The sequence below is a fragment of the Phalacrocorax carbo genome, chromosome 2 (genome assembly GCF_963921805.1).
Source record: "Phalacrocorax carbo chromosome 2, bPhaCar2.1, whole genome shotgun sequence".
Classification (NCBI taxonomy): Eukaryota; Metazoa; Chordata; class Aves; order Suliformes; family Phalacrocoracidae; genus Phalacrocorax; species Phalacrocorax carbo.
The window spans coordinates 30,531,264-31,107,979 of NC_087514.1; the positions used below are offsets into that span (position 1 = coordinate 30,531,264).

A 576,716-nucleotide genomic window follows, 5' to 3' on the forward strand; every position below is an offset into this window, starting at 1 on the left:
TGCTAATCATGCTTTCAGATAAACTGCTATTTACCTTTGCTCTAAGAAGCTAAAGGGAGTAACTCTCTGAAAAACATCTTTTTCTCTGACTCACGACAAACTGGAGGGAGAGAGATCAAAGCATGGCAGAGGTATGAAGGGTTTAAACGATAGCCATGATTTGCAAGAGAGTAAATAAACATAAGGAACTGTTCTCCCCTACACTGGATTGCATTTTTGAAAGCAGTATTTTGGCCTAGATTGTCCGACAACACTTGACTGACTCTCTTTCCTGTATATGCTGCAGAAGAGAGAGAGATATCTTGGCTTTGCTATATGTTTCTGTTTCCCACAGGGTGGGAGATGCAGGTAATCTGAAGAATGTATGTCGTAACCTGGCTTAATTTGCTCTCTTCCAAGGGCATTTCCTAGAGAAATTGCAATTCTATGAGTCAAACTACTTGCAGATGAATCAAATTACTTGTAGACTTGCTGTAGTAGCACCACACTGCTGCTTGCCTGGAAGCTATCTGCAGAGCGGTCTTTTTATGAATATCTAGTAAAGCACTTGAATGAAAGTGGTAACATGCCTAAGGTTCACACACGAAACATGTTTTAAAATTAAACTCTTGAATCTTTTATGTGGAAATGCGTGTGGTCCTGATAAATCATGGAGCAGGTCTCTGGGAATAAATTCTCAATTATTAGGCATGCACACACTATGCTGAAAGTGTCATTATAATGCATATAATTTCAACAAAATTATGGATAATAATAGTAAACTGTTGGGTTATTTTTTTAGGTTCTCTTTCTTCAGAAATTGGAAAAATTGCCAGGGGTTTCAGTTGTAAGCATTGTGTCTGGGATGTTTCATATTATTCATGTCAGTGTCCATGAGGTGAAAGTGAAATTCCTTTACAAAACTGGTGACAAGACTTGCTGAGATAAAAGAAAGAAGTAGCAGTATTGGCACTGAAGGGATCAGATTGGCTGTCAAAATAGTACTACAGAGAAAGAGAAAGATAAATAAAATTGACTTATTTTGAAGGTCAGATTGAATAAAAGGAAAAGAATTACATGATTTTGATGTTCTAAAAACAAAAAAGGCGCAATGAGGGAATGTTAAACATAGCATTTGAAATCTCATTTTTTAAGTAGGTGCCTTAGTCTGCTGTGCTTGTGAATGTACATGAACCTTGTTAGAAAATGTCTTATTAAGTTTAAGTGCAAGACATTCCATAAAGTAATGATAGACTACATGTGAAAACTGGCAGTCTCTAAGGATTATTACGCAGGGCCTTAGTTTTCAAAACCCTTGCATATGTAGTCAGCCTGACATCCTTGATACAAGAGTACTAGAATAATGGTGCTGAACCTAAAGGTGGGCCCAGGAGAAGCATATATTGGGATCATGGGTCATTGGTCTGGGGTACAGCAGCCCAGGGGCATTTCATAGAGCATACATATAATTTTAGAGTATTAAATGGACTAATGCATAATTAGGAATCTTTATTTGACTAATCAATGCTCCTAATATATTTTAAATTAATTAAGCTAGTGTAATGTTTTCTGTCAAAGCTGGTGTTATGATTTCTATGCTGAAGAAAATGGGATTACTTTATGGTAATACACATATAGATGTTTTCAGAGCATGCGTTATAATAATTTTCCCTAAAAGGTAATAGCAGCTTTCAGAGATCCTCAAATAAATCCCAAAATAAAGGAATCCAGACAGTTAATGTGATAATAATTTATTTGTTCTCTCTCGTGTAACAATCCTTCTTTTCAAGCAGTGCTAGAGATTTAACACTGGAAAAAGATAAAATTATAAAAAAGTAGTGGTTTTCAGAATTATGGAGGCAGTGACATATAGTATAAACTCAGAACATAAAAATCTGTGAAAAATAGGTGCATTCATTCCTTGTCTAAAGTAACTGCAACTACTTTCCTCTCAGCTTTACTGGCCTAATGATCCATAAATTTTGCTGCTTCTCCTGGTACAGTAAAAATATGAGTATTGCCTTAAAAACTAATTGGAAGCCTTGCTGGGTAAAGCCTGATATAATCCTATTTTAAATCTCTCAGCTGCAGTTAAGATTGTGGAGGATTTAGAGAAAGAAGCATTATAATAGTGAGTTTTTTCCTTTAAAATACACTATTCAATAAGCCTGTATCCCTCCATCTCTTTTTAGTTAAATGTTCAAGTCAGTGGCATTTGAGAAGAGTGCTTTATGAATCAGGACCTTGCTTTGTTGATAAAGCAGACTGTTTTACATCAGGATATGCAAAAAAACAACGCCACAGGCCATTTGCTTGCATATAATTTAAATATTATGGGCTATAACTTCAGCTGATGTAAATCAACATACATCTCGATTCCAGTGATTCCAGGTCAACTTGCCTCTGTTGGGGACGGTCTGGTTCCATTCCCCACTTGTGTGTGTATATACATATGTTAAAGAACAAAGGTAAGCTTTACTTATTTACTGTTTGAATCACTCCTGAAGCTCCATAAAACTCAAGAGTCTCTATCAACCCCTCATAATGTCCAAGAAGAAAACTAGCAGCATGATTTATTGTTAATGTTTTCAGTGTCACATGTACCTCTAGCATTTAAATTAGCCAGAAGGAACTCATCTTAGTGAATGGGCATAAGATGCAAATCTTTATTTTGTTCCAGAAAATTCTGATAACACTTGAGGTGTTTAGTCTATATAGGAGAAACTACTGAAAGACTTCAGTAACTTAACTTATTAACTTCAGTGATTTATGTTATTGTGTAATAGTTATTAATCTCAATAACTTACATTATTGGGAACCTTAGCAGGGTCTTTCCAAGAGATTAGAGAGTTACAACAGAGAAATTAGAAATATGTTTCAAAGCACGAACCAGCCATTGGCAGGTGAGACTCCAGATGGACAGTCTCTACCAGGATTTTATTCCAGAGCAGCTTACCCTGAAGCATCTTCTGGCTGCCTTGAAACACTGAATTGTGTCCAGTGACAGACAGAGGTTCACTCAGGGACTAAGTGCATCAATTGCGGGTCCCTCTGTTCCTAAAAATACATGTCTGTTCTGCTGCCTTTGAGAAAGAAGTGTGTCAGTTTGTCACAAGATTTCTTTCTGTCAGAGCAGAGAACTATTTCACAGCAGCAAATACACACAGTTTAGTCTCTCCACTGCAACACATTTAAAATGAGAAACATGCACTGTGAGGTATGATTCACCCCAAAATAGAGAAAAAAAACCCTTTTCTGCTGTGTTAGATTTCAGAGATCCCCAGCACACACTCCCACAGTAGGACACCAGCTCATTAGCTTTTCCTCTCTCTGCAGGCACAGCTGGATAGCATTTCAGCTCCAAAAAGCAGGCTCTACACATTTGATGCTCTCTCTTTCTTTGTGAGGTTAGACTTACACTGGAGAATTCCAACTACATTTCTTCCTACACACCTCCCTTTTCTGTGCTCTTCACAGCTGGAAGAGGATCCTGCTTCACAAATAATTAAAGAGAAGAAGAAACTATTGTAGACCATAGATTTTAAGTACAGAGGTAGCTGTGAAGTCAGCTAGTCTGACTTCCCATCTGCGCAAGCCAGGCAATTTTATCCCTATTGCATATAGGTGTTCCTGGGGCTGGAGTTCAGACTGAAAAATGAAACAAGGGAACCCAAAGTCAGAGATCTCTGCTACTTCGTGCTTTCATTCAGTTCATTAAAACAAGCAAAACAATGTTAGTCAAGAAATGAGCAGCCATTGTTGTATCAAGGATGATGGATGAGACACTGATAGGATCTTCAAGAGACTCTGCTGAGTCAGGAGCCACCTTGAGGGTGGGAAGGTAGCACAGGAGCAGCAAGAGGACACTCACCGAGCAGGGTGGAATCCTGTGACTACTGGCAGTGGGAGGAAGGCTCCATTTCAATCTGCAGCTATTTAACCTAAAATATAGCTCCAGTGCCCTGGCAACAGAGGAGAAACAAGTCCTGTTGGGAAAAGATCCTGGGCCAGATATCTCAACTTTTACAGGTAGGATCAGTGCCACAGAGAGATGAGTGCAAGTGGAAGAGAGATGGCATGAACAAGTAAGTGGAGCACAGGCATGGATGAAAGGGGCTGTTCACCATGGACAGGAGAGCAGGAAAAGGAGGGATAATTGCACCCCTTGTTAAGGAGACCCTTGAATGTTGAAAAACTCTAGTAAAAATCCAGAAGTCAAGGTGAGATGTGATTAATTTTGACATGTTGTGGTGGATGTCTGTAACAGATCACCTGGGGCAGAGGACGTTGTGGATGAGCCTTAAATAACTATTTCTTGTCCCCATGGGGGGCTTTCATACATCTAGGGGGAGGCTACCATGGAATTGAACAAATCAGGAAGCATAAATATTCAACATGCTCTATCGTCTCAGTCCTTACAGGCAAAGTCCTCTCCTGGGACTTCTGCTTCTATCAATATATTTGGGAAGCAGAGAAGTAGGTGACAGCTGGGGAGCAAAAGCTTTAGGGGACTATTTAGAGCAGCTGAATGTCATCAGATCTGTGGGACTGGAGGGCGTACACCTGGGGGTACTGAAGGAGTTGGCTGAAATGATGGTGAGACTCATCTAAGAAAATTCATGTTGATCAGAGGAGGTTCTGGCTGACTGGAAAAAAGCCAACACTGCATCCTTCTTTGAGACAGGCAAGGAAGAAGAGGTGGAGAATTACAGCATTCTCACTGGAAAGCTGATGAAGTCCAGGCTGGATGAATGAGAAATTTTCAACCCAGATAGCAGTCCAGTGTTCTGAAATGGGATGTTGAGAAATGGAAAGAGATAAAGGGAGGACTACCACTGGCCAGAGATATAGAGCATGTACTCCACAAAGAGGATGAAGCATCTGTGTTTATTTAGTCTGTCAAAGAGGAGCTAAGGGGCAGTAGGATAGTAGCCTACAACTACTTGAATGGGGGTTAGAAAGATAACAGGACTAGTAGTGACAAGTAATATAAAAGAGGCAGTGACCAGAAATTGCTATTTTGTGGGTTTAGACTGGACGTTAGGAAAAACCTTTTAAAGAGAATAGTGCAGCACTGAAACATGTTCACCAGAGATGCTATTAAACCTCCATTCCTGGTTGTTTTCAAGACTCAGATATGCCTACACCTGACCTGATGTAGTTGTGGGAATAGTCTTGCTCAAAGCAGGATGATGGACTAGATGACCTCCAGAGGTCCTTCCTGCCGACATTCCCAAGGGTCCATGACCACTACAATAGAAAGACAAAAATGGTAGTGCAGTTATGCACGGGCTGGCAGAACAGTTTACACACATTTTCTAAAACCTACTACCATGTAGGTTTTCATGCCTGACTTAATATATAGGTCCTGATGTATTTTTTAGTTAGAGACATAGTATTCCCACCAAAGACACCCACTTCCAATAGCACTCAAAACTATCTCATTGTTAATGTTTTGGAGTCTTTTGGATGAAACAATGTGGTGTTCTGTAATACAATGGAAGATAACCAGGTCCTTAAAAATGTTCATTTACATAACCAGCTACACTGTGAAGCATTAGTTAATACGAATTGTAAAATAAATTATCCAGCTATGATCATTCTGCTTGGTTTATGCAGTTTTATACATCTGGAAGACTGGAATTAAATTTATCCTCAGACTGAAAAAAAATCTTACCTTTAAAGTGTTCATGTGGAACAGAACAACATTACTTCACAGAAGACCTTATTCAGTTCTGTAATAATAGCTTTTTATTCTTGTAGATCTTGTAGTTACGGATGTGTATGTAGCCTACAAGAGTAAATTCAGTCAGCCCCTCAGGTAATGGTGTTGATCACAGAGAGAAACATATAAATAACCCAAATATCTCCTTTATAAAAGAATAACCTGCAGTATAATTAGGTCAGTAACAGCAACATGTTGATAATAGTTACGAGAAAAGAAGGAGTGATAGGCTTTTAAAATAATTTATTGTAAGTTTCCTGGATTTATATGTACAGTTAAAGGAATAGACTTCAGGGAAATGGAAGCATTTCTCTAACACAGAGAACTTTTGTAGTTTTGATATGTATCCATACCTTTAAATTAAATTTTAAGCAACTGATCATGAACCAAAAGACTGCTTTCTCAAGACCAAGCATTACGATTGAATTATATTCCTAATTTTCTCCTGTGTCTTTTATACTATATTTACTTTAGAAAAAAAAAGATATAAGGTTATTAAGCATCAAATAATACATTTCTAGCAAAAGAACTTTGGAATAGGGTCAACATTGTCCTTCAGATGTACCTTTCTGGGAACAGGCATGCTGTCATGCAGCAGTAAAAACCTTCTACCTGTGCTATATTCTCTGCTTTCTCAGGTGGGTAATAAGAAATGGAATTTGGGTTCTACACACATGTGTGTAGACAGCAATTTGCTATTGGTGGAGGACAAACACATATGATTAACCTTGCCAAGGTCAGAACAATTCCTTCCCCTCACTGTCTCTGAGATTGATAGTCTATCCCCAAAAGATCACAAGTCAAAGAAAAATAACCCCTTCCTTTCAGATGGTTTTAAACATTTTTTCTTTTTTCTTTTTTTTTTTTTTCCCAAAGTATATCTTTACAGTGATGTGACACCCCACTCAAATCCCTCAAAGACAAAGTAAAACATCAGTGTTATAGTAGGGGTTTCTCTTCAATCACTGTCTCTTTCTTCCTGTGAGATCTGTGGGCATAGTGTAAAGCAATGGGAGAACTGATATATCTAAGGGTCTGGCTCAAAGCCAAGACTAAAAATGAGTTCAACAAAAATCTCTCTACGTAGCATCTGAAGCAATGCCATGGATAAAAATACATTCCTAGAGAAAATGTCTCCCTAGTTGTTTAAAATATATAGCAGTCCAACCAGCATGCCAAGCAAGATTTGCAAGTTTTTTCTGCACTGCCCTGCACAGTGCACTTCCAGCACTAACTGGAAGTGATTTCCTAACTGGCATGAGATCTGCATACATATTTTGCAGACTGAAGACTACATTGTAGAATGCGGTAGAGTGCAAATTGCCCAAGGTAGCACCGACTATTGTATTTCAGCAACTGTGTCAGTTCTGCAATGTCTCTGCCAACCCAGTGCTTGTCCCTTCTTTCACAGGAAAGATGAAGTCTCTAGAATTCTGTGGGTGTATACTGAGACAAAAAAAAATATTTTCATTCTGTGCTGTATCCCTCACACAGAGAAATTTGGGGTTGATGGGTCTTAAGATAAGATTGTTTTTATGATATATAGTTAACCTGCCTCAGAGAAAATCAAGTACTCTGAACAAATAATTCAAAAGAAGTAAATTAGTATCTATACCTCAGTGTATGCTAGAAATACCTCTACCAGATGAGAATGCATTCCTGTTGAGCCACAGATTTTAATAAGAAAGCTTCATTGTTTTCTCAAGAAGCAAAATGCAGTACAAGTAAAAACTGATTTTAGATGAGTGTCTTCTAAAGGTGTCATGGTTTTAGCTGGGATAGAGTTAATTTTCCTCACTGGAGCTGGTACAGTGCTGTGTTTTGGACTTACTATGAGAATAATATTGATAACACACTGATGTTTTTAGTTGTTGCTAAGTAGGGCTTATAGTAGTCAAGGACTTTTCCAGCCTCCCATGCTCTGGTGGAGGGACAAGAAGCCGGGAGGGGAGGGGGCACAGCCAAGACAGCTAATCCAACTGGCCAAAGGGATATTGCATATCATATGATGTCATGCCCAGTATATTAACTGGGGGGAGCTGGCCAGCAGAAGCAGTGATCACAACTCAGGGACCAGTGGCAGTGGTTGGTGGGTGGTGAACAGTTGCATCACTTGTTTGTTTTTTTCCCTACTCCTGAAGATTTGCTCCTCTATCTTCTTTCTCTCTCATGATTTTCCTTTTCATTATATTATTGTTATTATTACTATTACCATTATGATTATGATTTCATTTTAAATATTATTTCTATAAGAATTATAATTTACATAATAATTAATATAATTAATATAATTATTAATTATTAAACTGTTCTTATCTCAACCCATGAGTTTTCTTACTTTGGCTCTTCCAATTCTCTCCTCATCCTGCTGGGGTAGGGTGAGTGAGTGAGTGGCTCTGTGGTGCTTAGCTGCTGGTCGGAACTAAACCATGACTATCCAATACAATCTCAATAACCACTGCCCCATGACCATTCCTTGATAAAATACACAGATATCATCTATCATTCCCTTAGTCTATGGACCACCCCTGTAAAATATCTGTAGAGGGTCCACAAATGTCCACAAAATGTCCATTGGGTTAATTTAGTCCATCACTTTGGGCTCCACCCATTGTAACAGTCTTTCATGGCTGGAGGGATGGTGTGTGGTGTTGGATTGTTGCATACTGAAGTCAGTCCTTGTTCCATCACTGCTGCACTTTGCTTGGATCAATAAAAGTTCATTCTTCATTAATTTGGGAGATTCCTTCTATGATACCATTGATATGGCATATAGAAACCATAGTAGTGATGACATTCAACATTATATAGCAATTAAGACCATACCATTAGTTCATTGGCTGTTTTCATCCAAAATTAGATCTCCCTGAGGCACACATCAGACTCCTCCATCCTTCCACATCACCCACCAAGTACACCCAGGTCCTCAAGCAAAAGCAATCCCATGAATGGGTTTGCCTTTTATTTTTTTGAGGCAGGAATAGCCCAGGCTGTTTTCCCCAGCATATTTTTTACGTGCACTACAGGGACTCTATCCCCTTCCACAGTATGTAGGATTTCTGACTGGGCATGGACAGCTCGATTGGCAGATCACCTTGTGTTGACTAACCAGGTGGCTTTTGCTAAATGTGTATCCCAGTGTTTAAATGTCCCACCCCCCATTGCTCTCAGTGTAGTCTTTAATAGTCCATTGTATTGTTCAATTTTCCTGGAGGCTGGTTTGTGATAGGGGATATGATACACCCACCCAATGCCGTGCTCTTTGGCCCAGGTGTCTATGAGGTTGTTTCAGAAATGAGTCCTGTTGTCTGACTGAATTCTCTCTGGGGTGCCACATCGCCACATGACTTTTTTTTCCAGGCCCAGGATAGTGTTCCAGGCAGTGGTGTGGGGCACAGGATATGTTTCTGGCCAGCTGGTCATTGTTTCTATGATTGTAAGCACATGGCGCTTGCCTTGGTTGGTTTGTGGGAGTGTGATATAGTCAATTTGCCAGGCCTCCCCATATTTATATTTCAGCCATTGTCCCCCATACCACAGAGGCTTTACCCGCTTCACTTGCTTGATTGCAGCGCATGTTTCACATTTCATGGATAACCTGTGAAATAGTGTCCACCCCTCGATCATGAGCCCACCTGTATATTGCATCTCTCCCTTGATGGCCTGAGGTGTCATGGGCCCACTGAGCTAGAAATAATTCACCCTAATGCTGCCAGTCCAGATCCACCTCAGCCACTTCAATCTTAGCAGCCTGACCTACCTGCTGGTTGTTTCGATGTTCTTCAGGGCCCGAATCTTGGGGACGTGAGCATCCACATGACGTACCTTTACAAGCAGGTTCTCTACCCAGGCAGCAATATTTTTCCACAATGTGGCAGCCCAGATGGGTTTGCCTCTGTGCTGCCAGTTGCTTTGCTTCCACTGCTGTAGCCAGCCCCACAGGGCATTTACCACCATCCATGAGTCGATATAGAGATAGAGCACTGGCCACTTTTCCCATTCAGTGATGTCTAAGGCCAGCTGGATGGCCTTTACCTCTGCAAACTGGCTCGATTCACCTTCTCCTTCAGCAGTTTCTGCTACTTGTCATGTAGGACTCCATAAAGCAGCTTTCCGTCTCCGGTGCATTCCCGCAAGGCGACAGGACCCATCACTGAATAGGGCATATTGCTTATAATTTTCTGGCATTTTGTTATACAGTGGGGCCTCTTCAGCATGTGTCACCTCCTCCTCTGGTGATATTCTGAAATCTTTGCCTTCTGGCCAGTCCATGATAACTTCCAAGACTCCTGGTGTCGTGGTTCAGCCTCAGCTGGCAACTGAACACCACGCAGCCGCTCGCTCACTCCCCCCACCCCTGTGGGATGGGGAAGAGAATCGGACGAGCAAAAGAACTTGTGGGTTGAGATAAGCACAGTTTAATAACTACAATAGAATGATGATGATAAATGATTATGATAATAATGACAGTAATGTTAATATAATAAAAGGGAAAAGGAAGGAAAGGGAAAACAGGGAAAAAACGCAGAAACATGGACGATACAATCGCTCACCACCCGCCGACCGACGCTGCCCGTCCCCGAGCCGCGATTGCTCCCTCCCTCCCCTGGCCAGCCCCTCCCAGGTAACACACTGGGCATGACGTTACATGATATGGAATATCCCTTTGGTCAGTTTGAATCCGCTCTCTTAGCTGTGCCCCCTCCCCTCCCAGCTTCTTGTGCACCCAGCAGAGCATGGGAGGCTAGACATGTCCTTGACTAGTATAAGCGCTGCCCAGCAACAGCCTAAACATCTGTGTGTTATCTCAACAGGTTTTTTTTTCCATGCTAATTTCAAAGCACAGCACTATACCAGCTAGAGTGAAGAAAATTAACTCTATCCCAGCTGAAACCATGACACCTGGGCGACTGGGATTTCCTACCTGAGCCCACTGGGTGATCAGTGCAACCCATTTACTCCATGTAGCATCAGTTGCATGGTGTGTAGAGGTGACATTTCCTTTGAACATCCAGCCCAGCACTGGCAGCTGGGGTGCCAGGAGGAGCTATGCTTCAGTATCAACCACTTCTGAAGCAGCTCAAACCCCTTCATATGCTGCCAATCTCTCTTTTTCATTTGGAGTATAGCGGGCTTTGGACCCTCTGTATCCCCGACTCCAAAACCCTAGGGGCTGACCTTGGGTCTCCCCTGGCACTTTCTGCAAGAGACTCCAGGTAGTGCCATTCTCCCCAGCTGTGGTGCAGAGCACATTTTTTACATCTTGTCCTGCCTGGACTGGCCCAAGGGCTACTGTATGAACTATCTCCTGTTTAATTTGTTCAAAGGCTTATTGTTGTTCAGGGCCCCATGTGAAATAAATCTTCCTCTGGGTGACTTGATAGAGAGGGCTTATGATCAGACTGTAATTTGGAATATGCATCCTCCACAAACCCAAAACACCTAAAAATGCTTGAGTTCTTCCTCTTCCTCCTCATCTCCTCGTGATAGCTCTGCTCTTCCATCATCTCTTTCTAAATGAGTTGACTTTCGCTCCCAAGATTTCTTCTTGTGTATAGGGGCAACTGAAACTGGCATGGTTTGATTTTCTGATTCAGCTGCAGCACCTGTCATTGGGGTTTGAGTGGCCGCAGTGTTTGTCACCAGGATTGGAGCAGCCATGGTATCTGTTGTGAGGTCTGAGTGGCCGCAGTGCTTGTTGCTTTCTTTTTCTTTGTCTTTTAAATCCAGAGGCCTTCTCTTCCCCTTGGGGGTACTGAATACTGTTAAACAGAGCTCAGTAGGTGTGGGCAGGCCCCAGCACACTCTAATGATTTGTATCTCTCTGGAATTGCCTGGGTGGCAACATACTTCCTCCAAATATTCTACTGATTTTTCAGGATTCTGCATTTGTTCAGGGGTGAAGACCCAAAATACTGGGGGTGCCCGTTGTCTTAGGCATTTGCCCATACTATCCCACATACTCTTCACCCATAAATATCAAGCCCTGGCACAGTTCTCTAGATGATATTCTTAAATTGCCTATTAACCTTAGACATAATGGAAACAATATCCTAAGAAACACCAACAGATATATCTTAACGACCCAAAGATGTTCAAGATACTGAGAAGTTCTTGTAATGAAGGAGGAGACATTATAGAAGACGGTAGATAGGGTGCCATTCTGTACTTCCTCCATAAAAAACTCTCAGAAGGGAGGTATAATTGCTAATTGTCTCCATGAGGTGGTACCTGAAGTACAGTAATGGCTTCCATGCAAGACCCAAATACCAGATAAAGCTTAAGGCCAGAGGTTTAATAACAAATCTCCTAGGCAAAACATGTCTAATCACTGCAGAGCACAGCAAACTACAAAACTCAACACCAATCTTTAACATGTACTTCAAAATCAGCATGGTGTAGATCTGATAAACTAATATTGAGAACACATGAATCAAGTGTTATTATCTCAAACCCTTTGTGCCTCACATTGGGTGCCAAAAGGACTGTTGTGGTTTAGCCCCAGTCAGCAGCCAAACATCACACAGCCACTTGGTTGCTCTCCCCACCCCTGTGGGATGGGGAGAGAATCAGAAGAGCCAAAGTAAGAAAACTCATGAGTTGAGATAAGAACAGTTTAATAATTAAAATAAATCAGTAACAATAATAGTAATAATAATAGTAATAATAGTATTAACAATAATATAATGGAAAGGAAAATCATGAAAGAGAAGACAGACAAAACCTCTGGAGGGGGGAAAAAACTAAACAAGTGATGCAACATCTCACCACCTGCTTACCACTGCTGCTGGTACCCAAGCATGGCATGACATCATATGATATGCAATATCCCTTTGGCCAGTTGGATTAGCTGTCTTGGCTGTGCCCCCTCCCCTCCCGGCTTCTTGTGCCTCCACCAGAGCATGGGAGGCTAGAAAAGTCCTTGACTACTATAAGCCCTACTTAGCAACAACTAAAAACATCAGTGTGTTATCAATATTATTCTCATAGTAAGTCCAAAATATAGCACTGTACCAGCTCCAGTGAGGAAAATTAACTCTACCCCAGCTAAAATCATGACAGAAGGTCAGAAGTTGTGATATTAATAACTAGATAGTAATTGTTCAACAAGGAGTTAATTTTAAAATATAACTAAAAACCTATCTTAATAATAACATTTTCATCTTTGTCTTCCTCATAAAATTTTACAAAATCTTAATTATTATGGGAGACTCTTAAGTACATTGAAAGGATCTGATTACTTTATACTATGATATGGTGTGGTTTTTCTACAGAAAGACGGTCTCTGTATTCTGTTCTGAGTTTAAAATGTTCATTATTTGCAGCTTTCAAAAACAGCATGAAAATATTCCTAGAATTGTTTCTCAATATCTTGTGGCATTGTCAGAAATTGGTAGCTGTGCTGGTTTTGGGTACCAGACATCACTTACTGTCCTGTTATTACTTAGTGTCACTATGAAACTTTTGCAAAGCCTAACAATTTATCCTTATGTCTAATGTATTTACCAATTTCCCCACCCACAGATTTTATATAGATCCTTAAGAACAGTCTCTGTGTCAAGAACTATTCATAGATCTCATCACAACTGTACAGGTAGCTTGCCCACTCACAGCAGTGATACCTCTACCTAGGCAAAAAGAGAAGTTGCAGGCACAAGCAGCTTTTCTGAAATATCCAGCACTGGCCTCTTGCAGAACCAGATGCTAAATAAACAGGTTACTCACCTGTCTCAGCATAGTGACTTGTATTTGCAGATCCAGCTTTGCAACAGTCAATGAGGATTCAGCATTGTTTTTATTTCGAAGCCTTTGCTCCACCTGCATACAGCACACTCTTGGAAATGTTTGCTTAAAATGGACCGAACATGAATGGAAGAAAAAGTTCACTTCCTCTGGGATAAAAGCAGAACAACATCACGCATTTACTTCACACAGCTAAGCCCTAGGACTATTTTCCTGTCTTTTAAAGGCTCGTCAAAAATGCTGGTAGTGGAGACAAGGCTCAGGTATAAAAACTGAATGAGTCAGTTCTCACAATCTTTTTATTTGTGTGGTTGAAGTTCAATTTCCTCAACTTATGTACTCTGTGAAAGAATAACACAGCAGTATAAAAGAAGTCCTGGAGTTTCTGTCTGACTGGCTACTCAAGATCACTTGGTTCACTTGGCCACCTGAATGAGAAGCCCCTTTATTTTTTTGTTGTTATCTGAGAAGCAGCTCTCATATGGCCTTTGGGGAATGCCTAATAAGTAAAAAAATCTTGTTCTCCTGATAGGTGAAGCAAGGCCACTGAATTTTAAGGACTTGTACTTATGTACAGGAGCAAAGGAGTTTATGCAGGTACAATTAGCTGATCTTCACGTCAGCTTTACAACTCACTAAGAAGCAGTCCTGCTATGCTGATTTTGGGTAACATCAACATTTTACTGTGTATTCATTGGCCAAGATATCACTGTGAACCTTCATTAAAACCCAAAATCAACAATTTCAAACTCTGAAGAAGAAAGGAGCTGCAGATATCTCTCCCTTGAAAGAACTGTCTCCACTTTCCAGATGTTCTCATGCATGGGTTGATAAGGAAATAATCCAAGTTTCATCACCTGCCAAGGCAGCCCTTAAGAAATAAAGACCATTCTGTATTTTCAAACTGTATTCAGTACAGTTGTAAAGTTGCAGAAATTTTATTAGGATCCAATAAAGCAAACCAACCAACAAACCTCCCCTCCCCATTATTTGGCATAACTGACATAGTCTAATTCAGCTTTCTTACTCTTGAAATCACAAAACCCCACTGAAACTCATTTACAGTTCTCGGTCTAACAGAAGTTTTCCCATTTCACAAAAGCTGGAAATTTCAAACTTTAAAAATATCACTACTGGCATGGTTTTCCTTCCTTTTACTGTGGTGTGAATTATGTCTATCAGTTATGTTTGATTTTTTTTTCTTTCTTCTTTTTATTTTCTGTTAAAGGAATCAAGAAAGGTCATTTTGTAGCTTTTACATGCTTTCTCATGTCTGGAGAGCTAAAGCACGTATTCACACATACAGAGAAAAAGGCAGGAAAAAGCATCCTGGCTATCATTTGTATACTTTCAATTTACCACTAAGTGCTACAAAGGAAGAAGAAACAGCAGTAGAGTACCACAGAAGTGCAAAAATGAATCTTCTTCATCAAAACCACATTTTGCAGTGAAAGAGACTGCAAGATTTTCCACACCATGTTTTTGCATAATCATTCTAGTAGTTACTCTGTAACCAGCACAGTCAGTAGTGGGAGAAGACACACACTGTCAGGCCCTCTGCTTGCTTTACCAGACAGCCCCTATTTACCTGCAGACAGCCGTGTTTAGGCAGCGTATCACCTCAGCCCGACTAGAAAAGCAGGTTGGCATAGGTGCTGTATGGGAATGGGAACCACAAGGGACCCAACCAAAGCAAGGAAATGAAACCACCCATCCTTTCTGGAAAAGAAGCCACCTTTTGTTTTTTCTTCTAGCACTGTTTTATTTAGAATGTGAAACACTTCACTATCACACAGTAAGTTTAAAAAGAGAAAAATCAGGTCTACTGTATATTGATGAAAGAACTTGAAAAAAAAATCATTGAAAGGTAGTCTGCCTTGTGGATCCTTGGAAGATAAGTAGCAACGTATACTCTGGCTTTCTAGTCTAGAGAAGGTCTCTGGCTTCCAGGGCTGGAGCAGTCCTCACACAGTTTTCTCCAGAGGTCTTTGGTATACATCTGTTGCATGTGAAAACTGTGTGAAGAGATGTGCTCTTTCCCTGATGGTTCCTGCAAAGCAGATCGCAGCAGTTAGCATTACTTAACTGGACACCTGCCTTCCTTTTTGCTAAACTGGCTTTGAGCAAGTGCAGTATCATGTCCACAGACAGGGACAAGGAGAAGTTACAGTCCTACCTGTGTGTACCCGCTCAGACAGTTCTGCATTGTTGTGGCCCCTGTAAACACATGGAGCTGCAGCTGCTGAAGAAGATTTCTGTGGGAAATCTATTTGTGCCAGAGTAGGTGAGAAGGAGGATATATTCCAGAAGATACATTTGACATGCTGTCCAGCACTGCAGGGACAAGTATAGTGGTCATATGGTTATATATCAGCCTACAGGTGTCATCACTGAATTCTCAAGTGTCTTGAGTAGGCAAATAATGTAGAACTTACTGGCAAAGTCAAAGGCAGATGTGTTATTTTGTCTGATCCACAGGTGTGGATTTTTAAACTGAATTTAGTCTCAATGTTACAAATGATGGACAAAACAAAAGACGCATCTGCTGTAGAAGAAAGGTCGTTGTGTGAAGATATTCAGACTGCCCATACAGAATGTGAGTGAGCAGTAATCCTACCTTTTCAATTAACCATCTAGTTACACACATTATTTCACAAATTATTCTTCAAAACAGCATTTCAAAAGACGTTAACATGGTTCTAGTAAGTGTGTAATAAAAATTTTCCTTCTTTCATTGTTGCAGAAGAGAGTATAAAACCACATTGTTAGTATTTAGTAGTGTAGCTTCAGGAAAAGTTCTGCAAAAAATATGCAAGCAAATGGAAATGCCATTTCACTGACTTCAGAGAATGCTAAAATATTTCTATGTTTAATTCAGATATATACACTGAAAGAGAAGATAACAGTGCAGAAAGCAACACTGCAGTGTATTATTTTGCCTGGAAACACAGCTTTGACTTTATGGAACTTGCTCCTCAGGAAAATGATTTCACCCTTCTTTGTGGAATTAGTACTTAAAAGGCCCTAGAAAGAGAAGTTATTTATTTATTCCGATAACAATAAGAAGAAATGCACAGCAAGGGAAGAGGCAAAACCTATTTACATTGTCCTTGCTTCCTTGTGTTGTTATTACAAGCTGAAGAGACAATCAACAATCTTGTCTTCAGTTCCACCAAATCGAGTGTGTGTTTATGGTGCAGGTCAGGGAATCAAACCTGACATTTCCAAAATTTGTAATCTGTGTTCACATCCAGATATAAAATAACTATGTATTCACAGCTCCAATGTCTCTTCAGCCTGTCTCCTAGACATGCAGAGCACGGTGGTAATGCTGGTACACCCTTTCATATACCCAAGAAGTATAACTGAGGTACACAGGAGAGGGATCACAAGTAACTACAAATCACAGAATCACAGAATGGTCGGGGTTGGAAGGGAGTCGAGAGATCATCTTGTCCAACCCTCATGCTTGACCAGCCACACCTAGAGCAGGGGGCACAGGAACACATCCAGATGGGTTTTGAACGTCTCCAGGGAAGGAGACTCCACAGCCTCCCCAGGCAGCCTGTTCCACTGCTCTGGCACCCTCACAGGAAAGAAGTTTTTTCTTGTGTTTAGCTGGGACTTCCTGCATTCCAGCTTGTGCCCATTGCCCCTTGTTCTGTTGCTGGGCATCACTGAAAAGAGCCTAGTCCCATCATCCTGACACCCTTTAGATATTTATAGGTATTGATGAAATCCCCCCTCAGTCTTCTCTTGTCCAGGCTAAACAAACCCAAGTCTCTCAGTCTTTCCTCATATGGGAGATGCTCCAGCCCCCTGATCATTTTCGCAGCTCTGCGCTGGACTTGCTCAAGCAGTTCCCTGTCCTTCTTAAACTGAGGGGCCCAAAACTGGACACAGTACTCCAGATGTGGCCTCGCTAGGGCAGAGTAGAGGTGGAGGATCACCTCTCTTGATCTGCTGGCTACACTCCTTTTAATGCATCCCAGGATACCCTTGGCCTTCTTGTCCTCAAGGGCACAGTGCTGGCTCATGGACACCTTGCTGTCCACCAGCACTCCCAGGTCCTTCTCAGCAGAGCCACTTTCCAGTAGTTCAACCCCCAGCCTACTCTGAAACAGGCACATCAGCTAACGCTTGTCCCAAACTAGCTGTGATATGGTGCTTTGTGAGATTCACAGGTTCTCATACAGCAGCCACAAGGTCTAAGATTGCCAGATAATACCAAGACCTGGATCAGAGCAAAACAGATATGTTAACCATGTGTGACTGCAGCTGCACACTGCGCTTGGGTCACAGCAACCCCATGCAATGTCCCAGGCTTGGGGAAGGGTGGCTGGAAAGCTGCCCGCAGAAAAGGACCTGGGGGTGTTGGTCAGCATCCAGCTGAATATGAGCCAGCAGTGTGCCCAGGTGGCCAAGAAGGCCAACAGCATCCTGTATCAGGAATAGTGTGGCCAGCAGGAGTAGGGAAGTGATCGTGCCCCTGTACTCGGCACTGGTGAGGCCTCACCTCGAGTACTGTGTGCAGTTTTAGGTCCCTCACTGCAAGAAGAACACTGAGTTACTGGAGCGTGTCCAGAGAAGGGCAATGAAGCTGATGAAGGGTCTAGAGCACAAGTCTTATGAGGGAACTGGGGTTGTTTAGTCTGGAGAAGAGGAGGCTGCGGGGAGACCTTATCGCTCTCTACAACTGCCTGAAAGGAGGTTGTAGCAAGGTGGGTGTCGGTCTCTTCTCCCAAGTAACTAGTGTTAGGACAAGAGGAAATGGCTTGAAGCTGCACCGGGGAGGTTTAGATTGGATATTAGGAATAATTTCTTCACTGAAAGAGTGGTCAAGCATTGGAACAGGCTGCCCAGGGAAGTGGTTGAGTCACATTCCTTGGTGGTATTTAAAAGCCATGTAGATGTAGTGCTTAGGGACATGGTTTAGTGGTGGACTTGGCGATGCTAGGTTTGCAATTGGACCTGGAGATCTTAAAGGTCTTTTCCAACCTAAACGAATCTATGATTCTATGCTTTCCTGGGGCTGTGCTTGAATTTGCTTGTCTGGGGACAGAAAGCAATCTGGGACTGCTCAGTGCCTGAGTGCTACCAAAATGCACATACTCAGGGAAAAACTTTGGGTTTTTTTTGAGGGATGTCTCTTTCTTTTTCATATCTACATCTAGTCTATAAGTACAAAGTGTCAGAAAACCTAATAATGATGCTGTGCTCTAGATATGTGTATCATTTTAATAATTTAGAAACTCTCTACCAGGTTTATCTGGTTTGTTTTAGGGAAGATGTCAGACCCTTGAAAGCAACAGAAGATAGCAATGGAGAAAACCTATCTAGAGGTAGAACATGACCACTGAATTTGCATGTATTTGCAGTGCTATGTGGAGGACAGAGGGAGAAGGAATGCATTGTTCCTTGTAGCACCCTTGGGAAACAGACTTTGCTGCCTGCTTTTTCTGAGTGAAGTCAACCCTCTTCCTAACAAAACAGCTATCGTAACATATAGATAAGATTTGTTAAGATATCATACCTTAACATGACATGATTAAGACAAATTAGTCATATCTTGAGGACTACACATCAGCAGTAAAAACAGAATAGTCATAAATATAACTCCACCTGTGACTGAATAAATATCTGTATCACTTCTTCAATGCAGGGGTTTAGGCAATGTTTTTTTCCATATGGATCTAGGTGCACAGTTTCAATGCTATTTTTCTTTAGTGCACCAGGGGAAAAAACCCATAGTATTCTGCCTGTGCTTTTCTCTATAAATGACATAAAAAACTCCTTCAGATTTTAAATTGTGAACTGGATATGAAGCGGAAAGAAAACTGCAGATAGAAAAGTGACTAAGACTGAAAGGAGAAATCAAAATATTTTAGAAAATTACCACACATAACTACTTCTCACTATTTAATACTTCCTTTTAAATAGTTTTACTTTGGTCTAAACAGATTGTAATTCTCTAAGGCATGATATTGAACTTCCACTTGCTATAAGTCTTTGCTTAGATAAAAAAGGCTTTTTATGTTAGAAAGAAAGAATTGTTCTGCTTTCCCAGTTATAAACTCAACAGATCTTTCAGAGATTTTTTTCCACATTGTGATGCTTATAAATGCCATTTAATAGTATCTTTGTATTTGGTGTATTCAAAGACTGTCAATTTTACAGTAATGAAAAATATATAAACTTCAAGTAGAATTAAAAAGAGTGAGGGAAAATGAAATTGTATATTGAAAAATCAAGCTGTTCGTAAACAACATTCAGTCCCCAGAAATCCAGAAATGCCTCACAGGTACCAGAGTCAATATTAAGGCAATCATGATGATTGTGTGACATAATTTTTTTTTGTTTATTAAATGGAGAAGGAGATTGAACTCCTTTTAGCAAGCAAATAGGTGTCTGAGAGGAAAGTTTGATTATTTTTTAAAAGACTTGCCCAAAGCTGCCTCAGACCTGAGGTTTTTCTAAAGGGAGCTACAAGAATTAGATGCTCAGCTGCTCTGATGTGTCAGACGGGATCACACTCCCCTGGGTTTCTCTGAAAATCCCAGCTTGGAGAGTTAGAGTAGGTCATGGAAGATGTGTCTGATTTCCTTCATTTGAAGTGAATTTTTGTTTATGAAAATATTAGATTTTAGTGTATTAAATGACAAATTACAAGAAATAACGGAACCTGGGAAGATTCAGGATTAAGAATGTGGGAAGATTCAGGATTAAAAACTAGCACTATTTCCCTAACAGAAGGGCTTGTGGAGTCTTACAAACAGAAATAATCCAAAAGGTCTTAAATACACGTCTATATACATTTTTTTAAATAATTAAAATTGTGTAAATAGTCAGTACTGTGGGAAAACTGTTTTCTTGTTCATGTATGAAAATACAGACCTATCTACACTTTTGGTCTTGCACTAAACAGAAGGGGTGCATGTGCACAGCAAGTAATAGAAAATACGAATAAAGAATATGAACACAACTTTTTAAACTTAGTTTGGCTGTTGAAGTACTAGCTCCCTGGTGACATCACCTTAGTAGTAAGCCTAGGAGAACCTGGTAGCTTGAACTCTGCTCCATGCTGTACTGCACCTCTAAGTGCTGGGGAGTGGTTTGCATCAGATTTGAACTAACCTATTTGAATTATCTTTGGAAGGAAATTAAAAACTCTGACAGATCATCTTCACCTGATGCAAGATCAGACAAATTCCAAAGGGGCTTTCCTGCTCTTCTTCCCTTTCCTGGCCTCACATTCCTGCCACCTCCTTTGCATCATCCTTGTGATGATGCAGTTGATCTGGGAGCAGACTAGAAGTCTGACCTTGCAAAAATCCTGAACACTCCTCTCCCTGACTGCCCCAACAAATTAGGAGTAGCTCTTTATTAGCTCAGCCAGTTTATTCAACCTACTCCATAAAATCACTGTGGTAGATGTAAGGGAGTGGGCAGCTCTGCTGCTGCTGGGGGTAGTCCTCAGCTGGGGAACTTTGTCTCACCCGCAGGTATAAGATTGATCTAGTTTAAATTAATAGGTTTTATTTTACCCTAAAAAAAAAGAGGAGTAAATCTTGCAACTAACAGTCCTAGCTGCAAGCCTGTTCCAACTCTGCTGCCTTCCCGCTGGTGTATGTGGCTGACACTGTCCTGACCCAGAGAGCCCCAAAACCTCCAGGAATCTCACAAGGCCACTGCAAAGTCTCCCAGAAGGTGTCTGGCCTGCTTTGGTAGCTCCTGTTTATGATCCAGTATGAAGGGTGAGATACAAATCTCAAAGCAGCTTTTTACATTCTGTATCTCGCCTTTATATAATTACTTGCAATATACTTCTTTGGGTCTGCTCTCAACAGTGTGCAGTTTCTCTTCTTGATTAAATTTGTGAATAATTAATTAAATATACTTCAAATCATTTCCCTCACAAATAAACTAGATTTTATGTAGTTTCTCATGTAATCTTAGTTTCTCTGTCATAAAATGCATCTCATCAAAATCTGAGTTGTTTACAGACCTTGACTCTGCTCTTACAGTACACAACAGATATACGTAACCTTTAAACATATGAATCACCTCTAACTGAAATCTGTCATGATGCATGCGTCTCTTCTCTGACTGACCTCTGTAATGCACCATAGATTGTGTCAGTTCTCATGCAGCGTGAGAAATACGGTATAACCAAATCTACAGGAAAACAACAAAGAACTACCATATAAAAGATAACTTCTGTGGTCTAGTGAATTACCCTAAGGAAATACAATTCTAAACTGAACTGATTTAGAACAAGATATTTTAGTTCAATAATCTAAAATAAATTATGCAGATGTAGGAATGCCATTTTTTTCTTAAAAAGCAAACTCTCAACTGAAATGCTCAACATTTTCTAATTTTCCCAGACTGTTTCACTCCATGAGAAGTATGGACATTTCCATTCTTGCTTTTAAGACACAGAAGTGTTAAAGCTATCAATAAAAATCCCTGAAACATTAATGCAAATGCTAAAAAAATATTCTTCTTCACAGAATAAAAAATTTCTGATTTTCCATAAGCTCTTTTTAACAGCCAAGTTAAATAAATAACCCTGGAGTCATCATTCATTAGCATGTTTACTTCAGCAGCTGCTTTGCAGTAAACCAGTAAACCTACCAGATTCTCCGCATGCAGGAGTGACTTGGTTTGTGCACGTCAGGGAGCAGCAAGAGCCTGGCTGGGAGGGGAGACTGGGCATGGCATGAGCAGGGCAGCAACGAAGGCACAGCCCCACTGCATCAGGGCAGGGCGGTGTTGAGAGGTACAGGGTCCATCTATTGTCCCAGGCAAGGTATTGAATCAAGTCTGGGATAAGGAGAGGCAGGAGCTATGGCTGCAGGCAAGGTTACCTACAGCCTAGGTGCAAGGTCTATCCAAGAAACCCACAAACCAGGAGAGCCTGTTTCCTTCCTTCCTGAGCTCCTTTCTAGGTGATGGTCACCACATTAAGTCAACTGCCTTAAACAAGGATATCATATAGCCTCAGTTTTGTGGTTCAAGAGATTGTTGCAAGCTTCTCTTAAGGCAAATATAAAGACTTCCTTTGAAGAAAAACTTTCACTTTCATTGAAATACAGTCCTCAAACCCAATAATATGCAATACAAAGAAGAGATCTAGCCAGAATTTCTCAAGATCCCTTCCTTTGCCAGTGCTTGTGTGTGCAGACGTGCCAATGCGCACACCATTGGGGACAGAAAAAAGGTCAGACATGGATTGCTAAATTAAAGGTCTCATCGCTAAATAAATTTAACTCATGAAGAAGTTAATAGCTCCCCTCAAAAATTCTTAGAAAACTTTTTAACTCAAAGAGTATGTGCAGTTATTCGGTATGATTTAGTGAATTATTTATACATAATAAATAGGATGAATCAGTGCAAAACTAAGTGCAAAATGATGCAGTTTCAACAAGAAAACACTCATTTTCATACTGATAATAACAGCTGTATCACATTATGCCTAATCACAATAGGCCAGAAGACTCCTGTGTGCACGGTTCAATAGCAATATACGGAACAGCTTGGAGTTACCACTAGATTAATTGTACGTATAGGAAAGCAGACAGCGGAGTGCTGTAGTATGTGACATGGTCTTTCAGCTAAGCACATGAGCTACTCTTGTGCCCTTTTGTTTTCTAAAGAAGCAGGAAATTCTGAATAGATGACCTGACTTGTAGCATAGCTTCACCTCCTGCTCTACCAGCAGTGTATTTGTGCTTCTCTGAAGCATGAGAAGTGCAAGGTAAGCTAAAACACAATAGTATTCTCTCCGCTACGCTGTGAAGGAGTCATTACATTACAATTTTGTTCAGTTACACTAGAAATATACATCTGTAATGCGTCTATCTCTGTTTTATGTCTTTTAAGCCTCAACTTGCCTCCATCAACTCCTATTATACAGTCTCTGATCATGTTGCACTTCAAGAGTGCAGAGAGAGGTGCTAGAAATCCCCAGGTAAATAGTCATGGAACAACCTGTTTCCATATTCCCTTTGTGCTGTCAGTTAGTGTTTAGTTTATGCATAGGAGGGAAAAAAAGTTTATGCCCTTCTTAAAAGAAGAACTATTCCTGTTTAAATACTCTTGTGGAAGTTTTCATTATCCACAGAATGGCTAATCCCTTTCTGAATGCTATTCAAGCTCTTGGCTGTTATTATCTAACTCACAAAGAAACAAATGACATTATAATTATAATTCAGGGAAGCTAGCTCAGATACTGCAGTTCTATCATGATCCACAGTTTTATCCAGGAAGGACACTGTGAAAACTGAGACATGAGGAGTAGTTTAAAAAAAAAATGCAAAGGCTCTGATTTTTGTATTCATATTTTTGCCTTTTACTCAAACTATAAAGCTGGACCTGGTTCAAAAACTGTTACATCCTTCTCAAAACTGGTATCTCTAATGCTGTTTTAGCTGATGGGGGTCTCAACTCAGCCCTTCCTTCTCTGAAAATGACTCTTAGGAGTGCTGGCTGTTTTTCAGCCAGGTTTGCAGCTGGGTTACAAGGCTGCTTTGGTGTAGCTTTACTGAGCAAAGAGTCTCTAACTCTAAATCAGAGGTGAACCTGTAATTCAAAGGGAAAAAAGAAGTCTACATAACTTTTGTGTTAATTTCACAGTTCATGGTGAGAAATCGTTCTTATTTTTCAAGCTCCTAGAGTGCTAAGATGAGAAAATGGGCCTTCAATAATTTTCTTTTAATTGGGAGCCCAGCAGTACAAAGATGGCACAGACTGGGGTATATTTTGAAATAGGCTGCTGCAGCTAGCACTGTGGCAATAATTGAGTCTAGGTGTGACTGAAGTATAGTCCATCTAATGGCAATAATAGGTGCCAAAGTCCAGCGTTCTTTCATAGGTGATAAAAGGATAATTTATCAAGTGTTATATCTAATTCTTTTTACAGTGGGTAACGCCAGATCAGTGTTTCAGTTTGTACTTCAGTTAACTATTATAGGACTCACCAATAACTTTGAGTTTTATTGGTGCCAACTTACTTTTTCGTGAGCTTTGCCCAGCCGACTTTTCCCAGTTTTCTATGACTTTCTTTAAGAAATTCTCTGTTATATGAGCATATTTTTGGAAACTGTTGCTGACATGAATGTGAATTATACAGCTGCAGGTTACAGTTTGAAAATATTCTCCCTTGGTTGAAACCTTCCTGTGTGTTCCTCAGCTCTTTTTACTGGCATCTTCCCCCAGTTATCCTATCAAAACACCACAGTCAAAATTGGAGGATCCATTCAGGAACCTAAATGTCTGCATCTATGCCATTTCAAATATCCTGAGTAACTGAAACACCCTCCTGGGACTGGCAGATATGGACAGGACTATGTGAGCCTTATTCCTTTGTGGAGGTTCTAAAGGGAGGTCTAAAATGACAATAGACACCTGTATTTAGGCATCTAAATTGCTTCCCTGGTGTATCTGTTTTGGGATCCTAACAAGGGATGCCTGAGGATTTAAATATATGGTATTGCCATTGACTCCAGTAGGACTCATGTACTCTCAGTACTCCAGGTCAAGCCATGAGGATTACAACCACTGAAATACTTGTCTGGTATAGAGATGCCTCAGTTCAGTCCCACAGCCCTCAGAGGGTGCCCTCAGCTGTAGTCCTGCCCATGCTGTTTTGGTTCAGAAGGCAAGAAAAGGTTCAGTCTGGACTTGGGCTAAGTTACCTTAGACTTAATAACTCTGTGTGCCCTGTTAACATAGCTCATGCCCGCACCCTGCCTGTGTGCATACAGGAACTGTTCCCCCCTTATATTTTTTGTAGGACTATCTCATGTATGTCTTTAGATGTTCTACTCTGGATCCTGCACAAGACAGATTTTTATTCAGTGGTATTTTGGCAATGGGATAACCTCTCACTCCACCTTCCAACAGCCCTACAGTCTTCCCTGAGATACTTACCCCTGTATTCTGCTCCTTGGGCCAGACATTGGTTCCTTGGCAGTTGCCTTGCTGGTCTCTCCCTCTCTGCCTTCCCTTTGCTTTTCCCTCTGTAGTGCCCTCCAGCCACTACCATTTGTTCCTTTGCTTGCCTGAAGCAGATGCATAGTCTGTCTTCTTGGGAAGCATCTGCCAGTGGATCTCAGGAATATTTCTCTTCTCCCATGGGAACAGCTGGGATGAGTACTTACCTAATCCCACTCTTTTTGTAGCTCTGCTTTGTCCAGTAGCTCATTATTTAGCATAGACAGCACAGATATGGAATAGGCAGGACCAGCTCCCCTCACTGCCTCACAGACTTTGAGTCTTGAACTACCACCTCCCTGATGAAGGGCTGCAGAGTTTTCCAAGATAGGACTTTTTGATTCTTTCCAGCTGAAACCATTCCTCTTAGCGTGAACTAAGTGCTCATTGACTATGAATGAATATTCATCCTGAACAGGATGAGAGAAAGCAGTCTGAGCATGACTTCAGCAGCTACAGGACTCTACTGGGAAAAGAAGGTTCTGCCTCAGTAAGTGACCATGGTGAGAATGTGTTTTATTTTGAGAATTCACAAGAGATTCTTATGATAAATAATAGATATAAGATGGATAATACATGCTGATCCTGGTCTGCTCTCTGTGCACCTTCAGTATCTTTTTAATGTTGACTTCATGGATGTCATTTTACTGTAACATAGAATCACAATATCATGGAATATTTGAGGTAGGAAGGGACCTCTGGACGTCATCTTGTCCAGTCACATTATGTGCCGCTGAGGCACATCTACACCAGTAGATGCAGGGAAAATCTTGGCCCTCCTTTGCACCTTGGATGGGCTGAAAAAACTGAGCAGGCAGCACATGTGCTAACACTAGTACCAGAAGAGCTTTGGGGCACAGTGTGAAACACAAGCTACCACAAACACACCCACTCCTGGAAAGAAGTATAGGTGTATAGGTATAGTACCCGTGTGGTTATACTGCTTCTACATCTCAGCTGAAGGATCAACATAGGCTGCAGTCTTAGATTTATTGGCTCAGATCTTTACTAGCTTATGACTACCCCTAGCGCTCTCTGTTACTCCGTATAAATGTGCTTCATCTTTCAGCCATGTGTTGCATTAAGCAGCCTTCTTGGGGGGGGACTGCTGCTGCTCCCTCTACTTGAAAGTATCCATATTAAGTTCAAATTAATGACTTTGTCTGAGAGATTAACTGAAAACAAAGGTTGTGAAGAGTAGAGTCTGGTGATACAGGATCTAAAAGATACTTCTGGTGTTATAAAGGATCTTAATGTTACATTAGAAGAGAGTAGATTAATTTTTTTGCATTGCAGGAATTAGTAGGAGGAATTCTGTGTTCTAGGTTATGCTAGTGACCAGATTATCATAATTCCTTCTGGCCTTGCAATATATGAAACAACCCCCCCCCCAAAAAAAAAAATTGTTAATAGAAATAATCAAAAATTTTCATCAAGACTTTAGGCTGAAATCTAGTTGGGAAATTTATGACCCCATGTGATTTGGAGACTTTTATTTATTAAAGCATACAGTATTGACTAAATTACAAGAGAAAAATCTACAAAAATTAATAGTTCAGCAAGTTTTATATTTGTTGGAATCAAAAATATCTGCAAAGAATATGAAAGTAGAGATACTTTTTCAGAGAGGCAACATGCCACAGTAGCATGATCCTTGCTCAATTATAGTGATTCATGGTAACTAAACCCTATTCATTTCGATGGCAAATGTTGGCTTAATTTTCTCAGCATTCCTGAAAACCAAGCCTCAGTGGGATGCAGTCTTAATATTATGCATTTCTGTATATGCTGTTGGATACTTTCATGGCTTTCTAAATTTTCACCTGCATTGCTATGGAGACCACTAAAATCTGATTATCATTGCTGAAGGAAATATACGACACCACCTTAGCTTGAAGAGATTAAATAATTTTGGTTTTGCACACTATTTGTTCCAAAACCTGGTTAACGTTGTCAACTGGAACCACACCTGCTGGGGCATTCTGCTGGAAAGTCAAATGTGATTTATGACTTAAACTCCATTACTATGCTGATTATTCACAGCAGTAAAAATTTATACCCAGCATGACATGAAATATTTAGTTTTAGAACTCTGCTCATAAGGAAACAGAAAGATACAATCTGCTGTAAGACCAAAGAGTCTTTCAATCTATAGTGGTTTTACCAGGCTGGGATACTGTGTGTCCTCTGAGATTCTTGCTGTTACCAACAGGAAAATCTGTGAGCCAGCTAAATGGCCTCCCCATGTTCTATGTTCCCTGTCTATAACTAAGAAAGGATTCAACCTTCTTTCCCTGTGACTGCTTGAGGTCTGCAGATGAAAAACAATCTATGAAAATGTTTTCAAAGAGGAACACAGAAGCTCTGTAAGAGTTTTAGCCCTCTGTCATAATTTAACCCCAGCTGGCAACTAAGCCTCACACAGCTGCTCACTCACTCCCCCCTGGTGGCATGGGGGAGAGAATCAGAGGGGTAAAAAAAGTGAGAAAACTTGTGGGTTGAGATAAAACAGTTTAACAGGTAAAGCAAAAGCCAAGCATGCAAACAAGGAATTAATTCACTGCTTGCCATGGGCAGGCAGGTGTTCAGCCGTCTCCAGGAAAGCAGGGCTCCATCACGTGTAATGGTTACTTGGGAAAACAAGCACCATCACTTTGCACATCCCACTGCTTCCTTCTTCTTCCCCCAGCTTTATATGCTGAACAAGATGTCATATGGTCTGGAATATCCCATTGGTCAGTTGGGGTCAGCTGTCCTGGCTTGTCTCCTCCCAACTTCTTGTGCACCCCCAGCCTGCTCGCTGGTGGGGAGGTGAGAGAAGCAGAAAAGGTCTCAAGGCTGGGCAAGCACTGTATTATCAACACTGTTTTTCAGCACAAATCCAAAACATAGCTCCATACCAGTAACTATGAAGAAAATTATCCCAGCTGAAACCACCACATCCTCCAAACTCAGTCTCTTGCAACTTCACTGAAAAAAAGTGAAGATTCACACTCCTCAAGGAGTTTGCCTCAGGCAATGGAGCTGGGAAGAGATCTCCTCCATTTTGCAGGTCTGTGGGTTGTGTGTGTGTGTGTGCACATGCGCGCACGTGTGTGTGAGTGTGTGTATGTACCCACTCACTCATGCTCTTCATTCCTAGGAGGAGACCACTTCACTGCATTTCTCTTCTCCGAAAAACCTCATAGTTTAACAGATGAAACAAACCACACTCAAAAGGGGGATGAGCTTGTCTCCTATAAAAGGACACCTTTGAAAAGTACCATCTGAGTAAGGTGCTGGAAATTTAACATCTGCTTGGATTCTTTGTTCCCTTGAGTAATAGCAACAGCAGATGTGCTATCTTTGCAGCTCTGCACTGCATGGGGTTTCACAGAGCTTCTCTGTACTTAAAGTCTACATCTGATAGAGCAGTCAGCAATGTCATTTGTCTACATGGGCTGCCTGCATGCAATTCCATGGGCAGTGATTTTTGTCATTTTTCTTATTGCGATTATTGATTGTCTGCTGCTATCATGTTATCTGTGACATGTTTTGGATCCTCCAAAACTAGCCTTGAACAAGTTATCCAGAATGAGCCACATTTAAGCCAGTACCACTCCTGGATTACTGTTTTTCCACCTTGTTGGCCTACCACAAAAAACACTCAGAACTTCCAATTCACTTGCAAATGATCCTCACGTAAATGGAGAAGTATCCAAATCTGAAAGGTCATTCATCCTTGAAATCGGAAAATTGATTTTATACAGCTTGCTGTCAAAAACCACTTTTGTGTTCCTGAGACATGACCTGATACACTTGCTTTCTGAAGCCTCCTACCTTAAATAATAGTGCTCAGTGAATAGATTTGTAAAACAGCTTTTCATACACTGATACATTGATTACAAGTAATGTGATATGTCATCACAAACACAGTCAACCTCCTGACATATATCACTGAAAGTTGTCCTGTATAGAACCAAGAAATGTCGAGGCTTTTATTTGCTTGGTATCACATATTGCATAAAACACTGTCCTCCTGTGTTGAGTACTGACAGAGACCAGAATATAAAAGACTGTGTGGTGGCAAAAAAAAAACCCCAAAACAACAAAAAAAAACCACCACAAAAACCCCAACCTAAATTCATCCCTTCAGACACTGATTTGTATGTTTTATGCACAATGATCTGTGTAAGAATTACATACATCAGAATTTTCACTGACTAGAAATGTGAGTTGTGGCATAGCTCCATTGCTGATAAGAACATATCTGTTACATTTTGACTGATGTTTTTAAGAGCAGCATTTTGGTAGACAAGGTGATCAAGCCATGGTCTAAGGGTAAATCAGAAAAAACCAACCCAAACAGACAGGCTTGCACACCTGAAATCTTTCCTATTTTTATCAATTCTACTTGTCAGTCTAAAAAGATACCTTTCTACTACACTTGTTTCCTATTTGTGTTTATGAATTAAAATTTCTCTTTTTTGCAAATACTTTCTGAATCTTGTATTTGCTAAATGTTTACTTCTTTATAATTCCTTCCAGTTTAACATCGTAAAGAGAAAGACAAATGAGATTTAAAAAAAGGAGAAGAAATCAAGAAAATGTGCTTTAAAAGCTCAAGACTATTCTAAAATAAATGTTTGTGATCTTCCTCTACTAGTCAGGGATTGTAAACGTTACTTACCCTGTATGGGAATGACTTAAATAACTAAAGCTGAAATAACTTTATAGAACATTAAGCCAAATTCTTTGCTGGTTTAAGACAGTGCTACCTCATTTACCTGAGAGCTGTTTTACCTATTTTCACAATAAAAACTAGCATAACACATAAAAACACCTATGGAGGAAGGCTAATATAAAGTGCCAGTTGCTGCTGGCAAACAATCAGCCACTCAATAGAAGTGGTTCGAGCATGGGCTGCTGTCTGGGTTAATTTTTCTAGTGGTAGTGCCCAGTTGCCATCTTCTTATGATTACATAGCCCTTCTCCTCACAGGACCAGTGTACCTTTTCCAGAGTTTGGCATTTAGATTGTGTCAGAAGTGTAGCTGTCTCACCTACAGTTTTCCTGTCAATGGAAGCATAGATTTACAGTTAATGTAGCCACTCAAGTAAACTGACACTTATTAGATCCCTCCCCAAACTGGATTAAACAGTAAGGCCAAAATTCTAAACAGTGCAGGTAAGTGTTGAATTTTTGCAAAGTTCAACCAAAATCACCTGGAAATTTGGAGGCTTAGCCCTTGAAAAAATAGTCAGAACCATGGCATTGCAAGTAGGGATGTGAAAATAAATAAATATGTGGGGGAGGTTTCTTCAAAAGTAAACTGAATACAAATGCAGCACATCCCTTTTCTATAATTTCCACAGTCATCCCCAGGTAAGACCTTTTCAATGCTCGTTCAAACTTCAGTTCAAGTTGTAGCCCTACTCTGTTGTATATGCTCTGCTCCTCCACCATGTTCTACCATGTTCCTGCTTCAGCAGCAATGCTAGCAACAGCAAAATGAGTAATCACTTCTTTTTCCTGTAAATAACATGCTAAATATTGCTGTAAATCCTTACAGAGTGAGCACCGATCACAGTTTCTGCTTAAGAATCCAGTTGGAGTAGGCACTAAAGCTACTCATTTAATGATTGATATCAGCAAAGTTACCCCAGGGATGAGTTCAGTTCTTATTTTCCACAACATTAGTTGTCTCTAGTTGAAAAGAAACATTTCTAATTATCTAAAGCACAAAGCAATGGAAGAATATTTTTTTTCCATATATGCATAGCTACACATCATAAATATATTCACATATAGTAATACACCACAGAGTGGTCATGCAAAGCGCCTTCTGCATCACCTCAGGCTGTTAAATGTATGTAGCCAGGATAGTATCAGAAAGTTTTAAATCTAACCTTTACAAATATTTTTGCTTGGTTAGTTGGATTTATACAGGGCGGATGATGTAGGAATTAGGTTTTCTGTTAAACCACAATGTGATAATTGTGGTGTAATTCTGTTCACACAAGTGTGGAACAGTAATCTTGCTTTGAGAGGTTAACCAAATAAATACAACTATCGCAATCCCAAAATATGTCAATTAAAAACACCAAGCTCTTTTTGTCTCAAACCCCACCATCCAAAAATCAATAACTATTTATTTCCTATAGCACTCAGTGTTTTTTCTAAACAGTTTCTCAAAGGGTTTTCTTATCAGTTTTCCAGAGCTGGTCATTGTAAGGGCATGGATCTCCAGAACAGGGATGCGAATGTGCATTTGTGCCCTTACTTTCTCGCAGAGCTACAGAACTAACTTGCCATATTGTGCTGGTTTTACTTAGCATACATAATCTTTCCTGTATCTTTACTCACTGCCTCATAGATGCTCCTTTCTCTAGGAATAAACTATACATAATCAGCTCTCTCCTTAGCTGACTGTTAACATGGGCAGCCACTGGCCAAAAGAGTCACCTGTTCTCCTAGTTTAAGGTGTCCAACTGTCCTTAGCTTCACAGAATCACAGAATGGTAGGGGTTGGAAGGGACTTCTGGAGATCATCTTGTCCAGCACCCCTGCTTGAGCAGGGACACCCAGAGCAGGGGGCACAGGAATGCCTCCAGGCGGGTTTTGAATGTCTCCAGGGAAGGAGACTCCACAACCTCCCTGGGCAGCCTGTGCCACTGCTCTGTCACCTGCACAGGAAAAAAAATATTTCTTGTGTTTAGCTGGAACTTCTTGTGTTCCAGCTTGTGCCCATTGTTCCTTGGCCTGTCATTGGGCACTATTGAAATGAGCCTAATCCCATCATCCTGACACCCACCCTTTACATATTTAGAGGTACTGATGAGATGCCCCCTCAGTCTTCTCTTCTCCAGGCTGAACAAACCCAAGTCTCTCAGCCTTTCCGCATAAGGGAGATGTTCCGGTCCTCATCTTCACTACACATGTTCTCCTTCCTCTTGTGTGGGAGCCTAACCATATAGAGATGGTTTTCCTGATCTGTAGCTGCTGGATCTGAGTAGGTGACCTTGGTGAGCTCTTGCTATGGAGAAGTCCTACAAGTTTCTTTCAGGGAGGATAAAAGCCTGAAGTTATATAGACATGTAACAAGGTTACTGTCTCACAGTAAAGAATTTCTGAGTGAAGAAAGTCTTTTCAATGCTTTGCTTTGGAGCTACTCTTTTGGACTCTTAAAGCAAAGAGGCAGGATTCCATTTCTTATGTGGAAAACTCCTCCACTCCTCCAAAAATTTTGCATTATTTTTAGAATGGGTTTTCCAACAGGTTCAAAACTCAAGAATATTTGTCCTTGTCCCAAATGACAATGAATAAGGCTCAGAATGGAACTTCATATAAGCAAATAAAAAACCCTGGAATATAATCCTGACTACAACTTAATTGCATAAATTATATTTTCTATACTATATTACTAACCATGCAGTGGGTTAAGTACTTCTCTGTTCCAAAAATATTTGCAATGTAATGCTCCTTTGCCCATAAAATTTTAGGTTGTTTAACATTTTATCCACCTAACACTGCACGATGCTCTCCCTGCTTATTCTTGGCTGATGCTTTAATTTCAGTAATAATTGCCCTCATGCCCAGTATCATCCAACACAGAAACACAGAATTTAAGGTTATCAAAGTGAATTTTTTGATGGTGTTTATTACATAAGATCTTGACAGACAAGTACAGAAAATGGAATTATCTTACTTTACTGTCTTCTTTCCTCTCAGATAAGATATATTCTTTATTTCCATTTTCTAGACTATTGAGGATTCTTCTGAACTTGGAAACTGGAAACTTTTGAAGTTCTCAGGCTACCTTCTCTACTAAAAAGGAATTAGAAGCTATTTTTTGGCTATTATTTAACCTGTAGCAGGGTCCTTGCTGAATGGGGAATAGGGTCCATACAATGCATAATAAGAGTAAGTTGTTTATAAAGTTCACAAATTTGTGCAAAATCTGGCAAAGGTGTAAGAATAGGACAACACATTTAAAAAGGTAGAAAATTACCTGCCATATATATATTATACACATTTCAAAATAGTCTTGCTTCCCAGCAATACCAATATAATTTAAAAACATTCTCATAGACTTTGTGGACCAATTTTCCTTAGTTTGTCTCTATAGCAGCACCTTATGAACGGAATAATAAACTATAAGTAAAAACTGTGTTTAAATACTGACCAGAAAATTATAACTATTATTAACATGTTTTCATAAGTTATATTCATGCTACTTTAGTGAAACATGAAACTTAGAATCTTCCAAGATTAAGAAAAAGCAGTCGTCAAATTCAACAAAATATCACCACTGGGCCTCACTCTCATCCCACTAAAATTTTCCTCTCTTTAGGAAGCTTGTCTCATTTCTCCTCAGTCATTTTTTAGCAGAGGACAGGTCCTTAAATTTCTAACTGTTAAAATGATATCAGTATTTACCACATCTTCCTCCATTTTACTTAAGAGAAGTATTTCATATTATGATTGCCTGTTTCTGTTTGTTCTGCTTGGAAAGTTTGTGAAGAATAGTTGCATTACAGAGCTTTAAATGGTATTTTTCCATGAGAGAAATATATTTTTCCTGCAAAGTGTTTGAGAGTCACATTTTGAGAGAAAAAATTACAAAACTGAATTAGTGCATAAATCAGAGAAAATATTTATTTACAGACATGTAAAAATTATGTTACAACATTTTAAAGAAAACTGTAATGAACCATCAATCTGCTCTACATGGGCAAACCCTGAATGTTTTAATTCTAACTTGCAGTGGCACCTATTAAAAATATGACTGCTTACAAGATTGTAGCTATCTACATAGTTTAAGTACAATGATTTCTCAGAACTAAAAATGGATCTACAGAGAAAACTAATAATAACTGCAATAATATGTAATACAAGAGTTTACAAAAGTAAAAATATTTTTTCTTGATCCAAACTTTAAATTAAATATTTTCTATTCATGCAGCTGCACAGGTTTGAAACAGATATCTGAAATACACAGAGTGTGTAGGTCTGTGTGGAAAATGAATTGTTTTAATTCAGGATTGTCCATAAAGGATTTTATAAGACTGTTGACGATCCAAACCAATTCACAAGATCCTTTATGTTTCTTATTCTTCCATATTGCATGGGATGAGCAATGTTAAAAAAACCACAACTGACAAAACCCATGAAAAACAAGTACAGGTGGTGATGGTAAACAACACCTAGCACACTGCATACATGAAAAGCAGAGACCTATCAAGCTCTGTGGAAGCTACCAGCATCCTCTGAAGTGATTTGAAGCAAACATGCCATTAAGAAACCTCTCTAGTAATTGACTGTACAGCACAGCTAGCTTCTGGCTTGCAAATGAAGTAGTGCCTCATGGTGTTATCAGAGGTGTGTTTTTGTGTTCAAAATATATTCAAGACTTAAATTGTGGTGTGAAACAGTGGTGACATTATGACTGTGCAATCATTTCTGTGAATATATAATCTAAGGGCAATGATTGGAAAGAATTTGTAAAAATCTCATAGAGTGCTTTCAGTGATTATTAGCTTATTTGGAATGGAGGTGGTGAAGAGACGATACACCTAGCTGTTTCTTATACATAGTTTATTAACACTGACTTCAGAACTGATCTCCTTGGATGACATTCTGCATCTTTTAAGTCAGCCAATAATTGAAATGGGCAAAATGCCCGTTGAGCTTCTAAGGTTTGGAGTTCTTTTTTTTAACTGTCAGCCGAAGATGAAGATCCCAAAATGGCAATTCTTTTTGTAATTTTACAGTTAAAAATGATCATAACCTATACTAATAGATAGAAAGTGGAGAAATATTTCACCCTTTGATTTGACCTAACATTTTTCTTACACAGAAGTAATATTTTTTGCTGCACTTTTCTGGGAGAGTCAGCCTTGGTGGATTCTGAAGCTGTTATTCTTTATGCTCAGGCATAACTACTTATACTATTCTTTCCTTAATTAAGTAGCTAGCTACTACTTAGCACTTAGGTAAACCATGTAACTCCACAGACAATAGACAAGCTAAATATAAGATACACAAACATAACTGTGAGTGCTATGTTACATAGTCTCCTAGTGAAGTAAATTCCCACTCAGTAATAGATAATTAAATTCAAATGTATGTTCTTCTTCCAAATGTTTGGATAATATCAGTCCTTTGATAATGGTCCCCATGCTGAAAACCTGACTGGAGACCTTGAGCTCCCACCTCCTCATACCCCCACTGTTTGAGGTGAACTTATCATGTCAGAAACTGTTGGTTTTTGTAATAATACAAAGTTTGGTCTATCAAAGGGTCCCTCTGGTACCTTTATTTTTCTCTTGTTTCCAGCCTACAGAGAATGACTGAAAGGGCAAGACAAGGGTTCATCTTTGTGGTGATGGATGATACCAAATACCAGTGGCCATGGATATTAATGGACATCTGGGCTCCATGCTGCAGACTGGCACACAGGTGGCTCTGAGCTCCATTTGGCTGTGTAAGGTACTTCTTAAATTAACGTCTCCCCCTTTTGGAGGGCCATAGCTATTAAATATTTTTTTCCCCTGCAATCACTTTAAAGACATGTCTCTTTCCATAGGAGTATGTGTCACATAAGGATGTAGATAAATAAATACCTATTCCTTGTTTCTTGTCACCTGCAGTGCTAAGGACATCTAGCTTTGGGATGGTGAACAAGTTGGTACTTCCATTAGAGAAAAAGACCTTGTGTCTATATCATATATAGTTTGATACCCTTAATATCTCAGTAACACAAGAGAAATAATGCATCCATTCTGTTTGAAAGGAAATATGATTTATTAAGAAATTCTATACTGAGATTCCCCCTACAACATCTGTAATAATCAATTATTCCAACTGCAGGTTTTTAGGAGGGCTTTAGGGATTCGGGAATGGAAAGACCACTGCCAAAAATAACCTAAAAAGTAATCAGTAGGATAACTCAGGTTGTCACATATTGTCAGTCTATAAGTAATTTACCTGGCTAGACAGGACACTGACTGTCATGTAAAATTTCCATATGGTAACAACAAACTGCCTTTTGAGACTTACAGGAACAGCTGTAACAACTGTCTGATGAATGGCATCACAGAGAGTGCTTATCTGAAGAAAGGGATTTATAGGAGGATCCAACTGACAGCTTATAAAGGATTGTCCTCTTTCGACATTTTAACTTTTTAGCAGCTATCCCTATTAGTAAACATAATCACTTCCAATGACAAATATAATGAATAAAATAATGGAAAATTCCATACAATGTATTTAATTGTGATCTTGTTTGAATTAAGCTGTAAACAAAGAAGTGCAATATCACCTGACTCTAAATATGGTAAAACAGTAAAACATGCTAATCATAAAAATAGCTTTTAGAAATATACATTTGTATACAGTGTTTCCCACACCTGTTAAATATGTCCTTCATATTATTATGATACAGTACATTGGCCTTTAAGACATCAAAATTAAAAAAATAATACCAATAATTAGCCAGAGAAAAACACATTTACAATCTAAACCATAAAAATCTGACAATTGTACAGCTTAGAACATATAAGAAATGGAGTTTCTAATATTTGAACAATAACGTCCATTTTCATAAGTAAATTGAGTTTTCATACAAATTCAATCAAAGGTGTTGCTAGCCAGTAAGAAACTGCAGTTCACAACTTTCTGTGGGGAAGTCAGATTTTCTCTTCTCAGCCTTCAGGGGGTTCACACATGACATCTCATCACTTGATCTGTAGAAACTGAGAAATAAAATGTTAACTTTAGTATGAAGGCACAAAATTTCCTCCAGCAGAACCTCACAAGGAAGCCAAGACAACTGGGGAAAAGAGGGGACTATGATTTGAATTCTTCACATATTGATCAAATAATGATATCTACCAGACTTTCCCACCTTGAACCTTTGAGGACTAAAAGTCATGTGCCTGCAGCAGTCGATGATCAGGACTGTGCAACGGTCCGAAGTTAGACTACATGGCCTAAAATAACCACAGTGAATCAAGCAGGAGCTGTTGAGGCTGAAGTATACTTTCCCTCAATAATGCTATGTGAACAACTGCTGAATAATTTCTATTTTAGCAGCAGAAAATAGAAGAATGTAACTTAGCTGCCCTGCAATGAAATACTTTGTTTGCATAATAGCATTCAATCTAAATAAACTGTGTATAGGATTCTTTGCTTCAGTCCCATTGTACTGTTTATATACGTTATTCCAGACCATTTGCATTAACTGTGTGCTTTCAACAATGCTTATAGTTACCAGATTGATGGCGTCCCTTTTGACATTGTCTATTTTATTATTGTTGCTGTGTACATGCTGGCTTTAATTGCATGTCCTTTGATTTCTTTTGTTGTTTTACCAGCCACTGTGTGAAACAGCAAGAATCCAGTGTTGGCCAACAATTTTGAGGGTCGTTCTTCCAGTAGAGGCTGGAGGTAGGTTGTGCCTAAAAATCTGAGAGTCCTGCTATCTGGCACATTAATGCTACCAGCTTCACCTAGGCATTCAGTGATGCTGCAGGAGAATATACGATATACCAACTCCACTTACCCACAGAAAAACTGATACCACTTTCCCAATCACATCTGTTTGGAAACTGACAGTAGAAAATGTTAGCAGAAATAGATGTTTTCTTTTTTTAAGTGAAATTTTCAACATAAGCTTTTTTTACTTTTGACAGGAAAAATATCTTTCAATTTCTTCCTCACTTTTGGTTGTTTTTTTTTTCGTAATCATTTTCTATAACTGAAACAGAAAACCGCTGACAAAACTTGGTGCATCTCTGATCAAAACCTGAAAAATTTCTAGACATTCTTTTCCACCAATTTCCCCCTCCTTCAGTGAGTTTCAAGTCTGCCTCCCCCCCGCCCCCTGCCACCACTTCCCAGGGGAAGAAAAAGGATGATTTCTGTTAAAATTTCCATTTATTGACAACTGGGTCTTGAAATTGAAAAGGTTTTATGAGAAATATCAGAGTCCCTGCAGGACTGACCCCCTGCCCTTTGAAGCAGCCAGCCATCAGATTTCTCCCTCAGTGCAAAGGCAGCATCAGATTTATGGTTGTACCCCTCACAGGTAACCAGGATTATGGAGAAAAGCTCATGTGAGAGATCCCAGTTCTTTCTTCTTTCATTTGAAATATCCTGAAACTATTATTCTTTACTTGCATAGAGAAAAAATATTAATCTTCTCTATTTTTAGTTCCTGATCCCTGGACAGACTTAACTACATGAAAAATATTTTTAAATTCTCCTCTTAAATCTGAGAGGCCTAATGGTTGTTAAATAGCTATTCATCTTACAAGAAGTAAAAAAATTCCCATTGTACGTCCTATTAGCTCCAGAGAGTTTCTTTTTTCTAGCCTTTTCTTCACCTATGCTTTGCTGTTCCATTATGCTGTTATAAAAAGCAATAATTATGCAAGTAAGAAGAGAGACAGATATGCAAGTTATTTACTGAAGCTTTTTCCCTGTCATAAACCTTTCAAGCATTTACCTGTCACCAGCACTATAAAGCTTCATTAGGTTACTATTATGAAGTGTTACTGCTAACCATCTGGATCCCAGTCATCAATGCTACTTTGCTGTCATTTAGAAACCATGATAAAAATTTACCAACCCCACCAGCCCAAAATCTTGTGTTCTCCCTTCAGTACATGGGCTTGTTATTTGCCTCTTAAGGCAAATAACTTTTGCCTTAAATAAATTTGCCTCTTAAGGCAAATAACCTTAAAGGCTGAGCAGAAACTTTAAAATCTGAAATAGTTAAGCTTTTATTTTCCATAGAATCACAGTAACCCAGGGCTATGATTAATCTAGTGTAATGCAATACTAATTTTCTTCTATTTCTTTCTTCTGAATAGTGTGCAATTTATCAGCTGGCTTTATGCTAGTGCTGATGATATTAAAAAACCTTGTGATGACTAATTTTTTAAAAATCTTTTTATTTCCTTCCCGTTATATATATAAAAAACATCCTGACACAACAAGGATGAACTGAATTACGTTTAAACCAGCAGTATGACTTTCATTTGATGTAGTTCTAACAGAAAACCACTTTAGAGAGTGTGATTTGAACATAATGCATTTTAAGAATTGAATAACCCAACTGAGCATATAGTCTTGGCAGCCGTAGACAATATCAGAGGAACAGTATATACTGTCCTAATTGCCATCATAATCTCTGAAAAAAGCTGGAGATAGGTTATGGAATATTTATTGGTTCATTTTCTACCCGAAATTATTTTTGCTAGTTTTTTTCCCTATCTGGGTAGTTTTTTGAGCATGAGCTATTGGAATCACTCTTCTTAGGCATAACACTGTATTTCGGTCTTCCAGAAATGCTATTGCTACTGTTATTATAGTTCCAGTACAATCCTTCTAGTATTTTTACCAGACTCAAATTATACTAGATTCAATTAATTTTAACTTTACACTATTACAATGTATATAACATTGGAAAGCCAACATTAAATATTAAACACCTCGCTAAATGAAAGTGCAGTTGTACTTAATGGGCCCCAAACTATAATCACTAAAAATGATGGAGTAAATCAGATAAAATTCAGTAAAAATCTAGAGAGTTTTCCATCTTGTCTTTTAGAGGTTGAATGGTTTTATCACTTCCTCAAAGCCTAGATAATTCCAGTCTTTACATCTGTAGACCTTTAAGAATGCCCTGCATGTCAAGGACGTTTTTTTGTGGGAGATTCTGGCCATCAGGTCACTTGCCAGGTGACCATTTCCTGTAAGCTCTGTGCTTCGTAGTAACCAAGCATGACAGGTAGTTTGCACTCTGTATTTCTCCTAAAAACCTTTTATGAGAAGGCAAACTCAGTGTATGGTTAAGACCTGCAGGCACCATTCTTTTAAAATGATGTGGGCCACCTGTCTCTCCCCAGCCTCCCCAAGAAGCTGGACGCTGTAATGACGACCACCGCTTCTGTGGCAGGAGGGCTCGTGTTGGCTTTTCTAAACTGATTCAGGTGGACTTCATCTGTCTGCAGGAGTCATGGGTTTTGATCTCTGCTAGCTGGATCCAAGCAAAGCTCAGCCTCTTCCCTGTTCTGATTTATTTGCTCTGCCTTACAGTTCTGAAAAAGGGTAAACAACAGGATATGTTCCCTGTTTCCCATAAATATTTAGTTTCCTTCTCACAGGGTTTATGGGAAAGTGCACTGGACTTTCTTTACCATGCTCATCTTCCAGACCTAGATGTACAGGAATAAATCTTACTATATGAGAGAGTAAATTGAACATATGTCCTTGGGAGGGAGTATTAGGAATGCACCATTGTAGTTGTACGCTTCTACGGGAGAACTTATCTTGGGCCGCATACCTCCGGGACACAGGGCTCTACCCACCCTGGGGACAGTGATGCACAGACATCAATATGATGGATGCAAAATGTCCGTCTATTTGGCTGCGTCACACGCTTATATAGCTCTTGCGGTTCCTGTTCCTGCCACTCCTATGGGGAGGAGTCTATCTTTCCGTCACATCCCGTAATCTTCCGGTCGCCGATCCCTGTCTATTCCCCTACACACCATGACTAAATGACACAAAAGATGTACATGATTAACATCTTCCCTTGTTGCTTAGAGAAATGTCCTACAGAATATGGATGTTATAGTATTTACTGTATCATTTACCCCACAATATTTATATGCAATAAGAGCATCCAACAAGTATATGGAAGATGTTCATCTGAAAAAATGCATCTCTTTTTAAGCAATTGACTTTTCTTAATGGCTTTCATGATAACAATCTTAGAAATTCCCAGAAAATGCAGCTAAAGAGTGGATGGGTAGAGGATGGTCTACATACACATGAGCTTGAAACCCAAAGCCTCAAAATCCTTCCCTTTGCTCTCCTGCCTCTTTTTCCTGCCAGACAAACACATTCTTAAGACTGCAATTTTGAGTTTAATAGCTGTAAAGGAGGCATCCGAAGCTAATTCTGACCATTGCCTGGTTTCAGCTAAAATCACATTTCTACCTCTGTCAGGCTTCTGTGAGTAGGAGATTCAATGCCTGACACCTTCCCGGGTTGCTGCTGGTGTCTGACTAGTCTTTGGCAGTGGGTTATGTGGCTGCCATACACCACTTTCTGCAAAACAACTGCAAGCCCCATTAAAATGCAGCTGCTGCACTGTCCTTTCACTCACAACACTGGCCCTCATACTTGCACTACCTCAAGCTGCAACTGCAGTGTGATTGCTTTGATTGCAACTGATGCTCACTCCTATACTGTTATCTGTACAACTGAGAATACTGAATCCAGATCCATGGATGCCACTATTTTGTCCTTTAGGATGGTATACTCTGTTTCATCTCTACTAATTTTTTCTGATTACGAAATGTACTTTCGGGACAGCCAAAGAGGTGAAAAACTGAGTGTTTGCAGAACAGAATTTTTTTTTTTTAACCCCATTGGTTAGCCATTATTGATCCAGATTATTTCTGTAAAATGAGAAAAATCAGGATGCATTACAGAAACTAGTAGTGCAAATTGCCATTCCGTTTATTTGCTGCATCTGACTCAAGACAATATCCTTCCTTTCTGTTGAGCAGGCGGCTTACACTGAATGCAAAACCCAGTAATTTATGTTTGTAAGGTACCATGGGGGCATGCGCTTCTATTGGCTTTTACACAGCATTCATCATCATGAATGGAAATCCGCAAGCAATGAACAGGGCTTACCAAAGAACCTTGAGTTTGTATTAGCTATCACAGCTATGTTCATTTGAAATACAACTTGCGCTTTCTGCCTTGATTTAAAGCATGAAACCTCTGATTAAGTAACACAGCTATATAGGTGATTTAGTATAATGCCCCCATATGAAATGTAAACGCTCAGTTCAGTAGGTGTTAGCAAGAATATGAACGTGCATTACGGGTTTGCTGCTGTCATTTGTAACATTTGTAAAACATGACAGACAAAATTATGGCACTAAAGCAAAACTTTTTATAATGAGCTAGAGATGGAATGTTCACTGCATATAACAAATGGGAGGAATTATATAGTTTGGTAAATATTAATAAAGAATAATTAAAGGAAACAGTTGCACCTTTTTTAAAGCTTTCTTCAGATGATGAAACCCTAATAATTATCTTTTGTACTCTGTCAATCATACTTTAATTGCTGAAAACACTACAGAATCGTTTTTCTGTTCAGTGAACAGCTTAATTGCTTTGAAGAGTTAGTACTTACGTGTGTACATGTGAGAATGGCTGCTTTACTCATCAGTGAAAACAAACTTCTATCTCCTTTGTATTAAAATGCTCTGTTTCACTTGCTCGCCCGATAAAAATCAGCAGGAAGAATGAGACAGCCCTATCAAATACTGATTTTTCCCCTAGACCAACATATCTTTTCTTTCCCAGAGTCCTGTGTAGGCAGATTTGTGATGAATAATGTTGGGTGTAGTGGTGGAGACAGGATCTAATATTTGGAGGACACCAGTGAGTTCATGGTGCAGTTGAGATGACAGTCAGGTGTGATGCTGAAGGAATGACTTTGGGTTAGTATCACCATGGTCATTTGAGAGCTTTGCTGAGAGGGGCTATGAGGGCAGCAAGGAGGAAGAGGGGCAGAAGTGGATCTGTCCACCTCACTTTACTCTGTAAGCTTTCCTCCTACTCTACTGCTTTGTTGCAGCAAAATCTTCCTCTGCAAGGCCCTTTTTAGCTATAGGAGAAGACACAGGGAGTGGTAGTGTAGTTGCTGGTGACAGTGGGAGGGTTCTGAAGCTAGAGGCATTGGACCTACTGTAGAGCATGGGGTGAGCTGCAGGACCTCCAAGCAGAACATGGAAGAGGTGGGAAGGTAGGAAGGTGGTGTTTTTGCAGCACTCGCTGCCCTGAAGCCTTTATCCAGAATACACCCACAAGGCTACCCAATGGTAAAACTGTCCTCCCACCACCCCATTTCATGTTCTCTCTTGGTTGATATAAGGTGAGACTGGGAACAAAATGAAAGCCAAACCAAATACAGTAAGGCTTGACTGATGCTGTCCGCAGAATTCCTTCAGCTTGTACCAGTGTGCTTTGAGAACAACTCAACACCTTCTTGGGATCCAGTGCCAGTATAGCAAAGGAGAAAATGTCCCACTTTCTTTTAAACCTGAATATGAGTGGATATTCACAGTGAATTCCCAGAGATATGACTCTCATTGGAGATCACTAGGTGTTTTCTGCTTCTTAGGATTGTGCCTGATCAATGAGGAGCAAGACTAACTGCTAGTAGGATCCACAGTAAGGATCATCCTTGATCATTCTGAATGCTACAAAGGAGCTGGTTTTAGGATGCAGAGTTCTGTCAAAAACTTGTAGAATAAAATTGCTACTGATTTAACCTCTGCTCAGTGTTAGAAGTAGCAATTCTCTGGTGTAAGGTGGTGGTCCAATTAGTATGAATGCCTAAGGCAATAGTTCCTGTCCTACCAATGCCAAGGGTGCAGGCTTGAACACACGGCTTAATGTATAAAGGAACTACTAAAACTTGTACCCTGAGGCCACTTCCTATGTCTACATTTTAAGTAGTATGTTTTTAAAATATATGAAAGTAGGAGCTTATGTATTACTAGAACTACCTTAAACTAATTACACAGAAAGCACCTGCTAAACTTTCCTAGTATTGGCAAATTAGAATTTCAATAGGTTTCAAAAACCAAGTACACCCATGCAGGAAAAAGAAATCGTATGCTATGATGGTAGTGTGATCAGGAATGTCTTATCTAACCAAGAGGAGTTTTTTCAGTTACTTGGAGGCAGAAGTTTTACTCAACATAAAGATCAGGTGGAGCGAGGTAAGAAGCAAATTAATAGTGAAGGAATGGGGAGGAGAGCTTGCTGGAGGAAGCAGTTGGAAGCATTTAATGTGAGATGACAGAGATACCAGGAAAGCTCAGAGTAAAACAGAGGAAAGAGGAGAGGGATGAGACTAATAATGGTGTACAATGGATACTTAAATGGTAACAATAGTGTATCGAAATGAGACAGTCAGTTAAGTATAAAGGATGTAAAGTTACCTGTGAAAGACCTGGTTTGGGAAAGTGATCCAGATGGAAATGACAATAAAAACTGGTCCCATTTTAAACAGCTTTCACTTGGTGTTTTCCTGCGTAATACTTATTTGAATGTGAAGTGCATAACTTCTTTGTTTTGTGAGGATTTCAAGAGTTGTTTTGTTACAAATAAAAATCGCAAAGCAAAATGGTGGGCTCAGGGTTACACTGTGGTCTGCAAATGGTGCATAATCATCTAATAGCTCAGAAGGGATTAGTGTGACTCTGCAGAGAGGACAAAGAGAAGAATTTAGCCTTTTGAGTCTCTGTTTATTGGGGCTGGAACACAACTTTCTCTTTTTGAAAGACATTATAAAACTGTAGTGTACTTTTAGAAATCAATAGCAACAATAATTTGGAAACTTGAGATGCACATATCAGCATAACAGGCCGGCTAAGATGGTTTTTGATTAACTTCCAAATCTTCATTTTGGCAGACTGAGCTTGTTTTATTCCTTACTGATTGCTTTTTTGTTGAATTGGCAATTACAGTTCTATCACCTAAATAACTTCCCTTTTCTGAGGTCCATAAATGCCTATGTTCAGATAAATTCAAGCTGCCTTTCATGTTTTGGTATTAATCATGCAGAAAATCTTCTTAGTTACACTTTTATATTTCCTCAAAAAACAGACCTTTTTGAATAATTGGGTCACTAACTGCAGTGGCTCTGCAATTTGTACTGAAAAAATAAAAACATTTAAAATGTGTGTCTTTTTATATGGAAAAATAATAATCTTTCGGCTTTTGTGTTTACCCCTCTTTACTTGTGTGAAGACTTTAAACAGAAAAATGTTTCCTCTGAGAGTTTTTCATTCAGCATTCTTGAGGCTCAAGCATATTGATAATGGCTGTGAAATGAGTGTTTTCTAGGGGAACTAAAGCTATTCAGTTTCAAAGACTGACACACCAGGAAAAATGTGTGATGCATGGTAATTGCGCAATTTTAGTTAAATCTAAGAATTTAAGGATTAAGCTGATAGGCTCAAATCCATAGCCAAACACAGACCCAATGGCAGGCCTGAATCGTTGAGGAGGATTTCAGTGTCCCAGTGAGAACCTAGAAAACACCAGTGTCCCCTTCCCATTCTCTCACCACTTTCCCACTGCACCTCATACTGCTGCTTTGTTACCTCCACTAGGTTATTATTCTGATACCTGTTATTTCTATACAGGACTGGGGAATGTTCAAATAATAAGTGAACCAAACCCAACCTAGCACTTCTCACAAGTCATCCAAAGTCTACTGGAATCAACCAAAATACAGGGAGGCAAAAGAGCAGCTCCATCAGAATAAGTGAAATTTATACTTGCAAAAATATTCACGGGTGGAAACTGAAATCAGTCTTCATATTTAAAGTGGGGAGTTACTTCAATGAAACCTGATGTTTCTTTACCAGCCACAAGTTACAGCAAAAAGCTTGCGATCTTTTTTAATAAGCCTCTGTCACCCTCACCTGAAAAGGGATCTGGGTTTGCTTTTGGCTGTCCCCAGTTCTGTACTGAACTCAGAGGTTGACTCTATTTTCGTGAATTTTAGGCTAGCAAAGTCTGTGGAGCTAATTCTGATTTACTTAGATAAAATAAATATAACCAGGGCACTAGTACTGAATATTAAGGTCAATTATGTTATATCAGAGAGGAATTCAGCTCATTTAGATGAGTATTTTGTTTACACATCTGAGAGGATTTTTGGCCTCATCTGACATCATTATTCGCCTCTGAATCAATTCACAGGTTGGTTGTTTTTCTGTGATTTTTTTTGTGTGTGTTTGTTTTTTAAATTGGAGGCAAAACAGTTGTTTTTGACAGTTGAAGCTGAGCCATTAGAATTAAATATTTTGATGTCTCAGAAGCATCAAGCACCATGACTATCTTATTCTTACCTAAAAGCTTAAGACAAACATATTGCCCTGCCTAAAAAGAAAAAAAAAAAGAAAAAAGAGAAAAAAAAAACCCAAAAAACTCAAAGTGAAATTAGCACAAAAATGAATAATGAATACTAAATAATGATAAATCTGCTGAAAGTGGGACAATAAAGAGCAGAGTTCCCCTTCTCCCCAAAACACAGAAACTACACAAGCTACCCTTTCAAAACATAGCTCCATAGGAAGGCAGTGCATGAGCTTGACACAAAGAACTTTGAGAATTTCTAAAAAACATTAAAACATGCTTAGTGGTGTAGAAATCAGAAACTTTTTTTTATATCAGATATATTGCCGAGGTGTCACCCATATCGGTGTTTCCAAATAGACATATTGCCAAACTTCTGTGAAGCTGCAAATCCCACATGCAAGCCAGTGCTCTGTATGGACAGGCACTTGCTAAATGAGTGTGCTTAGGACTAGCCTTGTGCAGCATTGGGCTATAACCAGCCATTGCTTAGGTTAGTCTGAATATCAGGATTTAGTGACCATTTCTTGCAATGGTTCTCAGAAAGTAAAGCAAGCACACACACCCCACACCCCCCCTTTAATCTTTATACCCATTTATTGCCTCAGAAAGGATGTACCCCTTTTAAACTGCTGAACATGGGTGGTTCTTCTGTGCTCAGTGGGATTAACAGGGTATTGGAGAATCATAGAATCATAGAACAGTTTGGGTTGGAAGTGACCTTTAGAGATCATCTATTCCAACTCCCCTGCAGTGACAAGTGACATCTTCAGCTAGACTACGTTGCTCAGAGCCCTGTCCAGCCTGACCTTGAATGTTTCCAGGGATGGGGAATCCACAATCTCTCTGGACAACCTGTTCCAGTGTTTCACCACCCTCATTGTAAAAAATGTCTTCCGTGTATCTAGTCTAAATCTACCCTCTTTTAGTTTAAAAGCATTACCCCTTGTCCTGTTGCAACAGGCCCTGCTAAAAAGTTTGTCTCCATCTTTCTTATAAGCCCCTTTTATGGGAGATGACACATGTTTCCTGCTCTTGCTATACGTGCCTGGGCATTATGCTGGAAGATGCTGGTGAAGCTTAATGTTCACCCTGCCGGGTCTGAAGGGACCTGTCCAGAATTGCCTTGCATATAGACAGACCTCAAAAAGAGAGGCCATGCTAATAATTATTGGCAAAAAATGTAGGAAATTAAATGATGACTGAAACTTCAGGTAGGTCAAGACTGATGGCAGGGTGCAATGAAAAAGTAAAACAAATTAATTGAAGAGTATATTCTATGTTGTTCAATGAGCAAAAGTAAAATTTGCAGTTTTCTTGACTAGAAAGCATATAATTTTTATAAGTTTAAGCTATATATTTGGGGAATGTTCCTTTCCCACATGTTGGCTGTAGGGCCAAAAGCGCCTATTGTTTTGCTATCAGAAAGAGGCGATGAGTCTACATGCACGTTTGATCCGCTGAGACACATTGCCCACTGCATTAGCTCAGGGGCAAAGCTGCGAATGAACATTTCCTGATTCCCTATCCTTTCCTTAAAAAAAAAATAAACAGAAGAAAAAAACCTTCTTTTCAAGCTCTTTTGCATCAACTCTGTAAGATTCTAATGGCTGTAAATTAATTTTATTATTTACTTTATAAATGTTTTAGAAGTTTTATACTTTTGAGGTTTTTTTTATTTGGGGATTAAATAATATAGAGCAGGTTCAGAGGAATAGATGTGAAAAGGGAGGAAATTATTTTGCTCATTCATTCTACAAATATGCAGTTACAGGCAGGAAAGTCTAGCAGAAGGAGAGACATAAAGTGCATAACAGTGCTTACATTTTCTGCAGGTTCCAATGTGATATGTAGGGTAAATGATGTAAATAATAATTTGAAAAATATTATGTAGCCAGTAAGGGGTAGCCTGGTTAAAACCCTGAACACCACATAGCAAGTCTTCCTCTGAGAAATCGACTGCCAGGAAAAATGGGGAGGAGGAGCTGGTAGCAACAAGGCCGTTCCAATGACTCGCTCATACAACAGGGTGTGAACAGCAAACAAGTCTACTGTGCTGTTGCATATATTAAATATAACAAAAGGGCATGTCAGGAAGTTTCTTACAATTTTTGATTTCATGACATGCTTTTATTACTTTCTCCATTTTTTCAGTCACAGGTTATTAGATTTACTGCAGCTTTGGAAAGTACAACACATTAGTATCTGTCTGGTATGCTGCCCCTAATGACTTTCTTAGCTTGTTCAGGTACAAACATCTTGCACTGATATTTATCAAGTGAACACAATCTTTTACCTATTCATTTGTCTTAGGAATGAAGAGCTTCATGTTTCCTCTGATACAGAAAGCAAGATTTCAATGAAGTCCAAAATGTTCAGTGCATTGAAAAGACTACATTGTGCTTGGTCTCCATGATATTTAAAGTAATCTAAATAAGATTTCTGGCACAATGTTGCTTCAGCCATTACCATTAATTAGAAATTTTGTCATTTTTTTTCCTAAGTAGTATTCCATATAAATGCACTCAGCGAGCTGCAAATTGTCACAGTAGCTATTGAACTTTCTGACATGCCTAATCAGCCTAATTCTACTGATAACAGAAGAATCGGTCTGATCTGCCCTGATGCTATTGACAGAAGAAAAATGTATCTAAAAGAGCAATTAAAAATCCAGTTTGATTAAAGTGATAAATTAAGTACTATCAATCCTATCACATAGTCACATATTTGATCAATCTTGCTATTGGAGAGATGAAAAATTGGGCTTAAAATACATGAAATTCATTAGACAATTTTTTATTCCTTTTCTGTAGATCTTATTCTACCCTCTGCTGAGTATTTTCATCATTGAATTGTCATGCAAAATAATACAAGTGAAGAAAGCTTCACAGTTTCATACAGATTCTCTATTAAAATACTTTAATTTCTCTTTAAATGCTTACAGGAAAGGAAAATGTTTTTAATGAACTTTAGCCAAAGTACTAGTTGGTTCCATTGATTTAAACGGTATTTGCATCAATTCTTACAAGAAATATAGTTATTATTTTATTATAACATTTTTACTTTTGCATAATTAAACTCAGTGCAGCAAGAGGATTATCCTGAGGTTTTTGTTTGTGGCAGTTTCTGGTATTTATGTTTGAAACATGATTCTCTATCAGACTTCAGAAACAAATCCAATAGGCTGGAAACATGCAGTGCAGGGGTGGAGAAAAGGACAAGAGTAAGAAATGAAATATCCTTGAGAGGTAAATATAACTGAAATATACTTAATAGAAGAGAACTATAATTGTTGAAATAACTGTGGTAAATCTACATTGTAACCAGAACTGGGCCTTGCACAGTCTCTGTACCTTTTGTTTCTGATATAATTTAATAAAAATGCTTCTCAAGACATCTTATTAAAGGTGACTCATTATTGTGAAACTCCCATCTAATGCTTGTGTGGCTTCATTATTTTTAGTGTGGCCACACCAGCATAAAATCACAATGCTGTGACTGTGAACATATCCTTCAAATTCCAGCCAAGCACTAACCAGAGTCTGATCTGAGTTATGGCACCATAAATCTATTGTATTTGAAATCATTGGGATCACATGCTCTACCAGAAAACACTGTTTGCTCTACTGAATGCTTAACTACTGAACCACTGCTGTGCTGTTATTATTATAGTTATTTATTATGAAAGGCTGACAGTTTGATAGAAACTATTCTTCTCAGGCAATGTAATATAGCTATGAGTGCTTGTGTATAACTCATTCCAATTAATTAGCTTGTTGGTATTTTATTAAGCATTAGCCAAAAGTGATTTTTTCCAAATCTATGATATTTCAGGCTTTCGGCTAATTAATTGGATGCCCCCTTTGTTATTTACAAGGGGATCGAGATGATAAGTTACAGTTCATTTTGAGCCAGTGCTTTCTTGATGATCGATTAGCACCATTTGAAACAAGTTCAGAGAAGTTATATGAAATGTTCTGGGCCTGCACTGGGTTGTCTGGTTGCTAAATCAGCAGAGTAAGGAAACCACCACAGAAGCTGATTCACAAATGTTTTTCCTGCATGCTCTCAGATGTGCCACACACTACTAACTGTACTTGTAGTAAGGAGAAGGGGCTTGTTTTAGAGGCAATGAGGCCAAACTGCTTTACAAATATCAAAACATGTGTTGAAGTGTGCAACAAAGGTGACTTTTCTGCTCTCTGCTGTGCAGCCACAGGAATAAGAGGAGGTTATTAGTTTTCCTTCCCACTCCTTACAATTTAAAGACATGCCAGCACCTAAAAACTGCTTGATGTCACTGATGAGTTATGCTCTGATGATTTGTGGCCTGTTTGTGATTCGTGTGTGAGGCGAATTTAGTAAACATGAAGATCTTTCTTCACAGGAGCTTGTTTTCTATAAGGCAAGATGGGAAGCTGTGTAGGTGTGTTGTTTTCTACACCGCGCTGTTGAGGGACAGTTTAGATTAAAAGCAATAAGAGTGGTGTGTTCGCACTTGGAGGGAGCACAAAGATTTGTAATTCACTGCAACTAGAAACAGTTCAATGAGAGGAGCAGACAGAAATCCTGACTCATGCGTCCTGTAAAATCTGGGATAACCAACTACTTGTTTTTTTATCTAAAAGGAGCAATGGAAACAGACCTGAAGTTTTCATCCACTCCAGCTATTCTAACGATCAGTTAAGTGATGTGTTGTAGAGTAAGCTCAGGAGCTACATTCCAAGTGAATGATTATTTTTATATATATATAGCTACAACATCTTATCAAATGCCCTTGTATAAGGGGCAATGGAAGGCCAATGTGTAAGAGCAGGTGGGTGAGAAGCATATGACTCTTCACTGAGCAAGTTGAAGTCAACTATTTGACTCTGTCAGTCTCTCCTAGCATATATCTGAAATAATAATTTAAATAATTCTTCAGGATGTCTATGCAGCAGAAGTCTTTGGGGATTGTTCTAAAATGATCCTTAAGCTGGAATATCTGCAGAACTGGCAACACTTACTGAGACATGTTTGTGGGCAAACAGTACGAAAGAAACTTTCCCAAGAGGTGAAGTTTGATGACTGTAGCAGATACTTCAAATGCAGCATGTCTTGAATTAGAGTTCAGATGGGCAATCAAGTTATTGTGGCGTAAATCTTTTTCACACTTCAGCTGAGCCTTAACGACTGTTTGTGGGTATGACTTTAGTCCATAGAAAATGACAATGCGGAATGAACAACATGCTTATCTAAATGGTGGATGGAGAAGGTGTACAGCTGTTGAATGTGATGTGTTTTTGTGTGTGCAGCCAGGCAGGCAAATGAAGAGGCTGAAGCCTCCTTAAATCCATGCCTGACTTAACTCAGAGCCAGGCTAAACTACTTAGCATTTCTTTACAGTTGGTCTAGGCTGAAAGCAGGCATGGGGACAGCTGCCATCAGTCAGTTAATGTGCAGTAACCTGTTCTTTTAAATAGAAAGTGTGAATTTACAGAACTTATCCTACCACCTAAACCCACAGCATACATCCTGCATAGTCACTTTCTTTTCAAGTTAGAATTAGAAATAGAGAAAGAAATATATTTTTGAGTCCAAAGATGCAGACCCACATACACAGATTCAGAGGCTCCATTCTGGCAGCTTCTGCACTCTGGCAGTAGGTCTGAACACTTCCTTTTACTGACAGCTTAGGGCTGGTCACAGGGGAAACAAATAAGAGACAACAGGGTATTGTGTTCAGCAAAAAAAGTCCTGCAGCAGGTTATTGGCAAATGGCTTGGCAGGAGATTTACAGCTAAATATGAAGCACTGCAAAAAAAAAAAAAAGTTTAGGTCTAAATCGAAGTCATGTTGCTCTCTCTCTCTCTAATAATGTTTTTCAGACTAGTGGACTGACAACCAATTTTTGGTGCTGAGCTGACTTCAGAACATCAGCTATGCCCATTTCAAATGTTTTTCTATTTGCTCTGCTGCTCTTAGTGATGGAAGAAAAGATTTTTTTTCATCATCACCCAAAATCCCTTTACCTTTGTATTTGGAAAAGACTATAGATTTCATTTAAAATGCCCTTTGGAGGGGTATTTCTTATTCTGAGTCCAAGGTTATGTTTTTACACATGGAAAGTTTGCCCTAATTGTTTCACATTTAACACTTTTCTTGTTAACATCCCTTTTTTTTCCCCTCAAATGAGTTGCAACTGGCTCCATTAAAATAATGACACCTTTGCTATTAGTCACCTCTTTTTCCTAAATAACTCAGTTTTCTTAAAATGGGAGAACATCATCTGTTAAGACCTCTTGTGTTATAACAAGCTTGTCTACCTACTTTAATTTTCACTAAGCAGAGTAATACCAGATAGCAGGGCACAGAACAGGTAGAAGCAGACTGAAATCCCAAGTACTCCTTCTGGGGTATTCACAATATATTTGATAGTATTCTTATTGACTTTCCAGTTATACAGCTATCAGAGATTGGAGTGGAAAGTAAAACTTACAGGAACTGGCCATTATATCTGCATAGATAAATGTCAGTGTAAGTGAAAGACAGACTAAATTACAATATGCATCATAAACTACCAGCTTCATATTACAACAATAGTGGCCAATACTGCCAAGTGTTTGGGTAAAAACTGCGGAGGAAAGATGCACAGTTCAATTTATAATTGCTTCTCCGTGGGAAACACCCATTGCCTGAGATTTCTTTGAAGTAATCCTTTGCAGAGCAATCCTTTATCCAGTCCATAGCAGTTTCTCATTCACTGATCTCCCTAGGCTTTGCAAAAGAAAGAAAGTGTTATTATCCCATCGTAGCAGGGAGGAAAACTAAGGTGAAGTGGCCTCTTCCAAAGCGTGATGAAAATTGCAAGGGAGGATGAAAAGCAGAGATTTTACTTCAGTGGCAATCTCAGTTCCGAGCTTTAAAGTGTGCAGTACTGCCAGCTTCTCAGCTACAGGGTCCAAGCATTTAGGAAAGTGGAAGGCATGAGGCTGCCTGGCTCCACCGCCCCGGCACTGGGACAGGGTGTGCTTTACCAAGATGATGCACATAAGCACTCTTCCCTGGCCTTTCCTTGCTACCACCACGCTGGTGTTGTGGAGATATCATTCATGAGCAGTAGGGCACAAGGCAGAGGACACCTCTCTCCATGTGCAAGCAGCCACCTCCTCCCAGCACTCAAGAGACTCAGTAACAGCATGAAAAGCAACTGGAGCCGGTTCCTCCCTGTGCCTTAAACGTGTGGTTCAGACTTCTGAGCTGTATTTGGAGCTGTGTCTGCAACACACTGCACTTCAACTAATGCCATAACATAAATCTTGGAGAGATTTTTTAACTGGGAGGCAGCAGTGTGCAAATGTGGCTGTGCCGATCCAGACTTTCACTGCTAATGAAGTCTTCCAATGCTGCTTGGTTTTTTGGAAACTTTCTTGCTTAGGCCTTTTCTAGATGAAAAATTTTCTTCTACATCATACTTCATTATATAGTGTAGATATATTCTACTTATGTCATACCCACAGGGTGAAAAGACAGCAGTAAGGGGCTAATATACTGTATGTTAACTTCCCCACTTGGTTGTCTGCAGTATGGAATCTGACACCTAATTAGTGCAAAACCCACCAGTCTTGCTAAACTGTGGTCACCCGTATTGCTAATACCACTTCAGCTGATCAGATATCAGCCATGATGGGATATTATATTTACAACTGTTTATTCATTACAAAATGTCAAGTTCCTACAAATTCAGAGTGGCAACTGCTTACAGAGGTCCCTCATACCTGTACAGGAGAACCTGTTGATTTGAGAAAAAGTGATAATGTTATCTATTCTACATTGCATGTTAAAAAATGAGGGGATTCAGGTTGCAGTAGCTTCTCCTGGGCATAATGCTATACAAGATTTATAAATTAAAGAGGGCCTTGTGCTGCCTAAAGGGACACAGACCCTCAAATTAGCAGTAGGCTTAAACTGCTTTTGCAGTAAGCAGTACAATACACTGGTTATTCACATGTCCTGTTACTCCAGACTTGGCACTGGTTCACCTATGCCTGTTGCTGACTGACTTCTGTTGACATCACTGACAGATTTTTACAGTGCAGACATGATTAAATAAGTGTTAAAAAGCAAGCAGGGACAGTGACACTGAGCAACAGAAGTGATTTCTGCTGAAAGCAAAAGAAAATGGAAGCTGGGAAGAGAGGCAGAGTATTATAGAGCCCCTATATGACTGATCCATCCTCAGGAATGAAGAAAAAAGTATAAATCTGATTTTTAAAATATTTTTTATTGTTTCTCTAGAAGAACTTAGAATTTTGACGACATGATGTGCATTTCGTGAAAGGTGCAGGCTCAGGCTGAAAACCCAAATGTTTATTTGGTGACCATTTCTTAGGGAAAAATCCTTCCATCAAAAAAATCTGTAGCCGCCAATGGAGCCTGTGGAAGATACACATGGAAGACAGGGACTGGGAATTATGGAGGAGCACATGTTTGCTAATGAGAAAGTTCTCCATTCTAGAATCTTATTTGATTTTGAAATGCTCCATTTAGGAAAACATGGCTGCTTCTCCTCCCACCCCCTATCTGCATGTCATTAACTGTAAAATAATAAATGTAAACCAATTTAAAGTACATTTCATTTCCTTTCTAAAGTCACCAATTGTAGTAAAATATATTTTTCTTGTCTATCCTCAGACGGCCCTATGCTTAATTGATGCTACAGTGTATGAAGAACGTAGGACTAGGCACTAGTTGCGGAACATCACAGTGATGTGTGAGCTTTTATTGTTAACCCAGACTGCTGGTTCTCTGTGTTTACTTGTAGCAACTGTATAGACAGACGTGGCATGGTTATTCCTTACCAGCTCATTGCTGCCATCCTCATCAAAATCCTCCTCTATTCCATCAGTCATCTCTTCTCCATCCCCATCTGCATCTGGCCCTCCTTCAATTGGCTCTTCTGTAGAGTTATCTGCGGTCTCTGATATGCATTCCTCTTGAATCAAATCAGCATTATCTTCTATTTGTTTCTTTTGAGCTTCTGTAAGGAAAACATACTCTGTAGAAATTCAGTAGCCTTCCCTATTGGTGGTAAAGAAAAGTGCTCTGAGGAAGAAACCTGTTTCCCATCTCCAGATGAGCTAGCTTTGTAAAAATCAGTGTGTTAATATCTACCAAGCAAATATGATCAAAACCTTTGCTTTCAAAACATTAATGCTTAAATCAACCATAGTACCAACATGCTCATCTATTCCATTTGGTGGATGAAGGCTTGATTTACCAGTGGACCCAGCTTTTGATTTTCTGGACTTTGCCCTGGGAATCCAATTGGCATAGTCGCCATATACTTATTTATCTGCAGCCAACGAGTAATACATAAATCCCTATGCTCTGAGAAGTGGAAGGCTGTTAATTGCCAATAAGTGAGCTAGGATTTGCATATATTTGCTGTGAATACATCTCAGAAACCATACATATAATCAACAAATCCTTCTAGACAACCAAACGTACTCTTTATGGAGTAAAGTAACAGTTTCCCCTGTTGGTATAATGTGCTGAGGTAACTGGAGAATGCCGCTCTCGAAGTACCCAAATATAGGGCTTCCTATAATTTCCATAAAGCAGTGAAAAGAAAGACCATTTCCAGGGAGGCCCAGAGCATCTGCTCTGGCTGGCTTAGTGCAGATAGCTGCACTGTTGTGATTATGTGTTGCGAGATTCCTGGGTATGCTGAGGAATTTCATTCAGCCAGCAGAAATCCAGAGGAAGATCAAGGGAGGAATAACAAAGGCTGACCAGAAGAGTGGTTGGAGGGGTCAGAGTCTTATTCCTATGCACATCAGGAGTTTAGATGAAAAGCTTTATGTACTCAAAGTGAATATAGGCCAGAGAACTGGTTGCCTGTAGCTGGAATACCAATGTCTTTTCAGTCTGAGGGTGACAATACCCATCAATGATCAAATTTCTAGAACAAAACCATTTCTTTCTTTGTTAGATTGACTGTTCTTTAACACTAGTAGTACATCACCTAGCTTGTTGGACAGGCAATGAATCTGCAGATTGCCTGTGAAGCTCTATATTTTTCATCTCTTCAAATTTATTATTATTTTACTATAAATTATTACCAGCTGCATATAATATTCATATCTGCTCACACTTTTCTGCATTATAGTCTTAAACCAAGACATTTGTTTTTCCTTCTACCTCTGCACATTTATTTTGCAACTTACTTTCATCTCTTCAGTCTTTGTTAGTCTCTAATCCCTCATTTTCAAATTTATTTACTGAAGACACGTAACAAGTAAGTTTTTCTCCCTTAGTTACATAATTTCTTTAGAAAGATTGTTGGACTTAAAGAATAAAACATCATCTTAGATGACTGCTTTGACAGTACTGTAGTCACCCATATTAGTAACGATTCAACCCATGGACCCTCATCATCTATTGGTAAGGTGCTCTATACAATACCATGCTGGTTATAAGTCATTGTGTTACTTGCCTTGAAGTGCAAGGAATTGTGGATTGAATCAGTTATGCCTACTATGTCCTGCCCCATCACCTTTTGCTTCAAGCAACTTCTGAGATTAACCCAGGCGTGGCAGTGACAACTGAATCAGCTTTGGCCAAGGCTTTCAAAAAGGGTTCCTGAAATTATGGACTTAATACATTTAAATGGGAAAACTTTTAGGATACAGATGCAAAAAAAAATCAGCTCACTTACTTAATTGTCTGAATGAGAAAGTAGACTGGGTTCTTCAGGGGATTCTAAAATACCAGCTCTTCTGGGCTCTTCTGGGAAGCTAAACTTAAGATCCTGCCTTTCAGCACCCACCTCTGATATTACAGGGAGAATATTAATCTCTAACTATTTTTTTCATGTCAAAACAGCTACTTATCCCCGGCTTCCCAATTTAGATTTTTACAAAGGAGCTATTCCTGCACTTTCCCTATGTACAGGAAATCATCTTATCTGTATTCCCCCTGTTGGAATGGTCAGGTATTGATAATAGTAGACAACAAAACATCAGCTGTTATTGTCAGGAGAGTTTTCATGCAGCTGTTGAGCAGTAACCAATGTATGCACCGTGCTTGTCCAGCTTGTCTGTTTAACCTGTCGCATTCCTCCAGATCTATAACTTCTAGGTTTAATAATTAAATATTCTTCATGAAAGTGATGCAAACTTATAAAACCAGAAGGGCAAAATGATGGCTTGATTTTTGTTTTGTGTAGACGAGACATAGATCCTCTCTCTGATCCCGGTCTTAGTGAGGCCACATCTTCTGGCAGAGGGAAGTAAGAAAAAATATTGCCAAACCATACAGAAAGAACAAAATCGTCTCACATGTGACACCATAAATGAAATAGTTCAGCTACTGATGTAGCCTCATCTTATACAAATCTTTTAGCCGAGGAAGCAATCATCTGCAGACTAATCACCCAGGCTGCATAACCCTCTTCATCAGCTCAGGAGACTTAAATGGGGATCCAGGTTTACTGGTGTCTGAGTTATTTTTTCTCCTCACACCCTCTGATGAGAGGCAAGGAATATGGGGGACAGGTTTTGCACCTGATGTTTTAAAACATCAACAATTTGAAACCAGTTTTTAGTCTCAGAGGAGATTATTCATTGCTTGTCTTCAAAAGGCATAACAGTATGATTCAATACAAATCAACGCTTTCCTCTTTGAGCTGATTTCTATTTAAATGAGTTCACTACAGTCCTTTAGCAAAAGCGAAAATTGGATATCAAAGTACAATGACATGCAGGTTGTTTTGCATAGTAATGGATTTTATATAAAAGCTCTCTGAAGTAGGGATGTGCCATCTCAGAGTATTTCAGCACACAAGTGATTCAATGGAGTGCCTCGCAATTACATCTTCACTGATTACACTAACTTTTATATAACTTGCATAAAGTACAAAATAGAATATAATGAATACATATTGTGTATGGTTCTCCTAAAAGAGATAATCACGCTCTGTACTAATGGTTTACTTTAGAGTTGGAAGAAACTGCACACAGTACTTGAGGTGAGGCCACACCAGCGCAGAGCAGAGCAGGACAATCCCCTCCCTCGACCAGCTGCAATGCAGGGCTTGATGCACCCCAGGGCACGATTGGCCTCTTGGCTGCCAGGGCACACTGTTGGCTCATGTTCAACTTGCCATCAACTAGAACCCCCAGGTCCCTCCCTGCAGAGCTGCTCTGCAGCCTCTGGTTCCCCAGCCTGTATGGACATCCAGGGTTGCTGTGCCCCAGGTGCAAAATCCATCATTCTCTCTTGTTAAACTTCATGCAGTTGGTGATTGCCCAGCTATCTAATTTGTCTAGATCTCTCTGCCCTTGAGAGTGTCAACAACTCCTCCCAATTTTATGTCATCAGCAAACTTAATTAGTATTCTTTCAAGTCCTGCATCCAAGTCATTTATGAAGACATTAAAGAGTACTGGCTATAAGATGGGAGACCTCTTCACTGTCTACAGCTTCCTCACAAGGGGAGGAGGAGGGGCAGGTGCTGATTCTTCTTTCTGGCAAGCAATGAGACGACTGGAGGGAATGGCAGGAAGATGTGCCAGAGGAGATTTAGGTTTGATATTAGGAAAAGGTTCTTCACCCCGAGGGTGGTGGAGCGCTGGAACAGGCTCTCCAGGGAGGTAGTCACAGTGCCAAGCCTGACAATATTCAAGAAGCCTTTGGACAAAGCCCTCAGACACGTGGTGTGGTTTTGGGGTTGTCCTATGCAGGGACAGGAGTTGGACTCGATCACCCTTGTGGGTCCCTTCCAACTCAGGACATTCCATGATTCTATGATTCTATGAAAAGTACTCACTTTATCTTGTGGGGTAACTATAACAGCTGAGAGATTGGTCCTTGTCTGTCAGCTTAGAAAATGGTTGTAAATAAAAGCTAGGGTTTTTTAAAGAGCTGGTTTTGTGGTTTTCTTTTTGTTTGTTTGTTTTTTAAATTGTTAACCACAAAATATTTTTCTGTAGTGTTCTGCCCTAGGAAGACATTAATTACAGTTATTTCTGAATGCCAGCAGGAAACCTCTGGGTTCAGAGGGATACTCCCACAACAGATCAGCAAATAGGGCAGGCACAGGAACAGGAGTGTTGCAGTTCTAGATATCTGGTTTTCCTGTGTCAGGTTCATAAACCTCAACTGCTAATTCCCACCAATGGTTTAGACAGTTTTGATGGAGCTCCCTTTATGTGTTCTGTTCGGTGTTTTTGGCTTCATGCAGCTGATTGGAGTTAGTCAAGGGACAGAAATCTGCCCAGACACTCAGGCAGCTGTGGATTTTGAGACAGGACTTCTTTCATATATTTCACAAAAAATACATTAAAAAATTTCATCAAAAAATGGAGAACATTGTGATTTTTCATGAGATAACGCTTCCATTTCACTGCTGGCTCTCATAAAAATCAGCTTGCTAGTACACAACTACCGTACAGAGATATACCATGTGATTTATAAGGAAATAGCCAAGGAAATACAATAGACAAATGCAATTCCTGATATAGATTGTTTTCTATATATACCATGGTGAAAATACAACCTTAAAAATTCCTTATAACTGCTCAGTATAGCTTTAAGTGCTGCCAGGTGTGATCATTCAGCTAACAAGATCACTGCATTGATAGAAATAAAGTTCCGTATTAAATCAAACAGCAGTGTTGGATTTTGTCATTCCCAAGGTTTGCCTCAAAACAGAACACTTCAAACCAGAGAAAAGCTGAATTAGAGGTGTGGCCAATTTTACAGAGATGCTACAGCTTCACACAATAGCTTAGGTTGGAAGGGATCTTTGGACTCTCCAAGTCCAACCCTCTTCAAAACATGGCCAACTCAAGGTTTGGTGCAGGTCCATGGGGCCTTGGCCCAATGAGTTTTGACAGTCTCCAAGGATGGAGCTACTACAGTCTCTCTGGGCAACCTGCCATACTGCTTAGTCTCATCTCTTTTCCTTAGATCAAACAGGAATTTCCCTTGATGCAACTTGTGACTATTACCTATTGGCTAGACAGTAATTCCTGGTATAGAACATCTAATAATTCTTAATGTGGATAGCACAAGTATCCCCAAGGTCCACAACCTCTAACTTAACTCTTTTCAGTCAATTTTTAGTGACATTTTGTTTCCAGAACATCTAGAAAGAATCTTTTATTTTCTTTTTTTTTCCTACTACAACGTAGAAAACATTTCTTGAAATGATGTTGCATGCTCTGTGAAGAATATTAATTTATCCTCCCAACAGTTCTACCTGAGAGTTAATTTACCTTCCCTCCGGCTTCCATTATTTAGCAAAATTTCTGGAAGGATTCTGTTCTCTCTGGTCCATCTGCTTGACTGCTAACTAGTTTCTACCTTAATTCATGTGACAACAATTTGTTTTCACCTACCTGCTTCAGCTTTTTGCTGCTTTTCAATCTTTTCCAGTCTCCCTAGCAAGGAGTCAATTTTTGTTTTGATTTGGGTTAATTCCTTCTTGATTATTTGCAACTCATCTGATTTCACTGTGGAAAGAGAGCAAAGATGCAAAACATGAATTAAACTATATTTGCAGCCCCCCATGAACAAATCACATTCTTTTTTCTTTCCTCTGTAGTACAAAGTCTACTGTTTCATTTCTGTCAGTATTTTTAGAGATTTGACTTTTAAAATGAACATTGTTAGTTAAAAATGCTGAATCCTGGGAAATCACAAGATTTATCTCGCTACAAGGTAAAATTTAATGGCAAGGGGTTATGTGAGGTGTATTGCTCTGTAATAAGTATTTCAGGCAAAACATCTCAAGGGCATTCTTAGTAAATTCAAGTAGTTCAAAACCGCCTATAGTGAAAGAATGATTCAAATATGAGAGACAGTTTACAGTCCTACAATGCTATTTTGCTGGACTATTTTGTAATAATAAGAACAATAATGAAAAGATCCCTTACACTAGCAGTAGGTATTTTTCAACGAGAGTGAATGGTAACATAAATGCTAGGAAGCCAGCAATGCAATGTTATATTCCAGTCGACAACTTCATTGCAATGGACGGTGTTAAGTATTATTGCTTGAAAAGCTTTCAGTTCTGGTAATTTCTGGTTCTTTTTCCAGCTATAGATAATGTATGAGAATATTTCTTTTTATGATCACATCCAGGGACATGGAGGCAATGGCCACAAATTAAGAGCTGAAGTTTCCAAATCTTTGTTGCATTGCATTACTCTTCATTTATGTGCATTATGGCACTCTTGCTGTCTAACATAAGAAAGAGTAACTGCTTTGGAGGTGTTTTGGCTTCAGAAGAAACAGCACTGCAGCACTCATGAATGATCTGATTATTATGGCATTAACAGGACATATTTTTATGGTCAAAGGTAGTCCAAATAGATCCAATTGCCCGGTCTGTGCTAGGATAAGATGCTGAAAAGGTGAAGAGGAGAAAATAGGAACCTGTGCTATCATGGAGAAATAAATCAATTTTTAAAGGTCAAGAGTAGATAACACAGCTGTCACTCTTAAAACTGTTGTAGGAAGAAATAGACCATTGCCTTAAACTGTGAGAGACTGGCAATGGAAAAACACTGAGCAGTATTACTCTTCCATCCTTACAGTTGCTGAAGAAGAACGTGCATTGACTTTGGGGTGTGTATTCAACAATGGGAGAGCCCTTAGTGAGCCTAGGAAAAGGGATGTTCTACCATGGAGAAGAACATGTTCCCTTTCTGTCCAAAGGGTCTCCTGGCTATACCTTGCTTTATAAGTCCTGTTCATTCACTCATGGGCATGTACCTCATCATAGTGTCTCATGGCTATTTTTTATTGGACAGCCAAAATCTGATGATGAAGTGTTCAGGCAAGCTACTGCCTGCTTCAGTGGTAATGAATGAGTATGTGTTTGCTTCTAAACCAGCCTTATTGCAAACTTGAAGGTTTCAACTGAGGTTGAAACCTAAGCTTTTTATTTTAGAGTTTGGGTCATGTGCATTATAGTTACAACAAGTCAGCTAAAGACAGGAGGTTGCTATATGCAGTAATGAACTTGTTTAATCACATGCTCATATTAGGAAATTGCATATTTCACACTATCATAGACTGAAACATCTCATATCGAATGAATGGTAGGCCTTAGAGAACAAAGCTTAAAAGTAACCATTGTGCTAGATCCTCATATGCTATATAGTATTTGATGGAATTATTCAGTATAGTTACAGAGCAAGACCTTAAAATGTTCTTGGAGAAATAACGGGTCACTGTTCAATCCACCAGATCTGTAACAAAACGTTAAGATTCTGACAACTATGTATTTAGAAGGTTACTGCTTGCCTGGGGGCAGCGGTTGGTCTGTGCTGGAGTAACAGATCAGTGCAGATTCCAGGGTGAAATGGTGTGAATCTGTCCTATGAGGAATGCTAAGTGTCTGCAGCAGCCTGCTATGAAGACAGCAGGCAACAGATCCTGTGCGGACTAGCTGTTGTGTTAGAGGTGGTCCCTTGACCACCAGGCTTGCCAAGGCTAAAAGGTCAAAAGGTCAAAAGAGACACCACAAGGACCTAATGAGATTTGTTCGTAGTCTAAAAAGCAAAGCAGAAAACATTTGCACTTCTGAATTTGGTGAGGAAACCGGCACATATGTAGGGCTACTGTTCAATTCAGGTCAAACCTTCTGCTTCACAGGGGTTTCCCTGGGGTGTCTCAGTGAGAAATCAGTTTGGGAAGAAGACTGCATCACAGGAAACACAGACACAGCACTAGGGGTTCAACAGCAAGGAAAGGTTCTATTAACAACTGAGGAGATTAATTGCTATCTTGCAAGATTCCCCTATGCCAAATTTATTTGCTCAAACTTTGGTCACTGAATCTACAGTTTATCATTCACATTTAATAAGGTCATTAATTAGGACATTGCATCACACAGTCAATCACTTCAAGTTAACACTAAAAAGGACTGAAAGATAAAAGGGGAAAGATTTTCAACAAATCTGTGCAAAAAGTTCCAAATTTCCACCCTGGTTCCGACACTGTGATGGTATCATTATCTGAGTTTCTTATTGTCTTAATTTGCAGAAAACTGTACAAATATTCAAAATCATCCTTCTAGAGAAAATCCACTCTCAGTTATATTGTACTGGATATTTCTGTAGTGAGCAGCAATTGCTAAAGACGAATTATCACAGCATCACAGAATCTTAGGTTGGAAGGGACCTCAGGGATCATCTAGTCCAACCTTTCTAGGAAGACCACAGTCTAAACAAGATGGCCCAGCACCCTGTCCAGATGACTCTTAAAGGTGTCCAACGTTGCCGAGTCAACCACTTCTCTGGGGAGATTATTCCAATGGTTGACTGTCCTCAATGTGAAAATTTTCCCTCTCATGTCCAGTCAGAATCTCCCCAAGAGCAACTTGGGTCCATTCCCCCTTGTCCTCTCCATGGGACTCCGTGTAAAAAGGGAGTCTCCATCTTCTTTGTAGCTACCCCTGAAGTACTGGTACATGGTGATGAGATCCCCTGTAAGCCTCCTTTTCTCAAGGCTGAACAAACCCAGTTCTCCCAGCCTATCCTCGTATGGCAGGCTTCCCAGTCCTTTGGTCATCTTGGTGGCCCTTCTCTGGACCCCTTCCAGCCTGTCCACATCCTTTTTGTATAGCGGGACCAGAACTGTACACAGTACTCCAGGTGTGGCCTGACAAGCACTGAGTAGAGTGGGATGATGACTTCTTTCTCTCTGCTGGCGATGCCCTTTTTGATGCAACCCAGCATCCTGTAGGCCTTCTTGGCCGCAGCAGCACACTGTTCGCTCATGTTGAGCTTCCTGTCCACCAGGACCACCAGGTCCCTTTCCACAGAGCTGCTCTCCAGCCAGGTGGATCCCAGTCTGTGCTGCACTCCCGGATTATGTTTTCCCTGGTGCATGACCTTACACTTCTCTGTGTTGAACTTCATAAGGTTCTTGCTGGCCCACTCTTCCAGCCTATCCAGATATCCTTGCAGAGCACCTCTCCCTTCTGGAGTGTCTACTTCCGCACTCAACTTGGTATCATCCATAAACTTCATCAGGCTACACTTGATGCCGTTACCCAGATCACTTATGAAGATGTTGAATAACATTGGGCCCAATATCTATCCCTGGGGGACCCCACTACTGACAGGTTGCCACTTGGAGCTGTTTACCACCACCCTTTGGGTGTGGCCTGTCAGCCTATTCCCCATGTACTGCACAGACCACTTGTCTAGGCCATAACACATTAATTTCTTCAGGAGGAGGCTGTGGGGGACTGTATCAAAGGCCTTGGAGAAGTCCAGGTAGACAGCGTCCACTGCCTGCGCCATGTCAACCAGGCAAGTCACTTTGTCATGGCAGGCCACCAGGTTTGTCAAGCACAATCTGCCCTTAGTGAAGCCATGTTGTCTTTTCCCAATCACGTGCTTCATTTGACTTGTGATAGGCCCCAGGAGGATTTGTTCCATAACTTTCCCAGGGACTGAAGTAAGGCTGATGGGCCTATAGTTACCCGGATCCTCCCTCGAGCCTTTCTTGTAGATAGGAGTAACATTTGCCTTCCTCCAGTCCTCCGGGACATCCCCTGTTCTCCACGACTTCTCGAAGATTATGGAGAGTGGCCTTGCAATTATGTCAGTCAGCTCTCTCCACACCCTTGGTGGATGGCATCAGGGCCCATTGATTTGTAGGGATCAAGCTCCTGTAATAATTCATGTACTAATTCTTCCTTCACTGATGGTGGATCAGTGTTTGGATCAACTGGGAATGTCATTCCCAAAGCCTGGGACCCGACAGTGTTGGTAAAGACAGAGGTGAAGAAAGTGTTGAGGACCTCTGCCTTTTCAGCATCGCTGGTGGCTGACTCTCCTATTCTGTTTAACAGTGGGCCTATGTTTTCCTTCTTTTTCTGCTTTTGGTTGACATACCTGAAGAAACCTTTCTTGTTATTTTTGGCATCTACAGCCAGTTTCAATTCGAGCTGGGCTTTTGCTTTTCTAACTGCTTCTCTGCATGCTCTAGCAATGCTCTTGTAGCTCTTGACAGATAATCCTCCACTTCTCCATCTCTGGTGTGCTTCCCTTTTGGATTTGAGTAGACCCAGGAGGTCATGGTTGAGCCAAGGGGGCCTCTTACTCCACTTACTTCCCTTTCCTTTGTAGAGGATAAATTGGCTTTGTGCTTCCAATAAAGAGTTCTTGAAGAACTCCCAGCACTCACTAGCTCTTTTATCTTCCATGGAAGCATCCCATGGAATCCCTCCCAGCTGAGCCCTGAGTGAACTGAAGTTTGTTCTTCTAAAATCCAGAACCCTTGTCTTAGAGCTGACCTTCAGCATGCTCAGAAGGATCCCAAACTCCACAATATTGTGGTCACTGCAGCCAAGGCTCTCACTGAGATACTACAAAGCAGGGTTTCTCGGTTTGTGAATAGCAAGTCTAGCAGTGCCTCATTCCTGTTTGGCACATCTAATATTTTTATCATGCATTCCAGGAACTTGGTGGATGACATGTGAGCTGCCGTATTGTTCTTCCAGCAGATAGTTGAAGTCACCGATAAGGACCAGGTTCTGTTGGCCGGAAGCTTGCCTTAGTGCCCCAAGTATCCCTTCATCGGCATCGGCATCATGGTTAGGAGGTCAATAGCAGATGCCCACTGTGAGGTCCTGCTTGGAGACAACCCCTTTGATTATAACCCAGAGGCATTCGATAGAGCAGTCACAATCACCATAGTTGACTTCAATACATTAAAGGTTTTCCTTAATGTAGAGTGCAACTCCTCCACCTCTTCTACCCTGCCTGTCTTTACGAAAGAGCCTATAACCGTCCATTGCGATCCCCCAGTCATTTGAGTTGTCCCACCGTGTTTTGCTTAATCCTATGATGTCATAACCTCTGAGTGGGCACGGAGCTCCAGTTCCTCCTGTTTGTTTCCTAGACTGCATGCATTTGTATACGTACACTTGAGGTGATTACTCTTCTGTTTCACCTCTTGGGAGACAGCTAAGGAACACTTGTCACCACTCTGCTTGGCCTGACTTACTCCCCCGTTGGACATGCTGGTGTGAGCATTTTCACAACGATCCCTTCCCCCAGGTCCTTCAGTTTAAAGCCCGCCTCACCAAATTAGCCAGCCTACTGCTGAACATTCCCTTACCCCTTTTGGACAGGTGGATTCCATCCCTCTCTAGCATGTTGTAGTCATTAAAGAACACCCTGCTGTCATAAAAGCCAAACCCCTCACGGTGGCACTAGCCACGTAGCCAGGAGTTGATGTGCATTATGCGCCTGTGAAGGGTCCTGATGAACAACAGCTGAATATGAGCCAGCAATGTACCCTCGTGATAAAGGCGGCCTTCAACATCCTGGGCTGCATTAGGAGAGGTGTTGCCAGCAGGCTGAGGGAAATGGTCTTTCCCTTCTGCTCAGCACTGCTGAGGCCATATCCGGAGTACTGTGTCCAGTTCTGAGCTCCCCAGTGTAAGAGGGAATGAAGAAGACAAAGTTAGACTCATTTCAGTAGTGCCCACTAACATGTCAAAGACCATTGATATGAATCAAAGCACATGAAATTCCATCTAAACACAAGAAAAAGATTATTTTTTTCCTGTGAGGGTGGTCAAACACTTGCACAGGTGGCCCAGGTGGCCCAGGTGGCTGTGGAGTTTCCATCCTTGGAGATATTCAAAAGCGCAGTCCTGGGAAACCTGCTATAGGTGACCCTGCTTGGGCAGGGCAGTTTGACCAGGTGAGCTCCAGAGATCCCTTCCAACCTCAACCATTCTGTGATTCCGTGGTATAGAGCTTAGGAAGAACTTCAGGCTTTTTAAGCACAGTGTTATGAAAAAGACAAAATGTAAAGACTGTAAATACTTCAGGTGTCCTTCTTTGAGTATATAAATTCTGCTTTAAAATTCCACAGATATTTTTTTTTTAATTGATCCTAGGCAAGAAATAAAGCAGTTGATAAACATAAAACCAGAGCTACATCTGTCCAAAATATCTGTTCCTCTGCTTTTGAGTAATACAACAGGAAAATAAAGTAGCTACTGCCTTCTTTTTTTCCTATTAGCAGATAAGCAAAGGCCAGCAGGTGACAGAAATGCATGTGTTGAAAGGGAAAGAAAGTACTAATGAAATTCCTCAAGCACTGGCACCAAAATGACTAAATATCTTCAACAACTTTGATGCAAAAAAATGAACAGGTGAAATTTGCTGATGACATAAAATTGGAAGGCATCATCTATTTGGAGTGAACTGGAATGGAAGGAGGCATCAGGTGATTTTAAGAAATGCTATATTAGAAAAGAGATGAAATGCAATTGCGCTGAAAACAAGTCCTGCACTTGACTAACAGCAGAACTCCTTCTATTAACATGGAAGCTTATCAGCTGGAAAAGACAGTCACAGAATTATCCTTGGGTGTAGTTGTAGTCTGAGGTTGGCAACAGGCTATTGCTGTAATGCAGCCATGAGATAGAAAATGCAGTGCTAGGATGTGTCAAATGATGTCTTGCTAAAGTTGGGGAAGCACAATGCCATTGTACAAGGACCTGGTGAGAGCTCATCTAGAATAACATGTACAGGTTGAACCAGTGAATTCTGGAGTTATGTGGGGAGAAGGGCCATGAAGATGACCGTAAGAACGGAAAGCCTATAGTGTGACAGAAGAGTTTTGCTTGTTTGCCCGAGACAAAAGAAGGTAAAAGGAAATGAAACTTTTAAGCTGAGACGGTGTTGGCACAACAAATGGATACGAGCAAATGAGAAACAAATACAAGCTGGAAATTAGAAGAAACAGCCAAAACCCAAAACCTAACTAGCTTTAAGATGGAGCTTAAAGTATTAGATGATGCAGCTACTTGCAACAGTAAGGAATTAGATTCAGTGATCCTTCCCAGCCCTCTGGCAGGAATGCAAAGTCCTTCCAGAATGCATCTTTCATTGAAGCATCTAGCACCAAAGGAGATAAACTGCATACAACTCAAACCAAGAGATTTAAAACTGACTAAATCACATTTTTAGAAATGAAAGTTCTACTGTTGAATTACAACTATATTTGTGAAACATTTTTTGCCATAACTACAAATTGATTCATCCACAAAGCATGATACAGATTCCTTTAGAAAGAAATGCCACGTATTTTTATCTAAGCCCTTCATGTTTAATATAAAATATTTTATCATATTGTATTACTTTACATTTCACTGAAAAATGGGTTAGATGATGAAGCTAAATATAAACTACACAAGTCAAAATGAATTACTTTAAAGGCACAATTCAGTAGATATTGTAACATAAGTGTCTATTCCTTAATCTCAAGCACACAGGGTATAAAAATTTTGATTAGTGTTTTCCTCCTGTTTTCAGATGTGTGAAATGAAAATGCATACTCCAAGAAGTTCATTTTCTGTATTGTCAGAAAAAGTGAGCTTTTCCCAGTTGTAAATAGCAATCTGCATCTGCTGCTTCTTACCATTAAGAACCACTACATGTATTTTCCACACCAACATGTTTCATTTTGTGAGTTACTTCTGATAATGTGGATTTATTTTTTTCTTGCCTTTGGAGTTAAAAATATAAACCAAAATATTGTCAACTGATCCTTGAAAAATTATTGATTCAGAAAAGAAATCAGATCCTCCTAACTTATTTTGTGTTTTGGAAGCAAACTTAGAACAAATATTGCCACTTTTTTGAATAACAAAAATTTACTGCGCTGGAGGGCAGATATTATTTCTGCAGACACAATCATCAGTGAGCAAGGCATTTTTGGCATTATGTTTTTCTAACATCTTTGCTGTATGCCACAATAAAATTCTGTCTTTGGATTGCTGGGTTTCAGAAGACAGTCCCTCTAACCCTGATAATTTCACTGAGGGGTCCCCTGTGTTCAGACATTTAATACTACATGTACGGGTTCATTTTCTGGATCCAATTTGAGCATGGAGAACAGCTATGAGAACAGGTATGCCTATGAGATTTCTACTTAAATCTGAGAAGTCTGTTAGGGGATGTGATCTCATAAGAGTTTTGCTCTTTGGGGGTGAAATCCTTCAAGCATAAGCAATACCGTTTTGATGTAGTTAATTCTGAACCTGCGATTAAGCTGGTTTATGGTCTTGAATTTCATTAACACCTAAAATATTTTCCTTCCTACAAGCTATGTTTCTCCTTATTGAAGAGATCCTTTATTTAACTAGCAATAAATCACAATTAGAATCAACAGTGCATTGGTTCAAGGGGTTCAGATTATCAGTGCAGAGTAAGGGGCAATATAATATTAAATGGCTTCATACCACAATTCAATATAACCTACTTTTCCAATAAAATGGCAAAAGAAGCCACAAAACACGCGTTTTCTACTTTCCAACTTGAAGCCCCTAAGGGAATGGCTCGGTTATTTCTCTGATAAACGTCTTACAATAAGCTGATTACATTCCTGTCCAAGTCAACAAAATCATGTTTCTACCTTTATGATGGGTTGGTTGGACTTGACAAAAAGTGAAGTAATTCTATGGGGAAATCAAGCATGAAAGTCTTTATGTATGTCTGACTCTTTTTAAAGGTGTGCTGCATGCAGAAAGAATATTTTCTGCAATTTATACCAGCAAAATGAATGGTCTCTGCAGTTGTGTTCCAACTGCAATTGTAAAGAACTGAGGGCAGAAACCCAGGAGAGGTCAAAACATCAGCCCACGTTTTTAGTGGTGCATCTTGCAGCTCTCCCTTCAGTGTTAAAGAGCTTGATCCAAAGATGATCTTGTCACCTCAAGCTCCAAGACTGACATTTTTAGAATTCACATCACACCTGAACACATTGAAGGATACATTCACAGGGGCATAACACTCTCTGTTAGGGTCTCTGCACTCCTGCTTGCACTTCTATTAAATAATTTACAGGTTCTGCAATATTTGCTATGTTATGCAGGCAGTATTTTGGAGGTGTTCTAGCAAGTGGCTTTGGGTACTCAGTCTAGGGTTGAATTCTATAAACTATGTTATGCATTACTTAAGTCCTGACATGGTACTGTGAACTATTTTATGAAACACAGAATAAACGATTAAGCAAATTTGATGATTATTCTGAGGATCTGATACCTATATTACTATGCTCTGTCCCATTTATTACAATGATAATCTGGATTTCTGGGTGAGAGATTTCCTTGACTGCTATTGGGATATACTAAGAAGAATTTTAGAGTTGTTCTGGACACTGAGAAATATATATGTAAAAACTTACCTGAAGATAATTCATCCTCTCAAGGCAAAGTGAGTCCAAAAAACCCATTCTTATTAGACCATGCTTTAGGACAGTTAGTGAATTGAATGTACTGATAATACTAAAATTTCATATGGATAAGACAACAGTAAAGGATGAACAAAGGAGATCTAATGAATGAATCTGTAAGAGCATATGCTTACTAAAGCTTTGATTCACTGTGTGAAAACCCAAAGACTCAAGAGCTAGAAAAAACTAACAAAATAATTTAAAGTCTACTAAAGTGAAGACCTTGAGCTGTATGCTTTCCTTTAAATTAATATAAGGAATCATAATTCATTATTTAATGTATTGAGGAAAGAGCTATGGACAAGGGGATTAGTTCAAGATGTGTATGAAAATGTCTAGGCTCATGTTCATCCTCCAGAGAACAAAGGAAGTGTTGCTACTCCCAGACATCCTCTTAGGGTATGAGTGAGCTCCATAATATGACACCTAAATATAGATGTCTTCCTATGTGGTAGGTATCAAAGCTCCCATTATTGGTAATGGGCATCCAGCCAATTCATTCACTGGAGACTTCTGTGTGATTTGACTGTACAACCAACAGAGACTCCCTTTCTCAGAATGTCATCCTTTCCAAGGAATGGCCTGAGATTTGTGTTCCTCAGTGTAAAACATTATCTTTTTCTCTGTTTATCACAGTTCCATTCTTCTAGTCACATGCATATTTATTACATGTTTTCTTTCAATTTATTACATGTCTTCTTTCAAGGTCTTGGATACCATCAGTTCAAACAATAGGATAAGTAATGGATCCTAGTGGGCTCACTAGAGGCAAATCTTCTTTGTTAGATGCTAATGTGTGACGTTTGAATAGGTTATTCAGGCAGGGTATATGATTGGCTCAAGTTGATGACATAATTAACCCCTCTTCCAGTAAGGTGTAGTGTTGGTAGATTCAATTATTTCATTGTTGTGTGTAAGATAACATGATGCTTTGTTGTCCAGTCTGGTACTACAAGTGTCTTATTGAAGTCCCTTCATTCTTTCTAATATCTGATCCCTACCTGATCTTTCTCTTCCTCTTCCAGTGACGCTTCCAAGGACAGTATCACTCCACATAAGGGGCAGGGGAAGACAGGTAGGTGCTGAAAGATGCATGGAGAGGAAGATGAAGTTCCCAGGACAATACTACTGGGTGGTGAGCTTGGAGGAGGGAATGCCTATTGCTCATCAGCTTTTCTGAGGCCAACTCACTAAGGAAGGGTTGAATAATCCCAAGTTGCCAAAACTGTTTTGCCCTCCATTTAGAACAGGCAAAGACACTTTGCCTCTTTCTACCCGCACAGACATCTGGCAAAAAAGAACAACCTCCCCCCTCCCCCCCATTTCCCACCCCTCCCACCAGCTGACATAAAATTCTTAAGTCTCAACAGAAATCAGCATGCCTCTATTACAAGATTATTAGTTTTGCTTTATTATCAGCTGTTCACAAGACCTCATGGTGTATAAGCAGTTAGGTTGATAGGGGATTTTAAACAGGCTTCTTCTGAGGCCAAGGGAGTGATCTGCAGGTCAAATGTCATGGAAGGGATTTCTTTCAAAAGCTACATCAGTGTGATCTTTGACTTGCAGGAAATGCATAGCAGCTTTGTTAATCAAAACAGTTTTTCAAGCTAAAGGCTGAGGGTAGGAAATGACTGCAACGGAGCTATACAGTGGAAACTGTGTGCTTGCAGAAATTACTAGGATCATTATTTCAATAATATCCAACTGATATGAGGAACTCACATTTGGATCCTGAGGAAGAAGCCCCACTTGAGGTGGATCTTGATGCTCCTTTCATGGAGAAAACCCCTTTGCCTCTGCGAGTTGTTGTCACAGCCACACGAGGACGCTTCAGTGGAATCACTGCACGGGGTGGTGGGGGGACACGGCCGTGGTAGTCAAACAACCTAGAAAAGATTAAGTCAGTTAGACTTCATAAAACTTTCTGTGATTTCATATCATGGAAACCCTGTCAACTAAATTTTCATGATTTCTTTGAGAAAATTACCCTCTGAAACTGCAATCACTTTATATCACAGTCAAATTAGATTTCAAGGACCTATGCACATTAAGTGCCATATTCAGATTTCAGTCACAGACCAATGCATAGCTATATTTTTTTGCATAATTTAAATGAGGGATACATTATGGGACTCTGTTATTTGCAGTATGAAAAGCCCATAACCTGCTTTCCACAGGTCCACACCATTTCATTGCGCACAACTAACAGCAGTACATTTTGTTGTGGTGATGTTTCAGATCCTTTATTACACGCATGGCTTAAATTCTAGTTTTCTATCTGCTATCCTTATAGAAAGAAAAAGAAATTAACCATCACCATAAAGAAATATCCTGCAGTTTGTAAAATAGGAGAAGAGTCTTTATAGTGAGGGACCTGTATGTCCTTCTGAATGCATAGCAAAGAGGCCCCAGCATATGTTCTCTTTATTGAAAAACGAATTGATGTAGAATCACTAAAATAACCAACCATGCTTAATAAAAAAAAAAGTCTTGTTCAAACCAAAACACTGTAGCATGTAGATATTCAGAGAATTACTACTACAGTCAATAAAACCAAAATGAACTAGTGTTTCCAAACAGAATACAGCAATCCTAAAACCACAGTTATCAACAGTGGCTAACCAACCTGTGTAGAAGAAAATAAAGGCAGTAGAAAAGGTAATCAAAGCAATAGATGTATTTAGAACATAAAAGCTATGGGATCTGAATAGGACAGGTCAGGAGAAGAAAGTTCAGAAATTTAAGGTTTCCAGTTCAGACACTGAAGCCAAGGGACAAGAAACATTCTCACAAAATATCCTTGAACTTCCTTCAAATGATACTTGCAACTAGTAATTATGGAAATTTATAACTGCATGATTAATTTTCACAATTCTGACTACTGTCACCCAGCTGGGCAGATAGATACACATTTGAAAACAGACACACAAGGAACAGTAATTCACTCACCACAGTGTCCAACAGCATACTGAACAGGAAGCAGAAAGTCTTCTAACCCACTTTCTGGCAAGTAAACACCTAATGCTTAAATCCCAGGATCCTTAACATTGTCTGTACTATAAGCCTACAGCAAATATAACCAGGTCCCTCTTTTTCCATAGCTGTTTACAAAATATGTCACAGAGATCCTGTCACCCCCACTGAACTTGAACTCCATGGCCTTGGATGTTCTTACTGAATAAGAACTTTCTAGCCATTGTAAGCATAACTAAACAATTGTGTATGAAGATGAACACTAAAACAATTTCGCAGCTTTTACCAGAAATATTACTGGGCTTTGCCACTCAACGTTTATAGTATTGAATGATATACTGATTGCTCACAATCTCCCGTTTGACAATACTGGAACAAAATGTTTCAGAAGTTTAAGCTATCATGCAAAAGATCATTATGCAATTATTCACAGAGTCACAGAATGGTAGGGGTTGGAAGGGAGCTCCAGAGATCATCTTGTCCACCCCCCCTGCTTGACCAGGCACACCCAGAGCAGGGGGCACAGGAACGCATCCAATGTGGATTTTGAATGTCTCCAGGGAAGGAGACTCCACAACTTCCCTGGGCAGCCTGTTCCACTGCTTTGGCACCCTCACAGGAAAGAAGTTTTTTCTCATATTGAGGTGGAACTTCCTGTGTTCCAACTTGTGCCCATTGCCCCTGGTGCTGTCACTGAGCACTATTGAAAAGAGCCTAGTCCCATCATCCTAACACCTAACCTGCAGATATTTATAAGTATTGACGAGATGCCCCCTCAGTCTTCTCTTGTCCGGGCTAAACAAACCCAGGTCTCTCAGCCTTTCCTCATAAGGGAGATGCTCCAGCCCCCTGATCATCTTGGTAGCTCTCTGCTGGACTTGCTCAAGCAGTTCCCTGTCCTTGAACTGGGGGGCGCAGAACTGGATGCATTACTCCAGATGTGGCCTCGCTAGGGCAGAGTACAGTGGGAGGATAACCTCTGTCAAAATGCTGGCCACAATCCTTTTAATGCAGCCGAGGATACCCTTGGCCTTCTTGGCCACAAGGGCACATTGCTGGCTCATGGTCAGCTTGCTGTCCATCAGCGCTCCCAGGTCCTTCTCAGCAGAGCCACTTTCCAGCAGGTCAGCCCCCAGCCTGTACTGGTGCATGGGGTTGTTCCTCCCCCAGCTGCAGGACCTTGCACTTGCTCTTGTTGAATTTCATCAGGTTCCCCTCGGCCCAGCTCTCCAACCTGTCCAGGTCTCGCTGGATGCCAGCACAGCCTTCTGGTGCATCAGCCACTCCTCCCAGCTTCGTATCATCAGCAAACTTGCTGAGGTTACACTCTATCCCATCATCCAGGTCATTGATGATTATGTTGAGCAGGACTGGACCCAGCACAGACCCCTGGGGAACACCACTAGTGACAGGCTTCCATCCAGACTCTGCTCCTTTGATCACGACCCTCTGAGTTCTGCTCTTCAGCCAATTCTCCATCCACCTCTCTGTCCACTCATCTAACCCATGCTTCCTTATCTTGTCCATGAGGATGTTATGGGAGACAGTGTCAAAAGCCTTGCTCAAGTCAAGATAAACAACATCCACTGCTCTCCCTTCATCAACTCAGCCAGTCACAAAATCATAGAAGAATATCAGGTTGGCCAAGCATGATGTCCCCTTGGTGAATCCATGTTGACTACTTCTGATAACCTTCTTTTCCTCTGCAGCCCTGGAGATGAACTCCAGAATGAACTGCTCCATCACCTTTCCAGGGATGGAGGTGAGGCTGACTGGCCTATAGTTCCCCAGGTCCTCCTTCTTGCCCGTTTTGAAGACTGCAGTGACATTTTCTTTTCCCCAGTCCTTGGGCACCTCTCCTGTCCTCCATGACCTTTCAAAGATGATGGAGAGTGGCTTGGCAAGAACATCCACCGACTCCTTCAGCACTTGTGGGTGCATTGCATCGGGGCCCATGGATTTGTGAGGATCCAGTTTGCATTGGTGATCTCTGACCCAATCCTTCTCAACCAAGGGGAAGTCCTCCTTTCTCCAGATTTTCTCTCTCTCTTCTGGGAGCTGAGATGCCTGTGGGCCAGACTTAGCAGTGAAGACTGAAGCAAAGAAGGCATTCAGTAACTCTGCTTTCTCTGCATCCTGTGTCACCAGGGCACCCACCTCATTCAGCAGTGGACCCACTTGTATCCCCAGTCTTCCTTTTACTGCTGATGTATTTAAAGAAGCTCTTCTTGTTATCCTTGACATCCCTTGCCAGATTTTGTTGCAAGTGGGCCTTGGCTTTCCTTGTTGCATCTCTGAATACCCTGACAGCATTCCTATATTCCTCCCAAAATTCCTCTTATATTCCCCTGAAGGCCATTTTTTTCTAGCTTCCAATAGTTCATGTTTAGATAATAGTGAAATGCAAAACTGTGCTTCATCTTTTTTTTTGAAATATATAAAAGGACTGATATCTAATATTACTATTCTTACTTTTATTTTTTAAAGTATGTAAATATTTTGGCTTCCTTTTTTTTAGTTTTGAAGTACCCTGCCTGTTTTCCTTGTGCTTGCAATAGGGGAAATGATAAACAGAAATGCTCAGTTCTGAAGCAATTTTTTGTCCCAGTAATCACTAATATGCATATAACAATACCTTTTCTTTCACCCACCTTCTAAATTGTGCAGTACTGATCTTGTCAGTCTGTCTTCATACAGATTTTATTTCACAGCCCTAACCATTATTGTCACCCTTTCCTGACCCCACCAATGCTTTAGTCAAGATAAGATAGGTGTTTTCTCCCTTTGGGAGGCTGGAAAATTAATGAATATTAGAAAACAAGACCTATGGTTTGGGTAAAACACAGAAATTCAGGAAGTTCAGAAGTTCAGAAACTCAGAGAATCATGACTATATTTCTTAATTTATATTTCTTATAAGCATGTTTCTTGTACATTGAACTTTCCATGGGATTTTCTTTTCCATGCCTACCATGAAGAGCTTTTCATTTTCCACTTCCATTAACTTGGTTCTAACAGGAACCCTTAACCTGCTAAGCTTTTTATGTCAACATATCAACATGTCCAGCCTTGTGAGACCAATCTCATATTTGGCTTTTGACCATAAAAATTCTGCTGTCTTAATCCTGAAAGATTTCAAAATCAGAAAATTATACAATTGAATGGATTATGGACACATTTCACTATCAGCGGTTTTCCATAAGACAATCACCAAGATAGGCTTGAGGCTCCACAGAAGTAATCTTTAAAGCCTCATAAGTATTTATTTTCTTGTGGAAATTTAACTGTTATTTTTGTTCACCTGTGCTACCCATATTTGACAGAATTAGGGAAAAAACTAAAGACACATGACTTTAATATTCAGGTGGTATAGGTCAGAAACAGTACTCTGTTTAAAAACACACAAATCCACTGATGAAATTTGGAGCAGTAACCTTGGGGAAAGTAAACACAAGCCTGTAGAAGTTACCTTTTTACAGGATACGAGCTGCTCCTACTGTCAAGGCTGGACTGAGCAGGATTAAACTGCTTTGATGGCTTTTACTCTGTATGTTTACAGTGCACTATTTTTAGCTCTGTGGACAGAGCTGAAGTGACAAGTGAGCATGGTCATCTACATGCAAAAACAAAACTAGAGGCTCAAATTGAACCAACCCCGGGAAAAAAAAAGAAAATAAAAAAAATTGATTCTAAATTTTTCCTCCAGTGTACCTAAGCAGAAAGATACATAGCGCACGGTGACTTAACCTCAGGGTGTAAACTGTTCCCCTGCTATTGTCCATTGCTTTACATAAAAAAAATCTCAGATTAGAAGAAGTTGGTGGAGCAATGTTTTGTTCCTCTCTGACTCACTTGACTTGTGCTAAACCAGGCTGCTGTAATGCAGAGACACAACTGGTTGGTTATCCATGAACAACCATGCTAACCCGGTGTTGTGGTCATTCTGCTACATCTGAATGAATAAATTCCCATAATGCTGAGCTAGGCTGTGTGTACGTACTCCAGGAACAAGTCTCCAGTTGCTCAGGTATCCACACTTCTTTTCCTCCTATACAAACACACATGCTGTTCAACTTGTGGTCTTGCTTCCCTCAGTGTCCTTCTAGACTTCTAAATGTTCTTGGAAGACACATTTTGAAGGAGTCATTCTACATCTTTTCATACACATGGGTGATAAGACAAAGACACAGGTGTAATATTGAAGAATTTTACAGCTGCTATACGTTCCAGTGACAGTAAGCCTGGAAGAACTCTGTGGGAGGAAACACTGAGAAATTAAACTACCATTAAACTGTTCAGTACAGAAAATGCCCCAAAAGCTCTCAGAGAAGGATAAGACCAAAAGAGCTGTTTAATGAGCATACATTTAGTGGTGGTGATCTTCTTTGTTTGTGATATATTCAAATAGCTTCTTCTGATATACAGTAGAAATAATGAAATGAATAATATGTAAGATCAGAGCAGAGCTGTCTAACCGAATGATGTGATTACATTATAAAAAAAAACAAACAGTAGAAATGGTGTAGGATATACAAAAATATAACCACACGTACCGATTGTAGAAATCATCTCTGTAGTAATCATAATCAAAGACATAACCACTGCAGAAAGAAAAAAAAAAAAAAAAAGAAAAACAAGAATGAACTGGTTTATAGGAAAATGCACATTGTTTAAAACATTTGTCGTAATATTGGCTTTCTCTCACATTCCAAGACCTTTTTCAAAGTCCTTTCACTTTTCGTCAGGCCATACACTGTACGTTATGTTTGTCAATACTGTTGTCAGCTATCACTGTAGTATGCTTGGAAATTTTAAGTCTGGGGCAAGAAGAACAGTGTAAACGGTTGACAGCACATATAGAAAGGATTTAACAACTTAACACAGCACAACAGCTCTGTAATTAGAGGATCATTATAGTGTAATTCTCTGAGTGATCAAATGAAGTGAGCACTCTAATAGTGAAGCCCTCTTCCTTGCTGGGCTAACAGCATAATCAGTGGACTAGGAAGACTGTTAAATACATGAAAGATTGGTAAATGAGTGAGTAGGTAAGCAGATATAAGAAAATGAATCTGATTTATGAGAAACATGAAAAGGGTTGGACTTTTCTCGAGTTTGCCAAATCTCCTTTCATCATGAAGAGGAAAGGAAAAAAGTTAAGAAAATGAACGATGCAAGCAATAATGTTACAGAGATGCCTTTCTTCTCTGGTTTGGAAGGGAGTATACGCACCAATCTGGGAAAAGAAAGGCACCATCAGGAGAAACAAATATAGGTAAGAAATTGCAAAGGTCCAGGGGAAAACAGTTTTTGAGCTGTCAATTGCAAAGTCAATCCTAGATTGATCTTCCTAGTTTTACATTCCATTAACAACTTTCTCCCTTATTGTGAAGAAATAGCAATGAAGTCTGTCTGTCTCACACATCTGAAAAAATAGAATCAAGGAGCTAATAAACAATCTGCACAGAAAAGTCACAAAGAATTTGTATTCTGCCTGATGAAGGACTAGTAACACAAACTCTAAGTTTTTCACTTGCCTGAGGACAATTATGAATAGTAAAGGATGAAGAAAGCATCACAAGAACAGAGAAGATTTAATTAAGAAAGCAGAAAGGTAGAAAGGAGAGGGTTAGAAGGGACAAAGCACAGAAGAAAATATAGAAAATTAAGGGAGATGAATGATGGTAGCTACATAATAATGAAGTTTGTCTTCACAGGGAATGGAATTCTGGATTTCTGCTCTTGAACATTGAGCAAAATGTCTTTTTTGTGGGTTTTTTGGTACATAATTTGAAGAACGGGTCAAGAATTCTGGAGTTCTTTGGGGTTTTTTTTCCTGTTCACATAATGCCTCTTTCCCCTTTTCTTCCCTTTGCTAAGTCTCAGAGGTTGACTACTTAACAGGGGGAAAAATAGAGTGGGCAGGCTTAAACTACCTCAGTAATAATTTCATACTAGTGTTTTGATTTGAAGAGTTTGCAATTTTCCCTGTCTGCAACTGGCAAAAGACATCTATCAAAGAAGCAGGAGGTCGGGGGACAATTTCCACCTTGCCACATCTACCTTGGATGCAAGTGCCCAAGCACAAACTAGCAAAATTTTCCCTAAACTGTGTGACAGCTCTTATTTCATCTTTCACTCCACAGCCAGAGTACATGGAACTAAGATGTAGCAGACCTATTATTTTATTTACTGCTATTCGCAGTTTGCTAGTGCTTTTATTTAGCTGAATGATTAATAGCTGCAATAAGCCCATACTTAATATTCAATTTATGTTTTTAAATAGAAGATAACAGACAGTTTGAAAAAAAAAAGATTAAATTTAAAAGGCCTGTCACATGAAACCTTTCACCTGGAGTGACATTAATTTAATTTGCATAAAGACCAGATAAATTCAGTTTTTCAAAGTCAAATACCATAAAGCTGATGAAGAATAATTCACTTTGCATTAGCTAGAGTAAGGCTGAAGGGCAGCTATATTTTTCTGTTCTGCCCCATAGGACACAATAAGGACTGCTGGCCCTTCACTGGGCTGTCAGAGTGTGAAACTTACTATTCATATACAAATACCATGACAGAGACAGCTCAAAGCCATCCCTGGGAATGGTAGCACTGATGGGGCACAGGAGGGAGAGAGGTCTCAGGCAGAGCTCTGAGTGTGCTAGGGAAAAACATCAGTAGGCTTGAGAGAGGGTTGGGTGGCTGGGAAAAACTCACAGGTTCCTCAGATGAGGGTAATCACAGGCAGCAGAGGTTTTGGGTAGGGAAAATGCAGGAAAGGGTTTCTGGTGTGGCAACTGATTGTTTCACTCTATCTTCTGCTCTCATTCTCTCACCATACCACTGAGGAGATCCTCTCACACAGCATTCTTCATGTAGAATATTTTTATATTGTTGAAAAATGTGGCTTATAATTTTTTTCTTTTTAAATTTAGTGTAACATCTTAGATAATACTTTTTTTGAGAGAGAGAAGCAGTTTTGCACATCATTCAGCCCCTAAGAATTTCATTCTTTTGTTCTGTTCCCTGTTCAGGTAATTTCTGTCTTGAAATGGAGTTCAGTTCTTTCCGTTCCTTTAGCTTTGCAAATGACAGTTTTAACTAGATGCTCTAATGCTTATCTGTGGGACCAGAGCAGGAAAAAGTAGAAGCTCATTTTGGAGTCTAGTTATCACATGACAGTGTAATCTATGAATTCTTGTAAATTTTTAGGGGTTGCTTATATTACCTCTCAGAAGTATTTAATTGTTTCAGAAGCATCTGATATTGTTATTATGTCTTTAATTTTCAGTCGGAGAAACCCTAGCAGTTTTCATATAGTATTTTACAGCTGAAGCTATCTAAACATCTCTGCTACAGATATTGCCTCCAACGTTAAAGTTAAGGTGCTTTGCAATTTTTCATGGTTTAGTTCAGTAGCATCCATTGCTGCTAAGTTGTAACTGCAGGTATTGTCTATGTTGCATGACAGTCAGTCTCTGAAACAAGCATACACATGGGTTCAGCTGCAGCTAACTTTATCCAATTTGTCCTTATCCACCTCTCTGCCAAAAGGTTACTGACCCCATGGCTGGGATACCAGGTGCAAACATACTGTGGCTTCTAACTGTGCTACCTGCTAGCACAACTGAAGAGCTAACTGGGGTTGATTTGCTTGTATTTCTAGTCTGAGTTTATTATTGTATTTCCAGTCTGTTAATTAAGTCCATGTCCCACAATATGGGTTCTGGGGACTCCAGCAGGAGGTGGGAAGGCCATTCTGGGAAAAGAAAGGCACCATCAGGAGAAACAGATATAGGTAAGAAATTGCAAAGGTCCAGGAAAAAACTGTTTTGGATCTCTCTTCACTGGCAAAAGATATTTCTGTGTTGAAGTACCATTCATATGGAGTGGGAAAGAGCCAGTTCACACATACAGGGACTTCTTACCTGGGATCACTGGCAAAGCGGAAGCAACAGCTACTTCATCCTCAAGGTAGGAATAGCACCCAGAGGTGCTAGAGGTGGATGGGCTGCTATGAGCTCTCAACAGAGCAATGGCCTCAATTCTTTTTTTTCCCTTTCCCATTATTTAGTCTCCTTGAAGAAAGTTGACTGAATTTAAGTGTCGCTCATGGAGGAAAGACATTTATCCTTCCATGCTATCTATTAAAATTACAGAAGGGGAATGGTACTGTAGGACCTTATCTGTAGGTGTTGATCCTGCAGAATAAAACAGGTAAAACAGGGTGGTTTCGAAGCTTTGGGAAATATTGATGTGAATCCTTCTCTATATCTCTATATCCAGGATCTGTGTCTCTCTCCCCCTCCCTGAAGTTCTTCCTGCAGCCGTGGTAGCACAGTCAACACAGCAGCAACATGCTGTAGGGTTAAGTGTCCTTCACTGTGACCGCTGAGTTAACAGCTCACGATGCAAAATATCATGTGAGACCCTTAGAGGTCTGCGGTTTTGTAAAGGCAGTTCCTAGTCCTATTGGCTGTGAAGCAGTTCTCCTGCATGTGTACTGAAAAGGCTGTGAACCACAGAAAATGAAAAGAACACAAAATGGATGACCTGTGAGAAAGAAAATCTCCTCTGTTTCTCCAACCGATCTCACATGGCTTTTTTATTTTTCATTCTTTTTAAGCTGAATGTTTCATTTATAATAATATGTTAAAGAGATGATATTGTGAAAGTGACCAGCACATCTCTCTATCTACAGCCATAAATTTTCACACTTAGGCATACCAAGGGACAGACATGAGCTTTGGTCAGTGCTGCCAGTGTAAAACACGATGCAGAAAATTACACAGATAATCACTGGCACTGAGATCAAGGTGACTGCAGGGCTCTTAACCTCTTGAGATATATTCCTTAGCAACCCACCAACCTGTATTAGGGAGGTTGCAGGAAATCACTTGCACGGTGTTGAATACCAAATACTCAGCAAGTCGGAAGCAGAGGAAGGTTTAAACAAGCCTGTGAACTGGTGGAGTCAGCGGTTTCCTAATGACATTGTAAACAGGCGAATTACTTACCCACAAACATATGCCATCTCTGCAATATTAACAACAGAACTGTGTGCATGGTGCTGCTGCTAAAATGGAATACAGCAAAAGACACTGTAATTCTCACACTGAGGCAAAGAAAACTCATCAATAAAGTGTGTTTCTGTTAAGCAAAAGTAATGGTTCCTTTTTCTGACCTAGTATCACCAAGTCCATCTTATATGAGCTGTCTCTTTTAGCTTCACTTCACTTAACACTAAGCCTGCTTTAACTTGTGTATGCCTGAAGAGCAAAGGATTCTCCAAAGACCAGATTTTCAGGGTTATAATGCTGTACATATTCAAATTTCCTATGCACATCAGCAGTTGCGCATGTGTCAGTACGGCAAGTGCAAAAATATGCTTCTACATCTTTGAAATAAACCTATGGATTTTATTATGTCTTTATTTATTTAATGATATTGTACATTGAATATATATTATTACAGTGTAATCTTTCTTGTGCTCTGTGTTTTCTGCCCACAAAAGATTTTTAGAACCTAAAGATCACATCCTGTTTTCATTTACTTAGCTCCAAACACTAGTGAGTGTAACTGAGTTCAGTGGAGTTATTCTGACTTTAGAATAGTTAATGCAGAACAGAGCAGAAATGGCTTTTGTTATTTTCTTGGCAACACGAATTTCTGTCTTGCATGTGAGTCACCGTTAGCAAATATCTCTTTTTCTTTCCACAGGTACAGAGATGTATTTGTAAATCATAAATGTTGACAAACCAGGCATAATGTATCTTAATTCAATTCTCAGCACTATCACCATTTATACTGTCAATTGCTTCTCTGTTGTCAGGGCTGGATAAAAATATTAAATACAAAAGTAATATTCCTTCAATCAAACTCTTTTTAGGAGGCACATATCAACCTAATGGTTGAAACTAGTATTCCAGTCACTTGTAAAATAATTTTTCTTGTCATGTAAAATAGTGCTAGAAATTGTTCTTCTTGAGTACAAAAAAGAATCAGTCTAAACTGATGGGATGTTAAAAAAAGGGGGTGGGTGAGTGTAACTAGATGTTTTAGAGAATAAGCATCAGGATATGGAAACCTTCCCTGTTAGAAAATTAATCAGATGGCAATGACTTTCATGAGCTATTGAAAAAACCAGGTGGAGATTTCAGGCCACTTTTCAGTGGATGGTTACATACATTCCCCAAGGACATGAATTAAATTGGTGGCCTGAATCCCACCTTTTCTTTAGAGATCATCTGATTTTAGTTAAGGCTCATGATGCTGACAGAAGTGGAAGGATACTTCCGTTTTGCAGTTCAGGCTGTATATTCTGCAGAGAAAGACAATAGCCTCCAGAGCTTGCTTTTTGCTGACATACTTACTGCCAAAGACAAATTTTGTTAGTGATCCCTTCAACTAATATATTCTTGGAGGTTTACAGCAAAAAAGACAGAGCCAGAAGAGGAAAAGTAATTGCAGAAAAGTATTTTACATTCATTTCCATAATGCAGATATGAGAACAAATAAGTATAGTTAAAACCAAAAAATAACCACCAAAATCCCCAACAACTTGTCCCAAAACGCTGATTGAACATAACCTAGTACTTCTGTATTTCAATTACTGATCAATTTTCACAGTAGTTTTGTAACCATAAGTTAATAAAAGTTTTATTCTAATTCTGTTTGGTCATTCAATTAGTAAGTGCAAGATAGATTTTTTTTTTTCCCGTGAGATGCAGGAGAACTATAGAGTCAAGTTTTAAATGTACAGCAAGGAATCTAGTACTGTAAATGGAGAATTTTTTAAATGTAAAATTTAAAAGTTTTTTGCAAATCTAATCTGAAGAAGTACATTTTGTCCAAGCAAGACATGTATACCTAAAATAACTGACACACAGTACTCCATTTTCCATTAAAGTATCTTTCTGGAGGCACTAGGCAGAATTTATTTGCAGTATGAGTAGGCTGTATTTTTTTTCTGTCTGCAGATACATCGCTTCTTTACCTTCATCCTCTCTCCCAAAAACTATTTTCCCAATGAAAAGTATTTTTGGAAAACTGTTGAACTTTCTCTCCAACTTGAATTTTAGGCAAAAGTTGTGTAAATATTCAAAGCGACATATACACAATCAGGTAATTAAGCCACTTTCTTGTGAAGGATTAGGCAAAGCTTGTGAAGCACAGGACAGCAAAGATACCAAGATCAATATTCAGACTCTAGGGGTCAGCTGCTTTGGGTGCTGTTTATGACAGCCAGGCAGGCACAAGGGATGAAGGGACTTCAAAGGCAGAATTTAGCCCCAGCAGTTTTCTGTACAGCTAAGTGCTGGGTAATAGAGTTACTCCCAATAAAAACTGCTTCCTGTGGCTGTAGGGATAGTCTATGCTTAACACTGTTAGCTTGATGTGTTTTAGAAACAAAATAGAAGCTTTTGTATATAAAGAAACCTGAGTAAATCTATTTAATATCTCCCTGACCTTTCTGCTCCTGCTGTCAGACTATTTTTCTGTCACTTAAAGTAATCTCCAATTACTTATGTTTCCCATGGGAATATTTTATAGTCAGGTAATGAAAAAGCTTTCCAGTGGCCTAACCATTTCCCAAGGTGTCCTTTAATTGTATAGAGTGACTGGGAAATACTTGATGTCCATGCGGTATTTTTCTTTTCCTAGTACAAGAGTAACGAGTGCTACTTCTTTAAAATGTGTTTTAAATTCAGTGTATTCAAGGTACTACTGTCAAACCATAGACATGTGATTGATTATCCAATTTATTAGTGATATTGTACACATTGAAGGAATGTCATTTAACTTGGTTTGACAATTACAGAGGACTGTCATTGACAGGTGTAGGAATAAGTGATGGGTTTAGGCTTTAAAGTGTTTCTACAGTATTTCACTGAACAGCAGATTGATAAATTAAAATCTCAGTGGTAGCACTGGAGCTGAAAGACTAACCACTTAAGGTTACAAAAACAGATTTCTGAAAACTTTATGTACTCTCCAAAGAAGCCATCTTAGAAACACTGAATGAAACAGAAGACCACAGTTCACAAAAGATTAATCAATTCTGACAGTGTCAGAATTTATGTAAAGAAGAAAAGTTTTTCTAGAAAATTGCAACACGTGCTTCCTTCTTCCCTTTTCAAGCTGTCAGAAGGCTTAAATTAAATTTAATTCTGCCCTTATTTACACTAAATTTAGTGACATAATGTAATTATTTTGGATTAAAAAACACAAGGTTACAAAATGGAGAGATGAAAGAGGCCATAACTGTCAGTGTCCTGAATACAGCTTGTGAAGAAAAGACATATTGCTTGTTTTTCCAAGAGTGCACTTTCAAGTGAAGTCACAATATAAATGGAAATACTAGACACTGTGAATCTAAGAAATCATTCTCGTATTCCTGACCCACTGTGCCATAATTTCCATGGTAAACAGATATGGGAAGTGCATCTGATACAAAGGAGATTCTTTTATAACTGAGCACAGGACTAGATTCTCTTCCAGTCCAGTCTTGTCAGAGATGAGTGGAAAGGGCAGCTGTGCATCACATAGCCAGTTGTGTATCCTCTAGAACAGTGCTAACTATGCTGACTACACTTTCCCTGGTTTCTGAAAAATCTGTGGCTTCTAATATTTCGGAGCTCTGGGAGGGCTTGTGTCTGTTCAATTTCTGTATACACAGTGACGTAAATAAGATTTTGTTTTTCTGTAAAGGAATTAAAAAGTCACAGAACAAAGGGATTCATAGAGTAACAGTGGAAAGAACTTTTGATTTACAAAAGGGAATTCAAATGTAGACACTCTGAACTCCCTCACTGTAAATCCAGAATAAAGCTGTTGAAATCAAGGGATCAGATACAATTATTTATCTTAAACCTACTTCTGGGTTTTTCCATTATACTCATTCTCATAAAGAAAAGAGGATTTTTGTCCCAGATGGCTCACCTGGGTGTAGTATGTGGCAAAACAGCCTGGTGTATTAGTATTGCAGTTTCCCTATACAGTTTTGGACATATAGTAGAGCTACTGATTTCTTGTCACACAGATATGATGAGAGTATGAATCATCCAGCTGAAAACTTTCTACATATCTTTTCTAATTTGCAAAGAAGTGTTTGACACTTACCAAAGGACCTTCTTTGCCTCGGAGAACCCCCATATGTGTTTCTTTTGCCTGCTCTAGTGTCTCAGCTAACTTGGAAGGCTGGCCCCTTGGCATCTGCAACTTGACTTAGGCATGGACATTTTCCTATCCACAGTGGGCAAGAACTGCGGTTCTGTGACTGTCTGTTTTGAGGAATGTCTTTTATGCTTAGGGAGGGATCTTTCTCAAGTTTCCTCACATGGTTCTGCTCCTGCCTTCCTGGGCATGAGGGGAAGAGTACAGTCTGGGTACTCTCCTGTTTTACTCTGCCTCATACATTTCTTTCTGGTTACCTCCACTCTGGAAGAGCTTCATATCACAGTATTAAGCTCCAAGGAAACAGTTGCACAGATTCACATTTTGACAACTTGCTTACAGTTCGTTAGCTTATTGTTATCGTCTGTTAAGAACATAATACTAGTGTTTGTGCATAAGATACCACGTTCAATGGCTATAACACTAGAATATAGAAATTTTTTTATCCTGCTTGGGGAAAACATTTAAAAATGTTTCTTCAGTCTTATCAACCCTGGCAAAATGATTCTATGTATATAAAAATTAAATATTAATAAATTCAGACTCTTATTCAGAAAGACATTCATCACTCAACTAAGATATGGTAGTCATGGTTCTTAGACAATGATCTGTAAATCCATGTTTTCTCTTCCATACAGATTAATTTCATAACATTTTAGATATTAAGAAAATTACTGCACAAAAGAGGGCTTGAGGAGTTTTATGCTTCCATTATTGCCATTTTCTGTAGCATGTATCCTGTGGTCACAGTCCCTGTCAGATCAGGGTGTCGCTTGCACCTGTATGCATCAGGGCTAGTAAATCTTTATAGAAAGTTTCATTTCAAGTGTTTTATAACTGTGGAAAATGTACATTAGAAGTTAACAATACAGACACATCTTAGACTAAATTTGGTTTTATATAGTCTATTGAATTAAGCTAGCATAACAATTTAGTGCTGAGAATTGCCTCCAGCAACTCTTCCCAAACCACAAGACTCTGTGAAGGAATTAAAGCTGTTAAGGTCTCTTTCTCTGCCCTCCTTCCCCCTCCCTTACCTTCTTGCTGAACTCCCCTCACACAATTTTTGCCTTCTCCCAGCAAAACCACATTACCATTACTCACCCTTATATGACTTACATGACTGGAATGTTATTTTTCTATGAATGCTCTCCACAGTAAGACAGTTTTATAGCTTATAAAGTATCAGTCAGAACATGAAATACACCTAACTACTGACACCTAGACAAGGTCTGCTCGAAACCAAATCATATTTGATTCCAGATTTAGGGTGTAATCATGATTAATATGTGTGTAGGTGAATAAAAATATCAGTTTTGCAAGGAAACAAAGTCTTATCCAACACCTCTTGGGTTTCTCCATCACTACTTAAAGAAATGTGAATGCTTTGGCATAATACTACTATATAAGCCACAATAACGATCTCCAGTTTTGCTTCACTAACTTCACTGTCTCAGAAGATGTAGCTTCCATTTCTATCCCATATCCTTTTGTACACAAAAAAGGATAATCTGCAGGATGAATTACATTACTTGAGAAATGCTTCAGTTTTTCTCCTTTATGTATTGATCCTAATTCCTGTGAAGGTGTTCTCTAGTTTCAGGTAGTCAACAAATAGCTCATAGGAAAAATGCAGTCTGAAAGTTGGTAATTTTTCATTTTGATTGTTTGTTGTTCATAGTGTGCCTGGAAACCTACCTGTAGTTTCTGTCCCTTGATTTAGATGACAAGAGAATAAACAAGGCCATACATACTAGGTGCTTTTTGTGAAAATAATTGCTTTTGATAAAATTCCTAATTTGTTGGGACTCGTAAGTACTTTCTGGTGGCTATCTGGGTGGTTATGAAAAAGTTTGACAAAAATAGCTATGGGATGATAGCTGATTCAGCCTCTCATCCTTACCCCTGAGAGTAAGGGCTACAGGGCCCCAACCTGAGAGGGTTCAGAAAGGTTGTTTTTGTATAAAGCATTAGAGGCAACTGAATTTAAAAAAAAATAAAGTAACTCTATATTTGTTGGAAATGAGTTATACTTTTTAAATTAAACATATGCTTTAGCATTACCTATAGACTTACTACCATAGCAATATAAAATCTTGGTTGCTGGTTGTGCATGACAGATCCACTCAGATATTTCTACTTCACATTTATGGCACATCCTCCAACTTTTAAGCCTACTCTAATACGTGGTTTGAAGGAATTCTTTTTACTGAACAAAACTGATCCTTATAGGAATTCAGAACCAAAGCTGAAGACTTTACAAATAAAAATAAGTAACTAAAGCACAGTAATTCAACTATTAGCAATAAAAAACTTAGCATGCTAGTGGCAAGACAGAATATGGTCTAATTTCTATTTATTTTTGTGTACATCATCAGAAAAATTCTTACAACCTGTTACACCTGTGCATACCCCCATGAGAGTGTATATGGCTGATGTTGACAAAACTGCACTTTGGCTTGCAGAATGACAAGAATTATAAGAACCCAACCTGACCCTGGGATAAACCCCCTCCCAAACTCAATGGACAACTGCAGATTGCTTTTGAACTGCAGTTCATAACTGGAACTAAGGCAAAAAGCCCCAAACCAAAACCAAAACAGCCAAAATCAACACCAGTTTGGGCCAAAGAGGAGCTATTGAATACAGCCCTAAATACCTTAAACAGCGTCCTGCTTTTTGAATTAAGGTGTGTAAAGGCATTATACAAATGTAGTTGAAAAGTGGTTTGTAAATGAGGTCAGATCTCAGATTAAGCTACATTTGTAGAAAACAACCTATGATATGATTCATTTTACTAGTTGAATGCTTGCCTAGTATCAGGACATATCCTGATTTTGTTTTATTTTGCACGAGGGGTATACTACAGCATGCTAATGCACAGCTGTATGATCCAATAAAGCAAGATGTGAGTGGTTATTCCTTAGTATCATACAAAAGGCTATTGACAGAGCAAATCTAAAGATGATGTCTCCTAGCCCAAAGCTTAATATATTTTTAAAACCTTTAACAAACATGACAGAGAAGTAGGAGCTTCGATTTGCTCTGTCAGCAACACTTCTCTCTGATGTGCTTCCTTCTGCACGGCCTCCTGTCTTAACAAACTACGCACCCCAGGACGGGTCCTTCTCCTGATTTCACAGAAGGGAGTCAGAGGCTGAAAGTATCACTGTACATGCCCCATGTCCAACAGCTAATGTGGCTCCCCTGCTTATTCCTAGAGCTGGACAGCACTTGTAGAAGGAATCTGGTTCATCCTTCTACCCACTGGGCTAGACCCAGGGCTAGACCAGGTCAGCCATGGCTTTACCTAGCTGAGGCTTAGAAACCTCAGCAGATTAAGACTCTACAAAGTCTCTAGAGGGCATCTTCCATTTCTTCCACGATCTCAGCTCTGGTGATGCAGCTCTCTGTGGGACATAACACTTCAGTGAAATTATGAAAGTTTAAAATAGTATAGAATCAAGAAGAAAATCCTTCCCTCTTTCCATCACTATTCATGGTAGGAACATTCATTGTTAGGGTTGTACATTACCCCCCAACACAAAATCTAGGACAGGGAAGAGAAAGGATGGTCCCGTTTAATCTCAGGAAGAGTACTTACGTCCTGTGGTAAGAACACATGAATAGAAGGGAAAACATGCCTCTTTTTATATGTTTCAAAATTTTACATTGCAAAGAAAGATATGTATTTAAAAAACACCTAGGCAATACTATCTTCTTTCTTCTGCCTCTCTAATTCTCTTCATCCTTAGCCTATCTAATTTGCCAGCATGGTCAGCACTGTTTTACATGTGCCTTGTTCTTTGTTGTGTTCCTTTTGCTTTAAAAAACCAGAAAGATAAGAGAAAAAAAAATAAATTAGGATCTGTGGCAGTGCTTTTGATGTTTTGGGGTTTTTTTTATGAGAATGTCAAAGTTTAAAGCACCAAGCCATTTTAGAAAGCCAATGTATATAGAGGCTGGTGTGGAGCAATAACTTTCGAAGCAAGGCCAGTTGCTGATTGTTGTTGTGATCATGGGTGGACACTCTCCAAAGAAGAAATCTCCTTATCAAGGAGCTGCAAATTATATTACTGCAGAAGGGTGCGAAGCAGACTTTCAAGTAAAAGCTAGCATAGCAGTACTGTCTGTCTTTCTGTGGTTTGGACTTTTAAGCACATATTTCGCTTTGCTGTCCCACCTTTCTCTTCTAGCCCAAGTGCAAGTACCATGTTAGGTAGATGGACCAATCTCAGATTTCACTTGCTAGTGAAAAAGATTAAGCTGATTTCAAAGGTGGAATCAGAAGGATCAGCCATCAGATCCTCTTTGAATGTTTGTACAAGCCCAAGCACACTAAGAACCTGACATTAAAAAGAGTTTCAATTGTTACTATCATACCAAAGTAGTAAAAGCAACACAGGCAGAAGAGAAATGGGCAAATACAGATTGACTGATTTGAAGAGTATTACAGGGAATTTGAAATTAAAAGTATCAAATTTTGAAATGATTGTATCTTTCAATGTATTTATCACAGGGATATTGAATTAAAACTTCTTTGTAATGATCTGGAAATCCATGAAAATAAAGTGTTTCATATGGCAATAGCCATAGCATAGGTATTGTGAGTGGGGAGCTGAGTCTCATTTATGAAATTGTTTCATGTGCCTGTTAGCCTGCCACAGGCTAACAGTTAGGTGAGTGTATTCACAGAAGCCCAGAGACTGGTGGGCCAAAATCCTATGTTCATACCTCAGAAGTAGGAAATGGGAATACTGTGACAAGAGAATCCTCCAAGCACTGTTTTCCATAACTCCTGGATCAGTGGCTACTGTTTGGGCAGTAAGTTTGAAGTAAATAATGCTGCAGAGTGATGTTATATACCCATAAAATATTGTCCTTCCTTCCTCCCTCCATTTTCCATTGTAAGAAAATACCTCCCTTTTTTCTTCTTTCTGTAGTCCTTTTCCTTAGACTTTCCTTTCTATTCTTATGGTTCTACATCCCTGTTTATTTCCTTTCACACCCCACCCCCCCGCAATATTTCAACCTTCTGGCTTTCCTTCAGAAACACTCTCTTGTACATCATTTTCCCTCCTCTAGAGAACATCCTGCCTCGTACATAGGTGAGACTATAGATATTCAGTACTGAGGAACTGCTCAGCATTAACCCAGAACATAAATGACTTGCATATGTATTGTTTTCCTAGAATTACTAATGAAAGGGTAGTCTTGGATGACAGAAATAACAGAGAGTAAATAAAAGGGAAAGGTAAATAGAATAACCAGAAGAATGAAAAAGTGATCTCATGCTCTGTTGCCTTTCTCAATTATGAAGCACATTGTTACTGATGTTATTAAGGTCAGAGAAGGGAAAAAGAATTTATTAAGGTGCATACTTGTTGAGTTTGTTGCTAATAAAAGTTATAGGAATTAGGAAAATACTTTTCATTTTTGGCCAAATGTATTAGTCTGTTTTCTGTGCAGTATATATTTTTCTGTGTGTATGAAAGTGGAAGTGGTGTAGAATGAAAAAGATCAGGAAAATAGAGGAACCATAAAATAATTATTTAGATTGTAAGTGAAAAGAAAAATACATAATCTGTGATTTTTAAACACTGAGTAATGACACAAAAATACTGAGAAATGCAGTGACGGCAATGGACCAACATTATTATTACTGTCACTTTGTAGTCTCTTCAGAGATATCGTCAAGCAAAAAAACTTTTTATAAATCTATAAAACAGTGATATTCATCCACTGTTTCAGAGTCCTATAATAATAATGGAAAGCAGGCAATTACAGAAAAGCTTAATCCTTGCTGGTTTTAGTAAGTTGTTGGAAAAGAAGTATATTAGTAATATTGTTTGAAATTAAGCTGTATAGATTGTCAGCATCTTCCACGTGAAGATCCCCAGCTTTCCATATCTGCTGTTGTCTCCCAAATTGCTCCTGTCTCTCTGGGGACTACCCTGGCAGCTTCCCCAGGCACAGAGTCCTTGCAGTCCCCTGACTTCTGTTTCTAGCCTCCAGGCTAAACCCCACACATAATTAAAGAGTTCATTGTTTTAGAGGGTGTTCTCTGCAGATGATGAAGACCTGCTGCTGTCTTTTTAAGTTACAGAGCCCAAATGTTTTTAAGCATAAAGATTTACTGCCTGTCTCTAAATAATGAGTTTAAATAATTGTCATGTGTGTTCAGCCCTCCCATGCTTTTCATGAAAACACAGCTCCTGAATACCTGGCCTGAATGTGAATAAAAGTTATGAGATTATTATCAGATTGGTGGTTTTATTGGTTTCATATTAACGGTGCAAAATGTATCCACTCTCTCCTCTTTTTATATTTTTTTCTCTGCTGAAGGAAAAAAACATATCTTAGCAATTTCTTTTCAAATGCTGGATGGGAACAGCGTCTAATCCTTGCAGTGATGCTATCTGATAATCAGGATGGGGAACAAATGTTATGGTATTTCTTGTACAGAAGATGACATGTGGCTGCATTCTGTTTTGTGTCTTATAACCTATTGTCTGTTAAAAAGAACCCCACACAAAACCTGAGTGTGAATTGAAAGAACCTCTATGTTTTGGAAGTGGACTAATTATTATCCTAACAGAGACTGCAAGGACTAGGCTTCTTCAGAATGGGATCCTTCAAACCGGTGTTTGAGTGGAGGATTTGCTATAGATCGTCTGCAAAATGGCCTTATGGGAAAGAAAACATTACTGAGCAAGAGGAAGAAATGTGGGTGACAAATGCCAGTTGTTAGATGTTTCCCAGAACAATTTTGCCAGCAGAAAATGAAGGAATTTTACTTTTTGTATTTTGGACACACTTCCTAAAGCTGAGCCCACCAAAATTCCTGCATCTCATCTAGAAGTAAGTACCTGTGATTTGAAAGGTACAGTGATTAAGCTGTGATTTGGAAAACCGTGGCTTTTCAGTATTTTCTATTGTCATATACTTTTTAGAAACAGGACCTTGGTGAGGAAAGTAGTAGTGCAAACAGGTCTCTAGTCTTTTTACTGAGTATGTAAAAAAATGCAGCAATTAGTGCCAATTTTACTTGTAGCTCTCTTTCTCCCATGACAGACAACTATTCATCATGTAATAAATGCATACAATGCATTCATTTCACTTATGTCTCTCTCTGGGCTTTCCGCCTAGATTTATACTGTTTATAACAAACAATCAGTCTTGGAAAAAAAAAAAAAAGAGTGAAAAAGTCAGCAGTTTGTATTGTAGTTTCTTAACATCTACACAAAAGAAAGAGAAATAGATTGAATCTCAGCTGACAACCAGATGTATAAAACACACACATTTTCAAAGACCATCTCACTGAAGAGCTATTGCCTGCTTATCCAGAAGTAATCCTATATTCTGCAGCTGGCAGTATATGAATCTAAGTTCTCACCAGCCTCAGAAAAAATAATTTCTGTTTCTTACTCTCTCTCCCTGTCTCTTCTGAATTCAACAATACGGAACATTATTAAATGACACCTAACAAAGAAGACAAATATTTTTATAAGTTTCACAAACTTGTTAGTTGCTGTGATGGATTTTCTACCATTGCATGTGTTAAAGACTGGATTTTATTATGAAAGTTACATACAATTACAGTTATATACAAACAAGAATTAATTCAAATTTCTACTCTGTGGGACAGTTACAAGGTAATTATGGTCTCTCTTGGACATATAATGCTATTGTAGGTCTTAAAAGATGCTGCAATGGCTGTGTCTTACAAAACAGGTTCTGAATTTTAGACTCAGACCGACGACCAATTGCAAATCTCCATGAAGTATTATCTGGAATTTATCGGGGCTAAACTTTTGCATGCAGATAGTTACCATGAATCAGCTGCCACGAAATAGCTGGGTGACTGGTTAGTAACTGAATTATCAATCTAATAATCCAGACAGAATGATAACAATTTTTTTGAGGGTATAATTGTGCATCAGTACTATTAAAAACAAAATGCCAGATATGGAGAGAAAATACAGATAATAAAAAAGTTGTTTGCATTTAAAATTTATTTTTTAAAAATATTATACATCCTTTGGCACAAAGTTGGACGAACTCAATATGAAATGCCTCTTAGTCTGTCCTTTTTGCAATACCCAGTTCTTTGTACCTCTTGACCTGCCTGGCCTTTCTATGTCCAAAACTGTCAAAGACTTCTGCATAAAGTTAATTTGATGCATTGTCAGTAGTCTTCACTTCAGTGAAGTTTTCCATGAACTGTTACTTCTGATGGTAAAGTCTTCCAGGCATTCCAGCTATTTGCATGACTTCTCTTTTATTCTAACCTTACATGAATATGAACACTACATAACATGAAGAGGAAAGAAAGTCCATACAACCCTCTGTCTTTCTCAGATTGAATATGGACAGAAAACCACAGAAGTATGGGAAAAACACCTGTGGGGAGAAGCATCCTGTGCCCCTACAGGCTAACACAGTGTTCAACACTATTAAGAGATGTTTTAGCCTTCCCTAAGGATTTTATTTTCATAAGGTCACAGAATCATAGAATCATTTAGCTTAGAAAAGACCTTTAGGATCATCAGGTCCAACTGTTAACCTAGCACTGACAAGGACACCACTAAACAATGTCCCCAAGCACCACATCTATACATCTTTTAAATACTTCCAGGGATGGCGACTCAACCACTTCCCTGGGCAGTCTATTCCAATGCTTGAGAACCCTTTCTCTGAAGAAATTTTTCCCAATATCCAATCTAAACCTCCCCTGGAGCAGCTTCAAGCCACTTCCTCTTGTCCTATCACTAGTTACTTGGGAGAAGAGACCGACACCTGTCTTGCTACAACCTCCTTTCAGGTAGTTGTAGGGAGCAATAAGGTCTCCTGCGAGTGTCCTCTTCTCCAGACTAAACAACCGAGTTCCCTCAGCTGATCCTCATAAGACTTGTGCTCCAGACCCTTCACCAGCTTCATTGCCCTTTGGACAAGCTCCAGCAACTCAATGTCCTTCTGGTAGTGAGGGACCTAAAACTGAACACTGTATTCAAGGTGTGGCCTCACCAGTGCCAAGTACAGGGGCAAAATCACTTTCCTAGTTCTGCTGGACACATTACTTCTGATACAAGCCACTATGCTGTTGGCCTTCTTAGCCACCTGGGCACACTGCTGTCAAACAGCTCTCCCAGGTCCTTTTCTGCTGGGCAGTTTTGCAGCCACTCTTCCCCAAGCCTGTAGCGTTGCATGGGGCTGTTGTGACCCTAGTGCAGGACCCAGCACTTGGCCTTGTTAAACCTCACACAATTGACCTTGGCCCATCGATCCAGCTTGTCCACATCTATCTGTAGAACCTTCCTACCCTCACGCAGATCAACACTCCTGCCCAACTTGGTGTCATCTGCAAGCTTACTGAGTGTGTACTCTATCCCTTCATCCAGATTATTGATGAAGATATTAAACAGAACTGGCCCAGTGCTGAGCCCTGGGGACCACCACTTGCAACCAGCTGCCAACTGGATTTAACTCCATTCACCACCACTGGCCATCCAGCCAATTTTTACCCAGTGAAGAGTACACCTGTCTAATCCATGAGCAGACAGTTTCTCCAGGAGAATGCTGTGGGAAATGGTGTCATTTTCACTGCTAAGAGACAAAGGAAGCCAACATGTATCTTGAATTCAACTTTGTATTCCAGCCCCAAATCATAACATTGAATTCAGATACACTTATCTGAATAGATCACATAATGGATTTTTGATCCTGATTTCTACCTTAAGAGACTTGCATTTAGGAGGTTACTTCACTGTCAAATTATGCTCCTGTCTTGCACAGGGTATAAAGGAACATGGATTTTTCTTCTTTGCTATGCACTTTGCATAGAAAGAAATATAAACAGAATTACATTTACCAAAGGAGTACAGGAGCTGTTTTCTCTCTTCATTTGAGACACTAACTATAATAACACGAGGTGTGGTCTGCTTCTCTCTGAAGCTGGCTGCTTTCTGAGAGAGGGGAGACAATGCACCGTTTTAAGAAACACATTTCCTTTGTGGGTTGTCTCATGGGAAGGCTGCAGCCCTGCACATACATGCAGAGCTCAATAAACTGTGTCAGTCTTGAGTTCTTAGCCTATCACACTTCATGTCCTCTTCCCCTACCAAAAGAATTAACAATGGGAAAGAACCAAGAAGTCGTCAGCTTAGGCATGGCAAAATGAAAAAGCATAATTAGCACCTACAGGCAGTATAATGGAAACAAATCTCTGTTGCAGAAGGTAGATGAATGAAAAGCTGGTGTGCAGAACCAAGTCATCTGTAGACTACCTAAAGTAATTTAGGCTGGTGTATCGACCAACTCTGGCTGCAAGAGGCATTAAGGGCACCCATGTCTTAGACTAATTGAGGCCGAGTCAGCATTTCTTCTGCAAACATTTACTGTATTTTGAAAGCCTGGTGGTTGCAGCTGTCAGTTTGGGTTAAAACCTTAGATACAGGTCTTGGCACAAGAGCTCATCCTCTGAACAAATGAACCCCCCAATTACTGAGGGACTAGGAGGACCATCTTTCTGACTTAGTACTGTGGTGTCTTGGGCCCCTCCTCAGAGCACAGTGCTCTAACTTCTGTGTGAAGCACTCCTTTGGGGTGGAAAAAATGCAGCAGTAAAAGGCAAAAGTAGCACAGAGGCGGGGACTAATTTTTACATTTTTTACCCTTATCTTTATGAACTTGCAAAAATAATTGAAGTACATTACAGGCAAATTTCTGGGAAGTTCTGGGAAGAGGCTAAGTCTATTTGCTCAGATTAGATTTCCCAAGACGAATCCAGTTTAGTGACAAAGTCACATACAGTGGCTATGTGGAGGTAATGTGGATTTATACAGTGGCCACCAATCTGCTCATCTGGAAACAAACTCAAACCTAAAACATAAACATAATGCTTCCTCCTAGGTAGACGTCTCCAAATATCCTAAAATTTCCATCACAGTTCTTAAGATCCTGAAAAGAACTACAAAACTAGGATTTATTATTTTGTGGTAATTACTATTAATATAATTGTTGCTGTTGTCTTTTATTTGAATCCTGGGGTTTTATACTTTCAGGTTTGCTCCTCAGACACAATGGCATGCAACTTCTTTTTTAATCTTAAAGTTGAGATTTTCAGGTAATCACAAGAGCGGAGGCCTCAAAAAACCAACTTGGTAGGACAAGTTGCAAAGTGGAGCAATGAAAAGTAATAACAAAAGTTACTGAATTTGATAATGAATTTGGACATTTTGAAGCATGCAAACCAAGAACACCCAACCAACCCCATTTGACCAACATTTAACATACTTTTCAGTAATTTTGAGTTAGTAGAAAGTAGAAATGGCAAATAATAAATTCAAAATATACTCAGACAAACCACAGTTACATTATGCTATAGAAACTGACATATTTCAGTCCTGCTTATGCTGAGTTGTTGAGTTTCTCTTTCATAACTGACACACTTTCTTTGTTCGCTAACTTTAATTTGCACTTCAGGATTTGAAGTAGTTTTTCATCTGTAGTTAATACAACAGTTTGGGAGCTGCTGACAATTACATGGTAGAATTAACCCTTAAATGGCTATTTTGCATGGGATCTTTTGCCTGTAGTTTATGTTCTTGGTAGCATGAAGCATGGTGTTGTGAACAAAGAAAAATGAGAATGAAGAGATGTAAAGTATATACAGTTCTGAAGGAAAACGGGGAGTGAGAATGCTATAAAACTTAGGAGAGTTTTAAAGAAAGGAGCTAAAGAGAAAGCAGGCGTGAAATTGAACTTGAAACTCACAAGTAAAATACAAATACTTACCTTTAATGTATATAATGGTCTACATTTTATAATAGAGGGGTACTTTTATTTTCAGAATATGACACATTTAAAAATAAGTTTTTTGAAAGATGAGTTAATAATTTCAATATAAATACCATATACCTGTTTAAGCAGCTATAAGACTATGAAGACAATAGCTGCAATACACAAATCAGTGTAGTGATCTATAATTAGGGTAAAAATGTGATATTTTTCTATTTTATGAATTTTATTTTATTTCTGTTATTGGAGTATCACAAAATTTTATTTTAAGAGAAACTCTCCATTTTTTGTTCTCAGGCTTAGACAAATGGCATAGACAATCTTTGGGATGGTTTCTGACTGAGAGATCAGTGAAAACAAAATAAACCAGCTACCTTTCAATGTAACATTTAGCTCCTACACGTCTTTTAGTATAAATTTCATATTATACTAAAGTTATATTATAACTATTTTATAATTATATTTTTATGATATAAATTTTAGTCAATATAGGCAAAAATACTTCTTCGTATTTTTTAAGATGGGAGATATCCACAGCTGCTGACTTTATTGACTAATAACTACTTTTTCTAAGCTTAGGTATAGTAAATGACCATCATGTTGAAACAGGATGTTTATGCTCAACTTAATCTCATAAATTACATTTTATGGTAGTTGAGTATATAAATATCCATGGAAATATACATATTCCTACTTACCCAACGGACAGGAAAGGCTCCTTTGATTCAAGTCTGTCAAGTAAATAACAGAAGTTTTAATATATATATATGTATGTATTGTATTTCAGAACATTTATATGATGAATTTAAAACAGTCACTCTCAGTATCAAATTTACTTGGTGACTAATACACAATTTAACAATGACAGAAGGGCCCAATCCATTATGCTAGAAGCTTAACTACAAAAATATCCCATTTATCTAATTGAACTTTGGTTTAAAAATCAAATATTTACAAAGCAGAACATCTAGGCCCTTTAAACTTCACAGATTCAGATGATTTGTGTAGGTATTTACATGGAAAGTCTGAAGTGAACCAACAATACTTTTCTCTATCTTTTTACATTTTTCATGCAATTTTTTTTCCTGATGGCCATGATTTAGGGAAGATACTGAATCTTTTTTTTTCTTTTTTAACTTTAAACATAAAATTAGATTAGGTGTAAGAACTTTTCTGATTTGAGGGCTCCTACACCCATTTTGTTTGCTTTCCAACATCCTTTTTTTGTATGACATGGTCACTTTTCCATCGTGAGAACTTCTGGCACATCTGCCTCAATCAGCCTTGCACTGGATCTGGATGCCACTAGTTTGGTAGACCCAGAATCATGCCCTGTTCTAAAACCAGTTATTAAAAGTGTTGTTCTCCAACTCCCTGCTGTTGCTGCTGTCTCTGTGAGGAACTGCATCACTTGCACGCTGGCAGGAGCCTCTTCTACTAATAGTTTCCACCCAACCAGAATAGATTTAAAAATCCTCATCTACGTTACTGTACTGTATTTCTGCTCCAGTACCTGCAACTGGCTGCCCTTAATTTTGTAGTGTGTCCTGGCTGCAATGAGTTTACTAATATCAGCAGCTTGTTAGGACCATTAGTGTGTGACTTTAGGGTCCTTTATAAACATATTTAAGTCAAATTTACAACTCAATTATTTTGAGAGGTTACATGGCATGCAAATGATGTAAAAGTTCTCTATTGTGCTAATTTTCACTGAGAGCACTGTGTTAGGAGGAAGCGCAAATAAAAAACCTATGTACTTGATGTCTCTTTGTAGCCTTTAAAAAAAGTCTTTCTAACAAAGCAAAGAATGTCTTATCTGGAACTGAGCATTTAATTTGTGACAACGACTCCCATCCAAAACCAATTCAGTCCCACAACAAAATATCTGAAATAGAACTGTAAACAACAGGAGTAATTGTGAATAAAGGGACTGTAAAAGATTTGTCAATGTTTTACGAACAAACCTTTCCTGCAAGTCTTCTTTGTAGAAAAACCAAAAAGCACATTTGCAGTTATTATTCATTTATCAAATGTTTTGTCCAAAAAGCTCACAGATCAATAGACCAATTTAATTATTGACATCTATCTAGAAAGGTATTTACAAAAGATTAACATGTTACTGTGCTTTTGAAAGGATTATATGATTTTGGATTTAATTAAAAAACATTGTATGTCACCTTTTTGCAAATAATTTACTACTTCTTTTCCAGAATCATTGGTGGAAATAACTTAGAAGCCTGTCTTCATTTGCAATGTAATCTTCCAATGTGCTTTAAACCTAATTTCCTGCAGTTAGATTTCCAGCATTGGTAAGAACAACTTTCATAAGTCTTGAGGAAAGACCAAAATGTATCTAAAACATAGTAACTTTCCTGTTGTCCTCATGGCTATACCTCACCTTTCCCTTTCCTTCTGGGATTGTGATCCACATGGAAGCAAAATAATAGAAGAGGCGATCACTGATGGACTTGCATGTACCTGGAAGCATGGTGGAAGCCCAAAGCTGACTACGGCTGTGCTCAAGGGGATGCTTCTCCAGGGCAGTCCCAGTGCTGTCATGAATGCTTTCCCTCCCAGACTGCCATGCTGCACACCAAACCCTCATAGCACCAAGAAAATGCTTAGATTGGCATCCTCTGGGCTCAGGCAGTACTGCCAGAGAGCAATAAAGTGATGGGGCCTTTCATGTGTGGGGTTGTATCCTTCTCCTGCAGGCCCTGTGCAGCCTCCACACCAGCTTGACAAACCAGCCTTTCCTGCTGTGGATCACACCGTTACAGGAAAACATCTGCACCATCTTTGCAGCTTCTCCCTGGTGTATGAGGAAAAGCCTGACTAGTGCTATGGTTTTCTTTCCTGTTTTTCTGTTAAATGCAAATGGCCAGACCTGGGAAGTACCCAGTGTTTGGCTTGACACATTAACTATAAGCAAAACAAGCTAAAAATGAAAGCCTCAGAACATATTTACGTACTTCATAATACAGACATTTTGTAATGAAGAGACACCTGGCACTATCCTTATGGAGGACATTCTGGTGGATGTTACTGGCAAACAAAAAGTGTGTGATAGAATGCCCTGTGGACAAAATACTGCAATTAAAAATCTATTTGAAATCCATACTCAAGATGGAATTCAATTTGATTTAAATAGTGCTGCCCTAGGTTTGACCCCTCTCTAGTATATTTGACTAAATGGTTTTAGATAATTTGCTACATTACTTTAAATTAGTTCAAGTGTTCCTCATAGTAAAGGAATACAATTATCTGTTGGCCTTTTATTTAAATTGGTAAGTCAGTGTATGGCAAATTAATATAAAGGTTTTAAAACTGCAACACCGTATAAAATAACATCCTATATCATCTTTGCTGGTGACATTTATCAATATATATTATAGATTTTTTGCCTTTCTTTTCTAGCCTGCAGTACACCAAATTCTCTGGAGTTTTGAGGAAGTCTCGCATAATTAAATACGATACCTCAAAAAGAGTAATCCTAATAAGCTGTGAGAAGGGCTGCCAGAAAAAAAGTTAAAACAGAAATTTTCTTTCTTGCAAAAATGTATTAAGTGTGCAAGAAATACTAGGTAAGACAGTAAACAAAGGGAATAATGTTTTAATTATGTAGGAATGGTAATGAGGCTGGAGTGATCAGGATTTCTCTTTCTCTCCTGAAATGGTTTTCCCATCAGAAAATTTCAGTTCGTCAAAATGTCAAGGCAATATATCAGTTTGAATAGGAGAGAGACCGGCTAACCAGTAGCATGACTGGGACATGGAAGACTGAGGTTTTGTTTCCTGTTGATTCTGAGCTAAGATTTTCTGAAAGGTCTGATTTTCTTATGTACATATAATGGATAATTTTTTAGAGGAGGAAAAAGGATTTTTACACTATGTAAATTGCTCAATTAAAATCAGTCACTGTAAAACAAACAGGCACAGGCAATCAATTTACACCCACTGATATGCTACAGTACTGTCACACTCTGTTTAAAATAAGGACCCTTGAGATTTCCCATTCAGTATTTTACCCCTTGCAACCTGCCTTAGAGAGACATTTTACAACATCTGATTAACATAATTGTGTATTTCATTATTTTCTTTGCTGCTAAGTTTACTTATACTAATGCCAATTATCTAAATACCATCTCTGACATGGAATGAACATGTAGATGGACAAATTTTTCAAGGTTTGCAGGCAAACATACAAGGAAACGTGACTAGACTAAGGGCATGTGAATTCCTCTTTGACTTGTAAACAAATCATTTAAGGACAGGAAGATCCCAAAGTAAAATCCGCTTTCCTTGCATAATTGTCCTATTATGATTACAGGCAAGATGCCTTTTTATATCTGAGGCCTGACCCAAGATACATCATCAATATAATTTCTTGTTAAAGTATCCTCACATCTCCTTCCCAAAACCTATTTACAGGACAAAGTGGATAACATTTCTAACAACATCAGCACTGTACACAGGCAAATGGATTTTAGCGAAGCATTCTCCAAAGTAACTCATTATGAATCAATATATTCTTCCTTGGGGTGATCACATAATTTCATCTCTAAGGAGTAAGCAAGCATGTGGAATTTGAAGGGTTCTTATTCTGACTTTTTAATACATAAAACTGTCTACCCTGAATCAGGGAAAGTGATGATCAGGAACCAAAATTTTTTTAGACAAGCCACCATTTTGGGTTACAATCTTCCAATCAGAATTTCCAAGGAGGATATTCCAAGGAGAATTTCCAAGGAGGATAACCTGAGTGTGTTGCTGATGTCACACATTCTCTTGTTTGACTGTAAAACCCATGAATAGTGACTGCAGTTTTAGAGGGACTGGAAGAGTTAATACCTCTAACAGGAATCCAGAGGATTCAAGCTATGTGGGAAAGTCACACCAACTAAAAGGCATTTTGGACTTCAGTCATTCGATGGATTGGCTGTATAGTATTAATGTATATTTTGTATGATTGATCTGGCTGACTTATTTACCTGTCAGGCACGTGTATCTCTCTGTGCTGCACAGCTTTAGGAACCAAAGTTTTGGCAAAAATACTCAGATTTATGGCTCACCTTATTTGCCAATTACTTTATTTGTCTGCATGTTGTCTTTGCAGTTTGACATCAACAGTCAGTAGTGATCAGAAAACCTCTTCCTTCAGAAATTTTTAAACAGTATTCATGTAAATTCCACTATCTATTGAGACTGAAATAACCATTGCTGGTGCACACTAGCTAGTCCTTTCCTTCCTTCCTTCCTTCCTTCCTTCCTTCCTTCCTTCCTTCCTTCCTTCCTTCCTTCCTTCCTTCCTTCCTTCCTTCCTTCCTTCCTTCCTTCCTTCCTTCCTTCCTTCCTCCCTCCCTCCCTCCCAGACAGAATTAGGGAAAATGCTTATTCTGTCTTCTGAAACTTCCATAAATATAATTATAAATGTTGGCAAGTTTTTTAAGAAGCACTGTCATATTCTGGAATAAATGAATGTTAGACCAACTGTATAAAAGATCTAATTTGTCAGAAGATTTTCAGAAGCAAAGGGTGTGGAGGAATAATTTACAGCTTTATGACAACTTTTGCAATTGTTCTTAATAAATTTAAAAAGTTCAATTTCCAACTGGTTGTTGACATTGCAATTGATGACTGGTTAGAAAAACAACACAAATTGTATTGTTTTCATAACTATTGTGTAATATCAAATGCTGTATTCATATTAAAATATAAGAGTTCCCTGGGAAGTTCTTTTGTACAGAGCTAAATGGTTCTGTTATTTATTGAAACATAAAAATTCTAGTACAAAGTAAATTACATCCCTCAAACCATGGATGGAAACTAGAGTTCTGCAAACTCAAAACATCATTTCTCAGTGCAAGCTTACTCCTTTGACATGATAACTCACTTATTGGATAGAAGAAGAAACAGATAATCGGTAAGACTTAGCCTGATTTTTAAAACTTTTGGTATTGTCTTATATAATAGTCTCATATTCAAGCTGGGAAAATATTATATAATTACCTTAAGGAAAATATACATTAAGCCAAAAAACCCAACGCGCCCACGCACAAAGAATTATGCCAATAGGAAAGAGGGGCACATTAAATACTAGGGACACTCTGTGCTATGTTTTGTTCAGTTTTGGTTTGCAGAAATTATTTGAACAATAAAATGGAGGCTACACATGTAAAATAGATAACAAAAAGCTGGTTTTCAAACAGCCCAGTGAACAGAGTTAAAACCTGAAATTTGTTTGATAAATTGGAGAAATAGTCTGAAATCAGTGTAATGAAATTTAAAAAAGTCCGGTGACAATTTGAGAACAAGAAGTACTTTACACATATATGGAATGGAGGATAACTGACTAGGTGTTGTAAAAAAAAAAAGTTTCAGGAGACCAAGGACTGAGTAACAGGATAGTGTTTAGTGTGGGGACATACTAAAACATCTTTCCTCAGATCTGATGAATCCCTCAGTTGCTGCACTGTCAGCTTTAGGCACAGCATTTTATAACAGGATAAGGGTCAACGGAGAGAATCAAAAGGAGAGCAATTAAGAGTTTAAAAGATGAGAAGGAGCTTTGAGTGATGGAAATGCCATATCTAGTAGAAGTTATTAGGTTCTCTGTGTATCCTCTGTGAAATAGGAACTTCTGCCTTGAAAATATCAGCTGGAGCTGATGGTTCCAACTCTGGGGATTACTGCTAGTGATCTAGGAGCTAGAGTTTCTGTCATTTAGATTCTTTCTGCTCCATGACAAGAAGCCTAAAATTTTTCCATATACAAACCTTAGGGACTATCTCTCTGCAACAGCTCAGTGGAGTCACAGAATATGAAAGTCTGGGACAAACACCGGATGACACAGGAGAAACCAAGTACGAAGGCTATCCGTCTAAATAAGCATGCCTGTAAGATATTGATACTTCACTCCGGAGAAATTATTTTTGCCATGTAATCCCTTTCTGGTTCCATCTAATTCTCATTTTGAATGAAGTCTTTAGCACACAGGAGCTAATCCCTGCCTGCCAAGCAGGTCCTAAATCACACAGGTGCTTTCCAATATCTGTTCCAGCGTTGTTTCAGGTTGACTTCTGTTTCCACCTATATTAACTACTGACAAGTCCCAACATCTAGCTTGAGGAACAACTATTATGTGAGGAGCACAAGTCGATGCCGTAACACGAGTATGTTGTATGTTACAGTAAAAACTGACATTGCAACTCACACAGAAATACTTTAGGTTCTCCTTTGTTCTGCATTTTTCTTCTTTAGTTCCTCTGAATCACTGCAGTGGCAATGAGCAGTATCCTTCAATCAGCACGTGCTTCATCTCTTTTACTCTCAGATCATAGCTAATCCAAATTTGATTAAAGTTCACAGCTGGAATATTTAAGTTTACTAAAACTAAATTTTACTAATTACCGAAGAATTTATTCAATAAGTAAGCTACTACACTAGTAAGCACTCTAGGGATAAACAGAGGTTTACTTAAATAAGGTTATCCCTTTGGCTACCACAGACTCTGTATGCAGATCCATATATAATCCTTAATATATATAATATGTATTTATTCCCTTATGAAAGTATTACAACACATATGCATTCTGACTGACAAAAAAGACCCATTTTTTTCTAATACCTTATGATTTCTAACAAGGTTAATTATTTAACATAGGGAATAACTTAGATCACTTCTTGAAGCATCAGATTTTCTCCAGCGCCATGAAGAAAGATTTGCACCCTAAAGAAGTTAAATTTCCAATATATCTGTAGGTGATGTGGTTCTTATACAACCTAATTTCTTGTGATACAGAAAACTGAAATTATGGTTGATCCCCATGGGACAGCATGGTTGAAGCATTTTCTGTCTTTTAGTGCTTGAGTGTGAACCCTAGGGTTTGGTTTGCACTAATGCAGTTACTCTACTACTAAGATACTGCAGGATGGAGCTGTCTTTATCCTTCTCAGAGTTTTGAAGTGAAAGGAATGGAATATTTAGCTCAGCATATCTATCACATGATTTTTAAGCGTTTTATATGTCTGGATAACAAAAATTTATGTGCAAAAATATGAAATTATTATCAAATTTCAAATGATTTTTTAAAAATTTTTTAAAACCCTGCAAAAAATGACTGGCTATTGATAAAGTACATTTTATTTAGGCAGTTCTACTTAACACCTAAGCCCATGATATGGTAGTGCCAGGACACTCTGTGCAGAAAAATGTTTTCAGGGAACATGTAGCATAGGATACTGTCTTCAGTACTCGATGTCAAGCTGTCTAACCTAGCAGACTGGCACTGTGCTCTGAAAACCAGATGCAATAGTAAGGATGTGTTTAAAGTCAGCCCTAGATAAAGCAAGGTTTATCGCTTATTACATCTTCTGCCTTACTCTATAAAATAGTTTTGTTACAGATGTATGTGGCATATGACCAAATTTAGCTAGTTTCCTAGCAAAATCTGAAGATTGTTACATAAATTGTAAATATCAAATTCTTGACATAAGTACAACTCTCAGGGGCACCTAGGATTCATTTCCACATGAACTAATAGGACAGATAATCTTCAGCCATCAGTAAGCAGAACATGACTGAATATTCTGTTCAGAATTACCTCTAAAATCTGACAGTTGAAAAAATGAATAAAAAGTAGCTTTCAATACAAGGAGGAAGTGCTTTAAAGAGACTGCCTCTTCCCTATGCTAATTTTCACAATAGCAAGAAGCTAGGATGAAACATAAATCAGCATATGCAAAGTTGGTTTAGATATACCAGTAAAAATGTACTCTGTCATGTTGGATACTGAGTGCGCTACTGCTTTCACACATGTGATAGAAGGGTTTTGGGATTGTGGTAGCAAAGGGAGGCATGGGGAAGAACAGCAAAAGAAGTTTACAGCAATCATCATTAATGGGCGGCCTAAATTTTAGGCAGCAAGAAGAGAGGAAAACAAAAAAGGTCTAAGTCATTTGAAGGTTGTATAATAATATTTTCAGACAGCTAGAAATAAAAAATAGTATCTTATCCCTCTAATAGAATTCAGTAACTGATTATAGTTTGTACCTAACTTTACTGTATTTTCTTCTATGAATCCATAAATCACAAAGACAACATGAACAGTGGCATGGATTGTCATAGCTGAGATAAATTTTGGTGTGTCTGAGAAAAACTATGTTGTGACTTGGAGAGAAATTAATTCAGACTCTACAAATGAACACTTTCCTAGATAGTTATGGACTACAGTTTCTTCCCACACCAGCCAAGAGAAGTCTCCTGGAGCCAAACGGAGTGATAAGGAAGCTAAATTGAATTTAATCTGTACACCACATCCGTGTGATGTTTCCAGTCATGAAGAAATGAATGCTCAGATTCAAAGTGAGATTCTTGCAAGAATCAAGAATAAGAACTTATTTTCCTCCAGGTAAGAACACTCCTAACTCTGGTCCCCTTCCCAAACTTGAAACACTCTCAGTTTGATATCTTTGTTCAAGCAAGCAAAGGAAAAAAACCCTGGAGAATGAAAGTAACTCCATGCCACCACTGACAATTTTAATTTGCTTTTCCCTGTGATATGTTAAGAGTTGCTAAATTTTGCAAAAAATCTATGCTCCCAACAAAAGAAATATTTTTTAAAAAATAAGGGCTGTACTTAGTTATCTACTTTAAAGTCCTCTTTCTGACAACTTTAATCATTCTTTTCATGAAGCTGATGTCACCTGACCCTCTTCTGCTCTAAATCAGAGTAAGAACATTCAGGTCAATATGTACTGGTCTAAAAACGTCTGGAATGAGTTCATCAGGGTGGGCTGAACAAAACAGTGTTGACTAATCTAATGCACACAATCAATACTACTTTACTGCATGGCTATTTGTAGTCACAAAGAGATGAAGGTTAATGCAGGCATTGCCTTTGAGGATCCCAAGGGTAGAGGCTTAATCTCCTTTTCCCTCAATGACACTACTAACACTTAAAAGTAGTTTAGGCACTGCTCTGACAATGTATGATTCATGTTTGTCATGCTGTTTCCTAGAATAATCTCACTTTTGCAAGACTGAAAAATGCAACATATATTTTCATGCCAACAGGTATTATAAATTGCTCATTCCTCAGGACTTATAATAAATTCACACATGCTTATGAATACGTTTGTTACTTTTCAGTAAAATAACCAGTGCTTTTTCCAGAAGTTCTGGGAATACCAGCAACTTAATCTACCAAAAAGGCATGCAATTTGAAACCTATTCTTTTAAAAATAAATTACATTTGACATTATACACCAACAGTGTTATCTAAGTATCAGTCCTGGCAGGCTGGATTATATATTTTCAGTGTACTCTAAGAACAGCAGAATTCACCAAGAAATAAACTTGTGAGGTAATTTTTTGTTAATAATTCACTGCATATTAATATGTTGCTATTGCCCCTCTGTGCTGCACACAGCATAGCCTTCCATGCTATTTGTAATCTTACTTAACAATCCATTTTCTCTTAAACTATGCTTTAGATCTCTTCTTCTGATATTATTTGTAAGACTTTAAAATATATAACAATTTCCAGCCTTTCATTTATACAGCCTTCCTTGTTTATTCACAAAGTACTAAATCCGTAATCCAGCATCATATTTCTGTTGCTGTTTGTAAGCCACCTAAACTGTGCCCTTGCAGTACATCAGCAGCTCCCAGACTGAATTACAGCCTTCTATACAATTAGAGGTGTTACATTATGGGAGAACCAATGCCTAATTAAAACCCACAAAGTGATGCTCTGAAGCACAGCCCTCCCCTGCATTTCTGGTTACTGCTGCAATTAACAGTTTACTAAATTCCTGAAAATGAAGAATCTTGGTGTTCATTTGCCATGTCAGGACAGGCCCTTCTCTGTTCTGTGTCATGAACCTTATATCCTAATTTTTAAGACCCCTATAAAGTTAACAAGACAGTTACCACATAACAGTAGTTGCAGAACCAGACACTGTTTCTATGATGCCTGCTTCACCAGAACTCAAATGTGGAAAAATAACTGTGAAATCTATTTCTGACTTTTTTTTAATATGTTGTAAGTACTATCCTTTTTCTTTTTAAGCTAACAGAAGCACAGCTGAATATCTATAGAAGGCATCATCTTTCTGCTAGAACACACTGAATCCAAATTCTGGTTATTTCTTAAATCAAATGCAAGAAGTCATGCAGTAGTAAAGGGTGGAAATCTCACATGTGATAGTTGATAGGAACAAAGTTCAGACTGTCAAGATTGAAACTGCATGAATGAATAAAAGTACTATTTCTGTTTACCTGCAGGCAAAACTGTCAATGCTCTGGAACTTTTAGGAATTTACTATTTAAATTATAAGCCAAACTTTTTTTCATTTGCATTAGCAGCACAAATTCTTGGATAAGAAAGGAGTCATAATAGTTTCAATGCCATCAGACGGTTGCTGATATCTTCTCTGTTCCACTGTGGTATAAACAGGGATTAAAAAAAAAAAAAAGAAATAATTAAGATGGTTTTACTTTACCTATAGTGTACTGCTTTGGGTTTCATGGGAGATAAAAAAAGTAAGAAGATTAAACACTAGAGAAAAAAAAAAAAACAATGATAAGAGAACAGTCTATTCTTCCCCAAAATTGCTAATCTCTGAGCACAAGTGTGATTATTGTGTCTGGGCTTTTGTGGAAGCAAACCACATCAGCCATGTGATACCATATATGATCTTCTGCAAGAGGAAAAGTACTGAGCAAGGATGCAGCTTCTCTGCAGGTGTGTAAGTTGGTGTTACTGGCTTCTTTTTAACAAAGAAAAAAATAATAAACTGAGAAAAGATTGTGTAAGTCTAAAAAATAACTTGAGGGGAGATAGGAAGAAAGGCAAGTGCTAGTCTTTCAGTCTATGCAAGACATACTTCAAAATGGATCTAAGTCAAGACAATAGTTCAAAAACTCTGGTGAAGGTGCATACAGAAAAACATGAGAAAAATGTAAGATTTAGGATATACTGATAATCTCAGAAGGAATATCTGCCCTAGTCACTAGAGATAGATTCTAAAAGGGAGTTAGCAGTATTTTTAAAATAATGAAGGGGAAGATTTTTAAATGAAAATAAAAGGACAGTTTTGTTATCCTAGTTGTTGTTGGAGTTAGCACAGAGATTAGGAATAATGTGACTGAATGAACAAATCAAGATGACAAGTATATTTGATATATTTTTGTCTTTTGAACTTTTTCTCTATCTGTGATTTGTCTCCAGAAGCAAAGTTTTTCCTGTGTGTTTCTAGGGACCTGAGATCCCCCCATTTTCCATTTTCCCCTCTCTAAACTTATCAGGTGCTGCACATCCATGCTCTGGATCATGTGAAAGGGCAAACTTTTGTTCTTGGCTGACTCTCCCAGCCCCTTTAAGCACATGGATTTGTTCTTTAAACATCTCTGGGACCATATTGATTGCAGGTACACTGCCATAATTCAGAAATGCAGAGCTGCATGCATTGCTTTCCATCAGCAGGTATTTTTTTGCTTATTCTTAGATTAGTTATTTGACACAGGGCTTTTTCCTTGAAAGAAAATACAAAAAAATTCAGACCAAACTGAATCACTGAATCTGATGTAGCTTTGTCCATGCCTTTTAACATTTTTATTATAATTAAGAATGTTATTTAAGTTCTAAACAGAAGAAAAATTTGCATTGTTTGTTGTGAATTTTAAGTGAGAATTTCAGGATAGATGATCATTTTTTTCCTGTACAGTAATAAATACTTCAAATGTGATCACTGAGAACATTCTTTGATGAAATGAATGTAAGTAATATCCTATGGACTTAAAATTATTTCAATTTAAACATGCCTAGAAGTGTTGTTTTATGGAAGCTAGATCTTTTGTTAGGAGAAGAGCTGTAGAGCAACAATCATTCCATTGCACTGAAATATTTCAATGGCATGAAGAAGATACATTTCTGTAAAAAGGAAATACTTTGTTTCAAAAGAAATATCACCCTATATAATCTTAATATGATGTATCCATCAAAAGATTATGTTCCATAAGAATAAATTATTTTTTTCAAATTCCGTATGTAGTAAAAAATAAGAGGCATAATCACAATTTAATAAAAATGTAAAGTATCAGAAAATAGTTGATCAGGTTTATTTTCTGCTGTTTGGACTGTGTCTTTAGGCGCTTGTAGGCCAGTGATAAAAATGGACGCAAAAATGCATTAAGCAAAAGAAGGAATACAGAAGCAAGTTGCTGGAAATCTATGACAACATTCAATCAAGAAAGATCCTTATACCTGCAGTTATTTTTATTTTATGCCAGTAGGTTAAAGCATATTGCTAATACACTGCCAATGGCACACTACAGTAGGAATTATGCAAAATACTGCAGTATTCAAATAGAATAGTAATGCTTGTTTGGCACAGAATTTGTTGAGTTTATGTTATGCTTTCAAATGAGAGGGATGATCTCAAGAAGCCTCCTACCCTGGAAGAAGAAGCGATCATGTTGCCCATCACTGTGCCTTTCACATTTTTTCCTGCAATGAAGGGCACCCAGGAGTGCTCAGAAAAACAACTCAGAATAATGGATGGCTCTGAGGACTAAGAAGCAGACCAAACCACACCAAACTCTATAAACGATATCTTAAAATAAATCTGAGAAGCAGAGTGTAAGTAGAGAAAGACTGTAAGCAATTTTTTTAAGCTTCTGCTGTAAAATAAAGCTGCAAAACCAGAGGAAATTCAAGATGTGTAACATAATCCAATCAGTTTTGTGATGGAGATTATAAAAGTAAAATGTACTGAGGAAACTTATAAAGTATTTTTGTTAAAGAAAAATAAAACTTTTATATAAAAACAAATGCATAGCCTGTAAATAAAAGAAGATCTCTTTCCAGTATATTAATATTGGATATTTAAATAAAATAATTTCCCCCAGAGGCCATGGGACTTATGAAATTGTAAAGTAAAGGCTGTTTAATATGGCTAATCTGTAGCATGTTAAATCAAGCATGCTGAATATACATTTCAACTGCACTGCATGGAGAAGCGGTTGGGAATGGGAAATGACTGAGGTATCTAATACCACTCAGGGAGTGCTGAACCATAAGCCTGATACTTCAGAGACCAGCCTGGAAAGAACTTTCCCTCAAGGGAAGCCTTTGCCAGGGCAAATATGTGCTACAGATGGGCAGTGCTGTGGGAACTCAACTACCACTGGATGGAGATCCAGTGGTGCAACATAGTGGCAACATAGTGAGAAGATTTCACTCAGTATTTCCTGGTCTTGTTATTCATTCACTAAATCCATCCTGCTAATTGTCTCACTCCAGGATGTGCCTCAGCTTGATGGATCCCGGGCTAGGCGACTTCATGCCCAGCCAGCAATGGCAATACTGGGAGGAATGGGGCTTGAAGATGAGGCCTTCAAGATGAGGTGCTGGGGCAGGGCCAGTTTTGCCTTATCAGGAAGCTTGGAGTTTGGTAAGGGCAAAACTAAGCCTCATGGGGAGGGTTAGTCTTAGCTAAATAGGTCTTGGAAATGTTTATAGGTCAACAACAATATTAAACTGTGTAGAGTAAAGAGAGTGACTAGGTACCCCAGCAGTGCTGAGTAACTTACCTTCCCAGTTTACTTCCAAATCCTAGTCTCCTGCTTTCCTATATGTTATACAAATATTAGTTCACTCCTGGGCAGTTCATCTTTGGCAAACAAACTAGTTTTCTCAGACAGCAAACTCAGGTGTGAACTGCAACAGTTTGCTCCTACATCCCTCCCACTTGTACCAATATCACTGTACTAGTTTTGGCTCCCCACGCCTCGTGTGGGCTCTAGCAAGTCCCCCCCAGCACCTCACCCAGCAGGGCCTGCAGTAACTGTGCTCATTTTCATGCCACTAAAAATCCCACTGTTCTGCTAGCCCATAGCACAGTCTTTTTGTTATTTCAAGAGACTCAAAAATAGGTACCCTCCCATCCTTCTCAAACCCCCTCATCTTTGTTACTTCTAGAGGGGTGGCAAAGAAGACTTTGAGCTGACCCCCATGCTCACAGATGTACAGAGGCGATACGGTGAGTCCATCTGAGGCAAGGCAAGCTGCAGGCACTGTATGCATGGCTGCTCTGCTCCACCTGCCCGGGGGCTCAGCCCCACTCCTGGAGCAACTGAGGATGGAGCCATTAGCAACTGCCAGAGTTAAGAACTAAAAGAGCCTTGTCCTGCTTCAATAACCCCAGCAAAGGCCTCTGAAATAGAGAAAAAAAATTCAGACCATGTATTTAACACCTCATACAACATGGTGGTGAACTGAAATGAATAATAGTTAAAATATTCTTTTATGATGTAAAGAAACAGAGTGCTGGTCCATCAGAGTATTTGCATTTGATTCTACTTTGGTATGTTGGGCAGAAACCCAGAGGAAAAAAACAGTAAATAGACTTTCATACATTGACACAGAACTGTTTTAGTGAAATACTGATCAAAACACCGCTAAATTAAAAAGACAAAGTGTGATCCTTTGTTTTACTACAACAGTGCTCCCAAAGAGTGCTTTAACACATTTGTGTCAGCACCTTTAATCTTCGCCTTTTGTTTCAAAGATATGAAGATTAGCCAGTAAAACTAACTTCTGCTTGAGGCTAGACCCAAATAATAAGATGTAAAATAATTTTAAGATGCAGATTTTCAGACATTTGGATTTCAGCAGAACTGCTGTGCTAAAAAAGGAAATTCACAACAGTTTTGGACCTTCTGGGATTTAAGTCTCCCCTCATATACTGAACAGCAATGCAAATCAGGAGAAATGTTGCTGGAGCTAAGAGTTATGTTAGATTTAAGCTGATTCCTGAGCACTACATTAAGTGTATCTGTAGTTGTTCAATAAGTATGCTTAAAGTTAATAATGTGTTTAGCAGCTTCCTGAAGCAAAGCCTAAATCTTTCTGTTCTCCAAGTATTTTTAAGGCCTAATGCAAAATGGAAGTTCTTTTATTATGGATTGAGTGGCCTCATGATGACATTGACCCTCTCCCACAGCACTCTAACTACATCCCTGCACTCCTAGACAGGGCCTCTATATACCTCCCAGGCCACCTGTTGCTACTTCCACCTTTTTATGACTCTTTTTTACATTGTAATTTTTTCAGGAGCTTCTTGTTCATCTGTGCAGGTCACCTGCTACCTTTGCTTCATTTCTTGAACTTGAAGGAGGTGATCCTTGGAAATCAGCCAGCTCTCCTGGCCCACTCTTTCCTCTGGGACAAAGTCCCATGGAATTATTCCAAGCAGTGCAAGTCTGCATGCCAGCAGTCAAGGGCTGTGATCAATGGGATCTTCAGCCAGTAGGAATTAGGGTTAAATTATATTTAAGAGAGAAGAAGAAGTGGAAGTAAATTCTGGTCCAGTGAATGGCAAAACCTTTTGCTGACTTCATTAGGTACATGATGCCTTTTAAATTCTCTGTATCACTTTTAATTGCAGTCTTTTTTTCTATGAGCTGTACCAGGAATGCTAGCATCAAAAGGATGTGAAAGAAGTATAAGTGAAATAATAAACTGGAGAACAAAGGAGAGTCTGGATATGTAAATGATTGCATTGATAAGTTGAAGGAGAAATTATATATGATTATCTGTCTAGCATCTAGTTATTCCTATAGCTGAAAAAAAAAATGTGTCTCATATTTAGCCTTATGCTAAATTTCACATAGGTGAGATTAAATGAGATTATTTCCACAGATTATAAAACCATAAAGGATTAAAAAAGAATGTAGATCCTGAACTGAGGCATGACCAAGTATTCTTACACTGTCCAGGCAAAAGTGGATCTAAAGACTTGGACACTAAGCAAATTATGTGGGTATAGCCCATCATAGAACATTGGGTGCTCTGTATTAATTACTCATGTGCATAACCGGCTATAAATGTGATGCGGGTTTCTTAAATGTGTCTCAAATATCAAAAAAATAGTCTTTAAAAATCTGTAACAAAGGAGGCTGAACAAACAACATTTGTTATCCTTAATACTATGTTTTACACAGTTGCTGTTTTTCTATTGGATATGTACCTTAAGACAGTTTCTTCTAGACAAGTTTCCTGAAGAGGCTTATGAAAACACCACATGTGGTGTCCAAGCTTGTTTAAATGACCATATAGCACATCTGCTGTTTCCTCTTTTTTTCACTAAATTGGCTATCTTGTCAGAGAAGGAAATTATATTGCTTCAACGTAATTTGCTCTCTGTAATTCGATGACGGATTTATTTTTTACCCTCTTATTATCCTCTAGGTGTTGATATATTGATTGTTTAATAATCTGTTCTAGTACATTTCTGGGAATGAAAGCTGGGCTGATCTGATAATTTTCTGGATCCTCCTCTTCTTAAAAATAGGTATAACACCTGCCCATGCCCACTGGTGTTCTACCTTACATGTCCTCGGTAAGTTTTTGAAAACAATCACTAACAGTCCATACACAGATTTACCTAGTCCTTTAAACACTCTAGGGTGAACCTCATCATACCATTTCCATTGAATTCACTTATTCAAATACTGGTTAGCCAATTCTTTTATTCCATACCCTCTGGTTAAAATTGATTTTCTTAAATAGCTGATCAACTAACCTCTTTTGCTAAAGCCTTTTCTGTATCGTCTACTACCTGCTCTCCTCTCCTGCTAAGTAACAGCAGTGTAAAAAAGCAGAGGAAGTTATTCTAATGACAATCTTTTTGTTGCCTTTTATACTGTTATGTGCTTTAGCCTTTCTGACATCCTGTTAGATGACTCTGCTGTTCTTTTCTACTCACTTCCAGTCATGGGGTTTTGATTCCACGTTTTGTACAATTCCTTTTCACTTTTCAGGATGTTAAAGAAACCTGATGCTGCCATATAATTCCTTTATTCTACTACTGCTTCAGGAGGATTTTCTGTTCTACTTTAAGCATAGTTGATATAAGATTTTCTATACTCCTTTTGTCCCTAAAATGTCTTTCCAATAGATTGTACTTTCCAGTTCTCTGAGCTCATTGAAATCTGTCCTTTCTGAGATACATTATCCTATTTCTACTGCTCTCAGTCCTCCCTTTTCACAGTAAATATTTTGTGATAACTAATTTTTTAACCAGCGCCTCTCTTAGTCAAAATCAAGTCTAAGGTAACCACTTCCCTCTTAAGTTTCTCCATCTTGTGGGTTGACCCTGGCCAGCAGCTAAGCACCCACACAGCCACCCTCACACTCTTCTACCATCATCCCCCATTGGAATGAAGGAGAGAATAGGAAGACCAAAAGTGAAAAACACTCATGAGTTGAGATAAATGCAGCTTAATAAGAGAACAAAGGAGAGAAAAAAAACCAAGTGATTTAAAGGCAATTACTTTCCACCTCCCACAACCAGCCCAGGCAGTCTCCAAGCAACAGCTACTTTGGAAGGAAAAAACCCCAGTTTTTATTTCTGAGCATGATGTTATAGGACATGGAATATCCCTTTGGCCATTTTGGGTCAGATGTCTCAACTGTATTGCCCACACCCAGCCTATTCATTGGGATGGCAGAATAGGAAAAAGAGAAAGCCTTGAGGCTGTTTGAGCACTGTTCAACAGCCAAAACATTAGTGTGTTTTAGTAACAAATCAAAAACACAGCACCATATGGGATCCTAAAAAGAAAGTTAACTCCATCCCAGTCAGGCCCAGTACAATGTTTTGAAATAAGTAACTATTCTCACCACTGTCAAGAACTTTGTAAGTCATTGATCTCCTCGCATATTAATATGGTAACAGATACAGAGATAATGAAAGTTCTCCATTACCATCAGATGAAGGCTCAAAAAAGCTTTTCATAATCTTCTAGAGAAATAGTCAGTACTAGATTTATGAAAGGACACTGTTTAAGATATTTTTTCTCTTTAAAGTTCCCTCAGACCTTTCCACAGGTGTCTCTCTTATCCCCATCTTGTCTGTAGAACAAGTATTTATGATAAATCATTCAGAAGCTCAGAGGTGGAAGTGCATATAAATACCAGAAACCACAGAACATCTTCAAAAATCTTCAGAAATACTTGCACAGGGACAGAGTACACCATGGCTACCAGTGACACCTACAGAGTTTAGCAGCTTGCAGTTGAGAGTAATAATAAAACAGGGGTTCTCTTATCCAAAAATAATATTCCTATCACTTCAGCTAAGGGCAACTATATGCTAAAACTTCACTTTACTATTATGTAGCACACAGGCTCAGGTCTAAAATGCTCCAGCCTGTCTCATTCTGAGATCCCACCTTCAATTTCTTCTGGTCCGAAGCTTTCAGATCAGACCAGGCTTGAAAAGTCCTGCTCAAGTGTCTCTGGTTTCAACACTGAGCTCTTCTCAGACCCAGTCTATCTGCATTTCAGCCACAGTAGAAATCAGCCCTGACTCCTTTCAGGGATCTGGAGCATAAATTCTGTAGTACTTCTATGAGAAGTGAGGTTTATTGAGCAGAAATGCATGTGTGCATGTCTGTCTGCCAGTCCCCCTAACAATCTGCAATGCTTCACTAAGCTTACGTGATTTTGGAAAAAAAAAGGTGGGCGTTTCTTCAGGTTTGTACAAGCTGTACAAAAAAAGACACCTGGGAGTAGGAGAAAGGCGGTGTCAATGCCCTCCTGAGCACTTGAGGAAGCAGTCCAGTCTTGTTAGGGTCTCAGCCTTGGGACAGAAATCAATGAGAAACCAGTTCTGTTGCTCTGAAATTATTAGTTATTTCACCGAACACTGCAAATAAAAAAGTCTCAGGAATGAGGCCATAGCCAAGCAATAAAGCATAAGGATTAAAAATTGAAATAGCAGTCAATTTAAAAAAAAAATATTGATTATAGTACTAGAAGTGGAGACGTTAATAAACACTTCACAAATCAGCACACCAGTCTTTTTGTCAGCAGGCTTAGTAAATGACAGATTTATAATTTTATTGTGTACTTCATTATAATTCTATTAAACATTACACTTCTATATGGGCCTAAAGTTTGCTTCTCTTCTCCTGCACTTCCATTTTCACTTCAGGAAAAGAAAAATGGAGGTGTAGAGGGAAAATTAAATTAGCGGTGCCTATACAAATAACTAAACAAATATATTTTTAATGCAACACTATTTAAATTCAAAACTTGAATTCTAGACTGAGCACTTCTGTGGGGTCTTACAGAACATAGTGTTCACAAAGCACAACCCCAGTGGCTTTATCATCCCTGGAACAAAATGTGTGCAAGGCGATCACATTCTGCTACTTCATCCTAAAAGAGTGTCACTGTCAAAAAACTTTTCAAATACTTTTTTAGTACAGCAAGACTCTATGTGTAATACCTCTTACAGTTTAAAGCTGCAGTCCTTTCCTTTGCATTATTCTTGCATTGGCAAATAACATCCATGATGTGAATACTGAGAATCCGGAGACCAGCTTTTTGACCTCAGTAAAACATAAGGTGTCTTCACTAAGAAATAAAATTGTGGTCTGACTGATTTTGTTTTATCTATTCTCCTGAATGCCCGTATTATCACTTAAATATCTGAAGTACATTATTTTTTTACAGCAAACAAACTCTGGTGTTTGTTTCCAACTAAAATAGGGGCATTAAGTGCATATTGTAATCATTGCATCTAAGTATCACTCAGGAATTTTGTTTGCTGGGTTTACTCCTAGTTGGCATCAGCTAGTTTTTTAAGACAGGCATCATATGGACAGACTTTATCTCCAGAAGTTAGAACATTTTGCTCTGGAGTGAGTAAACAGAAATAGGTAGTGTCAGGCACTACAATACTGGCTCTTTTACTCACATTCAAGACTTTTTGCTGTGTACAGGAGCTTGTTTATATTTTGCACAAACATCAAAAAGTAAATGGAAAAAAATCCTTTGTCTCACTCATGGGCTACAAAGTGACATTGGTAGATACATTTCAGTTTACTGTAATTTTTCTAATAAAAATTGAATTGTAGGAAGTTCAGATGAAATCTCACCTGTAAAGTGCTGAAAGCGGCCGCTTGTTGCCAGGTTTTGGTCTGTATGGTTTTGGTTCTCCTGCCATGTTGATATCTGAAAGCAAACATTTGATATTAGTAAGACACATGTCTGGAAGTTAGAGTGAGTTTACAAAGGCACCTTCAAGACACTGAAAATGAGTATAGACTGTGAAAACACTTATCTAGTTTTTGCCACTTCTGAATTGATGACATAGAACTTTCCTAATAATTCTTACTGTAATGCCTGAAGATTTTAGGCAAAATTTTTAGATATTTTTTAAACATGCACAAGTTTCCACTCAGGAAGCTGAAGCCAATAATGTATTTCTATTACAGAAGACGACAGGAATGGTAACTTAGATGTAGAGACAACTCATGGTCGCAAGTCAAGATCTGTTGTGGAGGGCTGTAATGGTTCTGAAGAGCTCCCATTTAAGATCTAAAGAAATGCACACTGATCTTTAGCTGCCACTTCAGTATCCACTCAAAAAGAGAGTTTTCAAAAGCAAATGAGAGTATCTATTTCCTACTTCAAATACATCTGCTTTTGCGCATACTTTATCTTAGGCAGGCACTTATAATTGTCAAAACTCGCAACAACACCAAAAATCTTGTGCACATTTTTTAAAAGTTTACTTACACTAAGCCTGTGTGTATGTCCTTGAAATTTAAAAATAAGTGATGTTTATATAGACTTTAGACTTGCTGGTTCTCAAATTACTCTCTTCTTTTGAATCAAACTAAAAGACATATCAGGAAATACATGTCCACCATTTTGATTCCTTGTAACAGTTACTCATGGGGAAAAGCACAGACCCTTCTCTGGAGAACAGCTTGCTCAAGCCTAGGAAGCTGTCTATATAAACACAAACCTATATTAAAAAGCTCCACACCCTGACTGGATGTTGCAAAGTCAACATTACAAAAAATCACATGGATAAAGTAGAACATCTAATTAGGAAACAAATTCCCTGCCGTCTGAGTGATGCTGCAGCTAAATCCCTCCTCACTTTCCCTAATATACAAAAAAAGTAACATTCAACAAAATTATCAGAGTTATTTCTGTGTAAAATTGCTGTGACAGAACAATGTATTCCATTTATTGTGGAATCACTGGGAGATAAAAGCTTTCAAGGAAGCACATGTTCTTGGTAAAGTCTATGTTTAACTTGAGTGTAGTGGAGGGAAAAAAGAAGTAGCAAGCTGAGGTGTAGAATGAGGAAGCATCACTGCACTGGACAGTGATGCTAAAGGCCCAGATGTTTTTATTTAAGCTATTCTTGACCTCAAAGGCTGCAGTAAAAGCCTGAGACTTACTGACTGGATACTTTTATTTCACACAAAGTGAAAAAGTAATCCATATGATATTTTTAAAATCAGAAACATTGAAAATATGCGTGTCTCAGATATTTTTGACAGAAAATATTTTTCCATTTGAAATTTCATGCTTCTAACATTTAAAAGGATTTAAAACATGTTTTCCATTTACATTTGGTATTTTTAGCTAAAACAACATTTATTTTAAATTATAAAATGTCCTGAAATGAAAAGTTTTTGTGTGGAACTATTTCATACAAAATATACTACTTGGTAAAATTTTCTCCATATTAATAATTTTGGAATTATATATGATTGTAGTTCCTTTTGTAGGAGCTGTATTACTCAAATAATATTTTCCATCAAATATTAAATTTCTTTTTTTACTTATCTCTTGAAGTTGGATGAATATTGGAGACAGTTTTCATACCTCCTTGAAATGCTTTCCTGCCCTTAATTTTAAGCAAGTGCTTTATTAAATATATATTAATCTTCCTCTTCAATAGTTGTTAAAAATTCAGCTACGATTCCCTTATTTAAAGAAATATAAATTCTGCTAATGTTGACTCAACAAAGTAAACATCAAGCATTTCTGAAAGCCACTGAGGAATTTTTATAGCTATGCTGCATTTCCATTGGACACTGGAAATAACAGAATCAGAATGAAATTTTTATCCTGTGACCTTTATGATAATTAGACCTTTCCACACTGTTTTAATATGCCAGCTTTAAGGTCATTGACTGTATTGACTTTCACCATCTTCTACCACAACTAGGTCAGATTTTAGGAAAAAAAGTAGAGTTATAATCTGTTCTGGGGAAATACCTGAGGCTGTGGGATTCATCTTCACATATTTTTCATGTTTCTCATCTGCTTCTTTTTCAGAGCTACAGCCCAGGTCATTATTCTTAGGCATATGAACTTTAAAGGACTGTAAAAATTTTTCACATCCCTCCATGACAGATCAATACTATCTTGATGAATCTTCTTGTAGACCTACATTTGCAGGTCTACAACCCCCTTTTAACATAGACGAGTAGCATAGAAGACGGAGGGCTGTTCGTTATGTGTTCCCTTTATTTTCATCAAAAACTGCCAGAAAGGAAACACTGTAAGGAAACACAGCTGTAAAGCCATTCAGAATCAGTTAAGAGTTCCTCGCACTTAAATAAGTCTCTAAATGTACTAGCAGAAAACAGTGAACTATGTTGTACAGACGGTAATAGCCAGAATTTCTCTTTAACACAGGAAATAGTTCATAGAAAAGCTGCGCACATGGGATTTTTCTGTTAATATGAAAGTGATTGAATAGCTCTGTAAGTCCCTAAGCACCTTGTAGTAAGTTAAGAATGGATGTAGCAAATGGTTTGAAAAGTTAGAACAGATTTTCACCCCATTATTTTTCAGCACTATCTACTCCAACCTCAATTTTCTAACTAAGATTAGAAGTCAACTTGTCAACATTTCACAAGATAGATTATTTCTAGCTCAACTGGAAATCTTGTGAGATAACTTGTTCTCTTGCTTCATCCATCATTAGTTTCACAGCAGACATTTACATCTACTAGGTCATAAACTGTGTGTCAAATAAATTTGCTGGCTGCAGCACAGAGATTTACCTGGGCTAATGATTACACCCCAAGGAATGCAGAGAGGTATCACTCCTTATTCTGTAAAATTAGCTACTGCACTTATACATGAATATGAACCAGACAACTTGGCAAAGGACACAGATGTTCACATTGCTCCTTTGTGGGAACGGAGCAGCCCAGGGACTCTCACATTATTTTCTCTGATCATATACTATAAATGTTCAGTTAGACATCAACATTAAGATAAATTCAACACTGAAATTCAAACTATTAAGGAATCACTATGAATAGGAAAGTGACTGTGCAAACAACAGCACATTGTAATGCAGCAACCTGCTCTCTCTGTGCTTTCAGAATCAAATGACATTACTTTATTAAAAGAAATACATCTGCAGTTCTATCTATTCATGTTAGCACAGCAGAGGTTAGTTAAGGAATGGGATCTAGATTTCATTCAAAGTTGTGTTTCATCAGTAGAATATATCTAATTTCACACATGGCATTTTAATTTCTGATTATACTGAAAAGCACATAGCAATTAATAAGGGAAAAAAAGATACTTTAAAAAATGCAAACCATTTAGAGAGAGCAGTGATTGTATTCAGTGACTACATAAATTTGTCTGAAAGAACAACTCAACACATCATGATCTACATTTCTCCTATCACCCTTTCCCACCACTGCGTGGCTACCTCCTCCAGCCAGTTTAGTAGTGACCAAGGAGACTCTGCTGCATGAACCTCCCATCTTTAGAGAGGCAGTACTAGCCAGCCTTGAGGGTTTGCTCATAGGTTCACTGCCAAAGCAATCTGAGAATCTGGTCCTGAAGACAACAGTTGCCTTTAAATAAGTTTTGTAAGTGTAAGCAATGCTACCTAAAGAGGATCCATACCCTAAAAGAATTACAGTACTTCTCAGTATACCTGCCCTTCAGATTCTTTAAAAGGTTTTACTGAAAAATTCCCAACCCCACCCTAAACCAGAACCTCTCAACCATTTTGGTTCACAAAAAAAAATGTCATAAACTAGAAGCTTCACCAGGTACTAGCACAAACCCTGAAAACTAGGACTTCGAGGCTTTCTGCTGCAAATCCAGGATGTGTGTCTCAGCCTACATCTATACTATAAAATTAAATAGTGCCCTTCCCAGACACTAGTGCTCAGTTATGTCTTATATTAAATTGGTAGAGCGGTTCCTGGCTTGACTTTTAGCCCCAGTTAACAAGATCTCTCTCATACAATTCCTACGTAGAGAATTTACATGAGCTAGAGACAATTGTGAATTGACATTTTAGTTGTAGCCACTCTGCTTTGTATCCTAAGACCCAGTTAAACAGAACTGTTCCAGGTACCTATAATTAAGTATTACTGATGTGCCTTCCTAGTGTGGGCTCTGTGTCAGAAAGACTGGGAACCAAGTCCTGGAGCTAAGAAAACTCTAAGGGCCTCTGTAGCTCAACAGCTAATTTTTGAAGACATGTTTCATCAGATGTTCTTCCACCCATTCTTGTGAATGCTTGCAGAAACTGAGACATTCCTTGAAAAATTCCACAGTTTCTTGACTTAAAATTTTGCATGAAGAAGTGTGTCATTGTGTCTTTCCAGATCAGCTCTGCTTTAGACCAACCTTTAATGGAAGAAATGGTAATTAAAATTAATGTGCAGAAAAAGGATTAACACTATGAATGTATAATTTATATCCAGACAGTGGTATGGATATAGGGAGATCAGGATGCATTTTTCTCCTCTTTCAGATGACTCAAAGTATGTGGGACAGAAGGGGAAGACCAAGAAGTAGATGCAATTTAGAGAAAGCCTCTAGTCTAGTGTTTTGTAACATAAGTGGACACCAGCAAAGGTAGCGTTAATCTATCTTTCTTTTATACTCTTCCATCTACCAGTCCTATAAATCTCCATGCTGTGTAGTATAGGAATTTACTAAAATCATATGACATTTTTTACATCATAGACTTCTTTTTTCTTTATACGTTGCGTTAATTACATGTCATCTCCTCCCTTTTTCCCACCTCTAGCACTGAAATGTGAAAAAAGTGGAGAGGATAGTTCTTAGTTCTGCTCAATTCTGTGCCCAAATTGCACAGGTGTAAAGAAGAAACTTCCTAGGAAATTGAACACAAACTCAAATTAACTTTCAAGGCTGCTAAAATATTAAACGAAGGTCTGGGTCACACATTTTCCTTTTCCATAATGGTATTAAAAATAATTTGCTTGTGGGGCTCTTGTCTGCATTTGGATTTTCTCCTAGCATTGAAGTAATTGGAAGCCTTTTTTTGCACAAAGATGACAGGTATTGTTAATGCTTCATACAGAAAGAGGTGCCTGTTGAATAGTATATGAAATTGCTTTGTTCCACCATCACTTCTTTCATTAAATACTGCTAAAATGAAATGAGACCATAGGAATATATAAGCTATCATCCTTAACACCATTCAGTAACAAAAGTGTCAGGGGTTGTCTTGTTGGAAAGTCTCTTTCTGTTCTCCAGGGAACTGGGTTGGTGTGAGGACAGACGACAGCTAACAGGGGAAATCCTGTCCTGTCTATCCACCTGTCACAAACTGTTTTTTCAGGGTCCTGGTGACAGCGGTTTCTCCCTTAGCTGCCGAATAGATGCCGATGTGCTTCACAGCTGACATAGAGCATTGGTCTACCTTGGTTTTTCTCTGCTTGCTGCCGTCTCTGCACCTCTAGAAAGTAATGGCACAGTCACTGAGAAGACCTTCCCTGGCGCCTTTGGGTGTGAGACCAGCAGTGGTCCATGGGAAGGGGAGAATGCTAATCTTGCAGCTTTTTGAAAACTGCCCATGGATTCTGCTGAGGCTGCTGAGGCTATGGCTGAGACGTCCCAAACTGATTCTCTGCTGGTGCTTGAATCATAGAATCATTAAGGGTGGAAAAACCCTCTAGGATCATCAAGTCCAACTGTCAACCCAACACCATCATGTCTCCTAAACCATGCCCTGAAGTGCTACGTCTACACATCTTTTAAATACCTCCAGGAGTGGTGACTCCACCACCTCTCTGGGCAGCCTGTTCCAATGCTTGACCACTCTTACAGTGAAGAAATTTTTCCTAATATCCAATCTAAACCTCCCCTGATGCAGCTTGAAGCCATTTCCTCATGTTCTATCGCTAGTAACTTGGGAGAAGATGCAGATGACTCTGGGGGATGGCTGGAGTATTGGGCTGCAGGGAAAGGGACATCACGGAGAAAAGGGCATGTCTTGTGAAGTGCTTCCTATGGGAAGGAAGCCCTGTTGGTGGCAATCCTCCCTACTTCTCCCCTTTAGCACCGGACTTGTGGGTTCCACTATGGGAAAATCCACACTGCTGCTTTGCAGGTGCCAAAGTTTCAAACTCAGCTACATGGCCACAGCCACTTATGTGCAGACCAGCTGTAAGGGCTGCAGGAGTTTGGGTGTTTACTGTGGAAACCCCTAGTTCAGTTTGTGCCATGGCAGCCATGAAGCTGTCTGTCATATGAGCACTTCACCCCACCAGAGCCAAACTATAGATGCAGGCAAGTACAGTCTTCCTGTAAGAAGATCTCTTTAATTTAAACAAGTTTTCAACTGCTCTGTTTCCCACCCAAAGAAATTTCTACCTGACAAGTAGTTTTTAACACATGGACTGGCTAATTCTGTGCATACAGAAGATTAACATTGCCACGCAGATATAGGAAACCAAGGTAAAAGTACATCAGGTACTTTCTGCTACCTTCAGGAAGAGAGGACAACTGTTTTAATATAAGTTTAGACAGTCAAAAAGAAAAAAAATATTCAAGCAGAAACTCTTCTATGATCCCAGTCCCTGCTCGCACTGTATTTTCTCATTGCTGCTATTAATGGGAGGAAAACTGGTCCTTGAGTTACTGCTTTTTTCAGACAGTGAGGTGTGCAAGGAGCACCTTTCTTTCTTTACCTTCTCTTGATCACAACAAAGATGCTGTTTACAAAAAGAAAATAGAGCACCTGTCTTCTTTCCGATCAAGCACAGTCATTACAGGGCAGCAGCCAACAAACTCTCTGCTGCTATTCTTTGGTAACAAAAGATAGTTATTACCATGAGACTCAGACAAAGCTTAATGTTGACTAGATGTCTGAGTTTCTCAGCACTACAATTAGCCTCAAGCAGCAACATTAAACTGTGTAGTGGGGGATACAGTATGAAAGTCCATCATCTACCCCTTTCAGATTTCAGTATGATTTATTCTAGGGAACATGCCCTGAACCTCAGTAATTTCCAACTTGTCTTCAAAATACATTTTTTTTTCTCTCTTCTAATACTTGGCTACTTTCTCTACCCCACAGCCTTTTATCTAACTCTCCTACTAATGTCAGATTCATGCTCCAAGCAATAGTTTCTCATGACAATTGAAATCTGTAGTGTACAAAAGACCTCACTACCTCCATTGCCCCAGTCCCTTTGTCTTTCTCACTATTATTCCTGCAGATGGTCAGCTTTATTAATGCAAACATGAACAAAAAGTATTTTCCTAAAATAACCATCACAATAACAATATTTTGCCAAAAATTACCAACATCCTTTTGTCTCCATTTGTTAACCATATTTCTTGGACATTCCAACAAAATTTGCTTATATTTGAAGTGCATTTCCTCATAATTTTGAAAAGTGAACATTCCCAAGGCTTTCTGAGTGACACAAGCCATTCTGCTTCCACAGAAATGCTTTCCAACACACAGCTCATTCTGCACATCACAGCAGCCCTGGGGTCTGTCCTGGTTTGGGCAGAAGGGCCCAGCAGCCCCAGGGGCATGGGGCAGAGGCAACAGGGGATGGTGTGGGGTAGAGGATGTGGATGGGCAGCTTCCAGGTGCTGTTAGGTGGGAGGGCAAAGTGTGTGTCTCTGAAATGTTGGCTACTGTACCTGCTTCTGCCCCTAGGGTTTGTTGGCATAACAGCCATCACAGAGGGGTAGGTACGTTTTTGATACCCTGAACTTTTCTGTCAAAACCTTCAAGGGTAGGTCTGAGCTTGAGGGTATTCAAACAGGCTAGAGGTCATGGCAACAGGCCAGACTGACAACAGATCAGAGAGGAATCACACTGTGGATTTCACTGAGTCTTGAAAAGTGATGTCTACATATCACAGGAAGATGCCAGGGAGACAGGTATGGATCTCTGCAGCCCCTGGTACACTTCTACCTCCTTCCACTACTCTTTGTCTCCAAAACATGCCTGATTTTACCCTCATTCTTTGTCCTGAAATCCTTCAGGACAGAGAAGTGAAATTCTTCATTCCTCTTCATGCTGATCTCAACTTTTCATCTTGGCCCCACCTCATTTCACCAAGCCCCTTACCCCAAACAACTACTCTCAAGTACTTCCAGCTGTTCAACTCTCCTTTCTATATACCCTCTTTTTACCCATGATCTTCATGTTCCAGGTTTATCTGGATTAGGGGATCTATAGAGGATGTTCTTTTCAAGCTCCAAATACATTTTGGAATCTTATAGCACAAGTCATAGCATTTCCCTTGAGACACAGTAAGTTTTTCAGTGCAAACTTTATGAAAATTTGGGTCCCAAATCATAGAGTCATAGAATCATAGAATGGTTTGGATTGGAACGGATCTTTAAACATCATGTAGTCCAACCCTCATGCTATGGGCAGGAACGTGTTTCACTAGCTTGGGTTGCTCAAAGTGCCATCCAACCTGACTGAGAACACCTCCAATGATGGGATATCCACAACTTCTTTGGGCAACCGGGTGCAGTGTCTTACCACCCTCACTGTAAAAAGTTTTTTCCTTATATCCAATATATCATGTATTAGGGCTCTGAAAAGTTTTGTCTTTGTAACACAACTATTATAAAACATATGACGGACAGCCACAGAATTAGCTTGTACATTTTCCTGTAAAAATCTTTAAATATTCCCTTAATGCTATCAGAGTCTTAGTATTATGAAATACTATAGCAGTAATATAAAGGAAAATGCCCTGTGACACACACTAACCTAAAGTCTACCATTTTTATTAACAGGTCCAGGTTGGGGTGAATAAAATGACAGCAGAAGTGGAGATAAGGCCACTGAAATTTGGCACATGGGAGGAAACAAGATTGTGGAGATGATTTACAAACAAATGGTATGACAAATCCAATCTTTCTGTATTAGCAATGCTTAGGTTCTAGCCATGTACTAACTCTATTTCATTGCTGGTGCATGAAGTTCCCCAGTGGATTCAATTTGACAACCAAACTAAAATGGCATAGAATCCTACTGCAAAAGCAGGACATATAATAACTGGAAATACTGACAAGCTTCAAAATGAACAATATGCAGTGTTGTTTTATGCAGGTCTCTTTGGCATTTCTACAAGAAAAATATAGAAGTAGTTGTTAAGAACAGAGAAAATGCAATATCTTGTCAGCCTGATGGTTCATATACTGTAGTTTTCTGCCTCCAGCTGCCCTAGATGCTTTGGAAGGAGATGCAAGAACCTCAGGCTACTTAGAAACATGATTATTTTCCCTCCATTCTCTTATCATCGCAGCATGATTTTCCTCATAAAATGCTAAGTAGTTCAGGATTACTTTGAGTCCTAAAGCACGATGTTTTATCTTTCCTCCTATACTGATTTTGTTAGTACCTAACTGGTATTAACCAGAACTGTAAATCACTACAACTTCAAATAGCCTTGCTAACTACATAAATTTCCAATTACTCTGCTATTCTTACTAATATATCACATTGGTGTCTTTTTTAACAAAAAACCATGTTTCTCAACAAGAAGTGGGCTCTGTTTTGGCCTTATAATCCCCTACCCTTCATCCCCTCAAACACTTTTTCAACCATTATTCATTTTACCTATCAGTAATAACCAAAATCATAGAAGTCGTGCCATAAACCCTTTCTATAAACATAAAACATCATCCTTCTCTCTGTAATTTATGAGACTTCTGCTCTTTACTTCTGTAGACGTACATTTCATCTTGCATGCAGGTATATTTTATATGCTGCTTCAGAAGTTCTCTTGCAAGTGGTTTAAGGTGCACTACATATTATTAATGATATTAATTTGCATATATCATGAATCAGTAAGAGGAAACATTATAGTAGGTTACTAAAAATCATATTAGGGAATAATTATTTTGAAACTCATTAAATTGAGTCTGAATATCAAAGGTACTACCAAAAAGACCATATGACATATTCCAGTTTAATTTTAAAAAAATAAAAGTATAAATTAACATGCATATTAATATACAGTGCTAGTGAAGCTCTCAAATTAGTCATTCGCCATCTTACGTTAAGTGGATCCACATTCTTATATGCTTCCCAGTAACATTTTCTGTCCACATTAGCTTTGCCATACAAAAAATGGATCTCTATTACCCACAAAGAAAATATGTCATTTTGGCTCAGAGACCATAGGAACCAAGAACTCCTCTGCTCTGAGCTAATTCTTTCCCCCAGAAATCTGTAGGACCATGAGATTTCCAGTTCATTTCTTCAGAATGTGATTATTTTGAGCAAACCACACATAAACACACAGCACAAATGTTTGTAAAAAGGCTTCAGAAACTAATCTCTACTGCAGTTGGCGTAAGAAATATATAGAGCTAGACAAGACAGTAAACACCCAGTGGACATTCTCTCTCTCAAAGGCCTTTTGGGCTTATATCAGATTCCTGAAAGGAGTCCAAAATCCTTATTTTTGCGTCAAGTCTCATTGGAAACCATAAAGCATTTGGCAACTTCATCATGAAGTTAAAACAGAAGCAACTCCTACCCCACACCCCCAAATCTAAAATTTTCATCCAGGTTGCTAACCCCTACCCAAGGTTCCTGCATTTTCCTTTTCCTCATATATTTGTACATGTATGCTTGTGTGTGAAAATATTCACAAAAGAAACATATATCTTCAGCTGGAACCATTTCTGTTAAGATTTGCAATTCATCTTTATCACACAGTTTCTGAAAATAGAAGGTTGCAAAGGAACGCTGAAGGATATTGAATTCCTGAATCTGGAGTTAAATTATTGCTGTTGAAGTGTATGCTGGAGTCAATTGCTTTAATATAGCAAAGAAAACATTCCTTAGTCTCAGAAATGTATCTGAAATTATTATCTATCATTATTGCTAACGGAAGACAGGTGCCATAGACCTGCAGCTTTTAGAACTGTTAGATTCTTTCTTTTTCTCTGCCCCCCCACCCCACCCCGCCACCCTCCATCCCAGTGCAATGAGAAATTCCAGTGGCTGATCAAATGAAACAGCTCTCTAAGCTCACCTGGAAACATTAATCTTCTGGACATACTGCACGAACCACTAATCTCATGCCTGTCATTTAAAATGAAGAAGGAAGTACAAGGAAAGATGCAGGCAGACTTTTTAAAGCCTTAACACTGTTGTTTTAATTTATTTTAAGTCCAAAAGAAGATCCCTAAGTCTTGCATTGCAACAAACAACAATGGCCGGAGACAAACACTGGGCTGAATGATCCCTCTGAACAAAAATGAATGTGATTCAACACAGCGTTGCTTCAGCATGCTGTCTCATACTCTTTCATTTTCTAACGTTCAGCTCCTTATCAGACACTGCTGTTAACATCATGACATATTTTTTGCTTGAAAGCAGAGCCAGAGATACAAATAAACCCTAAAATATTTATGCTGGCCTGATATACATTGACCCAACAGTCTACAGCTAGCTGTGCATACCTTCACTCTGCCGTAACCTCAACCTTACAATCCTTTCCCATAACACCTGATTCTACTTATCAATCTTATAAGCATATATAATTCCCTACTTAAAAATCTTTGTACTTGTGTTCCAAGCAATTATGTCAGAATGGAAAAGCAGTGCTCAGAAAAGAAAGGAGACGACTTTGGATGAAAGTTTCAAAATCTCTCAACGTTAATGTAAGCTTCCATTTAAGTCTGCAGTAAAATCAGATTGAGGTCAGTGTTGTTACTTTTCACTCTTCAGTCATACGTTGTATAATAATCAGAAGTCTTGTCTTTTATGTATTTTTCTTTAACTCACTGAGGTGGAATCTAGTAAACTCCAATAAGAGGGAAGAACACTGTGGGCTTTTACACTCTTGCTCATTCACATGGTCATCGTCAACACGAGCTGCTTTATTTTAGGGAAAAGGAAAAAGTACATCCAGCACCAAAGCCTCCCAGGGATTCAAGACGTCACGGCCTGTAATGGAGGTGTTCCAAAAGTGCCAGTGAGAAATTCCAGCTGATTGTGTGATGTTTGCAGCTGTATTTATGGAAAAAATGTTAACAGAGAATGGCTTTGTGCTTGAGTGCATGGCATTGCGTTATCTGCGCTGCCCAGTCAGTATGCTGCATGCAGGATTGCATTGCTGTCTTAGCAGCAGCTACCCCGCATTCCCAGCTCACTTTCCTTTTATACAGTGATCCACAAAGAAATGAAAAATAACATCAGGAAAAAAATAAACCGTAGAAAATGCATTCATTACTTCATTTCATTCCATTTACTAGGATACTGAGTCACCACCATAATGGCTCTGGGATCAATAACGATAGTTAACCCTTTCTGTGTGCACATTGCATTCTTTATTTTGGTGTTATCCCCCTGAAAGATTTTTGGATTTTTTCTTCACATTTTAAAGAGTTCTAAAGGCTGAGATTAATAGAAAAAAGAAAACAACCAGGAACCTGCACATGGAAATGCTTCTCAGCTTCAGCTAATATAAGCGGATGCTGGCCAAGATCAAGCATGTTACCTACCAGAAAACCAGTGCTCACTTAAAGATATTCCCAAATTCTGATGTGGGAGGGATGCACCATTTGTTGTGCGTTTATGTTTTCTTTCAGCACAGTTTAGGTTTGTCTGGAAATAGAGGCTGTTCTAACTGTTGTTCTTTTGCAGCAAGTAACCCAGAAAGGTCCATCTTTGTTTTATTTACATTCAAATAATTAGTTTAATATTTGATGTTTCCTAAATGAGAACAGTCTCAAACATACTGCACTTATGAGTTCATAGCTCCCCAAATCCTGTTCAGATATTGAAAGTCTATAAATCCCTCTCTCTACAATGTGCAAAATAAACATACCCACAAGTTATTACATAGAATAATTAAAGTCTGGCTGTACTCTCTAGATTAAAAAATGTGTATTTTGTTTCTCTGATACATGTTGCAGTTTTGGGAAGGTGGGTAATACCGTTGAGTATGAAGGACTAGCCCCAAAGGAAAACAAAATCCACTTGCAGGTAACAGTGGCTCAGTTTTGGGTTCAACACGTTCTTTGGGATACGCTACCTCTGGTGACATATGGTGACAAGGATGGTAGTGATGGATGGTGCACAGCACACTTTTTTTCTGCTAGGATGCCAGCCAAAACTGAAATGGTATTGCTGCCATGGCAAAACGAGCAAGGGCAGGCGTCCTAGGGATTAGTACTGTCATTGACATAGACTTCAGCTGTTGGAGAGGGATACAGCCTGTTGTATAGTAGACAGGGAACAGGAGGGCAGGTGAATTAAGACCAGCCCATTAAGAATATAAATATTCCACTCAGGTCTCATACTGTTCATAAACTGGGTACATTTCGCTTTAGCTCTGCCTTTCTCTGTACCTCTGATTGCTTCACAGGCAGCTCACATCCGAGTCTGTGGGTTGCCTGCGAAAAATTTTCTGGCATGTGTGACAGCATATTACAGCAGTGCGGATGCAGAAATTATCTAGCATGGCACAGACATCTCCCAGGACTCTAAGGATGAAACTGAGGTCTTGATTTTCACAGAGGAGTATGATGAAGTTTTGTGGTGCATGCATGTAATCTTACATTTGCAAATACCTGAACGCATTTTTCATGCATTATCAAGAGAGATGACTGTTGGACCATTTGCATATGAAAAGCCTCCCCCATACACAGATTGCCAGGTTCCAAGTTTTTCTAATCTAGGAAAGGTTCTATCTATCACATCTTTAGCTGAATTCAATTTTATTTTATTTTATTTTTTAACTGACAGAAAAAGTAAAAAAAGCCATCAGCATACAAATATCAAAAAGCAGTGGAAAAGTTACCATGTTAGAGGTGCAAACATACTTAATGTACCAGTATATCTTAAATATTAATATTTTAAATTTTAAATCTGTATTTAGCAATATTTTGCTGTGTTACAGAATGCAATATCTGCAGAATTGTTTGAGAGCTTTCACTAGTCTTCACTTTCACTGGTTCTACTAAAAGTTAAGTATGAACAACTATTCTGATGTAGGATGATATTGGGGAGGAGTGAATCATGGGTCTTTTGCTCATATAGTCACTTCTATAGTTCAGTCACTGGCATCCCAGCAATGAAAGAGATCTATCTAAAGGTCAAATACGAATTGCATTTTCGTGGCCTGGAAAACACATGTTGGCATCAATATTTAAAGTTTAATTTAAGTTAAGTATGCGGTGTTGTTTCTTCTTATAAAATAATAAAATCCTGTATTCTACTGTTTACTAGGTATTTTCATGCTTAATTACTCAATAGATTATTTCAATGGCTACTATTTTATCCAGCAATAGAAAGCATACAAGAAGCTTGCAGTGTTAAATCCCTGTACTGTGAATGGAGGTAGGAAGCTGAAGATCTACACTTCTGTCAAACAGGCAATGGGGAAGACATAGAACTGCTAACTAGCGGGCACCACAGCCAAAAGACTGCATTTTGGAAAGAGTTCTTTCAGTCATTAATCTAGGTATCAATTTATGCACTAGTTAAAAAATGAACAAACAACAAAACAAAAGAGAACCATAGAACTAGCTGCATTTGGAGAAGAGCTCAGCTTTTATTTACTTACAAAATTCAGCTGTTTCTCCCCTTCTTTCTCTTACACGCATACCTGCAAAAGTCAGTGACCTTCACTTCCTTTTCTATTCCCAAGAACAGGATTTGTTTTATGCCAGTCACTTCTGAAAAATTGGGATTTTCTCTTAGTGAGCTACATAAAAGCCAAGCTTTCTTACAGGCAACCCTTACTGTGAAGACTGAACATATTTGACAGGCTGCCCTGGAAATAGCTGTATCTGAGACTGTCGTAAGCAAGGTTGTATTGGGCCACGAGCTTTCATATTTATTGTGCCACCTTGAAAGAAATGGTGCCTCCTTGGTATGCGCAGGACTCCACCTTTTATATCCCACACCCTTTTTGACATGCAAACACTGGAGCCACATGGACTTCTGACCATCCAGGAGGAGCCACCCTTCACCCAGGGCTCACACGCACCACTGTGGTCTCCACTGGGTCCAGCAGTATCATGCCATGTCACAGCAGGAAAGGAAGTGTTGGTGTGTCCACAAAACCAAACCAGGAACATTTCATACAGGTTGCTCCAATGCTAAATGAAATATTGACTTCTTGACCTGTCACTGCACGTTGCTGCAAACCCAATATTTTTCTCACAGGTCCACAACAGCAGCCGCTTCCTTTTACTGAAATGGCCATACCTGAGGTACAATCCAAACCCAAGATATTAAATGGCAAGCTGTTTTAAATTGTATAATCAGAATTAGCTCTCTACAACCAGTCTGTAACTTTGTCAAAACTAAAAGTACTTTTCGCAGTCCCAAGCTTCTATTTGCTCCAATGACTTCACCTACCGAGCAACTAAAATCTAAGATCTATAGCTTAATTTGTTAAGTATGCACATCTCAAAACTAATTACTCTAAAAGACAAATTGCTAAGCCATTAAAAAAACAAGTTGTCTTCCCCTCCCCCCCCATCTTTTTCTTCACTGTCTCCTTTGTGCCTCCATATGAAATTGGAAAAATATTTGGCAAAAAAAAATTAATATTGCAGGTAAACCTGATGACTCTGTCCATCACTATATGATAACACAGATATGGTCAACATAGGTTTGTGAAAAATTCAAGGTGGTTTTTGTCCGGGGGGTGTGTCTGCAGTGAGCCTCTGCTACCATGTGGATGCTGAGTAATCCAAACCCTGGTAGGGAAGAAAGCTGACTAGCCAGGAGTGCTGTCTTAGGTCAACTTCCAGTCCACACTGGGAATGAGAAGGACATCTGTGGGGCTGCTCCTACCACCCATTTCTGAACCTCACGGCACTCCTCTTCAGTCCTCTGGGATATGTGAAAGATGTCACATGGCTTTATTCCTACAAACAAGTCTGAGCACTTGACTGTATTAAAATACTTTATGCTTTTGGATTTAGGTTCTGCCACAGCAAGGGAGACAGAGCCAGAAACCAAATTTTATTTCTTTTAGCTCTAACTCCACTGAGAGGAAACAGATTACTGGTGCTACTTGAATTCTGTTTGGATTATGATTGAACTGAGAATAACTTTCAGTAAAAAAAGTAAAATCTGTAAACATTTTAAAAAGAAAATGGCAATTAGGATTAGGACCTTAATGATTAACAGAGGACTCTATCTTTTTACAGAGTTTCTTTAAATTTCTCATGTACATACAATTTCTTGAAATGGCTTTTTGCGCTGTCATTTTAACTAGAACCCAAATGAAGAGTTTTTTATCTTTCTTCTGAAGCTACAGAAGAAAAGCTCACTGCAGTTGAATACTGGTCTTTGTTTCAATATCAGGACTCTTAACATATGACATACATGAGTCTTCCTGCCATTTGGAAAAAAAAAAAAGAAATAAGATAATAATAGAAGGCCTTGTGAACTGGAGATTAAAAAGGAGAAGTAGGGAACTGCTGGCTTACTCTTTCCCTTCTAATAATGAGCAGCATCTTGTTGGCAGTAATTATTTTCCTCATCTTAACACCACTGGTCTCTATATTCCAGTCTGAATATAATTTTACTTTACCTGTAGCCTTATATAATAATTGTTAGCATGGTGACCAAAGGAAAGGACAGACTCTTCCCAAATGGCACACTGAAAGTAACAGAAATCCCAAAATAATAGGTGTGCATTTGAGAAATCACAGATATTAATACTGTAAAGCTGAAGGGAAAATCCATTTGGCATAGGAAGCATGGGCAGTGGAGCATGTCACTTATTTACACTAGAAAGGGACTTATTTTGAAAGAAGAGAACTGGATCTTCATTTGCTCCAAATATCTAAAATGCTGTACCTGTGCAATTAATATTTAGCTGAGACAGTTTTGCTTGATTTTACAAGTTTAGGCATTTAGTCTTGTGATAATACTTCTGATTAAAGAAACAGTAATCAATTAAAGGATGTTTGTGTGTAGGGTTGTAAAACTGACATAGTATTAAGAATATTGTTGTTTTAACTACCAAGAAATAAGAAAAAAACCCACCATATTGGTAACAAGATCTAAAAGTTTTAATGGTGGTGGAAAGAGAAACAGGCAGTTCAAGTGCAAACTCAACCACTCTACTGTATGCACAAGAGAATAAATATGACAAAAATTATCCTATAAACTTTGCTGAAATGTACACATTGAGCTATTCTTACACGATTTAAAACGTCATCCTTCATGAACATAAATATGGCCTTTATGTGCTTTTCATATCTGTAGTCTTATCAAAGACTTCAATAAACCAGTTTGTAAGTACTATGCTAAATCAAAAAGTAAAGTAAATCAAAAAGTAAGACTAATTATTCCCATACACTACAATGATTACCTTTTTCTGCCACCTTAGTGGTGGAGGAAAATGATGTATCAGGAAGAAAGGAAAAGACAGTGAGTTATCATATAAGCTCTAGAAACTTGTAACAGCAAACAGGAAGGAGCAGAAAAAATCATAGAGGATGAGAAATACCACAAGAAAAAAAAAAAGGAAAAAAATAGAATTTTTACTATTGAGCTATATCCAACGGCTGTATATGAGCTATGGATAACCAACACAGCCTCATGTTGTGATAAATTGCCATTTCGTGCCAACCCCCTACAAAAAAATCCTCAACAACATAGCTACGAAAAACTTTTTAATTTGTCAACAAGTGTTAAAGTGTGGATTTGCAGCTCTGAGCTTAGTGATCAGTAATACAATGGCACTTTTCAATACACGGTCATTTTTTCCTAAATGTCGCCTTTTCACACTGACACTGCACCCAGTCCTGTCAGTCCTGCTTATATCACATTCAGGCTGAGCTCTGGGCATGTTCCTCCTGACTGCATGGATGCCCTTTGTGCTATGACTTAGCACATTTACTAGCTGATCTGCTTTTAGTATCCTGCAAGAGAAAGCCAGTGACATGCAAAAACAAAACACGACTTATGTTCTTATAAGAGAAATGTCACAGATTATATATTGCCCTGTAATTTTCAGACAGTAAATGAATAATTACTTACTGTAATCTTGAAATGTTACTACTGAAGATGCTAAGATTTCAAAACAGTTGCATAAATACATCTGATAATTGCTTATTTTACTTTGTACATGACAATTATAACATTTAATTATTACCTGGAACTGGTATATATATTTTTTTTACAATTTTACGTGAAAAATCTTTACATGTTAATTAATTTTCTCATGTTTATTACCTCCCTTTGTGCGTATTTCACTAGCTATGAATGTAGCAGATTTATATCCATCTCTGATTCCTATTCAATATAAAGAAAAATAAAGTTAAGATGATGTAGAAAAATCATGTCTCATCTCTCTAAAATTAGGTTCGTCAGGGTGAACACTTACCTTCGTCTATCACCAATAAGAACACCAGAAAAGTATGTAAATTTGGCATACATAAGTGCTCTGACTACTTTTGCAGAAAATTATTATTTCTAAGAGATTTAAGATACAAGTAAGACCACAGAACCTATATTAGGAGTTTTTTAGAAGGAAACAAGCGAAGGACTCAGCTAATAGTTTTCATGGGGGTATTTAATGAAAGAGAGGATAACTGATCTTCTACAGAGGACAGAGAATGCCCAGATACACTTGAGGTACCTTAGATCAGCTGTAACATGGTTGTACTGTTGGTACGACCTTGACTGAGAAGATGATAATTCTTTTGTCTGTTTACCATACAAAGTGATGCTGAGCGAGAAGCAAACTGGAAGGAGAAAAATGAAACAAGAAAGAGGACATACCCATGCAAACTCATAGACAGGCCTTGACAGACCTCCTGTAAAAGCGTGAAAGGGGATGTAACCCTGCTTGGTAAAGGGATTGTTCACTTATTCAAAAAAATGTGAATGGGATCAGCTGATCTTAGCGATAACAATTTAAAAACAGATGTCTTATTTATATCACTTGTTTTATCTTAACCTTTTTTTATAATCTCTGCACCCCTGAATTCCTGCCCATACCTATTGAATTAGGCAGTTTTGTACATATTGCCAGAAACCGTATCTCTCAGGAAAAAGGAGCCAAGAGACTTGAACTGTCGAGATTGTCCATATAAAAGGCTTTGACTAGTGAGTTCTCTTCTGTAATATTTGATGCTTGCATATTCAAGTCCTCCCCATTAACAGCAGCAATTATTGGCAGAATATAAATATCAAGTTTACAGGAGCCAAACTGTCATTTATTGCTATAACTTTAAAACACAAATGGTTAGGTATTCCAGTTAATCCAAACCTAGCTGTAGCGATGGCAGAAGTGCTAATGTAGGCAGGACTCAGTCTTTTTGCCACGGTATTATACAAAGTTTGTGCTGTTGCTACTACTAATTGAGTTGCTTTAGTTTACAAAAGCAAACACTGAAAAAAAATGTTATGAATAATACAAGCTTATGCTTACAGATTAAAAATATTTTCAAAACCCATAAGTGTCACTTAGAGTACTACTACACCAGTACCTTTCTTCAGTACCACCAGTTGCAAAGAATGTCATAAAAGCAAATATCCGTGTTTTTTTTTCTTGAGCTTCTCCTATAACAATTTTAAAATAAGAAAAAAAAATTAAAGAAATAGTAAGAATTCATCATAGTTGCAAAATCGTGATCCTGAGAAAAAGCCAAAACCAATCATCTGTATGAAGTATTGGCTGGGATAAATTTGAAACCATGTAAAAATATTCTATTGATAGATTCTGCCCTCAGGAAAACTTGATTTTGTAAAGTCACTATAACTGAAGAGGATGGAAAATAATTTGCAATATACCAGCAATCTACCCTTCTAATGCAAATAACCCAAAGAAATCACATCACAGTTAATTTCTTAGTCAAAACCAGTTACATCTAATTTCAAATTTCTAGCATGGTAATTAATTAAAAATATTGCACTTTTATCTCTCAACACAGGTAGCTATGCTAAATGAGATATCTGCCTTCTGATCACAGAAATAACAATCGTAAGGTATTGACAGGAAAAAGCTTTTGTGTAGTTTGACTCCCATGCTGGTGTCAAATTGTATTACTAATGTAATGACTGTATATTTTTAAACAATTTGGGTCTCTGCTGGTAGGATTAAGCAAGCCAGAAGAGGCTTCTGAGACCATCAACACAACATTGACTAAAGGCAGAGCTCAGGGGAAAAGGACAGCTGTGATGTGTGGGATAGAGGGGAGCCGCTGTTGACTCCCACCATGAACTGCGAACAACACTTCCCCCTCTCCCCCTTGAGTTATGAAGTGATGCATATGTCTTGCATTCTCATCCTTCTCCTTCCTCTTCCACATCTCTAATACTTCCCAACAGTGCAATGACGTTCTCAAAGGGGGAATCAAATGGTCTTCCAAACCCAAGGGCAGATGCATGGCAAGTTCCTTGGCTCTGCTGCTACACCATTTCTGATGAAATTCATAGCTGACACAGAGCACCCATCTGTAAACACTGGTGGACTAGTAAACACTTTAGTAACGAAACTGAGAGTCCTTTACCTCAAACCGACTCCCCAGGGAAACTGTCAACATGCCTGAGAAAAACTTCTGTCCTCAGAACTTCACTGGAACTCCAGAGAGGGAGAATATTTGTTCAGAAAGAGCATCCGAGTGTATCCGCTTGGAGATCTGATAGAGGATTTTGCCTCCTGCACAGGGTGTGTTTATCATAGGTGGCTATGTTCAAATGGGAAAAATTGCATTACCCTGGAAGCGCATGGCCCATGATAAACACCTTGTGTGGGGATTCTGGTGATAAATACTGTCAGCACATATCTGCTACAAAGGGGATATCTTCTTAAGCCCCAGCTAGCAATCAGCTTAGTTCCAATACAGAGAGATTAATATATTCACAGGATTTTATACCAGCCAGTATAACTAGAAATGACACAAACTGGAAAATAAATCAGCCACAAAACATGGATATATGTATCTATATATAGCTTCATTCATTTAAAGATGCATAGAACAAAAAGAACATTTCTGATCTTTTTTACTAACGTAAGCATGTGATTTTATGCTTTAAAAAAAATAATCTACAATTTCATTTCTCAAAATCCATACAAAGTTTTGGAAGTATGGAACCAAATGTTTTAGTAATCTACAGTGGTTATAGTCAAACTTCATTTGCATCTAACTTCTGAGGTGCCACTTTGTTGAACAGCCTAGTGTGGTGCCAACCAATTTAGCACTAAGCACTGTATATAGATTCCAGGGTACTTCCCCAAGAATCGGCAGCAATTTCATAGTTAACAATTCTGAAGGATTAGGTATATTACCTAAAACTATTTTTACAAGCAGAGAAGGATTAAGATGCGTTTTTGTCAGTTGTTTATAATCCAGATTTGCCTTTTGGGTTTTTTTTGGCTAATGCTGACGGGTTTAGCACACAAGGTTTGGCAACACTCATGAACTTCACCATATATACCCCGGGCCTGGCAGTTTTAAAATCTGTCACAGAGACTTGTGTTCTTAAGTCCAGGGGACTCACAGTTATGTTTCAGTGAGAAACTTAATAACAACACTTATCTGGATCATGGTAAACACCAAAAATACTTTTCTTAAAGGAGTCCAAAATTAAAAATTTTGAAGAAACATATTTCTTCTGTGCATGAGCAGAAGTAATATCTGGCAAAGGCCACATGCATTCAGTTTTGATTAAAACATGCATCAAGCTAATTACTCTCTCACACAGGCACATCCCAAGCTTATCAATGTCTTTGTTTTAATACTCTCTACTTTCCTGACTAGACCAATCCAACGATCAAAATAATTAACCAGCTTTGTGGCAAATCAAATTTATACAGCTGAGGAAATGAAACAGGTGTGACCTGCATGTATTCTTTTGTCATGGGACTGCAGTCTCATTTTTTATTTAAGGACCTTGCCAGTAGTTATACATCACAAGATAAGGCTATGATTTGTGTGTCAAGGAAAAAAATAATGCTTGCTATGTGCCACACCTGAACAATATCGGTACACTGATAACGAAAGAAAGACGCCAGAAGAAGTAACTCATGTGTGTTGGTGAAATCAGGGAGAATTAATTAGACACACACTATTTAAGACTATGTAGCAGCCTAACATGCCATAAAATTAAGGGCAGATAAATAGCAGCTTGATTGCACATCAGGAAAAAACTGATGAAGTTATGCTCCATAATTAATGAATCCCTTCAGAGTACAACTTTCTTAGACCTTATAAATATCACCTGAATTACTGAAGTAGCATTGAAATCGTACCACTGGGGAAATTAATTAAAATTGATGAAAGACATATAGGAGCTATAGCTATCTTTAGTATTTCTGGGTTCATTGCCACCTGCTGAGTTTCCAGCTGTTTGAGCTATATTTCAGATAAAGAATCCCTGGTCCTTGTAGGTAGAGCTGTGAGCTGAAGAGGAACATAGCAAAAGTAATGTAGATTTATAATCTTTCATTAAGTCAGCTTGTGCTGTTCCAATTTTGTGAACTTTTTTTGCTATGTAAAGAGAAAAAAAAGAGGACACTCTGCAGATTACCCCCAAATCTTCTCAGTGAGGATGTTGATATAGCTGCAAGCGTGTGATCTGCTTCCAAGGATAAAACTGGAATGCCTTTTCCTTTTCCAAGGTTGGATTAAAGTTTGTTTTCACAGAGTCAAGAAGGGAACTGCTACTTCTCCAAAATGCAAGTTTCTGACCACAGTAGCATAATGCTTTCAGTACAGAACGGAACAGAGCTCCGTTTCCTCTCTTCTCCACCATCCTCTCTTTTTCCCTACACCTGACTTACTTATTGTAAGACATATAACAAGAAATGCAAATTAATGCATAAAAGATCAAACAGCATTTAATTATGCAGAATAGTTTTGAAGAAATAAGTGACAAATAGTTGCTTTGTTAAAGTAGTATAAATAGAAACAGATTGTTACTAAGAGAGTAAAATGAAAGCACCTTTGAGATACGTGCCCTATATCTTCCTGGAGTTATAGAGAAGTTGTGAATGATGCAATTCAATGAGAGGGATCTGGGACGAGGCTTGATCTGGTTCTGAGGCTGATCCTTAATCAGCTTGTTCTACCATTACCTTTGATCTTTAAAAGTTTAGATTCAAGCCCAGAGATCACAGCCTTGGACAATGTTCTATTTACATAGCCTACAACTGTGAGCCTCTCTATAGAACATTTCAATGAGCTTTATTATTATTACTAGTGTTATTTTTAACAAGTTAATAAGGACAGCACAATAATTTCTCTAATTTCTAGAACTATCATTCATCACTGGACAAATCCTTCAATATGTCACACTGACTCTGCCATGACAACGTTAAATGGAAAGAAAGATCACTAGTACTATTTGACTCTAGCATCTCCATCAAAAGACCACTAAATATTCTTTTAAAAAATCTTTGCCTTGGTAGGACGGTACCACTTGAACTTCAGTATAGACATGAACTCTCTCATAAACCATTTTGTTCTCATCTCATATTTTTTAAATCCCAGAGCACCATTTTCAAGCACTGTCACATAAAGTGTTAAATTACATTATTGGCCTAATGTTTCTGAATAATTTATGTTTAGGAAATTTATAATATAACAGTGAGCAGTATGAGTGTATTCCAAATGGGTTATAGCTTCCCTTAAAAAACCACTTATGGCAGGGCTTATAAATTGGTTGCTTCATTTGCATTTGCTTGAAGCACAGCCAAATATGTAGTAATTAAAAAAAATTTCCTTTACTATAAGTATTTTAAATCGATGTGGCTGGTGGCTTTTCACAACTGAGACAATGAAAATACGTACACATGCTTTTCTGCTGTTTTTCAGTGCCTGTCTGATAAAAGACTAAATTGGCTTGCCAAATTTCTTTTACCTCTATGAGGTGAAAAGGCACCAAACTGGGGCACAGATCTTTGAAGATTCAGTTAATGCCCAACAACAACCCATGCCTCTTTAAATGCATCAGTCTTTTGTACAGCACATTCTTAAGGCCTGACTACCTAATTTCCCAAGGATTGCCTAAAATATCGTATCTCATAATATACTATTTCACAAATTCTTTTTTGCAATGAAACAAATTGCCTGCCAACTATGTAAATGCAACTTGGCTTCTGCTGCTGTCTATGGCAAGGTATTTACACGGCTTAAATTAAAGGATCCAGGTGTGCTTTTGAATGTAAGATGTAGTTGCTTTCTTGCCAACATCCCAACTCCCTGCTGGGGACAGCTCCAGAGACTTCCTCACTATTGCCCATTCCTAGACTCTGCTTTCAACAGAGGAAAATCTGAGTATGGAGTTGGATGGGATCATTGTGTTCTTACCTAGCATAGATCCTGGGGAGATATAACTTCAGAAATCAGTTTAAATGCTGCCTTAGTGTGTATTTCTATCTACATATATGAATAATAATAACCTGGAAGTTTTCTTACATACAAAGTAGATCCTGGACATTTTAAAAAGTCACAGGTAGGAAAATCAGATTACCTGGGAGACTAAAGTACGTTTTGATGGTGCAACATCTGAGTCTCTAATAACTCCAAAATATTAATGCTTAATAGCTGTGTGATAGCTTGTGTGTAACAACAGTATCTGTATTAATTTTTCTCAGCAAACCCCTACAGCAAATGGTAGTAAACTGGACACTTTTACAGCAGTTTCAACAGGTGCTCCAAGCAAGCGGCTGAAGAAACATAATAAAGGGGCACTCATTTGTAAGACATTCCCTTCAAATCTGTGTTAAATCCCAAAGGAAGGGCTCCTTGGTCATACTACATGACTGGTTTTTGTGAGCGCAGTGTGTAGGACAACATAATGGCCACTCTTTTCTAAGCAATAAAGCCTTGTTCAACACTATTTCAGTCAATGTGAATTTTGCCATTGATTTCAGTATTACATGACCAAAACTTTAGATTCATATAAAAGTAATCAATAAACCAAAAAGAACACCTGGAGGAGACGTTCAAATGCACAAAACTCTGTTAAAAACCTGCTTGTTGGAACCGACTTCTTCAGAGTTTAGCTGGAAAATCGTCACTGGGCATTTTTCCCTTCCACTTTCTGATGCATGTCCTAAATTCTGCAGACAGCCTAACAATGCACAGAATATCTTTGGCTTTTAACTGCATTAAATGAGTCTAAAATGAGTTATAATGGGAAATTATGTATATCAGCCACTTCCATTTAATTTTAAATTCTCAACATACAGCACTTGTTCATCATGTTCCTGGGTTATGAATTCCTGGCAAGAAGAATGATACAAAAGGGAAATGTCAACCTCTGCAAAAACTGTAAGCCAGTTATACGCATGTTTTTTTCTTTTTTTTCCCATGTATCTGCATTTCTGTTTATATACCTACAATATATAGGTATTTCACTTTCTTTTGAAAGTGAAATATTTTGTAGACAATATACGTGCTTCAAGTTGCCTATTTCAGCCACTACTATCTGTAGACGGGAGCTGGCCATGTAGCAAAATATAGATAATGCTATGGAAGATCTCTTTTGTTTGAATATGTACAGTGTGTTCTGTAGAAGTAGGTTTTAAATTCAAGTGTAAACTTGTTCTCCAATGTTAATAATAATATTTTTGGCTAATCAAGTATTTTGAAAATTGAATTCTACTAAGCATCCTGAGCTAACGTAATAATGTACATATATATTCAGGCAAAGGTAAAAAACCAAAGATGTAAAAATGCATGCTAATATATTTTTATGACAAGGAGGAAAGAAATCAGATTTCATGGTGACCACACAAATATTTGCAGTGTGGAAATTCATACCTCTATAGACTAGAAATAATTTATTGTCCAGGCAAGTTTTCGTCAAGTATAAGGAAAATGTGTGTGAATAGCAGGAAAATAGTTTCTTTTTGACAGAGATCAAAAAGGACCCAAGTAGGCTCATTTTGAACGTGTCCTTCTCACAAGCAAGAGTGCTTGTCTGTGGCAATCAAGTTTTACTAAAAATTCCCACAAAATATCTGTAACTTATATAATAAATTCTGCAAATGTGCTCAGAAAGCTTTTTATTGCAGATTCTATAAAAAATTACAAATCATTGCATATGCGTGATTACTCCCAAACTATTACAGAAGGCACCAGTGGCTGTATGCTATCCACTCATTGCATGCGTCTAGCTATTCACTTATGAACCTGCTTTAAAAGAAGTTTTCCTTCCTACTTGTGGCATCTGCATCAGCTGATCACTGTCAAGTGCAACACAGTATGTACGGTACATCACAGGCTACTTACATATCTGAATACCCATTACTGGGGACTGTGACACTATAGACTGTTCTTCCTAGAAAGCTGATCAGTGAGTACAACAAGGATGTAAGGACAATAGCGAAAAGCTTGACAGATTTTCTGCCTTCATGAAAGGAATTTATAGATAAACATATCTTAATGCTTGAAAACTATTTTAATTTTAGGGAATATCAGAGCAAGGAAAAAAGTGTTAGAGCTAGATCCATACTGTCATTAGTCCACCTTTATAAGGCAGTCCTCATCAAATACATTAAATGGAAGATATAAAGTGGTACCCCGTGGGAGAGCCATTCAAATCAGTACTTGGTGCACCAGAAATGCAATCGTAAGGTATGTTTTGCATTTTACAAATTACCAGTACTAAATCACTGAGATTTTCTTTGGCTTTTAGTTCAGTCACTGAGGACAACCTCCCCTACCCTACCACTCTCTCCCTGAACCTTTTTGTTTTAAATAATAGACTGCAAGTACTTTTTTTTAAAATCTTCCCTTTAAAAATGATAGCTCATAAAATGGAAAGACCATTTTCAGAATAATAAACAAGACTGCTGAGCATTGAGACCCTCTGGCATTAGGTTTCATTTCTGTGCTGATAGCACATATTGCCCTGCAGTAACACAATAAAAATATAGCAAAACCAAAAAATGTTGCAAATAGCTCTGCAAAACCTTCGGTGAGTCCTCAGGAAATAATATCTGAACACAGGCAGTAAAACCACCACAGTAGAAGGTCACGGCTAGGCTGTGGCTGTCTGCCACACTGGCCATTGTTGTCTCTTTCTCCTCTTGCATCTCTTCTGAGTCAAATTCACGGTGTTAGACTGAAGCATCATTAGGGATCATCATTTCGTTCTTTTCATACACAGTCCTCCAAAAAGTAGTCCTGATTTAAGTTGTGAAGATACACTAACCATAAATAAATAATAATAATGTGAATTTCTTAAAGTTGGTTTATTAGTTATGTCTATTTTTTCCATTGTTATTGTCTTCAAGGGTAGCAGCCTACCTTGATTCCTTTAACAGTGAAGTCTACAAGAAAGACCTCAGTGAAAAATGGATGCTTGCTACTTGCTTCGTGTGAGGAAGCTTGGAGGCATGGCATCTCCAGAATATGTGAATGACTGCCTCCCCATGGAGAATACCCACATGTGCGCCGCATCCTACCGCAAGGCTTATCCTGACCATCCTCCTCAGCAGCTGCAGCCCCAAAGCAGGTCAGTCTAAGATTCTAACATTTTATTTCAGAAAATCTCTACCACATTTTTTTAACAATTTTTCAGTTTTTATAAGATTACATTTCTTATGATGTTTCCTCTCAGTCAGCCATTAGGTCTGTGCAATGAAATGAGAATCCAGCCTATCAGCTGGATAACATCCTGAATTAAGGCTAAAGTGTGCTATAAATCTGGTTGTGCAGACACATGTACACATGGCGATTGTGTGTATATGTGTAAGTAAGTTCACACAACACTCATACAGAAATAGCCTTAATCTGAATTTTGTGTAGTGATTCAAGTTTCACAGTTTACTGTGACATTTATTTTTAATCTCATTAGTTACAACCATGTATGGAATAGACAAATATCTTAATTACTTAGTACGAGTTCCACTTTGACTAGAATCAAAAACAAAGGTACAACGAAAGTGAAATATTCAGATTAGTTTTGAACATAGAAGTCTTCTGTATGATGATGCAGCTGAAAAAATATATAGGGAACTTTTATCCCATTCCTACAGGCAGAGAAGTGGACCAATTTTTTGGCATCTACTCCTCTAGCACCATTTTTGTACCTGGGACAGAAATTGGAATGGGGATTCCTTATATTTTATGTTAGAAAAAGGTCATTACATCTGTTTTTTTCTATCCTCTCCAATCTGATGTACTTTTAAATTAAGTACAAAATGTGTTTACACCCTTCTTCAACCATTAATGAAAAAAATATGTTAGGAAACCAATGCTTATAATACTGTTAAAAATGTATCAAATCCAGAGGCAGAACTTCAATGAATAAGAAAAGACCACAAAGCTCACTTTTGTTTTATGCCAGATGTTCAAGTGTTTTATTCAGAGGTAGTGAGGACATATAAAACCCAAGGTTTACCCTACATATATTGGATATTATATACTAAATATATTTTATTATTGCTCATTAAGGGCCACCAGAAATGCCTTCAAGTTTGAAATAGAACATGTGTTAAAAGTAATGGACAGGAAAGGTAGTGCTTGTCTACTGTTTACAGCTGCTACCATTATCCCTTGTATTTCAGAATAAAAATTACTTAGATGAAATCTATCCTTCAAAGAGCCTCTGAGTGATATGAATAGGAGCAATATCAAAATTATTCAAATTGTTATGTTTGTCTGTTAAGACTTTTGCAGTTGATAATTAGCTAAGAGGTATTAATGAAACATCCATGTGTGCGGACAGTACTGGTTATCTAATATGACAGAGACAGTTTAATTGAAGTATTTTATTGATTAGGAACTTAAAAGAAGACAGTTTTAAAAACAAAAACCATTGCAACAGCCACCCGCATAATTACAGATTTGATTCTAATTATGGGTTTTTTTTTGGTTTTTGTCTTGGCAAATCACAGATTTGCCTCAGGGTCAGCAGGGGTGGAGTGGAAAGGGGAAGAAGGCAGGCAGTCTTCGTAAAAGGATTCTTAAAAGCATCTTGTGCAGTTGTCATGATTGACTATATCCCTACAACAGAAACCCTAAGAAGTCAGCTACCCACTCAAAAATTTTGTTACTGTACACTATAACCAGGCATGAACAAGAGAGAATGTAAGAAAGCAGCTGGCTATAGAAAGAGCTCCTGGTTTACATAATAACAGTGATAGTAATTAGTATGTTAAAATGAACTAGATTAATTATAATCTGCCTGTATATAAATAATTTTCTTTCACCGCTGCTATGGGTACAAAATTTATGATAATTGAGTTTATTTGAATGTGAAGCAGATGATTGATTTCTGTTGCAGAGATTTTAGCAGAGATCTGTCCTGCAAACTTTCTACATGCAGCACATCCATTTATTTGGGGAAAGCAAAACTGAAGAAGACCTGTTCAAATTAAGCTATAAGGATCAGAAACCGGGGTCGGTGACATAGCTGTATACATCCCTTCAGCTCTGAACAGTAACAATGCTCCTGTCCAAATAAAGTCCAAACTTATCTTCTTTTGAATTGATACACCTCCCCTTCTGCTCTCTCCCTGAAAGCCCACAGTGCCTACATGGAATTTTTCTTAGACGAATGTCTTTTTTCTCAGCCTCAGGCATGCTCTCCGTTTATAACTTGGCCTCTTGCTAGATTTCCTTACAGTAACACGTACTTCATGACCTGACCCACAGCACTTCATTTTTACTTGCTTCAGTCACCCTTCCATAATGTTCTGGAGGAGAAAAGATTAGTACTGAAATTCCCCTGGCTGATGCCATAGCAATTTAAAAAGTCAAACAGGTGCTTGACTGGAAACTCATGCATTTAGAAGCCAGTGAATTTTCAGGGCTGGAGTCTCTTAAATACACAACAGAGAGACATGCATGCTTCCCTCCCCCAAGTTTCTGTCTCTGTGGTTTAAGCAAACTAGTTAATTCTTCTGAAAGTTGTGGTGAAGGAAAATAAAATAACTGCCCTTAAAGTTCTGGTATTGCTGGCTTCCTAAAGAAAACCACATAAAGAAGTCCACCCTGAAAGCTTGTCAACCCTGTCAAGTCAAAAGCTATAGCTGGCCAGTCGTTAAGCCCCAAATAAAGGATGCTGGTCTGAACTAAACTTATATTTGATCTCTATTTCTTTGTTGATATGATAAAGCAATCACTTACTGAGGGTTTCCATAGTAACAAGTGAGCCATTTTTTTTTTTATTTTATTTTAAAGCTCTTTCATGCACTTAACATACAGATACAGTGGGTTAATTGGCAGGGAACACTGTTCCCACGTTCCTAGTATTATTTAACCAGAGCAGGGTAAAGTAAATCATGGTTTTCAATGAAACTGGAGATTTATTTTCCCTCCTCTGTAAGAACATTAAAAAAACTTTACAATTTACTTACATCTTTGGTTTCTGCGTTTGCTCTTGTACATAGTCATTCTGAAGAAATTCCACTTTCTAAGAAGTAATTGCCTTGAACACAGACAAAAGAGATGAGATCGTGCTTCTGCTTTGCAGTGAGACAGTTGCTCACTGACAGAAGGTAACCAGCAATCTCTCAGAGAAAGGCAGGGTAATACCATTCTCCTAAAATCCAGGGGAGATGCTACTGGCTCTAACTATTTTCTCTGTTAGAAAGCACAGAGACAAAATATATTTATTTTCATATTTTTTCCAATGTGTTTGAAAACAGCTAATAAAATCCAGAAAGCACAGAGAATCATGTAATCAGACAAAGCGGGAAAATGTGCTGTTCAATAGTCTGATAACAAGATTCCTCGAAAAAGCTCTGATACAAACAAAATTGCATAAATGACCTCATAAACTAATAAAAACTAAGTTCTCATTGAAAGGTCTTAGAATTATTCATATGAGGACATTAAAATATTTTAGACTAAATTTTGAAGCAAAATTACTGTTAAAAAAATCAATACACATTGATCAATGAGATCCTGACTGCAGGTCTGAGCTCATTAATAGGTTATTCAGAAAATAACATATAAAATGCAAATTTTTTTCATGTTTGCTTCTGCATTACCTTTCAATTATTTAATTTGGGGAATGTTATTTAAGCAACGTTCTGCTGATTGCTAATTTTTATAACTACTTCATTGCCCACTAGTCTGTTGAATCACAAGGTCATGGGAAAAAAAAAGTGGCAGCATTATATGATCTTCCACATACATGTATGTCGCTATTTCAAAGTATCCAGACATATTCCTAAAGGGAGGAAGGAAAAGGGAGAAATTCATGCCATGCTGGGGAGGTGAGAGGTATGATGACACTCAGGAAAGAAGATGCCAGTAACATCTATGGAGCTGGAAAGAAGAGGAAATTTTAGTTCATTCAGCAATAAATCTGCCTTCAGTAAAATTGTGTGAAAGTATTTCTCAATGTTTTAAGAAATTCATGTTCTGAGAAGACCTTCATGTTTTGAGATCTTGATCCCAGACACCACAAATACAGAACTGTCAATGGATTAGAGATAGAGGGTGCAGTAATGAAAAAATAATTAGTATAGTGACTGAAATGTCTTGAAAATTAATAATAATAATAGCCTTATTGCTGTTTAAAATGCATAGATTGACAACAGCTCTCTGAACTACTCAAAGCAGTCTAAAGCTAATATCTTTGATGTACATAAAAAAATAACATCTGATGCCTATGGATCATTCATGTTTCAGAAAGTAAAAGCAATCCTTTTCAGAGAGAACAGTTTGCAGCATCCGTTATCTGAAAACAATGACCTACAGTTATTTTCTTCACAAAAAAAGATTAAAAGAAATTAAAAGGAACGTCTCTCAAACTGCCTATCCTAAAAATATACTTTTCCCACCTTTTTCCCTCTCAGATTTTTGCTTATACCTCCAGGATATCCATTTTAACTTTGTTCATCATTAATTTTCCCTTCAGTTTTTCAGTATTCACATATTCTGACACCAGCACACCTCTAGCTACTGAAGCGAAATCTTTACTTTATATTGACTCTATCCATCTACTTTTCCTCCCTCTGTCAAAACCTGACCACATATCTTTTCATTTGCTTTGGATTTGTATCAGCATAGCTGAGGATAAAGTGTAGCCTGAAGAAAGTGAAAGCAACGGAAGCATTTTTTTAGATTTATTTAGTATTTTAACTACAGTCATCTCAAAATGCCACAGCTGAAATAACACCATCTCTATTGTGGAGGTCAGCAGAAAGGTGGGAAATTGCAAAGCACACCAACAGTGACAGGAAGAAAAAATTTGGCAAAGTCATTACTAAACATAGCGGCAGACAAAATATCTGTACCATGGAGAAAGATCCTGCAACTCAAACAGCATTGCACAGTTTATATCCATTCAAGTCAGTATTTTTGCAGTAGTGTATATGAATGGAGGATAATTCCCCAGTTTTCCTGCTTTATTTTTTCCCGTGAGTTAATTTCCAGCAGAATCAGATCTCTGATCTGACTCAGGCTACAAAGATCTGTGGTCTCCCTTTAGATTTGCTCCTTCGTGTAGCAATCTTTTTTCCCTTTTCTTGCTCTTTTCCTACTTCTACCTGAAGGGCTCATCCATATTATTCAAATCAAATTTTCCTTTTTAAATTGATTTGCTAAGATGTCCTCAATCTTTTTTCACAGCCCACATTAGATCTTAATTATAAAACTCTACCTTTTCCTTATCATCAATGGCTAATTTTTTAAAATTTTTGTCATGTTATTGACCTAGACGTATATTACTGGCTCTCCATATTATTTTACATATAGCATATGCAACAGGTATATTTTTCCATTGCTCTTTTGTGCATTATTCTATTACGCCAATGTATTTGTATGCAAATATCTTGGTAATGGTATAAAATAAAAATATAAACCGACTGGAAATTTAATTGGATTGGAATTAATTTATTTCAAATCAATGATCACTGAAAACACAGTCTTTATTGCTTTTACTTTGTGTTAATTGCAATTCTGATTACTTCTTCAGTACAGTGAAATGCACTTGCTAAAAATAATGTAGATACACTCTGGTGAATCATTCTAGGACTGTTCATAAAAAAATGGCAAAAAAATTTACTTGAATATGCTCGTTAGCTTTGAGTGGGCACCGCAGCCTCATGTTTCTCTGTGTTACTGTTCACTGTTAGGGGAGTTTAAAATTCACTTTCACACTATTACAGCTTTAAAAAAAGTCAGAATCTTGCATATGGCTGGTTAAATGCAGCAAGCTTAGTGAGGTGGGAGGAAATGAATGGAATGTCTCAGCAACAAAAATCACCTAGTCACATTAAGCTTATTACTTTTCTACAAAGATACATCTTCTTAAAAGATTACAAAAGTTTAAAATATTCTTAAAACAGTCTGCTGGAATGAATCTTATTAAATCTTTGTTGGTGGTGGTAAAAGAATTAATAATGTCCACATCTGCACATCTCATGACCTGTTGCCTTTCCCTCCTCTCTACCCTACAGGCCCTAATAAGGAGTTTTTCTCTGAATACTGCAATAAATGTCTCAAACTGTTTCCAAAGCAGAGGGAAATAAATACAGATATTTTAAAAATATAGCTGCCAACTTGAATGTCACATATTAATCATCAATAAACACTTAGTCTGGGCTGTATCCTCGATTTTCTTTTTAATGAGCAGATCTTAGACAAAAAAAGGAAGGTGGGGGAGGCTTAAAGTATGTTCTGTCTTACAGTGTTTCATTCAACACACCCAAAGAGTCCTTAGATAATATTCTTCTAAGGTTTCCCCTATTGTTATTTTTAGGTCAGCTAGGAAAATATTACATCTATGAATATAAAATTTCTTTTTCTTGCAATAAATGATATATGTAGGGATCAACATTTAACCTCTTCCAAGTAGTAAAAACTCCTTAATAAAATTGTTGATACATTAAAATTATGCACTTGACATGTGTGGACCTTTTACTAATAAAAATTTGGAAAATCATCTGAAAATAATGTTTTTTAACATGGTGTTATATTAGATAAACAAAATTCACTTTACCAAGAAATGCCATTTAGCTGTTAAGGTAGGTTCATGATAACATATTCCCTTTATTATGTAAGGAGGACTGAGCTTAAAATATCGGCCAAACCATACCCCTGGCTAACACCACTACAATACTGAACTTGTTGTGGCAAGCAGAATGAGAAAGAGCCAAATTTGTACTTCTCATGCTTACAACTATAAGTTAGAGTTTCATAAATGCTTTACAAGAGACAACAAAGCTGGCTAGCAGTCCTGAAGCAGACCAGAAATAAAGATTGATGAGAGTCCCAAAGAAGGAAAATTTTATTAAAAGGTTATCTGTAGACTAAAGGGCTCAATTCAGCTGTGTAATCTTTGATGTCTAGCAATACTTTGATGATTTATGGCATCTGAGACATCTGCACAGCACCAGATAATATGATACAGGACCTGTATGAATACTACAACTTTCTGGAGCACACTGCTGAAGCCAAATCCATCTTAAATGACTTTAGGCAAATATTTAGACAACCGAACCCAGCCCAAAAAGTTTATATTTTGCCCTCTCTCTGATAACTGTCATTATTATCTGGCTTTTTTACTAAGGGTCATTGTTTCAAAGTGGTCTGAACCTGAACTCTCAGGCCTTGACCCTGCATGAGTTGATGGATACATTTGGAGAAGAACCCCTGCAGAGATCCACCAAAATCCAGGTTCGGAAGAGGAAAAAATTCTGCCTGTCACAGGCCTGTGATTGATTGCAGTAGGAATTATATGGAAAGAGAAAATGATAAGATGTGTGACTGAGAATTTTTAACTATGCTCAAAGAGGCCACTATTTGTTAGTACACAATCCACAGCTGGTTGTGTGAATTTAAAATTTGTGTGGATAAAAGAGAAATAACGTAGCATAATACTTTCACATCAGCAGCACTGCCTTTTACTAAAGCCAAAAAGACTGTCAAATTATTTTAAAAGTCTTCCTTTACTTCAACCAATTTCTACTCTGCCCAAGTGTTCATAACCTGAAGAATACACAGTTTGCAAGATTTCATTAGAACCTCAAGTATTCATCAAAAGCTTCATTAGAATGACATTTGTTACATTGACAGCATTCCCATAATCTACTAATTTCTAAAAACAAAGCATCGGAAGAAATTAGTTTTTTTCTGGAGATGTTTGATTTTTAGAAACTTATTTGGTTGTTTCTTGTCTCTGTTATCTTCTACATTTCTGCTGACCTATTTTACTCTTCTTCAGCACTATGAGACAGTAATGACACTTCACCCCAAAAGATTTTAGATAGTAGGAGAAAGCCCCCCAGGGCACTGGTCTTACTTTCACCTTAAACAATTTTCTCTTTTTCAGTGAAGCTTCTTCACTGGAATATCATTTGCCTCATTGTTATACTAGCATTCATCTTTAATCTTTAAGGAATTCACTGTCAAGCCTCCCTCATTACACTAAGCTCTTTCCATCAGATGTCACTATTACCATTTAGCAATATGATCACAGAGGTATGGAACAAAGCCTGCCACCTTCTTTCTTAGGTAGGAGTCCATACTGGCTCTTCCTCCTGTCTCTTGCTCTGTTCACAGCATGTTCTCATTCCTCCAAGAAGAGCATTAGAAAACCATTTGGATATTTTTCTGTGACTAACAATTTCTAAAGTTTACAGAGTCATTTCCTGCAAATGTGAGATTAGAGTCAACATCTGAGTGTCTGACAGCAAAATCTTTATCTATTAGTAAAGACAGAAATTTCAAAGAGGCATAGAAGATTAGGGAAAAATAGACCCAACTAAGTAGAGGTACTTCCTAACAGTCCTTAAATACATGAAAGGCTGGCGCGCACACACACACACAAAAGGGGGAACAGTTAGTGAATAAGCCACTTTCTGGATGTTAGAACAGTCATGGACATAGACTGTAGCAAAAGAGGTTTACATTAGTTGTCTGGAAGCTAACCTTGTTATTGGTAAGGGTAGCTCTACATTGCCTAAGTGCTAAAAGCCGTATCACTGGAGGATTTTGGAATAGGTTAAATGTCTTAGAGAAGCCTGCCTTGGAGATGGATAACATGAAATCTTGTAGTTTCTTTCAAGCCTTACTTGTGGTCCCATATGTCCACATAAAATAGAAATCATCATAAGGTCCAACACTAACCAAGATTCAGTCTATGTTTGTCCTTCATCCTACCTAATATTGATGGAGCATGCTAGGGGAACACTAGCATAACATGGAGAGAATTTACATCAGCCAGCCAGTGTGAAGCATCTAATGCCCAGTACCTACTTTTAGGGAATCCTGTGAGACCAATGTTTTCTCTTGACAGTAGAGCAGCTTCTCCAACTGGGAATGAATGAGATCACCTGTGGTTGAAGCCTGTTCTGAACCTTTCCAGCTACAGACACTGATCTGCTAACTCAGGCACCTATGGATACACATTACAAATACCCTTCAGAATTGCACTGTGTCCTCGATTACAATCTGGTAACTGCCACAAGATTCAGAGGAGCTGCAATACATTGATATGCTGGAAACCTGAACCTGCCACTTCACAATTCAGAATGATGGTTTTACACAAAAAGCCTCTCCACAACTTCCTGCCCAGTCCCAAAGATTGACAGGGGCTCTAGAGAGGTTTGGTGCTTTCCCAGCTCTAACTCCCTCCTCATTATTCACAACGTCTTATATAACCCATGAGTGAAACTTGGCCAATTCTATTCTGTTCCCAGTTCCAAAACGAATAATGCAGTTATGAATGCCTAATAGCTCTTCCTTTTTTCAAAAAAAGTACTGTGCACAGTAAGTACAGGTCCCTTTAGACTAGTGGCAATAATACAAAGCTTTCTGTTCCTCCATCTAAGGAACATTTAGCTATTATCTTAAACCAGGTATAATAAGATATTCCTCTCTGAAATGCCTGAAAAAAACGGTTAAACTTCAGGCTCAAAGTTAGGTATTCTATATGATAGATTTTACAGTGGAAAACACATCTTCCCTTCTGCTTTGGCAAGTGGAAAAACGGTAAATCAATCTCAGCTGAACGCCATTCTGACTCCTTTCATTTGCTTTACACACTCCATAAGATCCAAGTTTGTTCCTCCTATCTTACATCAGTTTCTTTCCTAATCCATCTCAGTTCTACACGAGTTTGTTCTTGGCTAGTTTCCTTTTGGTTTTGAGCAATTTTAATGTTTTGTTTTGTTTTTCTAGGTTCTTTGTTTTTCTAGGTCCTTCTTTTCATCTCATCTTTAATTAGATTTTAGCCAGGTTTTATCTAGCCCTGACAGGTTTTCATTTGTTCTGATACATGCTTTGGTTGCTGGTTTGGTTAGGAGTTTTCATCATCTTTTATTTTATCTTGATGAGGTTGTCACCATCCAGCAACACTATTTCTTAGTTACTTTCAAGCTATTTCTAAACACCCATTTAACAATTGAGATGGACTTAAGAGATGTTCTGCCTCAGACTTCTCCAATTATTGGACTAAAACACACTTCTCTTCCATTAAAAGGAATTAGAAGGTTTGTGTCCCAAATTGTTTTCCAAATATAAGCCAAGATTCCACTCAAAAATATCTTTTCTTCAGGATTTGCATTAATATAATTCAGAATGCAAAAAGTGTATAAAGAGATGGTCTGCATTTTTCTGATCATTAAACTATTTCTTAGCAATTCAATTTATGAGCCATATTACTAGAAAAGCTTCCCTGTATTTCACCTTACAGTAATCCTTTCAATGATCATGATCTTTAATGTTTTCCACAACATATTAAAGTTAGAGTTCACTTATTTTCTTAAATATGGCACAAACACAATCCTGTACTTGGAAACATATGCATTTAATACAAAATTGTAGAAAAATGGCTATGGTAACTTCTTTTATCTGTGCTAGTTAGTAGCATGTTAAGACTTTCATTAGTCTAAGTCATGAGTCTAGGATTAGCATTTCAAAATGTAATAGTTTTTATCCGGTTGGTAAATTTTTAATCCTACTGGAAAACTATCAGAAAGTAATTAAGTAATAGAATTTTTCTCTTCCTTCTTGTTGTTAAATCTGAAATAAGTCATGATGACTGTAGCAGGCACCAATTTCCATCATCTCAGAGCTGATCTTATAGGATGCTGCAAATATAAAAAGGTGGAGCGAAAGCAGCTCTGCTTTTAATAGCAATAGCAAGTGCTCAATTGTGGATTTAATAAAAAATGTTCATACATAGAATTTCCGGAGAAACAAAGTGCTGAATATGGGTGAGTTTTCATGAGAGATTTAAGACAGCTTTTCATATGAATCTATCTTGATTCTGCTTAAGTAACAAAATCATTCCTCTTCAATACAGAGAGTTGTTTTTAATGGGAATTACTCCCACTATGTCATATTCTGCAAACAGATGATGTCCGTTTGAATTTGATTAGAGTGACATGCAATTCAATGCTGCCCTGCTTTCCTTTTCACATTCCTTTTAATTATCACACTGATGAGACACTTCAGCATGCTAAATTTAATGGGACAAACGTTCAGAACAGAATCCATTCTTGCATAACCCAAGAACATTGCAAAAATACATCTCAAATTCATGTATCTTGATTCTGCTTAAGGGCTAAGAACTACTCGAACACCTCAAGCAGGTTTTTCAGACATAGCTATTTAAAGAAATTATTTTGCTATAATCACCATTGCACTATGAGGTCCTATTTTAAAGTTTTAATGTGTTTATTGAAACAGCATTAACACACACTCAAAATGCATTTTCAGTTCTTCACTCTAGTGAACGTTGTCTTGCTTTGTCTACAAAACAGAACAGGGAGAGATAGAGAAAGAACCTCTTGTGAACAAATGAGGCTCTTAAAATGTCAGTTTAGGACTCACAGCAATGCAAACTGATGTTGTTTTATGGTACAGCCAATGAACAGCTGCTGCTTCAACCTTTCATCTCAGACTAATGCTTTTATAACAACAATCAAGAGAAAGCTGAAAATGTTCCACTCTCTTTTCTCATTGTATAGGATCTTTCTTTCTCAGTGTGTAGGACTCAAGACATTTTTAGTCATAATCAATCAGTGTAATGGCTGGCTTAAGAGGAAGAATAAGGCCTTAGACAGAGATGAAAAGCAGAAGAAGATTGATTTTTGGAGTGGTGGAAAAAGCTGTGTTATATCAATTCACCACCAGACCATGTTAAGGGATGCAACACTATCAACACACATACAACAACACTCTTTGAATCACAGGGCTCTGCTCACTCTGTGCAAAGTCCCAGTGTGACTCTAACTACACAACTGCTCTTACTTTTCTGGGGGGGCAGTTTAGGGCTCGTGCGCATTTGCCTATGTGGGGTGGCAGGGTGGGGAAAGTGCTAACAAGAAGTTATTACATTAAAATTATTAATGCATCCGATTTAATGCCTTAATCAGACTGGTGGATGGGTGGGGAGGAAGCACCTTTTCCCTGGTCTAAATGAGGCTGCATGCCTATGGTGGGATTACGTATGTTTTGGCTCGGCTGAATTCATAGGTTCAGCTTCTAGAATATGCCAGCTATATGACAACTTCTCTAAACATTACAATGAAATCAAAGACAATTTCTGAGTCACTGGTATCTTATATAGAAACAAGATATTTTCTCTACAATTATAGCAAGCCAAATACTTTGGTTTTGTTGTAAGCTCAAATAAGTTTTTAATCAAGACTAGAATTATAACACAATAGTGCTATGTAACATTTAACACCCAAAGCTCTACTTTTTCAATGAAAAGCTTTGGATATGTTGTTTACCCATTTCAGAAGAGGATATCAAACATTTGGAACACATTTTGCATTTTAAAAATTCTGTCTAATATCTTGAAACCCAATATTTTCAAGAAATAAGAGAATCATTGTTAGTAATAAAGGGCATCAGAATATGCCTCTTCATGATAAAGTAGTTTCAAATCAAATATATTCTCTCTTTAGGGATGTTTCAAAACCACAAGAAGTAAGAGAAACTTAGAAAGACTAGTACTTCTCACCTTGAGGTTTTGCTAATAAATATCTGATCATACTATGAATTAACTAGTAAAAATGCACATAGCAACTCTTTTCAATGTGATACTGAAACACAAAAAACCAGACGTGTGTTCTCAGCGACCTGAAAACAAATTGAAAAGAGATGTCAGTACAGTAGAGAAGATAAAGAACATTTTTATCCCCTTCTGGATTTAGCAAGAAAACTGCTTTCTTGTAAAGGTAAATAGTTAAGAGACTGTGTGCAAATGTGAAAAAAAGGTATGTGAGATGCTTTATTAAACTCTAGCCTAAAATCATAGGCATTGAAGAATTTAGGTGCCAAGATTTCTATTTCCTGTTCTGTGGCACCTTGGAAGAGTAAAACCATTTCAGATAGCATGAGATTAGCAGCTTGGGGAGGTAGTCTGTTCAGAGAAGATACCAAGAACACAGGGATATCCAAAGCAATTTCTGAAAGATCCGTCCCCAGATCACTTCCATTCTTGAAAATGTCTATTCTTAGATCAGCTCAAACAGACAAAACATGCTTATATTTTTTAATGAAATTTGGCTATACAGATAAGAAAAAACCTTTGTGATGTCACAGCAAAACAAGGATTTAAGAAAGGCACTGTTACTACTCACCATTTATCTCTAAACTGAAATCCTTGCTCATATTTTAGAATATAGAAGGCATAGCAAATTATTTTGAAACTAATATTCACAGGATCCAGTTTAACTAATGTTGCAGTGAACACATAGCTCCCTCCTGCTGCTACTGAAAGAGTAAGGTAGCTTCAGAAGCTTGCATGGAAGTTGTCATAAGCATTGACTGCATTGATTTCTAAAAGCTGAAGATAAAGAAAGGTACCAGTCCTCTCAGAAAGGGTTTCTTTCATCCCTCAGAGCAATGATTTACAGAAAGGAAAAATTATAATTAGAATACATTAGAATAAGAATCTTTGCTCTGAAGTATGACAGGAACATTAAACTTTGTGGGAGGCTAATTAAAATCTGACAAAACCTTAATCCTCAATTTTCTTTACACACACACACACACAAAATTGTTATGAATGGTCCACATTTTACACCAAGTCAAAATCTCTTATTTAAGGCCACCTACATGTTACTGTTTGGAATGCAGACCCAAACCAGTCCGGATGCAGTTTACTTTTTGCCAAATGTAAACCAGTACCCTGTAATTTTGCTATTTTATAAATCCAAACCCTGACTATTGCACTCGCAAAACAAAGAGGTAATATTCAGAGCCCTGAATATACAGTACTTATGACCCAGATATTTAAGAAAATGAGGCTTGGAGTATAAAGGTCCTGCTGAACTTGGAATCAAATGCTAGAAAAATCATCATGAGAAGGTTTTGTTTTTCTTTTCTGATTGGCACTGAGCTTAGTCTCAGTCACCTTTCCTGGTTGTTTGACACTTTCGCTGTGGTTATAAGGGCTTTGTTTGAGATCTGCAAAGGACTAAATGGAAAAACAATTATGCTGTCAGATTTTCCCAGGGAGACAGCAGGCTGATTTTATTTGGCAAACATTCCTGGATGCTTGCAAAAGGCAAATCAGAAGAAATGCAAGATCGTGTCAAACATATGATGAAATCAAATTGGTGCAACACACACAAAGAAAACTACAATTGACATTTTCAGCAACTTCCAGTAAATGCAAAAATAAATCCACATGAGGTAGGGTTAACTGATATAAAAACTATTGCAGAAAACATTACACTTTCTCCAGGACGTATTGTGGACCAGAAGACCAAAATACACTGAAATATTTCTTTTCAGAGTTTCATTTGGCTTTGGTCAACCCTCTGCTGCTGGATATTTTGAACAGCAAAGTACAGCAGATGTGACCAAATGAGAAGGGGAGGTGTTGGAAATCAATACACTGGGTGGGCGAGTCCAGTATAGAAATATAGTCCTCTCAAGTGGATTTTTGATAAATTTTCTCACAGTTAACCCCCCCCCCCCGCAAAACAGTGCCACAAACTCCACACTGTTTTTGACAGCAGCAGAACATGTGACAAATATTTTTAGAGACTAGCATTTTTAAAGAGGCTAGCAAGACACGGGTCTATTGAGCAGCCCTCATTCAGACTAATATATGTCAGTGAAATTATTTTTCAAATGTTAGTAGAGGAATTGCTTTTGAATGACATCAGATTGATAACCTTTAAAACACCTCACTTTGGGGAAGGGGAAATAGGATTACGATTCTTTTAAGTTATGGTACAGAAAACATACAGTGAGACTCAAGAATGCAGTATATTTTATTAATGAGCTCAAGATGCAGAAAATAGTCAGATTTTCAGCTGTTGTAAATTAGAGGTTATTATATGACTTTGTTGCCTTCATTCATGGATGACTAAGTTCCATGATGTGGGAGGTTCTATGTTATGCAACATAAATTCAGGAAAATCATCAAAATTATTTCAATTTAAATTAACTGAACATTTGGTTCACCATTCTTAATTTTCCAATTCAGTGAATTTAATAGCCCAATCTTTCAAACAGAGGGATGAATTTGATCTGTAAATGGTGTCTCAGGCTAAACATATGACTAATCATGCCATTTCACTGCCCAATCTTTTCTCATTTGGTAAAAGCATCTTATTGGAAGTAGTCTTGAAATTTTCAATGGAGTCAATATTTCCAAGGATGATTGCACTAGAATACACTAATGTGCAGCCCTTCAGAAAACTGCTGAAAAGCAGGTGTCTAAATTTAAACGTAGAATCTTTTAGGAGTTCCCTTAGTAATTGCACCTATAAACTGATGTACCCTTAAACCACGATCTAGGGTCTGTCTTGAGATACTAGCAAATATGGAGCATCACATGTTAAACAAAATATAATACTGCAAAGGAATGTAAAATTATATTGTCATAATGACAAATACAGCTTGAAGAATTCCTTTCACAATGCAAGCATGTTTTCTTGTTTTGCAAAGTTATAGATCATTAAAAAGGTTTTCAGCATTTTAAAATAAATGGCACCTACTGAAACATTATCATCACACCTTATTATACATTGAGATTGCCCCATTCCACCTAAACAAAAATGTCATTGCATTTTAATGTCTCACCTCACTAGAAATCTCAGCAGCATTTCATTGTAATCTAATTTAAAATATAGCAATTTAAAACAAATATGTGAATTTGTCTACAAACACAGCGTTAAAAAAAAAACAAAAGAAAAAAAACCCAACCTGAACACGGAAAATATTCAGTCTCTCCCAGTAAATGTTATGTAGTTTAAACAAATGGTTACTTTTCATTTCTATATGCAATATTATTTGTATCAGACAAGTGTCAGAACCAGATGCTATATAACAGAAAATATGCTTCTTCCAAGCTCCGGTCACTCTTCCAAACTTGATTCTTCGTGTCACTGGACCTAATCTGTAAAAATCTGGAAGACACAGATAGGTAACCTATGCTAAATTTGGACCATCCTATCATTTGTGTAAGTTATCACTGGGACAACTTGCACAAAGAGACTAACAGAACATAGGTAGAATAGATCCATCTAACCTTTTATTTTAAAGTGGTCAACGCGGATGAATGGACAAACTCCTTTATTCAAAAGGACGTAGGATTCAAAAGGTGATTCACCATTTATATGAAAAATGGGAATGTATTTGAAATGGAGATATGAATTGCAAATTTAGGATACTCTAAATCAAAATCCAGGCATGACCAAGATGATAACGTTCTTCCCTTAAATTTGAAGTTCTTTGCATTGACAGATTGCAGACCGTTATAGAGACTTATCACCAAGGTATTAATAACTTTCTACCCAGATTAGCAATTAATTGCACTCCAGTGAACCTCAAAATCTGGAATATGAGGCACCTGTACTCTAAACATGCTAATAAGAACTTAAGGCAAATCAACCAAAAAGAAAGTAAGGATGTAAGGTTATTTCCCTCCAAATCATAAGCAACTGATCATTGGCTATTTTGTTTGGGCTTGATTTGTGATGTCTTTTCTAAGCTGTAGCTCATGGCCTGTTGGACAAATCACCTAGGCATTTTCAACAGCCAGTGCTCTGCAGCAGATTGTTTGCATGATATTTGGCCTCTTCTTCCTAGAGATGATATATTGTGTTCATTCTTCTGCAGGTTGAGGCTGCTCTTCAACCATAGCAGCAAAGAAATTTCTTGCTTTTTTACATTAAGCTGTCATTTCTTTCTGTTACACCAATTTGCCAGAATGGGCAAGATCGATGGGACCATTTGTGTCAGTAAGTGAGATTTTTTTCCCCCGTTTTGGCACTGAACTGTCATTCATATTCATGCATATTATTTCAGTGATTAGATCTAACTTATTTCCCAGGTCAATTTCAAAATTATATTTTTTCACTTATTTCTATTATCAAAATAAAAATTGATACAAAATACTATTTTGTCAATTTGTTTACCACAGAAAATTCTTCTTATGTAGTTTTAAGTATTTGGCAGCTGCACAGTCATCAGCAAAATTGGCCCTTTTTTGCCTTCCCTTTTTTCTGTCGCTAATATTTTGCAAATCTATTGCTTTTCTTTTACATGCCATATTTTGATCATTACGGTTGCTAGTATCTTTCATATACTACTATTCTGTTACTGTTCACTAGATGGCTTTTGCTTCTTTCTTAGACTCTAGTCTAAGAATTTTGACTGGGAAACATTTTTTATAGCCAAATACATAAAACTTGTATCTCTTGCAATATTTTTCTTCAACTTTCTATAGGCTATTACAAAAATAAAAAAAAAAAAAACACCCCAAAACCTGTCTGCTTCAAGCTGGGAAATATGCATGGGATGAGATTTCCACATGCATATTTAATATCCATAAAGAAACAAATAAAACAGCATGCTTGAGAAAACTCTACATAACAGTAGTCTCAACTACCAGATGTTAAAATTTAATCATGAGACCCTATGGTGATTCAGAGAAACTATATGAGTGCAAGGGGAAACTGTTGAACATGATGAGCCAGCGAGAAAGAGAGGAACACTGATAACATCCTGGAGAAGATGGAATGAGGGAGAACATCCCTTTTTTTTACCAGAGTTTCAGTTAAATTTTGACAAAAAAGTCTGACCCAGGGCGCTCTGTCGTCAGCAGTTCAGCACAGGGAGTACTGCTTTGAGAAAGCCTATTTCAGTTAATTATAATTTAACTTCTCCCTGTATAACTACTCAAACAAAGGTGGTGTTTCCTTGGGGTGTCTTACTACATTTTAGTTTCTTCTGCTTATCCTCTCTAAGCCCCTGAAGGTGCAAGGACACCCAGCTTCTGTGTGAGACTCAAATGACCCAGAGGACCTAGACGTTACATGAAGTGCAGGCTAAGACTCAAGCTTGAGGGAGCACAAAAAAATAACAAACACTCAGTATCTCAGGCAAGTATCTTCAAGAAAATCAACCTGGCAGGTTCCCCAGCCAGAGTCTCTAAATCTCTCCCTCTGACACTTATGTGTCTTTGTTAAATAATAGTCAGACTCTCCAGCAATATTTCTTCCTAATTTCCCTTCCTTCCTCCTCATCAAACACCTTCTCTTTTTTAAACAGAAATGCCTTTATTTCCCAAACAACACACTTCAACAGATCAAAATGTGGCAAAACAAAGTTTGCTTGGAAAAGAGGCCATGAAACCGCATCAGTGACACACGCGTGATGGGACAGACCCAGTATCGCAGGGGTTTATAATACAAGGCAGAGGGAGTGACCTTCAGCTATGACACTTTGCTCTAAGGAAAAACTTAACAAGAATAAAATCTTTAAACGTCAATCTCCAGGCTCCTGTTGTGAGGACCACCTCAGCGTCACAGCCATGCCTCCAGTGCCATCTGCTGACACGAGCTGCCATTGCAACTCCCATAGTAAAAAGTGCCTCCAGAACCGAGTTCCTCTGCGCTTTCTGCCAGTGGTAGTTGATGTAGTCAGAAATTTCATGTCGGAATTATAACTGTTATTAATTCCACTTGTTTTCTAAAATTTTGTGTTGTTCTTTGCGGGCATGCGGGGGGGGGGGTTGTGGTAGAGCTACTTGTTTGTATTGCTATTATACACGACAAATTATGATGTTTAGAGGATTCTGATTCTTCTTAGTGCAGTCAGACAAAGCTGCTATATGAAAATCTTGGAGTTATATTATAAAATAAAGTAGGCACTTAATTTACAGTAGGCAGAAAGTAATTCTCTATAGCCACCAGCTGCGGATTCAGTATGACCAGGTTGCTTAAATTCAAAAGAGTATGCCCAAATTATGCCCTGGGGTTGTAATTTGACATTAAAATTGTTTTCTCTGGTCTCCTGTTTTTGATTTGAGGTACTTCTTGCCTAGCTGAAAACCTTTTACACCCAAGGAAGATCTTGGCTTTTAACCACACTACAGCTGAAGAGGGCTATAGTCTTAAAGTGGCCTGAAAGTGGGAAGGCATAAAATGCAAACATTGTGCCTTCCAGTATGAAAAAAATGGACAGCACATACTGGAAAAAATAGATACAGAGAGAAATTGCCTGACAAGCATTTGGACAAAAACATCAAAAACTTTTCTTTTTTTTTTGTTTAAACTCTGAGGCAGCTCACCAGAATTTTTACACAAATCTGGTGAAGTCAGATTTCTATGCAATGATTTCAGAGTAAATCCAAGAAATAGAGAACTTTTTCTCTTCTTCCCATCTCATACAGAGTAGAGGCAAAATTCCCATTAGTAATACTTCTTGCATGCCTTTTTTTTAATTTAGAAGTCTTAGTTAAAAAATTTGTTAGAAGCAGTGAAATAAAACTTGTGATAGAAACAGTTAATGTAAAGAAAAATTAATTGATTATTGGCGTGGAGAATTTCAGCCAACTGTGAGCCCAATAATAACAGTGGAAGATAATTAAATTCACTCAGATTTACAGCTTATATGAGAGATTTAGCATCGTGTGTGTAGGAAACATTGATTCTGATGCTAATGGTAAATCGCCATGCCAATCATGGGAAGAACAATTACACTGGTATCCCAGAGCACTCCCTGCTTTGCTGGACAAAAGCATTTGGGGAGTTATAAAAGTTCAGTATTCTGGTGATTGTAAGATGAATAGGCAACTGAGTTATATTTTGAACTAAAAACATAAGCATGTCCACTGAGAGATTTGAATGAGACTGAAATATCACAGCAACTACACTGGCAAGTATGCCTTCCTGAAATGGAAAATAATGTCTGTCAGGAAACAAATGCAAAAGTGCAGGTTTCTCAAAGCATGTTTTCACTACAAAGTGAAATCCTTGCTACCTTTAAAGACCAGATCTGCATCTTGAGGCAGTGAGATATGTTCTCAAGCTGCAGTTACCTGGCTATGAGCAAGAAATGCCTGAGGGATGTCCTTTGTCCAGGCATTTTCATGAGAAGGACTATAGCAGAAATGGGGAAAGTTCAAAAATGCTCACAAGCTGAAATAGCAGAAAAGGAGATCAGCATAGAAGTTACCTCCTAAGGAGTCAGAAAAACAGATCAGTCAGAACTGAAGACTAGACTCCATCTTTAAAACATTTAGGTTCCTCTTTCTACGCTGTCACAAGTTGACTTCAATGGAAACTGTACATGAATGGATGAATGAAATCAGAGCCCATTAGTCTGAATTCCACCAATCTTATAGGAGGTGATTTATAGAATAATCATAGCAGACCAGAAAAGAATGCCTCATTTGAGCAAGAGTTGTTTCTCAAGGATACAAGGTTACTAGCAATAGGAAAATGCATTATTAAATTAAAAGCCTGGAAGAACAGAGCAGCTTTATGTACTAAACTCCAGGTGCATATCCTACTGAAATAAATGAGAGCTTTTGAATAAGCTTCAAAGAGCTTTGCATCAAGTTATTTATCAGGGAGTTCAAGGTAAATATCTCCTTGATGAGAACTTGCTTACTAGTTTCCTTTAAAATGCTGAAGAAATCAGGCGCACTTATGTTAAAGAGCCAGGAAAGTTTAAATATTCTTTACTTTTACAGGGATCATGTCTAAATCTTTAGCATTTTTTTGATGGCACCAGTTCTAAAAGCCAGTTTATAGCTTAACACTTTCTAATTTACGCTAGCCACACAACGTAACAGAACCAAGGCACAACAGATACCTGGAACACGCTGCAAGAGGCATGCAGAAAAAAGGAGGAAAATTATTTTCCTGCTACAAAATATTTTTATTGTTTTCATATTTTTGCTTTTTTCTGCTACGTTCCTATCACCTCCTAGGCTTTTTATTTCAATGCCACAGATTTTTAGATCAACGTTCCTCCTACGTGACAGTACTGTGCACTGGGTTAGCTGAATGAAAAGGAAACATCTTCATGTCTCTAAATGCATTAACATGACCAGTGAGCACCTATATTAATGCAGTGTTTAGAGCACACAGTAGTGAGTCTGGCTCTGAGTCTGTGAACAAAACTGCCTGGCCTCTAATGCCAGCAGAACTGTGCGCTCACAGGCTTGATTAGTGAACAGGATTTCAGTATGCCTTCCTATGGCTGTGGGTTTTTGGAAAGAAAAATAGCTAATCTATGGGTAGTATAGGCAACGTATGTGAGAATAAATTTTAAACATGAAGAATTAAATTTGAGTGAAGTGCAAAAGAAAAGTCCCTTTAATTGTGACATAGCAGGAGAAAATTTAAGAAAAACTCTTTGGTGAGTGCTACATACACAGAAGTTGAGAAGCAGTGTGTCTGTTGCTAGTCAAATTGAAAATCTTATTATAGAAAAATACATTTTGCAAATGATTCAAGTATTTCTCAAAAGTCTCGTAATGAAAGAACCTTAAAATAATTTAAAAGGTTGTTTAAATTAATAATGGCACTCTTCGTTATTTTTTTTGGTAGAAAAGAACATGCCAGGTTCAAAAGTTATATAGTTTAATATTCATAAAAATAGATATGTAACAGGAAAAAAGGATAGAGGAGTTATGAAACACCCCCCCACACACATATTCTTAGGTAAAAATAAATTTTAAAAAAGAATATTTTTGCAAAATCCTAGAGTAACAAAACCTTCATCCTTCTCTCATCAATTTTACAATCAAAGGAACACTGGTTGCTGAAAGGCAATATAATTTGGAAAGACTCTTACATACATATACCTCCAAAGAGTCTGTTCTTATTGTCTTAGCATTTCTATTCTAAGAACTGATTGAATTTGTATGAAAGTTTATCATCTGTTAAAAACAATAGATATGTACTATTTTTTTGTGATGTTCATAAACTCGCCAGTAAACTAAATGTCATGATATAATTTCGTCGTATAATAAACCCACCATACTTGTTTGCTTACTTATGAGACTGGAAATCCAGATGTAACAAGAAGAATCAGAGTCCTTATGTGTATATCCTCCTTTGACCCTGTTTCCACCTTGCTGCATCCCTTCCCTTGCCTTTTCCCGAAAAGGCTTCTCACCACACAAAAGTGAAGAAACCTTGCCATCTTGTGGTCAATGGTAGTTATTACGCTGTCAAACAAAAACACGAAACAGGCTGCAAATATTATAGTGGTCACCGCGTGGGGAGCTGCTACTTCAGTGAATTTAGGGGGAAAAAAAGAACAAACTTTTTAAGTATAAAGAAAGTACCATACACTTTTTCCAGTGCTGCAGAGATAATAATAGAAATGGTTCAGAGCAAGAAAGAATAAAATAGGATGGGCTTTACTTTTTTTTGTTTTTGATTCATTTGACAAACTGTGTAAACTGCTGGAGGTGCAGGGAATATTTTCTTTTGGCAAATAGCTGACATCTGCCAAGCAGTTCTATCATCAAACTCATAAGATGTCAGCAAAAATTTAGACTTAGGTGAGCTGGGTAAACCTTTTAAGGCTACTATAGATCAGGAAAATAGCTGCTTTTCATATGGGCTGAGACCCCAAACATGAAATACCTAGGAGTTACAAGTCTTGGAATGACCACAGATGAGAAAGGCAGATTACGTTGCCAGATGCTTCTCACAGGATGTGGACAAGCTGAGGAGGCCACCTCCCTGCCTGAAGGGAGGTCCCCAAGGAGAGGAAAGCGCCAGGTGGTATACAAAGCAACAAAGCAGCTCCTCTGTCAGCCTTTTCATTGTCATGGTGGACAGAGAAAAAGGTCATATCTACGCTCTGGTGATTTGTGGCTGCTAAAACAGTCCACAGTCAATTTTTTTTTTCTTTTTTATGCAGGCAGCCAGCCTTATCCTCCCCGGCCACCTGAGCAGACCTCCCACAATACAGGAAACAAATACAAATTCATTTGGTTTATACAAAGGCTTGCCTGACTGGTGCAGTGTGAAGGAACCGTTAATTCTTCTTTCCATTGAAGAAGTTCAGTTTGTCTCCACCACAATGATCTTGTAATTTTTTTCCCCAAATCTTGCAATGAATTCAGTGGGATCTTTTTTTTTTTTTTTTGCATACTATCCCATGCAGTTAATATCACTGTTCTGTTAAGGAAAAAAAACTCTCAAAAAAAAAAACCCAACAAAGAAACCAACATGTGCACCTCAAATGACAAGCTCTGATCTAAGCCCCCAGAGTAACCATGATTACTGGCAGTGATACGTGTTTGAGAATTTCTGGATGTTGAAAACCCCTTAAAAACTCATCGAGGGCACTTTAAAATGAAACCAACCTCGAACTTTTCTCTTGTACCAAAGGCTAACTACCACGGAATAGCCCATGCCTGTACAATTAAACACTTTGATTCCAAGACAGGTGGCTGTATCCAGAGTACCTGTTAAAATGGTACTTGGCTTAAGCTACATCCCCAACTGTGCCTTGGTGTTGCCAGGTGAGTGACAGCTGACTTATGCCAAAATCATCCCAGGGACTGTTCTAACAACTTACACTGTAGATGGTTGAGGTCCTGAGCCTGGGAACATTCCCTGGTTTGGTTTAATGACTGTTAGGTATAGCCAAACATTTTTATTCCCAGATTTATGTCAAGGGCAGTGGAAAATTGTTTTAGAAAGTTTTGGCCCTGAATCCTGAAGGTACATGGTGAGTTATTTTGCTATTTATAAAAAGAGCATTATGCCCATTAATTGTAATGAAGCTCATTTCTGGAAAAAAAACCCAGACAAACCAAAGAAAAAACAACCCAACATTTCCTAATTCTCTGTCACTTACTGACACAAATGGTCCCATCGACCTTGCCTATTCTGGCAAATTGGTGTAACGGAAAGAAATGACAGCTTAATGTAATAACCTAATTCTCTGTTACCTATCTGAAGAAAAGAAAAAAGGATGAGGGGAATTCTGTTAAATGAGGAAAAGAAACATGGTGCTGGAAAGGCTTTTTCTTTTTCTACTATTGCTTTAATATCTAGCATAGCACTATAACTAAAATTAGGACATGAAAGCCTGCAGATGGTGTGCTGTATTTGAGTTCCACTCAGGTTAATTAAAAAAAACCCAACAAACTGCATATTTGATAATGATAGCTTCTACATTAACAAAAGAAAAGACATATTCCCAGTAAAATCTTCAAATACTTTGCAATGAAAACAAGATCCATTCCATTCTACCTGAAGGCAATAGTGCATAGGACAAACCAACAGATTTATTTCTAGGAAATTTGCATGATTCATGAGATTTCCATTAAAAAATTAAGAGAACAGCATTGAAACTGAAGTAGAGGCAATTTATTTGCAATCAAAGATAATGATCATTATAATGAAGCAAGTTACATGTAAGAATGATATGGGTTATCTCCGAATTGAAGATTTAGTTTAATGTCTATCCTAGCAATTAACTTCTTTGCATGAATCTTAAGAATTCAGTAGTCTGAAGCTAGGCAGTAATATCTGAGCTTCAAAACCCATTCCAGCTGGGATACCACTAGTGACATATCTGAAGAATTCATTTGAAAGCTGTGAAGCTTCATTCTAAAGAAAAAAATGGAGACTAACAACCATACATAGAAATATAAACAGAAGTGTATTTGGTTATGACGGATTTTTAACCATTGCTGGCTGCATATAAAAAAACTGCCTGAAGGATACAGACAGTCTCTACTAGCAGTGTCCCTGTGGTCTTGGCTACAAACAATTTCATCATGGGAAGTATTGAACAAGAAGGTGTCAGGTTCTGCCAGGCTACCGCTCCTGCATGCCTGGAGCTGGGGTGAGTAGATGGAGTAAAAAAGAAATGGGTATGGCTCTTGGACAGTGTGGACCCCTCCTCTGCCTTACCTCACTGGAACTCCAGGGACTCTAGGGAGTACTGGAACCCCTAGGAAGCATCAGGCATGTACTGGATTTAATTTATTCTGTCCCTAGGGAATGTCTCAGTGCCCATTCATCACGGAAACTAAAGGATTTACCGCAGTCTATGCCAGCATGATGGATCTAAAAAGCTCAGTTCAAGGTATACGTTGTAACAGGATCCTAACCATAGGCAAGCTTAACTCCTACATGATAGCTCAAGATTTCATCTGAAAAAAAAACCTAATTGTACGACAGAAATGAGTCCTCACACATTCCATCAAGTTTGCTGATTTGGATGATTAAGATCACCATGGGATTACAAGCAAGCCATGACCTTGCCTAGACTATGGTCCAAATATAGACTCACAGCCTAGCTTGAGGGTGCCTTCTGATTACATAGCTATACATAATTACTCTTGTCAATGAGTTAAGCAAAACTCTCTGTTTCCTGTAGTCTCAACAGATTTTAAGAAACTTTTATTCAAAGACCAGTTTCAGTAACTAAAAAAACCTATGCTACCACATGAATAACTTAACAGTTCTTTGAACAGCATCATTATGTCTGTCTTTTAGGCTAGGAAGAGTTTTGTTTCCTGCTAAGAGAGAAAGTCTCATAAAAGAAATGCACTTTATGAAAGCTCAAATTACCATACCTGTTGCTTACTATTAAACATATCTAGCAAAATTCCTTGCCACGTGTTATATAGTATGTATTGCAGAATGCTAGCAGAATCTTAAAAAGGTCTTTGCAGCACACTATCTTGGAGTAGCACATGAAATTTGAGCAAAACAAGTTTAATACAAACTTGTTTTGATTAAGCCTGTATATGTTCTTTTGTTTTAAAGTAAACATAATGCAGTTAAAACATTTGATCACTGAGAAGACTTCAGTTGGATATTCTACAGTCGAGCAATCTACAGTACAATTGCCAACCTGAGCAATCTGTTGAGTAGTTCCTTCTTCATTCACCTGTTTCCTCATAGCACTCTTAACTCTTTTTCTTTTGCACATATCTAGGTATGCTTCAGGGTTCTGTACGTGGTTTTCCAAAATGCTCTTCAAGCCTCTTGCTGCAACGCTGCAGGTTGAATGCCTCCCATAGTAATTTACATTTTCCATGGTAGTGCACAAAACTAGACCAAGCACACGGAACTGCAAGTTTCTGTACAAAATAACTATGTTTGTGGCTGGAGAAGAGTAAAATCTCATGACTGAAAGGGATTCAGCTGTAAGGCAGTCAGGAAGCAGGACTTCTGAAATGTTTTTGAGATGTTTGTGTTTCCATCATTCCATTCTCTGTAAACCAATAGCTCTACCCCAGCAAGAGTTAACCACATAACCAACAAAGCTGTCTGAAAGATTTCAGTTCTAAGGCACCATGAATGAAGTACTTTCTTCTTGGGGTTTATGGCAGTTGAACTACGATGTTGAGGTGCTTCCCAATGAGATGTCCTTTGCTGTGAAGGCTCTGCTCCTCTGAAAGAGGTAAAACTTCAGAACAAAGGGAAAGGCCTTCTTGTTTTATCATGTTTTGAAGGAAAGAGTCAGGGTATTACATGTGGGCAGACAATGTCAAAGTTATAAATTCTGCTGAGTTGATGGAAATTGTCATCTGTTCTTTCCCTGCTGGAATTACATACGTTTTACATATCTCTGCCAAAGGAGTCTTAGGATAGCTACTGGGTGTCACTGTGCCTCAGCAAACCTGGTACACTCAGAGCAATGGGGAAAGGATGGTTAAAAAAAGAGGATCCCAAATAACCTATGGCTGGAGAGGGTTGTCAGCAGTGCATAAAAGGACTCCAATCAGGGGAGGAAAAAAAAAAAAAAAAGTAGTACTTTTTTTTCTCCTGGCTTTGTAAATATCATAATTAAGACCTCATACATGCTGGAGGTTGCTACCACATTCACCCTGTCACCAAAAAATGCTCCAGAATGTCAACTCTAGTTTTGAAAAGAAGTTGTCTGGCTCATCTAACTGCAAAGGGCTAACTAATAATACTCAGTTGACTTCAGAGAGCTTGAAACAATGGGTCTGATAGGGGCTAATTGCCTCGATCACCACACTCATGGCTCTCTGAACCTGCTGCTCTACAAGTTAATTATTTTTCAGTGTAAGAAAAATACAGAATTCAGTGTGGAGAGAGTTCATTCCAGCATGGCCAGATGCCAAACATCTGTTTCACTGCTCTGCTTCATCCTGTAATTTTCTCATTTTTTTTTTTTTCCCCCCACAAAACCTACTGCTTGAATTTTATTTCCTCTTTCACTTTTCACCATTACAACCAAAAATACAAGGTTCAAAAAAGAGCAGGGACAAATATCCATTTTGTAAGCAGGGTGTGAGTAGAACCAGAAGTTCATATTTGGCCGCTTCACAGCCCAAGGGACAGAGGAGCTGCCAGAATGGAGCTGGCTGAGATGATGAGCCAATGTATAAGTGAGCCACTGATCAGTATAAACTTTCTGCTTCCACATCACACACAGCATAAGGAAAGGACATATTACTTAGGGGTAAAACAGTCTGGCCTGTAATAGTAAGACTGAGTTGATATTTTAAAGTTACAAGAAAATTATTTGCATTTGGAACTGAAAAAGCAAACTCTGTTGTGGAATAACTGACCTTTCCTTGGGTGTTATACTTGAGTGCTGCAGACCTAACTCAGAGGATAACTGTTTCCTACCGACATACCTGAAAATCAGATCACTTCTTTGCATAAATAGACAATAAAAGCTTACTTTTAACCCTGACTTTTAAAGATCACAGACTATATTAAAAGGTGTGACTGAAGAGGTGATGCAGTACCTGAAGCTTGTCTCTGAAGCTTTAACACAATTACATGAATAGTCTCAACCATTAGAGTAAAGTCCCTGGTGCAATTTTGTCCATGAATGCCTCATTCTTCCCTGACAGCTTCAGCAGGAGGAGTCCCATCTGCAGGCTGTCCAAGGCTTGCCTAGCATTTGGTGATGCTTTAAAGGAGAAGGCATATTTTCTGAAGCCACTCAGCTGAGGAGGGAACTGATCCCACATGTCCCCCTTCCGGGAAATCTCTAACATCCTCCAACAATTTATTTCAGAGAAAATGTGAGGTGATTGCTTGCTCACAAAAACACACCTCAGTCCAGAATCTGTTGCAACATCTGATGCCCAAGCTCTGAGTGCAAATTGGGATACTTCCTCCAGTGTCTGTTCTTGGTTAGCCTCCATATCCATTTGGCTACTGGGCTGTGTGGCTCCCTTTCTGACAAACTGGGCTATTCATCGTACAGGGATCTTACCTGGGGATTATGTTATCATGAATTTAATTTTTGAATCTCATTTCCAGATACATTTGTAATAAAGGCTCATCCATGGATTCCTTCACAGACCTGAGCTTGCTTAACCCCTGAAAATGTCAATACTAGGTAATATACAGGCAAATGCAATTAAAGATTGTATCAGATGGTGGCAGCAAAGGACCTTCCAATGTTTGGACTTCAGCGGCGTGCAGCCAGCGTACCTACTGCTCATCCTGCGTTTTGTTTTCAAGCATCATCTATGATTAGGAGTAAACATTACACTGCATTTGTTTCAGCAAGAGGAAAAATAGCAAGCACACGGTTTATTGCTTGTTTCTCGGGAAAAAACCTCTTGAAATTGAATGTAACTCTCATAGCACAGTCAAATAAAAAAGAAGAAAATCAAATGGGAATATAAAAGCAAACAAAACACACAGGTAAATATAAGAATGGTGAAATAACTCTGTCATACCCCAGACAGTGAGGAATTCCTTGGATATTTTTGTCAGGGTGTTAGAAGACATTCTAACATAGACTAACAAAATAAGTATTATTTTCATAAGTAACATTGTTCTCAGTATCATTGACATAAAAAAGATTACACTGACAGAACAGGCAGATCTCTTTTCGTGCACTTGCTAGGTCTCAGCTGCAAGTAAAGAATCAAATCTGAATCTAGAACCTGTTAGGCATAGAAGATTTTCATTATTTGTAGTTGAGTTTTCGTAATTTAAGAGGCTGAAGATGGATGGCCCTGTTCGGTACTATTGCTCTGCATTATGCTACAGCTCTATTAGCACAACTGTGAGCAAATAATTAACAGCAAGGTCAGATATTGCCTAGAAGAGACTTGAAAATGGATGCAGGAGAAGGGAAAATCAAAACAAAAGCAGTATTTAATTAGTGCTGAAAAATTAACAGAGAGGAAAAAAAAAAGAGAGAAGAAAAACAGTGCTGAAAGCTGCTAGCTACCCTGAAAACTGAATACTGTTCATATCATACTGCACTAACTTGCACCAAACTAGTTTTGAGCACTACTTTCCAGCTACTGTGCAGATCACTGGCTTATTATTAGCTGAATTTAGTTGAATCTCTGTTGGGTGTGAGTGAAGTTTAGATTTAAACTTCAGAATAAAGCTCTGATTCTGCTTTCCTGTGGCTGGACATATGTGCCAGCACAGAGCTCTAAGGACTTCAAAGGAAGTGTGTGAGACGTCCACCAGTCATGCAGAAGAAGCTGTATGACTGAGACAGAATATCCTAATCAATCAACTAATCGTGTATATCCTTTGGCGGTTACACCATCTGTTTACCCGCACTCAGCAAATTCCACTCAGTTATTGATAAAGAGTCAAAACTCACTGTCACTGCCATAGGATGAACTCATTGGATCCATCAGAGGTTGCCTGCTCCCTCTGTCTGCTAATTTTTCATCCCAAGCACGCACACTACCTCCTACCTGCCACTCACCCTCTGCATTTTAAAGATGTACTGACACTCTTTACACACACTTTGATGAAGGCTCTGTGTTGTCTCATTCCCAAGACCTCTGCTGCTCTAATAGTACCAGTACCCATTTCTAGGACCACCATTTACCTCACTTCCCTTTCTCTACCTCATGCATATTTCTGCTGGTCCATTCCTTCCATAATATTTTCCCTACCTCCTCCATCATACAGTATCTCAGTCTATGGCAGGATTTTAGTGGGTTTCTGCAATTTCTACACATATTTTTTTTTCCCCAGTGGAAAATGCCATATAAGATATCAGCACAGACATCTGTTCTGAGAGGAGTGAGGTGATGGAAAGAGCTAAATATCTTCATCTTGGACATAGAGAACTGCCATCAGTTTGTTCCTTGGTCTATGGGCAATGCCACCAAAAGAGCTAATTAGAGTAGCTGCTGGGCCTGGTAAGCCAATTCAAGGCAAAAAATGATTCTTTGTGGTCTTCTCTTCTGTATTTCAGACTTCTTCCAGATCAGCAAGGTCCTTCCCACCATAGCTCAGGTCACTCCCATATGCCTTGGAGTTGGTGAGGCATACAAATATTCATAAATGGCATCCCAACAGAGGGATGTATTCAAATTGTCAAAAACTAACTTTGATTGTCTAGTGATGCAACTTTCCTATGTCTGCTAAAGGTATTTGCATAGATCCAGTCATGTGAATAGAACCAGGTATCATATCTCTGTAGCTTATAGGTGGGCAACTTTAAACTGCCACCATGCAAGTCTCCATGAAAAGGGCTGCCTTGAGTTCTGATTCAGACACTGTGACTTCTTTGAGCTCTAAGCAGTCTATCCAAACCCTTTTTTTCTTCCCCTTAAGCTGGTGCAGCTTTAATAACCTCTGTACTCTGACTTCAAATAGCCAATAGATTGAGAGGAAATATCCCCTTCCTCCCTCTCTATTTCCCACTGCTTCTCCATCTGCACAGGGAGCAGCTGTGCTCCCTGCACAGCCACCTTTGATATGCTACAGCATCTGGGGTAACTTCCACCTAAATTTAGTATAAGGCAGCTCTGCTGAAAATCAATAGAGTAGGGAGAAAACAAGCTACCCTGAACACAAATAGCAAGTTTAAAACCACAGAAATGAAATGTGTCAATCTTTCTTTCATTATCAATATGCCTAACTGCAAAACAAACATTTGAAAATCAAGAAAAACCCATTTTTCTCTACATTATTGATTTACCAAATACCTCAGCAAGACTAAAGAAATCTTCCCAAATAATAGCGGCACAGAATATTTAATGGGATTTTATTAAGAAAATATACATGAACAGTGTTATGTATCATGATATTACATTCAGACTCAAGGAAAATCAATAAACACCAAGGCCAATGTTTTATTTCTTAATGTTTTTTATGCCACCAGCTTATTTAATTTCATTTGTATATGCTATTAGATTGGTCTGTGAAACCAATCATACCTTTTCTTAAATTCTAAATGTAGACTATGCATATGTAGTTTGTACCATTAAAAAACAAGATTAAGATAAATTGTAAAGGGGATATGAGGAAATGATAATGGCATGAAAAATAAGATATGCAGGTATTTTTAAATATCATGGACAGAAACTAATAATAAAGTACAATAAAAAGAAATGAAAAATGGAAGTTAGTACCACACTCAGTCAGTACCTGGAAGAACTCAGAGAGAAAAGAATAAAAGTGTTTCAGATAGCTACAGTTAAAACACTTCAGATACCATGGAGAATTCCCAGGACACAGCCACAGCTAATGGAGCCCAATGATGCAATTTTACATGGTTCAAAAAAATGTCACATTTGGGGATCTCTGAAGTCTTGCACCTGAATGATGCAGTGCAACCCATAACTGTATTGGCTGTTTTATGTACCAGGGGTGAGGGGAAGATAAAGCTTAAAATCTGATAGATACCTAAACCAGAACTAATCTAGAGTCCCTAAATTAGGCCATATGGCTTTAGAAATAATTATGTTAAACAGTGTTATAAAACACCATGCAAAACATATAAGTCTAGAAGGCACTAAGAATTATCAACAAATTGGCAAAGATTCGAAAGGTAATAATTAATTTCCAACCCGAGAATGACCTGAGTGTCATTAAACTCTCTACAGCAATAGGCACTGCTGAGAACCTTTGCAGATAGTGACTAACAGGGATGAAAAATCCTTGCAAGAATCTAGGATGATTTCAAGCTGCCCTCAACAGGAAAGAAAGTCAGGAAGGAAGAGAACAGCATCCTTTTTTTCCTTTTTGAAAGCTGCTGTGCTCTCTGTAAACATAGCTTTTTTTTTTTTTTTTCCCTTGGTGCTGCTTGTTCTGTCTTTCTCAAACTTAGCATCATTGCAGAGACAACGCAAGAATGGAAAGTGTTTTCTACACAAGAAAGTAAAGATTGTTTTCTGTAGATAAAGGCAGACAACTCAGTGGTATGAGATAATAATAAGCATTCTACTTTTGAAGATCTGAAGGAAATTTCAGATTTTTCCTATTTCAAGAACAGAGTCTGCAACAGGACTGTGACAAATTTCCCACAGCTACAATGAGAAAAATATGCATAGCTCTGAAGTATTACAGACCAACTCTTGAGTATGATTTCAAGGTCATATGTTCTGAATGAGGTTTTTCCTTTGTCTTTGACAAAATATGTAGGTGTATGTAAATGTGTATGTACAAAGTAAGGGAATTCTAAGCTGCATTACCTCAGTGACAAATTTCTATAAAACATTTTTGATCAATAAACTTTAAAACTGTTAAAGGAGGGTCTATTAAAATTGTTAGAGCAGTGAGAAGCTTACATGGTCCTTCCAAGACATTGAAATGCTCACTACTTCTTTCAACCATTCACTTTAGCTCTTACCAGAAATAAGTCACATCCTTATTTTATTAACATAATCCTAACAACAGTAAACCAAAGTTTGAATGTCAAGTTTATTTATCTATTTGATTATCTATTTTTTAAACCTCAGCTTCAGAAGTTCTATAGCTATAGGCAACATAAATTTAACAAAGATACTAAGGAAAGTTTGGCACTGGAAATCCTAAAGACCCTAAAACCTGTGTTGTGAAGAAACAGAGCACATGACTTCTTTCAAACCAAAGCAGGAACTTATGCTTCACAGAGCTGTATTAACAATATTTATTCCTCTGAGATTGGGAGACTGGAAGGCTTTTTACTTCTCTGCCTACTCCCTAAGAGACTACCAGGTACTGACTAGTTGGCCTTGAGTGGGACATACACGAGGTATTATTGTCAGCAATGTGTGTAAATAACGCCGCATCTAATAGCAGCCATCCATGCTTTACATAGAGACACTTTGTGTCATGTACAAGGTACACAGATAAGTCTATTACACCTTTATAAACCCAGAAATGTTTCTGCAGAGGCATTCATGATTTTAAACTCAATTCAGTTAGGCAGAGGGAAATAATGAGCCCTCTCTATCCTCATCAGAATAGCAAATAGCCTTGAAAATTATTCTCCTCAGGTGATCTGAGGCAGCCAGCATGGCTTCACCAAGGGCAAGTCCTGCCTGACCAACCTAGTGGCTTTCTATGATGGAGTGACTACATCAGCGGACAAGGGAAGAGCTATGGACATAGACAGTAGGGTCGAGTGCACCCTCAGCAAGTTTGCAGGTGACACCAGGCTGAGCAGAGCACTTGACACACCTGAAGGACAGGATGTCATCTAGTGAGACCTAGACAAGCTGGAGAGGTGGGCCTGTGAGAACCTCAAGAAGTTCAACAAGGTCAAGTGCAAGGTCCTACACCTGGGTCGGGGCAATCCCCAATATCAATAGAGGCTGGGGGATGAAGGGATTGAGAACAGCTCTGCAGAAAAGGGCTTGGGGGTGCTGGTGGATGAAAAGCTGGTCATGAGCCAACAATATGTGCTTGTAGCCCAGAAAGCCAAATGTATCCTGGGCTGCATCAAAAGAAACGTGGCCAGCAGGTCAAGGTAGGTGATTCTGCCCCTCTACTCTGCTCTGGTAAGACCCCACCTGGAGTGCTGCCCCCAGGTCTGGAGTCCTCAGCACAGGGAAGACATGGACTTGTTGGAGTGGGTCCAGAGGAGGGCCACAAAAATTATCCAAGTGCTGCAGCACCTCTCCTACGAGGACAGGCTGAGAGACTTCTCTCCCCAGAGAAGAGAGGACAAATCGGGACAAAGGAAGACTTACCATCAATGGAGAAAGACTGCGTCAGAGATCACCTATGCAAACTGGATCCTCACAAATCCATGGGCCCCGATGCAATGCACCCACAAGTGCTGAAGGAATCGGTGGATGTTCTTGCTGAGCCACTCTCCATCATCTTTGAAAGGTCATGGAGGACAGGAGAGGTGCCCAAGGACTGGGGGAAAGAAAATGTCACTGCAGTCTTCAAAACGGGCAAGAAGGAGGACCTGGGGAACTATAGGCCAGTCAGCCTCACCTCCATCCCTGGAAAGGTGATGGAGCAGTTCATCCTGGAGGTCATCTGCAGGCATGCAGAAGATAAGGTTATCAGAAGTCGTCAACATGGATTCACCAAGGGAAGATCATGCTTGACCAACCTCATAGCCTTCTATGATGGCGTGACTGGTTGAGTCGATGAAGGGAGAGCAGTGGATGTTGTTTGTCTTGACTTCAGTAAGGCATTCAACACTGTCTCCCATAGCATCCTCACAGATAAGCTAAGGAAGTGTGTGTTGGACGAGTCGACGTTGAGTTGGATGGAGAATTGGCTGAACAGTAGAACTCAGAGGGTCGTGATCAAAGGAGCAGAGTCTGGATGGAAGCCTGTCACTAGTGGTGTTCCCCAGGGGTCTGTGCTGGGTCCAGTCCTGCTCAACATAATCATCAATGACCTGGATGATGGGATAGAGTGTAACCTCAGCAAGTTTGCTGATGATACGAAGCTGGGAGGAGTGGCTGATACACCAGAAGGCTGTGCTGGCATCCAGCGAGACCTGGACAGGCTGGAGAGCTGGGCCAAGGGGAACCTGATGAAATTCAACAAGAGCAAATACAAGGTCCTGCAGCTGGGGGAGGAACAACCCCATGCACCAGTACAAGCTGGGGGTTGAACTACTGGAAAGCAGGTCTGTTGAGAAGGACCTGGGAGTGGTGGACAACAAGTTGACCATGAGCCAACAACGTGCCCTTGAGGCCGAGAAGGCCAACAGTATCCTGGGCTGCATTAAAAGGGTTGTGGCCAGCATATTGACAGAGGTTATCCTCCCCCTCTACTCTGCCCTAGTGAGATCACCTTTGGAATACTGCATCCAGTTTTGGGCCCCTCAGTTTAAGAAGGATGTGGAACTGCTTGTGCAAGACCAGCAGAGAGCTACCAAGATGATCAGGAGGATGGAGCATCTCCCTTATGAGGAAAGGCTGAGAGACTTGGCTTTGTTCAGCCTGGACAAGAGAAGACTGAGGGGGGATTTATCAATACCTAGAAATCTCTAAACAGTGGGTGTCAGGATAATGGGACTAGGCTCTTTTCAGTGGTGCCCAATGACAGCACCAGGGGCAATGGGCACAAGTTGGAACACAGGAAGTTCCACCTAAACATGAGAAAATTCTTTTTTCCTGTGAGAATGACAGAGCAGTGGAAGCGGCTGCCCAGGGAGGTTGTGGGGTCTCCTTCCCTGGAGACATTCAAAACCCACCTGGATGCGTTCCTGTGTCCCCTGCTCTAGGTATAGGTATGCCTGCTCAAGCAGGGGGGTTGGATGAGGTGATCTCCAGAGGTCCCTTCCAACCCCCACCATTCTGTGATTCTGTGATTCTGTTCAGCCTGAAGAAAAGAAGGCTACAGGGAGACCTTACTGAGGTCTTTCAGTATTTAAAGGGAAAGATGGGAGCAATCTCTTTAGCAAGGCCTGTTGTGACAGGACAAGGGGTAATGGTTTTAAACTAAAGGAGGCTAGATTTAGCCTGGATATAAAGAAAACATTTTTTACAGTGAGGGTGATGAAACAGTGGAACAGGTTTCCCAGAGAGGTTGTGGAGGCCCCATCCCTAGAAACACTCAAGGTCAGGTTGGACGGGACTCTGATCAACCTGTTCTAGTTGAAGATGTCACTTGTCACTGCAGGGGGGTTGGACTAGATGATCTCTAAAGGTCCCTAAACAATTCTATGATTCTATGATTATCTGTTTCAGACAGAAACAACCAGGGTGCAGAATGACAGAGTTCTTTTTGGAGGCAATGACTTTGGTAACTCTGAATGAAGTACTAAATCTCCCAGGAAGGGCAGATTTAAGATCTGTGCCTCTCCTTGTTATTAATATTGGGTTAACTTAGACATTCACCAGCACAGGACTTAATGCACTTAACTTTATCTCCAAATTGTAGAGGAATGTTAGGTGCCCAAGTCAGCACTATAGAGTCCCCATGGGATTAGCTGAAATGCAGGTGTTACAAACTTTCCTTGTTGCCCCCGCTCTCTCTGTGAATCTGACTCCTATGCTATTTCTGATTCATCCATTTTTGAAGGTAGCTGCATTCCTGTTTCCCCAAATAAGAAACTAAATGCAGTAAAGGTTGGAGAATACTTGAATGCCAGAATGATGCAGGGTCATACAAGTGCTTTGGCTAGAAAGCAAGAAAAGGCAGGGAAAAGCAACCAGTTCCTGATGCAAACAGTACCTATCAAATGTGTTATAAGGTATGTAGTGCTTTATGTTAAGCAATTCTGCAGAAGAAAGTGTGGGGCAAGAAACCACGGGGATAGTCTACTAATTAGTGAGTAATTAATTCAGAGTGTAATCTGCTCCCACTGAGAACAATGTATTTGTCTCAGTAGGACTTTTAGAAAAATTGGAAATAATAGACTTACATAATTGCAATAGGTAGGTATCCACCTTGGTGCTCAAATGCTTAATTACTTTCCTGCTTTTCTGGTATTAAATCTATACCTAGCCAGCTCAGAAACTTTCTCCAGTCTGAAGCCATACAGCAACTGTCAGTGCTCAATAGGCAGCTTTGAAGCAGGGGTCTCTGCACACCTAAGGTCTGCCTTGCCTCATGAAGTAGACCATCCCTTCAGCCAAAATTTCAGTTCTAAAGGGCAGAGATCAGCTTGGAAAGGTTTTAGTCATTGACAGGGAGAAAGAGTAGTCAGCAGGAGCAGAAGGAATCAGTGCTGCTCTGCCTGCCTGTTCTTTCAGAAAGAAGTAGAGATTGTAGGGAAGGATGACTATTCACAGCTGGATGGAAAATGAATAGTGCCTGGGAAATGTACATATATATTTTGGGCATCTCTGGACAAAAATGTTTGGAAATAGGAGTTTACTTGCAAGACAACTGTAGCAAGAGGACTCACACACAAATACACTGAAATCATATTATCAGTAAGTCTCTGCCAATAAATTTGCAGGTTTCCCATGCCATCTTATCAATAAATATGTAGGTCCCAGACTGGCAAGTTTGTTTCCTTCCAGAACTTAAAGATTCCAAGGAAGTTCCCACATCTCTTTGAAGTTTGGAGGGGTGATTGTATGGCCATGAACTGTAATATAAAAAATATGACTTTTTTCCCAGAAAAATTGTGTGATAAATTACATTGATAGAAAATGATGAAATCATACCATACATTTGGACATCAAGTATTGTATGATATGATATGATATGATATGATATGATATGATATGATATGATATGATATGATATGATATGATATATCCACACATTAGCTACCTGTGATCTTTCCCATCTTCCACTTCTTTTCTCCCCATGAATATATTGCAGTGGCAGCATAATAACAATGTGAATTCCATCTGGAATTATTTCACATCCACTAAAAATATTTGAGCCTATATTTAGTAGGGTCATGGAGTGACCTTTCCTCTGCATGGGAGGCTTTGCATATAGCTGCTATATGGGGGCTTTCAGGATAGTAATGTGAAGAAAAAGAATCTCCTTGGAAACACAGGTGTACGCACACGATGCTGAGCAAAACAGATTATCAGATATTAAGGACATGAACAACTGGGAAAGGCCATGGAGTTTTTTTTGGGGAAAGACGGCTGGTTAAATGGTAGCTTAGTCTGTTGGCTTTTCTGAAGGAGCTTATAATTTCTCCAGTTGTGTCCATTCGCCTCACAAAGCTGCTTCAGAAGCACTTAACTGGACTCCTGCTGACTTGCAGCTTTGAAATGCCTTAAATGCAAAAGCTCTTTATGAGTCACAAAAACACCTTCATAAGAAAGGAGGTCAGGCTGAGACAACCTAGCAGAGAGTTTCATCAGACTTAGCTGAAATCCATTATTGCACATTTAACAAGCTGTGTTTTATGTCTGCCTTTCTGGTTTAGGCTAAGTATAAACACTCCTCTAATAAAGTCAGTAAAGGTAATCTTGGAGCTATCATCCTCATGGAAAAAAGTACGAGCAGTGACAACATGTCTAAGCTTGCTAAATCTAAAGTATCACCATGACACTTTTGGTGAATCTTAGTGTTTGGGCCTACCCAATATTTCTGAGTACTAATCCACAGATATCTTGTTGGAAACCATTTTAGACCACTGTGAATTGATTTTTCCCTTGTTACTGTGGTACTTGTCTGACTTAAACTAATTTTTAATATATCGTTCCATGCAGCTGGTTGAGCTGCAACCTGTAGCATAAATGAAGCTCTTTGACAATTATTCCTTAAGGATAGCATTGTAAAAGACTTGCTGTTGTAAGGAACTGGTCTTTTCTGTTGTAAATGACTCATTGCACTGATAACACTGATCATGTGGGATTGTGCATGAGAAGGTAAATTCTAGGCAATAATAATAAGTTTGAGGGATTGAGAAACATATTTTTAAAAATATCTAACTACATTCAATAGTGTTTCTTTAAATTTCACATATGAAACCAAAACTTTTGTGCATGTTTGTACATATTATTCTTTTGTAGTAGTCAGCAGCCTGACATCCACTAGGATAGTGTCCACTTTTGGGATACTATAAGAAAACAACACAGGGAAGAACATGAAAATAATCCAAAGTTTAGAAAAATATGATGTACTAAGAAATACTGAAAGATTTAGTGATACTCTAAATATCTAAATACTCTAGATACTCTAGAAAAAGAAAGAGAAAGACGGGGACATTAAAAACTCCAAATATTAAAAAATGGAAATGATTAATTATTATTTAAGTCTGAATTAAAGTATAAAAAGAATCAATCATTTTAATGTACATAAAGAGATTTTTGTATTACATAATTAGGCTTGGTTACTGTTAAATGCATTTCCTAGGGAGATTATGGAATTGCCCTTACTGGAATATATATACTGAACCGGATAGCTGCCAAGGATGAACCAAGAGTTCTGATTCAGAGTTGGAGTAGGAAAACGGTCCTCCTGAGGACCTTTCTAGGCTCATATTTGTGATCACAGCAGTTAGGAGAATTCAATTAAACTGGGACACTTCTTTTCCTATGGTCTGGGATTCCCTCTGGGACCTACCCATCTATAACACATTATGGCTCTGGTCTGCTTCAGCCTTTTTCTTGGCAAAGCGACTATCTTCTTCAGGTGTTAATAAAGAAGGGTGCACAGCCTGTCTCCATCCCATCAGTCTCCCACCTGCTAGAGAAACTGGGCAGAAATATGGTGGAATCAGACTGCATTGTGATCTTTGTAAAACAACCCATCTCTTAAGACTATGTGATATTACTGTAATTGGGCAGTATATCACTTCTCAGCCAAATTATTCATGTGGCATGCCATCCTGCCTATCTTTGAATCCTGTTTTGTATTTAATGAATATACCAGGCCCAATCTGATAATCTTTGAATTTAAAGTAATGTGATATACATTATGTAGAAGGGCTGAAAGCCAAAGAGATAATTGGGATAGGCTCTTCTTTTGGAGACAGGGATGGTCATTCTCACATTCATAGTATTGAATGGCTTGGAACTGGAGCAGCTGAATCATTGTCTATAACACCAGCATAGGAGTTATTGGAGTTTTAGACATATTTTCAGCTTTGGACACTGAAACTATTCATTATAAATGGAAGATTAATTTGTATAAAAGACAGGTTTCTCAAAGATCACTCTTTTGCAATGGAAATCTTCCATAAGAACTCAGGATAAACAGAAATTTCCATTCCAAGTACATAAAGCTCTTGTTTCCAGTAACAGCAAATAGTAAGGCAGTATGTTTATAAAGAAACTACCAGCTCTCAAAGCATGGTACACTGTTTGTACGTTCAGTTTTCCTTTATGAAGTTGAGATTAGAAAGAGGGGACCATAAATTAGCCACAGTACTTACTGCTCTACTGGAAAGTGCTTTAACAGTACAGTGACGTGCTGTTAAATGTAAACAATAAAATGGAATTATTCACAGTGAGCCCAAACTTTGAAGTGACAGGTACTGATGATTTAATTGTTATTGATTTCAGCTGGAATTATCGGACTAACTACCTGCTAGAAAAGGTTGACTTTTGTGAAGCAGGAAAGAATAGATTAAAATAAGATCCCCATTTTGAAAGAAATTACCTTTTCTATTAAGAACTACAACCTTATAACCAAATCAATGAGGAAATAATGACAGCCTTGGTACACTGTACATTGAAATATACAAGAAGGTAGGGAAAAATATAATGAAAGGTTGTGAGGTCTCTTTCACATGCTCGTTAACACAACCTCATCATCGGGATGTTATTGCCTCGAGCACACAAGAACTGAATTTGCCTGGTTTTGAACCTGAAAGTAAATGTAATGGTCTTGTTATTACCATATCCTTCAACTCATTGTGGAGTTGTAAGTGAACATTATTTCAATTATTTTGTTCTTCACAAACACACTTCTTTTTCTTCTGAAAAGTTTTTTTCAAACATAGGGAGACTGATAAATTTTTCACCACCTCTCTCCCACTGCTAAGTATGTTAGCATGCAGGAACCAGGTATCATAACGATTATTGCTCAGTCTTCTAGCTCTAAGTGTCATCTACTTGTAAACATCCAGGTTAATAAAAAAGGGTGCATGTAAGGTCATGTTCCAGACAAAGACATTTCATACTATTTGGAAAGCTAGTTTTAATGATTTACTTCTACTTGAATGAAATATATCGGTTGCAGTCTGTAGATTTGGATCTGGAGTCAAATAGACTGGAAACTTGCATAAAAAGGGTTATAGGAGCAACTAATAAAGCCAGAAGGCTAATTCTTCAGTGTGACCTGGAAGCCCTAACAGTGCCACATTCTCTTGATTAAACTGGTGTCTGTGACAGGCCTGGAGATGTGTGGTTTTGGTCACAGTGTTTTTATTGTCTTTACTTTCAAACTCTATTCCATTTTGCTGATTGATTTCTGCTGCTAATGTACATTGTCATGCGATAAACAGGCATAAAAAAAAAAGATCTTGAAGGAACCAAGTAATTCAATATTAAAAAAAGAAATATTGTTCTAAAAAACCCAAGGTTTCATACACAGATGAAGTTTAATGTAAAGCTTCAGCAATTTGGCTATGGTATGGCTAAAATATCTATCAATCTTTTGACTACATAGACATACATATGCATATTATGGAAGACCATATTTATGAAGTACATAATACAGTATTACACAATGTGTCTGTTTTGGATAACCTTGGATAGATGTATACTGAAGGTAATATAATTGTAGATTTAAAGACTGCATCAGAGTAAGAATGGTTAGTTAAGGATACATATTTATTCTTAATGACAATGCAAGCAGGTTTAAGTATTCATGACATTGTAATATTACATTGTTAAAGCTGAGCTGTTTATTCTTTAAAAGGAAAAAGAGTTTCCTATTTTAAAACCAACAGTTGTTAGCCAGCCATGGTCAAACTGCTGAAATTAAATGGTTCCTTTTTTTTTCTTTTTTTTCTTTTTTATTGAACAATACTACTTTTGAGGTGTACTGACCAATTCGGCAGAGAGCATTGCGGGCTTAAATAACATACACATTTTGTGCAAGCATTATTAAAGTCACAACCATTCTTAAGCGAAAAGGCTTCATACCTTATTCCAAATTCCCAGCTCTTGCTTACATTGAAACTCTGCAAACTCTCCAGATTTGTTGTCACTTACAGATACGTGTTTCATGCCCAGGAGCACTTCTGTATGTGCTTGGAGAAACCTGCCCTGTGAAAGGGTCCCTTGCTATACTTAATCCCTTTTGTAAACTAATCAAACGCCTGTTCAGAAACTCTTTGGGTAACTGTGGAAATACAAAGATTAAGTACTGAAGTTCAGAGTAACTGATGACTGATCATAAAAACATGGGATGAGTCCTGGATAAAGAAACCTCAATACTGAAGCCTCTGTTTGAATCAAGAGTAACAGATTTACAAAATGGCATCCTCCAGCAATTTATGTTGTTTGTGGTTGTTTTTTCTATAAATTTCTGTTTAAGTTTCATACTCTTCTTTTCCCATGACAATCCTATGTGGAACCTCTGCAAGCAAAATATACTTTAGGGCCAGGGCAAATTTCTTTCATTTTCATTGCAGATAGGATGGATTATTGTATATCTGGCCTCCTCCCTACATTCAAGTCAACCAAAAAAGTGTTCTGCTTTTGAACCTGAAGAGAAGTAGTGTAAATCCACTTTTTAGCCCTAGGGAACTATGCCTTTTCTTTTTTTTGTGATCTTTTGTTTAATCAGGAGGTTTCATCACAAACACCAATTTTGTTCTGTAATGAAGAAGAAAATTAGTGTAGTTTTTTTATCTCATGGGATAGTGGCTCTTCTCTCCTACTTTGTCCTTGCACAAAATTCCATATCAGAAAACATACGGTATTTTAAAATAAACTGTATAGTGTAGTAATTGATTAACTATAAAACTTCTATATATCTTTATTCTCTCATGTGACACTCAAACAATGACCACACTCTTTAACAAAGACTCTGAACCACAAAAGCCTCTAAAGTATATCAGGTAAAACTGTATTTGTGTCTACAAAAACCAGAAGTGAGTGTTTCTGCATATACTCTGAACAAAATATTGCTGAGCTTTGCAGTTGAAAAAAGAAATACTGTAGATAAATTGCAACATCTTATATTTTGAAAGTAACACATCAGCAAAGTATCAGCGTACTAATGAATGTTTCACAGCTGCAGTATTATAACTGAAGAGGCAAGAAATTCATTAGAAAGACACATGGCTGAATAAGAATGTCTCTGTAAGGAGACATTCAGCTATATGAGGATCCAGTTCTCCTATACCTAATATGTACACTTTTTGAGGAAGTTGTGACAGAAATTAGGGGATATTTAAATTCTATTTATTACTTATAATCTAAATATCTTTTAAAACATGCATATACGGACAAAAGTCTAAAAAATTATTTCCCCCAAATTTGAAAGGCAATCTGTAAAGTATTCTTTTGGTGTTTTTTTTTCTTGATCGCTCACTCATGAAGCTGTCCAGCATGCTAACAGTTGTATCTCTGTTACTCTGCCTTCTCTCTCTCCATTCCCACACAAGAGTCTCTACCCATTTCACCCCACTGGAAAATTTTTCCTTTTTCCTTTCACAAGGTACCGTGTTGTCTTACCACACAAGTGGACTGTAAGAGTCAGAATCCTAAACACAACAATTGGCATTACTTTTAATGACAATAGGTAGCTTGTTATAAATACTGAGATATGAAAGAATTTATGTTTTGTAACATTTTTAGAAGTAGCTCACTTTCTTATTTAATGGGCAAGCAATATAGTGCACAGTCACTTGCTACAGAGCTGTGTTAGATAGTTTACAAAAATACCTAGGTAAGAGGCTTCTACCTCCTTGTTTTTAACCTTTGTCTGCTTTTCTGCTTCCACATTATTAGGGATGAAAAATAAATGGTCTGTCCTATGTAATTTAGGGAAATTTACATAAGCTGGTTCCAAGTTGCTTAATATTTTTAACCTTTTCCTGCTTTTCCAGTGCGATTTTATTAAGAATAAAAAAATTAATGACCTGACCTTTACTCAAAGTCATGAGTGTAGAAAGGCATGTGTACAAATGAAGAGCAGAAGTTTCTAAATCAGAGAGAAATGTATAATATTAATAATAATGTATAGCTTTTGGTTCCAAAGCTTTTATGCTCCATGCCCTCTTCATTTCTCCATGTGATTAGATTCTCTCATTAGAATGAAAACCATTTATCATCCTCAACGTACAGATAATATGATGATTGATGGCTTTGCAACCAGCTGTATAATATGCAAATATGTGACTTTTTAATATTTTACGAAACATGGCATGCATGCATGGTTGTTTTAATCCCTTTAACACTCACATTATAAGCATGCCATGTAACATTATCACAGTAGGGCCACTGGACCCTCTCTTATCAAAACAGACATGATTTCAATAACAATTCAGCATAAAGCTTTTTTTTCTGTTGGCATCTTTGTAGTACACTTGGGTAGCAGCTCTATAACTGTAATTATTTTGTTTCCAGAACAGGCACAAAACATCATCTTTACTATGAGTAGTTCATTAAAACGTTCCACATTATTAAGACCCTACTTATTTACATTTACTAAAGATTAGAAAAATCCTGCCACCTCTTCTTTCTCACTTTACTTTTGCTGCTGGTTTTTATCATGTATAGCAATGTGATGAACAGATGCAAGGACTGTATGGAGTCAGTGAAGTGAAGTCTGTGGCTTCTGGGAGCCAGCCACTGTCCGCAGCCCAGGGAAGGGCTATAGGTAATCCATGCTTCACACTGAAGAAGGAAAGGAAGAAGAGGATGACTTTATAGAGCCCAGCACTTAAGGAACTTGGTGTTTTTCATTTAGATCAGGAACTGGTGAGAAAACAAGAAGGTAGAAAAGCTGGAGAGCTCTCCTTCACATTTGCCACATCTTTGAAGTCCGGTAGAGGAGTTCCAGAGACAAATTATCTAGTCATGAGGAAAAGTCTCTTATGACAGTCAAAAACATGCATGTGCCATAGCCTAGCAGACCTTCAGCTTTGGAGGAAGAAGTCAAGATATTCATCCTGGTTTCCTCCCATTCTACCTAGCATGGCACATTCAAGACATTTCAAGACAAAATTAAGAAGAAAAAAATTAGCACCATAGACTAGATGTAAACATGGCTGCTGATGAATTTATCCCTTCCCCTCTTTCCCCTCCTTCTATCTTTTTTTTTTAATTCAAAATCAGCAGCACCTGACATGCAGTCAAAGTGATTTTGTTTTGTGGAAATAACAAGAGTTGTATAGATTGATTTTACTGAGGTTTACTGTAGATGTCCCTCTGATCATTCAAGATTCTCTATGTATTTTTAAAAGTTTTTAGACTCCCCTTTTCTCCAAGGACGACTTTATGACTTCTGGCTTCCTAAGGGGGAAAGATTAGTCCCTCCTACAAGATGAAGAACCCTGCTTTTTAGACTTTTGGACATTTTGCCATTGACTGATACCACAAATTTCACTGTGACATTTTCTAGAGCATCCATTTCTTGCAACAGATATGAACTTGCAGTTACAAGAGAGCAGGGGATCAGTGACAGAGCACTCTCAAAGGCCTGTTCCCTCACGGCAGCAAGATCTACTTGAAATAATATTTTGACATAAATATATCCCCAAATGTATATGTTGTACAAGAACACCTTCACATTTTTTCAGCTGAGTATGAATATGACTTTCAAAACTGTCAGTTATGCCCTCAAAAAAAAATTTGCCTCACAACCTCTGTTGCTTCTGTCAGAGAACACGCTGGAAAACAGTATGTTTAAGACCATTTTATCCCTCAAGGTAATGACTCAACTGCCCTGTTTTTCTGTCCAGTGGCAATAGAGCTACATTCAAGCAAACATTTGAAAAGTTATTGCCCAGAGACCTCCAGATGGGGTCTGGCTGGAGCACTCTCTTAAAAGAAGACTAAACAGGGAGCTGCCTGTCACCAGAGGTTGAGCTGAGAAGGCTCTGGCACCTCCAGGCACTGAGAAATTCTTAGTCCCTGTATGCGTGTGATGAATAGCTAGCTTTAATAGCAAAAGATTATTCATTGGCACTGCATACTTTGTGAAGTATGCAGCTTCTATTGTAAAATACACTGCATCCTAAGGTAAAACATTGTATAAAAACTGTTTTCTTATAGTGGCATCACTACCAATTAATCTGATTTCAGGAGGTTGTTTTCTTAGTAAAGTCTTTTCACTAGTTTATGATACAAAATCTCAAACAGCCTTTTCTCTCATCGCATCAGATTTCTGCTCACTGAAAGAGCAGAAATGGTGTTTTCCTATAATAAAATTTTTAGAATATTGAGCATTAATTGGCATTCTTTTTTTTTTTTTTTTAAGTACAAGCTCTAAACTTATAAAAAGTTATAGTGAGAGTAGCAGCTGAATGTGAGATATGAATTTCCGAGATGAGATGACAGAATCCTCCATGAAGAGAGCAGAGTCCAGAGGATGACGAGGAAAGACTGGACTCCAAACTCACAGCCCTGCAGCTGGGGCACAGCTGATGTCTTTGGTCCCTGTGCACAGGAGAGGAAAGATAGCAGCAGCGCCAAGGTGCTGAAAGAAAGGTCAGGAGTTGGAAGCACTAGCTCCTGTTCTGAAAGTGCCATAACCTATCTGGAAGTCTTACCAAGATCAAAAACTCTCCTATGGAATATATCTAAAAATTTTTTTTACAAATGTTGTTTAAAAATATCAAACTCAAATCATATAATACATAAAGCATTATTGATTGATAAAGGTAAAGGCACAATTTATCTTCTTTATAGCCAAAATTAAATATAACATTAATTAATGATATATTAGCAGCATATTTGTAATACCCTAATCATTCAAAGCCTGCTAAAAGATCTGAATCTCAGAGAAGGATGAGTTTGCCCTTCTAAGTCATTAACATTACAGAATCCTGTCACCCTCCTCCTGTATCTTCCCCACATACTCAATCTTCTTGATTTTCATCATAAACTAAAAGTAACACTACTCTAACCAAGCTAAAAAGACAAGGTAAAATATGCAGAAATCTGTGTAAAATCAGATTTTCATAGAGGTCATTTTATTCTGTGGACTTAAGGTTATGAAACTGAAAAATATTTAAATATTATGGCTCAGACAAACATTTTCTTTACTCATATTAGTGTGATAGAAGAGTCTTTCCTACTTGACCTTAGGTAAGTGACAATTACAATAAATGCATTTCACCTTTGACCATGGTCTGAAATAATTAATCTATACACACTGTCCACTCTCAGCTGAAATCAGATTTTAAATTCAATCATTGTTTTAATACGTATAACATTTAAATTTCCTTCAGAATTCAATTATTTAATAACTACTAACACAAGCTTTTTATCTCCTGCTTGAGCCCAGAATACCCACTTTCATAATTCAGTATTATTTCTAATTGGAGCTATTAAGTTAATAACTGATGAGCTGTCTTAAATTTTCCCACTATCTTCTGTACATTTTTTCATATGGGTAGTGCGGAGTGATGGGACTTCCTTCCTTTTTCCATCAGCTTACATTGTGAAAAAAATAGGTGCTAAAAAGAACTTGGGCCAGATTCAGAAAAGCACTTAATTTTTGGTTAAACTAAAATCCTGAACTGAAGATATGCAATGCTTATCTTTTAAGCAGCTCCCACTCTTCCCCTCCTTCTCAAAGTGGATAAATTAGCTTTCAGCACCAAGTGTCCTGATGTGAAGTATTAGTGGTCAAAATATCTGCATGCAGAATAGGGAGGGACCTTCAGGAAACACGTTCAGCATGGTGGTGTTTGGAGCTCATTGAACATACATTTAAAATTCTTACTTTTACTTTTGAATATATATTCTTCTATTACATCTGACTCTGTATATACTTGTATTAGTCCATCACTCTCCATTAAGGGTGGGAATCCACTATAACAATACAAAAACTGGCCTGCAAGGGACCTTGTTCAGTTTGGATAAGGCTACCTGTAATGTACAATTTAGGGACAACCCAATAATTCAGACCATTTCTACCTTTAGTTAGATGCAGCCATGATAAGTATTTAGCATAATAATAAACCTTCACTCTGTATATAGAATTGAAACTCCTTGGAAGTTTAAAGGGCTTTAGTTAAACCATAATAAAATAATGAAAGAGCTAAAACCAAAGCTAAATTTCTAAAAAAACACATCTCATAAAATCTAATTAAAAAGTAAGCCTGTGCCTTCTCAGAAAACTAATTTTAAATTCCACTGCCAATGCAACTTCTTCGGGAGAATGATAATCAGTGGAATTCCTCACTCTTGTCTAGAAGTTCAATAGTAAGACAAGCATTAGGTATTCATGTTATATTCAATGAAGTATTTTAGTTCTCCATCCAGAAATGAGACTACCAATTTGAAATTCTACAAGTTTTGTCTTATCTCAAATTTTAGTAGTATACTATCTTTGCAAGGTTTGATACTACCATCTCCTGCGCCAAGTTAAAGTCACTGAAGTTCATTAGATTATTATAATGAGTAAGGGTTATTCTTTTAAAGATGAAATCCCTAAATTATTATTCATACAGGTGTTAATTTCTTATTCTAATTTTTACTCCTTTTCTTATTCTGATATTTAGTATGAATACTCTTTCAACTTAAAGAACAGCTCAATAAATTATATGAAAATGTTTGAAAACAATACTAAAGCAACAGCTATAGGAATGTGGATAAAAATTAAAATTTGAAAACAAAATTAGAAAGAAAAGGTTGTGATATTGGCACCGACACTTCTGCTTAAAGCTTCTGAGAATCAGTCCAACAACTTACATTGCAACCAGAAGTCGTGGAGAACGGGGTATGTCCCAGAGGACTGGAGGAAGGCAAATGTTACCCCTAAACAAGAAAGGCTCGAGGGAGGATCCGGGTAACTATAGGCCCATCAGCCTTACTTCAGTCCCTGGGAAAGTTATGGAACGAATCCTCCTGAGGGCCATCACAAGTCAAATGGAGCACGTGATTGGGAAAAGCCAACATGGCTTCACTAAGGGCAGATTGTGCTTGACAAACCTGGTGGCCTTCTATGACAAAGTGACTTGCCTGGCTGACATGGCGCAGGCAGTGGACGCTGTCTACCTGGACTTCTCCAAGGCCTTTGATACAGTCCCCCACAGCCTCCTCCTGGAGAAATTAATGCATTATGGCCTAGACAAGTGGTCTGTGCAGTGCATGGGGAATAGGCTGACAGGCCACACCCAAAGGGTGGTGGTAAACAGCTCCAAGTGGCAACCTGTCACAAGTGGAGTCCTCCAGGGATCAATATTGGGCCCAATGTTATTCAACATCTTCATAAGTGATCTGGGTAACGGCATCAAGTGTAGCCTGATGAAGTTTGCCGATGACACCAAGTTGAGTGGGGAAGTAGACGTTCCAGAAGGGAGAGGTTCTCTGCAAGGATATCTGGATAGGTTGGAAAAGTGGGCCAACAAGAACCTTATGAAGTTTAACACAGAGAAGTGTAAGGTCATGCACCTGGGAAAACATAATCCGGGAGTGCAGCACAGACTGGGATACACCTGGCAGGAGAGCAGCTCTGTGGAAAGGGACCTGGCGGTCCTGGTGGACAGGAAGCTCAACATGAGCGAACAGTGTGCTGCGGCAGCCAAGAAGACCAACAGGATGCTGGGTTGCATCAAAAAGGGCATCGCCAGCAGAGAGAAAGAAGTCATCATCCCACTCTACTCAGTGCTTGTCAGGCCACACCTGGAGTTCTGTGTACAGTTCTGGTCCCGCTATACAAAAAGGATGTGGACAGGCTGGAAGGGGTCCAGAGAAGGGCCACCAAGATGATCAAAGGACTGGGAAGCCTGCCATATGAGGATAGGCTGGGAGACCTGGGTTTGTTCAGCCTTGAGAAAAGGAGGCTTAGAGGGGATCTCATCACCATGTACCAGTACTTCAGGGGTAGCTACAAAGAAGATGGAGACTCCCTTTTTACACGGAGTCCCATGGAGAGGACAAGGGGGAATGGACCCAAGTTGCTCTTGGGGAGATTCTGACTGGACATGAGAGGGAAAATTTTCACATTGAGGACAGTCAACCATTGGAATAATCTCCCCAGGGAAGTGGTTGACTCGGCCACGTTGGACACTTTCAAGATTCGGCTGGACAGGGTGCTGGGCCATCTTGTCTAGACTGCGCTTTTCCCAGAAAGGTTGGACTAGATGATCCCTGAGGTCCCTTCCAACCTGTGATTCTGTGATTCTGTGATAAAACACCTCCGTTTAGCACTAAAATCTCTTAAAGTGTCTATACATACTTTTAATGCCAAGATGTATGTGCATGCATTTATAACACCTGAGGGAAGCCATTCCCCTGATGTGTTTGTCTTTCTATTGAAATGAAGAGAAAACCAGATTACCATTTCAGGGTTGATCATGACAATTAAAAATATATGTGATGACATTATTCTTCTCCCAGTAATAAGGAGAGAGTATCTAAGACTTACCTCACTCCTTTCTCTGTCCCAAATACACACCAAATAATAGCAGTCGGAAAGCAGAGGCCTTGTCCCAAGGCAAATTCCTAGGTACCAGCAGTTCAGTGATAAGATTTTGTAAAGTGTGTGCTCTTCACTGAAAAACAATCTGCTGGGCAAACCTTCCCTCATTTTTCCTAAAACTATCCTGTACTATGGAAAACAATTACTGGAACTCTGAACTTTCATTTCGTTTAACAGTATTTGCACCTTAAACTGAGGATGTTTGCTGTTATTACAGTGTTGATCTCCTGCTTTTGTATGTGCATATTTTAACTGTGGACACCCTCATGAAAACAGAAGTTGTCCTTTGCTGCACTGGAAATAAGTTCTGAAAGCTGGATTTATTTTTTTAAAAATATTTTTTTCTTTAGAGACTAATGAAAAATAAGGAAATTTCTTTTATCTTTTAAAGAATTTTTCCCGTTCTCTTAATCAACACTTCACCTTTTTGCCACCACTTTTGATGGTTATACAGTCTCTTAAAATCATTAAGACTAAAAGGAACCTCTTGAGGTTATCTAGTCCTATCCCCTACTCAAAGAAAAGCCAACTAATTCAGGTTGCTCAGGGCCTTGTTCAGTCAAGTTTTGAATATCTCCAAAGAAGAGGAACTCACAGCTCTCTGGACAACCTATTCCATGGTTTGATCACTTTCATGATGGTAAGTTTTTTCCTTATATCTGGTCACAATTTCTCATGCGGAAACTCATGTCCATTGCCTCTCTTCTGTGTGCACCTCTGGGAAGAGTATAGCTCTGTCCTCTATGCCCTCCCATTAGGTAGCTGAATAATACCTCCCTGAACCTTCTCTTCAGGCTGAACAAACACAGCTTTCTCAGTCTGTCTTTGTGTGCTATGTGCTGTCATGGAAGCTACATGCCCATAACTTTCCTGGTGGCCCTTCACTAGGCACTCTCTGGTACGTTAATATCTTTCTTGTACCAGGGACCCACAAACTGAACCCAAATGATACTCTAGATGCCATCTCATAAATGCCTGATAGAAAGGAAAAAACATTTAGTTCAGTCTGATGCCTATATTTTCCCTAAGGTACCTCAGTATGCCAGTATGCCACCAGCCACCTTTGACACAGAGGCACAATTTAGTCATGAGGACCTCCAGATTGTTTCTTTGGAAGCTCCTCTCTAACCAGTTGGCCTGTACTGTTCTGTGGGTATATACAGGTCCAGGATACAGGATTTCATTGTCCTTTTTGTTGAACTTCATGAAGTTCCTGCCAGGTCCATCAGAATAACAGCCCTGGCCTCCAGGTGTATCAACCACCCCAGATCACCGGTTTGGTGCCATCTTCAAGCTTGCTGAAAGGGCACTCCACTCCATCATCTGGGTCAAAAATAAAAGCATGAAGGCTACTGATTCCTGAGATATGTCACTAGTAACCAAGTACCAGCTGGACTCTGTATCACTGCTCACAATACTTAGAGCCTGGCAGTTTAGGCAGATCTTGCTGTAAGACTTGTGAATATATCACATCCCTTGTGCATTTTCCTGCATGCTGCTATAAAATGTGACCCTCTCGTGCAGTTAGTTTTCTTCTAACACTGAACTGCTGTTGAAATAACCTTTCCTTAGTTTAAAAAGGCTGAAATAACTTCAGTAGGGGAGAACCAGCTCTATAGGTCCTATTCTGAAACAACTGAAAAAGTTCTTAACGATTTTAATAAAATTCAACAGTGTTAATATTTACAGTTAATTTAATGGCTGATTTTAAAAGCAGTACTGATTAAAGCTACTACAAAATTTTTTTAAAATAACCCTTTGTAGCACTACCACCATCCTGCTTTCTGCCACTCATCACTCTGCTGTCAGTCTGTATTCCAAGCTTCACTTCATCTGCCAGGCTCTTACAGAGCTGCTGCAAAGAGTCTGACATTTAGTCTTTTCTGCTTAGCTTTTGTCCATCAACCCTATTCCTTGTCTGAACTCCCTCAATGCACTTTGCAAATAGTTGGGTAGTGTCAAGCAGACTACAACTGTGAGATTGACTGTTTCCTTCCCTCCAGAAGGTCTGCAATTGTGCCAAGTGTAACTGTTTGCCTACTTGTCTTATAGCCTATCTATCACTTGCTTGGTATGGGACGACCTGAAAACTGTCAGATAATGGCTGATCCAGGGCATTTGTATCACCCCTGGGAAAACACCTGTCAGCTCTTATGTACAGCCCAAAGTTCAGTAAGCAAGAAGACAAGGAAGGCAATAGAATCAAGAGAAGAAAACTAGTCTGTGGATGTCAGAAAGCAGATTGGCCAGAAATCGTTGCTAGCTGTGCCAATCAATGTCTCAGTTGGCACTTGTTTAGTGTTTGGACTGTTCAGATGCATCTCACTGGTAGGCTGGGATATGTTCTGTGTTCTCTTTAAATGAGAACAAAAGACAGGTTAAATTACAGTAGGTAGAAACAAGAAAGGCTACATATTCACAGAATTCAGAAAATTAAGAATCTGTTTTCCTGGGATGAAAAAAATATTCAAAATTTAAACAATGCTTTTATCTCTTTTGCATGAAGAAGATAAACCCAAATCAATGATGTAGAATTGATATCCAGAAGTTCTGGAAAAAGCTTTTTTCTGGAATTAACCTTTGGGCATGGTCTTAGTTCTACAGAAGGTTTTCTACAAAAGAAAGTTATTGTTAGCCACGGCATGCATGAAGAACACACACTGATGAATAAAATCTTTCCAGATCATTACAAGATCATCTAAAGCACTACAAAACCACTTATGCAGAGACAATAGTTCAGAAAGGGACAACTATATCGTTAAGTAATTCTTACCAAAATTAATTTTCATCCGAGGTTGACTACCCACTTAGGAAGACTACAGGAACAAATAAAGTGATGCTCCTTACTCAGAGTAGTTCAGAGTCTATTAAGGGCATACAAAAGGTAGAAGAGAGACAGCCACTTCCCCAGAATCACCCCACTGATAAGAGGCAGAGGGAGGATTATAAGCATGACTTAAACAGCCTTTTCAAGTCCCTAAAACTACTTCCCAGAACAGCCACAATCTGGAGTACAACACTTAGCCAGATGTTGTGGAAGCATGGATAATGACCGTAAAAATGGGCTGCTAATAAGCTGAGCATGAGCTTTTCTGACAAATGAGCTGTTAGGAAGCAGTAAGCTTGCAGCAGGTGAAGCTTTCTTGAACTGAATATTGAGGTAGCCTAAGTACACTGTACCAGTACAGGATGCTGCCTGGGGAGCTCCAAACAGCATCAACCTCCCTTTTCCCTATCCCCTCTTCAAAAAAAAAGTTCAAGTGAAAAAACATCAGGATTGTGAAAACAAACATATGTTTCTGCTTTAAAATCTAGGCCTTTTTATCTTATTTTCTACAGTGCAGAGTATTTCTGGCTGCAGCTACTTTTGGTAGAGTGATATGGCTTCAGAGTGAAAGCCCTGATTGTCCCCGCTTACCATGTGCTTGTTCAGTTCACAGACTGTTTTCTTTTGTTCATGATAACCAGGCTTCTTCTGGAGAAAGCTGAAATGGGAGCTCTACTCCAAGCATGCACCAAATGCTCTTCTGTACCTACTGTGGACAGAGACTGAACCAAAGAGAGGTACTTCAGACAGCTTCAGTCATGCATTGGCAATGCCAAACTAAATCTTGGCTGGAGTAAATCCCTGAATCACGTAAAGGGAAAATATAGGAATTACAGGGCCAACTGCTTTGATTAGTGGTCCATTTCTGTTTTGCCAAATTGCTTCCTCATGTAGACAAAACTTCAATATCCACAAAAAGATCCCTTTTCTGAAGTCTTCTAAATTTTGAGCCGGGGTAGGGGACAGTGGAATACAGTAGCATGCTGTGGAAAAAACCTTCTGAAATGTTTTTCCTCTTGCCTCCTTACAAATACCATTAGCAAAGTGACATCAATTAGCATTTACTTAAATATTACATTAAAGGTTCAAAAACACATAGGTTTTATGTTTGGCACTTTACATGTATTAGTAGGCCAAGCAGTCACTTCTGCCTGTGAGGAGCTTTCAGTGCAGGGCTTAGATTCATTTTAACACTTGCTCAGCAGCAATTTACAGAAACCAGCTTGCTCCACTGGGCAAAAAGAATGCACCTTCCATGCCTAAGGTTATTTTGGGCAGAGTATCTTCCTGCCTCTGCCAAGAGGGATCTTATGATGAAAAGTGGGTACGTGATTAAATTCTTAGTAGACTCCTTTAGAGCATCAGCATACAGAAAGGTTTCTTAAGTAACACTTTGAGATTTGTTGTCCATGCTCATATTTATGTTGTGGTTTGTGCACAGTCATGTTCTGAAAGAGCTTTGGTTCAGGCATGGACATGTCCCTCCCTCCATTCCAAACGCAGGTTTTATAAAAGAGCGAATAAAACCCTACCTTTTGAACCTTCAGTTCCAGTGTTTGTCTAGTAGTACTCCAGACAGTAACATAGGAGAGTGGTCTGTAAATTATAAACCCTTTGACAGAGAAAGAGAAGCAAAGGTAGTATTTCTGTATATTCCCAAATTCTGCATGATCTGTAATAAAAATTTAAAGCTGAAAGTACTGAGTGTGAAAGGTCTCAGAACTGAGGCTGTCAGCCTTGCTGTCTCTGCAGTTGTCTCAGCCTGCCTGCACTTTGTGTTTGCTTGGCCTAGCTCGTACATCAGGTTTGTTCCAGACACATGGCTACAGTTTTTTAAAAAATTTTTTTTTAATACTTCTTTTTCTTTTAGAATGGTAGGGGTTGGAAGGGACCTCTGGAGATCACCTCATTCAACCCCTCTGCTTGAGCAGGCACACCCAGAGCAGGGGGCACAGGAACGCGTCCAGGCGGGTTTTGAATGTCTCCAGGGAAGGAGACCCCACAACCTCCCTGGGCAGCCTGTGCCACGGCTCTGGCACCCTCACAGGAAAGAAGATTTTCTCATATTGAGGTGGAACTTCCTGTGTTCCAACTTGTGCCCATTGCCCCTGGTGCTGTCATTGGGCACCACTGAAAAGAGTCTGGCCCCATTGTCCTGACACCCACCGTTTAGAGATTTATAGGTATTGATGAAATCCCCCCTCAGTCTTCTCTTCTGCAGGCTGAACAAACCCAAATCTCTCAGCCTTTCCTCATAAGGGAGATGCTCCATCCGCCTGATCATCTTGGTAGCTCTCTGTTGGACTTGCTCAAGCAGTTACGTGTCCTTCTTAAATGGGGGGCCCAAAACTGGACACAGCACTCCTGACAATGCTTTGAGCTTTAAGCAGGTAGAGAAACTAATGCTATGCTGAAGACAAACCAGAAAGCTTCAAACCAAATACTGTCACCTCCATGTCAGTGAATAAAGAGCATCAAATTACACAGTGCCTCAGAAGGAGTCAATCTTCTTTTACACTTTCTGTAGCACTGGGAAATAAACATGAGTATCCTTTCCCTGAAAACTACTTTGGGTGAAGAGATTACACCTGAAGATGTTGTAAAAGTGTATAAACCCCTGCATGTCCAAATATGCCTATGGACATTCACACAAAGGAGGGAAACCCATGGCAGTCATAGTTTTGCTGTCTCGGGACTCCTAGGATTTTATACCGCACCATACTTCTCTTTAAGGTTCAACAAATAGACATGCTCTACACCATGCAGTCTAAGAAAATAACTGTGAGAAACTTTGGCAAGCAAGGAATGTCAACTGGAAGTGATTGAGGAAGCACACATTATAAACGAGTGGGCAGTTTCAAAACTCTACTCCCTAGACAGCACTGGTATTTGCCTTGGGGAACAGCCTTGTATCCAAACAAAGCTATTAGAAGTGGCTGAACAACTTTGAAACTGGAAATATTTGAAGATATCCCTGTATTTTCTTTTCCTGCATGTATCAAAGAATTTGATGTATTTCTCTCTCTCTCTCTGGCTGAAACAGTGTCAGCATATTTCAGGCTGCAGAACTCACTTTCACCTTCCCTCAACCATCAACTTACACTGGGCTGTCACAAATTTCCCTATCAGCCCCACTGACTGATTAATGGGAAGGAGCAGATGTCCAAGTCTGTATCTATCATGGCAGACAGCTCTCTCTGTTATTTACCTGCATGACAAGCACAACCCTTCCTTGTGCTGGAGAGGCCAGCACTAGAAGGGAGAGCCTGGTATTGACCGAGCTGTCCGCCTACATCTGCGTACTGAAAGTGCACATCCATTGCTGCAGCTGCAAGGAAGTAACTAATTATAGACTGGCATTAGTGCTGGGAACAGCACAGAAAAGCTGCCACTGTGATAAAGGATGATGAGTTCTTGTGGAAAGAGATGGAAGTTTCCCTTTCTTTTCAGAAATACTATGTATTTTGTATAGATATTTACAGATGTTTCAATCTCAGTGGAGCTGGAAGTCCCTCGTACATAGTTTTTACAGACCTTCAAACACCCCAAAACTGAAAATTTACTGTAAATTGGTGAAAGAAAAAGAGGCTGCAGCAACCATTTACAGCTTGGGGGGAGGAAGGCATAAAGAAGAAAATGGTATGGTGGAAACTAATCTGTTGGACTATGCTTCTAAAAGCTCTAATGATTAACTTACAATGACTATTGGCAGAAATCAGTCCTTGCCCTTTGTTTTTCTGGCTGCTCAGGGTCAGCAGAGCTCAGGAGATGATGAAGAAGAGGTATTCATCTAGTTCTAATTGTTCAACAATAGCTGGAAAATATTTTTCCTTAACAACAAAAATATCTGGAGAGATGGTTTTCAATATTTTGTTTTTATAAAGCAAATGAGGGCAACTCCTGCAAGTATAAAAATCAGTGACCCAAGTAACTGCTGCACTCAAATAAGATAAATGCTCCTGTATAAAGTGTTATTTAAACCAAATACATTTTTTATTGAAATTATTTTTGTGATTTATTTGAAAGGAGTTTTTAGTCACATGCTCTCAGACAAAATGCACCAGTAGAGCCAAAAGGTTCAAGGACTGGTCTACAGTTTTCTCTGAGCCTCATTTAGACTGATTAAGGATCAAAAATTAAAAGCCTTGTCTTTGACCCAGCAGAAGCAGAGATCTGAAATAGGATCTGCCAGCTTCTTTTATACCAAAAGTTATAAACATTTTGTACTAAATAAAAGTATGATTTTAAAACCTGGCATCAGAACTGTAGTTGTCTTCTGGTGAATTCTAGTCTGAGGCTTGTTTTAAGGCTGTTTTACCCAATTTTTACACCTAAGCTTCCAAATATGTATTTAATTTTGGTGAGTGAACGCTAGTTCAGTCTAGTTTTGCAGTCTGTTTTTGAATAGATTTAAGACGCTGAGGAACTTCTTTAGTTATGTGCACAGAACTGATAAACCTGCATGACAGATATAATGTACTTATTCTTGGGCTCAGACTAGAGATGACGTGTTGAACTCATCAGCAAGTTGCTGGTGCAACAATCTTGTAGCTACAGCAGCATAACCAGAACAACTGAAATTTGCAAACTGTTGATTTGTGAACCTTTTGCAATTAGGGTTTATGTATGAAAACAAACAGGTTGAGTACATACAGTTGTCTTCTAAAGGGCAAAGACAGATCTAGCCCCCAAGAAAGTGAAGTGGGAGATGGTAAGGAGCATCATTAACAGAATATCTTTGCTTTCTTACTAGAGAGAATATTGGTTGGTTGACAAGCTAGAAGACAAGCTAGAAGAAAACTGTTTCACACATGAAAAGTGAACTGATAGCCATTTTCAAAGGGCAAGGCCTTCCAAAGCTTTTGGCTGACCAAGGGAAGCAGAAGTCTATCTCATCACCCCTTGTCCAGCCATAAGCTCATCGGATGTGGTAGTTTTTTGAGAATCTATTGAATAGAGCCTGATTTCTAATCAATAACAGGCTTTTCTTCATGTTCTAGACACTTTACAGGTGGAGAATGGAAATGGTGCTTTGGAAGAGTGATCATGCCTAGGGAAAGTAATTCATACTTAAATCAACACTTGCTGAGAAAATATTACTGTATCAGGAAAAAAACCCATGTTCATTCTAAAGAGGAAATTAAGAAAAAGATAACAACAGGCATCAAATAGCAAATGACTGTTGCAGAGAAATGTACTTCTAGCTGTCTGTGTCCATGGTAGACACAAAAAGAAGTCATAAGTTAAAATAACAGAGAAGAAGATTCACAGTCATTATTAGAAATATCCTTTTAATGGGAAACATAACAAAACACTGCAACAGATAATACAGGGAGGTTTTGAAGTCCCTCTACTGCCCACCCTTAACACTGTCAAAACATCAAAGATGTTTAAGACTAGTTTAGAATGACTTAAAATCTTGCCTTAGGACTGAAAGGGTACCTAGACAAGCTCTTGTGATGCTTTCCCACCTTATGATATCCTTAGGCTAATTAACACTGTCCCTTCAGATTCTCTATTTTGCTAATAACTATTAGCAAATAACTATTAGCATAATCCAGTAGTGAAGATGTGGCATGCTATGTGACTTAAGAAGAAACAGCCTGACATTTGGAAAATCACGTAAAAGTTTGCTAATAAAATAGTTTCTCAATTCTGCCCCACTATAGGTGAATCTGTTATGTTACAGAAAACATACTTCTAAGTGTATGAAACCTTCTAAAATTTAAAAGGGTGCAGCTTTGCTTGTTTGTTTTTTCTAAATCAGGAAATACAGAAGGCTCTTTTAATCTAATCTGTGTTTTAATATATTTAGGGAGAAGTTTCTGTTAACCAGAGCAGTTGGATGAGGCAAGGCCTTGCTAACTGCTACACCCTTGGCCCAATATATAGGTCATGTCAACTTGTGCAGAAGCCTGCGCTACCACGTATCATAAGTTTGAGCCAGAAAGCGTCCTCTGCTTTGTTGGACACACTTTCCCTGTTACTTTTCAGTGCTAAGACACACTATGTTTTGCACTACATGCTGTACATCTGTGCCATCTTGTAAACAGCAAAGCACTGTTACAAGATCTTCAAGAGAAATCTCAGTGATATTAGAGTGAAGAAGTCCACTGGCCACATCAGGAGCAATGAGAAGACCTGAGCAGCAGATCCTCCTCCCATCAGGAAAGGAAAGCACTCATCCAGCTCTAATGCAGGAATATCCTGCATGTAAAATATTCAGTGCAGGACAGCTATGATACATATGTTGTTGATGAGGCTTGAAAGCAGTAACTGAGTTTTTAAAGTGACCTTTCTCAATAAATTGATTTGCTGCTCATTTGGCCAGACTTCTAATATCTAATTCATTTGGCTTTCAGTCAGTTGTTAATGAGCCTACTCTTCTTTAGAAGTTACAGAGTAATCCAGAATTAGCTAATAGGCACAATGATATTACCTTAGTTTGGAAACATTCTAAAGTAGGTGGCCAGTCATCATTAATTCATGTGGTTTTCACTCTAACATTAATCATGATAAATTAATTCACTTTACAGTTATATGTGATATGTAACTTAATTCACAAGAGTTACTCAGTAATTTTGCAATTAAAATGCCATTATCTTAAAATGTTACCTAGTATCTAATCACTATATTTTTTGGAAAATTTATTGCAGTATTTTTTGCATGAATATAAAGAGATCAGCAAAATTCTTAGTTAAAAATGTCACGTAAGCAGAAGTGGCTGTGCTAGGGAATGCTAATCAAGTTCTAAGGGCAGCAACCAGGGAAACAGTTTTGCAAAAGCAACTCAGTAGCCAGGCAAGTATAGAAACATTTAAGGAAACTGTTTCACTGGTAATGCTCATCTAAAACACCGTTAACATCTGTTTTCCACCATACAGTTCTCCTGTTCTGGGGTGCAAGAGGAAGGTGGGAACAAGTACAATTGAAGATGTAGAAAAACATTTATAGCAAAATGTATCAGTTACGATGAAGTTAAATATGAAGCTTTTGATTAACCTCCATCACTGCCGAAGTCCTGTCTGCATTAATTTTTATCAACATTTCATCTTAATAAAAATAAATTACTAACACCAGTTAAAACATGATCAAAATGAATATCCTATATACTACCAGGATCTGGCTGGGACACTTTTCTTATTTCGTCTCATACATTCATATTTCGTAAGTGTCACCTCTAGCTATCTAGGTTCACAATAGAAGTAATGGAATTAGAAGCAATAGAATTATGGAAGTAATATATAAACAAACAACACACATACTAATATTTATGCATTGTATATCAGTTTAATTTGGTTGTCTTAATATTTATATATAAGAAATCTTAAGCGACAAAGAACAGTAACATGACAAGAAGGAATTTTAGCACAACCAATTTCATAAAAAGCAAAATGTGTTTTTTTTTTCTGAAGTGATATTACACTCCTTCTGTATCTAATAACAAAGTAAACCTAGAAAGTAACTTCTTCGCTGATGAAATGAGTAAGATACCAGCATGAGATAGCCAGTAAGACCTGTATTGCTTGATTTCCTGGTGACAGCTATTGCCATTAGTGCCCCAACAGAATTTAATTTTTTTCCCTCAGGGCTGCAGTTACATTTATGAAAAAATGTAAAGTGATGGACTCATATGTGGTTATACAAAAATGACAGAAAGAAGTGCTGCCCCTCCACACCTGTCCATCAAACCTGTTGCTCTAAAGAGACAAGGAACACTAACAAGCCTTCAGTCTACATTTACCCCAAGTAGAGAACTTAGTTCAGATCCCCACAAAAAAAGAGAAATTCCTCCTTGAACATCTGGTTTGTAAGCAAGTCCTACTTAAAGTTAGTAATTCACTTTGAACTGTGATTGTGTATATTTCTATACCAATAGTACTGACTACAAATGTTTATTAATTTTTAGTAGGTTAATGTCAAAGACTATATACTGGATTAAAAACTGGGGCGGGGAAAAGAAGACATAACAATCCCTCTCCCAAGCCCTAAATATGTACCGAAATTTTTAACAGCTTCATTCTGTTAATTAAAAAAAGGAAAAAAAAAAAAGGGAAGCTTTTGAGTTCCTAAAGCTAGAAATCAGGGAAAAAAGATTCAGAAAAGACGAAACAGGTGTAATGGCTTTCCCCCATGGGAATAGGTAAATACAGTCCCTGACTAGAAAAGCAGGTAAGAAGATGGACTCATCAAAATCAAATGCATAACTAATTACTAAGTAGCAAAATATTTCTGTCCCAAGCCTTTACAATCTCATTTTTAGAGAGCCAAAATAACACAATATCCTCCAAATGCAAGACACGAGTATTTAAAAATCTGTCTGGGCTAAGGTTACTTTTCCATCCTTTCCAGGAGCAGTGTGAGTACCAATTCTGGTGGTCTTGAGGTGTTACTATAATTGCCTATTGAGATGTTTTTCACCTTCTCTGATTATGGCAAAATACCTGATCCACAAGATTCCCTTCTGTCCCACTACTGCAGTTTGTTATTATAAATCAGTAAAGGACTGTCCCTTGGTGCAAAAACAAGTGCTCATGGGTCTCAGTGTCTGTTTGCAAACCAGCCTGGAGACATGAAATCCTCAAACACATAGATGCCATCTTGACATAATAGACCTTTATCAGGTCCTATTGAACACAACAGGAAAACTAATGTCTTGGATCTCATACTATTTATTTTAATATATCCCTCATTCAAATTTATTTATTCCACTCAGAAATTACGAATAAGGTGCAGAATATAGCACTGGAGGTACCTTGAACCAGAGAAAGTTTCTATAGCAGAGCAGTTAGTTTCTTCCCCTCAGAATTTCTCAGTGGAGTCTCTCCCATATAATAAGGATATAATAATATATAATAAGACAAGAAGGCATTGCAAACAAAAGCATAACAAGATCCAGCAGCTGGAAGTTGACACTGCACAAAACTCAGGCTTGAGAAACACATTTTATCTGTAGAGAACAGGGTAGAACTTACTGTTTCAATGTTTAATTGTCTAAACTCACGTTTGTTTTCTTTTTAATTCAAGATGCATTTTTAGTAGAAAAGATGTGCTTTGTCGCTGGTCACAGCTGTCAGGCTTATGAGAGAAGTTATTTCTAGGGAGTCTTATAATCTGTATTATTCAGAGATCTGCCTAAATTATTGTAGTGGACCATTCTCTCCTTAAAATATGTGGGAAGTGGAATTTTTTTCTTGACTGTTAATATGTATTTGGTTCTGTAATTTGCTCTCCAGAAGTATGCCGATCCTAAGCAATTTCTTTAGCATCCAGATTTCTATACCTACCAATTAACACAGCAGATACATATTTATAAATGTTCCTCTTTTTGTTTGTTTCAGAGATTAAACATGTTTAAATGTGAAAGTTCTGGCATATTACGGCTTGGGAATTGTGAGGGTCCATCCTTTCCTCTCTGTTTTAGAATACTATTACAAGTAACAGATGTTGAATGTATTTTTTAAAAGTACTTTTGTCAAGACCAAGTATATAAATTTCAAATGGCAACGTAGTTTACTAGAACAGCAGTAAAAGAAAAGTCTTTTTTTTTGCATTTTTTTTCTCCTTTTCAGTTTAACACCTGACTATTTCTATGTGTTTCTGATACCCTACATCTTCAAGATGCTGACAGATCTATTTCAAGAATTGGAATTCAAGGCAGGAGAATATTTTAATGGTCCTTGGTTTAAATTCTGAACTGGAAAACAAACAAACAAAACCCCCCCCCCACACACAAAAGCAAAACAAAACAAAACAAAAACCTTAAAACCTTCTAATGAATGACATTGAAATGTTGGTAGAACAGATAGCCAAGTAATTCTGTTCTTTACCTTTCTGTCATATTTCAGGTTATGGTGTTTGGGTTTTGGGTTTTTTTTTTGTTTTTGGTTTTCCTGTGTGGTTTTTTATTTTGTTTTCTTCTTTTTTTTTTTTTATTGGCTGGAAGACAACATGTCATTCCATTTCAATATTGCAAAAAATATTTGCATTTCAAAATCCGTAATGGGAATCAGACACGTTCTTTAATGAAAAGGAGTGATTTTGACTGCAGAGAAGCTAACAGCCATGTAATTAGGGCATTCACCTGAAAACTGAGAAAGCCAGATTCAGGTGTCTATTGTATCAGCCTGATTGGGGCTTCAATCCAGTGACCTAAATAGCAGATTCTGTTGCATTGCAGCATAAGTCTCTCTTTCTTCCCAAAAAGGGGTGCCTCACCTATTTCAGGGGGAATGGAGGTGGTGGTGGCAGAGAACCTGTCTAGATCCAAGATGATCTTTATGGGGAAGGTTTCATTGTAGGTGTTAAAATTCTGCAGAAAAGCCTCAGCATTAATGACAGTGTTTTACAATTTAAAAACCTGCGGAAAACATTTCTTCAAGTAACTTCTCAGAGAAAGCTTTCTGCAGTGTCATCTGGGTCAATGATTGTGTGGAGGTATAACCTAAAAAAATAGTGTGATATTAGAACTACAGATTTTGGTATAAAGCACATTGAGTCTATGCATACTACATTTTTGTTCAAACATGGTTCTTTGCACAGGTAAAAACCACTTCTGTGTAAAAACATAGTAACGCAAAAATACATAAAGTAGGTCTCTTGTTCATTATTCTGTAAATCCATGTTTAAACATCTAGATTAAAAAGTGGTACCCCAGAAAAATACAATTTTACCTGTAAAGCTCTCCCCATTCTAACCCACAAATGTGCAAACAAGTTGTCTGCTAAAATACTTGAAAGTTTCCAAATCAACTGCTATAGGAAAAACAGCCTGTTAGTAGCTTGATTGACAACCCTTTTTCCTGCTTCCCAGGAAATAGCTCTTTAGCACCCTTTAAATATGAGCCCTGCAGAGTTATAGCTTTTAGCATAGAAGAAATATGCTGAGCAGTAGTCAATTTTCAGACCAAATGAGATATAAAGGTCATGCAGACTGAAAAAGTCTAAAGTTGCTTTTATCTAAATAAAGATCTGAATCGAGTACAGTCAAATGACACAGTTGGCAGTAGAGGTGCATTAAGATATTTCCCCAGGAATTACTTTGGCAAATATTCATTTTAACTCTTATGGATGGCCTAATTACACTTATTTTGGCCTAATCACATCAGAAAACCTTTTGAAAGTTACATTTCTCTATTTAACTGCAACTGAATCCTGCAAGATTACCTCAACCCGATGGTGGCATCATTTTGCGTATGAGCAGAGACAGGCTGTGCACAGCAGCTGGGCTCCTGGCTCCAGACATTGTTCAGTGAATCTTCAAGGAGTACATTTTTTTGTGTGGCTGTCCTTGCTGCTGGCTTAAAGAGGTAGATTGTAGAACTGTTCCAAAGTGGAGAAGCCACAAAGTGTGCAAAAGGTCTGCAAAAAGCTCAGGAGCTTGCGGGGCTTATTGACAGGGCTTTAAACTAGAGGCAAAGTGGGAGGGGGAACATATCAGGCTTTACTGTGACAAGCTGTGGGAGAATACACTATGGTTAGAGGGAGAGGCTGCTAGTATGAGCCCTCAACCTGTTGCCCAGAGCAACATGGCAGCACCGTCAAAGTGTTGTGGAGATGAGCTGGGGGCTCCTGATGTAGTAGGAGCCAACAAGAAAACTCACATGAAACACCTCAAGGGAATCAAGGTGTGTTCTGCTAAGGAGACATGGCCCACAGCCTGCATGAAATGCCTCTACACTAACACATGCAGCATGGGAAACAAACAGGAGGAGTTGGAAGCTAAGACTTGATTGCCATTAATGAAACTTGGTGGGATGAATACCATGACTGGAATGTGGCTATTGATGGCTACAGGCTGTTCAGAAGGGACAGGTGAGGAAGGAGGGGTAGAGGCATTGCTCTCTACATCAAGAAATTGATACAGTGTGAAGAGCTGTCTCTGAAGAGTAAACACAAGCAGGTCGAAAGCATATGGGTAAGAACCAGAGACAGAGGCAACAAAGGGAACCTTGTGGTTGGTGCCTACTACAGGCTGCCTGATCAAGGGGAGCCTGCTGACAAAGCCTTCTTCCTCCAATTCCAGGGGGCTTTGCGTTCACAGGTTCTCGTCCTACTGAGGAACTTCAACTGCCCCCACATCTGCTGGAAAAGTAGCATGGCGAGCTGTAGGCTACCCAGGAGATTCCTAGAATGTGTTGAGGATAACTTCTTGAGCCAGGTGATAGACAGCCCTACCCGAGGGGATGCAATACTAGACCTGACGGTCACCAATGCAAGTGAGATCATCAGTGACGTCAAGACTGAAGGCAGCCTGGGCTGCAGTGATCATGCATGGTGGATTTCACACTCCTGAGGGATGTGGGAAAAGTGAGGACTATAGTCACGACCCTGAATTTTAGGAAAGCAGACTTCCAGCTCTTCAAGGTCAGCAGGACCCCCTGGGAAATGGTTCTCAGGGACAAGGGAACAGAAAAGAGCTGGCAGATCTTTAAGGATGCATTCCATACAGTGCAAGAGCTTTCACTTCCCAGGTGTAAGAATTCGGGTAAGGAAGGGAAGAGACCAGCATGGCTGAGTTGAGACATGCTGGCCAAACTAAAGAACAAGAATGAAATGCACAGGCAGTGGAAGTGGGGACAGGTGTCCTGGGAAGAATATAGAGATGCTGCCTTGTTGTGTAGGGATGGTGTCAGGGCCAAGATGTGCCTGGAGCTGAATTTGGCGAGGGATGCAAAGAATAACAAGAAGGGCATCCACAGGTATGTCAACCAGAAAGGGAAAGTCAAAGAAAACGTAGCCCTCTGGTGAACAAGAATGGTGGCCTAGTATCAACAGATGAAGAGAAGACTGAGGTACTCAACAACTCCTTTGCCTCAATCTTCACTGGTAACCTCTCTCCTCACAAGCTGATGGACAGCAGGATGAAGACTGGGGGATAAAGCCCCTCCCACTGTAAGGGAAGATCAGGTTTGTGACTGCCTGAGGAACCTGGGTATACACAGGTCTATGGGACCTGATGAGATGCATCCCAGAGAATTGAGGGAACTGGCTGATGGAGTTGCCAAGACACTCTCCATGATATTTGAAAAGTCACGGCAGTCAGGTGAAGTCCCTGGGGACTGGAAGAAGGGAAACATTGTGCCCATCTTTAAAAAAGGTAGACAGGAGGACCCAGGGAACTACTGACCTATCAGACTCACCTCTGTGCCTGGGAAGATCATGGAACAGATCCTCCTAGAAGTTAGGCTAAGGCACATGGAGGTGATTTGAGAGATTATAGCTCGTGTGTGATTTCAAACAATTCTTTTTTTTTTTCATTTGTGGGGTAAAGTGACACAATACCAGACAGTGCTTGGTATACTCAGGTTTATTCTTGAAATAGAAATAGATGTGGTTCTGCTAAGGAGATTGACTTCATAATGCTAAAACACATTCACAGATTCTGTGGACATGAAAGGAAATTTGATCCTCATGAATGAGTTGTGTCGTCTAGAAATGCCTTCTATTACAAAACCTTTAAGTATGCTCATGTACTAAAATGTAGAAAATAAACATTGTCACCAGCTCTAGCTGTACTTTAAGAAAGAAAATTAATTATCTAGAACAAATAGCAGATTTTCTGTTTTTTCTAGTTGAAATGATTGACCCATCAATAGTAGTACAAACCACTTTGCTTTGATTCCTGTAGCTGGTGTTTCAAATGAGAACTGGAGTTGATTTATTGTGATAGAAATTTTGAACAATTCTTTACTCAGAGGCAGTGGATGAGATGTTCAAAATATTCAAAAACTATATTTAATTTTCTACATTATTTGCCACCAGTAAAAGAACAACTGAAGTGATTACATTACCTGCGTTATGGCATAGAGAGATAACTCATAGGACTTTCTAACTCTCAGGCAATGCTCTTAAAGAGGCTACTAAAAAATTTCAAGCACCAGAAAAATCAGTTTGCAACCTGCCAAACATAGGTTTTTTTATGATTTGGGAAAAGTAAAATCTTGCTTGCTGATTAGAATGGAATAAATCCATCTCCTGAATTAAGGAATAGAAAATTTTTTTTTTACAGTAGATTTATAAACATAGTCACATGTAAATAATAAATATCAACAATAAAACAAAGTTGTAGCACCTGGTGAAAAAGCAAAAATAAATAAGTTAATAAATGAAGACAAAGTAGGTTTTCTGTGGTAGGCTTAAAAATAAAAAATCTAGAACATGATATAGAAATATTTGCTGCCTTTAGTACTTACAATAAAAAAATATTTATCAGATCTGTCCAATCCTGTGCTTATTAAATGGGAAATCCTTTCAGCAAATCAAAGTTATATGAGATCAAGACATATTCTGTCAGATGTATGCAAGTTTAGGTGGGCCATATTCATTCCTAGGAGAGAGCTTGTGTACTGGGTCTGATGTGTGTGGGATGTATCAGCCCAACTTTATTTGTGTTTCACAGTTGGTTCTACGATAAATCCATATGATTTAGTGCTTTTACCATGTGGTCAGAATGTCCCTTGCAGGGTGTATGCATAAGCCTGAATGTTCCCAAATGTGTTGCACTTTGTGCACACATGATGTCAATTTTTCTTCTATCACTGTCACAGAATCACAGAAGCACAGAATGGTGGGGGTTGGAAGTGACCTCTGGAGATCACCTCGTCCAACCCCCCTTGCTTGACCAGGCACACCCAGAGCAGGGGGCACAGGAATGTGTCCAGGCGGGTTTTGAATGTCTCCAGGGAAGGAGACCCCACAACCTCCCTGGGCAGCCTGTTCCACGGCTCTGTCACCCTCACAGGAAAGAAGATTTTCTCATGTTTAGGTGGAACTTCCTTTGTTCCATCTTGTGCCCATTGCCCCTGGTGCTGTCATTGGGCACCACGGAAAAGAGTCTGGCCCCATTGTCCTGACACCCACCGTTTAGAGATTTATAGGTATTGATGAAATCCCCCCTCAGTCTTCTCTTCTGCAGGCTGAACAAACCCAAATCTCTCAGCCTTTCCTCATAAGGGAGATGCTCCATCCGCCTGATCATCTTGGTAGCTCTCTGTTGGACTTGCTCAAGCAGTTACGTGTCCTTCTTATATGGGGGCCCAAAACTAGACACGGCACTCCTGACAATGCTTTGAGCTTTAAGCAGGTAGAGAAACTAATGGAACAGCAACCTTGATCAGAGCAAGGTCCACTGAGGCAACAATCTGAAGTAAAGCAAGCAAATAACTTCTGTCATAAGAATAGAAATCAAAATAAAATATGAGCAGATTAGGGCTGTTGGCCTGGAAGTGATGGTAGCATACTGTGCAGCGGGTCAAATTTGACAAGCCAAGTAAACAGCCTTGCCTTACTGTATTTATTTATTTAGGTTTAGTAATATCGCTAAGTAACGTCCAACCTTTCTTTCTTCAAGTAACTCCAAGGTCCTGCCTCCTCCTCCCTGAAAAGCAATTATTTTGAAGGCATGCTTGAGCAGTGGGGTCAGCCTAGATGATGTCAGAAAATTTTTGTGATCCTATGATTCCATGAGGTACTCTGACCAAGATGTGATATTTGCATTCTGCTCTGTCACAGAATCACTGCCATGCAGATCTCCTCTCCAGCTAGGCCTCTCAGCCAAGATTTGAAACACCCACTTCCTAAACATATGCACATCTCTTGAACCGATCGATCATCTTGTTGCTTCAGCAAGTTCTAACATTTGCAGGAGGATCCCATTATTTTAAAAAAGTTGGTGGTAAAGAAGGCCCTGATGAAGACAAAGCCTTCTCATTTTGTGAGGAGCTGTACAGAAATGTGCTCGCTGTGGACTCTGAACCAGCTAGAACTCTTATTTTTGCATGGTGATTTCTTTTATAGGTGCAGCATGTAATCATGCCTGCAGGTCACAGAGATGTGCATCACTGTGGACAGGTTTAAATCTTACGTGACAGGGTAGACCACCTTTCCAAACATAGTGGGAAATAAGCGCTTTTTGGATCCCTGCCTATTTCAGTGTCTAAAAGCAACAGTAACTCTTGAAGCAGCAGAAGTTCAGTAAAATAGCAAGACTGTCGACTGTATCTATCATCTAAAGGCAGACATGTTCAGTGGAGAATGAAATCTCAAGGTTATGAATTTTTAAAAGTCTTTCCTTTTTGTCCACATCAACATTCTCTTCACTGTTAAAAAGTTTATCTTCACTCACTTCCTGATCTTTCGTAAGACCTTGAACTGAGGAGGAAGATGTAGTGGAATCTGAGAGCAATATTAAGTGCAGTAACACTAGACATTGGCCATACACTTTTGGTGGTACTCTCCTTCAGCAGTATTGCTGGACTTCATATAAAATGGAGGAGGACAGGTCCACCTGTGAAGGTAGAGAGCTTTTGGGAGAAGTTATCATGTTTTAATATGATAGGGAGTTTTTGAATGGGTCTTAGCAACCTTATGAATCCTTAACATCTCTCTGAGAGCAAAGTATTCCTAGATTGAAAGGGTTTAACTGTTGCCTATCATTATTCAGCTTTATGTCTGTTGTCCTGGATCCCCACAATTGCCTGAAACAGCAAGAAAGGGCAGATAACAACACTTTTGAGATGTCGTAAGTGCCCGCCAGCTGTTCAATTAGCTTTCCTAAAGCATACCATTTTCAAATATTTTCCCCCTCATTTTCATAATAGATCTGATATTTGCTATTTTGTGCCCTGTTTTCAACAACATAATCTAGTTTGTTTCGTAGCTACCTCCCACTGATCCATGCAATTCCACAGCTTCCTTGAGGACAGCCTTGCTTTTCACCATTTCCCATCCTGGAAAGAAGCCAAGATTTGAGACCCCTGTGTTTTTGCCACTAGTCCCCCAGCTGCATTTGCATCTCTTTTGCAGTGCCCCAGGCTCCCAATTTCTCCAGTTCCTCTTTGCTCCACTCTTCTCCAAGAACAGTTGCCCATCCTCCTGAACCCACACGCCTCACTCCCCTGCTATCCACATACCTCTCGCCTCTTCCTACCCTCCCAGGCTGCCTGAGACTCTGCTTCCCTCCCTGCTTTCCTCCAGCTTCTCCAAGACACTACCACAGGTGGGAAAGGACCAATTTTCAGGACTGATCTGCCGGCAGCGTCCCACATTATGTCTGGTCTCTTATTGCTTTGCTTTGAAGCCATGCGTGGTTTCCCACACAAAGCACTAGTCTCAGGTAAACCTCCAGCAGCCAACAAGGCTTTCTCTGCTTCTACCTTACAAGACAAACAATAGACAGGCCTCTTCAGCTAAAAATACTTTTTTCTTTTTTTTCTACTGTGGCTTAGTCAGTAGATCATCTGTTTGGGCCTCACTGACTGGATGTGATCCAGAAGCCACATAATGAACAAGCCAGGTTTTAAATATTGTTTATAGGGAAAGATGTACTCTGCAGAAATCTCCTACACTTAAGTGAAATAAGTTTTAGTGGAGGGGAATCTAGGAGAAATAAAAGATTAGTTTATATTTTTGAGATTCAAGGATATCTATGACTTAAGTTATTTTTCCCTCTTAAAATAAGAAGAACGATCGCTAATGCTGTAGCGGACCACACAGAGAAGAGGAGGAAAAAGATTCTTAATACAGCTCTTAATGAATGCTGTCTAGTAGCAAAACCATGAAACCTTATATGATGAATCAGAAAAAAAAAAGTATTATTTATTCTGATAATGAAATTAAGAATCAATTTTCTGTGAAAAGTGCAGATTTAGCGAAAATAGTTACTGAGCTGCACAGCTTTATTGGAGCTGAACACCTGGATTTTCATATATACATTTCGGGTCTCTGTTTTTATGACTGTGTGTAAGAAGTAAAGAGATATAAAGAAGAGGCAGAGTATCAGGCTAAGGCAGAAAAATGTCTGTTCTCCCCCATCCCTTCAAATTGTCTTGCTTATAGTTTTTGATATGTACTTTCACTGCTCTTTAAAAATAAATCCATGATCTACCCTGGCTGTGCAAGTCATGACCAAACACTGCCCTGCGTCTGCTGTGCTGCATCAGGATCCATGGAAGAATTATGCGTCTCCTGGTGAGGGACAGAGGAATTCTTTGAAGATGCTGATTCAGCCTTGGGGGCATAAGGACAACGCAACAGTGATAGGTAGCAGTTAATAAAAAACTTAGCTAAGCTACTTTTTTTAAAGCTTGAGTTTATAGTCACAAGGGGACCCTTGGCAGATCTACCCTTCTTATGTCAGAACAAACACAAATGGATATAAATATTCAACATATAAAGGAGGTTGCAAGGAAAAAGTAGGTATATTCCCCCTGCAAACTTAAAATCCATAACTACTTTATGGCAAGCACATTTTAAATTTAATGAACAGAACTGAAGGATGATGTACAGTGCACTTAAAGGGGCCTACAGATGCCATACAAATAATGGATGCCATACAGAAGGATTTAAAGTTGTTCTAGAAGCTAAGTAAAGAGGAAGGGAGGAAGAAAAATGTTAAATATTTCAGTCAGGTGAGCGTGCTGCTCCTTGGTGTATTGACCTTACTCGGCCAAGGGATGCCCTGGGAAAGAAGCCATACTTTCAGTTCCCTCCTATTCTTTTCCTGCAATCGTGAGCTTGACCTTTGTACTGACAGTAAAGGAAAATGGAAAATCTTTGGAAAGCCTCATCTTTCCTGCAAACCTTATTGAAAAGATTGATTGCCAGCTAAAATTTGTAATCTAGTCCAAGAACACTCATGGACATGTGACATGAACTTCTTTTTCCCCCAAGAGCAAAGAGTGTGGTTTCACATAGACCATAAATAATAAATAAAGAAAGAAATAGGGCAATTCTGTGAAGACATTGAGGCAAAATAATCAAGAATTCCTCATCCTCCATTTTTCTCCAGCCACCACTTATATTCTGCATTTTGCATATGTCCCTTCACCCTCTCATGACATACTAATTCCCTACACTTAAGCAAGTGCCATTCAACCTGAACTAATGTCTGGATTGTGGTTTGAATGCTTGGACCATCTGAAGCTGACTTGAAGTTCTTGCTCCCAGGTGTGACTGCAACTGGGCCTGTGGGAAGTGGGGAAGGATCAAATGAAAAAGTTAATACTCTCCGGCCTTTTCTAAGTGTGAAGTCAATGAGCTACTCTCACAAAACCTTCAGCCTGCAGCACAGTCAGAGCCCAGACTTTTGGACCAAATGAGTACTTGTCAATACCAGCTATGTGCAAGCATTTCTATTCATTTTACAAAAAAGGATGGGAGAAAAGGAAAGGGGACAAAAAATGAGTTGCACTACTCTCCTTCTCTCCTCTCCCAGGTGTCGGCCAGACAGCAGTAGGGCTGCTGAGGTATTACCCTACCATGCCCAAAACTTCAGGTCTTGACAGGCTACAGCAAAAGCAGGGAGCTCCTGGAGCTCTCTGCTGACTGGCAAAATTGCTGAGAGGCCTCTTCAGCTATGGAAAAAGAAAGGGTGTGTTTTCAGCCAGATGTGGGGCTGGGAGAGGTGCAAAGTTGTCTGGAGGGCACAAAATGATTGATGTGGGCCTGGGAAGCATATAATTAATTGATGTTGCTATACTAAGAATGCATAATAAATTGCTGTAGGTCTGGAGGGACGCAGATTAATTAATTGGGGCTTAGGGAGAGACTGGTGCTCTTAGTACCACTGGGCAATTTTTTATGCAAATATGTGTAATGTTATGCAAATTAAAATCTACTGGGGTTTTTGTGCCATAAGATATTGGCAGAGATGTGCCTGCATTGTAAAACAAATTCCCTCTGCAGCTACAGCCTGACTAGAATTGGGTGAAGGATGTAAAAATTATATATTTTCAAAGATCATACTGTTTGTAAAATTCCATATTAAAAATAATTTTTACTCAGATGCATATAAAAGCATCTTGTTTTCCACATATATGTTTAGAAATGTATATTGGGCTAAATAACTAACTGAAAAAATACAGTAATGAAACTTTTCAAGTTATTTGAAGACCTCTGTGTGGCTGAGCTCTCATCCAGCAAGATGTGCTGCTTGGGAAGAGAAATTACAGGATGCCCATGAGGGGAACAGCATCTCAGGGTAATGTGAGAGGGCTGTAATTGCTACACTCTGATATAAGAGAAAGAGAAAGAATCCTGGCTGCAACTACTAAAATAAGGGTCTGAAATATGAGGGCAGTAAAACCCTAATCTTTTCTGACCTGATGTCGGCCCAGACACACAATAAAGAACTATCAGGGATTAATCATTTGAGGAAGGAATTTGGGAAGAGTTATTGTATTCTCTGCTAAATTTTGCAAGACATCTCTAAAGAGAAAACATTCGGGAATGTGGTGGATGTGTGATCATCATTTGACATACTGCGGTAATTTAAAGTAGAACGTAGCCTCAGAAGAAGAATGAGATCACTAATGGAAGCTTCAAGAAGCAGTGATTCTAGCAAGAATAGTACACTTTTTCCAAATGAATTTGATCGTAGCCCTTTGCACTGAGGTTAATTTCATCCTAAGAAAAAAAACACTGAAGACATTAAGATGGTATTAAGCTAATGGCATTATTATGTTGTCTTTTTTTTTTTTCCTAAGGACAAATAACCTTATGGCTATGATGGTCAGAAAATTGGGTGCAAATATGTCTCTGCTTGTCTGGAATGAAAAAGTAAGTTGCAATAAAATAGAAGTTATGGGCCTGATGGGGAAACATTTTGCTTCTATAGCACAGAAAGCTAAAATAAGAATGATCTTATTCACAATTTTTAAATTTTCTTACAGATTATTACAAGTCTTCTTAATATCTACTTAGATATAAAAAAGATCTTGTAACAAATATTTAAAAAAATACATTCTGTAGTGTAGAAAACGCGACTCACTAAATCCCATTCACCCCATCATTGATTTAATTGTAAATGTCACTGGGAAAAGCTACTTATTTCTGTTGGTTAAATTAAGCCAAGATTCTAGTTAGGTGGATATTGTTAATCTAATTTCCAAAGGTGCTGATACCACATGCCCATTTGTGTAATTTCTATAGATTTGTTATTAATATCAGGCATAAATCACTAGGGACCTTTAATAAAATTAAAAACCTTTCTTTTTTTTCTTCATTTATTGTACTTATCCAAAAAGACTGTAGAATTTCTGTCTTTGGAGGTTTCCGCAGCTGGTCCAGACAAAAAATTCCAGTCTGGTTTGGTATAACAGACCACAGAACTTCCTTGAATTAATTCTGGGCTGAACTACAACATATTCTTTATAATAACATCCAATGCTTACTTTAGAAATTTTGACTAAAAGTTTTGGTAAACTATTCCTAATGGCCTCACTGTTAAAAATGTGCTCTATTTTGAGGTGTTCTTTTTCTCACTTCAGCTTCCAGCCTTCAGATTTTGTTACACCTCTCTCTTCCATGCTGAAGAGCGGATCACCAATGTGTTAGATGTTATACTTAGAGCAGTCACAGTTTTACTCTGACTCCCTATTCTGGTATTTATTTTCTATTTTGATATCAATGTCCTATCTTCTTCATCATTCATGAGCCCAAGGATCTTTGTGCTATCTACAGAATTTATCAGTGATTTTTGTTGTCTTTCAGGTTGGATGAAAGAATTATTTTCATAATGTTCATTTTTTTTCTAGTGGGTATGCTCCCGGGGACCACCCTTGGCAAATAGGCTGGGATAACAGCAGCTGACAAGACAGGAGTGAGTGTAAGGTTGTGGTTGAGCGGGATGTCCAAACTGCCCGAGATGGTGTTTGCCCAAAACTGGTCTAGGTAAAGAGGAAGACAACTACTGGCCAGATTAAATAGTAACTGGGGAATTACTAGGAGACTTCTGGGGAAAAAAATCCCAACCAAACAAACCCAAAAAAGCTTGCTAAAGAGAAATGCAGGTAAAACACAAACATTTGTAGTGGGCGGGAGAAGAGGGGAGTAGGACAGGGGGAGAATGGGGTGACCCTTCCAGACATAGACCCATGGGCCAGGGGCTCTGCCTGGGTCTGGCAGCATGGCCTCATCATGGGCACACCCAGCTGCTGCCTCCATCTTGCACACCACTATCCAGGGGGCACCCAGGGACCTGCACGCTGAGGGGGTGGGGTCACCTCCTGAGGGTTGCCACCCATTCCCAGGGAATGTCGGGGTCAGCCAGGGCACACATCTCCCACAGCTACGTTGGAATTAATTCTAGAATGGGATTTAGAATTTGGAAGCATTTTATTAAATTTTTGCAAGTGCCTAGCATTGAGGTTATCATTATGGGTCATGACTTCCAATTAATATTGTGTCATTAATAAATCAATAAACGGCTTCAATCCTGATTTGGTTTAAACTGTGAAAACTGAGCAATTTCTCCCTGTGAAAATTTTATTTTCTGAAATTCTTACTCTAGTTCAAGACTTAGTGAAGGTAACCCCCAAATATTAGCAACTGAGAACCTCCCTGGAGAATATTCCTGATAGTTCTTCAGAAATTCTGGCATGAAAAATAATTTTCAGGTTTCAAAGGTAACATGTTTTATAGCTTTGTAATGAATTCTGGAATAGAAACCATTTCAACATCATCATTCTGTGATTAGAATGTATCTGGCAGTTTCTAAATGCAGGAGACAAAACCCATATAGAACTATTTTGAAACCAAACACACACACTCCCCCGCCATTTCTTCCCAGCAATGCCCTTCTTTCAAATTCTCTTTGTTCTTTATACTTAAAATACTCATAAATCTAATCTAATTTAATCTTTCTATATATCCTAATGTTTCAGATACCTACAGCTTTCTCAGACTGTGAGGTTCTTTTATGGTGTTTTTAAGCAGACTATCTGCTTTTTGTGATTATTTCTCTTTTAGCAACATTTAAAACAGTTCAATCATTCCTGATCAGATTCATATTTTTCCATTTCAGCTCTTTCTCCAAATTGAGCTTGCTCAGGTCTACTTTCAAGGCTTGTAATTGACCTTTCTGAGCAGCAAATATACTAAATAAGAGCAACTTGTGTCAATTTGTACCGAAGCAATCACTGTATTTTTGTTCCATAATTGGTTCTTCTCTATCTATCAATACTCATTTCTTCTGCAACAGGTTCTGGAATTAGGAAATTTCATTTTGTAATAGATAGACATTTGGCTTGAGTTCAAATTAAGCACAAGAAGACTCAGTGAAATATGTTTTCTGTCCTTTTAAACAATTTGGTACTCTTTTTCTCATTATCTACTTTATTTAAAAAATCTGAGTTAAGTTTCCAGATTCTTCAAAGTCACTGAGACATTCTGCTTTTACCAAGATGCCAAGACCATAACAGCATGGAGTCTGAAGGAACTTTACTGAAGTGAATAAACTGGGATCTGAATGCCATACAGCATGGAATTTGCTGTATTTTTTTTCTGTGCTGTTCTTATTCTAGATATATCAAGATGGGTGCCAAGCAATCATTAGTAAGCACTTTTCATGTCTTTGTATTTCAGAAAATGCTGGGTCAATGAAAGTTTAAGTGACTAGCCTTCATTTCTGTAGACATAACAAAATCATATGCCAAAATAAGTACAAAATATGGTAGCCATCATTTCTTTGGGATTTTCATTGTCTCAGCTCATGAATTTTATGCCTTTTATAAATTCTAAGAACAAGTTGACATTTTCTGCTGGTACCACTGAGCCAGAGGATTCCTGTGAATACTAATGAACTCTTACTGGAATAAATATATTGTGTGCAGTGGTGATTCAGTTCACTGTCAAAGTATCTCACTACAGATATACTGCATCAAAATTTAAAACAGATGGCTTGGAGTACTCTTGGTAATTTTGCACAGTCACTAAAAAAAAAAAAAAAAAAAGATTACATTCCCTGTGAATTACTATTCCAGGACTGCACTTTCATATAATTCACGGAGCACATGGACCTCAACCAGAATACTTGACCCTTGCAGGAGCTAAAGCTGCTGTCTTGCTCCTGAGATTGTGGTTAAATCAATTAGTACCTGCAACACCATGCCAGGCCCTGAACCCATCTCCCTTTTGGACCTTGCTTTTAAGGCAGAGTGTAATTTTGGAGAGAAAATACATGAAGTTACAACAGATTATGATGCTCCACTGTTCTGGTCTGTGTGCTATCCCAGTTCACTGAATATGAATCATGGGGAGATAAACTCCAGTAGTTCATTTTTTTACAAAACATTCCTGTCCAGTAGCTTCTGTGCTTTATTAATATTGTACAAACACAGTCAAACGAATCACATTTTTGCTTTTGTAAAATGATAGCTCTTATGACACTGTTACTACAAGAAAATTGGATTTAATGTGTCTTCTGTCATGCTTTGGGTAAGCAAATCAATGAGGAACTGCCAACCCTTTTTCTGTCTCTCAGCAAAACATGCCATGGGATCCAGCATCAGAGCTTTTGCCATACCTGGTATGACTATTCAGTCCTGCACCTCTGTCCTTACAAGAATGCTGATCCCTCAGTGGGAACTGAAAGTGCGCAGAATTGCCAAACCTCCCTATTAGAAGCTGAAGAGAACAGCTCTGAGGAACCAGGCAAATAGCAAGGGAGTAAAAGCTGTTGATTAAATAGATCCTTAATAGGGTAAGAAATCAGATTTTTCTGGGAGAAACACATAAAAACTGGAAATGGAGTAATATATTGAAAGGGTCAAAATATGTTTTTGGGCTGGGTGAATGTATGATGATGAGCAAAATGATGATATCAGTGTATGGAACAAATAAGTTATTCTTTGTAAGTGTGGTAAGTGTTGATAAAAATCAAGGATGTCAAGACGAAAAAGAAAGGAAAAAGGAGAAAAAGTGATATAATGGGAACAATCTGTTCATAAATTCATAAATTAGCTTTGTTGCTATTAACATATTTCTGTTCTACTCTTGGTAGAAGAAAGAGAACAGGATTTTGTGTTGAAGCTGGTATTGTTATTGTTCACTATGTTATGGTCATTATATTATTGTATATGGACATTCTTCCTTCCTCCCTCCCTCCCTCCCTCCCTTGCTCCCTCACATGGACTTTGTTTATAATCAAACTACTTTTAAAATTCTAGCAAATGAGATTGAAATTGCTACTTCATTTTGCACAAGACCAAAGAAAAAATATCATAACCACTTTGATTAGTTACATCTAAATAAATCCCTTTTTTTCTGCCTTTCCTTCCTTGTCTTCTGGTGGATTTAAATATATCAAAACCAAAATTTAATACTAGGAAACAAATAAAGCAGTGGTAAGTGCCAATTAACAGAAAATAAAGACCTTTAAAGTCAGGCTGTAAAAATTCATGACTGGTTTTTCAGCTGCTGCAGTGCTAGTATGAGTGTTGATTTTATCTTGCTGTAATTTGATTGTTTGCATTTAACTTTCCACTGGTAATTTAAACCAAACCTGGCCAAGAAACTAAATGAATCCTCAAAGAGCAAAAAACTAGAACAGCAAACATCCTCTTAGCCACACTACTAGCCTGTCTTCCACAAAAGTGGTGACATGGAAGTGTTTCCATAAACTTAGTTTTCATGGTCTTTTGAAAACATTATTATAATTTTATTTTAATTGAGTTCAGGGTAGCTAAACATTAAGGTTTTCATGTGGGTGCCTTATCTCAGCCTCTGGCATCACTAAAAGGTAGTAACATGAACATGGCAAACACTACCGATTTAAAAAAGCAAGGGTGGGGTGGTATGAGCCTCGCAGAATTCATTAATAAGGGAAACATTTTTAGGACAATCTCTTGTAAATACCTAATACATTTGTAAAATTAACAAAACCAGGAAAAAGTTTGTTAGGGGTAGGCATGGACAGTCTTTTTTTTTAGGACGAAATAAGGTGGTACAGGGGCAGAACTTGGGAAAGGTTGAGAGGTAAAAAGCAAATATCAGGAGAAGAAAATCATGTACTTAAGGGTTTTTTTTTGGAGATCCCTATTCATGAACACTGTTTCTGATCTATGTGTGTTGGAGCAGGACATTAAATCTGTTGCTGCTCCAACACATATGTGTCTGGCTTACTTCTGTGATCAGATGGACTTTAGGGTTGAAGAGGGACCAACAAGATAGGATAGACTGGAAAATTACAAGCAAATCATCCTGGGACTCATGTCCACCTTCATGAATGACAAAATGACTAGAACCAGCCAGCAGATTGACTGAGGCAAATTAAGCCTGACAAGCCCAATGGACTTTCTAAGATGAGATTAATAGTTTAGTGATTGGGGGAAGAGGTGGTGTAAGTGCTCTTCACCTTGACTTTAGCAAGGTCTTTGACACAATCTCCTATAGTATCCTTTCAGCCAAAGTTTGGGAGGTATGGGCTGCATGGGTGGATTATAAAGTGGCTGAAAAACAATCTGAACTGTCATTGCTTTGAGTCAGCCCTGCTTTGAGAATGAAGTTGGACCAGATGACCTTTTGAGGTCCCTTCCAAGTCCCTTCCAACCTAAATTATTCTATAATTCAACAAATCTATGACATTATCAAATCAAAGGATAAAGCTTAGCTGAAGAAATCAAGTCGCTGGGTAGAAACTGGCTGGATGGCTGAGCCCAGACAGTTGTGGTGAACGGAGCTAAATCCACTTGGCAACCAGTCACAAGTGGGGTTCCCCAGGGTTCAGTTTTTGGGCCAGTCTTGTTCAATATCTTTATCAATGATCTGGATGAGGGGATTGAGTGCACCCTCAGTACGTTTGCAGATGACACCAAATTGGGCAGGAGTGTTGATCTACTCAAGGGTAGGAAGGCCCTACAGAAGGATCTGGACAGGCTGGATCAATAGGCTGAGGTTAATCGTATGAGGTTTCACAAGGCCAAGTGCTGGGTCTTGCACTTTGGTCACAACAACCCCATGCAACGCTACTGGCTTGGGGAGGAGTGGCTGGAAAGATGCCCGGTGGAGAAGGACCTGGAGGTGTTGGTTGACAGCCAGCTGAACATGAGCCAGCAGCGTGCCCAGGTGGCCAAGAAGGCCAACAGCATCCTGGCTCTGTCAGGAATAGTGTGGCCAGCAGGAGTAGGGAAGTGTTCATGCAGCTGCACTCGGCACTGGTGAAGCCACACTGTGTGAAGTTTTGGGCCCCTCACTACATGAGGGACATTGAGTTGCTGGAGCATGTCCAGAGAAGGGCAACAAAGCTGGTGAAGGGTCTGGAGAACAAGTCATATGAGGAGAGGTTGAGGGAACTGGGGCTGTTTCGCCTGGAGAAGAGGAGGCTGGGAGGAGACCTTACTGCTCTCTACAACTACCTGAAAGGAGGTTGGGGAGAGGTGGGTGTTGGTCTTTTTTCCCAAGTCACTAGCGATAGCATGAGAGGAAACAGCCTCAAGCTGCATCAGGGGAGTTTAGATTGGATAGTAGGAAAAATTTCTTCACTGAAAGAGTGGTCAGGCATTGGAGCAGGCTGCCCAGAGAGGTGGTGGAGTCACTATCCTTGGAGGTATTTAAAAAATGTGTAGACGTGGCACTTTGGGACATGGTTTAGGAGGCATGGTAGTGTTGGGTTGACAGTTGGACTTGATGATTCTAGAGGTCTTTTCCAACCCTAATAATTCTATGATTCTAAAAACATTAGGTATTTTTATGTGTCTCTTTAAAATTAAAGATATTGAATAATCACATAGTGTACAGCTGAGAAGTTAACCACATACCAAAATGGCTTCAGATTTTGCTAAGCACAGATTTTCCTGTCATTTAGTATCTATTTTTTTGTTTTTTTACTGTTTGTTTCACACTTGTTATTTCAGTTAAGTTTTGCATTCCTCACCTGAAAGGCTAATTAAACAGACATAGATTTCAGGAAGTGAGGAGGGACCTTGAGTCACAAAAACTTAAGGTAGTAGAACTAGAAAATATTATACACTTCCTAAATTAATTTCAAGACTTGAATATTACCACCATGCTTCAAACTCATTAAGTTTTGTTCCACTCTCTTTCATATTTGTATGAAGCATCAGGAGCACACTGAAGGAAAGCACAAGAGACACAAAATTTGCCATTTAACTGCAAACAGCAGGAGAAGTGGCACAGATGTCTACAACAAATTACCACAGCAGTCAATTGGAAATGCTCTCTTTTCAATGAGATTTTAACAATGCTTAGGAATGACTGTGATCATAACAAAAGTGCTTGGATAACATTAAACCAGTGAACACTTCTATCAGGAAAAAGGCTAGATAAACAAGAAACAGAAGAAAATGAAGTAGTTTAAACGTTTAAGCGCACCACCTCACACCTCAAAAAAAAAAGAAACAAAAAGAAAATAGATCTTACTCATGGTAGCAGAGACATTCAGTCAAGTTCTGCCCAGGTTTCATAGATATATAAAGCAAAATGTGCCTTTAAAAATTTTTTTTAAAAGTGTAATAAAAGTCATCTGTGTTGTGCAACAAAGTGGGGCATAAAGGAAGCTAACTGTCATCAGGCTGGTTAAGAAACATGAAATGGGATAGCTTCATTGGTCACTGGGAGACAAGCCTTAGTTAACTCTAGTGTGGATTAGTTGTGGAAGTCATAGAATCATTTAGATTGGAAATGACCCTTCAGATCATAATCTCTAACTGTAAACCTAGCACTTCCAAGTCCACCCCTAAACCAAGTTCCAAAGCGCCACGTCTACTCATCCTCAAAATACCTCCAGGGATGATGACTCTTCCCTGGGCAGCCTAATCCAGGCCTTGACAACCCTTTCAGTGAAGAAACTTTTCCTAATATGAAAGCTAAACCTCCCCTGGCACAACTGGAGGCTGTTTCCTCATGCTATCACTTGCTACTTGGGAAAAGAGACCAACATCCACCTCGCTACAACCTCCTTTCAGGTATCTGTAGAGAGTGTTAAGGTCTCCCCTGAGCTTCCTCTTCTCCAGGCTAAACAACCCAGTTCTGTTATTCCCTCCTCTGAATACTTGTTCTCTAGACCCTTCACCAGCTTCGTTGCCCTTCTTTGGACTCACTCCAGCACCTCAATGTCCTCCTTGTACTGAGGGGCCTGAAACTGAAGACAGTAGTTGAGGTGGGGCCTTACTAGTGCCAAGCAGAAAGGGACAGTCACTTCCCTAGTCCTATGATTGTACTTCTTTCTGGAACAAGCTTTCTGCTGTCTGGCTGTTACCCTCTAGTGGGAGAAAGCTCAGGACTCATATATCTAAGCTCACATGTATGGCTAATAAGAAATTCCAGGCTGGGTTTGAACATGATCAGTGTCTTCTTACAAATACATTATAATTTTGTAATTAATATGAGGTATAGAAGAGTATAGAGGGACTTCAAAGAACTCAGAAGTGGAAATATCCAGCTTCATACTTAAAACCAGACTAATCCTTTTTCAGTAGGCTTTTTGAAAATGACAAGTCTTGCTATGAAAAGAAAGGTCTGATTCAGCTACCATGAATTTTCTAGACAAGACTAGTCAGTTGCTTAAACAGTTCTAATGATCAAGAACATGAACAGTGTTCAGTTCTGAGTCACTAAAATACCTACAGAATTACTTTTACTCAAATCTTCATTAGCATGGTGGAGCTCAGTAATACTAACTTTTCTTTTGGTGGGGGAGAGGAGCAGTAATATATCATTTGAGCACCTCATTTGTCAAATCTCCCTTTTTTTAATCTGTGAATTTCACTTTGTCTGTATGAAGTGTTGAAAAATAATTGAGTTATTAATAAGGTGTCAGTATTATTTTTTTCACCCATATACACGATTTATGCAGTTTTGCTGATGAAGTTGTTTATCCTTGAAAGAATTGTAGGATTAAGTGTGAAACCTGAGGTTGACCCTTGATGAGTAAAAAGCAGGTTTCCTCCACTGTATTTTCCTTAGGTGTGAAATGAAAGTAGGCTTAAGATATGAAATCAAATCTGAGATAGCAAATATGCTTTCACAAGCATTTCTTGTCTCAGTTAAACTAAACAAAAAAAGAACATTTACATTTTAGCTGACCTTGCTATTAAGAAGGGAAAGAAAGAGAGGAAGAGTGAATCTAAAAGTTCATCATGCTAAAGAACTGCCTCTGTGAACTGAGACTGTGATAGGTTAAAGGATTTTTGTCTGCTATATCAGTATTCTGGTAGGAAGAATATTTGCCATACTTTCTCCTCCAAACAGCTGAGTGATGTCTTGGGAGGGAAAGCTATTTCATGGGTTTAACAGTGATAGTCCAAAAGACAAATAGCAGGGCTGGGATTTGCCTCGATTCCACAATACCCTAAAATATCATTAGTCTGTCCTGTCACCCATTTAGTGCTGAATACCTGGTAAAAAAAAACCCCATACTTTCAATTGCAGATTAGAAAGATAAATATCAGCAAGTCAGATTTAGATGAGAAATCATCTGACCTGTGCACTTTCCATACACCCTGGAGCAGATACGGATTTCTGCCTTTTGGAACAAGGTCAGCAAGTGAAATGTTTTAATGAAAGAATGAGAAAACATGGAGATATGGCAAGCACACATACAAAAGCGAGTGACATATTAACAGCACAAATCCAGCAGTACATGATGAAATAGTGAAGAAAATATTGTCAAATGATCAAGAAGAAAATATCAAACTCAGTCCAGAAAAGATTCTGTTTGAAGTGAAAGAAGCCAAATGCATGGAAGATAGTCTATCAAACTGAATCAAGCTACATCAAGTGAAGAAGTGAAGCTGTAGACAATATGAGACCTCCTAGAACAAGAAAATCAACAATTGCAGAGGATCTTAGAGATTATTCTTCTTTTTATAGAGTACATCCCAAATGAGACACTGAGACAAATGTTATGAGAGAACCTATCACGACAGTGGTTTAATCACTGAGTGATGTTATGACAGTTCAGAATGAAACAAATGAAACATATTTGAATAGCAATACAAACCTTAATGACCCCAGCAGTCATTAATGAAATAAAGTATATTTAAGAAAAGGTACAGGATTTTGTCTGTCACAAAAGAAAACAATCTTTTTAAACTTCTTATAGAGCTGCAACAGAAATAAAGCATAGCTATATTCAAATCAAGAAGGAACTACAGGATATTGTTTGCTAAAAAAATAATCTCATCAAGATATGCATGGAGTAAAGGCTAGAGTACTGGCAACTTCGAAGTGACATTGTCCAAAGGTTTTGAAAAGCACTTGCAAAATTACAGCGGATATATCAGACCCATGAACATGTAAATATTTGTTGCAAGCAGATTTGAGGGACTTAAAGTGTAGCATGTTATGAAACCCAAGGATGAAATGATGAAAAAAGTAGCATTTAATGCAGGTGGGACCCTATGCTATATACAGACATGTCAAGCAGCAGAGAAAGACACAGAAAGATCCCATAATAATACCTTGTCTATGATTTTAAAGATGAGCTAGCCATGCAGAAGACTACATGAATCCTAATATGCATCTGTATACAGCCTTGAAGGAAAGTTTTTGCTTACAGTAACACTTGCTAATGTCAAGCAATCAGATCTTGGCATTAGGATGGAGGAAATACTTAACATTTGCATGACCTGACATGAGGCTGTTCAGAGTACAAAACCTTGTTCCAGGCACAACTTTGCAAATTTTAGTTTATCATAGTTTAGGAATGTGTGAAGAATTTCACAGGAGGACACGCCAAGGGAAAAAAAAGAGTAAAGCTTTGCTCTCATGAGTTCACCTCATGGCTAAACTATTTTCTTGATATATACTTGGTACTTTTCTAAACATGAAAAAGTTTTAGTTCTGCCAGAAAGTCAGATCTAAATTGTAGTTTCAGTTTTCATAATGAGCTAGAGTGACCAAGCCCCACTAAGAGGGAAATAGAACATTTTGTAAGATACAGGGAGTAAAATGCACTTGTTCTTATTCTAGGTATTCTCAATCTAATGAAATGGCTTATTCCATTAAAATATGGATTTTTGTTATGCGATGAAACATTTAGCTTGCTCTTCTGGAACAGGCATACATCAGTCGTGCAATGGTGTCCTGCCCTAAACCACAGATAGAGTGATGATTGTTAAAAATAAACTTTCCTTCCTTTATATAAGTTGCTTTACTTGCATAGATAGTACCTGAAATGGTTCCTGTCAATGTGAATATGGGATGAGAGAATACTGATTAAAAGCTCTCACAACAAACAGGACTACACAGTGAGAACAAGAGTTAATAATCTTTTCGTGTTCAAGAACATAAGGAAAGACCACTGGGTTGAACTGCTGAAGCATAGTCTGCAGCTATGGCTGTAGACTATAGCCATGAGGAACCTTACTGATGGAACAATAGAAGGTATAAAAGTACTGGGTGACACCAAAGTGTTCAATGAGAATGGATGTATGGATGTATGACCCCCATGATCAGTGGTTGTATCCAATGTCCCCTACAGTGAGACTTGATGCTAGTGTCTCCTGTTTCACAGGCATGCATCAAGACCACAAGGGCATGGGTAGGCCTCAAGGTGGAGACCTATGCAATAGATTTAGACAGGATCCCTGTTTCTGCATGCAGGAGTAGGCTGAGACAGGATTACACCGATTCCCAAACATAGGAACAGACTGAAATAGGATTAAAGAGTCAGTTCTAGTGGGTAAAATTTAACAACCTCTGAACTAAGGTGTGGAAGGTTAATTAACATTTTTTCATAAGTTCTGTAATATTCTGTTCATTCTTGAGGGCTGGATGATGAAGACGTTAACTAAGATGTGTTATAGGGGGAAAGACTTTAATAAAGCCAGCAGAAGTGGATATCCTGTTTCATTCTAGCTTCCTCAAACACCAAAACATCATCATACATAGAACTTGTGGGTTTTGTTTGTTTATTTGTTTGCTTTTGTAAGAAGACCATGTAGTATTTAAACTTATTCTTTATCATTACTTTATGTTTTGTTCAACATAAAAAATATTGGATCAAATAAACTTTTCGAAAACTGGCCCTGATGGTGACATCTATTTTACAATAGTAATTGACCTCAATTGAGGAAGTATTCAGCAAATAGTTATACAAGTTCAGCAAATTTAAAAGTCACCCCTATAATAAGCCAACATTTATGGCATCTTATGAGTTTTATAGGTTTGTGGGTAGGTTTATGGATAAATAATTTCTGCTGATTCAAGTATTTGCTTACTCAAACATATTTTTTAATTTAAAGTACATGATAATGAAAATTCCTTATACAGCATTTCACATGTGTTTGCTTTTGCTTAAAAGCTGTGCAGAAAAAGTGGATTATTACACCAGAAGAATACAATATTCTTTGAGGTACAACATTGAAGTGTTGAAAACCATAAAATATATAGTTATTATGACTTATCAAGACTTAAATACCTTGCTGTCTAAGGCTCACTTGGATAAATAATTACGTGTACGTTACTGAGTTACAGCTCTCAGATTAGTAAGTACCAAACATTAGAATGTGCATCTGTGAATGTTATGATGGCCAAAGAATTCTTTATGAAAGATTATTGTCCATTCTGATCCAGTAATGTGAACATGCAATATCCAATCTCTTAAGACTTGAAATATAGTTTGAATATATTATTATATGTATGTAATATATGTTATTTTTGATGTCTCATTAAAATATATGTCAAAATACAAAAACATTCCCACTCTTTCACTGTATCAGTACAATCTCTGGGGTTTCTCTAAGGCAGTCATTGTCCTTTGCTGGAATGTTTTGACCCACATTAAAACTCCAGACTTTACAGACTTGCCAGAAGCAAAATAAGAAACCCTCCCAGTTGCTCATCCACTAAATACTTTAAACCAAGATAGCATTGTTTTCCTGTTATCCTGCACAGGTATATCTTGCTACTATGGTAGCTTGATGTAGGTGGGTAAGAGTAACAGGACTGCTTCAATAACTCATGAGTTAAGCTCATGAGTATCTTCTAGGATTGTTGTACTTGCGTGCTACTGGCTGAAGGCTGATAGCAAAGTTAAAAAAGAAAAATCACTTATTCAGTTTTGTATTTCCTTTCTTAGTGTACCATTGGTTTAAAGTCATCAAGGAAATCTGTATAGATGTCTAATTTTTCAAGCCAAAGAACATTTTTCACAAATGACTTCACTAAAGCCACAGAAGTATTTATTCTTTTTAAATACAAACATTCATGACATAATTAACGTTGTCTGGTTTTCAGATTGAGGTGAAGAATTGATTCACTCTGGACTGGAAAATCCTAGTTCTGCAAATATGTAGGTAAGTCTTTCAGTGTTGCTAGACATAACAATAGAGAAGATCTGTTTTGAGTAGAGCCAAGGGAAACAAAAGGAAAAACAGCCGTATTGTCACATCAATTCAATTTACAACAAAGGTATATGTTGAGTCTCTCTAAAGGCTCTCTTTATTACCTGCTCTTCTCCTTGGATGTTTTCTACTGGGTAGCCATCATTTAGAAAGCCCCTGCAGGGCTTCTGTGCTTCTCGAAAGGAAGTGCAATAGAATATGTCACCCAAAATAATTATCTGCAACCACCATCTTACCTTAGGCTACATGTCAATAGCACTTACTTGGTACTCAGAGACTGCATCTAATTTAGACCTGAAGGCAGACATACGTGAATAATACTTAGAGCAACAAAGCAGGATTGAAGCTTAGTGGAACTAATTTATTAGTTAAAAAGGGCATCTACTGAAGAACTACAGTGTCTTTCATACTCTTGGTACTGTAATCTTTTTCCTTTTTCTCAGCATGTAAGAATGAAATTCCATGGTGTCTTAAAGAGAGCAACAGAAGAGGCCAGAAATAATAGCCTTGCAGCATTTAGCTTGCTTTCTCAAGGTGCCTGTGAGGTGGCTTAGCTCTTATTCTGGTGCAAATCAGAACATATTCTGAGGTTAAAGGAATTATGCGCATTTAAAAATGTGTGTGAGAGAGGAAAAAGTTAGGCCATACATTATATGAACTATAAAGCAAGCAAATCAAAGGGACATTATGATGTAGAAGTTGCTATGATAACTATACCAGAATTTTAGATGGAAGGTGTTATATATATTTGCCAAATGTGTAAAGTAAACAGGGATATATAATATAAACGTATGGAACATTAAATGCATTTTACGTGGTATTTGGCTTCACAGAATTCACGTGTGTTGGAATGGATAAATAAGTTAAATAATGTTGCTGTGACCCTTGTGAAGAACCACAAAGTCAGGAGAAAACATCAGGTGAAGAACTATATTCTCCGTCATATACCCGAAGTTCCATTTTTGCTGCAGCAACTCCTCAGCCCACAGCTGCAATGAAGCTCCATTTGCTTTGGAGCAAGCAGGTCTCTAGTCCTCCTCTCACCACAGAGGGGTGAAACCATCCTTGGTCAAGCTCACACACAGACTCAGTGTTTCCTCAGAATAACTCCTATTCACCCTGTCTCTGCCCTATGTGGCAAGGAGGAGAATATTAACAAACATTCTGTAGCCCACAGAAGTATTTAAATGGATAAAAAACTTTTGCCATTCCCAGAAGTGGGAACATAACTTGTAGTTTTGTCCTACACCAACCTGGATATTTTCTTGTCTTCAGCTTGAAGCAATTCACAAAGTAATCATTGCAAAGCAGACTCCTGTGCCCAGTACTGACCTGCCCCCACCCAGCAGTGGGCCAAGAAAACATGTTATTCCCACGAAGATATAATATCGCTTCAAGCAACTACACTGAACTTCACAATAATACGAATAAATTTCTTAAGCGTGTTTTTTTTTTTTTGTGTTCCTTTACAATCTCTTCCCCACAAATTTTCAGAGCGTGTTGAACTTCATGGAACAGAAAACTTGAAATAACCACACAGCTCATGAAATCCACTTCTCTGAAGTTAGAATACCCATAGCATAGCCATTATACATCACAGGCCACCGATCACGTTGGTAGGAGCTTGAGAGTTGTCCAAGGAGACAAGCAGGCCAATTATAATGGCAAAGCTGGCAAGACTGAGGGCACTACCAATTCTTTAGATTTGTACTGCTAAGGAATTTGTTAAACAGAATGCCGTTATGTACCTATGGAGCCTAACACTTTGGGACTCCACCTTAGAAAAAACATTTAGACAAGGCTCTAATACACACCATTAATGCGATTCCATTGCCTACAACTGGATGGGAATTGCAGCAGTATCTTCAGTGAATTGTGCAGCACTGTATACAGCTATAGCAATTTACAGGTCCAATTTTTAATTTCAGCTACATACATGCAAACAGTTTCTGACTCATGGGTAAAGCTGCTGTAGAGGATATCATAATTTTGAATGGCAGGACTCCATAGAAGACAGGAGCTAATACAAATGGTTTGTTTGCCAAAACCATGAAAGAACTAATCTAGTTAATAATGCAGTAATTAAATTATTCCTTCCTTTGTGAGGTACTGAGTACTAGAGTGTATAGTAGTATCAGGCATATAATATGGGATAATGTTTTTCAAATACTCCTTGGTTCAAACAGCTTTCCAAACCTGACTACCATCCAGCCCTCATTATATTACTAATATATTTTAATTCAATTTAAAAGAAAATTTAACTATGCTAATCAAGCTTATTTGTACATCTGTAAAAGGCTTTTCTTGTCCCCTTTCCATACGTTTACTGTGATATAAAGTAATGTGTTCAGTTTATTTCAGAATGCAAGGCTCTCAGGACAGAGAACCTTTTTCATCAAGTAGTTTCACAGTAATGAGTCTACCTGTTACTTCCTTCCAATCAAAGGCACAATTATCACACAAGTTATTCTTCTGGGTTGTAACCCCAAAGTGACTGTTAATGTCTACTGCTAATAAAAACAATTCATAGAAACAGTTTGGGTAATGACAACTACCACTTTTACAAAGTAATTTTGTCAGGCAGTATCGATGACAACTGTATTTTTTTATACAGAAAGGGTAAATGAGGTTTGGAACAACTGAAAGAAAATTTCACCTTGCTATTCTTTATATTCCTTCATACATCAGGAGTTGAGGCATGAAATATGCTATCACAAGACTTTGCAGAATAATCAAAGTATTTTAAGATTATACAGTTGAAATTTAGTGTTGAATAAAGTGTTTCTGTTACTAAAGAACAGAAAAATTCAAGTAATTAATGGTCCGTTAATCTCTTTTACATGATTTCACTTACCTTCTATACAAAGCACAAAGTACAAAAGTAGAGCAAGGCAAAGCACTTGGCATATTACTGATGCCACAAGAAATACTAAAAGAGACTAGCAACAGCAGTCATAATAATAACAGATCTGTTGCCTTAGGAAAACACAGTTTAAAAAATCTGGTCAGACCAGTGTGCAAGGAGTTGTAAATAATGCACTGATGGCATTACATGGCCTATTGCTTGGAGACCACCGCTCCAGGAAACATCTTCTAATAATGCCATCCCACAGACTGACTTTGCTGCCTTGTTTTATCACTTGAGTTCTTTTATTTCACTCATATATATAACTTCTCCCAAAAAACTTGTAATCTCCCCTAAAATGTAATTGGATTTCTTTAATCTGTTTTTTCTTTTGAACCCAAAATACAGGGGTTATAAAACTAAAAATTACTGTTGAGTAACTGTGACAAAGCAACAACCCATCTAACACAAATACCTCAGTTTCTACAAATAATCAGAAAACCAGATTTCCTTAGCCTGAGAAACTGAAAATGAATAAGCCATATCCATTCTTTATGACTTGTTACAGCCAAAGCTGTAGCTATGCTTCGCCTTTTCCTGACATAGCTGTTACACACATGGGTTTGGATCTGAGCAACATAGTTCAGAGGTCTAGTCAAAGACCTCTGGCTCCTACCAAACATCTTGCTGTACTGTCTATCATTACTATATATATGACAGATAGGGTTAGTACTGTACTCCAGTTGATTTTATCGTTGACATCCTCCATATCTAAATGTAAATAACATTCAGAGGCAACACCTGCAATAAGAAACAACTAGACCTTACATAAGCATTCATGACTTCACGACAAAGCACTGGAAAACAAAAATGTTACACTTTTTTTTTTTTAATTTGGAGTTCAGAATAACAGTGTCCACAACATTATGTGGGAATAACTTCAACCTAAGTTTTTCGTAATAAACTTCTCTGAATAACAGCTATGCAATTTGATTTGGTACAATTTCAAGGACTAACAAAACTCATTCTTTTTCTTCTGTATAAAATCTGACACACCACTGGGCTGGATATTATTTTAATTTCATTAAGTGTAAGATAACAACATCTATTAGATGAGTCTTGTTACATTACATTAAATTTACTAACTAGAGTCTAAGAGAACATACTTATATTTTCCTCACATGAGTAATCATGTTCACTGCAATGGGATTACATAGAGACGTATAAAGCAGTCAGAAGTGATGTGTTTAATAAATCAGAAGTTCATACCACTAAACATTTTGTAATATCTAGGTAACATCTAATACTTTGAAAATTCTGCCAGTTCTAACATCCTAGAAATGCACTTATATGGAAAAATTGTAAAACATACTAACTAGTCCCCAAGATACCAGCAGTGGATGATATTTCAAATAGAAAGCAAAAAGTAAAAAATATTTCAATGATAGGAACAAGCTCTTACCTAGTGGCTGCCCCGCGATGATCCTGGCATTCTCTCCTGCCACTGCAGCCCTTGCGTGCCTCTCGCTCATGTACTGTACAAACGCATAGCCTTTGTGTACTGAGCAGCCAACTATTTTCCCATACTTTGCAAAGATTGCTTCAATGTCGCCTTTTTTGACAATGGCTGTGTTCAGATTGCCGATGAAGACTCTGGAGTTGATGGACTTTGGGTCATTCTTATTGGTGACATTGCTGGTCTGTGTTTTGCCAGTCATGGTTGGATCACTTGGATATAACCCTTAAATAAAGAACAAAGAGAATTATGTTTCAAAACATACAGTTTCAAAGCATACTTTGGATGATTTTTCCAGCAATAATTCTCTTTTCATTTTTCACTTAGGGTGAATCTAGACTCCGAAGAGTTATGCTTTCTAAAAATTATTATCAATAAAACCAAGGTAGAACATTTTAAAATAGAGTTGTTAACTCAAATTAAGACTTTTTATTTTTGTAGATATAAAATATACCAGTACATCTCCTAATACAATGCTGTGATAGTGGAGCTTTACTGTAATCATATATGGATTTCTGCTTAGAAATTCAGTATTGACTTTTTAAGTACCTAGCCATCTAGAAACTGCAAAGCAAGAGAATGAATCATTATCTTATGCCAAAGAAATGAACATTCAAGGCCATGTAGAGAACAAATTCTAACAATGAAAGACGACTCTGCTTTTGTTTGGTAAGTGTCAGGCAGAGCACATTTCTCAGCAGTTAAATTTCATTGACCATTGTGAAGCGTGCAGGGCAGGTAACGTACAGTTCTTTACTGCAATCAATATGTTTCTATCAGAACAATTTTCCCTATTAATTCAGTACAAAAAGGAAAAGAGAAAAGACAGGGGAAGCACAAGTGGTTTATGTTCCCAGAATTAAAAACTATCTTCCTTAATTATAGGGACACAGATTTGCATGCGGCTATGCTCTTTCCTCTGAGGTCACAAGTCTAATTGCATCCTCACATGTCTCAAATGGAAATATCCACATTATTTCTGCGAAAGATTTGGCAAAAGAAAAAAAACTACCTTTTGTGTCATCTAGCCTCCCACTTCTAAAGTATTCCTGATTTTGTTAACATGTATGCAAACTCCAGATGCCAGCAGGTCCCCCCATTTACATGAATTTGATTAGATGGAGGTGAAATGAAAGAAATTGTCCCATGAGGCTGCTGGGTTTTCTTTAGCTATATTAGAGAACAGAAATGTCAAAAATGTGCATACATCTAAATAGTGAAAACCTATTTTGTAGGAAGGAGGTCATTTAGATAGCAGTCAAATATAGGCCATCTCTTACAGCTAAGAATTATGTTACTATTTTTTAACCTGTTCATACTTTTGATCGTATCATAGGAACAGCTCAGGCAAGAAGAGAATCCAGTTAAATATTGCTTACAGTTAAAGCTCAGTTCGTTTCTGAAGACGAAAAGGAGTAATGACCTCTACTCTGGACACCCAAAGCTTGACACTAACTAGCCGAAGTTTCATATTTGAAATCAATAGCTACGATATACTAAGCTAGACTGACAAAAAAAGAAACCATTGTTACTGAACTCCACCCAGTTCCTGGTGAACAAAACGGCCACAGCTGTAGCCATCAGCACTTTGACTATCTCCATCACACAGAATCCAAACCCCACCCTTCAGGTAAGAGCACACAATGAAGACATGTTGGCTGTCCTCCCAAGTCCTAGGAAATGGTCTGCTTTAATAAAAGAATTCATGCAGTGGAGCTATCAGTGAAATAACTTTCACTTGCTTAACAACTTAATATGACAGCTTCATATTACAACATTTAGAGAAAACAGTGTAGAAAACAAGAAAATAAAAGTGTTTTATTGTAAATTTATCAATTACAAATACATTCTGGAAACATAAGATACTGTATACATGCAGAAATTTCATCAGGGAAAACCAGGAAAACTGTCTTGACCAAAAGCCTCTGAGCTTTAACATATGACAGACTCAATACTGTGTTTTTCTAGATTGCTGTGCAATCTGCTGTGCAGATCATGCATGTTGAAGTCATGCCTATATATAACGTGAATATTGTGAACAGTCATAATAGTACACTTGGTATCATAATAGTTTGAAGACAAACCACCAACAAAACATAAACATAATACACATTGAAAACTAGCAAGTTTCAACACATCTTAAATTTACCTGTATTTACACGGGAGTCAAAGTGACAATAGCATAGCCGTGTCAGCTTAAAGAACACTAATGACCCAAACTGAAAAGGTAACATGGGAGAGTAACTCGGCATAAAGATAAAAGTTATTGCAGTCAAGTAGCTGGTGAACAGGGAACTGCTGGTATCCCCTGTGGTGCTAAGGTGTGCAACATTTCAGTGTGCAAATACCAGTCCCGTTGGGAAAACTTAACATGGACAATATTGTGCTCATCTTTGTGAAGATCCAACAAAAAAGCTGTGTCTGTCCTTATATAATTCTTATTCAGCTGTGTAGCTGATCTGATTTTGCTAAACTCACAGAGGTAGTGTCTCACAAGCAAGACCACTGGTCTAGAAAGCAGTAGACATGATTGGTAGACCTGTCTCTTCCATTAACCTGTTGTATGACTCTCAGTAAGACACTTGTGTGTGCCTTTGTTTCCACTTTTTAGCCTTCAGGCTTGCATTTTCTTCACTAAGGGCTGTCTCTCAATGTATTTTTATATAGCTTCTAACACAATGATGTGACCTCAGCTGATATATTTGGGCACAACCTACAAGGGGACAAAATCTACAGAAAATCTTCTGCCAGACAAGACTTGCATGAAAATTATAGACAACAAAGCTCTTCAATTATTACCATCACCACTGTTTTCAAAACACCAGAGTACTAGGCTCTGTATTTCCTCTATTGTTTAGCCATTTAACATGGGATTTAGTGAACTATGCCTCTTTTTATTTCATAAAAGTTCTCATTTTATTTTTGCCCAGCTTTGCTATGAGCTAATTTAAATAGACTTTGAATAGGATATTGAAAGTTTTTCTCTTGTAGTTGTTCTTTTCAATGCAAATTTACAATATTTTTATAACACAAAGAAAAGCAGTTGTCTGGTGGGTTCTCTCATATTGAAATGAACAGTCAGGAAAACATGCTGCAGAAATTCAAAGGGTGAGAATAATATTAACATATGAATAATTGAGATTTGATTGCCTTGCTGGTCGAAGTACAATACTATTGTGAATATTTCATAAAAATCAAAGATACATGGGATCTTCATTACAATGAGAAAGAATGTATGGTAAGTTTTACACCTCACAATTTGCATCTGTGAATACTTTATTATACGTATCTTCTCTGAGCTATCAGCAAAATCACAAATATTGTAACTCATACAACCACAGAAATAAATGAAATAGTAAGAGAAACTTATCTAAACTCATCTCATATCTTTGCAGCCTTTAATAAGGTTTCTTGCTAATTTCTTATTATTGCAGTGACCCTTTCTAGCAATAAAGGGTCATTGCAGTGACCCTTTCTAGCAAATTCTATATGCCAAACATATCTTTTAAGAAATGCTTTATGAACAGCATCTAGCTGTCAATACACTTCATTAAATTTATTCATTTTTATATATACTTATATTATTCATTAAATTTATTGATATATTTATTCAATACACTTCATTATATACAGCATTATTTTATTCTGTAGCTGATTTAATTACTCTACCAGAACTAACTAGTTTAAGTCTTGGTATACTTGAACATGAAAGTTATAAATTAGACTGTTTCCATTACTACATAGATCTCTGGTTCAAATAGTAAAGTTTCAAACTTGTTTTAAAGATTAGAATTTCTAACATGTTAAACAGCAATGAAAATGTAAATGAGTAAAATGAGATTCCTATTGTCTAGCACATACATGGGATAAGTCTAAGCCAGTCAGTTTGAAGTGCTGGGGGGGGGGCGGGGGGGGAGCAGATTTTAAGTCCTTCCTGAAGGCTTCCTTCAATTTTATGGTATTTTCTGGTGAGGTTCAGTTAAGCACCAGCATGACAAACCATTGTTTTGTGGCTGTGAAACTCATCTTCACTCTGTAAGATGAATGTCTGAACCCACATCTCCCATTTCATAGGAGGTGTTCCTCCCAGGGCTCTGTGGCTGACACCAGAATGGTGAAGGCAATGATCCCTTTCAGAGTTGGGCTGTGTCCCAGTGCAGGGAAGAGCACAGGACCTGAAGCAAAGGGAAAGGGAGTAAGTTGTACAATTGTACACCCCAGTAACTCCCAGGCATTTCTTTGGGAAGTGGGGGCAAGAAGGGACCATGATAGTCTCATTGGACCTCTGCTCTGCAAAATAATTTGGGGCATAAGGAGACTTGAGGACCTAAGCTGTTTAAAGGCATTTTGAGAGTGATTCACTTCAGCATCTTCCTAGTTGTACCACTCTTTCTCATCTTAAAAGACTTACTGGAACTCATCAGCCCAGTTAAATTTCTACTGAATACTAAAAATTTATCTCTGAAATGATCCTTATACATTTTCCTATGCTGAATAGACCTGTGAGGCCAACGTGTAATAATTTTGCTAGAATCAAAATCTCAGATAAATCTCTTTAAAAGAGGTTAGGAAAGATTTACATTGATGGTTTGGGGATTATGTTTTTTTTTTTTTAGTAAGATCTATACTTAGTTTCACTTTTAAAATATTTGCCTTCAACAAATTTAGTAATACTTTCAGGAGCTTCTACATATTTATGTGCTTTTATCTTGGAGCTATTTTCTTTACTTTTTAAAATAACACATTTACTTCTTTTAAGAAAATAGGAAAAGTCTGTATATTTGAATGAACTAAATATTACTTACAGTGACTTTAGGATGAATTAAGGTCTACTGAGGAAAAACTGAAACAAGAAAACTGCAAATCTTTAAAGAAAACTGAAATGCTTTCTTAAAATAAGAACTCATATACAGAGAGATTTAATATCACTATTTTATGTACTTACTAGTTTTACAAAGAAAATGCTAGGAAAAATGAAACATGCTTTTACTTGCCCCCAGAAATACATATTCAGTTTGAGAGCATGTCTAGAGCTGACCCAGGAAATAATTCAACACTTTGTATTAGATCATTAGATGATAACAAAAGACTAACACTGTGGAGAAAGATTATTAAATATGAAAGCTCCCATTATTGGCAGTTTATTCTAAGCACTATTAAATGCCAAATCTTAATTTTTACTATTTACAATAATAAAGTTTGCACAGTAAGATGCATAGTACACATTTTATAATTACAAATCTTTCCAAGAAACGTGGAGGAAGACCTAAAGAGACATGTGATTGGACAGTGAAGCCTGTCTCCACAATGAAATTCACAGTAATATATATAGCCTGTAAAAAATTAATTGCTTGGATGTTTGGGGGTCAAGCTGAACATGGGCATTTTGCAAAGATCAAACATCATGGGACTGGTCCTTAGATGGAAAAAATACAGCACTATAACACATCGTCGGTCTCTGACCTAAAACACATGGTGCTGTCTTCGGCATTTCCAAGCTATGTATCTCTGCCCTTCTATTATCTGGCCTCAGTTAATAGCTGAACTTTTGTAAATATCAAGATTCAATCCTTGCTTTAATAGTTTAGCTTTTATGTGACTTAGTGTCTTAAAGGCTTAAAAATAAATATATATTAAAATGTTTATCAAGCAAAAAGATTTAAGGCCATAATATATTTCCTCTCCTTTTAAATAACTTTTTAGCAACAACATTAATACTTTTGTAGTGTTGCACACAGATTTAAGATGTTTAAAAATTGGAAGTGTCCTTCTGTGGGTGAAATTTCTTATAGCATAGATTTATCTTGGATTTGTACGAATAACTGATGGTAAAGATTCAATATTTGTGTTAATTCCTTCAACCAACAATCATTAAAAACTATTTTATCTCAGCTAAAATCAGTCCTTGATAAAACTCCTATGAAGTTTTGCATACCTGTTGGAAGTAAGAATATTGGATATATCATGGGGGGAGGGAGGGAGAGAAGGAGGGAAGAGAGTGAACAGAAAGCTATCAGATAAAATATATTTTGTTTGGAAAATGCTTTCTTGTTTATATTTTAAATTCATTTTTTTAAATGAATTACTATATCTAGGTCACACAAATAAAGAAAAAAATTATTCATAACATGGTTAGTTAAATACAAGTCAAAATATTCTGGGCTTTTCCAGTCCTCATTAAAGTCAAAGAATCTGCTTTTCCTCTCTCCCCCCAGTAGTTCTTTTTTTATGTTATTTTTTAAGTTTTAGCTTTAAGTTTTCCTTTCAATTATTTTTAAGAAGGGGCTGACACATCATGTCTGTAACACAGACCACACTCCCTTCAAAATGGCATTTCTGGGGCCATATAAATGACAAAATGCATCAATACATGCTATGCCACATCTTGTAGAAAACGAAGGACGAAAAAATAAAATGATGTAGCAGATAGCACTTCATCTCCTGTTCTAACTCTTCTCAAAGAGACAAATACTCCCTCTTTGTGGAAGGTGAAGAAAATATATCCAGTTAAAAAAAAACAACCAACCAACCTAGATATTAGTAATACCATGCAGATAAATACCATGAAACACTTTTAAGAATACATTGTTTTGGGTTAGTTGTTTAAACGTTTGGAAGAGTTAAGGGGGAGATATGCACCCTGTCTCAGGAACAGCACCACCTCCAAGGAGGGAGAGGAAAGAGGAGGAGGTCTGAGGTCTGTGAAGGTGGACAGAAGCTACAGCTTCTTACTGCCCTGCACTAGCTCATGGTGCTGGGACCTTCTCCCACCCAAATGGTAAGAAGAAAAAGAAACCTGTCAGCAGAGAATTATGGGGATTTTCCCTCCCATTCATATACTCATATACATGTCTATCCAGGAAACTAATAATGGAAACTTTTAATCTTGGGAAGCACTGCTTTTATGTGCTGTCAGTCAGGCTCTTGGAGATAGAACAGAATAAGATTTTTTTTTTTTTTAAGAAAAGGGCAAACAAAATTTGGTGACTTTTCCCTTCACTTCCAATATTTTGACCAGATCTATTTGTAGCCAGCTATCTCATCTCCTCTGGGTTATCATTAATCATTTATACAGCAAGCTATTTTAATCTTCCTTCATCAGTCATTCCTGCTGGCTTCTTAATAATTTTTAAAGCATTTCTGACTTTCTACAGTTTCTGTGTCCTAAATCTGTTTTCAATCTTCAGTTTTAGGTATAGTATCAGTAAAAAAGGCAGGACTGCTGTCTTCCTTTTCACTTGGTGACTTGGTGGTACTATGGATTGCCTAAAAACAATCTTAGCTATATTTGCTGTCATATGACATTTCGAGCTAATCTCATCTTCACTAGGATTGCTTGGTCTCATTTGACAGTGTTGCTTCCTCTGTGTTTTTGCTTTCTCTTCAGTTTCATATCACTGTAAGGATTAAATGAGCCTTGGCAAGTAAGACAGTCTCCTACTATCATTTTTATATTTCTAACCTTCCTAATAGACTTCATCAGTTTTCTCTGCTCTCAAAGGAGTTTAGTCTCAAAGTACAATGGCTTCTGAAATTTTAATCAATGAATTGTTTTAATGCTTTAGAATTTAAAGCCATTATATAAAATCAGGTCTAATAAGGATACCTGTGGCATGGCTAGATGTTTCCACTAAAACACAATACTCATTCCAAACCTTCTCTGTTATGTATCAAGCTGGTTTTTGGGACACATGACAGTAAACATAGCTAAGCTGATATAAATCAATTTTTCAAATTATTCTTAAGGTAAGATTTTTATTTTTGCAAATTTGTCGTGCTTTTTTAAAGTAGCATCTAATCTTTATTGGTTGTGGAATCACTATAAGTGACTCATAGATGGACCATTTCAGCCAGATTTATTCTACCAAAACCTCTGAGAAAATGTTCAGTAACATTATTTCAACTGGAATTTTTCTCCCTTATGTTTCCTCTATTGTTTTATGGGAGTCTGAAATTGGATTTGAGGTATGTCATGGTTCAGGCTGCTGAATACCAAACAAGAAGTCAAGAGCTTCCAAACTGTAATCCTACCTCTGTTACAGACTTTATAAGAGGCCTTATGCAAGTCACTAAATATCTCTACCTTGTCCTCTTTCTTAAGAAAATGGCGACAATGGTGATCATGTTCCAGCTCAGTGGGTTGTTGCATGAGTGAAACGAAAGAATGCAAAACACTGCAAAAAAAGCTGTAACACTGGGAAGTTTAATAGAAAATATACAGTTTAATAGAAAACATAGGGCTTTTTGAGGATTAGTGATATCTTTGTTTTTCTTGTCCATACCACTTATACCTGTATATTTGTAAGTATTTTTCTGCATTTTCTGTTCATGGGTATTTTTTACAATTTGTCTCCAATATTAGTTGATCAGAACCATTATTTTATCCTTCATAATGGAGAGGGGTATTTAAGAGTACTTGACTTCCATAATCAGAGACAAATTAAAATCACATTTGTTATTGCATTTGTTCAATAATGTCCCTTTCATATGTCTGTCTTGGGGATTTATGCCAGATGACCATATTGTCCATCTGACTTACAGGAAGAAAAGCTAGTACTGACAATGAAGTAACAGTGATATCTGACTCTAGCTCTGCCAGTAACTTTCCCAAAACGATGCACTAAATCACTGGCATATTTTGTTTTTGTTTTATCCCTCCCATTCTTTTATCCCATTTATTTGGCCTTGCTAGATTCTTGTATCATCTTCATACATCATACTTAAATCTTGTATTTGTATGAACTGCGTCTTTAAAACACAAGCACATCTGCAGGCAATATGTGGTAGACTGCTACACCCCTGCAGAGCCTTGGGTTTATTCCTTAGCTTATACAGTACATCCTGAGTCATGAACCCAAGGTAATAGGCTATTATTCACCACAAAACACCTGAATGCTGTTCTAGTCTATCTAGAAAGTCTAGTCTGTCTTTTCACATGCTGAATACTGTGTGCACATATCAAAGTTTAAGATTACAAAGGCAGTCAAGAAAAAAGAGATACTCTCACCACTGAGGATATGCAACAAGACATCTGAAATTCCTTTCCTTCATAAACCTTACAGTTTGTTGTGTCTAGAACATATCAGTGGAATTTTCATCATGGGATTATGAAAGTTTCCATGATCTATATGTGTAGTATACTGGCATCTGATGAAGAAAAACTTAAAGAAAATTTGGATCTAGTGATGATGTTGTTAGAGTCTTAAAGTCAGCCTTGTATTGATTTCAGGTCCTTTTCCACCACAGTCATGCAGCCATGAGCAAGGTCCTTATAAACTAGATCCATAGACTCTCCTGGGCTTCTACCATTTCATAAAACAAATCTAAAGCTATCTGTGGAGCTCTTCTTCCTCTGTCATCTCGTCTTCAAGGTATCTGAAGTTTAATTGCACTTCAGTTTCTGACATTAAAGCTTACAAGTAGTCTAATGATCTGCAGGAATCTCTTTAAAAATTTTCAAGACTGAGTGGCTTGATATATATATCATGTTTAAAACTGCCTGAATTCACATTCATTGACCTGTCTTGCCTGCAGAGACTAGTTCAGTAATTTTCCTCTGTCATGACTATTAAGGACACAAAACTCAGTTATGGTGCCTTTTTCAGTGTTTTAACTGCTAGTTCGACATTTAGGACATTCTCTGGGACAATGGTAAGCTTCATTCGATTCTCTGCTCTTGAAAATTAGAATGTGCATTCTTGGTCTCCTGAGAACGTGCCTTTGCTCTCTTATCAATCACTGTACCATGCCTGCTTCAGGGTTGCATCCCTACATCTCCCTTCCTAGACTATCTTCAAAAGTATTTGACATTTACTCTGTAGTTAAATCTATGGAAATTTTCATGCCAAAGCCTTACTAGGCAGTTATCTTTTAATGCAAAAATAATTTTAATATCTGGCTGTTTGTTTTTCAGTTCTCTTCTGAGACATGGGAATTAAATGAAACTTAGCATAGTAACACTTTCATTGTTACTGAGAGATCACAAAGCCTGCAGTTCCTACACTTTGCCCCATAACATTATAAAAAGGTCTGCTGGATACTTTAAGAAATGTGTTAAAAGCAATGTGTTCAAATACAGTCTGTATCATTGACAACCCCTGAAATGATCATCTACTTTCATTTCTCTCTTTTAAATGCACTGCATATACACGCAAAAAGTGATAACGGTTCCTTCTTTACCATTTTCTGAGATGCCAAACAAAAATTGGCTGTGAAACTTTTTTTCCAATATTTCTCAACCTTTGTAGTCTCAGCAGTAAATTTTTGCTGCAGCAAGTAGATACAAGTGAGATTTTAATTTAGTGTGGGATACTACTGAGTCTTAGTGAAGCTGTGATTTTACTCTAGCAGACATCTGAGGCCCAAACACAATGACAATAATGTCGACTCAGATAATAGTTTTATTTAATGCTGTTTTAGAGACTCATTTAAGCAAATACAATGAAATAATAATATGCCAAAGATATTTTCCTAAAAATATTATCTGAACATCAATCAGCCACATTACTACAGAGTTTTGATGCAAACCATACAAAACCTGTTGTCAACATATCTTTTCTAGCAGCATGTTATTTGGGAAAATAGTGATTTTCCAGGACAGTACCTAATAATTTAATGTCAGCAGGTAACTTGGGTTCTGAGATCCAAATCTGTGGACGTTTGAACACTCTAGAACATGGTGCTGGCTGCATATTCTTGGTTTTGGTTAACCCTTTCCAAAGAGACAGCTCAGAAAAAAATCAGTGCATATTCAGGTAAAAATCTAAAGTGTTGATCCTTTTTCTTGTACTGACTTCTTGTATCATAAATGTCATAATTTTATCTCCTTACTCCTATATCACCTGTCTCATATATTCTCTGCTTCTTCCCATGGCTACCTTATTCTGCTCAAGTCCATTCACACTATTTCTTACTAGAGCCCACTTTGTTTCTTCCATTCTGCTGAGTCCTTCCTACAGATTTTCCTCCTCCACAACCTTACAAGAGCAACACTGGTAAGAAGTTTGTCACAAGTGTTTTTGTTTTCTCTTCCTATGGGCCTATTCAGTGACTGGCTAATTTTTTATATTGGAAGCTTTTTTTTTTTTTTTCTGCTTCCTATTAATCAATATTGTACTTAAAAGAGTATTGTCTTGTCAGCACTGAGACCACCCTCACCTGAAGCGAACAATCTTTCATTTTCTATCAGGAGCCAACTGTATTACTACTCTGAGTGAAACTGTGGTCCTGCCAAATTCAGTGGCAAAAAAAAGGTAGGATTTTAACTGCAGTTAAACTGAATTTTTGCCTCTTCATGTTTTTCAGAGGGAACAACACTAGATCTTTCAACTGCATAGCATTTTTAAAGACTGTAAAAGAATTATTCCAGTAACGCTGAGTGTGCAGTACATTGCTTTTTCTTTCTTTCCGCACTGTAGATACATATGGGACAGGACAGGACAAAAAAAAAAAAAAAAGAAAATAAAAAAGAAAAAGGAAAATATTTCAAAATGCAAAGTGGACTATGATTTATTTTTAAGCCACAAAATACAAGCCTGAAAAGAAAATTTTTAGAACACTTAAAGAAATCATTAAAATCCAGAATGTTTGACATAAATATACTTCATATTATCTCCCCTGCATCACAGGAGGTTGGAGAAATTTGACTGTAAAGAAACCTCCCTATGAATCTTACATTTAAATAATTTATTCTATTGATTATACTCAATCTCTGACACCACACTGTAGAGCTGTAAAGTATCTGATAGGAGTGCAGTAAAAACTGGATAGAGCAAATAATTTACAATTAATAATTTATCCCTCAAATTTTCTAGCCTGTAAAGATTTTTATATAGCTCTTGCTGTCATAATACCTAACCTCTGGTCTAATAGATGATATAATTAGAGGGATTAATTATCAAAGTAACTCTGCTTTAAACCACAACCATAGTATAGCTTTCATTGACATGACTGGTACAGGAAAGCATGTAAATTGAAAGGACAGGGGTTTTGATGTTGGTTTTATGTTATCCCCCCAAGTGAAACTGAACAGATGCACTTTAAATTTTGTTATTTGAGAACTTGCAATGACTAAAGATTTTTCTTCTTGTAAATATAGATCAATTACAAACTGCTCTTTGATAGCACTTGAATTTCAATATTAAATATTCTAAATATTCTTTAATTTTATCTAGGTTACCTAGACTTAATTCGATCAAGTATATCTAATGTAATCATTTGCTTCCAATTGACTTGTAGTGTGTTTCTTACACTAAGTTTACACAGGAAGCTCTCAAATGAATTTTCAAAAAGATTCACACCAATGAAATTTGGCTACTCAGAGATGAAATATAAAAAGACCACAAAAGGAGCCAAAGCTAATTATAAGCATGTATGAAATCTATGGAAGAAAGTCGCTTGTGTTATTTCAGTTGGCTTAAGTGATCAGCTTTGGCAGCTCAAATTGATTATTTTCAGTCCATATTATCTTACCATCCCAACTAATTACAACACATGTGATGCTGCATGCACTTAACTTGGTCTTGTCAACAAATATTAATTATTTGACAGAGCTAATTATTTTGAAACTAAAACATAAGCAGCAGGGACTACACTTGTCTTTTAACACGCAAGTCTCTGTCCCCCAGCCACATTGCATACATCATGCAGTCTTTGATCTATGTTAGTATTGTTAGTTGTTCTCCTAATGTATCCTTATATTCCTTTTGAAAAAAAAATCCTAGTAAAGAGCATCTTATTCCTTTTCGAAAGTGTGTAGCTGCTTTATTAGCAGTAGCACACCAATTCCTACATACCTCATTTGTGTAAGTGATGAGAACTGTCATGGAAGGAAGGAACTGCTTGTCAATTCTTGCACATGTTAAATCAATCCCTTTGAAGAAAAACATCTATAGAATTATTTTAAATTATTTTAAATTCTAGCAGTAGCTGAGTAACATCACTGTCACTATCATTAAGTTGTGCCACTGAAAATAATTTTTATTATTTTTATCCATCCTTGCAATATTTTCTCTAAAACAGATTTCATGTTGATTACAGATGTTTTGATAAGTTATTCAACTCCTGATCATTGGGAAAATTTGCCCGAAGTTCTGGAGTAAGAAACCAGAATGGCAGATCAGTAGGTACAGGTAACATTTTAAGAGAAATTGGAAAGCACCTACTTCTGTAAATTAAATCTTTTAAACTAGCCCACCTTCAATTTATGTAAGAATTTGCTTTTAAAGTTATCTATATATTTACAGCAAAAAGGTACTGATTTAATGCTCTTTACTGCTCTATTTCTATATTTTTCATTGTAGAAAGATCTAGGACACTTAAGAAGAAACAGTGTTTGAGGAAATGATTAGTAGTCCCTTATTTTTTTTTACTTTAATCAAAATATGACTTTTATCCCTATCTTTGATATTTACATAAAAGAAATTTAAGTGCTATCAGCTTCTAGAAAAGGAAAAGTACCTTCACAACAAAAATGTTTGTCATGGTTAGGAGAAGGGTCTGGATGAAATTTCACCACATAGGTATTTCTCTAAAGTGATTTTCTCAGATGTTTCCAGTAGTTTTTATTGAGCTATTTCTTTTTCTGTCTGTCAGCTCCTCTAAAGGGTATAATAAAAAATGAGTGTAAAGAAACGCATTTAAGAAAGAGTGGAAAATCGCAGCCATCTGTTTTTTATATATTGGTAATATAAAAATAACAACTTACTATTTGATGCCTTTTCCCATCTTTGAGTATTTGGAAAATGCTCTGAACAAGCCACCCATTCTGAAATGTTCTTTTGGAAACTGAGGTCTTTACTATTAGTCCAAAATGAATTAGAGTTCTAATGTATGTACACATCTTCAGAACAGCAACAAATTATGTAGATCTTCACTAATTTTTGCTTTCCTTGCTGCAGCAGTTCAGCAGAGACCTGTGAAATGCTGCGACTAATACCAAAGGTACAGCGTAGACTGTAGGATCTAAGGTCAGTAGAGATGTCTGACAGAGTCAAAAAACTTTGTTCTCCTTTTGTTTGTTGCTCTCTGACCTCTAAATCCTCAGATGTGTAACTTATGCATTTGGACTACTTGACATGGGTGAAGGGATACATTAATCTACATGGAAGTATGAGTAGTACACGCAGTCTACTTACAATAGCTAAAGCAGAGATTTGAAATAACCTTGTCCAGATGAACAACTGCTTTGCAAAGAATAAACACTTAGAAGTGTTTCTGTACAATTCAGTCTCTGGCTACCAAGACAATATCTCCAAACAGTTCCACAGAAGATGGGAAAATATCTAATGTAACATTGTCAACCTGTTCATATGTTGGATGTATAAAATTACCTCCCACCCCCAGATCTTTTCTTGGAAAGAGAACTACAACATAAAAACTCGAGACAAGTCCTATTTTTTACAGGAAGCAGAACTTGGCAGATCTCCCCAAATGGAGAAAATACTGTCCTCTCTCTTTAAGACTAGTCTGCTAAATTATGGCTTAATTTTAAATACCATGCAAAATAACTTTTAAAATATAGTGTCCTAAATCTCCTATAATTAGATTTATTCCCTGACCACTAGAGATCTATGAAAGTGTATGACACCTTCTTTCTCTGTTTTTTAATGTCTCCGTAACTTCATTCCCCACCTAAACTTAAATGGGCTGAGAACTGAAGATAAATACCTTCAAAACAGTATAAACTATGTCTGTAGTTGTGTCCTTGGTTTAGGAAGAAGGGCAATTTGAAGTATTCAGAAACAATTCATATTCTAATCTCCTTGGTGTGAAATCCTGAAATATTGAAATATATGGAAGAGCAAAATTAAATAGATTAAGTAGAACGTACTGTTATTAAAAACAATGGCATTTTGGAAAATGATGCTTTTTCCTCATATACAGAAGATTTAGAGTCCCCATACCTTTTCCCAGGAAGGTTTTATTTTGGGGAAATATGGTAGGAAGGAGAAACTGGAAATAATAATTAAGAACAGAGAAACAACCCTGACAGCTTAAAGGGTGACTGCTACAACACAGGAGGGGAATGTAAGGCACAATCATCTTTTCTATCTGTATATGTGCTGTTCTATCTTTGTAAAATATGCAGAAGTAATTCCTTCCATTTTACTTGCAACAGTTTTTTTTATATTTTAATTCTATATAGTTAAGGATAAATAGGATGGGATTATTAGAATTCTCATTTTAAAATTTACTTCTAAATAAGTTTCCATCAATATTTAATGAAGTGATGTTGACATCCTAAAATATCCTATTATGATCTATATCTAATACACATAAGTAGACTTTTATACATTTTACCCATGGACTCATCAGGACAAATCACTGCTGCAAGTGAAAGGCATACTGCTTTTCCAGTTAAAGGAACTCTGGAAGGGAAAAGTGGGTCTTGAATTCTGGGTAGTTACAGCTTCTAGCTGCATATTTTCTACATAAAAGTATGTTGTAGCACAAAGTCAAGCAGATGTTTGCATCCAAGTTCTGGTACATTCCAGATCAGAAATGTAACCTGAAATAACAATCTGTTAATACGAGCCTGCCATCTACCACGAGCAAAGCACAGCTCTGTGGTTGTTAAAATAGTTTAGACAGACTAAAAAAAAGAAAGAATACGATTAAAACAAATGAGCTGTCCTTATTACATTTGTGTTTGAGAGAGCTGAGCTGAATGAATCTGCCAACATTTTATAACTCACAGGATTCCTAACACTACTGAGAAGAAAGCTGTAGACATCATCTATTTGTATAGGTGTCAGTCTCAGAAAAAGGACTTTCCCCAGCTCTCTTTGTAAGCCATGTTGATGCATCTAGTAGCATATGCAAAGCAAGATTGAAGTTATTATGAGGAATTCAGGCTGTACTTAACCAAAGTTTATGAAACATTTTATGGAATTCAAAGAGAATCTTTCTAAAGTGTATTTTTATTGCAATTACTAAACTATTATATGACATTTTAATTTTAGCCTTGGATTTTCACATGAGTAAAAAGAATGTAGGTTTTATTCAGACAGATTTTGCACTAATTTCAAATTTGTTCAGTTATGTACTCCAATTTTTTTGGAAGAATACAGTATATTTCTACTGCTGACAACGTAACTTTTGGCCTACAGTTGAGGTGACTTATCAAATAGTCATTTACAAACTTTTATAGAATTACCTATGTCTATATTGAATTGTATTTGATGTCTCAGGAACCAGGGCATTCCTACTAACTTGCCTGCCTAAAGTATCATAGATAATAGAAAAAACATTTACCTCTGCCTCTGTATCCCTATTTATATGAAAAACTCTACTTTATAAAAGTTATCATAAGTTAAGTTTGATCATGGAATTTGTTATGAACTATATAGTGAACTTTTTTCACAAAGCATCATCAACAAAAGCATACCATATATATATAAAAATAATTTCCTGATTCTTGGTGTTAGTGCTACCACAAATACTTTCACAGCTTTTGCCTTCATCCTATGCTTCGGTAAGTAAGGAATGAAGAAATAGATCCACGTGCAGTCATAATTTTCTGCAATCCAAACTTTGTCCAGAAACAGAAAATAAAACATACTTCTGTGTCACCTATCTGAAAAACTATCTAGCTACCCCTTCAGAAAGATGTAGAGACCTTTTTTCCTTCTCTGTGCTACAAATTCACTAAATTTGTAAGGTAAATAGCAGGAAAATTCTGCTGAGAATCTGAAAATATTAGCACTCTCTCAGACAACTCAACTGCAAGGATTATAAAACAACTGCTATGAGCTTGGTTAATGATCCTCTAAATTCAAATACACAGCCTCCTTCTCTCTCTCCATATATAGTTTATGAAGTCAAATATATACACTTTAAAGATTTTACTATACAAATATTGACGAGATGCATAACATATTTCCAGGTAGTAAGTTCTAAAGAATCTTTAGAAACTAATGTAATTTGCAAATTAACATAAATTTTTAATTAGTCTGTGATTATAGAATCCACTAAATGACGTAAAGGGTGCCAAAGAATACCTGTTCTTAACAGAATCTGCCCAAGGAAAAAGCTATGGAGAGTAGACTTTTCAATTTGTTGCTGATTGAAGGGAAAAAGAAATGTTTCAGGTCAATTTAAAACAAAAATATTTTCCCCCTCTCACCAAAGTGAAAAACTGGCAGAAATATATTGACATGGGTAAAAACTATAAGAGAAAAGAAGACAGGAAGACAGACAATTTAAAACATCAGTATATCGGAAAACCTAAAGCTGTATCGGGAAGTGTCCATCTAAAAATGCTTTGACTTTTTTTCTCTCTCCATTTTTCACACTGAAATAATATGATAAATCTGACATAATGTTAAGCACAGCTGCTTGAAAATTTTGCAGTTTTTCAGTGATTGTTCCAGATTTGCAAAGTGGCATCACATCACAAACATTAACAAATCTGCTTTCACAATGTCTCCTGCTTGGAAAGAGGTTTTCTGTCCCAGCATAACGACAAACTAGCAAAGTTCTAAAATTTAAATAATTTTCTCAAAATATATTTATAGACACAAGGACTCAGCCTTAAGTCCTGATCAAGTACTATACCCAAAAGTAACTCCATTTGAAATATAGCCAAATCGGTTAACAGAAAGACTTAAATAAGAATGGAGAAAACTATAATGACATTATTCCATTAGATCTTCTTGCAAAACCTCTCTTATGAATATTTTGTTTTAGTCCATTTTAATATCTTTTTTCTAAAGTTGTCATCAAGACTTTTTAATTATTATTTCTCAAAGAACGAGAATGTCCACAATGATGGGGCAATTTTAGAAGGATGCACACAATGTCACCTGCACCTGGATGAACCTTATTCCGTTCTGGCCTTGCTTCTTCTCCATGGTTCAACAAAAATTTTTCTATAGAAGAGTCAGTTGAATCCTCCCTAACATTGATATAGTTTATGGTTGCACAGTATGTACTGTGGGTATTTCCAGATGCTGTGAGGTTATATAGTATTTCAAAACAAATACTGCAGGCACCATACCAATTGGAGGTTTACAGATGGCTGATTGTGAAAAGCCATTAGAAAATCTGAGTCCATGTGGCAGCAATTTCCAACTGAAATAGTGCAATGAATTGTGCCCACTGCTTATTTCATTCTGGATTTTTTTTCCTTCTAACAGCACTCCATACAGCAAACAGCCTCCCTGTTCCCCATCATGACCTTTCATGAAAGACCAGTGGGGAAAAACTAAAAAGTAGAAAAACATATCTACATGACTTTTCTCATTGTCCAGTCTCTCCCAAGTTCCAAGTGAATTATTTTCCCTCCAATGTTTCCACTAATGATTTCAGAGAATGTCTGTGATTTCATGAGGCTGATATTGCCAAATATGTCATTTAGGGGATATAAGACAGAGAAACCACTGAGTCCACTGGAACATGTACCTACAGTGCAGAAAGATGCTCTAGCATAATTGCTCTGTGGACTTTCACCACCGATATTTTGGGCTCTCATTCCCTCTTTTCATTCCCCTTGCCCATCCTCACAGAGAATAGTGGAGCAGGAGCTCTTCACAACACCAAGAGACAGTGTCAGCCATGGGCAACCAGTGGAAAAAGGTTGTTCTTACAGTCATCATGGAGCAGTCTCCTTATACCCAAAGATCCTAGTGATTTCTGTGAGGGTTTGGGACCCTGCCTGGTAAGTATAAAATAATTAAAATAAACATAGAGAAACATAACTATATTTGATAGAAAGAGTTGGTTTAATAGGATTTCTGAAAGTCAAATAAGATCCAACTTTTTGAACTCATTGTGACTTCCTACCTTCCCTCAGGTTTTTAACAGATGTAATAGCTTCTTTAATTTCCTTTATGATCTCTGTTCTCCCATTGGAAACAGGCAAAACCTCTTTATCTAATGACGCTTTCCCCTTCAGTTGACCACCACCCTGGGACCCAACAAAATAACGTAGTTAACAAGCAAGAGAATTTGCTGCAGCCCCGCAACTGTTGTTACTAAATAGTAGAAAGATGTGACTGTGGCATCTGCTAGACTATGAAAGCAGCCTGAGACTCTGTAGACCTCATCAGAAACTTCTCTGGTTTCTATTGTGAAATGTCACCAGCAAAAGCTCTGGGCTTCAAGCAACTAACTGTAAAAACATAATATACTGAATTCAAGCTTTGAAACACTAGGGGTCTGACTTTGAAACTAAACAGAGTGCTCAACCCAGGGAGTATCAAAATGATTAAAAAGCACAGTGGAAAAACAAGTTGAATTCAGAAAAAAACATTTATAGATGGAGTAATTTTCCTCTTAGGAGTATGAAAACAAGAAATGCCTCTCACAACAAGATTCTTAGGTGCTCTCTCCCTGTCCAGGAAAAAGTTATTTTAATAGATTCAAAAGCTTGACTTTACATCTATCGTGAGAAATATTACCCGTATGTAAACATTCATTATGTGCAAACAAAATCCTAAGTTAGAAAAACAGTAAAGGTACTAAAACCACCGCTTCATTTACATGGAGTGTATTTTATGCATCTGCGGTTGAATGAATTGGGTTTTATAATAAAAATTATTGCTTTTGTGATTCTTTTCTCCTTTGCTGGAACTGGCAATGTAAATAAGAGTCTGCAGTATGAGTGTGGACACTCAGAATAAAAGTAATGCCACTCCAGAAAATGTATGTCTTCCCCCTCTTCCTGTTCCATTGTGATGCAAAATGTGGCACTTAAGCCAAATTTCTCTTGGAACATAATCTCTATTTCTCTGCTTCTCATTTAGTGTACATTAAAATTTAGTCTTGTCCTAATTGCTGGTGGGACAATGGGCTTTTGTGTTGAAGAGTTTCCCTTCTTTTCCAGGTCAAACACATTGGCAAAATCAACATATCTTAGAACATAAAATATTTTAATAGTACTGTGTATGTTGAAGAATCTAGTCCTAAGTGCCTCAAATTTTGACCCAAAATGGGCATATGCTTCTGATCTCTTATATTTCTGCAACTCTGTCTCCCTAGGAAAATAGAGTAATGTCTTCCCACAGCAGCATAGCATGAGAACTCAGGTAAAATAGTTGCTAGTGCCATAGGAAAGCTCATGAGAAAATGAAAAATTCTGTGTTTATAAATCTAGATGTTTTGAATGCAAAAAAAAGAGAAATTTTTGAAGAAAAAAGAAGAAGCTATTGACTACTGATAATTTAGTGAATGTTGTCATCTATTCTAGGAACTCAATGTAGCAGGGATCCTGGGGAAAAAAAGACCGTATGGAATAATTTAATCTAAAGTATAACTGATGACACATAGCCCAAAGCAGGGCAAATTAGAATTAAAGGACTAAAGTGAAAAAGCTGTAATTTCCCAACCTCTGAGGTTGACTTTGCATCATCACCAGAAAAAAAAAAGCCCAAACAAACTTTTGTTTGACAGAGAAACACTAATGAAACAAATCAATCCACGACCTCACAAAAAAAAAAAAATAAAAAGAAAAAAAAAGGCAAGCTATTCCTCACACCACCACTGCTGCCACCCATATGAATACTCAACAAGTATAAATCCATCGCACCGGTTAGGAACACTTTGTAGCATGGTCCTCTCCTCTGATAGACCTCTGTAAACACAATTATTTCAAGCAATAGCACTGATACCAATTTCCTACAAAATAAATAGATTCTCAGAGTTTCTCACTGGCAGATGTACTTAGAAAATTCTAGGTATTTTCTATAGTCACACTCAATTTGTAAACACATACAAACATTTTTTGAAATTTTTCTTAAGACTGAAGTTAGGCAGGATATTTAAAAGTGATCCCATTTAAACCTTTGTCTAGATACCACCATCTCTGGTACCCAAAGATGAGTAATATAAACACGTTTCACATACACAGGTCCTGACCAATATTTACAGTACAACATCTTTACAAGAAAGATTCTGTATTTCTGAAATCAAATTACTTTTTTTGTTCATTTGTTTATATTAATGGTTTTGGATGAAACTGCTTATTCCAACAGGTTTAAAAAGGTATGGCAACTGCAAGAATCCAAGTTTTCCGAGCTGCTTGCTAAAAAGAAATAAATGAAATATGAAAGTGTCTTTAACCATTTTAAAATCCCTTGCATGTGTCTTCTAGAGTTTGAAACTTCACAATTTTCAGATTAAATTTTGGTTGGTCTTGGGTGGTTGGGGTTTTTTTGCCATCCTATGTAGGACTGGAAACCCAGATTACAGAAAAAAAGAATCAAAAGAAAACCCAAATATACTATAAGCTGAGGTACAAAGAAAAAAAAGAGTCTTTAAGAACATATTATTAAACTTCTGATAAAGTTTGTATTTCTCATAGAAAGATCTACAGTAATTAAATCTTCCAGGTCATGGCTTATGTATGCTAATGAGGGTTAAAAAAATCTTGTTAGTTTGAAAAGGCTACATAGTGGACTTTGGTCTTTTCTGGTAATTAATAAAAGCTAAGTAAATTTAGAGATCATGATAGATGTCTAACAGAAAATCTTCAAACTTTATAACACTTTCACAGAAGACAGAAGAGCTGCACTGCGGCAAGTTGAAGATTTGGGGAACCAAGTTACATAGTAAAAGAATTATTTTTAATCTTTACTTATCTACCTAAACCTCCCTGAGGTTCCTTTCAGAAGTTCAGCCTATAACTCCTTCCATGTTCCTACCTCTCCTACCTATTGTTCCACAGAGAAATAAATCAAAACTTGTACTAGAAATGTGGCCAGCACCTACAAAGCAGTGTCCCTGAATTATTTTTAGTTTATATTTTTATTTTTAGTTTATGTCACTGGAAAATGAGACAGAGCTGGAAAAATACTCTTAATATATTGTATATCAGTGCACTGGGAAGAAGTTTTTTCTCATGAAAACATCAGAAAAAAATTTCACCAAAGAGGTTGATGTTTTACAAACACCTGGGTGGGTCTTAAATTAGTTCCCTCAAATCTTTATATTACTCCAAATTCCTTTCTCCTGAAAAAAAGCATCCTTGATTTGTCTTCTAGACTCCAGCTTCTATCAGTTGCATCATTGTAAGAGCAGCAAACTACAGAAATAACTGTTTAAGACTGTGCAAAATGCATATATATATCTCTCTAGAGTTTAGTCTTCTGAGAATGGCCAACAGCAAAGTACAGAGGATAATCTGCCATGTGTCTTTTACATCTGTTGCGTTCATAAAGCATCAGACAGCTTATTACATGTATAAATTTGAAATACTGAATAAACCTGAATTCAGAGGACAATCAAAGAAAGTAAAAAAAAGTAACAAAAAACTAAAGATCCCTATTTCAGAATAATCCCTATTATTGGGAATCTTACCCTGCCAAGTGAGGGAAAGTGGGAACTGGGAAAGAATAAAGTGCATACCCTCTCCAAGATATTTATAAGAACTGATTAGAGCTACTCATCTGTAATTGGAAGAAAGTACACTTATTCTTACTGTGCTTTATCCTCTGTATCTGAAGCTATGCCGAATTTACATATACACACCTTGATGATAAAAACAAGACTGCATAGCTATTCCCCAAAATCATAGAAGTCATCACAGAAACTACTTTGCTTTTCATCTGTGATAATTTTATACTGCAAAAGGAAGAGAATGAAATTCCATTACTTCAGCATCATTGTTTATATCATGAAAATAGGGGAAATAGGAATAATTTGGGTTTTTTGGGTGTTAAAAAAGTGAAGTAACAGACATACACATATGTATATAGTAAACAGAATGGTACCTGCAAACCTGTAGGAGAGCAATTACAATACCTTTATAAAGAAAGAGTGGAAACAAGTTACAAAACACAGCTATGCAGTCATGAACAAATAATCTCCTAGTCTTTCCAGAAGTGCCTGCTCTGGAGAGATGGGTGCCTATCTCATACTGTGACCACAGGGTATCTACAATGGGACAATGACTGAAACCATCGAACCTGGTATTTGTGGTGCCACCAGTCCTTTGAGCAAGAGGATGTAGATTAAAGCCCTCTTCCAAGAGGCAGGAGATCCAGTTTCTAGTCTCTGCTCAGCCTGTGGGTCACTTCATGCCAGAGTAGTTGCACTGTGCCCTGTGCAACTTATTCTGGCTGATGGTGACACCACCCTCCCCTACTTCAAACGCAGTCTCAGATTAAGTGTCCCAAATGGACGTTGAAATACCAAATTCTACCTGCAAGTAACAAGGGTTAATAGTAACTTCTATAGACTATCACTAAATCCAGTGCATCCATAGTTGAATTTGCGTTTCCCATAAAAACTATATCAATTCAGCTTTTAGCAATTAGCATCAGTCAAGCTAAATCAAAGTTTACTGCACATGTAATCCTTATTATTTCAATTGGACCACAGAGTATGACAGTACTTAAATGGGGTACAAAAGGCAGGATCTAGCTAAATTACTTAAGTCTAAGAACCGGGGCTGGGTAGTGAAGGATTAAAGGAAGGTGAAAGAATATTTCATTTGGTTAAAACACACAAGATAATAATGCACTATGCACAGCCACAACATAATGACATCCTAGAATTTAACGAAATTTGCAAAAAAATGAATTGTTCTTTCATAACAGTGTGTTAATATTATTTTGTTTTTTCCAAAACTGGATGAAAAACAGATTTTTTTTGGTGACCATTTTCCACCACAAGAACTTCATAAATGCATGTATGAATGTGCACTGATCTGAGGATCTGTGCTGGCAGTGTACAGCACCCTGCTCAGAAATTGCTCAGGGATCTGGGGGATACTGAGCAGCAAAGACAACATGATGTGACTACAGTAACCAATTGAAAAAGCAAATAGTCTGTTACAAACAGCAAACTTCAAGGTGCAGAGGGAGGACTTCCACAGTAATTCACAAACTGCAATAAACAGTTTGGACAGTTCTGTACTATACATGAACACAGAGATCACAGCAAAAAACCAAAATTATACTTCTGACATTGATATCTTCTAAAGATAAAGGCAGAGATGAAATCATTACATTTATTCTACTGACGTTATTCAACTAATGGTACTGGATCTATAAATATAAAAAATAAAACCTTCAAATCAAAAGCAAATATGTTATTTGTAGCAAATGGGATAGCTAGTCAGGACATCTAGTTTACACATAGATCTGAAAAGAACTGGCAATTTGGTATAACATTCTGTTCTATGCTGCTTTTATTAGAAGGCCACTTCTGGTAGGATCCTTCTGTTGCTTACATTTAAACAGCCATTTAAATCACATTTACTCATAATTATACAACTAGCAGTGCTAATTATTCTGGATAACGCATTTTAACACATCTTATTGCATGAGCAGCTCAATTCTTTTGTTGCCGGCACTGACAAATATTAGAGAAATACAGTCCACTTGCTCCCATATAGAGCGGAAGAGCCAAAGTGTCTGAGCAGAAGAAAGATTGACTTGTTTCAGACATGTTTAGCTGCAAATATATGAAACTTGTTACCATAACAGAAATAATAAAAGATAATCTCAGATTTGAAGACCTAGCTAGTTTATTGAAGTAACATATTTTAGACCTCCCATAGTGTCAGTTAAATTGCTGTTGGACTACTGCATTAAAGAAAACTAGAATATGGATACAAATAATCTGAGACAATTTATGAATTATGATCTACTGCATATGAAAGTAAGATGGTACCACACATCAGGGCATTTGAGTCTCAAGCGTTAGCATTGCACTGGGTATATATTCTTGTTCTGAGATTTATTTTTTTGTAAACAGTGACAAATGTGAGCAGGTTGGCACTGTGAGGTGAACAAGAAGACAGGAGATATGGTGTGGTCGGTAAAAATTGCCTTGTGTTTGCTTTCTTGCTGGCCAAATGCTTAACAGCCAGTGTAGAAGATATTTCATGTACTATTCCTTCTATCTGATTTGTTCTGTCAATCACAGCATTATCCTAATGTTTATTGGTAAGCCCTGCTCAGATCAACACTTTGCTTTCAGCTCCATTTTTACTATGCAGAGATGCTGGTTTTCTATTCATAACTTCACTCCCAGAAAAACCCACCCACTCTTCTTTATACTCTAATTCATTATTTTTCTAGTATTAAAATATTTTAATAAAATTTGTCTTTTAAATATAATCTGGAATAACCCAAGGAAATATTTCTAATGCTAAAACTACTCATGTAGCTTTCTGCACTGATCTCCATCCTACATTCCGGACATTATTTTAAAATGAAAATGTTGTGAAAAATCAGCATCCAAAAATTTGTATTCCTTCCGAAACTGCAACAGAGGAGTGCATTAAAAAAAAATACAGATAATGATTTTTATAGCTTTGACACTTTCTCCAACACCATGCAGTTTATCTTTCCATACTTCAGAAGTCCTGGATTTGTGCACAATCAAACCAAGGAGCTGGTGGGTTATGGATACAGGCAGTCCTCTCACCGAGATCTATTTCTGCTTTCTAATTATGTCATCATTAGAATATAACCAGTAGCATGTCTTCCAGAGGGGTAACCATTCATTAATGCAGACAGATAAGACTGTGGTCCATGGAAAGTAATGAAGTGGAAACATCCACATTAGTGCTAAAGCCCTTGAGACCATGCCTGCAATATCTTCTGTAGTCCACAGAGCACTGTCAGGCACCTTCTATTTTAACTGTGCAAGTGAAACAATTACCCACACAATTTGTGGCTCTGGAGTTTACTGGGGCAGAAGGAGAATTTCAGTGTCCCATCTGCTGTCTTTATACTGCCTATCCCCATCTTCTTTATGCCCCCAACAGGCTTTTTTTTTTTTTTTTTTTTAAGCATCGCGGGTTTTTCATTTGCTATCTGCACTTAATTCACAATCAAATGAAGACCATCAAGTGGGAAGATGGTCAGACTTCAAATACATAAAAGGTTTATGCCATAAAAGGAAATAGTGTACTCTCCATATCGCTGATGGACAGGACAAAAATTGCTAAGTTAAATTACAGCAAGGAATGCAGGTAATAACATTAGCAAAATGTATATACTAAAGAAAATGTACATGTACACTAAAACTCCCAAATATACCTGTCTTGTGAGGTTGTGGGATGTCCTTCACTGGAGGCTTTTAAGGTTAAACATATATCAATATCATTCTTGACATATATTTTAACATTGTTTCAGAGGGGGAACAGATTATATGGTCTCAGAATCCCTTCTATATCTGTTTTCCATACTTTGGTGATTATTTGCTATGTTATGGCAAGATCAGAAAACTCCATTGAAGTTCAGCACCCCAAAGTGCTAATCGTTGTACAAGTGCTATTTTAAAAGACAAATCCTTCCCTGGAGAATTTATGATCTCATTTCAGATAAGACACAAGGAGAGGTTATAGCAGTTGAAGGAATGGAGGGTGGCACAATGGTGACAGACAATAACTTTAGAGTTTGTTATTTTCAAAGTGCAATTTGTGCTTTCAATCATGTAAAAGCTCTTAAGAAAAGATGGTTTCATGAAATAGACAGCCATTGATCTGCCAACCATGTACCTCTGAGTGATGGGTTACTCTGGCAAAATCCATGCAAGAAGCACCTATTCTGACAAATAAGCCCTTTAGCTTGAGGAGTGTGGATCACCAGGAGGGACTAATTTCCATTCAGTCTCTGCTGTAATATCACAATAGGCAGAAATATTCCCGCTCTTCTTCTCACACGTCTGCACCTTACATATCTACCTGGTTTCCCCAAGCTCCTTGCAGTCCTGGGAGCAGCTTGGATCAGAAGCTCAGTTCCAATGCTCCACATTGCTCCCTGGAGAGGACTCTCCCTCTCCATAGGGAAGTCAGGGGGACTAAATGGATAAACTAAGAGAATGAGAATGAGTCTTTCAGTATTTGTTGAAGTTCCACTTCAAGGGCATTGCTCCTTCCCAGGTTGTAATTAAAGCCAGGTGAACAGTTCTCTTTGTTAAAAAGGATATTTGTTACTCAGTAAAGGTTTCTTCTTTTGCAAAGTTTCCTTTTATTCCATAAGACTTGCCATCATGACTCACAGTTCTCATGTAGAAAGGACTCTGTAGCAAGTACTGTACGAAAAGGAGACTAATTCCAGAAAGCTTGCCCAAAATGCTTTCCACCGCTGAAACATCCACATCAAAACATGTAATTTGGGAACAGTTTACTTATTTCTGACAAGCTTGTGAGGTTTGTTTTTATAATGGCAAAGCTAATAATTTTACCTGGTTGGAAAAGCTTTTTCAAAAGATATCACCAAATCAAGCCTTTTATATGTTTATCAACAGTGATTTTCAACAATTTAATACAAACACCCTTTTCTTCCTTCAGTATCTTCATGTTCTTGGCTGGAAAGACACAGGTACTGTTAACTTTCTTCTCCCAGTTGATCTGACCTTTCCCACTGAAATCCTCTTTGGTTAAGAACTCACTTTGTTGTCAAATCTTCATTTTCTAAAGCTCCAATTCTTTTAGTCATCTTTGCAGTTACACAGGTAGAATGGGCAGTAATCCAATTAGCCAGGAAGCAAATAGAGCAACCCTTCATGCTGCTAAGAACACTCAAAATAAAACATTCTCTGATGTAACCCATAATATCAGAACCTTTAATTTCCCAAAATAAGTTAGTCACCTGCAATGACAGTAACAAGAATTTCCTGTGACAAGATCCAATCCTTATGCTGTCTTACAACAAGCCTTTGCATTAATTTTTTTCTTAATATAAAAAGCCTGAAAACTTTCCTGGGAGAAGGACTGGTTTGCATAATATGCAGATTATTTCAGTTGCTTGATCACTGTAATAAATGCCAGAGAAGATAAACAAGCACTCCTTGCAAATGAAGCATTACATGCAAATTTCATTTTTATTGGAATGACACTTGGTGACCTATTCTGGAACCTTAAATTGATGAGATTTTCCTAACCAGGCATGGTTTCTAATATTCAGTTAATGAATATAAAAAAAAAACCTCCATGCTTTTTATTTAAAAAATACATACATAAAAAGCCTCATTAAAAACTTGGGATGGAGAATATCACATTGAAAATGCTTGAATAGTCAGAGATTATTACAAAGCACAGAAGAGCAACATTTCATGAATAAATCAAAAGGTATTAAGATTAAACAAACATGTAAAGTTTGAAAATTAAAGGAGGTCAATTAATGAAAGCAATAAATTAATTCAATTTTCATTCAAGCACCTGACATTAAACTCACTGCTGTACGAATAAACTCAATTTCAAGGTGTTTGATGCAGAACCTGTGTTGCAAGAAGGTCAGAATCTGTCTCAAAACTTCAATTCCCTTATTGCTGAGGCAAGACAAGCCATACCTTTGTCCTGATTGGTATGAGGACTCTGGATTAAAATCATATTATATTCAAATCATCCCTAATATCAGATCAAAGAAATTAAGATGAACACTGAGTGCAACAGAGAAAAGACACGCTTATTTCAAGTGGAAAAGCAGCTATATATGACAAGGAGCATATTCCTTGTAGACTACTATGTGGGTACTACAACTTATTTGAAATGAAATGGTGTACTTCTGATGCTCAATGCTTTAAAGAATAATCTGAAAGCATATCAGTTCTGGGAAACAACAGTAGGATGTTTATGTGCATTGTACTGTGCCACTGTATAGAGACAAAAGTCCCTGAACCATATATGTAACATGGCTGGGATGTGGATTTCATGAGTAAGGCCTCTGTGACAACATTTTAACATATTCCATTGCAATTGAAGAATCGTATAATATACGACCAGGAACTACAGCTTCTCAGTAAATGTGATTTTTTTGCTGCACACATAACACTCCAGAATAAAAAGGCAAGAAGTTTTTATGTCTATGTAGCAAACCCAAATAACTACACAATTATAGAGCTGGCAAGCATTTCTTTCTGTGCTTGTCCATACAAAGTTCGCTATGGACAATTCATATTTATCCAAAACTTAAAGATGAAAGACAAGTGAAAAATAGCATCTGATCTTGAAATCTTTGCAAAGAAACTACTTAGATGGTCTGTATGAAATACTTGAACTAAAACTCGGTAAAGAATTTCATTGGTACAAACAATATTTTGGAGAATGGCTAATAAGAACACAGAATGACTGCTCTGGAAATCCAAGTTACCTTAGTCTTCACTACATTTTGTGCTAAGTGAATAGTGTCTCTGAAATTGTAAGTGCTAAAGGCGTTAATAATGAAAATTTAAATTTCTCCCATTCTTGTAGCAGAGATGCTACCTGCGAGAAAATACGTCTGGTCAATGACAAAAAGGTCTACATCTAGATGCCAGTTCAAATCTCTTCTCTGCCAACTCAAACTAAGCAGTAGTCTCTAGGGAAGGATACCTAAAGGATGCAGGTGGTATAAGGAAATTGGGCATGGGCAGAGACTTGTTGCCTCTTATCAAACTACCTGTCAAAAAGAATGCATTTTTTTCTGTAGTTTTGATTTGATGAGTCCATATTTCACTATGGAATGACATCTATGTAGACAAAACCTTGGCACAAGGTAAGGAGAAAAGCCTTATCCATTTCACAAATAAAACTTCTGCTGTGACCTAATACATGGCTGAGTCTTCAAGTAGGGATGTCTCCATGATTGTGCTCCTCGATGAAGCCCCTGGGACGTATAGAGTGCAAATGCTCACGTACCTCTGGCAGCACTGGAACAGATGTACCCAGACCTCTGAGCTCTTAACTTGATGCATACTCATGAAAAGTCATGCACAGTTAGTTCCAGTTAAATAAAAAATTATTCAAGAACGGTTTTTTTTCCCATTCCCCTGAGCTTATATAACAGATTTTTTTTCAAAACTGTGACTCAATTCCTAAAGGTATCTTCCAAATAAGGCATTTTTAAAATATTTATTATACTGATAGGGAAGCTTTTAAAAGGAGATAGGGAGACAGACAAAAAAATCGGAGTCTGGGCTGTAGCAAGAATCTTAGTGCATCTTCTGTCTTTTGCTCACATCACTGTATCCTGGCCTTTCAGAGGGTCTTTTTCTACTGTGTAAGAATTCAACTTGTCTGCATATAGTCATTTTAAACTTTTGCAAAACACATGTTTTTGAACAAATATAGGATTTTGTAAAGTGGATTTTCATATTGTGTCAAGCATTTCATCATTCTTATTAAAAATCCTTGCTTAGGGGGTTGGAACTGATGGTATGATTTGTTCTACTCTTTGACAGTATTTGAGTTTTTATTTAGGTCAGTAGCACTTGAAAAAATAGTTATCTATTTATTTTATGGCTCGATGAAAATCACCAGATGTTAGGACTCTCAGCCAGTGAACATGGGACCTTCTCAAATTAGCATTACTGATCAAGCTTGTCAAGGTTTTCTTAAGTCAAATATGCACATATTTTAGCTTAGTTACTAGTTTAATCAAGACAACTTCCTGTTTACATTGGGTTTTTTTCTTTCATAGACTTCTTTTTTGTATTAATTCTGGGGTTTATGGTTAAATTCTTCATTTTCAGTGGAAAAAAATTTATGCATTTTTATTTGCATGAGCTGCTACAGCTGTACAGTATTCATGTGTTCATCCTAAGTGTCTGAGAGGGTATCAAACCCAGCAGATACTGTTCAGCGTTACAGAAGAGAAGCAGTATTGAAAAGCATAACAAAGTCCTCTCTGGGATACATCAACAATGTCTAAGTTGGGTAGCTTGAAACGCTAACAGCATGCCATCTGTGTTTTAGTGAGGGTTAGCTACTGCTAAATGATTGTGATTAACAGCCAGAGCTTTATACACTAACAAGCCAAGTTTGATTGTAATTCTTTGGAGAGTAATCATCACTCTACCCTGCAATTATACACAATGTGTGTTGAATTAGAAGCAAAGAAAAAGAACATGAAATAACTTTCAGACTTGGAAAAACAGGCTATTGAACAGAAGCCAAAGGTGAGATGATTGGTGAGAACTGTGATTCATTGTAATATTGCTAATATACCATAAAAAAATCAAAGGAAATGACAATTTGAAGAGTTACTTGGAAAAAACGAGGAACATCTCAGGAACATAAATTACATTAAATAGGCAGACAAGTAGTGTATAATTTCAGAAAAAAAACCACCATAAAAATTTGATTTTACAACAGAATTGTGAACTATAGGAAAATTTTGACTTTACCTCATGCCTTATTTCTTCTGCTGATAGCTAAGTGTTGAATGACTATTCTCACTTGTGCCCACTCACAACAGATGTGTTCTTGCCTTCACTTTCAACTTGATCTAAAGCTGCAATAAGCAAGGCTTAAAAACTATATAAACTTCTACTGAAATCTTTAAGCCCAGGTTAATTTTGTTGAGAAAGGAGGAAGAAGGATACTAGCTGCCAAAAGCAGTTTTTTTAGCAGAAAATTAGCCTTGCTTACAAGGAAGACAGAAGGGGATATTTTTTAAAAGGTGTGAGACAGCAAAAAGACTGATTATCAAATTAACACAGTTGATTCATCTGTTTAAAGACTGTTTAAGAAACAGATGTCAGTATCTCACAATTCTTAATAATTTCTGTTCTTTTGTGAAGAGCAGCTTATAACTGAGGTCACACCACACACAAAGTAGAAACCATGCACATAACTCCTGGAGGTGATATGGAATCATAAAAAGACTAGTAAAATATGTTTAGCAACTTCATTCTGAGCTTTCAAAGCAAACAGTGCAGTCAAAATTGCATTTGAAGGGTCTAAGGAAAAGAGTAGTATACTTAGCCTAGAAGAGTGAAAAAATTCCCCCTGAAATGTAGGTTTCTTTTCAGCCCCCAAGTAGAGCTATTGCTCATTTGACAATGATTCTGTCTTCAGTCTTACAGCTCCATTTTCAGCCATTTCCTATCCTATATCTTGCACCAAATCTGGTTTTCCCCCCATCCTTTCATTCTGCAAGACCCAGGTCAAGGCAATGTTGAATTTTGCTGCATCAGGGACAGACCTTGCTGCTGCTGTCCTGGGGAAGAAAAGAAGCTGAAGATGCAGCAAGGCAGAAAAGTATGGTGTGAGATATGAGTCTGGTTTGCGACACCCACTGCTAGCAGAGTAAGTGCGACAGGGAGGAATCTCCCTCCCAAATTTGCAACCTCCTCTGTATTTCCTGCCTCTGAGAGGGAGACACTGTCACCAGGCTGCCTTTGCATGGCTCTGCCACAGGCAAGACAGGCAGCTTGGCCAGAGCTGCTGCTTTTTGCAGAGTGCTACTCAAAGCAGCTCCCTGCTCCATGCAGGCCTGGAGCATCCCCTACCCCCACTCCTTTCAGCAGCACTCGGCTCCCTTCCCTCCCCTCCCATAGCAGCTTCACACTCATGCCATCGTGACTTGCTCTCCTAGCCAGTGCACCTACTGTCTTGCTGCTTTGTGTCAAATAGGAGGGTTAAAGAAGTGGCCATTTATAGGCCACATCTGCTCTCTAGCCTCCTTCTCCAGCAACATAAACAGCTTCTGCTTAGGTCCCTAATCATCCACAATCTTCTCCTTCCTGCCTGATTAGCTTCTATTCTGCCAATTTGATGTTTTTCTTGAATAGACACTCCATCACTCCCTCCTTCTCTAACAGCCTGTGGAGAAAGAAATACTTTTCCATTTCTTTTTTAATTTAGGTTGGGTTTTTTTCCCTTTAATCTCTTTTGCTAGCTCAACACTACCTTCTTCATACTCCTCACTCAAAAACACACATTCATATTTAGAATATTTATTAACTTCAGGAGAGTTAAACCTCAGAAGAACATTTTTTTTTTTCTTTTTTTTTCCCCTATTCTTTTAAAGCTGCAAAAATACTGACCTTAAAACAGTAGAGCTTCCCAGCACCGCCACATATACACGCACATCAAAAGGAAAAACATTCTACAGCAATCTGAAATAAATACATGTGTCCCTTACCTTGGAATAACTACCTATCCAATTCTGCTGATACTTCTCTCCAGTGGTAGGACAGAGATATTGTGGCACTCTTGTCTTGGGGACATATAGTATTAACTTGAATTTACATGTGGCAACTGTTACAAAAGTTAATTATGAAACGCAAAGCAAACAAAATCAACTAACTTTACATATCTGTCAGCTACCTCATTTTTTAAAAGCCAGAGCTTTTTTTTTCTGTTGCTAACACTCACTCATTTATAAAATGAATGTGTTGGAACTGGAACGTTATCTCTTTTCATCCATTGGTTTGACTAACAGATTTTTCTTACTATATGAAAAATATTTGCTTTTTCACTGCGTTTTTCACAATCTCTCTGGTAGCTGGCATGATGGTATCTCGGGAACTCTGATCCCTGTAGAGGCCCTGAGGTTTCTGAGATGTATTATTCATCTTCAGCAGGGTTTACTGCACATTCTTCTTTCTATTTAGGATTATTCTCTGCAAGAAGTGGATGGAATACTCCAGAACCACTATCACACTTCAAAAGGTAACAGTACCAACATGTCAAGAAAAAAAGGGAGTTTAACTACTGTTTCAAAAAGGGGGATAAAAACTCATTTTTTGATGAATGGTTCCTCTAGCCATGCTCACATTTATCACATGGCCACAGTAGTTCTGAATCTGAACTACAAACCAGGCTCCCATCGAGCTCTGCACACCATAGGCAAGCTAAGGAAGTGTATGTTGGATGAGTGGACAGTGAGGTGGACAGAGAATTGGCTGAACAGTAGAACTCAGAGGTTCATGATGAACAGAGCAGAGTCTGGTTGGAGGCCTGTCACTAGTGGTGTTCCCCAGGGGTCTGTGCTGGGTCCAGTCCTGCTCAATATATTCATCAATGACCTGGATGATGGGATAGAGTGTAACCTCAGCAAGTTTGCTGATGATACCAAGCTGGGAGTAGTGGCTGATGCACCAGAAGGCTGTGCTGCCATCCAATGAGACCTGGACAGGCTGGAGAGCTGGGCCGAGAGGAACATGAGGAAATTCAACAAGAACAAGTACAAGGTCCTGCAGCTGGGGGGGGGGAACAACCCCATGCACCAGTACAGATTGGGGGTTGACCTGCTGAAATGCAGCTCTGTGGAGAAGGACCTGGGAGTGCTGGTGGACAACAAGGTGACCGTGAGCCAGCACTGTGTCCTTGTGGCAAAGAAGGCCAACAGTATTCTGGGCTGCATTAAAAAGAGTGTGGCCACCAGGTGAAGGGAGGTTATCCTCCCCCTCTATACTGCCCTAGTGAGACCACATTTGGAGTACCATGTCTAGTTTTGGGTCCCCCTTTTAAGAAGGACAGGGAACTGCTTGAGCAAGTCTAGCGGAGAGCTACCAAGATGATCAGGGGTTTGGAGCATTTCCCATATGAGGAAAGGCTGAGAGACTTGGGTTTGTTCAGCCTGCAGAAGAGAAGACTGAGGGGGGATTTCGTCAATACCTATAAATATCTAAAGGTAGGGTGTCAGGACAATGGGACTAGGCTCTTTTCAATAGTGCCCAATGACAGGACAAGGGGCAATGGGCACAAGTTGGAGCACAGGAAGTTCTACCTCAATAATGAGAAAAAATTTCTTTCCTGGGAGCGTGACAGAGCCGTGGAACAGGTGGCCCAGGGAGGCTGTGGAGTCTCCTTCCCTGGAGAAATTCAAAACCTGCCTGGATGCATTCCTCTGCCCCCCTGCTCTAGGTGTGCCTGCTCAAGCAGAGGGGTTGGATGAGATGATCTCCAGAGGTCCCTTCCAACCCCTACCATTCTGTGATTCTGTGATTTTGTGATTTGGCAGTGGAACCTGTGAACCATGAGACATTGCTCAGTACCCTAGACAGCCCTGTCAGAGGTCTTCTGTCAGAGCAGTATTGCCCTTGTCACTAGACTGGACATAGAAATGGCCTCCAAAATGTCCACATGTTGATGCACATACACACCTATGGCTGGATAAGAATCAAAACCAATATGAGATAACTCACATTGTCTGTGAGGACAGGCAAACACAGAAGGAAAATGCCTTTCCTTGATTGTAAAAATAATGGTGGACTCATAGGGTGAACCAGAAAACCGCTGGTTTATTTACTTTAATTCCTTAGAGGAATCACAGAAAAGCTCCCAAGAAGAGAGAACCATGAATCTGTGGTAGACAAGGAAAAGCATTCCGCCTTTCTAACACCTTGTACCCACTCAAGTGTAGCTACATAGTGGAGCTTCACCTGGCTCACCGGACCAGGTGGGTAGACACAGGCGTGCAGTCCTATTTCCATAAAAATATGAGAGGTTCAATTTTTTGAGTCCTGGTATTATGAAGTCTTTAGAGCTGCCATGCATGCTAAAATACACACTAACTACATATGCTAAATATGTATATTTGTTTATATATATGTACACACTAAAATACTATAACCAACAAAGTTTTTGTAACCTATATTTGCCATATACTTTGGCTGTTAGCTTCTCTTCTGTATAAAAGCTGGGCTGTCCCAAGCAACAAATTGTATTTTTATAAAGAGTGGTATCATCTTCACAGATGTAACTATCAGGTTTACAGGGATCAATTGATTTCATTATTGTCAAATTCCATAAAAGACCACCCAGCAGATAAGAACACAATCAATTTTAAGCCTAGCAGTATAAATTGTAGGATGGTTCTATAACTTTGATACATGTAATTTATAAATGTGGACTATTTGAACTTCTATTTTAAGATATTTGTGTTTGTTTGGCCCAAAATCAGAAAAGAGAGAGATATTTAGCAGTTCAAAGTAGAAATGTATAATCTGTATGAATAAACTGTAAAATTAATTTTAAAATAAAAATTATAGCAGTTAGCATTAAAAGCTTTACTTTAAAATGGAGTTTTTAATAATCTATTCAGAGCAAAGACAATCCATGTTTATTTTCCAATTAAGGGTACAGAGTTGAATGCAGCGGACATAATTTTTCTTTAATCCATTCAGAGCAATGTCCACACATGCAGTCAGGAGAATAACTTTTTTTCTCCAGTTTGGGAAAGGGAACAAAATTATTACATATTTGTATCTCTGGAGTTCCCATAACCTATGGTAGGACCTATTTAAAAGACTGTTATTGATTCTCTACATTCATACCTTTTGACAAGTTAGAAGCCTTAGAGAAGGGTTAAATAGAATAAAAGAAGGAAAGTCCTTTAAGGAATAATAAAACTGGTACATTTTAGTTTTAAGATTACTCATTACTGTCATATCTGAGTCTCTAGGGAAAAGAAAAAGTTGAGAAAATTGCATTTGTGGGTTGCAGTTAATATTTGACATATTTTACTTTCCACTTAGGTAAAGATGATCCCCCCTAAACAGGTCCTGCTAAGAAGAATTGGTATATAAAGAAAATTACTCCACTCAGGAAGACTCAGCTCTTTATAAACTTGAATGGAACAAGATGCAACCTAAGTCCCAGGCTGACATTTTGTGTAATGGATTCGTACAGGCAGGAGGATGACATGTTGCCCAGCCTCAATGATGGACAAAGTACTAGAGTAGTAGGGCTATAGTTGCAACTGGTATGCAGCATTAACCAGGACGCAACCTTCAAACACCCTAGAACAATATTACTATAAATGACAGTGGAGGAGAATATTCTATTTCACTATCAACATAAATACATACGTTTGCCAACAATTTAATGTATATTTTTAAATTAACTTCAAAGAAATGTTTGTTTTAATCTGGAAGTAACAGTAATCTTCAAAGAGACTGATCCAGACTTTTAACCATTTTCTCCAGAATCATGTCTCAACACGATACAGTTAAAATAGCAAAGTCACCACAGAATAGTAAAAAAAACAGAAGTCAAACCACAGAAAGGATAAATAGTCCTAAAAGCTCAAGGACTATTTTAGAAGATATTTATTTTATGTACGTTCTGTACTGGGTCACAAGTTCACGTGTGCAAGGTTGGTTTTCTTGCACATAGAATGAGAATAGTTGTGGGTTTTTTTTTTCCTGTTGGCTTGTTTTAAATAGAAGGTTAAATTCTAGTGAATTTCTAATGCAGTAAGTCACATGCATATGGGGTGCTTTTTATATATTTGTATAGATGCATACAATGATCAATCAGAAGGTATACTAGACTATTAGAAAAGCTTGAAGTGTTAGCAGTATTAACTGAAAATGTCTTTTACTCTGACAAAGACTGAAATACTTTTAATTTAGTTTCTAAAGAATTGTATCCAAAAGCAATAAACAGGACAAATTCTGCCTGAAATTCTGCGTTGAAGTCAGACAAAACCATGGAGTTAGAGGATCTATAACTTAAATCTCTCTTATGGGGAGAGGTCATGTAGGTGAACACTTCTCAAATACCAGCTATAACTCTAATAGAAAGAATCAATTAACATTTTATTCCATGTATCTATTTTTATACAGTGTTCATCTTAAAGCCATCAGCTAAATTCCAGACTGGCTTGTTTAAGTTTGCATTGTAAACATGACATTGTTATTGGCTTAGAAACTGGCAGTTAATGTGCAGTAATCAATGTCCAAAGTAGAGCCTTGCTACAAATAATGTTGTGCCTTCATTTTTCAGACACTTTTATATCAATATTTTTGGATTAATATAAGTGTGCAGATTTTTCTAATAGGAAAGCTGTCTTCATGTCTTTGCTTCAGGAATATATTTGCAGAAATTAAACTCTGCTCTTTTGGGAGCTTCAGAAAGAAAAGATGAGTAAGATTAAATGCACCTACACAAGCAAAATTCTGCATTCTTGTAGAGAGACATTTGATAAGTGAATCTGTTTTCTCTGTGTCACCTTTGAAGGGGATAGCATTTTCTTTTAATGTGTGAATGAAAGAACAAAGCATGTAAAAACTTTCCCGGGTACAGATTCCATCATTGTACTTTGTATCACTAATTGGACACTCGTGGAAAGAAGTAGCCATTCAAACTCCTTGCCTGAAGGCTCTAGAGAGATATTACTCTTTAAAATTCAATCACAGTCTCAGAGCAGTTTCAGTCCTGTACCAGAACCTTATGCCAATGGAAACTGGATGGCAGAAACAGTGACCATCAGTCAGATCAGATGAAAATATTCTCCATCCACAGGAGTTTTCAGATATTAAACTAATTTGCTGATGATTAAATAGAAAGTCTCTAACAACAATCTTCTAACATATTTCAGAATGGAAATCCACTAGACTTAAAGTTGGCAACAGAAAAGCCCCAGCTTTGCCCTGTTTGTCTTAGTACAATGAGCTCAGGTGAAGGGCATCACTAGTATCCATAGTTCAATGGGTTGGTTTCTTCTGTCTGGACAAGAAAATGACAGAGAACCATCTACAGCATAAAATACAGTTTAAGTGGTTCCACGCTGGGTCATTAAATCCCCCAAAATGACAGAATGGGCACTGTGATTATTGCATAAAGAGAAACTTAAAACTTGTGTGGTACAGACCTCTGCTTTTCAGAATCACCATGTTTACCGTTCCAGCCATTGGCACAGTTAAGGTGAGCATCCAGGGCATAGGATCACACCAAGCACAGACATATCTACAGCACATGATATAAAACCCCAGATGCTCCCAGTCCTTGATAGAAGGACTATTCATTACTGCAGCTGGGAGCACACCCTCCAGTTGGGCTTCAGAGGACAAGAATTTTAAATTTAGTGTAAACTCCCTAGCTTTTGTCCAGTTTTGCTCCTTGTGACTGGCACCCTTTCTGTAGACTGGGTGACCTTTAGTAACTTAGACTGACGTGCCTTTATACAAATGCTTGCTTACAGAACCTTAACTATGAAATAAAATGTATAGTGACTTTACTGCCCTTTTTCCTTCATTTTTTACATTACTTCCCTTTTTTTTTTTGCCAGATCTCTCTTTTTGTTCCTTTCCATGATGTAGAGAAAGAGGAAACAAACAGTTCTAATTCCCAAAATCAAATGTCAGGTCAAAATATGCTTGCAGCTGAATTCACTCTAATTCTTAGTAATTTTAAATAATTCTAGTTTAGTTAAATTCCAAACCATTTCTTCCTTTTTGTATCTTTTTAAATGCTTTTAACAAAATGCCACTGCACAGTGGTTTCTCTCTCTCTCTCTCTCTCAGATGCAAGCACACACATACAAATGTCACTGCCTATAAACTGTTTGCAATAAAGATGTAATAAAGATAAATGTAGATCCTCTTTCTACTGTACCTTTAATTTTTCCAAAAGACTGGTCTACTGACAGGATGACTAACTAAGAGATTTTATTTGAAATCATAAATAACTTGTATTCACTGATCTAAATTAAATGAATATCATAGACATAGTGCTACAAGTAAAAATATAATGAAGAATAATGCAGGTTGAACAAGAGCAAGTTTGAAATATTCATCATATAAAGGAATTTTCATTCCATTTTACGTTCTTAGGATAATTAACATTGAAAAACAAATGCCCGTAAGGGTTGTTCTTAGAAAATAAAATCTTTGAATCAATGTTAAAACCATCTCTGTTACCACTCAGAGATTACATGTTATGCAGAAAGTGTATTCTGTTGTGGATGTAACAACAACATCAATTAATTTCACGTTTCTTTTCATTGCCTTTTACATGATCCTGAAAGACTCACTAAACCAGACCTGTCTGATTCCCAAGAAGGGCTGAGACTGAATGAAAGGCTGGATGATTCCATTACCCACTTGTGAAACAAGAAATGCCTTGGTAGCCCTGATCTCAGAAGCTTTCCACGTTTTCATCTCTTTCCAACTATTTTCAGTGTATTATGGAGAAAAGGTACTACAAATTAAAACAGTCTTTTGAGACCACGAAGAGAACAATTTAGCTGAATTTAGCCCTCTTTAGGGCATGTACATTAATCCCATTTTGAAGAGATGTAAGTAGGAGTTTCATATAGGTTGAAGCATCCCTTTTCTGCAGAATTACACAGAACACTGCCATTTTTTCTTACAGTTCTCTTTTATCTTTACCTGTGATTCAATTCATCTTCAGGCCCTGATCCTTCACCCTAACTGCTTTTCCCTAATCCCTGATTAGCCACTGGGGTAAGAAGCTCCTCATGTGCCAAGTAGGACCACAAAGGCTGTTCTGGTGCCACTGCTGGTGGGCACTCACAACAGCAAGGGAAGCAACACAAGGCTACAAGCTGCAATCCTTTGAGAACCCTCTCCTTGGGGCTTGTTTATTATCCATAAGGCAAGAGCAGGTCAACCACAGAACACATGGCAATGGTCGCCATAGCTTCTCCGAGCTCCAGGCAGCCAGGACAGAGGGTCACACTGTCCCCTCTGATTACATTCTTGTTTCTCTTTCTTGCTCCAGCAGCCGTACGACCAGTCACGGTCACTTTAACGTCTTCCTGGCTGCATTTACCTTTCACTACAATGTTTGCAGCTAAACTCAACAGGAAGAAATTGAAATTCAGTGAAATTTCTGATTGTGAAAAAGTTTCTCAGCACTAAAGATTCATGGCAAACATTTTAATGGCCATAAAATTAGGGCTTTTGTTCCCACAGCTAAAAGACAATGGAATATCAATACAAAGGTTCTTCCCAAGACAATAACTGACAACATTTTCACTCTAGGTATTCTGTATGCCAGCTGACTTATTAGGATACTTTACACAATCCCTGGCAATGTTTATCTGATTGGGCCACTGCCAAAAAATAAGGCAATTTGGAATCCAGCATGGGTTACTCAGAACCACCTGCTTTGCTATCTATTACTATGCAACCTACTACTATAAGCATGGCAAAAGGAAAAAAACAACAGAATTTTTAAGCCTGTCTGTATCACACTACTTTTTTTCCCCCCTCTAATTTGCATTTTTCTTTAGAAGCAGTCACCAATTTAGGACCACCCTTTGGATCTGGCCCAGAGCCACATGATTCAGAAAACAGGGTTTACAAGTTATATATGAGTTTCAGCACAAAACTGCAGTAGAAAAAAATCCCGTCTCACATTCTAAAAAGGCTCTCTTTGGTTTGAAAGGCTATGCCTATATTAGCCCAGCAACACGGTCCTGAGAACGCTTTCTTACTTGCTCCTACTGTAGAATAACATAAGCAGACAAATTTCAAAACAACCAATTGCTTTGTGGTGCAGTAATCCTATAGTACCCTGTCAGAAGGCACCATAAGCATACAGGAAAGAGAGTGCTTAGCTTAAATGAAGGTGTAGGTGGTGCTTATTTCTACACCAACATAGCTAAGATCCAGAGTTCACACAAAACTGGCACCATGAGGCAAGCCCACACTCAGAGGTGTATGCCAGGCAAGTATAAATGTATAGACATAGTCAATCATGCATCCAAATTATAACTGAGCCTCAAGGGCAGCATACTAAACCATAAAATCACATAACTTGTAGGCTATAGAAAGATCTTGCAGAGTAATAATTAATTTTTGCATCCATACAAGTAGAGACAAATCAAAGACTTGTTATTAGCCCAGTTACAGTGACTTCTAGTCTAATTAATACAGCTTATTTCTCATAACAACAGAATTGAAGCTGATATGTACAAAGCTATCAATTTCTCTGATGTTTGACTTCCTGTGTGTTGGTATGGTGAGTCACCAGCCCCTAAATCACTGTATGATTTGAAATATGGTGGTTGTCTATGAAGTTTTGCCTTTGGAGCATTTCCAGAACTGCCAGAGCCTGTGTATCTAAGTCATTCACCTCCAATGGATCAAGGTGCAGTGCACTCAAATCAGCTGAAGGGCCAGTAGACCCAATAATCCCACACTAGCAGCCTATAGTTCAGTTTAGAGCAAAACACTGTTTTTAACTAATTATATTAAAGCACCTCTGAAGACAAGCTTAACCACCAGGTTATATAGTTGCCATTCCAGTGCAGGTGGTATCCATCCTGGAATTGTGAGTTCAAGAGTCATTGTAATGATTATTCTCCAAATATGAAATATCAAGAACATTAATTTTTAGCTGTGATACCAGCAAAAAAACCCACTGTCTCATCATAATAAAGAGGGTTACCAAGTGTATAGACATGACCCAAAATGAAGACTGTAGTCCTAGGAGTCACAGTTCACTAGTTTCTGTGTTTTTCTTTTGTGGAATAAAACACTTCTATTATGTTTTTGCAGGAATGAATCAACAATATTCTTAAGTATGAGTCAGGAGTATGGAAGTGCCTTCAAATATTTTGACATTTTACCACCTTAGGTTTGCTATGCACTAGTTTACTTTTATGGCTGCTCTAAATTTCAATGCCTGTCAAAGGTTTCTAAGCTGCTAGTACAGATACTGGGAAGGAGCATCCATATAGAATCATAGAATGCTTCAGGTTGGAATGGACCTTTAATGATCATCTAGTCCAACCCTGTCGCCATGGACAGGGTAATCTTCTACTATATCAGGTTGCTCAAAGCCCTGCCCAACCTGACCTTGAACAATTCCAATGATGTGTCATCCATAACTTCTCTAGGCAGCCTGTTCCTATGTCTCATCACGATCACAAAAAAAATTTTCTTCCTTATGTCCAATCTAAATCTACCTGTATTGTGTTTCCCAAACTGCTTTTGCCCACAGCATCCTCCAAACACAGAACTGGCCCTAGTTGCTTTAACTTTTCCCTCCCAGTTGCTGAAAATATGCAGTGGATGTAGTTTAGGAAAAAGATATTTGGGTGCTTTCATCTGGCAACGTGGTACTGAAAGGAAAATTCCAGCTGGGCTACTTGTGTATACATTTATTTTGATGCAATTATTCATGGTTAGCAGCTGACAGCTAATAGAAAGAGCAGACAGATAGGCTGGTAGGATCCTGGAAATGGAAACCTCTGCCAGGTAGAAAGAACTTAAACCATTGTTCCAAAATTAGAAAGGTCAAGTTGATGCTGAGACAGCTTGCCTTACAGGGAACAGCCTCTTCTTTGTGTAACTGGTAATGGAGAAGAGTCACTACATTCGGTCTGTAGGGAACCACTTGTTAAATGGGTCAGAGAATACATATTCCAAAAGTTAGACTATTGGCTTTAAAGGATGTAGCTTCATTCTATAATAAACACAAGCTTGATGTTAACAGAAATAACACTGTCAGAATTGCCCTTTAGAACATTGATCCAGTGCTGGTAAACATCAGGAAGAGGACAGAAAGCTTGCTGCCAGTACAAGTCATGGACATTATGCTATCGAATTGCAGCGAAAACAAAATAACATGAATAAAGCAAGCTTGATAAACTCATAATACCAAATATTTTTCTCAGTAATACAGTACCTGCAAACAATCTGCACTGCTACCCGTAAGGGAAAACTCATTTTGATAATCTAAGTATTTGCCCCTAGTCCCAACTGATTTGTCAGTAAAAGTGTTAATGTGCTAGGAACAGTAATGCGATGATCTTGAACACACTTTTACACTTCCTTTGATATTCCAAACATCTCGGTTGCTGTCCCTGAACAAGAAAATTACATAATTACTTTTGCAAAGAGGCTTGTCGTAATCCAATGTTTAGTACGGACCTCTTCTTTCTTTAGAACGTGAACTCTGAAATGCTAAGCTCAATAGGAAACAGCCAACAAATGCACACATTTTTCAATAAAAATGGTCTTGTGCTGACAAAATCATAGCCTGCTAATGCACCTCTTATATTGATAAATGTGAATGTGAAAGCTGAACAATGCAACCTTCCCATCAAGATTTTCATTTGCATAGGTTACCTCAAGGTCTCAATTCAAATTATTTGGTCTTTTATATGAAATCAACAAACACGAACCACTCACTTTCTCAGCACCAATTTTCCCTTGTTTCACTACTTTCTCCTTCCAAGCTCTTCACCTCCCACAAAGCACTCAACCTCATGACACCAAAATGTGATACATCAAGTGAACTTTTGCATTATAGAGTAAACATGAAGAAGGGGTTCACACAACAGATAAAAGGCCAGACAACAAGAAAAGAGCTTGAGATGAGATAAGATTCATTTGTTTATAACCACAATTTTTGCTCATGATTTAACAGTTATCAATAAGAAAAACCAAGACAGAATAACATAGCTTCATGGGACACATGGACTATGGTAAAGAAGGGGTGAGAAGCAAAAACTTAAAATGAACAAGTATCCCAACATAACAAAGAATACACTCTGTGCACAAAAAAAAATAATGAAGAATTCATTGACAAATTCTGCATGGGAAAATATTTTTGCCAGCTTTACCTCATGCTTGAAGAACTGTTGGTTAGAGCTATATTAAAATTACAAGTCACCAAGGCACTGCACAGCTCTTATTTATCTGGCTAAATTTCCTTCTTTCCTTCTCTTCCCTTCTCTTCCTTTCCCTTCACAAAATGGGGCAGATATGTTTGAACCATCCCTGCATTGTGTTGCATGCAGACTGCACCCAGTGATGAGATGTTGGCTGGCACAGGACACATCAGGGCATGTGCCGTTGGCTAAACAGTCCTGACTGTTTGATGGCTGTGCTTGAGACTCTGCCATGCCCCAGTGTTTGGCTCCTTGGGCACTATGGGCAGGAAACTCAAAGAGCAGTGCTTTCTTTGAAAAGTAGGACCTTCCAGGTCAAGTTCAAGGATGTCTTTCCCAAATCACCTCTGAAGGTTAACCAACATTGCTCTGTGCTGAAAGCTGTTCCTCAAAAGAAGACAGCTGACCCGGAAACCTGCCTGTGAAGGATGACAAAATGCCATTGAAATATAACATCACTGGGGACAAGAAAAGCTTTGCTGATTTCCTCTGAGGCCAGGAGAAGCATATGAATTGTTGTGTCCTTTGAAAAGAGAAGAGGTGCATCCTACAGAGCCGTCTTTCATTTCACTATAGACCTATCCCTTAGCTAGTGTGGAGATTAATAGGAAATTTAGGAGAAAACTTGCTTGGTTCAATCTGGTTCTCTTGGCAGAGAAAGAAAAATGGTCACTGGAAAAAAGAGAGATATACAGGAGGAAAAGCAGGAAAAAAATATGTCTGATGAAGTGAAGCAGCAGCAGTTTACTTACAGATAAGGCAACTACAACAGGAGAGGGAGCAACAGCAACCAAAGATTGCTGAGATCTTCAAAAAAGCAGATTTCAGCCATGCAAAGCTCTATGTGGTTTGGAGTAGACTTCCTTTGCTCTTTTGGTTGGCTGTTTGCTCCATCCTTCAATTTAATCCACATGTCATGTTACCCATATAACCTTTGCTGCTGCTGTGTTACACCCAGTTGGGCACGTCATACAGTTTCCCCATGACTCAGTTGCTGCCCCTTCCACACCTGAAAACAAATCTTATACTTATCTAGCCTATTTGGATTGAAAGTATCTTGGGTAAATTGCCTGTTACTTTATGAACTGCTCCACACAGGATAGCCTCATCTTAACTAGTCCCTAGGCACTACAAGAGTATGTCTCTCCAAAGACATGGGGCAAAAGAGTATAGAAAGCTTTTTTTCTTCTTAAAAAAGAAAAAAATAAAAGGATTAGACTGTGTTCTGTCTATATGAAAGATTTTATTACACTTTTTGAAATACCTACAAGTAATAAGTGAGGGTGTGAATCAAATACAGGTAGGTCTGTTCATAAGAAGGGAGGAAACAGTCACATGGATTGCAACAAAGTCACATAATGACAAAAGAAAAGTATTTGGGTTAAACCAGCAAAGCGAGATTGAGGTTTAAAACATTTTATGAATAATTAAAATATGACCTTGATCCTCAGTAGTACTCAGACACACATCTTCCATTGGCAGTCCAAATTACCATGTGGTATCTTTATTAGAAAAACAACACAGCTCACAAATTACCAAACATATATCTCTGACTATCTTTTAGAATTAGCTTTCATGCTTGAGTGAACTAAGTAGTAGTTGATTTTATAAGAAATATAAAGCTGTTCCTGAAAACTGCTGAACCTTTTAAATCCCACCAACAAATACACTATTAGTAGCACTCTAAATGTCACTGATTGCATTCTGTGCCTTCCCTCTGTACAAGAATCAACCCCTGTAAGCAAAGTAATGGGGGAGTATAGAAATATCTGTGCAATTACAAAAACAATGCAAAAAACCCACAACTTTCTTTATCCCAAAGGTCTAATCCTACCAACAGTTGTACACAGGAGTAGTTTTATTCCAGTCTGAGCAGAGACAATGAATAACTTTACTGCAGCAAATATTCTCGTGCGAGTGTTTCGAGGATCAGTTCCCAAATCTATAAAGAAACCATGTTAAGAGCTAAGGTAAAGTTGTTTTCTACGTTTATATAGTTTACATTTGAATCAAATTATATAAAAATATGTAATTTAATGTTAAAGCTATGCTAGGAAATTGAAAGAATTGCTTGGGTTTTTTCCTCTCCATTGGCTATCAAAAAAGCAATTTGAAATTGAATAAAAAGGGAGATATTATCTGAACTGTAGGTGTTGTGAAAACTGCACAGTGAAAATTAAAATACTAGTTTGTGCTGCAGCCATAAATTACTAAACTAATTATCTAGTAGCAGGCATAACTGAATCATTCAAAGGGGTAATTAGCAATCAGACATAATGAGTACTGCTACTATTTCTTGTCATACTGTATTTAGCTTCTGTGCAGCCTAGAGGAACTGAATTATTTCCTACCCTTCTCGGAGGGCATTACTGCTATATTGAGTGCATCAGCCCATATTATTACTCCCAGTAGTTTAATTCTTCACTGGACTGCACACTTCTGATTTCTCCTGTCAAAGTTTTGCCTGATCTCCTGGGTCCTCTTAAGCAAGTATCATCTTCAGAGTTTCCTCCTTGGCCTGAGCATAAATGTAAACTGCAATGTAATCAAATTACAAGGTTCTTTTATTATTTTTATTGTATATCTGTCTGTGAACTTACACTGCATCTTATAGACAGCTCATGTTTTCTATAGCACTTGGACATTATACACAGTGTAAAATGGCGGACTTGCATGAAACTGTATACCCAGACACTGTAGAGGGGAGTTAGACTGTTAATGTTGACTTTTCAGATAAGAAGGTGCAAACCCACATATGCTGTTGATCAAAGGTAGTTTGGAGAAAACCCTTTTTTTTCCCAGTGAGTTCAACACCCACACTTCACAACAGGGAATAAAAACTACAAAAAAACAAGCTACTGTTGCTCTTATTTGGAAAAAAGATAGCACTGAGAATTCAGATTCCTCAGTTAATGCATTCTGATTGGGGTCTGTTTTAACTTTGTCTTTGAATACAAATGTTTCTTTTCAGCCAGACAACATCTTATTGTCACAAGCTTCACATTGCTGATGGCCTTTAATTTTACCCAAAGTTTTTGTACATGCACATACTGAAGAATATGTCACAGAGTTCAGTAGAACATCTCTGTGAAAGCCAATTTCTACCAATATCCTTGCATTTTTGCAGCACAGTTCAAGAACCATTTAGTATTATGCACTTTTAGAGAAGATGAACACCTATGAAGACTGGTGGAAGCAGAATGCTGTAGTGAAGGAAGTACTGCTCTGATATGAAAATGCTAGAGTTTAAAATATTATCAATTTACTATATTACGCTAATATTAGATATAATTATAAATAATATTCACTAATAAATGATTAGGTGTTAATGTCCAAATTTTCTTTCATCATTTGCAGCTTCAAGCAAAATTTTCCTCTGCTCTCCACCAACTGTCAAGGGTTCTGGCTGTTTATCAAGTTTTTATGTAGTGACCAATCCCTTACTTGTAGGGAACTGGGCTAATACCAAATTACCAAGGTTGAACCCCATGCAACCTGTTGACACATATGGCAACAATACAGAAATTATTGAACTATTTTCCAGAAGATATCTCCTCACTAAATACAGTATAACTTACACATCACATGAGTAGGGCCCCCATGCCCCACACCAATTTTTTCTTTTGAAACTTGCAGTGACACTAATGTCTGCTGTTGTGGTGGAAGGAAAGGGAGAATTGCAGTGCAGAGTTATTGACCAGCCTGCCTGTGGACGGGCTCTTCATCACATCATTTACTTGCTTACTTTTGTGCTTCTAGAAAGGCCAGGATTTGGCACATAATAGTTTGGCCCACATTTCCCAAAACAGATTAACATAATTTAGTGCCAAAATAGCATTCATGGCTGCGCAAACACTGACTGCAACATCAGGACTGCTCCATTTAAAAAGCAGAACAGAGGTTTTATGAGTTGCACCTACTTTTTAGTCGGTATCCATGTGTCAGTAGTAGGCCCTCTCTGAATAAACTGATAAAGTATCTACCTGAGCCAAATCTGAGTCTATACCAGTAGTTTCCAGGATCTGTTACTTTTCTTTGAAAAGAATCCCACCCTCAGGAAACTGCTAACTCCCAAACACCTAAATGTACATGATGGCTGAAAGGATTTTATTGTATTTTCTTTTTTGTCAAGTACACCTGCAGATGCATTGCATTTGAATTAAGGTCTTCAGGAGTTATGAGAGGAGCTTCCTCGCACTGTAACTAGTGGTTTCATGGCTTTGGACTGTAGATCTTCACTGATCTTTACATTTAGATATTAGCTAAGATGCTAGTGCCCCAGTCCTGAATACATTCATTGAGGGTCAGCAGATGCATATACAGAGTTCAAACTAAACTGGATTACTAGCTATCTTTATGAAACAAATACATTACACTTCAGAAATCACATGGTTTTAACTGGGTTGTTATTAGTTGTAGAAAGCAGGAACTCTGAATTCGCATAAAGTTTTCTTCAACCTCATGAAAAATTAATGTGATTTTTAGCAGGTTACTGAAATTTCTCTTTAGCAGGATGCTTCAAATAATCAACTGAGTTTAGGATTGTAAACTGCTATATCATTTTTATTTGGAATAATTATGACTTCCATATTGCCATGCAGATCTTCAGGAAACATTACAAATTCAACCTCATGTGTATTTTTGCTTATTGCATTTCCCAAGCATCTAAATTTTGCTCTCTGTTTAAAAAACTGATTAACAAGGTAGAATTAGCAAATGATTAAGTTAAGGCAGGTGTCCAGAAACAAGTTTCAAATGGATCACAGATTAAATTTATGATTATACTTGTACTAATTCTCCTCACTGGACAAGTTTTTTAAATTTGTGCAGCCATAGAAGTCAAGCCTTTATTCTCACTAGAATTTCATCTTCATGTAATCTTTCCATGGAATAATTTATAGCATTCTGCTTTGATGTCAAGCGGTCACTATGAAAGCTAATATTCTTTCAAGAAGTATAAAGTTCCCTGTTTTCTTTTTTCTTCTCCTCGCTTCATCCTGCCTTCTCTTTTTGTTATCAAAAGGAGAATTAGGACTTTTTGATTCAGAATGCACATCATACAGATGGGTTAAAGCTTTTCCACTTTGATGTCCTAAAAAACTCTCATACCTCTTGATCAAAGAACTCCTTCCTAAGATATGAGTCCTGCAGCCATTGGCTGTTTCACTGAAATTGATGAGACTAGGACCATTCCCAGGAGGACATCCTGCAAGGCTGGCCTTGAACAAATGGAGGTAGAGTGCTGACATTCACCAGCTGCATTCAGATTTCCTCTTTCTTGGCAGTTGATGCTTCCTCTTTATCAACTCTTCCATATCTCTGGCAACAGGTCTATTTTTACCATGTAAAATCTACATGGTTTCACATTCTGTGAGTATGATCTACCTGTATCTTCATTTATTCTATACATTTTCTATTAAAAATATTTTCATCTCAATGAAGTGATAGTAGATTTCATACCTGACAGCTATGTCACACCAGATTTCTAATCAATAGCTATTTTTCCCAACTTGAACTTATTTATTTAAAAAGGTCAGTCTTGGCTGCATTAAGAAGAAATACTGACTTGGGATTTAAATTTGGACAAATAAGTATCCTGAAAAAAAGGTTTAAAAAGGCATTATATGCAGTTATTTACAAAATGTGTAAGCACAAACACAAATCCACCAAAGTTAAGAAAGCTTTTAAGTTTTAACCATCTTAGCAGAAGCAAGTTATTGTAGAAATACTCTACAATATGGAAATGTATGAGCCTTAGTTTTGGTTCTAGTACTGTGGTTTCACAAGAACTGTGTCAGGCTTGACCGACACCTCTGCATCTAGCCTGGCACTGCCAGCAAAATATTCTCCCTTAATTGTTCTGTTGCCTGTGGCCTCTCTTACTGCTGGAAAGCATCAGATTAGTATGGTTTATTGCACTCTAGATGCATCTTTGTATAAAGCAGCCAGAGAGGGCATAAATGGATGTAAATGTTTCTTCTTAAATATTGTTCCTAAGTGTGAACTTCATTTTATACACTACGATTTAAAGCACAGCCGTAACCTTTGTTCAAATATCAGATTGAACTTTGAGATTCATTAAGGCTGAACAAGATAAATGTTTCTTGCTTTCCATTTCCATGGAACCAGCAGTTGTTGGTTCTAACCTGACATGAAATTGGGCTAAATTCCATGTTGAAACCACAGGTTCTCTTACCCACATCCTTATGCCACCACAATTACGGCAAAATATCACTGTGATAAAACCAGCTGTCTTGATTCCCAAGGTTATTATCTAATCAGTCTTTAAATGTTATTCCAATCACTGACCACACAGGTCTGTAGGTAACAATTTTCTCATCTCCTTCCATGCATTTAACTGTTTTTTACATAAATATGTAAACCTCAGGTGATAAGGTACTCAGCCTTTCTTTGAGAACAAACCTGGTCTTTTTGCATGTTTGAACACCCAAGAGCTTTGGATACATGAAGCCTGTGATTACATTCCTCTAAAAGCAACATACCGTAACTTATGGAAGCAATCCTGGAAGTGTAATTTCTACTAGAGTGAAATTCCCACTGAGTTTTAAATCTTTGGGTGGGGAAATAAGAAAAAGGCAGAATTGATGTCTTTTTAGATGCAGCTTGTTCTGTCCCATTGCTTTATGAGAGCATGAAGGGAAAAGGAAGAAAAACATTCTTCTTTGAAGGGGATGGAAATATTCTGGAGATAGACACCAAGCGTTATCCTATACTGAGTCTTGAAATCATACATTATACACGGCTACAAAGAAAAGATTCTTATATAACAGAAGTCAGATAAAAAGGCCACAGATTAACTTTTTGAGATTAAAATAACTGACAGAAAACAATGTTAGTTTGGAAAAGTTAACCTGACTATTTTAATGGCAGATTTTAAGACACATTTTCAGAGTCCCAAAGTTTCTGTAGAAATCTGTTCTAAATGTTGTCAGGTATTATCCTTTGTCATGTTACATGGTACATGTCACATCTGGTTTATCTCCCAGCACAGCAAAATAAAGAAAGGAACAACAAAAGGCACTTTTAGAAGCACACTTTTAAAAAGCATATGTATTCCTAAAGTCCCTTCCTGGACTAAACTTAGCTACATGATTGTAACTGAAAGCAGAATTCCTCCCAGGTTTTAAATATGTGGTTCCAATGACAAACACTTAAGGCAGAAGTTATGCCCTCAGATACACTGCAGCAACTGGAGTCCAGTACGAGTTCTGAAGGCAGAATTTGCCCTTAATAAGTAAAATAAAGGGCACTCTCATAACCTTCAGGGGGGAGTCACACCTAAATGTGATACCAAGGGGGCAAAATACCAAAGCTGACAGAGCAGCATCTGTATCTAGTCAATTAAAACCCAGCTTGTTAAAGTAAAATATTTTTATTATAAATATATATTGCATATAACTTAAAATTCAACAAAATCTTTTTCTCCAGTTCCCTAGATATATCTGATAAATTTCCTTTCCTGTATTGGAGGTAAATAACACTTATTTTTACCATTATGCACTGCATATACTTTTTGAGTTAAAGACAGATTATAGATGAAATTTTCAGCTGTGAAGTGTACTAGCTTTGTATCTATACTTAAGCATTGCTCTTCATGTTATTTTTACTTTGTGAAAGTATAAACAGCTTAAAATATAATTCTTTTTTTTTTTTTTCCACAATTATGTGTTTTGGAATAATTTAAGGAGGTTATTCCCAATAAGAGGTCTAGAAATTACCACCATGTCACCAAGTATTCATATTCTCAGCATCGGAATACAATATATGTCATGCAAAACCTTGTGAAGTTTCTAACTTTGTGTTCCTTCCAGTACTGTAACTGTGCCCTTTTCCAGACTGGTTTTAAAATCTTAATAGATTAAAATCTATTGTATTTAGAAATGAAGATTCACACATATTCCATATAAAAACTTATTTCATTAAATTTCAAGCTCTGTTTAAACAAAATACACCAATTTATTTGCTATTTATATTTTAATTTGCAGAAAGAAACAGAAAAGCTTGCATGAAGACTTCAGTTATTGCTATGTTATGATAGATACTACATTTGCTTTAGAACACACCTAAATCCAACTGAACTCAATTATTGTTATTATTCCAAACATCATGATGGCAGCATTGCTTCAAATATTGACATCTACTTTCTCAAGTTCAACATTTGACTTCGTATTCCTGTGGTTGAAAAACTATCCTTCAAAAGTTGTAATGCATCCATTTTCTAATGACAACATGCAGAAGTATCAGGCACTGCAGGAAAGCTCAGTACACTTCTTTGAAACGTTTGCTTTCAGCATGATTTCCAACCTCAAAATAATTCAAAGAAAACATCTTCGTGCACCTGCTCCATTTCGAAACGGACAATCACAAAAAAATAGGCAAGTGTACTTTAATATCGTAGATTAAAGTCTGATTAGAGTCTCATTTCACAGCATTCTGTTTTGGGTTTTAGAAAGTAAATATTCATTTCATATATATTTTCACTAAATACAGAGCAAAGACACAGTAACAAAGTTAGTAAGGCTTTTAAATACAAATAATTATTCTACACCTATTCACTAGACTCTCTGATTCCTGTTGTGCTAGTAAAAACATTATAAGCAAAATGATACAGTGAAACCTAGACAGGAGTAATGTTTGTTTTGTTGTTTGTGTTTTTTTTTTTTGTTTGAGTATATTCCATAAAAGAGAAGATGGAATTGCAGTTAAAGTCTTAGCAGGTAAAAGAGCACATACCCCTAAAGGTAGAACTGTTCTTAGTTAACTTTACTAGTTTACAAAGTTTTCGCTTGTGAACAGGACCAGAACTATCAGGCTTCCTGTGCTAGGGAGTTTTGATAAAATCTTATTTGAAAGGGTTAGACAAAAACAACACAATATTCACAGAAAGGGCTACTGACACATACATCAACTTTGCAGTTTCAGCGTACTGCTGTGGCTATGTGTTTCAGCGGCCACCTACGTCTATGGGATCGGTGGCTTCCCTGTTTAGGTTTAGCACAAACTTATCAGAAATTTGCAAAATCAACATCACCACCATACAGTTTCTTCCCATATCTCTCTTCTTCTTACATCAAGAGCATTCCAGAGAGGATCAAAGCTTGCACAAGCAAGCTATTTTCAGAGACACCGGTTCGGCATAAATCAAGGAAGCAGTCTCCAAGACAGTAAGGCTTGCTGGCAGAGATAGCAGTCTAATATCTGGTATAACATGTTTAGCATGGGCAAACATCACAGTGTTAAAGCTCCAGGAGGCAAGTGTTATAATGGCTGTCTGCAGCACTGACTGCTGACAAAAAAGAATTAATAGAAAAGGAAGATAAATCCAAATATTTTCCTAACTAAGTAATCAAAGTCAAAGATGAACAGTGGGTAATTATGCTTTTATTAATGGAGTTAGATTCTCCTAAAAACACCAGACAACTTCTCTTTTGGAAAGATATATTGCAAGCTCACTTCTGATAAGGGGAAAAATGTTCAGATGTCTTCCCCAGAGGAAAAAAAGCATTTGTATACAACTTGACCTACCAGAAGTTTTTAAAATGATGGATTGTCCACTTGTCCTTGACCATAACCTCAGAATCCTGTCTCCAGTGGACACTTCAATGCTCATAACAATTGCTCTTACAATAGGCTTAAAAAATAATAGCTGAAGAGTAGCTATTATTATAAATTGAGTTTAATTTTGCAGGAATTTCAAGTATCATATTCAACAAGCTGAAAAAGATGCTGTGTTACAAGACCCAGTTCATTGCATTTGGTAGTTCTGGAATAAAAAATGTGTATGAAAGACCAACTGATATATGAATGTGATTTTGATTTATAAGAACTGAGGAACTAGTAAAAACTTCACATATCTATGGACTCTGCTCTTCCTAGAAAGGTTGGACTAGATGATCTCTGAGGTCCCTTCCAACCTGTGATTCTGTGATTCTGTGATTCTAGTTACAGAACTGGGAACTGATATACATGAAAGATAGACCCACTTGCAGCACTTATTTCTGAAGAAAATTCCTCCACATTCCATCCCCATATATAAAAACAAAAAAACCAAACATATGTGGGTGTAGAATCTAAGTACTGCAGAACTACACTGTTTTTTTTTTTTTTTTAATTACCAGCTCTATGATAATACGTAAGGGAAGTTTCAAAGGAATGGTTAACATGAATAAGGCTAAAAATCAACTGAAGAATTCTCCCCCAGAGCTAATTGACTACTTTCATTTTCCACCTCTGACCAAATCACTGTATTTTAATTGATATAGATGGAAAGATAGAAAGAAGAGTAATATTTAGAAAAGGTAATACAGTAATAACAGGTGTCAGAAGTTTGTTACTCAAAAACGCGGAGATCACAGATTATTAGATACACTCAGTTTATTGCAAAATGACATTTTAATTATTAAAATTTTCCTTCCTTCATGAGCCATTGACAATCACAGGTTTTTTAATTGAAATCTTATTGATGTTTTTAGATCTTATGGCTGAAAGGAAATATCTGCAAGTTGAAACTTCTGAAAAAGTAACGGTTTAAAGTTTCACAGTTTGAGAATACCTTATATTTTGAGCATTGAAGTCAGGAAAAACTGCAGTTTTGCCTCACACTAATTCATTTTTCTAGTCCCATATTAGGCAGAGCTCACACATCATTCATGAAGGTGGTGAATGTTCAAGGTCTGACTCCTGTTTGGGATCACCTACAGAGGTTTTTTACTCCCTGCTCTGGGAGTGCACAAAATATGCAGAAGATTCACTTCTCCCCACCTAACATTTCCAGTCATATGCTAAAACAAGCAGAAAGCCTTATGGCACCAGACAATACTCGGTTTACAGTCTGTTGCTATTTCTAACTACTGGGAGGGTTTATATGTTACTTTGAACAGGAAAAACCCACCAGTTTATATTTCTTATGCATGTTTCATGTGGCATTTAAGTTACTTACAGGTTTTCCTCCAAGATAAAACTAGCAGAATGGCAATGGATGCTGCATAAAGAACTTCAGCAATCTGAAGTCCAAGGGGTAATGTAGTTGAATAAAAAGTATACCTTTGTTTTTAAGCACTGAACTGGCTAATTAGAACATAGATTAGTTAAAAAACACTATATGCCAACTACAAAGCACAGTTTTGAAGGCCTTGTGAAGAACACTCTCCATTACCATTATTATTATTACTACTGTTATTATTTTGAAATCATGCAATAGAAAAGCATGTAGGTCAGTATCACAGAGCAGAAACTAACACAAGCTTAGAAAAAGTCGGCCTGTTCACGAGGGGAGCAGCCCTGAAATCACACATTGCAGACATCACTGAAATCACAGCTGAAAGGCATATGTGGATTTCTCTGCTCAGAGTAAGTGCAGCACTTTGAGAAGTGCAAAATGTGCACTTTGAGAAGGGTAAGTTGTCACTCATTTAATACATACAGAATCACAAGGTAAGCAGGGAGGCATAAATATTACAGGATAAGATTTAAGTCTCTTACCTTTTTATTTGTTCTAACAATGCTCATTACTCCCAGGTTACTTAAGGAGTTGAAACAGCTGCAATTTTTCAGAAACAATTCAGTGAGTTAAATTTACCATTAAATAATAGACTGAAAATGTCAAATAGTTCATTGAATTATTTCAGCTGACTCTTTTTGGCTCCCTTTTATATGAAGATGGCTCCTCACCCAGGACAAGAAATACCAAATCCTTAGAACTGTAGAAATTACAGTCTCCCAGCCTTAGTCCTCACACACCTATTGGTTTACACATCTAGAGAATAATTTAGAATGCAATAGCTCATTTGTAATCAATACAGTAGAAAAGTTGCGTAACTATTCACGATATATACTGTCAGCTACTCACAAAAGCCAGCAGTACCTGTGCTGCACAGGTACCTCACAGTACCTGTGAGGATTGCAGAAAAGTTGTTACAATATTTACGGGATTGATGTCAAATATATGTCCTAATAGACTGACCCTCTCTATTCCTCCTCTTAGCTCCAGATAACATAAGCCACTACTTAATACTAAACATGGAATATCAGAGTAATATTTGTTGCCCATACACATTAACATTTGCTCCTTAATATAATCTTTTTTTGATCATTACACGGATGGATTTTTTTTTTAAGAATTAATTAGGCAAGTATCTTGGTGCTGAGACAGAACAGGCCAGAGCTGCCTGTCAAACACAGCTCTGATGCAGTTTCAGTACTGGAGCAGTCCACAGTCTCCTCCAGAGCTAGCACAGTATTTGATCAGTTTAAATGTACACAGCAGATTAATGCATAAAAGTAGCACGACTGTGGGAGGGACCAGCTAAGTAAAGCATTCTAATGAGGATTCACAGAGCATTATTTTGGCATTAGGCCCTAAATCTTTATACTGAAAGAAAGAAAAACTATGAAGTAATGGTCTGAAAGCTTTGTTCCCTTGAGATCAACACAAAGACCTCGGCTGAAACAGAAATGAATATTCAACAAAGAAGCAAGCACTGAAATCTTAACAGCTGAAACTAATTATTAGGAAGTTTTTTTGCTATGGATTATGACAGAGTTGGAACCCACTATAGAAGTACTAAAAAACCCAATATTAACAAACTAAGCAATATTTTTCAAGTTATATCCTTAGAACTTAGAGTCTGATTATCTCATTTACTCTTGACAGTAGAACCTAGACCATCTAAAATCTGTAAAAGACCAGAATAGAACCCACTGAGAATTAAATAGTTCTGTACATGTAAAATAGCCCAGCTTTCTTTAAATCATGGTTTGAAAAGGACTTTTGAAAATGTGCTGAAGAGTCAAGTACATAAAAGTTTCAGCGGGGTTGTGTTTGGTTGTTCGTTTTTTAAAGGGACGCTTATAAACATACGGAATCATTCATGAACATATAAAACAATACCGAAGTATGTTTCAGTATTGAATAAACACAGAATAGGTTTACTGGGTGCATTTTCTCATTTTGTGCTAAAAGTATATTTCAAGTGGGTTTTTTACATAAGCAGAAATTTAAGGTATTCTTACACTTTTGGATTTGAAGGCACATGAAACAATTTAGTAACTCAATTTCTTGAGTTGAATTAGATTTTTTAGAAGGGTAGTGTTGGAAACCCATTAATTTCAAAGTATCCAAAGTTCTTTAAATCCCAGGTGAAACACTACACATTGATTCGTATTTGCACAGTTCCATATGTAAGTAAATAAAAACAGAACAAGAAACAACATCTGCAGAACGACATTCATTGAACAACCAAGTGGAAAACGATATTAAAAAAATACCTTGAACTTATTAACAGTCCGTGATTGTCCTGATTTATGAAGAGATCAGGAGCTGAGTCCAAGTTCAATGGACATCAGGAGGGCTGGGGTAACTAATCAAACAACTCTTCCTCACACCTTCTCCCACCTCCCAGAAAAAAAAAAACAAGGTCATTTACTTTAGCAGGATTTAATAACACTTTGGTGAAGTTATTGCTAATTTCTAAATATTCTATTTCATAATAGGAACATTGCCTACAAATTATAGGCAAGGCTGTTCCTTCAAGTCTTCCATTTTTCTGTTCTCCTTTACATCATGCCAGTGAACACTATTGGCAAGTCTAAGCTACTGCAGCAGTATTACTTTCCCTACTGTACTTTAGATACTGTTCAGGATAATGACCTGCTACACATTGCCGCTTGCTCATGCATACCTGTTTCTTTCTTGTGCTGGGCATGCAACAGAATGAGTCTAAACACTGTACTGAATCATTCTTTCACTTGTCTGACTTATAATACTTTTCACCATCCCCCAGAGTCCCTGGGCTGCATGCCCAGACTTTGATCACCTGTTCACAAGAGCAAAGAACACTTTAAAAGAAGTGTTTATCAGGTCGTGATGGAGCTAGACTTACTTTCCTCTATTTTGCCAAAACTGAGTGGATACAGCAAACATTCACACTGAACACAGCAAATCCTGGCTAAACAGGGAATTTCCATAAGGAGACTCTTTCTAATGCTCAATGTCCTTTTAATCTAAGTAACTGAAACATTCTCAGAAAGAATGTCCTTCATTATCATAATTATGGCTTCTCGAAAAAACGTGTGGTGGCACCTCTCAGAGTTGAAATGTCACAAAAAGTTGTTAGCATCTAGGCAATGAGCAACTAAATAAAGAAAACAAACATTTGAAGCCCACAGAGCTGCCTGGATGCATGCTTTCACAGAATACTAAAATATGAGTCATAAACACCCAGAGTTTACACAACAGGAACTCGTATTCTGGAGAGATGGTTGTTCCCACAACCCACCAGGAGCGCTTGCTACTTAATGTATTCCATCTCCTCACACAAGAAAGGAAGCGACAGGTTCCAAAAAACAACTAAATAACAGAGTTCTGTTAAAAACACAGCAAATGCATTCTAAGGTATGAGTGTGCTCTTTTTACAGCATCACAATTTAAAAAGAAAAAAAAAACTGTCAAGAAGTTATTTCAGCATCCTAAGGTTATGAAGAAAGTTCTAATTCCTGTTACATCTGAGACAAAAGCGTACCATCCTCTGGTGCTATTTCTGATCTTAAATACCCGACAAGTTAACCCACTTAAAAAATTAGCTGCTCATTTATTGCTGTTATTTTTCACTTATTCAAGTCAGCCTAACATACTTCACTGCAGCTGAAGTGCAGCTGACCTTCAGACCTCCTCTCCAAATGCTAAACTTAACCACCACACTGTTCATAATTACAGCAGATGGTTATAGGCTTAATATGCACATGTGAACTTTATATGGTCTGTTCTCGTCTCCAAAGGAGAGACACGGAAATGTCTCAAGGTCACCAAAGCCTTTCCTTTGCTCTCCAACTGAAGGGGGTGGGGGTGGAGGGAAAGGAGAGGAGAAGAGAAAGGCTGGAGGCAGAAAAAGAAAAAGCATCCTTGCTGTGGTGGTTCAATCTTTCTGTAGTGCATCGTCTGCGTTGGTAGCTAATGCAAACCGAGATACTCTGCTGGTTCCAGTGCTTTGCCTTTTATTTATTTATTTAAAAGGCTACTCCACCTCTCCCTCTATGATAACTAGTTTCTTCATTTCATCAGAAGAATTTAATAATTGATAGTGATTGCTATTGCTGCAGATCATCATCATCAATAACTGTCTTCATTTTTACTCAATAAAAAGTCCCTTTGATTTAGCACACATAATGCAGCAGCTTAGACTGTTAAAATTAATTTTAAAAATCGTGTTACTCTCCCTCAAGTAGTTTTTATTTCTCACCTAACCCCTAAAAGGATTTCTTTTAAATATATTCTTTATTGTTTCATTTGTACATTAACTTTCCCAGTTCATGGAGATGTTGGAATATGAACCTGTGAATATATTAATGAATACAAATCACTTTCTACACTGGATAATGAGCATTATACTGACTACTATAGTGTTCCTCATCATTATAACAAATGATTAAATACCCATTTACTGTCAGTGTTAATGTTTCTTGATTTTCTTCTCTATTTCAGAGCTATGTTAAGAGAAGCCTGGCTTGTGCTTCTTGCCCATTGGCAAATTTAAGAAACCAAAAGACAAGTTTAAAGCACGTGATTTTCTCATAAATTCTTGCATCACAACTGTAAATGAACACCTGTACAGCTGTGATGTGCAGTGGCATAGGCACTAGAAACAGAGTTATAGAAGTGGGGATTTGTGATGTTGATTATATCAGTGGTATATGAAGTGTGGTTATCCTCTTTTCAACATTTCCTAATATTAGCTGCTTCCAGGCAAGTTTTGAACTGCTGTATCAGACAGTTTTATGGAAAAAAACCCACTTGTTAGATAAGTGTATTCCTAATCCTGCAAAGTCATCAAATGCCTGGAAGCATGACAGCTGATATTTCTTTCAGCTTTTTAATCCAATTTTGAACAGCCGAAAACAGCTTAAGAAATGAGTTAATAGAAAACAGCAGAATAATTACCTTCAATTTCAGTATAAACATCCTGTTAAAAGAGTAGTTAAAAGGGAAAAAATGGGAAAAAATCCTCACACAGAAATGAAGTGTGATGAGAAGGAAAACCTAACCTAAGTAGGTTTTAATCCCTAGGAGGAGAGCAAGTAGAAGCAATGCAAGGAACTTCTGTCCTACTAAGGAAAAATACAAGTCAAAAGCACTGCATGTAGCTTCGTACAAGTAAGTTCAAAAGTTTGTAGTTAGAGGGAAATTTTATTTCTCTTCAGGTAAGGGAAAGAACAAGTATGGAGAGATTCTGTGATACACTGATATTTACACAGCAAAATCTAGGCAGCAGGAAACAAAAGAGGAAATAAGAGGAAGTTAAGTCAGATAGAAAAAACAAATACGAACAAAATATCCTCCTTGTTTGCTCCTCTTTTATCTATCATCTACTAAGTCTCCCTCATAACTCAGCCATTAGTGATGAGCCAAGTTAACACCGCTGCTTGAAAGAGTCCAAATTTTCAAACGATGTGAAAGCTAGTCTGGTGAAAATAAAAACAGGATGATGACAGAAGAGAGAAAATAAAAATCCCCACACTCCCAGAAGGTAAACGAATACCTCTGAGAATCCCAATCCACAAGGTGAGTATTTCTTTTGGTCCTCTGACTGGTAGAAAGACAGCAGTGATGGAGAAATATTTTCACCACCATGCTTGAGCAAGAGTTGCAACGTTATTAGGAAGTACCCCCAACTGCATGGGCATATGGTCATAGTAGAGTACTGCCTCGGGCTTAGAGTACTGCAGAATTCTTTACACAGGACTATGCTTAGAGACTTGGACACCTGATGTCTCATCGTTTATGTGAGGATTTTTCTTGCTTAAACATTAAACCATGCAGAGGATTCATTGCATCAGCCATCACTGCTCTGTGGAAGCTGCCAGCAACAACCCTGATAGACCTTCAGATTTAATTTTTCTTTGAACTTTATTGCCCCTCAGTTCTGCTCCTCCTGATGGCTTTACCACCCTATCAGCTGATGTTCTCAAGGACTGATGTACACTGACAACGTCTATTTAGGCTGTCATGGCTATTAGGAGAGCAGCTTCTAGTAGACAGTGTATGAACAGCTCACATGTTTAGATGAACTTCTGTCACCCTGTACCAGAGCCAATCCCTTATGCAGAATTTCCACTCTTCCTCAGCTGAACCTAGCAGCAACCTGTTTTGAGACAGTGGGAAAGGAAGAAGAAATTTTAGATTTGTTTCTCAGGAGTAAGGCAAACACTTTCCCCCTGGCTCTCCAGAACATATACACATACTTTTTATTAGTTCTTAGGTTGCTGCACAGACTTAAGATGAAGGGTGCTGGGGGGAGTAGGCAACTGTTTAGGTTGGACTAGGCTACTAATCTAATTGGGAAGGGAACAGAACTGTATTCCAAAGACTTTTCATAGTTCTAGTACCATGGCAAAAATAAAAAGCATGATGGCTTGAGTAATCTTAAATTTAAACGACCCGTTTATGCTAAACCAAATTGGAGGGCTTCTGGAATACTCTTTTAGGGTTTTTTCTTTCTTTTTGATTTTACTGAAAATAATTTTCTGTTTTTCTTGTTACAATTTCTTGGATCAGTGTATTGAGTTTAAGTACCCAGATTCTGGTAGCAGGAGGGGGCTGCAGGAGTGGCTTCTGTGAGGAGGCACCAGAAGCTGCCCCCATGTTGGGCAGACCCATTTTTAGCTGGCTCCAAGATGGACAAGAAGGGAAGGGGTGGGGAGATAGTAGTTTTAGATTTGTTTGTATTTCTCTTTATCATACTATGTTATTAATTGGCAACAAATTAAATTAATCTTCCCCAAGACAAGTCTATTTTGCCCATGGTGGTGATTATTGAGTGACCTCCTTGTCCTTATCCTGACCCATGAGCTTTTCATCATATTTTCTCCCCCTGTCCTCTTGATGGAGGGAGAGTGATAGAGCCTGTCGCTGGGCATCTTACAACCAGCCAAGTTCAACTCACCACATTCAACTACTTAAAGTACTTCTTAAACAAGATCAAAAGAATAGAGAGAAGTTACTCATTTTAACATAAGAATACTTGCTCCAGACGAAAGTCAGCTTCCTAAGAAGTTTGAGACATGCCAAGAAACTAAGGTATTAAACTTGACAGATGACTTCCCCCCCCGGGATGTGTGAAAGGACTCAGGGGTAGCTACTAACTCACATCCTGAATCCCAGGTAAAGTAGCAATTTATCACCTCATAATGGAGCTTTGCTCACCTCAGCAACCTTGTCATTTGACAGATTATTGAAGAATTTAGAACAAAGTTGTCTGTGACTAGTTACAGGAGAGAATGAAGGCAAGGATGGAAAAACATGTTTTAGCTGGGTGCTAAATTTGGGATTGGCTGAATCCACACCCTAGAGTAAAAGTCTCCCTACAGGAAAGTAAGGGAAGAATTAGAATCATGTGCACACTGGAGGACTGACTTGAACCAAAAAATATTTTGAATGAAAAAAAAAATTAACACATGCACTTTGTTTTGTTGGATTATCAACACATATCAAAGTGTATTGTTTTGTTAGATCTGAGTGCAGACAGTTTTTTTGCTTTGTGTGTTTTCTTGAAGAGGTGAACTCTAAACGAACTTCCTAAAAAACTGGAGTTCTGGCAGTGTTTATATGTTGGCAACATGTACCTGGGGGATGGTGGGGCAGAAGTCAGTGCTGGATGACTTGGACTGATGGTACATGAGGTTATGAGACCGCAAAATAGCAACAGAGATACTACTACTGAGGTTTTACAGTGCTTAAGGTAAAATATACTGTCACAGTATTGCCTTCCCAAATGTGCATTCTGCCTCTTTCCCTTGTGAAAGTCCTGATTCTCATGTGATTGTTTACAAGGAAATTTGTGAAGCTAATTCAAGAAAAAGGTGATTTGACCTTTTGATCATATCTCTGAAGCAGCTCATTGCTTGGTGGTGCAGAACCAGTATCTGTACAAGTGAAAACCAGAAATGCCTGAGTGAGAGCGGTAGAAAACATGGGACAACAGCAGCTCATGCTTCGGTAAGATTGTGTGGATGGATAACCATACTTCACATCCTACCTTTCACACAGACTAAGACAATTAGAAAGCCCATGCAACCACTCTTTTTGCCATACAGAGGAAACTTAAATGACCCAAGCAGCCTGGACCTAGATACCGTAATTTGATGCCTGGGTGAAAACCGCTCATTATTAGTGACACTGTGTGCTTGGATATTTTATAAGAGACATGTCATAAGCAGGGTGAAATTTCTCCACAGTGCTGTCACTAATAGCTGTGACTCTCCGTGATATTTTCTAGACTCCTCAAGTGATATAGCTCCAATCCATTTAGAGACTTCATTTTTCATGAAGTCTAGCATCTTAGCACTTCAACAGGCCATAAAATATCTTTATGAAGTTTGGCAACAGTGTTATGCACAAACTGAAAGCTAGAGAGTTTCACTTTGTCAGATTCAGTGATGTGGCAGATTTATGGATAGAAGGGAAAAAAAGGACAGCTGCTAGTTTCCTCTCCGTATAATATTGTTTATTAAACAATATAAACACATGTGCATAAACTCCCCTCAATAGCCAGCTTGCATTGTTCTCTGACTGAAAGGAAAAATAAAATCTATGTATATGAACTTATAAATGAGACTTTTCTCACCCCCACAAGGATAAATCAGTTCATCCCATATCTTCTTGCTCCTTTTTTATACATGACAAAAGCTGAGAATTTAGGCACAATATACCTTTATGAGCTCTATCCCCATCACGTTGCACTAAAATATACTTGGTTTATTTCACTGTCATCTTTAAAACCTTTAAATAAGCATCTCTGTGCTATAATTTATCACAGTCAGGAGATAGGGAAGAAGTTAAATACATACAAAAAGTACTCTCATCTGAAGGACATCAGCTCTCACCTTGCTTCTGTATTGCAGGGTCCTAATAAAATTGCTGTATTGATTTAGACCACTGGCTTGCCTATTCCAGTAGCCAAGATTAACCCACAGCAGATGTTTCTGAAATAGATCAAAATACATCATTATAACAGGCTACTCATATTTCTGGTGAAATGAGTAATTCCAGAAAATACTCTGGTTGGAAATTTTTTCAGTATCCCCAAATGTGTGCTATGTCTTTAACCTGGAATACTTATTGATCAGGCCAATATGTAAAGGAAAAATTCAGTTTAAAAGAAATTGTGATATAAAATGAAAATTATGAATCTTGTTTTCTGCCCCTCACTTTTAAATGGAAAGACACAGAATGTTTGAGGTTGGAAGGGACCTCTGGAGGTCATCTTGTCGAACCCCCCACTGTCAGACTATTAAACAGTGAAAAAGAAGGATTTGTTTCTTCTTTATATGAGTTTTCCTTCTCCTTTATCTCTTTTCCCTTTGTCCCTCATCTCCCTTCTCTCCCATGAAGTGAGAAAACTGACAAAACATAGTAACATTTCTTCCCGTCTTAAAGTGAAGTGCTTCCTCTAATAAATACCATGACTTCATGACAATTTAAAGTCCTCTCTTGTTCTTCCTCCTGTGCAAAGAATATTCATATCTCTTGTGACTGTTTCAGTAACCTCCATGCTGACTATGAATTATTACTCAAAAGGTGAGATTTTTCCAGGAGTGCCTTTCTAAATCCCTTGACTTTTTCTGCTTAATAGAATTAATCCTCCAAATATACTGAGCTTATTTAGGATATATAAAATGAAGATAAAAACATAAGAGCTGCTTTTGATATTAATTTCTCTCCTCCTTCTCTAGAACTAGCTAATCCTAGAAATGGTAAATAAAGAAAAATGCCTAAGGCCTTAGTTACACTTACACTGTGGAAATTAAGTAATTTGTTAATACCACTTTGTACTCTGTACTGCATAGGAAGGCTGTGAGCAGTCATGTTCTTTGTATTCCTAGAGTCTGCATGCATACAAAACATATATATTTATGCAATTAATCTTGTAGCATGGATAAGACTACACAACTTTATGAAAGTATTCTAGGATCAGACTTTTATTCTACCATACTTTCTTGTTTGGCATGAGAGCAGTAGGTAGAAGTGCAAACTGTCCGGGAAACATAATTTATGCCTTAGATCTATGGTCCAGCCATTACACAGAAGGCACACAGAAGGACAGATTAATGGTGAAATTTATCCTCTTCTCTCTCAGCACAGTCACATGTCTTTTTTCTTTTTTTTCTTTGTACAAGAGGACTTGGACACCTGAAGAAGCAAACAATTCCCTAGAACCATTTTGCAGTAAAATATTTTCTTAATTATGCTTGATGAACAGAAGGTGTTTGGCTTTAAATAAAAACCAGTAAGTTATCAGGAAATTAATAAGTTATTTGGCATGGCATAATTGATTTTTCTTATCTTATATTAATAGTTTGTTAATCTTCTTTTCCATGAAGGTTCGGTGACAATACACAAGCTTTCCTTTAAGCTATGAGAAACTATATGTTTCCACTTTCTCTCAGTACTAGTTACAACAATGAAAAAGTGGAGTTTTTATCTGAAAGTTTGCCATGGGCAAATATTGCTCTGCCAGTGATTTTAACTTCTCACTAGTTGTGGGTTTCACTCCTCTGTAATCTACACACAGCCTTATTAGGCTGGTCTAGTTACAATTTAACATTTAACAAGAATAATAATGTTAACATTTCCAAGTTTTTTATTTTCTCTCATTAATGAACATGAATTCAAAAAGGTCAGGTCAAAGACCAAAGTGAGGTCAGTAAGGACATTTGTGTGTTTCACAGCATTTTTCATAGAAGAGTGGGGATTCTTTAAATTTGTCTGAAGAAGTAAAAATGCAGCAGTGACTACAGGTATTTAGAATTGTTTTCTTACCACAATGGGAAAGTAAATACCTAAGTCAAATGTCCACCAGTTTCTATTCATTTGGAGGAAGAAAAGATTGCATTAATGTCTTTGCAAACTATACCACATGTGCAAGACTATCAAATACTTTGAAAATTGGTTACAGAGAGACATGAGCTTCCTAGGACGTCTGTTTGTTCACATAATAGAAGATAGCTTGGTTGTTAAGGTACTAAACTCTAGAGGAAAAAAAAAACAAATGTCAGAAAAAACCATAATTTTTAGGTGAACAGAATCCCATGATCTAAAAATGTGCAAACAGGAATTGCCATGAGGACAGATACAGAAATCAACAGAGGCTACCAATCAATACATAACAAAATATCAGTCATGATTTACTTCCTCAGTCCATTTGAAAGGTAAACATATCAAAGCATAGATGATGCCTTTCACAACGATATTTAAGCAAGCACTGTATTTTTGGCAGTATAGGAAAAGGGCCATGCCCTGGGCTAGCTTCCCTATGCCTGTTCTAAAGGACTGCTTCGTCACTGCAGAAACCAATTCTGGAAGGCAGCGATGGTGAGGATCCCCTCCCTCTGAAAAATACTCTGGTTGCATAATGGCCTGCACAGTCTTGCACACACTTACTTACACTATGACATTTGTGCTATTGACATCCAAACAACAGTGTGTACAATTCTTTATTGCCTTTGGCCTCCTAACAGGTCACTCCACCTAAAAATCTGTGACTAATAGGCGAGTAATTAAGTTCTGTTTTCCTAATGATTATGTGTTCAGGTTATGGCTTCATTGGTCATGGCAGGACAGCCTGGGAGGGGTTATCCAAAACAATGCCCACTAATATCTCATTGGTTGAAATGTCATTAACCAGCAATGTCTTGTGTAAATGTCTAAGTATGATATCTAATTTCATCTGCCACCAAAGCATGCAGAATTTAGGGAGCAGCACTCATGTCATAGCTGATCAATTACCTCAGAACAAGCTATGGAGGGATAGTTGCATGAGTTTTCCTAGAATAACTCAAAATCCCACTATGATATTGTGACACAGGAAAAGTTTATTCACACAGATCCAAAAAGGTCTGTTTCTGTATAAGGAAGTCGCTGTTATACAGATCAGGTACAACCTCACTGAGAAGTAGTTGTTCGGCTCCAAAACCATGCCTGCATGTCCAGAGGTTTGCCCTGTAGCTGCAGCACTTCAGTCAAAAGCTTTTATAGCAGGTGGAGCATCTCTAATTTCTATGTCAGAGGCCTCTCAGAAGCCATGAAGTCCAAGTGGCTCCCAGGTAGCAGAGGTAGATTTCTGCTAACAGAAACAGTTCAACATGTGTGTGGTTCTTATAAAAGCATAGCAAGAAACTTATAGAACCAGAAAGGCCTCTTTATATTATCTATAGTCTATAGTATTCCCCAGTTATCATTTTACCTCCCAAAGGTGTTTGAATGAGTTGTTCTGATACCCAACTCTAAGGAACATCTGGGATCATTTATCAGACCCAAACTGACAGTTTATACCAATACTGACTATTGTGATTTCTGGAAAGTTTAAACTTCTTTAAAAAAAGTAAAGTGAGTGGAGGAGGAAAAAGATGGTAAAAAAATTCAGAACCAGGGTTGTGTATGTAGATTCTTATTTTTTTGGATTGAAGAAAGTCTGTAATTAATTTTTAAAGCTTGTATCTGTGCAATTGAAACATACAGTCAAAGAAAGTCATGCTGAGCAAAGTGGCATATCATCAGTGCTGAAAGTTCTGCTAAAGTCACTGTGCAAGTTAAAGAACTATTCATTTTAACATCAGCTTACAGTTTGATGGTCCAAGGTCATCTGACTTAAAATGAGAAAATAGATATAGGTAGTTTTAAAAACAAGCAGGAAAATTATGAGATATCAGAAGAAATAGCCTTCAGCTACAAGACTTTGGCTGTGAGCTCATTAGATTTCAAAGTGTCAGACACAGCCAGCATCAACACTTGAGTGACAGACCAACATGGAAAATGAATGAAAACAGAACATACCATAATTTAAAACAGATATTCTCATCTTTTGCCCTCCTCCATAAGTGATTGTACCACCTTCTTCCATTCCAAAGATCATTAGCACCAACAGCCTAGGTAGCTTGAAAATGGTATTTTATACTTAACCCTCAAGGACTGACAGGTTAAATACCTTAAGAGGACTGGAAGAAATGAATACCATTGGTATTGGAAGGTGTAGATTCCCAGTAGAGGAAATTTCTGCATCAACTTTCCCCAAAACAATCAGTATTTTAAAAATCACATAATAAAATAGTCTTAAATAAAAAAATCATAATTTACACAATTGTTTAGACTTAAGATCACGTTTTAATTTCCAGAATATGACCTTACTTATGGAATCATAATTACTCTAAGAAGCCCAGAGGGACAGAAAGTATGCTACTTTTTCCACTTCTTTCAATTTTGGCATCTAAATACATGATAACAAAGGCAAAACACAGTAAAATAACAGACTGCTTATAAAGAACTTTCAGCCTTAAACAACAGCTTATGCTAAAGCAGATGCAACTGCCACGTAATGGGGACCAGATCTCTTGAGTATAGAAGTTTATGCTCCACAAAGTTTTATCAGAAATCATAAAGCACTAAATTTATTCAGTTTGCCTTGTACCAATTAAAATTATGTGGCTAGCCAATAAATGTAAGCCAGACCAGAGTATCTCACTACAAATACATACATAGGCTATTACATTTTGCACACACATAATTTAAGATGCAAGTTTGGTGCACATTTGCAAGAATCAATATCTTTTAATATAATAAGGCTTCAACCAGAGGTGGCTCTTGTCTAGGGTACAGTGGTTTCAATGCCCCCTAAAACTTCATAAACCCTGCTAAAATATGTTCTGCAGAGTGATGAAAAATGGCCATTACCTTGAAAGGACCTTGCAACTTTCTCTTACTTGTCTCCAGAAATAATTGTGAAATGCAAGTGTCACAACATGCAACAAGTTTCATATTTGAATTTCTGTATAAACCTGAGCAGTAGCCTTCCGTGGTGATTTCACTGGTTATATCCAAGCTTTCAGAAACAGGCAAGTGGCAAATGATGCTAGCTTGGAAAGAAACATACAGGAGAAATCTACAAGATATTGGTCATTTTTCATCTTTACCTGTGTACAGCACTTATTCTTCTGTAGTTTTAGTTTGATAATGAATAATGTACACGATTCCATTTTTGTATGATATTTATCTGTTACACCTCTATTACATTATACATATTTGCATACTCACATCTACCATAACATTTTCTGTTGATATCTCTGCCAGCTAAAAATCATCAAAGCTGCCACTGGCTTGAACACAATTCATTAATTTCATTGTTCTACCAAACAATTACAAGGAAGCAAATCAGATGCTTTGAGGTAACACAGCAATACCTGTTAACATGACAATGCTGCAGTTTCTTATGAACAACATGATATAGTGTAATTCAAGAAGACAGAAAACACAGATTTTAAAAAACCCAATTACTGACTGATAAAAATATGTAAATATTCTCTTCATACTGACAGTCCATAAAACTGCCTTATAGCTAGGTCTCTGAAGCTTAGGTCTCACACATTTGATATATGACAAAGTTTCTTATGTTCTTGTGATGTAGGCCCTGTAATGATCCCCCCAAGGTTGCAGGCTTTATACCTGACAGATCATTGTTTTATAGTTTAATACATTTTCTTCCAGCAAAGCAGTGCATAAACAAGTGCTTTAGCAATTAAACAAATGTTGCAGGGGCATGTAATAGTATGCATACCTCATTTCTATGGGCTTGGTTATCTATATAATAGAGTTAATTGCTCCCACAGTGAGGGACAGCATGGACTTCTGCCAGCCCTGTTTAAAGGAGCCTTCCACTGTGTGTGACCAGCATGAAAACCAAACAAATCCACTGTGCCCTTACAGAGACTGTCAAAACAGCTCTGTCCCCTAGAAAGGGTGAAATAGCAACAGTGGCACATCTGGCCTGTCACAACAGGTGGAGGGAATAAATAAATTTATGAAAGGCAGGCTCCTCTGAGTACAAGTCTGGTTTTTGTGATAAATTAATAGGACTTAGTGTCCTGCATCAAGAAGTCTTCTTAAGCTCATGCAGACATTCTCCCCTTCTTCTGTGAAGCCAGAAACTAGCCACAATCAGAAACGATTACGAAAGAGAGTGTTCATGGACAAAGGAAGTGCAGTCACCTGCATGACTGGAATCCCTGAAAAATCAAAACTCCTTGAACAAAAGAGGTACTGATTTTAACTGCTTCATTGACCAGCTAAGAGTGTTATATAAGCTGGTTCTTACAGCAGCAGCAAGGGACTAGACTTGGTTAGCCCAGAGGTCCTTCCATTTCAGTCTTCTTAGGTTACAAACTGAGCAGAAATGGTTTTTAATAATAGAGGAAAAAAAAAAGAAGGATCTAATAATCTAAGGTAAATTTCAAGCAAAAAAAGGAACTGAGAGAGTAACAAGTAAGAGAAGGGTTAGGTACCTGTGTGGTCAACAGCATCAGGCAATGGGAAACTTCTGTAAAGCTATGTAGGGATTTCAGAGGAATTTAATCAGGTAGAGAAAATGAGGGGTGTGTTAGCAGCTAAGCAAAGAGGGTAGCTTCCATTACTCGAAACAGAAACTGAATGAGCATTTTTTATTGTTCCAGTGCAAAAAAAAAAAAAAAAAATCATTATTGCTTAAGATATGAAACTCCTGTTAAATATACATTTCAGGAAATTGGCAAAATTAACATTTAAACTTAATTATGGCATATGGGAGAACAAGTTCTTAGATTTAAATGTTTCAGTAACAGAAGACAAAGAAGGCTGTAGAAAAAAAGAGAAGTGTCTAAATGAATGAATGATTAGCAATCTTAAACTGCAATAGTAGAAACCACTAGTGAACTGGGAGTTATGAAGGCATCTGTCTTCAGCTTAAGCTTATATTAGTTAGTACAAAGCTAGCAATATGAAACATCAGTGATTCCTTGGATTTCAGTAAGAAAACAGCAAGAGTTTGTGTAATGGCTCCTTCCTTTCCTGCTATACTCTGTGAAGTATAAGAATGCCTATTTTTTTGCTTCTCAGAAAGCTTGCTTAGAAAGTACCAGCCACTAACATGCAGTTCTCAGGCCTTCTTCCCTAGAGTACCCCACCATCTATTTGGGGAATAGAAAGAAGAAAGGAGATTTCAGACTGGACAATGCTGTCTTCTAGACAATGCTAAGCTGACAGTGAGATAGCAGCCACAGGTCCCTAGCCAAACATAAACTAGACCACTGAATATAAATCAAAATAATACATAAGTACATACATATGCATGCATATATGTGCGTGTTTATATATGAATATATACATCTCTTTCTACATAAGTATATACACACGCATACATTTCAGAGAGAATGGAAGAGAACAGTATGTTACCTACTTTGGACATTAAAAAAATTGAAAAAGAAGTAATTGGAGACTGACTTTTTTGCTCTGAGCTTTCTGTTCTGCAGTATATACCATGTGGATAAGCCTGTTGATTCAAATGGGCTCAGAGTGTGATCTGAGTGTCTCAGTGAAGGCTGGGGGCCTGCAGTTGTGTGATGCTTACATAAAACATTCTTTCATTATACCAATCAACTTTTATTACTGAACAAAATCAGTTCAGTTGCAAAAAACATTTGGTGTGTCAGCAAAATAATTTTCTGTTCAGCCTTTAAGTTTTCCAAAGAAAGGGCAGTCAACTTGTTTCTTGCCAGCAAATCAAACTGAAAAGCCATTACAATTTCGTAGAGGTTTCAAAGGCAAAGTGCCGGAAAAGATTTTAAGCAAAGTCCCTGAGATATGTTTTTGTGTTGTTAAAAAAGACTAATGTGATTTAAGAAGTATGAGCTCAGCAAACAACAATATTTTCATGGGCTGCAGAGCACTGAGAGTTCCAAAGGCACTGGTGTAGCAAGTCTACCAGCAAATTCTAGATACATAAGTGGTTAATTATAAAGATTGTTCTGTGACAGAAAAATGAAAAATTTTGATCACTTTTTCTAGTAACAGTGGACCATCAAGAATAAAAAGCGAGCTTATCTTTTCACTGGTAACAGTCTAAATGTTGTGGGAAAGACAGGAGCATAGAAGAGGTTTGTGAACCTCTTCATTAGTGTCACTCTACTGGAAAAAGGGAAAGCAGTGCTTTGCAAACTGCTGAGAAGCAGCCTAGGCAGTACACATGCTGTATACCAAAATGCAACTCAGCACAGTATTACTCTATAATGTTTACTAAAGTATGGTGCGGAGATGCCCAGTTAGTTAGTGTTGATAGGTGAGGTAGAGTCCCTGGGGAGCAATCCCTTCTCGTGCAGCGATATTCACTCAGATTCAGAGCAGCAGAGCAGCCTCAGGACAATATATAGCCAAATTAAAGGACAACTCCTATCAATAGAAATCATCAGTAGAACTTGGGCATGGTACTGTGCTGAGGAGAAAACACTTCTTAACACTTCTTAACGTCAGTTGACGTTGCTCGACCCTGCACTCCGCTGCAGGATGTTCACCTTCTGACAATATTTCCAATTGGCTTTACTTGAGCTTTCCTCTATTGAACATTTAGTTTCAATGGAAAGCTACTGCAACAACAGCTAACACAATGCCTCGATAGAGAGCGCAGAAATTTTCAAGTAGGATGATGCTGTGTACAACACAGGCACAATGGTCTGTACTGTATTCAGTTTCTACGCTTACTTAAAAGATGGAGAATTTGAAAGAGTAATCTCTAACTCTATTGAGTTAACTCGTCATGCATGAGGATTTGCTTTAGACCTGACACAAATTTCCAAGTGACATCAATATGGTACACAGTAGTACACAGAAGAGTGCTACTTGAAACTAGAATAGATTATTTTTCTTATGACTAAAAAACAGCTGTGAAAGTCATGGGTAGGAGTTAGACTCCCAGCTGAACACTTGATAAACATTTAATCAATGAAGGTTAAGGGATGTGGAAAACTCTCCACTGCTAGACGTATTGTTTCCTGTAAATTGATCTAGGACAGCTTTTAATCACAGCTTACTCAGCTGGATAGGGGGATGACTGAGGAAATAATTCTGTGAGCTGTTATATAGGACTGTACCAGAAATACTAATAGTCCCTCTGACATTCAGGCCCATGAATTTCTGGAAGAGATCTTAAAAAGTGAGAGGAACATTCTCATTTTTCTTTTCCATAGAGAAAGATTGTCCTGGCCATGAAATCAACATAGTTTTGCTGCACCAGGAGCAGGGTTTATAATCCTCACAGGAGAGGTAATGCTGGTAACAAGAATTGAAAGCACTGCATGAGATGAGATATGGCTGAAGAGACAACGTTCAAAAGAATGCAGGCTGACAGAAAGGAGCCAAGAGGAAAAATAGGATTTGATGAGGCTGACGTAGCACAAGGGAAACATAAGCAGCCAGGAAAGCCTTGTGGACCAAATGAAGTTAATGTCACCAAGCTAGTCTAGGTACTTAGCTCTCAGCATACTGTATGGGGCCCAAAAGCTAAAATGAAAAGGATGGGGAAATAGGAAAAGCAGCCTTTGTACAAGTAGAATATTTTTAGAAGTAAAATTATGTGCGGAAAAATAATAAAAAAAGAAAGCCTGCCTACTCTTATGCAGATTCACATGACCCACAATACAGATGAGCAAATTTCTGTCTCTGGACCACTGTAGTTATTCTCTAAGGCAGTAAAAGATTCAGTATCACTTGCATGTTTCTCCAAAGAGCTAGTCAGTGCACAGGCATGAATTTGAATAATTTACAGTGATATGTCATTAATCCTACCACTCTAGGACCTTATCAAAGTGCAGATTAATAAGAGGTCATATAACTCCGGTGTGCTATTGCTAACACAAGCAATCACTCTGCCACTGAACTATTACACTTCTTTACTGCGCATGAGCACTTTAATGAAAACAACTTTAAGTGGCTGTATAGGAAAAGAAGCTTTTTAGCAGGGATAGCAATGGCTTAACTTTGAGCTACAATTGTTTAGATCAATTAGATCTGGAACATTTATATTCCACTGTATGAAAGTTAAGAAGCAGCATTAAGTAAACACACAAATAAATAAATCTGGCAACACTGTCTTTAATGACCTCCCTCCTTTTCAAGAGTCTCAATTCCACAGACTAAAGAATTGAAAGTGTAATATGCATTGCTCCAAAGTGAGTGTCAATACCTTGAGTGAGTCTAGCCCTTCTCCCTCCACCCTAATGGACTGGTGTGGCAGAAAGCTCCTAAAACCACTGCATCACAGTGGGGTTTTAGAGCATAAGACAGAAGTAGGTTGGTACTAACGTATCCAGCTGATCTGGGGTTACTGTCAGTTCACAGGGAGTAACTGGCTGTGTATTAGCAACAGAAGGTATGCTGCCAGTGTACACAGACTGTACCGCCCAGCAGGGAGAATAAAGATATTTTAATGGACTTCATTAATGATAACAACCCCACCTGTAAAACCACTATAAGTTCAACTGACTGCACTATTGCATTGTCCAACTAGAGTCTATATAACACTATATAGAACCATATGCAATAAACAAAATGCTCTCTGATGGTTAAAACATTTAGTCAGCCAGTGCAAGAACAGAAACTAAGATTCAATAAACTGACATCCTACAGTATGTATAGTTTCTGAACTGACCCTTTGTATGTGGGCTATCTGCCCAGATGAAAGAAGGTAATCAGCATTTAAGAGAGTTTGCTTTGCTGTGCTGAGCTAATATTGACTGCTGGACTGCAGACTTATGGTAAAAACAGCCACATGGAAATGGCTACACTTCCATTTCAGCTCTGTCCAGAAAGTAATGCTAATGTGATACTACACAGAACTGGGCAAAGGAGACAAAGCACAGACAACATCCTTTGGTAGAGAAGCCGAATAATGCTGGCCTGCCCAGCCTGCGAGTAGGAAAAGCCAATATTCCTCTTTACGTGAGGAGAAATAATAAAATTAATTTTGCTGAAACTGCAGCTCTTCTAGATGATTGAAGCTAAAGCTCATCGCAGTGACATCTCCACAACTTTAAAGCAAAACATTAAGAACTGTATTTGAGGAGGTATATAAAATTCTAGAAAATAATGATGATTAATAACACGATGACAGTGTTAAATAAAAAGGGAAACTTTAAAGCTTGTAAAACCAAAAATGTTCTGTTAAATCAGAAGTGGATTAGAGTGTTCAAAGTGCTTCAGGACTCGACACCATGTAAAGGCTGATTTATACTCCAGGCATCATAATGCCTACCTACTTCAGAATGACAAATAGCACCGCGCTGAGATCTCAATGGCAGCCCCAGAGCACTAACGGCAAATGCCTTCCATCTTAATAGCTGAGCCTCTGCAATTCTCCTCACTTAAAATTCTGAGCGTTTAACACTTCTTGATGCATCTAAATCCAGATACAAAAACCTTCAAATCAAACTATTTACCTGAAGTGAAATCTATCCTGAATAATTCATAAGCAGCAAGGAGGCTGGAAGTGAAGGAGCTGAAGAGTGTTTTAATGAAGTCTAGAGTTTCAAATATAATGGTATAAAAGCTATTATGGATCTTTTCTAACCTTATAAGAAAGAATATCAGTCTCTGTAACAATGAAAGATCCCAATGAACAGAAAAAGACACACAGTTCAGGTGTCTTGTTGTCAGTGACTGATGCTGCTAACAGAATCGCACAGATTACTGCAGAAAAAGGGCTGCTATTTGAAGTAATTCCTGACAAAGGATCTGAAGTGTTCAGACTGATTCTTATTCACCCTGCCCATGTGAAGGAGTATTGATCCTTAAAATAGCTATAATAAGCTGCAATTCAATTAAAATAAAGTATGGAAGTCAAGAAAATGCACTGAACTAACAAGAATTCTTCAGCTTTGAAGGACCAGGCAAAAAAAAAAAAAAAAATAATCACTTATGTATCATAGCCGGTCATTTCACTGTGGGAATCAAGGTTTTGTTTTTTCCTGTTTCAGCAAATCCTCTCTATAAAATAGATACTACTAAAATGCTTGGTTGATTTGTCTGGGATATCAGTGACAAGCCAGCACTGTCACCAAATAGCATCTGCTTTCTAAGACAGCTGCTGACTTATTCTGAATTTAGTTCATTTTAACCACTTATCCACAAGAATGTGAAGTAAAAATTCAGCAATAGCATTAACTTTCAGAAATTTAGAGCAATTGGTGTCTTCAATCAAAGTTCTTCATTGCTGGTAAACAATGAGTTCATTCTTCTGTGTTACTGTTTAACATCAGTGCATGGGTAATCCGATTATTTTAAACCAATGGGAATAACACATTCAAGTTTGTGGTGTAGGTCCAGATGCCTGAGATGGTCTATGCAGCAATCTTTTCTTCTTTTTTTTTTTCCTTGTTTACCCACTGAAAAAATAGCATTCCTTCATAAATTGGACTGCTGAGTAAAGTACATTTCTATCTCAATAATGAGAGCATAAATCTTACTTTTGCAAAGTAGTATACCTGTGATAAAAGTCTCTTAGAAACAGGTATCCTCCTAGACAGCGCTAATGAAGGTGTAGATATATAGTACTACTTACTACAAAGGCATACTAGAAAGAAGAATTTTTCAGTTTTGAAGTACATATTGTTTGGGTCTGACTCAACTGTAGCAAAGGAAAGTAGCTAACACTTCTGTATACATTTAGAGTTTTAATGCATGAAAGTTGTTCACTTACTATTGTAATTTGAAGCTGAAGTACACGCAGACATGAAGTCTGCTTTATTCTCGAGAATGAGGATAGGTTTCTGCATAAGACATCTTGGGCTTGGGACATCTAAATCCAGTTTTCAAATCAAAGATTTTAATAAGTCACTTAATTTTTGTCACATCTTATTTCCCCACTCTTATTTGTATTTCTCAGAATGCTGAAATGATAAGGAGTCTGTTAATAGGGACAACAGATACCTTTGAGAAAAATTCACATAGCTTCCATAGTAAATAAAGCTGTTCAGAGAGAAGCATTTTAAACACAAAAAGACTATGTCATTGTTCAGTACTGGATACAAATAACAATAATTTGGCAAAACATTCCTTTCTAACATCAAGGAGATGTTTTGTAATGTATCTTATTAGAGCTACCTAGGGATTAATATATTTATTTTAAATGAATTTTAGGAACTTTTACTCCCTACTTTTGAGACATTTGGTTAGAATTAACATTACATACACAAAATTGAAACACGCTTCTACTACCTCTGCTGAGATGGTAGAAGTCAGCTGGCAGTGCTAGGGCCAAAGTGAGAAAGGAGTACTCTTTCTCTACGACTCCAGTGTAGGAAAGGTAGTTGAATTAATCTTGACTGAGGAATAACTGTGACATGGGAAAGGACCAAAAATGAGTCTGTCCCTATGCTTGTCAAAATCTACAAGTCTCACACCTTATGTACCAATGTAGGCAAACCAGCTGTTCAAAGAATAAGGCCCAAAAAACCCCTCAATTATTACAACAAAGGTTTCATCCATGTTGGTGTAGTCCAAGAAAAATGAAAATCAGTGCTGACACTGAAAAGTCTCACATTAATAATCTGGTCTATACTTTTAGGTCTATCAAATAGAGAATTAAATATAATTCTGTGAGGTAGAAATAATGTCAGATAGCTGAGGAAGGACTGCATCTCCATTTTGCTTCTTCTACTATCCTGAAAGAGTCATGTTATCGCCATTTCCTTTCCCACTCTCCATAGTTAACTCCCAATATAAAGGGATGGCTATTCCTAGCAGCAACCAAACCGAATACAGAAGATGGTCAGAACACCATTAATAGTGCAGTGCTGGTAGGCAGGGGATGAATGATATGATCCTTGGACTTTGCTTTGGAGAAAGGGGAGGAAGAAGAAATTCTGACTAACTTCTGATAATTATTACTTCTAATTTGACGTGCTCACCTCTGCTCCCCCAAACCACACCATTTTTGTCCTTTAAAATAAAAATACAGCCACTCGAATTGCCCAGCCTGTGCTAGCAATTTCTGTCTCCTATGCTAGGTTGTCAAAGGGATGCATTTGAAAAAGCTACCTTGCATTCTAGTAGGACATGCTCACTAATGTACCCTTTATAAGCCAGTTCACAAAATGCTCGCTACTTTTCACTCTTTGCTGTCCAGTTTGTGATATGGGAAGTGTCTCACATACTGGACTGAACTTTTGTAAAGGGATGCTGCTGCAACATCTTGGTCTGGGCAGAGGGGCAAGCATAACTCACCAAATAGCTGTGCTTTAAGAGCCAAGGGCAGCAAGATACCTAAAAAGACTATTATGCTCAAAACTCTGCTAAACAACATAAAAAGTCTTCAAAGAACAACAAGGGCAAGGCTAGCTGAATAAAAGCAGAAAAACAGTGCCATCCACCCTCCATTCATAGCTCTTTTTCTTCTGGAAAACTACAGCATAACTAAAAAAAGAGAAAAGGCTTTCCTGCCACCACTCGTGTTTAAATTGTACTCTTTCTTTCGAAGTAATTCATGCTGAAGTTTCAAAACTTTCCTTAGCCACATATTAGCAAAATAGGAGCCTTCCCCCCTGAAAGATTAATAATTTTGATGACTGTTAGCTTTCAATGTTTGCTGGGTTTTTTTCATATTGTTTTTGCTGTAGATACAGCATTAAAGTTTGCTTGGTGGTCACAACTCACCTCCTTTGTTAAAGCTCTAAGTGATCCTTGAAATGTATTTCAAGATTTGGCTTCTGCATTTTCAGTCCATGTTATCAAACAAATGAAAATAATGGGTTAGAAATAACTTCAGCAAATTTTAATTAAGTCACCAACATGAATGAACACGTTGAGAAAGAACTATTAGAGTTCTCTAATAGTCTATACAATAGGTACAAAATCCATGCTCATGTCAAGTTATTGCATACATTTAACATGAGCAGCATAAATAACAATTAACCTTTTGTGGATACCCAATTTATCAGCCTGTTTTGCCTGAAATCAGTTTGAATAAGCCAAGAAGCCAGTTTTATCACCTTTACACTCCTTGTTTATGGAAAATGGTTCTCAAACTGCTCTTCTACATGGAGACACTTTTGCAACTGCAGCCACACCTTAAGCAAACACAGGAGGCATCTGCTGAGTTTCACAGGAATATTCAAGGAACAGCATGGAAGGATACCACTAGTTTTATGCCATTTCACTGGCACAGACTGCTTTAATGGCCAGAAAAATCGAGAAAGCATGCAAAAATCCTATTCCAGATTCAATAAGGCAAAGCAAACATCAACACCAGAAAGCATTAGAATACCAAATGAAACTACCTTAGAAACAAAGATCACTTTCAAACAGATAACAGTAAAATCAATTTATGAGAGTTCTTCAACACAAAACACTTTCCCTTTCTGAAACACTCCTCCTTCTTCCCCCAACTCTCCACATGAATGACTCGTGCTGTGAAACCCTTCAGGGAAGAAATCTTCTATCCATACATATAGGTGAGTAATTCAAAGCAAGAGATGTTAATTTATTTGTTCTGATTTCCTGCAAATCTGTGAGGATTTAGAAAAGAGCAGGGTCTGAACTCCCACTCTCTTGATCTCAGGGCTGCCATTGTGAAACAAATTCCAGTAGTGACAATGATATTCTACCTCTGCATTCAAATATAATAATGATTCCACTAAACTTTATTTCTAGGCTTTCTAAAAATAATTTGATCTTTTACTGATCCACAGTAAAACACACTGCTTAAATATTACAGTCCCTGTATATTTCATGGTTTAGAAGATTTAAATCTATGTATTAAAAAAATGTTTTGTCTCATCAACTCTAGTTTCAGGAGATTCATAACAAATATTTTTCCAGTCATGTGTATTGGAAAATCTATGATTCAGTGGGATACCACTGATTTTGAGATGCATTAAAGTGAATTGGTAATTCTTCTAATGTAAAGCTGTATGTACATTTTACCTTCTTAGATTTTATTATTCACTAAGGACCCAAATAAATTATGTATGATTCATGCGATAACTCTTAAATTCAGTATCACTGAAAATTTGAGCTTACAGATGTTGCCAATTCTATCCATTTCAGGGTGACCTGCCTCATTAATGCATTCTCTCTGTTCATCTGTATGCATGAAGTATGGGGTCTGGCAAATTGAAAACTTTTGATATGATAAATCGTGAAACAGAAAACCTTTACAGTCATGGAAATAGTGCTTTGTAAAGATGCATTTTGTCTGTGAATACTGTTAATGTTCTATGTTTACCTAGTACATGTTTACTACAACAATTCTATAGCTAATTTGAGTAAGGAAAAATTAGATCATTGTTATTTTATGCATTATTTGATATTACTAAAAGCTAGAATCTTACCTCTCAAGCATTAAAAGAAAGTAGAGCCAAGTATTTATAAAGTCTTGGATTTCATGATTCTGCTGCTTAGTTATATTTTGGCTGGAACACCAAAAAGCCCATCTGTTTGTCAGTCCAAAGACTATAAAACCCGTAAAGATTTTTTTTTCATCCCTTGTAGTGATTTCTCACCTTTTAAGTTTCAAGTTTTTAGAGTGCTCCTTGGTCTTTGATAGTTTGTTCAATCAACCATAGTGACATGGAAATTTTGAAGTTTCCTACGTGGTGATCAGTATCTGTCAGTTTTGGAGAAAATAGTGTTCAGCTGGAGGGGAGGAGTTACGATCAAATGCTGGCCTGAGTAGACATACAAAGCTTCCTGCTCATTTTGTCACAGAATATGTTACGTTTCCCAATCAAAATATAAAGATTACAGTCACAACTATAGTGTTATGGATATATGAAGAAGTCTTATACATCTTTTTTTATTTTTGCCATCTTTTGTCTGCTCACTTCTTGCTCTTTCCAGGCTTGTAGATCATATTTCAGGTTACATATAAAACTGCCAACAGTCAATTCAGTAATCTCTATGTAAGGGTTTAAGTCGATAACAATTACTTTTCTCTTCATCCTAAAGTTTAAATAACTTAGTAAATATTAAATAAATAGTAACTATTGTAATTACTACATTAATTACATATTATTTATTAAATATTAATTATGTTAAACATATAAACCCTGAAGTTTAATAGTTTAAACAGGAACCGTTAGCTGAAATAGACAGTGTCTTTTCTTCTCATCTACAGAAAATTTACATATTTTGTAAGGCTTTCTATGCACACCAAACAGCTTCAAAGCAGGCTTTCTGTTTTCAAACACAGTAAATATGGAACTACACCGTATCAAATAAGGCCATTCATGTAGTAAGAATTTTATAATGCTAGCCAGAAATTTTTTTCCTAGTAAATACCAGCATTTATTAAAACCTAATCCCTGACATTTCACTGGGAAGAGGGAACATTTTTACGGCTGTTCTATTCCATCAGTTTTCCTAGCCTCAGAATTATTTGAAGAGTGTTTTTGAGTGTATTTTTTATTTGTACCTCCTATTCCTCCTTACACAGGTTTTATTTTTGATTGGGTTTTTTTGAAAGTAGCTGTCCTCAGACTGGTGGCCTAAATATATTGCAGATCTTACTATGCCTCCAGCAAGAACATTGGCAAGTTATGAGGACAGCACACTCCCCACTTTCTGCGGTGCCCTTCAGTATATTTATAAGAAAGCTGAGAGACAATAAGTGACAAGCCATTGTTTGCAGTCAGATCCTATCTGCTTTTCTGTAGGGAAAGCTGGGGATGCAAATAACATTTGCAGTGCAATATTTCACTTTCAGGAGAAGAATCATGAGAGAACAGTTGTTGAAAGATGTAAAACCAATGTTAGGTGGAGGGGAAATTAAGTCAGCCAATGGCTATCAATTAAAGTTGGGATTTGGGCAGTGTAGCATAGGAAATAGCTGAACACCTGTTAACCTGAGCACAGAGGCTGACCGATGTGGATGCTGCAGTTAAAAGGTGTCCTTCTTAGGACCAAAATCTCAGCCACTTTTTGTTTTACCAGTGCTGCAGCCTTGAAGTTTCTTTTCTTTAAGGCTGATCCTGTACTCAAGGGCACAGCTCAAGCTCTGGAGACTTGTTTTAAAAGAGAGTAAGCAACTCATCAAACAAGACAGGTTAATGTACTGCTTGGAGTTCCAAAGATGAAAATGTCATACAGTTTGGTTCACTGGCTTCTTTTGCTTCAACACAGACTAAAGAAATTAAAACCTTTACCTGCTGAAACCAGTGGGATACTTCCCATCAACTCCAATAGTATCAGAATTCTATCCAAAATGTCTTCCTATATGGAGAGACGCACAGCACTGAAACATGTATCACATCTGGAGTAGCAGGAAAAACTGCATACAAAAACAGTTTTAGAAGCCTTAGAGCTTTGTAAGAAGGTATTCCTTCAACTGGAAAACTCAGTAGCTGTAGAAGACATTTGATTTAAAGTGCGAGGTATGAATCTATGTGAATTTCTCTCTTATATAACTTTAACCCTCTGTATCCCCTTGTGTCTGTCAGGTGTTACGAACTGAGGTCCAGCAACAAAGTCTGTTGATTAAAGTTCTCTACGTTGCCCATTCTATGTGCTTAGACTGTTTTTTGCATCCTGAGATAAGCAGAAAGTGTATATAACTTCTAGAACCTCTGAACTTCAGTTGGGATAGCTTTCCCAAAGTCAGGACTATTCACTGGAAGTACTGCTGTATTTTTTAAAAGCTGTCCATTTACAGATAATATGGAAACCTTTAAAATCATGTTCTTAAATGGTTCTCAATAGCAGCTTCTAAGAAAGGGTTTAGTTCCAGACATCAATTAGGCAGTTTATCCCTAGAACCAAAAACATTAAGGAATTTATGTCTCATTTGCATCCTCAGTTACCCTAGTTCCCGGCCAATTCTTCAAACCACTGATTCACAGCTATTGTAAGTTCTGTCTTCTTCCTTCCACACCTATCCCTCTACCTTCTGCGTATCCATGAGTCAACTGCTGCAGGAAAACAAGTATTAAAATATATAAGCATATATGTACATACATACACTTATATTTATATACACATACACACCCCTATGTCTATCTTTCAGTTCCAGGCTGCTGCTAGAACACTTTCTTCCTAATGCAGATTTGCCCCAACAAAGCTTTCCGCCTTCTGGCTGGGAATATGAGAATGAAGGGAATGCCAGGATTAAGTGAAGCGGAGATACACTAGCATGGAAAATTCTGCAGTGTAGTAAGAGATATCACAGCAAGAAATATCACAGCATTAGAATAAAACTCTCTCTAGCCTTTGCTGATTGCTACCCAAAGCACAAATTGACAAGCTACACATTCTTTCTCACAATTCCATATTGTACAAACCACAGGATATATTGGTATCCAAGCCACATGATGCTGACCTCACTCCGCTTTGGTCGTATAGCTCCCAGTTGCTTCTCAGCCATCTTATTCAGGGTAAAAAATAATAATAATAATAAAAAAAAACCCACAGGATTTTGTTCACTTTACTATGTATCATCTTAGAGCAAAACAAAAAAACAAAAAAAATTTATTGACTTGATTTCTTCAGACTGGTGGTATCCTACTGGAGTCACTTTAACAGCTATATTCCACCAAAAACATTCTCCTTCTTTGAAGAGCTAGAGACTTTAGTAACTGGAGATAACTACAATATCATCTGTTTCTGTAGATATTTTTTATTTTCCCCCATTAAAGTCACTATTATTACCAGAGTAGACCAACTTTGCATGCTGGATAATATAAGATAGAATTAAATTCAAGAAAGTATATACCAGCCGATAAAAAATGATGGGTATTTACAAGTAAGTGAAGATAATTTAAGGTGTTTGCACGGTACTAGCATAATTTTTGACATGAACCACGTAACTAGATCTGAATAGCACAACATCTAAGTGGCAATCAATAAATAATTTTATGCATAATCAGGGTACTGGAATCCAGTCACCAAATATGAATGGAATTGGAACAGGCTGCCAATGACATTATTACATAGCTTTTGTTATATTTCGTATTGGCTAAATTGACATATACCCAAGATCAAATCTAACTAATAACTAGAAGTAGGAAAAATATTTAAAAATCATATTGTATCACTGTAGAGTTTAACAAATACATCTCCACAGGTTTATTATATAAATTAAACATGAATCATAATCCTGAGCTTAATTTTGTTAAGATTAGGAAAATAAATAGAAGTCATTTAAAAAAATCAATCCACATAATTACAACTGCATCTACCCAAGATTTTTTAAAAACAGTTCTATGATTTTTTAAAGGAGAAGAGAAAGCCATTTGGATGAATCAAAGTTAGGATCTTTTCCTTTAAAATCTTTATTATCTGATGAGACTGAAACACACAGTAAAATAAAAAACCTTGTCATTTCTACCCATTTAATTGGCTGGAATTACTGGTGTTTAAGTTTTGAGAAAGGGATGCACAATATTTTATCCTTTCACACACATATATTTATATATGGGAAATTTTAGAGACTAATACTTTGTTTCAAGTGGCTCAAGGGCCTTCAAAAAGTTGTTTGCGTTATTTTGGTTCTGTTTTTTTCTTCAGAAAGGAAAGCACGTGCTGAACAGACTATTTATTCTACGTAAACTTTTTAAAAATATCTGTACATGTGAAGATCTTTACTAAACATTATAAATCTATTGCATTTATTCAACATATTTCTGATTCAAATTAATTAATAGCTAAATTATTTGCTTTAAGTCCATCATGCCCATTAACATTCATCAAAGTGAAACCCAGCATCTCTTTTCTTGTTATTTCGCATTTCCTGAATATCTGGCCTATTTTCATTAATCTAAATTTTCTCTCTGGAATGCACACCACAGCAAAACACATCAACAAATGAAAGGGAAATCTGATAACCTATAGTTATGAAAAAGTGAAATAGCTGGCCCATTTTTGAGACAAGTAAACTGTTCCTGTCCATGGCAATATCTTCAGCAACAGGCTGAATCTATAGGTACTTTGCATAACAACTTATGTTAATCAGATGTTCTAAAAAGATGAGACAGTTTTCTCTAAGAATTACTTTGATTCAGCAGTAGAATGATACATGTTAATATTCTGCAAGAACATGGCTAGGTGGAATTGATTAAAATATATATTAACATCCAACTCTGCTTTAAATAAATCTTTTTAATATAGATTTTACATTGTTGAAGTAACTACAAAATATTAAAAAAGTCTTCAGAAATTCCACCTAAAATAGTACAGGTCAAATGCTTCCGCCTTAGTTACACAGGCAAAACTGATTTTTTTAACTAACTGAAACTCTGGAAATGCCAACATAGTATATTTTATATGCACCTATACCACTGATATATAAACAAGGACAGTCTTCTGGGAAAATATCAGTCTTCTCCAAAAGGATTTAAGTACTGCCCCTGATCTTTGAGCTGATTGCAACACTTACAACTTTGTATTTCCAGTGGAGTGAGCGTTGATATTTTACATCTTAAGAATATATATATGGTGTATGTATATGCACGTGTGTGCACATGCATGTGGTGGCACATGAAAGCTTCAGCTTAGTTTCAATGTATTATACTTTTATTTCCAATTTAGCTGGCACATAATGCAAGAATAGCTTCTTCAGGTGAAAGTGTTTATTCCAACTACAATACATTATCTTTCCCTGGTCACTTGAAAGCAGTAGTATACTCAGCTCTAGCACTATATTATGCTACAATACACTGCTTTAAAACAGGATTTTTAATAGCAGTTTATGAAAAATAAGCAAGACTATAAAAAAATACTGAAAATCTATTATTTAAGGTAAGATTAATTACATTCTGATTTAAATTTGCTCTTAACATGGAGGCTCAATTCATCTTATAAAGCACGTCGCTGAAGATGGTAAATGTACATAAAAAGTTAATCCTTGGACAAATAGAGGTCCTGTGTCCCACTTTTGGAGCTGGCCAGAAGCAAAGAAGCTGAACTCCAAAGGCAGCTCTGCTCTGAACACCCTATGGATGGGCAGGGTACAGCTCCCTGCCTGAGCTTACAGACTGGCTTCAGGTTTGGCAGTGCCTCCTGTTCAGCCAATTCAGAGAGCAGGGCAACACTTGCTCATCTATGCCATTCATGCATAGCTACCAGAAATATAGCAGGAAATCAGAGAAACTCAGCACTACCATGTCACCCCTGAAGCGGAAGCAGCAGGGGAAGGGACCCATCAGAAAAAGCTTATTTCACACACATTGCAATAAGGTCACATCTTTTTGTAACTGAGTAGTACATCTCTTACAAGTTTGTCTCAAAGCTTAATGTGAAAATCTTATAAGTTCTTCTGTAATCACATTAAAGCTGTCTGAAGAGATCTAAAATTACGATAAGCCAAATTAGTGCAGCATTGAAAACTGGGGTATATATACATTTCCTTGAATTTGGAGAAATAAACATATTTTTAGATTAAATAGGACATGATATAACACTCAAATTGTCATAATTCCCAATTTATCACAAGCTTTAGCTTATTGTGTTGATGCTAGATTTTGTGTTCTTAAACAATTTGTGAATCAGAGTGAGGAGAGGCTAGATACAAAACCTTCAGTAGATTATAGATTAATTGTTAGGACAGAAGGAAATCTCTCTATCTTTCTGTTTGAAGTTCTGCTATTAGAATTTTATTGTAATTTATTGAGTAATGTATCTGTTAGGAAGGAAAAAAGAATTCATAAGAACTGGGAGAGGAGCAGGGTTTTCTTTCGGACAACAACCTAACATGATAGAAACATAAGAGCCCTTATCTGTTAATATTTAAGACAAAGCTTTATTAAAACAAATTTCATTTTACATCAATGACATTGTGCAGAACTGAATTCCTCCCTAATGAATAGCACAGGCACTTCTGTGGAAGTAACGAATGGGAACAGAACCTGCATCTTATTCACGGTGGTGCTGAAAGTGTTACAGAAACTGTCAGTGCAAGTTTGTAAACTGTTAATCTACATCACCTTTAAAAAAAATGCAATAAAAAGATTAAGACTTTGTTATAATTAAGATTTTTGAATCATCAATGATGAGACCTTTCAGAAAACTGCTGCAGTAACAGTCCATTAAGAAACACAAGATATAGGTACTATATTTTTCCACTGACAACATACGAACAGGTTTTGCTGTGTTGTCTAGTTAGACAGAAAATCCTAAAAATACTTAAAAATAAAAACATAACAATCAAATCCCATAATGATTTGGGGGGTCTTTGCTGTGTGTCCAGACATTTTGCATTTTGGGATACAAATATAGACCCATGTTTGGGATATGGAACTTGGAGGAAGGAAGGAGAAAGGAGTAGAAGGAAAAATTCTTCCCTCTGTCAGGCACTGGTTTATTATGATAGTTTTGGGAGAAAAACGTTATGGCAAAGAAAAGCCAATAATAAAGCACCTTGGCTCCAGTTACAATCATGGCATGTACAGGCAGTCAGACCAACAAGTATTACACATATTGTGCAGTCATTTTCCCTTCAGTTGTATCAAGTCTTTTTCCATCAATCCTATGATCTATTCTTCACTCAAAAAAACTCTTCTAGAGCTGAGTTCTACTTTTAAAATCTTAATGTTTGAAGAAAAGTATTGCAAATTATTATCAAACTGTTACTGATTTTCAGCTACAGTTTTGAATACCTTCCTAAGTTGTTAGTGGCAAGACCACAGCAAGAGCAAAGACCACAGCTTTCTTTCCCAAAATGAAAGTTTTTAATGATTACTGAATTGCTTTACTATTCACACTCTTGAATACTTTCTGAATACATAGTTATCTTGTACAACAGTAGGTTACCCAGTAGAAATCACCATCACAGACAAGAAGCAGATGAAAGTATTCTGTTGGGTACCTCAATGCTAAAAGGTTCTTAGGTATGAGGTCCAAAGTATACAATAAAAATTATACCAATTTTGGTAAGGCTACTTGATTTTCTGTTTCTGTCATCCTTAAAGGGTTCTTTATGCAGTAAAACAAAAAGTTTAAGCTATTTATAGCAGCAAAGAATCATTAAAGGTACCGTCATCAGTCTAACAAAAGCAGAAGGAGCCAGAGGATGTAACAAAAATATTTATGAGGATGACAGGTGTCAACAGAGAACAAACATTAGTTACATGGGGTTTTGGCAGGTCAGCAATGCCAGGTGCAAATCTATAGCCAAAGTCACTATGACAAATCCTGCATCAGCTGAACACCTGTTCAAAGACGTCAAGCTTTAGTGGATAGCTGTCAATCCTGAGAGAACATAGTGCGCTCTGGCTGCTCTGAGCTACACATGATCAGAGCCACCTCTGATGCCAGCAGCAGGACATTTCTCCCCTACAGTATTTTTGAGATGTGCCCCTTACAAAAACTGACCACGTGCCCTCGTTTTAAGTGACTGAAAGTGCTCTGCTCGCAAGAATGCTTTTCAGGAAGCCAAATGGCCACTTGAAATAATTAATTGAGAAAGTGGGTGTTCTTTCCTGCTGTGATCATCTTGAAAAGTTCCCTAAGTTCCCTTCAAATAATGTTTTTCTAGGCATGTATTTCCCCAGAAACAGCATTATAACATAGCATAACTGCATCTAGAGATTCAGAAATGTTGTGCAGCCTGCTTTTCCATTCAAACAGTGTATATGATATTTTTCAGCATTAGAATAATACAATCTATATTATGCCAATAAATATTGTACTGAAAAGCACGTCAACAGTATATATTTAGGTCCTCAGCATGACTAAGTTATCAAAAATTATACGTAACCTCTCATATTAATTAAATGTGCCAGACCATCTGAAATTTGACAGAAGTCAATGGAAAAACTCACATTAGCATTAATGGGTCTTGGATCAGGCCCTTAAAATCAAGTGCTTCTTTTAAGAGGTAATTGTACCATTTGCTCGTAAGGAAAAAGGAAGAATCTCAATGGGAATGTAAGTGTGTTTAATGTTTGGATTATATGATGACCAGCTATGAACCACTTCTGGGGGTTATTGGTAAGTAACACAAAAAAGTAGAAAAATTTCTAGGACTACTTCACTTCAAATAAGTTTGGGGTTTTTTTCTGAAGGTCATGTTTAGCTACTTTTCTCAAAATAAATCTTTTTGTTTAAAAGCAATAACAAATTTAAAAAACCTTGTTCTTAGTTTTCTGTTTCCAAGTTTACATGTATCCAGTATCTCCAAAATTAATTTTGAAATTATCATGTAATGAAACATAATGACTGAAGATGTTAGTATTATTTCTAGATACCACCCAGAAACAAAATCTAGGTGGAATATTCTATGCAGGTTATTTATATACTTGCTGGGGGGAAAAATTAATTTAAAAAAGAGTGAGACTAAGTAGTAGAATAGGTGTTAAAGGGTACTATTATGAACTGTGGAAGTCTATGTTTACTAATTAAACTGCAGAGGAGATAAGTTGACATGTGTGAGTAAGTATTCCCAATGTGACAGTGAAATTGGCGAAGCACCAGGTTGTGTTATCACTTGAAAAATAACTTCTTGGTTATACTTGTTCTGAGACAAGGACTAAGGGATGGACAAGCAGGGACCATTTGAGAAAAGAGTATTTTTTCAACAGGTCAGTACACCCACTGTACTGATACTGCCCTTTTCGCCACCTCAAATTTAGAAAGACTTCCCTGTTTTAGACTTCCAGCTTCAGTGAGTTACGTGTTTAACTCCAGCAATAGTTCATATTTTATGAACATTCCTGGGAAGTACTTATGTCAGTAGTCAGGCATATTCAGCTTTCCCTCTTGTATCTACCGTCCTAATCTTTCACCTCATACATTATTTTTCTCCAAAAGCCCTGCAATTAATAAAACAAACATCCATGTCCCACTGGAAAATACAGAGGGCATGCAAAGCTTGCTTTTGTTTGAACAGCTTGAAGTTTTGCAGTAACAACTATAGACACTTTCCTAAAACTTTATTTAAATAGGCAAGTGTGGAAGCCAATACATCAGTAACGACAATATTGCTGTCAGATTAAGGCAAAGGCCCATATCCTTACACTTCACTGTTTTTTATTCTCCTAGGCAGAATTCTTAACTCTTTTAGGAACAATTTCTTGGTCCACTTGACGCAGAAGTTAGCACTGCAGAACTGCAAGTATCATTTAAGAGCCTTACCTATTATTATCTCTAATGATGCTACCACCATATGTCACAAGTTACTAATTGGTAATAGCACCAGTATCGGTTATATCCAGATTGCAGACTGATCTTAAAATAGTCTCCTCTTATAATTCTTGTGACGTATAAAGGTTATATATTGAGTTTATGTAATACTTCAGTTGTCTAGATATTTCATAATCTTTCTAGAGAATTATCCATTGTCTTGCCTAGCTCTCATTTGAAACAATATTTGATTGCAACTTCTTTCCATTCCTGAGATAGTCATACAAGCATCACAGAACTTCAGAATTACTCAAGAGGAAAAAAATTATTCTTATCCTCCCCAGAGAAGACCAATGAGATTTAATTATTCTCAAGTATTAAAGTGCATGTGGGGGATGATTTGGGGAGTTTTGATTGGTTGGTTTTGTTTGTTAGTTTTGTTAAAGATAGGCATGGGTAGTAATTTATTTTCTCCTGAAAAATCTGAAGCTATTTGTCTACAAAACTAGAAATTATTTGTAGTCCTCTATATTCCAGAACATTCTATAAAAACAAATTGGCCAATATTAGGTGAAATGACTCTGAAAGTCAAACATCTTTTTCAAATAAAAATCTTTCTTTTCTAGAAAATCAGTAAAATAAACATTTCTTAATATGTCCAAAAGCTTTTGAACAAAATTTAATCCAGGTAAACCCAGAGAAAGTGTTGAACCCAGCCCTCCTAAACTGAAATTCTCTAAACAGTGTCTATCCAAAAGTTAACTGCTTATGCACTTAGGGAGAGTCATATAAGCTCTGTGGCTTTACAATATCTATGCCTCAAATCTTCAAAATAAATCCATGTTGTAACTATATTAAATAGCTGTTTAGGGCTGCTAAGCACAGGTAGAGACACCTGAACACCTGACCTCTAAGAACATAGAGGGTTACTTTGTAGTCTGAAAGTACTAGGGTACTAGGCATGACCCCAGTAGAGGGTCCCAAAACAGGCTGTGATCTGGGCATGGCTGAGCCAAAACATGCTACCCAGTACAGCACGTATTAAAACATCTTTGTGATGTAGAACTTGGTCTTTGTATCATCTGTTTATTATTTGTTCTATTTGTATTTGTGCACAACTTATTAAAACATCAACAATTTGGTTTTGTCAAAGTGTTGCTGATTTTGTGAAATTATCTTTTCTTGTTTACTGAGATGTTACTTGTTAGCACCAACACGTGGAACCTCTTCTTTGCAGTCTTTAGTAAATATTGCCGGCTTGGACTTGAAAACTTCTGGTTTCTATTTGATATGTATTGGAGTTGCACATCCTTTCCACTTTGTGTGCCTCTGACTGATTTATCAGAAATTGAGTAGCAATTCAATGATTAAAAAAAAAGCATATTCTCTTGTTTTCGCTACCACTTACTAAATGTCAGATGATTGTCTCATACAAGTTAGAAGTTTAAAGCTGGATGAGACTTACCTGGAGAGGGTCAAAGTTAAGTACAGAACCCTGACCATAGGGCAGGAACCCTGCTTACACATTTAGAAAGGACAGCTGATGAGGGGCACCTGCTCCCTAGGGCAAGGGCTAGACCAGGTGAGGTCTACCCATGCTGAGCTCCTGGCTGCTTGTGTCCTCAGTACCTAATGTGAAGCTATTTCTGTTCTCCTCTCATTCCCCCAGCAACAGTGACAGGCACATAAGCCTATCCCGAGTGCAAGTGGAGAGGGAACAGATGGATGCAGACAGGGGAGTGCATGGAAACCATGGGACCATATTGGCAGTAGTCATAACACATCACCAAGTTAATTGTTGGCATGATCCCTGCAGGCATCAGAGCAAAGGGGAGTTAAGGAGGGATCTGAAGAGGATAATGAAGTAACCCAACAAGCATTTACAAAAACCTTTTCTCAAGCATGAGGAACAGTGCAAGAGAAAGGAGGGTTTGCTGAAACACATAGTGGAAAGTGGGGAAGATGCTGACATCAGGAACCATCTGGGAGCAAGAGTGAGGCATTTGACACTGAGTGGGAAATAAGCAGGGAGGAGTGATATTGTGAAGGGCCTTGAAAGCAGAGACAATTTAACATCTGATGCAGCAAAGGGAAAGCAATATTGTCAGAATGACTGGCTAGCAAAGTGGTGTTTGCAGCAGCAATCTCTATGCATATCAACACAGTAATGAAGGCTTGGTAAGACCATCAGACCAGAAGGGTTTTATTTTTTTCTGCACTGGAATTAATTTTTTTAAAAAATGGATTTGTCATAAAATAGAAGCACTGCAATATGAGGAAAAATAAGGTTGCCTAAGAAGAAAGAACAATTGGCAGAATCTGGCCAGTTACATTTCACTGCATAATACCACTATTAATTCTAGCAATATCACTAGTGGAACAGGCTGAAATTGTCATTTCCGACAGAAAAAATATTTTTGGAAGACAACCAAATCTATGATGGATGTAGGCAGGCACAAATCCATTTAAATCAGTGGTGCAGCACCCGTTTCTGTCAGCTGCAATAGTCTCCCTTGATGTTTCATGAAGTTTACGACAAACAAATTACAATACGTGGAGAAAGCAAAACTTGCTATGTACCACACTGAGGTATAAATACGGCACAAGGGTTACTCACCAAAGCATGCATGTTCCACTCCATACAACTGTCAGATAAGATCAGTCAGATAAGATCTTACAGAAAAAGCTATACTGAGATAATATAGGCATAAAATACAACGTTTTTGAGAAATTTAAAAGATAAAGTACACTCTAAACAACTGATTATTTTACCTTAAAGTGCCACTCACAGCATTTTATCCCTCAATAATTTCAAACCAGACATTTGCAATTCATAGTCCTGCAAGAAAGTCTAGAATGGGCTCTCAAAGACTATTAATTGATAATAATGTAGCTTTAAAAATTATATTTGTTCTTAGTATCTAAAATGGGTTTAAGTTTTTTCTATCTACTTTAAATAACTCGCCATCTCTTTAATTTAGCTAATAGCTAAATAAGAAATAAATAATTCTTTCTTAATAAGAAAGAATTTTGCAGAGTGAACAAGCTGTTCTGAAGCACCATGAAATACAGAGAAGCTATGTAACTCAACCACATTTGCTAAATAAAGGTATAAAGGTTCACACGAACACAGAAGAAAATTAACTGATAATTGCCAGATTTTATTCCCAGTATCATTTGGTCTTCTGTAGATCTGCAAGTATAATTACCAGTAATATTGGCTTGGCTTGACCAATCACTTTCATAGAAGACTTCTAATTTTTAGATATTTTCCCAGGAAGATACATTCAACATTGACAAGTTGTTTTTCTCCTCCCCTAATTTTATAGAAGTCAAAGAAAAAACCTTTAATTTTAGGGAGCAAAAAACCCCACTAATTACTTAACTGTCTGTGCTGGTTTTAGCTGGGAAAGAGTTAATTCTCTTCACTGTAACACCTGTAGTAGTCAGGGACCTTTCCAGCTTCCCAAGCTCTGCCACGTGGGCAGGAGGCTGGGAGGGGCAGGGCCACAGCCAAGTCAGCTGACCCCTACTGGCCAATGGGATGTTCATTCCATACCATGTGACACCATGACTGGTACATTAATGGAGGCAGTTGGCATATAGTGGGGTGGTTGTGGTTTGGTTGCTGTTGGTTTGGGTTGTCTGGTTCCCCTTGTTGCCACTGGGTTTTGTACCTCTCATTGTTTTCCTTTCCATTGCGTTGTTGTTATTGTTTTATTTTAATTATTAAACTATTCTTATCTCAACCCATTAGTGTTACTCTTATTCTCTCCCCCATCCTGCTAGTGGGGGAGTGAGCGAGTGGCTGTGTGGGGCTGAGTTACTGGCTAAATGACAACACTGTCTAATGAGAAGAAAATTTGGGTTTCCTATGAATTTTCCCCACTGCACCATAAAAAATGACAATTTCCATCCCTCTTCTGGAAGGCTTACTCTCTTTGCTATAGGATAATACTAAAAAAACATACAAAACCCTTATGAGCTACATAGGATCAAATTTTGGTGATAAATAAATTAGGATGTGAAATGGTTTATAATCTCTTCCTTGACCAAAGGGAATGAGTAAAAGCTCTATAGAAAAGGAAGGGTCAGGAACTGCCTCTGACAGAAAGCAGTAGCAGGGTTTCCTTTGAAAAGCCAAAGAGCCCATGTCTCACATTAAAACTCCTCCTATCCCTATTCTGATATATTGACTTTGGGTTTTTGAGTGCTGACAAGAAAAAAAAACAACCGTCAGTCGCTTGTTTTATTTTTATTTTCACATTGAACTATTTTCAGCAGAGGAACTGCAACATTATGGTGGATATCTATAGAAGAAAGGAAGCAAACAAAACCTTGCCCATTACAGTAATGTACCACTGAATTCTTTCAGACAAAAAACTATTTGTATGCTTGGCATTTTATAGTATAAAGGTTAAAAATCTGAGTGACTTCATAAAATTTTGCCTTGAAGAATAGCCTGATGTCACTTTATGGTTGCTGAAGAGCACAGAGATACCTGAGAAGACCAATTCTACTTGCAAGGGACAGTTTAGTTTAGGAGTAAATAAACTGCCTGTGCTCAGTACCTAGTAAGGTTTCATTCATCTCCAAAACTCAACCCTTGCTATGAAATCTTTTATTATGCATATATTTTTAGAGAACTACATCAAAATTTAATACTAGTTAAATTTAGTAAGAAGGACAAGGACAGCTCATATGGCTTCAAATTAAGTAAAATATTTAATACACCCTATTAGTGTATCCAGTTTTTAGGACTTAATGACTGTCAGGGAATTTAATATTCTGGAGCTCTGATACAGCACCATAAGGACTGCAAAGCACCAGTGGAGCTGAAGAGACAGCTTATCTATTTACCGCTTTCTCATGCTTCCAGGCATGGAGGTAGATGTATAAATACATTCAGTTCCACAGATCTGTCAAATCAGGTAATTAGGCAAAATTCTGAAGCAAGCAGAAGTACTGTTACAATTATAAACAAACAAATGTTACAGTTTGAGACCAAGAGGAATTAGAATCTCTGTGCAGAGATAATGACATTAAGAATTTATAAGCTTTTGATGTACATTTCAGATATACATTGTACTTTATTATAATGACAATAAGTGTACTTTCACACTATCCTTAATATAGTGTGATTTATGCATTTAAGCATGTCTTTGCGAGAGAGATCAGCTAGAGTTTTTGCCCAGTATAAACTGTACAGCAACAGAAGATTAATACCTACTTTTCATGTTTATACAGGAGACACTTGCAAGAAAGTGATATAAATTATTGACGTTTCCAATCATTTTCAGTGGTTGCTCAGAATTCAAAAACCTCTTCTTTGCTACTTATCACAAGTAAAAATTATCACATAGAAAGCACTTTGACAAAAGTTAATGAAATAAAGGCTGTGTTGTGAAAATGGCTAGAAAAAAACCCCACATGACCTTTTAAAATAAACACAAAATTATGTTGTGGAACAGTGCATTGGAAAACTGGTTTACAAAGTAATATCAGAAGTGTGGAAACAGCACAGTACTTATTAACCATAGCACACACTCTGCCTTCTGATGGAGGCAGGGCAAGCTAGCTTTTAATCATCCCCCAAAAATGGTACTACCAAGGGTCTGCCTGAATGAGGGCAGCAGGCATTTGATATTTATGCTTTCATATCACCTAATACATGCGATGAAATGGATCTCTACCTCCCTGGAAACACACCTTTCCACTGCCATATCCAGCTTTGTTTCCATATTATTTCATTCTTCAAGGCTCCCTAGAATGTCCACTTCTCAAAAGAGGCTAAGATAAATCTGACCTCCAAAGTCTTTGCAGAAGTTCGAGTCTTTCCTCTCTAAGGACTACAGTTAGGACACCTCAGCACTGTAAGTGCCTCCAGACCCCAGTTTTTCTTGCAATATAGTGACAACCCTCTGGAATTGAGGAAAAATAGATACACCTAAAGATCAGAGCTGTTTTAGCATCCCCTTGTTTCCTTGTAAAAGAGATCACATGAAAGCCTTGCAGCAGATTTCTCTCCCTGCACATTCAACCACTTGCTGCCCCTCAGGAGGGCATAAAATTTTTCTACAGTGGAGCTCTTCAATTCTGTCAGTATCACATAAAAATCCCCCAGGACACAGCTCTAGCAGCAGATACATTTCCAGGAACCGTGGCATGAATTCTACCTGTTGTCAGCAGCTGCCAAATCATCAGGACCCAGTTAGAGAAGACAGCTTATAGCCTCTTACACTCTCAACTTCAGTCACTATCAAGATTTTGCTCAACCCAGTCTTTTAGTTCCCCAGTAATTTGAAGCATCCAAAATAATTGTTGAACTGTCCATGATTTGTTCAAGCAAGTTCTCTGAATTTGAAAAGCTGGAGGTCTTACACTAGGCATTTTTTATTTGTGGTAATTATTTTAGGGAAGTAAGCACAGCACAAAGTCTCAAGTCCATTTTAGAGAAATACCCACACATAGAATATCACTGGAAATATAGTAAAATGAAAGCACATTCATTGTACAGGTAGGGCTAGATCCTATTTGTGTTTGTATAACTCTGGTGCTCTTTTTGACTTGAAAAAACAGAACTCTTCCCCCAGTTAAGGGAACTTCCCAGCCATACGACCAGTTCTGTGGCATCTGGGCACCACAGCCCGTCTGTTCATGCATATGGGTGTAGTACAGTGACAGCTTTACTGCATATTAGTTATGCATCATGTAGTACATTTCTTGACAGAGGCAAAAGCAGTTTATGACCTGAAACAAATAATTTTATCCCAAGGGCTTCTTAGAGCCAGGCAAAAGGCCAGGACTTAGGTCAACAACTCAGGAGTTTGCCAACTATTTCCTATCATTGCTTTCTTTGCAACCGTCTGTTACCTGATCATGTTGGAGAATGTGGCCCCGTGTTATGATAGAGAAGGCACTTTGAGACAACTAATACAGAGCTGTAGTGGCCATGAGCATGGGTTATTCAATCACAGAATCACAAAACGGCTGAGGTTGCAAGGGACCTCGTAAGATCATCTTGTCCATGCTCCCCTCTGCTCACTCAGGGCCAACTACAGCCAGTTGTCCAGGACCATGTCCAGATGGCTTTTGAATATCTCCAGGGATGGAGACTCCACAATCTTTCTGGGCAACCTACCTGGGCAGTCTGTCACTTGCTGCTAAAGTACCTGAGGAAACAGAGCTACCAGATGGGCAACATTTAACCTCAATATAAGCTGGTGCCTATAAACCTGTACATACTGCTGAAATAATACCTTAAAACATCACTATTCAATATAAGCATACCTCTGATTTCCCTGGAAGTTTTAAATGTAAAACAAACCCAGCAATTTAAAAAGGAGTTAAGCAGCTTAGAGGTTGACAGATAAAGGCCGATCTTACTATGATAGATTCCACAGTGTATTAGAACTTATAATATAACAGAGAGAAAAAAAAAAAACAACTACGAGTAACAGATTCCAGTACATAGACATGTAATTCATATTTTGCAGTAAGAAATTCCATACCTACTCAACTGCCTTTTCACTGAAAGGAAGATATTATATCTCACTATAGTTATCCAGCAAGTGCAGGAATATTAAAAATGCTTTACAAATAATTCATTCTTCTAAGTCAAGCATTTCTTAGAGAAATAAAAAATCCTGCTAGCTCCACTCTAAAGGTCATGCCAACTATAAAGCCTAATAAAAAATTTCCAGATGGCAGCAGCCAATTTCCAATAAGATTTAATTTGGTTAATTGACTGTCTTATTTACTAATTTATAGGAGTATGCTGTTCGTTTAAATTAACCTCAATTGCTGTCATGATTTAAGCAAGGTTAAACAACCAGAGATATTAAAAAAAAAAGAATTTGTGTGATGTCATTTGTGAAATGACAAAGAGGTTATTTTCCTATTTGACATTCTAATATCATCATTGGGACCTCAGATGCTCTCATTTTTATTTAGAACAAGGAAAAATAGGAAATACTGACTAAATTAAGTTAGCGTAAGAACTACCTAAGCACGGAGCACTCTTGCTACAATTCCATTAATCATCTTAAAAAAAAAAACAACAAACCTCTGGGTGAGACAGGAAAACAAATAAGCCAACTAACAGGAATAAGGGACTGGCCTCAGCTTAAAGGGTTTTATATAGAAAAAAATTCTCCAATGAACATGGTCCTCAGCACTTGAACTGTATCACCAATTCCTCACACCTTGGTTTTGCAAAAAGTTAATCCACAATATCAGCTTTTCAGTACTGAAAACCTAATTTCTCTGCCATCTTTCCACACTCACAGGAAGGATAAAAGAAATCTTTTTTCAGCCCAAGCCCCAATGACAATTACCTGCTTCTCAAAGGAAGAAAAAGAAAAAGAAATAAAAGGCAGTACTAGATTGTAATAAGGCATTTGTGGACTTAGCCAGTTCTGATTGCTTATTGGATTCATCTGGGACAGTGCTTTGTTTAATCCTGAATGAGCTTAGCAAGAAAGGAAAGATTTCACTGCAGAAAGAAGTTAGCCCTTGAAGATACACCTAAAATTTCTGGGTTTCTATAGACTGTTTCAACTGAAGGTTTTGTCTGAAAAGTGAAACTTTATTCTGAGGAAAAAATTGCAAAGACCATAGTAAGGTGTCTTTTCTTCCTTGCCTGGAAAAGCAAGAGAGCAGTAGCCTGTGAAGCCTGCAGAGATGGTGTTGGCTGTGTGTCAGCTCCTGCGCCCTAGGCAACTCTGTCCCACTCGGGCCACTCCTGTCTGTGGCACACATCAAAGATTGGGGAGAGCATGGGAGAGAAGAGGCTGAATTGTCCTCTAAATTATTGAATGGCAGAAAGTTAGAAGAATAAGCTTACGTCTGTGCTCACAGCATGTTGATCAGTGTTCTGTGACCATGCTCTTGCTTGCAAAGTATTTACATTTCAGAAAGAGTTTTCTTTTTTGTTGTTGTTTTGCCACTGGATTTTAAGTTTCTTCTCTGCTGTTTCCAATTCCCCAGAGCAAGAGGGTTGTGTTTTTTTTTAAATAGTGAAACTTAAGGAGTCTGAAATAACATGAATGAAAGATCTGGAGCTTGAAGACAAAAGTTCTACAAATTGCAAAACCCTTGCTTTAAAGTCCCTGGCAATGACAACTCTCAGGAATATCTGTTATGAAAGACCGAGTTCTCCCATCTATGGCATAAAACATTATTAATAATCAAAAAAATCTAATACACCTATGAACAGTACAGCTGGCTTCCTTCTTAATGGAGCTTGATACATCTCCACACTAGGGAGCTGTTTCAGACAGAAATGTTTTTGTGAAATGTTGGCAAGAAACATGCACGCAACAATGAAAATGTACTGCAAGTTGACTTCCTGGAAGGTCAAGCATTGATGTGACCACTCTCTGCTCACTGCAGTGGTTCTCAAGTTTTCCTGACATTCATCACAATTTCCATCCTTAAAAGGAAATCTTCCCCCAAAATCAAATCTAAAACCGTACTGAATATGTACAGAGAGCAGACTGTGCATCAACATAAAGCAAGAGACGCTATGTTCACATTAGCGTATCTGCTGTAAACTCAGAGTGCTGTAAGTACAGGACTGACAAGATTGCTAAGTAGCTCATTTGTACCTGACACTGCAGAGGTACCTGGTGCCCACAAGCAGCAAAGAGCTGGCTGGGATGTTGAATGCCATTTGCCCTCATTGTCTGGTCAGTCTCATAAATGCAATGATGATTTCAGAAAGTAATGGTTTTCTTATTCTACGCAGTGACAAGACTTACACAGGGGCCCGAGCTAAGATAGCTCACTTAGAAACATTTCTAATGGGCAAGTAACAAAGCAATTCCGTGCACAGAATTTGGTAAACTATTTTTTCCTGCAACTTTTTATACAGCTTTCTTATTTTCAACTAATGTTCCATTAGCGAGAAATAAGAAGCGATAATTTCCAAACTACAATTCAGGGAAAGGCCTCTGCATTGTGTTAATGCCCATCTGGGAGAGGAATAAGTGGCTACTGCTGAAGGAGGCTCCTTCCCAGGCTTCTGGAGTCAAACACTCCCCAGCTTTTGAATGAGGATTGACAGCGTAGTGAAAACAACAAGAAAAGATATTAAGTAAAAGTAACACTTTTAGAGAAAATGTCATGCAGCTCTGCCTAAAACACATGCTTGTTACCATCTGCTGTATACAACCTGTGTGCCTCAGCTGTGCTCTGAGCACATTACTGTTCCTTGGGGCGTCACTGGGAGCTTTCTCACTCAGAAAGTGCTGGATGTGGAATTGGTTTGGTGGTACATCTAGCTAATTCAGGGTGTGGCGCATCTATCTGATTAATATGAAAAGAATCTCTGCTTTGGAGACAAAAGAAAAGTCTTTTAGCACCCCACTAGATAGATTTTGCACACAGGCTCAGATTCAACCTGTGCAAAACTGGCACTCTAAGCCAGACATAGCAGTGATTTTTTTGGTTGTTCATCTGTTCTCATTTCACTTCCATTATTGCCTATAATAAGAGAGTAGAAGAAGCATATTTCTTCAGGAGCTCATATAGGTGAAGTTCTCTTCAAGAACTTTGCGCATTAAGGAAAAGAGTCTTTCTTGATTAATCTGTAACCAAAGAAGTTGGATTTTGAAATGACCGCACTAGTTTAATAGCTAAAACATATGATCTGAAAAATATATTTCCAGACAAAGTGATGTAGAATTAAGAAGTGCTTTCTGTAAGGGTTCTTCCTCTATTTCCTCCTAGTCTCTTAAACTTTTAGGTTGGAAATTTTCCTCTTCTCTTAAACTGTCTGAATAAATGTTCAGATTGCAACATTTATTCCAGCTAATTTCCTTGAATTCCAATGGTAATTTGCTTGCTAAGACATACAAGCTAAGACTGTCAGAGAGTATTTGGAAAATACAGTGACTCCAATTTCAAATAACTATCGAGGTGTTAAAAGGATCTGAGATATATACAGTGCTTACTACTATTAAGAGGTTGTTAACATGCATCCACTTGGACACCTGAAAATGAAACATCCAGAACAGTACTCTGATATATTGTCTTCACTGCTTTCTAACCTATTGTAGATAAGTTCTACAATAAGTTCTATGTTTTTTACCAATTTATATTTGGAGATTTTTTTCTACTATTTGCAGTGGTGAAGTTTCCCATTTTTTAATTTTGACTCCATCTGCCTCTGTCAGTCATGTTATTTTTAGATTTTGGATCTGCATGAGCTGCAATCATTCTATTACTCAAATATTTACTATTTAATATGGAAAAGAACATACACAAAAATTAAAAACAATGCCAAAAAGCAACTCGTTCTCTGACAGTCTTAACATAAATATGCCAAAGGCTGCTATTCTTGTTAATGGTAATTTCCCTGTTGACTTGTTTAGTTTTCATCTGTTTACTTCCTATGTGCTTAGTCTCTTCCTATGGTCTGCATCTTCTTCACCTCATTTGTTTTCACATTCTAGCTCACCTCTCCACAGATCTCCTCAGGTCCTGACTTTTTTACATATGTTCCTGCTTCAGCTCAGTCATAATACTTCCCTTTTATTCTTAGCCAAGATAGAGAAGTATAGGTTCTTCTAAAGTATCCACTATTCCTTGCTTGCTTATATCCTTTACTACTATTCCTAGACTCTTACAAATTCTGTGAGTGGAACACTAGACACAAATTATTTATAGGCACCATCTACTGTTGTCTTAGAAAAGGTGCCCATAACAATGACTGCGTGCACTTTCTTTAGGCTCTTTCTCTCAGTCTCTTCTCTTTAAAATTTTTTATACTATTTTTACCTGTGGCAAACCATAAACTTACATGAAAGAGTCCTACAGAAGAGTACCTGTAAGTGAATTATTTGCCTATCATCTTTCTCTGTTGCTACAGAAATCAGTAAAAAATTCTAACTGCCTGTATTCGAAATTGACCCCTTGATCCAAGACTTGATTTAAATATCTTTTTTTGGTCTTTTAGCTCTAATTTTAATATTAGCTACTTGTGATAATTTTCACAAAACTAAGATACACAGATAAATCCATTTAAAAAATTTACATCAGTTCTTGAGTGGGGTTGTTCTGATCAACTAGAGTAAAGGCTTCATTTTACCTCTTCAGTCCAAGCACTGTTTATTTTTTTAAGGACAATTAAATCTGTAATAATTTTTATTTACTGTCTTAACTCAGACTCCTTATTTATATTTGTAGTACAGACCTTTGGCATTATCTTGACCATAAACTTCACTTTCAAATCTTTAGTATACTGCTCACAAATCTTTGTGACAGCCTCTCCTACTACAGGGACTTGTCTCCAATCTACAAAATAATGATTTCATCTCTATTTTCGGCATGTTGCCATTTATTTGGCATTCTGTGCCATCAGTCCAGCTTACTTATTAAGTTATGTTAGTATTGTCCTGGCCCCCTATATGAATCTGTTATTATTCATGATGATAGAGGTTCATGGCAAGTGACCTTATAATTCACAAAATTCTCAGTAAAATTTAGCCTGTTTCCACACAATCTGCTATAGCTGGTTTTCTGCAACTTAATGCAAAGCATCTGATAGTAAGTTTACACTGACTTTCATTATTTTTGGATTCAGCACCAGTCTTTCTCATCAGTAAAAATAATTATGCATAGAGAAGTAGGCAACACCAATATTGGGAATCAAATTAGAGTTTGGATTGTCTTTTTACAGTTTCAGAATGAGAATTTTCTAGATGCTTTGAATACATACCTTGACTGAAAAGCATATGCTACATGTAAGTGGAAATGCAACTTTCAAATGTCAATACATATCCGGGCTGTTTATTTCTACATAAACAGAATCAGAACATATGGCCAGCCAGTAACAGTATATCAGCAAGCATATTTTACTCCTGAGACCGTGCCTTGAAGAGAATGTACTATTATATGCCCCTTCTAGATATTGATTCTTGTCCCTGCTCAGCTGCCTAGACACAAAAAGAATGGGGTGCTTCTTAGAGGAACATCAATATTGTTGGTTTGAATGTCAAACTACTAAGCCTTGAAATATGTATATTCTACTGTGATCATGTTCAAAAGAGGAAAGATGTTATGTGCTAAGAAAAAAGTTTACTCTTCTCCATGTCTCTTATATAATTTGACTTCTATCATTTAAGCTACTTAAGAATAGGGTGATGCCTTCTTAAATGTCTTCTATAGAAAAGAGAAATAACTCTATCTATATGTATCTGTACTATAGAAAAGAGAAAAAAACATCAGCATTGCTTTTTCAGTGAAAATACAAAACTAAAAAAGGTTGTAAGAATGTATTTTCCATCCTTTGATAGTCAAAGTAAAGCTTTATTTGTCATAACAGAAATTTTGTCTGAAACTTTTCATAATATTTATTTCTGGAGAAAATTTTAAAAAAACAGCTGATCACTCTAGAACAATAATTGTTATCTCACATTCAAAATTAGGCCACCTATAGCCTCACAAATGAGTAATTGGGAGGCATAAGAGATGGTATTGAGCAGAATATGATGCAGATGCACTTAGCAGGGTAAGACTGCAACAGCAAAGAAAATATTTCATATTTTTCAGATTTTATTAGAGAAAAGTTTGGAGACACAGAAATATTTACATTTTAAACAGACTACTTAAAATATAAAGCTCATTTTTACAGTATTCTATTTATAAATCTACCAAACAAAGAATAATGGACTCCTGGTTTTTAAAGCAATGAACAGTAAATGCAGCACTGTTAAAAAGACTTTGTTTAGTTTCTGTGTCTGTAGAATCTTTGTCTAACTCCTATTTATGCCTGTCAGAAATCAGCTCTCTTGGCTGGCAGTTTGATGTACTAGCAGTATCCCATCTGGTTGGAAACCCTGAGGAGGATCTACATTTTGCAGATAAAACAGGAGGGATTGCAGTCAAGTTAATAGACTCAGGCAAAATGACATAGTGAACTTTCATTTTTAAATAATTGGCTATGACATAAAGATGTGGAAAGTAGAACACACAGAGGGAAAAATAAAGGACTGGATTAAATGCTATTTGAGGATGCCTATTTCAACCTACAAATAAATTAGAATACAAAGAAAACTATTGCCATTATATTTTAACACAGCATATCTGTGAAATGACAATTAAACCATAAGAAGTAACTCAAACACCAGTACCTGGCTGGTTTTAACTATGACCCTATTGAAAGGTGTTGATGTATTCAGAATCATGTATTTGTTTTTTCACCTGTTTAGTCATACACAATTACTGACTAAGTAGGGGCTGATTTACTGGGTTTTGGTGTTATATAGAATGCCATCATCAGTTTCACTGACTAATCTATCCAGAAGAAAAAGTTGGTGGGTGTACAGTTTAAGCATATCAATTTACTTCTAAAAATTATGGAAATCATCTTTTATCTCTACCCTTACAAAATCTGACACTATATATGTACCGTCCCAATAGGATTCATAAAATTGTAGGTTATGGGACCGAGACATTATTTCTCTGTGCCTATTGCTGTACCTCTTGAGATACTTCAGTTAAAAAACATAAGAAATACAGCAAGAGAGAGTTTGCAGTGATTGTTTAACATTTTTCAGAGGGGCATTATGTAATATATATGTTAAGTATACCATTTTCCTGTCAGGCAAAATGTTGTGTATTATAGTTCTTACTAACCTCAGCAAAAATATGAAAAGCACAGCACTATACAGGGTTAGGATCACACAGTCATTCTGAACAGGGTATAACATTTTCAGCTAAATGTTTCAGATTTCTAAGACTTATCCAGCATAACAGCAGAAAGTTTGACATTTTCAGGGACAAAATTTCAAAATTCATACAATGGATTTTAAATAGCATGCACTTTGTGGGTGGAAGAAGAAACTGTATTGAATACAGTTGCAAACTACATTATTTGAAACTGAGGTCATTTTCTATCTTCCTAATGAACTTATCTTTAAAAAGACAAAAATACTGAAAGAGAAACATGTACTGATAAATAAATAAATTATGTAAGGTTTTGAGTGTAAGTAATCAAAATAAATAATTTCTACATATCTAACATTTATTTAAGATTCTTTTGATCTTGTAAGTATCTTAAAATTCTTAAAAGAGACCTTTTGGTCAGTTTAATCGATAGTCTAGATGTTGTTCACATCACTACAATTCACAATATACTCTTTGAAAGTATTTCCACTTTCCTAGTTTTGATTTTTACTTCATAAAACTCTAAATTTGAGTAGTACTCAAATCATTAGTTATTTATTGCTTGTACAACAGGAAAGTGTTTTTCTACAGCATAGTTCCAAAGTTAATGTGATGAAGCCAAGAGGTACCACAAACTGTGCGTCATCTGGAGTCTGTCAGCCTCCTAAAGTGAAAATGTTCCCAAACAGTGCAGTGCTGCCACATGACTTAATCTTATGATGTACCTTACAATATATGGCATTTTTTTGTAAAACCTGCACCACAAAGATCTGCAAATTACTGGAATTTTTTTTTTTCACTTTGAATAGATTATATGTCTGAAGTTTATGATTACAGTTTGTAGCTGAGCTGTAAGCAAAATACATGCTACAAACCCACATCAAGAGACAGATCAAAACTTTCAATATTTATCAATTTTTTTAAATTTCATGACTTTGGAAGATTTATTTGTGATTTTGTTTTAAAAATTACAGGTTTAGGAATTTTATTATAACTGAGGCAATGCTGCAGCAAGATTCTTGGGATGCCTTCAAATTCATATATTTCACCTTTCAATCTGCAACTGGGTTCTGTTACCTGCTGAGGTCCTTCAAATCAGTGTTCAGAAATAGAATAATTATTGCTTCTACTTGTTAGCTGCATTCATTTGAGGAGCAGAATCAAATATTTATGCTCCTTAAACCTTGTTAAAATAGAGCTATTGATGCAGTAATTGAAATTGCATTGGGAATTTTTATTGTCTCTTCTATATTTATAGCAGAAACCTATAAAATCTTTAAAGCTTTAACATTTTTTTTTTTTAAATGAGCCTGGGTTTGATGAGCATAATGCTTGAAGACGTGTTAGACTTGGAAAATAATAACCTGCACTCATCAGCTCCGTAGAGGTTTACTAAAATCTGTCTCCATAGTTAGATTTAAGTCAGGTCTTCATGGGGTGGAACTGCGCCCATCAATCAGAACATATTTAAAAATGCATTAAACTTTTAGATGGTGCCTCTGTTCTGTGCAAGAAAGGTCTCAGTCGTTGAAATTCAATTCAGTGTTTTGGTATTAACAAATCATTTTCATTGTTATCCTCATCAAAGATGAGGAAAGGTCTCCAGTGCCTTTTCTTGTCCTAACACCTTTGTGAAGGTGTGGAAGGTGGAGAGAAATTTCACCTAAAGTAAACTGAGACTAAGAAAATTAAAGCAAATTTTAAAATTGTTTATGAGAGAGAATGTCTTGTAAGGAATAAAGATTTCAGATTTTTGGCAACCTAGACTGGTAGTTAGCAAGTTTAAAGCATATATGCTTTCCATTTATTGCAGTTAGGTCCTAAATCAGAAGTTATATCCTGAGAGCTTACACTCACCTAGAGATCACGTTCTTATGTTGTTGTAGTTTCATTCACAGACCTGATGGCTACTAAGGTACTATTCCTCTTTCAGCACTTTTCAATTCTGCCCCATGACTCTTTCAGGCTCCAGGATTTTCTCCTGTCTATTATCTTGGAAAGTCTTATGATGGTTTTACTGTAAATAAGGTCATTGCCTGAAGTAACAAGGAAGGCCTCCCAGTCCTATTTTATTATGTAGGATTTATGGATTTTTCCAGAAAATAAAAATTTAAAAGGCTGTATGAGTGAGAAGGAATTTTTTTTCATTATTATTTTTCATACAGATATATTTTTGTTACAGGATTGATTTTTTTCTTTTTCAAATGTTATTAGTAAAAAAGAATAGATACTACAGAATGACAGGACTGTGCTTCCTGACCTGTAGTACAGGATACACAAAATTTAGAAGAGACAGTTGGAATGACTATGCCAAGAACTTGTATCAGCCAATAGCATAAGTCCATCAATGCCAAATATATTTTCTTTATCCATATTCTGTAATAATTTTTTCCTTTTCCTTTTTTTTCTGTGCAAACATCCTTGTAATGAAGAACACTAAAACCGAAGGGATTTTCTGGATGATAGAATGCAGTACGCTTTGCTGTCACCAACAGCCAGCAGTCTTTCATAACATGTTCAGGCTCCTCATAACTCCTCTGGTGAAGCTAATCCAAAACCTGACTGTAATAACTTTTAGAAAATGTCTTCCAGTATCTCTCTGGAATGAATTGATTTTTATATGTACCAGTGTTACTTTTAATGATCATTTTAATTCCTTGATGCATATACAGATAATAAGATCAGATTTTATTTAGGCTAAAATCCCTGAGATAGTTTTTCTCTATAATTGCACTGTTTTGAATACCTACACTTTTAACTTGGGTGTCTGGGATCATCAACATTACAGCACTACCAATCTCTAATCTACATCAGAAATATTTTCCTGATATATGTTAACTTAGCGTTTTGTCTTTTTTCAGTTTTGGATACTTGTAGTAAAATTGGATGCTTCTAAAGTTAACTTCCAGACTGCACTGTGGCATGCCCTGGGGTCAGGCTACCCTCATGTATAGCTGCAGCTTGAACAGAGGAGGAGGCAGAAAATATTTGGGTTCAGCTTATGATCTGTGATCACATAATGGACACAGATCTTTTAAAACAGATGTGCTACTAACGATAGAAAAAAAAAGAAGGAAAAAGGTAAAGAAAATAAAATAAAGAAAATAGAAAAGAATGTTTGGTTTTTACACTATTGAATTTTATCCAAATTCTTTTACTCCAGTGTTCAAGGACATCCAGTTTTTCCTGTATAGCTGAGTCCCCTGCATTTTTATAGTAACTCCTGATTTTTTGTTTTCTGCAGATGAATCCCTTTAACAATTTTTTTTCTCATTTATGGTTCTCCTAATACTTGTGTTGTAAGAAACCCTTTTCTATGTAACATTTTAAGGAGTTCAGAGGGGTGAAAAGTACAATAAGTCCTTTGTCTAGAAAAGCAAAGTAAATTCTTCAAAATACCTTCAGTTAATTCCATTGGTGTTTTGCACTGCAGAACCTCAAACCTCACAGCTGGTTATTTACAAGTTTCCTACTGTGACCATCATCCACCATACAATACTCCTGAATTCATTTGGTAGAATGCGAATACCTATATATTATTATGTTTTTATATTTGGTAGTCAGGAGCATGACACTATCATCAAGTTTCACCTTTTCAGTCTCCACTAGCAGTGTTGATAAATCAATTTATAGATGCTTAATCTTTTCTCCAATTGCTTCTATTGGGATTTTCTAGACTGTTCTGCAGGCTCACCACCAGAAACAGAAATTCAAAGTCTTAGGTCCCCGGTACAGGTAAGGATGGTCAGATTAATTTTACATGTTAGTGTGTGTGCATGCACCCAAGACTCACAATTAAAAAAAATTTAAAAACTTAAGGACCGTGATGCTAAGAGAAGACAGTTCACCCACTGACCTTATGCAGATCTAGTCAAAATCATATATGCATCTGACTGAAACAACTGTAGATGGCTTTATAATCATCTCTCTAGACACGCGTATGAAGAGTCGTAGTGTCTTTATATTCCTTTCACAGTGCAATCAAAGGCACTAATCCTGCTTATGTGGGTGAATAACATTAAATTTTGAGTAATCCCTCAGACTTTGCTCTGAAACTTCTAATGAGCCAATAGCTACTTTCATGTATCACCACGGCTTGTTTTTTTCAATAATAACAATACAGACTAGATAAAATAAATACAGCAGCAATAAGTTTTACAGAGGACGAAAACCTAACCATTCAGTAAAGGTAAATGTTCCTAAATTCTTTAATAGGTTCTAAGTCTACTCATTTTTTTTTAAAGATTTCTATTTTATTTCCTGTTCTTTTAGAGAACATTTTGTACAATTTTGAATACATATTTCTATTTATTTTTATGCATACTTTTTCTGTTTACTCTCTGTTCCCATATATTTGCACAGCTTCATAATGCATGGCCAAAGTAGGTCACTAGCAGGTAATGAAACTAAGACATTTTTTTCTCTTCAGAGGTAAATGTATCCATTATCCACTGTTCTGAGAAAGGTATCATGTGTTCATCAAAAAAAACTAAGAACTGTCAATTTGATGAAGTACAACTCGTATCTCATTAGTGTTGAGTACAGAAGCAATATTCTACATCAAAAACGACTGGTAAAATATTCGCAATTACCAGCTGTTCAGCATCCATTTTATATAGATAAAAAACATGTCAGATTTAATTTATCAGATGTTTTCTGCTGTCATACTTGTTTTTCATCTAATGTACTGAAAAGTTATCAAAAACCCCTCACTTTTATTCTAGACAGGTATTGTATAGGAAAAAAAAAGTATTATGTATCCAGATATAACAGCTACATAGATGGATAATCTTCAGAAAGTTTCTTCATTTTAAAAGCTGTATGAACTATTTTATCCTTAAGTGTTTGTCTTTTCTAGAAGGAGGGTCAAAATTTTGTTAGTTTGTTCATTTTGGATACTTCTACCATGGGCAAAATAAATAATTAGTAGTATCTCAGTATATACTATTTGCTACCATTCCTGGAAGAAAAAAAAATTTAAAAAGACTGATTTCTTGTAAACAGAAGACATAAAACACATGCTCATTTGAGTATGTGGGGCAGTATAAGGAGTGCTGCTTTAGATCTTCAGTGATGTTGCAGAGAGAAGTTGACTTAGTCTTCAGTAGATCACAGAGGAAGAGAAAGCCTGAAGTACTCTGAAGGTAAAAACTAAGTTAAAAAAGAGTGCTGTTGTTGCATTTTGAAGACATCTGGGGTCTGGGAATGGCTGAAATTGCACACCAAGGGCTCAATTGCAGAAGGCAGCAACAAAGTTATACCAGCTCATATAAGGTCCTGCTTTACACTGTTGTTTGGGGGAGGTAAATGGAGATGATTATTCCTCTTTATTCTGTGCTTGTGAAGTTCCATCTGTTGTACCATGTCCAGCTTGGGGATCCCCAGCACAAACTGGAGAAATCAAACCAGAACAAGCCCAGAGGATGGTCTGGGGCCATATAAGAGGTTGAAGGTCCTGAATTTTTTCAGCATGAAGAGATGTATGTAATCTTGTGGCTCTGGAGCAGTTCATCTGACCCATTTGCCATTTGGTGTTTGGATTCACTGCAGCTACGTACCTAAACACAGCTATACCACAGTGGTATAGATGATACGTCACTGTCACTGCGGCCCTAAAGGATGAAGTAAACTCATCTGGTTTTGGAAACGTATGCTGCAACATTTTTAAGAAACATGTTTCAGAAATTAAAATGTGTGGGAAATTACAAAAAAAAAAAAAGGGGGGGGGGCGGCATTCAGTTTGGTTTGAACTGAGTCTGGATGAAAAATTTCTAAAAAACCCCTTATTTTTTTTCAGCCAGTTCCATGAAACACCTTTTATTATTTTGCCCTGTCTGACAGATGGGAATACTGAGGAAATACCTGCTGCCCAAGAAACCACAAGGCTGTTAATAAACCTCCTTTATTTGTAGGTATCCTTAGCTATTGTTTTCCAAATCCATTTTCTTTTCCTTTTCCATTAATAAGGTTTTTCTTCCAGAGTGAGAGCTCACAGGAGGAGAAACCATTAGCTTTCATGAGTGCCCAATAGAGATATTTAGTTTTTCCTGGTTTCCAAGTTTGAAGCACATTTATTGATTAAATTTATAGGGGATCCTCTAGCTATTCTCAGCATAGCACTTATTGTTGCTGAATCCTAGCAGAAAGGTTATAGTTTATTTTGATTTCATAGAAGAAAACCTGCATAAATGGGAACTCCCCACCATCATGTTATTTTAAACCAGTTCTGGTGGGACTGGGACGCTCAGTCCTTTGCTTAGGCTATTTTTTAAATACTAGAATGAAAGCTGTAACTAACAACTAAACCAAATATCAGCTTAGTCAGCCTCCAGATGAATTAGGTTGCAAGCTAATTTGATAGAGTTCTGCATTAAATAAATAATGAAATAGCTTCTTTTTAAAAAGTCTCCACTTAGCTAGAATTCAAATGTTTAGCATTTTCTCTTTCTTTTAGGTCCGACTGCAGTGTAAATCTGGTGGTTTATCTACAAGTATCCCAGTGATATGACCTGTGACTTCAGACACTCTACTGTGGTTCAGCATTCATGTTTCACCATGAGGACTTTTCTTTCTGTAGCTAGAGGCAATGTTGTGAAAAGTTGTTTCTTTAAATCTTTGAAATTGACTTTGTCCCTCCTTGTACTCTGATTACCATTATTATTTATTTAATATTAACAGTGGCTATATGTTTGCAATGTGTGGAAAGCATTTTGACGTAGAAAGATTGCAGTCTAAATTGATGGTACCCTTCTTTTTGTCAATAAAGCATTACAAAACTTGATCAGTTATTGTATATGTTGTATGATCTTAGCAAGTATTCAAGTGTATAACAGAAAATGTTTCTGTTTCTGAGGTCTTTGAATGTTGCTCAGTTTAGCTTTTTGTTAGCCATTAACTTGTGTGATTGGTCTCTTTATGCACAAAACACTGTCTGTTCCTTCCTTGGATAGTTAAAGCTTTTTAAAAAGGAGAATGACAAATGAAGAACAATGGATAGCAAACATGCTTGCTCCCTCTAATGCATGTGTTTGCATGCACATAAGGTTACTAATTCAAAGAAACCTTCCCAAAAAGCATATCCAAGGCAAGTCACACTCACATGAATGTTCATAAATACTGAGCACACTGGTAGGTATTGATTCAGCTTACAAACATTGTGTTAGCAATATCTCATATATACCTAGATGATATGAGATTGGAAGATGTTCCTCCTTTACTTTAAATCTACATGTAGCATTACTTTGTTACTACTTTTGTTCTTGTAACAAGCCTTACATGGACACAGTTTACCTTAAATTAATAAAGAAACTCTTAAACACTCCTTTCTGCTCTCCTGATAATGGCCCTTCTTGTGTTTTTTTTTTTTTCTTTTTTTGCTAAAATAATTGAAGAAAATCTCCCATATTCCAGACATGTCATAATTTGTTTCCTAACCATGATGAAACCTTGCTCCGCTTACCAGTCCTTTGACCAATATCTATGTCTAACAGTCAGGGCAGATGTGGTTCATAAGCCACATTAAGTCCTGATTGCTTGTTCTTTCTGGGTGGGATGTGAGCATATCATATGCTCCTGGTAGCGTCTTGGGTTTCCTTCCCTGCATTGTATCTGGATTTTCTTCCTCTGAAATTCAAGGATATGAACTCAGTACAGATATGGGTCCAACAGCCTATGAAAACTAGACCCCTACGTAATAACATTTTCATGTTGCAATTATTCCAAGTATCAGCACAAAGACAGTTGTAGCTATGATATCAAAGAATGAAGATTGGTGGAAAAAATGCCCATGGCCTTGACATTCCCCTATTTTAGATGCCAAGTCAGCTGCCTCAGATCTCAAGATGTACAAGAAGCCTGGAGGGGAGTGTGTGATTACTCTTCTGAGCTCCAATTTCCAGAAAGATGACTGTGGTGGGTCTCAGCTATATTAAACTATGTGGATAGGCAATTTGTTTCTGAAAGCAAAGCCTGTTTAGAATTTGACAGGTTTTGGTGTCCTCTGCATGGCTGTTTCCCACATGAAAGACCATCTAGCTCTTAATTCCTGAGAGCTAACTGATGGGTTAAATATATTATACTAGAAAAAAATGTATTCTTTATATTCAGGATACGTGGCTTAAGTGTTTTTGTTCCAGCTAAATTTCTGCTGAAGTGAAATGTATTTAACAGCCTCCAGTATGCTGCATGCTCTTTATGATTAATAAACACAATATACTAAAATTCTCCAGTTCCATAATACACTTTGCATATTTAAAATAGCATTCAGAAAAGTATAGCCTCCAGAAAAAGATTATTCAAGGTCTCCAAATCAGAAGATCACACTGCATTTTCAGTTGCTGACAGACTTTGAAACGAAAATAAGCAAGTAAAACTAAGCTTCAAGAAAATTCTTGGGTCATGGAGTATCTTATTAAATATTTTATAAAAGTTGTTACTGTCTAGACAGAAATCTGATGTACGGGTTGTATACCAGTAGCCACAAATAATCAATATGACAATTTTGGCATGGAAGCACAAAGTTGGCTGCAACAAAATCAATAACCGCATGAATCATCAAGTCCTAGTATGCTAATTATGCTTTTAACTTTAACCATTAGTACCTGAATAAAATATAAGTTAAGAATATATCCTTTACAGCTGTCATTAGTAGTTAAGTGCCAACAACTAATTATCAACCTTTTCTGAAAGTGCTAGATGTTTTATTAATGCACTGCATTGGTAGATTACATGAGTAGATAAAAAGTCATTCTCTTTTTAAAAAATCCCTTCATAACTTTAAATGTGAGAAGGTCTTAATAACCATCTTCTATATATTTACATGCTTTAAATAGCTTATACAAGAAGGTTGCTATCTATTTTAGTTTATTCAGTACTCTTGTTCTTCATTTTGTTGTCATCTTGAGACATTTCAATATAAGTTATGATACAAGAAATTATTCAAACAGCCTTTTCCAGCTGCCCCAAATACACTACTTGTAGGGTGGGGACAGACACAGATAAACAAGTAATTTGTGTTCCTTTCTATGTAGTTAATATTTAAGAAAAACAGATTAGGAAAAAAGAATCTCTGGAAACTCTACATAGGAAAAAATAAAACTTGTGCTGCTGATATATAATGTGTTCATGCAGCTGCTGAAAGAGGCATCTCATAATCTCACCATTTGTGACTTTGAAAATGCTACTGTTCAAAAGCAAGTTTTCCCTATGGTTGTTCCTGGAGTTTTAGCCTGAATTCAGTGTATGCAAGAAAAAAGTATTTTATGCATTCTCATAAGTGTAATCACATATGTTTGGAAAAGTCATCATTTACTGTTAGAAGATTATAACTATGGTCCGAGATGGTTCTGGTAGTCTGAAGCAAAGTTTGTCCTGCAGATTTTTATTTTTTTCTAATTGACAGGTAACAGTTACCTGTTTCCCCTATTTCAAGGACAGCATGTTAGGTCTATAACTACTGATGCTCTACCTTCCAGAGACCTACTATGTGGTGTAAGTGGCTAAGGTGAACAAGAACAAAAGATCAGCTCTAGGGAGCTAGAGCAGATGATGAAATATTTGGAGAAAAAGTAGGTATGCAGCAGTGCAGCATAAAATAACCTAGAAGCTATACTGGCCCACAAATGTATATTGGTCAAACAATAGCAACATGCCATTGGAGTGAAATAAATATCCATAAACATCTGTAAGTTTGTTCTAAATCACCACCAAACATCTGCATGTCTTGTTTGCTATGAAAAAAAAATAATTCCAAATCTGTTAGCTAGTGTGATAAACACATACACAAAAAATTATAATGGACTGTCCATTTTGTTTATATAGCTAAGCTAAAGGGCCTCCAACAAATGCATGAAGATCTTGAAGTAAATAAAATCCTAATACTATGAAGACATTATCTTTCAAGTACATATTTGCTAAGAGTAACCTTTTTCAATACCTGCAATTATCTTACTCTAAACTGATTGTTGTTGACATATGTAATTAATGCTTACAAAAGGACAAACCAGGAATTAAGGCAGGCAGCAATTATTTGAAGTGTAATGTCTGCCAGATTAATGTTGCTGTAATGAATGTTCATTGTGTATTAAAACTGCATGACGACTACTGGAAGAGCCCTTGAAAAGCTGGTTCAGAGGGAAAAATTAAGGTTATTTATATCTAATAATAAATCAGACTGAAGAGGCCACAACCCACAAGTTAATTTTTTAGTTCTCATCTAAGGATTAATTGGACCCTGTATATCAAAATGTCTCTTTGCCAACAGATTTTTCTCTATTTGTTTAGTTTGTGCTGTACCAGGACATGACCTATGTCTACTAGTCAGTGGAAGGACTTGCTTTTACTGAACAGGATTTTGACTAACACTTCTAGTAAGCTCTTGCTGGCTGCAGAGAAAATGATGGTGTGCTTAATTATATGACTTTTGTTTGGTTTCATGCATATCCTACCTCTTATTGCCAGGGCTTTTCTGTTGGCTGGGATTCTGAGAAACTCAAAAAAGATGCTTTAAATAGACAAGGAAACATTTAGCACTTTATTCATATCTCCCCTCGTCTGTGCTTAATAATAATAATAATTAGTATTAATAATAATAGAAAAATCCTAACAAAAATATTCTGAAATATATGGAATTTTCTTTAAAATTACATGCATGTAATAGAACTGCCAACTAGCTAGAGGAAAAACGGAAATTGCTAGATAGTGTATATCTTTAAAGGAGGAAAGATAAATACTTCTGACCACAAGCAGCAAAGATGATTACCAAAATAACTGGTTTAATAAAAATTGTTTCAGATCGTCACTATATACAAATAGTACATAAAAGTAGCATATACTGCTAACACCCACCCTCTATGCCTGTGGGCACAGGGGTTTTGTTCAAGCTTGTGCCTGGGCACCCAGACCTGCCTTGAGTTAAGTCGTAGGTGTCCCTCAGCCCAAACCCGTCTCCTGCTGTCCTGGTTCATGGGTTTCCTGGGTAGACCTTGCACCTACCCTGTAGGTAGCCTTGTCTCCAGCCATGCCTCCAGACTTTCCTGAAGGGATTCTTGGGCTCACCTTGGACTTGACTCATTACCACACCGTGTCTGGGACTCTGTGTTTCTAACCACCCTGCCCTGATGCATCATCAGGGAGGGCACTGCCCTACCCATGCCATACCTGCTGTCAACTCCTCCCTCATCCTACCTCATGGATCAATTGGCCTCTTGCTCCAACCTGACACAGACATGCACTGTGGGTGCCTTTTAAAAACTACAAACCTCAGATTAATATTGTTTGCCATCACCTTGCACTCATACCAATGAAGTTCAACACAAATACTGCTATGTATCTCAGGTGCTTATAAAGTCCACAGAGAAACGTGGCTTCACAAGCAAGCAAGTTTTCAGATGTGACTAGAACGGAAATATGATTACATAGCTGCTGCACAACTGGTGCGGTGCAGCAGTCCCGAGAAAGTACTCATTGAACTTTTTCAGAAACTAGAAGCTACACAGCTCACAGCTGTTTCAGCATAGCATGGAGTTAGAGTTTTTCATGATACTCTAATATCACAGAATTGTTGAGGTTGGAAGGGACCTCCTGAAATCATCTAGTCCACCTCCTCCTGCTCAGGCAGGATCAGCTAGATCACTTGTGCAGGTTAAAGTCCAGATGACTCCACAACCTCTCTAGGCAACCTATGCCAGTGTTTGACCACCTTCACAATAGAAAAGTTTTTTTCTTGAGTTCAGATGGAATTTCACGTTTCTTAATTTGTGCCCATTTCTCTTGTCCTGTCCATGGGCACCACTGAGAAGAGTCTGGCATGAATGGAGCATGCAGCCTCATATGCAGGTGGCATGAATGGAAGAATTCTTTGAAAGGAGCCCAGGCAGAACTGCCTGGAGTATAATGGGTGTTTGTTTCCATCAGCAGAGACTAAGAAAGGAACTTTTTTGAACTTTAAATTCTTATTCCTATATTATTTCTTAAAAAAAATAATTAAAACATATTGTCAAGAAGCTTGGATGTTAGCTGGACTCCACAGCTTTTCCAACAAGCTTTTCAAAAATCCATCAGTGAGTATAATATACAGAAAATAGTTCTCTGGCAATTAAGAAAGAACAAAGGTATGAATTATTTTGGTGTGTTTATAGTTTTAAGTATCATTATCAATGGTGAGACTTTATTCAGCAAATATTTGCCTGTAAGTCAACTCTAAGAATACAATACCCAACAGATATATTTCTTTAAGCTACTTACATACTGTGAAACTAAAACTCTCCAAATGAAAACTATTAAAGTGGAAACATTAATTATATCAGCCTCCCATATTCACGCTGCTCTTTCTTCACCATTTAAGACTGTGGTAATTTGTTATGTAGCACTGATCTGATACAGTATCTCTGATGCAACTGCAAGCTCCATGCTGTTCCCTCTTAATAGGCCTTAGAAGCATCTCCATGGGTATTCAGCCGAGCTTTCTCAGCATAACAGAGAACAGGGCTTTAACAGCCAAAAATCAGTTTTTCTCTGCAGCATCATATTTAGTGCAGCTGAGTGCATGGTAACTGGGCCAAAGTTAATGCTGTTTAAGCAGCATTAACCAAATGTCGAATCCTCTGAGCAGCAGCTGCTGAGAAGTCCTGAAGTTGGACTGGAACAGCCTGTACATCGAGTGCTGATTCAGCCATCCTTGTATTACTTGTTGAGCAGATTAGAGAAGGGAATGATTTTTACATTTCAGTGTTCTCTCACCTGGCAAGCAGTGTATGAAATTACATTAAGTATAGATCTTTAAGAGCTGTTTGACTACATGAGCAGGTTGGTTTTTTTCTCTTTCTGAACATACAGACTACGTCATTACTAAAACTTAAACAGGTAAATTCATTACTCTAGAAACATTTACAGTTCCAGATATGGCAAGCTGGACAGTTTAATACTTTCATAGAATTCAGATTTGAAAACAAAGTCTTCCAGACATATCCACTGTGGTAACTACAAAGAAAACAGGGTAAAGTTCTTAATAAAGTATTTTTTCACGAGATTTCTTTCTTAACTAGGTAAACACACCTGTGATGCATGTGCCTAAAAGAAAAAAAAAAATACCCCAGTAAATAAGCAGGATTTCATATTCTGTCTAAAAAAGTGGATTTGGCATGAGAACAATTTCTGCTTTATCAGAACCAAAGTAGATCTCTAGTTATCTGCACCACTGCAGAAAAGTAAAAGAATGTTTGGGATTTTAAAGAAACCACATTACGATGTTGCTGTTGTAACTGTCTGATGTTTTTCTTTTTCATTCTGCTCTTCCTCAGTATTACATCTGTGCAAACCAGGCCAAATTGCAAATAGGTGTTGATCTTGTGGCTTTCTAAAAGCCCCATTGAGTAAATAAATGTATCTAAATACTTAAAATTCAGTTGTTTGAGGAGTTACAGCTGTATGATTCTGTTGTTCAGGCATAGACTGAAGAATTTTAATTTATCAAGTCTAATAAATTTTGAAGTCATCTGCTTTTAGTGGGTTATTTTAACCTTAAATAAAAGATTGCATGATTTTCCAGACACTATGGAGTTAATGGTAACTATCATACTGAGAAAAATCGTTCACCAATAAATCCACTTTTCCAATTAAAATCAGACATTCATGAATTCACTCTTGCAGAGCTATCTAATCTATGCATACATCCACTGTCAGGGAAAGGAATCCTGGGGTAGATTTGAAATTAAACTGTGCAACATTAGAAGACTTGTGGTAAAGCGTGGGCTTGCAGTGTTGGAAATTAAATAATCCTGACATTTCCAAGCATACCGAACATCATCTTTGAAATGCTCTTCACAAATGGAGGGAGGCGATGTTACCCTGCTACTGCCTGTGCCACTAGAGACTCCAGGAACTATTTGTTCTTGGCTGTTCCAACCATTTGCTGAAGTACTCATGCTTTTGTCGCCTCCACATGCTTCCCAAGTGGCACTAGGGAGAGCAGAAAGTCATTGGCTTCTCAAATGTCTACCCATGCTCTAGGATTGTAGTTGTTCTAAGGTTAGAAAAAAAGTTTGATTATCAGTTTAAGATGATTTGAGGCTGGCTGTAATTAAATGTTGGAGCTATTAAGTAACCCATTTATTTGTCCATTTTAAGCTGGTAGTTTTGAAGAGCTTCAGTGAACTTAAGGGAACTAATGACATGTTCCTGTAGATAACACTGAGCCTTTTAGACTAGCATTTAGACAAATACCTTATTTTTCAACTTTTCAGAAAATTGTGTGGTCTCATTGCATCAAGAAATGAAGTATATAGCAGGTTATTTTTGAAAATCAATATGTTGGCTAGATGCCTTTTTAGAAAATAGCTACTGAGCCAAAGCAATAATATGATCAAATGTTCATCCACATCCCAGTTGTTACTCTGAATTTTTCTAAACTTCCATTGTCTCCAGGTTTGTTTTATTAAGAGTTGGGCCCTGGTGTTGACTACAACTAGATTTACTAAAATCATCCTTTAGACCCAATGGCTTCTGGAGACTCCATGACCTGGCTACGCAAATCACACAAATACTATCAAGTAAATCTTGCAGTCCTCCAATTTTCTGATCCTATTACAAATTATTCTTAAGTTTCCACAGTTTTTCTTTGTCAGACTGCAATGCCATCACATTTTTTGTGTGTTCTACCAACAAAATTTCTTAGCAGATTACTGTACACTTTTTGAAAAAATCAACACATATTTTGAGTTTCTTCTGGAGATCCTTAATTATCAGTTTCTCCAAAGCTACAATTGTAAGATGTTCTTTCTCTAGCTCACCTAATCAGAATCATGATTCTTTTGATATAAAACAGAAACAGCTAAAAGAACATTGTAGTGGTAATATTTCCTGAGCCTGTTTTGCTCCATGTCCCACACTGGGTTTTGTTTATTTGAGTGTAAGTTCACAATATCTATGGAATTATTATTCCTGCTTATATTAAAGTAGAAATGGACGACAAAATAAGACCAGTAGAGGTATAAACTGGAAGCATCTTAACCTCACTTGTGTTGCTGTAGGTAAATGGAAATGGCCAAGCATTTTTATTCTAAGAGCTGCTGAATTCAGTCTTAAAAAGTTTTTATCTCTAATCTGATTTCAAATAATAAAATAATCCCTATATTTTACAAATTGTCCATATATAGGAGTTACCCATGTCTTTTAATAGGAATAGGTAGCAAAATGGTTAATTTTCATCATGCAAACAAAAACTGAGAATGAAATACAATTTACTAGTGGTTTCAGTGGCAGAAACACTTCAGAAAAAAATAGGGCTCAAGGCAAAAAACATCACTATACAACTTCAGAAGTTTCAAAATCATGAATTATCTTGATATTATCTTATGATTGATTTCAGAATTTCAGGCAAAATACTGCTGAGTGATAATTAGCATGCAGATCCTTTTTCCAAGTACTAGGTTCAGGCATGCTGTCTTCCAAGTTTGTTCTTTTTTTAAATGCTTATTGATACAGGAATCCAATATTTTAGTAGTAATGCACTATTTCTAAATAGTGCATAGATGATCTTGCATACATATTGCATTAGAAAAAAATTAAATGTTCATATACCTGTGTAAGTTAATCATAGCCAAGATGCTCTGTATTTCAAAGTCTCACTTGTGATAAATTATTTTTAGTAAAGATTTTTAGTTTGTTGGGTTTTTTCCTCCTTTTTTTTTGCTTCCTTTTCTTCTCTACCGACTTCTATTAAAGTGCTGTCTTGGTTCAGTGTCCTTTGAGTTTAAATATAAGATTGATTGCTAAGCGAATCGTCACATCCCTCCTGCCTAGAGATACAATAGAAGTCTTGAACACCAGTGCTCTGGTCTCATATTAAGCAGCTTTGAGTAGCATGGCAGAGCAGTTTCTCAGATAATAAAGACATACTTCTAAGTACTGGGATTTTCAGCCTATATTGGGAAAAGGGCTAGAAAACATGCGTCAAACTTTGACAGCTTTCTGCAGTGCTTTCCTGATTATCTTTTAAAAAGTAATTGCAAAAAGTACATTTAACCCCTGGTAAAACTATCAGAGGTCACTGGAAGGCATGAATTCCATGTAATGGAATGTTGTTGTTTCCTTTATTAACATCAAATACTTCATTAAAACCTGAGAAAAATTGCCTTCTGAATGGGTCTATGTTTCATTTCTATTTAGAGGACAAAACTGGAAATGAGGGCTTTTTAAAGATTTTTAACAGCATGGGAAGTAGTTACCAATACCTAATTATAAATAGGGAATGCCTACCCTTAGGTCGATGTTTAGACAGCCAGACTGTTCTTATACATGGTATTATTATTATTATGGGTAGAGCTGTGTGCTGCCTTCTACACCAAGGGCTTTATTTTATAAAGCAGATTCAATAAGCCCAAATAATGTGAATTTGCATCAGTTATGCTGACCTATTCATTAAGGAATCCAGTCTTTCAGAAAATCTATAAATGTAATATCAAGCTTTTAATCCAAAAACATTTAGTTTGTTTTCCTTCTCAATACTTTCTGTAATTTTATTCAAGATAAACACTTGATACTACTTTAAAAGAGCTGTTTTCAAACAAAGAATTTTGTTTTCATCAGAACAAAACATTGTGTTAGCTTAAACTAATTTTTAAATTTCTGAGAGAGATAACACCCTCCACGGTCCATTATTTACCCAGCTTCACCAGTGATGTATAACATTCCCTGCTAAGAATGTTGACATTTACTCGGTTTTATTTCTGTGATAGAGAAATCCCTAGTGGTTGTTATTGTGAGCAAAAATCATTTTATTCTGACTGTTAGAGGCTACATTTAGCAAACAATAGTGTAGAAGGAAGAGGAAAAAAGGTTGTCTTTGCACTGCCATTGAGAAAGCCAAGAAAGCCTTCTTTCCATTTACTTTTTGGAGGATGACCTAGCATACCAGCTTCCCCCAAATTAATTTCACATTATAGATGGCATTGCTTCACTAACATTGTATCCTACACAATGATTCAAACTATTTCAGTACAGTGGAGTTAATTTATTTCTTCAAATCACACAGCTGCTTCACAACTTTGTGCGCAGAGTAAGACACAGCAAGAGATGCTTAAATACTTGCATCTGTCCCTGATTAGCTATCTTGGAAACTAATTAAGCAATCAATAAACAGAACAAGTACAAGTCAATGGCATCTCTGATAAGCATGCATGATCTTAAACCTAAAGCAACATAGTTGTCAGCAATTACAAGGAAAGAGCTATACCATCCTAAGGTTCATTAAGATACACTTGTACAGCTATTAAATGTCCACCTACTAATAGATTTTGTACAATACATAAGGCGGGGGTGGGGTGTTGTCTTTAGCTTCACAGGTGTATAGAGTAAATTTCACTTAATCATCAATAAGAAATACCAGATGTACTCACATATAGATATGAAGCATAAACAAAACCATTTTTTCTTAAGAAGTGTTGAACATTCTTATTAAACTTAGGTCAGAAATTCTCAAGGCTTGGACCTGATGTATTTAATGTGTTGCTATGGAAGCATTATGTCTCTTTCCATTGCAAAAAATTATATGCCTGAACATGAAATGAATCTGACTTATTTCAATCTTTGAAGAAGTCCTGGCACATGAGTATGATGATGAGATTTTAAATTATCTGCTTATCTGAAAACATGTACAGTTGTTATTTTCAGCTAAGCAAAAATGAAGAATTTATCACAGCAGTTAATCTTATCAAGGATGTTATATATAATTACAAGACAAAATAAGGAAAAACCAATCCTGTCCTAATTGGAACCCTATTACTAAAATAGTGACAACAATCTTGCTGTACTTTACTGTTCCTCCTGCAGGATCCCACAGTGCCTGGACGAACCATAGTTGCTGCTGCCTCTTGAACTCTTGGATTACTGGAGCTGTACATTACTAGATGGGCTTGCACATCTGCATTATCCTTTCCACTGACATTCACCTTGTTACTTGAAAAGACAGGTTCTATTTCAACATGACCATCTTTAAAAAGAGTTAAGGAAGTTCTAATCACTTGCCTTTGCAATTAGGGTATTTGTGGAATGGTTCAACATTATTCTAAATCTGCTCCAGCTTCAGTGTTGGCAGAAGACCAGTTAAGTAATTTGAGCTTTTAAAATTCACATCCTTCCTGTTTATAAATAAAAAATGCAATCTGTGTATCTGCAGCTCAAAGTTGATGGGGTTTTACAGGTTCTTAGAACTGAGCAAGTACTCAGCTGTTTTAAGGAAGAACAACTTACCTATGTGTTTAAATGTGTGTCACAGGACACAGGAAAAGTATACTGAGACGGAGGTATCGTTAATACAAGAAACCTAGCATGTCACTTCCCTGAATTATTAGCTTCTAAAATTCTGATCTGAATGTTACATGTAATACTTTCTTATATTTTATACAGAAGTTAAATTGCCATCCCACTGATTTCAAAGGGAACGCTTTTTTAATACAGTTAATAAATGGATCAGGGTGACAATTCAGCAAGGTAGATAAGCATGTGATGGATTTTTCATCACGGTCCAGGTTAGCCACGTGTCTAATATCTGGGACAGTGGGAAAAAAACAGGACTTGCCTTTTGAAACAGAAGAGGCGATTGTCAGTAGGCAGAATGTAATTTTCCATGTTGGAATTTGGCCAGCACAGTGGGTGCTCTACAGTACAGCTCTTCCAAAAAGTATCTTCTGCTCTTTAATGACTACAAGCATCAGAAGGTTGGTTTTCTGTCTCATCTGAATTCTGGCAGGAAGCTCATGTGAGATCTCATCCAAAACACTACAATTTTCTGAAAGTTTCAAATGACCCAGATGTCCTTGTAAGGGATCATCTTTAATCACAAAGATTATTACTATTATTATGTAGTAATATATACAGTAGTAATAATAGTAATACATAATAGTAATAATAATAACAATAATGATAATAATAAATGTCATATTGCCAAATCTTCAGCCTTGAAAATAGTGCTTTTGCCAAGGCAACAACATGATTGATTTTCTATCGTTTATGTTCAATTGTGATTAAAAAAGAATTTGTCCTTTTGTTATTGATAAAGTATTACCCTAAGCTTATTGTCAAGGCCTATTTAAATGCAACATTATTATTTCATTATTTGACACTGGGGATATCAGCTACAACTGTCAACACTGCCAGTTTAACAGTGATAATAAAACTCTTTTTTTGCCTTTCATTTTTTGTTTGATTTTATTGATAAATGAACAATCCATTGATTAAAAAAATAAAAAGCACAAAACCCCAATCTGACAACTTAAAAGATGATTACTATAAATCTCATGTTTCTAGTTCTCCTTTCCTATTTTTATGTTTTTCCCTTTCTTATCCCAGTCTCCTCTAATTTCTTTATTTTCTTCAATTTTTTTCATTCCTCCTTACTTGCATCTCTGCTCTCAGACTTTCTTTTCTCCTTCCCTTCCTCACCTGCCTTTTCTATGACCGTTTCAAGTTGCTCATTTACGATTACTAAGAATCTTTCTTTAAATCAAAAAGGAAATGGAGATGTAGTAAAAATCAATAATATTAATTCTGTGGTTTTCTATGTGATTTCTTAATTAGACTAGATGACTGAAGTTTTTATTAAAAATCTATTACATCATCTGTTTGTATGGTACCCAGAAAAAACACCAGTTTGTTTACATAAATGCAAAGTGGAAGTAGCTCCACTGTTGTGGATAGAATAGCCCTAGTGTAAAATCAAAATAAAACCTGCAGTTTCACTGTTACTGTATCACTTGCAAAGACCTTGCAATCTCACATGAACTCTCAGAAAAACTTGCAAATCCAAGAAGCTACTCACATGGATGGTCAAATTCACTTAATTGTGGCTGCTGGCGTTTGTAAAGCTGCTCACCTGTGTAAATGTCTGACTGATCAGGATTTAATACATGGCATGACAACATGGCATGTCGACAGGGGCTGAAAAAATAGAAGGGTACATTGTAAACTAGGAAAATTACTGCAAAATCAAGAACACTTAGAGATTGAACTTGCATGTCTTCCCACCTTGTTGAACTGGTTCTTTAGTTTTTGACATACAAAATCCCGTACTTTGGATTGGTGGCTTTTACATACTGTGTTAAAAACAAAATTTGCAAAACTTTATTCCCTATATTGTCATGAATTTTGTTACCTTTGGCAAATTGCTTTTCCATATGGCCTTAACATTAGAATTCTTAATTATTAATTTGACTCCTAATGGTGAAGAGTCTCCTTGAAAAACCAGTTTTAACCCAGCATGGTAAGACATAATGGATAGGTCTTAGTCCCATAACCTGTAACACTCAGCAGGACATGGGCTCAAGCACCATCCTACAATTGCCTGTGCTATTTAATTATTAGCACAGTCCCTGACATGGTTTTGACCTGGGAAAACTAGCACTTTCCCAACAATTTCAAACATGGTTTGGGAGATGACGTATTGAAGGAACCAGTCAGTATGGATGAGACCTGTTTGACGGCAAAGCTTAGACCTGTTTCAGGAGAAAATCTAGCCCTGTAGGTGAAAATCAGGCTGAGCTTTGTGCCTATCAGGCCAGAGAGAATTTACTAGAATTGGAAAATCTTGAGGCTACCACAGTGCACATGGGCAGAGTTTGGTTCACCACAGTCAGCCAGATGAATGTTAGGGTGTTGAACAGACCCAATAAGGTAGGAGGTGCAGACAAGCCCTTTCATTCTGAACAATATTAAGGTGTAAAATATTTCTCAATATTAATGGCTTTGAAACCCCTTTCAGGGCCATAACTCTGTTTCTGTTTAAAAGCTGCTGCCCCTTTCTCCCCCAAAGACAAAACTTTACAGAGGAATATCACACTTGGTGCCATGTAGGAAGAAAAGGCCAGGATTACATTTTCTTTGCAGTCAGGGAGATATTTCAAATCACATCTCTGTTTTCACAAGAGTGCCTCAGTAAACATCTCTACGTTGTTCCAGAAAAGGAAAGGTGGTGGAAAAGGTTTCTTTCCCATTAAGGATTCACTCTCCATGCTATAATTAAAGATTTTTTTGTGCCAGAAAGAACAGCAAGGGAGTTGTTGTTCTTCATAACCAGTATACTGTAGTATGGTTAGGACTTTCACCTTCAGAGGAAAAAAACAATAGTCGTAAGTAGTAACCCAAATCTAACCCCTGTTTCAAATGGTTCTTAAAACTGGGGCAATAATTCAGGTCTTTCGCCCTTACAGGTGCCCCAAGCACTGAGCTAAAATGTCATGGTCACAGGGAAAGATACTCTTCCTATATGTGGGTGCCTGCTTTTTGTGCTGTAAGCACATTTTTATCATGCATATTCACCATACATTCTGTTATTAATTTTAATTATTTTCAGTATTAAAGGCCCATGACACTATTAGCTGACCATTAAAAGTCATCTATAGCTCATTATCAGTGATTAATCACCTGCTGTCTTATAATTAATGTTTATTAGGGGAACAGCGGTTTAATAGCTGTTCCATATTTTCTGTGCTAGTCAAGAAAACTTAAAAGGCAGTTATAGTGGACTCTCAGAAATTTCAGATGGCATTTTTTGACATTGACTTTTAAGTCTCAGGGAATAAACTGTCATTGAGAAATAAATTTACTAGCTGAAAAGGTGTAAAAAGGAACCTCACTAAAGACTTATTTTACTATAATGATAGTCACTGAAGCCTTAATAGACTAATTTCCCTTGTTGAGACTATGTAAATTTCCAGATGCCAAGATCAGCTTGCTATATTTGACTAATAGGATTGTGACCATCTTTCAGAATTGTGTATTCTCTTTTGTTACACATCTTGCTGGAAGAAACCAAGTTAATACTGACAGGCTCAATTTTAATTAAAAACTAGAGTGATCTTTCACTTTTTTTTCCCCTCTATTCTTATTTAGAAACATTCAGTTATTCCTTTTTTTAAAAAATATGGGCAAATATTTATTTCTGCAAATTTATGGTTTTGGTTGTGTCATAGTCAAAAGGATGAAATAACCACTGAAGTAATGGAATTAAGTATCACTTCAGAGTTTTTATTTATAGAAGTAGCTGCTCACCTTGAAACTAAGTTCAGTATTGAACAGTTTAGGGCATTTTGAAAACATTGATTCTAAAAATCAGTAATTTTTCAGTGCAGTTATGAATCTTGTTAAGTAAAAACTGCCATGATAGGTAAAGTGATCTCATCTGCTCTGATTTAGTCTCCATCTGCTCTCTTGAATGTCTGGGATGTGGGAGATCAGTATGCTACCACTATGGTAACAGATGTTTAACTTTGGAGGACTTCTGAACACACTGGAGCAGTGCAGTATCACCAGCTTGCAAAATATTGTGAAAATAATATATGTTTGATACTATGAGGGAAGCAAATCAGAAATCTCTACCTTAGCGTCCTTGATGTTCATATAAATTTATTCTCAATCCCTATTAAAACATACGAGTAACTCTTCCAAGAGATATATATTATACTGACTTTATCATCTGCAGGTGAACTCCCCACCTACTTGTTCCCACACGGAGATGAAAATTGCTGAGCCTCAGCTTCCCCGAAGCACACCCATCTTCCTGCTGGTCACAAGAGAAGACAAGTGCCATCCCTTGCAGATGCCAGCTCTAGCATTGTGAGACTAGTTAGGTTTTTCTCTTTGGTTACTTCTGGGAAGCTTTTCCACAACACCACTGCTTTAATGACCCAGTATCTAATTTTCCAAGAAAATATACTCTAGACATTTGTGCTACTGCCCAGAGTAAATTTTATTTCAGATGTTTTTGTTTTCTTTTTTTTTTTCTTTCCTTACAGTTTACATATACTCTTCTACCTACTCACAACAATTCTCTCCCTTCTCAGTCTCCAGTTTAAGTTAAATGAAACAACCCCTTTCACACTCACCTGGTATCATAGGTTCTGTCTCCCTGTGATCAGTTTTGCAGCCCTTTTCTGCACTTATTCCCATTTGAAATTGCATTTCTTAAGCAAAGGTATTGTATTTAAGATGAGGTCTTGCCTGTGGCTGGTCAGTAGGTACAGTTATACCCTTGCTCTGTTGAAAACATCTCTGATAAATTTTAATTACATACTTGTCTTTCCCATGGCTGAAAAATATTTGTGCCTGATAGTATTTCTGGGATGACCCTGAGGTCCCTTTCTTTCTCAGTGATCTGCTACTGTTAAACACCTAATTTATAATTAGACGTTTCATTAAGTAACCCCACGTTCCTGGCCTTGCCTTTTTACACTATTATACTTGAGGCCATTTCTATTACTCTAGTCTTCGATGTCATTCATTTCATTTATGGTGTAGCCTTGTGCTATTAGCAATCTCTATCAGATCTCAGCTTTTGTACAAGGGTTGTGGACCGGAACATTAATTAAAGCTGATTCTGGAGAACTCCCCATCGGCAGCTCCCTGGCATAGTAGTTTCCTGCACTGTCTTACCACTGTCCTATTCATTTTACCTTGGAAGTCCTAGTCCCCTTCCTCTCTTTCTAATATTTTTAATGTGACAGCAGTAGCTTTGAGCAAAAAATTTTAAGCAAGCACCTAAATTCCATAGCACATAATCAACTTAATACAGTTGCAGTATGCACATGTTGAAAGGAATTTTCTAATTTGGAGCAGATCCAAAATTGCTACGCAATAATGACAGACTTCCTATTGTTTCAGCAGTTTTGAGGATAAATCTATAGAGACCTGTGTTGTAGATGCTCCTAACAGTCATGTGCAACAACTCTTAGCTGTCAAATGTATACTTAACTGCAGTCTGCTCTAATGGCTTTTTCTCAGTTAAAAGCTTCTTAAGATCACTCACTGAGAGAATTCCTTTAGGCCTAAGAAAGGAGAGATACCACTTCTTAAGAAATATCCTGAAGATGCTGATACGTTAATAGCTTTTGATTCATTATTATCTGCATTTCAACAGGCACACAATTTAAATAGCAATACTATCACCTTGCATACCAAAAAAATATCTTCTGTCTTACAAATATGTGCAGAAAAAAAATCTACTATTTTTGGTCTTGATAGACAGTTTTGATATCAGTGAGTAAGAATGAAATTCTAATGTTCTTATAAATAATTTATATCACTGGTCTTCTACTTTAAATATAGAAAGTCCAAGACTAATCTGATGAAGTGAGTAATCTGAGACTTGTGACTTCTGCTGACTGATACGTACACAATAACTTGTACAAAAGTTTGCCTGGAATATGGTATATGGGTCACATTGGTGATATTACTTAATGCAGTAATATATATCTCATAAAAGCCTTCATATTAGTGTGAATATGTGGTTTTCTCAACATACCTTGTTAGTAAGATTGCTGTCTCTGGTCACCACACATGATCTCCCTTCCTTACAATGCAGTGAGTTGGAAGTGCAAAGTAAGGTTGTTTTCTGAATCAGAGGAGGAATTTCAGCCAATTTAACACAAGGGCATGGTTTGGCAAGACCTTTTGGTGCTTGCCAGGCTGCTATCAAATGTGATTGTTGCCTTTCACAGGCAGGAGGCAAGTTTATAGCCCTCTGCATGCTTCAGCTCCCACAAAACAGACAAAGATAAAAATAAAATGAGAAAAAGTTATTCTGCTTTATTATGATACTTTTCACTTTTCTTTCCCTCTGTTTTCTCTCTGCTTGCACAGGAAACGGTCAGCTAAATCCAGAAACATTTCTAGCTACCTGAAGTCTTAAATTGGGGATAAGGTTTAGAGACATCTGAGATTTCTAAGTTTTACCCACTGATTTCTTCCTTTTAAGTAAACTCAAGGCAATCTGAGAAATGTCAGATAGTTGCTGAAGGTTATTTTTACTATGAAATGCTAAACATTTTTTTTCCCTTCACAAACTGTTATTGCTTCTATAAGGAGGCTTAATAACAGAAGTGATTAAGAAATTGTGCAAAACTCTAAATTTATATGAGGCTATAAACATACAAATAAGCCTGCATTGTGTTGTATTGCCTGTGATATTTATGGTGTTTGAGTTTCACTTATCCTTAAATAAAAAGGAATTGTTAGCCCCAGTAGAAAGGAGATTCTGCTTAATCTTGAGAATAAATGGAGGGCTAGGGTTTTAATGGAGAAGATGCGCTTATTTGGGAGCTAATGCTGCTCCCAAGTCAAGTGTTAAGAACATTTTGACTCCAGGAGTAAGCCGCAGGAAACCTCTGTTCTGGCGCACAACCAGAAAGCTGAAAGGAAACTATTGCCCTCCTCACTTTAATTAAAAAAAGAGTTTAAATATAGCTACCCATGTATATTTATGAAGCAAGTAAAACGCACCGTTATGGCTTCTAAAGTTATAGTAGCATGGATTAAGGCCATAATACATTTATTGTATAAATTATATTTGATACTTAATAGTAGGTACTATGGGAGAACAGTGTATTATACAACACAATAATGGGCACAAAAACTTTATACTTTCATAGTCCTTCAGCTGTTCATAATTGTCAGCGATTACTAGTCAAGTCATCATTGCAACAGTTTTAGGAAGGAATAAATAAAAGATCATGTCCTCACTGTAAAAACAGGGAAACTGAAGCAGAGGAATGTTTTCACCTCTGACTTCTGTGGATACAAGCCTCATGTTACACGAGTAGCCCAGTTAGGACTGATTTTTCATATCTAAGCACTTAAGAAAATATCCTATAATTTTCTTTATTCATTGCTAGATTAGAATAACAGTTAATGTATTTTGCCTTGCTATCCTACTAAAAATAATGGCAAGATGAGGAGTAGAATTAACCCTTCTGCCAGTCTTTGTGCTCTGCTGTTCCTGTGGGCCAGTGAGCTTCTTGCAATGGACAAAATGCTATTATTATCCTAATGAGATTTTAGGTGTATAAAGTCAGTCTCGGCTAAAATTTTCCTTGGGGATTCCTCTTGCTCTGATGCACCTTTCTTGTTCACTTTGACTGCTCTTGAAGATGGTTATTTACAAGTTAGCCTATTCATGTTTTCAAGGTGAAATTCTAGTTTCACAACCATTTTGATTTAATGACAGAAATACAGACAATTCCCTGAGTCTCCATGGTAAAATACTGCTCTGTCTGATTGTAGAAGAGAACTCTTATTTCAGGAATTAAAATTCCAACAAGTGCCAATCAGGGTCAGTAAAAAATTAAAATAATCCATTTCTTGCTCAAAAAGGCAGACTTTATCCGTGTAATTATATTCAGGACTGACTCTGTGTGGAATAAAAAGACAATGATTAAAATTCTATCCTTCTTGTTAATCTTTGTATCAGTCCTTTCTCTATTATAAGGTGGGTTGAATATATCATCTATCACATGTTCACATATTTCCCACAATTGAATGAACACAAATACATAGAATTAAATTTTCATCCTCAACATGTGACTGGCAGTCATGTTTTGCAACACAGATTTCTAGTACTTCTATTCTTTTCCAGACAAAGAAAAATTCAACACTAAAATAGATCTAAACTGTTGCAGATTCAGTATCAGTCTTTACTCTGCCATCAAAGTATTATTTTTTTAAAAGGTTTTCAAGATTTTTTGATTTAGATACACATGGCTTATAAAAATCTAATGTTAGATAGGAACTAGCTTCACCTGAGAAGCCCCTGCAACATTTCGGAAAGAAAAGCTACTGCATAATTCTATAAGCATTGGCTGACATGGTGTGACTATTCCAGTCAGAGAGGTTATCAGAAAGTGATAGCTGAACTTTTTTACAAATATTTTCTTTAATCTTCTCTCTATTTTATATTTCTAAATTTAAACTTTTAAAAATTCTATGTTTCTTAAACACTTTTGCTGTAGTGTGGGTTTTATTAAAATTGTATTTAGGAACAAGAGAAGGGAACAAGATTGGTGGTTAATGGTAGGAATAAAACCAGCCAGTAATATTCAATAAGAAAAGCTATTCCAGACCAAAAAGACTAATCAAAATGAATTATCAAGAGGAAAACCCTTGTCATTTTTATAACAATATCAAAAGGCACACTAATATTCAAAGCAAAAGCAGCTCTGTAACAGCCAGTAGCACTATTACATCCACACATGAAACTCCCTGGCCCTGCCTTTCCATGTCCATGTTGTCCTGTAAATTTATGTTCTTTATAAACATGAGACAATGCGACTGTATGACAATGTATACTGTATAACTAGGTGCCAAAATCCCATATTCGAACCAATTGTTATTTTTTAACTGAAATAGTCTTTTGGAAATTTATGACTAGATATGACAAGTGATCCTTTGAAATTATAACTTTTAAAGGGAATCTGTAAAAGAGACCTGGCCAAGCTTTTATGTGCTACCCTTGAGATTCATCTTCTTGTGTCTTAATAAATCTACCAGAGGAAGTGTGCAAAAGTGCAGTACCAAGCCTGAAGCTATATTACCTAAGATTCACTGGGCCTGCACAGCATGAGAAAGGGAAATTATTACTAAAGATAAGGCTAATGAGCAATGATTCAGGCGAACAAAGAAACTCCACTGTTGCAAATCATAGAATCATAGAATTGGTTAGGTTGGAAAAGACCTTTAAGATTATTGAGCTCAACCATTAACCTAACACTGCCAAGTCCGCCACTAAACCGTACCACTAAGGACTACATCCAAATGTCTTTTAAACACCCCCAGGGATGCTGACTCCACCACCTGTCTGGGCAGCCTGTTCCAATGCTTGACAAACCTTTTGGTGAAGAAATTTTTCGTAATATCTAATCTAAACCTCCCCTGACACAGCTTGAGGCCATTTCCTCTTGTCCTATTGCTAGTGATTTGAGAGAAGAGACCAACACCCACCTCACTACAACCTCCTTTCAGGTAGCTGTAGAGAGTAAGAAGGTCTCCCCTCGGCCTCCTCTTCTCCAGACTAAACAACCCCAGTTCCCTCAACCTCTCAAGACTTGTTCTCTACACCCTTCAGCAACTTTGTTGCCCTTCTCTGGACACGCTCCAGCACCTCAATGTCCTTCTTGTACTGAGGGACCCAAAACTGCACACAGAACTCGAGGTGGGGCCTCACCAGTGCCGAGTACAGGGGCATGATCACCTCCCTGCTCCTGCTGGCCACACTAGGCCCTTTGAGTATGATTTAGAGGTATTTGCCAGACCAGGCAGAAACAGGAAGAGTCCAGACCATTTTCACTGCTTTGTCATTTTGAATGTCCACTCTAGTTTCAATGAAATACAATGAGCTAGCACTAAAGGAAAAGGAGAAATACAATGAGCTAGTGAGAGGAAGCACTTCAGAACAGGCATTGTCTTGTTGCTCAGTGGGAAACCCAAACTCAGGTGTTTTCACCCTGGCATTCTAAGGTAGCCACATACATCAGTTTCGATTTGTGATATTCAAGGCTACTACCCTCAGTATTGGGACAGATGTCAGCCCCTCTCCCTTTCATCCAGTGAATAATAGAGTAGTTTTATGAAGTATAACATCTTCCAAAAGGAGAGAGGAAATGCATATCCACAAAAAAGATGTATTATTAAGGCAAAGTTACGCTACAGTGGCAAAGTGGTCTTATTGACTGCATTTTGTATCAATTGTTCTTTGTCTTTCCATTTAAAAAAGTAAAAGTTTTTGGTGCAATTTAGTTAGTGTTCTTTTATTTTTCTTTGCACATGTGTATTCATGCTGTATCGTGCTTTATCCTCCATACTGTCTAGAGCAGAAATCTCGGGTTTAGCTGAGACCTAAGTAAGAATCAATCATTTACTCTGCAACCTGAGGGTGGAAGCACTGATCTGTGACATGAGTTGCCCCAGAACTGTGCCTGTTTGTAAGATATCTGGGATGGAAAATGAGAGTCTCAACTGAGCAGGTCTAAAACATTCACTTAATTCTCCTGTATTTCATGTAAAAGGAAACTTTCCAACCAATTGACTGGCATCTCTTGTGCATTTCTTAAACACCAGAATTTTCCTGACATCATTTTTTATAAGCATCATTATGTTCTCCCAATTTTTTTCACTTGCAAGAAGCTGTTGATAAAATGCATCATTCAGGAAGGTCCATCATTGTAAATAAAAACCCTTGTACCCTTATTCTCCTCTTATAAAAATCAGAGGTCATTTAGCACAGGATCTGAGCTCACTTTTATATTAAAAAAAAGTATTTTGTTGAACATGATGTAATTATTTTCACTTTGATTTTTTTATTCTAAATGAAGCCCACAAACATTATCTGATTTTCACATTCAATTAATAAAATAACATCAAGTCACTGGGCCTCTATTAAGTTGATGGATTTCTTTGTTAGATATGGAGATTTGCTTATGAATAAGCAAATAGGTAAGGTCCTTTTTTTATCTGCATCATTGAAATCTTGAATTTAGCATTCTGATATAAACAATACTTGGTATAAATCTCCATAGATAAAGGGTAGGATTCAGCTCACAAATTAAGACACTTAAATTAGGTGTCTACATGTAGGTACTTGTTTATGTACTAGGTGTCTAAGTACCCATTATACACAGACTAAGGAGCTTGGAGGTATATTCACATCATCTTACAGCAGACCTACAGTTTGTCAACGATTACATCACTGTTGGGTATAAAGACAGTTTAGAGAAGATGTTTTTATGTGATGCCTAGTGAAAGATTCAGTTGCTTAAACTTAGGTATATAGTGCCATAGGAAACATCTGGAGCATCCTTCCTGCATCCTAACCCTGTTCCAGAAGGGTGCAGCTCCCTCATAGCTCCATATTTGCTGGCATCTATGTGCCTTAGCAATCTCAGATGTCTCAAGATTCCTATGTTCAGGCAAGTAAATTCAAACCTATATCCAGACATCTTGACTTGAGTGTCTTAATCCACAGGGTGACTCATCTTCAGTTTGACTAAATTTCTACCCTTTGATTTACTCTGCATATGCAGTTTTCCTGCAGACTTTCTTCCATGAAAGATTTCTCTCATTTTATATAGTGGTGAAGTGCTGAAGGCTAACAAAAAACATGTGAAATATATAGTTGCTACCAATTTTCTCAGATAGACCAATGGTGAAATAAGGTTCTTGTTCTCACCCTGGAAATGTGGGAGTTCCAATTAAAAAAAACAAAAAACAAACAAACAAACAAAACCCAAAAAAAACCAAGAAGGCAGCAAAAATCCCCCATCAGCCTTCTGATGTCCATCAGACTTGCACATTTGTTTCACTTATGCTTTTTTTCACCTCTGCAAATATACCTGGGAATAGGAGGACATATTATATCCTTCTCCACCCTCACACTAGTTGCCTGGGTTTTTTTTCTTGTTGACAAAAGTCCTCTGAGTCATTTGAGATAAGACCATGACATAAGCACAACCTGTCACATGAGACTACATCCAGTCATTTATACATTCAAAGGATTATAAATAGCAGAAAAACACAGTGTGCTTTCTTGTAAGAGGAATATGTTTCAAGTCTGGGTTTTGTTTTGTTTTGGTTTTTTTTTTTGCTATGTGGTGCTGTATTTAGGATATTTTTAAGTGTTTCTATTTTAAAATTATTTTCTATTTTTCTTGGTTTTTTACAAATTGGTGTCCCTTGTAACGTTTTGTGTGTTTAACAGGAGGGCTGGGTGTTTTAACATCTTTGCTGTAAAATCTCCAGCATCTATTTCTACTGCTTGAAACAAGGTAGATAGTGCTGTGGATCTGAAATTCCCAGGGGCTGGGCATGATGTTATCCTTCAAAACTCTATTTAGAGGACAGAAAAACACAGGAAATTAGAGTCCTCTTTCCTGATTACTAAGTATGTCTTAAGCATTTGTTTCCTAATCTGAACAGTTCATTTATTTTGTTCATTTTTTATTTTTAAATAGGGGGCTATTTTACAAAATGCCAAGGTCAGTATTACGATAACAAGAAGAAATGAGTTTTACTGCTTCTAACACCATTTATGTCCTCCTGTACTGCAGAGGATATGACATTGTACACCAAAAAAAAAATCTTATTCAAACAGACATTTTCTGCTTTACTGCTTGACTTTCTGTGAATAAGTAACCTTTCACATTGCAAAAAATTTTGTGGCAAATTCTTTCTCTAAATAGGGTTTATACATACTACATGTCATGCTACAAAAGCGAAAGTGAATAAGAGGGAGAGAGATTGCAACCTGTCTTGTAAAGGTGTATCAGTAGAGAAAAAAAAAAATCATATATTTGTTATTGCAGTTCATTATCACTGCTGTATTACCAGTGGTGAATATTGTTACGTACTAAATAATGAAGTCTGGAGATTGTACTTCTATTAATCTAAGATACTGTTGAATCTTGTTAAGTGTTAATCTTGTCTTCTGTATCTGGAACATATTATCATAGTGCTTGAAAGATCAGTAGACATTTTTGTCTTTTTTGCATATGCAGAATAGTCTGCAGGGTTGAGTTTCCCATGCTGAGGTAGAGAGCTACTGCAGTGCACACACTTTCATGACAAAGCAGCATACCATCCTAACATATAATTCACTTGTGGTACACTACCACAAGACAATATTGACTTGAAATGCCGAGGATGATTAAAAGAAAACTGGACCTTCACAATTCAAACTGAAACTAGAAAGCCAGCTGTGGTATGCTTTGAAAGCAACTTTCCTTATGTGTAGCCGGGCTCTTCAAAGTTTGTTGACCCCCACATCAGCACAATTTCTTAAATTGAGGAAAAATATTAAAGGGAGATGTACAGTCAGACTACAGTTATCCAAGCACCCACAGACGAAATCAGATACATAATAGTATGTAAGACTCAGCTGATATGAACTGAACACAAGTGGGAACTATGAATGTAATATAATCAGATATTTTGACATTCTGCTATTGGTCTCACTTTGTCTAAGTACTTTCAAAAATGAAGCCCTTGAATGTTTTTAATGTAAATTGCATCTCAGAGAGAAAGTGGCAGCCAGATCCAGAAGAAGGGTCACAAAGTGAGTATGACAGAATATATGTATCTACACTCAAAGCAGTTATCAAACCTTGATTGCTGCTTCTCGGATAACTGAGAACTCCTGTAACTAGATCTGGTTTCAAAATAAAAACCACCAACCATGAAACCACCATAAATGCCTCCAGCTCTCTTGTACCCTGCCTCCCACAAGCAGCCTAGAAGCACACTTCCCCTTGTTCCCAGAAACTCTATCAAAAGTAACTCCTGTGTTTTGGAAGAACGAGGATTGAAATTAGAAACAACAACAACAACAAAATTAACAACAATAACAATAATAGTTATTATTATTCCCATGTTCCTATGGCCAGTGTCCTTACATAGGATGAGGTAAGTGTAAATTCCCTGCCAATATTGGGCCAATATCTTGGCTTTCTTTCCTACAAAAAGTTTGACCAGATGGTCTTTTGAGGTCCCTTCCACCCTGGGCTAGTTCTGTTCTATTCTATTCTAGTCTAGTCTAGTCTAGTCTGTTCTTCAACTTCAGTTTTTTTTGTCAGAAGTTAGTGAATAAAATGCATTACCAGTGTTTTTTCTAAGCTTCAATTCCTGAATTCAGAGAGTGCCTACCTACAATTCTGAATGAGGCCTAGGAGAGAAATGAAACTTAAGATAAATTCCTCTATCTTTGTGGCTGCCCCAGTGGGAAGCCCTGCAGATCATAGAGTATTTCTCTGGGATGATTTTTATGTGTCCCTTTTTGAGGCATCTAACCAAGGGGAGCCATGAGACCTGCAGTTCTCCATCATCAACATCCAGCATCCTATACTGGGAAAGAGGCTGTGCTGCTCTTTATTATCTCTTTGGCTGCATCTAGCCCTGTGCTTAAGTCTTCTCAAATGCTGCCCAGGGAATATTTACTCTGTGCATTCTGGTTTTGTGCAATGGAACTCGCCTCAGTCCTTAGTCCATGTCTACGTGGTGAGCCTTCAGCACTTGGCTGAACTGCAAGTGTCCTGCTTGTGGACTTGACGGACTGCACAATGGCTCGGCGTGGTGTAGCCCATAAGTGCACGTTTCTTCTTGACACACCACTGCACCAGAGGGTGACTGCACACTGCCAAACCTCACAGGGGCATTGAGCCAAGAGCTGTTCACACAATTCATACATAGACCCAGCCTTAGGGATTTCAAAAACGTTGACCAACAGGATCCATTTCATGTTCTTCTCTTTCTTTTCCTGCCATGTCATTTCCTCCAAGAATAAGCCAGAGCTATGGCTTATTTTTGGATAACAATATCTCATATCTTATGTTAAGGCTCTTAGCAGAATATTTCTGAAAATTATGGTGGCAGGGCCTGGAGGCTGAGGAAGTGGAACCATAAACAACCAATAATAAAAAGCAACACATGACTTCTGGTAATAAAATATAAGAACAGAACACTAAGTATCCTAAACCTTATAAAGTTTTTTCAGGTATTATTCCTTTTGCACTTTACTGCATCAGTTAAATGGCAAGGAACTTATTTCAAGAAAAGATGTATTTTTTTCCTGTAGAGTGCATTTCAATTTCCAAGAAATCTCAAATAGCTTCAAGTTGTGAATTCCTAATCATTGATTCCAATATTTTTCAATCATAACCCTAAATGAGAACTCAGATTATTTTGGTGGTTATAGTATGCTGTGATGCAGGGAACATAATCATAAAAGCAGAGGTACACTCTTACTCTGGGTCTGAATTTTAATAAATGGTTTCAGCAAAAACATATTCATTACCATGATAGTTGTTTTCCCTTCTCTACACTAAACTCCAGAACTGAACTATTAAATAAGTCAGTTTATTGAAATACTGAATTTATCCTACATTAAGCCAAAAATGTTAATTGCTCCCAAACTAAGTCAAGTATTCTATGAAGTCTTGTTTCCCCATAAACAGATTTCCCATAAATTTAACAGACTACTTTATTCTCATCACAAGAGCACACTAGAGGAGAAAGAAAGAGAGTCACAAAATAAAGGTGACTTTTATTGTTGGTTTTAGCTAGCTGTAAAATTATAATACTACCTCTCTATTAATATACGAGGCAGTAAACACCTTCCACAAGAGTTCTAAGAGCAAAGATTTTATACAACAGCCATTACCACCAACATTTAGAAGTATATAAATTATAATGTAATTATGTAACAGATTGGTAAGATAAAGAAAGACTCTTCACAACTACAATTTGTTAGATTGAGATCTATAATATAGATCAGATACACATGATAGAAGTAACACAGATTTCCTCTTAAATAATGGTTTGATCTCCCCGCTAGAAATCCTACATCCACAGACACTGAAAAGCTACAATAATATAAAAGTATAAGTTGTGTCTGTGTAATTTTTAAGCTGAATTCTGAACACATTTATGCATGTGTCAAACTTCTAAAAAGTTACTAGAGTGCTCTTCAAAATTAAGTACACAGAGTCCTACTGATCAGTAAAATTATGTGTTCAAAGTTCAGTACATGAAGACAGCTTTGTGCATAAAACTCTTCCAGAATATCAAAATGTTTTTGTAGGTTTGAGATGAAATTTTCTCACAGATTCATAGCTCTGTGAATATTATATATTTTAGTGTAGCTCCATCCAAAAATCACAAGAACTGTTGTCTTTTACTTCAGCTTTGCTTATTTTGATCGTTTATTACACAGCTTTACAGTTTTAACCAGATTCTTTTGAAACAAATTGTTTTCATTGCTGTTTTATGTGTAAGTTCTACCATTATGGATCATTACTACTTCTATGAAAATTATCAATAAACAAAGACTAGTTAATTGGTGACCACCCATATTTTTCAAATAATATTGTAAAGATGTCATAACAGTGAAGTTGTGTTGCTTAACTGAACTAGATTTCTTTACATAAAAAATAATTAGAGTGTTTGATACATGTTAAGTAGATTAAAGAAGTCACTTTGATGGTATTCAACCATTGCTAATCAGTCTGTACTATTAATTAAAACTTAATGACCCAAATCTTTCTGTTATTGACAAAATGTAGTTTATAATTACACAGGAATTTAAATAACATGGCTAAAGTAATGCTAAAAGGGCAAAACCTCAACAGTTTTCTTACTCAGAGAATTAAGTAAGATTTCATAACTAACTTGTCCTTTTAATTAATAACAAACCTGGTAAACTTTCTCCTTGCTTGATAAGGTTGAGCACTTTATATACTTTTGTAAATCAATCCGGCACAAATACTCTGTGGAATTTTAGTCTATACATTGCAGATACAATGGAAAGTGTTTTATAAGTCATTGCTTAAGTGGCCACCAGGTCATAAATTTCAATTCAATTAGCTTTTTAATCTAACATATTAAGTCTTGCAGTCTAGTCTTAATGTGCAATAACATAATTCTTTTACATATTAATTATATTGTTTCTATTAGAGAAAAACAGGAGATACTGCCCTTGAAAACAGCTGTTAGCCACTACTCTAGACAATAGTGCAATGTTTAAGTCAAGATTTTTTCTAGTTGTATAGTCAATGTGAAGAATGAGACAAAATTGTTTCCATCAGGTCCTGTATTTTCACTACATAACACTTTCAGGGTCTGCTCCTATGATGTGTGAGGAGCCAAACTGAGAAGGAGCTCACAGCTCCTGCCTGTGACCTTCAATACATCTTATTCTTTTAACTTGTTATTGCTCCCTTCTTCCAGACGCTACCTCTTCACAGCAAAGTCAGAACTGATCCTAATGCTTTCCCCCAGGGTACAGGGCTGGGCAGGGGCACAGGTTCCTAGCAAGGCTATGCTGGCTCCATCCTTGGAGGTTTCCAAGCCCCAACACAGCACAGCCTTGAGCAGCCTGGTCTGACCTCACAGCTCTGGAAAACAGCTTGGACTAAGTGATTTTCAGTGCTAACAAGTTCCATCCTTTCCCACCACATTTTTGTTGTTTGTTTTCGAAAGTATATCTATAAATAATCTTTCATGCATTTTTCTCCCTCTATTTGTCCTTCAGCTTAAAATAAATGAGTCTAAATGGAAAACATTTTCATCTTATATATTAGGTAAATCCAAACCAGTGAAGAAATAAACTTTCACTGGAGAAAGACATTATATTTATGAGTAAAAATTATTACTTCTGAGGTTTATTTGCTGTTGTAAGGTATGAAAATAGAGATGCTGGATATGTTGATTTTATTCTATTTTTCTATGTAATTAAATTAGTAATACCTGATTTTCATTTAAATAGAAAATGTAAGTAAATGAAATGGTTTTTAGCCATAAACATAGATATCAAGATAAATTTTCTTTTAAGCAGATTAATTTTAAATTGTATATGTTCATGAATATATACATGCGATGCTGATTAAAAGAAACAAAAGAACAAAAACAATCACATTTTAAAACCTTGGCTTCAGGGAAAGAGATTTACTAAAGCTAGGAGCAACATCTAGAGTAATTTTTAGCAAGAGTGTCAGCACTACTGAAATAAATACTGCTTGACTGCTTCCAAAGAATTTACAATTTTTAAAGCATGTTTTCCTGTGCAAATTGCAATCCAGGTGTTAGTACTTGGCCTACAGTGACTCTTGCTGCACTTTAAACTGGACATGGTACCTTTTCTTCCTATTACAGACTTTTTCTTCAGAGTTAACTCAAACTGTTTATTTAGACATGCTACTTCAGTTTTAGGTGCATTTCTATGGCTGCTGAAATCTTTCTTGCCTGTGTTATGTGTTTTCTGAAGTATTTCTGGGAAAAGGAATGTGGCAATATCAAGTACTATTTTAGGTCTAGATTCCTGTTGACAGCCCCACTCTTGAGGAAAAACTGGCTGGCAGGGGTAGGCAATCGTTGCTGGCTCTTGCCTTATTTCCTCACTTTTTACTCTTTCTTCTAGGTTTCACAAATGGCAGATTAAAAGATGAGCGTGATCTACTATTTATTTTGATAAAGTAAGAATAAAATCCATACAACTCTGCAGGTCTTAAGAACACAGACAATCAAGAAAGTTTGTAAAAAGTTCCAGCAAGGGAAAAACTGAACTTGCAGATTTATATACAAGAAACAATTAAAAGAAAAAACAGCTAACAATAGCTGGAACAATGATCAAAAGAGACACATTAGAAGATAAACCTTTTAAGCAGCCAGCAGAAAAGTTGTAAAACTGTTAAATTTTTTTTTGCTCAAATTAGTTTTATCCAAGAAACTCCGTTATACAGGTACTTTAATTTATGGTATTTTCCTTACTATTTGTATACTCATCTTCTAAAATTAATTACTTGAAACTTTGTTCCAACAATCTACTTTTATAAGATTTTTTTTTTCCATTAGCTTCAATAGTGAAATTAAGAAAAGGATAAAAACCTCCACATTAAAACTTTTCTTTCCTCTTTATTAGAAACATTAATTAAATTCTGTCATTGTTCATTGCTCTAAGTACTGCTATTCATCTATAGTCAATTCTATTAAGTATTGGTGCTTTATGCCAATAAGATATGAATTATGATAGAATAATTTTAAGAGGATGTAATGTGTATATAAGGGTATATTGGCAAAATACTATTAATGTGTTAATAACTAAGCAACCGCACTAAAAATACACATATTGGAAGTGAAAAATAAAGCAATTGTAAATACAAAATTAGAAATTCTATTTCTAATGTCAGCATTTTTCACTTATTCAGTTAAAAGGCATTCCCTCAAGACATGCAAGAAATGCAGAAGTATCTGTATGATAGCACCACTGTATACCTGACAGTTTTAATCATATGTTGCACTTGAGATACATTATAAGTAATATCTTGTTAAATAAATATAAAAATAAAAAGAATTGTATAACCCAGTCGTTCATATTTAACCATGAAAAGATACTCAGCTCCTTATAAAAGCTTAAAAAAAATATGTATCCCAAGCTTCAAGTTCCTTTCCTCAAAACATATTAGAAATTTGAGTATGGAGGGATGGTTGAATGTTCCTAAGCCTTTAAGAGTATCAAATATTTCCAAATCATTAAATGAAGGTAATGAATCTATTATCAATACATGTTCTGGCATTGCTCATTAATACATCACTGAAGCTGAGATTTATCCTTACATTGTAGAACCTAGAATAGAAATATCCTTCATAATTAATTGAAAGACATATGATGTTGGATTGCTAATCTGCAAGTAAGAGTTATTCCCAAAAAAGTACTTTTTAATTGGGTCAGAAATGAAAACTGAATCTGCTGGTCAAAACGACCTAGTTTTCCCTGTAACCACAATGGAGTTTCTGTCTTTGGCATGTAGGTTCAGTTAATTGTTTTAATGACACAGTTAATTTTGCTTCTATCTCTATGCATATTTATGCACTGAAAAAATGAGATGCTACAACAGAAGAGAGGCTACCTAATCTCTCTGAAGGTCTGGACATTTGAAACCACTTCTACAGCAGGAAGTTGCAGCCTTTTCTAGCACAGAGCGAGGGTCATCCTGGGGTCTTTTCAAAAAATGTTCAGCATTTATTAAGTCTTTTAGATTAAAAACCCAGGCTGCTGACAGGAAGCTAAAGTATTCAGCTTAGTGATGCTAATTTTCTTTCTCCCAGAGGCTCAGAGGAAGCAATTGCCACTGATTGGCATTATCTGCTAGCTATGGAAGGTGGGTTCCAAACACCTTTACACTGTTTTTCAAGATTTTTTGTTATTTTTATCCCAAGCATTTAATTGACTTTGACCGCTTATGAAAATCCCATTGGGAGAAATCTCTGCTACAAAGAGAGACATTTCAAGTAGCTTTGACATTTCCCAGTTAATTCTATAGTTCAAACGTGAGATGAAATTTTGCATTAACACCAGAAATAAGTGATGTCAGAGCTCAGTGCAAACAAGAAACATTCAAATGGACTCCACAAAGATGGCCATGCAACAGGTCAAAAACTGATTTTGAGGCATTCATTATCATTCATTCACAGTTCATTTTGCCAAAACTCTGTCTATGTTGCTGAAAGGTGGCCAGACTCAGAGACATCACTGCTCCGTTAGAGGAACCCATAGTAGGCTTCAGAAAATTCCATTGGAGTACACGAGCACTAAGTGTCTGAACAATTATATATGTTTATTTCTAGTACCACCAACAAAAGGAAGTTTGCATTCTGCAGTTATCAGTTTAAGTATCAGTGTACAGGCTGCATGAGATGGAGCAGGATTACATCTCAAAGGGATGTCCTGTATAATCAAATCGAACTGTTTTGCAACGTCAGAGTTATCATATAGAAATAATTCTTCTTTGCTACCCCCTTTAGCATATTTACAAGATAATCTCCAGAGGTGCTATCCAAACCCTACCATATTTCCTACCAATTGAAACCAATTAATCAGTAAAATTTTATTAAAATTTATTATCCAAATCTTAAGCAGAAACATCAACTACAGAAAATAAAAAGTATAGCGATTTGCTAAGGACAAAATGATGTATCCTTTTATGACTGTGCTATGCTCCCTATCACCTCTGCTAGTGGTTATACATGACTTTGAAGAGTTCAAAGCACAAAAATCATATTTCTTCCTGGCTTGCTAAAATGGACATTTCATTCATTCTCAGGTCTGTAAAGGAGAGGATAATATTATTACTGCCTTGACTGTCATCTTTTTCTTTCACAACTAACTCCAATTTTTGCTTCCTGTACTGGCTCCTTTGGAAAATGAATGGTGACTTCCAAGAAACACAAAGAATTCTTTATATGCAGTAATTTTCATGCTATTTTTCAAGAAACATTTAGGCAAATCAGAGAAAGAACATATCTTTATGACCAACTTCCTTGCTATATCTTTAGAAAATCCCTCTTTGGCTGATTTTTCTTAGAGCAATAACTATACCTCTTTAATATTTATTTCAAAACAATCAGGTTCCACTCATCCAAAATAATTTTCTGTTTTTATGCACAATTCTTACTAATTGGATATAAATTATTGGATATAAATTATCCAATTACTTCAAGAAATATAGTTTCAAGAAATATAATTGTCGAAGTGATGACAAATAATTATGTTAGTTAATTATCATTCTGTTCCTCCTGATTATTCCTGTCCATTTCCCAGCTCACTCTTTCTCCCCTCCTATCTGATCCACTGTGTTTTTCCTTCTTAGCCCTGAGTAGAGAGCAGAAAAGGAGTCTTAAGGCAGCACAGACAATTTGTTGTTGACCTAGAGAGGGAGGGTTGTTTTCAGAGACTCTACCTATGTGTCTATTTGAGAACCACAGGAAAACAGCATCTGACCTCATAATGAAAAGTCTTCATGAATTCCAGATCACTTCATGAAAGCTGGCATGCTCCTTCCACCCAAAAATATTTTATGGAATATTTACTAAGTTCTATGATTCATGAAGCTATTGTAATTGATAGTTCTCTTTTTCAAGAGAAATAATGTGGGGGCCCTATTTAACATTTGACTAGTTTTTCTGTGCATTTTGTCATTTCTTTATCACTTCCAAAAGTCACTCTTCACCTTCACAACAGCCTTGCAAACTCTTTGTCTAGTATTTTGTTAAATGCACTTCACCACAGCAAACCAGATTTTTCTTTCTCTTGCACTGTGTGAAATGTTTTTTCTGTTGTGAACATAAAGAATACAGCCGTGAAGGCTCACAAGCAAAAGGTAGATTTTGGGGCCAGAAACCTGTGAAGTCTTTCAGTATAAATACCATTTATACCAGTCATCCATTAAAAATGTCAGGATAAGTATCAGGGTTTTCCCCAGTCCTACACCTTCAGGGGTCTGTCTTATTCTGGTATTATTACCTTGTGATGTGCCTTTATGATGGGCCAAACTAGATTAAATTAATCAGTATGCCTAGGGGCCTGCTGTCTTTGGGCAGACACGACCTGAACCTCACCCTTTCATGGAGAAATTAAACTGTCTTACTGATCAGTGGGCGCAAGAAGAATTTAAAGCAGCTTCTGTTTGGAGGGTGGTGACTATAGACTTGTGGAGAGATCTGTGGCACTATTTTTGAGCCGAGTCAACACCTGGCACTTGTCCTGTGTGATCAACACTAAGGGGAAAAGGCTTTTTTCTTTAGCATATCTGCAGCTCACCTGTACTTGCAATAACATCAATACCAAAGATTGTTTTAAATAGTATTTGTAGGTATTAACAAATTTGTAGTCTTCCTGAGCTATTCAAGAATTCCATGAACTCTCCTGTCTCTTTACAGTTATTTCTGCAGGCACTCCATAACCTTATTCTTTGCACGATATGCATCTTGATTTATAAGTTTAGTGAAACTGCAAAATCATTAAACATTACATTAAATGCATAAACATTGCATAAAAATTCATTAAATATTGCAACAGAAAGAATTTGCAAGCTACTACTGTTCAAAAATTCTGCCATTCCATAAAAGGTTAAAATAATTCTGTTACTAATGTGATAAATAGGAATTAGTTCTGATCTGGCTCTGCTTTGAAGGTAATTAATATGTGCTTTTAATATGAGCTCTTGTTATTTTAGTATATGCAACAGAGAGAGCCTAGGCAGAGATGCATTAGATTTATACATATTTTTCCTTCATCTGAGTTTAGCTCTAAAAAGAAAAATGCCAGTATCATTTTCATTTTCAGGTTTCTATACAGTTGTGTTGATGAGGTAGGAAATATATGCTATTTTTGTATGCACACTAAAACTTGGAATGACATGAGCTGATGTCAAGAAGACAGAATGCAACTATTTAAAGATGCTTGTAGGAAGAAGTGTTGTCACTTTTGTATTCTTTTACTGTCATAGCCACAACAATTCTACTATTCAAAAAGCTGTAAGAAGGGTTAGTGAACTATGAATTAATATAACCTTTGTTTTGTTTATGTGGATGACGGTAAAACGTAAGCTAAAATGTTGATTTCTTTGATTTTTAGCAAAGACACTGGTTTCTACAATGGATTGCATTCTAGGATGATGGTTTTAACATCATATAGCAAATGGTTTTCAACTAAATACTTGCCGTGGCTGGGAGGAGGCAGCATTGAAATGCCTGCCAAGACTGTAATGGTCTAAGTTACGGGGAGAAGAATTTTTTTGCAAAACATCTTTTCTGCCAAAGTACAATGGAGCACTCAGTGAGATATTCCAATGCCTGTGAGTCAATGCCTTCTAGAAAAAAGACTTGGGACTGCTTCAGCTAAAAGTGCTCTAACAAGCAAATCCTCTGCAGGCTCTTCACAAAGATTTTCTGTGCAGAAACGCTGTCTAGGGAACCATTTCCCATATTGTCACATACCTCACACTTTCCACTACACAGTTTTTCATCCCGCTTCTACTAACAGACACGGACCAGGAGGTGCAGCTTAATAACCAACAACAGTAGTCTCACATTACCGTGGATGACCTGGATCTCTAACAGGACCAAAAAAAAAAACCAAACTACCTCCAAAGAACCACTGCAAAACATCCAGAACAGAGTTCAAAACATGTTAGTATAATGTGGTTTTGGTGCTTGGTGGTTTTGTCTTTGATGAAGTCAGTGAAATGTTCATAATCTGTGTAGTGTTACATTTACATATATAGTTGCATATAATTCTTCTTTGTTTGTTATAATGCCTTCATAATATCTTAGTAATATAGTAAAAGAGATACAGAATCATTTATCACTAAATTTACACGCTACTGTTTTACAGAGTAAAGTAAATTATTTTTTAAATTCTGTGGCAAAAACAAGGCATAATGCTGGACTTGATCAATGACATTTATCAAAACTCATTAAGCAACAAGGTAGGCATATAATTGTGTTTTCACACACAGATCTTAACATGTGAGCAAGCAAAAGGTTTGCTATCAAAACCCGTTTACTGAAAACCCGTTGGAAGTCTTTAATCCCCCGCCATGAAGTGGTCATGTGGTTCTGGTCCCGAGGAAGGACATGACAAAGGCAGAGGACAAGGGCTATTGCCCTGTAAAGATCTAGTGGTGAATGGAGGCATAGGATGGAAAAAAAGCACGTGGTAGTTTTGGAGTGAAAGACTGGATCAAAATGAATACATACCTGGGGTGATAATTCAGGTTGCCTGAGTAACCTTAATTTAGGTGTTTCAAAATGTCTGGGTTCTTCAGTTGCAGCTTTAGTGTTCCTTTAGTACAGTTCAGAGGCAATGTAATAATAAGCCTTTACAAAAAAAATTTACTATATAAAGCTGCTGAAAGAAGCTGATCCCTTTGTGTACTCAGCAAGGATAGTCATGCTGAAGTTGATCTTTAGGTACCTGAACCAGTGATGACACAGGTAACACTGTTAGCTTGCAGCTGGTCCTATCCTTCAGGGAATGAAGGCATACTTAAATTTCTCTGCTATTTTCTAAATAAGGGAAAGCAGATATTCATGAGTAATGGAATTAATTTCTATATCTTAAACAAAAATAAGTATATTCTGGGGGTTTTGAACACTTCTGCACCAAGTTCTCTGTGAGTTTTTCCCTTAGCCTGACCTCCCATCTAGCTCCTTTTCTTCTATAGCTCCCAAACTCCTGTTCCCTGAGCTGGTTCCTGTCTGCCTCTTCCTATACCATCCCACACATTTACTTCTCTCTCTTACCCCATGCAAGCCCACATTCTTCTCCTTAGCATAACTGCTGCTATTCCCCCTGCTGCTATTCAATGTCTTGAATCTTCCCAGGGAATGTTTATTTCAGCTCTATCTATATTATTCGCCTTAACATTTTTTTACCACAGTCCCTCTTGCTCCCATCCTGTCCACACAGAGACATGTTCCTGGTCTCTGGCCATTTCCTTTCTCCTCTTTGTCCTTCCTATGTGGCATGAGGAGGAAATGCTGGAGGGTCAGCTTTTATATTCTAAAGTTTTCTTAAGAAAGAGCTGATTTTAATCAAAACTTTAACAAAATATCTGAGGGATATATTCAGCACAGAGTATTAGAGCCACATTGGTTTACATTTGGCAGAGCTAACAGCAACTGAAAACAGAGGCTTATGATTGAAAGCCTCTGGCAGCCTCACTTATTGGCATCAGAACTCTGCCACCTATTACAACATGCTGTTTATTTAACAGTTTCTGTTAAATTAAATTACTTATCTTTAATCATGGCAGATATATTTATATCTTTTTTAAATAACCCTCCAAATGTTTCTTTTAATTCTTGCACATAAATTCTAGTGTAATGAAGTAATGCTGCTGCATTTTCATGAGTATAATAAACCTCTTACTGTTTGGCCCAGGTTGAATATATCAAGGAAGAGAAAAAGGGAAGGAGGATTTTGTATAATCAGAAATTAATTCACATTTAAAATATTAAGTTTTAGAAAGTACCAAGGAAGTCCACAGTGTAAGGAGGGTGAAAAATGACATGGAAAAGAATGGTATCTTCATTTGTGCAAATATTAAAATATAGGGTTTATTTTATGAGTCTGATTCTGCTGTTATTTATCATCCTAAATCTTGTTTACTCTCCATGTAGAAGGAGTAGTGAAATCAATGAAATCAGTGGAGATAAACAGAAGGAAAACTAGAATCAGACCCCCATAAATGTAAATGAACAGCATAGAGAAAGATGATCTTTTGGACAGTGAGGAGGCACTTATGTAGAAATCTCCCATCATGAAAAGTTAGTGATGTTTAGGGATTTAAAAGTTATTAGAAGGGTAAAATACCAAAAGTAATAGTCAAGATTATATTCTACCTCTAACCGTTGCTTGAAGAATGGCACTTGTTTATGTACAGTAACATTTTAATATCTTATACAAGGTTCTACTGAAAAAAAGCTACATTTGGCTGGGATAGCATTAAGATCAGAAGATTGTATTGAAAACGCCATCTACATTTTATATTTTTTTTCTGATTTCAAATACAGTATAACTACATGCTCCTCCCCCTCTGTTGCCATTGATTCACAGAAACATAAGCAGTATGAAGGAAGACTAGAAGCAAAAAGTTTAATTATACAATCTTGCAATAAACTTCCAAGCACTTGTAGTTTTTTATTAGGTGCATAACATCGCACTGTAGAAAATGCTTTTTCTTTACTTTCCTACCAATGTTGTTCATGTGAATGTGAAGGTCTTACAGGCTGAATCATACTGACAATAAGTTTAATAGCTCTGCTGTATAGCTTCTTTCTTCCTGAAATGATTTTCACCACAAATTTATGAGTTTTTCAATATATAAAGACTCTCATCTTTATTGTTCTTTAAATAAAGATTACAAATCAAACTAAATGCTGGAAACTGAAAAGGAGGATAAGGGAGAGCAATCATTTTCCAAAACGTGTTTTTAGTATATTTCCTTCCACTGACCAAAAAGTCATGATGCCTGGAATTGAATTGTACAGTAACTTGAGGGTGAAAAAATACCAGAAGACTGCAGAGTAGCGTGTGCTTAAAAATTGTTTCCTAACAGTGCAATATATCTACTATTTTTCATACTCCTTCCCATCAAGAAGACCAATGCAAGCCTTACGGAAGACCATATCAGTCATTTGCTCCCATCTGCATCCCAGCAGAAAGCTCTGGTTTGTGAGCAACCAGCCACTAGCCCTGAACGAAACAAAGCATCTGCCTCTCCGCCTTGCCATGGGCTCTCCTCACCTTTCCAGGAGCAATCACGGTGTTTTCTATGTAAGTCTGCATACAGGCCAATGAAGAGGCATTGCTCCAGTCGATACACAGGGGGGATTGTTTTAGACAGTCTGCTCCATTATGTGATTAAACTCTTGACCACTGAACTATAGGAAAGACTAGATTTATTTGAGATATAAAACACTCTCCATGAGCTTCTCAGAAAGACCCACAGCAGAGAATCTGTATCTAGATGAGGCTTATAATTAGAGGTAATACGTATAACATATATTAGAGAAAAAGTTTTTTTAATCTAAGTACATCACAAAGAATAAAATTATTCTCAATTTTTAAGTAAAGCATTACAATTATAATGATAGCATCTTGCCACAGCCTTTTTATGCTCATTTTAAATCTTTCTTGCAATTATCCTGCTTGATACTTCCTTTCTTATAAGTGATTAAAAAAAATAATCCAGACTTTTATTTTTCTAAAGTAATTATTTGTCATGTTAGAGTTGTAATGAATATAGATCTAGGCCGATAACTAACATAGCAGTGCTGCTGCAAGCTTTCTGTCAAGCATACCTAACATCAGCAATTATTTCTACTGATGGGCTAATTCAGTGATGCTGAGGTGCTATTTCCTTATATTCTACCCCCATCCTATTCCTGTATTTTTCCAAAAGCAGTTACCTGCCAAAGACATTAAGCTAATTAAAATAATAAAGCCCCATTTAGCTGAAACAAAGAGTGCACTGAAAATTCTCAAGAGCAAAGGCAGATGATCTCACTTACAGATATTTTGCCATACCCACCATTTTCCTTGTGCATATTTAGTTGGAATGTCATAGCCTCCCTTGTCACTGAAACTTGTGACTTATATCGTATTTCCCCATTTCCACTCACATTGCCAAATACAGTCTTATTAACATCTTGGAATTTTTCTACCATGTTTATCAAATAAATTGAGAGAAAAAAATATGGTATTTTCTCATAATCTAAACTAAATTCCATTCTATATGATCAGCCACTTGATTAAAATCAAGCATCCTTTAACTGAAATCTTAATAACTGAAACCTACATAAGTTGTTAGCATTCATCTGTATCACAGGCACATTAAATGATAGCAAACTCTTCTGGGAGACTCATCCAACAGTCAGGAGTTGACCACAGATTAGGCAAAATCTATCCTCTCTGTGCTGTCTCCCAAACAGCAGGTGGGTAGCTTGTAACCCATGCACTTTTTTTGTAAATAAACTGGAAACAATAATATTTTTAGCGTATGTCAGAGTTTAAATAACACATTAGTTGAAATCCTCAAAGGATAATAAAAGCCCAATCACTTTGTTGCCAAATTTAATTTTAAGGAAAGTTTTCTGGTTGGAGAAAACTAAACAAAATTCTATCCAAATACATATATTTATTATAGAAAATTGGCTTCAGAGCTGAAACAATTTTCATGTTTTGTAAATTAAAATCATAAATGACAATAGAATATCCAATATCTGCCAAAGATGCAACCCAGTCTAGGGAAATGAGGTTTACAAAAAAGCAGGGAAAAAAAACCTAAATAAATTCCTGTTCATGAGTTTGCACAGCCATTCTCACAACACCCACAAAGATATCTCTCTTTGTGTGTTTGTTTTGGTTTTGGTTTTTTTTTTCCCCCCCAGAAGTTTACCTGAAATGACTAAAATACATGTAAATATGATACCGCACTTCATTTTCTCACCCACAAAATATTAAAGATAAGTCACTAAGGTGCATTAATAATGGAAGTATAAAAATCCATTTTAATGGATAGGATTTAGGCTATCTTAACTGCAAAGTCAGTGAGGCAAAATCTCTCAAAAAAATCACCTCAGCTAACGGTCTTTTTATTATATAAGGTCTGTGACCTTATTAGATAACAAGACTGGGTGCTCAGAGAGCATGAATGTAGTTTATTAACAAAGCATCAATGTAACCTGATAATCAGAGTATAAGAACGAAGGATGGCAAGTAGACTAAATTTTATAGATATATTGGCAGAGGACAAAATTACTGTTTTCTGAAGAAAATCAAATGAAATTTACCACTCAAATCAAAACAAAAAATAAATTAATTGTTGAAAGATAAAGTTTATTTAAAGAAAAGTGGAGGACAAAAAACAAAACACAATATTTGGGGGATTGACTGTTATTGATAATTATACTTTCATCAGTTAAAATCTCCACTTGCAGACCTGCACTGTGCTGCGTTAAATTCTATACACTATATTCTCCCTGTTTCTGCATATAGTAGAGATGCCAGACCCTTCTCTCGATTCATCCTCTTTGAGAATACAGGTAGTTGATGGAAAGAGGGTTAATTAGTTCTCCATATCCTAAATAACTCTTAATGTGTGGTCTCGAATATGGCCAAGAATGCACTGTACCTGCTTGAAACACGAGTGGCTGGTGATGTGATGGGTCTTCCAACACTATACCAATAGCACCCCACGTTGCAGAACCTTCTGATCCTTTAGAGGATCAGAAATGAACTCACAGGCATGCGGTTTGCAAAGCTATTCTCAGCAATGGCCTTGGGAATCCTCCCAGGCATGCTGAAGTGCAGCTTACGTTGTCAGGTCACTCTCTAATGCTCCTGTTGACAAGTTTCCTTTTAGCAGCTTAGCTGAAAAAGTTGATGCCTAAACTTCCATAGTCTCCTTCCTTAGATCAGCTTGCATGGTTTTTATTTATTTGTTTGTTTTCCTGTAGCGACCTCCTAGAACATGGCAGATAACCTCAACCGCAAGAAAAAGTGTAATCATCACTATTATTGCCAGTCTTTGACATGCAGATTTTTATAGCTCTGGCTTATTAACTCTGAACAAGTGGATTTAGAGTGTGTTTCTACAGGAGGAGACAAAAAATCCACCAGGATTTTGCCATGCCAGAAAAGGAGTGGGCTAGCGTTTGGCTAATAAAGCTAGCTCCCAAGGAAGCTGTGGATATAGACTGCATACAAAGCACTAATTTTTTTCAGAGCCAATGAGAAAGCTGCCTTTTAACTGGACTAAATTATGTCTTTCATGGGAGAGCAACAAACCAGAGCAAATTGCTCAACAGTATCCCTCTTAAAATGTCAAAAGTACTTTGTCAAGCAGAATCATTATTTATATCATACAGACTTCCTGCATCTGCTTTTACTCTTATCATGGCCCAGTTCAGAAGTATTCACAGAAAGCATCACCTACAAAGAAATAAAGATAAATGGCGTAGTTCATGAAACAGAACAACATCATTCCATCAGAAACTTATATTTTGCAGAGCTCTGGGTTTTTACTTGGCTCAGATTTCTTGCTATCTGCAAAAGATTAAACCTCTACAGAGCTACTGAATCTGCTGTTTGCAGGTAGAAATTTTCTTCTATTTTATCTAAGAGAGTGCAATAGTCAGGAGAAATCATTACTACAAATACCTGGAACTGTCTTTTTTTTTTTTCAGATATTCTCACTATTTCTAAATCTGCTTTCACTTTGCATAAGGATCCTTTCATGTTTCAAGGAAGATTAGATATTGGAGGAGAGGGGAAGAATTGCTTTTTTCCTGTTTTTCTATTTAGGTCAGATTTTGTACTTGTGTAAATCAACCTAATTACATTGACTTCAACAGAACTTCAGTAATTACCCTGTCTGAAAACACAAACCTTCATGAAAACAAAGAACTTTCTGTAGTTAGCCCTATTCTCTGTGAAATCTGGGTACTTTAATTCTGTGGTTTTTGTCCAATTTGTCCATACCTCTATAACACCTTGCTTTTCGATTCCTTTGCCTGTCCATCATGCTTTCATATCCCTTGATCCTCCATGTTGCTGAGGAATTCAGTATATGATGCAGTAAATGTGTAATAAAATGCTTCAAAATCCTTCAGCACCATCACCTCCTCGGCTGTCTAATTAACTGAAGCTGGGCAGTGCAATGGAGGTGGCAGGAGGAGGCATTAGTGGAGGTCTCATTAGTCTCTGTTTCCTCATTCGTCCCCAGATGCAATGCTGGCAGTCAGTCCTGTGTAAAACTGTGCTATACTCAGTCCTCCCTTATGGTGCTCCTGTCAAGCATAATCAATCAGCCCTTTTACTGATTGCATTTTGTATACTGACTTTTAGGCCAGAAAAAATGCAGTGAATAAACATCTCTCCTGAGTTTTGCCCTGCACCAAGACTTCATCACCTGGTCCATCACAGAGACTGTTCCCACTGCATTACAAAGGTAAGATATCCTAGATGTTAAGCATATCATGCTTCCAGGGTTGGTCAGGCTGCTCTCCCATCCCCGCCTTTTGATTGCAGGGCTGCATATGCTCTACTTGGAGAAAGCTCTACATCCTGTATCATAAACTCTACAGGTGGATATAGTAACAGAACTGATAAAGAAACTTACCACTTACTGCCTTAAGAAAGAGAAACACTTATAGGAAGAATTTATTTCACCCCAATTCAAGGTTTATCTAAAAATCAATTCTTGAATAGTACCATATAAAAAAAAGATGTCAGAGTTCTCTTCTGGTCTTAAAGCTAGGCACTTCTATACTTTGAAGGCCATGTTTACTCAGGTTGTCCTGTAATCTGGAGTGCCTCAAAAAGTACTCCACACAGTTGAGGTCCTCAGCTTGTAGTCTTCTTTGGCTGACACCAAGCTTTTCCAAATTATCCTGACACATTCACCTATGTTCTCCACAGACATAAAGTTCAAGCCATAACTGTGATAATACTAAATCATTTCTTAATTGTTTTTAACTTATACAGTTACTCAACAGTATGTACTTTTACTGAGAATTTTGCTTTTTTGTGGGGGGAAGCAGAGAAAAATTTAAAAAGGGAAATGAGTTACCATGCTGGATTTGTTGCCTGTGGTGCAAGAAACAGTGACAGGACAGTCAAAGGATGTCACAAAGTAGTATAAGAAGGAGATCCACTCATCTTAGCCTGAGAGTAAACAGTGCAACTTAACACTTGAGATCTTTCTGTGATTTTTCTTTCTGGTCTGTCATAGACTGCTTGTTCAAACACTTTGTTGGAAAATTATTTAAGAAAGGGAGAAAGCACTTAAGAATCACATAACACCTCTGCCTTTAGCTAATCACAGGCATGCCTCAACTGCAATCTTAACTGATAAATATAATTTCATAACTGATTGCTCATGAATGTGACATTAGACTGATTAGTGGAAAATTGTACACTTTTAAAACATTAGCCAAACCAAAACTTTTAAAAAACACAGGTGATGGAGTAGATGATCAGCCTTAACTCTGCACATAGTGCCTCATGCCCCATGCACTTGTGGTACATGTATTCTCACTTTTTCATACCAAAATGGGTAAAAACTGCCCGCTCTGGTTGCCTAATGCCCATCCCAAGGATGATGGTTAGGGCATTGTACCTTGGTGTGCACCCCAACTCCACACCCCTGATTTTCAAGGTTTCTGTTTTTATAAATTTCATATTCAGAAACACATTATAGTCTTTTGCAGTAGGGCACAAATTCCCTTTTCCAATTGTGTGGTGGGTTAGATTAATTGTTCTGGCGTCTCAACTGAGATTCCCAATGCTGCTACTCATATGCATTATATGAAGTGGGAGAAACCATTGCATGCAGTCTCAAGTGCTTCAATGAGTCAAGGCAGCCAATGTGATGTGAAAAGTCAGGCATCATGTGGTAAGTGGTACTCCTGGGTCCTTTCCAGTGCTCTCATGCTTAACCATGGGAGAACAGTCACATAGGTGACACTTTCTGCCAGCCCTGTGCCACCAGCTATTAGAGACCTGGTCCAAAACAGATGTAAAAACAAGGCAGGCAGAGACCTACAGACAAAACAGAACATGCACCCTACCACCATTGCGTGTGAAGAGCCTGCCTAAAAGGATACACAACCATTAATGATGTTCCTACTTATCATAATTTGTTGCTGAGCAGTTCTCAAAAAAAAGTTTACTTTCCTTTTAAGCTCCTAAATTAAAACTTAATGTGTATCAGAGAGCTATCTCAGCGCTATCCATGACTTATACCTTGTTTTAAAGACTTAAATAGATCAATATTGACGTATGGGGATTTGCATGTAGTAACCAGCTTTTTCATTGGATTAGTTATTCAATAATACAAGATGAGAATGATAACAAGGTTTGAAAGAGTCCATCATGGGTAAAGGTATGAACGTGTAAGGCATTAGCTTTTGTTTTAAAAGGATATCTTTTTGTTCAGATGTACTAATTTCTACAGATAAAAATAAGACAAGCAAATATTAAATCATTTTTATTGGCTAGAATCCAGAAAACCCAGGTTCACTAAAGTCTAACTACACACTATAATTAAACTGTCAAACTTTTTCTATTAAAGAATTAAATACAGTTTCAAACCCAGCATTAATAAATTGGGTGTATCGTGTCTCTTCCTGGACAATTTGACTGAGGAAGCTTTGAACCATGCTTTCAATTTCTCTTATTCAACAAACCAGTTTTGCTTCTCAACCAGTCATCAGATGAATTAATATTATGAGTCAGTGCAGATGGTAAACTACAGAGATATATATATCTACAGTATTATGACTTCACAGCTATTGTCGGTCATGAAGATAATCTTGCAACACTTCTGACCTGCTCCACATATTAGCATTAAAGGCTCAATACAAATCTGATGAAAGTTAGATTTATGAGTAGATCCAGTGTTTTTCAGTTCAATGTAACACCATATAGAGTTACCTGAAAATATATGAGCAACCTGAGTAAAAAAATGATAACTGCTATTGCAAATAGTAAAAGAGAATTTATGGAAATATGATCACAAAGTCAATGCTTTGAGAGTAGTTTTCAATTTCTAAAGCAGTTACCGTTTTCTATAACGTACATTGCAGAGCCTTGCTGCTTTGCATGAACTGGGAGATCTAGGATGAACCAATGACACAGGAAAACCTGAAGAAATCAAAACTAGCAACAAACAAATAAGATTCATTTGTAAACACACAGATTACAAATAGTATTTTGTCTATTAAGAAATCAAGATGGTCATTTCATCTACAAGTAGTAAACAGGTCCTGGTGGGTATGTTTCCAGTGTACGTGCAAGTTTTCTGGAGTGAATTATGCCAATCACTAGAGGAAGGAGTGGAACCATGGATCTGCTCCTGGGAACAACCTCATGCCCTGGGTCTCCTGTTAAGTGAACACATTCAGCCTGGACGGTGACAGCAGCCCACGGACTGTAGTATCAGTTCCTGAGCAGACCTGAGTGGTAGCTCTTGCTAGGTGGATTGCATTTAAACAGTATGTCCTGGCAGCACCTTGTCTCTGTCGTTAGCTACGTGCTTTCCCAGGGCTGCTTTCACTGCGAACATGATTTTGCTGCCATTATGATGCATTCTTCACAGCACAAATACCTCTGCACATCACTGATGCATCAGAGCCTGTATAGCTGGCATAAGTCTGCTTTTACACCAACGCTGTGTGATGAGTGAAACTTCTAAGACATACAGTATTTTCCATCAGTTTCTGTGTGACACTGAGTAGTTGTAATTTCTGTTGCTATACACTGCAAATTCTCAAAGCAGCACATTCAATAATATTTCAGTAAACACAGAGCTCTGCTGCTGTCCTTGCAAAACTTGATCAATACACTGAACCTACACTGCCAGAAAGCAACTTATATATTGGAATCATCCCTTAAATTATTAATTAGTTAATCACAGAAATGTCTGTCTATTAAGATGAAAAATAACTCAGCACTTCCGATTTGTATAACCAAAAAAGTTAGTATAGAAAACTTTTCCATTTTAAGCTCTGCATTTCTTTGCCCAGATCAGTGAAATATTAGGACTTACATCAAGTCCACAAAAAGGCTTTGCAATATCTTACAATGCTCAGGGGTTTAATAAAGCTATTTCTGCAGATTGTCTTGAAGATTCTCCTTAATTAATTAACTTAATTAATAATGCTATATGAAGACTTTTAGGGAGAACACGCATTCTGGTTAATATCTTAGCACAGATAAGGTTGTCAATCTACAGGAAATCCTACTGAAAGCAGTACTCAGGAAAAGAGCACCACTGATAACAATACCCTAGTTTGCCAGCTTGAACTGATCTGAATTCCTGAGGTCTGCCCAGCTACTGACTTTAGTCTGGGTGAGCATAGAAGAACCATCTTACCACCCGACTTGTTTCTGCTACCTCCATTATAAGTTAGGTATGACTGAAATCATAACACATAGTGACCTCAAAAAAAGTGAATTTGCACAGCATTGTCCTGGGAGTTGAACTTGTTCTGCTTACGCCAACACTAGTAGCACACAACTTAGTTTTGAACCAGGACATAGTTGTCTTTTTCAAAGTAACAGCTAAGCTCAGCTTAGTGTCGTGCTAGAGAAAACACCCTAGTTAACATATTTTTTAACATAATCAGTCCCCTGTTACAGAAAAGGTGCCCATGTCAAGCACTTTCAGCTTCCAGAGATGCTGAGGCGATACTTTAGACAGTATTTGATGTTCTCCCTCAAGTACTCATAACATAAAAATGTTCACATGTACAAATATGCATTATTATAACTGATTAGGTTCCAACAGTAGAAATTAGTGAGAAAGATCTCAAGCAGAGCTCTAAAGATCAATGATATATTTTTCACATATCTAGATGTAAGATGTAATTTCATAATTTTTAAGACAGCTACCTATGTAAGAGTCAAAAAAACATTGCTTATTTTCTGATAGATTCTGAAATATAGTTGCAGAAGTTAAAAAGGAAATATGAAAATGGAATATGCAGTTGTTCTTTCAATTACCTGATTTGGGAGATACACATATATATACATATATATCCTTTTGTTACATAGGATTTCTAGTATTATTACTTGCATTTTAATATAAATGTTATAATAAATTGCATTATATTTCCCGTACAATATTAATTTATAAAACCATATTGTGGTTGATGGTGGCAGCCGAACCCCTCAATGGAATTAATTAAAGGATAATCTCCATTGCTTTGTAGCATACAAACCAATAAATGGCTGCTGAGATTAATAGCTGAAGCGAAGCTAAAGTGTTTAAGGAATTTCAAACCCCATTTATTACACACTCCCTACAAAGCAGGAGAGATTATAGCTGTACAGCAAACTGGAACACCAAAAAAAAAAAAAAAAAAAAAAAACCACCACCAAAACAAAACAAAACAAACAAAAAAACCCAAAACCAAAAAGAAACCCACACAAGGAGAACATCATTTCCTTCCCTTGTGAATATTTGAAAGTGATGCTTCTTTGTTCGACAGTTCTGTGGCATACAGATGAACTTGGCTAGAATGAAAAAGAAAAAAAGGAAAATAAAAGAAGAAAAAAGAAGCTAAAAATATGTGCCAGCTTTTTTGATTGTTGATCTAAAACACGGAGTACCCGGGGAGAACACTTAAAAAGCAAATTAGAACAGGAGGTTGTTGATGAAAATATAAATAGATTTTTTAAAGAGAGTGTGTTCACGAAAGCTTACATTTTTATATTCAGGAAAGCATTTCCCAAACACAAACTGGGAAATGATGAGGCTTGCAAGGCACTTGGAGAATGTTTTCTTTAGGCAGTGACTGTGGTATCCTTTGGATGAAACTGCTTCCGCATCTTCACTGACTCTCTTTAGCTGACAGAAATGAGATTCATGTGATATTCAGGCCTCCTTTTGGCTTTGGTTGGAGCAAATGGGGTACAGGTGTACAACTACAGCAGATAGGATGTTGTCCTTTGAAAGTTTGCCCAAGTGACAATTTTTCAGTGCCATTTTCAAAGTAGTTGTATAAACCTTCTTTGACAGCAGTTTACTCTGATTTTTAAGTGAATTGAAGGCTGTTTTAAAGTACCAAAACACACTACATTGTCTCATTCCCTTTGCATCAAATATTATCCTTAGCTTTGATTTCTTCCTGAATATAAACCAGTCTAAGCAGCACTTCCTATAAGCATTATATTTAATTCTTCATTTTATTCTTCCACAAAAATCACTGGCAAATTCTGAAATTTCCATTTTAAAAGGGGTTTTCACTTTATTGCTCTGTCTATAGAAAAATAATGAAGCTTAAAGTTAATGAGGTATAGAGTGTGGGTTAAACTCACCTTACCCACTGTGCATCTTTAAAGCTGATGATAGCTCGGCTTTCTAAAGAAAATGTATTAATTGTCATCTGAGGACAAAGACTTGTTTCAGGATAACAAATGTATTTAACAGAAAGGGAAAAAACCAAAAGTGAAGTGTATGCATCACTGCCTGGTCGGCTAGCATCTGCTCTGGTTTCATGTCTGCCTGAGAAACCTGCCTCAAGAGCAGCTCTCTCTCTCAATCCATCTGTGCAAGAGGGAAAGGGAAGGAAACAGAAATCTCCCAGGATGTGTGGCCACTTTATCATTCCTTCTGAGCTTAACCCTTTGGAGAGCAATAGGAAACAGCGAGACTGGAATAGAAGAAGCAGAATGCAAATAATCTCACTTCTGTTAACCAGTAATATTTTGAAGGTAATATAGTTACACTAATCAGCTGAGTTAGAATTATAACCAATAATGTTAGAACCAAAGATATATTTGTAATAATGAGCTGAAAAGGTCATTCATTGCATTCTCCTGAATATCGCTTTCTCAGCATTAAATTCAGGAGTAAATTTACATCAGCTTCTTTTTCTTTAGCCCTTAATCACTTGTGTGGGATTTTACTGCATTACTGCAAATTACTTGTAGACCTTCAGCAGAAATGTTCATGTTGGTGTTCCTTTAGATTTCTTTAACACCACACTGCTCTAACCTGATTTTATAAGCCTTTTTTCTATAAAAGCCTACCATAATGCAAATAATTTGACAAACAGGAATACAGAACTAAACCAGGAAACATAAAGATGAAAAGCACAAAACTACTCAAAACATCACAAAAATGTTAAGGTTTGGGGTGGTTTCTTTATTAGCCAGATCCTAAATTAATCTGAACTGTGAAAAAACCCTCACTTTTTAAAAAAAAAAAATCTCAGGTCTCTCTATTTTATTTAAAAGATTTTAATTTTTCCAGAAATCAATTTTTCAAAGTCCTACATTAAAATGAATTTTGAACACTTGTAGTTGAACCTGGTGAGGCACCAAGAGTTTCCACGTATTTCAGCAGAGCTGAGGCTTCTTTCCTACTTCACTGAATGAGGTGTTTCTCCTTCTAAAGGTCATATTTAGTCCACAATTCTCATGTAAATTTCAATGTAACCACTAACCAACATAAGATTGACATTGCCTCATATGAAAGGTCTGAGCTTCATCCTCATTGATAAGTTTGTAAAGAATTTCCAGACAGCTCAGCTGAAGTATATCAGGTATTATACACTACTATATTTCTGTATAGTATTCGTTATCCTCCATACTTAATCATTATGATTTGAGTCCAAACTCTAGGAAGTTCCTTCCACTGACGTAAACACCACTTCTATTTGGTCTGAAGATTACTCATCTCTGACATGAGTACTTCCCTACATTCTTTTATAAATATATACCTTTAATGTATTGTTACTATATGACAGAGCACAGCTGAGTTGTTTTCTATTCATCATGTGAATATAATACAGCTTACTTGCAGCGTTACTTTTTGCAGTCCCAGTGCTCAACCCTATGTTGCACACTGTTTCTGAGCCAGTTGGGTTTCTTCCCGGTTTTGGCATTTGTTGGACAAGGATCTTTATCTAAGCTTGCCTGAAATGCAAACTTGAGAAAGCCTGGTTATCTCTGAAGAGCTATTAAACATGCCTAAGAAAGGTCTTCGAAATGAAGACAGAGATCTGCGTATTTAAAACAAGACTTGATGAACTAACTACCTACAGGCTCTTTCCAGTTTAAATTTTACTTAATCTTCTAGTGAGCACAGCAGGAAAATGGCCATGTAAAAAAGCTGTACAGGGCTAACCTGTTGCAAGCAAGACAGTGAAATGGGAAAATAAATCTCTTCCACAGCAGGGACTTGTGCGACCAGTCAGCAGCAGGAGCCCCCAGGTAGCACACACTGCTCCGGACACGATTCACCACTCCGGACACGTTTCCCCACTCCCATTCCTCCAGGCCAGTATGTTACAGCTGTAAAGGACTTGCCATCTACCTGGCTGCCACTGAAGAGCACAGACTGATCCCTTCACATTTATGTGTTGCTAAACACAAAGCTTCCACCAATTTCCGTGTATTCTTATACCCCAAATCAAAATCACAGTGATCATTCTGGAAACGGTGATGCAGAGCCTTCTTACTTGACTATTTGGGCTTATATCTTCTCTTTGACCTGTTACTCTTCTCCATCTTAGACAATTTTATAGTTTGGCACCTGTAATATACTTCTGTGAATTGTCTTTAGGAAACAAGATTGCTGGTTCCACCTCTGAGTGCTGAACTAGAATCAGGTGAATCCCTAATGATAAAACAATTTTCTATAGTTACTTTTTACCAAGAAGCACCATTCCTGGGAGACTGAGAGAGTTTCAAAACAGACCTTCAACAGCATTGCCCATCTAATCACATAAAATGATAAAAAGATAGTAAGGAAAACGTATGTTAAATATTTTCATGCATTATTTATGTTTGGTGCTTCTATTTCATAATAGTTACATAAGTATATAGGGCAAATTCCTTGATTCTGATAAATATTGCGAACCCCTGTAGGTCCAAATGTTTATATTCCATGCAAAATTCCCTTTAGTGGCCAATAAGAAAATAAAAAAATGGTTTACACATTTACAGGACATTTCATCCAAGAGTCTCCAAGGGACTGCAGAGGTATGTTCATAGTAACATTTTTATCTTACAGCTAAGGAAATCAAAGGCTAGAAACATTAAAGCCCAAACCTTTAAATATGCCTTTGAAATTAATTGGAGCCTTGAAAACTTTTCAGGATCTGCATCCAAGTGACCTGTCCAAAGATGCACCCTGCATACAACTGGAAAATAAAATGCAGGTGTCTCAAATTCCTTTTTCATTATTTCAAGGCCACCAAAAAGGAATTATGGATATCGAACAAGCATAGCTAAATAACTTCAAGCAAATCCTAGAAGATAGATTACACCATCAAATATAGTCCCATAGTACTTATATGACACTTCAGATAAGCTTGTTGCCTCATGACAGCAAGTGCAATCACTGTATATAAATATATACAGTCTAAGGTGTAATATACAGTCTTGTCATCTGGTGTATTTAGAAATACCTCTACACATGTGGGAATTACCATCACAGGTCATGATCATACATGTGTGTGCATGTGAGTGTGTATGTGCACATGCATTCAGTCCCAGAAGATTCTGTGCATAGTGGAGGGGAGTCAGGTTATGAAGATTTTGACCATTTAAGCTTAGAAGACTAACTTTCCTATCTAGACAGTGGAAAAAGGACTCGTTCTTTGAAAAGGCAATCAATCAGTCATGAAAGGAGTTGTCTGAAGTTGGATGAAGTGAGTATATCACCCAAGAGATCCACATCCTGAGTCAGGTCCAGCTGTTTAGATGCTTCATTTATGTTCCATGCTGACACACAGGGAACTGTATCAGCAAAAAGGGAGGGAGGGGAAGGAGGAATCAGGCTTGTGCAAGCAAACTTTTTTCAAAATTTTACAGAAATTTAGAAGACCATCTTTCATAACATCCTGACAGGTTTTCTGTCAATGACATTGACTAAGATGTGATCTTGCTTCTGTTGAAAGTGCCACCATTTTTAATGGTATACGATTGGACTTTAAAGACATTTATATATTTTATTGAACACTCTGGTATAAAATACTCTGTTAATCAAGTCAAAAGCTTACAAGATGAATTAAATTTATATTCAACAACTAAAGGATTCTTTGTAAATTTTGTGTGTATTTCACATATATAAACATATGTTGCAATATAGAATTTTACCCTATAAGGTTAAGTGAAAATATTTTTATTATTAAATGTCTGCATTTTTTTTCAGGATTCTTTTTAATTTCAGAAACTCTAACAATTCTGCCAATCTGTTGGAGATTTGAAGAAAATATTGACTTAAAATAGTAGAGCGTAATTTGAAAAGTACAGGTACGAAGAAAATTGGAATTGAAAAAGAAACCTCCTGGGTGAGATTATTCACCAGAAAACATGGAAACACTAACTAGATCATAGGTTTTGAAAGAGGAAGAACCCTGGAGCAGGTGGGATTTGCATACTAATTAGAGACAAAGTTTATTCAGGCTCACAGGCCAATCTATCTTCCATCACAAGACAGCATCTGTTTTAGAAGATTCAACTCCTTTTAGGTTGGCTGCTGGTGTTATAAAAGCTGAAATATTTTTAAGCTTTCATTACATATTTTTGCTTTTGGGGTTTTACAATTCAGTGAATATTACTTTTTTCATGTTAGAAGTAATTCTGTTTAGAAGTAATTTTTATTGTAAAAATAATTTCATCTTTTTCCAGTTTTGTTAAAAAAATGTACCTAAGTACTGTGATTTGCAAAATAGTTAAAAATCAACCGGAGGTAGCACAAAATATAGACTATCCAAAATTAATAAGAGCAAAAATATACCGGAGTAGAAGGGATCTTATAGCTGAAATCTGGTGTTAAAGAGTGACACTCACTTAATATTTAACTGTATGCCTATTACCTCAACTCTAAAGGCTATTCACCTTCTCTTATATGATATCCCAGTCCTCTGTATTATTGATGCCATTCCGCCTATCTGATATGAACAAATTTCACCAGCATGCTCCCAGTATTTACCAATATCAATAGTTATTATTAAAATTTATTAAACAAAAAATAGTCTCAGAAGTATTTCCATAGAACTTCCAGTTCTAAACTCCCTGAAGTACAATACATCCCAATTTAATGCTGCTGTCATTTGCTCATGTGCAAATTCCTTACCCTCTTTAAGATTCTTTTTATTAAGCCCCATGTTTACTTTTCTAATTATTTTCAGTGCAGCATTGCACTCAACATATATATTAGCTTTCATACCAATTTTAATATCTAAAAATATTCATTAATTTGGGTAATCTGCATTTGTGGATATCTATCTTGATTTGACTGCAATGAAAACATTTAGATGAAAATGTGGTTTTAAATGTTTCAGAGTGAGTATGTACAAAACCTGAGGTACTTAATACAACTACCTGAAAGGAGGTTGTAGCGAGGTGGGTGTTGGTCTCTTCTCCCAGGTCACTAGCGATAGAATGAGAGGAAATGGCCTCAAGCTGCATCATGGGAGGTTTAGATTGGATATTAGGAAAAATTTCTTCACTGAAAGAATGGTCAGGCATTGGAACAGGCTGCCCAGGGAAGTGGTGGAGTCACCATCCCTGGGGTATTAAAAAAATGTGTAGACGTGGCACTTCAGGGCACAGTTTAGGAGACATGGTAGTGTTGGGTTGACGGTTGGACTTCATGATCCTAGAGGTCTTTTCCAACCTCAATGATTCTGTGATTCTATGATTCTATGATGCTAAAACCTTGTGAACTCAATTGAAAAGTTGTGTGGGATACTTTAACTGATCATTTTAATTCATATTAAAATGAGGTATTATATACAGGAATGTTCTAGTATTAGCATGGATTCCTTTCCCAGACAACAGCTTACACAAAAAAATACTGGCAATTCTTTCTTAGTCATAAAAAACTTTTACTGAGAAAATTAGTTTTCATCAGTCATACATATGTACAAGGTCCACCTGAAATAGTTGTCTGATCAATTCTCCAGTTTTAAACATGATGCCTAGAGCTATCATGATGCTTCTTCTCCTAGATGGGCTTTCTATTTGTACCTGAATATTTTTTCCCCTGATGATATTTGAAGGCTATGGTCTTCATTCACGATTTCCATCTGTTCACTCACAGACACATGACAGCTCTAATTCGAGCATATTTGGCAAATTTATTTGACTCCTGCATGCTTCCTTGGAGACGCTTGGAGACAATGATCACTCTTTTGCACCCAGCCTTAGTAAACATGGCTTTCTCCCCTGCCAGTGAGAAGGAAAAACACCTCCCCTTGTCTTTATAAAAGCCAGGATTATAGCAGGGCTACTATAATCTCATATGCTCTGAAAGGAGTTGTTGCCTTTACGAGACTTGTATTCTGACACAGAAAAGCAATAGTAATAATGGGTTTGGAGATGTCATTCAATCTGTCATCTTACCTTGCCTTCAAACAGCTGAATCTATGGCCAAAAAAACCACTGTCCCCTCTTGAACGACAGTTTCATCAAATATAGGTTATTTCATTCATCAGTCAAATCCCTATTTAAAGCTAAAGGGAGTTTCACTCACATAAGACTTGAGACTCAAGTCTTCCTCATCTATTGAAATGAAGTGTCATATTATTGCACCAGTTATTAAAAGACCATGATAAGAATGCTGTGCTTCAGAAAACACAGATCTGAGCAAGACAATATAAGTTTTTATAGCATTAAAGAGAATGACAATTAGCTCAGTAGAGCTAATGTGGAAAATGTTCCCTCTTTACAAAGACGTGTTCTGAGACAGCTGTAGCAACTCATCTTGAGACACGATGCCATTCCCAAAACTTCTGTTTGTAGGAGTCTCTGCAGATCTTGTTTACTTCAGTTTTGCGTAAGTAAAACGAATTTGGCCAATGGATCTCTCGCTACATAGGCTGATCCCAGCATAAGTCTGCCTAGAAGAGAAGCAGCTTCAGGCAGGAAGATCATTGCAATGCAGCCAAGACAAAATCAGGGGCGCTCAAATGTTAATGGAAACCTTGCCTTTAACCACCCCAGAATGAGGATTTCACTCTCTCTGTCTCAGGTTTAACACTTGTCTCTACAAGGCTTGCTTTACAACTGTGAATGAATGTTCACCTACATCCAACAGACAGGCTTCAGAGCACTGCAGTTGCTTCACAGCATGCTAACGGCAGAAAGCAGGATGCAGGGGTGACGAGCACAGCGAGGAGAGATCCTGCAGTGATGCTGAGCCGCTGGAGTCGGGGCCACATAATTTCCCTTCCCCGCAACTAGTACAGAGAATGGCCAGGGGAAATAGGACAGGACGCAGCCTTCATGGCAGTCTCTGAATGTGGTAATAACTCTTTGGCTACTAGCAGCAAAAGGAATTTCTGAGCAGCCCTCTGGCACAGAGAACCACTTTAAGGAGTGCAAAGATAATACCCTTTTACACAAATAATGTCACACACAGCTGTTGTGAATGAATGCCAGGTACGAAGCAGAATGTTGTCTCATGACCGCATATTACATTTCTTCCCCAGTTTTCAAAGTGGTCCCTGTATAGTCTCTATTTTTAACAGTTTTTCCACTTGCTGTACAGTCTTCATGAGATAACCATTAAGAAACAGTTTTGCCTTTAATGTATCCAAATATATCATTAATGAACCAAGTTCCATCATTTCAGATGGAGCAGAAAACTATACACTCCAAACTTTAAATATAATTAACAACAAAATACCTGCTCATGATATATATATTCATTTATTTCATAACACTGGAATGGTGTTCAAAGGCATAACTGAATTACACATTGCCATGAACATTCTGAACTTCAGGACAACAGGGCTTCAGCTCTTTTAATCACAAGCTAATTTTGACTTGCTGAGAAATACTCAACTTCTTGATAGCAAAATTTAATTAATGTTGTCTGAGGTTCCTGAGTCTAATATTGGTTGGTATTGTTGCTGTTACCAAGTGAAACAACTAACATTGATAACATTCTGTATTTCCAGTCTTTTACAAAAGACTGCAATTCTAAAAGGACAGAAGAGAAAAATAAACAGGATAGACAAATATATAACAGATAAAATATAAACACGGTCACACTCTGTTGAATTTTAGCAGAGGCTGCTGTCTTTCACAAACATGAAAATACATTGTATTATTCATTAATTCAATTTAATTACAGAATCATGAAAATGAATTAGAAGAGACCTCAAAAAGTAATCCAGTCTATGCCTTGGCATGTGATGTCTGCTCTGGGGATTAGTCTCAATATGTAATCAATCAGCTTTGTAAATTGAAGAATAGACACAATGTTCCTTATAGTATTAACAAAAATCTGTCTAAAAAGTGTGACAGAAGCCACCATAGAACAACTTCATGTTTTAAGTAGGGAAACACACGTTAACTACTTGTGCACAAACAGCAGCTGGTCATGATTCATAACTCTCTTTTATGCCCGATAAATTACCTTGCTTCATCTTCATGGTATAAAGTGCTGTATGACCTAATTAATATATTCTGTACAATAATAGGTCTAGGTATTAAATACAGGCTATAGCAATTTATAATAAATGAAGTGTCACAGATAGAAAACAAATTAAAGGAAGTATTAGTTATTAACCAGAGAAAACAGTGTAACAATTGAAGAGCTGACAATAGCTAGGTTACTTAGCTTAGAGAGGGATGTTCCACTAAAAAGAATAAAAAGGCATACAAGATGCAGTCTGCATTTTTTCACTTGTCTGAAGATTATTACTGAGTTTAATGGATATTTTTCATGAGGATTGGGCTGACATATCAAATGAGGGCAATTACCTTGACAAAGTATTAAGTAAAGAAGTTCAAATGCATGATGTCAGGAATTGAGAAAGTGCATTCACAATAATATTAACATGATCATTTTTATAATGTAACATATTTTAATTTCCACTTGAGTTATTTCCTGATATTTTAGAGATAATGACACTATCAGCTCCAAGTAAAGCCAATAGCATCATAGTTATAATTTCTGAAAGTCTGACTCTTCACCTATACCAGAGAATTAGTCTGCGGTTAATTCCACACCCAGCATTGCAACCCACAGCATTTGCACCACCTAATAATCCCAGTACTGCAAGAGAGTGCATGGATATGCACAGGACATACTGCGCTAAGCCTAAGAAACAATTTCTAAATAGTACCCCCTCTTTATTAACAAAGTTTCAACAGCAGAGAGAGAGGTGTAGTGATGTCTGCTAGTAGTTCTGTACTGTCCTAAGACATACTCAGAAAATATTTAAAGCATGATACTAAGTGGCTTATCCTACATTATTAGATCTGAACAATCTATGTCAAATCAACACAGAAAGTCCATTTCTGAAAGATCACAGTTGCTGCAATTTTTCATTTTTTTTTAATAACTCCTAATTCACAAAGGGTGTCCTAATCATTCATGTAAATTAGCAGTTGTAATCAGTGGTGTAACTTGAGAAATGAACTTGTTTTATAAATTACACAAAATGAAACGGAAAACTCAATCCTGAGCTCATAAACGTCAAGTGTAATTTAGCTGCATGTCAGACGCAACTACACATTCCACGTATGTAAAGAATTTGCCACGAATATAATCCGATTCTGCGGTTGTAGAAAATGCAATGATGTTCAGTACTAATAAATAAATACATTAAAAAATACAGTTATATTAAATCTAGTTTCTACAGTGGGACAGATCTAGCACTGCAGTAAATCAATAGAACTCTATAGAAGCTAAACTATTTCTGACAATTTGCTCTGGATCTGGCCTTCTATGTCTCACTGAAATAATTTTTTTAAATGATTAAGTAAAGTACTGCACATATAAGGCATTGATTTTTATCATTGATTTTGTGCTGGCGTTTGAGCCAAGCCTCAAAAAGCTTGAGAGTTTTATGTATTTACAGCTGTCTGTTGGCAAGGAATAATTCATTCACTCCAAATGAAACATGTTCCTGAAGCTTGTAAAAACAGCATTTTTCTAGACTAGATTTACAAACAGCTTCTTCTAATAAAAAGTTAGAAAATGTACTTTAAATAACTGAAAGAAAAGCAGAACTCTGTTTCTTGATTTTTTTTTTTGGCTTGTCAAACAAATAGTACAGATATAGATTATATTTTCCTCCCAAGAGAGCTCTTCAATTGGCAGAGAGCAAAGATCAATGATGAATCATCATCTCATAACAAAATATTTCCAGTGACAAAATAAAGCATATTGTTTAGTATTTTTGGTTAAATATGTATGTAGGAAAATTTTGGTTGCCTGTCACTGTGTTTTTCCCAACCAGACAAATCCATCATCGTTTCACAGGGAGAGCAGTGTTTCCTTTTTGGCTGATCAGACACAATTTCAGACACAGGTCCGGCATGAGCAGAAACTACCTCTGATTCATTTCAAAGCCTCTCTTGTGCCACATTCTGATACAACAATAAAAAGCCATTACCTACGTATAAGAGAATATCACCCTCACAGAGACCACCATTTATTTTCATTCATTTAAACCATTCATTTAAACCACTCAGCTCCCTCAAGTCTCAGCTGGTTAATGTGTTATTCCAGAAGAAAAAAGTTTTTCCCCCCTCTCTTTCAGAGCATGTGACCACCAGTGCTGAAGTGGAGAATACTGCTTGCTACAAGGGCTTTGCCAAAGAGGAAAGAATGAGTGGTAAAGACAGTTATTCCACAACTTCCACCTACATATTTTCTCTTTCTACCAGTCTGAATGACCTTTGGCTGAGCACAACAGCCGGAACAGATTCTAGGTTTATTAGTATTGGAGGCTACCTTTCCAAGGTATCAATAGACAACTTTGTGACAGTGGTTGAAAACACAGATGCTAAAATATTTGCTTTTAAGTTTACAGAATGACGGATAACTCAATGCACAAATTATCAACAATAAATTTGATGACTGAGTGTTTTATTCCCATTTCAATGATGGAAAAAACGAAGCACAGAAGGCACAATTCAAAAGTGTTAGAAAGACCAGGAGAGTCAATGTATGTAGATTGAGTTACAAACCTCGTTCTGTCCACAGTATTTAGGAAACATGAATGGTGTGTGTATTCAAGTTTTAGATTGACTGAAAACTCCAGAGTGCCTTTAAAGGCACTCTATACAGAAACTCTTACAGATAAAATCACTGACCGCAAATCTCAGATTCCTCTGCCAGGTGTCTCTTCATTGGTGAGGTAACTAAGCAGTAACCACTAGAACCATATGACAAGGAACTCTTGTGCACTATTTAATAAAAAATTGAGAGAACAATTGGGAATGTTTGTACCATATTTCTGTTTTATTAATCCCATACTTATGTTATTATTTGGTAGCCTGATACTTTTTTCTGTTCAATAAACAATGGTATTTGGCACACCACTTATTTCTGAACAAACTCACAGATGCAGTTTCTTTCAGTTTAATATGCTGATAGTACTATCTCAGAAATGTTCAAAGAAGACTGGCTACAGCCACATTCTGGCAATACCCTTGCCTTTTTTTGCACTGAGGAGAGGTCAGGAAAAGCTGCCTTTTTAGACATTTAAGAATCCTGCCAGTATGGGAGAATTAGCAGCAGCTATAGCTTGTAACTGTCTTACCTCTCTACCCAATGGAACATGACAGGACCCTGAAAAATTATGGCCTGAATGTCCCATAGTTTGACAATTCCTGCCTAAAAAATCCTTTTTGGGAACCATTGGCACAAACGAAAGCAGCTGTTAATCTGAGGATTTACAAGATGAGAAGCAGGCCATCAGATACCTCTATTTCAACAGTCCAAACTCTTAGGTCCTTCACTAAGTGCAGTGTCCTGAAGCCTCAAAAGGGCATTTGAAAGGAGCTGAATAAAACATGGAGTGAAAATGTTTAGTCATTACATTCTCCTATTCACACATTCACAAAGCTTCAAATTTCAAATTTTGTCTTTTGTTTGATTATTTTCAGGGATGTTACAATATCATCTCAAAGGTCCAAATTTATCATTCTTGAAACAGCTCCCAGCAGTGTGGGCATTCCCTTATACAGTGTAAGGAATTAAACTTAACACTGTTTCTTGCTGCACAGCTACTCTTTTATAATTCTGGTTTCATTATGATACTTTACATCAACAAGGATGTATGTGGTTCTAACTAGCAAACTAATTTGAATACAAGAACACAGAGGCTTAGAAAGATTACATGATATGTTTACACCACAAGGTCAACAGCAAAAACAAGTCCTACCTACTGTCCCATCTTATACTTTACCCATGAGGTGACAACTGAGGCTCAGGCACCATGCATATATTTTCAGTTTTTATCCCTTGTATATATTCATTCTCTTCCTGCCCTCTTTCTTTCATACTGAAAAGATGAGTTTAAGAGAGATTAAGCTAAGTAGCATATATTAACTATGGCTCATTACACATACCAGTTGAAAAAAAAATATTGGTTCTAAAACACAGAAGAGAAAAAAAAGTGTTATAATAATGACTTTTTCAACTTAAGGATATTTTCCTCTTTATCAAAAGAGAAAAAGCCCATATTTTTCTTCTCAAAAGATCTAATCCTACAGTTAAAATTGCGTCTTGCATGGGGCAAACCTTTAACCCTTCTCAGCCATACTAGGTCCAAAGCATAATTCCCAAACCAAACTGCAGTTCTTGATCCAAAGCAGAACAATTTGAAAAAGTGGTGTTTTGACAGCTGAACATCTGATGACAGTATCATTTGAACCCTTCTGTTATTTAACCCTTCTCAAGGTTTAACATAATAACATACTCTATTGTATCTCTAATAATCAGTCTAAAAATTGGGTTATCAAATGATGGCACATGTATAGAGCATCCTTTACATTTAAGACCTCAGCAGGCCTAATTAATGCCAAAATTTCTAGGATCCATTAATACACTGTCTTTGTCAATGCAGTTTTTGCTAAGTAGCACATGCCTTACCCTATGTAAAATGCCTGATTGATTATAATCAATACACCATCCAAGGCACAAGACAGATTTTTCTGCAGTAGTAACTAACATAAAATGGCTAGAAAATATGCAAGCTTTGCCCACCACCCTCCATTGGAAACAACTGACTTTCTAACTATTCTTTCGCTATGAATAATGCATTCTTCTAAATCCTATCAAAATGCAAAGAGGCTCTAGAGCTAAATAACTTTCACTGAAAAGATGGGTTTCAAGTTTATCGTTTCTGTGCTCAGGTTTCATGTGCATCACATTTTCCCCCCACCCTCCACATGCAGAACACATGTGCATTATTACCTCAACATTTTCAAAGCTCTATTAGTCTTCCTGCAATAAGACTGAAATGGTGTTCCCAGGATAGAACGAATGAACATATTTCCCACAACTTAGCACTGAAAGGAAGCAAACCCCATTACATATGCTTTGAACAAGTTATGAGCATAGACCAGGCAATAAATTCTCTGTTGATTTAATGGAGACATCCTACCAATTTATACCAGCTGCGAATATTGGTGACTATGTTTAAAAACATCCAGGATCCAATATTTTTTAAACTTTAGCTTAACTTCAGAAAACATTAGCTTTGGTAGCCTTTCCACCTTTCATACTTGCTTATGAGATTATTTGTACTGGATTTTGCAGGATTAGTGAATAGATTTCAGATAGGTTAGTCAATCTGCAGAGGGAAACATACAATTGACAGAAGGCGGCTTCCACGTGAGATTTAACCGTAAATACTGAAGAGATGAATGGAGGAGAGGAGAGGGGAATCATGGTGAAGGTCCAGGAACCAACTGTTTCTTTTCTGCATACCCATCCTTCTGTTAGATACTATGCTTCTCTAACTGTACGGCACCTTTGCAGTTTCTACGTAGTTTTTTGCTTTCTTACACCATTCGCCTATATATCTGCAGGAAGGAAGAGTCCTCAATGTGTCCCATAAAATGTGACGGTACTTTCAATGGAGGTCAAAGGTTGGAGCCCATCAGTTAAATTAACTGGATTATTTCATTTAGCTCAAAGAAGGTTAACTGTAGTGCATGTATGTAGAAGAAATTAGCCATAATAAACAGACAATTAACTTCATCAGGAAAATTATTTTCATATTCTCATCTTTCTGAGATATCCCATACCTGCTCTCCAAAGATTTTTTATTTCTGTGTTTTTAAACAAATATGAAAGAAAAGCAACTAATACCAGCGTTTATTTTCAAAGTGCAATTAACATCACTTTCAGCCCTAATGATCATAGGAAAGAGACTACTAGGGAAGTCCCCACTAGATGAATTAATTAATATGTTTAGTAAAAGAAACAGGTGTTGCTGGACCAGTCTCCAGTTTTCCAGCAAATGCCCTTCATTCCAGTTCAATGGACAGGGAAATTCTCTTTATGGTGTAACTTGCTACAGAAAAAAATGTGACTACAGGCCAGAACACTGAACCTCTGCAAGGGGTTTAGGGAACACTTGTTCAGGTGGGAGATTTTAGAGAGGACTGAACTGAAAAGAGAAGTTTGAGCTGTGGATTTGAGGCCACACTAACCCAGCACTGACTCTGACATAATAAACTATACCCAGAGTCTTCTGAAAGTCACATAAACTCTACAACATCTTAGAGACATTGAAGCTGGGGTGGGCAGAGGGATCACACACGTGTCTACTCTGTAGATGTGTCCTCAGAAACAAAGGCTAAGGAAAAGACTTTTGGGAGAAATGTTGCCTAAAAGGAGAGGAGAAACTGAGTGACAAAGACCTCTCCCATTGCCTGCCTTCTGCTGTGTACAAGAAAATTGAAAATTTCTTATTGATAATTTTTCTGAATAAATGTGACTTCATTAGTTCAATTAGGAATATTATCGAAGACCAAAAAGAATCTATGTAACCCCATATATTATTTTTATTTTTTGTAACAACTTTATGAAAATCACTGATTTAAATTACAACCCTTTTCTATACATTATCACACAATATCACCACAATCCAAAATACTCTAATTTATAAACTGTCTTTATAGTGAGATGGGGAAAATTCCTTGTTTTGAGATTTGGCAAAGGACAAGTGGTTTACATTGATAAAAAGACAGATGATGGCAATATTCCTTCAAGTCCTTATGGAAAAAATGTACAGAATCCTGCTTATTTTATTTTGCAACAAGATATCATTTTAAACTGCACCCTAAATATTATGAAATTTTGGCTATGCCTGACATACAATTTTGGATGCCACAATCTGGCGATCGTAGATGTCCTTCTATAGTAGACAGTTGAACCTAGAATCTCAAAAAATCTTACTAGCTAGTTAAGTCTGACTTCAGTAATTGGATGAGAATCTGGCTACAGAAAACATCAATACTGATTTATAAGAAATAATGCTTTATCTTATTTGGTACTACAATGATTTTCAATAGAGTATTGCAGAATAAGGTACAATGAAGCAAACTTTCCCTCAAGATGCAACACTTGCATTTCAACTGCATAGTCATTTTTGTCCACAAAATACCTATACATTCTTCCTAGAAAAAACTTGTGAGTTGTAGGATTTAATCATATTTAATTATGTGATCATGTAAAGTATGAACTTACAATATGAAACCTTAAAAGACGTGTGTGTTTGGTGGTTGGCAGAAGTCCTTACCTCAGGAGCGAGTTCCTGCACAACCAAGGGGAATCCTAATCAAAGCCAAAAGCCCCACACAAATGAAACTATGTGTTTAAGCCAGACTATTAGCTCTTGCAATACCTTTCCATTAATTCATATCAACTAGAATTTGGTTTCACTGAAAGGAAATTACTTCTTTTAGTCTTGCTTTTGAAAACAACTGTCTTCCTTTTTAATGATTCAGTTTTGGTCTAATATACCATGCTGGAAAAAACTAAATTGACTCTCTCTGTTTTAAATAACCAGAAATTTACATCTTATCTTACACCATATATCATACAAGATAAGATCATGCACAATACAGGATATCTGTTTTATATATATCCTATATGTTAAATGAAGGAACATAACTACTTCCATGAAAGTCAGCTTATTTAAAAATCAAAATTAGCTGCATGTCTTTTCAAAATTTTGTCTACAAAATGGCTGTAGGATTTTTTCCGAAGATTTCGCTGTGATAATTTCACTATTTGTTAACTTGCCTTTGATGTCTCTTTCTGCTCCATCTGCTCTGAAATATGCTGTTACCATTCTATTAATAAAGACTCTTTTTTATCTTTTTTTTCTTTTTTTTTTCTTTTTTTTTAGGTTGAGCTGTGTTAAAAGGTGTTGAGAAAGATAGTAATAAAAAAAAAAAATCTCCAAGTGAAAGAACTATCCAGGGACTTATAGAAAGGATACAAGGACAACGATACCATATCTCAAGTAAAACAAAAGGCTTATATACAAAATATATAGCATGAAAGAAAGATTGCTAATAGTAAGAAATAATATTTTGAAATGGATAAGGATATTTTAACTAATTATCTTTTCAATATACTGCTAGTGAGAGGTTGTGACTGAATGAGTTCATAGTACTTCAGATGATTTCACATTGAAAAGAATTGAAATATTTATACTGTGTGCATTATTTTGAAAAAAATAATTGTTATTATTGAATACACACTTTACTGCAGAATCCTGAGCACTCATGGTGGGTTGCAAGCTGCATATGAATCATGTGGTTTTGAGGCTGAAGCTCACCCTCTATTTTTTTAATAAGCTGCTAGTCTTGTTTCATAGCTGGGTTCCCACGCGCTTTGGCAACACAAATCAATAATGGTTTTCTTATGTTATCATTACTTAAATGATAAGCATTTGTAAAGCATAAAGGCTTTGAAATTCTTAGATGAAATTTGACTAATAGAGTAAGTCCTTAAAGAAATGTTACTGTTCTAAATGTAAGTAGGCGAACACATATGGGAAGCTGAAGTGCACAAAAGCTGGAGGACTTCATCCCAGAGTTTCTGCTGGGATACAGATATGACCAAGCTTCAGCAGTCTGCTCTGTTCATTAAAGCATGCTTCTGCCTTACAGTCTAACTATTTTACTTCCTCATACAATAGTGCAAGTAGAAAATATGGGAAACTTTCAAATTTATAGCTTCAGTAAGAAGCTACAAGGCAATGCTCCAAAAAAATTTTCATAAATAACTGTCTTTTTATGCTATCATTGATACATATTTCATAATGAAATTTCAAATAAATGTGTCTAGAGATGTAATCTTCCTCAGTATAGTAACATAGATCGTATACATACATGCTTAAAAAACATTTTATTGAAAAAATATAAGTAGGTCAGCAAAGTCAAGGAATACGAAGTCAGGAGATGCCAGAATTTAGGAAATTACAAACTCCTGTCATTTGAAATTACTTCAAGAGTTTAAGCTGAGCTGCAATACTAATCTACTAATGTATTCCTACTTCATCACCTTGCAAATATATATCAAATGAATAATTAATTATTTTTATAATTTTAAAAATGCTTCTGCTTTAAGCATACTTTCTGCAGTACATTTTAAGACTCTGTTTTCCTACAGAATATGGAGTTGCTGTTAATCAGTACGATCATTACCAGATGCCATATTTACTTTTTTGGTAAGATAGTGTGGTCTGTCCTAATATGTATCTAATTGTGCAAGGTATCAATTTCCATATTAATTTGTTAATATTGATAAACTATAAAATAAACTATAAATAAACTATAGGCCAGTATAGTTTATTCTTGCATTATTATTCTGGTATTCCCCATATTTTACTAGAAAGTAGCCTCCTGCAAGAACACAACTTTTTCCTTATTCTTTACTACCTGCAGAAACAGAATAATGAGCTAGCTGGACCTTCAGGTTGACTCATTACATCAGCTCTTTTTTGCTTTTAGTATACTAGAAAAAATATATACCAATTTATTTACTAGGAAAAACAAGATTGTATTTTTTATATTAAATCAGATTTTTATTATGCCCCCTTCAGAACCCCTGATTCAACAAGTACCAGACTGTCTGTTCTGTTAATACCCTGTTCCACATTTATTTCAGAAACACAGCTTATTATATTGAAAACAGAAGCCTGATCTTGCTCCCAATGAAATCAATAGCAAAGTTGTTACAGACTTAATTGCAAGATGGGGAGTATGTTTAAAGCATACTTGTATACCTTGTCCTTGGCATATTTACTTAAAATATCTTTCATATATGAAGTATCTTATTGACGATGATGGCAGCTTTCATTCAGCCTTGTTTCCACCACAATTCTGTTTTCTAGGCTAAATAGAGATTGCCATTGCATAGAGTAACCCACATTCTACACACAGTAGATCTTCCATAAAGATGCTGAGGTTAGGCCTTCAACCCTGTGTTTAGTAGAGATCGCCAAAATTCTCTTGACTTTCAAAAGTACGTATGCTTGTTGCTCTGTGTGAGCAGAACCTGCTGAGTGACGTATCACAATTTTGAAATCTTGCTTTGAATTTCATGGATGAAGTCAAATACCAGAAGACTAATGTAATTTATTTTAAAACTTACCTGTAACATCCAGTACCATGAGATACATTTTATACCACATTCCAGAGGTCACAAAGTATTTAATATGGAAGAGGCAGATTATAAATATGTATAAAGAGCACTACCCTTTCAGGAATGGATCAAAGCTTTCAAAGTTTTCATTAGGAAGTCCCTAGCTTCAAAGGGGCCAGCTCTATTATTCCACTTTTCTAAAGATACTTTACTAATGCACCGCAAGGCTGTAAAACATAATAGCAAACAGCTGGTCATAAAAGAAATTGATGATTATGGATTATACTCTAGTTACATTTTGAAGTGAAATGGCAATTGCTATATGAAATTATTTTGTCGCACTCTGAAGAAGATAAAAGTTGCAAAGCAAACTACAAAGTAAGTTAAAATATAGAATATTAGTACCAGAGATGATAGGATGGTAGGACTGAGAAAAGGCAAAGGATTTGAGTCAGTCTAAGGAAGTCATGATCGCTCCACCCCTGATTTGAAAAATATTTGCTTCAGATCTGTTTCCACAGCTCTTTCTTCATCTTACTTGTATGGGCAGTCTTACTGACCTCACCAACACCAATGGCTTCAAAATATCTACTTACAGGAGCAAGAAAGTCAGATTTCTCCCTTCTGCAAATGACTCTGAATTCTGAAGCATGGGATGCATTGCATCGCATTTCAACAGCAGATGAGGGCAAATTTCAAATTGCATAAGTTCTGTTGTATTGTCAGCTAAAGTTACCTAAAGTTAAGGTAGGCTTCCTTTAATTGACCTTAAATGACACTTAAGGCTGAAAAACATAGACTAAATCTCAAAGAGGTATGCAGATTGCCTGCACCAGTGTTACCTGCCTTAAAACATATAAGCTCCACCTCAGGCCATAAGTTCCTGAAGGCCCAGGGAAATCTTCTGTGACCCTCCCTCATTTAACAAACCCTAGGGGAGGGATATGCCAAAAGCAGTTCCCTGGTTCAAGCAGGGGAATGGACATGCTCCCCGCCAAGCATGTCCTGGTACATGAAGGAGCATCTCTTCATCCTGTGGGGCAGCCACAGCCCTCAGTATGGTTCTGCGGGGAATCTGGGTTACCTCACTAAGTTGTCCCAAAGAGCTCCTTCAAGGTGCCTGCTTTTCATAGAGAACACCCAGAGACCTGAAGTACCAAGTTCAGGGGCTCTGAGTACCCTGCTGAAATCAGAAACCTACTTTTCAAGTGACTCAGATAAATTGGGCGCAAATAATCAAAATCTAAACAAACTGTACGAACAATACATGAGGCAGACTTCAATTTAAAATGAAATTTAAAATGAAATTTAAAGTTTCTAGTCAGGTAATGAGGCAACAGACAGTTTCATCAGTTTACAGTGCATCTTTTCAGAAAATGTAAAATTAAGTTCTCCTAAATGTTAATAAAATATAACATATCCTTAAATATAAAACCCCTGAAAGAAGTAATAATTTTCTTGCAGTTTTATGGACTCTATTTTTATTTAATAGCCTGTTTGCATTTCACTTATTGTGTTTAGATATGCACAATACCTAACAATTTTGTCTATAGTACTTTTTTAAAAACTCTTTAGGATACAAAATTTATTTCAGCCTTTTGGACCTGATTGTTCTGCTCTGGACCTGTTCCACCAGCAGCTGTAATGAATACGTGCTCCATCCGGAATCTGTTGAAATCTAACACCTTTCTTCACTCAATTAACATAATTGATTATAGCATATAATAAGCTATTGGGAATTCTTAGTATTTGCCATTCAAAGAATTAAGTCTGCAAATTTGCAATTGGGTTTTGTTATCTATTGGCTCAGTGGCTACCCTTTGGCTTTTTTATACCAGGCAGATTGGTATAGGGGAGCCATAGGAACAATTTAAGCTCTAGATTTACAAAATACCTTCTTAGAAAGACCAATTACTGAATCTACCCTTTCTATTAACACTCCCAAATCAACTTTGTCAGGTAGAAGGGATTCCTGGTGGAAATGGATGTGAGGAGGCAGGTACATATAAGGAATGAAAAGAGGTCTGGCCAAAGAGTCCTTTTAATGCAAGCACTCCTTCACCTTCACAGTGGCTGGCCCTCCGGCTGGGAAGAAAGACCAGATGCTGGGACCCAGCCAAGTGCCGGACCAGCACTGAGTAGTGGCATCCCTATTTCTTGTCTGTCTGACAGTCACACTGCAGAGCAAAAAATCAGAGTACATTTTTTTAGTCTGGTGGGAGTATTTGGCCTACAAAGCTGAATAACACACTGCAAATTTCAAACTAACTGAAAGAATTAGGAATAGTTTTTCATTTATGTTCTTACTAAGATGAGGAGGAGTAAGAAGGACTCCTGGAAGTAAAGCTTTGAAAGAAGGGGAAGTAAAAAATAAGTAAGTAAAAAAAGACCAGTAAAAACTCTGCTTTTTGATCTAGATGAATAAAACTGAAACACAGAGTCATGTGCATGCTGATTTATAGGGCTCACCTTGGGTATAAAAGGAATGAGAAGCCTAATCTTTTGGGTTTTGTCTCACTCATGAAGTACAAAACCATTCCATACTTTCATAGTTAAACATGTAAATCTACTCTGCTAGGAGGAAAATAACCCTACTTCAAGAACTATTTACATGAATACTGTAATCTTATAATTTGTGAGGAGAGGGCTATGTTTTACTGTTTGCAAGACTTTAATTGTTCTGGTTTCATTATTTAGTAAAAAGTGGAAATGACTAGTGAAATATCTGTAATACTGATGAAAGCTAAGGTGGTGGGGGGAAGCGATGCCTGAACCTGAGGGGAAGGTGAGGAAGAGCAGGGACTGCAAACATCCTCATTGTCTGGACCCTTAACTGAACTGCTGGGGATTTTTTTTATCCATTTCTATTGCTGCCTCTCCTCCTTCTCTCTCTAATCCTCTCCCCACTTCCAGCCCTCTCCTATTGCTTCCTTTTGTTTCACCCTTCTGATCTGTGCCGACGCCAGGGGAGAGGTCCAGAGCAGGAGGGAAGGTCCAGCAAGTCTGAAATAAAAAAACATTACAAATAAAAGATAAAAAGGATCCAGAAAGTCAAATGAACACACCCAACATTTTAAAACGTACTTTTCTCTGTTTGTCACTGCAGACCAGTGTGACACAGGCCTCTATGGCAGGGCTGATTTTGATCTTAAAATATCAGAAAGTGAAAAGAAGCCAGTCTTATTCTGATTATGATGAATATTTACAACATTCATTAATATCTGTGACAAAGTATCAAGAATTTCTGAACCCATTTTAAAATTTCTGAGACAAAATGTCACACTATATAGGATGCTAACTGGTGCATCACAAAAAAAAAAAAAAAGTGGCATTCCTGAAATATCTCATTTCCTTAAATGAAACTGTAATTATTTTTCTCGTAATCTCTCCTTTCACAAGTATGTCCCTCAACACGTGTTTCTCATTCAGGGTCCCTGGACCACCTACTCACCCAAAGCAGCTGGCAGAGTTAGACCCAGTGACGGCAAATAGCAGAGCTTGGTTTATATGCCCTACTCTCATTGAGAAATTCAGTTGTGCTCACCTATGTCCTGACAATCTATGGTCATGAGACCTTTATATTCCCATGACAACTCTGTGCTCCTAACTGAGCTGAGACGCATGAGTGAAAAAGGAAGCATTATGGCGCATAAATTACACAGGGAATAGAGTCAAAGACTTCAGGAAGTCAGCAAAAGGTTTAACCTTGTAAATCTGTTTTATGTGAATACTGCTCAGAAAATGTATTTTTGAGGGACATTACAAAAACCTAAGGTAGAAATATAGATACATCGTGAGGAACTAAGATGAAGACCAAGAGATGGTGAAGTGTATAACATGACAGAGTAGCTGCAGCTAACAGTGTATAGTCCCCAGAGCATATTACTGCACTTATTTGAAACGGTTATTTCAAAGTGCTGAGATCTCCAACATTTTAACTCCTCTTCTCAATTCTGACAAGTCCATAAGATTTCTGAATCTGTACAAACCATTGTAATGTGGCTGTTAGAGCTCACAGCTGCATCTTACTTTATCATGGTAGTAACACTATGGTATATGGGCAACTAACTCTTACTATGCTGAGTTCTGCGCTTATTCCTATTATACCATACGGTTCATTTCTAATTTGGATTCAGCTTTTGTTCATTTTCATACTACGCTGTCAGTGAAAAACGTGGCCTGTGCGAGCAGCTTAACAACACTTGCACAGGCACTCAGATAATGCCACTGTGAGAATAAGACAAACCCTATGGTGGAAACATGTACACTATGTTCACATATTTCAGCATGTATACAAAATCTTACAGAAAGCCCAAACACATATTGAAAGAAATAGCAGAATTCATAATTTGTGGAAAAAGAAGATGCCATAATGATATCATGATGCCACTGGGCAGTGGCACAAATTGGCCGGTGCTTTTGCATCCCGCTACTCACAATGACTTGGGACGGATCTAAAGCAAGTAACCGTAATAAACTTTGTCTAAGAGCTGATTTATACGAAGGTTAACACTTAGTCTTATAAAATTCTAATCTTCTCTAGAAAATTACCTGAGACAGGGAAAAATAAAATCTGTCTGGATATTCAAAAATACATGTTTTACTGGAATCTTTTATAACAACCATGTACATGAGGATATTACCGGTTCGCCATCAATAGCTAAATATTTAACCTATGTTGCCTGCATCACCTCAGTTCACAAACTATTTTTTTTGCTTTTTTATATTTTAAAAAGCTTTCTTCAGAGCCATCTAGAACTTTCAAATTCAAGTCTTCTGCTGTGTGTTGATCTGCTAATGATTTTTTAACAGTGTGACTATATATCTACATTCATATACATATGCAAATTGCAAGTAGCTGATTCCATTGCCACCCACATAATCCTTATCTTTCAATTATTATAAAAGGTTTCTCAAGTGAGGTCTGTGATTGTACCCAATAGCTCAAGTCCCTGGGTTTTAGAATAGGGCTCTGTGAAGGGAACTCATTGAAGGGTCAGGTTGTAGGATTACATTATAAACAGTCAGAAAGCTGGGTGAAGGAATGGGAAAAAAGGTGTGAAATCTTGGCCCCAACAGAAATCTTTGGGATTTTTTTCATAGTCCAGAACTGATTCAAAGTGTTGAAAATAAATTCAAGTAAAAAATTAAAGCCATGAAGATTCTAGTGGCCAAAAAATAAGTTTTCAACCAAATATTTCATTAAGAAATTAGCATTTTGACAGATGGGGAGCGGGTGAAAGCATGAGATTCATCTACTCTAACTTCATCCATCAAAAAGAATAAAGTTTAAATGTCCCATCTAGGTTGTCTCTCATCAGTGAAAAGAGAGAGGCGTTTTAGGAAGGTTGTTCATCTCAGCTATTCATAGATGCCTCTCTTGGGATGTAATCTGTAATTCTCTGGAGGTGTGTATATATCTCCATTGACTTCAAAGCCTTGAGCAACTGTGTTAGACTTCAATAACTAACTTTGAGATGCTTAAAATGATGACTAGCATAGCTCTGAAAACCTATTTTTTTAAACAGCAAGGTTAAGTGAGATGAATCGAGCCTTTTGCGCAAATCACTTTATCAAATATCTACAGAAAAAAAATGTTTAGCCAGGAAATTTTGACCAGCATATGTATTCTGATTTTAATAGGACCAGGGTTTAATTCTGCACCTTTCTGTTCCTACATCGCCCACCAGAGCAGGGCACATGCTGATGAATGGTAACACAGTATGCTTTTTTCATAAAATAATAAATAATAAAAATAGCATCAATGTCCTGACGAACTAACCCCCTAAAGCAAAAGTGACATAACATCAAAGTTTAAATGTAGTTTCTCTTTTCATTGTGCATAATGTACATTAATTGTCTACAACTTACAAGTGCACAACTAGAAGATGCTAACCTCTTCAGAGCCAACCTTGCAGTTGTCCCATTTACAGAATTCCCATGTAACTGGAAGTTGTATATGCAGGAAGAAAAAGAAAAGTTATGAGTTTATACAGCAGTGAGTATATTAGAAAACTGACCTACTGTGCAACATCTCAAGTGTTGGGTTTTAGCCTCTGAAATCAGTAGCAAAAACAAGACGGGAAATGAGATAACAGCACTGATATTTTTGTTACTTAGAACACAGTATAATTAATCCTTTTTATAGGTACCCAAACAGGAAGTTTTGTTTTAATTATACCTTCAGGGTGTCTATTTCATAGACACTGCGTGACAGTTTGCACAGCACATTTTTAAATGTTATATAACTTCTATCCTTATATTTATTGGGTGAAGGATCTTTTGATAAAATATTGCAACTAGGTAGAATTTCTTTTCTTTTATAAAAAGTAAATCTGCATTACTGATCAATCGCAGAAGCATGATGCTACAATTACTAAAAGCACAGTGTTTCACTGTAAAAAGTCAGTGAGTTACTCTAACTCCCTCTACCCACAAGAAGAGCTGTTAGCACTCAGTAACCCTTGAGCGCAGGCCCAGTGTGCAAAAATGCAAACTACCTTTGTTACATTAATGCATTTTATTTTTTTTCCATTTTATTCATTCATATTGCTCTAATAAAGAGGATGCCTAGGACAGTGCAAACATTTTAGTACTTATGAACTCTGTTATAAAACAACCAAACAGAAAGAAGGACCAGCATTGCCAGCACCATGCAAATATAATTCTTCGAGACTGAAACTCCAGTTCTTAAATCAGCCTAAAAATACTGCATGCAAGGCATACATGTGCAGTGGCTCTTCCAAATTGTAAAGTTACCACGATTTAACAAGAGGTGTCTTGTATCTATTTGACATAGCTGCTGTTCAGCTGCTATTCAAAACTCTCAGCAAAAACGGAGATACCTTTTTACTGAATGAACAGTGCTAGTGCGATGTTTTTCTACAGAACAAATTTAGCCTTGCTTCAGTCAGGTGAAGAATCCCATTAATATTTTATTTGTGCCAGATAGCCCCTTTCTGTTGACCCTGCACAACACAAGTACATGCCTGACTCAAGGGAGGACCTTGACGAAAGCAACTGATGTGACTGAGCAGGCTGAAATAAAGGCTTTTGGTATGGGGCACAGCTGAAAGACTGGGACCTGACTTTCACCAAGTCATTTAATAATTATCAAGGTCCAATAATTATAATTGGATCCCTTGTGGTTTCTTGTTGTTGTTATTATTATTATTATTATTAAAATTATATAAAAATAATTATATTACTATTAATAACAATAAAATTAATAATAGTAATAATAAGAATAATGGCCTGCATTGTCTTTTACAAGCTATGGCTGTCCAAGGGACTGTAAGCAGTTCTCAGAGGACCACAGAATTGCCCATGCAAAGTCTCAGCTGTTTCCAGAGCTCCACATTCACTTTGTTGCTCAGAGACTGCACGTCAGCAGAGTCAGGAGACATCAGAAGGCCACCTGGGAAGGGCCACTGATGTAAACCAATTTTAATCAGAGGTTTGGGTGTTCTGGGAGGAAGATTCATGAGTGTGCAAAGGAAAAACAAAGAGCCTGGGGATTGTCATTCATATTCCACCATGTTCATACCCACTGTTTATCATCACTCATATAAAATCTACTCTGTTTCTCCAAACCTCTACCAGCCAAGTCAGAGTATAAATTGTTATGTTTACTACCATAACCATGCAGGAACTACCAGAGCAAAAAACTCTGTTCCTGAAACTGAAATGCAACTGCAGAATGGTTGAGCCCTCACATCCTGGCAGGCCAGCCCGCACGCAAGGAGCCTGGGCTGGATGCTGGGGTGGCACATGGAGGAGTACCATCGAGGCAATTTACCTCTGTAGTTTTGCCAAGTGGCAGTAGATAATATTGGTGTGTATAAATTTACTACACATGGAAAGTTAAAAAGTCCAATCTTAAACAAAATTGTTGGTTAAGCTCTAAAGGATAATTAATTAATGTAAGGTTTCTGTTAATTCTCTACCACACTAAAAACATCTCTAAAAATATCCATCTATATGATTCTATCTATTCATCTACCTATCTATCTTTTTATCCCAGAATATCACAATGATAAAAACAAATTAATTGTATTCATGCTATGCAACCTGTGATTTACTTAATAATTTGAAGGTCTACTTGATTATTTGTTTTAATTGTTGGCAGATGATTCATTGAGATAGAAAATCATACTCCATTGTGCAAAAATGAACTTTCTTAGAAAATACTTCCAAAATCGCAGTATAAATGCCTCTGAAGGATTAAGCATGCTTTAGAGATTAGAGTGTCATTTTGAAATAGGAAAGAGTAAAAACAAGGAAAAAAATGGTACAAATTATTCTAATGTGTGTATAGGCAAAACAATAACCTTCAAGCCATTTCATTCTGGTAATTGTTTAAAGATCATAAAATAATATTGGTACCTTAACAAAGGTGAAAATGTTACACTGTAATCATACCATTTAAAAGTAGCATTTTGGTTTCTTCTGTCAGTCTGGATCTGAGTTTAAGGAAGCTACAAACTGGATGACTATGTGGACAGCATCATAGGTAGCATAATTTTTCATCAGGAAATAGTAATCTTTAGCCTTCTGGTCAGAAAATCTGTAAGTACTTAAAACATAAAGGATTTAGCTCCAGAATTTGACAGAGCACTGCATCCTCTAGGAAAACCAAGAGAAGTTAAAAACATTCATCTGAGGGCAGACCTATCTGTCTTTACAAACTTACACTTTAAGCACTATTAAGCCTTTTTATATTTTTATCTTTCCAAACGCACAATGTGGGGAATGAAGAAAATATGAAAAAAATTACACTGTAAAAGAGAAATAAACTGCTTTTAGAATGACGCTTTAGAAGACTAGAGAGCTAAGATATACGCACCCTGGGAAGAAGCTAATAAGGAAAAGATATTTTAAAAAACACTGTAGCCAACTTTCACCTTTATTCCTGACAGAAGAAAGTCCCTGATACAGCATTGGCTCAAGCACATTCAGGTTCCCCTGGCCGGTATGAATACAAAATACTAAAACAATATGTAGAAGATTCTTGGGAGTTTAAAAATCAGAGTGTTGCAGAAGAAATTCCTGAGAGTCCTTTCCTGTTACATTCTAGCCAGAGAAATTCAGATCGGTTAGGCAGAGGGAAAGGAAGGTCTGCATGGTGCAAAGCCTGTTTCACCAGTAGAAGACATGTCCACAGCATAGCTCCAGGTAGAAACATTCGGGCTGATATGAGAGCCAGAAACCGGACTGCCATGTTTGCAGCTGAAAGCAGAACAGACCAGCTTGGACAGAAGAGGATTTGAATACAGCGGCCCTGCTTCTGCTGCAGCATGACTTTGGTCAGAGCCAGCCTCAGCATCCCTTCCCAACCCCACATGGGTCAGAACCATCAGGAACCTCTCCCCAGTAAGCCCAGCAAACATGAGTGAAAAGGGACTGTGATTGCTCTCTGGAAATATACTCTGAAGAGGAGCAGAGACATGGAGAAGGAACCTTGCTGTTTAGGGACAGCACTGGCACAGAAATAAAGGAGCAGGAACTGCCTGAGAATAAATTTAGGACAGGAATGAGGTTTCTAACAGCCTGAAGAGTAAAGCTCTGGCCAGCCTTCAAAGAGGTGCATTAGGAGTGGTGCCCCAGCTAAATGTAAACTAGAGGTTGCTGAATCTGAACAAAATAAGACCAGCCTAGCATCACAGCCAGAGTTGATGACTCCACAGCCTCTTTAGTCCTACCTCCTATGTAGAAAAATGTGAGAAGATACACTTCTGTTGCTGATTCAGGCCACTACAGCTGCTAAAACATGTATTTATGAGTCAGCGCTCTGGGCACTATACAGTTAGTAACTTCTGTTCACCTGTCACATTTTTATTTGCTAGTAAGTACTGCTAATGATAGATAGTTTGTGGAGGAAGAAAAGAAAATTTGCTTTCCTAAGCTTTCAGTTTACAAACCTTTATAAAGGTATCTTAAATTCTTAAGCCCTCCTAAAAAACAAAACAGCTGTAAAGAAAAACAGACGAAGCCATTTAGGTCCGGACACTCATCACTTTCAGGACTTAGGGCAGTACAAATACATCTCATACTAAATATAAGAAATATAATTATATCATCACTTGTAGAAACAAAGTTGGAATTCTTAGCCAAAATTTTTATTAATCTCAAAAGTACAGAGGGACAACTGTCTTTTACATTAACTGTGGCTTTCCAAACATGCTTTCAACAGCATTAGTCATAGCATAACTATGGAAACACCAAGCTGGAATCAATTCCACCAACCCAAATCCTACTGTGCCCACATACTGCAGGAGGTAGAGGTATCCTCTTCCAAAATTAGCTCTGTTATTCCTATTTTAAAATCCCTAGGCTGTTTGATATCTATGAAATCATACAACCTCAGATTGCTGCAAATGAAATGTACATATGTTAATTACCATGCTACTTGGACAACAGGTGTTTTGTAGGTGAAATCTGGGTGCTGAAAATAGTGCATTCCTAAAACTTACTTTCTCAGACTTCAAGATAAGACTAGGTGACCAGGATTAGATCTTCAGTCAGCAACTATCTGTACAAAATTACTCACACAACACACCTACAATGCTAAAAGAAGGGATGAAAGGAATATGATTCTGGAAACTGCTAGCTTAGTTACTTTATTTCAATGCTTTAGCAATACCAAAAAAATATTTGCTTAGTGGCAGTTCCACATAATTTAAAGAAAAAAATTTAGTTTAAAAATAAAGAGGGATGAAAATAAAGAGGGGTGGAATATAAAGTTTCAATCACTCTTTTATTTTAACGCTTGATTTCAGATTAAATAATGAAAAATAAGTAGACTGAGTCTTCTTAAAATGTGGCGTATTGACCCAACAGATCATAACTATTTCGGAGGAGTCATCATAATCTATCATGCAAATATCTTGACAGTGTTTTTTAGACACATGGGTTATTGACACCGATATACTGCCAAAGTATTCCATCATGTCAGAGCAGAAGCCATGCATAAATATGTGCTAAATATTTTTATTACATTTAAGCTGAAAAAAGTCCCCATAAATATATAATAGATATGTTTCTACAAAGACAAAGGAATTTATCTGTTTTTCAATATGACTAATTACAGGAGAGAATGCTGAAGACTCTTATATATGCTTTCTACTTTGAAGGAAGCTCTTAACTTACAAGACTGTAAATAGAAATGTTAGAAGCCTCAAACTTCCAAATGCCTTTTTAGTCCTATGAATTCTTTTGGCTTATACCACAGTGAGAAAAGAAATATAGCCCCTGTAACTTACTTTAGTTTCCACACCTGAGCACACAGCATATCTTTAGAGTCAGTTATAGATCCCTAAAAGCTGTTTGTATAAAATACATTAAGCAATACCATCACATAATGTAAACAACAGAGAACACTGCATATCCAACTATTCAGCACTTCAACTCTGGCATAATATTGCACTAGATATTTGGGTTGGGTTTTTTTGGGGGGGGGGGTGAGGGGGGGGGGGGTGAGGGGGGACGGACGACGACGGACCAGAAACAAAAAACAAAACCAACCAAACCTGTCATCTGGAAAAATCTTTCCAAATTATATTTTAGAGAACCAATATCCTGTCTCTACATCAGGGGCAGCCTCTGTTAAGCATTTAAGTGCTCTCAATGAAAAGTAACAGTTTTTTCTCCAATCCTGAACTCTCAGTGACCGTCACGGAAAGTAACAGTTTCCCATTCCCTGTCAGCCAGTGGCATTAATAATCATCAAAACAAAACGAAGCGCCTTCAAGCAAATATCTGCCTCTGATTAATCTCCATCCCAATGAATTAAATTCATAAGAGGCAACCTGCTGCCTTGTTTACGCCTTTTTAATATGAGGAGCAGAAGTTGGATATAAGGGTTTTGCTGCCCTTAGGGCTACAAAATATGCCTCATGTGGCAGCAAGCCAGCTCTCCAAGGGAGCCTCCTTTGCTGTTTCTCTCACAGCTATTTTCTAATGGATAATTTTTAAACAGACACGCACAAACACACACAAGTCACCGTAATACAGAGCTGGGGGGATTGTTTTTGTCTAAAGTCCTGTAAGTATTTGTACTCATAACAAGGATCTCAACGTTTCACCCAGTTTCAGATGGGGGTTTAGGGTTTTTTTTTTAAAGGGGAAGGGGGGTGTGTGTGTGGGGGGGGGGGGGGGTGCCTGGATTTTTTTTTTCCCCAGCTGCCTTCCCCTCTACAGAGCACAGCACATAAACCACCTCTCTTCAGCTTAACCGACCCAGGCTCAATTAGTGCAACATTTTGCACACATCCAAGCAATCACGAGGCAGAGATATTTAGTTCAGTCCTCATGTGTATTGCACAGAAACCTTTAGTTAGGGGTGGAAAGAGATTTCTTTAAAAAAAAAAAATATCTCACAATGTAATTTACACAGCGTGGAAACGCCTACAAGGAGATGAAGTACCTGCACTGGGGAGATGTTCAGTTGTTCACTTCATCTTCCGTTGACAAGGAAACCAAACCGCACTTCATTCTCCAGGAAAACCTTCCACTGCCATCATTTGAAAATGTATTTATTTGTATATATGTATATATCTATCATCATCATCATCATCATCATCATGATAATAATAACCATCATAAAATACTGCCGGCAAAAGAATAAAAAAGTCAAGGTGCAAAATGTGCAAAAGTAAGGATCATCTCTTTGGCTTTCTGATTTGCTTTGTTATCTTTAAGGAGGAAAAAAGTATGTAAAAATTATAACTGTAACATGCTGCAAGAAAAGTTTCACATTATAAACAGGCATCAAAAACTGAAAAACAAGAAAAAAAAAACCCTGCTGATTGCACTGTCAAAAAAAACCAAAAAAGAAACAATAACAAAAATAATAAAATTAACATCTTGCTCTGTGGCTTCCACCAGTATTGCAAGATTACAAACTCTGTGTAAACACTGCTGTAAAATGCATTTGCAATTCCCATCTCTTTACGAAAAAAGAAACCCTTAAAAAACACCCAAAAATAAAAATAAAACAACACCAGAGAAAATCCTCTGCAAAAAGAGTTAGAAACATGCCTTTTCTCTTATCTTTAAAAAATAAGCATCATATTTCACATCGCTTTTCCGTGCCACAACAAAACCAGTTGCATATATAGATATATAGCTACTAAATGTATATCAGTTGTTGCTGGACTGGCAAGTCTGTATTATTAATATTATCATTTTTCATTCCCAGTGACTCCCGGCCCCAGCAGCACCTTTTGCTCACAGTTTAGTAACCATCGCATGCTAGGAAAAAAAACTTGTCATCAGCAAAAGATCAAATCCATTTAAACAATAATCAAAGAGGAAGAAAAAAAAAAAAAGCTTAAAAAAAAACCGAAAAAAAAACCAAAAAAAAACAAAAGGAAGAAAAAAAAAACAGGACAAAAAAAGGAGGACAAGAATGTCAGCGGAAAGGTACTCACCGAGCGGGAGTAAAAGGGAGGAATAAAAATGAGAGTTACTATAAAATACAGTATGGCGGTGGAAGAAGGAATGAGGCGCTTTTTTTTTTCTCTCCTCTCTAGTCTCTGCCTCCGGCAACCGCCACGTGATCCGGAGCCGGGCGGACTGGCAGCCGGGAGGGCGCAGCGGCGGCGGCGGCGGCGGGCGCGGACGCACACCGGCCCCGCACCGGCCCCGGCCCCGCACCCGGCGCCGGCCCCGGCCCGCCGCGGCCGCCCGGCCCCCGCCGCCGCCCCGCGCCCCGCGCCCGCGCCCCGCACCCGCCCGGCCTCGGCAGGTGCCGCTCGCACAGGCGCTCCCACCCACCCGCTCGCACACACACACACACACACACACACACTCGCTCACGCACTCACACTCACGCACACTCGCACGCACACCCAGGCGCGGGCACGCAACCGGCTGCGCGGGCGAGGTGCGGAGGCGGGCGCGTCTTGCGCGGCAGCGCAACTTGCTCGCCGGCGCTGCGCGAAGTTGCCGCCCGGCGCCGCCCGCCCGCCTGTTGCCCTCCGGCCCCGGCGGGGCGGCCCCGCTCCCTCCCGGGACGGGGGCGGGGGCGCGGGGCGGACCCGGGGTTTTCCCGGCGGGGGGGTGCCGTGCGGCCCCAGTCCAGCGCCGGGCTCCGCGCCGTGGGCGCTCGGGTTACCCCCTCCTGCTGCTCCGGGGTGGTGGGGGGGGTGGGGGGCTGTGCACGGGGGTGCCGCGTGTGAGCCCACGCAGGGGGATAGCCCCGCCGCCCAGCCCGCCGTGTGCACGGGGGTCTCTGCCACCGCGGCCGCCCACCCTGATTCCCCGCGTGTGCACGGCGGTGCCCCTCCTGCAGCCCCGGCTCCCCGTGCGTGCGCGGGGGTAGCCCGGCCCGCAGACGGAGGCACGGAGGGGTACCCCCTCCTGCCGCTCCAGCTGAAGGTTGTGCGCAGGGGCACCTCGGCTGCCGCTGTGGCTGGGGGGTGGGCACGGGGGTTCCCCTCCTGCCGCTCAGGCTCCGGGGGTGTGTGCGTGTTTCCACGCCGTGCACGGGGGCTGCAGTTACTGTGCCACCCAGTCATGTCTGAGCAGCGCTTCTCCGTCTCCTTCCGGAGAGCGTTTCACGTGTGCAGCTGGGGAGAGAAGGACCGGTACCAGCGGTCCCATCTAGTATTTGCTTTTTTTTCTTGGCCTGTGCCCTGCTTCATGGCCTCTCCCTCCTTCCAGTGGCAGGGCTGTCGCTTCCCATAACAAAGTTACTGGCCGAGGTGGGAAGGAAACAAGTGTTTTCAGAGGGGGTCGCTCCCTGGGGGGTGCACGCCCGAGGGCAGCCCACAGTCGCAAGCAGCGTTGCACAGGGCAATGCGTGAGCCCAAGCGGGAACCCTCCCTCGGCACCAGCCTTCATCGTCCTCTCATCGGGTGCAAGTGTGTGGGGTTGGGCCCCAGCGCACACAGCAATGGCCCTGAAGCAGCTCTATGGTTGGCCGGGTGGCAGCTCTGTCACTTTTCCTTTAACAGACAAGAAATATAGTAAAGCAGGCTGTATGCTACTGTTGCTGAGAGTTTCCTCAAGACGCTTGCTTTTCCCTTTTTAGCTCTCCTCGGCTGTCTCCTTATTAACACACACAGCAGTCACAGAGAGCGGCGGCTGGGGCTGAGAGCAGCTTTGCTCCGGCTCCAGCTGAAAGAAGACCTGCGCACAGCACCGCCAGGCCCCAGCCCGCTGCCTCGGCTCGGCAGGCAAAGGTTGTGTCCTCACTTCACTGGCCCCCAAAAGCTCACAGCTAAAAATTTTCCCCCGAAACTTAATTACTGCTTCAGCAGTAGGAGGAAAAGCAGCAAGAGACATCTGTGAGAGAAATTAACGGAGGAATAGAAATGTGCATCCATAAACTGGGCGCTGTGATGGAGGGAGCGATCTAGGCAATACTTTCCGGTTACCTCCTCCCCCCTTCTTCCTTACTCACTTTTTTTTTAACAGCCCCTCTCTTTTCACCCGGGTCAGGAGGCAGAAGATACAGTTAGGTTATTACTCGATAAAAATGACTCTGGCCAGTAAGAGGATGCCCTGCTATATAAAAGACTGGTGAGGGCACCAGCCTGCCTTCTTCACACCCTCACACAAAGCTTTTTCCCTTACCCTGACCATTCCTTTCTTTCTTTTCCTGTCCTGTATCTCTTCCCCAGTGTTTCCAGAGAATGAAAAGAAATGATCCCTTTCTTCTTTGCTCCCAACTTCTTCTATGAAGTATAAAAAGCACACTGGCCAAAGTTTAAAAATATATATAAACAGTCATATTTTCTTGCTTGCTTTTTATTTTGGCACTGGGCTTGTTCTGGCATTTCATACCAGTCCTAGTTGTTCTCCCCCTGCTAAGTTTGGCTCTCAGGAGTAGAGCTGTATATCTGAGAAGGTTTAAAACAAACAACCAAACAAGATACAAAAATCTACAAGAAATGAAAACATTTTGTATGAAAACTAACCAAATAACTGTACAATATTTTACATACCTATGACAATGAACTCAATCATATCATCATTACAGTATCACAATCATGTTTGGAGATTTCAGGTGTGGGAGATATATTTCCTTGGCTGGTGCACTCTGATTTTAAATAGCATTAGATACAGCATGCAGAAATAATAGCAGGGGTCTCTGCCTGCCCACCAGCCCTGCATTTTTAATTATATTTAACATCAAAACTGATTTGCAGAATCAAGGCTTATATTGCAATTTTATTTTGTTGTTTTTTTGATTGCCATCACTCTTTAAGGAATTTTGAGCACATATGTCTTCCTGAAATGACAACAACAGTGAAAAGATGGTGCTTTAATAACCCAAAGCTGAATAATAGATCTGACCTGTAAATTTGGATCACATTAACACATATATAAGAAACTAGATACATACATTTTTGGACAATGTATTTTACCTGTTATTTACACACTAGATTCCAAGAACATATGCACTAGATTCTAAGAACTAGGAATAAGGTAAACATACAAACACGTATGTTTTCCTTTTCAGTGTGTATATATTGATTTGGCACACTGTAATGACTTAAAAAGTCATTATGATATTCTGGGTACATTTGGATGTAAACACACCAATGTGTAAAGATTAGGGGCAGCTTTAAGACCTGGGGGTTGTGCAGTAAGCTGTTCCAGACCAGGTCCAGAGACAGAGCTGAGGAGGTTCCAGACTCAGGAACTGTGACAAAATCACAATATATAATGATAGAGTCAGCATTGTAAATACGGTGAAAATGAACTGGTTCCTAAGGACTAACACTAGAATCATAGAATCATAGAATCATTAAGGTTGGAAAAGACCTCTAGGATCATCAAGACCATCCGTCAACTCAGCACTACCATGCCTCCTAAACCATGCCCTAAAGTGCCACGTCTACACAGCTTTTGAACAACTCCAGGGATAGTGACTCCACCACCTCTCTGAGCAGCCTGTTCCAATGCCTGACCACTCTCTCAGTAAAGACATTTTTCCTAATATCCAATCTAAACCTCCCATGATGCAGCTTGAGGCCATTTTGTTCCCATCTTATCGCTAGTGACTCGGGTGGAGAGACCAACACCCACCTTGCTACAACCTCCTTTCAGGTAGTTGTGGAGAGTGATAAGGTCTCCCCTCAGCCTCCTTTTCTCCAGGCTAAACAGCCCCAGTTCCCTCAACCTCTCCTCATAAGACTTGCTCTCCAGACCCTTCACCAACTTCATTGCCCTTCTCTGGACACGCTCCACACCTCAATGTCCTTGTTGTAGTGAGGGGCTCAAAACCGAACACAATATTTGAGGTGCGGCCTCACCAGTGCTGAGTACAGGGGCACGATCAGAGGCACTGCTGGCCACACTATTCCTGATACAAGCCGGGATGCTGTTGGCCTTCTTGGCCACCTGGGCACACTGCTGGCTCATGTTCAGCCGGCTGTCAACCAACACCCCCAGGTCCTTTTTCCACTGGGTATCTTTCCAGCCACCCTTCCCCCAGCCTGTAGTGTTGCATGGGGTTGTTGTGACCAAAGCGCAGGACCGGGCACTTGACCTTGTTAAACCTCATACAATTGGCCTCGGCCCATCAATCTAGCCTGTCCAGATCCTTCTGCAGAGCCTTCCTACCCGTGAGTTGATTGACTCCCCTGCCCAACTTGGTGTCATCTGCAAACGTACTGAGGGTGCACTCAATCCCCTCATCCAGATCATTGATAAAGATATTAAACAAGACTGGCCCCATAACTAAGCCCTGGGGAACACCACTTGTGACCAGCTAGATTTAGCTCCATTCACCACAACTCTCTGGGTTTGGCCAACCAGCAAGTTTTTTACCCAGGGAAGAGTACACCTGTCTAAGCCAGGAATCACCAAAGTACACTTCTGTTACTTTTCTGCTTACAATCCATTATGGTGAAGTAAGCATTAGGGAATAGGAGCTTCAAGAAGTTTGGCAACAATACGTGTTTGGAATAGGTTACAAGCAAGCAAATAAGAGCTTGGTAGAATGCTATTTTCACAGAATCCCAGGAAGACTTCATTCATCAGTGTCTACTTTCTGGCTACTCCTGCTGAAAGTTTCCTCTAAGTACAGTTATACACTTGATGCTGGACCAAAACAAGGGAAAGTTCAGCACATGTTATAGCCTGGTTATGTCCAGTACTCAACAAATCATACGGTAAAAAAAAAGAGGTGAAAAAGAAGAAAAAGGAGCATCACTTAGATCATTTCCAGGGTATGAGTGTTCATGTTCAGTCCAATGCATGCAAATAAGTGCCTGTTGGCATTTTTTAGTCTTTCCATTTTTCCTTCTGCAGGACAGCAGCTGACCTCCATTGCAACATGACTAAGAGTTATCCTCAAACTAACCAAGAATTCAGGGCAGAAAGTGTATGGACCAGCACTTCTGTGCCTCTGCCTTCGCTACCAGCACAGAGATGCTTCCTAAGGTTCCCAAAACATACTTTACAGCCAGTGCTCTGTGGCTTATGCTGGGCTTTCTGTTCTTGTTAGTCATGCCACACAATCCCAATATTTCACATCCTTTTCCTGCACCTCTGCAGTACCACTCCCTTCCCCCCTCCTGCCCCCCCCACAGGGGCATAAATAAGTACATGCTAAGATTACCTCATTGCCTATAATCTGTTTTTCTTGATTGCACTTAAACGTCTATGCTCTCAGCACAGCGCTGCTGCTGTATGTACACCTTGCTTAGGCAATTTGCTTTCCTTTCTACTGATAATATTATTGGAGAAACACACATTTTTTAATTTTACATCGCTTTCACTGCACTTACACTTTCCTAACATAAAGAAGCTTCTTTCTGCAAGTAGTAAGCAATTAGTTGGACTCCAGCACTAACATACTGGCTTTGCACAGATCCATCAGCATGACTCAGCAGCCTGCAAGCCTGAGCTCGAGTTGCAGTTGCTAGTACCTCCTCCTATTGCACTGGCAGAAGTCAGCTAAAACACTACAAAACAATGCAAAAATAGCAACAGTAATAATAACAGTAATGATAAAATAATAAGTGGTCCTTTTTGCAGATACAGCTGCCTGACCCTGCTTTAATGGCTAATTTGTATGTAACTCCTTCGAGATCATCCAGTGTAACTACAGGGTTATATGGTTATGGGGTTTTTTTTGTTTGTACAAGTCATTTTTATCTACCATCACAACAGGAAAGGGAAAACTAGTTGACTGTCAATAAATGTTGAATGAAAGAATTACTTTAAATTAGCTAAAGTATTACATTGTTAAATTGTTAAAGGAAAACTGCATTTCTCAAACTTTCAAATTAATATAGAGTTAGCTATCATCATTTCAATCCATTTATGTCTTGGTTTAGTTTTGATTAAATTGCTATACCCTGGAGAATATAAAACTGAACTACTTCATATATTTAAAATCAACTCCAGTCCATGTTAATAAATATGGGATATTACTTTAGACTGAAACATATTTTTAAAAGACTTTTCCTTCATTCGTTTTTTCTCTGCATGTTATCGTTGCTCCTTCTTTTTTCCACAGAATCATTGTTAATTTTCAAAAAATTGTGCGCTTTCTCTCCTTTTACTTGTCCTACAGTGCTTTGAAGAGACTGTATTTATCTATATAGTGAAGCGAACTCACTTCTATTACCAGCGTTTCAGCTGAAATTTCTAAGTGGCAGAGCAAAATGCAGGTAAAAATGTCCAGTAATAAATGACAGAAGAAATAAAAGCAAGGCAGCTCCGCTTACAAGAGGGCAAATAAACTACCTGAATGTTACGCCCACTATGTAGGGGAATGGAATAAAAAATAGGAAATCTTCAACACTTCCGTGGCACCCTTTTTAACTTCTTTTGTTAGGTTAGAGAGGTTTTCGAGAGGGAGGAGTTTTTAACTATTGAATACTTTGAACTCTGGAAAGTTCAGTCTTCCAGCGCTTGTGTACCATGCTTTTTGAAACAATCATGATCAGAGCACACGGCGTACAACAAGCTTTATGTCCTCAAAATTGCTATCTTCACGTGGTATTTTATATAAATAAACCAGAAGTGACATCTACATTAAAAATCAGTACAAATTGTGTGCACCCCAAATATCTTCCTAGTTTCAAAATTGTTGCCTTTTGCTCTTTTATTTTGTACTTTTTGTGAAAGGGTTAATTAATGAGTACAACTTATAATAAGCATGTCTCGGTTTGTGAGCTTTGCAATAAATAAGTCTGGGAAGAGTGTGAGATAAGGCAGCTTATGATCAAATTCACTGGTCTGCACCATCTGTTCTTATGCATTAATTTTCTATACGAAAATCTTTCCACAGAAAGAGAATTCAAAACATATTTTCAGAGGGGTTTTTTGTGGTTTTTTGTTGGTTTGTTTGGGTTTTTGTTTTTCTTTTTTAAATTGTGCTGTATCAGCCAGAATTAAATGACGGCACTTATGGTTGAATGTAACAACACTGAAAGCTGAGAGAGCACACTTACAGGGTTAATCAGACACAACACCAGAAAGCATGCATTTGCAAGAACAAGCAGTAACTCAAGAAGAAAAGAATATGTAGTGCAGCAGATTAAAAAGAGAGATGGAAAAAAAAAGAACATTAAAAATGACTGGCAATTAGAGAAATAGTTTTGGAAAGATTTTTTAAAATTACAGCTAAACTGAGAAACCTGGCTTTGGCAGAAACAATGGGAATGAAGAGCTTTGACTTCTGTGAATCAGTTCCCACATAGAATCATAGAATCATTAAGGTTGGAAAAGACCTCTAGGATCATCAAGACCATCCGTCAACTCAGCACTACCATGCCTCCTAAACCATGCCCTAAAGTGCCACGTCTACACAGCTTTTGAACAACTCCAGGGATGGTGACTCCACCACCTCTCTGAGCAGCCTGTTCCAATGCCTGACCACTCTCTCAGTAAAGGCATTTTTCCTAATATCCAATCTAAACCTCCCATGATGCAGCTTGAGGCCATTTTGTTCCCATCCTATCGCTAGTGACTTGGGTGAAGAGACCAACCCACCCACCTTGCTACAACCTCCTTTCAGGTAGTTGTGGAGAGTGATAAGGTCTCCCCTCAACCTCCTTTTCTCCAGGCTAAACAGCCCCAGTTCCCTCAACCTCTCCTCATAAGACTTGCTCTCCAGACCCTTCACCAACTTCATTGCCCTTCTCTGGACACGCTCCACACCTCAATGTCCTTGTTGTAGTGAGGGGCTCAAAACCGAACACAATATTTGAGGTGCGGCCTCACCAGTGCTGAGTACAGGGGCACGATCAGAGGCACTGCTGGCCACACTATTCCTGATACAAGCCGGGATGCTGTTGGCCTTCTTGGCCACCTGGGCACACTGCTGGCTCATGTTCAGCCGGCTGTCAACCAACACCCCCAGGTCCTTTTTCCACTGGGTATCTTTCCAGCCACCCTTCCCCCAGCCTGTAGTGTTGCATGGGGTTGTTGTGACCAAAGCGCAGGACCGGGCACTTGACCTTGTTAAACCTCATACAATTGGCCTCGGCCCATCGATCCAGCCTGTCCAGATCCCTCTGCAGAGCCTTCCACCCATGAGCAGATTGACTCCCCTGCCTAACTTGGTGTCATCTGCAAACATACTGAGGGTGCACTCAATCCCCTCATCCAGATCATCGATAAAGATATTAAACAAGACTGGCCCCATAACTAAGTCCTGGGGAGCCCCGCTTGTTACTGGTTGCCAACTGGATTTATCTCCATTCACAACTCTCTGAGCTCAGCCATCCAGTTTCTTACCCAGGGAAGAGTACACCTGTGTAAGCTATGAGCTGCCAGCTTCTCTAGGAGAATGATGTGGGAGACAGTGTCAAAGACACTGCTAAAGTTCTCGTGGACAACATTCACTGCCTTTCCCTCATCCACTAGGGGAGTCACCTGGTCATAGAAGGAGATCAGGTTAGTCAGGCAGGACCTGCCTTTCATGAAGCCATGCTGGCTGGGCCTGATCTCCTGCTTGTCCTGCACATGCCTGGTGAGCTCACTCAGGATGAACCACTCCATAACCTTCCCTGGTACCGAGGTCAGGCTGACAGGCCTGTAGTTCCCTTGATCCTCCTTCTGGCCCTTCTTGTAGGTGGGGATCACATTGGCAAGCCTCCAGTCGTCTGGGACCTCCCCTGTTAACCAGGACTGATACTGATAAATGATGGAGAGTGGCTTGGTGAGCTCCTCTGCCAGCTCCCTCAGTACTCTCGGGTGGATCCCATCTGGCCCCATAGACTTGTGAGTGTCCAAGTGGCTCAGCAAGTCATAAACTGCTTCCTCCTGGACTATTATTATGTGATCTGTCCCTGCCTTCCAGCTCCAGGGGCTGAATGCCCTGGGGATAACTGGTGTGACTGTTAAAGTCTGAGCCAAAGAAGGATTAAGTACCTCAGCCTTTTCCTCATCCTCAGTTGCAATGTTTCCCTCCACATGCTATAGAGGATGGAGATTGTCTCTGTTTCTCTTTTATTGTTTTTAATATATTTGTAAATACATTTGTTGTTATCCCTTACAGCATTGGCCATGTTCAATTATAGCTGGGCTTTTGCTTGTCTAATTTTCTCCCTGCAAGAATTAACGATGTCTCTGTACTCATGTGTTACCTGCCCCTTCTTCCAAAAGTGGCAGACTCTCCTTTTTTTCCTCAGTGTCAGCAGAAGCTCCCTGTTCCCCAGGCTGGTCATCTTCCCCACCTGTTCATCTTGCAGCACTTTGGGACAGCCTGCTCCTGTGCCTGCAAGACTTCCTTCTTGAAGAAAGCCCAGCCTTCCTGCACTCCTTTTCCCTTCAGGACTGCCTCCCAAGGGACCCTCCCAACCAGTCCCTGAACAAGCCAAAGTCTGCCCTCCTGAAGTCGATGGTAGTGGTTCTGCTGACCCCTCTTCTTCCTTCGCCAAGAATCAAGAACTCATTCGTGTCATGGCGGCTAAGCCGAAGACAGCCTCTGACCACCACATCTCCCACCAGTCCTTCTCTCTTTGTGAACAGGTGGTCAAGTGAGGCACCTCCCCAGGTAGGCTCACTTGCCAGCTGTGTCAGGAAGTTATTTTCCACACACTCCAGGAACCTCCTAGACTGTTTCTTCTCTGCTGTGTTGTATTTCCAGCAGATATCTGGTGAATTGAAGTCCCCCACTAGAACAATGGCAACCGACTGTGATACTTCCTTCAGCTGCCTGTAGAACACTTCATCTACCTCTTCATCTGAGTTGGGTGGTCTATAACAGACTCCTAGCAGGATATCGACCTTGTTGGCCTTCCCCCTCATCCTAGCCCATAAGCAATTGACCTTATTATAATAGTCCCTAAGCTTTATGTATTCAAAGCACTCCCTAACATACAGAGCCATCCCAACACCTCTCATTCCTTGCCTATCTCTTCTGAAGAGCTAGCTTATAGCCATCCATTGCAGCACTCCAGTCATAACAGCCATCCACCATGTCTCTGTGATGGCAGCTAAGTCATAGCTATCCTGCTGCACAATGGCTTCTGGCTCCTCCTGTTTGTTGCCCATGCTGCATGCATTGGTGTAGATGCATTTGAGCTGGGCTATCGGTTTCACCCCCAACCCTGGCATGCCACCCCTAGGCTCCTCTCTGGTGGACCTGGCTACACCCCCTTCCCCCTTCAAACCTAGTTTAAAGCCCTCTTGATGAGCCCCACCAACTCATTTGCAAGAATTCTTTTCCCCCTTTAAAATAGCTGAACTCCATCTGCGGCCAGCAGGCCCAGTGCCATATAAACCTCCTCATGATCAAAAAAAAGCCAAAATTCCACCAATGGCACCAGCCTCTGAGCCACGTGTGGATCATATGAGGTCTCCTGTTCCTTTCAGTATTATTCTTCCCTGCCACTGACGGGACTGAGTAAAACACTACCTGCACCTCTGATCCTTCAACCAGTCCCCTGAAGCTGGACACCCATAATATGAACAAACATATACTAATCTTTCTAAGACTAGTTCAAGTGATTCAGCCACCATAATGTGCCTCTGTGTCAGTCAGAACTCAGTTTACCAGCCAAGCATTCATCTCCCTAAACTTACAATAATCCTTGTTCTTGTTGCCTTCAGCTGCTGCAGTTTTCAGAGATGTGAATGAGACATGAGCTACACACAGGGTCCTTCCTTACTACAGGGCATTGCTTTGCATCCTGAGTACGATTCATGAGTATTGCATAAGGCAAAGATAGATGAAGAAATAAATATGTGACTATACAGCTGGTCTTTATCATAATGATTGTGCATTAAGAGGTGAAATAAGGCTGCATAGGCAATTCTAATCCAGGAATTTCCTGAAAAAAAGACTTTTTTATTCTAGCATTCCACTATTCATAAATATATTTTTGCATGCAGGAAATGCACATATATACATACATAGGTACACCTGCATCACATAAACTGTTCTACAATTTTCTTTTTTTGACTCTGCATTCTAGTTATGAACAAGAGCTAATCTTAACCAGCTAACAAGATCTGACATGATCGCAGTCCGTAGCAGTATGGCTGGAGGCCATGTGTATGTTGTTTTATTCATGTGTTGTCCTGGAGAGGACTGGAAATATCACGTAAGCATGCTAAGCACTCAGTGTCAGCCTCTAGGCAAAATACACAGAAAGGACTCCTTCAAAATAAAATTATATAAAATTTAACTTTTTGGGTTTTTTTAATGGAAAGGCAATTTGCAATAGCGGCATGTCTGACTCTAACCTCATCTGCCCTTGTAAGTGCAGAGAATTTCTAGACAGGAGAAGACTTACTCTATAATTACGTCAGGTAAGTTGAGGTCAGTAATTCTGAAAACATATATTGGCATGCTGAGTTGCATTTATCAGTTTATCTTCTCTTATTTTTATCCTGAATTACACAAGCTGTTTTTCATGATCACAATTTCTTTTCTCCATCTCCTACTTATCAAGTATTATGTTCTAGGACAGAATCCCATTGTTCCTTTGAGGTCAATCATTAGCCTGTGAGACCATCTAGCAAATCTGTACAAGACTGATTTCCCTTTTCCCCCCTTTCTCAGTGCAGCTGCACTAAGATTTTTTGGGTTTTGTGTTTGGCTCTCTCATATAGCTAAATCTCTGCACTGCTGCAGCTTTTTGAGCGCCTTGCAGCTTGTAAATGACTCATGCGGCACACTCCCTTCCCTCTAGCCAACACGAAGAAAGCCTGGAAAACTGTGGTTGGGAATGATCTTCCTTCTGATTACACCACAAATTACTTCCATTACAGGATAATGCCCAAAGGCACAATTCAGCCTGAAATACATAGTCATCATGAAACATACAAATATAATTGCTCTTAACAGAAGTTATATACCTGCAATCATTTACAATTCTAAACCCAAATCTCTTTCAAGTCTACCTTTCTAAACTTTTAAAAATTGTTTTCTTTTCTGGTAGTTGCTAATAAGTGGCAGTTATTGTGTTTGATGTGAACGGACTATGTTACAAGCAAACGGAGACAAGACATACAAAGCCATCCCAACAAATCCCATTATTTTCTATGAGATTAAAGCAGCAGTTTCAGCATAAATGAATCTTGCAAAAGATCAAGATTCTTCAAATCTGCCAGCTCCTTTAGATAGGTAATTGCTGCAAAGGCCACTGATACTCATTTCAATCTTTATTTTGCTTACCAACTATTGCCCAAACACCATATTCCTCAAAAGAAAGAAATCTGCAAATTTGAAATGTGTGTTCCAGTTAAAAAAAAAAAAAATAAAAAAAATTTGTCCATTAAATCACTGTTTATGTAAGAACTTGGTGTAGTCTGACCTTCAGAAATTCCAAGTGACCATGAAATTTTTCTTATGGGTAGCCCACCCTTCTGACAATCAAGCCCATGCTGCTTAAGACAATTACCAATTTAGATATCAAAAAACCTGCTACTTTTGTATTAAAATACACCTCACTGTGAAAGAGGGACAAGGTTATGGTCACCCTGTAATGGGTAAGTTTGCTATTGTAATAACAGCCAAAGAAACAAGCACTAAATTGCCATCTAATTGTGTTTGAGTATGCTTACTTTGACATATAGAGTGCTTCCATGCCAGAGAACAAACTTTCTTGTACAAGGTATATCACACCTGTTAAAAAAATGGACTGAAGTAGTCCGCACTTGTGTTAGAACCTCACTTTTCCCGACCAACAGCAGATTTATTATGTGCTTCTTTTTTCCGCTTGCCAAACCATTTCCCCAGTTTCACACACTGAATGAGAATGTTTTGAACTGGATAGGCTTAAAGTAAACTCCAGAAATGTATTAAATAAAATTCCAAATCACACCAAAGAAGTAATAGCAAGAGAATCAAGTATTCAAGTGAATGCTTTCTGCACCCTACAACTGCTGGTGCATGACACCCACTACACCCATTGCTGCTGCACTGTAGCAACAGTTCTGCTTTCAACAAAGGCTCAAGAGATGTCTCTGCCAGGAAGCGAAATGATACTAGAGAATATTTATAGCTCAAACAACCAGATTGTTAAATCATTAGTCTAGTTTTTTGGCTCACACTAGGCAAACACTTCCAAACAATGCTCAAAGACAGTTTGGAGACCTGGCTCTGGGGCACCTTTAGTGGAACAGAATGTCTGCAGACATGCTAGTCTCGTACTAACAGTGATAAGTACGTGCAGAGAAAAGGGAGGGCTTTGGGTGTCACGGGCTGTATCTCCCTTTCTCCTTACACAGACCAAACAGCACTGGTCACTGTTTTAGTCTGGTCACTGCACTGTTACCAGAAGCTCAGTCTACAAAAGCCCAAATGAAGTGTCACATGCTGAGGGAACATGATCCTATGCTCTTTGCCTTCCAGATTCCTCAGTTCTTACAGCCTTTTTGTCAGATGGAAGTCCTTGAACAAATAAACAAACAAACAAACAAACCAAGCCAGGAAAGCCTGCATGCCAGCACTTAACTCATTCGCATGTCACAAATCTATTGATAGTGACATATGATATTCATCGCTAGCAAATTTTTGAAGCCCATATTTTCCTAATTAAATTGGGAAATGCCTTGCAACTTTAATAGAAAATTTTAGAAAATTTTCAATTCTATTAGAATACAAAACAGAACATGAGTACAAAGGGAGAAACATCACAGTTTATCTCTAGAGAAGGTATTGTTTTTCCCTAGAACTTCATTTTAAGAAAAATTCCTTCTTCCTCTGGCTTTTGAAACTCCTAACCTGCAACATTTTCCTCAGCAGCAGACTTGCTCAAGTACAAAGGAATGTCTGTCAGAAAACTTTGGAAGGTGTCGCTAGGAGAACTTTTTCTTCATTTCTGAAGATACACATGGGAAACACAACTACAAACATCAAGGCGGCTTTGGAGGAAACAATTGTTGATAGCCCGGTTTTTAGAGGTTTTTTAGAGGAACAATTATAGATCTCTCAAGTTAGAATTATAGATTTTTTACAGGAATGCTAGTTCTTAACCTACATCTACTGTATCAAGAAAGTGACCTGCAGTGCAATTGGTAATACCAATAACGTAGCAATCCCACAGTGAAGTATTAAATCAGTATCAAGAAAACTGTAATTAGGTGATATTAGCTATACTAAGGGGAAACAGGTGTAAGAAAGTGACCTAGTAATGTATTTTTTTCTTTCACACACTTGCTAATATTTTTCCCCCCTGTATTCCACAACATGACTGCAGGTTGGAATAAAATGCATTTCTATTCATATATTCCTCTCTCATGTACAGACTGTCTTACTTATCTGTTCAAAAAGGAAGTATATATTCTTGGTTTATAGTGATGCTGATAGGGAGCTGCACTGCAGCTCAGAAAGAATAGTACAAACCCAGGAGAAACCAGTGGGTTCTGGTGACCATTTTTATGAATGAGAATGACAAAAATAGAGGGAGGAGAAAAGGAGGAAATCAGGAGAAAAATGAACAAATCTGAAGATTGCTAAATGTAATACTGTTGATAAGGTAAGCAATCTGCTAGAAATACTAATTATTGATGGTTTCTAGAATCATAATTAGAATATAAGCATTCATATAATTCGTAGCAACAAATAAATCTGCTCTGTAGATATGATGTTCACTTGTCACAACAAAATAACATTTCCACCCCCTGTCTACACACTGTAATTGTCTGCATGTAAGAAGCATATACTGTGATCTGATATTAAAAGTCTTCTAATCATAAAAAGCTGTATATCAATTTAACTTTGAATATAAGCAGCACATACATTTTTACATGCCCATTTTCTTTTTATGAGTTAAAATAATATACATACACATAATATACCCACAGAAGCCAAACACACCATTTAAATAAGTTAAATATGTAGGAAACCAAGGTTCTTAAAAATAACAGGAGTCTCTGTACTGCAAGCATTAATTTACATGATCTTTGTACAAGTAGCAGTATTGATTTGAAGTGAATGCTTTTCTGAGTAAACACTACTTATATTATTAAAAATTTGCAGGACAGGTTTCCTACTCCAGTGGAGATCCCTTTTGGCCCCACCACACTTCAAGCTGTGGGAGGAATTTTTGCAATATGGATTGCCGTTACATTTTTAAAGCTGAAAATACTAATGTAGTTTCATCAATATGTGAGATAAGATCCCCTGCTTTAAAAAGTGTTTGAGGTTTCCAGAGGAAATAATGATGGAGTAGAGGGATAAAGAAATGAGCAAAGGCTTTATCATGATACATTTTTTTATCAATCCTTTTTTATATAGTTTTGGTTTTTTGAGGGTGAGACTGGGAGTTGAAGAATTAGGCTACCAGTGGGCATGCCACTCTGACTTCATCCTAGACAGGCTAACCAGCCTACACTCATGGCTTTTTATCTCTGCTTCATTACCTCTCTCTTGCTAGAGGTTCCTCAGATACAGTGACATAACTGCGTATGCAGTTGATCTGTTTTTGTCAAAATGATCCAGATTTTTTTAAAAAAGATCTGCTGTTAAAGTGTTTAAGTGCATAAGGATCACTAAATGCTAGCTATACATGGTGCTGTGCCGGGAAGTCTGAGGTGATGGTACCAGATGGAAAGGATTAGTGGTGACAAGAAATCATCTTGTAGACGGCAACCTTCTCATTGTGTAGTCAGACCAGCATATTTAAATTCACATTGTTTTTCCCCAAAAAAAAGATCCCAAGCCATAATAGAAGATATAGACTTAAGAAATCCGAAGGAAATTTGGAGAAGTTTGAGGACTATAAGAAGAGGTTTGAATGTGGATAATAAGCCAGCAAATAACCTGCAAAATGGTTTAGAAGATAAGTAAGGTGTATTTTTTTTCAACCTCTTTTTGAACATTTTTGAGAAAGAGAAAATAAACTAAGTAATAGAGGTTAGGGAGAAGCTGCAGGAGATATAGGTGAAATCTGTAAGAATTGGAGGAAAAAGGATAGAGAATTAAAGCCAAGAGGAAGTCATGAATGCAAATATGGAAGAAACGCTTGAGAACGTAAAAGGAGTAAAAAAATTAGTGCTTGGGTTAGAAATTGCCTGAAGTAGGAGAAGTGAAAGATTTTAGGTCAGGCCACAGGCAGTCCTAGTAAAGTGAGTATGGAAAGGAATTTTTGAATTCAAAATTGCAGTAACGTAAAAAAACTTGGTAATCACAGAAACTATGTGAAAGTTTTAAGAAGATAAGCAGTGCTGTGGAGGATATTGACCTGATAATAAAAATGGAGTGTGCCTCACAGTGGTAATATTCCTCTTGATAATTTCCCAGAGATTGCCCGTTGGCATTTTTGGAAAGGTAAAGTAGAAAGTCATAGGTTCTGAGGTATTCATCTGTGTCTGCTGAGATTTTATACGGTCTCAGAACGTGCAAAATGCTTAATAGACTTGGTCAGAAGACAGGACAGTTGGCAACAGGGTAGAAGTCAGGAACACAAGTTGCCTCGGTAATGTCTGTGTTGTGTAGCTGTAAGTCATTGAATTAGCAAATGGAAGAGTAAAAGGAATTTAATTTTATTTGATTTATGAATCAATAACTTCTTACCATGGCAGCCGAATCCCTTAAAATATTTAGATTTGCTTTTGTAATCTGTTCAAAGACTAAAGCTCTCTATTGTCTTCCCTTTTCCAAAGACAAGGAACAGTCATAAAGTATCTCTCAGGAGTATCTATAATTCCCAGAGTTTGAGCCTGCATAAATGAGAGTAAAAAGCCTTCTTCAATCTGATAGAATCCCCTCTGAATCTGTTGGCTGAATGCAAAATAAGCATGCATGGAGAAAGGACCACTCTTTAACTGTCTTTTCAGTGAGGATTGGATTCTGGCTCACACATCTGTTGGCTTCACAAGTAATTTTAGCTGTTTATGCATAGATGAATACATCTTTACAGAGACAGAGGAATTTACAGTGCATGTCTTTGCAGCGCATGCCCTGTATGTGTGAACAAATTTAACAGCTCCTTCTTGTTAGTGTGTAATTCTTTAAGATTGTTTACTGCAATTAGTCCTGTGTAAATCTTCATTGCACAGAAAAGCATGTAATACATTTCTATAACCTGTCAATACAATGTACAAAATGTTAGAGGGACTGGAAGATTATTAGGTCATTAGAACAGGAAGAAGAACACAGCATGGAGCTGATGTTCAGATGCTTCCCTCTGTTTCCACGTATCCATTTTCCTTACTCAGATGAGCCATAATCTCTCCTGTAAGGAACATACACATTGGCTAGGAAATCTCAAAGATTATAGAAACCATAGTCTTTAGATAAGATTGTGTGTAGATTAATACACTATGCACAGAACTTGAAGATATTAAATATGTACAGAGCATATCAATATTATGCCTCAAAGCACTTTCTGTACTGGCAGTACACTATTTTCCTGTTATGGGAAATTGTGTTGGAGTAAGCTGGGTACAAGGAGGGTCTGACAGAAGCCAGGACAAAACCTGTGTCTTCCCTCCAGAAAGGGGATGTGATGGACAGGCAACACTCTGCTATCTATTTCCCTTAGTTGAAGAGCAGAGGAAATAAAAGATTATGAGCTCTTAGCTGCCTAAGAAACCCCACCTTGGTGCTTTGCTTGAGTAAGCAAAAGTAAGATTGCGTGCGAGGTATAGTCAATGTCTTTAAAGACAGATGTCTTTGGAGTTTCAGTCTTAATAACAGGCCAACACACCCTGGTAAACGTACCTCTGCAAGGGTGTATAAAGGCAATGGACTTTTCAACCAGACCTGCAGTTCTTACTGAAATTTGCTAGGGTTTGTGTAGTTCATCGGTTGTGTATAGCACTACAGTGTTGTTTTTCTTTACTTCTGATCAGTGGCAGGGATGCTGCCTGCCTTTGGAAATCCTCCCTGTATGTGCTAATGTTACAGCTCTCTTTATGTGAACTTGCTCAGCTGAGCCAAAATAATGACAGCTTCTACTGAAGGGCAGAGAGGAAGGTGTCACATCCGACTCCTCACTCATCCAAAGGTGCTGTCAAAACTTGGAATTTAATCTTTGAGATTAGTGCTTAAAAACTCAGAGCTCTAGAGTCAGGATTTAGGTTTCATGAAAGTCAAGCTATGTAGTTATTTGAAAGCTCGGTGGTCAAACCCAAAAAGCTCAGACTTCAGCTGAGTGCAGTTTTTGAAAATGTTAGTTTGTCATTTCTATAAATGCACAATAATCTAGTATAGTATAGTATTAGTTACTCACAGAATGGGTATATTTTCCTAATGATAAGAACTGATAAATCAGTTAAATGCATTAGCATGGTATATAAAACTTCTGAATGATGTTATTCATGAGGCAACTGCCTAGCCTTGGTGTGCAGAATATGCTTGTGACAAGACGGAATGATCAAAGACAGCTCAGATATGTATAGATCAATGCTTGAAGTTCCCAACTGTAGTGAACAGTCTCTGAGAAACTGAGCACTGTGCAGGAGAACAAATCAGTTCAGGCTTTTTTATGTACATTTGAGTTTTTAAAAGTTTTAATGAAAGATGGGTTTGTTTGGATTCCTTTCTTCTTTAAATTTTATTGGGAGTTTTAATAAACACACATTTGTTTTGCTTTTTGGAAAAGAAGCAACATCTTGTGCTCCTTGATTGACACACTTTTTAAGATGGATTGTCAAAATTGGATAATAATTTCTCCAAATGTGTTTATCAAGTCTTTACAGATGCTTTTTTTTTAGACAGCTTGTAGTGTGAAAATAGAGATGGATGTTTGAAAGTGTCAATAAACCTCTGCTTCTTGTGGGATGGTTTCAGATTGCTGCAATTGTTGACTGAATTTTGTTGTGATGTCCTGAATCAGTGATGGTGGGCATATGTACTCAAACAGCTGAAACTGAATATTTTGAAAAATTTAATTTCATAAAAACACTAGACTATATGAATAAATATGAATAAATAATTTGAACTGTTTTTCAGTACATTTACTTTTAAGAAGCTTTGCAACCACTGATCAGGTCTTAAATCCAACAAAAAGTCGACTTCTGTTCTAATCTGTCACTTGCTTGCCTATGCCCACTTTTTGATTCCCTTTACTTTAGCTGTTTGTATGAGATAGCTGCTGATTCATACCACGCCATGTGTGTAAACTTAGTCTTTGGTTTTATTACTGTTTCTACGAAACGTGATGTTGAATATTTGGCTATACTGCATTTTGATAAATAGTATAGAAGCAGCTTTCCACCACAATTTAAATTGTATTTGGACTGGTGTAGCAGAATCTGGGTTGTTTCATTCAAGCAAGTCTCTTGTTTTCTAGTGTTATACTGATCTATTAAACCTATGTATTTACTGTATTCTATACTGAGTTCACTTTCACAGACTATTAGTTTCTAATGCACTACTAATTCTTAGATCTTGGCATTCATGGTGACATTACTGGATTCAAGAGGGAAAAATATTAGGAAAGAAGGACGTGAACCATGATATTTCCATTGTGCGGAACTTTTTTTTTGGATGTGGGACTGATGTGTCTCCTTATAGCTACACCAAGATTTTTTAAAATAAGAACTTTTATATATTAGGCTTCCTACATACATATTTAAATGTTTTGATAAGTGAAATGGTTTAGTAACTCCTGATTACTTCAGAGTTCATTCAGTTCACCTCATTGCAGTGGAAACAGGATTCAGTCAACCAAAGATCTATATACCTGTCCAAAGTTTGTTGGGTTTTTTTTTTTGTTTATGGAAAGATGCAACCATGTAAATACCATAATGTTAAAACTACATGGTTTTATGTAGAGAGAAAGTGTTAGTTAAAGTATTCTCATTTTAAAGAGTCTCACTATAATTCTTTTCTCAAGGTATGAATCACAATAACGTATATCTAACTTGCATGAGCAAGATTAATTGGATCACTGTTATTTTCTTATTGTAGTACCTCTAGTTTGCTAATGTAAGTTAATGGTAACATTAATGGTATGTTGATGTCTATAAACTCACACAGTTGGTGATCAAAAACAATTAAGGTTTTTGATTTAAGCTGCTGGAGCAAGACTCAGGTTCTTTGTAACTACTGTGATAGATTGTCTAGTTCATCAATACTCAAACAGTAGAGAAGTGAAAGAAGAGATTAAAACAAGACAAGTTGCTGGAACATAAAAGAAAAGAGCTGGAGAAGAGTCTTTGGAAGTGGGGTATTTTTCAACTAGAAGTTAAAACACAAGTGTTTGTATTGCTGAAGGCAAGACAGGATTTAATATGTCTTTCTTAATAAGTGTTTTCCCAGAACAAAGTGTCCTTGAATAGTTGTGATTAAAAATCATTGTCTGTTACATATAATTTCTGCATGGAATTTTTCTTAATGTCAAGTGATTTCGAAAAACGATATTCTTCAAATGTTGTGGCTTAGAAGAGACCACAAAGAACAGGCCTGAAAGGAATGAGTTTTTGATTTTCAAAAGAAATCTATACATGGAATGATGATGATGATGATGATTAATTTATTATTATAGTAGATCCTTTAAAGAAGAGAACCAGAGTAACACAGTGCTCTTCACATGTCATGAATTTGACAGTGTTTCCATTAAGTCAATGGTACATCTAGAAAGGAGGAACCTATCATAAAAAAGATTGAATTTGATATGGAAATCCTTATGGGTAGGAATAAGTTATTGAAAAGCACTTGTAGAAGTTTTTCTTTTTTACCCCCCTACATTCTTTTGGGAAAAAGTCCATATTTCATATTTTCCAACTGGCCAGTTCCTGTACATTTGGTCATTCCCTGCCAGATCCCTGTCAAGAGGAACTGCAGTGTTCAGGCTTTTCTAAAAAAGCCGTGACTGCCTAATTCCTGCCAGACCATCACATATTGCCCCTTTGTCTTCTAAATCTAAATAGACTCTAACAGATAAAAGTAGGACAGAAAATAATATTTAAAAAGGTAGCTGTTAAATAGGTACAGCAGAAATCATAGAATCATAGAATCATTAAGGTTGGAAAAGACCTCTAGGATCATCAAGTCCATCTGTCAACTCAACACTACCATGCCTCCTAAACCATGCCCTAAAGTGCCACGTCTACACAGCTTTTGAACAACTCCAGGGATAGTGACTCCACCACTTCCCTAGGAAGCTTGTTCCAATGCCTGACCATTTCTTTCAGTAAAGCAATGTTTCCTAATATCCAATCTAAACCTCCCATGATGCAGCTTGAGGCCATTTTGTTCCCATCCTATCGCTAGTGACTTGGGAGAAGAGACCAACACCCACCTCACTACAACCTCCTTTCAGGTAGTTGTGGAGAGTGATAAGGTCTCCCCTCAGCCTCCTTTTCTCCAGGCTAAACAGCCCCAGTTCCCTCAACCTCTCCTCATAAGACTTGCTCTCCAGACCCTTCACCAACTTCATTGCCCTTCTCTGGACACCCTCCACACCTCAATGTCCTTGTTGTAGTGAGGGGCTCAAAACTGAACACAATATTTGAGGTGCGGCCTCACCAGTGCTGAGTACAGGGGCACGATCAGAGGCACTGCTGGCCACACTATTCCTGATACAAGCCGGGATGCTGTTGGCCTTCTTGGCCACCTGGGCACACTGCTGGCTCATGTTCAGCCGGCTGTCAACCAACACCCCCTGCACACGACTGGTGAGCTCACTCAGGATGAACCACTCCATAACCTTCCCTGGTACCGAGGTCAGGCTGACAGGCCTGTAGTTCCCTTGATCCTCCTTCTGGCCCTTCTTGTAGGTGGGGATCACATTGGCAAGCCTCCAGTCGTCTGGGACCTCCCCTGTTAACCAGGACTGATACTGATACCAGTACTCTCGGGTGGGTCCCATCCGGCCCCATAGACTTGTGAGTGCCCAGGTGGCTCAGCAAGTCATAAACTGCTTCCTCCTGGACTATGGGTGGTTTATTCTGTGATCTGTCCCTGCCTTCCAGCTCCAGGGGCTGAATACCCTGGGGATATCTGGTGTGACTGTTAAAGTCTGAGCCAAAGAAGGCATTAAGTACCTCAGTCTTTTCCTCTTCCTTGATGACGATGTTCCCCACCAGTAGAGGATGGAGATTCTCCTTGGCTGTTTTATTGGTTTTAATATATTTGTAAAATATTTTTTGTTATCATTGACATTAGCTTGGCTTTTGCGTTTTTAATTTTCTCTCTGCATCACCTAACAAGATCCCTGTATTCTTCTTGAGTTGTCTGACCCTCTTCTAAAAGTGGTAAACTCTCCTTTTTTTAACTGAGTCTCAGCAAGGGTGCTCTGTCAGCCAGGTCAGTTGTCTTCCCTGCTGGTTCATCTTACGGCACATGGGGACAGCCTCCTCATGTACCTTTAAGACTTCCTTCTTGAAGTATGCCCAGCCTTCCTGCACTCCTTTGCCCTTCAGGACTGCCTCCCAAGGGACTCTCCCAAACAGTCCCTGAACAGGCCAAAGTTTGGCCTCCAGAAGTCCATGGTAGTGGTTCTGATGACGCCCCTCCTTACTATGAATGAAGTTTCCTTATTGTTACCTGGTGTGTTTAACATAAAGATTCAATCCCTTTTTTTTTTAATTTTATTCCATGCGGAATCCTGACCATAACAAAGCACACAGCAGTAATGCCACCAGGCAAAATGATTTGTGATGAACATTCAATCTGAAGGGAAAACATGAAACTCTTCTGAATTATTGAGAAGGGCAGAGTGATCAAACATACTTTTTCAAGGAACTCCTATGACTTCTGTTCTACTTTCAGAGTCTCATTTTATTTCATCATGAATACTTTGCATTTATAAAATGTCTACCACTGTGGTATGTGAAGCCACAAAAACAGCAATTGGATTAAAACTGTGGAAAGTCTCAGGCAAATCAAAGAGTTTAAGTAACATGATTCATACACCCAAACTCAAAAGACTGTCCCTCAAGGAATAACATTATTTTAGCACTGAATTATTTATATAGTTTCTTTCTTTTTCTGAATTTCACCTGTGTGTCCTGGGGGTGTTTGAGGCCATAGAGCATTAGATAAAGGCATCGGGTGGCTTTAGTCTTGCTATCAATACTGTTCTGGTCTGCTAAGCTGTGGGAGGTCTCCTGTGCCTTCTGCTTCCCCCATCTTCATTTTCTTCACCTCAAGTTCTCTCACAGTCCTCCTCTTCAGCCATTCACCGTTTAGTTCCCTCAATCAACACAATCTCCTCAACCATGTCTGCCCACCACCTATAGTGAGACACAGTCAATACACCGATGGCGTAATTCCTCTCTATGGGAGGAACGGAAGAGGAGGAGGAGGTCCAGTGGGTGATGGGGGGAATACAAAAGACACAACTGTCTGGTGCTGCAATTTTAGCCAGGGGATGAAAGTCCTACCAACACAGGGAGTAGCACTGCAGAGAGATAAAAAGATCTGCATGCTCACTCACGGCTCCCAGAGCTTTGCTGAGCCCTCACCGTTCAGAGAAATATTGATGTAATATCATGATATTTGATGATATTGTACTTTTGGGTGTCAGTGTCATGAAAGATTCAGACAGTAACATCCAGATCTACTAACAACAAAAACGCTTATGAATCCCTCTAGTTCATTTGGCCCTGAAAACAAATGGTGTGCAAACAGTTATGACATTGATTCCCAAAACAAAGTTATCTCAGATACTGGCTACAGTATTTAAACTTGCTCATTGTGGAAGTGGGTACTCAGTGACTTCCAAACAGCAACTTGTTCAGTGCAGCTACAAGTCAGCATAATATCATTACTTTTTGTTTATTCAGATCCATTAATAAAATACAGAATATAGGAAAAGGAGGAATGTACTGTGAATTTAAGTAAGGTAGAGGAATGGAATCTATGTTGACCTCCCTGACACTAGGCTTTTTTCAAGCAATTTTTACAATAGCTGTTAACTTCATTTCCTTAAAAGTTGAGTCAATGGGAATAACTGCACAAAAATCGGAGAGCAAAGCTGAGCCTTAAGTGCAAGGATATATTTTTAACAAATGGCAACTACAAATGCAAAATTAATATTGAAATTAACTTGACATTAGAAGTCTATGTTAAACAGATGTTGCTGTATAATCAGGAAACATGACAGAAAAAAGATGAAAATTCATTTCAACATGCCTAATGCAGCAAAGCTTAGAAGAAATCCACACCAACTCACTCACAAGAACCAAAGAAAACAATTGCTCTTTCCAGGTATGTCAGCTGTTTTGTACACTTGTTAATTATCTTGTTTTACAAATGCAAAGATTAACAGTTGTATTTTTCTAAAGTTCTGATGGATTTCATTGTATTTGGTAAAATCCTTCTCTCTGCATAAAGCTGAAATACCCTCCAACTACATTTGTTCCTCGTTTTTGTTATATATTTATTTACTTATGTGATTTCCAGTTTGAACTCTGGGAAGGTAATTAAGGGCATGACCACAGGACTGGAAAAGCATCCTTCTGTAGTGTGCTTCCTACCATAGTATTTGTGATTTATTTACTGCAGGGGGTGAGGGGAGCATATGGAGATTCTAGAATCTTACAAAGAGCTCCTGTCTTGCAAAAACATACTTGGGGCATTACATTAAAATTAAACTTAAAATTTTTAGTTTGGGGAAAGTTATTCCCAGAAGTCTCTTGCCTACAGTCAGTAGAACTCCAATGGCAGAATTATTTTCTGCTATAACTCATTTCATCTTGCTGACTATCCTGTGGCAGGCACATCCAGGCTTCCCCACTGGAAACATATTCCCTTGTATACAGGGAACACTTCATAACAAATAAAAAAGTAAGAAATTCTTGAATCAGTGATTCTAGACATTTCAGAATATTTTCTCAGGGTGTTTAGAAGACAGGAGGAGTAAAGCAGTAGTAAACATCATCATGTTAAAAATTCCCGTCTGGAGTAAAGGACAGGGAAATTTCAGTTCAGTTCACTGTTTGCAATCAAACCTGGGAAATGCAGGTCATTATTCTTAAATTCAATTTCTGTTAGAAGGCTAAAGCACAAAGCAGGTTAATTTTGGCTGAAATCTGCACATTTAGGAGGTATTTTCTATGTATATTCATATTTTTTATTTCTTCAAGCCTTAGGTAATGAATTACTAATTTCATTACTGTGATAAAAACATTTCAGAGAAAGCATCGGCTGAAATACATTTTTCTATGACTTTCCATAACAGCCTTTGCTACCCTTTTATAGATCAGTTGCATGGTGATATTGACAAATTTTAAAATAATCTTATGGTGAAGAAAATTTCCCCAAGCCACAACTTTTGTATTCCAATCCTATTGTTTTCTGGGCAGAAATTAAGAAGGCAATAATAAATTGAGTACAGAATTCTGAATTACATTTGATAAAAAGTCAATCTAGAACATCAAAGCACTAAATGTTTATTCCAATAACTTCAGGTGGAGAATACAACTTCGCACACACGAAGTTTTTGCTGTGTTTATTTCACATTTCACTCATTTGACAGAATTTTTTTCTTCTTTTCAGTTACGGTTTGCTGTTCTGCAAGTTTCCTGTTTCCCTTAATTGCTACACTGGATTTTAAGTACAAAAAAGTTAGAATGGCTATGCTGCAACAGATTAAAAGCCTATCTAGCTTCATATTATTTCTGAAAGTCGTCAAAAGCAAGTGTAAAGGTAAGAGTATAAGAACATAATACCTGGGCAAGAATATATCATACTCTCTCTTACAACACACTTCTAACCTCTCTCTAAGCACTTTCATCTCAAGAACTTCCAGAACTGAATATACTTTCTGACTATTTAGTAGCCCTCAACAGATCTCCACGAACAAGTCAGGCCTTGCCTTGAGCTTATGTAAACTTTTAACACCCTTTCACAAAATGTTTTGTAGCTCAGCTACCTTTTGCATGAAGAACCACATCCTGGTGTTTATTTTGATTTTAATTATCATCCTTATATTGTCTTCCAGACCCCCTCATAGTACAGTCTTAGCATACCAGATGGTCCCTGGGATTTTTTGCAACAATTGCCTCAAAAACTTACACTTCATTTGAAACTGGTATTGGCCAGAGTGCCAATAAGTACCATGGAAGTTTACAGAGTACTTCAACCTGGATCTTATAAAACTGCTTACATGGAGAGGTCTGGTAGCTGTTATTTTTGTTACAGGAACTGTCTGATAACATTCAAAGAAATCCAGGAGTAGCTGAATTTACGCTGGCATTAATAGCTGTAAATTTATTCTTACATCCTCCTTCATTCATAAAAAGCTGGGTGTATATACTAGACTGCTTCACTGGTGAAATCTCCAGGTCTTTTCCTGCCTCCTTTGCCACACATTCATCTATCCTTCTAATGTTTTATTCCTCTTATCTGTTTCATCTTGTTATAAGGCCTGGAAGATGTGAGTGAGAACATGCTTTAGTTTAGTCCATTGCAATTCTGACTCTGCTCATTTCTGGACCAGTGTAGAGTCACTTTCCATATAGGACGCAGACTGTCTTTCAGAACAGATAATGTGATCATAAGAAATCTTCAAGCAGATCTCTCTTAATTTAATACAGTTTGGCAGTCTGTGGGAAGTCCCTGATTTGTTCTAAACCTACTCCTTAACTTGAAGAAAAATCTGTTGTACATTAACTACTTCTTTTCTGGATCTTTGGGAAGAATGTGAGAAGAAATTATCTTTATAGGATGGGAAAAGTTAGATTAATTTTCTTGTTCGGTTATCTTTTGTTGTGGGAGTTAAAATTAAATTTTTGGTTTTATAATTAATACATGATGCTTGTTAACTATATGGCAAGGATGCCTAGAGCTTCAGATAAGAGCTTTTGAATATTATATACAAATCAAAAGCAAACAAACTAATCAAATTAAACAAAACCAAGGAAGTAAGGCCCTTGCAGAGGACTAGAAGCAAAACAAGCTTTATTTCCTCTAAAACTAGCTTCTGGATTATGTGGAAGTTATTTTTTCCTGCTTTTAAATATGAAACCTGAGAGTAACTAATATGCGAATCAAAAGCCAGGAACCAAAGCTAACCTCGTATTTTAACTTGGGGATATTTCCAAGATTTCTGTCAGAGACAACAGGGAGTTACCTCAGAATATCTGAATGGATTTAATTTATTTAGCTTCTCAGTATTGGTAAGCCACACTGCTCTGATCTGCTGAAGCAGAAAGGAAACATGTAGGCAGGGCACTGGTAGGGCTCTTAACAAAACCCCAGGAGATTTCCTTGTTTTCCCAGGTCTGCTGGGAAATGCTGACTCATTCAGGGCAAGCTACTTCTCTGGGCATCTCAGGTTTCCCTAGGTATGAGGTAGGACTTAGGATAGGTAGGATAGGTGGGATAGGTAGGATATTAGAGGTGGCAGATCTGTTTTAAAAAATACTAAATTCACCAAAAATATGCAGATTCAGAGGACTCAAACTACTCACAAGCCTTGGGAGAATTTAGCTAAGTCTCAGCCAAAAAAATATTTTACATTATAAAAAATAAAACGATGTATTATAAAAAAAATAAAATACTATAGCTCAGCAAATGATTGCAACCTAAAATAAAGAAGGCATAGCATGCTTGCATTTACAATGAAATTGTAGATTTGTTTGACACAAAAATTAATCAGTTATGCTTTGTTTTACTGTTCAGGGTCACTCACCTCCTCTTCCCCTAATTTTTGGTTCAGCAATTATACAAAAACATCTGTTATTGCCTGAACTCTAACTAAATTATTTTGCGAAGAAGGTATATATTGAGGGTTTCTTAATAATCATTTGCATAGGAAATGAATTTATTACTGTTACTGCCTCTGACTGAACCGGAACTGGGAACAGACTTTATGGCATGAGTGTGGGAGAGTGGGGAATGAAATGCCTCTGTCTCAGCGGGGTTCTTTATCTCCCCACTCTATGAGATTTCAGGTCAGAAGATAGTCAAGGCTTAACTAAAGTTTTCACTAAAATTTAGAAGGCGGCTTTGGTTGCAGGAAGTTTAAGAATATTAGGTCCTTTTTTAGAATGTGAGTTGACCTTTTAAGCATGTAGGGCTTTGAGGACCCCACACAGGAAAGTATGTATAGGGGTAAGATGGCAGCCCAAGTAAGAAGGTCTATTCACTGATCAAGAACTTGAAATGTATTGTTATGTTGTCTCAGGTTTTTTTCTTCCTAGCTACTCATTTATTAGTTTCAGTGCATTAACATTTGCAGAGACTGAAATGAGTTATTGAAGAAATAACACTGCATGAACTAAATCCTGAAATCCTATTCAATTTTATGCAGACGGAACTCCTACACTAGCATGATTTTTATAGAGTATCTGCACTTTGACAGCAATAGATTTGCCGTATCTGTTGATAATAGCTTTTAGTAAGCCTAGAGTTGTCATTGTTCTAGAAGTATGTATTACTCATTAAGAATCTTTGAACTGTTAAGCTGCTTTTTATCTCATAGCTTAATTTAAAAATTCTTTGAACGTGTTCAGTTATTTACTTTTATCCAGGAAGGGAAGCATTTCTTACACAAAGTAAAATGTTCTTATAAATATCTATTAATTTCCTTGGAGAATCATGGTTGCTCACAGACTTCTGTTCCTTTTATTTTCTCCTTGTATGATTTAGAGTATGCTTCTTTCCTTACTATTAAAAATGTTCAGTGTGGTTGGAACCATTAGGATATTTTTCTATGCAGCAGCAGAAAATGTTCTCTACTTTTCTTCAGGACTTAAGTTCATTTATTGCATTGCTTAATATTTACAAGGCAGTAGCAACTCTAAGTAATCATTACAAATCAATTGATAACATTGCACAGTAGGTTTTTGGAGTATGGAAGTGAACTCCATCAGAGAAGGGTGATAAATCAATAAAAGTCTATGGTTGTTTTGTGAAATTTTTAGAATTATCTCACTGCAAATAGCTAGAATATAAATTTCTAACTACAATGACAAAATAATATAATGTAAATTTATGGACATGTAATTTCAGTGTCAGATTACAAAGAAAAATAGTGCTGTCTGACACCTATAAAGACAACATCACAAGTGCAAAGCATGTTTAGTGTATCTATACTGAGTGCATTTTATAATCACTGGCAGTTTAGACTGAAACAGAAATGGATTACGTCATCTCTGAAGCAAGAACTGCAGCATGGATCATCAGGTGGGCAAAGGTAGTACCACATAAGTGGAAAAAACACTGAAAAAGACTTCAGAATAAATTTTCTAAGATACCAGAGAAAAATTCTAGAACAACACACTGTACCTAGTCCAGTAAATTTACAATTGTCATCACATATTGAGAGAAGCAGTAATGGAAAACCGGAGGAATAATATCTAAGACCTTCTGACATCTCCTCAGAATCCCGTGCCCATTTCGCAGACTATCAGGAATTCACCTGATAATATACAGACATCCTATTCTGAGCCAGTCGCCATAGACTCCTCCTGTAACTGATAAAGATCTTACTGATAAGGTCAGTGTAGCCTTAGGCACAATTAGTAACATTTTTGGATGACCTTCCAAAAGTCTACCAAATTGTGGCTATTTCCACTTTGGGTGGTAAGAATGAGCTTAGCATGTGCACCTCAAAAGTTAGATGAATCCACCTACATTATTGTCTGGGCTTTCCTCCAGACTCTATGAATTGTTTCTTAGGGAGCATGTTACTAAGCCACAGATATCAACAAAAGCATTTTCATTGACTTTTGAGACATTGTGAAAATTCTATAGCCTCTAATCTTAAAACAACCTTAAATCCAACAGTTAAGTTACATACATTTTGTATTACTCATCTCAATTTAAGTATTAACAACTGTCTCTTTCTAGGAGGCACTGAGTCTTGGCAGGGCTGATGAAAGTTTTGGTGCTTGAGAACTTGGGAGCAAGTGTGATTATTAAGGAAATCTTTGGGGAAATACAGTAAAGAACACAAGAAGTGTGTTTACTTTACACACAGTTAAAGCAGAAGTGTATTTGTGGCAAATATGAATTGCCCTTCATGTTATAAATGCATATCCTATGTCTGTTTACCATTTGTTTAGTATTAACATCCAACAACTGAAGTAAGATAACTTGCATCATTTGCATGTAATTGAAAGGGAAGATTAAGACTCAAATGTTGTCTGGACGTGAAACAAAAAATGCAGGATTAAAACTTAGATCTTTCTCTTTATTAAAGCTGAAGTACTTCTAAATTAATGTATTTCTATTGTCACGCTGTTGTATTTACAAACAGTGACACTTTTACTATTGTCTCGTTATCCATACGAAGAGACACATTACCAAGAAAATCTCAGTTTACTTATTACAGACTATAAGGAGAGCAGACATACATACCAACAAATATATTCACTGCTATGTTCAAAGCCGTCTTTGAAAATAAAAGGTTATTTTATATGATTTCTATAGTGCATTGTTGGCATGATCATTTCCATGATACACTAAGCTGTTTTTTTTGGTATTTTGTCTTTATTGGACACCCTTATATATTTAATTAACACAGAAATTGGTTTTTAACTTTTCTAAAAAGGATTCAGGAATGCTGAGGAAATAATGAGATTAATTTAGTCACCTTCTGTTTTGCAGAAGAGAGATGGTTTATGTATTTAATTGTTGTGTAGTCTCTCTCCTTAACTTGCTAAATTAGGAGGCCTTGAAGTTCAAATATTTTGCAGAAAATATGGATAGGTCTTCTGTTGTCTCAGAAAGAGCTTACTGGTGTTAAGAGATCATTCTTTTTCTTTTCTCTGAATTTCAAAACATTTTTTCAAATATCTTAATGTATTGATTGTAACACATTTTAGAAGGTCAATCAGAAAAATATCACAGAATCACAGAAGCACAGAATGGTGGGGGCTGGAAGGGACCTCTGGAGATCATCTAGTCCAACACCCCTGCTTGAACAGGGACACCTAGAGCAGGGGGCACAGGACTGCCTCCAGGCGGGTTTTGAATGTCTCCAGGGAAGGAGACTCCACAGCCTCCCTGGGCAGCCTGTGCCACTGCTCTGTCACCCTCACAGGAAAGAAGTTTTTTCTCATATTGAGGTGGAACTTCCTGTGTTCCAACTTGTGCCCATTGTCCTGTCATTGGGCACCACTGAAAAGGGTCTGGCACAGTCCTCTTGACACCCACCCTTCAGGTATTTATAAGTATTGATGAGATACTTATTATTGATGAGAAGCCCTTCAGTCTTCTCTTCCTCAGGCTGAACAAACCCAAGTCTCTCAGCCTTTCCTTATAAGGGAGATGTTCCAGTTCCCTGATCATCTTTGTAGTTCTCTGCTTGTCTTGCTCAAGCAGTTCAACATCCTTCTTAAACGGGGGTCCCAAAACTGGACACAATACTCCAAATGTGGTCTTACTAGAGCAGAATAGAGGGGGAGGATAACCTCCCTCGACCTGCTGGCCACACTCCTTTTAATGCATCCCAGGATACTGTTGGCCGCCTTGGCCACAGGGGCACATCATGTTAAAGAAATAAATATTTTGCAAATTAAACACAGAGCTTTCACTGATTCATTTCAAAAACTGTTTCACATTTTTGGTTATGGACTCTGGAACTTACTTTTTTGAAAGAAGGAGCACTTTGTGAAATCTGTATATCATTGTGCCCTTTATTGGCATCTCATCCTGTCACGATAGGTCTGGCATGAGGCAGGTGACACTGACGCATCCTAAGTTTTGCAAGACACTAGTTTCCTATTAATGTTTAATGTTTGTCTGGCACTGTGGCCCTGAATAGTTGAGTTGGCTAAGAATATCATATAATCTCTGAGCACAACCTCTGAAAATCTGCATTTCTATCTTATTGGGGGACAACAACCCTAACAAACTAACAAAAAAACAAAACACAAGAAAAGAGAAAGACAGCCTTTGGAACCCATTTTCCAACCCTTAATCTGAAAAGTAAATGCATAAACCCCTAAGTAAAGTCTTAAGTATCTCAGCTAGCTGGAAGATATTTTTTCTTTTGGACAGAGGACATTACCAAAAGTCAAACAATTTGTGAAAAAGTTTATCTTGCAACAATTTAGAAACATATATTATAAGAGAACAAATCCAAAACTAGATTCCAGCATTTTTAAACTAGAAATTTAGTTTTATTCTTAACATGGAAAATTGGAAAGTTAAAAAAAAAAAAAAAAGGAGCCTCTGTAAAGCTATATAAATTAGAAGTAGCCACACTGAATAAATTACGACCTTGAGGCATACTGCACATGCTTCGTATATTTGGTTTATTTTTTTACTAGGACTTTGCACCTCATTTACAAGAGATATTTTTTTATTTTAATTTTTCAGACCTTGAAAAATCTAAAAGCAGCTCTGCAGTGCTTCCATGAGGCGCCACGGAACACAAGTGAGGTATTTGCTAAAGGGAATGAAGCCCATAACTCCTACTGCCTAAAAGTTGGGAAGTTATTAAAATTGAATGCCAGCCAAGAGATATTTCTTAAAAACTGTAATTCTGGGGAACAATATTATCAGTTCATATTCTGAGAAATCACTCTATTATATGCTATAGGAGGAGATAAATAACTTTGTGGGAAAAGGCTTCCTGAACACACAAATGGCTTGAGAACTTCTGTATCATAGTAAAGAGGGATGTGTTCAGCTTTCAGAAGAGAAGCATGAAATTTTCACACTTATCTAATATTTGAAGAATATTTGGGGTTCTGGGACATATTATTTTCTTTCATATTATTATTTAGATTTCCAGTCTGGCATAATGGTCTACACAGCTGCCACAGAGTCAGAAATAAATAAGGCAAAACAAAATGGATTAATAAAATGGCGGGGTTTTTTTTTTTTTTGGTAATGTCCTTTGAATTTGGGATAAGGGTGGAATATTGCATTTCTTACATTACTTACAACTAGAGAGAGCCCTAAATGAGAATTCTAGACATGATTTCCCCAAAATTTTAAAAAGTTAGACTGAGATGAGAACCTTGTGGCTGTAGCCCCCAGTACTAATGTGTGTCCAGTTAGTGTTATATGCTATCTACGACATGACACAGTCTTAAAACACTTCAGTATTTTATTCAAAATGCATAAGAAGATCATCTCCCCCTTATGTTTTCCACCTCTGCTCTAGTGGGACTGAACTTCTTTTGGCTAGTTGTTGCTGTTCTGGGAAGCCTGTCTGAAGGAATATGCTTTGTGTATTGCTCTGTGCTGCAGCTGTTCACAATCATACTGCTCAAAGCCATTCCTGAGACTGCTGACTATTTAAAAGTTGTGTATTTATAAGTCTGTGTTTGCTACTGAAGCACCCATGGGATGCTGTGGTATGTAAGGAAGGGCAGACCTGGAGATAATTTCAGACAATCACAATGAGAAGAAGGGTGAAACCTTGCAGCTGATTTTCACAGAATCTCAGAATCACAGAATGGCAGGCATTGGAAGGGACCTCTGGAGATCATCTTGTCCAACACCCCTGCTTGAGCAGGCACACCCAGAGCAGGGAGCACAGGAACGCATCCAGGCGGGTTTTGAATGTCTCCAGGGAAGGAGACTCCACAACCTCCCTGGGCAGCCTGTGCCGCTGCTCTGGCACCCTCACAGGAAAGAAGATTTTCTCATATTGAGGTGGAACTTCCTGTGTTCCAACTTGTGCTCCTTGTCCTGTCATTGGGCACCACTGAAAAGAGTCTGGCCCCATCCTCTTGACACCCACCCTACAGATATTTTATAAGTGTTGATAAGATCCCCCCTCAGTCTTCTCTTCTCCAGGCTTAACAAACCCAAATCTCTCAGCCTTTCCTCATAAGGGAGATGCTCCAGCCCCCTGATCATGTTGGTAGCTCTCCACTGGACTTGCTCGAGCAGTTCCCTGTCCTTCTTGAAGTGCGGGGCCCAGAACCGAGCACAGCACTCCAGATGTGGCCTCACTAGGGTGGAGTAGAAGGAGAAGATAACCTCTGTCAATATGCTGGCCACACTCCTTTTAATGCATCCCAGGATACTGTTGGCCTTCTTGGCCACAAGGGCACAGTGCTGGCTCAGGGTCAGCTTGTTGTCCACCAGCACTCCCAGGTCCTTGTCAACAGAGCCGCTTTCTGGCAGGTAATTTCCTTTATTTTTTTTTCAAGAAGAGGGTAAAGACTGGAGCTAATCTATTTTTTGTTGTATATTTATATTCTGATACACCTGTAGCTCCTCAGAGTCAATGAATCAACTCATTTTCGGCCTTGATTTTGCAACTCATATGTGTGTGGATGACATTGCAAATTCCCACATGCCAGAAAAAAAATTTACACAAATACAAGCTGTGAATTTTTATTTTGAATTTATGACACAATATGATAGTTCTTTAGCTAATAGATATTTTATTATAATCTGTGGTTATTTGAATGACCTAATTTGCTAACAATTTCTCATATTCTAGAAAGTGTTCTTTTCCCTAAGTGTTCTTTTCCCTATGACTTTCACACTCCCTGTCCATTTTGAAATGTATATTGTTGTTTCTTCAGCTCATACTTTCTAATAATTTCCAAGACTCAGATAGGTTTCAATATATTAACATTTTTTTATCTTAATGGAGATATGGAAATGCTATATTAAGCAGTGACTCATTCCTGATTTTTCAGAAGAGACCTATAATGTATTTCATATACCTGGATGAGGCAGAAAACCATTAATTTTGCTTTCTTTCATTTGTCTCAAATGAAACATCATACCTATTCCAGATTCCTTTCTGTTCTTAGAGATATTGATAGATACTCTTAAACTGTATGATTCTGCTTTCAGATTTAACAGTTTTAATAATAAACAAAACAATGTTGATAAAGTAGACTGCAGTGCAAGGATAGACAGAAATGACTTATTAAGTATACACAATTTGATACTCAAACATTCTGCATTTCTATAGTGGATCATCACAAAAACACTGCATACATTTCTTATCTTTTAAAAATGGAGAATTTCTGTACCAAACACTGGAATGTGCTGGAAGTTGATAATATTGAATATATTGAGATCCTAAATACCTAGAAAAAGCAGATAAATTTTAATTTTATTTTTCTCTAGATGTGAACTTTTAATACTTACTTATTTGTATAGATTTTTTTTTATATCTATGATGAAATGCCTGCATAAAAATATATTTTTACATTTACATTTCAACTTCAGAGGTTATGTACACCATATCTTAGCTGTGACCAAACTGCCATGGGTACGTGCAAGGACATGAAAACTAAAATAACCTATTTATATGCAAGGGAATTCTGCTATTACATTCTATATAGATACAGTAATAGTATACAACATTACTACACTTCCTCATCTGGCACTTTTTAAGACAATAGAGACTCATTGTTGGATGTTCTATCAGAATTCAAGACTCCCAGTTACAGAAATCTGTTTTCTAACTGGGTAACTGGTTCCGAATTAAGAGTCTGTTGATGGACAGTGCTTTTACAGCCCTCCAGATAGGAGTCAATGCAAAGCCTTTTAATTTTTGACATGAGATGCATGATGCAGCAGCAACAGGTCTGATCTATTTGGCACTGTTATGCTGAAATCTCTGATTGTTTTTCTCCCTCAAACTATCTTACAGTTACCTTTTATTTCCTCATTTGTCTGTTGCTTTTTTGGAGCAACTGATGTCTTCTTTTGTGCTTGTCTAGTATTGTCCACAGTGATGTTTTGGTTTCTCACTGAGGCGGTAGATGTTACAGCAGCAAACAGCAATGAAATCTCAAAGACTATTCTACCATCTGGAGCTTATTAGAGCTCAGTATCATTCTTCCCACAAGTGCACTGTATCAGTTTGTGAAGTTGGTTACAGCAGTCCAAACCCACCTGCAGATGCCCATGCAAACATGAGATTAACACGTGTAACTAATAACATGAAGAAAAATTGCATGTTGCTCTGACTTGCCTAAATAGAGAACAATAATACAAAAAGGCTGGCTGTGTTGTCTGGAGTTTCATGTAGTCTGTGAATTAGTTAATAATTTTTGATTTTTCACTGTAATTATTGATCTGTGGGGACCTATTTCCCATGCTGTTCTCAGTTCAGTTCATATGGGATTAGTTCTTAGTCCTGTTTTCTTTACTTGTTTTGTATAAGACTAAATGGTCTAAACCACTGTTTTAAATCCAGCTCTTAAATGATTTTGATATTGTCCCCGTTTTCTAGGATTATCCTGTTCTTTGCCCAATCCTTTTTATTTCTTGTAAATAAAAGAATATTCATCAAAAACATTTCAGTGGAAGAGGGTAGAATCTCAGTTATATTAACGCCATGTGAATCACAAGATTTATCTTACCTTGCATTACATTTCCTAGGAAAACATGAAGCTGTCTGATAAGAAGTCTGGAGATGTACCCAAATTATGTAATTTATATAACATATTTACAATGAAATTTCTATGGATTAAACCACATGGTATATTACTCTTTGCTAATTTTGATTTCTAATTTTTCATTAGACAAAAGAATGCAGTGTTGATTGCTATGTAATGGCATTGACTGGCATTCGACTCATAATTTTGGCAACTAGTCTGAACTAGGTAGCCACTTTCGGAAGAAGTGAACTACCCTCAGATGAAAGTCCTTAGCCCTCTTTCTCAACCAGAGTGGTAGCCAAGGTAGCAAACTTTCTCTACACACCTAACTTGCAGTTGGATAATGTTGGGGTAACAGAACCAGAACTGCTACAAGACTACTTTTAAATTTTCTGTACAACAGCACAAATTTTAAACAACAAACAACAGTTTAAAAGATATAACTGCCTGAAAAAGGACTGTCCAAGAGCTAATTGTGATGACATCTTTAAAACACCTCTGCCAGGATGACAATTCCATCTTGTGGAACCATTTGCATTTTTAAAACTTGCTTTTGTTACATGCAGGAATATAGAGAAGTTGTTTTCAAACTTTTCAAAACACCTGAGTTTTTACATGTGGAAAATCTATGTAAGCCTGTTTTTTTAAAGGGTATGTTCAAGGCTCTCACACATTCCAATCCATAAATTCATTTGTCTAGGGTTCAAAAGCCTCTTTCACACAGAATATTCCTATGAAACCTTATCAAAATGATATCTTAACAATGTAGCAGAAGAGCTCTTCTGTCCCAAAGTACATATTTGGAGGAAAAAAACCCCACCTATTAGACAGCTCTAGTCATAAAGCATTTTAGAATGATTGACCCTTCAGATTAACAGGACCTGTGATATTGTCATGGATCAGTGTTCTAGCTGATACATTAGAGAAGATGCTAATGAAAGATGTGTTACAGATCATCAATTTGGAAGACAGAACAAGATGAGCAGCTCTTTAAATTTCTATCCATATTAGATACAGAGTTATATATTTTATATTTTATCCTAGATAGCTCAAATGTTAAGCCTCTATTACCTATCGAAACTATATTTGAATTTTCTAAAAAATGAAACAACAAAGTGTAGTAATACCAATTCAAACTCGAGAAGGTCTCATTGATTGCTGCACTAAAAATGATGGTTTGCTTGGATGCTATTATATTATGTTAAGTGAAAAATGCAGCATAGTCCCAGCCTATAATAACTGTCTTGCTACTCTGAAAGGGTCAGTTTCCTGATGCTGAAACCCATCAGCTACAAAATTGGGTGGGAAGAATGTTAATGATAATGGAGAAAGTGAACACATTTTATTAGTTGCCACCCATCCCTCATAAAGCACACAATTCTGCTTTCACAGAAGATGGCTCTTTTATTTTAAAAGCTATCTCTTTTAAGAGAGAAAGCAGTCATTAAAAAAACAAGCAAAAATAGCAAATGGGAAAATATCTGGGAGTATAAGTAAGTTAAAAATGTTCATGAAAACCAGTTTATGGTCAGGATCTATTTCCTTTATTAAGGACATGGATACAGTACAGATGTGAAATTCTAACAATTTTACCACTATTACCATAGAAAAAGTTGATAGTTCACAATAATTCAGAAAAGTCTTAGGCAGTCAAAATACTTAATATTTGGAAATATTTGGAATACTACTTAGTATTTGGAAAGAGCAGATACTGTAGTTAGCAAGATGTTCATTGAGGACCAACTCTAAATATTTATAATGTAAAAGTCAAGGATTACCAGAAGTGAAGAATATTCAAATACCTGTCAGTGAGTCTGATGAGCTCTCTGAAACCATGAGTACTATTTATTAGCATCAGGCAGCAAGCTAGTAAGGCCCAGTGGAACAAATAAAAAAACCTGTACCACTAGTTGAACAAAAATAGAGATCTGGATGATGTAATTAAGTTCAGGATGGTTACCAACAGTTAATGAAAAAAAAAGTGAAACAAAGGAACATAACCAAATTGACTCTAAACAGTGTAGTTTTATGACAAATAGGTGAGTAAAAAAACCCAATAAATTTTTATTATAGGTTTTGTTTGTAAGTGCTTTAAATAGAAGTTTGTATAGCACTTTCATTGAAAATAGAAGCACAAGTAAAAATAATTTTAAAAAGTTACCTAAACTAAATTAATAAAAAAATACCACATAGATAAAAATGTTTAGAAATAGGAAAATTATTTTATAGGGAGGAAGCATGACACATAGGTCTAGTATTGACCTGAATTATCCTTATAATTTATTGATGATTTGTGGAAAAATATAAAATCACTGCTTGCAATATTTTCAGATCATATTTAAGTGTGGTGTTTGTGGGCAAAATAGTTTTGGGAACCTGTCATTTACACTGACTAATCAGATTTGACCCTTTTTTCTATTTGTAACCTTTCCACATCAGCAAAGGACAGCTTCATGGGCACAAGACTTACTGTAATCCTGGAAGACACCTTTGTTCTTGAAGCTTATGCCCAAGGCACAGTATGTTTGTCTGTTGCAATGTAGGCAGCGATGCTTACGCTCCTTCTGCACCATTTTCTCATTACATCCCTATATGTTGCTATAATCAGATTTTAAAGCTGTGAGTGATATAGCTGTGAATAGCAGAGATTTAACTCAAGGGTAAATAACATATCCTGTGAGCTCTAAGTAAAGGCAGTGCATAGTTCACCAAGCAGCCCAAATAATATAATAGTAACCAAATTGTGACTCAGGAAATCATAGCTTAACGTTTATTTTCTCAGAAAGACAGGAGGTCCTAAAGGTTTTGCATCCATGCTAGTTTAATTGTGAGAGCCACAGCCTGTGATATGAGAATGCATTTCTCTGCATTTGCCAGCTACTATGGTAGGAGAAGAGAAGTATCCTAGTAGCATCAGTATTCAACACCTAAAGAAGCAGGCTGTGAATGATGATCTGCCCATCAGTGAATTCCCATTTGTCTGATATAGTGATTTGAGGAGGAGATAACATCATGTGCTAGAAGTAAAAAAGATGACACTTGTTACAGTGAACTTCAGGACATGCAGCCTGCTGTACCTGAACCTCTTTTTAGCTAAGAAACAAAAGAAATTTTAACTTGCACAGCAACTGATGCAGTTCCTATATTCAGTCTATATCTGTCTCTTATTGATTTTAGCTGCATAATTTTTATGTATTGAAAGTCAGAATGCTATATCATGCCTTCTTCTGAGTCAGAAATTCAAGCCCTAACACCTCTTTTTCATTCATACTAGTACTGATTGTTTGATAAATCAGTTCATTTTCCCCTGTCTCACTTCTTATTTGCTTATGACGACTAACTCTCTTACAATAGTATAGTAAAAATATGTTTCTGCACAAGGTTTATGAATAGGTTCCAGTTCTTCAAAAGCAATACACAGGCTAAAATTTCAGAGGCTTATAGGAGACAAGATTTTATATTTTTGTTTCATTTTAATTTGTTTCTATGAGTCTGAGTAATGCTAAATTTATCCATCAGTTACTGGTTATCAGTTTTCAGTTCCTTGGAAGGCTATAATGCCACTGAAATACAGTTCTTAATGTGTTTATGTAGAATTGTCTTCAAATTTATGCTCTATAAACAGGCACAACCATTTCAACTTAACAATTGCTTTAATCAGTATTTCAGAATGACAAGTTAGAATTATCCTATTAACTTTGTTATTGCAGCATTTATAGCCTTTGCAATAGATAGCCTTCTGGATGCTATCACTGTATAACTTCATCTGAAGAAAAGAGTGAGAGGAGATAAATGCACAACTGTAGTTTGTGGTGCAAGAATGTCCTTTTATATCTTCCAAATGTCAATATTTGTAGGTCATTACTTAATAACGCTGATAGTTGGAGAATGCCATATGATCTACTTGTGTTCTTGAACATATTACTGTACCACTGTTAACCATAAAAAGATGATACATTTTTATGGTTATACAATTTTAAATCTTTATTTTTCAACTAAATAAAACTGTTCTATAAATTCAGAAGAAGAGCCAGAAAGATATTTTTCCATTATGTCCTCTTGACAACCTTTATACAGCTATCTCATCAGCCTCTCTTGGCTGTAAAAGCAGTGTCACAAGGAAACAAGAATACATTGTACTCGTGATACACCTTATCAAAATGTAAGATAACGACGTAAAGAAATGACAACTTCTAGACAGATCCTTTAAGTAAATACATTTCAGTAACATCTTTAAGTACTGTTATTTGGTGACTTGTGCCTGAGAAAATGAATGGTACCGTAGTTTAAGGATCTGTATACATGGCTGCACTTTGAAAATCCAACTGACAGAGGAAATCCCTTTTCAGCTAAAGTGAAAGCTAGCTGAACTGCCACAGACAATTAACTTTTAAGACTTAGATCCTTTCCCACTGTTTCCTTTCTCACTGGTCTTGCCCTTTCATGTGATATACATAATAAGCATTTTTCAATAAATTTGGGTTTTCTTAAAAAATAGTATTTTTGTAGGAAATGTCTTTAGTCCCACCCCAAACAAAGCATAATAAAGAACTGCCAGGGACAATGGAGACCAAGCTATATCCGACACAGAAATAATAAAAAAGTATAATTCATGATCAGAGTGGTCTTACCTCTCTATTATTCTGCTTTCAGGACTGTAATACATGAGCTGATGGTAATTAGATTGTGTTTCAGTTCAGTGACATTGTGCAAATAGACCTCACCTTGCATAACTTGTTTGGAACTCAAATTGCCTACTCTTCTTTAATTTGGTCCCTTTATTTAAGTTCATGATAATTCTAGGTAACCATGTGTCTTGGTTTTACCTGGGATAGAGTTAATTTTCTTCGCTGCAGCTGGCACAGTGCTGTGCTTTGGACTTAGAATGAAAACAATGTTGATAACACACTGATGTTTTGGTTGTTGCTGGGCAGGGCTTGTACTAGTCAAGGACGTTTCCAGCCTCCCATGCTCTGCTGGGTGCACAAGAAGCTGGGAGGGGAGGGGGCACAGCTAAGAGAGCTGATTCAAACTGGCCAAAGGGATATTCCATATCATGTAATGCTATGCCCAGTGTGTTACCTGGGAGGAGCTGGCCGGGGTAGGGAGGCAGCAATTGTGGCTCAGGGACCCGCAGCATTAGTCGGCGGGTGGTGAGTGGATGTATCATTCGTGTTTCTGTTTTTTTCCCCTTTTCCTGTTTATTATATTATTATTGTTGTTATTATCATAATCAATATTATTATCATTATTATTTTATGTAATGTTGTTCTTATCTCAACCCACAAGTTTTTTCTCTTTTACTTTTCGATTTTTTTTTCTTTTGCTTTTTCGATTCTCTCCCTCATCCCACGGGGTGGGGGGAGTGAGCGAGCAGTTGCGTGATGTTTAGTTGCTGACTGGGGCTGAACCACGACACCACACCATTGAACATTTACCCATATTTGTGCTATTTCTAAATTTCTCTTGACAAGGAGCCATCAGGTTCCCACCTTTCAATCCCATTCTTCATTTAGTCTCTGTACCGCACAACTCTGTTTACTTTCTTCCCCATTTTCCTGCCTGTTTCCCTTCTGCCCCTCCCCAGTTCTTCCCCATCTATGTCTTCCACCAGGTCTGTCAGCTGTTCTTTCAACATTCAGAGCAAATGGTTTTCTCTACTATGAATGGGAAGTGAAAGCATCTGAAAGTTATTCACTATGGTGATTGGGCCAGTATGAATTTCTGCAGAATTTGTAGAGGAAAACTTATGAGTCTGAGACCAAAATACAGTGGAATAGTCTCACTTGAGCAAGAATCTTCAAAAGTGTTAGCTTCAGGATTTTAATATGTACCAATAGATAATTCTTTTTACCACAAATGGGAGTGTATTAATCAAATTAAGGTGTATTTTCCTGGAGAAAGCAAATGGCAAAACGTTGAGACATGATTATCTTGATGCAATAGTTAACCAAATAAAAGTACAAAGCTATATAAAGAAAATAAACACAGAAATATATCTTTGGAACTACTGCAGCATTCCTGGAAAATTACTGACTTGATAAACCTGTTAGAGAATTGAGCCTATTGTTATTAAAATATGTCAACAAGTGAATTTTTGTCACCTTTTTACACTGTAAATCTGGATGAATCACTCCAGTTTTGGGGCTGCTGCTCAACTATTTTGTAAATGAAAGCAGAGCCCTCTCCTTTCTCATAAAATTAAGATGAACATGGTCCGAGAGAAAGCAAATACTACATTTTCTGGAAGAACAATCATGTTATGCCAACATATGTTATGTCAACCTGTATTATATTTGGCTTAAAATCCCAGAAGACAATCACTCTTATTTGACATGAAACTTGTCCCCTTCACATTTTTTTTAGCAGATTGCACAAAACAACTCTTCTAGTCAGGTCATTAAATTTTGAATAAACAAAGGATCAAATAGTTAAGCTATGTAATCATACTCTCCATAAGAGAGAAAGACTCAGTAAAATTCTGTCCCTTAATTGAATCACTAAACAGTTAAAATCTCAGTAAGACTAGGCAGACATTTTTTGAACTTTATCTCAACATGAAGAAAAAGGAGGTATTTAAAGGTAACGTATTCAAGAACTAGGAACACAGAGCACATTACAAGACTAAGACATTCACTGGCTGAACAGCGAACACAAGAAATTAATGGCTAAAGAGTGGTTAGTTGAATTATATCTGTACCTCAAAAAAATGTAACTGCAAAATCTTTAGTGGCAATTACAGTTTTGGATAGATTATCTAGCTCATTTAGCTAAGAATAAGTAATGGTCTGTGTGATCAACATTGGGAATCTCTAGTCTTTCTGAAGCAGGTAAGAGCAGTCATCGTTGCTAAAATTCTGACAATTAGGGTATGAAAACAAGAGGAAGGATAACATATTTCTGTTTATTTGCAACAGATATGACCTCATTCTTAACAGCAGCATGTCTCAGGGTATAGCTGAAGAATATGGCACATATAGTAAGGGCACAAAAAGGCACTATTATCCTGACCCAAAATTTACTTAAACAGTCTCAGTAACCTGAGACTTCACTACAGCCACTCTGCTATAAAATACTTGCTCAGATATGAGGAGAGGCTGATAGATTTTATACGTGAATTAGAAGGTAGGAGAATTAATAATAATAATTAAAAAAAAGGTGAATGTTTAACATATTAGCAGCCAGCTATATCCTGTGCCCTTCAGATTTTGGAAACATCTCAAATACTGCCTTTACAGGGAAGCTGCTCTTAATTTAATTCTTGTTTTCCATTTTAATCCACTGAAAAGATGTAAGATGTCTTCTGCATTTTGAATCTTTAGAGTTCATTTCCACAACCATCTAAAATATAGTCTTGATAATACCCATGACGAATCCCCCATTACAGACAGTACCTCAAAAAGCCTTTTAAAGAGGGTTTAATAAATAAAAATGTTTTAAGTTTTCCAGTTAGATTTATTTCTAGCTCTTGATCTGACCTAAAACAATAATTTAGAACAATGCAGAATGGCTAAATGACTAAAGCATCTAGAAGTTGATAGCTACCACTCTTAAATTTTATGGTCTGATGGTGCTGTTGAATTCAACCCCCTGCTAGATGCTTAGATAGGCAGATGTGTCCTATACAGTCTAGAAAAAGAGATATGAGCTTCTATGGCCATCTGGGAAACTCTACACTGAACTAGTTAACTAAAGCTAGCCAAGATGAAGCGCTGAATGCAGGTAATGTCTTAATTTTTTATTTTGCCATGACCAATAGTTAAAAAAAATTATAAATGGATTTTTGAAAGGTCTAATGGTATGTGTTAGGAGAACTTTGAATATAGTTACGCAAGATCCTAAAAAATGTAGGCACTACTTCATTTTGTAGTCTAGTTCCCCATAGGCAGGAGTAGTGCAGGTGTGGTACAGCATTAATTTAAATAAAAATAAAGGTGGCTCCTGGCACAGTTATTCCTTTGGGATATATTTTGTGTGTAGACGATAGGCCTAAAACTCTCACTTAAAGATGTTTGTTTACCTTGTGAACATCAACAGCTGAACTAGTTTGCTAGAGTCCTTTTGTGGCCAGTGGAGATGCAGTTTTTCACCTATTTATTTCAGATATCTCTTAACATAAAATGAACTGCACTCTAGGAGTAGTTGGGTATAAAGGAATGGATAAGCAGGTGAATAACTGAGGAGTAGTGAATAATTCAGAATGAATAGATGAATTTGTTAAGGCCATATGTTTATGACCATAAATCCTAAATTTTTAAGACCATAAATGCTATTTTGGATTTAATCATGAAACACTTCAGGTTGTTGTTTTATGGTGAAAAAGAAGCTACATAACAGCATCTTCATCATGGAGAGATCAAAACACCATGAAATATGACTGATGGTTACCAAATATGGTCAATGATTTGTTCTTTAGAGTACTTTCTTTTCAATCAAAAACAAACTTCAAATTATAATCCAGCTACTGAGATAATTTATCAGCTTGGCAGTAACGGTTTTTTACCCACATAAATAGGGGAAAATATTGGCTGCTAGCCTTTTTATCAGTCTCTTTGGCTTCACCTCTCCTACCGTGTTCAATTATCTGCTGCTGGCATGTTCTTTTGTTATTTTTATATTTTCATGCCCTGCAAAGAAAATCGCACTTCATTTCCTGTTCATGTGGAGGGGATGAAGTCCATCTTCGTACTCACTTCCATCCTGACTGTTCTATAATCTTTCAGATGGGGCATTCTTGTGAAAATGGGAGATAATATACTCTCAAACACATAAAAACTTGATTTCAGGTTGCCCATATACTTGGTCCATGGAAGGATCTCTAAGAATTAATTTATTAAATAAAAGTATATCTCCTCTCTAAACCAATTTTCTTTCCTCCCAACTCTTCTCTCCTCTCTCTTCTTCCCTAAAGCAAATCTTTTTAAAGAAATTTCACAAATTTAGGACAAAGCCAGTTTGGGGATGAAAAATACAGTAGTTCTTCATAAACTTATTTACCAAAATGTTTTTTGACTGCTTGAAAATGATAGCATAATTTGGCTTCATATTTATACATAAGGTAAAAACTGAAACAATTAATGACTCCATTCTTAATTTGATTACATGTAATTCTGCCCCTAATTCTTGACAGTGTAAATTAATTAAGGCAGATCACCACACGAAAGCAGCTATACTGATTCTAATACCTAAACTATCATTTTCAAAGACAGCTTGGATTATCTCTGCTTGCCACTCCTTTGTTCTGTGTGAAAGAACACATTTCTCTCAAACCCACTGGACACTGCAGAAATAAAGCTGCTACATGGCTCAAAACAAAATAAAATTATTATATCTTCCCTGAAGAGTGGCTAAATAGAGGATAAAATATGTTTTTAAATAGCCATTAATAGTCTATTTATTTCTGCATTGATGAAATTGCTGAAACGTATGCTATTAGCATGATTTTCAGCAATTGAGCTGGTGTGAATTGTTAGTAAATCAGGCCTGTAATCTTCAAACATACTCCCTAGGCCTTGAATCTAAAACCATCTGGACAGTGTGACAGTGTTCTATTTATTACATACAACTGCTTGGATACTGCCAATGCATAAACAGTAATTAAGCACACAAGCCAACCATGCATGCCAGATTTGCTAGAGCTATCCTTTGAGTATCTTAGAATTTCCATGCCAGTGAGCTTATTGAGGCATTGGCTGGTGATTAAACATTAATGATTTATGGTGTAAGCAGGGTTCATTTACTGCTTACTGAAATATGTTTGACAGTATCTTTGTGATTTTTAAAGAAATAATCCTTGCAAAGATATTTTTCCTGGCTCATTTTCTATACTGTTTTCAGTAAGAATGTGATGCAGAATCTCATAGCATAGTTGCTTGTGGTGTGGTTCTCTTGATATTGTATACTTCGCAGCAAAAAAAAAGGGTTAAATGCAGCAAGAATTGGTAACTGTAACAAAATATTATTTTCCCTCAGTTTAATGGAGCTTTCTAAAAATGAATTCCAAAGCCTAATACTGCAGACTTTTAATATTGAACTGTGCGGATTTTTACACTAGTGTTTTGCTCATCCCAGCTCCAGGTGACCTTCCTAAGATCTGCATTTGAGGTCTAACACACTTTTCACAGGGACATAAAAAAATTATATGTATTGGTAGGCTATATAGGGGTCATAAGAAAAGCCTGACACAAACCAAGGACCAAATATGCAACTGACCAAGAGAAAATACTCTGTAGTGCAAGTGGGAGATAGTGAAACACCATCATTAAGGAGCTATCTGTTATTATTCAGTGCCAAGGACCATTGGCTAATGCATCATGGTTATGTGCATAGCAACATTTCTCTGTAATGGCACAAATATTTTTTGGTGACCCCAGCTGTAAGTTTGGAACTGTGCTTGTGATGTTTGTCTGGAAATTATACAGAACTAGAGACTCATCGTACAGTTTCAGTGTTTATACCAGTAGATAACTGCTCATGTGTGTCGGTGTCAGATGTTTCTCCCTTCACCACACCAATCCTGATTTACTAGTACTTCAAATTCCCCTAGGGAGCTGGGAAAGCTCATTTCAAATTTGCACACCTAATCATGGAAAGAGAGGTATGATCCACTGGCTTGACAACACATGACAGTGCTGGCCAGGGATTCTTGGGTTTTTAATCTTAACTCTGGCATCAAACAGATTTTGGACCTGAAATAAATCCTGAACTCTCCATCTGAACAAGTAATTTGTAGAGAATACTTTAATGCATGTTTTGGTAACTTTTGTGGTTGCATTGAGTAAGGTAAAGTTTAGTGCCTGTTCCTGATGTATTAGTCTCAGATTTCAGAATCACCATGGAGAGGTTAGTACTATAAAAAATATAAAATAGAGAGTTTTGTAGAGCTTTAACCTCCCAGTAACACATTATTTACAGTCTGAGTCTAGGGACAGATGCTGACTTTCCATTTGGATTACCTCCAAGTTTCATTATCCATGCAGAAAGATTACAAGAAAAACTGAACCCCCAAAATAAGGCGGTATGGCAGTTTTCTACCGCGTGGGCAGGCTAACACAAGTTAAGAAAATAAGATATCCATAGGACTGAACCTGTCAAATAAAAACGTTAGGCTGTGTTGGCTTTCTCAGACATAGGGTCCCAGATGCAAATTCTAGAAAGATTCCTGAAACAGCTCAGCAACATTTAGCTCAGAAATTGGAAGCAATACAGCAATGTTAGTGTCATGCCCCAGATAATTATCTCTGCTGAGAGACAAGGGTAAAATAACTTGGAAATTAAATTAATGCAGTTAATACTGCTTCCAGGATGCAAGCAAATATTTTTTTTCAATGCTGCACTTTGCCACATGAGTACACAAACTCCTTCAGGACTTTCTAAGCTATATTTTATGTGGGACACCATTTCCCCTGTGTAAATGCTGTGGAACTCTGCACCTCTGCTAATAATACAGTGCTATCCTACTGCCCCAGAGTAGGAGGTAAAGAGAGATCTTCCCACATGCTCAGTAATTCTGCCAGTGACACTAGTTAATCTGTGAGATTCCATACTGAAAAATGTCTTCATCTTAGAGAAAACACTGCCAAAGGTGGAACCTGAAACAATTGCCTTGGAGTTTTCTCTTGTAATTTGATTGATTTGTATAATTTGATTATCTGAAGAAGAAAAGGAAATTGTCTGTAACCACACAGCAACAGAAAGCAACAGAAGTCCTGGCTCCCCCATGATTTTCTGCTAGCTTCATTCCAGGATTTGGAGGAACGTGCCTGGAAAGGCAGGATATAAACTGCTTGCTGCAGTTGTGAACCCTGTTTCATATGCTGACACCACACCAGAAGGCTATAGCTGCACAGTCAGTCTGTGAAGCAAATACTCAACCACAAACACATTGGATGGGAATTGTCAACTTATTTTCCCCTTTGGGCTTGCAGATAGCCCCTGGCTAGCTATCCATTAGCTGTTAGCCACAGGCTACAGCCTTGGGTGTCTATCTGCCTCGGGTTTACTTTACCCTCTGTTTTAACTAACTGGAAGCATTGTCCTTCTGTGTTTATGCTATTTAAAGATACTTTTAAACACTGACAATTTTTCTTTTGGGTTATCTTTAAAGAAAAAAAAATCTGCACAGAGCAGAGAGGTGCAGGATCACTAAGCAAATGGAGTTCAGTTATGCTGATCTCTGTTTAACATGGTTCTCTCCTTTCTGCCCACCTCATCCTCTGCTGGCAGGTTGTTCAGTAAATATTTTCTCTGCAGGTCCATGAGTCATCCTTGTAGTAAGTCAGAGCCAGAGACTCAGGGATACTTGGGAAGTGGGTCAGTGCACTATTCTCTTCTCTCTGGGGATCAGGGTTAAAAATTTTACACAGAGCGCAAGTCTAGTGGTCTCGTACTGTTACAACATGTTTACACCCCTGAGCTGCCATCACTGTCAGCCTGGTGCCTTCTGTAAGTAAAATCAGTCTCTCAAAGCTGAATTTGGAGTTTGATGAGTGCCTGCCTGTGCAGCACATTCAGCTAACTGGCACTTATATTCTTAGAGAAATTGTTTCATTTTTAACAAGGAAGCCTCAGTGTTTGTATAAATAAACTATCGATAGAGTCTCCTCTGGAGGTCAGCTGGCCCAACGTCCTGCTGCAAGGAGTTACCGACGTGACTAACGTAAGTTATGTTAGGTGGCTTGGGGCCCTGTCCGGCTGCTCTCTGAACATGCCAAGACGGAGCCCCACAGCCTCTGTGAGTGACCTCATCATAATGGAATATCCCTTGCTGTACTGTATGTCCACTGACTGACTCCTGTCCTTTTACTGTGTACCTCTGCAGAAATTGAGCCCTGCCTTCTCTACCCATGAGGTAGTTGAAGAAAGCAATTAGACTCTATCCCTTTTTCCTTTTCCTTGTCGTGCTGTACTACCCATTTTCATTTCCTCCCAGCCTTGCTTTGTTAAATACACATTAATTTGTTATTAATGAACAAGATATATACCATTTTTACAAGCTAAAGCACTAACAGCTGCTTCCCTACATGAAAGGTAGCTAACTGTCTTTTCCCTCTAGTCTAAGGAAATATTACTGCTTTTTTCAGGACACAGTTATAGGAAACTAGATGGTGTGTCTGACCATCGTAATATATTACTCTCAGTGTCTCCTCCCCTCTAGACCCCCTAATTTATGGTCTCCTGAAGATGTCCATATCAGAAGCTATAGTCCTTAACCTCGCCAAGGTGCAGACTTTTTCCTCAGTACATCATTTAAGAGCAGCTTCCAGTGGCTTATGCATCCCTTGCAGACACAGCCTTCACAAGAATCTTCCTGTGAAGGACTTTATCACATCTTTCTGTAGCAAGGGTGGTTCATCATCCTAATGTAAATTGCTTTCTTTTCATTCAGTATGGTTTGAGGCAAATATAGATCTATTCTGACCCTTTTGTAATACTTTGGTCCAATCCCTCCACCATATTTCAGTGCCTCAGCATAAATAATCTCAGACTTAATGTTAAAAATGTGAGCATTGGAGTGGTCTGAGCATTCAACTTCATCATGGTAGATATCCTCTTTCCTGTGTGACCATCGAGAGAAAGAACTCTATCTAACTAGGATAACTCCTGTCCTTTTCCCCTTTTGAAAGGGCTACACTGTTTTTTTGTGCTTCAGATGACCAACTGTCTCGATTGCTCCAAATTTGAATCAATATAGTTACCCTTCCTAGAGCAACATTAAGCAGTGCAATGCTTCATTAAACCTTGTTTTCAATGCAGAATTCAGCCTAAAGAAACTTAATCTTTAAGTATGGTTTATCAAAGAGACTGAGAAGAAAAGAAAGGAAGAAAAGGTTTTTCTTTATCGTAAGTTTGCATTGAGCTGTACAGTTGAGATAAAATTAATGGATATGACTTTGTATTTTGGCTGCATGCTAAAATACTCTATTTCCAAGGGCCTTCTGCACTTTCAGTTCAAATGAAGAAATTATATAAAAATAATAAAGTTCATGTGATTTTTTATGGCAATATAAGTAAGAAATGCTTCTCCTGTACAGGAACAGTATACCTTATTACAAAGTTTCAGTGAATGTTGCATGTGTGGTTCAGCTTTGAAATAGTAGAAGGAGAACTGTCAGGCCACAGTTTTTCAAGCTAGAAGCTTTACAAGACTCTTCTGGAAATATTTACCCAGAGTCAGTAGCCTGTAAGTACAGGAAGACTAAAATCTCTAAAGATTTTTATTTCATAATATCAGGATGGCATTGACAAAGAGCTTCAACACTGTGAGAAAACCAGACAAGTACTTGTTGAATAGTGTAGGAGGCAGGTGAGGTGGAAAACGTCTTTAAAAGTCTGTGATACTTGTAACATGCTACTGTCTGAAGTCTGAGGAGCCAGTCCAGGCTGGTGGGAAACCAGGAAAACCAAGAGAAGGTCTGTTACTGCTGGCACTCCCTTAGGGCTAAATGAGTGACTAAATCTGAGCTATCTTTGCTGATGTCCTCTTCATATCCCTGCCCAAACCTTGTCGTTTGGAATCAAGCCCTGCATATCTGATCTTAAAATACAATCATGTGAATGCTGATAGTGCCTTTAAAATCAACATATTTTATTTTCTTTAATCTATTACTAATATACAAAAGGATAGATTTGAAATGCATTTCAGAATATCCAGCATACACCAAAGGACTGCAGTGAGGGCTACTCTCTGTGCTCAGGCTTTTATTATTTAAAGGGGATTTTATGAGAAATCTCATAACCTATATATTGGTTTCGTATAACATAGAGCCTGGAACTGGTTGATCTAGGACATAGTAGATTCAAAGCAGGCAGAATGATCATATTAATTCAAAATTTTTAACTGTTAGCTATACTCCCACAAATATTGTGACAATCTTAAAAACTCAAAATTGTTAGTATCAATCTAAAAACTGTAGACCAGCAATGACTGTGATCATGAACCTGGGAACTACCAAGGACCCAGGAGGCTTCTGAATGAGGCATGGAAGATCACTCAGAAAAATAAAGGAAGTGAAAGATGGATGTGATGCGATGCAATATATGAGTGGTCATTTTAATATGTCTTTCTCTACAAGAGATTGAATGTGAATGGTTGAAGCTTTACTCTCTATTTGTTAATTTTCTTTAATTGCTTTTCCCATTTCTTTAAATTTTTAGGTTCTTCTATTTATTTCTGTTCAGCTTTGATTTTTTTCTCTCTTGCTCATTTCACTTTTCGTAAATATTTTCAATGATTTTCTTTATAAAAAATCATTAAATAGAAATAAAGAACTCCTCCATTTCTTTTAATGTAATAATTTACTTAAGTGATAACATGACAGATTAGATTCTGTGTGAGTTTGTAGAAGACAAGGACCATATTCTTCCATTCTTACTCAAGGTTAGTATAACCTTTCCTTACACATAATTTTGTTCATGTCAGTGGAGATGTTAATGAAATTTTGCTCAGCTGCATGAAGATAAAGAAGTCTATCATTTGCTGATTTTATTTTAAAAACACTAAAAAAATCATTAGACCCAGTAAAAATTGGCATAAAGGACGTAAATGCACACATACACAAAGAAAAAAATGTAGAAATCACTGTTAAAAATAGACAGCTCCAAAATCTACAAATTCTCTAAGTAAAGATCATCAATTATCTTTAGTTGGCAAATGAAAGGCAATAACAGTAAAATGCGTATGAGCACCAACTGTGATGTGAAATTTAAGGCTCTAAAACTTCATTAAAATCAGACTGGTAATGATGTACCATATGCACTGGGCTGCGTTTGCCTGAGGATCTCCAACCTGTGGCTCATTTCTTCTGTCACACCACCTCTTTATAAGAATGACTCAGAGTGCTTTGTTGAAGTGCTTAGGGGCTGACAAGCAGGGTAGGTGTTTCAGAAATAATCATTTCCTTCATTATACCCTGGTGGATTATAGACATTTTCTGTTTATAGGAGAATCTTAGGCTTTCGTTTCTAAAGTTAACTGAAGACATGAAACAAGGCTGTTAACAAGTATTATGACAATTTATGCTTTCTGAATAGGCAACTGTTGGGGTTTTTTTTTTATAGCAAGTAAAAGGGATTTTTTTGATAGCCTTTTACAGAAATAACTGATAACGAATTTGTATAGTACGTTTCAGAGGGATTTAAAAAATATATTAACCAGGTAAGATAGATGGGTAGACATCATAGGTGAAGGACTGCATATTTCATTACCACCTCTTGAGCAATTTAGTCCCGATGTGCTTATTTTATTATTCTGGTACTTTAGTCACTTATTTGTAGCTCACCTTTATAAATTATTCAGGGCCTTTTCCTTTTTCAGTACTTTCATATATAGCTCCCATTAATGCCATAGCAAGCTATGGCTATATGTCAAAAGTAAAATAAGTGCTTTTATATGAACCTTCAGCTTACTGTGATTAAAGATAAAAGAAAGCCCATGCCAAAGCAACATTAAGCTAAATTCTTTATGTTTTAAGAAAGACAAAAAGGTGGTGGTACCTGAGAAATATTAATTAAGCTGAAATCCATTTAATACTTGGTCATACCCTAGACATTAAAACTTGAAACTCAGAACATATGTGGAAGCACCTCTAAATACTGAGATGTAGCAGAGGTGTCCAGGTTCTCACAAGAGAGTGTCCGGTGGGGATGCTTACAGTCTTCAGCATGTCTAGCAGTCACAGACACTCAGAAATGCAGAAAAAGAAAGCAGTAGTTGTTCCTGGGTTGTCTGGTTGGTTCATTTGCTTTCAACATAAGAAACGTGCTGACCAGGCTATTTACCCAGAGTAGGAAAGCTTGTGTTTAATTCCATTTTCTGAACAAGAAAGTGCTTTAGCCACTTAAAGAAAAGACTGGGAAGAGTGCATGCTACTGGCCTTGTAGTGTAGTAAGAGAAAAAACACCCATGACCTTAACAGCTAACACACTCACTTAAGGAAGTATAGAGCCTTATTGGACATAGGACCATTTATAAGATCACCTTTTCTTTTTCATGTAATAAAATTATTAGTTAATACATTTTATTGTTGCAGAAGTATTTTCCCATGTTTCAAGCATTTTGAATATTATGAAAAAGATTTAAACATACTTTTCACAAGTTTTTGGGTTTTTTTCAGGTTCTCTGTGGTACCATTTCAAGAAATAAAATCTAAAGTTTTACTGAAAAAATAAATTTCAGATTAAGTTTTGAAACTTTTGTGTTCTCTGGGCATAAAAGGGACAGCACAAGTGATCAATAACTCAATGCACGGCATAGTGTTACTGGTGTCTGACCTTGTTCTTTGGACAGAATAGCCAGTAGTAGACAAAAAATCTTGTACTATATGATGACAGTAAAGAATCGTCAGACTACTTATTTTCCAGTTAGGGTTTTTAAGCCTTCTTGAAAAATCTTTACCAGAAGGGGATTATTAAAAGTTAATAACTTTCTCAATCTGAAATATTTTAATTAAGCCTTTGAGTAGCTTTATACTTTGTGATACCTTTCTGCATCTTTTGATAGTTCAGAAAAAATAATGAGTAACATTCATATTTTATTAAGAAATGTATGCAAGCAATGGTGGAATGCCTTTTGCATTTGACTCAACTGGCTACTTAAAAGTGAACAAGCTGGTGAAAGAAAAAAAATCAGTAAGGGGTATTTATATTTCAACTGCATTCACAACACTTTTAGAAAATGATGAAATTAAATTAATTCTATTAATGAAAATTTTTCATGAAATGAAATTTTCATCATAATCCATGAGTATTTTGTGATTGCTGCTATGGAGTCTAGCATTACCCAGCTAGCTAGAAACCCAGCCAGCTAGAAATCAGACTTCAGGTCCTCTGAGTACAGTTAGGTTGGATACTGAGGGACTACATTTCTGTATTTGTTGTGTAAACAGAATTACCCCAAAAGCAGTTCCATTAAAACAGGAGAAGAAGCTGTTCCTAAAAGCTGAAGTTACATTGAGAAGGAAAATAAACATCATAAAATTCTCAATAGTTAATAATATAGTGAAAATGTAGAAGTGCACTCATGACTGAAGTCTTGAATACTTTGCTTGGAATATCCAAGGCACTAGTTTAAGTAGTCGATAAATAAATAACCATCATAATCTAGTGTTAGATTCTTTGATTTGAAAAACATGAAGTATGGTGAAATACTAGTTCCACTGGCAGTCACCAGCTGAGCTCTAGGTATAGGAAGAAACCCCTGAAGTTGTAAATATACAATGGATTATTATTTGCATAGCATAAGGTTAAGTGTTCATGTAGTTGACTTGAGTGAGGCCATCATCCTCAGTGCTACCACTTGAGTTCCCTGGATTAAACACATGTAAATTGATGACTGGTTATTTTCAAGATGCAATAATGTTTATAGGCTGGTTTTATATCCTTTAGAAATCAAAGTAGGTGTCATCCATTTCCCAGTATCCTGAAGGCTGAAGAAGAGAATATTCCCAATTTATTTCATGCTCCATTTTTAACTGACACTGCCTCATTTTAAACTTGTGCACTCTTTCTATGAAATAAAGAATTTCACATTAAGTCATATGAAATCAAGAATAATGCTTCTCTTTTTATAGCAAGACAATTCATTAGTCTTATCCAACTACAGCTTCACCTTTGCTCTGTTCTGTATCCCTAAATTAAAAAAAAACAACAAACCAAACAACAAACAAACAAAGAAACCACAAAAAAAGACTTCTTATATTTTTTCCTCCAGTGTTGATTCCACAGTCCTAGTGAGCATTTGGCACTGAGTTCTGTTGGAGACAGGATGTCGTAATAGCTGGACCTGGAGTTTGGTCCAGAGTAATGAATATTTTGTTTGCAGGGCTCTATGACTAACAGCACGAATAAATGCAAGTCAGCATCATATAAAGCTGCAGCTCTGGCAACATCAATAAAAATCTTCTATATGACATTATTTCCAACAGATCAAAAGAAAAAAAGGTTGAAATAGTTAAAATAAGAATGAAGATAAAATTCTTACATTTTGCATTCCTTTATTTGGTCTTCCTTTTCTTAATGTCTTTAATAGGAGTGCTCAGTTATAAAGAAACATAATCCTTCTAAAAATGTTATTTTCTTAATGACTTAATAGCATTGTTCAGTTGCTAATAGACGGCATCATGACACAGCTTCTATATGTATTAAAAGCCCTGGTAATGTACATTTTACTGCATACATAAAATGGCTTAAATGACAACATCTTAGAAAATGACTAGAGGCAAATTTTAACAACATTTCATGGTAGGGTTTCTATTGTTTATAGTATATCCATCATTTAACAAGTGCATAGGAAATATTCATTAATTGTTCAATTAATTGATTGATTAACTTTCAAACATAGGATCCATTTCCGAGCAGCTACACACTATAAAAATATTGATCCCATGACTAAAGCAATTTTGCTTGAAGCAAATAGTCTTGAAATGCAATCACCATATTTTTTTTTCTTCTGACAATAATCTATGATCTCAGGAAATAATACATTAACTCACATGTCTGCTCTAATCAGATATTTTAGTTTTTGTCATGCATTTCAAATGCTGAAGAAGTTTAATCACTGAATAGGTAATCAAAGTACATCACTTTGGGGCTGCAAAACATTCTGTGAAACATTCAGTATTATTAATAAAAAAATGTAAGTTAACTCTTGACGGACATATCATTAAATGCCCTGGTAGTATTTTAAATAGTAAATTGCTAAAATTTCAATATGTAGGTCAATATGCAGTTGAGACTGGGAAGCTGATCCATCTGGGTTGCTATGTGACAATATCTTTCTGGAGATAAAACCTGCCTAGGACAGAACAGTGAGTTTTTCAACTCATCTCATATATATGATTTTGATAATAAACACTACAGATTGTCTCAAATTGCAAAATTCACTTCCAGAACTGGAACTGCATCTCACCAGTTTTGGAAAACACATATTGCTCATTTTTTTCCTCCTTATTATACACAGAAGAGCAAGCTTTCTATAAAATATAATTTGCATTAAATGACCAAAATATGGTGCTGTTTAGTTACATCTTTTTTCTACATTCTCTTCTCAAATATAAAATCAACAAACACTATTCTTGGGAACTAATGTCACTTCAGAATATAGTACAAAACACTGAGGCCTATCCATTGCCTCATGTGGCATATTATTCTCTTGGGGTCAGCACAAATCATAGCTTCTTTTCTCTAGGATGTGAAAGATAGACTTACAGTGTGTCACCAATCCAGAAGAAAAGATAGTTTGGTGAGCTGAGGGAAAATATATTTACCTAGTAAATATAACTTCATAGGTAGATCTTCAGTGCTATCTACTTTGAAATGAGGACCCAAAGAATATCTGTCCCCAAACAATCAAATGTCAAGAGGAACCAACAGATTTGATTTCACCTCCTGTAGATAACAGACCATCCAGTTTCACCCAGTTGTGCTTGCAGAGTCTAATACATTTGTCAGATAAAAAGTCTTCCCTCAGTCTGGTTCCTGATACAAATGGAATGCATCGTGTCACAGAGGATCCTCTGCTTCCCAGTACTGTTTTTTTCAAGTGTTAATTATTCTCACTGTTCTCTCTCAATATTAGAATAGAAAATAAAGTTATAAAATTCTGACTTATTTCTAGCTGGAATTTTTTTTAGGTTTGCATTAGACACTAGTTTGTTTTTTAAACTGTATTTTCTTTGTGAGACTAAAAAGCCCTTTAGAACCCACTGCTTTTCCTCCACAACTGTTCTTACTCAGGATAGTCAACTTATGTGTCATTGTTTCGGTTAAAGTAAATAGGTTGCATTCTCTTAAGCTTATGGAATGGTAAGGTATAATCTCCAACCCCTGAAATATTCTGTGTACTTCCTTCACAGACGTTGTGATTTCAATATCTGTTATTAAATGTAAATATCAAGACTGGATGTTATTCTCACACTAACTTTACCAGTGCCAAAACCAGAAAAAAATATGATTCCCAATTCTACATCTCTGTTGTGCCTCATTCTACCGCACCTTGTCAGAGTACCACACTGGAAGGTGATAATAAAATGCTATTTGCTATGACTTTCAAACAATCAAAAAAAAAAAAAAAAAAAAAAGACATTAAATGAAACTCTCTTGGAACCACCTCATCAGTTGATCTGCATCCTCAGACTCTTCTCTGATGAAGTAGAAAATAAATTTATATATTGGTCTACCTAACTTATAAAAGCTTTCTCAGTAGGCCAACCACTATGACATGTATTTGAAGTTGTTGCATGTGTCAAAGTTTGAACGGTTTGGAGTAACACAAACATGGCAAGAAATGCAACAGCGCTCTTCATCCAGGCAAAGGTCAGCTCAGCTTTATTAGATCTTTAAATGATGTCAGCACTGTACACAGTTAAACAAAAAACAGCAAAACCTGATATTTTTCGAGGGATTCATTGTTCTTTCCACCTTCTTACAACATCTGTGATCAGTTTAACACAGTAAAAGGCAAGAGGCTTAGATAAGAAATTTCTTAAGCAAGCCATGAATAAAACCTGAGAAGATAATTGTTTACAACTGCCATGATTTTGTTCTTATTTTGGCATCAATATGGCACAAAACTCCCTGTTTTCTTCTTCTTTCTAAAGCAAATTTAGGCACATGTACTTTTTCTTCCACGATCCACTACACACTCGTTTGGATAATATAAGCAAGTGCCTACAATTTGCTTTTGAAAGGATTGGTGCACACTTAATAATGCTTCATCATATTGCAAGCAATCTGTAACCAGCATATAGATTTTTATAATGTGACATTCCCACCTTCAGTTTCCCCATGAATTTCTTTTAAAATTCACTGAAATAATGGATAGTACGTAGGCAAGTAGCAGATTCACAGGAAGAAAAGAACAAAATGCTGCTTAGATTTTATGGTTTAGATTTTTTTTTCAAAACTCACAAATGAAAATAACTTTTGTAGACTATCTTTTATTTCATTTTCCAGTACAATCTGAATGACACTTTCATAAACATTGTTAAAAGCTCTATTATTTATTTGTGTCTAGGGTGTCTCTAAATGGGACTAAAATGTACTTCATAACAATGACAAGTTTGATTTGGCTGGCCATTTCTATCTGGATAGACACTAGAGATAATACAGAGAATGAGAACAACACAGAGAATTAAAAGTCTTCATTTATCATTAAAACAAGATTCATGTTATACCATTCTTTCCTTTGGATGAATTCACACATTAGCTTTCATTTTACAAAATTATCTGAACATTGTACAGTAAACTAACTAAACAACCCACATAGACACCCACAAGCAAGATTAATAATATCTCCCCTAACCTTCCTGTCTTTGCTTTCTGAAAGGATCTAAAAAAAATCCTAGATATTCTTCACTGCTGCTTTGGGAGCCTCACAGAAAGAATTCAGTCTGAGAAAGGGTGGACAAGCAGGTGAAAACTAACTTGCTACATTCTCAGTTGCCAGGGTTTTCTAAAGACCATAGTATTTTTCCAAGGGCATAGGTGTCTTGCCACCCAGTCTTACCACCTCCCCTTGCTAACTTCAGTCTCCTGATTTTTGTGCAATCTTTAAACTAACATAATATACATATGGGTGTTCATGTGGGCGTTACTATGTCCTGTTGAAGGAGGCTGATTTCTGAACTGGGCTATACAACAAGACTAGAAGCCAAACAAAGTGAGAATTTCTGTATAACTCCTGGTTTCAGCTGTTTAATTTTATACAGATCTATGTATTATTTATCTTTTAGGCAGCTATAAGTAGTCATAATATTTATATTTTGATCTAATTTCTATGTGCTCACCTAGGCTGATTGAACTGTCTTTTTTAGAGCAAACTTTACAGATGACACCTTGAATTAAAATCTAAGATTCAACTCCATAGCACTGCTGAAAACTGATTTAATAATTCCTCTCATTAAGGAGGAGAGGTACCAATTTTGAAGGGGAAGTAGCAGTTTGGAGAGCTCTTAGATGTTGGAGATACTAGGTCAATTGTCACCACGGCATGCTAGAGGCATTTAAGGGACAAGTGAGGGAAGGAGCTGTAAATTAGAGTCAAGAATGAGCCCAAACTCCACAGTACAAATCTCTTAGTGGGCAAAAGTTAGTGTGCCCTAAACTACAATAGCTCCTGCTGATCACAGTGCTTTTTGTTTTCTTGGAAAGAAATGCATGGTATATTTATATGGGAATGTGATCCAGCTCCTGAAGAGACTTACTCAGGTACATATTTGTGAGTATATGAGGAGTCTATGATCCTAGACCCCATAGACAAGATAGTCATTTAAAGTCACCTATTCCTTCATATAGAAAAGGATTTCTTCAGTCAGGAGAAAACAATGCACATTCTAGGTTTATGGAAATGGAGCTAGCTGCATAGGGCGGCATGCCAAGGGTAAAAGATAATCCTGGGTTTTGATCTTTTCTTTGTCATGGAAATAAAAATGAACAGTATGTAGTACAATGGCTGACGGAGAAGGGGATACGTATTTCCTCTGGGAAATGGTAGTTGACATCCTTTTCTCCTCCACGTGTGTCCAACAGCAAACCTATCCTTCATGGTTCTCCACAATCCTCTCTCTGGTCTTTCTGTTCTCATTTTACTCCTTTTGCCTTTCCATGGTAGCAGCAGTCAGAATTTTGATCCTTATCCAAAGAAAAGGCAAAATTAGTCCATCTGGCTAAGAAGTCTCAGGCCAGCCCTCATTAAGTTGCATGTTCTATTACGATTCAACATCAAAACACCATGCCTATTATTTTCTCATATGCTACAGTTGTATTTTCTCATCTGAGCCTAAGGAAATATTTTCTTGAAATCTCATGAAAAATTAAACAAAATTGGCACAGAAACTGATCATACTGTGAGTGGCCAAGAGTCGTTTTCTTTCATATAATTGTTTTATAACGTAATTTTGCTTTATAACAGATAATATCTTGCTGTATTTTACTGAAGCAAGTACTCAGATTAAAAGGAGGATAGAATAGCATCTATACTTACACCAGGCTGGATAAAATTTGAGGGTTATCAAACTTGGTTCTTGGAGATATACAGTGATAATCAGCTAGCATCAAGCACAGATGCTGAAACAAAGAATCACACACTGCAATATCTGAGGTATTGTGCATCCATAGTGAAACAGTGAAATGTATACTGAAAGCACATGAGCTCATATACACATCAAATACACTTTATGGTGAAGCATTTTGCCCAAGCTTCTCTAAGGGAGAGAGAATCAGCTTATAAAGAGCACACTGATACATATTGTGCTTTCATATTTCAGGAGTTAAGTTCCCTTTATAGTGCAGTGATATCTCACTCTCCTCTTTCTATTCAGAAATGCTGGCTAAAAGTTGCTGCAGGCGTGAGACTTAACAGGCTGTTCATAATGACTGACAAGTTCCAGCTGGAACACAGAAAAAGGTAACAAAGCACAAACATAATAAGCCTTAAGTAAAGAAATAACTTCCATTTATCGAGATTAGGGTGGGTGAGATGGTTAGTGCTTTGGAAATGAAACTTATGTAAATGTAATGTAAATGTAAAATATAATCTTATGATACTTTTATTTTGTTTTTCATTACAAGATAGAAAAGGCAATAAGCATACCCATATGAATCTGTTATTTGGTCACTAACAACTAAATGTAAATTTTGAATTTTAAAGGGAAAGGAACATACATTTCTGTCAAAGGTAACTTCCACTGAAATTAGTTCTTTCAGACTTACGTATGTATCTCTTCCTTAGTAAATGTAGTTTCACCTTTACTTCTGTGATTTTTTTTTCATGAAAAACCATTTCTTATATTTACAGTCCTTTGCAAACAAAAGAGCTTTCAGCTCTTATAAATCTGATGACTGCTTTTATCCTCTTCATCCAGATTTTTCTGAAGGAAGTTAATAGAGGTCATCTAGACAAATGATTACCCTGCAGAATTGGAGGACCTTTTGATCAGTAAATAAAGCTGCAGAGAGAGAGAGATATTATGGGGAAATCTAGCCAGATTATGGAACTGTGTTATTAGGGGACAACATCCTGTGTCGCTCAGACTTGAACCATAGCTTTGCTACAGACTTTGTGAAAAAGCTAGGCATAGATGAACTACGCCAGGAGCTCATCATGGCACATAATTGCTGCAATATAGATCAAAATCATACAACATGTAATTTATTTGTAGTTTTTTGTTGTATTACTTATGGTAGTAACTAGAAATTAAAACCCCATTTTCCTAAACCCTGTAAAAAGTGATGACTAAGAAACTTATTTGTATGATTCTGACTAATCTCAAAAGAAGATATGGGTATTAAAGGGAAATATTTTTAGAAAAAGATTTTAAAAAGTTATATTCAGGATGAAAGATTATGTTGTTTTTCCTTCCATGCAACTATTTCCTTTTCAAACCTTTGTAATTACCTATAAAACTTTTTAAAAATAATTACCACATTGCTGTATTTTTCTAATTCTTTTGCTTCAAATAAGACTTTTTTTCATTATGGGACCAAACATAGCCTACTTCATTTTAAAGACCATTACTGACTAGTTGGTATGTCCTAACCAATATCGAAAAGTCATCATCTCCGTAAAGTTGATTGATGGTGATGACCAGCTTTATTCACTAGTAAGTTTTCAAGGCCTGAGCCTTCATGCTTTCTCCATCAGCACCTATATGGTCCCCTCCCAGATCCTTTTTGGATAATACTATGTTCCTTCATGCTATGTTGTCTCATTTGCTTTTGGTAGCTGTGCTATCATTTGAGATTTGAGTTCACAGTGCCTTGCCTTCCTAGTAATCCTCTACGTGAATGATCTTAGACTGTCAGCTCTTTGATGGAGACACTCCATGTTCTGCATTTGTACAGTGTTATGATAACAGAATAGAAAAGAAGAAAGCTAATGCAGATGCCACAAATATGATCCGTGGAGTAAATCAGGACAACAAAGCTTCCAGAAACATTTTGCTTAACATAAATGATGCAATGTCCAGTTTGTCAAGACCAAAGAAGTAAAAGTCATTAATAGTCAAGATAACTAACCATTTATAGTTCTTTATGATCCTTTGGTAAAGTACTACTTCATTTTTTAACATTTTCATTACCTCTACAACCCAGCACACACTTGGATGTGTGCTTCTTTTATAGAGTCATAGAATCATTAAGGTTGGGAAAGACCTCCAGGATCATCAAGTCCAGCCATCAGCCCAACAACACCATGCCTCCTAAACCATGTCCCAAAAGTCTGGCCCCAAAATTGAGTCCTGGGGAACACCACTCACGACTGGCTGCCATCTGGATTTAGCTCTGTTCACCATTTTGCTTCGTGCCTGCTCTTGCTGTGTACCATGTTCTCCCTGTGAACAGGGAGATGACTGGATGATTCAGCCTGCAGAATTCCCTGTGGGATTTACATTTGAACCATAGTTTTTCTACAAACTCTGTGTAAAAACAGTGCATAGATGAACTACTCCAGGAATACATAATAGATTGAGCTGAAACTACAAGAGCAGTTTAATTTCTTTTAGCTAGAAAGAAAAGAACTTCCAGCTGCATACTTACAATTGAACATGCTTTCAAAATATGAATGCAGATTACTCCTAGTTTCTTTGCCTGAATCTTACCAACTGCTATTTCAAAAGCAAGATATTCAGAGCATGTTGGTAAGGAAAAAACAACCCTGAAAACACACCAAAGATAATCTTTTCTTTGGTTAAAAAAAAAAACAAACAACCAAACCAAAACCGAAGCAAATATTTTCATTAAGGTGTGAAAGAATAATTTATTTAACCTTGCTCAAAGTTTACATACAGACTGTGTAAACAATGGTCATACCATGTACATGGGACAGAAAAAGATGAGAAAGAGTAGAAAACCCAAACCAAAATATTAGTTAGGTAAATAACAGGTTATTCAAAAAAGCTTAGACACAGTTATTAATGATGGTTATGCATGTTAAGATGCCTTTTCTACCAAGTCAAACCAAATGCAATATGTGTGTTCAGTCATTAATAAAGTCTCAATCAAGTGCTCAAAATGATTCAGGTACTATGAAGAATATTTCATAACAGCTAGTTCTGATGAAATCACATTCATTTTGAAAGTACGGCTTATTAGAGCTATATGCTGTGTCCCAAATTTATATCCTCTGTATAGCAGGTTTAGACTCATTCAACTGCTATGTTATAGAGCGAGGCAAACATCTCTTGCTATAAGGAATGAGAAAGAGAATTCTTTCACTTGGCTTGGAAAAGGCTGCATTCTGGTTTTGGCATTTCAGTACAAGAAAGATGTTAAAAGACTGGTGCAATTTCACTGGTACATTGGAAAACAAATATGACTAAGGGGTTTCCTTATTTCTGGTGAGGAAATACTAGAACTAAATATGTCTAATTTGGTCAAATGATGACACAGTGGAAGAACATCTTAGTTGCGTTTAAGATTTTGGAATTAGAAATTCCAATTGGAAAGAAATATTGCATATAGTATTAGAAGGGAAATAAAGTAACTAAGGTTATTGGGATGTCAAAAAGAAAACAAAAAGTTAGGAAAAAAGAAAATGTAAATATAAAGATATATGTAATAAAAATATTTTTACTCAATTGCAAAATTATCACCTTACAGAGCAAACTCTGGTACCTATAATTAACTAAGATTGAAAGAAAAATGCCAACAAAACTACAAAAAATGTTCCTATTCGGAGTCTAATTTTTAAATATTTAAAAAAACAGAAAAGCAAAATATATGTTAATATTTTTCCTTACCTTTCTTCAAAGCTAGTTATCTACTGTATGAATTTTGAAAAGTGGTAAAGAGAAAGGGGTTTTATTATTTGAACAGCCAGGCTTTTAATCACCAAAATCTGCACATGTTCAAGAAACAGAGGCTGCTGAATGTGCAGTCCACATTTGGTGACCATCTGACTATAGGCATAGGATGGCTTCGGTGGTGTTCTCATGCTTATGGGCAACCTGAACCTAATAAATGATGGATAAGATAAAGCAATATTGAGAAAGGCCGAATGAAGGTCCAGGATTTCACATGCAATTCTACTGGCAACTCTGGCCTCAAAAGGAAATGAAAAAATGTGTTACTATCACATACAAAATTTTGTGAAACCTGTAAACTGCAGGTGTGATACTGTTCCTTCTCTAGGACTTTGACATAAGTAGAACATAGTTACACAGAAACATATTTGTCTCTCTCTGGGAATGCTATAAGTGGATGGTCTGGATTGGAACATGGATAAAATGAAGCTTTGGATATTCAGAAAGAAATCTGCTGCACGTGAACAAGTATACAGATTACTTAGAAAAAGGTTTGCTATCTAAAGTAGCTCTGCTCCCTGTTTCTCCATTTGGGAAATATCTGAAAGGTGAAATCCTGACTTGTGGAAGTTTTGTCTTCTGCAGGTAGAGTTGTAGTTGCCCTTCCAGATCAGAGCTTTAATTAAAGGTATATGACAATATGCAGTACTGCAAAATATATGCATCGTAGGATGATATGAATGAACACATTGCAGGGTAGTAATACTTGGATATTAGAGGCAGTCTAATTGCAGATAAATCAACCGTTACAGAAAGTGTAACCATCATTGCAAGCTTCAAAAAGCTGAGCTAGCTAGGTATGATTAAACTAAACCTATGTTTGAATGAAAAGTTGGAATATTTTTCCTTCATCGAGGGAGATATTTCAGAACATTTTCCTTGTTGTTTCACAGCAGGAATGACTTGTTTGGGTTGGGTTTTTTGTGTGGAAAAGACCTGAAAAGTTTCAGATCCATGGTATCGATTAATTTACTTGCTTTGAAATACAGGCTAACAAAATGGGGTAAAAATACCTTAGTATGCTGACTTTTGCCCTTTTAAAAAGCCTATTAAATAGAGAGCAATATTCAGTTATATTCAGATATTGGTAAGTTTAGTAACAGTGTGAAAACATAAATATGCTAATTAGAATTTCCTGTACCTAATTATCTTCTGTTTGTTTCTTACAGTATTTATATGTGAAAAATATCTAAAAACGGTAACATGGAAGGATGGATAATTGCATCATTATCATTCATTGTACAAATTATTTCATTTCTGTTTCTACATTCCAATTAATTTATGTTTGAACTTTGCAATTTACAGGTATTACAATCTTTCCATAAAGCTATGAAATTCTGTAAGAATACATTACTTTCTTAAAATTAAGTTATATATGCTCTTTAACACTATTCATTTTTTTTAGAATAAATAACATGTATTTTAGAGCATCAAAAACTATTTGTGTTAAATTTACATTTATAATAAAGTAATCAATTTATTTATTTTATATCTTCAAAAACTATTCCAGTGGTTTCTAAGGACAAGAGAAAAACTCATGTAGTTTTCAGTTTGACTCTGGAACAGACACTTTAAATATCTTTTATTTATACTAAATTTACACCAAATAAATATATTGAAAATTTATATTAAAATATTTTTCTGATTACAGTTGCCTACAAGAAATATTTGAAACCAGTACATTTAAAGAACTGACTTTTCACAGCCCAGAAAGATTATTAAACTGCAAAAAGTTCCATTGGTGTTCAAAAAAAGCTACTTCTTTCTTGACTAACTAACTGGCATTCTGTCCCTCTGGTGTGCTGACATTATATCAAATTAACTTCAGTTTGCCAAAAGTTCTGCAACTTATGTCCTAAAATACATTTAAAAATCATTCTGCTACTGATTTCTTTTTTCTTTAGACAAATTTGTCACAGCACTGAATTATACATAAGAGGCTTTATTGCATATTTGCTGTTTGTTTCTTCATATAAATAGAAAACCGGCCAGCTTGGGGCTAGTCTGCATGGAGATGATATGAAACATTAATGTGAAGCTGTGGAAGGCATGATGATACAGTCTATAGTTAGTTAGGTTAATGCTATCACTTCGAACCACATGAGTGCTTTTAGTTAGAAATAGTAATATAAAAGTACTGTATCTTAATTATTCTTCTTTGTTGGGGGCCGTGGGGGTGGGGTACAGAGAGGTTTAACTTCGTTTCCAAAAACATTCTTTTCCATTTAATTTCCATGCACAGTCATATCTTAAATTCCTTAAGAAAACCAAGGCAGGTCTATTTTGTCACATTTAAAATTTGCTATTTGCAAAAGCAGCCTCCACTGGAAAAGAAGAGATTAAAATTCTATCCGTCACAGTTGGTTTACGGCTGGAATATAAATGTGTTGCTTATGTGTGTTCCTTGCACTCCATTGAAGAGTAATGTAAAAGCTGTTATCATGTCTGGCCTGTATTATAGAGGTTCATTCACAAACTTACAGAGAAGACTGAGTCAGGATCCTCTATAAAATTATTTTTCCAATAAATTTGCACTTAGAAGTAAACAAAGAAAGTAATTGTAAATGGAACATCATTACAAAAATATTTGGGTTTTTTCTCCTCAATAAATTGATTTCTCAGTTTTATGTTTCTTATATTTAAAATGCAAAGTGAAATGTAGCAGATTAAAACTTTATTGAATTTGGAAAACTCTGACAATGACCTACTACCCTATGATTTAGAAAGAACTGGCAGGCTGGCAATTACTTTCTTATTTTTGTAGTAAATTGAAAATAAACACATAATAAAAAAAAATCCGGTGACCATGACAACTGAAAGTGAAGTGTGAATATACGCACATAATAAGGTAGGTTAAAGTGTTTTTCTTGTAGACATCGAAGTAGTATGTATAACAAAATGAGAAATTTATTAGTTAAGTGTCTGCATGTGTTGTCTATTGTTATCAATTTCTATGCAAATGCTTGCACAGAAGCAAGAATAAGTAGGATATTTGGGGATCAATCTTATTTTTACTGCATTTCACAACAAAACTTACACTAATTTTGAATGAATGCAAGATCAGACTCTGGAAAAGTATCAGTAAAGCATCCAGCATGACCAGCCAGAAAAAGGTCATTGAGATGAAGGGGAATCTGAACATTTCTAAGAAGACCAGTATGAGGGTGTATATCTTATGGGTTCCAATACTTGTAGTCTGACTCATCTTCCCTCTAAACACCTTCCCAGAGAGTATTACCAAAGCTTCCCTATTACCTGCTAAAGTCACACAAACCCTACCCAGAGATAAGAAAGATGGAGGAGGGAGAGAGTTACCAGCAGCCCTGTGAGGAAGTGGTGGGCAGTGTTGATGAAGAAAGGGCCTGGAGTGATCTGAACAAAAAGGAACACAAAATCAACAAAACAGTGCTTAAGCAATGTCACCTCAAGCATTTGCATGTAAGCGAGAAAGTGCCTACTAAGCACCACTATGAAAAAAACAGCCAGAAAATTTCTGGGAAATGAGCATGCTGGGAGACCTCTCTGAGGTACCTGTACACTAATGCACAGAGCATGGGGAATAAACATGAGGAATTAGAGATCTGTGTGCAGTTCCAGGGCTATGATCTTGTTGGGATCATGGATACATGATGGGATGTCCTGCCTCCCAGATTGGAGTGCTGCAATGGCAGCACGCAATGCAGGCTCTTTAGGAAGGATAGGCAGGGAAGAAGAGGAAATGGAATTTCCTTTTACCTGACAAAACAGCTGGGGTGCATGGAGCTCCGCCTGGGGATGGATAATGAGCCAGCTGAGAGTTTATGGGTAAGGATTAAAAAGCAGACCAGTGTGGGTGACAGCGTAGTGGGTGTCTGCTATAATCCACCTAACAAGGAAATGGATGAGGCTTTCTGCAGAAAACTATAAGTTGCCTTATGTTCACAGGCCCTAGTCTTCATAGGGGACTTCAGCCATCCCTGTATCTGCTGGAGGAACTACATAGAAGGACATAAGCAATCCAGGAGGCTCCTGGAGAGGATAAATGACAAATTCCTTACCCAAGAGGCAGAGGAGCCAACAAGAAGAGGACCACCCTGGAGCATGCACAGATATGGTTAGGAAAACCAAAGCCCGCCTGGAAGCGGATCTGGTGAGGGATGTCAAAGGCAACAAGAACAGCTTCTCTAAGTACATCAGAGGCAAAAGGAAGATTAGGGAAAATGTGGTCCTGCTGCTGAATGGTGCAGGCCCCTGCTGACAGGAAACATTGAAAAAGCTGAGATACTGAAGGCCTTCTTCACCTCTAGCTTTACTAGTAAGATCATCTTTCAGAAATCCAAAGATGAAGAAACTAGGCAGAAAATCTGGAGCAAGGAAATGTACTGTTGCAAGAGAATCAGGTCAGAATATTTAAGCAAACTTGTCATACTTAAGTCCATGGGCCCTCATGAGATGCACCCACAAGTCCTGAGGAAGCTGACTGTCATTGTGATGTTACTCTTGATAATCTTTGAATTAACAAGGCGACTGGAAGAGGATTCTAAAAAGTGGAGGAAAGAAAATGTCACTCCTATCCTCAAGACGGGGAAGAAGAAGGACACACAGAACTACAGGCTGGTCAGCCTCACCTCAGTCCCTGCAAAGGTGGCAGAACAACTAATGCTGGAAACCAATGCCAGATTGCCATGAAGGACAAAAGGGTGATCGAGAGTAGTCAGAATGGATTCACAAAGGGGCAGTCATGCTTGACCAGTCTGATAAAGTCTGATAACCTTCTATGATTCAATGAATGGCCTGGTAGGTGAGGGAAGAGCAGTGGATATTTCTGTCTTGACTTCAGTGAGGCTTTTAACACTGTCTCCCATAAAATCCTCATAGAAAAGGTATTGAACGATAGGCTGGATGAGCAGACAGCGAAGTGGGTTGAAAACTGTCTGAAAGGCCAGGCCCAACGGTTGGTCATCAGTGGTATAAAATCAGGTTGGAGACCAGCAACTAGTAGTGTAACCTGGGGCCCAATACTGGGTCCAACCCTGTTCAATACCTTCATTAATTATCTGGAAGCTGGGGCACAGTGTAGCCTCAGCGCTTGCTGATAATACAAAGCTGGGAGTGGCCGATACACCAGAGGATTGTGCTGTCATCCAGGGGGATCTTGACAGGCTGGAGAAATGGGCTGACAGGAACCTCACGCAGTTCAACAAAGGGAAGTGTGAAGTCCTGCAACTGGGCAGGAACAACCCCATGCACCAATGTATGCTGGGAGCCACCCAGCTGGAAAGCAGCTTTGCAGAAAAGGCCCTGAGGGTCCTGGTGGATGCCAGGTTGAACATGAGCCAGCAATGCACCCTTGTGCCAAAGAAGGACATCAACATGCTGGGCTGTGTTAGAAGCATTGTTGCCAGCAGATCAAGGGAGGTTATCCTGCCCCTCTTCTCATCCCTTGGTGAGACTACAGCTGGAGTACTGTGTCCAGTTCTGGGCTCCCCAGTACAAGAGAGAGATGGGCATCCTGGAGAGAGTCCAGCAAAGGGACACCAGAAAGATTAAGGGACTGAAGCCCCTCACATATCAGAAATAGAGAGAGCTGGGACTGTTCAGCATGGAGAAGAGAAGGCTGAAGGGAGATCTAATCAATACATGTAGGTACTAGAAGGGGAGGTGCAAAGAAGATGGAGCCAGGCTCTTTTCAGTGGTGTCTAGTGACAGGACAAGAGGCAATGGGCACAAAATGAAACACAAGAAGTTTCATCCAAACATCAGGAAATTCTTTTTGACTGTAAGGGTGACCAAGTACTGACACAGATTCCCCAGAGAGGTGGCGTCTTCATCCTTGGAGATATTCAAAACCTGTCTGGACATGGTCCTGTGCAAGCAGCATTATGTGGCCCTTCTTGAGCAGGGTGATTGGACCAGATGAGCTCCCTTCCAACCTCAATGTTGCTGTGATCCTAGCATGCTCTTCTTGATAGTCATAAGCACCTCCAGAGATAAACGGACAAAGTTTGATCCTTATCAAGCACAGAATATGTGTGGCACTGGCTGTTTTTTTGAGAGATTTATTTAAAAATTATTAATCAGAATAATCAACGAAATGTTTAGACCAATTTTGTGACAGTTGAATCTGTAAAAGAATATTTATACATTGTATTAGTCATATTAAGATAAATAAAGTGAACTTTGCTATGTAAAATGAACAAAGCACTAACTAGACAAACAGACCACTTGAAAAGATAGGTAAATCAAAGATAAAACCAAGCTTTTAATCATCACTAAAACATGATATAAGAAAAAGTTTTTAAAATTCCAACACTTCACTGAAAGAAATTTTAGGAAGATAGTTGGACTACAGAATGAAATGTTACAGAAACCAGAAGAGAAGGGATATTGAAAGCAATAGATACAAGGCAGTGACCAAGGTGTGCATACATATAAAGTAATATATGCAATACAGAAGGATTAGAATATGCTAGATAATGGAATCAAAGGAAGTAAGAAAAGATTGTCTATACGTATTCAGAAAAACAGCATTGTGAAGAGAGAAACCCTAGGAAAATGCAGTAGGTAAGAAGTTAATAAAAAACTCAGAAGACTGATTTTTAAATAGCTATTTTTACTTCGCTTTCTCTTTAAAAATGATGAAGAAATGAGAGAATATTATGCAAGAAGCCGAAACAGTGATTAATGATAATAGCTGGTGAGACTGAGACCACAGAGTAAACAGAGTATCTGACCACATGCTGTTTGAACAGTGAATAATTCATAGAGAACAGTCAGGATCCCACTGCTGTGGAAGTTATTGTAGGATCCACCTTTTGTAGTAAGATATTGCCGCAGCAGCTAATTTTTAAAATCAGCTTTATAGTTCTCTTGGACAGAAGAAATGTCAGAAACAGTGTAAAAGAAATACAATGAGTGGTAAAATTACAGGACCAGCAGGACTGAGAGGTGTAAATTGCCCTACTCCTCACTCCTTTCAGAGTGAGAACTTTGAAAACTAAGCCAGATATGTTAAATCCCAGCTCTTATCTATTCAGTTGCTGAAGTTTTTGAAGTTTTCTTTAGTTGTGACATCCAATTAATGTGACTAGACAATCCCTAAATATTTGTCCATAGGGCATCAACTGCCAAGAGGTCATCAGCAACTGAACCTTCACCTTTCCCATTATAATTGATCTATGAAAAACTTGTGTTTGGCAGATACAAAGAAAGAATGTGGAACTGAAGCCAAATCTATGGCATAGTTTTTTGAAGGGTGGTATAAGAACATTTGGTTGACATCTTTCAGAAAGTCTTTATGTTGCTTTTCTTATACACAGAGACATATATATGTATGTATACATTCATATTAATGCATACACACTGCTTTTGCTTTCATAGTACCACATCCTGGTAAAGTTTTACTAGCATAGTTGTCCAGCTATAGATCTGCTTTGAGTAATGCCATTCAAGCATAGAAGAGTCTAACTTATATTAGAACACAGAGCTATGGCTCAAGAGTCATGAAAGTCTTTAAACGAAACAATCCCATCCTGCCATTTAGCAAGGTGGCTTATAAAAAAACCCTGGAAGGCTGAGTCTGTTGATTTCACTAGTGCCTGCACCTCTTATTAGAGAAACATTCCATTTTGCTTTATTCTTTTATGTATGGTAGCCTTCTATAGGGGATTCTTTATTTCAAAATCTAAACAATAAGGGGAGAAAAAGTATCGGCACCTTTGTTGATGCATAATACTAGATCTACCCCTCTCCAGGAAAAATGTGGAATGTTATTTTACAATACACTGAACTTATTTATTGGTGAATAAAAACAGCAACTGTGCAGTGTTTCAATAGCACAGCGGAAGATTAACATTTAATCTAATTTTATTTTAGATCATTCATATAGATTAGTTTCTGTGAGATTCATTCACCTGGCCTTATGCTAGTCATTTTAAAAATAACTTCCTGCTTGTCACTCTACTAACTAATGAATTCTCATCAGTTCCGTATTCCTTTGAGAGTTATTTTGAAATGCAATCTGTTATGTGAAATATATGTTCCTGATTAAAAAAAATGCACATGAGAATACGAATTCTAGAATCATAGCTTGATTTAGAATCAAGCCTTGCAAAACTTTTCCTGCCACCAACGAGTAGTCAGCTGGCTTTCCCAGGTTTCCTGTGGTCCTGCCCACGCCCTGACCTCTTGCCAGGTAGCCACCAAGAACTGGCTCAAGCATATTTACTCTCTGTTTGGTCCCCTTTTCCCCCCCATCATTTAGCCCTTGCTACATGTAGCTCTGAACATATTTTGTCTGGGAACAAAACTATATGCCTTGAAGAAGCTCCAGGTGTAAGAGACCCAGGAGAACACTGCTTCAGAAGACAAAGCATCCTGAGTTTGGTAGTGTCCTCACTCATTCTGCTTTTCTTTGAAAACAGACTCATTGAGATCTTTATTATCTAATTGCTTATGGCCTGAAATACAAAGAATTGAACATATTATTTAATAATTTGAAAAGTCCAGAATAGAGGACACAGTCACCTGAATGCCAATGGTTTCAGCCATGACCAGTGAACATGAGAGGGTCCTGCTCATTTTTCAGACTTCACTTGTATTGTGTCAATTGTAAATTGGGCAAGCAGTGAAGGACTGTTTGATAAACTGCCTGCAGAAAAGAAGAGGCAGCTGAACACATCAAACTCAGGCATTCTGGAAGCAACATAAAGACTAAGAGTTTCTGGTTAATTTTTCACCATTACCATTGTTAGAAACAGGAAAAAGCTCATAAAACAACCATGCCTTTACTGTAAATTTTCAGGCCCAAGTTTACGTCAGGCATTAATAAATCAGATTCCTAGATGTCCAAAGAAAACAAAGAGAGGTTTCAGTGTCCCAGGACTGCAAAGTTTTAAAATCTTGATTTATTCCTAAGAGATCAAAGGATTTTTCTAATTAGAAGTGTACTAAATTTAGGATGCAGAAACTATTAACAGTTGCTTTTCATATTATAATCCAGAATTACAGATGCTTTAGCCAGAAAGCAGACCTATTATTTTTTAGTAAACTCTTCCTTTTAATCATTAAATTAATTCCCATTTTTGTTTGGATTAGTCCTAGCCTTTTTCATTGTTTGGTGACTCCGTATTTCAATCTCCCCAACTCCCACAAGGAGTCACACTCCTTGTGCTAATCACACAGAGGAGGGCTGCAGCTGACCTAAAGTAATATGCATTTATTGAAGGCAGCACAGGTGTGCTACTTTGCGTCAATTACAGGTTAGATCCTGTGTTCAGAAGACAGCGAATATGTGTTCATTCATGAAATTACCTTCGATGTATTAACATAAATGCAACTAACTGGGAGTGCTCAGTGTAACAATCCCTATCCACTCTGATTTCCCAGGCCTGCGCACTCTGGGTTTCACATTAGTCTAAGCTGAGACTGCTGTAGTAATCAGTTCTTTTCCTGCCCCTATAGCTTCATCTCTAATTATGTGGTCCTAAATATTTCCTATATGTAACATGAGTGGTTTATTGACCCCTTTGTGAAGCTCATCACAAGCAAGGAGAAAACTAATCCAGCAACAAAAGAAGTGAGTGTCTTCCTACTGGCTCAGTGAGCTGAGCTCACCCATCAAAGGGTTAGATGTGTTCTGGCGTTGATACAAATGAAGAAGAAGGCATCTAGGGAGACAGCATAGGTGAACCATATTCTGATACACTACATACACTAATACATGTATTTTTTCTTTATTACATGATATAAAGATTAGCTCAATATAACCAGAATCACATCTGTGCAAATGCATTTCACATTCTCAGTGATTAAATTTGTTTGTTCATCAGTTTAATGTTTTGTATTTTCTACATGCAATCACCCTAATTTCTTTGTGTATTTAACCAGTATGATGTGCAGATCCAAAGGGAAGGCATTTTGCTTGAGGCAGAAATAAAGTAACAGACTACATGGGGACACCTGCTTTCTTTAGGTTTATCTTACTTCATTTTTCTGGATTGTCTGTTTCAAAAATCCTGCTATATTCAAAAGTAAGGGAAGCAACTTTGCTGTAATCAGGAAAGTACTGCTGCTCTATTACAAGAGAGATGTGAACATGTGCCTTTGATAGTAACAGATTCTGACATCTTTTTACTGTAGTTAGTCCCTGTGCTTGTGTAAGTTATTTACATATTTTTTACTACACTTATCTTCACACCTTCATCATGTTGTATTTTCCTCTGATCTTTAATCAAGCTTCCTTTCCTTAAATTGTCCTCCAGAATATACCCAGATATGATACAAAAGAGACCCCTAGGTAAACTAAGAGTCCAGAGGTAGGCTATATGGGAGCAATCAAATCTGGAGAAGACCAAACTAGTGCCCTTCTATGATGGAGTGACTACATCAGTGGACAAGGGAAGAGCTATGGATGTCATCTATCTGGATTTCTGTAAGGCCTTCGACATGGTTCCCCCCAGCATCCTTCTCTCTAAACTGGGGAGATACAGATTTGATGGGTGGACTGTTCGGTGGATAAGGAATTGGTTGGATGGTCACATCCAGAGGGTAGTGGTCAATGGCTTGATGTCCAGATGGAGACCTGTGACAAGTGGAGTCTCTCAAGGGTCCATACTGGCACCAGTACTGTTTAATGTCTTCATCAATGGCATAGTGGGATTGAGTGCACCCTCAGCAAGTTTGCAGATGACACCAAGCTGAGCGGTGCAGTTGACACGCCAGGAAGATGGGATGTCATCCAAAGAGACCTGGACAATCTGGAGAGGTGGGCCTGTGAGAACCTCATGAGGTTCAACAAGGCCAAGTGCAAGGTCCTGCACCTGTGTGGGGGAACCCCTGGTATCAATACAGGCTGGGGGATGAAGGGATTGAGAGCAGCCCTGTGGAGAAGGGTTTGGGATACTGGTGAGTGAAAAGCTGGACATGAGCCAACAATATGCGCTTGCAGCTCTGAAAGCCAACCATATCCTGAGCTGCATCCAGTGTGGCCAGCAGGTTGAGGGAGGTGATTCTGCCCCTCTAGTCTGCTCTGGTGAGACCCCACCTGGAGCGCAGCATCCAGCTCTGGAGCCCTCAGCACAGGAAAGACATGGACCTGTTAGAGCAAGTCCAGAGGAGGGCCACGAAAATTATCTGAGGGCTGGAGCACCTCTCCTATGAGGACAAGCTGAAAGAGTAGGGTTTGTTCAGCCTGGAGAAGAGAAAGATCTGGGCAGACCTTACTGAGGTCTTTCAGTACTTAAAGGGGGACTATAGGAAGGATGGGGACAATCTCTTTAGCAAGGCCTGTTGTGACAGGACAAGGGGTAATGGTTTTAAACTAAAGGAGGGTAGACTTAGACTAGATATAAGGAAAAAAATGTTTATGCTGAGGGTGGTGAAACACTGGAGCAGGTTGCCCAGAGAGGTGGTAGGTGCCCCATCCCTGGAGACATTTGAGGCCAGGTTGGACAGGGCTCTGAGCAACCTGATCTAGTTAAATATGTCCCTGCTCACTGCAGGGGGGTTAGACTAGATGACCTCTTAAGGTCCCTTCCAACCTAAACCATGCTATGATTCTATAATTCTATAAGATAAATTGGGGCTAGGCTTTATGCTTTTCGTGCCAAATCCCATGCAATGTGCAGTTTTGTCCTACAGTCATGCCCAGATCAAGTGAGGAAGCCATCTTTTACTCAGCATAAAGGATCGACAATATTAGAAATAGAGACACAGCATGTTAAGAAACAGAGAAAACAGGTTCGGAAAAAAATATTTGACGAGAAAAACTTACAATGCTACCAATATAAATTCTGAGTTCAAGCAGTAGTCAAACCTGGGTTTCATGAGGTTTTAACTTGCATTGGTAAAACATTCCTTAGCATGGTGAAAGTCTTGTGTTTGATAAATGTTTTTTTCATGTAAATTTTCACAGGAGAGTTACATGACATGATTTTCCTCTTTACTGTGACCAACACAAAAACATGTCAAGAAAATAAGTGATAAACTTTTTGTGTTTTTAAAAGAAAAAAGCATTTGACAGACTGGAAGCAATGTTTCATAAAATGCTTTTACAAACAGAAAGAGTTAAGTTTCCTTTGAGAATTTAAGCCTTAAGGTTTTGTGGTTTTTTTTTTTGTTGTTTTTTTTTCTTTCTTTCTTTTGTGTGTTTGTTTTGGTTTTTTTTTTTAATAAAGACAAGTCATTTACAGTAAATTAGGTTAAATCTTTATATTTTTTCTGCATTCTGCCATTAAAGTAACTTGAAACATCACAGACAAAGATGATGTACTCAAGTTCTGACCTTCTCAATGTTCTGATGACTTAAATGGAGGAGATGCACTGCTGCAAACACACCATATGTAAACCAGAGTCTACTGAATCCATACCCCATGCATTATACTTTGAGGGACTAGGTTATATTACTTTTGTTTCTTGGCCAAGTGTCTCAAATATTATTTGAAATAAAAGCTTCCTACAAATACATCTTAATAAAACAAAAGAAAAATAATTTAATTCATTGGATGTAAAAAGTAGAAATAGAAAAAATAATTGTTGAGGAATTATTTAATCACTTCTAATATTTATTTCAGGATTTAAAAAAGTAGCTTTGACATAAAAGATAAAAAGCACAAATCGAACAACATTTTACTTACTTTCAGAGAAACATCCACTACTGGCTTTACGTTATGGATCATCTGCTTGAATGTTGTCTGCTGGCCCCTATAACACTGAGCTGGATGAAACCCCTCATTGAATCAGGACAATTATTTTTATATTTTAGAAGAAAAACTTGTTTCAGCTTTCTCAGTAGACAGAGGAAGGAGTTAAAATAGTTTCTTTCACTAAAAGTATAGCTGAAAAAAATGCTGGAGTGAAGTTATATCTGCCTGTCGTGAATACAATTTTATGAGCAAGCAGATGAAAGGGAGACAATGCTCAGACCTGTTTTATTATCAGAAACAACCAGGATTCAACTACTGATGCACTCTCATCATACGTCAGGAAATAGTTAATATTGATGATGATACACAATGAATAGGGAGAGCAAACATCCTACATCTGTGCAAGTGTAGGCCATATAGCATCATCCTGAACTTGTAAATAGCTGCTGCTTCTGAGGTCACTGACATTTGACAACATTTATATCAGCAAGGCCTAGCAATGTTTTGGTTCTTAAGACTGCCAAAGGGAAGATAAGAATAAGGTTTTAAACATATCAATGTATCTTAAAGCTGTAACCCTGGTGTCTGAAAACAAAAATCTTAGCTCAGAGTCTGCCAGTGAAGCAACCAATATGTTCAGAAAATAGTCAGTGCAAAATAAACCAAGAGTAACATAACAATCAACCAACAGGCTTTGTTACCAGTCTCATCACATTCCGCTATCCTCAGTAGCTCACTCATTCCACTGTTCTCACTAGCTAGGGGTCCTTCTACAGTGCACTCCATCCTTAAATGAGACTGCTATGAAAAATGATTTAAGAGGGGTTGATGAAACAAAATGGATATTAAAGTATGCTGTCATAAAAGGTTTAGTTTTATTACCACAAAACTGGAGCACCCCTCCAAGGAAATAAAGTATATTTCATTTTTAATTTTAACAGGGAGATTAGCACTGCAGGTAGAAGAAGGTTTTCACAGAATCACAGAATCATAGAATGGTAGGGGTTGGAAGGGACGTCTAGAGGTCATCTTGTCCCACCCCGCTGCTTGAGCTGGGACACCTAGAGCAGGGGGCACAGGACCGTGTCCAGGCAGGTTTTTAATATTTCCAGAGAAGGAGACTCTACAACATCTCTGGGCAGCCTGTGCCACTGCTCTGTTTTGCTGAAGAAGCCATTAGCCGAACATATTGGATTCCAATTGCCTAAGAGAGTGAAGTGAAAATGAAAAATACACAAGGATAAACTGATGGCTTGAGTGCATTACTTTGTACAGGGAATGGGTAGATAGAAACATGCTAATTCAAGCATTTAAGAAAAGTAAATTCTTGTTTTTTCTGTTTTGGTGGCTGCCTATCTGAGGAATCTAGAAGATCCATACTGTCCTAAAACTTTGCAGTTGTACATAACAAAGAAACAAAAGATAAAAATCACCTTCGTTTGAGAAGCCATAATCCAGAATTCCTCAAATGTACAGTTAAAGTGAGAAAAGGAATAAACAGACAACAAAGAAATAAGGCTCAGTTCTCCTAGTGCTGACTTCTCATGATTTCCTTAATTCATGTGTCTATTTCCACAGTCCCCAAGAAGGCAAATATGAGGAATAAACCATTTGTTCACCTCATTCAATAAAAGCAAAGCTGGGATTTTCTAAGCACAACCAATTTCATACAAAATTACATAACAGAATTACACATAGCTCTTCATTAACTCTCTCTGACTTGAGTGAGCATGAAGATCATGGTGACAGAAAAATGATTTAACATCTAAATCCAAGAGGTACCCAAACTGACCTCTGTATTTATGATTTGCACCCAGAAGTGGAAGCATTTTGTAATTCATATTTAACTACTTTACAGTGTATACAAAAGTATGCAAGTGGGTGGAAATGTATAGAAAAGAGCACTTGGGAGTCTTTCTTGCCAATGCTGGGACAGTCGGAAGGTTGGCTGGTGGATGGAGGGACTGAGTTGGGATTAAACACAGACCAGTATTTTAGCCTCTCTTTACTAATATTGAGTTATAAGTTTTGAAGGGCTCTTGGTAAAACCAAAATCTGCAACACAACAAAGTCTGTTTTGTTTCCCCATCAGTCTGTTCTCCCAGATAATTGAAGCATGGGCAATGTATTTATTTATAATTACAGTGACTTAAATTCATATGAAATGAATTCACCTTGCCCTCCCCCAACTTTCCCCTACATTGCTGTGTATTTCTGTCTTCTCCAGGACTGCTGGCAATACAAGTATGAGGTGAGTTGTTCAGGGAGCTGGACTGGAAACTCGATCTAAAATTTCACAAGGAATTCTTTTAAGATTTCTTAAGAGAATCTCTTTGGAGCCACTAGCTCATGCAAATATGATGTTTTGCTTGTTCTAACAATTTATACTGTGTCATGTCTTGTTCAAGGATTTTGTTTTTCGTGCATCCATTCTGCAAATAAAGTAGAAATTGGTAAATGCAAAATGCCCATAGCTGTGGATGGGGACAGAGAAGTGACTCTTAATCTCGGTTGCCTGCTCAGCTTTCCCCTGACCTGGATCAGCACATAGTGAAAGGGAACAGTTATTCCCTCAGGTAAGGAAATCACAGTAGTGTGCAAGTCACTTGAGAAACAAGTTCACGTTAAATGTCTAACTGTCCTTTTTGACATTTATGAATGCTGTCCTTTGCTATAAAAGTCCTTTTTTTTTCTGCCCACTGACCAGAACTAGTCTTTCTGTAAGCTGGAATGCTCCTTAAACAGCTGAGAAGAAAGAAAAAGGTATTTTGGATGAGTTTTACAATCTGAAAATTAGACAGTTTGCTATTGTCTGATGGTTCTAACTTCCTTTAACAAGAGTGGCCTCTCTGTTGGTCCTGCCATTCCTCTTTTCTTAGTGGCAGCATGACCTTTCTGCTGAGGAGTCTGGCCTCCATGCACTTGTTACTGTGACCTTTATGGGACCCTTGGTAGAATGACTTAATCAGCATACTTCACTCTTACACTCAGATATATAACAAAATGTTTTTGCAGATCACTTCTGTGTATTTGCAGCAACAAAACAAAGCAAGTAAAACTAAGGATTATTTCTCAGTGGAAAATCTGAATAAGTTAAAATAGAACCAACTTGAATAAAAACACATAGGATGAAGTCGCAGGAGTTACATGCAACTGTTCGATCAATGCAGGGTTCAAACATACTTTTTCTTCCCTTACCAAGGCTATTTGAATTTTCCCCATGACTGTTAACTATTCAATGCCCCATCTTCCTCACCTACTACCAAAATTTTACAAGGACTTCCTTTCACCTTGAAACACACTAGTATAAATTCATCTTGAGCCTTGCTTTTCTAGTCAACCATAGTGAGAAGCACTAAAAACCTCTTTTCTGGTTCTCCAGAGACAAGTTGAACATAGGAAAAGCATTTCTCCATTTTTCTTCTCTAGCTATGGATACTTTTAATTTCATTTATTTATTATTACAAGTGAGCTTTTACCTAAAATAATACAAAAAAAAATGTCACAGGCAGTAGAGCAATGTCAGAGCAATGTCAACGATTATTTTTTAATGTAAAATAACTTTAAAAATTCAAATGGATAAAGGAGAGAAAGCTTGGTGGAAATCCTTTGTTAATGTTAGATACAGTCCAAGAGAGGACTGAAAAGAACATTGGAGAATGTTAGGAAAACAGTGAAGATGCTCTGATTGTCAGATATTTGGTCAAAATGAGAAATTCATTCATATGAATGTTTAAACTAAATTTATGCCTGTATCTTCTGAAAATAATAAGAATGCAGTAGCTAAGACTTTTAATTTAAATGTGCTTTGCATTTAGGAATTGTTCAGAACATTGGTTGTGTTGGAAGCAACAAATTTAGTCTTCGGCTTTTGTAGGTATATTCAGAAGAGCTCAGCTTCTTTATTCCTCTGAAATAATTCTTATTTAAACACTCTACGGCCTTGTTTATAAAGATGTCTGTGTACAGAAATATATGACCCATTCATAAAATACTTCTAAGAAGAGTCTTTCTGGAAAATTAAATAAGCTTGTAATAAAAATTTAGACTTCCAAGTTTTAAAACAATTCAGAAAAGATCTGCATTTCAATTTCTCTTTCTTGCTACTGTCTTTCAAAATATGCCAAACTGTATAAAACAATAGTAATCTAAATAACGGATAAATGAAATGTTGAGCTTAAGTTCGAATGAAATGAACAAGTGGAACAATAAAAGTGCAAAAACTCTCAAACCCACAGTACAAGATAGAGCTTCTTTTTTTTTTTAATATAGGCCAATCAATTTAATTATGACGCAAATTTAAACCTGGAGAGCTAGTTTACAGAATACATAATTAGCATGTGTAGGTAATTGCTATGAGATATTATCTAGTCCTGAGATTAATAGGATTAATAAAAATGAAAAACATGAATATATACAGCTAGAGTAGATAGGGTAGAGAATAATGGCAATAAATGTCCCTTGTGCTGAGTCAAAATTAAGAAAGAAAATCGGTCAGGTTCCAGTGAAATACGTTCCAATTACTATACCAGAAGTGTCAAGTAGTGATATAATTTTTTTCTGGTTTTGAAGCACCTGATCCTGGCCTTTCTGTCACTTGCCTGGGATTTTTGTCAGAATAATCACAAGGCTCAAAAAAACCCCAGATGTAGTCTGTCCTAACGAAGGTAACTGTCATTTCCATTACGCACTTGTATCAGATGACCTCAGCCCTCCTTGGATAATTATCTGGATTTGTACACCAAAGACTTAAAGATCTGATCCCTGGTCTTGAAAGCTGACTATAATTTTGGGACTTTCTGATATATTTTAATGTCATCACTGAAAAATTAATAGATGCAAGTTACTCCAGTATGGATAATAGATAAATCATATATCAATCCACCACTATTGGGCAGTTTGCCATTCAAAATAAGGATAGCATATTAACCATCTCTGAGGCAGTAACTTCTGTAACTTCAATTTAATAAAATATCAAGGGCAATTTTTCATCCGAAATAGTCAATGCACTGAAAATTATAAAATAATGAATTCTGAAAAATTATCACATAGAATGTAGTGGAACCAGTATATGTGGATTGACAGAACTTGTGATATATAAAAATCAAGATAAGAATTATATTTAAGATTATATAAAACTGTAGACATAAAGAATGAAGCTACTTGTTTCTTTAACATGAAAGTGTTGAATATTTTTCAGAGAATGAATAACAGGGGGGAAAGACAGAGCAGAAGCTGAAGAAGCATGAGAACAGATAACAGTTGACAGGAAAATGTTCATAGGACATTATACTAGTAAGCATACATTTGCAAAAACTAAATGTAATAGATATGCAAACTCTGTAAAAAGAATTAGATAATTTTAAACACCATATTTCAGGCCTGACCTTCCAGAGGGTATTTTCTGATATAAAAGATCAGCTTGGTAGTGTTGTAAGTAGAGGGCAAAATAAATATTCCAACTATACATTTAGTGTAAATTAGGTAAATGAAGTTATGGAGGATTGCCAAGATATTTAGCTTATTAAATATATTTTCAGCCAGTAGAAACCTCAACCTCACTGATTTTTAAGGGAATTCATCAAAATACTCACCTAAAGCTATAAGAAAATTGAAATATTTTCTTTTATCTCTTTCAGAATTCACCAAACAACTTTTAGTGCTGGCTTAGAATCATACCATAAATTATGATTGCTGATCATGATCTGCCTCTGGCTTAAAAAGGACTTGTCAAGTTAAGGCATGCACCAGCTTTTGTAGACCTCAACATACAGTAGAGTGATTTAGCAATTATTTTCAGTTACTTCTGACTCTTCAATGCAAACAGCTAAGCGTGATTAATATGCTTGGACTTTCTAGCCTATGGAAGTGATCAAATATACTGGAAATAATGTCAAAACCAATCAGATGTATTTTTATTCAGCTACAAGTCACAGACTGAAAGGTAAAGCATCTTTAACTTGTAGAAGACCATCTCTCTGTACCAAACATAATTTATCAGCTTCTCTGCAATCAGCAAATCAATGGGAGAAGAATAAAATGCAGAGGCAAGGAAGAGAGCGTGAGCTAAAAGGTTGTCCCAAGAGTCACTCTGTGGTTGTAAAAAAACAACTGAAAGTGCCAAACAAAACAAGCCGAAAAGCCCTACAAAATTAAGAAGAAGTAAAAGTACACTAAAAAAAATATCTGGTCTTTTCAGTCCTCTGTCCTATCCCAGACAGTTCAGCTGAGAGGAGCAGAACTGCCAGCAAAATACTTTTCACTTCATGCAACTTCATGTAACATCATTTAAAATGCAGTGTGAGTGAAGATTGCTCTGATATTGGCTGCCAGAGTGGCAAGCAAAGTGGTGAGTGGAGCTAGATAAGCATTCAGGTTTCCAAACTGTTCAGTCACAGTTTAGAGGACATGCATTAGTAAATCAAGCCCCTGTCCCATGGAAAACCTGGTCAGTTCATGTAGTTTAAACCAAATCAGGACTGAAGTTGTTTCACTGATTTATTTATGAGGTGTAATTAACAGAGAATCAGTGAACTATATATTCAGGATCAATATTAGCAATGCAACAGACAAACCACAATACTATTGCAGATGTTAATAAGCAATGAAACATTTCCTAAATACCTTCTATAATCCCAATAAATCTTAATCCCTCTTTTTTTCCCCAGCACAGTGGTGCATGCACATGCACACCTTCAGAGGCTATGGGTGGTACAGGCCCGCCTCGTCTGGGGGTGTGGGGCACACTGCCCGCACCCCCTGCTCTGCGACATGTGAGTCCGGCTGCCCCCCATCCTCACAGAGGTGGGTGACTGCACACTGCTAAGGGTGTAAGCATCTGAATGCCCCATGATGGCTGTGGGTGAGCTGGAGGCAGCAACTGGGGGCAGAGGCAGTGGCCCATGGCGGGGCTGTCCTGCCAGGCCCAGGCAGAGCCACTGGTGCTGTGGGGCCACATCTGGCAGAGTGACACCAGTCAATCCTTGTGTTTTGCGTGTTATAACTGTTTTTTCCCAAAGGTCTCTTAACTCCCCAGTTACTGTTTAATTGGGCTGATTGTTGTTTTCCTCTTTACCATGATCAGTTTTGGGCAAATGCCCACCCAGACAGTTTGGGCATCCTGCTCCTGCACACTCTTACATGTCCATTCCTGTCTTGCTTGCTGCTGTTATTCTGAACTCTGTGCTGGTAACTCTAAGTGCTGGTAACACATCAAGCTATTGACCACACGATGAGATCAGAAGTGGCAATGGGACAGAGCTGTTATGCATCTATAATTTCTATGCTATTGTCATAATTGCACAAATAAATTCCATGTCTGCGGTTACAGACAAGAAGTAACAAATCTTGTTACCAAAATATGGCATCTGCTTTTTCTGATCTTGCTATGACTTGGGGTTCTTGAACAGCAAGTATCAGTAGTTATGGCTGACCTTTACATTCTGAAAGCAAGTGAGCAGCTAGATTTAGGTTTTTTAAGTGGATGCTTTTCTGTCATTTTATAAATATTTTAACAGTTCTGAGGGAGAACTGAAATAACACTTTTTGAACAGAAAAGTGCATGACTGCACAAATTCAGAAAATATTTACAGCTGTACTGAAATCCTAAAGGTAAAGAGAAGACTACATAATACAAGTCACAACTCTGAGATTGCAGAAGAAATGGAGCAGTCATGATGCCACTACAGAGAAATGAAAGGTATAACAAGTTTAGTTATTATGAAGGAGAAATTGACAATTCCTTCCCTTTGTACAAGCTCTAGTGGAGAATCAGTAAACACATCGATGCTCTACACTTTGTTAACAGCTGTATATATCTGCTGTGCTTCTGCAAAATCCTAAACCACCCAGATTAAAGGTAGCCTGATGCATGTGAACACCTGTGTAAGGCAAAAAAATCCATTAAAAGCAAATAATTATTTTTCAGGGTGGTTTGGTTTTAATGACAAAAAGAAATTTTTGCCTCACTGCTCAGAATGTCTAAGTTCTTGCCCTCTTAGTTCAGAAACCATTGGACTCTGAAAGCAACAATGAAAGAACGTGACAGCCTAAAACAAACTTAGTGACACTGTTGATTCACTTCTTGCTTGATAAACTGAGTAATCACAATTACATATGTGCATGAGAATAGAATATACCTGTACTTTTTAGTATATGCATGGTTAAGCAAAGTAGCCTTATAAATTTAAACTGTAGTTACAAGTGCATGGTAAGTGAGCAATCTAATAAATCTTACAATGCAAAGAATTGAACAAATAAACAGTTACTGCTGGATATTCTGCACTTAGACCATTTTATAGCTGGAAACATTATACTATATTTTTCCTCTAGTGGTAAGAATTTTTTCTCCAATTTCATATACATTTCATTAAACTAATGTGCATTCCCACCAAACAAACAAACAAACAAACAAACAAACAAACAAACAGAAACCCCAACTTATAATTGTGATGTCTTATTCTTAAAAAATATTTTTAAAACCTTGAATTTTAGATGTTGTCTGTAGACTGTTGATATTATATTTGCTATAGTGTTTCCAGTACCCTTATGTCTGCCAGCCTTTCACCTGCTGGAGTTCACTCTAAAATGGCATTGGTATATTTATGAATTTTAAAATTACTCAAGGTATTCAAACCATTCCCATATTTATTTAGTACACGAAATTTCTTTTGTTCATCAGGTAGGTGTCAGGGCAAATTGCAGGGAAAGTTGGTAGATGGATCCATCTATCCACTCTATATAATTTCGAACAGCAGAAATTTCATAGATGACTGATGATAGCCAATTGCCTCTCATGTATTTTTGCCAAGCTGTCAGAGAAACAAGAAAGCATCTACATGCTGTTCTGTTCTATTAACCGGGAGACAGTAGTGGGAGTGTGTGGGCACCCTCCTTGTCACCCCTTGAATGAATGCAGCAATCATTGAGAAAGGTTATATACTGTAACTTTCCTTTCTGTATTTACCTAGAATTCACACCTGTTAACATCTGTTGGGCTTGCTTCTAATTTTCCGGTACCTGCTTCTGGTCAATGCAGTTCTGTAGTTCCAGAGTATATGCTTATCTGCAGAGGAAGACCAGAATCCCAGGACTCAAAGTAAAGCGACACTAAGGGAAATATTTGAGTGTGGACCATACCTAGAAGATAATATGTTTCAGCATAACATTTCCAGATTAATATTTTACTGGTGCTAAACTGGATAGCAGGCATACAGAGAAGACATAAAGAAATTACAAAGTAGGTAGTTTAACATCAACTTGAAAAGTTTTTAAAACCCTGAGGTCAAATTGGAAGAGATGCATGAGAAAAACAGTCTGATCAGGGGTTGTCAATGTGGTTCAGGAAAGGAGCAAGATCATGCCTGACTAGTTTGTTGAAAACCTTTGAAACAATTACCACCAAAGTAGACAAGGTGACACAGTGGGAGGTCTCCAAGATTCACAATAAAAGTACTGCAGCCACTTCAGGGGAGTCTTGTTATATGATTTATTTTTAAATTGAAGCCAGACATATAAACAAGGCCACTGGAGAAGTTGAACAATAGGAAGAAAATGCAAGAAAGATACATGGATATTGTGTTAGTAGCTACTAACGTAATAGTTAGTCAAGAGATTTGCCAGGCAGCTTTTGCTGCCACTAAGTGCATGGTCTGGACTGAATGTTCCCTGAGAGGCAGATGGGCAGCCTTGCACCGCACGCTAACTCAGAGGATCAAAGACTACAGGGAACTAAGTGCCACTGACCCTTTTACCCTCCAAAGGGCGACTTATTGCAGATTCACCTCTGCAAATGGACAGTGAGTTGTTTTAGAGGGATACATCTTGCTGTATTGGGTTAAATTGCAAGGTGCTGGCAGTGGAGAGCTGCAGGGCTGCCTCTGTGGGGAGGCTGGGGCTGCCCCATAACAGTCACAGCTCATTCCAGCTGACGACTCCTAGTTCCAACAGACCCACCGCAGGGCACAGCTGAGCCCTTCAGCCAAGCTGGTGGCACCTCTGGCAAAACACACTTAAGACAGGACAGCTCCATGGTGGAGCTGGCAGTGCCCACAGAGGGGCCGCAGGCTGTGGAGGACTCAGACCAGGGACTCCAGAGAGGAGGAAACAAGCAGGAAGGAAGGAGCAGTGGCAGAGTAAGGAGTGAGGAGAAGCAGGAGACAACACTGTGCCCTGACTCTAGCCCTCTGCCCCACAGATCGCCTCTCCAAAGGGACTGAGTATAACCTGCAGCAATAACAAGGCGGGAGGAGAGGCCTGCAGTGAAGGTGAGCTGGGAAAAGGGGGAGGAAAGGTGATTCCTCTAAGTGTTTAAATGTTTGTCTTTGTTTCCCAATACCCAAATCAGTAATTAAATGTTTTAAATTAGGTTAAATTCCCGAGACTCAAGCAGAGTTGATTCTGCTTTGCTTGTGACAGTAATTGCTGCGCGATTTCCCTGCTTTTATTTCGACCCACAGGTTTTCTCACTCTTGTTCCTCACCCTGCTTGTGGGATCAGGGGAAGTGAGCAAGCGGCTGTGTGGGTGCCTGGCTGCCAGCCACGGCCAATCCACCACACTCGCCTAGCCTTACCTGGTCACCTAGACTATGTCCATAAGAATAACTACGCACAGAGAGAGATACATCCTGTTTAAGATAATGATCAGGGATTAATGGCCTAAACATTTTAAGAAGGTTCTAATTTATAGCTCTTTCCAAGGCAGTGATCTAGCTGGCTTGATACAGTGTGTTTTGCGAAAGCATAGGTTTTATAATCTGCTGTTCAATAATGACAAATATCCTCTTGTAGCAGGAAGACTAGTCTTTCAAAACTTTGTATATTTGAGTATTTAATAAATCAAGCTTATCCCTGAAATGTGTCCAAGACTGTGCCAGTTTGGAGTAAGCAGAAAGACAGAGCTGGATATGCATGCTAAAATTAAATGCATTGGTAAAATCTTGGCATCAAATTATGCATGGATTTGTAGATTATCCTCTTCAATAGGCATGAATCCCATTTTAGATACCTGCGTACTTTATACATGAGGACATAGAACTCCAGCTCACAGCAAGAATTAAATTGATGGGTTGGGTGTTATCTTATGAAATAAAACACACAAATTCTGTACCTCATTGTCAGTATGTTCATGTGAGCCATGTGTCTAAACTTGCATTACATTTGTTATGGTCAATGGAGTCTACAGAGATAATAATCCAAACAACAAATGTGTATCTACTGTTGGGTGAAGTTTTCCATACTCTTTTTACTGTATTTACCAGATATTCATTGATTATAAGAGGAGATTAGGTACCAAGAGCTTGAATCAGGTGTCCAAACATAGGCAGCACATGCCATTTGAGCTGTCCTGGGTTGTTCATTTCTCCATAGAGGTGATAGACACAATATTTTTGAGACTCACAGCTATGCCAATGTTCTTCAAGAGGAACAACCAGACAGCAGCAGGGACAGCAGTCTATCATATCTCAAATGGCAGTAGATACCTCTGTTTGGGAATTTAAATTGAACTTTTGGTTGACATGGAAACAAAGAAAGGTGTCTTTACCAGGTACTGGATGCCATGCTACACACCTATAACCATAAGCATATCTCTAAAACAAATGAATGTGGAGGAAAAGGCTACATAATCATGCGATCATGTTGTACTGTATAGAAACATGTGATGTGCCAGCCATGTAATTCAGGACGTGAATTTCTGATAGAGTCCATCCTGGTAAGTCTTCATCTGGTCATAATAATATATTTAGTAATACGGAGTCACTTGCCTTCGAAAGCATGGCCTATGTCTTTTAGAGGATTTAAGAATTTATTCCTTGGTCAGTTATTTTTAATTCAACTGTTATTTTAGCTTTGAATACATGCAATGGAAAGTAAGAAACCGGTATATATGACATCAAGCAAAGGCTGAAAATGTTTGTACTGCTTTTTGAGGGAGTGCTGCAAGGGAGATAACATAACAATTGAATATTCCTTCAATATTTGAAAAGCTATTGTGCTGTGCATACAGTGTCCAAGATAGCATTGAGATAAACATTCAAGAAAAGCTGTTTGTGCCTGTGATATGAAGCAGTGTTACTATAGATCCCAACCTGCGAGCATCTCAAAGCAGGCCCGGGGGAATGCTGCAGGCAGCTAGCTGATGCAAGACTGTCAAAATTCAAGGACTTTCAGGACATTTTCTTAAATGAAAAATAGACTGAAAATTGCAAATTTACTTCTTTGAAGCGCTTCTGTTTCATCTGTGGTGATTACTAGGGTGTTTTGCTTTGCCTAAAGATTTCTCTGAACTTAAAATAGCACAGACTAAATTCTTCCTCTTCTTTTAGACTTGAAGTACTTAGATATTCTTACAGTAAATGGACAACAATTTGGGAGGATATGCGGAGAATAAGATCTTTTTCATATTTTAGTTTTAAAGACTATGCTGACACAAAATTTAAAGTAATGACTACTTCTTCTGACGGTCATTTGTTTGCAAAGAATGAAAAATATTGTTATTGGAATGTTTTTAACTGTGGTTTCTGAGTCACTATAAGTAGCTCTTTTAAAAGAGCTTATATTTCTTACTGTGCATCAAGGAAAACAGAATTCATACACACAGAAAATCTGGGTGTGAATCTGGGTCATGTTTGCTCAGCTATGCCTCTCACATATCTGAAGTCAATCCCCTATTTTCAGACTGAATATAAAGAATTGAGTTGTTATCCTGAGACTGTTCTTCACTTAGTCATTAAAGGAAACTTAAAGGAGAGGCCAGTGAGGCCATTCTCACTACTCAAATTGTATCACATCATTTACACTACCAGACTCTTGCTGTAAACTTGTAGGAGGGAGCTAAACAGGATGCAAAGGAAGGGCATCAGACATTCAAGTATAGAGCTCAAGAAAGGTTGTGGAATCCCTGTTTGCAAAGGTTTTTTTTTATTCTTAGCATTACTTTCTTTTGGAGGGGCTGTATAGGATTTCTGATAACTCTCTCCACCTCTCCTACTTGTTAATTTCTTTCTCTCTCTTGATCTCTTCTTACCAACTGTCAAAACATGAGTACTCTCCTGAGGTCCTAGCTAATTCTTTTCCCTTGTCTTAGCTGGTAATAGGCATTAATCTGACTTACCTCCTCAGCAGACATCTTTAGCAAAAAAATGATGGGAAAAAATGTTTCCTAGTTTCATACTGTTGCATCTGTCCATTTGCAGTAGCAGGTAGACCAATGGAATCAAGACAGAAGACCACAGCTCATCTTAGAAAATGTTCTTTCTCTTGGAAATTTTTGTTACCTTAGTTCAGGGAAACTTCCTGCTTCCTTTCACCATTATATTTTCTTAAAGATTTCTGCCTCTTTTCCTTATGCTTAGACTGAACTGACATTTTAAAGATCCTATTTTTAAACACCGTAATTTGCATACACAAACACAAAAATTTATCCTCTCTAATGACAGAGACTCTATTGCCTTCTTTGGGTAAGTTTACCAAATACATTCAAAATGTTCAGAATTCAGGCAAGAAACATTATGTGAGGAATCTTGTATTAATCCATATTTTACCGCTTTTAAGCATATGCTTTTACCCAGATATAAAATATTCAATATTCTGATAAGTCAGTACTTGTTGTATAAAATATAGTGAGTTTAACATCTTGTCCTAGATTTTAAGAAATGTTCTTTTTGTGTATTCAACTTTGCATATACAAATAATTGAGCTTGAATTTCTGCATGCATAATTCATAACAGGTGCAAATATTCTTTGGGTGATTAGATAGCAGCTAATATTTGTGCTCACATTCACTTTAGGCACATGAATTCAGGTCAATGATTTGTGAACACAAAATTGCCTCAAACTGTGAAGGCAGGCAGGCACATGTAAATCAGTCCTTGATTTTGCTGACTGATAGAGGGTAGATTTGTTCCTGCAAGCTGCTGAGAACTTTTAAGAAATTTTGAGAATCTGCTATTGCTCTTGTGATGGTTAGGAGTGCAGAGTGGTCAGCACCTTGCAGGATTGACAACTGTGATGTCCCAAAAATATCCTTTGTGAAGACTCACTTTCAGGCTACAATTCAGAAAGCATATGTTTAACTTAAAGGGCAAGTGAAGTGTCATTGTAATGAATAGACTCACTTATGTGCTTTAAATTAACCACATATTTAAGTACCTTGGTAAATCATGACAGTTTATTAAGAGGTTTGTAATGAGGGAACAAGGCCATTAACATCAAAAAGGCACAGGACATTCAGGAGAACTTAAGAGAAATTAACCACCACACACTAGCTACAGAGCATTAAAGCTTTGTATGGATGCTTTAATTCAGATGTACAGTGTTCTGGGGTCACTTGATCTTAATCCTCCTTGAGGTAGTAAAGAAAGGTCGCTTTACTTCTGAATGAAGTCACAGAATGCTATAATATGCTTTAATTTAGTTTTATCTTTTCTGAGTAGAGGCAATAGGATGTATTTGAGATTAAATAGCTATTTGTAAGAAATTACAGTATATTGACTGCAAAATATTTTGTATGGATCCTCTCAGACACTGACAGGAAGCTCAGCTGAACACACCAGCCCCTGTCACGCCGCGGTGCTGACCAAGGGCTGAAGATCAGCTCCCCACCTCTGTAAGAAAGAAAGAAAGGACAGGAGCCCTGGTTGAAGCCAGCATTGTCAGAGTTTCATAAGCTTTGCTGCAGAGCCCAAACTGGGCTGAACTCCAAGACCATTTATTCAGATAATAACCAAACCAAAATAAAATAAAAATAAAATATCTCTCCTTAACCTGTTCTATTCCTCACCATTCTTACAGACGCATTTTTACAGACACTTCTTAGAGAGGGTCTATTTGCTTAGAAAATTGGAAGCTGAAGACTGGTGACAATAAAATATTCTTGAGTTTTGGGTTTTTTTTTCCAGGCTGAGTTCTGTATATCTCAGTTATAATAGCCTATTATATATAATTATATCTGCATATAAATATTTCATTGTCCTTTATATGTACATATCAGTTACATCTATAATTAAAGGAAGATTACTACAAGGACTGATAACACAGAACAAATTTTAAGTGTGATCAGCACAGGATTAATTTCTTTGGTTGAATATTCACCAATTTGCCACAGAAGATCAAAAGAAAAGTCCTTAATGAATAATAAACTTTAATATGCCCAATATACCATAAAAGCAAATTGGGATAAAATGTGTGGATCAGGAACTTAATTAAAAATGTTGTAGTTGATTATTGTGGAAGGATGTTGAATTAGAAGAATGTCATAATGTCCCTTATACTAATGACGGGTTCTCACATGTGAACCCAGTGCCTCTGAGATTATGAATGAAGGTTCCACAAAGAGGGAGAGGACTGACATCCATGCCCTGACCCTACACAGATGTCAGGCACCCAGTGTGCTGCTTTGCAGCAGAGTGCTGACTTTGCAGCCTCGTAAGGTTGTATTCCTTCTTAACAGGTACCTAGTCGGAGATCCCTAGTATTACTATGCTCTTGTGCAGTATAACTGAGTTTACATTCATACTGTTAGGCAGGATTCTTCATGCTTAGTTAGCATGTAACAGTTTGTGTTTGTTATTGCTGACATTTTTTGCTGGTGTTATTCTCAGGCATAAGTAAAGAAGGAACCTACTACTGCTGTGAATAAAAATTAAAAGTCATTTCACCAAACTGCATTGAACTTCAGTAGTTATGAAAGAAAATAGACAGGTCTTCCAGAAGGCAGAGGAAGAGATCTGAGCCACATAGTCTAAGGGTACATTGGCACCTGTCTCTCACTGATTAAGCTCAGAAAATCTGGGCTTCCATCCAGAGAAGGAACTGTAGAACCTCTTTAAAAAGCATAGTAGAAGAAAGCTAAGCCCTTCATTATCAATACAGTCTAGCTAGAAAAATTCTCAGTGTTACAATACTGTGTTCAGCATATTAAACTACTCATTTTCTCTTAAATGGAGGTCTGTGGAGGTCCTTGATTTTGATGAATATCTTTACATCTACTTTTATATCACAAGCAGCTGCAAGGAACCATTTTGTAATGCAACTGGAGCAATTTTCTTTCCACAACAGGTGTTTGTGAAGGGGCTTTTAATTGTCTCTGAAAACTGTATCTTTGAAGATGTCTTGTCCCAGGAAAGCTGATTCTTACAGACCAGATATCCTGCCTCAAAGTCTGATTCATCTGCCCCACTGAAACTTCTGCTACTTCAGATATTTCAATTAAGTGAATGTCAAATTAGACTTTTCATATTCAGATGCATACATGTGGATTTAATTTCTTTTCCTTCTTACCACTTCTGAATTTGGCATATTTCTCTTACACTAGAAGTAAACTAGATTGCTTTACCAAGTTTAAATTATGATTTGTAAACTACATAAAATAGAAAGAAGCAGTGTGATTTTTGTAAGGCTCTGTAATGCAAACAATAAGTCCTATATGAGTGCATTGAGCTCATCAGGATGATTAAAACATAATCTCCTCTCAAAAGATCCTCTTAAGGCCTTCTTGCACAGCTAGAGTTGGACAATGCAGATTTATATTACTTAATTCAGCTGCTGAGGAGCTCACTACAACAAAGGAGAGTTCTCAGCTGGTGTGTGTAGGCAAGACTTGCCACACACACAAGCCACATCTAGTCTCAGCTGCTTAGAGGAAGTTTCAGAGGTGGAGGTCAAGAGGAATAAAAATTAAGTCAACACATTGTGGTAGCCCTGGTGTAGAAAATACTCACTGCTTGCAAAAATGAATTAGGGAAGTCATGCAACTTTGGGGTTTAATTCCTGGAAATGAAAGATTATGGTATGTGGAACTGTGATATAAACACCTATGGTCTCTTTTCCCTATCTCTGTGAAATTTACATATGCTTTTTTTTAGAGATAGCAATGTCTATTTTGGGGTGGAAAGTGCATTGGTACTGTTCTAAAGTAGCATTTTTCATAAAGGATAGTCTTGTAGAGAGAAATCTTGTTTTAGTGTGTCGCTAGCAAAATAAATATAGCGTATATGTATATAGATATTATTTCAGAATAATAGCCCTTAACTGAGCATTTTTATTTGCTATGCAACTAAATATCTCATTTTGTCTTGTGACTCAGAGGTGTAGCTAACTGATTTCAAGTCACTGTATAGCCTCTGGAATGCAGTGGAGAGAAAGAGTATATACATGAAACAGAAAGAGAAAACTTCTGTTAAACAGCAAAACCATACAATATGATTCATCTAATGTATGTTGATTACAAAAATTAATTTGATGGGTCTTAATAAAATACACAACTAGGAACCAGTGATTACTGTTGTGGTTTTTTTTAAATGATCTGTTGTCATTCTGATTTTATTATCGTTCATTGTAGTTGTTTAACCTATTTATTATCACTACTCATAGCAGGGAAATGTAACATACTGATTCACCTACAAAGACTGTAGTAAATCAGGTGAAAAAAGAATCCACTCTGTGGACTATGTGCACGTGGAAATCTTCCCAAAAGAAAACTCAGTGAGATTATACTTTCCCTTGAAAATATATTTTTCCCTTGAACATTTTACTTCTGTTATATCTGGAGTTTCTAATGGCAAAAATGATTGAGTAATACCAAACCATGAATTTCATCTAACCCTTAGCTTAATATCTTATGTACTTTGGATACATCTAGAGGTCTTGATGGTGTGTGTGATGGGAAAGGACCAGAGCTCAGATGACCTGAAAGGAGCATCCTTTAATCTCTGTATCAAAATGCTGGAACCACCACATATTTTAACTTCTCAAACAACTGGCAACATATTTTTTTTTTTGCCTTCAGATTGTCAAAGGTTTGGCTTTTGAAGCTGCTGACCTGACACTTTACAATAGTATGAGTTCCCCTATTTGCTTTTTTCTATGGGCTGCCTGAATAATTTGGAATCAGTCACTTCAAGTATTTGTGCCTTCGTCTCCTTACTTTTTTGAGTGGGTTTGATAGTGACCTACTTTATATAAAGTGTTATCTTATAGATAGGAATAATATTTTTCTGTATTCAGCAACAGAATGGTCCATTATCACTAAAACAGTAAGAAAATCTGAGGATAAAGTTAGACACATATTTTTCCTTACTTGTGTTGGCTTCCAGTGAATTCAGTGGTAAAGCACCAACTGGCAAATAGCTACAGAACAGTTAAGCCACCATGCAGTGCATCAGATGCTATGTGGCAGAATTTTCTCATGAAACAGCATTATCACACAACATACACAGATGCATGAATTGAAGGGGACCCAGAGAGCCTAAGCTAGCAGGAGCAATACATTTAACTTAATTTTGACAGCTCATAAGTAAGGCAAATATTTTTAATCATGAACTGTTGCCTTTTTTAGAGCAAACATTGTGTTTTCATTTGTAGACTCAGCTTTGATTCCATTTAAGACACTGGGAATTTTATCACAGTCTTAACGGTTAGGTGAAAAACTGGCTGGCTGGCCAGGCCCAAAGAGTAGTGGTGAACTGAGTTAAATCCAGTTGGTGGCCAGTATTTGGGCCAGTTTTGTTTTAACATCAAGAGCAAGTCTTATGAGGAGCAGCTGAGGGAACTGGGGCTGTTTAGCCTAGAGAAGAGGAGGCTGAGGGGAGACCTTATCGCTTTCTACAACTACTTGAAAGGAGGTTGTAGCGAGGTGGACTTTGGCCTCTTCTCAAAGTATTGAGTGACCCAATGAAAGGAAATGGCCTCCAGTTGTGCCAGGGGACGTTTAGGTTGGATATTAGGAAATATTACTTCACAGAAACGGTTGTGATGGGTTGGAACAGGCTGCCAGGGAAGTGGTGGAGTCACCATCCCTAGAGGTAGTTAAAAGGTTTTTGGATGTGGTGCTTAAGAACATGGTTTAGACGTAAACTGGCAGTGTTAGGTTTATCGTTGGACTCGATGATCTTAAAGGTCTTTTTCAATCTGTGTGTGTATTCTGTGTGTATGTAATTAATCTTAAAATCACTTACATGGTAGTAATCAAAATCTTGATTCAACAGCTTTTAATTTTGTAACTCATACACATAAAGGTAAACTTACTAATGCCAATGTGATTATTCTATATGTAAGAGGTCTGAATAACATTATTGAAGAGTCCGAAACAAGTTAAAAATTAATTCCTGCTGTTTTCTGTCAAGGTTAGACATCTCAGTAGAAGGTCTTATTAGGGTTTAATCTCCTTGTCTTCATGTTTAAATGCATTTCAAAATCTGTCTCTGCAGCAGTAAGACTTAGAGCAATACAATTTAGTATGAGAGTCTTGCCATTTATTTTCAGATACTCATATGAATATGTGATCCTTTTGTTTTCACAACTATTTTCAGAAAGGAAGATATTTTCATTATGCATACGGATTAGCCTTGGAATTCAATCTCATGACCCTCTACAAAAGCCTTGAGAATGCCTCTGCTTGCACTCTCTTCTGTAAGGATGTCAGAGTGTGAATTAGATGCTCTAATTTGCTTTAATAGCTGTAAAAGGCTGTATGGAAGTAGGCTTTGTACTGTTTTTATGACTAATGTGGGAAACTAGCCAAAGAGAGTTCTGAAAGGTTAGAATGACTTTGATAGTGTTGGTGCCTAATCATTGCATAGAATGTTAATGTGACAGACAGGTGCTTTGTAAAGTCCCATTTTAAAGGATGTAGTGACTTACTAGGAGAAGGTATTTCAAAGTCTAAGTCTAAATAATTTCATTGTTTATAATTCCTTGCCATTGGTTTTCAAAGGCAATGATTACATTGTATTCTAATATTTTTCAAACAGTAGCTTTATAGATATTTTACAAGATATGTTACCAGTGTGCATAAATGCTAAACTGTGATTGAACTAATTTTGATTTTGATTTAATTTGACATGTTGGGAGTCTTGTCTCAACATGTGTTACTATGTAATCATTTGACCAGTGTCAGCTGAATCCAAAACCCAATTTTATACCTGCACTAAAACCTTGACTATGCAACAAAACTTAGACTCTGGTACAATTATTTCATTTTGCTTTTAGTGACAAATTAAAACTGACAAAGGAGAAAGAAAATTAACAAACTTTGAAATGGAAGCATGTACAGTCTAATGGATTAATCTCTAAATTCACCTGCCATCTTTCTATTTCTGTAATAATCATGGGGAAAAAGAACTAATGAAGTAAGACAAACACAAAAGATTTCCGCAGGACTCAAGCACAATGGCATATTTAAGAATCTACTAGTTTTGCCAGGGTTAGCTCATTTGGAAGGTACAGTTTAGGCACAAGTATTTGCTTGAGGTAAAATGCAGTCTACAAAGACTCATGCCAGACATAGGTTTTTAAAGGTTAATTACTTGAAGAATTATGGAGTTTATTAAATAAAATTGCTGAGCTATATCACAAGCTATAGGTTGCATTAGCTAATGTGAGAAAGAATAATTTGTTTATATATCATTGATGCTGGTTTTAGATTTTGTAGACTTATAAAATTAGGCATAGTGTGGCTATAAGCACAATGAATTTCATAATTAGCATAAACACTCTTATGAATAAAATTGTGTGGGGACAGAGTGTCACTTCAGGTCCCTGATTTTCTTGGGAAGTTTCCAACTCCAGATCAAATCCTTACTTGTCTCTGTGGTCACAGACACATTTATTGCTCTCATGTTTGTCTCACTTGCTCTTTTAATCTACATAGTGTTCCATACTCTAGTAAAACACTTGATTTTTGCTACCTATTCATTTTGGCATTTTGCTCCTCAGTTTGCCTTTTATCTAAGTCTTTCACTTTAATCATACTCTAGTGGTTCCAGCTTTAAAGTAATTTACCTTTACTTCAAGATCCTTTACATAAAGATCTGCCTTTTTTTTTCTTGAGAAAATTAACAGTGATTAGCAAGGTGAATGCCAAGATTCCTCATTTGCTAATTTGCTTCTGGAAGTGTGTCATTCCATCATAATTCCAGCTTTTTAGACTTAAAAGGAGCATCATGAAGTAGTGTTTAGTTGTGCAGTGCTCAAGCATTCAGACAGAGGCTTTTCACTGACATTCTTTTAATACTGCTTTTTAAAAATAGTTTAATTATCTTCTGGAAAATGTGCCATTTCACCAGATAGACACACTCCTGTAGATTACAGTGGTATGGTTGGCTTTCTAAACAGGTTCAGGAAAAAATAACTTGAAGAGCAATGAAGGAGTAACAAAGTGGATAAGCTCTAAAACAGAAAGGGAAAACCTAGGAAAAAGTAAAAAGCTGTGGGTTGCCCAACAAACTTCAGCTGACTGATAAGTGTTGAATGCTGCTGAATTTCCACAAAATGAACAGTTCAGATTTGCACATGGCTCAGCCAAATTATAATTTTACATGTAGACATAAATGTGTATGTCAGCATGAAATTTTACAGTTACACTTTACTAACACAGCACTACTGTAGAGTGGCATCCAGCAAGTGGATTTGCTGTCGTCAATCTATCATATTCTGGTAACTGTGAATTTAGATAACTTGCACTTTCCCCTATATCCCAGTTGCCTAACTTTTTACCTTTTTTTGTTTGTTCATTTAAGCAGTAAATTAATTGACTAAAACCCAACCCCCTATGCGATTTTATAATTCTAAAGGCAGCCATATCGGGGTTTTTTATTTTCTTTGTTTTGCTTATTTTTAATTCTTGATTAATCTAAGTATTTGATACAAATTTTGTTGTCTGGTAATGGTAACAACTGATAGTTTTTCATCTAGAATGGCAGAACTGTGCTTTACAGCAAGCTGCACATTTTAATTATGTATCAGTCTGGCAATTCAAGTTATGAACAACAAAAATAAATCACACTGCTGCTTAGGCAAGACATTGTCATTTTATTGTAATAAATGCATGTTTCTTATCATTGTACTGGAAATAAAAAAGCAATAACTGAATCAAGAGTAATAAGCAGTCAAGATAATCTGAAGTCGTTAGTATATGAGGGGTGTGTGGATGGATCAGAAGTCACAGAAGCACAGTACGGTCAAAGTTGTCAGTTCTCTGTATTGGTCATGGTCCTATGAGAAGTTTTGCAGATATCTCAGATTTGATGTTTCAATTGCTGGTACAGGTGGAACATTAGCAATATACCTAACACACACTGATACAACTAGGTTCCTTCCAAAAATCTGCTCCTGAAAGATAAAAAGAAGTTGTCTATTAGACTGACTATTGAAATGTGTTGTCCAAGAAGTACGGCTCTTATGTTCTGCTTGGCCTAGAAATCTTAAAACCCATTGCTTTTGCATCTCAGGAGAGCACCTGATTGGGATGGAAGCCGGATTCCCCTCCAGAGATCCTCCCTTCCAGGATCCTGAAACACAGGAAAATAACATACAGAAATTTAAGTTCTTTCCAGACATGTTTTACATGTATTTTGCATGGATATTTTATTTACAGAGTTTTTAATCTGTCTTGTCAACACAGATGCCTATTTTTCTTCATTTTATGAGGAAAAAAATCCATGTTCTTGGTCAAACTTCACACCAAAAGAAGTAAAGTCTTGCAGTATTTGGGAAGGTCTTAATCATATCATCTTTGGCTCATTGTTCCTAATCTTTTCAGATATGCCAGGCTTAGATGACTAAAACAGGCATTTAAGGCTATAAAAATCACAGAAAATTAATCACAATCAGGTTCTTTTTTCTCAGAAAAATAAGTCTCATTTTCTTTTGCTTTCTAATGTATTACCAATGGCCCTTCAGTTCTTCAATGTCCTCCTCAGACTTTACAGAAATATTTTCCATATGTTTTTCAAAGCAACTGGATCTCGTGAAAATTTGTTGCATTTAGATTTTTACAATATTGCTTATGTATTTTTCATGGACAGCATGACATAACCTATTCCTTCTTATCTAACATAAGGTGATCTCTCCAATTTTATTCTGAAATCCAACCCAAATGCCAACATACTGCATGAACAAAGCTGTTCAAAATCTGTTATGTCCCAGTCAATAGTGTGCCCAACATAGGTATCCTACTCAGTTGCATCTTCCCAGCTTTTTATGACTCTTTTTTTTTTTTTTTTTTTTAATAAAATATATCATCATCCCTATAAGGTTGGTATTGACATCATGGCCAACTCTTGCTCTGTACTACTGGCCACTGTACTCGTGTACACCGGACAATTAGAAAATGGAAGGCAAGTGAGCAGGAATGGTAGACACTGGAATTAGTAGCTGACCTATGCTCTTCAACTTGTATGTTAAAGTTTTGCAACTTGGCATCATGACAAATGAAAAAGGGTAAAAAATAACATAGAAAATTAAAAACAGGTCTAGCAGAAGGTCTATCCTGATTAGTATTCCAGCTGTTCCCTGGGAAGATGCTTAAGGAAAGAGTTTTAGAGAAAATACAGAAAAATCAACATCTTCTGATGTCTTCTCCCAGTTTCCAGAATCAGAGGTATAACACATGCATACCAGCAGCCTTGTAAACAAGTGAGGAGAAGGAATCTTTAAATATTATATTCATTTCAGGTCTTTGGATAAGAGAAGAACATTATAATAATTTAATTTGACTTCTTGAATAATATAGGTCATAAAATGTCATCAAGTGATTCCTCTGTCATGCCTTTTAAGAGCTTTGATCTTGATTTCAACTATAAATCCAATATACATTTCACTGATCCTCGTGTGTATATATGTATTAGTGACTAATTGCTTATATACTAGAATTGCACATTTTCATTTTATGTCCTTGTTTAGACAAACTTCACACACTGGCACGTCATTTAATTATTTTCTTGAAAAGTCCAGCAGTCAATTCTAACATGCACCACTGGCTTTTGACTCACAGTTTTTCCTTTTCTTCATATTTCTTTCTCTTCAAACCCACTTTCTGCAATTTTACTATCTTATCATTTGCTTATCATCTTTGTTTCAGATTCAATGGTCTATCTTCTATCTCCTGATCTTTGGTCCCTATTGTTTTGCAAGCACATACACTTTTCGTCCTTGCCATCTTAATAGAAACAGAGTGAATATAACTATATGAGGCAGGTTGATCTTTCAGTTTCTTATGGCAGAGCAGCATGGAGCAGCTATTAAAGGGAAAAATTGCTCAGGTTCAAAACTTTGAACTGAAGAAAGCTCAGAATGTTTGGAAACACGGAGGCCAAAGTTGTTCAGATTTCTCCTAAACAAAAACTGCCGTGTTTTAAAAAGCTGGATTTATTTACTGGATCTTAAGTTTCTGGAACCTGCAGGTCAATGCAAGAGAGTATTGTTTCAATTAAAGAAAAATCAATTTGCTTTAAAATCATACACTGAAAATTATGCCAAAAGATTAATGTTAGAGAATTAGGTAGCTTCATGAACAACTGAAGATAGTGGGAAAACACATCTTCCTTTCTCGATAGCAGAGAGGAATTGGGGCATTACTGTGGAAGTTCACAAACTGAAGTAAATTTCCAGAGCCTTAGCAGACTGACACTGGAGAGATCAGGTTTGGGAGTTAGTTTGTTGTTAATCTTCTGGCTCAGATCCATACCCTGAATGCTACCCTTTTTCAACACACAGGGCTTTTTTTAATGCTCTGCCTACGCAAAACCTGGGTCAGACTGTGTCTGTGACTCAGAGGTACAGGAGCAGGAAAGGCTAATGACAGGGAGCTGTAAGCAGGAACGTAAAAAAAGCTTTTCTTTCTCTATATTTTTTTCCTGCAACTGCCATAGAAATTAAATCAGTGTCCACCCCTAATTTAATGAATATCAAGTGTAATAGTCTTTTCACTAAACCAATGTTTACCTGTGTTCTGAACAGCTAATAGAAATTATAAAAGCCTACCAATGGGTCAGACAGGACAGCTGTATGAAATTTTCTCTAAGCTAAAGAAAAACTATCTGAAATATTGCTCTCTTGTAAAATGGGGGCATTGTTATTATATGGAATGCAGTTTTATGCTGGAAATACCTGAGATTTTTGTGAATGAACTGATAAGCAGAACAGTATTTCCAGTTAATGAACAGGTATCCCCTGTTCAGCCAGCCGCTTGTTGTGGATCCCATTCTGAGGCTGCTCAGCCTCACCCACCCATCTAGAAAGAATGTAGATATTTAGCACAGGCCTTTTAATTAACCAGGTTCCCAAGATTTAGCTATTATAGTACACAGCATTTCAGTTTTGAAGTACTTCTGTGAATTTTGGTTACTGCCTTTTCCTGTGAAGCTGTGTAAGAGTTAGCAGCTTCTCCAGGAAACAGATATAAACCATTCTGGCTTCAGTTTTGAATCTGCCACATCCCAATGGAAGAATAGCTCAAACAGTGGAACAAGGTATTTGGCATTATGAATAGAAGTGGTTAATGAGAACATGGCACCTGGAATGAAAATCTACAGAAGCTGAACAGGCAAGTCTATGCTTGTCAAAGGAAATTCTTACATGAGCTAGGTCACTTAAATCAACCCAAAAATTGGTGCATGCAGCTTCTCTGAAGCTATCTGAAGATCAAATCTAATTGAACAAGCAGTAGAAAGACCCACATGAGCACATGTTGGCCTCTGCATCTGAAAGCCAATAGCAGCTTCTGCCAGACTGGGGAGGATACATCAACCTATCTTTTCACTTGGTTGGTTTTCAAAATGTTAATGTAAGTTTGCATTTAAGAATTTCAAGTGTCAGTTTCTTAGAATGACAGAATGAAGTCTTTTGTGGATAGTTCAAATTTTTAAAGATTGATATGATGGCAGTTCATGGGAAGTCCATACAATCTAGTTTATTTTCACTGTTAGGAAGTTTTATTTTATAATCTGAATTTCAGACATGATTCCATGTTATTGCAACTTCTTATTCTGTCTAACATGACATGAAAAAGAAACTGTACCCTTATTGTTTGTGATGTATTTGTAGACTGACCACTTTTCATCTTTCACTTCCACCTCTACACTTTCTATTTTTTTAGGATTTTTTAAAAATCTGGTCCTCACAGAGCATGTTTTCTAAACCTCTAATAATTGTCATTGCTCTTTCCTAAACTCTTCCTAAACGGTGTATGTTATTTGGTAATTTTAATCTTTCGGCAGTATTTTTGCTTTATTAACCTTTACAGATCCAATTATGACACTTGATAGCTGCATTCAAGAAGGGGATAATGCAGAGATTTTTGGAGCATTAATTGGTCATGTTTAGTGAGAGACAGAAATCGCACACCATGTAACTGTTTCAAAATGTGCTTGTTGTGTAGATACACCCTCCTAACCTTTTATTTAAAAGGCAGAAATCTACACTACAGAAGTACAAAAGAACGGTGAGATCCAGTGCCAGGCCACTGTGCTAGTGGATACATGTGATTCTGATGCAGCTTCTTAGGCATGAGTCGCATGGCTGATGTTCTGATAAAGAAAATATGGTTTTTTGAGTCTAAAATCTCTGCCTTTTTCTTTTCTTGTTACTGAACCACTGAATCCCAAGTCATCTTCTCCAGCCAATGTCAACCTATGCTGTAATCATAAATTCTATTTTTCCATATGATAATTATGACATTTTTATTTCAATTTTTAAAAATTGTTTTATAATGACATAATGTACCTAAAATAATGTAAAATAGAGGAAATGGATCAGTAATTTCCCTTCTCAATAATTTTTAATTTAACCATAACAGGAACAAGTAGGAAAAATGAGTTATACTCATATAAGATTACTTTTTTTGAAGGAATTCTGAGAGTTCAAGGTATGATACAATTAGGAAAGCTGCATTTTATATCAATGCAGTGAAACACTCACAGTCAAAATGAAAGACATCATCAGTCTGACTACATATCTTAATATATGCCAGCAGCTTCTCACAGCACAAATTATGCTCTACAGAGATCATGGAATGATCCATCTGTGACCAATATAGCTATGTCAGTAAAAGTCTTCAAAATAGTCCTGACGTAAGATAGCCAGGGGTATGCTGTACTCTCAAAGCAGTAACAGCTACATATTGAGCTCCCTCTTCTTCATCAACTTCTCTGTTGGCTATGTTTTGCTGCTATAGCTGGTCTCCACAAAGCACCTCTGACAGCAGCTGCAATCTAATTTGAAGTCTTTAAAAGTTCATAGAGATTTTTCTGGCCTTCTGAATTGGAGTGTGTTTTACCCCACTCTGAGGAACCATTAATATACTTTTTTTTCTTTATCATATAAATGCAAAGGAGGTAATTTACTCCTGTTGACTGAAAATTAAGCACAATTATTATACCCATCATAAGTAATCTAAAATGAGTTATTTGACTATATCTTATGAATAAGCATGGTAAGGCAAAGAATTTAATAAATTGTCCCTGATTCACATTTTCATTTAGTGTTCAGGACATAAATCCAGAGAAGTCTGACTTTAGTATTTTAGTCCTGTAACCTGTTTTTAACAGTAAGGAGTCAATTCTTGAAAAAAAAGAAAAGGCCTAGTTTTCTAGGAGTCCCTAGTGATTCTGCCTGTCCAGCTTTGCCGACAACTGTACGACTTTCATTTTCAGTAAACCTGCAAAGTTAGTTTCTTCTACAGTTATCCAAATTGAGTTCCAGTATCACTAACAATTAATGAGAGTGTAGGGAAAACATTTCCAAAGTATTTAAGTAATTTAAAAGTTCCATTGATTTAGATGCTTAAGTCCCTTGATGATCTGAGTCTTCAAGTCAGGCCTAAAAGTACTTATTTAAAATTCAGATAGGTACTTAGTGATATTACAGATAAAATATATTAAGCACCTGGCACCTCCTTAAGCACTTCTGAAAATTCTTCTAGTAGCTAATGCATTTTTAGATGATTGAATAATGTTGTAACTGGGGTGCTGTGGTGGGTTTAAGAACAGGTTTATTTTTGATGTTGTTCAGGATTTTACCATAATCGTTACGCTTTTATAAGAAAAAAAAGCTTTCATAGGGAATTAGGTTTTCGTTTTATAAACTTAGTGTATATTTAGGCTTATCTGATGGACAAACGTGAAAAGATAGACATTTCTTAATTTAGGTTTTCCTATTAGTATCACATTGGAAATTATTGATATTGCAACTTCTTTAGGTAATTAACTACGTAGTCAACTTATTTGATGTGAAACAACATATACTTCTGCCATTCAAAGTGGGTCTCTACCAGTCACTGCTACTTCTAAATATTAAAAAAAGCATTTTACAGCAGAATGTGAAAACCATTGGCAAAAGCTGACTTTTGGAATTATAATCTCCTATATAAATGCATGAGAAGCACTTTATGACAATGTTTTGAAATTATTTTCCTTCCGTACCTTTGCTATCCTTGCTTTTTCTAAGTGCTAATATATGCTTTAGTCACATGACTGAGCTGCCCATGTCTCCTTTGACACACATCTTTTCATGGCTAATTGTTTCATATGTTTTGTTACCTATTTTAACAATAAGAGCAAGAAATGCGAGAACTGACAAGTCACTTCCTAGAAGAGAGAGGTCATCTAATGTCTAGATAGTGATTAACAATCACTCTGCCTTTGCCTATGAAAAAATAGGAAGGAAATACTTGAGGCAGAGCTTCTGTCACAGATTGTGTTTATATATTTTCAAAGCAGAAGTCTTCAAATACATAATGGACATTCTTAACATACTTTAGGGCCTCATCACTATTAAAAATGCTCTGCAGTTTCCCAGACACCTTAGTTATATTTTTCAGCTGTGATGTACTATATTCTCATAAATAGGTGGAAGTTAACATTAAGAACTTCAGAAAGACGTTTAATTTCACTCTGTGTCAAGATATTTCTGTTCTGAAAGGTTCCATTTTCTTTGCATTTTCAATATACTTTTAACTCTTTCTCAAAAGTATCACCCTTCTGAGATCGTTTCTTTATAAGAGTATTGCCTGAAGAGTATCGGAAATAGTTGTCTTCTACCTGCAAAATAGGTTCTTTATAAATTATACCATTTCAGAAAAATAAGTAAAGTTGCTATTGACAATAACTCTTAATATTATTTAAAAAAACACCAACAAAACAAGACATATTTTAAAAAGTCTTATTTTATATCATTCATTGAGTTCTTTTCATTAAACAGTTTGAATTTTATCCCAGGAATTAGATAGAAAGCAACATGAAATGGCATTTCAAACCTCAGTTTCAACTTTCTATTTTCACTCAGCAATACTCCTGTTTTGCTATAAACACTGAAAATGCCAAATGAGCACTAAATCCTTTTGGCTGCCAGGTCACTCCTTACTGTGAATCTGATTTAGCACTTCAGAGAGCAACAGAGTTTAGACATTATTTAGAAATAGAAAAAGCCTCCACACTTTACCAACACCCAGGCTAAGTTATAAATGTCCCACCAAGCTCTGTGCTGTCAGTATTTTCACAGGATGTGAGAATTTTATATAAAGGAAAAACAGAAATAAAAGGAAAAAGCAAAAGCTCAGTTCTAGGAAATTAACAATTCCAGGAACTGTTCCTTTGTGATCTTCACTTTGCTCAGTCTGATCTCCATCTTAAGAAATCCCCTAGCAAGTGCTTTCCATAACACTGATGAAACATATAAGCTTGCAAGGGTCCATGAGAGATAGGAGCAGGAGTACTCATCTGGAACAGAGATGGTAGCAAGCAAAGAGGCAGTTCTAATATGAACGGGTGAGGTTATACAACGTTCTTGTCTCCTGGCATCCCCTCATGGGAGGCAGTTCTGATGAACTGAAGAGCATGATTTATCTGTATTTCGTTTTTTTTCTGGCAGATTTGAGTACATGGAATGTAGAATCATAGAATATCCTGAGTTGTAAGGACAGACAAGAATCACAGACTCCAACTCCTGAAATGTACGTTCTGAAATAATTATATTTCCAAACGGGTGGATTTGTTAGTCATGACTAAATGTTTCCATGTGGTATTAAGATTTACAAGACTATTTAAGGATAAAGGATTTTTAGATGTGCATACTTTTTGTATGTATCTAGACAGACAGGTCTAATAAACTAATAGAAAATTTGGTCATTGGCCTACATTTTTAACATGTATATAAGATAACAAAAAACACTGTTCTATTCAGGAATTAAGAATTTTTTTATACTAATAATGAAGTGTGCACTTACCAAACAAAAGCTCTTAAGAGTTTTAATTTAAAAAATACATATATGTACCTATCTCATCTATATTAGCTCAGCCTAACACTCTGGTTAATTACATTTCTTTGCCATATGTGTTTCGGTCTTACAAGATACCAGGAGGACTACGATGTCTCAAATCTATATCACACATAAATTAAGAAGTACAGAGATTATACTAATAGAGACTTTTAAGACTCTTTCAGGCTTTTTTCTACAGTTAGAGGTTTTCCTTCAAGCAACAGTCATAGTGTTCTTCTAAATCTCTAGCTGCACTTAATTTAAGGAAGGAATATTTCAGGATTTTGAAAAGGAAAAAATATCTATTAACATGGCCTACTGCAGAAATGCAAAAGCACAGGTGTTGAATCACATGAGAAGCATCTGCTGGACCAGCTGTTGCCACCGTTTTAGTGCAAGCTGGTGCCCAGAAGTATTTTCTCCTGCAGTTTTGTTTGTTCATTTGGGGAGAATGATAGGTGATTGACTGCCAGGCCGAGATGTGATTATTGTATTAAAAAGTGATTTGGTGTACCATCTTGTTAGTGACTCCCATGATTGGACTGCTGCCAAGACATATTTGCTGGGGAGTGGGCAGATTTATTGAGTGGGACAAGAGGGAAAATAATGTCTGTTTGTTATAATGGAGAATCTATATGAGCTGTTAACCAAGACATTATAGCAGAGATGACTAAATATTCATGATAGCCAAAAAACAATTACTAACCTTTGGGTTAATGTTAATTCACTGAGTGGAAAAAAAGGACCTAAGCAGTACTTTCTCTTTAGCTAGGAGGGCTGAAAACAAGTAGAATCTGATTTCTCTGAACCATTAGGCATCTGCAGCTGCTTTGGAATGTAGTTACATAGGTATATGGCTTGCATTTCAGAAAATCAGGCACTTGGTGTTTTATTTCTATTACTAGGAAACTGACAGAAAGGCATGAATGAGACTCTTGGGGTACATTAAAGGTGTTCAAGAGCATCACATTCCTTACAGATTATGCAGGAAATAGGCCACAGATTAATAACCAGTCAGAACTTTTCATAAGCTTTCTACTAACAGTTTACAAACTAGAGAGACAAAAAGCCTTAGATGTTGCAATACTTGGTGTTGGCAGTGCCTTATTGTTAGGTATTTCCTATTGTGCTGGGAAATCCAGCTCTTCTAGTATATTTCAGAATATTCACCTTAAAACAGTATCTTTTCATTGTACAATCCCAATCCTGCAAAGAATTTCTAAAGTAGTGTCAGATTCAGTAGTCTGCATCACCTTGCAGGATCAGTTTCATGTTGAAACTCCACTTACACATGACCTTTTTTCAGTTTCTACCAAGTCAGTTTTGCAGGTGTAAAGATAAAATAATCTCCACGGGTTTATGTGTAACTTCTCACAGGCTGTTACTATTAGGTCCTCTATTGCTTAGACTAAAGATTCCATTAGTACCAATAATTTCATCAATAGCATGAGCACTATGGATTATGTTGCTGTAAAGATGTGTTTTGCAAACAGCTAGCTAGTGAGGTCATGAAATTCATTTTATGACAGCTTAGTCAAGCAACTGATGAGGCCAATAGTTTAGCTCTTCTTATTAGTGTTGGCTTTAAACCTTTGCCACCAATAGTGAAAGATGCTTAATTTAAACAGATACCAATGCCCTTTATTAATGGATTTCCAGTACATGTTTACAATGCTCTGTTTAACGCTATGTCATTTTTGCAGATGCATTCTCCACACTTGGCTGTTAAAAGTTTTAATATCTTTAATAAAATGTCCTATAAATATCATTACTAAAATGCAAATCTAATAGCAAGCTGCAAGGTCACAGTCTAAACAATTTATAACAGCTGTAAATATTTAATGTGGGTGGGTGAATGAGAATGTACTCACGGCTGTTCACAGTTGTGTTTTAACTTTTTTCAGTAGAATTATCTCCTTCAAAATTGTTTCCTCTAGGACAAGGTTTTGCATGGACTATATCCAGTACAGCATTGTTTACCTATATTTCTGTTGTGCTCAGTCGTGTTGTTTCTTAGTGGTTATTGCATCAGATCTATTAAGATCACATAGAAACAAAGATTTTTTTTCTCCAGTCTGACAGTGGTCAGTCTCAGTCTGCAATCTGAAAGTCACTGGGCATTATATGCCATGGCTTGCTAAAATCATATTGCAATAACACAAGCTTTTCTCCCTTGCCTGCACTGTCTGGAATGAGAACAGGAACTGGTACCAAACAGGTGTATTCTGACAACTGCTAGGAAGGTAGGACTGCAAATAAATGTAGGAGATGGAATCTCAGCTTTGTGGAAGGTAGCAGGAGTTTCTTCATTGGCTGCATCAGAGTTAGAGATTCACCCATGGAGTATATGTTTTGAGGTAATTGTTATTGTTTTCACATTGTTAACTTTATACTAATGGTATTTCAAGCATAGCTATTCTATTTGGGTAATAATGGTGAAACTAGGAACTATCCTTGTTTTATTTTCTATTTCCTCATACATAATTGTTAAAACATATACATTGATCTTCCAATCAAATATTGCTCACGCACACGTCAGACATCCATTCATCATATGTAGTATCCATTGCATGTCTGATCCTCAACCTAACAAATTATACCTGATTATTATCCATTCACTGCACATTTGATGCCTACTGAAAGCACCTTTACACTTGTTTATTACCTTTTTACCTCTTTATTATTAACTGCCAGTAATATTCTGCAGTTAAACAATTTTTGTCATATAAACGACCTTGCAATGCTTTTCAAAATGGATATTGAATTACTGTAAGGTAGAAGTTTTTCCAAGTTATTCCTACAGATGTGAACTGTCAATCAAAAAGCAAACCTACCCTTATTTCTGTAGCTATTTGCTTCTGTAGCTATTTCTCCAACCTCACTAACACTAACCTACACTAACAAAGTGTTATTTTGTCTTTCTCCAGTGGGGTATCTCCATCATCACTAGAGATTCTAAGATACCCCCTGTGCCTCCACTACACATGCTGTATAAGCTATGCTCTTCTTCAGCTTCATGAATATCTGCTAGACCTCTGGATAAGGCATTGACTTAAAGCAGCTCTTTATATATGTAGATACAGGGGAAGTAGTTTTAGTATTTTTTGGAATTTCTGAGATGCTTCAGGCTTTTTGAACACTGACATTTTCATAACATTAACAAAACAAATAATGATTGTTTTGGACAGATTTGTGTCCTATGAAATTTACTGGTGTAGACTTATATAAGCCAAGCAGAGCAAATGGAACATTCTTTTAGCATAAGCCTCTGGAACGTTTCTCAGACATGACCGAGGAACATGTCTTTCAGAGATGCAGGTATGAGATCTTGCTGTAGCCACGCTAGCTTGATAAGTCTTCTGCAAATAAAGTGAAGTAATATCCATTTCATTTATTCTGAAGGGATGGGCTAGTTATTTGTCCATATCCAGTGTCTCTATTGCATTGTTTTCATATTCAGGAGCTAAAATAGGAGTTATGGCTGTAGTTTTAATTTCACTGGGTCCATCCTTCAGGAAAATCAATAGATGAGCCAGCAGTTGTTCCCGAAATGTTCTGGACTCTATATGTTCTTTGTCAAGCACACTGTTTTAATTTCTTCTCTTCTAAATTACATTCTTAGGCTACTGTTCCTTATTAGTCTGCTTGGATAGAGCACTAGTCACATCCCTAGCAATAATAATTGTTAAAAAATATATTTCATTTGCTTTATCAGTTTTATATTTAGTCCAATATGATAATCGGTAAAGCAACATTCCTACTGTCCTATTTATTACTCAGTGTACAGGACAAGAGATTTCAACATCCAGTTTCACTTGCCAGTACTGATATTCAGACCTAGAATAACAAAATCTGTCTGTCTGCCAACTGGCTGTGAACATCTGTAGTCATAGATGATTTCTGCTTATCAATGAGTTTAGCTCCTTCTTGCCTGTTGTCCTTAGAAACTACTAAGCTATTGACCAGGAACAATTGCTTTCTTAATGGTGATCAAGAAAAGCAAAAAAATAAAGTTATTCTTTTAATCTCCTGTAGAAGGAATCTGAAAAAAACTTGTAACTGTAAAGGAAAAACAGTTACTCTTGAATCTCATCTTAAAGGAAAAAAATAAAAAAATCAGGAATTTCCAGCCATTATTTTCCTGTATTTGTCAAATAAGGTGACTATTATGAAAAAGTCTGGGAGTCTTTTCAATCTTTGAGTTAAGGAATTGGAATAGTTAAATATTTTAAGGATTCTTCTTCCAGTTGTAACTAGAACGCTGCTAGGCATCAATGTTAAACAGGTGCAACATGAATGTAAAAGGATATCCAAAACAGTTATTATTGCTTTGCCTTTTCATTTATTATGATCTTTTTGTTAAATGTTCTATGAGCAGTGTTATTAGCAGTTTTCTAGCCATTGATAACATTTCAGGTGAAAGGGTCAAGGATGGAGAGATGCCAGTTTGGTGCCATCTGCAAATTTGCTGAGCGTGACCTCCACCCCAGGTAGTTAATGAAGACATTAAACTGTATTGACCCCAACATGGATCCCTGAGGGATCCTACTAGTTACTGGCTGCTAGCTGGACTTTGCACCACTGATCACAACACTTTAAGACCAGCAAGCAACCCAGGGTTCCAGCCCACTTTTATCATCCAGTTATCCAGTCAGTGTCTTGCCAATTTGGTGATAAGGAGCCTACAGAAGACTATCTCAAAGATGTTACTGATGTAAAGGTATACAGAATCCACTGCCCTTCTCTTGTCCACAAAGCCAGTAATCATATAAGGCAACCAGGTTAGTCAGACATGATTTATTCTTGTTAAACCCATGTTGGCCTTTCCTAACCATCTTCTTGTCCTTCATGTTTGTAGAAGTGGTTTCTAAGAGGATTCACTCTATAACCTTCCCAGAGACTGAAATCTGGATGACTGCAGTTACCTGGATCCTACATCTTGCTCTTCCTAAAGACGAGTGTGATATTTGCATTTTCCTGTTATCAGGAACCCATCTGTTGCTCACCTCCTCCTGCAGTTCCTTTAACTGCTGACTCAGGGCTGTGACCAAGGCACAGGAGATGCCCCTGCTGCCTTGGTCCCAGGAGAGTCACCAACTCTCTCTTTAGCCCCAGACCTGGACAGAGGTATCATCCCTGCCAGAGACCTCCTCTGTGCCACGGACATTTGCACCAGTCAATGACAGACAATGTGCCCTGAATTGTATTGAGACCATCACTCCCCTATCTTAAACCGTCATCATCAGGGGTGCTCTGTGCCCTTGATGTGCAACTGCTGTGTCTCTGCTATCTGGGTCTTTCTGTTGGCCTTAAAGTATATTAAAGAGTGGCTAGAAATTCAAAAGCTTTGCAAAAAATCTCACCCCTGCCTGAGAAAGAAAAGCCAGAGCACAAACTTGCCTGTATCTAAGAACTACAGAGAGTATTTTGTGACAGAGTTTTTTTCCTGTGTATAGGCAGATGAGGACATTTAATCATCTGTATCTTAATTTATTCACCTGTACCCTGTCTCCCCTAATCCCTACCTACTTGGACTAGGACACCAGATTTTTTTTCCTCAGAAGGTAATGTGAGTAACTGTAGTGATTTTGCCATAACTCTGATATTTCCTAAAAATGTTATATTTACTGCGTATGCATAAATCAACACGTGTGAAAAAAAATCAGATGTTTTCAGAAACTGTCAAAATTGCTGCACTTGTACTCTGCTGTTCAGCACTGTCTACTTTCACAATTTCCAAAAGTATGGCAGCTTAGTCAGAATTAGTTTCATAGCTCTGACACAAGCATCTGGTAACCTCTGACAGCTTAAAAAAAAAAACCTTTAAATTTTACTTTAACAAAATTTGCAGGTGGAAAAAGAGCTATACCTGTAGAAATCTGATAGGTATTAGCCCTGTTCTTGGAGATTGCATAGCCAGTACTGTTTTAGGCAGACTTTTCATCCTCTGAAAATTTTTCTAATAGTCATGATATATTATATGCTTAATTTGTTACTGTCTGTTCTGAGAAACCAGAGAAAAATGTTATTTCATATCAACAGTATGGTGATCAACAGCAATTTTCAGGAGTGAATGGGGTTTTCTTATTGGAATTCATTGACCCAAGGAATTGATCAACTATAAAAGGTGATACTAGCAAAAACCTTGATAAACTAACAGATCATTTGTGAAAATAATATTTCAACTTTTATTACTTTATGCTAACCTTGGACTACTAGACTGTGGTTAGAAAGATATATAGAATATGTGCTTATACCTATTGTCAATAACAGGAATTCTATCCAGTTATTAATTCACTTTCTTCTTCTGTACCTCCATGTCTTGGTTTCAGCTGGGATAGAGTTAATTTTCTTCATGCTAGCTAGTATGGGGCTGTGTATTGGATTTGTGCTGAAAACAGTGTTGATATTGTGGAGATGTTTTAGTTGATGATAAGTCATGCTTACACTAGTCAAGAACTTTTTCAGCTTCCCATGCCCTGCCGGGTGCACAAGAAGCTGGGAGGGGACACAGCCGGGACAGCTGACCCCAACTGACCAAAATGATATTCCACACCAATGACCTCATGCTCAGCTGAGGGAAGCAGAAGGAAGGGGGCGTTGTCCGGCGTGATGGCATTTGTCTTCCCAAGTAACTGTTACATGTGATGGAGCCCTGCTTTCCTGGAGATGGCTGAACACCTGCCTGCCCATGGGAAGTAGTGAATGAATTCCTTCTTTTGCTTTGATTGTGCTTGTGGCTTTTGCTTTACCTGTTAAACTGTCTTTATGTCAACTCACGAGTCTTCTCACTTTTACTCTTCTGATTCTCTCCTCCATTCCACTGTGGGGGAGTAAGCAAGGGGCTGTGTGGTGCTTGGTTGCTGACTGGGGCTAAACCACAACACCCCATGTTATGGAATGTTTTCCACTTGCTTTGTGGATTTAGATACCTGTACAAGCAAAAGAGATGGAGATAATGTTACTTAAAAATTAGTATTTCTGGATATGTTGAATGAAACTTATCTCTGTGACAATAATGTTAATTCTATCTTTCATATCAAATTGTCAGCATGATCCTTGTCTAATGAAGAGGTGAATCTTATCCAGTAAAATAGAAAACATCATGATTTAAAAGTACTTATAATAGTTAATAAGTAGCTTAGTAATGCTCCAGCCAAAATCAGTTCACATTGATTTAGCCAGAATTTTAGAAGTCTATTCAAAGATGAAATTTGACTATCTTCAAGATACTAAGGAAGAGCAACCAACTCTGATCTTTTCACCTATTTGAAAGAACTAGAAATATTACAAAGAAAGTAAAAATTGTGAAATGTAAATATAATTAGTTTTAAGAGGACTATTTTGTTTTCAAGAACTTCAAGGAACAAACCATGCCTACTGAGAAAGCTCATGCAGAACCTAAGGAATTACCCTCAAACTCTATCATCTCTATCAACTGCAAACTTTTACATTAGACTCTGGACTTTCTCCTGTATGTATTTCTCCCCAAAACACTGGCTTTCAGAAGTAAGGTCAGTGGTTTTGGTCTGTCCCTTATCCCTGTGGAGGTCCTTCCAGATTCTAGAGAAAGGTAGTTCATGAAATATGCAGAAAAAGAAAGTGACATACTAATTCATAATAGATTTTCCACCTTGCAGGAATTCAGGCTGAAGATCAGATTATCTCATTCTATATTTATACCCTCCGAACTGTTCCTCACTTGTGAATCTGTCCTCCACTGGAGACCTTTTTCAGGTGTTCAGAGGTGGTATATGGTATGTGGCTGCCTCAACAAAGGCATCTATTAACTTTTCAATGCCTTACTGTAATCTACACTTTTTCATGGGTCTGGCAAATTGACAGATTTTTCATTGGGTCTGTGCAAGTCTGTAGTGGTGACATAAACAAGGTGAGATATCCTTGGATTCCTGAAATTTCATTAAATACTTACCTGCATCCCACTCAAAAAGCTCACTAGTTTTTCTGGGAGTATTTTATTGATGGCCAGACCCCTGGCTTTTTTTCTGATGCAGTAAATTAGCTTGTACAGACAGTAAACTAAAAATTAAGTTCTATTTTTACTTAAGTATGTGTAGTCTGGCCTTGGAGGTTAGAGAATTATAGCTTGATATTTTATTGCCAATTATTGATCCTGCTTGTAGAATTTATAGTACTGCATCATACAAATTATATGGGAATTGATTTGTTGTTGGCATGATTGCTCATTATATAGCAGGCTTAATTGGTTTTCTTCAGAATTAAAAAAAACATGTGTGCATACATATATACATACGCATACTTTTTTTACCATATTCATATAAAGGATGCAAAAATTCTTAATTTAAATTTAATTATCTAGGCTTCCATAACAACATTAGTTTGTAGAAAAACTAGTCTGTCAGAGAGTGATATAGTGAGAGTCAATTAATTAATGTTAATACAAAGGGCTGATTTGCCTAGAAGAAAATTACAAATACATCTGGATTTCATTTACAGTGAAGAACACCAAATTACAGAAAGGGTAATAGACCAGGCTTTAGACAAAACTAGTAATCTGGAGCTTGGAGGTGTGTGTGAATTCCTCACTCTGGATGATAAAGCTTTATCTCTTGACCAGCTATGATGAGATGACAAAGAAAGGAAAGGATTCCTCAGATACATGAGCAGTGGGCAGAAGCACAGGGAAAACACGGGCCTGTTACTAAACAGGGCAGGGAAGCTAGTTACTAATAATGCTGACGATGCAGATGCCTCTGCCTTTACTGGTGTAGCTGGATTCCAGGTCACAGGATCAAGTAGCTACAGCAACACCTGTTGACCCACCAGTAGTGGAGAAAAGGGTGGTCTGCGGCATCTTGCAGGTCACTCTTGACTTTGTCTCTCAGGGGCTCAACCTGTGTAAATCTGGGCCCAGACAGAATCAACCCCAGGGTGGTAAGAGAAGTGGCTGATACTGTTGCAAGGCCGCTGTCTATAACCTTTGAAAAATTGTAGAGATCAGGGGATTTCCCTGATGAAGGGAAGGAGAAAATGTCATACCCAACTATAAGAAGGGGCTAAAAAAGGACCCAGGAAACTACTGACCCATTAGTCTTATTTCAATCCCTGGGAAAGTAATAGAATGAGTCCTCCTAGAAACTGTCACAAACCAATGAAGGAGGTGATTGGGAAAAGCCAGCACAGATTTACCAAGGGAAATCATGCCAGACTAACCCGATCACAATTTACAGCAAAATAACATCTGTCACCAGGGGGAGTGCAGTGGATATTGTTTACCTGCACTTCAGCAAATTGTTTGACACTGTTTACCATAGCCTCCTCCTGCAAAAATGGCAAGACACAGATTGGATGGGTGGTCTGCAAAATGGGTGGAAAAATGACTAGCAGGCCACACTCAGAGGGCAGTGATCAGTGTTTTTCACTTAGACTGGCAGCCTATCAGAAGTAGGGTCCCCCAAAGAATCATACTGAGCCCCATGCTGTTCAATGTCTTCATAAATGACCTGGGTGATGGGATTGAAAGCACTCTCACATGTTTGCTGATGACACTAAACTAGGCAGAGAGGTGAACATGTCAGAAGGGAGAGACACCTGGATAGGCTGGAAGAGCGGGCAAGCAAGAACAATATGAAGTTTAACAAATCAAAATCCTAAGTCCTGCACTTGGGAGAGAATAACCAGTACTGGCTTTGACTGGGTGTCATGGTTTTGGCTGGGATAGAGTTAATTTTCCACAATGGTGGAAGCAACCACCGGCTGGCTGGAAACATATCCCGTGCTCCATGCTACTGCCCAGAACACTATCCTGGGCCTGGAAAAACAAGTCCTGTGGCAACATGGCACCCCAGAGAGAATTCAGTCAGAGAACGGGACTCATTTCCGAAATAACCTCATAGACACCTGGGCCAAAGAGAACGGCATAGAGTGGGTGTATCACATCCCCTATCACGCACCAGCCTCTAGGAAAATCAAATGGTACAATGGACTATTAAAAATTACACTGAGCGCAATGGGGGGTGGGACATTTAAACACCGGGACACACATTTAGCAAAAGCCACCTGGTTAGTCAACACTAGGTGATCTGCCAATCGAGCTGTCCATGCCCAGTCAGAAACCTTACGCTCTGTGGAAGGGGATAGAGTCCCTGTAGTGCACATAAAAAATATGCTGGGGAAAACAGTCTGGGTTATTCCTGCCTCAGGCAAAGGCAAACCCATTTGTGGGATTGCTTTTGCTCGAGGACCTGGTTGTACATGGTGGGTGATGTGGGAGGATGGAGGACTCTGGTGAGTGCCTCAAGGGGATTTGATTTTGGGTGAAAACAACCAATGAACTGAATGGTAGGCTGTTAATTGCTATATAATGTTGTATGTCATCACTACTATGGTTGCTATATGCCATATCAATGGTATCATGGTGGGAATCTCCCAAATTAATAAAAAACTAACTTTTCATTGAATCAAGCAAAGTGCAGTGGTGATAGAACAAAGACTGACTTCAGCATGCAACAATCAAACCCCACACACGCCATCTCTCCAGCCCTGAAAGACTCACACAATAGATGGAGCCCAAAGTCATGGAGTAAATGAACTCAATGGACATTTCACGGACATTTTACAGGGGCGGTCATTAGACTAGGAGAATGATATATGAAATCTGTATGTTCTATTAAAGGGTGAGAAGGTGAGTATGAGTTATTGAAGTTGTATTGGATACTATGGGACCTGAGCATGACGTAAATGTTATGGAATAAGGGGTGGATACTGTCATGGTTTTGATTGGGGTAGAGTTAATTTTCTTCACTGTAGGTGGCACAGTGCTGTGCTTTGGATTTGGTATGAAAATAGTGTTGATAACACACCGATGTTTTGGTTGTTGCTGGGTAGTGCTTGTACTAGTCAAGGACGTTTCCAGCCTCCCATGCTCTGCTGGGTGCACAAGAAGCCGGGAGAGGAGGGGGCTCAGCTACGAGAGCTGATTCAAACTGGCCAAAGGGATATTCCATATCATGTAATGTCATGCCCTGTATGTTACCTGGGAGGAGCTGGCCGGGGTAGGGAGGCAGCTATCAAGGCTCGGGGACAGGCAGCGTTGGTCGGCGGGTGGTGAGTGGTTGTATCATTTGTGTTTCTGGTTTTTTTTCCCTTTTTCCCTTTTCCTTTTTGTTTTATTATCATTATTGTTATTATTATAATAATCATTATCACATTATTATTTTATTTTAATTATTAAACTGTTCTTATCTCAGTCCACAATTTTTTTTCTTGCTTTTATCCTTTTGACTCTCTCCCCCATCCCACAGGAGTGGGGGGTGTGAGCGAGCAGCTGCTTGATGTTTAATTGCTGACTGGAGCTGAACCACAACTCTGGGATAGAGTTAATTTTCTTCACAGTAGTTCATATGGTGCTACTGGAATTTTTGGGGTCCTGGTGGACAATGACAAGCCGAACATGAGAGTGAGCAGTGCACCACTGCAGCAGCAAATGCAAATTGGATCCTGGGCTGCATCTACAGGGGCATTGCTAGCAGAGATATAGACATTCAACTCAGCACTTTTCACCCTACACCTGGAGTACTCTGTCCACTTCCAGTCTCCACAGTTCAGGAAAGACATGGACAGACTGGAGAGAGTCCAAAGGAGATGATCAAAGTGCTGGAAAACCTGCATTGTGAGGAAAGACTGAAGGATTTAGGTCTTTTCACCCTGGAGAAGAGAAGGCTTAGGGGGAACCTCATCACAATACTCCAGTAATTAGAAGATGGCTACAAAGATGATGGAGGTTGTCTCTTCACAAGGAGCCACATGGAGAAGACAAAGGGCAATGGGTATAAGTTGTGTTGGAAGAGGTTTCATATCAACATAAGAAAGAAATTTTTCTCAGTGAGGAGAACCATTCACTGGAACAACATCCCCAGGCATGTGGCAGAGTCCCCGTTGCTAGAAGTTTTCAAGACATGACAGGACAGATAATCTCATTTAGGCTCCCTTTCCCAGGAAAGGTTGGTCCAGATGATCTTTCTAGGTCCCTTCCAACCTGCACTATTTATGATTGTATGAAAAATAAAACAAACCAGAGTAGTTGTGATCTTTGCCTGATTCCAATGATGATACTCTAATATAGAAATGAGGTCTATAAGGTGTACCATATACTAGACTGTTTTGCAAAATACTCAGAAATATATTTCTGAAGATATTTTGTGTAAATTAGGTTCTTCTGGGGCACTTAAGGTATTTACTGTGATCATTTGGGTATCAGGATTTGACAATTTCAGGAAATATTGCCTTTGTTAAGGTATTATGCAGGAAGGTAGTTTCTTGCTTTAATATGATTGGCCTTAAGTTTCAAACATTGTGTAGTTAAGAAAAAAGAAACTTTAGTGACAAGATACATTACTGCAGGCTGATTTTAGTGCTATATAAATTTTATAAGGAGAACATATACTATTAACATTTCCGTACAGTATTGGAAGAATATAATTATGTGACTCCAGTGGATAAAGACAATTTAGAGATCTCTGAATCTATACATATTCACTATTTCCATCAACCATAGTAAATACATCTTACTGAAACCCTGTTCAGTTCTATTACAGCTCTTAAACTATCAGCATCACTTTATTATTTGATTCTTTGAGCATCTTTCAGTAATACTTTAAACAGTATGATCAATAAGTACAATTCAGTGTTTGTTCCCTGCTCTCTCCCCAGAGTTTTGTATGCAATACATTGTTTTGTTACAGCTTATTTTCCTTCTTTCTAAATAAAATGTGACTATGTGTTCTTTTTGAAAGATGTCATGGTCAAAATGGAATTTTCCACTAGTCTAGTTCTTCTGATGCTTCTCATGAGAGTCTTGGGCCAGACCTCAAAATACTGCTGATCCCCTGGAAAGCATATAGCCCTTATAGTCAGAAGATATGTGTAGTATTTCCCCTCATCTATCAAGATGAGAATTAGCAAACTCTTAGGAAACCAGTGCAGAGAAGGAAAGGCAGGTCTGATGTGCTCAGAGCAGCTGATATCGCTGCAGCACTCTGCATTCACTGGCATTTTCTATGGGCTGAAACCTTCATGCACAGCTGAACTGCATTGCTTTAGTCCATCTCAAAATATGTTCTAGGCAGGAAGACTACATGACGAAACAATGAGTAACTGGTAAAATATAAAGATGTTGGAGACAACCAGCAATTGTAGTAGCTGATGTTTTAGAACTAATGTCTGAAGTCATCTGTGCAAGCTTTTGCTTAGGGAGGAAATCCAGAAGAATATTACCCTGTATTTTCCTCAAATAAAAATATAATTTCACAGGTTCTGCCACTGTGTTAGAAAAGCTAGAGGATGCTAGGATGGTGAGTTTTGCAGCTGAAATTACTAATTAAATTTTGGAAATAATTTTCAAAACTTTAAAATTTTCCTTTTCAGAAGATAATATACTGGATACAACTAGTTACAGATAACAGGAACAAGGGTAGGAAGGGTATTCACACAGAGATCTAAAGGAAGGGCTACAAGGGGTCTGATGAACCTTAGGCACAACCACCAGGGACTTGGTTTGAACAGATGCCTTCAAGCTTTATGGTTTCAAGTGTAGAACAAAGAGCCTATGAAGCAAGATGTGTTGATAACAAACAGATGTGGTCCTGCGTGTTGTCCTTGTTTCTTGGAGGACCATCTCATGTCTACTTCTAAGGCCAGAGCCTCCTGAGTATAATTTTACACTTTCACTGTAAGTCCTGGCATGCTCTCATGAGTGGAATGCTCTCACAGCAGAAAACAAATACCTTTTGAAGCTTTTGTGAAGAAACTAGTACAGACCTTGGCAGCTTAACAGTGACCCAAGACTTTCATTTTGTGTCTCTCAATGAAGTAAATTTCTGTGCCAGATTGTGCCAGCAGTTGTTGCAGCATACATTTTCTAAAACTTATATTTTGGAAAGAACACATATCTTGGATGTGATTCTGAGCCATCTTTCCACCTCTGGGGAAAATTTTTTATAGACAGCAATGGAAAGGTGAATGAACTTTTCCCACACAACCCACACTATGCAAAAATGAGTCCAAGGAAGAAAAAAGTCACAATCACGTCTTAAACTCTAATTTCTTTGTCTTTCTGTACTAGTTTTGGCTGGAATAAAGTTAATTTTCTTAGGGGTAGCTTATATGGTATTATTTTTTGGATAGGTGATGAAAACAGCGTTGATAACACACCAATGTTTTAGTTACTGCTGAGCAGTGCTTACACAGAATCAAAGCCTTTTCTGCTTCTCAAACTGCTCTGTCAGTGAGCAGGCTGGAGTTGCACAAGAAGCTGGGAGGGGACACAGCCGGGACAGCTGACCCCAACTGACCAAGGGGATATTCCATACCGTATGGTGTCATGCTCAGTATATAAAGCTAGGGGGGAAAAAGGAAGAGGGGACATCTGGGGTTATGGCATATGAGGTTACTTGTGTTCCCAAGTAACCATTACGCGTGATGGAGCCCTGCTTTCCTGGAGATGGCTGAACACCTGCCTGCCCATGGGGAGTAGTGAATGAATTCCTTGTTTTGCTTTGTTTCCGTGTGCAGCTTTTGCTTTCCCTATTAAACTGTCTTTATCTCAACCCATGAGCTTTTGCATTTTTACCTTTCTGATTCTCTTTCCTTCCTGCTGTGGGGCAGTGAGCAAACAGCTGTGTGGTGCTTAGCTGCCAACCAGGGCAAGACTTCATTTAAAGCCAAGGATTTGGAGTAGTAATTAAGACCATAAATTAAATGAACAAACATACAAACAAACAAATACCAATGGAAAACAATGCCTCCAAAGTCCTAAGGAGACAAATGTTTTGAAAATTATCCAGTCTCATGAAGTAAATTCCAATGATTGATGTGAGCCGTCTCCTGTCATAGCTGTGAAAAAAAAAGAAACCCTTCTTAGTGTGGCAGTCAGTTCTACTAGTGCAGCTGGCTAGCTAATAGGTATGTTTTAAAAATTACACTGAATCACCCTCCATTGACATTAGAAATCTAGACACCTATACCACAAGCAAGCATGTAAATTTAGATGCCTAAATCTGGAGGACAGTCTTTCTATTAGAATGTACAATCATATGGCCATAGCTATAAGTTTCCAGAGGTGTAGACCATGCTACTTGAAGTTTGAATGTGCAGAGACTGCTTAAAGATATTAAATGTCTTTGTAGTGAGTTACATTTCTGCAGAACAGAAACCCTGACAGAGGTGTATTATGAAACACATCAGTGATACAGTTATGAAGAGGGCTAGAATACAGGAAACAGCAAATTGACTTGGGCTTTTAAAACAAAAATAAACCCTGCTGAAAGATATAGTAAATTCAGTAAAGTGAAGGTGTGCCTCTTCATTGACAATAAATGTTACATATCATTCAATGCTAAGAATTCCAATTTTGATAGAAACTTTTCCAGTATAATAGAATATAGAAGGGAAGAACCAAATTAGAGTTCATAAATATAAAGTGCTCTAGAATATGAAAAAGTGGCTGTTAGGTTTAGACCTAAAGGGTGCAATAAATGTGAATAAAATATAGCTCCCTCTCTTTCTCTGTAGTTACACTAAATAGCATGTAACATTTTAGACAACTGTACTTCACATCAAACTCACTAGAGATTTTCTGCAGGACCAACAAAACACAAACCATTCTCTGATTTGACACCTAAGGAAATACTAAGATACAAAAGATTTTTAAATGTAGACCTGCTGTTATCTAAATTCAACCTTAACTTGGAAATGTAGTGTAATATAATTTATGTTAAAAATTGCAATAGAGGAAAGAAAAAAGACCTAGATTTTTTCCTTTTGTATCTCTGGCTAATAGCCCCAAAAGTGATAATTTGTACTCTGAGTGGGACAAAATACAGACTAGCTTTCAATTAAAATATCAAAATGTATTAAGAGTAATAGATAGTTTAAAAGATTTAAATAGATGCTAGAATGATAGAAGAATAAATTACCTGAGTCATTTTCATCTATTGCTCAGAGTGTGTCAGAAGATTCCATTAAGCTGGAACAGAGACAGCAAAGTGACAACAGCAGCTTGCCTAAAGCCCTGATTCTGCATTTTAATGGGGCTCCAGACATACACTGTAGAATGGCTGTTACTGCATGGTTTGAACAGACTTCTTACTAGCTGTGTGTATGCAGAAATTTAGCGCTTCTTAAAAGAGTGCTTCCTCTAGAACTGCTGCCAGTTAAAATAAAAGTGCTGATTTCTGACCTTAAACTAGAAATACATATTCAGGCATTTCAAAATTTCACTGGCAATTTTTTAATCTTTTTTAATTTTTCCCAATGCTGATAAAAACTCATTGTAATATTACATGTTGGAGGTGTTGACCAAAAAAACCACCTGTGTGTTTATATGTGCAGTAGTTTTTATTCAGTTATCCATATGAAATTATGAAAAAAAGGCAAAGCATTTAACTCCAGTATACTTCACTTTTTTTCTTTTACCTCTTCATTCTCATTTCTTGGCTTGCAAAAGAGGCAGGAGCGCTTTCATGTTTTGTGATATGACTGGCTGAGAATCCTAGTGCTTTGCAAGTTCTTTTAGCACAGCAGCAGCAGTGGTAGGTACTCTGCTACGCTCACCTACAGGAAAGGAAAGCCCATCAGGGCAAGCATCTTTGGATCTAACATCTTGCTTTGCTCAGTGTATGAGACTGAGTGTAGTAGACGTTAGCAGGGGTTGGGCTTTACTGGCTGCAGGGGCTAAAACCATAAGCATTCAAAAATAAGAAGAGCAAGTAGAAAAATTTGCAGTCAAAGAGTTATTCAGCAGAAAACCACTAATTTGATGCATCCATTTTACATTGATTAGTCACTGAGTAAATATACACGTGACTTGGTCTGTGCCCCATTAAGTCACCAGGCTTCAGTCATGCTCCATGGACTCTTTTCTTCAGAGGAACACAGCTCTGACAAAAGGGGTTAAAGAGGCAGGTGGTTTCTCTTCCTCCTCCCACCTTTTCAATTAAACCAGGCTACACCACCTTACATGGTTCACTTGTGGCAGCTGTGGTTGCTGGAAGCTTGATGTCTTTTATGTGCAAACAAAACCTGGGTTTTCCTGTCCTGGCATGGATGCTTTAATTACAACCTGATGTGACACCTTCCATTTACTTCTAGCAATATTTGAAATAAAATGGAAGCTGTAAATGCCTTTTGTAAATCCCTATTGGTATGAATTAGGTGAGGCCAGAAACATATATTTTTTGAGGTTCTCAAATGGAATGGCCACATTCTTGTCTATTCTCCCACTAGGGAGGCTGAGACATGAGGGAGGACCCCAGCAAAGCTGAAGAAGACCTTCTCCTTGATGCTAAGGTGCCACCACAGTTCTGCAGTATCTGAGCAGGGATCTTTGGACTCCTTGATTTGGACAGGAGGTCTTACATTTGCTCTGATCCCTGTATAGCTATGTAAGTTGCATTTTGGTATGTCTATACTTTTGTACACAGATGAACTATCACACTTTACACATACTGGCTTGGTACTCTATTTTTGGAAACGCTAGTACATAAGCTGAAATTTAGAAGAAAGCTGGAATTTAGATGAGGAAGAAGTAGAGAATTCAAACAAAGGCCTAAGATAATTTTCCATAGTTTTTGCCATCTGCTTTTAAGAAATAAATAAAGAACACAACCATAGCAAAATGGTGTGAAGAAGTGAGATGTCATGATTAAAGCAAATATCAAAGAACTATTATTTCCCTTTACAGTAAAAGAATACTCCATCTGGTAGTACAAATTTTTCATTCTTGCATCAAAGTTACAGGGTTCATATGTCTGTATTTATGTGGTTTTTTTCCTTGGGTTGCTTTTTTTTTGGCAGCTGTTAAAATTGTTTTTGTTAAAAAGAAAGCAAAATGCTCTCAGTCTGCAGGGGTGATCCATAGTGTTACTGAAAATTCTGGGTTTCTGAATCTCTTATTGTGAGCATTTAGACCAGATTTTAAGAAAAAGACCTTCATCCACACTTAACACAACTGAATACTCAAGAAAGTTCAGCTATCCTGTATAATATTTAAAAGTAAGTTCAAAATTTTGAAAGTTGGTCAATAGCTCAGCATTGCTCATGTTTAATAAATGTAACTGCATGTGATTTAACACTGATCTAAATAACAAATATTTAAGAATGCGTTCCTCTGCCTTGCATATAATTAAGAATGGAGTTTTTTGGAACATTGATTCCAGCTGCAGGTACAGAGCACATCACAGCCTGGCTGTCTGAATACCTTTTAATAACCTGGTTTCTTTGGGTTACAGTTTGTATTGAATGTCAGTGAATACATTCATTGAATGAATTCCCTTGGTCATTCTGTATGACTGTGTTCGATGAATTATCCAGGCCTTTGTGCAGATTTTACACTATTTCCAACTGTCATGGTTTTAGCTGGGATAGAGTTAATTTTCTTCACTCTAGCTGGTATAGTGCTGTGCTTTGAAATTAGCATGGAAAAAAAAATGTTGAGATAACACACAGATGTTTTGGTTGTTGCTGGGTAGTGCTTGTACTAGTCAAGGATTTTTCCAGCCTCCCATGCACTGCTGGGTGCACAAGAAGCCGGGAGGGGAGGGGGCACAGCTAAAAGAGCGGATTCAAACTGGCCAAAGGGATATTCCATATCATGTAACGTCGTGCCCAGTGTGTTACCTGGGAGGGGCTGGCCGGGGGAGGAGGAAGCAATCGTGGCTCGGGGACCGGCAGCGTTGGTTGGCGGGTGGTGAGCCGTTGTATCGTTTGTGTTTCCGTGGTTTTTTTTTTTCCTTTTTTTTCCTTCCCTTCCTTTTCCATTTTATTATATTAACATTATTGTCATTATTATCATAATCATTATTATTATTATTTTATTGTAATTATTAAACTGTGCTTATCTCAACCCACAAGTTCTTTTGCTTGTCCAATTCTCTTTCCCAGCCCACAGGGGTGGGGGGAGTGAGCGAGCGGCTGCGTGGTGTTCAGTTGCCAGCTGAGGCTGAACCATGACACCAACTCAAACATGGCTCATTTTGCTCAGCTGTGCAAAAATAGTGATTAAGACTGGGACATGGGAGGATCCAAAAAAACCACAGGCACCAAATGTATTGTGGCAACCCTCAAAAAATTTAATAGAACCATTAATATCCGATGCCTCAAGGAAACCACCTACTGTCTTAAATTTTGTACAGTTTCTTCAATCACTAGTTGGTTGCATACAATGTCAAAAACAGATGGAAATTAAAGGTCTTGCAAAATTTCTAAATGCTATTACCCCCCAAAAATAAAAAAAATTAAAAAAGGAAATGAAAAAGAGAACCCTCTTAGAAACCTTGAAATATTTTGTGGTGTGTGTTGTGTTGGGGTTTTTTGTTTGTGTCTTTTTTTGTTTTGTTTTGTTTTGCTTTGGTATTTTTTTTCCCCGAAGATCTGTCTAATGTTTGCAGAATTTTCAGTTGGCTGATGAATCAACTCATCCTGGTCTGGTATTTTGTTGTTGCTGGAAGCACGAAAGATTTACCAGTTCTGCTTGAGATTTCTCTGAGGGTTTTGGTTTTTAGCACCCAATGCACACAGAGAAACTCAACACATGGTAACCCACATTTTTGGCCTGAAGAAATCTTTGTCTTTATTGACAAAGTTACAAGATGCTAGCTTCAGCACTGTTATGGTTGTTAATACTATTCCTTTAGAAGAAACAAGCTTGCTACCAAAGAGCAAGATGAGGCTTCATACAGAAGTTTACGTAGATTTATGAGAAGCAAATGAGAACACCCTGAACATTATTGGTAAATACTGGGGTAGAGAAGCAGAAAAAATCCTTACTAGAATTATGTCTCAACAGGCTTTCAAATAGATTCATTGCAGAGCATTTACCTGAGCTGTTCAAAACTGACTGAAAGAGACAAGAAAAATTTGCATTGGGGGCATAACATATTAGTGGTTTAACCAGGGCTATTTCCCTTGGTAATCCTTGTGACCTGCATTTTTCTGTGAACACACTCTGGATTTTGGATAGTGCTTTCTTGACTCCAGGATCCTAATAATTTAGAATAAATATGCTTACTTGCATTCTGATAAATGACATAAGAAATATAGATCACAACACGCCACAGATATTGCATAATTGTGGATATTCTTGGTAAATATTTACCACATTTTTAAAATAATAGGTGACCTCCAGTGAAGCTGTGAAAAGTCAGTATTTTAACAATTCATGAACATCACAAAGACTATGTGTGTATTTATGGTTCTACTGATCAGAGTATGTTATCTTGACATTCTATGCAATATATCTGCTGCTCAAAGATTTCACCTACTTAGAGAAAAAGATGCCTTCTCTCATTCTAACAAGTAACATTTAATGAGAAATATGCATTAACCTATAGGTAAAATGATCAGGAGAGCACAGGCTATCTTCCTCCAAACAACCCAAAGAATACCTCTCCTCCAACAAGCAATATTTCAGACCTCTGCAGACCTAGCACTGCAAACATTCAAAAAATCACTTGCAAAATGTCTTAATAAATTAATAAAGTAATCTCAAAATCTGATGTAATCTGATGCTTTTAAAACAAAAGCAGATATGTACAAAGAAGAAAATTCTGAAACCCATAGAAATTCCTCAGTAATTTCCCGGGCCTTTCCAGAAGCTCTGTGATTTAAGATGCTCAGGGCAAGTGTGAAAAAACAAAAGATGCCAAAATACTGTATGAAGATAATATTAAAAATCTCAGCCAAGAGGATTATTGACATTTTATTACAAAATTATGACAGTGTTTTGGGGTGATAGTACTCATAAAGAATAAGGAGACTTTGAACCTTTGCTTTTCGTTTCTTTTTTGATACTAAACACAATTCAATATAGATATCAAAAGGCAAAAATCATATGTGCACTGAAAGCTTTGGACAGTTGTAATGCATTGGCTAAGAAATGATAAATGCTGTTTGAGTAAGATATAAGTGCAATAGAACTTAAACTAAAAAGGCGATGAAAAAATTGTCTGTTAAACTGTGAGGTAATTCAGTGCACTTAGCAGGAAAGAGATTAGGGGGTTATTACTAAAAAAAATTTTAAAAAACCCAAACTGTAAAGCTTTCAACCTAATATGTTGCTGCAATGAAGAGGGCAAACAGGACATTAACTTTTATTGAAAGAATAATACAGTATAAATAAAGGAAGGGGATAGCAATGCACTGCTTATATTTTATGTCAAATACCACGTAAAACATAGTTCAAAGTGCTTCACAAAAGATAAAAAGAGTGCAGTGCACAATAGCTTAAGGGATATCCAGTTTCAAGGGTATAAGAAGCAGAGAAGTGCTAGGAAAACTGATGCTGGGATGGTGCAGAGTTTGTAATGACTTGGTACATTTGAGGATTCATCCTGGTTTTCCTGACCACCCAAGGCTTCATCCTGAAAATAAGGATGAAAGGGATGAGCAATCCAGCCGAGTGATATAATGGAATTGATACAATAATCTTGTTTCAAAAGGAAAGTTTAGTTTTGATCTCTGCTGTGTTTGAAGAATTTTTGTAGGTAGAAAGCCCCAGAGCATATGATCCCAAAGCACTGGAACAGGCTCCCCAGGGAGGCAGTCACGACACTGAGCCTGACGCTATTCAAGAAGCGCTTGGACAATACTCTCTGACACAGGGTGTAAATTTGGGGTTGTCCTGTGCAGAGACAGGAGTTGGACTTGATCCTTGTGGGTGTCTTCCAGCTCAGGACATTGTATGGTTCTATGATTTGAGCAGAAATGAATAGGGAAGTTGTCCCCACTAACCATTTTCAATTGGTCTGCGGTATCATTGCTGTAAAAAAGCTGCTTTAATGTCTCATCAGTATTTTAATTTACATGATCATATTTAAATCTTTCATTTTTTCAGTTTTTGGTGATTTATTTTGGAAAGATTACAAGTCCCTGTAATGTATTTAATACAAAATTACAGATGCCTGTATTTTAAGTAGCTTTCCCTGTCGCCTAGATAAAATTATTGCTAATCTGAGAGTGGCAATAGTGCTGTATCAAGCAGGAGATTGAATTAGATGATCTCCTAATTTCCTTCCAGATAACATTTCTAGGATTACTTTGAAGAAACTAAAGATTTGTAAGTGTTGGCTTTTTTTCCTGAAAGTTGAGGATTAAAGATGACTGCAGAGGTAAAGCCCTTTAAGTATACAAATAGGTGTAGGTATACAAATGGGCGTAGACATGCAAATATACCTTGACTATTGTAAATAGTAGCACATTTGCTGAATTGAAGCCTCCAAAACATTTTAAACATTATGTCAATAAGGGGGTGAGGAAGTAGACTAAAAAGTGTGAAAGATTTTTTTTTCACATGAATTAATTTTAAAATACAGTATTATATAACATGCAGTACTCAGAGGTCCCGAGCTGCAAGGGATACTCATAAAGAATTGAGAAAGAAAAGAAAATAAGGCAGATACATTCCTAATTAAAGAGAATAAAGAAAAGCACGGGTAGAAGAATGAACATGACAAGTGAAAAATGAAAATGTGAACCTCTGTAACATATTCTGGTTTTATTACTATTCCGGTAATTTTTAACTTGTTTATAATACGTATGTTTTACTGGGATTCACACTGTCTAATTGGTATCCTGGAAGGTGAAGAAAATGCCAAGAGCTAAATAGATATATAGATGCGGTTCAAAATATGAAGAATACAGGTACACATTTATGGATAGGATCCTTCCTCCCTTCATTTTGTATCAAAAAATCAGTGTGACAAAAAATGCTAAAAGATACTGATGTCTCAACTGCAGACTCATAGCCAAATATGCCATGCTATTATCTCTGAAGCAAAGAAAGACCTGATTTAAGCAATGAAAATTTTCTGACAACATTCTTCTAAATGATACATCCTAATGCTCCTAAATGGAGCTTCTATTTTTGCTAAAAAGCTCTGTCACTAAATTTCAAATTCACCACCTTTATGTTTTAGACTTAAGGAAATGGCATGGCCTTCCAATTAGTTAAAATATCAATTATAACTGATATTAATTTTTCAGAGGCATTTGCTTCTATTTGTTTAGCCACATCCACACAGCACTTTATTTAAAGGCCTTTAGATATTGTAGAACAGGGCTTTTCAGTCTGCTTAATGATCTCTTAAACAAATAAGGAAAATATTGGTTTTTTCAAACCTCTAGCTGCTTGGTCTGAGACATGAGGAATACAGGACATGGTAGTGACTAATATGTCTCTGTGCACTTTAAGTGTGCGGTAGTACAAAAGTTCATCTGCTTTCAATAATTCTATTTATCAACTTTTAATTAGATCCTTTGCAGCTACATGTCCTTTGATCTGAACTAATTGATCACACATTGTGTTTTTAATAGGTTTCATAATAATAATGCTTGGCACTAATATAACGCTTTAGATTTTCAAAGCGCTATACGAACATTAACTAATTAGCCCACAGAAAGCCCCTTGGGAGGTGGGAACAGTAAGTAAATATTTTACTCACTTTATAAAAGGGGAATGTGAGAGACAAAAAGTGATTTGCCCAAGATCAGGGAGTGAGATGAGAGAAGGCTCCTCAAAAAGAAAGCAGGAGAAGCTGGTAAAGTGGGTTGAAAGTCAGTATTTGCATTTTGCTGGAAATGTTGATAATTTGAAACATGTTTTATTTCCAGATTTGGAATAAATCATGGTTTGGTTTCTGAAAGTAGAATAAAAATAGAATACAAAAAATATAGATTTGACTTAAAGATGTATTTTAATTTAAAATAGAAATATTTATATTAATTGTATTTTTTATCTTTTTAACATGTCTTTATTGTAAAGCTGGTTGTCTTATAGTACCATTCTTCATGACACATCTGTAGGTTTAAAATATTCTGCCAAGTTACAGTGAACATGTGATAGTAGTAAAACCATTAAAGAATTTTGGTTTTATTAAAAAGTAAGAAAGGAAGCTTCTACAGAAGGAAACATTTTGTCTCCTGTACCCAAAGAGTTTCGTTTATGCATTCTGGAGAAAGATCTTACACCATGGGACACTTAGTTAAAAATAATGTGATTTTAAAAAGCTACAAAAAATCAGCATTTTTTTAAGTTAAAAGAGCACTTTAATAGTAAAGTTCCATTATAAGGCCACAGTGTCTTGATGTCAGTCAGAAAAGTTAACATTTAATGAAATTCAGGGACAAGCAAGGTCAAGATACTGTTACCCTTACAAAAAATAAATGTTGTTGACAGTTTAGGGGGTTTTCTCCTTATGTGATTTTAAAAAAAAATTATATTTACTGAGCACAGTTTAGAGATTATAGACACCTATATTTAAAGAAAAGGTGACAGGAGCCATTTAAATCAAACTGCTGTGCTATATCTATCCTGAGAATTCCTTTAGTTGTTGGACAAATGGACTTTTTGTACCATTCATATCACTGCACATTTCTTATTTCAGTTGGCTAATCATTATTTCTCCTGCCAACAGACATCTCCTTTGATACAGAATCAGTTATTAGTCCGTAATTAACTATTTATTATATTCCAGGTTGTGCATAATATTCTAGAGCAAAGCCTCTAATTGCTGGAATATACTCCTGAGACTTTGCAACTTCATGCAACGTTGCTCAGTGTGATAATTGCTGCCTGTCAAAAAAAGGCTAAGAAATGTGAGTCCCAGGGTTATGAACTCTTTGCTCCCTCAAAGAACCAGGTAAAGACTAACTCTTACAGATCTAATATAGGTCAATTATCATTTTGTAACAGAAGATAACTATATAATGCTTTAGTATTGTATTGCATTGTAAAGGACTTTTCTATAAAGGAAGGTGACAAAATGATACATGATGTGTATAGCGTATTTCTCAAAGTTGGCATGAATATGTAACTAAAATGCAACATTTTTTATTTAATTGAAAAGTCATTATTAAAATCAAAGATGAATTTTGATTGTTGACTCTTATCTTTCATTAGCCCTTTACTTCAGCTTGTCTCCCATTCTTCCCATCTTGATTGCAGCTTTTCCTCTGCAGATGAATTTCGATGTTGGAAGGTTTCCAGTTTATAACTGGAGGCTCTAACCAAAGTTGGGTGATGAAAAAAAGATGTGAGAGCAGGGAAGGAGATAACCGCTGAAACAACTAGACATTAAAACCTGACAGTCCAGGCTAAAGAGTCATCGTGACTTGTCCTGGGGAAAGCAGCAAGGCAAAAAAAAAAAAAATTTTTTTTAAAAAATCAATGTTTATTGCTATTTAGCAATTAAAGTCTTACCCTTTTATAGCTTATTAAAACAGATTGTATAGAAGTAATGGCCATTGAACTCCCAATGAGGATTGCACAGTACTTAACGCAACAAAGACTTTTGTTAGGAAACAATTAAGGCTGTAACAAGATTCTTTGCTCTGTTCTGGGTTTCCTAATGAGTTATCTGACCTCAGCCACTCCGGAAGTGCCAAAGTTCACTTGGAGAAGCGGGGTCTGATATGAGTTGAACAGGCTGGCATCTTGTATTAGTGCTTCTGTAGAATCCACACTGACAGAAAAAAACATGGCAGAGAGACCATTTCTGTTGCCCAGGACTGGCAGCAGCTGAGATGGTGGAGATGACTTTGCGAAAATAGTGGTGACACCTTTTCCTGGGAGTAAGAGGCATCAGTTTCAGAATATACAGCAAAAGCCTGTGGACCCATTTTTAATACTCCTAGACTATATTCCTGAGGCAGTTTAAGGGCTACAGTGGGTTGTTAATAAGTTCTGAGCAAAACAGGCAACTAAGACTAGTTTACTCATATTTTCCACTCCCCACTCTTTAGGTTTTCCCACTTCAATTTATCGTTGAAACCAATGTTCTTCCTAACAAAAATTTTGTATTCCCGCAGCTGTAAGGGCTTTAAAGAAAGAAGGAAACCATTATAATGAATGATCACATTGCAGTTAAGTTGAAAGTTGCTAATGCCTGGGAATGGATGGGTTTTGAGAAACCCAAATTATTTTTTAGGAGCAAACCAAACTATTTTTTAATTTTCACTTGGAACTCATAGTGACAGTACCAAACACAGGTATGTAAAGAGTAAAATTTGCAAGTATAACAGAAAGCCTGTGTATAAATTACATCTTCTAGTAAGTTCTAGTTTCTAACTTTCTGCTGAATCTCTTTTAAATATTGACATTTCTTCTGCTCATGCTTTTGATACCTGCAAAAATATTATGTTTTTATATTTCATATCTATTTCTCATAAAATCTTTTTCTATTGGAAAATAAAAGAAAGGAAAACCCCAGCAGAAATGCATAAATCTTTGTTTCTTTTGCTTACTGTCCAATGTATGCTTTCTGAGTACATATCAGCTGTTGTTATATTTGTATTTCTATTTGACTCCAGGCATCCTCTAAGTTAAGGAAGAAAAATTTGTTGGCTTTTTAGCCTGCAGCTTTGTAAGATGCTGCAAGAAGCATCAAAGACAAATCACCTAGAAGTGCAAGGATCAATTGATGGGAAGGGAATAGCTTATCTTCCACATTATCCCAGACCCCCTCATTAGGCATGCTGTGAGAGCACTGACAGGCTTGATGGATCAGCAGGCTCTGTCACACCAAGCTGCGTGGGAAATCCAGCCACTGCTGCAGTTACCGTCAGCATCCACTAGACAATATAAAGCAGGAAACACAGCACAACACTATGCAAGCTTCATAGACTGCGATGGCACCTCGTATTCAAAAGCGGTGCTTACTACCATTTGCTAAAGTTAGCCAACACTGAGAGTGGAAATGTTTACAGACAGTGTCACTGCAGTGATGCACTCAGGCAGTGAAGCCTTTCAGAATGTAAATGGCAGTAAGAACAGCAAGTAAGAGGCTTTATGATCAACATTGTAATGCCCATTTCTGAAGCCTTCGGCCATTTTTGCAGGACCCATGGGCATAGCACTCTCTGCCCATGAGGATATTTTTAGCCAGATCTGTGCTTGGATCCAGTTTATGATGTGACCATAGAAGAAGTTATGCTGACATATTTAGTGTGCTGACATGCATACCAGAGTAGAAGCGAGAGCAAAAGGGACGGATCAGCTTGTACCAGTTTGAGCAGGATCACCACAAAATGAAGAGGTGATGGTGTCCTCCAACTCTGCAAAACTCCAGGGGTGTAAATTGTCCATAGTTTTCCACAGCTGTGAGCTGTGGTATAGAACTGATATTATTGCTACCCACTGGTCCATATGTGCTCAGCAAGCGTGCAAAGAAGAAAGATTTTTATCTCTGGTAGCTGGCAGAGCTTGACTTGCCATAGCAAAAGTCCCATGGCAGGTACAAGCATGCCAGCAAAACCTTCAGTGTTGATGCTTCTCAGTTATTAGCAACACCAGTACTTTAACCCTAAAGGTACAGGGCACAGTTCTGGCAGTTTTGTTGTCAAGCAGAGAGAAACAGTAACTTGATCATTGACAGCAATTCCTTCATAGTAATGTTTTTTCTGACAATCCATAAAGAAAAGGTGCAAGGATATCTTATTTAAAGCTGAGGCTAATAAACTGAGATAGTTAAACTAATGGATGAATTTACCTAACAATGAAGTTAATTTTCTATTATTGAAAAAATTATATTGAAACAGGTACAAAAGTTATGTACTTGGTATAGAATTTCCTGGAGTTAGAAATCTAACTAAAAATCCTAATGATACTATATTCCTGAAAATTATCCTTATCTGCTTTGAAGTCATTTGTGGAATCTGTTAAGTTTTGTACTAGCACAATCTACTTTTAAGTATATGTTGAGGGAAACACAGAGGAAGGAGAAACATATCTCTATCCTAATATAGATGTATAACTTGTAATAGGATGTAATGTTTATCAAAGAAAATGTCAATATTCTGTCACAAAATTAAGAGGTTTTTTTTCAAATATATTAACACTGTGCAATATGAAAAGGTGTAACTTTTCCCATAACTGGATATGTTAAGCTCATATAATTTTTTTTCATTAAGATTGAGTGGATTATTACCTCTAAAATAAAGAATTCTCTTTTCCCCCCAAATTATTCACATTCAGGATAACAGGTAATAAAACATGCATTTGTTCATTCAAAATTTTTATCAGAAATAGAATACTTAAGTTCAATAATAATTTGTGACTCATAAGTAAAAATAATTTAAATTTATTGAAAACACTCCTGCCATAATTTATTGAAAATATTCCTGTCTCATTAAGTTTGGGAAAATGCAAAACATTTCAGAGATTGCAGTAATAATGTAATTTATTTGTGAAACCTCAGATACATTTGATTTAATTTATTAAAAAGAGAAACATAATTAGAAATTGTTCTAGTACTTGTAAAGATTTTTCTAATTTACCTGTTTTTGAAAGATAGACAGTAGGTAGAATATGAAATGGAGATGGGGAAATGGAGAAGACCATTCTTTATTGGGTGAAGTAGCATAAGTAAAGAAAAAAAATCCTACCAACATATCTTCCAGAAGCTTCATAAAATAATTCCTTTGAAGATAGATAATTTGCAGATACAAAGATCAGTTTCAGGTAACTGATGTCTTGTGCTTCTCTTTATGCAAACTCCTTCATCAAACCTGCTGTGAGAATGTACCAGCTTGGGATAGACTATCATGTTAGATGACCACAAGCAGGCCTCATACTATCTTCTAAACTGATCAAAATAACAATCCAATCTGATGATTCTGATTTACATATATGTTCTCTTTAGCTTCAGAATAAATTGTCAGGGAATATGTTTATACTAGTATTTTGCACCAGATTACCCAGTAAGCTTCTGAGATCCCACAGTTTTAACTTTATTTCTGTTGCACAATCTTAAAGAACTACTTTTTTTTTTTTTTGAAAGTTAATACTGGAATTAATACAGTTAGCACATTATCATTCTCAAGGAAACTGAGAGTGGTAAAAAAGGAAATGGACTGTAATAGTTTACTACTTTTTTATCTTACCCCCTCCTTTCATACCATATTCAGACTTCTGCTGGTGGAAAGAATTTTGCATTTGGAAGGACATGCTATCATTCAGGACCAATCAATTCCCAACATTCACACATACATACAAACATATGCATATGCGTATACAAAAATATAGAAAATGTTCCTTTTTTTAGGAGATTGTTAGTACCATGGAGATGTTTATTGCAAAATGTGACACTGGTTTTAGAGTGTGCTAACAAGAAGGTTAAGCTGATTCTGAAATTTATGATAGCTAAGCCAACAGGATAAGAATTTATAACAGAATAGTGTAATTAACGTGGGGCACCTTTAGTATAGGACTGATATTTTGATTTCTTAGGTCCTGGAAGAACACTTCCAAAAGTGTCAAGAGCTTTTCTTTAAAGTTTTGCTGTGTCCTTAGAGAAATGTATCATAGCTTTTATAATAATTTTTTGTCCGTCATTTTGAAAGTCACTGAAATGCTTTATTTAAATATAAATAAAGCAATGCATGGTTCTTTGTCCAACATGACAGGACAAAGCAGCATAAACGTTGGGCAAGATGAAGATTATTATGAAGCAATGCAAAATTGATCAGCAGAGTTTTGTTGTCCAAGATGGATGAAATACTAAAAGTGAATCAATAGTTTAAATAATGAAAACTAAATTATGTGCTTAAAAATCTTTGTTTTACTGTTTTGCTGTGAGTAATGCAAGTAAGGACTTACTGAAATATATACCTCTGTCTTGATTATGGTCCTTTAAATTAACAGCATTGCAGCTGGTGTCAAAAGGAAAATGATTGTTGGACAGAGTCTGCCAGAGAAATAAAGCCCTAAATCCAAGCTGAAATTAATAGTCCTCTGGTGAGATTGGTTTTTTTTGTCAGAGCCGGTTGCTGGAAATGTGATTCAAAATTCAATTGAAGGAAAGATGCTTTCCTTCTGAAGAGGATAGATTTATATTTCTTAATTGACAAAAAAAATATATCCTGTTTCCAGGGAAAGGCAACAATTTTATTCAGGAAAAAAAGGATCATAAATTGGTAGTCTCCTAATCAATCACATATTGCAAGCTAAAGCTTTCTTAATAACTATTTCAATCCAATACTTTTCTTCCCCAGCCAATTTCTGTTTTACTCGTCAGCTGGAAATTTTAAAAGATGCTCTTATGGCTCAAGGTTTTATAGCATGATGCTCTTGGAAAATATATTCTGCTACGGATTTTGGCAGAACAAGTGACAGGAGTCTATGTAAAAGATGAATGTCCAACATCAGATGCAAAATTGTTGTGTTGCCCATACAGCTGCAACTGTCCAGCAACAGGCAGAGTTAACTGATTTAGTGAAAGAAAGGATGGCTTTTAATAAAGAAAGTAGTCATCATCCATCATAAAATCTGCAAGCTAAAGTGAAACCCAAAACTTTCTGATTAACATTTAGTTAGACACTCTTTTTTTTTATTTCATAAATATATGGTTCTGATTTTTAAAGGCTACAGCAAATAGCTTGTTTCCCAGAACTAGGAGAGTTTACTGAAGACAGTAAACAAGCCTCTTCTTCTGTTAAAATAGTCTCCAAGTTCAGAAATGCCCAAAAGAGATTAACTGGCTGTGATTAATGTTCTGATTGTCCCCACCTGGCAGCCAAGACTCTGTGCATCAACTCCTGGAACCAGTAGCCTTTTCTGTAAAGAGTGGAGATGGGCAAAACCTCAGGCAGCCATGGGGAAGCCTGCCAGAAAAATATTCTTCCTCCTGTGCCCAGAAGAGTATAGTGCCTTTTTCAATTAATTATGAGAAAACAGAATCACCACTGTTCCTCTGCCTTTCCTGCTGTGTAATCCTGCCATAATACCAGTTTTTACCAGTGCCACATGGGCAATGCAAAGCAACAGCAGGCAGCTTTGTTTTTGAAATGCCTTTTTCTGTTTTACTGCAGCTTACCCTTCTTGGGCATCACTGCCAAGTGGATGCTCCCTGAGATACTGATACATGCCACATTCATATAATTTGTTATACAGTGGAAACTTTTCAATTGCACTCTACTCTTCCTGGTTATACATTTGTCTTCTTAGGAAATTTTACCACAGGTAAAATGTCTTTTCTCCACAAGCTCATCTCTGTCTACCTCCCTACTGATCCCTGCTATTGAGGGACAATGTGAGCTCCTTAGAGTTGGTACAATTTTGAAATAGTAATAATTCAGGCATTGGGAATAGACTTTCATACATTCACGTATGGGCCTACTGTAAGCATATGAGCAGTATTACAGTAAATCAATCACTTCCCTATAGTTTATTTATTAAATGTTCACTTATAAACCTATTATAACAAAAATGCCTATTGAGGTGTAAACCTAAAACATGTATTAAGGTTATAAGCAATATCTATCATGCCTTATTAAGAAGAGGCAATCTCTTACACTCTTTCTGTCACCAAGGTATCACACAGGCATTGAGAAAAATTGTAGGAGAAAGTTTGGTAGAAGATTCCAGGCCCTCACAAGACTGTGTCATTTTATTAGGTGTTTCTCTCCTTTTGCTGTTGAATTGTTCAGACTCTGCTGTTAGCAAAGATCTCTAGTTTCTGCTCACATTGGGTTTGTCTCAGCCTTGAAAGATTAGATTCTTCTTCCTCACCACTAGCTTCAGAGTGCAATCCTGCAGCCCAGACAATGATCTCCTTTCTCTTTTTTTGCTGTCCTCGTTGGTTCTAAGAATTTCAGATATGATATCTGAGGCTAATATTTACTGCTTATCAGTGTGGAAAAGCCTCTAGTGTGTTCTTTTTCTCTTGATGGTCTTTTTCCTCTTTTGAAATATATAAATATGTTTAATGTAATGCAATATTTTATGTAATCACAGCGGTGCAAACAGATGCATGTGGGAGAGTTGCACACTGAAGTACAGGAAAACATGTGCAAGTAGAAAAAGAACGTGTAAAATAACAACAAAGGATGTAAAACAAGTAGGAAAGATGCCCAAAGAAACCAAAGTAATCCACAGAACAAGCAAGACAGTTACTTGCAGAAACAGAACGAGTCCCAGTTCCTGAAAGAATATGAATTATGTGAGGAGTATATGAGATCATTTTCCTTCTGTGAAGGGAGATGAGGAGTGTAAACCCATCAGTGATGAGAGAGGAAAGATGAGAAAGAAAGGAGACACCCAAGTGGATTTTAGCTACCTTCCTGAAAGAGCTCTCAAACCTAATCACCTTCACCTTGGCTAAGAACATCAAAGATTGTAGCCATCAGCTCTATTTGGCATCAGCTCCGTGGTAGTGTTATGTATTGCAATATACTGTTATCCTATACTCATGGGTAATGTAAGATAAGATTGTTAAGGAATAAATGTGTGAAACTCCAGTGATGACTGACAATGATCAAGAACTTCCCATTGACGAAGTATGCTGTTAATGAACATCAATTTGGAAAAGTATTATTCTAAAGTTTTTTGAACAACCATCACAGTGGTCTCTAATCCCCTGTATATTCCTATACATACACCCATATGCAACTCCTTTAAAACATTTGAGAGCTGTTCACCAGAATTAGACTTTCAAGAGAACTGTATTATCTTTAATATTTCCAGAGATAGATGACTATATGGCAACTGAGATTTTGACCAGCAGCAGGAAGTGAATAAGAAAACTTTCAGAGTTAAAAGAGTGATTACAAATGGCTTGCTGTAGGGAGCTAGGACCTAGTGCTAAGCTCATACCCTTTGTAAATGAACCAAAGAAGTGGACATAGCACACAAAGAGGGAATTCATTTTGTATTGTTCTTAACTCTGCCCCTGATTAACTACATGGCTTGATTTAATTCATTTAACATCTCATTATTTGTAAAACAGGCTCATTTAATCTGTAAAATCAGTATTTCACTTAACCTGCCTTAAAGATGGATATTTTTTAGTTAAAAAATAGACTTTGATCTGAGATCTGCCTTCAGATCATCAGGTGTAGCAGCTTACCAATGCCTGTTTCTGAAAGAACCCCCAAAAGCTTTACAAGCAGTACAACTAATAAAGTTGTACCATAATAATTGATTAATCCAAAACCTGAAATACTGTCTAGTAAAACATGGTGCTTACATAATGATGCATAACATTTCTGCAAAGTAATTTAGGTTATGAAAAAAAGTAGACCCAGGATGAATATTTCCTTATTGTGAAACCTGTTTGCTTAGCTGGTTGGATCAACATTGTATTGTCAGTCTAACTATACTATGAACTTGCTGAAGTTATTGACACATTTTCTACTGATGGTGGTAGGTCTAGTTATAGACAAATAAGACTTGGGTCTGATTCGCTCCTGTCTATAAACAATTTTATAAGATCATTGGAAAAAGATGTTTCCTGCTTACAAAATTAATTCAAAGATATTTCCCCTTTTGGGTTTTTCTTCTTCTCTTTGAGTTCTCTTATTTTTTTAACCCCTTTCTAGGGATTTTGTTAGTGCTAGGGAGAGTATTACAGAACTAGATTTGGGATGAGGCCAAAAGTAGCATCTTAGGCCATTAGATCAATTTCAGTTGAGAAAAATATTTGTTCCCAGGTAATGTTTTAGGCCTCTTTTGAGAATACTTTGTCATCGTACTTCATAGGAGCCAGAAAAATTCTCATTCAGTAAATGAAGTAGTTGAATCAGGAGCTCGAACTGGAAATCTTATCCTGACTAAAGAGCACAGCACCTCTTAATTTTACAAACACTTGCTAGATGGTCCTTCACCAAGTAAAAGATTGGCTTTCATAAATGTCATTTACCACATGGTAAATTGGCTGACCATTTCCCCACACTGCTTGGGACCTTGCTATCTTGAGATTTTTCTCATCACTGTGGTGATGAAGCTATGGAGAAGGACAGTGGGCAGACCAACTGGTACTGCACTGCCAGTGAGCAAGATTGAAAGATTACATATCTCTTCTCTTGAAACCAATTTTTGATAATCTGCTTATACCCTCAATACATCACTGCATTTTTTAAATCTCTTTCCCTTGTTAGGGTGAAAAAAATTAAATGTATAAAAGTATATATAAATTAATATATATTTGAATATACAGTCTGTCTGTCTGTCTGTCTATCTATCTATCTATCTATTCAAATTATTTTACAAATACATTAACAACAAAAAAAGAATCAAAGAATCTCCATCCTCTATTGCATGAGGAGGGAAACATTGCAACTGAGGATGAGGAAAAGGCTGAGGTACTAAAAGACGCTTTTGCCTCAGTCTTTAACAGTCACACCAGTTATCCCCAGGGCATTCAGCGCCTGGAGCTGGAAGGCAGGGACAGATCACAGAATAAACCTCCCATAGTCCAGGAGGAAGCAGTATATGACCTGCTGAGCCACCTGGACACTCACAAGTCTATGGGGCCAGATGGGATCCACCCGAGAGTACTGAGGGAGCTGGCAGAGGAGCTCACCAAGCCACTCTCCATCATTTACCAGCAGTCTTGGTTAACAAGGGAGGTCCCAGATGACTGGAGGCTTGCCAATGTGATGCCCATCTACAAGGAGGATCAAGGGAACTACAGGCCTGTCAGCCTGACCTTGGTACCAGAGAAGGTTATGGAGCGGATCATCCTGAGTGAGCTCACCAGGCATGTGCAGGACAAGCAGGGGATCAGGCCCAGCCAGCATGGCTTCATGAAAGGCAGGTCCTGCCTGACCAATCTGATCTCCTTCTATGACAGGGTGACCCACCTAGTGGATGAGGGAAAGGCTGTGGGTGTTTGTTTTCTACCTGGACTTCAGTAAAGCCTTTGATACTGTCTCCCACAGTATTCTCCCAGAAAAGCTGGCAGCTGAAGGCTTTTACAGGTGTACTCTTCGCTGGGTAAAAAACTGGCTGGATGGCCAAGCCTAGGGAGTTGTGGTCCCATTGGTGGCCAGTCACAAGTGGTGTTCCCCATGGCTCAGTGTTGGGGCCGGTCTTGTTTAATATCTTTATCAATGATCTGGATGAGGGGATTGAGTGCACCCTCAGTACGTTTGCAGATGACACCAAGTTGGGCAGGGGAGTCAATCTGCTCATGGGTGGAAGGCTCTGCAGAGGGATCTGGACAGGCTGGATCGATGGGCTGAGGTTTAACAAGACCAAGTGCCAGGTCCACACTTTGGTCACAACAACCCCATGCAACGCTACAGGCTTGGGGAGGAGTGGCTGGAAAGATGCCCAGTGGAGAAGGACCTGGAGGTGTTGGTTGACAGCCGGCTAAACATGAGCCAGCAGTGTGCCCAGGTGGCCAAGAAGGCCAACAGCATCCTGGCTTGTATCAGGAATAGTGTGGCCAGCAGGACTAGGGAAGTGATCGTGCCCCTGTACTCGGCACTGGTGAGGCCACACCTCAAACATTGTGTTCAGTTTTGGGCCCCTCACCACAACAATGACATCAAGTTGCAGGAGGGTGTCCAGAGAAGGGCAGCAAAGCTGGTGAAGGGTCTGTAGAGCAGGTCTTATGAGGAAAGGTTGAGGGAACTGGGGCTGTTTAGCCCGGAGAAGAGGAGGCTGAGGGAAGACCTTATTGCTCTCTACAACTACCTGAAAGGAGGTTGTAGCGAGGTGGGTGTTGGTCTCTTCTCCCAAGTCACTAGTGATAGAATGAGAGGAAATGGCCTCAAGCTGCATCTTGGGAGGTTTAGATTGGATATTACGGAAAATTCTTTACTGAAAGAAATGGTCAGGCATTGGAACAGGCTGCCCAGAGAGGTGGTGGTGTCTCCATCCCTGGAGGTATTTAAAAGCTGTGTAGATGTGGCGCTTCAGGGCATGGTTTAGGAGGCCTGGTGGTGTTGGGTTAGCACTTAGACTTGATGATTGTAGAGGTCTTTTCCAAACTTAATGATTCTATGATTCTATGAAATAAAATATTGTTTATATTTATTTAAATCTTTTTCTGTCCAGTGAAAATTTTTTCATTTGTCTGCAACTTTTATCTAAAAAATTTACTTATTTCATTTTGAAAGATCTGAAATTTTATGGATGTGCTTCATTTTCACCCAGGATGATTTATGTTTCTCTGGTGGTATAAATGAGTGCAGCAGAGACTGCATTAAGACTGCTTCCAGGCAGTGTCCATCATAGGTATTACAAATGGGACAATGTTAACAGTAAAGGTAGCATTAGCAGTTCTACTGTCCATGATTCAAGTCCTGGTTTGCTACATACAAGAAGCAGAAGCAGTATCTAAATTTAGCAATATCTTTTATGTGAGTCTAATCAAGGTGTCATCATTGTTATTCTCCATTGGTTGCATAGTTTATATGGTATACATATATGTCTGTGTAGTGTTCTGAATTACTTTTAACCTGAATTACTTTATTATCTGTGCATTTTGCAAACCTACTCACATCACCACTGTGAAATAGAAAAAGATAACTTTCTCATTTTTTTACAGACTTTTAGCTGAAGAACTGATGACTTGACTTGAATTTTTTCAGGTCAATGTATAGATTGCAATGACTTGAGTAGGCTTCTGATCACCCCCAAAGTGTTTAAATATTCAGGATCCTACTGGCTGCCTCTATCAGATCTAGAAGTTAAACCCGGGTACATTGAGCCAAGCATCTTCCTTTTTCGGGCACAACAGCTCCTAAGTGAAAAGTATTATAAGCAAATATGAAATTTTACTTGAGTAAAAGTTCTTGTTATATTTATTTATGCTAGAACAGTAAACTGTAGTGAGTATATGCAGAATTTTAGCTTCCTTGTGACAGGGAAATCAAAAGACTTTTTTAAAAAGAAAACTCTCTACATACACCTGTTCTTTAAATGATCACACAGTGGAGCGGTGTATTTTTTATTTCACCTTACTTAAATGTGCAAATGAAGCCCTATATCCTTGTCACTCTATGAGAAAATAAGTGAATATGACAAGCATCTAAGAAGCTACATTTGTAAAACACCCTTAAGTGTGAAAATATTATAATAGCTAAGACTCATTACAACAGACTTGCTACTCAGGGCCTGGCTTTGCAGCTACATTTAATGATAGGATGACCTCATAAATTCTAATGACTCTACAATAGCTGAGGGTTGTATTTTAGCAGCATTTAATATAAGCTATAAATAAAATACATCTTTCATCTACTTTGAAAGTGGGCCATGAAACAAAGGTGAATTCCAGACAATAAACAGAACCAACATGTCAAGTAGTTATATGCAATATGTGAGCTTGTTGGTTTTGTCCGAAGATTTATTCCAGTTGCCTTTACCTACTCCTGCAGTCGCAGAATGCTGGTGTTGTAGGTATTAAAGCTTAAGTGGACACTTTTTGTTTTATATACAATGGGTATTTTAGTATTTGTAAATGATCAGTGAAGTATATTTTTTAATTTATGCAGGTATTTTTCCTCTGCTGGTTGTAGCATATAGCCTACCAATAATGTGCTGGCTGAGTACAAAATTAGACTTTGGTGTAACAAAGTCCAATATGAAATAAGACACACTGACCTATACCAAGTCTGAATTTGTCCTACTTTCTATTTATGGATGGAGAGGGAGATAAAAATTACCGTGTAGCCTGAACACACCAGACTTCCCTAATAGTTCATCGTGTTGATATATTTAAAAGATTTTTTTCAATAGGAATGGAAAAGCAATTGAATTTTCTCACTAGTCAGGGTTTTAAATTGATATAAGAACAGTCTGTGTTCCCTGCTTTCTAATATGTTCAGCTAAGCTTAAGTTCAAGTAGGTGTTCTTACATGATCCACTTCTTGGTACAGAAGAGAAGACAAATGAGTAGATCATAGGTTTTGTAGTACAGATTTCATATTTTCTTCTTTATTTTTCCTATGTTACGTTAATACTTCCTTTGTGCATTTATTGTTTTTGGGGGATATTCATACGTATGTAAGATTTATAAAGCTGGGAATGTGAATTTTAACAAAAAGTGGTAGGTATGTATGGCATTATTTGCATATACAGACAATGTAAGCTTGGTGATGAAGTCGGTAGTGTACTATAGGCCTACGGTTAAGTTATAAAAGATACAAAAACTAACAACCACTCAAAATTTTTTTAAAAGCAAAATCTTCACCTGACCCCATTCAATGCATGCACATGCATTATCCATTACACCCACAGTAAATTCCCTGCATGAGCTTTGCTTCCATATGAATATTAGTTGTCTGTGCTACAGTAGCGCCTAAAGGTTCATATGCAATTGCAACCCAAATTATTTCAGATAAATTGCATAAAGTGTCTGTGAGATTAAAATGTCTGGTATGAAAATGTTTCTGGCACACTGCCTTGTATAAGGTGCTCAGTCCAGCACTTATTCTGCTTCTTGGACAGGTTTCATGCTGAGCTTCATTCTGGGGTGGTTTCACCACCACTGCATGGTCCTCCTGGGAAAAGCAGATGGCAGGACATGAAAATGTGTGACAGTGCGGACAGGTGGGACACCAAACTGCCTGAGAGGGCATTTCACTCCAGACTGATAATGCTGAAGAGGAAGATGATCATCAACTGGATTAAAAACTGTCCAAGGAGCTACAAAGGCTTTTGAAATGGAGGACTCGGCTAAGAGAAGCAAAACACAAGGATTTGTAGTGGGTGGGAGAAGAGAGGAGCAGGGAAGAAAGGAGGCTGGTGTGACCCTGCCAGACGTGGCCCCACAGCATGGTGGGCTCTGCCTGGGCCTGGCAGCATGGCCCCCCATGGGCACCCCCAGCCGCTGCCTCCAACTTACCCACATCTAGCCCAGGGCCAGCCCAGGACCTGCACCCTGGGGTGCGGGGCGACCTCCCAGGGGCTGTCACCCACCCCTGGGCAGAGGCTGCCAGAGCAGTCGGGTCTCCTAGAGCAGGTGTGTGCAGGCAGGGGGTTCCACATGCCCAGATGAGGGGGGGCCTTCACCCCCATGGCCTATGGTTGGTGGGAGCACCTCTTTGGGATTAAGGATAGGAGGGTTTTTAGAAAATTATGTGTATAACATTTTGCAACTGTCTGGTAATGTGGCATATCTGTTGCATTGCTGATATTGATCCTAAATTTATAGTTCACTTATTGTTGATTAATTATATGTTGACAATAAATGAATAAACCACTTTCATCCTTGGATCTGTGTGGATTGGACATCTTTTCCCAGTGACAATGTCAAGCTATCTGACTTAAGACTAACTTGCATGAATCATCCTAGCTGTGGAAGTATCCCAGCTGCATTGCAGATATACCTAGTTGGAGGGACTAGAAATTCATTGTCACCAAAATTAAAACAAAACAATTTTTTTCAATTTATGGTTATACTAATTTACATAAAATATGTCATATAGAGATCAAACTGTGGAAATAAGTATTACAGAAAGTTTAATAGGATTTATCTAAGATAACTGGCAATTTGATTTGTTTCTTCAGACATGAGAAATTTAGATATCCAATAGTTATGTTGTATTGCCCCATATGTCATGCAAGCAGATACACTTCCCTTCAGTGAGGCTGGTATTTTGAAGACAGTTAAGAATTGTTGATGCAGAATTCCAATTCAGACTAACAGACTTGTGCAGTTATATCTGCTTAAGCTTAAAAATTACAAAAATATATACACCATGCTAAAGGACTGATTTTATAAAAACATGCATTGAGAAATTGAATCAAGACTGGCAGTGTCACATTGTCATGCTGCCCTTCTCTAGTCTCTTATCATTGTTGTTTTTAACATTTTTGTGACATACTAACACTTGTTCACTTGCCAGAATATTCTTTTGAACTTTAAGTTGACGAGATCCTGAAGCTGGCATCCTGAAGAATGCAGTTTCACTTCAGCTTGGGTTACTACAGAAGAGCCAAGGATGTAATGGGAAGAGAGGGGCAGAAGCAAAAGCTCTCAGGTTTTCATGCCTCTGTAAAAGCACACTGCATTATTTACAATACCCTACTAATGTAATTTAGCTTGGAACACGATCAAAATTAAACTGCAAGTTTTAAATAAAAACTTAGGTTTTGGCCATGTTCCAAACAAAACTACATTAGTAGGGTGCTGTAAATACTGCAGTGAAATTTAAAGGAGGCATTAAAACGTGATGGCTTTTACTTCTGCTCTGCTCTGAGCTGTGCTTCTCTCACCTCCTATAGATTCCTGGATTATCCCAACCTCAAGGTCACAGTCTGGATGAGAATAATGACATTTCAAAAGAGATAATTGGTGACAAAAATGTTGCTAACAAAGCCATTGAGGAAATGAACTATGAATTGATGAGGAAGTCTTGCAACTTCTGAAAAAAAATCTCATAGGTACCAGTCATAATATATTTTAGGGAAATGGGAGACACAGTCATTTTCTCCTCCTCTTTCTGACTGCTTTCCCTTTCTTCATTCCAGTAATAGCATCTTGCCTGTACAGCAGCTCTAGTCTTGTCAGCTTTCCCTCACCCTGC

At 37.6% G+C, this 576,716-nt stretch overlaps 1 protein-coding gene across 1 annotated transcript; it reads right to left on the reverse strand.

Annotated features, from left to right (window-relative positions):
* Positions 1–34,064: 34,064 nt before the first annotated feature.
* RALYL (RALY RNA binding protein like) lies at positions 34,065–429,995 on the reverse strand. Its single transcript, XM_064442485.1, has 11 exons — positions 429,831–429,995; positions 428,825–428,911; positions 238,208–238,486; positions 119,560–119,635; positions 99,305–99,337; positions 78,185–78,232; positions 72,382–72,545; positions 71,658–71,738; positions 60,780–60,893; positions 55,237–55,415; positions 34,065–37,179 (listed from the first exon to the last, which is right to left on the reverse strand). The coding sequence occupies exons 3-11, from the start codon at positions 238,461–238,463 to the stop codon at positions 37,162–37,164; spliced, it is 969 nt and encodes a 322-aa protein (XP_064298555.1). The 5' UTR covers positions 238,464–238,486; positions 428,825–428,911; positions 429,831–429,995; the 3' UTR covers positions 34,065–37,161.
* Between the last annotated feature and the right edge of the window lie 146,721 nt (positions 429,996–576,716).

Coding starts and splice junctions, on each gene's coding strand:
- RALYL (XM_064442485.1), bottom strand. CDS start 238,463: ATGACTGGCAAAACACAGACCAGCAATGTCACCAATAAGAATGACCCA. Junction 119,636..238,207: donor CATCGCGGGGCAGCCACTAG/GTAAGAGCTTGT, acceptor GTTTGCTTTCAG/ATATCAACATGGCAGGAGAA. Junction 60,894..71,657: donor AAGAGGAAGAGAAAGATCAG/GTAGGGATCAGA, acceptor CTCTTTCCACAG/TGAAATCAGATGAGTTGCAA.